This window comes from Cricetulus griseus (assembly GCF_003668045.3).
Source record: "Cricetulus griseus strain 17A/GY chromosome 1 unlocalized genomic scaffold, alternate assembly CriGri-PICRH-1.0 chr1_0, whole genome shotgun sequence".
Lineage (NCBI taxonomy): Eukaryota > Metazoa > Chordata > Mammalia > Rodentia > Cricetidae > Cricetulus > Cricetulus griseus.
Window position 1 is genome coordinate 159,766,169 of NW_023276806.1, and position 488,386 is coordinate 160,254,554.

General features: G+C 41.0%; 6 protein-coding genes, 1 long non-coding RNA gene, 2 other non-coding genes and 3 pseudogenes across 14 annotated transcripts; 5 read left to right on the plus strand and 7 right to left on the minus strand.

The window, feature by feature from the left end:
- The first annotated feature begins 12,856 nt into the window (after positions 1-12,856).
- LOC100754680 lies at positions 12,857-14,214 on the plus strand (annotated as a pseudogene).
- A 30,404-nt stretch (positions 14,215-44,618) lies between these two features.
- LOC107979682 lies at positions 44,619-45,042 on the minus strand (annotated as a pseudogene).
- Positions 45,043-69,377: 24,335 nt separating this feature from the next.
- Positions 69,378-80,233, plus strand: Usp44 (ubiquitin specific peptidase 44). Its single transcript, XM_027392641.2, has 5 exons — positions 69,378-70,834; positions 74,139-74,334; positions 76,282-76,390; positions 78,774-78,979; positions 79,944-80,233. The coding sequence occupies exons 1-5, from the start codon at positions 69,398-69,400 to the stop codon at positions 80,141-80,143; spliced, it is 2,148 nt and encodes a 715-aa protein (XP_027248442.1). The 5' UTR covers positions 69,378-69,397; the 3' UTR covers positions 80,144-80,233.
- A 3,575-nt stretch (positions 80,234-83,808) lies between these two features.
- On the minus strand, positions 83,809-109,230 carry Metap2 (methionyl aminopeptidase 2). 2 transcript variants are annotated; one of them, XM_027392643.2, is made up of 11 exons: positions 109,026-109,230; positions 107,195-107,299; positions 100,826-100,891; positions 100,229-100,331; positions 92,327-92,488; positions 91,288-91,469; positions 90,066-90,160; positions 86,329-86,425; positions 85,405-85,508; positions 84,833-84,948; positions 83,809-84,487 (listed from the first exon to the last, which is right to left on the minus strand). In XM_027392643.2, exons 1-11 carry the CDS (start codon positions 109,174-109,176, stop codon positions 84,235-84,237), a joined length of 1,434 nt encoding a protein of 477 aa, XP_027248444.1. In that variant the 5' UTR covers positions 109,177-109,230; the 3' UTR covers positions 83,809-84,234. The 2 variants fall into 2 exon arrangements, with proteins under 2 accessions (XP_027248444.1, XP_027248443.1); XM_027392642.2 differs by having other exon boundaries at positions 107,195-107,302.
- Positions 109,231-184,376: 75,146 nt separating this feature from the next.
- Positions 184,377-185,374, minus strand: LOC118239583 (annotated as a pseudogene).
- A 7,892-nt stretch (positions 185,375-193,266) lies between these two features.
- On the minus strand, positions 193,267-193,340 carry Mir331 (microRNA mir-331). Its single transcript, NR_105212.1, has one exon. It is a non-coding gene; the product is annotated as a microRNA mir-331 (primary transcript).
- Positions 193,341-202,228: 8,888 nt separating this feature from the next.
- Vezt (vezatin, adherens junctions transmembrane protein) lies at positions 202,229-262,016 on the minus strand. 3 transcript variants are annotated; one of them, XM_027392645.2, is made up of 12 exons: positions 261,874-262,016; positions 233,623-233,757; positions 229,804-229,893; positions 225,545-225,717; positions 221,935-222,210; positions 218,547-218,684; positions 217,959-218,106; positions 210,853-211,184; positions 208,201-208,394; positions 206,922-207,022; positions 206,291-206,498; positions 202,229-203,226 (listed from the first exon to the last, which is right to left on the minus strand). In XM_027392645.2, the coding sequence occupies exons 1-12, from the start codon at positions 261,907-261,909 to the stop codon at positions 202,712-202,714; spliced, it is 2,346 nt and encodes a 781-aa protein (XP_027248446.1). In that variant the 5' UTR covers positions 261,910-262,016; the 3' UTR covers positions 202,229-202,711. The 3 variants fall into 3 exon arrangements, with proteins under 3 accessions (XP_027248446.1, XP_027248445.1, XP_027248447.1); XM_027392644.2 differs by having other exon boundaries at positions 218,547-218,696; XM_027392646.1 differs by lacking the exon at positions 261,874-262,016 and having other exon boundaries at positions 229,804-229,889; positions 233,623-233,704.
- A 307-nt stretch (positions 262,017-262,323) lies between these two features.
- On the plus strand, positions 262,324-385,107 carry Fgd6 (FYVE, RhoGEF and PH domain containing 6). The gene is made up of 21 exons (XM_027392647.2): positions 262,324-262,524; positions 269,048-271,433; positions 301,573-301,720; positions 319,347-319,414; positions 319,494-319,524; positions 330,276-330,427; positions 333,132-333,288; positions 334,693-334,780; positions 352,210-352,260; positions 356,838-356,896; positions 356,979-357,050; positions 358,500-358,568; positions 365,919-366,002; positions 367,332-367,411; positions 374,626-374,728; positions 375,304-375,447; positions 376,717-376,819; positions 378,984-379,111; positions 381,183-381,311; positions 382,586-382,734; positions 384,849-385,107. Exons 1-21 carry the CDS (start codon positions 262,509-262,511, stop codon positions 384,883-384,885), a joined length of 4,254 nt encoding a protein of 1,417 aa, XP_027248448.1. The 5' UTR covers positions 262,324-262,508; the 3' UTR covers positions 384,886-385,107.
- On the minus strand, positions 311,262-311,368 carry LOC113833033. Its single transcript, XR_003480578.1, has one exon. It is a non-coding gene; the product is annotated as a U6 spliceosomal RNA (small nuclear RNA).
- A 6,909-nt stretch (positions 385,108-392,016) lies between the features above and the next one.
- Nr2c1 (nuclear receptor subfamily 2 group C member 1) lies at positions 392,017-448,117 on the plus strand. 2 transcript variants are annotated; one of them, XM_027392648.2, is made up of 14 exons: positions 392,017-392,488; positions 402,870-402,942; positions 406,756-406,950; positions 408,119-408,197; positions 410,499-410,678; positions 411,765-411,912; positions 411,998-412,088; positions 417,500-417,684; positions 419,280-419,439; positions 430,175-430,296; positions 437,101-437,240; positions 440,325-440,462; positions 443,772-443,877; positions 446,104-448,117. In XM_027392648.2, exons 2-14 carry the CDS (start codon positions 402,889-402,891, stop codon positions 446,276-446,278), a joined length of 1,773 nt encoding a protein of 590 aa, XP_027248449.1. In that variant the 5' UTR covers positions 392,017-392,488; positions 402,870-402,888; the 3' UTR covers positions 446,279-448,117. The 2 variants fall into 2 exon arrangements, with proteins under 2 accessions (XP_027248449.1, XP_027248450.1); XM_027392649.2 differs by lacking the exon at positions 392,017-392,488 and adding an exon at positions 402,511-402,652.
- LOC118239477 lies at positions 392,485-401,582 on the minus strand. Its single transcript, XR_004771720.1, has 3 exons — positions 401,338-401,582; positions 393,565-393,773; positions 392,485-392,956 (listed from the first exon to the last, which is right to left on the minus strand). It is a non-coding gene; the product is annotated as an uncharacterized LOC118239477 (long non-coding RNA).
- Positions 448,118-452,824: 4,707 nt separating the features above from the next.
- Positions 452,825-478,943, plus strand: Ndufa12 (NADH:ubiquinone oxidoreductase subunit A12). Of its 2 annotated transcripts, XR_004771949.1 has the most exons (5): positions 452,825-453,016; positions 453,834-453,916; positions 457,534-457,621; positions 473,993-474,079; positions 478,654-478,792. XR_004771949.1 is itself a non-coding variant. In XM_027392650.2 (4 exons), the coding sequence occupies exons 1-4, from the start codon at positions 452,919-452,921 to the stop codon at positions 478,832-478,834; spliced, it is 450 nt and encodes a 149-aa protein (XP_027248451.1). In that variant the 5' UTR covers positions 452,834-452,918; the 3' UTR covers positions 478,835-478,943. The 2 variants fall into 2 exon arrangements, 1 of the variants encoding a protein (XP_027248451.1); XM_027392650.2 differs by lacking the exon at positions 473,993-474,079 and having other exon boundaries at positions 452,834-453,016; positions 478,654-478,943.
- Positions 478,944-488,386: the final 9,443 nt, after the last annotated feature.

Here is a 488,386-nt window from a genome sequence, read left to right on the forward strand (position 1 = left end):
GGCAGGAAATGGGCCCACTGATTATCCCTCAGTCTTCCATCATTTAGTATGTTATTATAGCCTTTGCTCCATGATACCTACTCCTACTCCCGCTCTAGACGAAACAAAAGCACATGAAGGAAAACAGACAAGTGTTTCTCATGTCCCCAACATAATCCTGCAGCTCACTGGGCTATGCTGATAAAGAAACAGTTCCTATGGTGGCTTGAATGAAAATGGTCCCCATAAGCTCATACCTCTGAATACTTGGTCCCTAGCTGGTGAAACTGTTTGGGGGGTTTTAGGTGTAGCCTTGTTAGAGGAAGTGTATTGCTGGGGGTAGGATTTTAGACTTCAAAAGAAAAGATTCATGCCAGGCCAGGTAGTGATGGTGCACACCTTTAATCCCCCCATACCTGAAAGGCAGAGGCAGGTGGATCTCTGTGAGTTCGAAGCCAGCCTGGTCTACAGAGAAAAGTAAGCAAGACAAAGCCCATGACCCGACCCTTCCTGGGGTAAGAGTAAGACACCGAGTAGGTTCTGAGCCCCTATGTCCAGTACTAAGGAGCTTTTGGCACTCAGCTACTATCACCAGTCCTGACAGGTATCCCTGACGGGTTGATTGCATCATCTACTTTTCATGGTTCTTATTGCCCTCCAGGACCTATGGTGAACCTTGGGCAATTATGGACAGACGGATGGAGCCAGCCCGGGCCACAGAAGAACCTAAAGCAGACACAGCACAGCTGACTCCTTCACCCTCCTCTAGACCTCATGGAAGCATGGAGTGCACAGTGCCTGTACGATGGGTTACTATTTTGTAATTCCCATCTTTGCTTCATTACCTCATGTCTGCTGCTTTGACCATAAACACAGACCAAATGCCAAGACACAGACTACTGTCACCAGGAAACCCAACTGCTTGTACCAGACTCACCTTTAGGCTTTTGGACTGTTTGCTGTGTTGACTTAAAGATGGCAGGGGACAAAAACAACACATGGCACTGTGCTCATGGATTCCTCTTTGGTGAGGTCTTAAAACCCAGGGAACAGGGGCCTGGAGAGATGGCTCAGAGGTTAAAAGCACTGACTGCTCTACCAGAGATCCTGAGTTCAATTCCCAACAACCACACGGTGGCTCACAACCATCTATAATGAGATCTGGTGCCCTCTCCCGGCCCACAGGCAAACATGCAGGCAGAACATTGTATACATAATATATAAAATCTTAAAAAAAAAAAAAAAACAGGAACCCAGGGCCAACCTGTCTCCCTTATTACAGCTAACTGGCATGATCATCCACTCCCAATCCCACCCCCAGTGAATGTACATCTCCTCTTTTTCCTTCATTCCTCTGCTCAAGGTCCTGTGAGCTAAGGAGAGTAACACAAGTATTCCAGAAGTGCAGAGTACAGGCTTCTCTTCATTATGAATCTCTTTGCAGCAGGAAAAGAAAGAAAAGGCGTTGATTGTCTCCACTTGCACATAACTTGTGACACAAAAAGATCCCTGTCAAATAATCCTCCCTTAATACGTTCCCTTTGCCATTGTAAACTGAGACATGACCTCCAAGCATTAATACCCAGACAATACAACATTTGTGTGCTGTTTAATTAGCTTATTACTTTTGTTAATGTACATTCCTGTGGTTGCTCTACTCTCCGCTCAACCTGAAATAAAAACTACATGGGATTAAAAACTGTTTTTACCAATGCATTCATATTTTTGCTCCATTAAAAGATATTTTAACTCCTAGCCAAGATCTCAATGTTTAGAGGTTACATCATAAAAATAATGAATTTATTATGTCCTAGAAAAGTATAACAGCACTAAATCTTTGTGTAAACTTTTGGCATAGCAGAGGTTTTTGGTTAAAAAAAAAGAAGAATGTGAAAGACCCAGCCGAGACCACTGTCATTTTTATAGCATCTAATCCTCATTATCAAGTGATTGTAATCAAATTGGGAAGTGGTCATCTGGCACCAAAAACTGCACTGGAGACACTAATTTAATAAATCAGAGAGGCTATGCCCTGTCAACTACAGCCTCATATGGGAGTGAGAAAGAGAGAAACGGTGGCTTTCATAAATCCTTAGTTTCCGGTCAAAGGCCTTTCAGAGCTCTCAGCTTTGTAACCAAACCGTCTGGAATTGCAAAAGCAAAGACGGTTTATGGGGCTGAGGAGGGAGCACTTAGCCAAAAGAGAGACTGATGTGTCTAACTTAATATCCTGCATAATTATCTAACAGTTGTTACATCCATTTTATTCATCATAAAATTAAGACCAAAAAAGAATTCTGAAACTTGCCCCTTTCCGGAAAGGAGCTATGATGTGTGTTGAATGCAAACCTCTCCACAGTGTCCACATCAGAGAGCATAGCATCAAGGGTAGTGCTGCCCTATTAATGATTCCATTCTAGCCCATAGGTTGCCTGGCATGAGCTATGCCACCTAGGGACTCAAGTCATCATGCTGTTGAGGTCAAGTTATTCAATGATACAACTAATGTTATGGATCAGATATGATGTGTTATTATACCAGTTGCTAGAGATACAAGAAGTGAAAAAATAGGCAAAGCCACCATCCTCTCTGGGTCTGCATTATATTGTAGAGAGATAGACAAACAAGAAACAAAAAATAATAATAAAACAAAAAAACCTTCAGCTGTCAAACAGTGCGGTGCCCGGAGCAAAAGAGAACGCTGCAGTGGGAGATGCAATTTCATAGCATTGGCGAGGGAAGAAAAGACCCCGGAACAAAGATTGGAGGAATCGGAGGAAGGAGAAGAAAGTGAGCAGAGTGAATAGCAAGTAGCGAGCAGAAGCAGGATGCTGGCGCAGAAGCAGGGTGCTCAGTCCAAAGATACTGGCCAGTTGGGGCTACAACGGACTTAGCAAAGAGGAAACCAAAGAAAGGAGAGAGAACAGGGCGGCAAAGAGGGAAATTAACCCAAAAAAGGCTCGCCTGCAAGCTCTGCAGACGCTTTGGACTCAACTCTACGTGAGATGGAAATTTTTCTGCAGAAAAGGGCCATGCTCTGATTAACATTTTCGGAGAATTACTCTAATTAGCGGTTGACTTGGCTGCCAGCAGCTAACAAGGCCCCCGCATACCAACAGAACGAGAGGCTGTGCAGTAGAGAGAAGAACATGGGTTTTGGAATCAGGCAGCAGTGTGTCCAAAGCTCGGGCTTTGCTAGCACTACTACATGTACTGGTTATTTGACCTGGGAACTTCGATTTCTTCAAACACAAGAGAATAATAGAACCCACCATACAGAGTCATGATTTCTGAGGCACCTGAAATGTAATAGTTACTAATACAGAAAGATGCTACTGTAGTCCTGTAATTTAATGATTATATTGAATTACTTTATCATTGTTAAAAACAACATAGGTTACACCTTGAGTGCACAGCCTATCTTCTCTGCTTCTGGAACATGACAGTAACAAAAAGTAGTATAAAAAAAAAAATAAGAATGTGCTATTTTTCTTAAAATAAATAAAAAAAAAAAGCCGTGGGCTAGAGAGATGGCTCAGTGGTTAAGAGCACTTGTTGCTCTTGCAGAAGACTGGGGTTCAGTTCCCAGCACCTCATGGCAGTGCAAAATCACCTGTAACTTCAGTTCTGGATCCCACACCTCTGGCCTAAGTAGAGATTCACACTCACGCACGTGCATGATGCACACACAATTAAAACAGTAAAAATAAAATAAAAATCTTTGCCAGTCATGGTCATACATACATTTAAATCCAGCACTCAGGAGGCAAAGACAGGCAGCTCTCAGTTAGTTCAAGGATCTCTGTGAGCTCAAAGCCAGCCTGACCTACAGAGTGAATTCCAGGACATCCAAAGCTATCTAGTAAGATCCTGCCCCAGCTCCCCAGTTCCCCCCCCCCTAATTTTTAAAATTTTGTGACATTTAAAAGCACACATGAAACTAATGCAAACAATGTAACAAATCTCACTATTTATAGCTTTACTAATTAGCATTTATCCTTGGGGCTAGAGAGATGGCGCAGCAGTTAAGAACACTAGCTGCTCTTCCAGAGAAGCCAGATTCAACTCCCAGCACCCACATGGTGGTTCACAACCATCTACAACTCTAAATTCAGAGGATTTGATGTCTTCTTTTGGCCTCTGTGGACACCAAGTGTGTATGTGGTACAGTGACATACATACAAGCAAAGCATTTACTCACATAAAAAATAAAAATAATTTTTTTAATAATTAGCATCTATCCAATCTTAATGTTTTCTTTTTGGAATATTTTAAAACAAATATCTAACAAGCATCTAATCATCTCAACTAGAAATAGCAGTTTATATCCCTAGTAGAAAGCAGTTTTGGTTAATATATCTCTGATATAATGATCACATTTGACAAAACTAATAATCTTACTTTAATATCATCTAGAGAATGCTTTAATTTCCTGTTCGTCTCAAGAGTACTTCTGACAGGTTTTTTTTTGGTGTGTGGAGGCATCAAATCAAGATCTGAAGTAAGCCTCAGCTACAATTTGGACAAGTATTCCTCTAACCCTTTGTATTAAAGGTTTTATGTGGCAGTCTGTGGTGGTGTTGGAAGGTGGTAAAACCTTTATGTGAGGAACTGAGGTCACTAGGGGTGCACCCTTGAAGGAAGTGTCAGGGCTCTGAGTGCTTGCTGGCCACCACAAGATAAACACTTTCCTCCACTTCCTGAGTCCATCATTTATTCTCCCTAAACATGGGTTCAAAAGTTATGCCAACCGAACATGACACGAACCCTGAACCAATGTCTGCTGTTCGTTATCTGAAAGTTTCCCCACCCACCCCACCTCCACCCTCACCCCCACCCCCGGCCCAGCACCAGGGTCTGGTTTGTTGCAGAACAAAGCAGTAAAAAAATATGTACTCTATTAATGGCAGTCAGTAATGTCCTCCATATGCCCAGGGCATCAAGTATACACAGTGTACTACAGACACTTTCCATTGGACTTTCAGCAAGGAAAGAAATGTTTTCCATTTCCAACAGGGGAGGCTGATACTATCAGCTCCAGCAGAGAAAATGTAAGGAGATGCCCAAGAGTAAATTTGGACTGTTTAACATGAGTATAAAGGGCCATTGTGAAAACAGACCACAGGACCAAAGGCCTCTCTACTATCCCAGGATTCTCTATGGCCTATCATGGAGTATGAATTTAGATGATTTACCATGAGATAATAGCTAATAGAGCTTCCTGTTTTCTGTCAAAAGAGAAATCAACATTGTTTCCTGCTGGTCAGAAATGACATGGGCACTTCCTGTGTTAGTGACAAGGACAGGACCATGAGGAGGTGGCTGTCAGTAGGGAAGGTCCCCATCCCCCTGAGCATGAGTGTGTTATATGGGGTTGGTCTGTGAAACTCAACTCATGACTCCTAAGAGCTCACTGGCTTAAATTTATTCTTTCAGCTAATTCTCGGAACAATAGTCAAAGGAATTATAAAAATACAGATAAATTTTGAAAGAGCAGAAGCAGTTTTTTGAGACGAGGGAAAAATAAAAGGTCAAAGTTCCTTTTGGTTCTGTGCCATGGTAGGAGGAGGTTTGACCAAAGCATTGCTTGTGAAAATAACTCCATAAGAGCTCAACTTTCAATATCAGGTCTAAGAAATGACTTCTGGGAGCAAGTCGAAAAAAGTCAAACTTAGATATTGGTTCCCATAATCCTTTATTTAACTATCAAGTACACAAATTCCTTTGTAGACCTTAATAAAAGACCAAGATTAGAACTGAAGTATTTGTATTCATTGCGAATAATTTTGGACTTGTGGATCCTTTTTGAAATGCCCATGTGAGTCAACAAGGGGAGGGAGCTAAGGAGAAAAAAGCATGGCCTCCCACTCGCAGCTAATTCTGGCTCTGGTAATCAGGGAAACATAAGAGGCAGCCAAGTATGGGCCGGCAGTGCCAACCAGCTTGTTTTGTTTTTTTTGTGTTTCACTCAGTAGTCAACCTTCCTTCGGCATTCATCAGCGTGTGACCTCGCACCAGCCCACTGTGTTCTGAGTATAATAATTATCCATCAAAACGTAAAGCCAGGAGTCTGGTGTAAAGGCATTCACCTCTAATTAAGATGGATAACTCAGAAAGAGAAATCACAGAAGGAAGTCAATAGTCAATCAGACATACAGCAAAACAGTAGAGGGAAGAGAAAGAGTACAAGCAAACGGGCAGGGCGAAGTGTGGTTTTGCTTTGTTTTGTTTTTATGATAGGCCTCAAATGTCTGATAAAAAGGAAAATAGGAAAAAGGGAAGAAATTAAGGAGGTGGGGAATACAGCTGTATATGTAGAGCATGAGCCTAGGATACACACAGCTCTAGGCTCCATCTTCAATACCATGGAGAGAAGGAGGGAGGGAGGGAGGGGGGAGGGAGAGAGGATGGGCTGTAGAGCTGACTAAGACTCACACAGGATTGAGCAATACAAGTCTCTTCCACACTGGGCCACAGAGGATTACATGGAGAAGAGCATGCCATATGGGGGCAGGGCAGAGAGGGAGAAATAGAGCAAACTTACTTTTTTAAGGGGGAAAAGATGGGGTAAGACAAGATCGAACTATGTAGCTCTGGCAACTGTTCTGGAACTCATGTAGACCAGGCTAGCTTCAAACTCATAGAGATCTGCCTACCCCTGCCTCACAAGTGCTGGGATTAAAGGTGTGCACAACCACATCTAGTTCCAAACCCACTTTAAAATCAATCCATTCTCACAATAACATACCCACTTCCACGGAAGTCATATTGAGTACCTGAAGTCCTGTAGAGTTAAAATCAACACCAGCGGCTGGGCACAGCAGCATACACATCGGGCTTAGGACAGGAGGAGCTTTGCAAGCTTGAGAACATTCTGGTCTACACAGATGAGTTCAGGCCAGTGAGAGCTATAGAGCTAAACTCTGTCTCAAAAACAATTGCTTGTGTTTTGTTTTGCACTGAATGTGGCAATTCATGCCTGTAATTGAAAGTTCCATAGTTCAAGGTCATCTTTATTGTATAATGGTAAGTCCAAGGCCAGCCTGGGCTACATGAGACCATTTCAAAAAACAAAATCAAAACAATAGTAAGGACTGGAGAGATGGCTCCAAGGTTAAGAGCACTGGCTGTTCTTCCAAAGGACCGGGGTTCAGTTCCCAGCACCCACATGGCAGCTCACAACTGTCTAACTCCAGTTCCAAGGGATCTGACCCGATCATACACACATGCATGAAGGAAAAACCTCAATGAACATTAAATTTAAAAAATCTTTTTAAAAAGATAATAGCAATTAGAGTGGTAAATTTTGGGGGTTTTCTTGCCTTTTGGTTTTTGTGAGGTTTTTTGGGGGGAAGGGGCAGGACGGGGTCTCTCTACATAAACATGGATGTCCTGGAACACACTATGTAGATAAGGCCAGCTTCCAACTCACAGAAATCCACCTGTTTCTGCCTCTCTAGTGCTGCTATTAAAGGTGTGCACCACCATGTCTGGTGCTTATCTTTATCTTACAGCATAAAAGAAATAATGATGACAAAAATATTAATTTAACAATGTTTTAAATAAATTTATGGTCTTAGGGTTTTTACTACTATGAAGAGACCTCATGGCCACAACAACTCTTATTAATTGGGGTGGCTGGCCTACAGTTCAGAGGTTCAATCCATTATCATCATGACGAGGAGTATGGCGGTGTGCAGACAGATGTGGTGCTGGAGTAGCAGCTGAGAGTCCTACATCTCACAGGCAACAGGAAGTCTACTGAGACACTGGGCTGTATTCTGAATACAGGAAACCTCAAAGCCCGCCCCGACAGTGACACACTTCCTCCATCAAGGCCACGCCCACTCCAACACCTCTTCATAGTGCCCCTCCCTGAAATTATGGAAGCCACAGCAGTCAAACTACAACATTTATGTTTCACACTTATACCAACACTTGAATTTATTAAAGAAATCTAGACACAGTTACATAGGACAAAGGAGACCAATATTCTTTTTGGTTGTTGTTGTTTTTTCAAGACAGGCTTTGACTGTGTAGCCCTGGCCGTCCTGGAACTTGCTTTGTAGACCAGGCTGGCCTCAAACTAGAGCTCCACCTGCCTTTGCCTCCCAAGTGCTGGGATTACAGTCATGTACCACCACTGCCCAGGGAGACCAATATTCTAATGCATAGTAGGTGACTATAACTTACAACAATATATCTATTAATATTTTCCCCTGAACTGGAAATTGAATGGCCATTTTTTTATTTTTGAGACAGGGTCTCTCTGTTGCTGGCTTCAAACTTGTGATCCTCCTGCCTCAACTTCTTGAGCAGCTGAGGTTACAAGAGTGTGACACCAGCCCAAGCGATAATCTTAAAAAGAACCAGAAGATTGGAGGGAGGAAAGGAAGGGAGAAATGATGTCTTAAAAATAAAATTAAAGCTGGGCAGTAGTGGTGTACACCTTTAATCCCAGCACTTGGGAGGCAGAGGCAGGTGGATCTCTGTGAGTTCAAGGCCAGCCTGGTCTACAGACTGGGTTCCAGTATAGCCAGGACTACATACACAGAGAAACCCCTGTCTTGAAAAACCAAAAGGTTAACAATTTACTTACTATTCTGGGTGTCTGCCAGGGTTCCTTCAGGGTTTCATTAAGAACCATGTCCTACCATGGAGGACAAGCGAGAGGGGCCCCTTGGTTTTGCGTCTCTATTGATAACACATTCTTTTAGGAAAGGGTCTTGGCACGAAAAGGCCTTTGCTATTCCGCTGAACTATTTGACAACAGAGGACTTGTGAACAAATCACATTTCCCCGATAGGCCCTCAGCTGAGAAGGTTGCATTGTTTTCCTACCTGGAGCTCTGCAGGGGGTGTGAGGTGCAGGAGACATTACCCGGCATTTGCATCTAAAGAATTAATAAAAATTCCTCTTTTGCCTGATAGCCCCATGAAGTTTATAACCTTGACGCTTTATAACCCCCCACAAGGGTTAGTCTCCAGGATGGCCAAACAAACCAATGTGAGACTGTATTTCAAAGAATGCCATTAGTAATGTGCCACTGGACCACAAAACTGGAGTGATGTGGTTCCCTTCGCCACAGAATGTCACAGAAGGGAAACAAATAATACAGAACAATGAAAAACATTCCGTAGGCTATATTAACCTTTGGGTCACCCTTATTAATGACAGCTATTCTGTGCGAATGTTTCTTAGTTCACAAAGTTGAAGACACCGAGGTCAAAACTGCCTTTCTTGGTTTGACTTAAAAGAACTTTTCACTTATTCTTGCCTAGGAATTGAAGTCATGGTGTTTCCAAAGCTTGTTTCTACATCTACTTTAGGGTTGTTCTGGGATCCATCCCAGCTGTGGTACCTGAGCCCAGACTACCCTAGGGTCCTGTACCCTCCTGGGGTGGGAGGGGTGGAGGGGGGCAACAGAATTAATAAGCACAGGACAGCAAGATCCTGAGATAACGTTTCTTCAGGAAAGTCATCTGCTCCACCACCACCATCACCTTGCAGGTGAGGGACAGGGGCAGTGGCATCCCACTGTGTGAAGAAAATTCAAGAGCCATTTCCTGAACCAAGGACGAGATAGGGATCCTGCCCCTGGAGCTGACACTCACGGAGACAGAGCATTAGACACCAATGAGGAATCCTCCGACTTGCCTGCCTGTGTAACTTATAAAGATTAAATCCTTGGAAGGTACATGGAATCCCCGCCAATGAGGCCACTTGGGTGTTTTCACAGACACTCAAGTGCCCTCTGGAGGCGATGCTAGGTTTACCAGCCTTAAGCTGTAAGGGATGTTTGGGGTTTGGGGATGGGGGCTAGGAATCAAACACCCAAGAAGAGTAAAATAAAGATAATGGCTATATCTCCTTCCTGGAGTACAGAGAAACAACAGAACTGCACACACACACACACACACACACACACACACACACAAAGCATCGAGCCCAAATCCTAGTACTGGAGCCAGCAGCAGGGGTGGGAGGAGGGTGGAAGGGGCCGAGACTGGAGAACTAGGAGTTCAAGGCCAGCCTCACCACAGGAGACACTGATAAAATATGAATGAAAGGATGAATGGGTGGGTATGTGGATGAGCAAACAATCAAATAAGCAAATGAGGAGGAAGAGAAAGAAAAAGCAATCTGAAACAGGACAGCCTTGATCCATTCATGGAAAAGAATTAGCTTGAAATCTTTAACACTAAAATACTATTGACTGTTAGACAGAGGATCAATACCATGCAAGGCCACTGTGGGATTTTTCAAAAAAGAACAATGTAGGAAGCAAAAACATACATTTAAATAACGGCAAAGGAATGCAGAGTGGTACACAACTGTATTGTGCAGTGCTGTGAAATGGATGTATGGCACACAACTGCATTCTGCAGTGCTGTGAAATGGGTGTATGGCACACAACTACATTCTGCTGCACTATGCAGCATTAAAAGTTTGAAGCTACCCTTCATGGCCTCCAAGTCACTTCTTTGGGGATGTGATGTGGGCCATCAAATGGTTACACAGTGTGTTGACATAAAGGTTGCTGGGCCTCTTCCCCACTTTCCGGATCAACAGGGCAGTTTCTGGGGAGATTAGAGCATGGAGCAAGAGGTTGTCTGTATTTGGAATGTTTTTTTCTTAGCTAAGTACATATGGTCAGAAGTCAGACAATTTTCTTTGAACATAGCTGGAAGCATTGGATGCACTTCAATGATTAGATTTTACATGATTCATGAACTAGTCGCATCACTGTCTCCTGAATGTGCTCACTCCCCTTGCTTTTAGCTGCACTTCCAGGCCCATGTGGATCAGTTCCTGCTTTTTTTCTAAAACATTGGGCTTTTCATAATACAAATACCATATTATCCTTTCCTTGCACCACTGAGAAAGCAATATTTAGAGGTTAACCTAACTTCATAAATGTTACTCTACAAGCTTCTCTAAAGATTTGGGTTCCCTTGTAGGTATTTCTGTTACTTGATTTTGCAGTTTCAAGGTGATAGAAAGAACAAAGAGGGATGTGTCAAACCATCTAGGGAGAGTTGCACTGACACACATCTGTAAGAAAGGCACAGCAAAATCAATGCCACCAACTTCCACTTCATCAATTTGGTTGGCTTGCTCCATTATTTACTTTTTAAAGGATTTTTAAAAAGTCTTTTCTTTGGGTAAATCCTTTCAAAGTACTCCCTGTTGCTTCATTTAGACGGTAGGTTAGGGACCTTTATAGAAAGCTGAATTCCATATTGCAAGTGAATAAAGGGTAAAACGGGACTAGGTGAGGTGGTATACACCTGTAATCCCAGCATTCATGAAGCCGGGATGGGAAGAACTCTGTGAGTTCAAAGTCAGCCTGTGTTACAGAAGAAGCTCTATAGTGAGACCTTGTCTCAAACAAAACCAACAAAAAGAAAACCACACTATAATATTTAATAGATGTTATTAAAGTAAGCTGTTACAGCTCTACAAAAACAAAAACCCTCAAATCATATATACATACAAAAATCAATTCAGAAAGGCTAAAAGAGCTTAAATAAACCACGCAGTGCTGGCACATGCCTTTGATCCCAGCACTCTCGAGGCAGGCAGATCTTGGTGAGTTCGAGGTCAGCCTGATCTACAGAGTGAGATCAAGGATAACCAGGGCTACACAGTAAAGACCTGTCTTAAGAAACAAACAAAAACAAAAAGAAAAAGTAAAAGAGACTAAATAATTTAGAAAATGACCAGTAATTAAAGACATGTTTAGAGAATATAAACTCAGGCAATAATGAGATACAATCACATAGACATAAACTCACAAGTCTGATATTACCTAGTGGTACTAAAGATAGAGAAAATAGGAATTGCAGCATAATGTTTTGTATAATAGAACAATTTGGAAATGTCTAACAAATTCTAAAGCTACATCCCATTCCTTGTTTTAGTCCATAGAAAAGTCCTCATACAAAGAAACATATCTGATACAAAAATGCAAACATCGCCAACAGAGGAATAAGTAAATGATGGTATATTTAAATTCAATTTAGATTTAAAACAAATCTACCAGAGCTACAGTGATCAGTATGAACATTTTTTTTTGCAGAAAGAAAACAGATTTATCAAGGAAAAGTGATTAAGACCTAAGTATTGTGACAAACAACAGTAATCCCAGCACTTGAGAAGCTGAAGGAAAAGGATTCTGAGTTTAGAGCCAGTCTTGGCTACACACTGAGTTCGAAGTCAGCTTGGGAACTTATCTCAAAACACCAAAAGAAAAAAAGCTTTAAAAGAAAGTAAAGAAATAGAATTTGCAGGCTAGCAGTACAGTATGCCATTTCTACAAAGTTCCATATCCCAGCAAATAATCTCATATTTTATGTAGGTTGCACAGCTCGTACAACAACAGAATGTAAGATAGTCACATTCACCACCACTGTATAGGCATGCATTGTTAAATGAAACGGAAAACCTGTCGAACTATGCTTTTTTACTCTTTTTGCTTTGAGGGGAGTCCCACCAGCCAACTCCCAAGTAAATCACACCCAGAGTCGTATTGTTACTTACGAATACCCGACTTTAGCTTGGCTTGTTGCTAGCCAGTTTTTCTTATCTTTAAACAGTCTACCTTTTCCCTCTGGGCTTTTATCTTTCTTACTTGTGGATGACTGGGTGGGTGGGTAGATGCATGGGTGGATGGCAGGTCCATGACCCCATCCTCTCCTTGTTCTCTTGCTCTCCTCTCCCTCCTTTCTCCTTTTATTTATCCTCTCTGCCTGCCAGTACTGCCAGTCCTTGCTCCTGCCTTGCCATTGGCCATTCAGCTCTTTATTAGGCCATCAGGTGTGTTAGGCATAGTAACACAGCTTCACAGAGTTAAACAAATGCAGCATAAACAAAAGTCACACACCTGGACCCCCTTTCTCTGCCGAATCTCCATGGCGGCTGGGACCCTGTACACATATCCTGAAAACTGGAGAGCCTTCAAGGCCCTCATCGCTGCTCAGTCCAGCGGGGCTCAGGTCCGTGTGCTCTCCGCACCACCCCACTTCCACTTTGGCCAAACCAACCGCACCCCTGAATTTCTCAGAAAATTTCCTGCTGGCAAGGTCCCAGCATTTAAGGGTGACGACGGATTCTGTGTGTTTGAGAGAATGTCATTGCCTATTACGTAAGCAATGAGGACCTTCGTGGAAGTACTCCAGAGGCAGCAGCTCAGGGGTGCAGTGGGTGAGCTTTGCTGACAGTGATATCGTTCCTCCAGCCAGTACCTGGGTGTTCCCCACCTTGGGCATCATGCACCACAACAAACAGGCCACTGAAAATGCAAAAGAGGAGGTGAGGCGAATCCTGGGGCTGCTGGACACTCATTTGAAGACAAGGACTTTTTTGGTGGGTGAGCGAGTGACCCTGGCTGATATCACAGTTGTCTGCACCCTTCTGTAGCTCTACAAACAGGTTTTAGAGCCTTCTTTTCGTCAGGCCTTCCTCAGTACCAACCGATGGTTCCTTATCTGCATTAACCAGCCCCAGTTCAGGACCGTCTTGGGGGAGGTGAAGCTGTATGAGAAGATGGCCCAGTTTGATGCTAAGAAGTTTGCAGACAGCCAGCCTAAAAAGAGAGACTCCAATGAAAGAAAAGGGTACACGAGAAGAGAAACAGAAGCCCCAGGCTGAGCGGAAAGAAAAAAAGGCAGCTGCCCCAGCTCCCGAGGAGGAGATGGACCAGTGTGAGCAGGCACTCGCTGCTGAGCCCAAGGCCAAGGACCCCTTTGCTCACCTGCCCAAGAGTACCTTCGTGTTGGATTAGTTTAAGTGGAAGTACTCCAATGAAGACACGCTCTCTGTGGCGCTGCCATATTTTTGGGAGCACTTTGATAAGGATGGCTGGTCCCTATGGTATGCTGAGTACCGCTTCCCTGAAGAGCTCACCCAGACCTTCATGAGTTGCAACCTCATCACTGGGATGTTCCAGCGATTGGACAAACTGAGGAAGAATGCCTTTGCTAGTGTCATCCTCTTTGGAACCAACAATAACAGCTCCATTTCTGGCGTTTGGGTCTTCCGAGGCCAAGAACTTGCCTTTCCGCTGAGTCCAGATTGGCAGGTGGACTACGAGTCATATACATGGCGGAAACTGGATCCTGGTAGCGAGGAGAGACCTTGGTTCGAGAGTACTTTTCCTGGGAGGGGGCCTTCCAGCATGTGGGCAAAAACTTCAATCAAGGCAAGATCTTCAAGTGAGCATGTCTTGCCATCGCCTAGCTGCTTGCACCTACCCTTCAAGGGAGATGGGGGTCATTAAAGGAAACTGAACATTGAAAAAAAAAAATCACACACCTGAAAATAATATTCTGATACAAAAAGCCCTTCCTATCACTCGGCCCACTTGAAATGATCAATAAAACATAGCTTTGAGGAGCTGGAGAAGTGGCTCAGCTGTTAAGAGTACTAGCTATTCTTCCACAGGGCCCTGGTTCATTTCCCAGCAACTACATGGTGGCTCTCAACCATTTGTAATGAGATCTGGCTCCCTCTTCTGGCCTCCAGGCATACATAACAGACTGAATCATTTTATACATAATAAATAAATTTTAAAAAAGAACAAATCCTTGATTTTTGTGCTGTTTGGGAGGCCCAAGCCACAGAAAACTTTTGGCATATAGGAATTCATCCACTTGGAGTTAACTCTCATTTCCATTGGGAAACAAACCAAACGCAAACTCAGTAGTGCTATGCTAGTAATGGTGATTTTGTCATAACTAATCTGTAATGTTCTTTTAATGCTTTTAAAATTAAAAAACATTGTAAGTATATAGGAAGAGTATAGGAAGTAATATGGCAAGGATATATTCCCACTACTAACTTTAACAAGTCAATTTCTTGCCATGTTTCTTTACATATTGTTGTTGCCTTTTCTTTTTAAGTTATAAGTATTAAAGAGTAGCAACACGCTGCATGAGTGTGTGGGGGGGTCAGAGGTCAATTTGCAGGAGATGATTATCTCTTTCTACTTTGTGAGTCTAAGAGATTGAACTCGGATTGTCAGGCTTGGTAGCAAGCACCTTTACCCAAAGAGTCATTTATTTTCCTTATTATTTTAGAAAAATTAAAATAATAAAAAGAAAATCATCATCTGATACCCAATATTAAAATAATAAGCATTTTACAGGGCCTGCTAATATTTAGTTGGAAAATTCAATTTTTTTAGCTTCATAGCTTATTGTACAAAAAAGAAAGCCACATGTTTGCCCCTCCATCCTTAAACTTTTCAGTTGTTACTACTCTGAGATTCCTGGAAACCCCTTCATGATCTCCATGTGGACTTTTAGAAGTAATATAACTGTCTTAGAGTTACTATTGCCTTGATGAAACTTCATGACCAAAAGCAACTTGGAGAAGAGAGGGTTTATTTTGCTTACGATTCTACTTCATTGTTCAACATCAAAGATAGTCAGGGCAGGAACTCAAACAGGGCAGGAGCTGATACAGAAGCCATAGAAGGGGGCTCCTTACTGGCTTGCTCCCAATGGCTTGCTCAACCTGCTTTCTTATAGAATCTATGACCACCAGCCCAAGAATGGCCCCACCCACAATGACCTGGGCCCTCCCCATCAATCACTAATTGAGAAAATGCTCTACAGGCTTGCCTGCTGCCTGATCTTATGGGGGAATTTTCTCAATTAGGGTTCTCTCCTCAGATGACTCTAGATGTGTCAGGTTGACATAAAATTATCCAGTACAATAACCAACAAAATTCTGATTTTGACATCATGATTTATAGAATTTGCTTTTACACTGATTGGTGAAAATTATATCTGAATTTATCACTAAACTAACCTTATTTTATTTAAGAAAGAGCAAATGTATAGCAATTGCTTATAACCAATTGATGACATTTCCTTCAGAATTGACATAATTTGTGTTTATGATCTTGCCTTATGTTTTTATATGTTTTTTAATTAATTTGTTTTATGTGTATGGGTGTTTTGTCTGTAAAACTTGTCTGTGTATCTCTGTGTGCTGGTACCCACAGAGGCTGAAAGAGGGCATTGTATCTCCTGGGACTGGAGTTATAGACAATGATGAGCTGCCATTGGGTGCTGGGTCTCAAACCCGGATCCTCTGGAAAAGTAGTCAGTGCTTTTAACCACTGAGTCATCTATCCAGCCCCATATGTCTTATACTAAACCATTATATATAGGTCTTGAGGAATGTTTCTAATTCTAAAAATGATCAAAAAAAAGGAGCAGTTTTTAATTTCTCAATTAAGATTTTAGAAGCAAAAAAAATTTTAAAAGGTTTTAAATTTAAAAAAAATAAAATTAAAATTAAAGAAAAAAAAAAAAAACAGGGCTCGAGAGATGGCTCAGAGGTTAAGAGCACCGACTGCTCTTCCAGAGGTCCTGAGTTCAATTCCCAGCAACCATATGGTGGCTCACAACCATCCGTTATGAGATCTGGTGCCCTCTTCTGGTGTGCAGATATACATGGAAGCAGAATGTTGTATACATAAAAAATAAAATCTTTAAAAACAAAACAAAACAAACAAAAAAAAAAAAACATAGTTTTGGAGTACAAAGTGCTGACTATGTGAGATTTAGGAGCCTGTCTGTTTATGGGACTTACAGCATAAAGAGATAAACCACAGAATAAAAGTACCATTCAATTACTCCAGTGGGAAAGCAACATCAGATGACGGGTGGAGAGCTTGCTCAGGGCATCTCAGCTTTAAACCTTCATGTGCTTTCCTTGTTCCTGAAAAAGAACCCCACTGTTGATGGACGTAACAGCGTGACTGGTTGTAATACACCCACAAAGCAGGATTTTAAAAGATTCATGCCAGCTATCGGAAGGTAGGCGTGAGTGAGAAGGCCTAATTCAGCTGGTGTAGTGTTAAATTGAGCCATCAAGTAATAACTATATTTCCTCCATTCAGCTATACAACACAGAACCATAAAGGTAAGGACGCTTAATGCGGCCATTCATAAGAACAGATTAGAGCTCCGAGTCACTTATGACACACTGCAAATGTATGTCGTGTTAACACAGCACTGGATGCTGGCTCTGCTCCGTACTTTAAGACTGTCCTGTCTCCCACCATAATTGACGAACCCAACGAAGTTGACTTTGGCCTCAAAACGACCCCAAATGTACTTTCCCCCAGGTGAAGAAAAAGCACCTAGATTTCGGACTTGCCTTTTTCATAAGCCTGCTATGGTACAAACAGCTCACACAGAGCCTCTTCCTTCACTTGTGGCCAGGAGTATTCTCAGTGGAGAGGGATTCCCAGATAAAGCAAACATTTAAGGCTGGGACCTCATTAGCATCTCCAAAGGACTGTGAAAAGCCTCTATTCTCTTTCTCCTGCCAAGTAATTTTGTTTTGCCGAACGTTGGCACTGTGCCTGTGTTGTCATGGTGGGCATTATTGTCACAGCTGTCTCAGGAGGTGCTGCCTTGAATATCTTTAGAAAATAACACACAAATAAGGAACATGACAGTCTACACCAAAAGGACTTTTTCAAAGGCAACAGCAACTCCTACAGCAAATTTCCAAATGGGTAACACGTGCTCACTCTTCAACTTTAGAATTATGGAACAAAAAAAATGGATTTGGGTAAATGAATAAACAATCAAATAAATAACCATATTCATTTGTCGTATATGTTTGTGTATATATATGTGTGTGTGTATATATATACATATATATATAATGTAGAGAGAGACAAAGAGAGAAAACAGAGATTAAACAATGTACACAGGTACCTTCATTAAAAAGAGAAAATGTCAGAGTATTATTTATTTATTTATTTATTTATTTTTTGAGACAGGATTTCTCTGTGTAGTCTTGACTGTCCTGGAACTAGCTCTGTAAACCAGGCTGGCCTCAAACTCACAGAGATCTACCTACCTCTGCCTCCCAAATGCTGAAAGAGGCATTTGCCACTGCCTATATATAATGATACTGTTTAATATAAAGATGTTTTTTAATAATGTAAGAAAAATTTTAATTTGTAAAGTTTTTCTATGTGCAGCACTTTATAAACAGAAGTCTGAAAAAATGATATACATTTTGCTAAAGATTACTTTTATTTTGATTTACAGTGCTTCAAATAAGTCATTTCTAAGCAGAGACAAAAATGACTATTCTGTACACTAAATACACTATTATATTTCTGCATTCCTAATGACTAGCAAAAGTCTAAGTATACCACTATAGTTTCTGTGAAATTCCAATACATACTTACCTAATTGACACAATACCAAAGTAGTAAATAATGCCTACACGGCCCAATGAAAAATGTGATTTTTAAGGCTGGAGAGATAACTCAACTATTAAAAGTGTTAGCTGCTCTTCTGGAGGTCCTGAATTCAGTTCCCAATACCCATCGGGGACTCACAACTGACTATAACTGTGATCCTATCGATCCAATGTGCTCTTCTGGTGTGCAGGTGCACATACAGACAAAACATCCATATGAAACAAAGAGCCAGGTGGTGGTGGTGCACACCTTTCATCCCGGCATTCTGGAGAAGTGCTGGAGACAGAGGCAGGCAGATTTCTGTGAGTTCAAGGCCAGCCTGGTCTGCAGAACAAGTTCCAGGACAGTCAAGACTACACAGAGAAATTTTGTCTCAAAAAAAAAAAAAATTTAAAATGTGATTATTTCAGTGTTCTATAATCTTTTATAAATAAATATTTTGAGGTTATAATTACATCATTCCCCCCTTTCTTTCTTTCCTCCATCCTCTTTGAAATACTCCCACCTCTTGTTCTCATTCAAATTCATGGTCTCTTTTTCTTAATTGGTGTTGGTAGTGGGGTGTGTGTGTGTGTGTGTGTGTGTGTGTGTGTGTGTGTGTGTGTATACATGGTATGTGCATTCCTAACTATATAAACATGACCTGCTTAGTCTGTATAATGTTACTTGTATGCATATGTTTTCAGGCCTGACCATTTGGTATTAGATGACCACCTGGTGTGCTCTTCCCTGAGGAAGATGGTTTCTCCCCTTCTCCGCATTCCTTAGTTGCCTGTAGGTCTTTGTTGAGGGTTGAGGCCTTGTGACCTCTCCCAATGCACATTAGCATGGTTTATTTTATTTTTACCTGTGTGCATATGTATGTGTAAGTACATGCTGTGTGCGTATAGGTACCCTGGGAGGTTGTTTTTGAAGACAAAGAGCAGACTTGCACAATTGTGACAGAGATCCTATGGCCTGGAGAATAAAGCATTTCCTATATGGCCCCTAAGGAAAAGCTTTCTGCCGGGCATAGTGATGCGCATCATCCCAGCACTAGGGAGGCATAAACAGGCAGATCTCTGTGAGTTTTAGGCTACCTTGGTCTACAAAGCAAATTTCAAGCCAGTCAGGGATACATCACGAGATTCTGTCTTTAAAAAAGAATATTTATTAAACCCTGGGGTAGGCGTTTTTCAAAATGAAGTTCTCTTCTAAACAGACAAAACTGTCCCCCACCCCACTATGTTGTAGCTTGTGTGAATGCACAGAAGGAGAGCAGAAATATCTCAAAGGCACCAGCCATCTTTTATTTCCTACTGGCAGAGCTTAGTTGCAGAGCCACCTACATGGGGTGGTTGCTACTTACCTAACCAGGTCCATTACCTTCCAGACAAAACCCTGACTGGCCCAAGTATACATATATACATACATACATACATACATACATACATACATACATACATACATACACAAACATACATGCATCATACATGCATACACACATCAAACATACATATGTGTCACACGTGTACATACATGTGTGCACACATCATACATGCATGCATGCATCACACATATACACATACATTATAATACACACCATATATACATATAACGTACATGCATACATCACCTATATATGCATGCACACGTCACATATGTAGACATACATGCATGTATGCATGCATACGTACATACACACATCACCCATACATCTTCTCCAGAGAGCCCCATCCTCTGCTCCTGAGGTAACCCCTAATTATTTAAAGCAACTTTTGTCTCTTAGGGGACAGTCAGCTGTGACAATTGAGTCAGGAGGAGGAGTGCTACCCAGCAGGCAGCAGTGCTGCTAAACATCCCACACTGCATAAGCGGCCACAGCACAAAGGAGCCAACAACATCAAAGCTGAAACCCTATTCAGAGCAAGGCTTCTTAGACCTTCTCCCGGTAACCTCCTTTGACCTCAGACTTCGATACAGCTGCAAGTATATAACAATAGAAAATCAACATACCAGTCAAATGTTTGTGTAGAAAACTGGTTATAAATCATTATAAATTTGTTTTAAAACAATCCTTTGCTATTCATAAGTTTACCGTTTGCTAAAGAAGAAAGCAAATTTACATTCTCCTGAAATGGATGTGCTGGTTGTTTTTACATAAAGAATGAAATCTTGGTTTATTATCTGATACTGAAAGACAGAGAGCACCTTCACTTGCTTTCGGGGGTTGACTGAAATTTTTTTTAATAATTCAATTTTTCCGGGGGCTGGAGAGATGGCTCAGAGGTTAAGAGCACTGGCTGTTCTTCCAGAGGTCCTGAGTTCAATTCCCAGCAACCACATGGTGGCTCACAACCATCCGTTATGAGATCTGGTGCCCTCTTCTGGTGTGCAGATATACATGGAAGCAGAATGTTGTATACATAATAAATAAATAAATAAATAAATAAATAAATAAATAAATAAATAAATAAAAGCTTTTTAAAAAAAAAGAAGAAGAAGAACCACATGCATGTGGTGTATTGACATACATGAAAGCAAACTACCCATACATATAAAATAAAAAATAAAAAAGGTTAAAAATAAAAACAACAACAACAACAATTCAATTTTTCCTTTGTGAGCAGATGTGAGCGTGAGTGCCTGTGTGCCACAGCGAGTGTGTGTGTGGAGGGCAGACGACGACTCTGAGAAGCTGGTTCTCTCCTTCCACCTTTACGTGTGTTCCGAGGATCGAATTAGATTATCATGCTGCATGGCAAACTGCTGCCCTCAACAGAAGTTTTGCATCAAACACGATCCAGTCCAGTTTATATTAATTTGGTACTTACATGTTGAGGAATGATGGTAGGAAGATGCAAAATCTTCATTCTCTGTAGTCAAACCATTGTGTTTCCATGAACAGAAAACTGAGCAAACAGTAAAACCATTGCAATGCATCATAAATTCAGTCTTGACTTGTTATTTGTTATTAGGACAAACATCTTCAATGTTTTCCAGGTTTGATTGATATTTTGGTTTTATTAGTATAATCCCATCATACAAAAGAAAACTTTATTGACACAGGGGGGGGGTAGTTTCTAAAGGAACCTCTCTTCTTGTATCTCGCCATGCTACTACATGACCTAACTACACTGTCACCCTGCAACCCTGATACGTACCAGTGTGAGACATACAAAACAATGCTTTGATGACATTGACCCCAGTGACTTCACCAACATCGGAGGCCACCCTAGCACTGCAGTTCTTGTGTGAGCTAACACACTTTCTCCTCTTTAAAGTCAGCTTGAATTGTGTATTTCACGAATTGCATCAAGATTTACTGTTATTAATACCTACTGTGCCAGAGACAGTATTCAGCACTGAGAATATACAACTGAAAAACACAACCAATTGGCTCAATGTAAGGTCTTTATTCTATAGGAGTCTATGGACCCTTAAATAATAATTATGGTGCATGCTGTAAGAGAGAGAGAAAGACATGGATCAGATGTAGTGGTGCACACATTTAATGCCAGCACACGGGAGGCAGAGGGAAGCAGATTTCTGTGAGCTCAGGGCCAGCCTGGTCCACATAGCAAGTTCAGGCCGTGGAAGCTACACAGTGAGACAGAGATGGCTCAACAGTTTAAAAACACTTGTAGCTCTTGTAGAGGACCCAGCTTCGATTCCCAGCACCCACTCGATAGCTCACAACCATGTGCAACTTTAGTTCCAGAGGATCTGATGCCCTCTTCTGGCTTCCACATGTCTGGGGAAATAAGTCTACTTCCTAATCCTGACTCCTTAAGGCAGAAGAATCAAGAAATTCATTCTCAATATTTCGTATACTTGTGTACAGATGATTAATTTTATTCGATTGCATTAAGTATTGATCTAAAGAATCATTTTAACTAGGATTGCTAATGTGTTGGTTTGGCTTTTAGGGAGTATTGCTGTTGGTGTTTTTTCCAGTGCTAGGGACTCAAAGCCAGAACCTCCCACATACAAAACAAGCACTCTACCACTGAGCTGTTAGCTTCAGTGTAAGGAGCCGTCCCTGCATTCTCCATTACAAGATGGCGCCGGCATCTGGCGGACACCGAATGGTAAACAAGTTAGTGCGCAGGCGCTGGGTAACTTTCCATCCCTTGGTCTCTGCCTCTCCCGTGGTGTCATGTGGTCCGATGAGCTGCAGCCAATCAGGGGGTGACACGTCCTAGGCAGCGGCTGCCAGCCTATATAAGGGATGGGTTTTTGGGTGTTTGGGGTCTCTGCTCTGTAAGCTTATGCTCTCCCTCTCAAGATGCATTAAAGCTTTACTGCAGAAGGATCCTGAGTGTGCCGCGTCGTTCTTGCTGGCGAGACGGTAGTGCGGAATACTTCAGCACCTGTTGATGTTTGTGAGAATAAGGTAGAGTCAAAGTGGAATGCAATTTCATTCGTATTTCATCCTGTTTTCCGTAGTCTCCCATACTGAGTGTGTACATCTGCTGTACTTTCAAATGGGAGTTCTAGATGGTTTAATACAGACACAATTTAAACCGAAAATCGCCAATCCAGATGAAAAGACAAAAAGAAGCATGAAGGTGAAAGAGGAAGAGGAAGGAGGGGACATTCTGAAGGCTGGAATGACTGTTCTCTTACTGATGATTGAAACACTGAACCTTAAACTGAGAATTAGAGACACACTAAACACAAAATCACTGATCATCTGCCAAGTCATCCATCTTCATCTGCCTGTCCATCGCCTCTCATCTCACCCCTCAGACGCACCCGTAAGAAAATAGATTCTGCTCGGTGGATTCGTCCATCACATTATCCTCAGAGAGCCTTGAAGTCAAAGTTGCCTCTTCCAGTAGGCATTCCTGAGGAGGCACATTGGCCAGATTCCCTTAATTCTAGTTATTTCCCTGTGATCCAGCTTCCCAGTACTTTAGAGATGGACACTAAAATATGGACACAGTGATATGTGCTGAACTAAAAGCTCCCAGGGAGGGGGAGTTCTTGTTTGTTTGTTTTTATAGAAGATTTAGATGGAGAATCTTATCAGACAAGGTGCTACCTGGCTGGATTATGGAAACTATTCCCAGTTCTGGCATTCATAGGTTCTGAAAATTCTGTCCTAAAGTTTCAACAGCCAGCACATTTCCAAGCAGAAAGCTATGTTAAGGGTTAGCTACATGGCTCAGAAGGTAAAGGCACTTACTGACACGGCTGATGACATTAGTGCAATCTCTTGACCTACATGCTAGGAGACAACTGAGTCCCATGAGTTGTCCTTTGTTCTCCCTGCAACAGAGATCATGCCCTCCCACCAGATACATACATATGTACACATGTGTATACACACACACACACACACACACACACACACACACACACGTAATTAAAAATTTCAAACTAACCAAAATAAAAGCTATTTTTAAGGTTGTGTATAAGTTCCTTAAAGAGTAGGTTGTCGGGCTAGTGAATGGCTCTGTGAGTTAAAGTGATTGCCTCAAAACAGTGAGGATCAGAGTCCAGATCCCCACAACCTATGTAAAGGCAAGATGGATACAGAGGCCTACCTATAATTCCAGTTTCAGAAACAGAGACGAGGTTTCCCTAGAGCAAGCTGTAAAATTAAGTTAATTAATCAGTGAGCTCTGGGTTTGAGTGAGAGACCCTGACTCAATGAATAAGACTGGGCCTCCAAATGCACATACATTCACATGCACACACAGACACACATGTATGCCCACACACATGTAAGCACGTTTGCACAGTACACAGGCACACTAAAATGGAAAAAGAGAATAAGTTGTAGGGCAATGGTTCTCAACCTTCCTAATGCTGTGACCCACTAATATAGTTCCCCATGTTCTGGTGACTCCCCCAACAGCCATAAAAATTACCTAGTTGTTAATTCATAACTGTAATTTTGCTACTATTATGAATTACAATGTAAATATCTCATATGAGACACCTGTGAAAGGGTCATTCGACCCCAAAGGGGTCATGACCCACAGGTTGAGAACACACTGTTGTAGGGCTAGGGATGTTGCTCAATTGATTGAATGTTTGTGTGGAATACACAAGTCCCTAAGTGCCTGATAATCCCAGCGTTTGGGAGACTGAGGCAGGAAAATCAGAAGTCAAAAGTCATCCTTGGTAAATTTAAAGCCAAGATGGGATGTTGGGGTACATGAGACCCTTTCTCAAAAAAAAAAAAAGGAAAAAATAGATTATTATTCAATCATGACTTTGATCATCAATTATTCAAATACAATTATGTGAACTTAACAAAGGAGCAAGTCCCTTTCCTCTCTGGGAAGTTCTAGTTCAGAAGCCAGATCAATAACAGAACTTTTCATTTTCTCTGTATCTCCAATGTGTTTCTGTGTATTAGTTTTCTCTTAAAATAAAATGGGCTCGGGAGCTGAAGAGACGGCTCAGTGGTTAAGAACTTAAGTTCCATTCCTAGCACCTACATCAGGAGACTCAGAATTAAATATAACTCCAGCCCTCTTTTGGTCTCCTATGGTACTGCACTCACATGCACAACAAAGTACTTTTTGAAAGGGGATCCAGTGTCATCATCTGTCCTTATTGCATGCATGTATGTAGGCAAAACCCATAAAATAAAATGACTGAATTTAATAAAACATGTTCTAAAGATTTTATTTATTATGTATACAGTGTTCTGCCTGTACGCCAGAAGAAGGACCAGATCTCATTAGATGCTTGTGAGCCACCATGCGGTTGCTGGGAATTGAACTCAAGACCTCTAGAAGAGCAGTCAGTGCTTAACCTCTGAGCCATCTCTCCAGTCACTAATAAACATTTTTAAAAGAATAGCTTTAAAAAAAAAAGATGGACTTTGTATGGCTGGAGAATCCCATACATGGTTCCATACAATGCCTGAATGTAGCAATTTCTGCAAAAGAAATCCTATGCACTCATGATCTATCTCACTTTAGTCTTTGATGGATCCTGTTGGTACCAATGGCCCACACAGGACCCAATCTTGTGTGCAAACAATGGGGTTCCATGCACATCCAAGCCTGGTTCATACACTATTACTGTTACAGAGGTAAGTGGGGCCTGGTGATTGGAGCCATGGGAGTTAGGTGTAGAAGGGCTTCCTCAAAGAAAGGGTGTCAGCACAGACAACAGAAAGTCCCCTGTGGCAGTAAAGTAGATAAATAGGTTAATTCCTGATACCCTCAAAAGTGTTCAGGCATGCATTTCAGGAGCTTGTGAAAATTAGTACTTTTCCAGTTTCAGAGGGCTGAGGTGGGAGGGGCCCTGGAACCAGTGTGAGCATGCATCATGGGAATTTGTGCTTTGTGAGTCTTACAGCTTGCCTGTCCCATAAGCCAACTCTTCTATTTTTGTTGTTACCTCAGATAGCATGCTTGGCTTCAAGACATTTTGACTACATCTTCTGTAAGACAGGATAGTTGGTCCCTAATATGGCATGAAGCTTTCTCTAAAGCACTTTGAAAATCCTGGGAAGGCCGTGGTTATAGCGTATGCTCCAGTGAGTCTGTTAGGATTACTCATGATGACTCTAGGTTATGTTTGGAACTCTTTCTGAAGTGAATAAACAGATGGCCAGCAGCAGCTAAAATTGAAAGTGGTTTGAAAAATGCTGAGAATAAAGTCCTTTAATATTCTCTATACTTAAAAGACCTCCAGAAATGACTAGACAATATATATTAGGAAGCTTCTGGAATGGATTAAGCTCAAGGAGAACAGATGTGCTCTCATGAATCTAAAGTGATGTGAAAACAGGATTACTGGTTCTGTAACCCTACCAGAGAATTCTTGAGGCATAATTAATTGATGATGATTACCTCAGAAATATTCTGAGCCAAGACTCCACCAATAAAATAATATTTTATTAGCTTCCTAATAGCTCATGTTATTCAAAAAAAATCACAGGAATGGGCATGCTATGTCTTAGGAAAAGTCCCATGTAGGAGTATGCTTGAGACAGAAAACAGCATCGTGGTGGGAAAGCCGGGCTTCAGGATTCTGAATCTTAGAAACTATGCCAGTAAGATTTTCTGAGGGCCAAAAAGACCATGAATCAGCCAGGACAGCTGTGGGGAAGCAGCTGTGGGGATGCTGAAGGAAATGATGAAGCAGAAGTGACCAGAGAGCAGCCACATCACCAGCTGTGTACCATCTGAGCAAACAGGGACACCAAATTCAGGATGCAGGGTGAAGTCACCAAGTCATAGAGCTAAGGATGAGGAAGAGAATAGAACTAAAATGGAGGCAATTTCAACAAAACCTGTCAAACTAGCCCCAGAAATGGGTTTAATTAGACTAACATAAGGCTATGGAAAGAAGCTGAACTGCAACAAAGTAGACCCCACTATTAACAATATGGTTGATATTTTGTGGAATCATTTTATACTTATATACTAATATACTTTACAGACAGTGGGGGTGGGGCTCCCAGAAAGGATGTGTCAATTATGCCTCTTGCTATTTAACAAATTACTCCAAAATGTACTGGCTTACATAAATGATTCCCTCGCAGCTCTGTAATTTGGGCAGGGCTTGGCAAGAAGAGCTTGACACCACTCCACATGGCAGCAGCTGGGATGACGCCACTCTGACTTCAGGTTTTCTTTCCAAAATGGCCTTGCCCATCCAGGCAAGTTGGGGCTAGTGTCAGCTAGAAGATCAGCTGGGGCAGTTGGCCAAGGATTTGGTTCGTCTCCATATGGCCTCTACGTGTGGCTGGGTTGGGCTTGCAGAGAGGCCAGGTGGAAGACAACTGTTTGTAGCATGGCAGTCATGGGGTATACATGTTACACAGCAGCTGGTTTCCCCAGGAAACTAATAGATCTTAGTGAGGATTAAGTCTGGAACCAACACTGTCAGTTCCTCTGCTTTCTATTGGTTAAAGTAGGGCCCAGGGCCACCAGTTTGGGGGGGGGGGGTGGCAGTAGTGTACAGAAACTATAAATATCAAAAAGGATGTTCAGTTGAACACAGAAAAGATGTGATATGTTTATAACATTAATTACCTGCTACAATTGATGAGGGGGAGTTTTATTCAATTGTAACCTTGGAACGTAGAGGGAAAAGGATTAAACAGAAAAGCAAAACTAGAAAAATAATGACCCTATTGTAAGGTAAAGGTTATATTCAAATCTCAGCTACACAAAGTAACCCAAGAATCCTGAAGAAAAGGCAGAGAAGAACAGAAGGAAAGAAAACAAACAAACAAAAACATAAAATTGTTTGAAAACTACAATTAGATAGCCCAGAGAAGGGGTGCTAGCAAATGAATTCAATAAAGATCCTCAACACTTATATTGTATATGAACCTGCTCCACCAATTCCACCCTGCAAAACTGGAGAAGGAAAATGTTGGAGTTGGTCGTGCAAGCTGTAGGTTGAAAGAACTTCCTGGAATGTAAGGGGAAGGAAAACATAACACCTTTCTAAAAAGCTTTTGGGGAAGCTATAGGCAAATGTATAGGAATGTTTCTGCTGCAGGTGCAGTGAAGGAGGCCTCCCTGGTTTCTCTGCAAGAGACTGCTGTGTCCTGGGGAACACTAAGGTACCAGGTGTCTGTGCTTGCACCACTGGTACATCTTTATGTCCCTGACCTTATCACTGTCCTACCTACCTTCTGAGCGTGAGGAGCAGGCCATGATATCTGCCCACTGCAGAGCCTAGAATTTTCTCTTGACAGTATGTACACAACAAAGAAATCTTCTAAAAGTCATTGCCCATGCTAACTGGATGCTGAGCAAGGGATTAAATAACTGTCCTTGTATTTCATTCAGTACCAGACACTATATTTGTGCAAGGAGATTGCATGACCATGAAAATATAACTTCTGTCTTTAAGAGTACACTAAGAAAGCCAGTTGGTAGTGGCGCACGCCTTTAGTCCCAGCGCTTGGGAGGCAGAGGAAGGCGGATCTCTGTGAGTTCAACGCCAGCCTGGTCTACAAGAGGAGTTCCAGGACAGCCTCCAAAGCTACAGAGGAACCTTGTCTTGAAAAACCTAAAAAAAAAAAAAAAAAAGTTTCACAGCATAAACAAATGTAACACATCTTAAAATAATGTTCTACAACATGTGTGTGACTGTATGTCTGTGTAATAGATTTGATATATTACATATAAACTTTCTAATCTTAGTTTTATAAGTCTGTGAAAGAAGTTCAGCAGTACTAGGGACTTCTTTAGAGTAACACAATACCACAGTGATTCAACCAATACCAATGGGATATCTAGTACAGCACTAAGTACCAGCTTCTACTATTACTATTAGGGCCTTTTTCTCCTGGTTACCAGACACTTTTCACCAATGTCAACCTTGTAAGCAAAATCATTTCATGTGATCGTTTTTTTTTTTTTTTTCTAGGCCAGAAGCCAGGTTTTCATTTGATGTTAAGATTTATGATGGTATTCCATTTGCCAAGGGAATAAATTAAAATGTTAGACCTTCCCTTTGTAAGCCAGGAAACATTGTTCCTTTGGAATTACTGGGTAACCTTGAGTGAGACTTTAGAAAAGCAAATTGAAAAATAAATATTTTTTATGTTGTGGAAAGGGACTAATACTTACATTATAGAAATGCAATCTTAAAATGACCCCTTTTAAAATCTAGCAAGATAGTTTCCGTGTGCAATATAAATGTTATGATGTTTCTTTCCACTTAGACTGGATCTTGACTATGCTTAATAAAATCAAATATCATTCATGTTCAATACAGATGCTAACAAGTTAAGAATAAAATAGTAATAATGACATTAATAATATAAAAATTGTGCTGGGGAGATGGCTCAGCAGTTAAGAGCACTGACTGTTCTTCCAGAGGTCCTGAGTTCAATTCCCAGCAACCACATGGTGGCTCACAACCATCCGTCATGAGATCTGGTGCCCTCTTCTGGTGTGCAGATAAACATGGAAGCAGAATGTTTTATACATAAAAAATAAATAAAGTCTTTAAAAATAATAATATAAAAATTACTCAGGAGGCGTTAGCACACCCCTTTAATCCCAGCACTTGGGAGGCAGAGACAGTGGATCTCTGTGAGTTAGAGGCTAGGACAAGCTCCAGGACAGGCTCCAAAGCTACAGAGAAACCATGTCTCAAAAAACAAAACAAAACAAAATACTATTGACAAAAATGACAGACAGCATTTAATAAGTACACACTACCTTTGCCTTATTAAATTCTTACGCTTGGGCCTGGCAAGATGGCTTAGCAGACAAAGCCTGAGGACATGAGTTTGATTCTTTGAAACCACATAAAGACAGAAGGAGAGAATTGACCCCATAAACTTGCCCAGTGACTTCCAAATGTGCTCCTAGACTGTCATACATCCCCCCACACACACACACACATTTTATGCACAAAACCAATATCAATTTTGAAAAAAATTAAATCCTTATGCTTGTACACATTTTATAAGTGTTGGGGGGGAAACTAAAATGTGCACATAAATGATTTTTAAACCAGAGAGACCAAACCCAAGAATAAGGGTGAAGAGGTACCACCCAGATTCCTCTTGGGTGAGGGACTTGCTTCCCCAGCTGCTCAGAGTACTGTTGGGAAATAGCACTGCCCTGTATTGTGCTCAGTCAACCTTAGCTATCACACAACTCCCTTCAGGATTACTTCAGAAAGAGTCAGCAGCCTTGTCCAAGGCCACACTATTCCAGGGTGGCTCCTGTCCAACGATGGAATGGATATACTGTGGGAATTTAAGTCATCTAAGGCCAACTTAGGACAGCATGAAGAGCCCTTGTAGTGCCAGGACTTCTCCCAGGGTTCACAGCGGGTGCTGCTGGTGTTCATCTCAGCTGGATTTATCCCTCGGCTTCCTTCTACAAATGTTGATCCCAAGGACACTCTGTAATAAACATCCCGAGTGCTAAGTTCTGCTCTGTTGGCTGCCTACGAAAGCTAAGGTGCAACAGACAAATTGATGATTCCAAGTGCACAGCCGATATTAGGCCATCGTTCTATTTTGGTTTGGTTTGGTTTGTGAGACAGTGTTCCTCTATATAGCCCACACTGGTCTTGAACTTTTGATTCTCCTGATTCAGACTGCTGAGTGCTGGATTTATAGACATGGGTCACAACAGCTGCTAGGTCATCACACTAAACATATCTCATCATTAAAAACTTGTCACTAAATTTAATTATAAAATAATGAATCTCAAACAAGTTACATTGTTCTTAATCTTTTTTGGGAGGGTGTTGGTTTTTCAAGACAGGGTTTCTTTGTGTAGCCTTGACTGTCCTGGAAATATTGTTCTTAATCTCAGTCTGCATTCCTGTCTACATATTAAAGGGAAGAAAGCCATGAAATAAATACTTTTTTTAAAAAATGGACTCACTAGGAGCTGAAGAGATGGCTCAGCAGTTAAGACCAGTTACTGCTCTTGCAAAGGACACAAGTTCAGTTCTCCACACCCACAGCAGGCAGTAACAATGACCTGTAATTCCATCTCCAGGGGATCTGACACCTTCTTCTAAACTTGCTCCCAGGGCATCTTCAGTAACACGCGCACATGCACACACACACACACACACACACACACACACACACACACACACACACACACACACTCTTAAAAGTAATAAAAGTAAATCTTTTAAAATGGTGGTATTTGGGGCTGGAGAGATGGCTCAGAGGTTAAGAGCACTGCTGTTCTTCCTGAGGTCCTGAGTTCAATTCCCAACAACCACATGGTGGCTCACAAACTTCTGTAATGATATCTGGTGCCCTCTTCTGGCCTGCAGGGATACATGCAGACAGAAAGCTGTGTACATAATAAATCTTAAAAACAACAACAACAAAATGGTGATCTCACTACATTTCACCTCACTCCTAACCCTTCTGCTTCAGTTTTCAGATTGCTGAGTTACAGATGTTGCCACAACACTTGTCTATAACTACATTTCTTTCTTCTTTTTCCTTTTCCAAAATTATTTTACACATCTGAGTGGTTTGTCTAAATGGATGTTTGTACATGTTTGGTACCCACAGAGGTCAGAAGAGGATGTCGGATCCCCTGGAGATGGAGTGACAGGCAATTGTTAGCTGCCTGATGTGGGTGCTGGGAACTGAACTTGGGTCCTCTGCAAGAGAAGTGCTTGCTCTTAATGTCTGCACCATTTCTCCAGCCCCCATTCCATTGCTTTTATCAAGCAATCCATTTCAAGATGGTGGAGAACATGGCAAGAATTCCATATGGGCCCACTGGAACACTCGTTTGCTATTAAGTTTGTTGGTCAGGAACAATGCTGTATAAAGCACCATGACAGTAGATGAGGCACTCTATGGTGATTTTGGCCAAAGTGTTGCATGCAAAGTAAAATCCAGTAAAATCAGATGGCCTTCCATACGGAAGAAGTCCAGTGTAACCAACCTCCACCCATTTGGTTGGCTGACCACCCTGAATCATCAGCCTTAGTGAGAGGTGGTGTTCTCTGTTGCTGGCAGATAAAGTGCTCAGCAGTAGCTGCGGCAGGTCTGTCTCGGTGACTGGAAGTCTCATTACCAAACCTGGGCATAAGCATCCATGCCGCCACAGCCTCTAACATGATAGGAGAAGCTGGAATTAGAATGACTGGTGGCAGATAGTCCTATCCAGATGATTATTAAAATCCCCTGCTGCTGAGTCCAGCCTATGATGAGACATCTTCACATTCTTCCTGCATTCTGTGAGGTTTCTATCTGCTAATGCCTTTTCCTGGACGTCCTTGTCACAATTTTCTTCAATTGTGCTCCTTCCCTGACTATCCGGGAAAAACACTGGCCACAGCATATGAATTAGCATACAATCACATGTTGGACACTTCTCATGCTAATCAAAATTAACAATCCGGAGTACAGTTTGATGTCCTACCCACTGGGAGGGTGCCCCTTCATCACTGCCCTTGAGGGCATTGGTTCTTTTTTGTTTGTTTATGTTTTTTGAGAGAGGGTTTCTCTGTGTCACAGTCCTGGCAGTCCTAGAACTTGCTTTGTAGAGCAGGCTGGCCTTGAACTCACTGAGATCCACCTGCCTCTGCCTCCCAAGTTCTGGGATTAAAGGTGTGCACCGCCACTGCCTGGCAGGGCATTGGCTCTTAACCCCTTTGGGGTCACATATCAGATATCCTGCATATCAGATATTTACATTCTGATTCATAACAGTAGCAAAATTACAGCTATGGAAGTAGCAATAAAATAATTTTATGGTTGGGGTCACTACAACATGAGGAACTATATTAAAGGGCCATACCATTAGGAAGGTTGGGGACCTCTGCGGTAGGACAATGACAGAAGGGGGCCACCTTGTTGAAGCTGTCCATGTTTAGGTGATGCCCATGCATCATTTAGAAGCAGCTGCCAAGCAAACCAAGCACTGTCAAGCAAACCCAGTGCTTCGGTCTCTTTTGATTACTCACAGGGATTTCCTATGAGACTATGGGCAGACTTGTGATCAAAGGTGAGGAATCCTTTCATGCCTGGATGCAATGTAACTCATTCATTTTAATAACTGAATACTATTCTATTGAAACTTTGAGCCATAATATAACCTTCCAGCTGTTGTAATAGATTTTTAGCTTTTCGAATATTTAAAACATGCTATTGAGCAACACACACACACACACACACACACACACACACACACACACACACACACACACCTACGAGATTTCTACAAAGGCTGGAAAGCAGAAATTTCTATTTATTTATTTGTTTCTTTGTTTGTCTGTCTGTTTTTGCTTGTTTTTGAGATAGCCTGAAACTCACTATTAAGACCAGGCTAGCCTCTGCCTTCTGAATGCTGGGATCAAAGGAGTGTACCACCATACCCACTGACAACAGAAATTTTAAAATAAGATTTCTATGACCTAATTGGTGACTCAGTCAATAAAGTTCTTTTCATCCAAGCGTGAGTACCTGAGTTTAGACTTGCAGCCACCATATAAAAGATCAGGCCTGGTGTTGTATGGCTGGCAGCCTAGCTCTGGGGAGATCTGAGAGCTAGGGATCCCCAGAGCTCACTGGCCATCCTGGCCAGCCAATCAGTGAGCATCGGGTTCAACAGGAGATCCTAACTCAAAAACTAAGGTGGGTAGTGATAGAGGAGGATATCAAACATTGACCTTTGGCCTCCACACATGTACACATGCCCACAGACATGGACATACATACACCCTAAACACACACATACACAAAAAAGTAGAAATAAACTTAAAATAAAAAATTTTTATTAACTCTGGCAACTACATTTCATTACCTAAAACAAAGATATATCAAAAGACAAATGTGTGGTGGTGTGTGCCTGTAATCCTAGCATTTGGATAACGGAAGCAGTAAGCCAGCCTGACGTAGAAGACAGCAAGGCTTTGTCTCAATTAAGAAAGCAAGAGAGAGGAAATGATAGCAAAGGATCATTCTGACATCTGTTACAGATTTTCTTGACCACCCAGAAAAGAAGCCTTTTGGCTAGTTTTATGTTGACTTGACACAAGCTAAAGACATTTGGGAAGAAGTAACCTCAACTGAGAAAATGCCCCCATAAAACTGGCCTATAGGCAAGTGCATCTTTTGGATTATTGATTGATGCCAGAGGGCCTGGCCCAATGTGGGTGGGGCTGGTGGTCCTGAGTACCATAGCACAGGCCAACTGAGCAACCCATGGAGAACAAGCAGTAAGCAGCACTCCTCCTTGGCCTCAGTTCATGCTTCAGTTACTGCCTCCAGGTTCCCGCTGTTTGAATCCTATCCTAACTTCCTTCAATGATGGATTGTGATGTGAAACTATTATAAGCTTAAATAAACCTTTTCTGCCTCAGGTTTCTTTGGGCATGGTGTTTTATCAAAGCAATAGAAAACCCTAAGACAGAAGATAATGTAATTCAAGATTGTGTGTGTGTGTGTGTGTGTGTGTGTGTGTGTGTGTGTGTGTTGTCAGCTTGTACATCAAGAGCTAACACCTGAACTAGTAAAGGAACATTTTTATTATCTGCAGCCATAAGGTAGCATAGTAATTACCATTACCAAATAAATTTTGCGTTTTCAACTACGGAAATAGAGTTCAACTTGTTTAAAATTATTCTGTTAGCTGCCAGTATAACTCCATGAGTTACCTAGTAAATCAGTTAGCTAGTTAGTAATTTTTTCTTATAAAAGAAAATATTTTATTATGGTCCATTATCATCATGGCAGGAAACATGGCGACATGCAGACAGACATGGTGTTGGAGAAATAGCTGAGAGTCCTACATCTTGCAGGTAACATGAAGTTGACTGAGACACGGGGCAGTATCACAAGCATGGAACTATCAAAGCCCACCCCCACAGTGACACACTTTGTCCAACAAGGCCATACCACTCTGACAAAGCCACACCTCCTAACAGTGTCACGCCCTATGAGATTATGGGGTTCAATTACATTCAAACTATGGCAACAAGAATAGTTGAGTCTGTAGTTATCCTGATGGCCAGGGAAGCAGCTGTACCCCTGGATCAGCCTTTCCTCAAGTGGTCCTGGGACAACAAAGGGCATTGGTGGTGAACATGTTTCATAAAACATTAGGCTCAAGGAACTTCAAGCCCTTTCTGGAAACAGAAATGTTAAAGTCATGATGAACATACCTCTCCACACTGGGATTTGGTCTGGCTTGGGCTTACACAGGTCCTGTGAATGCTCTCACAACTATTGTGAGCTTATGTGCAACTCATCTGCTGTGTTCAGAAGACACTGTTTGCCCGCAGTCATTCGCTATTGCTGGCTCTTACAGTCTTTCCACCCCTTCTTCATAATGATCCCCGAGCCTTGGGAGGTAGGCGTTGTTGTATCTATGTTGATTGAAGACTGAACACTCTGCAGTCTCTTACTGTCTGCACCCTTTCCAGTTGTGAGTCTCTGTGTTAATCACCATCTACTACAAATAGAAGGTTCTCTGATGGCCCTTATGAATATATTAAGTCATTAGGAGTCGGTTTAAAGCTATATACACTTAGCAGAATAATAGCAGTTTTTCTTCTAGGTGTTTCACTGCAGAAGTTTCACCCTGGCCAAGGAGCTATTGGCAATTGTTAGTTCTGGGAGAGGAGTAAGTTTTCTCAGATCAGTTGAATGGGGAAGAATATTTGAGCAACACAAATTGGCCCTTATGGGGAATAGTTAGTAATTTTTACTATTATTTTGGTTATTTTTTTCCAGACAAGGTTTTTCTCTGCAGCCTTGGCTGTCCTGAAACTTGTTCTGAAGACCAGGCTGGCCTCAAACTCACAGAGATCCCCCTGCCTCTGCTGGAATTAAAGGCATGCACCAACACCACCAGGCTACTATTATCTGCCAGGCTGCTATTATCTTTATTACACGAGATGGTCCAATCTTGTAGATAACTGTTTAAGAGTCAGGCGTGGCGGTACATGCCAACAAGCACACAGGAAGCTGACAGGATTGTGAGTTTGAGGCCAGCTTGGGCTTATGATATTTTATCTTAAGAAAAGAAAGATATTTCAAAATCAACAGAAGTCCTATTCTCTTTAAAATTAGTTTATAAGTTGCAGGTTAGTTTTGGCTAAGCCTGTCCCCAGCTCCCAGAAGTCTATTCTTATACTACTGCATAATAACACATCCTTTCTAATTTTACCAAAAAAAATAATATTCTACCACACACGGAGATCAGAAGAGGGTGTCAGATCCCCTGGAACTAGAATTAAAGATGGCTGTGAGCCACCATGTGGGTATTAGGAAATGAACCTAGATCCTCTACTAAAGCAACAAGTGCTCTTAGCTGCTGAGCCATCTCTCCAGATCTGTTTTTAACTGTAATCCTCCATACATGTGACAGTCTCTGAAACCTGTGGACCTGAACAGTATCCCAAATTTCCCTCCTAGCTCCTTTAGCTGCCTACAGTTTTTTTTTTTCTTTTCCTGTCCTTACCCACTCTACTTCCCTCCTACTTGTAACCTTATTAATTAAAATCCAAATATATTCCATACTATCCTCAATGGTTTATCCTTCAACAGTTATTGAAATCAAAGGGGCCACTGTTATTAATTGGCTATAAGCTATCCTAAAGTATTGGTGACAACTCTAAATGTATTTTAGCTGTCTCTTCTCTCAGACAAGCTCTCTCTGCAACTCCTCAATGCCCGATACTTTGTTCCTTCTATTTGCTAATCCTGGAAGAGAGATCCTTTCTTCTTTTCTCATCATGCTGAGTTATCCATAACCCTTTTTTTTTCTTTTTCCTTTTTTTTTTTGGGGGGGGAGGCAGGTGGTTTGGTTTTTTGTTTTGTTTGTTTTTTGAGTCAGGGTTTCTCTGTGAAACAGCCCTGACTGTCCTGAAACTCACTCTGTAGACCAGGCAGGCCTCAAACACATAGAGATCCATCTAACTCTGCCTTCTGAGTGCTCAGACTAAAGGTGAGTGTCACCACTGCCCAGCGCTATCCACTACCTTAACTCCCATTATCATCATATCCTTGCTTTTCCGAAGTTTTACTCCAAGTGTTTTGGTGATTTGAATGTGAAATGACCCCATAGCTTCACGTGTTTGAAGATTTGGTCCCAACTGCAGCGCAGTTTTGTGGAATCTTTATGAGATGGAGCCTAACTGAAGAAGCAGGTCACTGACAGAGAATCTTGAAGCCTTATTGCTGGGTCCCAATTCCCCTTCATGTCCTGCTTCCTGAATATGGACACAGTAGAACCAGCCAGCTCTCCAGAGTATTTTATCACAGCAACAAGAGAGTAACTAAGACATATGTGTGTCATTAAACAAAATAGTTTAACTCTGCCCACTTTCAAGTGGTACTATCTTTGCTCTTATTTCTTCTGTTTTAGGTTGTTACTGGGGGCTATGGTTTGTTGGTTTTCATTGCTATATGTCTTAATCATTGTTCTATTGTTGTGAAGAGACACTATGACCACAAAAACTCTTATAAAAGAAAGCACTAAACTGTTTCAGAAGTTCAGTTCATTATCCTCATGCCAGAGAGAACATGGCAGCATGCAGGCAGACATGGCGCTGGAGAAAGAGCTGAGATCTACATCTCAGTAGGCAGAGACACTAGGCCTGGCTTGATCTTATGAAACCTCATAGCCTACCCACAGTGACACACTTCCTCCAACAAGACCACACCTCCTAATCCTTCTCAAATAGTGCCACTCCCTGATGACTGAGCATTTGGATACATGAGCCTATAGGGGCCATTCTCATTCAAACCACCATGCTAAGTAATTTTCTTTTTTATAAATATACACCATGCCCAACGAGATCGTTCAGTGGGTAAAGATGCTTGTCAAACCTGATGCCCAGAGTTTGATCTCCAGGACCCACATCTTGGAAGGAGAGAATTGACCCCTGTAAATTGCCCTCTAATCTCCATACACACACCATTACATAAACACACCTCCACACACACATATATATATATATATATATATATATATAAGCTAACATGAAAAACCATATGCATACTGCATTTTATTCCTCTATTGTTCAGCTAGTGGGCATTTTTTACTGTTTCTGCCTGAGGACTACCATAAAGAATCTTGTTATGAACACCATTAAATGAACAATAGGAGCTGGAGATATGGCTCAGTGGTTAAGAGCACACACTACTCTTCAGAGAACCTGAGTTCAATAATTCCAGCATCTACGGTAGTTGGCTGTGGTGGTTTGAATAGGAATGGCTCCAGACTCATCTGTTTAAATGCTTGGACCACAGTGAGTGACACTATTAGAAGATGTGGCCCTGCTGGAGTAGATGTGGCCTTATTGGAGGAAGTGCGTCACTGCAAGGGCTGGCTTTGAGGTCTCAGATGCTCCAGCTAGGCCTCGGGTGGCATTCACTTCTGTTGCCTGCTGATGCAGAAAAAGAACTCTCAGCTCCTTCTCCTGCAACATGTCTGCCTGCACACGGTATGTCCTGCCATGATGATAATGGACTAAATCTCTGAAACTAAGCCAGTCCAATTATATATTTTCCTCTATAAGATTTGCCGTGGTCCTGGTGTCTCTTCACAGCAATAGAAACCCTAACTAAGACAGTGGCTCACACCACCATCTTTGGGTAATCAGACACTTTTGACCTCTGTGAGCACCTGTACTCATGGACACCTACACACACACACACACACACACACACACACACACACACACACACACACACACACACACACCTGTCTTTGGCTGAAAAAATTTTAAATGAGTTATAACAATCTAAGCAAACAGTCCATTGCTGATGTGGAGTTAGAGTGTCATAGGCTATCTTCAGCTTCACTTGTAAATGAAAATTCATTTCTAAAGTGGTTGTTCCTATTTACACTGCTAACTAGACATGCATGGGAGCTCTTGGCCTCTGTCCTCAGCAACCCTTGCTTCTGTCAGGCTTTCTTAGTTCTGCAAAACTGGTGGTTTTGAGTGGATTCAAAACTGCTTAGTCTTATTAAAAATGAGGTTGTGCTGCTGGGCAGTGGTGATGCACACATGTGATCTCAGCATTCGGGAGGCAGAGGCAGGCAGATCTCCGTGAGTTCGAGGCCAGCCTGGTCTATAGAGCGAGTTCTGGGACAGCCTCGCTACAGAGAGTCCCTGTCTCCAACCCCTCACCAAAAAAAGAAAGAAAGAAAGTCACTTTTCATTGCTGTAAGAGTAGCCCCTCACAGCTAGTTGTAAAAATATAAAATAAAATGTTTTTACTACCAAATATCCCTTTATTTTTTTATTTTTTTGATACAGGGTTTCTTTGTGTAACAGCCCTGGCTGTCCTGGAGTTCACTTGGTAAACCAGGCTGTCCTTGAACTCACAAAGAGATCTGCCTGCCTCTGCCTCCCAAATGCTGGGATTAAAGACATGTGCCATCACCACCTGACCTTTATTTCCATCTTAAAGTAGATGAATGTTTCTATATTTCTCTTAAAAACTTTAAAAAAAACTAACTTATTTAACCAGATGTGGTGACACACGCTTTTAATCCCAGCACTTGGAAGGAAGGCAGAGGCAGGCAGATCTCCGAGTTTAAAGCCAGCATCGTCTACATAGTGAGTTCCAAGACAGTCAAGACTGCATAGAGACCTTGTCTCAAAACACAAAACAAACAGCTAAACAATTGCTTGTAACATACAGAAATAACTTCACTTATGTTGCTTGCCACTTACAGATGACTCCAAATGCATTAACATATCAAACACACTGTTGAGAAGAAATAGTAGCACTTACAACAAAGTTTACTAAAGAGGTTTATGCTTTTACTCCAAAGTGCATAGAAATGTCTTAAGTAGAGTAAGAAAAATTCTATTTCATTGCTTGTTCACAGTTCTCAGTACATATATAGGACAGCACCTTCCCCCATGGAATTATTTCTAGTATTCCTACATTCATAATTTTGAAGTCTTTTAAAAATGAATTCCTACATTTTTTTTCCCTCTTCAACGAGTTACATGTAGTGATTCCCCAAACACAGTTATACCTATCAACCTCCTCCTCTGCACTTCCCCAGGAGTATTTGCAGGTCCTGCCCACCAGCAGTCAGGGTACACAGAGCCCTGGCTTGGGGCAGTTCCACAGGAATGCCTGCTTCTCCCTGTGTTCTCCATGGCTGGAAATCACCTCTTTGAAAAACAATGCCATGCTGAGTGTGCATTTTGTATTAAAATGTGACCTGGTTCCAGGCTGGTATCTGTGCTCTGAATTCAACTGACCCTTTGGCGAAATTCACACCCACATATTTTGGACATTCTTCTAGCCTAAAACTGCACCCAGGGCATCTGTTCTGTGCAAAGGATTAATGAGGGGGAAAAAAGTGTGTGGCAGTCAGAAGTCAGTCTAGCCACCTGATGCTGGGTCAAATCACAGAACAGAGGAGGCAAGTACCAGCCAAAGTGGGTCATGAGTGCCGAGTTTGAGAAGGGAAGGCAAAGGGGGCCGTGGACAGAAGCAAACCCTGGGTGTATTTTCTTTCTGTTTTGTTTTTTTGTCATTTGGTGACTTCTTATTGTTTCCAATATTGCAACCCACAACCCAAAAAATGTTGCATTCTTTTCCACAAGAGAAAAAAAAAAGAAAATATTTTAAACCTCAAAGATAAAGGAGATGGGAAACACTTTGCATATAATTTTGGGGGGATTTGGGGGAGTGTTTTGTTTTGTTTTTGTTTTTGTTTTTTTGGGATAGGGTTTCTCTGTGTAGCCCTGGCTGCCTTGGAGCTGTCTCTACAGACTTGAATTCATGGACATCTGCCTCTGCCTCCCGAAAGCTGGGATTAAAGATGTGCACCACCACTGCCCAGCTATATGTAATTTTCTTTATCAATCTCTCTTTTTCATGAATTACCATTAGAACAAAAACATAAAGAGATGCAGAGAATTGCAGCTTAATGGCTAGCCCTCTGAACATGTGTGAGGCTATGAGTTTGATCACTAGCATCCAAAAAAAAAAAATACAAGAATAAATAAGTAAATAATTTATACAACTAGTTCTACAGCATATTTAAGGGAAATGGGGGTGGGGAGTATTTGGTTTTGTTTACTTTGGTTCCAGAGATTGAATCCCAGCACTTGAGAGGCAAAGGCAAGAGGATGAAGGAAATCTGAAGGTCAGCTTGATCCAATAGAGGGTTGCAGTGCAAGCTAGGGCTGCGAAGTGAGACCCTGTCTAAATAACAACCAAATGGAGTAAGTGGGAGGATGCTGAGACTTACGATTTTACATAATTCAACACTTTCCACTTGGGAAGAGAGTTGAAATGGAATTAGAATGATTGAAAAAGTCTCATCCAGCTCTGTTCCAGCTCTGCATAGGAGCTGTTAGTCATTAGCAACAGTAAGCTGTTATCCGCTAAACAAGACCTCGGGTTCTGACTGTTAAAGTCACAGCTGCAAACACAGTTCTCTGGGGTACATCGGGTACAGAAAACCCCCCTGCTTCATCAGCAACATGTCTCTATGTAATCTGAGGCAATTTGTCAGCCAGGCTAGAAGGAGCCAACACCTTCCAACATGCTGTGATAGAACATTTGATGAACACAGTGAGAACCCTGTCTGGCCCTCAAGCTATGGCCATCTCTGTAAATGGCCTGGGTGGCTGTGACTGGTCACTTGTCCTTCTCAGTGCTGTGTATCTAGAAGAGCCACTATGCTTGCCTCTGATTCTCTATTCCATCTATCAATCAAAACAAAGTGACAATAGTCCCATGAAAGAGCAAACATTAATCCTCTAGATATCTAGATCCTAGGACTTCACCAAGAGTAGCTTAGAATACAGCTCAGTACTTGAGTATTTGTTTAACTTGTGTGAGTCCCTAGACTCTAATCTCAGTGCCAGGAAACAGATAACAAAATGATTTTTTTTATAAATGTGCCAAAGTTGGGTGTGTTGGCACACAACAGTAATGCTGGCACTTGGGAGGTAAAGGCAGGGAGATCAGGAATTCAAGGTCACCCCCACTATACTGGCAGTGAGTTTGAAGCCACCCTAGACTCCATGAGACCCTGGATCAAAATAAAAAATTTGGTGGAGGGCAAGAGTGGAATTCTTATCCCAAGAATAAACTTTGGAAATACTGAGAGAACTTTATAAAAAAAGACATTCCAACTATGTCTCATACATCATTGGCCCAAAGACAAAGTGACAATAGTTCCATAAAAGAGCAAACATCAATCCTCTAGATGTGGCTTTCTGCTCATGACCCAGCAAAATTCTGGTGTAGCTACAGTCTATTGTGACTCTAATCTCAAGGGAAAAAAGGAAACAGGTGCCCACACCAAATCCTTCTCAATGTTTGTCTTTTCCTTTGGAGTCAGAATCTAGAGCTGAGCGTTTTAAGTAGTTTTCACTAGAATAGGAATGAACAACTCAAAATGCTTCTTTTCAGTTAGCAGGCAGATTTGCTGCTGGATAGACCCCGGGCGCCCCCTTTTGGCTAAAAGATCTAAGAGAGTAATTCCACAGAAAAAGTCCAAGAAAAAAACCAGCCAACTGGCTCATGCCTGAAATCCCAGCATTCGGAAAGCAGGATAAGGATCAAGAGTTCAAGGCCATTCTCCGCCGCATAAAATTCCAAGCCAGCTTGAGTTCCTTGAGACCCTATCTCAAAAAAACAAGACAATATAAGATAGACAATATAAGAAATCCCAAGGCTGATTTCTCCTGTGTGTGTGTGTGTGTGTGTGAATTTTTTTTTTTTGTCTGTTTATTGGGTAGTGGGGACACATGCATATATCATGGTGTAAGTCAGTCAGAGGGATTTAATTTGTGGGAGCTGGTTCACTTCTGCCAAGGGGGCCTGGAGAATTGAACTCAGTTCTTCGGGCTTGGTGGCAATTGCCTTTATCTGCTGAGCCATCTCATCCACCTGTTTCTTTCTTTTCTTTCCTTCTTTTGTAGTGAGTAATTAGAAATAATCTTGATACCCAAGACAATAGCCTCAGTTCATTTTCTAAGTCTGTTTACTTATAACTGCAATAAATATCTTCTTTCGTACTACACAACCAGGCAACCCTACACTTGAGATTCATTCAATTCTGGCAATCTAAACTGATCCAGCTTTTATTCTCCGTAGGGGCTAATTCCCAGATGGGTTTCTTCCACCCGCAGCTGGGCTTGAAGTATTTTGTGAAGTGTCATCTTTCATTAAGCCATTCACACCCACTAACCCCTGAACTGCTCTTGAATGCCAACCTCATAGCCAGTTCTATTATGAACTGCATAGGAGCTGTTAGTCATTAGCAACAGTAAGCTGTTATCCGCTAAACAAGACCTCGGGTTCTGACTGTTAAAGTCACAGCTGCAAACACAGTTCTCTGGGGTACATCGGGTACAGCTGGGAAGACAAGAAATAATAGTTCTCACCCAAGACCACAAATGCCTATCATCATGTACATGCTAGGAAATTTACATCTACATTTCCCCCAGACTTTTGTTTTGTTTTGTGTTTGGTTTTAGTAGTGCTGAAAATTGAACCCATGGCCTCATATATACTTATGAGCAATCTCTACCATTGAGTTTTACCTCTAGCCCTTTTGCTGTTATCTTTCTTTCTTCTTCTTTTTTAAAGGTACATTTTATTTGTTTGGAGGTTTTTGGTTTGTTTCAAGGTATTTGTTGTTGTTGTTTGTTTGGTTTTTGTTTTTCTGTGGTTATTGCTGCTGCTGTTGTCTTATGCATAGGCCAGACTAGCCTCAAACTCACAATGCCCCTGTCTTGATCTTCCTGGTCCTGGGGTTACAGGCATGTACCACCATGCCCCACTGCTATTATTTCTGTAAGAGGCAAGGCCTCACAATATTGCCCAGCCTACCTCCAAATTCCTGGGATAAAATGATTCCCCTCAGCCTCCTGCATCATGGAGATTAAAGGTACCAGTGTGCTAGACTGTCCCTGCTAACTTTCAGCCCATGACTGAAACCTTTCAAGTGTTCTATGCATTAAAAAATAATTCACGGCTGGGCGTTGGTGGCACATGCCTTTAATCCCAGCACTCGGGAGGCAGAGGCAGGCGGATCTCTGTGAGTTTGAGGCCAACCTGGTCTCCAGAGTGAGTGTCAGGATAGGCTCCAGAGCTACACAGAGAAACCCTGTCTCGAAAAACCAAATAATAATAATAATAATAATAATAATAATAATAATAGTTCACTTTGGGGCTGGAGAAATGGCTCAATGGTTGGGAGCACTGGCTGCTCTTCCAGAGGACCCAAGTTCAATTCCTGCACCCACATCAGGTGACTCGCAATCATCTATAACTCCAACTCTGAGGATGTATCTGGCCTCCTCGAGCACATGTACTTATCTAAGCATACACACATACACAAAATTAAAAATTTTAAAAACAAATCGTCTTTAATCCCAGCACTTAGGAGGCAGGAGCAGGCAGATCTCTGAGTTCAAGGCCAACCTGTTCTACAGAACAAGTTCCAGGACTACACAGAGAAACCCTGGATACAGAAAAACAAAGAGAAAAGAGCAGAGAGAACCCTGAGATACTGGACGACTCGGAATAGGCAGAAGAACTCTAAAAGAGTCTGATTAGTGACAGAAATGTAGGAAGAAACAAAGAGAACTTTATCCCCCACTGTTCTTAGATAGATTTTATTTCAGCCATACAGAACTGCTGGTGCACCCAGGTGTTCAGTCCCAGCACTTGGGAAGCAGAGGCAGGCAGTCTCGAAAAAAACAAACAAAAGAAAGAGCTGCTCCTCATTATTTCCCAACTATGATTTGACAGGTTATTCTCAACACCAGAAAACTCTCCAGACATGTCTGCAATATCTAACGCCTGGGCTGCCCACCACCAGTCGATGTCCAGCGTCAGCTGCATGCGGCTTCAGACCACTTCAAACGTGCTTAGTGAAACTGAATAAGTGACTTTTTTTTTTTTTTGGAGTATCACAAAAGTTTATTTAGCAAAAAGTTTCTTATGAAAATGTACATGACCCAATTATATATCCCAGTCAAACAGTCCTTTGGGGAAGGATGTGAAGTGCTCTGCTGAGCAGCCATTGTTTAGACTCTTTCCAAGGCTTCTACCAGGACGCTGCTGTTTTCTCGTGTGACCACCATGCTGATGTTACTCTGTTGCCCACTAGTTGCCATCTATCTCCACACACTCATCAATCACAAGATTCACAAAGGGATCAAAGCCCGGTAGTATTCCTTGTACATGTCTGCCACCATTTGACTTCAATGATAACTTCTTGTCCATAAATTTCTTCAGTTCGGGAGGGTGGGCCTTGCTCATGGTGACTCTTCAGCAGGTTCCGTGTGATGAAAGGAGAGGGCAGCCCCACAAACGTGCACACGTGTGGCAGGCCGGGCGCTGATGTCTGATGTCACCAGTGTGTAGGGAACAGCACAATCAAGTAGCCAGATGTTAACCTCCTTTTCTGTCTTCCAAGATTAGCAAGCTCATTCTCAGGCTGCTGCCACGGCATGTTACTGAAGAGCCTGCCAGAATCCATCAAATTCCATGTTTTATAATTTACTGAAAACAAAACCACCTCTCTAACTTCTTGTGAGGACTAGAGGATGTTTAGCCCTGAATTTAGAACTTTAAAAATAACTAGTTTCACCCTCTTCTTCGGCCAAAACCATACTCATCTTGGTGTGTATATGTGCTTATTTGCCCAACCCCTGACAGATTCTGATACTCTTGTAGCCAATCCCATCAGGTTGGTCAAGCGCCCACCAACAGGATAAGACACTGTCGCCACCTGAATCAGAACAAGAACTATGTGAACTTCCTTTCCCAGTGTTTCTGCTAGTCCAGTTTAGATTACAACACACCCTATTGACAAAAAAAAAAAAAAAAAAAATTGCCTTGCCAACTTACTTCCCCTTTGTTTAAGGGTTTCTTTGAGAAATTCAAGAATATTCTTTTCCAACACTTGTTTTACCTAGAGGGTTCTTTAGAGCTTCAAATCATTCACATTGTTTATTACTCAAAACAAAACAAAATTTTTCTGCCTTTTCAAATCGATCCAGTGGATTGGTCTGTCTATAAGTGAGTCTTTGGTCCTTCTTTAGAGAAATGTTAGTTCCGAGAGAAGCGAGTTTTATTTTATTTGTGTGTGTGTGTGTGTGTGTGTGTGTGTGTGTGTGTGTGTGTGTGTGTGGTGTGTGTGTGTGTGTGTGTGTGTGTGTGTGTGTGTGTGTGTGTGTGTGTGTGTGTGTGTGTGTGTGTGTGTGTGTGTGTGTGTGTGTGTGTGTGTGTGTGTGTGTGTGTGTGTGTGTGTGTGTGTGTGTGTGTGTTGTGTGTGTGTGTGTGTGTGTGTGTGTGTGTGTGTGTGTGTGTGTGTGTGTGTGTGTGTGTGTGTGTGTGTGTGTGGTGTGTGTGTGTGTGTGTGTGTGTGTGTGTGTGTGTGTGTGTGTGTGTGTGTGTGTGTGTGTGTGTGTGTGTGTGTGTGTGTGTGTGTGTGTGTGTGTGTGTGTGTGTGTGTGTGTGTGTGTGTGTGTGTGTGTGTGTGTGTGTGTGTGTGTGTGTGTGTGTGTGTGTGTGTGTGGTGTGTGTGTGTGTGTGTGTGTGTGTGTGTGTGTGTGTGTGTGTAGTGTGTGTGTGTGTGTGTGGTGTGTAGTGTGTGTGTGAGATGTGTGTGCTATGGCACTCGTGTGGAGTTCAGAGGCTAACTTTGTAGGGTAGTTTGCTCCTCTTGCCTTTACATGAATCCCAGGGCTAGAACTCAGGTTAACTGCTGGGCTCTGCTAGATCCCTTCTAGGTGGCCTGGGCATCCAGTTTCTTGGACTCACTTTAGCAGTGGTGAAGTTTGTTTCATCCAGTGTATCTCCCTCCCTGTCTCTGCTTTAGCTTTGAAGTTAACCATGCTTCCAAATGAACTTCAAAGCCCTGGGTAACTAAACTGTTCATCTAATTTATTTCTTTACAATTTATTTATTCTCTTCCTTCCTCTTTTTTGTCACCTTCATTGATCTGGCTTGGGACCAAACCTGGGCCTTTGCATGATATGGTCTAATTTCAGTGGTCTATTCTTCTACCGCTAATGACAGCTCCATATCTGGAATTTTCTGGAAGCTACCAGGAAGGTCCAGTAGAGGTCACTGTACTGTCATATGCAATAGATGGAATTACCATAGCTCCACACATCTAAAAGGGCTCTGAAGGTGTTAGTGATGCCATTCTAAGAAAATAGTGAATTGGAAGGCAATTTCATCTTCCTGAGACACTACTACACAGGGCTCCTGGAATTCCAAACACATAAGGCAGACCTTGAGAAGACTACGGGAAACTGACAGGAAACCAGTTTATTTCTTCTTGGAAATCACATTGACTGCTTAGGCCCTTCAGCCAGATCAGAAACCACTGAATTCCAGGACACCAGAACTGTAGGAATTCCTAATTTACTGGATAGCAGTGGGTCCTGGAGGGTCTGCGAGCTTCTCAAAGTAGTTGCTTTTGCTAAGACAGAAAGATCAAAGATTTTTAAGAGATGAGGAGAGATTCAGAACTACTGGAGGAATTTGATTATTATTATTATTTTTTACTGTTTCCTGACAGTTTCCTGATCAAAGAAAACTCCAGAAGAAATCTGACTCCGAAGCCCCTCCAAGCCCCTCACTGAGTAGTGTCTCAGTCAGCTGGAGGTCAATCAAAGAGCTGGTGGCTAAGCCTGTTTTCAGAAAGAGCTGAATGGCAGAACTGAAAGGCTAGCAAAGCCTCAGCATTCACTAGCAAGCTAAAAGGAACCAAATAAATAATTGTCAGTCAGCAGTCAAGGTGGAATGCAGGCTGAAGACAAAAGGAACACAAATGAGGCTGGCCTGAGACCCTGGGCACTGGGGACAAATGGGGACCAATGACATAGGAAAGGAGGTGGAACCCCCAGTGTGATGCAGATGTGTTTGAAGCTGGGTGACCAGATCCTGGAGATGAGAGGGTCCCTTCCCCAGGCAGCCCTCCCCTCCCCCACAGCCCTGTGTGAGCTCACAATACTCACCCTTCTGGGGGAAGTCTTCATAGGCCTCCAGACAGACGAAAATGGAAAGCTTTGGATGAACAGAGCCTGCCCTTGGTGAGAAGTCTGAGAATTCAGAAAGGCTGGTATGAGGACAGGTAAGGCTGGGGGAACGAGAACCTGCCTCTGTTCCTTCAGGATTGAAGATTTAGGCTTTAATGTGCACTTCCGGTCACCTTTTGGAAAGTTTGGAATTCAAGGTATTAAAAAAACAAAACAAAACAAGGGCCTTTGTGTCTGGCATACAGTAATTCCTGACCTTTCCTATAAATCAGTTGAAAATAACTCGTTAAAAATACCAAACAAGAGTTCTATCTACATGAAGAAAGGGTTAGGTATTCCTGTATATAACAAGAGGGGCAATGGCTGCACCCTCTCACCTTAGCTTCAGCTGGACGGGGCACGCAAGAAGAAAGAATTCCACTTTATACTGTGCTTTAAGAGCAAATTGGGGGCTGGAGAGATGGCTCAGAGGTTAAGAACACTGACTGCTCTTCCAGAGGTCCTGAGTTCAATTCCCAGCAACCACATGGTGGCTCACAACCATCCCTTATGAGATCTGGTGCCCTCTTCTGGTGTGCAGATATACATGGAAGCAGAATGTTGTATACATAATAAATAAAATCTTAAAAAAAAAAAAAAAAAAAAAAAAGAGTGGCTGGAGAGATGGTTCCACAGTTAAGAGTTTACCGCTCTTCCAAGAGGACACTAGTTCTGTTCCCTCCACCAGTGTTTGGCAGCTTACAACTGCTTGTCCCTCCTACTCCAGCAGATCCAACACATTCTTGTGGCTCCCCAAAGTAACCTGCACACGTGTGGCAGATACAGGTACACACTTGGAAGTCTTACAGGGAAAGTGTTTTTTCCGGGAACTGGCAGCACCATCCAGTCAGACTTAGAGCAGTTTAGTTTCCACGGAGTCACCACAGTGACACATTTTTAGATCAAAGGATAAGTAAGGTGGCACTTGTAATGTCAGCAGTTAGGAGGCGAAGGCAGAAGGATTTCACTTGAGGCTAGCCTGGGCAAGTTCCAGGGCCATCCCTGGTATGCAACAAGGCTGTCTCCAGAAGGGCAGCAGGCATCCTGACCTCCAGGACTTGGCGGGAGGAAAGAGAACTCAGCTGATACTTTCAAAGGAATAGGATCCCGCACAGTGGGCATGTAAATGAGAAAGAAAAAATCTTTTCTCAAGAGACTGATTCTACTTCCAAAAGCAGCTCTGTGGCTTCTTGGATTCTTGCCTGACATGAACTACAGGCAACCCCATGCCACTGAAGGATTTAAAGCCAGGGTTGAACAGGGCAGTGGTGGTGCATGCCTTTAGTCCCAGCACTCAGGAGACAGAGACAGAATGATCTCTGTGAGTTTGTGGCCAGCCTGATCTACAGAGCTAGTTCCAGGACAGCTAAAGCTGTTACACAGGGAAACCCTATCTTGAAAAACAAAACCAAAACAAAATAAAAACAACCAAACAAACAAAAACCCCAAAATAAAGACAGGACTGGAGATATAGCGTGGTGGTGCTTATAGGTTTGTTTTACTCATGCTAAGCCCTGGCTTTGATCTCTAGCATTGCATGCACAAGGCTTGTAATCATAGCACCTGGGAGGTGGAGGCAGGAGAACCAAAAGTTCAAGGTCAGCTGTGGATGTACTCAGTTGTTAAGAGTGCCTGCCAGCATGTACAGTGCCCTGGGTTCAATTCCTAGCACTACACAAGTCAGGCATGGTGCCACATACCTATAGTCCTAGTCCCGAGGAGGTGGAGGCAGAAGGGTCAGGCTTTGATCCAGTTCAACTATATAGCAAGTTCCAGGTCAACCTGTGCTACATGAGAGCTTGTCCAAAAAAAAAACAATTCAAGGCAATCCTTAGTTACTTTAAGACTAACCAGGGATAGATGACAAAGAAAAAAAAAAAAAAATATATATATTATATATATATATATATATATATATATATTCAGGTATCCATCCCCTGGAAGCTTTGGTTTCTATCTAATGCCTGGACAGTTACTTTCTAGTTGGGGATTTTGAGGAGCTAGTCAATCATTTGTGAAATTAGAATATCTTACCTCATAAGGATTAAGAAATAATAAACAAATGGAGTGTGTGTGTACACATGTGTACTTGCCTGTAAATTATCCCGGCTCTCAGAAAGGAAAGTAAGACCAAAATAGTCTACTACAGGAAAAACACTTTGAAAAATAAAGCATGGCACTAAGAATATTAATGACTCCATACTGAGAGCAGTATGAGAGCCCACCAGCTACCACACACAGACAAGTAGACTAAAGCCTGCCTCAGAAGTACTAACACCGCTAAGACACACCCCAGATGTTCTGACACTGATATTTCAATCACTTACAGGACTGAGAAGAAGCTGTCCAAAGACTAATTCCCACTCAACATCAGGAAGAGTTATCCACAGTGATCCTAAAACAGGACGGCTTCAGGAAACTGTGCGTTCCTGTTGCTCCAGGTAAGATCCTGACAGAAGAAGAAGATGGATGGGAAGGGCTCAAAGTGTCCACATCAACCCGCCATGGCTGGATAAGTCACAAACCTGGAAATTGTGCATTAGAGAATTAGAGAAGGAAATGCTGCGTCAGAAGATTCTACCTCAAAAGGACACTCTTTTAACTCGAGGTGTAGCTTAGTGGCTGGATGCTTGCCTTGTATATGCTAAACTCTACATCAATCTACAGTACCACCAACAGACAGAGGGATGGGGAGAGGAGAGGAAAGGCAAGGAAGAGATAACCCACTACACTAAAGGAAAACGGCCTCCATTTTGTGCTTTCTTTCTTTCTTTCTTTCTTTCTTTATTTATTTATGTTATGTGCATTGGTATTTTGCCTGCATGTATATCTGTGTGAGGGTGTCAGATCTTGGAGTACAGATAGTTGTAAACTGCCATGTGGGTGCTGGGAATTGAACCTGGGTCCCTAGGAAGAGTAGTTAGTGCTCTTAACCACTGAGCCATCTCTCCAGCCCTGTGCTTTACTTATAATTATTTCTGAAAGCACTGTCATAGGGTCTTAGCCACCTGTCTCCAGCAATAGTTAACAGCAAAAGCTGCAATAATATTTATTTATTTATTTGTTTGTTTGTTTGTTTGTATGTTTGTTTGTGACAGCGTTTCTCTGGTAGCCCTGGCTGTCCTGGAACTGACTCTGTAGACCAGGCTGGCCTCAAATTTACAGAGATCTGCCTGCCTCTGCCTTCCTAGAGCTTGGATTAAAGGTGTATGCTACCACCTGGCAAAAGTTATGCTAACACAAATAGTGAAGTTTGTGCTTATACAAACCTTTATGTATATATTCAAATAAAATCAACCAGTTTATCTTTTTAATGATTTTTTTTTACTATTTTTTCTATAAGAATTCTAAGAAAAGCAAAAATGTTTGTCACATCAAATGAAGGTTATTTATTAGCTTTAAAAGTTAAAATAACTAGTAGCCACAGATTTTGTATATGGTCCACCTAAAACAAGCAGACACTCTCCCTTGCCTGATTGTGCGTACGGCGAGGTAGGACACAGTGACATAGAAAATGTACCTGGTGATATCTAGAGTCAGGTGTGCTAGATTCAAACCCTGGCATTGCCACCTAGTAGCTACACGACCAAAACAAGTCACTAACTACGTCTCTGGGTCTTCAGTTTTTCATCTCTTAGTAGTAAACCAAACTTATAATGAGGATTAAGTGACAAAAAGCAGTTCACCATAGCTGTTGGTATATGTAGTAAGAGCTGGGAAACACTAGCTACTGTTTATATGGGGTTACCTATGTATGGGGTCATGATGGGCTGAATTTTCTATTATGAAGACGGCATGCTGGAGAGATGGCTCAGTGGTTAAGGGCATGTGCTGTTCTCCGTCATTCACATGGTGGACCACAGCCATCTTTAACTCCACAAGGTCTTCTGGCCTCCTTGGGTACTTCACATAGGTGGTGTACACACATACACACAGCCAAAACACAAATACAGATAAAAATGAAATAAGTAAATATTTAAATTAAATAAGTAATTTTTAAATTAAAGATAATGTGCTTATTATAAACTATAGAAATGAGTAAAAATTTTAAGGAGGGTGGTGGTGGCACACACCTTTAATCCCAGCAGTAGGAGGCAGAGAGGTGGGCAGATTCTGTGCATTTGAGGCCAGCCTGGTCTACAAAGAGAGTTCCGGGAAAGCCAAGACTACATAGAGAAACCCTGTCTTGAAAAACCAAAAGTAAGAGAGGGGGGGGAGGAAGGGAGGGAAAGGAAAAGGAAAGAAAGGGAAAAGGGAAAGGAAAAGGAAAGAAAGGGAAAGGGAAAGGAAGCAAAAAGGGGGCTGGGAAGATGGCTCGGTGGCTAAAAGCACCTGCTGCTCTTTCTGAATTTGATTCCTAGCACCTATGTGAGGTGGCTCACAACTGCCTGTAACTACAGCTCCAGAGGGATCTGACTGACTCCTCTGGCTTCTGAGGGCACTTGACTCACGTCACACACACACACACACACACACACACACACACACACACACACACTCGAACAAATAATTTCTTAGGAAAAGAAAAGCTCAAGGCTGGGTCTGGAGAGACGGTTCAGACTTTAGGAGTAGAGGACACAGGATTAGTTTCCAGCATCTACATGATGGATCACAACCAACTGTAGCTCCAATTTCAGGGAACCTGATATTTCCTTCCAGGGTTTTTGGGCACCAAGCACACATGGGGTACACATACATTTCTGAAGGCAAAATACTCATACACATAAAATAAATAACTCGAACACATGTTTTGTTTTTGTTTTTTTGAGACAGGGTCTCTGCATAGCCCTAGCTGTCCTGGAACTCACTATGTAGAACAGGGATTAAAGGTATGCATCACCATGCCCGCTCCTTGTTTTGTTTTGTTTTAAAAGAAAAAAAAAAAAGGAAGGGGAAAAAAGTAAGTTACTGTTACAGCAAACAACAGAGGCTTTGAAATAAATTAGCAGTTCTGTGTATTTGTATATACAAATGCATTTAATCAATTTAGCTTGCTCTAAAATTAAAGAGTTTTTTCCCCTGGTAGTGAGTGGCCCACACAAATATGTAATAGTAAGCGATACTGTAAAAAACCTCTGCCTTACTATAATAGTAAAATTATACTGCAAGGCAGATGTCTAACCTAATAAGGCATGTGAGATATGAAGAAGCATGACTAGGGAGAGCACAGACACAGCTGAAACTCACCAGGTCCTTGCCTACCACAGAAACCATAAAATGACTGTGGTGGTTTAAAGAAAATGACCCCAATAGGCTCATGTTTCAATAGTTGATCACCACATATTTCAGTACTTGGTGAAACTATATGGGAACTATTAAGAGGTGTGGCATTGTTCGAAGTGAGGTTTCAAAAGACTCGTGAGATCCCCAATGTCCCTTTCTCGGCCTCATGACTGTAGAGGAAGACGTGAGCTCTCAGCTGGTACTTTCCTCCACCATCATGGGCTCTAACCCTCTGAAACCGTAACTTCAACGCTGTCCTTTGTGAGTTGCCTTGGTCATGTTGTTTATCACAGCAACAGAAAAGTTACTATGACAAGCTTTGACCCTCTTTCCTTCGTTTGAGTCAGCTTGAGATCTTTTTCATCCTTGGGAAAAAGCAGCTTGTTCAGTGTGCCTCTTTCCGACGATTCTGATAACAAATAACCCGTACATCAGTAAAAGGATAACTAGAATCTATAGCTGCTTGTGGTACTAATTTGGGTTTCACAGTGTGTAGTTCACTCAGATGCCAGCATGAAAACAACTGTTTCCCAGCCAGGCAGTGGTGACAAGCACACCTTTAATCCCAGCACTTCAGAGGCAGAGGGAGGTGGATTTCTGTGAGTTCGAGGCCAACCTGGTCGACAGAGCAAGTACCAGGACAGCCAGGGCTCCGCAGAGAAACCCTGTCTTGAAAAACAAAGGAAAAAAAAAGTGAAATTGACTTCTATGGTATTTGTAAGGTACACTTAAAAAAAACAATGATTAGCCACCTGATTTGCTTTCTAGTTCCATTTCTGCTGATTACTTTGTTACTTAATACTCCAATTACCTCAGCTATACAGCTATAGATATAGATATAGATCTATGATAGGAAATGTATATGAAAACTCTTGAGATGTGTAAGCTACTCTGTAGTTAAAGGCATTATTACTAATACACAATTCTTTTTGTTCATGTATTTACACTGAAACAATGCCTTACATATGTCTCTGGGTAATCCATAGTTCTTGCTTTTCTTCATTAGATTTACAAATGAAATGACTGAAGGCATTTTGATAGATAAAAGATTTAGAGACGAAAATCTGCTAAAGGAACAAGACCAAATGTCTGTGGAAATCATCATGGGTACATTAAATGATAAAAATTAAGAGCTAGTTGAAGTTGCTAAAACAGATATATGTCTTTACTGTTTTCAGGTTTGTCAGTTAAGAGACAAAGTAATAGTCAGGGGATTTAATATTACCTGAATCTAAGCTGACAACCAATAAACCTATTTATTGTTGTATTTTTGTCACTGATTTCACATGAAATCTAAAATCCCCGATTCTCAATAGATAACACTGCAGAAACTGTAAGGAAATCTTTTGTAGAACCATGACGTTGTTGCGTATTTACCTCAGAAAATGAAAAGTGTAAGTAAATCTTACAATTATCACTACAGTGTCTTCAACATGATCCACTCAGCTTAATTTTGAACCAATACTGTCATCTGGTAAATTCCAGTAATTACACTTTTTGGTTTCTTCTATGTTTCAGCACTGTGCAAATGAACCCAGGGCTGTGTTTTCATTCCTATGGGAGCCAATTGACTGGAAAGGGGTGTGAGACCAGTGACATATCTCAAAGTGCTGTACAGCAACTTTTCCTGATCTCGGTGACACTGAGTTAAAGACAACCAGATAAAACAGTGTGTGGACAGCCTAGGCGAGAAAACATGACCACCACCCCAAAGAAGAAAAATAATGTCAAGTTACAGATTAAACTAAGTAAAACAAACTGCATAATCTGAATAGAGAGATAGCAGAACTTGCTGTGATCTGGTTAGGAAAAAATGTTCCTTCTTCTGTCTCCCTTGCCAAGTTCAACCTCCCCAAAGCAGATAAATCTGAACAAGTTGATCAAATTTTGCCCAGATACAGCAACTACAATGCCTGGTCTTAAGGGGAGGGGGGTAAAATCCTAAGCAACTAAATTCTATATCAGAACAAAATAAAGTTTAATAGTAACACCGGGCAGTGGTGGTGCATGCCTTTAATCCCAGCACTCAGGAGGCAGAGGCAGGTAGATCACTGTGAGTTTGAGGCCAGCCTGGTCTACAGAGCAAGTTTCAGGACAGCCAGGTCCACACAGAGAAACCCTGTCTCTGAAAACCAAAACAGAACAAAAGAGATTTAGTACAGCAGCATTTAGCATCCATTGGATACTATTACTAAAGTGCTATGTAGCTGACTCATGCCTAGTGACATTATCACCCAATTCCCATCTGAATTTTACCGGTGTCAATATCAATTGGAAAATAAATGCTAGGTATTTTGAGAAGGAAAGTAGAATCAACTAGCAAACAATGCAGCAAATCTGTCGTTTTTGAGCTTTGTCAAGAAAGGAACTGTTGGTGACCTTGTTTCAAGAAAATATTTTCAAAGACATAAGGCGAGAAGCCTAGCATCAGGTAGCTAAAGACAACAACAAAAACACTTAAGAAAACTGCAGCAGAGTTAGAAGACAGAAGTTTTCATATGTTAGGACTATCCTCAACACAATCTCTATCACAGAGGCACTGTTTTAAAATCAGAGGACACCGGGTGGTTGAGGGCGCATGTCTTTAATTCCAGCATTTGGGAGGCAGAGGCAGGTGAATCTCATAGTTCGAGGCCAGCCTGGTCTCCAGAGTTAGTTCCAGACAGTCAGGGCTACACAGAGAGACCCTGTCTCAAAAAAAAAAAAAAAAAAAAAAAAAAATCAATAAGTAAACAGAAAGACATGCATCTTTTTGCCATAGATTTCACTGAACTTCTAAAAGTTAACATTTTAATTCCTAGGACCATACCCTGTCTCACCTTTTCTTGAATTCTTTGCTTTGTATTAGGAAGGGATACTGAAACATTGCTGTCCTTGTCTATCAGAGTACTATAATTAATTTAACCTTATAGTATTTACCCCCAAATTTATTGGTATTTTAGTACAGACATAAAACATGATTTAAAAATCTCATTTTAGAAATGTCATTGTCCAGGTGACTGACTCTACTTAATAAAATTAGTGGATGCATACTTTAAAATAAAAATTTAAAATTACAATTAATGAATGCATACTTTGCAAGTGAATGAATTTATTGTATGATAACAGAACACCTTCAACAATGGAAGATTGGGGTTTAGGGCCCACAACAAAAATGGGGAAATCTGGACCAGAAAGAAATGAGAAAAACCTTGACAATGCAGTAAAACCCTGGACACGGTAGTTGAAGTACCCTGGACGACGGGAAGGGTAGTGATGGGGTGGGCATAAAGAGGAGCGTAACAGGCTGGCTTCACAATTTTGCATCCATTCAGGCCTAAGCCAGTAATCAGTTGCAGTCTCTAGCAAGCATATATTGGAAATTTGCCTCCAAAACACAAGCTTCCCTCACAGACCACAAAACACACATGGGAGAAGTTCTTCAGCAGCTTGAGGTGTAGTCCAGCAAAGAGCTTAGCATGGACAAGTCCCCAGATTCATTCAATCCCCGACACCAAAAATGAAGAAGAAAGAGAAAATGTCCTTTTGAAATAAGTCCACTTTGCTCAGCTTCCATCACCTCTACCAAATGTCACACTTGTTCTTCCCTAATTAGAATTAAAAAAGGAAAATTCTACAGCCATTTTCTTTCCTTACACATTTGCCAGAAACTTAAGGTCCTTTGGGTCTCTTGTCATTTAAACTCAGCTGCTACACTTCAATCAAACTTTTCAGCTAAGCTGTTTGGGGTGTTTTGTTTTGTGGCAGGACTGGGGATTGAACCCTGGGCCAGCACTCTATCACAGAGCTTCATGCCCAACCCCCACTGCAGTGTTTCTTAATCTACTTCCTCTATTCAATCCTTTTATCTCCTCATAACATTTAAATGAAGGCTATGGATATTTTCAATTTCTGGCACTTGGGTGTTCAAAAAATGGTCTGTAAATCTTAAAATAAGAGGATGAGAGTGTTCCAAAAAACCGAAAGTTCTTGTACATCCTAGAACTTAAGAAACACATTACTAATTCTTCTTTACTCTAAAACTAATTACAAAGACAATTCTCTGATTTGCAAAAGAGTGGGTTTTAAAAAAATTCGAAAAACTATCACAAAGCATAGAAAGCAAGCCCCGAAGCTTGTGAAGTGTGCTGTGTTTGTCCTGGATTAATTCCTACTCTGTGCTGGAGTATTAGAGACAAGACCATTTTGTATTGTACCTCAGGAGTGCAATACAAATCATATACTAATTAGGAGTCAGAGTCCTTAAAATGATTTCTTAAGAAATTGCTTACCTAGGGGAAAAGGGTAAATTGTCATTTCTCCCCATTCTGGGAATGAAGGAAACTCGGCACATATCACTTTCAAAACTCCATCTTATGCCAGGCAGCTTCTACTTTTGTTTTCCTGAGGAATTTTACGAGTATATTGGGCTGACACTATATTCCGAGCTTCGGGGAGGTAAACAAACAGGGCACAAGCTCAGTCTTCACCCCCAAAGAGGGTGCAATGCAAATGGAGAGAACCAGGCTCAGAACTCAGAACAAAAGCAAGGCTGCATACTAATGTCCTGCTGGGGTGGGGGATGGGAGCCGGGACCCCCTTTTCTAGAAAAGTGATTTCCAGGAGGTGAGGATTTAGGCCAGCCCTGGAAGAGTTGAGACCGGAGGACTTTCTACTTAGGAAATAAACATCATCATCGCCTGGATTTAAAGGTGGGAAGCGCCTAAACCCTGGGAGATCATAAAAGGACTAACCTCTTAGTCTAAAGGCCAATTTGGGGACTGATTTTAAGGATATAATAGGTAAGTGTCGGGAATCAGCTGCTAAAGGTGGGAAGGTGGCATCTTAGCATAATGAAAAGTTTAGGTTTGATGAGATTGGTTAGAAACCAAAGAGAAATTAAAGAATGATTCTGACAACAATGCACTAATGTAATTACTAGAGAGGTCCTGAGCTCGGAAAGCAAGTGAGTGCCACTGCTGTAATTGGTGGGGACAGCAGGAATAGACGGTAGCTGAGGGAATTTGTAACGGTAAACATAAAGTGTTACAAACACTCTCTGTAATTAACTGTAGCAGATTTTCTTTGGTATCCCCTTCCACTTGGCACCTTTCAAACTTGTACTCAAGATATTTGATTGAGAGCATCCTATTCTGTAGCCTCCATCCATGCCTAATTGTGCTTGCTGCTGCTTTGTCTCCTTCGTATTTCACACCCTTCTCCATTCATTCACGTGGCTTTGGTTCTTAACAGGCTATGTGCCACTTAAAAAAAAAAAAAAAAGACATTTTAATCTCAGGAAACACCTCGTTTCTGAACTCTTCTTTATTCAAGTCCATTTGACCATGTGTCCTTGTTTTCTGACTGGAATTCTCTACTGCTGATGATCTGAATCACATTTCACTTTAAAGACAGTTTTTGCTGTGTTCTGCAGTTCTGGGGGATCAAGCCCAAGGCTCTCCCTCAGAGCTCCAGTTCCCCAAGCCACTTGATATGTTTCTAGCCTGGTGAAGAAACGATTCACTAGGTGAAGAAGACATTTGCTATCCACCATGCCTGGTGACCGCCATTCCATCCTGGTACCCACATAGGGGAAGGAGCATTTAAGTGAGAGGGTGCAGTGAAACTGCCTAACAGATAACCAACCCTGACAAGTTGCCCTCTGACCTCATGTATACTGCCGCATTCAGTGCCTACACACATACACACAAAAAAATAAATTATTAAATTTGGGTGTGAAGGGAAAATGTTGTCGGGAAAGAATTGAATTGGAATTACTGTGTGCTAAATAGATGTTAAATTATGCAGACTCTTTCCTTGTCTCTAGACTTTATTTGCATCACCATATTATCTGTATTTGTAATTTTTGTTTTTTGTTTTTTATTTTTTATATATTTGATTTACAAACAAGATTGAATTACATGACGATCCCAGTTCCCTTCTCCCTCCCTTCCTCCTCTACCAACCCCCGTAATTTTCATTCCTATATATATATTCGGTATTTTTCAAATAGGAATCTTTTGCATTCTATTGTTATTTTGTTATCAATCTAAGAACTCCCAAGAGGTTACTATGTTAGATGTTAATTTGCCATTTCCCTTTGGTTAGACATTTTATCCATTCAAATATTGTCGTGTTCTTTTTTTTTTTTTTTTTTTTTTGCTCCCTCACTACTGGAAGAAAATCCCTAGAGTATATTTGTTGGTTTAAAAATGAGAACAATTTTAGTTCTCCCTAAGTAGTGCCAGGTTTAGCATTCCACTGATACTAACTTCGCATGTTTGTCTAGCTCTTTTCGGAAAGCGTGCCTACATTTTTAGTATCCCACTGGGTAGCTGAGGCAGAAATGGCTTTCAGAGCTTAGTAAGCATTGATTTTTTTTAACAGCGTCGTTATTATTTTAAGTGTATGTGCATTTTGCTTGAACGTATGTCGGCACCACGTGTGTGCCTGTTTCCGAGGGCGCGTAGAAGACGGCGGCGTCAGATCCCCTGGAAATGGACTAACAGTCGTGAGTGAGCCGGCCTTGTGTGTGTGTTGAGAATAGAACCCGGGACCTCTGGAAGGGCAGCCTGAGCTCTTAACCAGTCACCTCTCCGATTGACAGATTTTTATGTACACATAGGCCTGACTTTCTAATGCCTTCCCCCGTCTATTCTCTGCGTTTCTTTCCCACAGAAACCTCGCTGTGAGTTAGGGGCATTTTCGTGTTAAATCTTATCAAAGGGGGAAGAGTGTCTACAGCTGCGAATTTGAGCAGGGTTTTAAATTAAGGAATTGGCTCGGGTCACTGCGGGACGATTGGAAATTTGGTTGAGCGGTGGAAAACCCGGGGAGTAGTTCTATGAGCACGCACCTGTGGACTCTTTCGCGTCTCACACGCATGCCGTTCACAGCGGGGTCGTTCTTCCCGGCAAGTGGAAAGCCCTCGGTGAGAGGAAGATGCGCTGTCCACGCAGAGCCACGTGTCTCGCGTGGGAAGCCACGGCCAGCGTTGGCTCCTGCAGGGATTCCGGGGGCGTGGCCTCTCTCGGAGGCGTGGCGGCGGGGCGTGGCCTCGCGTCTCCGCTGACGTAGCCGGGACCCCGCCGCCCAGACGCGGCCCGGACCAAGGGGGCCCGGGGCGCGCCGTGAGCGCTAAGATGGCTGCTCGGGCTCGAGCCGGTGAGTGGCGAGGGGCGCGCGGCGGCGGCGGCGGTTGGCTGAGCGAGGCTCCCCTGGAGGAGCGGACGTCCGACGGGAGCCCGGGGGCGGGAGGCACCTGAGAGTTTTCCCGCCCGCAGGCAGCCGGGGGATCCTGCGGGAGCAGAGGGGGCCGTGGGCGGACGGACGGAGGGAGCGAGCCCAGGGGCGCGCGGTGGCGAGGGCGGCGAACTTAGAATCGGCGCCTCTGCGAAGTCTCGGTGCGTCTTGCGGTCCTGCAGCCGGAGCCCGCCGGCCACCTCCCGGGTACCCGAGACGCTGCAGGTGGAGATGCCAGAGGGGGCGCGGGGCGGATGCGGGCCGGGCGCTGCGGTGCAAGCGCCGGGGACGTCTAACCACATCCCGTGGCCAGCTCTGATCGTCGGGAGGTGACAGTCGCCTTCCTTGCGTGAGTCGGGTCTCAGTGCCGCCAGGACCGGCTGCCACCCACTGACACCTTGTTGTGTCTGAGTTCGGAATGCTATCTTTCTCAAACCATTTCCGCCGTCTTTGAGGAGAAGCAACCGTATAGGAAGGAGTGATAGACTATGTCACTGTGAGGAGGGGAAACGGCTGCTCAAAGTTCGAGGATAGGACGTGCCGCTCGGCTACCTTAAGAAAAATGTGAAAGATAGTCATTGTTTCAAGTGGAATATTGAGCCGATGTAAATTCTACTGATAGCTGGATAATTTCCTGTGGGATAACATTAGTAACTTGGGCTACTTCCTCAAGCTTCCCCACCCTTTTAAACATTAATTTGTAACACTTTGCAAATAGCCGATCTGTGAAATTAGCATGGAGATACGATCTTCAGCCCCTGCTCTTGAATTCCTTTTTATCTGTTGAGACCAGAGAGGTCTCTGTGGGACCAGAGTAGGGATGGATAACGCCTTGAGCCTGCGGTTTCAGTGTGAGGTTTCTTCAAAACTAGTATTTGGTGTAAACAAAAGAAAAAGAATTGGCTGTATATGTAATCATATGCATAGCCAAACTGGAGTTAAGCGCATCTTTGAAGATTTCACAATCTCAATGACAATAGCTAAATGCCCTAAAAAGAGATAAAACTATTTTTTGGAATACATAATTATTTTTGTCTTTAATTTAGCATCTCTGATAATTTGAAAGAGATTTTTAAACATTTGGCCCATTCAGATTTTCTCTTCGAGTTCCACATTTCCTCAGTTGTTTTGTTTGTATGTTTGTTATTTTGAGACAGGGTCTCACTGGGTAGCCTTGGCTGGCCTGGAACTCGCAGAGATTAGTCGGCATTCCCAGCCTTATAAAGTGGTATTAGATTTTTCATTCTATCGTTTATTACTATCCCAAATTGAATTTGAGACATTCTGATATTGAACAAATAGCTCAGTGGGTACAGTACAGAAAGCTTGAATGTTTGGGCTACTTTAATTGTGCAACAGTTCTGGTATCCTGTGTGTGTGTGTGTGTGTGTGTGTGTGTGTGTGTGTGTGTGTGTGTGTGTCCCATGTCTCCATGTAGTCCTGGCTATCCTGGAACTCAAAGATCCACCAGCCTCTGTCTGGGATTAAAGGCCAGTGCCACCACTGCCCAGCTCTTGACAGCATTTTCAGACACTGTAAAAACTTAAGACTTCATTATTAATGTGATTTTTAGCAGTCATAGAGGAGAAAAGCTTTTTTCCCCTAAGGATGTATTTGTTATATCAAATCATGAACATACTAAATAGTAGAAATATAGGTGTTTTATACAAAATATTTTAATTCAATTTATTAACCCCATAGTTGAATGCAGTTGCTTTTTTTTTTTTAACGTTTTCACTATTGTTTCTGAAATTTGCCTCAGGAAGTTAATGTATAAATATGTGACACTGAAAGTATTGACCCCAAATTAATTACTTTTAAGTAGGGATAAGAGTAAGGAATTCAACTGACCTGGCCTGGAGGCAGAATTTGCTTTGTGCTAGCTTTATCAAAAAACAAAAAGAAAAAGAAAAACACCCTCCAGTTAGGATATAAGGACCAGGGAAAGGTTAATTATTTATTGCTTAATGAGGAGGATCAGGGTAATTATATACTCTAGATTTCTAAAGGAAGAAAGAATAACCACACCCTTTTGGAGGAAAGGGAAGGAACTACATCACAATTGGCACGGAGAGGTTCAAAGCCCATAATAGGAAGAATAGGAGCAGGGGGAGTTAGAGAGTCTATTATGTTCATTTCACTCAATTATTTGTCCCTTCAGAAATATTGAGGCCCCCCCCCATCCACCAAACACTATGCTTTGACCCTGGGCATTTTACAAACATCCCTTTAGCCGGACAGGCTTCTACAGTGGTTGTGTGGAGTAAGTAGAAAACTGAAAACTATTTACAAGGAGTGGGTAGAGTTTACCTAATTAACTATAAACTTTGGATAAAGTTATTTTCACCCTTACACAAATGTGTGATAACTATTGAGGTTTATAATTCCTAAAGCCTACCTCCCAGGGAAATGGTCATTTCCTCCTACTTTTCACTGTTGGAAAATGCTGTCTTCCCACTTGTAACTGTCTTTAAAGGATGTGTTTAAGTTATTACCAGTAAAAAGAAATTCCCACCTGCAGCATGGCTCTGCAGACCTGGATCCGACAGAACCCACAGTGGAAGGCTGGACTCCTAAGTGGGGAAGTGGGAGGGAAAACAGACAGCTGGTCTTCACATGCTGTATCATGTGTGTTCCCTGTGCCATATCATTCATTCATGTGAACACACACAACAACAATGTAAAAATCTAAAAGACAGAACTTATAAAAATTACCTTTGTCAAAAGAGAGATTCAACATGTTGCCTGCTATAAGGTATGTCCCTGAGAGAAGTCTCCAGATTTCTTCTTTTTTTGCCCCTTGAGTCAGGGTCTCCCAGGCCCCCCAGCCTGCTCTCAGATGTGAAGTCCAGCCTCGACCTTAAGTGCCTTTCAGGATTCCTGTAACAGTTTTACTTTGTTTAATGGACAGTGGTACATGTAGGTTTTGTTGTGGTGGAAGCTGCGTTTGAGTCCAGTGCCTTCTGCACACCAGGCAAGCACTTTATGTCTGTGGTATGTTCCTATCCATGTGTTTTCTTAGTTGAAGTAAAAAATGTATGTTTATATAAAACTTGTGTGCCTGCTTCCTGTAAAACACTAGTTCACATTCCAGTTATAAAGATAAAATGGAAGTCAACATGGCCATTTAAATATAAAAACACTTTATCAAAAGATACATGGTAATTACCTAGATGTGTAACAGTAGAGAAGTGAGTGTACTGTCGAGATTTGAATAATATATCATGTAAAGGACTTTAAAGTTTATGTTTGGTCTTTCAAGACTTTAATTTTTAATAACTATAAAACTGTCTATAAAATGTAATTAATTATATAAAATGTAAACGCTATATAGTTATTTGACAGTGAGCTAAGGAAGAATTGAGGCAGTATAACTTAGGGACTGTTGACATTTTTAACCACTGAGCCATCTCTTGAGCCCCCATTGACATTTTTAATTTCAATAGATTAATTCTTTCTAGAAATATACACTAGCTGTTGCCTTCATCCCAATACTTTATTGACTTGTAATTTAGTTGCCTATTTTGTGTTTCTGGTTTTTCTTCATGGTGATTTTCATTTTAATGTTTTCAAAGAATCTGAAAACAGAGCCAATAGTTGCATTAATAAGAGATTTAGATTGTATTATTCACAGTATTGACCTTTGGTCCCTGACCTTTTAGAAACTTCCAAAGTTTGTAATCATAGTCCACAACACCCTGCTTTCTTTACAAGAATCATAGAACAACTAATAGAAGGAATGGTCAGCTGAAAAGGTCATTATGTCGAAGATAACTAGAATTATTAAAATCATCTTTAGATTTATTTTATGTGCATGAGTGTATTGTCTGCGTGTATTGGGATCCCTGGTGCCCATGATAGTCAGAGTAGGTCATATTCTCTGTAACTGGAGTTATGGGTGGTGGTGAACCACCATATGGGGTTAGAATACTGAGCCTGGGTTCCCTGCAAAAAAGTAACCAGTGTGCTTAACTACAAAGCCATCTCTCCAACTCCCAGAAAAGTGGAATTTATAGTGAAATATATTTTTTACTTTTGGTTTTTCCTAGAGGGTTTCTCTGTGTAGCTCTGGCTGTCCTGAACTAGCTCTTATAGACCAGGCTGGTCTTGAACTCACAGAGATCTGCCTGCTTCTGCCTCCTGAGTGCTGGGATTAAAGGTGTTGTGCTACTATTCCTGGGCCTCCATTTCTATTTCTTTTGAGAATTCTCTTCAGCAACTTACCCTATATATATTTTTATTTTTTAAAAGATTTATTTATTTATCATGTATGCAGTACGTGCCAGAAGAGGGCATCAGATCACATTACAGATGGTTGTGAGCCACCATGTGGTTGCTGGGAATTAAACTCAGAACCTCTGGAAGAACAGTCAGTGCTCTTAACCCCTGAGTCATCTCTCCAGCCCCTAGTGTATATTTTTAATTGGGTTGTTTCTTTTCTTGTTTTATTTTTAAGCTCTTTGTATGTTCTAGATATAAATCTTCTGTGAGATACATATAGCTGGTGAAGACTGCCTCTTGAGTCAACAGTTTCCTTTGCTGTACAAATGCATTTTAATTTTATGAGTTCCATTTGTGCATAACTGATCTTATTTCCTAAATGACCAGAGTCCTATTGCAGAGAGGCCATCTGCACCTGAATCTTGCAGTGTTTCCCCCACTTTTTCCTCCAGCATTTTCAGAGTCTTGGGTCTTTTTTTTCTAGGTTTTTGTACAAGCTGAGACAGAAGGATCTAGTTTCATTCTTGTATGTACAGATGTCCAGTTTCCCCAGCATATTTGTCAAAGAGCTGTCTTCAGCAAGTGCTTTTGTCATCCTTGTCAAAAACCATGTGGTACTTTGTACTGGGACTGTAGGAAAGGCGCCTCCTGCCATCAAAGGCTCCAGCTTGTGAAGATATAAGTTCATTTGAGATAGACTGAACTAAAAATGCCCTTGTTAGAGTTCTCGACTCACAACAGTCATATAGGGAACCAACCACTAAGGTGCACAGAGCAAGTGCCACTGTAGTAAAAGGCATGGAGCATGTAGTATGTCTGTATGTGGCAGCAGAGCTTGGCAGCACATCCACATGGTGCGGGCTTTACAGATCTTTTTTTCTTGCCATGTCTTTTCTGCCCTGGTGAACTGCACCCACAAACTGTGAGTCAAGCCCCTCTTTCTGTAAATTGCTCTATCGGTAATGTTCTTAAGGACGTGGGTAGTTACTTAAAGGTTCACTATATCATAGCAAGAAATTTCAGTTTGGTTTTGTATGAAATCTGTTTTTGGATAGCTGAAAGCATGCACAATGGTACTAGGCACAAATTGGGCTCAGGTTAATGAGACAAGTAGAGCTGGCCATGGTGGCCCCTGTCTGTAATCCCAACACTCGGGGGCCACAGATTAAAATCACATTTAAGACAGATAGGTATGGGTGTGGTTGCCACACTTGGAATCTCAGCACTTAGACGGGTGGAGAAGCTCACCACAAACCACAGAGCAGCTTGAATGACAGTAAGTTCTAGAGTCAGTTGAGACTGAGCAGGTTGGTATGGCTATAGAAGCCCCACAAAACAAACAAGTCCAGTTATCACGTCAGGAAAAGATTAAGAAACTGATGAGAACTGGCCATGGGGGAGAGCGGCTACTTTGTCCAGAAGCACTTGAGTTTTGAGAGTACAGGGGAACTAGATGCAATGACTTCCTATTTTCAACCATTGGTGTAAATGGTATAGAGGGGATGATTTGCAAGCAAGGGGCCTGGCATGGTGGCACACACCTTTAATTCAGCACTTAGGAGGTAGTAACAAGAGGATCTCTGTGATTTCAAGGCCTACATAATGAGTTCCAGGACATGCAGAGCTACATGATTGCAATCAAAGTTACTTGATTCCTTTGAGAATTGGCTAGGCTAAAACAATGTTGCTGTATACTCTTGTGGTTTTATTAAGCCCTTTGTTTTTAATTTTATTTATTGTGTGTATGCATGCATGTTCTTGCAGGTATGTGTAAAGATCAAAGGACAACTTTCTGAAGTTGTTTTCTTCTTCTCCTGTGGGTTCCAGAGACCGAACTCTGGTCTTCTTGCTGGAACTTTGACAGCTGAGCCATCTCACCATTCCACATTAGAGAATGTTTGAGATATAGCTCCTCCCTGATGAAAAAGAGCCCCTCCAATGAGTGACAAAGTAAGAATGTGTATACAGGTAAATATTGAGATTCACACTGGCTTCTGGAACAGTGGCACAGACAAAGTCCCATAGGAAGTTAGAGGGAAATGATCACTTTTGACTGGCAAGTCTTTATGGGATGGTGATGAATTCTGGAAGTTAATTGGAAGTGGTTCTTTTGGCTGGCATATACATGACAGAATGTAGCAAGACAAAGAGGATAGTTTGGATTCCAGAGAATTTTGAATGTAAGACTGATAAATATATATTACCTTTTTTGCTGCATTCATGAAACTGATTTATGAAAATAGTCACAATTAGCATTTTTTTAATTATATGTGAATGGGTGTTTTGCCTGAATGTAATTAAATAGGCCAAATGCATGCCTGGCGCCCTTAGAGGCCAGAAGAGAGAGTCAGGGAACTGGGGTTACAGGTTGTGAGCTGTCAAGTAGATGGCCAGGAATTGAACCCAGGTCCTCAGGAAGAGCAGCCTGTCTTACCTGTTGAGCCATCTCTCCTACCTTATGACTAGTGCTTTTTAAGAAATGAACTTGCACAGAAATTCTTAGGCTGCACTGTTCTTAAAAGACTTATTTATAAAATTTTGTTTCAGGTATATTTGTTGGGTGCAAACCCTGTGCATTGAGTCACGAGAAAAGCAAGTTAAGGCAGTGAGCAAATTAAAAATTCATTGTCTTTAAACACTGGAAAGTAACCAAAAGCTCGTATAATATTTGTAAGTACATATGTGGTTTTAAACAGCCATTTACTAGCCACTTATGTCATGTGTGGCATATTTTAAAAATGTAAAGGATGATAGTACGGATAATTTAAATCCCCACAAGTATATTTCACTGAGAGCATCGTAAGTACTTAATGCTATTATATACACACAAATAATGTTATCAGAATCTGCAACTGATGCCAGTGTTTTTGCTCTGCCATAGCTCTTTCAAATGAATATGTTCAAACCATGTATTTGATTTTCTGGAGCCAAGCAGTTAGAAAAGAAGGGCCTTGAACCCTGGAGAGGAAAATGAGAAGTGTCAGGAAAATGGTTCCATTCTCCTCTCTCTTCAGGCTTTTAGATCTTTGTGTGATGGGGCCTTTGGGGCTCTTCACCTAGCTGTCTCCCAGCTGTGGCTCCAGGCAGGAGAGCAGGTTGCATCCTCCTTGGCCCGTGCTTTCCTCCCTGCTCTTCCCTTGCCTGCCCACCACTTGCTGCCTTCTTTCAGGGTTGATGGCATAGGTCCCCTGCTCTGTAATTACAAGATCTGTAATTCCATCATCTATATTACACATCCTAGAGTTTTAAAAGATGCAATCCCTTTTAAAATATAAGTACCCATGAGAGAGGTTAGACCTTGCCGTTTTTTTGCTTGCTTGCTTGTTTGAAGACAAGTTCTCACTATGTAGTGTTGGCTGGCCTGGAACTCAATATGTAGACCAGTCTGAGTCTGTCTTTGAATTCAGAGACCTGCCTAACTCTACTAGGATTAAAGGCATGTGCCACCATATCTAGCTTCATTATAGCATGCTGACATCCATTAAATCTTGATTTGGCTAAGAAGGAAACTCTGAAAAAAGTGGTCAACTTTAAGGGAATTGTAATTTATAGCATTTTATTGTTTTTTGTTTGAATCCAGAGCTTTGAATCTGCTAAGCAAGTACTCTGCTGCTGAGCTATAATCCTAGCCATTTTTTCCTTCTAATTCTTATTTTAAGTCTATCAGCAGTTAATATGTACCGAGAACTATATTATTAATTGTCAGGAAATGTTCTATGTTTTGCAGATATAAATATGTCTGTAAGGTATTATTTGCCCTTAAGATAATCCAGGTAGATTTGCCAGTCAGTGCGTGGTAGATACCTCAGGGAGGAAAGCAGGGGCCAAGGTGGTAGCTGCCGCCATAGATCCAATCTGTGCTCCTGCCTGGAGCCATAGCTGGACCAAAGCTAGGTCTAGAGCCCCAAATGAGTCTTCTGGACAAGTTTGGACTCCAAAGAATGCTGTTTTTGTTTGTTTGAGACAGGGTTTCTCTGTGTACCCTTGGTTGTGCTGGAAGTCGTTCTGTAGTTCAGGCTGGCCTTGAAATCACAGAGATCCACCTGCCTCTGCCTCCCAAGTGCTGGGAACGAAGGCATGCACCACCACTGCCTTTAATTAAATTTAAAGTGAGCAGTTGAGATTTGTGAGTTGGGTCTCTTATCAGATTCTTCACAGAGAGAGGTTGGAAGGCATCAGAAATGGCTTCCAACTTTACTTTTGTGGTTTTCCTGGGTCCCCGGAGGTGACACCTGCAGGTACCATTGCCATGCAAAGTTTCTTCTTGCTATAGATACTTAAAGCACAGTGTGTCATGGTGGTCTTGTATTCTGTAACTAGGTACTCACCTCATCCTGAAGTTTGTGTTCAGCTTTGGTTAAGTTGGTGACAGAATGGTTTGCGATCAATTATTTTTAAGATAGACTTTCTGTTGTGTTTCCTCTGTATGTTATGTGGCACTGGAGTCAAACCCAAGGACTTCATGCTAGGGAAGCGCCCTCCCACTGAGCTGTGTCTGTAGCCATGTGTGGTTACAATTCTCTGAATCCTACCAGTTTTACTCAACTTTTGTTTAAACCCCTCATACTGCTCGCCCCGATATTTTATTTATTTATTTAAAAAAAATGTGCTTTTGGAAACTGCTGTCAGTGTGTTGGATAAAAATATTCTAATCGAGTGAAAAGTGGCCACTAATTTTTCACCACTAGATGGTGACAGAAAATCAAAAACGAAAGGTTTTTAAGTGGACCCATGGGAGAAAATAAAATGAAATGTTTGCAAGAGGGGAGAGAGAGAGAGAGAGGAGAGAGAGAGAGAGAGAGAGAGAGAGAGAGAGGAGACTCAGAGCAAGGGGAGCAAGGGGAGCAAGGAGAGGGAGAACACGCTCTGGCACAGTGTCGGGCAACACGGAAATGAGCCAGGAGGAAATTTACACTGTTGTTTTGGGTAAACATAAAAAAGGATCTTTGCTTAGATCTTGCCCTCATTCTGCTTAGTTTTCAGGTGCTTCAGGTGTTATGAGGAGAGACTTGTTTGGATGATGCGCTTCTCTGACGGTCTGGAGAAACAGTAACAATGGATGAGTGTAAACACATCGGGCAGTTGCAGCTTGCCCCGGATCATTCTATCTTCAACCCTCAGAAATGGTACTGTACGGACTGCAACACGACGGAGTCGATCTGGGCTTGCCTGAGCTGTTCGCATGTGGCCTGCGGAAGGTATATCGCGGAGCACGCACTGAAGCACTTTGAAGAAAGCAGCCATCCCGTTGCGTTCGAGGTGAATGACATGTATGTTTTTTGTTACCTTTGTAATGATTATGTTCTCAATGACACTGCAGCTGGAGACCTGAAGTCACTACGAAGTACATTAAATGCAATCAAAAGTAAAAATTACGCGTGTGCGGCTCAGAGTAGCGTGGTTTCACAGGCTGTGGATACACGTGACGAGTCCTCCTCCTTCCACGACGGTACCCAATCTCTGCCTGGGAACGAAGAAGATCAAACATGCGCTGCCGCTTGGCACAGAAGGACGCTCATGGGCAAAATCTTCAGAACTTGGTTTGAACAGTCAGCCATTGGGAGAAAGAGGCAAGAACAAGTTCAGGAGAAAACGGTAGCAAAAAGAGAAGTGAAGAAACGGCAGCAAGAGTCGGAGCCACAGGTGAAAGCCGAGCTGGAAAGCACGCCCCCACGAAAGAGTTTACGCTTGCAGGGCCTCACTGAGGCCGCCACCATAGAAGTGGTGCCGGTGCCGGCGCCGGCGCCGCCTCCGCCCTTACCAGCCAAAGACAAGGCGCTGCCACCTACCTCGGAAGACGGAAGACTGAAAAAAGTAAGTGACTGCTTAATCAAACGAAGGCCAGCAGTAACCCCTGGTGTAACAGGACTGAGAAACTTAGGGAATACTTGCTATATGAATTCTGTTCTCCAAGTGTTGAGTCATTTACTTATTTTCCGACAGTGTTTTTTAAAGCTTGACCTGAACCAATGGCTGGCTGTGGCTGCTAGCGATAAGTCCCGACCCTGTAAGCACTCACCTGTCACAGATGTGGCTGCTCATCAGATGAACGAAGGCCAAGAGAAAGAGAAAGAAAAAGAGAAAGAGAAAGGCTTCCTGTGCTCCAGACACCCAAGTCTGCCCTCAGGCCTCAGTGGCGGGTCCTCGAAGAGTCGAAACATGGAGCTTATCCAGCCCAGGGAGCCGAGTTCACCGTACAGTTCTCTCTGCCACGAATTACACACTTTGTTCCAAGTCATGTGGTCTGGGGAATGGGCCTTGGTATCCCCCTTTGCTATGCTTCACTCAGTGTGGAAACTCATCCCTGCCTTCCGTGGCTACGCTCAGCAGGACGCTCAGGAGTTTCTTTGTGAGCTTCTGGATAAAATACAACGGGAACTCGAGACAACAGGAACCAGGTTCCCAGCTCTCATCCCCACTTCCCAAAGGAAACTAATCGAGCAAGTTCTGAATGTTGTAAATAACATTTTTCACGGACAACTTCTTAGTCAGGTATGATTTCTTACCATATTCTATCATCATAGGAAAAAGTGCAGCCTACAACGGGATATTTTAAATGTACCTAGAGTGTTAAAAGTTTTCTCAGGGGGCTAGAGAGACGGCTGAGTTTTAAGAGCACTGGCTGCTCTTCCAGAGGTCCTGAGTTCAATTCTCAGCAACCACATGGTGGCTCACAACCATCTGTAATGAGATCTGGTGCCCTCTTCTGGTGAGTAGGCATACATGCAGGCAGAACACTTACATAATAAAGTCTTAAAGTTTTTCAGGTCAAAATCGATTGCTTTTATGAATGTGTGAAGAAGTCATCCATTCATATACAGTTTTCTGTGACTCACTGGAAGATGTATTTGTGGAATTAAAAGTCTTTTGAGCTGGTGGTGGTGGTGCACACCTTTAGTCCCAGTGTTCGGGAGGCAGAGGGAGGTGGAACTCTGAGAGTTCAAGGCCTGCCTGGTGGTCTACAAAGCAAGTTTCAGGACAGACAGCTAGGGCTAACACAGAGAAACCTGTCTTGAAAAAACAAAAACAACAAAAAAGAATAGCTTTTTTTAGGGGAGAGATGAAGGAATGCACCTTCTAGGTAATAATGTAGCAGTCTCTGAGCAGTTAGGAGTGTCTTATTCCTGATATACTGAGAATGGATGTGGTATATGAACACTTCCATGAATCCCAAAGTAGGTAGCTCCGGCAACTCCTATTAGAAGCTTCAAGGGTCAAATCTTAAACAAGTAGGGAAATTTTAAGGTAAACAAACATGACTTTGATTAGATTAATAATCCTAATTAATAATCCTTTATATCTATTACTCCTGTCAGTTTGCCTTGTTGTGAAAAGATGAGCTGCAAAACCAGAGTCCATCTGTTCAGTGGTTCTCTGACCAGAACTGATAAAGTGTCCCTAGACATGAGCCCCATCTTTCCCATAACACGTAGTTTTCCTTTTTGTCTGTTTCAGCTGAGGTGGACAGGGCTAGAGAGATGGTTAAGTGGTTACCGCTCTTGCAGAGGGCTGGTGGCTCACAACTGCCTGTAACTCCAGCCTCAGGACATCTGCTGAAACCTCTGGCTTCTACAGGCACCTGCACTCACGTAAACATACTCTACATACCACACACATACATACTTAACAAATTCCTGGTTTTCATCTAGAAGATTTATGTATTTTAAGTATATGGGTGTTTTGTCTGCATGTACACACACCAGAAAAAGGCATTAGATCCCATGGGAATCCATTTAGTTAGAGATAATTGTGAGCCACCATGTGGTTGCTGGGAATTGAACCGGGGATATCTGGAAGAGCAGCCAATGCTCTTAATGCTGAGCCGTCTCTTCAGCCCATTAAAAAACAAATCTTAAAAACATTTTTTGATTGTTCTTTTCAAAACATTTTTGTATCTGCTTATTTAAACATATTTAGCCATCCCTCTGTTATAGATTTAGGACTGTTTCCAATTTTTCACTATATCATAATAAATTAGTATTTTTCCTGTTTTCCATGTGACATGGTCCTAGAATTGCTTTATCCAAAGGAAGTAGCTTGGGGGTTGGGCAGGTGGCCCAGAGGTTTAGAGCTCAGTTCCCAGCACCCACTTCAGGTAACTCACAACTGCAAGGAGAATCCAGAGCCTTTGGCCTCAAAGAGCACTCACTCACGTACACACACCCATAACACAAGTACACAGAATTTTAAAGAGAGGAAGTAGTTTGAGTAAGTGATGATACTTTCACTTGCAGTAAGTTATTTTCTCATTTAAAATAAGGGAATCTTGCAATTAATAAAGTTTGTTTTATAAACATTTTGCTTCTCTTTTTGGGCCTTACACCCTACCACTGAGCCACTACATCTTCTCTTTTTCCTTTAAACATGTAATAGGCTTCTAGGGAACCTCAAGAACTTCTCAAAATGTGGCTCTCATGCTGAGTTCCTAGACTTACCTCTAGTAGAGTTCTTTTTGTTGGCTTGGTACGTCAAAATTCTGTGTTAGAGTTGCCTTATGTTGTTTGTACACAGCAAACCAGAAGACGGCATTGAATCCCATTGTAAATGGCTGTGAGGCACTATGTGGTGAACTCAGGACCTCTGGAAGAGCAGCCAGTGCTTTAACCACCGAGCCAGCTCTTCAGTCCCTTAGTCTGTTGTCTGTGCCAGAAAATGTAGTTGATATGAGTTACTCTGCTGTCTCTCATGTCGTGTACATTCAGCTCGTAATGTCTTCACCTATTCATGTGCTGGGTTGATAGCATTAAGAATCCCAATCACTAAATTACCTCTAGTTGTTAAGCTCCTGTTTTTTGGGGGGGGGCGGGGAGAGTTCTTCATGAGATTGAACTATTTTCCCAACTGTTTCTTGGTTTCATATCTTGATTGGATTTTGTTTTCTTATGTGCTGGGGACCTAATCTAGACCAGCCTAGGTTTCATAGAGAGTTCCAGGCTAGCCTGGGCTAGAGAGTAGGTCACTGTCCCTCTCAAACAAACAAATCAATGAAAGACAAGGAAAGAAAAGGTGATAACCCTCATCTAATGACATATATATATTAAATGCATGTAACTATATATTATATATGTGTACACACACACATATAAACATATAATGCTTATATAAAAATGGGTCTTTTACATTTTCCCCCTAAATCCTAGATTTGACTAATGTTGGAGATTTGTTTTTCAAGACAGAGTTTTTCTGTATGTAGTCTTGGCTGTTCTGGAACTTGTTCTGTAGACCAGACTGGCCTTGAACTCAGATTCGCCTGCCTCTGCCTTCTGAGTGTTAGAATCAAAGGCATGCACTACCACCACCAGGCTGGTTTTGTGTTTGTCTCACCATGCAGCATTAGCTGGCCCGGAATTCACAATGTAGACCTGGGTGACCTCACGTTTTTGGAGAGCCAGTGTTGGGATTAAGACCATGCACCCCACATCCTACTGTGATTCTTGATGGGGCAGTAGCTGAAGCCCATCATTGTAATGAGTTTAAGGACAGTCTAAAATAACTGTGTGTGTGTGTTTGGGGGGGGGGGGGTGTTTGGTCTGCAGAGGACGACTTAGAACTATAGTCTCTCCTTCTACCCTTTGGGTCCTGAGAATCCAACTCAGCTCATCAAGCTTGGCAGCAAGTGCCTTGTCTCACCAGCCCTAATAAATATCTTCTTGAAGAAAAACAATTATAATGAACTGTCCTGACAGATTGTAAATGTTGTCATTCATCGCCCAGATGGTTCACTGGCAATGACCTCTAGTGAAAGCAAATGATTTGGCAGAAAGACTGTAAACCAGAGCAATGTTTTTCTTTGCAGGTTACGTGTCTTGCGTGTGACAACAAATCAAACACAATAGAACCATTCTGGGACTTGTCACTGGAATTTCCAGAGAGATACCAATGCAATGGAAAAGATGCTGCCTCCCAGCCATGTCTAGTTACTGATATGTTGGGCAAATTTACAGAAACAGAAGCGTTAGAAGGGAAAATCTACGTGTGTGACCATTGTAACTGTGAGTACAGACAGTCTCTGTGCTTTTTTTAGGATTGGTGATGGAGAATGAGGAAGCTGGGAGTCCTAAACAGTAGCTATGAGAAGGAATTTTCCAGTTCTACAAAGGGAATCAGACATTTCTGCTTTATAACAGTCGTTATTGATGGCATTAAAAATCTTCTTGCAGTGCTGGAGAGATGGCTTAAAAGTTAACACCACTGGCATTCTTACAGAGAGCCAGGGTTCGATTCCCAGCACCTACACAGCAGCTCAAGCCTGTCTGTAACTCCAGTCTCAAGGGATCTGATGCCCTTTTGCCTCCTCTGGCACACATGTGGTGATGTATATATATATATATATATATATATATATATATATATATATATATATACACACACACACACACACACACACACACACACACACATTTTTACCCTGTATACCCCATACACATAGAATAACATATAAATTATTTTATTTTCATTATTTATTATTTTGGGTTTTTGAGACAGGGTTTCTCTGTATAGCCCTGGCTGTCCTGGAACTCACTTTGTAGACCAGGCTGGAGATCTGCCTGCTTCTGCCTCCCAAGTGATGGGATTAAAGGTATGCACCACCAGTGCCTGGCTCAGCAATAAATTTTTAAAAATTATTTCCATGTGTCAAAAAAAATGACACTGGAGCTCGAGATCCTTTATGCTGGAGATCTGGATGCTAGGCATGCCTGGTAGCCTTAACACTGTAGCCACAGCCCAGGCTGATGTTAAACTTCTTGGGAAAGAAACACTTTCCAGGGCTGAAGAGATTATTTTCTAAAACCATCTAAAGTCACAGTTTGTTCTGAGTTCTAAACTCTGTGATAACATAGATAACCTAAGATTTATAAGATTTGACAGAGAAATGGGCCTTTCTAAGATTTGGTATGATGAACTTAAAACTAAAATGTCCCAAATATTCTCATTGCCAAATGTAGGGACAGACAGCATTATAAATACAGAATGTGGTCTTGTATTAATCTGCGTATGTACTGAGGCTAACAGATGCAGGCCTGGAATAGATGAAGGTGAATGTTTACAAGCATGTTGACAAGTGTGAGTTCGGTCACCCTGCAGCCATACACGTATAGTCCAAAAGTAGGACCAGGACATATAGCAGCAGTTGGATATTAGTGGAACCTGCCCAGAGCTGACATGAGAAGCACCGCTGACCAGCAAGCAGAGGCTCTGGGAGGATGTTTAGCAGAGAGTCCAGGGCACAGACCCTAAGTAGACACAGAGAAGCAGAAGAGACAAGAGTCCTGAGTTCTGTTTGTTAAGAGCATGGCACTGAGTGAGGAAGCCCTTGGATACACCACCAGGAAGAGGGGAAGCGAAGAGGATAAAGGAGTGCTCTGAACAATACACATCCACATGCCAGGGGACTTAGTAGCTAAGGCGAAATGAAGTCACATTTTTTTAAGTGTTTGGAAGATATATATTAATGTAAGCATAGGGGAAATTTTTAACTCTCTCCTCTTAACTGGCATAGGCAAATCTACTTTTAAACACATAGCAGTGTACTGTTTTATTTTCATGTGTATGAGTGTTTTTGCCTGTATGTATATAAGTACACCACATGTGTGGAGCCCACAAAGGCCAGAAGAGGGCAGGGCATTCCCTGTTACTGTGGCTACAGGCAGTTGTGAGCCTCCCTGTGGTCCTGGAACTCAACATGGATGCTCTGCAAAACCAAGTACTTGCTCTCAGCTGCTGACCCCTTACAGGATTAGTATTAAGTCCTGGGGTTACCTAACTTGACTACTCAAGTTTCTTGTTTACATCATGCACTCGTTGGGGTCAAAGCTTATGCTCATCTAGCACAGTGTGATGCTGTAACAGTAGATTAGTTGTAAAAGAGTTTACTCATGTTTCCCTTGTAGTTTTGAAACTGAGGTTTTCTTTTGCTTTTTCTTTTTTTGCTATTTTAGCAAAGCGTAGAAAGTTTTCGTCAAAACCAGTTGTACTCACAGAAGCCCAGAAACAGCTTATGATATGCCACCTACCTCAAGTTCTCAGACTACACCTTAAACGATTCAGGTCAGTAATGCTAGTTCTACCAGTTATGAGTAATCTGGTCATTCCTTCTGTTTAGGATGCTTCAGAACTTAACATATACATATGACGGATTAAATTTGAACACTATATACCTGGCTAGTGGATGGCATCCTTCAAAAAAATGTAGTTACTATCTTTAACTTGGAACAATAGGCATCATCCATATTTAATAACTGAGTTTTGTTTGTTTGTTTGTTTGTTTTTTGAGGTAGGGTTTCTCTGTGTAGCCCTGACTGTCCTAAACTAACTCTGAAGACCAGGCTGACCTCGAACTCACAGAGATCCGCCTGCCTCTGCTGCCTGAGTGCAGGGATTAAAGGCATGTGCTACTATTGTCCAGCTTTGTTACTGCTTTTCTGAGCCAGGACCAGGGCAGCCTGGAACTTACTATGTAATGTACCCTAGGCTGGCTCAAATTGAGTATCCTTCTGCCTCAGTCTCCTGGACACTCATAAGAGTATATCACATATCCTAGCAGTGACTATGACCTGCTATATATATTTTAATATATTGTTTAATACTCAGGTATACTTTTAAAAAATGTAATTTGTAATGTGTATATTTTACTCAGTTGCTTAAAATATACTAATCAACATAGTTTGGGGGCTACTGAGAAGGGTCAAAACACCTGCCATCAAGTTTGATGACTTGTGTTCAATCCGCTGAACCCCACCCATGGTGAGAGAACTGAGTCCCCTAAGTTGTCTTCTGGCCTTCACTCACACACTGTAGTATGAACAGCTTCCAAAATGAACATCAAAATAAAATGTAGTAAGTGTAGTGGCACACACCTTTAATCCTAGCACTTGGGAGTCAGAGGCAGAAGGATCTCTGTGAGTTCAAGGGCAGCCTGGCCTTCAGAGTGAGTTCCGGGACAGACAGACAGGGTATACAGTGAGACCCTGACTCAAAAATAAACAAATAAAATCTCAAGTTCAATTCAAAGCCTTTTTAAACATGTATCTATTTATTTGTGTAAATGCATGTTCATTCACACATAAGAATGCCACAAAACACATGGAGAGGTCAGAGGACAGCTTCTGAGAATGGCTCTCTCCTACTGTGTAGGTCATGGGGATTGAACAGTTTGACGGGATTGGTGGCAGCCACTCTTTCCCACTTAGGCTGTCTTGCTTTGCTAGCTCCTAAAGTAGTTTACATAACTTTTTTTTTTTTTTCCCCTCAAAATAGGGTCTTTCTGTATAGCCCTGGCTGTCCTGAACTCTCTCAGTAGACCAGGCTGGCCTTGAACTCAAAACTCAGAGATCCACCTGCCTCTGCTCTCTCCAGTGTTGAGATTAATAATTTCTTAGCCAGGCAACGGTGGTGCACACCTTTTAGACTCAGTACTCAGGAGGCAGAAACAGGCAGATCTGAGTTCGAGGTCAGCCTGTTCTACAGCCAGGGCTACACAGAGAGAGACCCTGTCTCACACCCCCCCCCAAAAAAAAATTTCTTAAATTTCTTAAATTCAAGTACAGCATTACACTGTTACAGTACACTGTTAACTTTGACTGTTTAGGTGTTTGTTGTAGCAGTTAATTAAGATGCTGTGAGAGATAGTAGGTTCCTTTCTCAGGATTATAGAAATAATGTCACATTTGAGGAAAGGTGGTAAAGTGTGTAACTTTCCCAGAGCCTGTCTTAGGGCACTTGGGGACCTCAACCTTTCAAGTCTTAGATAATATGGCCACACCTTTAGGAGTCCTATCTGAAGCATAGATCCTAACAATCTAGCACAGGACACCTACACCCACCCTGTTCCATACTCTCTGATGCTTGAACAGCCACTTCTTCAGAACCTCCTGGGACAACTGATCTTTACCCCATAGCTGCTCTTAGCCACTCAACCATGTCCCCCTCCCCTTTTAATCCTATGTATCTCATGGCCCAGTGTTGAGCTTCATACAGCATGCCCAAAAGATAAAGTATATAAGTGGAGGATCACTTAAGCCAAAGAGCAACATGAACAAGGAAGGTATGGAGGGAAGAATAGGGCATACAATAAAGGTTTTTCAAAACAGGGTTTCTCTGTGGCTTTGGAGGCTGTCATGGAACTAGCTCTTGTAGACCAGGCTGGTCTCGAACTCAGAGATCCACCTGCCTCTGCCTCCCAAGTGCTGGGATTAAAGGCCTGCGCCACCACCACCCAGCTATTTATGCATTCTTAAAACTAATGGGGCAATCTTGGCTGGATCTTTCTGCAAAGTAATCCTAAATCCTCTATGGCCAATTCAGTATTGAAAGGGTGTGTTCTATACAAATTCTTTGTATTTCGTGGTCTATGAGATCCACTCTTAAAGCTGTCTAGACCTAATGTAAAGCAAACTTTCTCCCCTTGATTTTTACTGTTGTTTGTTCCCAGATGGTCAGGACGTAATAACCGAGAGAAGATTGGTGTTCATGTTGTCTTTGAGGAAACCTTGAACATGGAGCCCTATTGCTGCAGGGAGACCCTGAAAGCTCTCAGACCAGAATGCTTCATCTACAATTTATCTGCTGTAGTAATCCACCATGGGAAAGGATTTGGCTCAGGACACTACACTGCCTACTGCTACAATTCTGAAGGAGGTACAGCCAAGAAAAACCATTTTTTTCTTGGTCTAAAACTGAGAACTTATACTTAGGTTCCTAGCAGTTTCTAAGTTGACCGCCTGACCAGTTGCCTTCTTTCTAGACAAAGGCTTTCTGCAGTTGGTGCTGCTGGATTACTGGGGTCAGGAGTACAGAAAACAGTCTACTCCCTATGTTAGTTACTCTGGCTATTCTGGAATTTGTTATGGATACCACACTGGCCTTGAACTGGAGATGTGCCTGTGTCTGCCTCCCCTGAATAATGGGATTAAAGACACATGCCATATACAAGGCATCTTTTTTTTTTTTTTTTTTTTTTTTTTTTTTGGCTTTGAGATAGGGTTTCTTGTCTGTAGATCAGACTGGCCTCAAACTCAAGAGATACCCCTGCCTCTACCTCCCAAGTGCTGGATTAAAGGCATGTCATGTGACACCAGGTCCAGCACTTTTTCTTAGAGTCATACTTTATGCTCACTGGTTCATTAAAGAGCAAGTTATCTGATAACCTGGGAGATCACAGATATTTGTTCAATGTTAGCATACAAAATCCTTTCCACTTGTGTTCTCCATGTCCCTTCTAGAGCAGCCGAGTCCTGACAGAGTGACTGGACCACTGAAAAATAAACACATGTGCATACACATACCCTAGCAGTGCAGACAGCAAAAAGCCTATCTGTTCTACAAATCAGCCTGTCATACTAGGAGTAAGTTGTGCTTTGCAGTAAGTGGCTGAAGGAATGTAGGATGTCAGATACACTCGTCAGATTCTCTAACTTCAAACTAATAAAACAGGTTATTCCATAAAAAATTCTAGAGTAACACTTTCCCATTGCAAAGAAAATGAACCAGCCATTACCTTTCCTTCGGAAACTCTCCATTTCCAATTAAACAGGCTTTTTATTTTGCAGTAGAAACTTCTGAAATTCTTTTACAAACATTCAGTTTCTTTGCTTCACTCTAGGGTTCTGGGTACACTGCAATGATTCCAAGCTAAGCATGTGCACTATGGATGAAGTACGAAAGGCCCAAGCTTATATCTTATTTTATACTCAGCGAGTTACTGAAAACGGACATTCTAAACTCCTGCCTCCCGAGCTCCTATCCAATAGCCAACATCCCAGTGAAGAAACGGATGCCTCTTCTAATGAAGTCCTTAGCTGATCCACAGTGGGCTCTCGTTATTTGTATATATACTTTTTAAATGGGCTGACTTACGATGTGAGCTTCATTGTTTTTATTTTTTAATTATGATCAGTGCATGCTACGTTTAGACATTTTGTATTTAACTACAAAGGTTTTGTTTTTTTTTTTTTACAAACTATAAATATATATCAACTGTAGGCCAACTAAACATTTTTTTCAATTATTTGAGTTTTATACTTTTAGTGTTTACCTCAGGCTATTATTACCTCTTATATTTTGATGTCTTAATTGCCTCAAATCATGAATTTGTGCAATCTACTAAAGGAATTCAGGTGGCATTTTTATATATATTGTTACTTATTTATCTTTTGTAGCTGTTTTCTACAGATTCTGAATACATGGGAAGGATATGCTTTTCATAGATAGTCTTACTACAATAAGAAAGCCTCTGGTATACTGACTCCAGTTCTGCCCCCTTAAAGGTAAATGAAGATCGGTACTGATGGTTATATTCCTGGGGCTACATGCAGAAGCACAAGGCTCAGTTACATGTAATGCAGTTACTGGTCTTTCACTACACAATTGATTGCTTCCGTAACTGTTCTTTATTGAGCACAAACTCATAATGAAAAAATACAAACAGTGTATTTAAATGAACTTTGGAACTATGGGCAGTGAGAAAAAACAGTTCTAATAAAGCAGTCACAAAAATCTGAATTTAACTAACCAATATATTATGATATACAAATGTAGTTTCTCTTGAGAATGAGTTGATTTTATGTTTAATTACACTAGATCTCTTAAATGCTTGAGGTTCTTAGTTTCAAAGGAATAAAAAGTCTTAAAGATGGGGAGAAACGCATAGGGCAGAAGAGAACTGTTCAAGAACAGCGACTAGGTTCTTTTTTTCCCTAAGTAACCTAAGCCCGAATCTTTTATTCTTGCTAGGATTATGTGACTACTGGGATCCTCTTAGGGCCAGGGTACCTCTTTAAAAACACTATCTAAACTGAATTTTATTGAAAGCATTCTAAAGAAAGCTCTAGTGCTGCTAGCTTCACTTATTCAGAAGATGGGTTGGGGGTACGCTCCACCAAGCTACAGATCAGTATGTAAGATCTCAAGCTCCCTGTTAGCCACTGAGCCTTTGTCCCCTCTCTGCTAAAGTCAATTTATTTACAGCTTACCAGAAAGAGGTATCTTTAGCAGATTTCGGAAAACAGTATCACCTGGGGCAGCTGACATACACTGCAACAAAAATGTATCAACAGACAAATCATTTGTTCCAAACATACAACTGGAGCATTAAATGGCTAGATCTGTAAATGTTCATTTACCACCACCTATGCAAACTGTCATCTAAACTGTTAAATATACCTCATTAAAGATGTATGTGGTAAAGGTACCAAGTCTAGCCTTTAATTTTGAGGAATTTCTTCTTTCTTTTGTGGCTTTCTGTTTTGGGTTTTTTGTTTTGTTTTTTGTTGGCTTTTTTCTTTTGAGTTAGGGTTTCTCTGTGTAGCCCTGGCTGTCCTTGAACTAGCTCTGTAGACTAGGTTGGCCTGAACTTACAGAGATCCTCTTGCCTCTGCCTGAATGCTCAGATTAAAGGAGGACTGTTTCTTCTGTCAACACATTGTAGCACATAATTTTTAGGGGCACAAAACATGAAGCTATACTGTCTGTCATGGTCGCCTACAAAGTAAAACACCAGAACAAAAGTGACCTAGGCTTTAGTATGTGTTATAGGTGGCATGCGGCAGTGCTATAGTACTTTCCCATTAGATTTTATTGTGAATCTAAAATTGTTCTTAAAAAAAAAAAAAGAAAAGAAAAGGAAAAAGCATCTTGAAAGAAAGAAAAAACCCAAATGATGAACAGAAACTTAGGTTTCTTATTAAATACCTCAGATTAACATGGACACCTACATTCTAAGTTGTTCCAACAACAACAAAAAAAAACAACAGTTTGAGTTGTAATAATTTACTAAAGGCACTACTGTTAATATCAAACTAAGACTTACTGCCAATAAGAGATAAATGCATCACTAAATGTAACAATGATTTTGAGAGATGAACAGCTAGGGAAGCAAACAATACATTTTTTTGTGTGCCAGCTTTCCTTTCAACCTGTGGGTTGCCTAAGAGCATTCAAAAACTGATTATTTGCATGAAGTAGCAACGAAAATAATGTTATGGTTGAGGGTCACCACAACATGAGGAACTGTATTAAAGGAACTGTATTAGGAAGATTGAGAACCACTGCTCTATAAGGTTGTACTCCTTCCCACTACTTTGGAGAAGTTGATGCTTCTAACAGCTTTCTGAGGTAAGTTTCAACCGAACAAAGAATACTGTGATGAAAAAGACCTTGGAAAGCTCTAAAGCTCTTCCTTGGGGGGTCAGTTTTGAAAGTCCTGGGCTTAAGCTATCAAGCTGCTCATATGACAGGAACATGAAACCAGACCCACAGGAGCCAATGGGGAGCATCTTACATAGTATGTGTAGAAAACAGATTTTGTATTCAATAATAGCAATGTAAACACACAGCTCACAGTTAAAACCTAGACTGCTCCCGCACAAAGAAAAGCAAGATTCACTAACAGTTGGAATGTAGGAAGAGCAGCTATTCAGGACAGCATACCATCTATGTTCATAACTAGTTTCTCTTTCTCAGAGAGCATGTCAAGCAAAATTAAAACTACATAGCATCCTAGAGGCAATATAGCATCATTGTGCTAAGGCATACACAAATTAAGGCTTAATCTGGGCAAGTAACAATTTTGAAACTATGATGGGATGTTTCTAGCAAACCACATATAAGAATCTAAGCAGTTAAATAATTGGACCCATTCCAAACAAGCTAAATATTGTATCCTTACATTCCAAATAACACCCCTGACTTTATTAAAAAAAAACAAAAAAAAAAAAAACAAAAAACCTCATTTCAGGAGAGAGGAGCTTGAGACAGGGTTTCTCTGTGTAGCCCTGGAACTTGGTCTGTAGACCAGGCCTATGCCTCCCTACTGGTGGGATTAAAGGTGTGTGCCACCACTGCCCAGCTCAAGTAATTTGTGACATTAAGATCCTTAACTTGTTAAGGGCCATGAATGTTGAGTATCTGGTCCAATTTCAAGTTAACTTTTCTAATCAGAACAATCTCCAAATTTTTTTTGCTTGTGTTTTAATTTTTTTTTGGGGGGGGGGAGGAGGCGGGTTTCGAGACATGGTTTCTCTGTGGCTTTGGAGGCTGGAACTAGCTCTTGTAGACCAGTCTGGTCTCGAACTCACAGAGATCCACCTGTCTCTGCCTCCCAAGTGCTGGGATTAAAGGCGTGCGCCACCAATGCCAGGCTGTGGCTTTAATGTTTTTGTTTTCTAGTATGTGACTACATATCCTATAAACATGACCACTGGGTTAAGGGACTTTTATTACATCAAGGTTTTTAAAATTGGCACAATGTTTTCCCATAACAAGAAAAAAAGACTGTTAAATATGCTTCTACAGAAAAAGCAAAACATTCTTAAGAAGTGTACTTATTTCTGCCCACTTAGTACACATGAAGACCTTGTGGCCACCTTGCCTAAAGAAAGTCTATTCCAGATAAGTCTAGAGTCCAGATAAAGAACACTATCTATACTTTAGCGACTCTCTGCTTAGAATTACAACCACAGACATGAAGATGTAGCTCTCCGATCTGAAAATGTCTTTATTTAGAAAATGGACTCCAGGAAGGTTAAAAAGCAACACCAGAGGGCGCAGGTGCAGAACTGGATGTAGTCATTCAGAGCATTCAAGGAAGAACATGGCAATATAAATATCCAAAAGCATCTCTTAGGTCTTCAGAACAAAATGTGTAAGGAATTCTTAACTAGTGAACAGTGCAGCAGTTCCTAGACGGGAGAGACACTTAACATTAAAGTCCTGAAAGCCTTTTCCTTGGTTAATTACATGGAGACAGTTTGCCTTTGATCAAACTCCTTGAAACATGGATAAAGGTATTACACAGGTCCACTGTTAAAACAGACAACATGTTGCAAATTACTTGTGGTATAATGTATTCCAACAAAGCTTAGAAAATAAAGACGTGGAGTTGGCTTTGGACTAGTTTAATAGTCATCTCCTCTGCTGACGACTTCTTTACAGGTTGGACGCAACAGAATGGTATGTTCAAACTGTGCCGTGTATGATCCTTTAATGTCACACAGTGGTGGATATGGGTCTACTATGCCCAAGTCACACAGATTCTTCAGAGCCATTAAGTATTTACTTTCTCCCAAGCGATCAAGCCATCTGCGGCAGAAGGCAAGGGTGCCAAAGTTTTCATTGATGACATTTAACAAGTGTTTTGTTCTTGGAAGCCTAAGAGGAAAAAAGTTAAGATTAATAGCTGACAAAGGGGTAACTAACCAATTTCCCCCATTATAAAAGTCAAATCTTAGCTGTGTCTGCATCTGGAACCTGAGTTCAAAAACACCATTCTTTTACTGATAATAACTGAAATATATAAGGGCCCAAAGATGTAGGTGAGTATGAACCTGCTGAAGATCACATGAAGTGTGCTAAATTCCTAGATGAGTATTATGGTCATTCCTTTTATACAACAAGCGCAAAGACTGTCACCATGAAAGCCTGAATCCATCCTATAATGACTGCCATATGTTAACCTGGAAGAATGCTCATTAGTTATAAAATCAAATCTCTCACCTTATTGGCACATGTCCCACATCGAAGTTTTTCATGTAGTGTGAGCATTCCATGTCGTCATGAACGACACCTTTTCCTGTGCTACCAAAGGTTTCAATGGCATACACCTCTCCTTCCTTCAAAAACACCACAAGGATCAAAGGGAGAAAACAGTTCAGAACTAATCAACTTCCCAAGAAATAAAACAGCAACATGAAACATGCTTCTCAAATTCTTCTCAGCCTGGCTACCCGTCTGCTCAGCCAGTATCTCTTATCACAATTCACAGGGTCACTGCTGTACCCCAGTGCTCCCTCAGACAGCAGCTTTTAAGACAGTCTTAATACATACCCATTGAACACTGAGTAAACAGTACAGCCCCAGTCTTCATAAGCACTGCAGTTTCTCCCAAGGTCAGTATGAATATGGTAAGCTTATTTTTGTTCAGTATTTAGATAGGAATCTTAATTTTAGAAAAAAGAACAATGGCTTTCCACAGAAGTCTAAGTGTGTTTGGAGGGGTGGGGGTGGACAGTGATAGTTTATCTTCCTAGCATGCCCAATGCCCTTCTTAGCAAGGGTGACTCACATACCTCCATTCTTGTAGCCTCCCCTCCTTTCACAATGGGCACTGTTTTTCCAGCGTGGATCCTATAAGGCCCAATCGAATGTCCATTTAGATTACGGATGGGTTTCACTGTCATAATAAAGAAACAAATGTTGTTTAGGATCTCAAGGATAAACAGATTCCTAGCTTTTTGGTAGAGAGTTTAGAGTTAAGCTTTTACACCAAAAAAAAAGATATGAGCCAGAGTGGTGGCGCACACCTTTAAATCTCAGCACTTGGGAGGCAGAGGCAGGTAGATCTCTTGAATTCAAAGCTAGCCCAGTCTATACCTAATGAGTTCTAGGTCAGCCAGGTCTACACAGTGAGTCCCTGTTCTCAAAACACACACACAAACCCAATGCTCTCATAAGATAAAGTAAAAAGCAGTTTGTTTTATTAAGTGTCAAAGAGGGCTCAAAAGCATACTGCTCTTGAAAAGAACCAAAGTTAATTCCCAGCACCCATGTCAGGTGGCTCACAACCACCTCAAATTCCAGCTCCAGAAGATCCAATGCCTTCTGGCCTCCATGAGCACCTATCTATACTCATCTGCTAGATGACCTGGAGTTGAGGATGGACTGAGAGATGGATGGGGGAGCACCAGAACACACGGGTGACTGGCTCTATGACAACCCTAAAGTAGCAGCAGAAGGAGACGAGACGGAATTAAATAACTGGCCTCCAAGTTCTGACTGTGACTCAAACAAGCAGGAGAATCACCAATGAATGGGACTCTGGTTTCTCTCTCATTCTTAACGCCCCCAAAAGCCCAGGTCAAATTTGGACACCATAGGATAAATTTCCCTGACATCTTAGCTACTCATTAGCTTAGAAAGTTCCCAGAGAGCTTCCACAATACTAGTTCTGCACACTCAATATCTGACCGAAGACTCCTTTGAAAGGACCATACCTTGGTAAGTCTTCCCATCTATTTCTACTTCGTAGGATTCCATAACTTCTTGAATGGCTTCACCAACATCACAAAGGCGAACATCAATCCCAGCACACTAAAAATAATGTATATTTTATTTTTTAAGTGCAACTTTTACAATGGCTTTATATTTTCCAATAAAGGACAATCAGAAAGACAAATCTGTATATTAAAAAAATTATATAAAACTTTGTGAAGGATGTTAAAATAATAACACACAAGATAAGACCTGATACTTTTGCCTGTAAGATTAGGCATGTAGTTAGTTCACTTGGAGAAATGTAAGGAATATAATGAATAACAATGGGGTGGTGGCAGCTGGAGAGATGGGTCAGAGTACTTGTTCCTATTACAGAGGATACCTTGTTTGGTAAGCAGAACCCAGATGATGTGGTGCACTTAAATAATGCAGGCAAAATTCTCATGCACATAAAAACGTTTAAAAATACTTATACTTGGGAATCTCTGCTTAGACAAAATTGCACTAGCAGAATGTGATGTAGTAGTAGGAATCTTGGAGTCATCTTAAAACTAACTCATCAGGTGGTAAAGTTAGCCCAATGAATCCTGTCCTTGAGCACAGTGGCAGTGTTCCAACCACAATGGCGGTGCACGCCTGTAGTTCTGTATACTCAGAAGACGGACGTTCTCAAGAAAGAAAGCCTGAGCCCAAGTTAGAGGCAGCCAAAACAACATAGTGTGTGTGTTTCTCTGTCTCTCTCTCATGCATGCACACGAACACACAATTTATTCCTGGAATACAGGGGCAGTTCAACAATTCATCAATACTAACACACATTATCAGGGAAAGGCACAAATCATTTCAATTGGATTTACATTTAGAATATACTTCTCAATATAAAGACTCACTTTAAGAATAGAAAAACTACCCTAAAAATAACAAAAGCTAGAGGAGAAACCTACAGAAAATATGGCTGCTGAAAGCATTTACTCTAAGGTCAGAACAAGGTAAAAGATAACTACACCTTGCTGGTTTAACATATGATTGAGGGCTGGAGAGCTGACTCAGAGGTTAAGAGCACTTGCTGCTCTTCCAGAGGTCCTGAGTTCAATTCCCAGCAACCACATGGTGCCTCACAACCATCTGTAATGAGATGCAGGCATAGATGTAGGCAGAGCACTGTATACATAATAAAAAAATCGATCTTAAAAAACAAAAGGGCTGGAGAGATGGCTCAGAGGTTAAGAGCACTAACTGTTCTTCCAGAGGTCCTGAGTTCAGTTCCCAGCAAGCACATGGTGGCTCACAACCATCTATAATGAGATCTGGTGCCCTCTTCTGGTGTGCAGATATACATGGAAGCAGAATGTTATATGCATAATAAATATTTAAAAAAACAAAACAAAACATATGACTGGATGTTCTGGCCAGAACAATTAAACAAGAATACAAACAGTTGGGCTGGAGAGATGGCTCAGAGGTTAAGAGCACTGACTGTTCTTCCAGAGGTCCTGAGTTCAATTCCCAGCAACCACATGGTGGCTCACAACCATCTATAATGAGATCTGGTGCCCTCTTCTGGTGTGCAGATATACATGGAAGCAGAATGTTATATGCATAATAAATATTTAAAAAAACAAAACAAAACATATGACTGGATGTTCTGGCCAGAACAATTAAACAAGAATACAAACAGTTGGGCTGGAGAGATGGCTCAGAGGTTAAGAGCACTGACTGTTCTTCCAGAGGTCCTGAGTTCAATTCCCAGCAACCACATGGTGGCTCACAACCATCCGTTATGAGATCTGGTGCCCTCTTCTGGTGTGCAGATATACATGGAAGCAGAATGTTGTATACATAATAAATAAATTAATTAAAAAAAAAAAGAATACAAACAGTTGCATCCAAACTGAAAAGGAAGAGAGAACAAACAAAAACCCAACTGTCTCAACAGGTGACAAGTTATCTCTAAAGATTATACAACCGGGGCTGGAGAGGCCCAGCAGTTAAGAGCACTGGGCTAAGCACAGTGAAGAGTCTTCCACAGCACTCAGGTTTGGCTCCCAGCACCCACATGGTGGCTTACAACCATCTGTTACTCCAATTCCAGGGGTTCCAGCTTCTTCTGGCCTCCAAGGGCACTGTATACACATAGTTCATAGACATTCATACAGGCAAAATACCCACATATCTACTCCCTCCAAAATCCCAAAGCCTAATGTGAGACACACAACTGTAAACCTCTCACAGCAAATAGTCAAAAGCTTCATGCTACTGGATCTGACAGTGATTATATAACAAAGGCACAGGCAAAAAAGAAAAAAAATAAAACTCTACTTCATATAGCGAGAACATTCCGTGTGGCAAACATACAGTATCAACACAACAAAAAGGCAACTTTAGATAGAAAATACTGGCAAATCATGTGCTGGATACAGGACTGAAATCCATAATATACAGAGAACGTCTGAAACTCAGCAATTAAACAAAGTACTTGATGTATATATGTGGATACAATATAGCATACAGAAAAGAGAACAAAAACCCCTAAATACTAGAGAATAAGAAAAACTGAATACAAATAGGAACACAAGTTATATCCCCTTAAAAGAGAATTTAAAAGGCAATTGTTTTTCTAGTTCTAAACAGACTTTTCATTTTTGGTGGTGGAAAGTACACAAAAATGTGTTCAATAGCTTAAATATAAAACTCCAATGAGAAGCCCCTTTCTGCATCCTTTCTGAATGGCTACTCTAACTGTATAGAACTTAATCGAGTTGGATAATGTTCGAGTCTCCTTAATTTCAGTGTGATGATTTTTTTATTTGCAACTTAAAAAAAAAAAAAAAAAAAAAAAAAAACAGGCCAGTGGTTAATCCCAACACTCAGGAGGCTCCTCACACTCATTAGGAAACTGCAAGTCAAAATTTACAGAGACACCATCTCACCCCCATTAGGATGACCACAAAAATGAATGAATGAACGAACGAATGAACAAATGAACGAACAAACGCACACATTAGAAAACAAGTGAGTGATAAAGGCTGGGTGGTAGCACACACCTTTAATCCCAGCATTCAGGAGGCAGAGGCTGGGGGATCTCTCTGAGTTCAGGCCCGTCTGGTCTACAGGGCTAGTTCAGGACACCCTGAGAGAAACCCTGTCTCAAAAAAACCAAAAGAAAAGAAGAGAGACAGACAGACACAATGTGAGGGGAAGCTGAGTGCTTCAGGGTTCCACCAGAAAGGAAAGGATGAATCTGTGGAGCATTTGGGAGGCTCTGGGAGACAATGGAAATACTGATAACTACTGCACTGTGTGGCAGACACGTGCCATTCTGTATTTGTCAAACTGAGAGTGACCCTAATGCAAACTGTGGACTTCAGACGGTTATGAAGCAATGCTGATGACTTTAGTAAATAGAGACACTGACAGTGGAAAAGTAATGTGCACCAACAGGGCTTATATGGGAATTTCCCTATCTTCTGCTCAATTTTACTGTGAAAATAAAACTCTTCTAAAAATAAAACACATCAACAAAAAAGGAACAACAACAACAAAAAACCCAGCTAATTTTAAAGGCAAAAATAAATCCAAATTGTTTAGTAACCATAACTACTTCAGGGTTCCTAGTATAGGACAGGAGCTAAGGCCAATAAGTTACATAAATCACCTCAAGTACCACACAGATCTTAAAACAACCTATGAAGAGTACTCAAAATTGGGTTGTCATATATTCCTATAATCCACATACCTTTATTCCAGTATTAGTAGCATCTTTTACAGCTTTTAATAATATATCATATTTGGGATTAAAAGTGACAGTAAAAGCACAATCAATTATTCTACCTGAAAGAGAAAAAAAAATCATCTTTAAACTTACTGAACTATTAACAGATGTATTTGCTTTACAGCACTTACTTGACTAACCCTGTGAGTTACAAGGAGAAATGATGGCTCAGAGGAAAGCAGCATTTCAAGTCCCCAGAGATTATTTAGAATCAAAAAGGCAAAAAGTAGCAACTATCCAGTTCAGAATAAAATTCGTAATTATGATTACTATACAGTTCTCAATTCAGTGCTCTCCCAAGCAAACCAGTAAACAGAATAAAAACACCGAGGAAATACAGCAGCAATACAGACAGAGAACAATAAATAACCACAAAGCACTAAACAGTGTCACTCATCCAATTTAGCAAAATATTCAAAACTCACTTCCTTGACTGTTAAGTGATATATACAAAAGGTATGTTAGTGCTATGAAGTTTAGGGAAATTTAGAAAAACAAATTTTTTAATTATACACTGACTAAACAAAGCTCTACAAATACTATTTTGTTAATCTTTGAAAAAAATGAGGCCCCAGCCTTTCCAGCCTGGCCTCAACTCATTAATAGCACAGGGATATCCCTGAGCTACTTCCTAAGTGCTGCAATTATAGGCATGCATGGTCATGGCCATTTTTTATAAGACATGTTTCACTGTGTAGCTCTGGCTGTTCAGGAACTTGCTATGTAGATCAGACAGGCTTTGAGCTCACAGATATCCACCAGCCTCTGCCTCCTAAGTGCTGGGATTAAAGGCACTGTGCCACTATGCCTGGTGTCCAGATTTTTCTCTCTCCCTAAATGTGACATTAGGAACTAAATGTCAGACTATTGAGCTATATACCCAGCCCTAGCAAAATATTTTATATGTGAGTAAAACAACAACCTGAAAAAAAAAAAACAAAAAAAACCCAATGACCTGAATGGGAAAAAATGTACAGTCATCTATGAAAGCAAAATAGATGTCAATTATCCAATAGTTTCCAGTTTAACCTAAAGCAACATAAAATTCTGCCTCAATATAGGTTCCAGAAAGGGAGACAGGAACAAAATGTGGAGATTCAGTTGCAAGAGCTCCATCTAACACATGCAAAGGCATCCCTACTAGCCCAGGGGGCAGAGCTGAGTGGAAGATGGCATCCAGACTCACCACTTATGTGTGTTCCAAAGTCTATCTTGCAGATGTCATCATACTGTAAGACTGTTGTGTCTCCAGCATTGGGCGTGTAATGTGCAGCACAGTTGTTGAGAGAACACCCAGTGGGAAACGCCAGGCCTGCATTTAACCCATTCTCTTTTATTAGTTTTCGAGAACAGTCTTCCAACTTCTCACTAAAGGAAAAGGGGATTGTTTTTAGACTCACACCTTATAGTCAATCCTCTCAATCTCAAAAGTTTACTAAACCCTGGTTCCTTTCTGAATATTTACAACAGCTCTCCAATGAAGCACAATCAGCCCATCGTGAAAGACAAGGAAATCAACTCCATCACAAACTCAAGAGGACAGTCTACTCAGAACTCCAGTTACCAGGGATCAAGGTCCCACTTACACCAAATTTAAGAGCTGCATATCACGTGTACACACAATTTTAACTTTTAAGTATATGGGTGTTTTGCCTGCATATATGCAAGCACATATAAAAGAACAAGCCTAATGTGCAAATGTGTACATGCTTCACAGATATATAAGAACTCAGGAGACATTTATATAATCCCACACTTGAAATTAAAAATTTAGTAGCATGGGAGCTGGAGAGCGGGCTCAGAGGTTAAGAGCACTGGCTGTTCTTTCAGAGGTCCTGAGTTCAATTCCCAGCAACCACATGATGGCCCACAACCATCTGTAATGACATCTGGTGCCCTCTTCTGACTTGCAGGGATACATGCCAGCAGCACACTGTATACATAATAAATAAATCTTTTTAAAAAATTAGTAGCAAAGGACTAATAACAGACAAACACTATTAACTAGGGAGCTAGTTAATACTAAAACGAACACCTTCCCTTGCCCTCTTAAAAAGACAGGGTCTCACAAAATAGCCCTAGCAGGCTTGGAATTCACCATGCAGGGTTAGGGTTAGAGTTAGGGTTAGGGTTAGGCTGACTTCAAACTCAAAAGATCCACCTGCCTCTACCTCCCGTTTGTAGGATTAAAAGTGTATACCACCTTGGCCAGTCAGTCCTCTTACCAGATCTCTATCATTGTCATCCCAGGCTTGATCCAGCTCATAACATATTTTCTAACTTGTCGATGTGCTTCTGCGGCTTCTCGGAAGTCATTCCAAATCTCTTCACTAGCCTGATCTAATGCTTTCTTTTCTTCACTTGTAGTTCTCCAAGCAGCTGTTCGCCTTTGAAATAGCCATAGTATAATAAGTCATTTGAAAAAACTTCACTAGAGTATTAAAAGCTGGAGATAAAAAAAATACATCAAGCAATATAAAGCCTTATCAAGTTTCTATATATTTAACAATTTTTTTTAAATATTAAAGCCACATGCTTGCAATTAATACAATTTACATGAAACCCCTCTTATTCTTACAGGGAAACAAAACGCTAAAGTTGAGATTTCATTCATACTCAGAGGGATTAATTTCCTACTACCAAAAAATGACAGATATCAGAAATGGAGGAAAGCGTGTGTTTGTTGGTAGATTATCCTTATACTTGAGGACAAACATACACAAGCCTTCAGTACAACTAACAGGTAAGCAGAACTTTCCCCATCAGTATCTGGGGAACTGGTTCCAAAAACCCTTCTAATCCCTACCATTCTGTGGACAGCAAGACTGCTCAAATCCCTGGTATCAAATGGTATTGTACTCATACCCTGCTATGAATCCTCTCCACATCGGTTAAAACTCCTAGCTCAAAGTAATGCTGTCACAGCAAGAAGTTGTATTGCTTTAAGGTCTAACAGTCACAAAAAACGTCTGCACAAGCTAGGTGTGAGGCTCACACCTGTAATCCCAGCCCTCCATAGGCTGAGACAGGAGGATTACCACAAATCTGAGACCAGTCAAAAACAAACAAACAAACAAAAAGCCTACTTAAAGATACTATGTGCTAGATGAGATGCATCTGTGTGGGAGGGATGCTCTTGAAACACTATCTTTGTGTAGGTTTTCAGAGCCTTTGCTCCTGCCAATCAATGGTTCTCCCCTATTCTGAGGAAATAGGTTACAATTTTCACATATTCTTTCTGGTTTTTGAGACAGGGTCTCAGCTATGTAGCCCTGGCTGCTCTGAAATATGCTATGTAGGTCAGCCTGGTCTACAGAGCAAGTTCCAAGACAGCTAGGATTATAAAAAGAAAATGTGCCCCCCACACACAACAAAATAAACATATAAATAATGAAAGTGTTTTAACTGCATGTATGTCTCTGTACCTGTGTGCCTGGTACCCAGAGGCCAAAAGAGGGTATCAGATTCTATGAATCTGGAGTTACAGACAGTTGTAAGCTGCCATATGGGTGCTGTGAATTAAACCTGGGTCCCATGGAAGAGCAGCCAGGGAATGCTCTTAACCATTGACACATCTTTCCTCTCCAGTTTTACATTTTTGACTTAACTCATATCTGTCTCTAAACCAGTGATTCAGCAAACTAGTCTGCAGATAAATCCACTTGGTGCCCCTTTTGTAAATAAAACTGTACTGCAACACAACTATACATATTTGTTCTATGGCTTCATTTGTGTGCTGAGTGTGTGCATGTGTTAAGCCAGAGGTCAACATGAGGCATCTTCCTCTATGGCCTTCTACATTGGGTGTTGAGACAGGGTCTCTCACTAGACCTGGGATTATGGGCACATACCAAGTTTAGCTTTCATGTGGCACTCAGGATCCACATTCACGTCCTCATGCCTGTGTGATCTGACTATAGGCCTTGCATACACTAAGGAAAAGAGCACAGCCACTCCTCTACAGTGTCCTTCATAGTACAACAGTAACAAGGCCTAATGCACAACTGATCTAAAATATAGGGTTCTATATCAATGCCCCCAAATGCTTTGCCTCTTTGTAACATGGTCAGGCTTATCACTTCCTACTGTTGCTGTTACTACTGTAAATCAACATCTAGCACCTCAAACTTCCTACAAATGTCCAAAGAAAAGGTCTACTTGACACAAGGATACCGCACTTTAGTACAACAGACTTCTTAATTCGTTTTTCTGTTTGGAAATGTATGATCTACCCACTAGTATAACCAAATAAAACTACATTAACTTAAAGTCAGGTTTTGAACAGGAAATGATTATAGAGTATGTAACTTCATCTTTGGTAATTCCTCAAATTCCAACACTCTTGTCTCTTCCTCCCAAAACAGACGTTTACCACCATGCCCGGTTTGATACATGTAAGGGTCACACCCAGGAATTTGTGCATCTGAGGCAAACTTTCTACCAACTGAGCTACATCCACTCTCAACCCCATTTTTCAAAAATATTTTGCCATTTTATCTGTAGATAAGCAAAAATCAAAAGACCAAAGGTAGAAAAGAAAAAAACACAAAAACCCCAGGAGTAGTGGTGCCTGCCTTTAATCCTAGTACTTAGAAGGCAGAGGCAGGAGGATCTCTGTGAGTTTGAGACCAGCTAAACAGTGAGTTCCTGGACAGCCAGAACTATATAGTAAGACCCCAAGCCTCAAATAAAACAAACAAACAAACAAATAAAAACAAAAGATCAAAGGTGTCTAAATACTAATTTGAAGTATTGAGAATTTTGTTGTTATTGTTTAAAACAGGAAGGTTTCACTATGTATCTCTGGCTGGTCTCAACTTATATCTACCTGCCTCTACTCCCTAGTGGTGGGATTAAAGGTGTGTGTAAGACCTCTGGCATTATTTGAGTGCAGTATTCAAAAAAAAAAAAAAAAAAAAAAACCCAATTTCATTTGCTTTTAAAAGCATATATGTATGCTTTAAAATGTATGCCTTTAACCTCAAAGAGATTAAAATATAAAAGTCAAGTAAAAATAACTTTCTCTGAAAATTGGTCAAGAGCAAAACACATTTTAAATCTTCAACTAGGAATAAACCATAATTGATTCCTGCTTGGTAAGAAAAGACTCATCTGAAAAAATAGAATAAATGTAGAGGGGATGATGTAACTAAAAACTACTTTGTAGTTTCCAATGAAATAACTGATAGAACAAAAATTACTAGATATTAAAATAATTAAGTGAAAAGTGGTTGAAGTAAAAGGATAGCTATGCCAATGGTTCAAAGGATCACAGGTCACTTGAGAATTCCTTTTTTTCTTAAAAAAGAAAGATCTGCCTGGTATTAGGTCACACTACATATTTAATCATAACACGAGGCAGGTAGATTCTGAGTGAGCTCAAGGTCAGCCTGGTTTGTGTAGTGAATTTCCAGCTAGTCAGCTACACAGCGAGACCCTGTCTCAACGACAAACATACATCAAAACCCAGAGAGAGAGATGGGGGGAGGGGAGGCAAGGATAGAGGGAGGGAGGAAAAGGCTGAGGTTGAAGAGATGGCCCAGTGGGTAATGTGCTTACTATGGAAGCATCAGGACCTGAGTTTGGATCCCCAGCATTCACATAAAAGCCAAGAGTGGGGTATGCATCTGTTACCTAAAGTAATGGGGTATGTTACTCAAGTAATGGGGGTATGCATCTGTTACTCAAGTAATGGGGTATGCATCTGTTACCTAAAGTGATGGGGTATGCATCTGTTACTCAAGTGATGGGGGTATGCATCTGTTACTCAAGTGATGAGGGTATGCATCTGTTACTCAAGTGATGGGGGTATGCATCTGTTACTCAAGTGATGGGGTATGCATCTGTTACCTAAAGTGATGGGGTATGCATCTGTTACTCAAGTGGGGTAGAGTAATGAAAACAGTGCATGGGGCTGGCTGGCAAGCTCCAGTCAGTGAGAAAGAGACCTCATCTCAAAAAGTCATGCATAGAGCCACAGGGGAAGGCAGGCAGCAGATATTGACCTTCGCTCTCCACTCATGCACACCTGCTTACATTTGCACATGCACATTCACACAATGAGAGAGAGAGAGAGAGAGAGAGAGAGAGAGAGAGAGAGAGAGAGAGAGAGATATGAATGTCATCACATTAAGTGTTCAAACTCAAACTCAACAGACTAACAGGTCAGCCTGACAATACTTCTACTATAATAGAGTATGATGTGGCCTAAAAGTTTATGATATAGCCCTATCAGAAATGTTCACTCCAAATATAATCTAAACTTATCTAATTACAGTTTCCAGACATAACCAACATTTACTACCACAGGGAAATCTACAAATGTCTACATTCTACAAATGTCTAATTTGTTAAAGGAGTAAAATGGAGGAAAAACAAAAAGGGCAAGGATTCTAAACACACAGTATGTATTTATATAACGTGGGGAATCACTGACAGAATCCTTAGAAGTGAACATTCAGAGACTGCATTTATGAGGTGCTGTGCAAAATCATTAGGTCAAATATCTAGCACTTATCTTTAAATAATTCAATGAAAGAAAGACAAGTGTGTGTGAACACCATCAAAAAACCAGAGATAAAGCATATAGGAAAAGTGAAGACTGTTCAGCATCAGCTGTGACTTTATCACAGCACCTCAGTGCCCACTCATGCACTATGGTTCCCAGGTGTTTCTTTACCATTTATTATACTTATTTGTGTGTAGAGTGTGTGGGTACACACATGCCATGACATACGTGGAAGTTACAGAACAATGTTCAGGAGTAATTCTCTCCTTCTACCACGAGGGGTCTAGGAATGAATTCAGGTCATTAGGTTTGGCAACAGGTGCCTTTATGTGTCTTTTGGACATGTTCCTAGGTATTTATAACGCACATTCATATCAAGAGGCTTTTGAAGAAGAAACACTGAGTGCCTGGAGAGGTTTTTATTTGTTGGCAGAATCAAGGACATTATTTTCTTCACTTTATCAATATATATTGCTTGTAAAAATAACAGCTGTCCCTCAAAATTGCTCATGAAATTAAGAAAGAGGAATAACAAAATTCAGAAATCAGAATCATAGAAAATCTAAATTTTAACTCCAGTTCCATGCTGGCAAAATATTCAAACATATAAAAAAAACAAAAATAATCTTTTAAAAAATTAGTTTCAAAAAATAAGGACTTATATATAGGTTAGCAGTAGATGTATGAAAGTTAATGTAGCGGTTAAGAGCACTGACTGCTCTTCCAGAGGTCCTGAGTTCAATTCCCAGCAACCATGTGGTAGCTCACAACCATCTGATGCTATCTTCTGGCCTGCAGGGACACATGCAGGCATAACTGTATACATAATAAAAAAATAAATCTTAACAAAAAAGTGTGAGCAACAGAGTTCATGCCTCTAATACAAGCACTCAAGATGCAGAGGCAGGAGGGTCAGGAGCTACAAAGTGAGCTACTGTCTAAAAAATAGGGACAACAAGATGGCTCATGGGGTAAAGATGCTTGCCACCACACCTTATGATCTGAGTTCAATCGCCAGAACTTACATGGTGGAAGGACAGAATCAATTCCCAGAAATTATTCTCTGAACACCCCCCACACAAGCCCTGGTACACAGGAGACCTGCCTCTCCCCTCCCCCTACCAATGCAAAACAAAAACAAAAAAGCCAATTAACTAAAAGATGATCAAAATCACTAGCAGTATAATTTTTATGAACTAAAATATTGTTTAATTCTATAATCCCACTCTTTGAAAATTATTTCATAGTAAAAATATCGGCACATAAAATACTCTACCTATTTACCCCAAATAGTTTATTATAAAAGGTAATAGTGGCAAAAAACATAGGAGACAAAGTAAATGCTCATCAATTAGAAAAACAAGAGAAAAAAAATATGATATACTTATACCACAAAATACCAAAGCCATTCAAAAGAATAACAAACAGAGTTATTCTTCTAATTTGGAGGGACTTCCAAGAGGTAATAACTAAATGAGAAAATGTGGAAAAAAATGCTTATGATTCCATTTTTATAAAATAAATGAGCAAAAACTCCCCTCCTATAAACACACACAAAAGCACACATATATGAGCATAGAAAAATATGGAAGGCTACCTGCTAGGTGGTTATACATGGGTCTGGAAGGAAGGGAAAGAAGAGGGAACAAGCAAAATAAAAAAATAATTAAAAGATTATATATGAAAATAAATGTGATCACATCATACGTACTATGAGAGTTTATGTAATTAATGTAAATTCCACATATTTATGACATTTTAAGGTAGGGATAGTAATAGACGAATTCAAAGAAAAAGTATGTCATAAAATTTCAGAATTTTACAGATTCCCTAATATTCATATCTGGGACTGAGGGAGGTGAAATTTTAGTTAACACTGTTCATTTCTATGTTTATAGGCCAATGAAACAATGCTACAGTAGAAGCTTTCTTAACCAATTATTCCATGAACTATACTCAGCAATGCTCTTGGTTCCTTCCTGAAGGCACACATGGTATCCAAACACACATGGCCAGCAGGCTGCTGTCCTGACAGAGCAGTAACTTATCTAGTGCTGACAATGCATCTGCTCCTTGTCTAGGAGCTCGGCGTCTATCTATCATTACTTCAGTGCAGTCCTGTGCAGGACTGCACAGGAAGAGGAAATAAAAGCATAGACCTAAGTTAACTGCTTGTGTCATAAAGCCAATTAAAGCGTTAAGAGTGAGATTCAAATGCCACAATGTGTTCTCAGTTTCCATCTTCAATCAACCCATGAAACACCCTTAGAGAACACTTCAACATTATCAGCTGAGTTTGCTCCCAAGTCTCCTGAGTCATCCATGTTATTGTAGTCATGTAACTTACTATGTCATGTAAAATGAAGTTTCTATGAACTACTCCAGAAAGTTTCAATCAAAGACAAATCATTTTAAGAAAAATTCTGCCGGGGCTAGAGAGATGATTTGGCAAATAAGGGCATTTGCTGTTGTTTGCAGAGGACTAAGGTAAGTTCCTAGCACCCACATGGAGGCTCACAACCATCTGTAATTTCAGTTTCAAGGGACCCAAAGCCCTCTTCTGACTTCCACAAGCACCAGCATGCATGTGGTACATATACACACACAAAGGCAAAATACTCATACACATAAAATAAACACATCATTGAAAGTTTTCTTTTTCTTTTTTGTTTTTGTCAAATTAAGTACAGATAACTGTTAGGAGCAAGCAGGATGACAAAGCAGGTAAATTACTTGCCATGGGAGCCTAACAACTCAAGTTCCATCTCTGGAACCCACATAAATATAAAGAGACAGCTGACTCCACAACTGTACACACACACACACACACACACACACACACACACACACACATTTTTTTAATTTAAACTAGAAAGAGGTGGGGGAGTTCAGGAGATGATTCAGTGGGTAAAATGCTAAGTCAAATTTGAGGACCTGAGTTGAGATCCCCAACAACCAAGAAAAAAAGCCCTGTATGATGGTGTGTGCCTCTAAACCCCAGCGCTGCAGGTGGCAAACAGGCAGACCCCAGAGGATCACTGGTCACCCACAATAGCCAAAACAGCAAGTTCTAGGTTCAGTGAGAGACAGACAGACAGACAGACAGACAGACAGACAGACAGACAGACAGACACACACACACACACACACACACACACACCCTACCCATCTCCACATGAACTTTAAATGTTTACAGGGAAAAATGCTGCACACAGCACACATCAACTCGAAGGTAACTTTACTTTGCTGATCTTCCCAGAAACACAAAATGATTTCTTTAATAGGCAAAGCATTATGAACACTTTATGGAGAAGAAACTGCAATCTAACGAAATCCATGCTGAAGGATGGATTCCAAGACTACAAGGGAAAACAAGCAACTTTACCCTTATCTGTGAAGACTTCGATTTTTAACACCTACCCTAACATGCTTTTTGGATTAACCAACTTGTTACGGGGTCCCAATTATTTTGGATAAGAAGGCTTCTACTGTATTTTCTTTGTTAACAATCCACAACTTTTAATGAAATTGTGGAGTAAATTTCTAAGCAAAGCTAAATTGGCTTTACTGCTAAGCTACAGTAGTCAGAGGCAAATGGGAAGCTAGTTACGATTCTTACCCATCTTGTGTGGGTGGGTATTCACACTCTTGTCCTTTGGGAAACACACCATTAGGATACAGGTCACATATTGGAACTGAGGGAGGGTCTGTTTGAACCTTTGCTGTGAGATACAAATATTCAGTTATACTATCTACAAAAACAGTGTAGCAGAAACATATTAGAAATAGTACAATATGCAAGTTGTTGATAAAACCTCACCATATTCACACTTTAAATTACAGAATTTCTCATTAGCCATTTATGCAAAATCTAGTCATTTCAAAGTTAGTAGATACAAAAACCATGTTCTTCCTGTTGCTCTATAGTGGCACTACTTACACCATTCTTTGCAGAATTAGTTAATTCTACAAAGTATATACATTTAAAATTATATAAATTTTAAGAAATCATCCTTAACTCGCAATTAAAGTCAAACATCATACTAACATTCCTGAGAATAATGGCTAAAAAAATGCCAATAAGACCATTAAATAAATCATGATTATTAGTTTCACTAAATCCAAACCCTTGTCTATTTCACTGACATGCACTATGATCTAAGCAAGTTCTAGCTCTGCCCTAAGCCTGTGGTTAACAAGACTCCAAGACACTAACGTCCTCTCTTCTTCTTCTTCTTTTTCTTCTTCTTCCCAGCTGCACCGTCACCATCACCATCTCCATCTGAGAAAAAAATTCAAACACTCATTCAACTGCAGAGAAATGAAGCAAGTACATAAGCAAGTAGTGTGCACCCACTAACACATACAACTCCTCTTAGTAACTAACACTGATGTCCTTCAGCATTCTTACAAGTTTTTTTCATGCTTTTAGAATTAAGCATCAGATGTGACATTAAACACTAGCACCTTTTACTTTGAATTACTTTAATAACTGTTGAATAAAATACATATTTTCTAAATTAACTTTATCGTGTGTGTGTGTGTGTGTGTGTGTGTGTGTGTGTGTGTGTGTGTGTGTGTGTGTGTGTGTCTACCACATCCACTTATAGAGGTCAGCTTCCCTGGGTCTGAAGACATAAGCAGTTATGAGCCACCCAATGTGGATCATTGGAAACAATTTCTGATGTTCTACAAAAGCTACCTCTCCAGCCAGAATGAAAATATTTTAAAGAATAAATATGGTATCAATCCCCTCCAAAAAAGCTAGACAAGTAACTGTCATTAGGTTAATAATAGTAACAGTCCAATAACTTCATCTAAAACAACGTTACAGACCCTTTGTATTACATACATGTATTTCAACAGGCAATCCTTTAATACCAACACTCAGGGGGCAGTAGACCTCTATCTCAATTATTTTACTTCAAATCACCAAACCAACCTATTTGCTTGAACAGTCCTGAATGGTGAATAATGTAAGCTGATGCTTAGCTAATGAGGGAGTGATACTGGGATACAGTGTTTTACAAGGTCTGTTTTTGAATAGTTATCCGAGAAAGAGTTCTGGATCAAACTGTATCCAAAAGTGAATATGCATAAGAACATCCTGTAGGTACACAGGTTTCAGAGTCTCAAAAGGCCATATGGCCATATATGTTCATGCCAATAATTTCAGCATCTGGAAGGCTGGGGTAGAATTAAGTTAAATGACCAGTTTTCTTTTTGATGCATACCCCTTTAAATCCTAGGTTCATAACAGAATCATTAAAAAAAAATTATTTCTACTCTACAGTTTTCTAATTAATCACACAAAAAGTCATAATCATTGGCTTATAATGAATGATTCCTTATCTATGTGGGGGCTATTTCAAAGACCAATTATACCAGTGTTGTTAACTAGTTTATCGTTTTCTTTTACTTAAAGGGAAGCAGTTTAAAAGGGAAGTTTATAATTTGTTATGTTCAATTACATGACATTAGTAGGCCTATTACACAGAATACGGTAAACACAATATTGATTGAAATGCCCAACTTGAAAATACCTTAGAATACACATTTTTTGATGTTTCCCAACACATCATATGTAACATCCATCATTCTATTAACAGTGTATTTGTTAGGTGCCAAGCAATAGGCACAGAAGTAAGCAAGACAGTTTTTCTTTTTTCACATATGTTGGTATTTTTGCCTTCATGTATGTCTGTGTAAAGATGTGGGATCCCCTGCACTGGAGTCACAGACAGTTGTGAGCTGCCACATAGGTGCTGAGAATCAAACCTGGTTCCTAAGGAAGAGCAGTCAGCACTCTCAACTACTGAGCCATCTTTCCAGCCTTGCAAGACAGTTTTTTCTCTGGGAAAACACTTAGTGTCTAGTATCTGACTTCAAACACTAACCTAAAGCAAAGACTTCAAGATGCATAAGCAATTTTAAAAATAACTAAAAATCTATCCAGCTGTGTGAACTTGGATGTTATTTAAACTTCTTTCTTCAGGGACTTCTTAAATGTCCTCCTTTGAATAAAAAGATCTTTCTTTGATTTCTGACATCCCTTGGAAGCTAAGTGCCTTAACTCAATGCTCCACGTGTGATCAGTAAAAATAGCTGATAACAGGATGCCACCAAAGCCAGATCTGAATACTGATATACGCTTAAAGGTCTAAGCATCTTAACAGACTGAAATTTACATTTTCAAAAGTTGTTTTTCCTTGCTGGTATCCCAAGATATTCTTGGTAGACAAAGACTGTTTCATCATTAATACTATATACTCAACTCAGCGGTTATTTGTTGAACTGACACTGATGTCCATACGTAAAAACAGAACTTCAGGAGCTAGCTAGTACAGATGTACTCAGCAGAGTACACTTGCTCAGCATGAACTAAGATCAAGTTAAGAACAGAAAAGGTTCAGGCAGAGGAGAAATTCTAGGTTATCCTTAGCTACACAGCATGTTTGAGGCCAGCCTGGGCTACAAGAGACCCTGTCTCAGAAAAATTAATGCAATCTTTACTTTCTTTACTTTACTTTTAAAGATGGTTTAATTTATGGAGAGGACACAAAAAACACCACCTAGATGAGGACATAAAATCCATTGTCATCAAAATTAAACTTGTTTGTACTGCAAATGATGCCATCAGCAAGTGGAACAGTCACCACAAAGGAGAAAACATCTGTAAAACATGCATCCAGCACACACAAAGAACAATTACAGCTCAGAGACAGTTAAAATAGGAACCAAGACTATGAAAAGCACTTCAAAATGATGCATGCAAAGCAATAAGATCATGACAGTACACTCATATCACTGTGGAACTGCAAACTACAGTGACTAACAATTACAGAGGCTGTAATTCAAAGACCAGCAGTTACCAATTTCTTACAAGACTGCTAACAATGGAGTACTCACTGATGACATGAACAACACACTTAGAAAAACTGTTTGTCGCCCCCCCCCCCCCCGCCCCCCTTCCAGCTGAGTCTCACTATGATGCTCTGACTATCCTGGAACTCACTAACTATGTAGACCAGACAGGCCTTGAACTTCCAGAGAGCTGACTGCCTAAAGGCAGTCACAACATAAGGTTTGACAGTTTCTTATGAAGCATAGTACTAAGTGTTATGAGGTAGCTTCCAAAGAGAGATAGAGCAAAGAGCCTTTCTAGTATCTCATATTATGTATACATGTGCATGTGACCATGAATCCTACTCCCAGGTATTTACCCAGGGAAATGAAACCACATCTACAGAAAGACATGTATATAAATGACTAGATAAACATTCACAACAGACAAAAAACGGCAGTCTTCAACGAGTAAATGGACAAGGAAATTCTGGTATAACACTCAGCAATAAAAATGCATTAATATTTCCTAAAATGGAACATTAACAACTTGATGACTGTCAAAACTATTAAGCAGGGGCTAGGGATATATCCCATTAGGTAAGAAAGTTTGCTGCACAAGGGTGAGGACCTGAGTTCAAATTCCCATCATCCATTTAAAAGTTGGGCATAGTTCCATGTGCCCATAACAATCCCAACTCTGTGGGATTGACAGGTAGATCATGGGTGCTCCAGCAAGCCTCAGTAAGGAAGTGGGCTTTAGGTTCAGTTAAGACCCTAACTCAAGAGAATGAGGCAGAGTGAGAAAGGCAAACACTCATTGTCCTCCTCTAGCCTCCACACCCACACCCCCCCACACAACCCCCCCCACACACATGACAGTAAGACAAACAACAAAAAGCTGAACATGAATAACTGCATTCATGATACTCCAGGAAAGACAACACTGTATGCAGAAACAGATTAGAGAAGCCAAGGGGAAGGATTTGGAGCAAATAACCACATACTAACACAGATACCAGGCAAATGTTTTGTGTGGGTGAGAACAGTAATGAAAACAGACTACAGGTCAGTAAGATGACTAAGTGGGTAGAGGTGCCTGCCACCAACCAGATGACTTGAATTCAATCCCCCAAACCCACAGGGTAGAAAAGAGAATCTATCCTCTGATCCACACCCACACACAACATTTTAAATATAAGTAGCCTATATATTTTATATTTTGTTGTTGACAACAGTCACACAATTACACATTTTTCTATACCCACCAATCTATATACGTAAAGGAATAAACATTATTTTGGATAACTCATTGGTTTCTAAGCCCAACTTGAAGCTTACTGATGCCCGTCCCATGAGAGCATGCCTCTCAAAAAGGATCTCCTTTCCAGACAGAGAAAAGGGGGGAAACACAAGAAAAAGCACCTGGTGAGGGTACCAGCTCTTGCTCCATATATGTGAGATGCCTAGTCAGCCTACAGAAGGAAAAGCAAAGCTTACAGAGGATGCTCCTGTTGGACGGAAGAAGTGAAAGAACCTGCCTGAGCGGGAATCCTCCCAATAAACATGCTCTGGATAAAAAGCAAATACTGACTGAAGCCAGGCAGGACAATGCATACCTGTTAAACCAGCACTCAAGAGGCTGAGCTAGGAAGATTTTGAGGCCAAAGCCAACCTTGGTCCACACAACAAGATCTGTCTCAAATAGAAGAAAAAAAAAATTTAATAAATTACCTCTGGCACAACACCAGATGGCCACAGGATCAACTTCTCACACTGGCATTCAACAATTTCAAATTCAATACACCTAAAATGAAATTATTTGCTTTCTTGCCTGCAATCACCCTTCCTCAATCTCTAAGGAACTCTATCCCCCAACCCCCCACCCCAAAGAAACTCTATCCCTAACTTCATTATTTCAATATCCTGCCACCCAAACTCAAACCCCTGGAATGGACTAAGGCCTATCTCCCTGCTCCCCAGACTGAAAGTCTCAATTATTGCTCCATTAAACTCTTCTTTCCATTCCTATCTACAACAGCAAGTTTAAATATTCATTACCACAAACACAGCCAATTGCTAAGTGGTCTCAAAAATGATATGTTTTCCCCTAGGCTCTCTCAAAGAATCTTCTCATTTGCACTATTCCCAAAGTAACCCCTACTTAAATACCTGGTCTTTCCCATTTGGACTGTTTGATTGCTTTTTCTTTCCTCTTCTATTTGAGACAAGGCCTCACTATATAGCCCTGGCCTAGAACTTGCTATGGTAGACCAGGCAAGCCTCAAAAGAGATGTGCCTGATTCTGCCTTTTAATCAAGTCCCAAGTGTTTCCAACAATAGTTCCTTCATTCAGCTACTCCAAAACACATCTCCACTTTCCAAACCTAATTTGCATTGAACTGTAACATGCACTGAGTGCCTTTTCACCTCTAGGTTATGTCTCTCAACCACACCAAACAGTTTTTAAAATTAATTCTGAAACACCCTCTATTTATTCTACCCCCCCCAAAGCTTATTCTTAACAACAAAGAAACCAGCCATGGTGTCTATACCTATATTACTAGAAGGGGAGAAGCCACACAGAACACCATTGTATTACCTACAGTTTGCAAATCCTTTTCTTGTTCAAAGCTCAAAATACATCTATAATCTAAAGCAAGATAGAACAGAGGTCCGCTAAGGAAGAGCTAATGGCTTCTTGAAGGCAGCGAACCTATCTTTCTAAAGGAAAAGCAACTACACAAACTACCTTATCCAGTTAGTAGTTGAAGCATAACCATAGGATGACAGTCCTTAAGGTACAGCAACTGATGCTGGCAGTAGACAACCAAAAACCCAAAGAACAGGAAAGCCCCATTTACTCCTGTGCCAAAATAGGATGGAAAGCAGTAACGGGTTTCCTAAACTCCTCTCCTCCACTGTTTTACTGACAGTATCCAGTATTAGAATTCTGGCAACTTCTGACTTAAAATAAATCTATAGTAGCCACATACACTTAAGTTTAGAAACATTCCAGTATGCACACCTGAGAATGAAGAAAGCCAATTTTGGTACTGACAAGAAAAGGGACAGTCTTTGGACAAAATACTGAATTTCAAACTTTGTTACTATTTTACATACATCAGTCGTGCTGTAACTACCACCACCAGTGTCTACTTCAGCTGGTTTCGTGAGATTAAAGAGAAGGCATATGAAAGTATCCTAGATAGCACACAGTAGCAGTTCAGTAAATATTACAATCAACAGCTTCTAATTTTATCATACTCACCCAGTACTTGGTCTTCTGCCAAGCACACATCTAAAAGTTGAAATCTTGCTATCTAAGCAGGTATTCAACACAGTCAAGGAACTCCTAATAAACACCCTTTCCTTTTTATTTGTGATGTTAATTAAATTTTAACGAGTCAAATGTTAAACAATTACTAGATGGTCAAATAAGCATTACCAGATGGTCAATTAAGGTCCTATTTTTCAGGGCTGGAGAGATGGCTCAGCAGTTGAGAGCATTGGATGCTCTTATAGAAGACCCATGTTTAGTTCTTAGCACACACACCAGGCAGCTCAGAACTACCTGTAACCCCAGTTCCAGGTATCCAACACACTATTCTGGCCTCTTAAGGTACTGGCATGTGGTACACTTACATGCAGGCACTTGACAGACACATAAAACGAAAATAATCTTTGGAAAATGTATTACATTTTCTGTCTTTTCTAACCAAAGATCAAATTAGCTGTTTACCTTCATCATCATCATCTCTCTCTTTCTCATCCAGTGCTTGTCTTTCCAACTGTCCTGCTATCTCATCCACTGAGGCGCCTGACTCTTTATCAGGTTCTTGTTGCACTGCTGTTCAAACAAAACAGGATTAATCAAATGTAATAAAGGACTTTCCCACACCTGAATATATCCTAATGATCCCGCAGGAAACAAAACAGAAACATCATTATTAATATAATTTGTTAAACTATGCAGGGAAAAAACTCCCATATCTAAGTAGTACTATCCACTCAATTCATTCTAGAAAAATCTTACACATGACAGCACCTACAGGATAAATGGAAATGGAAGTTGGTCCCTATTCTTATTCAGTTTAACCTTAAAGAATGCTTAAGAATTAGATGGCAATAAATATTTTAATTACTAAATAGGCAATACATGCTGAAGGCCTTAGGAAGAAGAGGTTTTGTTACATACCAGTTGGACAAAAATCGAAATTACGAGAAAAAGATAGTCCATTGTTAAAATACAAGTTCTTAAACATCTAGCACAAATAAAGTAATTACAATCCAGTTGTAGTAGCAATATGTGTACACAGATAAATACACTCTGGCACGTTGGTTACTGAAGGAGGATTCCCACTGAGAGAGACAACTGTTACAAAATATTAGGAGGCAGGCAGGCAGATCTCTGTGAACTGGAGGCCCTATCTACTGGTGAAGGGGTGGAGTTCCAGAACAGCCAGGGCTGCATAGTGAGAAACCCTGTCTCAAAAAATTAAAAGTGGCTGGGCAGTGGTGACCCAGGTCTTTAATCCCAGCACTTGGGAGGCAGAAGCAGGCAGATGGTTGTGAGCTCGAGGTCAGCCTGGTCTACACAGCGAGTTCCACGACAGCCAAGGCTACACACACAGAGAAACACTGTCTCAAAAAACAAACCCTAAAAACCAAGGACACAACTTTTCCGCTTTCATTCCCATCTAACCACCAAATTTCTGAAATGTGGCTAAGTCCTCTCCAACTTCTTTTAATTCAAACCCCGTTTTTCTCTCAAACAGTTGTGTACTGAAATGAAGGAACTTGTGAAAACAAAAACTTCTCAAGATAAAACAAGTTCTAGAGTCCAACTATAAGCATGTAGCAGTTTAACTCGCCTTGCCTGGGGACTTAGGTATTGCCAGTTGAGAAAATCCATCCATGGTCACAGAATAACCTGTCTATACTTCACGCAAGTTGCATCAAAATTCCTGCAAGCCCTGCAGCTTGAATATGCCGTTAAGATTAAGCCCGTGAAAATTAGCACCACCACCGCCAGTGACATGAGCTGTCCGTAAGGACATACGCCCATAGATACACACTCCAAACCCGCAGTCCACAGCTAAAACCCTGGTGTAAATGAGGATGAAGTGCTCGGAGGACGTACAGTCCCCGCAATATGTTCGACTACCCCACCCCCACCCTCCACGAAAATGGGTAGGTCCAGTAACCAGGCCTCAACTCGGGTCAGAAGAGATTTTGAGGCGGCGCCCAAACCGCGTGGAAGATGGTGGAGCTGACGCCCGTGCACGTTTCAGGTCCGTGGCACGGTCTGCGTGGGAGCCGAGTGCGCGTCCGTGACCCCCCCCCCCCAGTGCTGGCCCTCGGGAAGGGGGCACTCTCATCCTCCCGCGACACCCTTCCCCGTCCCCGAGGAGCCGCGGCGGCACGGGAGGCCGGCCGCGCCATTCGGTCAGGCCTGGGGATTAACGAAGGCCAGGGCTCCGGGATCCCGGCGCCCCGGTCACCCGTGCCGGGCCCGAGCCAAGTCGTCCGGCCCTTCCTGGCAGGCACTGCGAAAAACATGACTCCTTTACCTGACACAGCCCCTTTGCCCTTCTTCTTCTTCCGTCTCTTCTTCTTGGCAGCTTCCTCAGCCGTGCTGGACGTCCCCTCCTCCCTGTCGTCCGGATCGAGGTCGCCATTCAGGTGGCTCCCAAAGGACGCTGCCTCCTCCACGCCCGCCATGTTGCCCGAGAGAGCGAGCGACGGAGTGAGAGCGAGTGGCGAGGACCCGCTCCTTCTTCACCCACCTCCTCCAGCGACGCCGGAAGTCGTTCTCGATGGTCGGGACGCAGGGAATGCTGGGACGACGGAGGACTCCGCCGCACGCGGCCCGAGCGCCCGCCCCCTCGTCTGGCTCGGCTCCGCCAGCGCCCTACCTGACGCCTCTGGGGTCCCGATCCTAGGACATCCCCTGCGCGCATCTTCCGGGATGTTCCAGGTTTTTAAAAACCCTAAAGGAAGCGACGAGGGGCGTTTGAAAGATGTGCTCACTGTACACATTCCTGATGACTCAAAGACTGCATTAAATTCACTGTCACAGCCCACGAGGACGCTGTCGAGAAGCTGGGGGTAATTTTGGCAGCCCGAATCCCGCCTCTCTTGGATTTACTCCAAACCCCAGAAGATTCAAGATAGGATAGTCTCTTTGGGGCGATAATCCCTTTAATCCAGCACTCGAGAGGCAGAAGCAGGAGAATCTCTGTTCCAGGGCAATCTGGTCTCCAGGATTATATATACATATAAGATAGATAGATATAAGATAGATAGATAGATAGATAGATAGATAGATAGATAGATAGATAGATAGATAGATAGATAGATAGATAGAATGAATATTATAGACAGATGGATGATAGGTTAGATGAGAGAGGGAGGAAGGGAGAGAGAGGGAGGGAGGAGAGACCTTATTTCAAAGCAGAAGGATGAGAGAGAGAGAGAGAGAGAGAGAGAGAGAGTTGGTTTCAAAGCAGAAGGATAAGATTTTCTCACGCTTCTCTCACTTTCTAACCAGTGACAAGTATAAGTTCTGACCAATAGGAACACCGCCTCTCCAGTGATGCCAAAATACACACTCCAACTTCTTAGTTTTCATTCAGGTTTTGAATTCAAGATGCTTCAACAGAGTATACGTGAATTTTGCCCATATTTTCACCCCTAGTCTTTTATTAGAGAACCCCATGTTCTGGTTGCAATTTTTTATTTAGACCATTGCCTAAGGAGACGATGAGTGGCTATTTCGATGAACTATGGAGTTCTACTGAATATGGGCCTTTGTCCACCTAGAGAGTTCTGGTGATTTCATTAGTTTTAAATTAGGAAGCAAGCTTCATTGATGTCAAAATAGTACTAAGGTTTTCTCCTTGCTAGTGGTTTTACTTTATAAAGGCCTGGGGGGGGGGGCGGTCTGGGAGTGTTAACAACTCAGTAGAACAGCACGAGTTGGGATGCCAAAAGTCCTGCATTAATCCCCAGCACTCAAAAATCAGAAAAATAGCTGGGCATGCTTTTAATCCCAGCATTTGGGAGACAGAGACGGTGGCTCTCTGAGTTCAAGTCTAGCCTGGTCTCCAGAGTGAGTTCGGGACAGCCAGGACTACAAATAGAAGTCCTGTCTTGGGGAAAACAAAAACCAGAAGCATATTATTTAATCTAAAACGTTCAGGCAGTCCTTATCCAATTCTTCTGAAAATTATTTTTAATCTTTTACACATCTTATTTCTTTTTCCCCCAAATTCATCTCTAGACTTCAAAGTTCTTTCTCTGGTTAATAGCTAGCAATATTAAAAGTAAATAGGCCAAGCACACCAAGAAAATCAAAAGGAAGTAGGCATCACTTATCCAAAATCCTTATAATTTCCCACCATGATCCAAACCTTACCTACTTTTCTAGTCTCTTCATTTTGTTTGTTTTGTTTTTGTTGTGTTTTTTGTTTTGTTTTGGGTTGTTTTGTTTTTTGGTATGGGTTCTCTCATAGCACTGGTTACCCTGGAACTTTATTTTTTTGTTTTTTGGGTTTTTTTTTTTTCCAAGACAGGGTTTCTCTGTGTACCTTGGAGCCTGTCATGGAACACACTCTGTAGACCAGGTTGGCCTCAAACTCACAGACATTTGCCTGCCTCTGCCTCCTGATTGCTGGGACTAAGGGTGTGTGCCTTTAGCTAAAAATAAATTTTAAAAAATTTAGCTACCAGCTAATAGAGGAGACTCAAATCTTTGACAAAGAAAAGATCACATAGCAAGTGACTCTAGACCAAGGAATCTATATCAACAGTGTTCGGTATGGTAATTATTTACCATATGTGAGGCTACTGAGTACTTAAAATGCTGCTAGTTCAACTAGAGATGGGCCATAAAATCAAATCTATAAAATATTACAAAGGCTTAATATAAAAAAGCACATATAATTGCCGGGCAGTGGTGGTGCACGCCTTTAATCCCAGCACTTGGGAGGCAGAGGCAGGTGGATCTCTGTGAGTTCGAGACCAGCCTGGTCTACAAGAGCTAGTTCCAGGATAGCCTCCAAAGCCACAGAGAAACACTGTCTCGAAAAACAAAAAATACAAAACAAAAAAAATTTAAAAAATTTTTAAAAAAAGCACATATAAGGTATGGAGGTATGGTGGTGCACGCCTTTAATCCTGAACTCAAGAGACCGAGGCAGATGAGTCTCTGTGATTTTAAGGCCAGTCAGAGCTGTATAGTGAAAGCTTCTACCAAATTAATAAATACATAAGCATGCTCATTATTTTCACAGATTGCCTATTGGAATAATTTTTAAGCACTGAATTCAATAAAAGAAACTATATGATTGTTCCCTGTTCTTTTTTACTTTTAAGTACTGATTAAAAGAAATCTAAAATTTACGTGAATGATCTTACAGTATTTGTGATGAATGATGTAAGTTTAGAGGAAGAACGAAAGTTTTAGATCTAAGCCTTGAGGGACATTTGATGGATAGGTAGGACATAAGAACTGTAACAAGGGACACTAAAGAAGTAGAGAAGAGGTTGGGAGGCAACACAGAGTCACTGGAGGGCATGATTGTGTACTGCTGAGGTCAAGTCACAGGACTGACAAGGGTCAGATGAATCTAGTATAGAAGCTATCAGTTACCTTAGCAAGAGCTATTTAGGTAGAAAAATGGGATTTGGGGGCTATATCGTAGTGGTGGAGTGCTTGCCTTGCATATGTGAGGCCCTGCCCCAGTATTTGGGGTAGAGCACGGATTCAAGAGGGTTGAGAGATGAACAGGAACTATGAGCCTCCTTCAAGTGTCAGCCAAAATGTCACTTCCCCAGATAGCCACAGCTCAATAATTCAGAACCCCAGTTACAACTGAACTCCATTTTTGCAGTGTTGGAGATTTACATGCTGGGCAAACACTTCACCTCTTAACTGCATCTCTTGACTGACTTTGTTGGCCCTTTCTTCAGGACTCTCATCATTGCTCCTAATTTATTTATCAGATTTATGTTTCATCTCTCTCTCTCCATATGTCAGGAACTCCATGAAAAATATGAATTTTTTTTCTGTCTCTAGTACCTGTCTGAGACCTGAAACATCACAGGAGGTCGGTAAATATTCACCAACTAAATAGCCCTTAAGCACCCAGATGATTTTTTTTTTTTTTTTTAGTTTTTCAAGACAGGTTTTCTCTGTAGCTTTGGAGGCTGTCCTGGAACTCACAGAGATCACCTGTCTATGCCTCCAGAGTGCTGGGATCAAAGGCATGGCAATAAGGTCTTTAAGTCTGATGGTATCTGTCCTAAAGAGAACAGAGATGGTAGAGGCTAGGGGTAAGAGAGAAGTGATAACTAACCACTGATAACATTATTGATGAAATTTTAAACAAAGGCTATAGTTGGGGACCAGAGATAAGAGACTGGAAGACAGAAATATTTCTGAAGTATAATTAAGAGAATGTAACCATCCTTGACCTTGGAACAGGGAGAAGGATGATACCAGGTTTCTGGCCAGGGTTCCTGGGTGGAGAGTGGTATCACTCACTGAGATAAGGAATGAAGTACGCCTTGAAGGCTTTGGACAAGGTGGCATGAAAGATAAGCTACCTACATCCTAAGTCTGAGATGCTTATAGGGCAAGCAGACAAAGATACCCAGTAGTCAGTGAGAAATATGGATCTAGAGATAGGGATACTGGCGACATTGGGCATAAGTGTGGCAGAAGACTTGAGAGTTCAATGACAAAATGCAAACAAGAACCAGGAGGACACAGGTGTTTTCAAGTTTTGATGGTGTGGGGGTGGGGTGGGGTGGGGTCTGTCAAGGAGACTTTGAAGGAATGGTCAGACAAGAAGATACAGTAGAAAACGATTAATGCAAGTGAAGACATACAATGTTTCATGAAATAAAGTTTGGTCAGGCATATCAACTATTACAGAAGAGTAAATGGCACGGTAGCAAAAGATACAACAGATTTCAGGTCTTAGGAAGCCACTGACACTTCAGCAAGAACAATTTTGTTAGGAGATAAGAACAAAGGATATGAAGGAGGAATTGGCATTCACTGTCCTGCCTGAGGGTCACAGATCTCAAATCCATATCACCAGTGACTTGTAATTCTCTCCTTAATGTTCTGGAGCAGACTTCTCTTAAAATCAAACGTGTCTCCCTTGCACTCTATAGCACTTTCCCTATCTTTTGTTTTGTTTTTGTTTTTTAAGACAGGGTTTCTCTGTAGCTTTAGAGCTTGTCCTAGAACTCCCTCTATAGACCAGGCTGGTGTTGAACTCACAGAGATCCTCCTGCTTCTGCCTCCTGAGTACTTGAATTAAAGGTGTGCGCCACCACTGCCAGCCTATTTTCCCTATCTTAATAGCATCCAATGACACCTTAAATTACCTTTACCTTGCAATGTATTATTAGCTTCCTTTTTTCAATTGCAAGACATTTAGATACTTCATAGTAGAATTCTTCACCTCCCCCCCCCCATAATTTCTATGATGATAACCTCTCCGCTAGGGACATCTAGGAAGAGGAAACTTCAATTGAAAATGCATCCAGCAGATTTGCTTGTAGACAAATCTATAAGGGCATTTTCTTGATTAAGCAATTGAAGTGAAAGAGCCCAGGCCACCGCAGACAATGCCATCCTTAACCAGGTAGTCCTGGGTGCTATAAGAAAGCAAGCTGAAAAGCCAGGCGGTGGTGGCACACGCCTTTGATTCTAGCACTCTGGAGGAAGAGGCAGGTGGATCTCTGTGAGTTTAAGGCCAGCCTGCCTACAGAAGGAGTTCAGGATAGCCAGGGCTACACAGTAAAACTCTTGTCTTAGAGAGAGAGAGAGAGAGAGAGAGAGAGAGAGAGAGAGAGAGAGAGAGGAGACAGAGACACAGGGGAGGAGGGGGAGAGGGAGAGAGAGGAGAGAGAGGAGAGGAAAGAGAGAGAGAGAGAGAAGAGGAGAGGAGAGGAGAGGAGAGGAGAGGAGAGAGAGAGAGAGAAGAGAAGAGAAGAGAAGAGAAGAGAAGAGAAGAGAAGAGAAGAGAAGAGAAGAGAAGAGAAGAGAAGAGAAGAGAAGAGAAGAGAAGAGAAGAGAAGAGAAGAGAAGAGAAGAGAAGAGAAGAGAAGAGAAGAGAAGAGAAGAGGAGAATGCAAGCTGAGTAAGGCATCAACAGCAAACCACTAAACTGTGTTCTTCCTTGGCTTCTGCTTCAGTGTGTGCATCTGGGTCCCTGCCTTTGACTCCAATCTGGATGTGTAAGCCAAATAAGCCCTTTCCTTCCCAAGTTGCTTTTGGTCATGGTGTTTTAATCATAGCAGCAGGAAGCAAATTAGCCTCCAAATATTAAAACTAGACTTTTAAGAAAGCATTCATAAAAGAAAGTGTTCAACATCCTTAGCCATCGGGGAAATGCAAATCAAAACAACTCTGAGATACCATTTTACTCCTATCAGAATGGCCAAAATCAAAAACACCAATGACAGTTTATGCTGGAGAGGATGTGGAGAAAGGGGAACACTTCTTCAGTGGTGGGAGTGCCAACTTGTACAGCCACTTTGGAAATCAGTATGGCAACTCCTCAAGAAAATGAGAATCAGTCTACCACAAGATCCAGCAATTTCACTCTTAGGCATATACCCAAAAGAAGCACATTCGTACAACAAAGACATCTGGTTCAACTATGTTCATAGAAGCACTATTTGTAATAGACAGAAACTGGAAGCAGCCTAGATGCCCCTCAACCGAAGAATGGATAGAGAAAATGTGATATTTACACAATGGAGTACTACTCAGCGGAAAAAAAATGGAATCTTAAAATTTGCAGGAAAATGGATGGAACTAGAAGAAATCATTCTGATAGGTAACCCAATCACAAAAAGACAAACATGGTATGTACTCACTCATATGTGGATTTTAGACATTTTAGAAAAGGATTACCAGCCTACAATCCACACTGCCAGAGAAGCTAATAAACAAGGAGGACCCTAAGAGAGACATGCATGGTCCTCTGGAGAAGGGGAAAGGAAGCAAATTGAGAGTTAGGAGAATGAGAAAGGAAGAACAGGAGGGATGCAGAGGACATGAGGGAGCAGAAAGGTTGAGTCAGGGGAAGAATAGAAAATAACAAGAATGGAGATACCATAATAGAGGGAGACATTTTAGGTTTACAGAGAAATCAGTCCTGGGATTACAGGTGTGTCCTACCAAGCTTGGCATATCTATCAGGAGAACCTATCCTTAATGCAGAGGTAAACCCTGATTGAGCTAATGCAAAACTATTGCAATACCTCTTACCTGTGGTTTATTTAGGCAACAGCATATGTGACAATTTTGTTCAATCAGAAATGAAAGAAAACTATTGGAACCTTCTGGAAACTTTTCCTAAACCTTAAAAAAATAATAAGCAAAGTATAGTCTCTTCACACACACACACACACACACACACACACACACACACACAGAGAGAGAGAGAGAGAGAGAGAGAGAGAGAGAGAGAGAGAGAGAGAGAGAGAGAGAGTCTTTTCACTTGTTTTGAAGCAGGATTTTTCTTTGTAGCCCAGGTTAGCCTAGACAGCTTGCCTGCCTACATGTTGAGATTATGGGCATGTACTATTAGGCTTGGCTCTTTTTTGAAATTTCTTAGTATGGGATATTCAGAACACAGAAAAGAAAAATGCTATGATGCTTACTTAGCCCATGAGGATTGACCATATCAGCCACCAGCTTGTGGAATCCCAGAGTCTACCTTCAAATACATAATATTTACAATGCATCTGCATTGTAAGAAAAAGAAGGTAGTGTCTTTCAATTACACTCTAGCACAGCAGTTCTCAACCTGTGAGTCGCCTAAGACCATCAGAAAAAAAATATTTATATTAAAATCCATAACACTAGCAAATTACAGTTTTGAAGTAACAATGAAAATAATTTTATGATTGGGGTCACCACAACATGAGAAAATCTATTAAAACATTAGAAGCATTAGGAAAGTTGGGAATCACTGTATTAAACAGCATCAAGAAGGTTGGGAACCACTGCTCTAGCAGGACTCGGTGCTCAGGTGCTAATTTTCTTTTGTCTTTAGTAAAGCTTCCTGATCATTTGATGAGATTTTTTAAAGAAGAAAAATTCTTTTTCTTTGAGAAACCTCCATTTTTTTGCTTGCCTCACCCCACCCTACCCCCACAGCAGATGGTGAAACACCTATAGCAGAATCTTACTTACCTGGTTCTTCATACAGACTTTCAGGTAATCCTCCTGTTTTAGACCCTGTGCCCTACTCTCTGGCAGACTTAGTGTCTAGAGGTCCTGTGTTCCCCTAGTAGATCTATTCTGCCCAATGCTGGACTGTGCCTCATCCATTCTATGTCAGGATCTCCTTCCCCCCACCCCAACCCCACCTCCACAAACACCTACCAAACTCGTGTCTGACTTTTGCAGATACAAAAATTCTTATAATAGATAGAAAAGCTCACATCCCCTGAAGCCTTGCTCCAATCCTGTGGGTTGTGGACTGCTGCTTTTCAGTTTTTCACTGTTATTATTTTAACAAGGTTCCAGGAGCTTGTCAGGGTCTCCAACCTTAGATCTGAGTGACTAAGGAGTCCAAGATAAAGGTCGTGGGTGGAATCATGGGCTGAGAGTTCTAAATGGAACTCTGGTACATAGATGTTCCATGGCAGAACGAGTGGATCTCTCAAAACTTGAAGCAGATGAGGCAGAAGGTAGTGCTCTCTCTCTCCTCTCTCTCTCTCTCTCCTCTTTCTCTCTCTCGTGGATGTGTTTGTGTGTGAGAGAGAGATGTTAAGAGTTGAACCCAAGCCTTCCTTGTGAGTGTCAAACAAGTGCTCTGTCACTGAGCCGCATTCCTGAGTGTACTTTCTTTTTGAAAGAAATTATGTGTGGGGGGTGTGCATGTATGTGTGGTGCCTTCAGACACCAGAAAAGAACACCAGACTGTATGGAGCTGGAGTTACAGAGAGTTGTAAGCCTCATGATCCGGGTGCTTGGAACCAGTCCCCTGCAAGAGCAGTACGCACTCCTAACTTTGAAGCATCTCTCTAGCTCTCACATAGGCATTTTTAAGGTACACAGATACTGTTGAAGACTGATAGCTGTTGTCTCTGGGCTGGCACAGGTAGAAGACGGAACTGGCTAAGTTCCTTGAAAAATATAATTCAGTTATGATTTTCATTAAAACTTTTTATTAGGCAGAGGCAGGTGGATCTCTGTGATTTCGAGACCAGCCTGGTCTACAAGAGCTAGTTCCAGGACAGGCTCCAAAGCCACAGAAAAACCCTGTCTTGGAAAATCAAAAAAAAAAAAAAACAACTTTTTATTACATATATTTAGGGTGCGTGCGCGCGAGCTCACGTGTGCAAGTATACACACCACACAGCTCATGTGGAGATCAAAGGACCACCTTCAGGGGTCAGTTCTCTCCTTCCACCATGTGGGTCCCAGGGATGCAACTCAGTCATCAGGCCTGATGACAAGCTTCTGAGTCATATTGGAATGGAAGCTACCTTCCATTCAGTGTCTCAACACCAGAAAGTCTGTGTTTCTATTCTGACCTTTCTTTGTTTTTGTTGCTGTTCATTCATTCATTTTTGGTTTTTGAGACAGTGTTTTTTGTTTTTGTTTTTGTTTTTATTTTTGTTTTTGACTTTTGAACATTTTTATTTTTTTCAACAGTTTTTAAAAATATTTTTTATTTAAATTCTTTAATAACTACTCATTTCCTTGCCCTCCCATCCTCCCATGTTCCCCACCAACCTCCCCAACCCACCCTCCAACTCCTCCCCAGGGATAGTGAGGTCCTTCAAGGTCTGTCATATTGTTTGGGGGAGAGTCTAGGCCCTCCTTGCTGTATCTGGGCTGTAATAGTAACCCTCCATAGGGAATGGGCTCCCAAAGTCCATTGTGCTCTAGGGATAATGGCTCCATTGTTAGAGGTCCCATAGACTGTCTTGGCCTCCTATCTGGCACCCACATTCAGAGGGCTTGGTTTGGTCCAATGCTGTTTCCCCAGCTTTATGACAAGGGTCTCCATGCTATCTGTAGGTCAGGTCCACTGTTTCTGCAGGTCTCTCCAGTCCCGAGTGACATAGTGCTTGGTATGTAACCCTGGCTGCCTTTGAATTCACAACAGTCCTCCTGCATTGCCCTCTTGAGTGCTAGGACGACTGACATGAACAATCACAAATCGCTTTCTGATGCCTTTTAAAAATTATCCTTGGTAACAGCATCCAGCCACAATTGTCTGCCTGGGATATCTAAGTTCCTCCTGATGCATGAATTAACATTTGCCTCTTATTTTTATGTTCTGGTTACAAGCTAGCACAGGCTTCTTTTTTCTTTTTTTTTCCTCTCCCTCCCTCCCTCCTCCCTCCCTCCCTCCCTCCCTCCCTCCCTCCCTCCCTCCCTCCCTCCCTCTCTCTCTCTCTCTCTCTCTCTCTCTCTCTCTCTCTCTCTCTCTCTCTCTGAGACAGGGTCTCACTGTGTATCTGGCTGGCCCAGAACTCTATATATAGATCAAGATGGCCTCAAACCCACATAGATCTACTTGTCTCTGCTTCCTGAGTGATGGTATTAAACCATGGGCCATTATACCCTGTCCTAAAAATTTCTTTCTCTTTTTAAAAATTTTATGTCTGTAAGTGTTTGCATGCATGTATGTATACATACCGCATGCTTGTTGGTGCCCTCATAGGCCGGAAGATGGCATCAGGTCCCCTGAAACTAGGGTTACAGATGGTTGTGAGCTACTATCTGGGTGCTGGGAATTGAACCTTGGTCTTTTGCATTATTGACAAGTGCTCTTAACCACTGAACCATTTCTCCATCCCCAATGAGGGGCTTGTCTTGAGTGAGGTTGGAAAACTCTCCTAATTTTGTCTGTTTTGTTTTTAGAGACAGAGTTCCTCTGTGTTATAGCTCTGGCTGTCCTGGAACTCACTCTGTAGACCAGGCTGACTTCAAACTCACAGAAATCCACCTATCTCTGGCTCCCAAGTGCTAGGATTAAAGGTGTGTGCCACCACCACCCAGCTGGAAAACTTTCTTCATATTTATTGGTGATAATAATAAGTGATGTGCCACAGCCCAGTGTCCAGTCCTTAAATGCTGTTGCTCAGTCCTCCAGCTCATCTTCTGGAGGTAGATCCATGGTAGACACATGGTAGACACATGGTAGACCCATGGTAGAATCATTGTAGACCCATGGTATATCCATGTTAGACCCATGGTAGACTCATGGTAGACCCATCAGGTCTTTTATCTTGGATTGTGCCAGTCCCAGACTTCCTTTTCAATCATAGACATTTTCATCCTCTCCCAAACAAAATCTATCCCCTTGACCAGTGCTTCACAAACACGAGCATTTTCCAGAGTTCCCTGGAGGGCTAGCCAATCTGATTCCTGAATATCTCTAAAGATTCTGATACCCACAGACTGTATATCCTGAGGGTTTGCACCATTAACAAGGTACTAGTTGATGTTGCTGTTGCTCATCCAGGGACCAGATCTTGACTGGCAGTGCTCTTACCATCATCAGCACCATCCTTCCTCACAGGCACCACTTCCTTCCTAGTAAATTTTTTTGAAACAAGGTCTTGCCATGTACCAAGGCTGACTTCAAACTCATGATCCTCCTGTATCAGAGTCCTGAATACTGGGATTATAGGTGAACACTAGCATGCTCAGCCTGCAACAGACTTTTTGTTTCCATTTCACTGTTCTGATCAAGGGTGGCATAAGGACAACTGTCAATATTAGGGGACACTTTGTTCTGTTCTGTGTATACTCACACTTGGTAGGTTGGTAGGTGGAGGCCAAGCTTGCATTTGTGAGACATTATTATTATTATTATTATTATTATTATTATTATTATTATTATTAATTACTACTACTACTCTTACGCTAACCCTGGCTTGCCTGAAACTCATTATATAGACCAGACTGGTCTTGACCTCTCAGAGATCTGTCTGCCTCTGCCTCCCAGGTGCTGAGATCAAAAGTGTGAACCACCATTGCTTGGCCTCCTATAGTACACAAGGCAACTCTTTAGTACAAAGAATTACTTGGTCCAAAGTTTCAGCAGTGTCAAAACTGAGAATGTCTGCAATGACATTCAAGTATTGCTTAGTTTCCCTGTGGCACTTATTATTTCTGTCACATCATTGTCATGTCTGGGATCCCACAGTGAAATGAAAGTGAAGATAAAAGAACACTGGTGTTCATCTCAGAACCGTGAATACTAAAGTGAAAATAAAACATCTGAACTTTAAAACCATTGGGCACTTTGAATTATCTCCTACAGCTGTGGTAATTTATTTTCAGATTTCAAATTTTCCCTTCTTAGGTCTCATGGCAGCAGAATGGAGGGATTTATTGACACCACACCTTTTGACTCTGGGCCCATATATTTCTTTGATCAGGTAATATTGTTGCTCATTTCAACAAAATATAATTTTGAAAAGAATTATTCATTTTTTATTTTATGTGCATTGGTGTTTTGCCTGAATGTATGTTTGTGTAAAGGTGTTGGATCCCCTGGAACTGGAGTCACAGACAGTTGTGAGTTGATCTTATTTTGGGGGGGTGTTTCAAGACAGGGTTTCTTTTTTTTTCAACTTCTTTTATTTGAATTAGAAACAGGATTGTTTTACATGACAATCCTAGTTCCCGTCTCCCACCCATCCTCTCCTAACCCCCCCCCAACTAAAACCTTAACTATCTTTTCTGCTCCCCCTGGATGGTGAGGCCTTCCATAGGGTGTCACCAGAGTCTTTCGTATCCTTTGGGATAGGGCCTAGGCCCACCCCCGTGTTTCTTGACTCGGGGGTATTCCTCTATATGGAATGGGCTCCCAAAGTCCACACTTATGCTAGGGATAAATACTGGGCTTCTACAGGAGGTCCCATAGATTTCTGAGGTTTCCTCACAGAAACCCATGTTCCTGGGGTCTGGATCAGTCCCATGCTGGTATTCCAGCTATCAGACTGGGGAGCAAGAGTTCCCAGATGTTCAGGTCAGCTGTTTCTGTGTGTTTCACCAGCCTAGTCTGGACCTCTGTGTTCTTCACAGGTCCTTCTCTGCATCTGAGTTCCAGTTCAGATCGGTGATTAGTTATGGGTGTCTGCTTCTACTTCCACCAGCTGCTGGATGAAGGCATATAAGTCAGTCATCAATCTCATAATCAGGGAAGGGCATTTAAGGTAGCCTCTCCTCTGTTGCTGAGATAGTTAGCTGGTGTCATCTTTGTAGATCTCCAGACATTTCCCTAGTGCCTGATTTCTCTGTAAACCAAAAATGTCTCCCTCTATTATGATATCTCCATTCTTGTTATCGTGTATTCTTCCCCTGACTCAAACTTTCTGCTCCCTCATGTCCTCTGCATCCCTCTTCTTCTCCCCTTCTCATTCTCCTAGCTTCCTCCCCCCTCTTCCCCTGCTCCCAATTTGCTCAGCAGATCTTGAAACTCTCCCCTTCTCCAGGGGACCATGTATGTCTCTCTTAGGGACCTCCTTGTTTATTAGCTTCTTTGGCAGTGTGGATTGTAGGCTGGTAATCCTTTACTCTATGTCTAAAATCCGCATATGAGTGAGTACATATCATGTTTGTCTTTTTGTGATTGGGTTACCTCACTCAGAATGGTTTCTTCTAGTTCCATCCATTTTCCTGCAAATTTCAAGATTCCATTGTTTTTTTTTTTCCGCTGAGTAGTACTCCATTGTGTAAATGTAGCACATTTTCTCTATCCATTCTTCGGTTGAGGGGCATCTAGGCTGCTTCCATTTTCTAGTTATTACAAATAGTGCTGCTATGAACATCGTTGAACATATGTCCTTGTTGTATGAATAAGACAGGGTTTCTCTGTGTAGCTTTGGAGCCTATCCTGGCACTCGCTCTGGAGACCAGGCTGGCCTCGAACTCACAGAGATCTGCCTGCCTCTGCCTCCCGAGTGCTGGGATTAAAGGCGTGAGCCACCAACACCTGACATGAACTGATCTTAACTGATGAACCATCTCTCCAGCTCCAACAAAGTATAATTTTCATGGATGGGCATGCATGTGTATATGCACACATGAATGCAAATGTTGTACATATGCTGCTCTGTATGTATGTGTGTGCACATGTGCATGGTAGCCAGAAGTGCCAATCCTCAAACACTGTCCACCTTTTAAATTTTTATTTATTTTATATGTAAGGTTGTTTTGTCTACATGTGTGTCTGTGGACCACATGTGTGCCTGATACTCGCAGAGGCTGGAGTTACAGATGATTGTGAACCTGGGTGCTAGGAACTGAACCCAGGTCCTTTAAAAGAGCAGCTAGTGCTCTTGATCACCCAGCCATCTCTCGAGCCCTATCTTGTTTTTTGATACAGGGTCGCACACTGACCTGGAGCTCATCAAATAGGCTATGCTGGCTGGATACAGAGCCCCTAGGACCCTCCTTGCCTCAACCTCACTAACACTGGGATTATAGGAGCATGGTATCATATATACCTAGGTTCTGAAACTTAAACTCAACTCTCATGCCTACCTGGCAAGCACTTTACCAACTTGGTGATGTCCCCAGCCCTTATAACTCACTTTTTAAAAAACCAAATTCACCTTTGGCCAGTATTTGCCTCCACATTGTAATCACAAACTTTTCTTGTTTTAGTTAAAACCTAAAGTAAGAAAATGGAAAAAGGAAACACTGGAAGACCAATTCTTGGACCCAAAGGCGAAGGATGAGTAAAACATTTGGAATTCCTCTTCAACTTCTGTTCTTACTTTTACATGTGCAAAGGCTTATTCTGCAATGTTGAACACCAGGTTTCCCGTTCCTCACTTCCCCAGAAACTACTCCAAGGAATCAGCACTACAGACCCCACCATGACTATACTCAATGGTTGACTTGAGCGCATTTGCCATATTTGCCAGTCCCTGGTTTCTTCATGATTTTGCATCAAACCCTATTCCTGCCTTAGGGAGTCTGCCCTAGATGTCACCTCTGCTTTCTGAATGGCTTACTCCCTCCCTGTCCCCTTAGACTCTGCTTAAATAGCAACTTTGTGATGAGACTCACTTGGATTTAGATTGCTATTCTCTTCCTACCTCAGCACTCAGTATCTCACTTCCTACCTTAATTTTTCCATTGCGTTCTGGTATTGTAAATGACATTTTTAGACAAGGCTGGCCCCAAACCCACCAAGATCTGCCTGCCTCTGCCCACCAAGTTCTGGAGTTAGAGAGATGCACCACCACACATCATCATCGGGTATCTTCTTTCCCTCAAGAGAGTATAAGGTCTTTAAGGATGGCTTTGGAGTTTTTTGGTTGTTTTATTTTTGTTTTTGTATGTTTGATTGCTTTTCTATCCCCAGCCGCTCATATTGCACTTGGAATAAAAAAATGTGCTTAATAAAGAGTTGTGATAGACAACCATGGAATGTGTCAGGCTCGGAAAGATGAATTAAATAATGGAACTAAACAGTTCACTTTTAACCTTTTAGACATGTAATTTCTTTATTTGTAAAACAGAAATAAAATCACTCTTACCTGTGTTTTTCCAGTGTTGAAGAGCTTGACCAGAACCTTGAACATCTCAGGTGAGTGTTTATGCTAAAAGCCACACCCTCAACCCTTCCAACTGGTTTTTATTGATCAGTCCAGAACCACTAACTTTATAAAGCAAAGGTTTATTTAGTATTAGTATTAGTATTAGTATTAGTATTAGTATTAGTATTTATTGTTTTTGTTGTTTTGAGATAACCCTGGCTGTCCTGGAACTTGCTTTGTAGACCAGGTTGGCCTTGAATTCAGGTACATCTGCTTGCCTCTTCCTTCCGAGTGCTGGGATTAAAGATGCGATTTTAAGTGTTTTGTTAAGAAGGATCCACCAAATAAATTGAGTCTGTAAATTGGAGAGAAAAAGATGAAGGGAACTGTACGCTGTGAATACTGAACACACAGGGGAATCAGTGAGAGGGGCAATATCCCAGGAGGAGACTCTGGGACGGGAGGGCATCCACAGGAGGACACACTGGGCTGGCAGTCCAGAAAGTGTATATGTCAATGCACAGAGTGGCCTTGTGGTCAGTTATGATGGGATTCCAGTCAAGTTATTTACAGGAATGGAATAACTTGGGTTATTCTTCTGTTGGGTCAGTCTACAGCCCTGACCTTAACTTGTTAATTTTCCATTATCTGTCCTTTGAAAATTTTTTAAATTAGTATTTTTGTAAAGAACTAGAAATGGCACACACACATATTTTTGAATTAGACAAAATATAACTAAATTTGTAATTAAATTCAGTATATCTCATAAGTTTTCTTTTATTATATTCTTGTATTTACATATAAATACATAACATCTGTGTGGATATTTGGAGGGATATGTGTATATCTATATTTATGGACTAAGACAAGGAAGAAAGGAATTTTAATTCACTAAACAGATCTTCCTCTATCTAATCCTGGTATATTTTTTCTTATTTAAATTAGAAGCAAGATTGTTTTACATGTCAATCCCAGTTCCCTCTTTCTCCCCTCTTCCCCTGCCCTCCACTGCTCCCTATCCCATCCCCTTTCTGCTCTCCAGGGAGAGTGAGGCCTTCCATAGGTGATCTTTAGAGTCTGTCATATCATTTGGAGCAGGGCCTAGGCCCTCCCTGTGTGTCTAGGCTGAGAGAGTATCCCTCTATGTGGAGTGGGCTCCCAAAGTCCATTCGTATGCTAGGGATAATAATCCAGGTATACTTTTACATTAAGTAAATTTTGATGTCAGTAACACATAGTTTATAACCTCACTTTTGGTCAATTTTGCTTTTCTACTTTTCATTATGGAAACTGTCATCTAATATATCTTTCATTTAACTAATTTTCTCTTTATATATATGGAATAGCTGTCAAATCCATCCATAAAGTTACTAATTTTAGATATTAATAATTAGTTACTATATTTTTCATCTTTATGGTTTCTGTTTGGTTCTTTTTCAAATATGTGTATGTGTGCAGTTTCTAGTTCTTTACAAAAATACTCATTTTTAAAATTTCTTTGAACAAATAATTGCTTTAGGGCCCACATCTCCCTGTAGTTTCATTTCTATTAATTACTATTTATTCTGGCTCTTGCTCGTAGTCTCTTGATGTTTTTTTCTTTTTTTTTTTAAGATTTATTCATTTATTATATATAGTGTTCTGTCTGCATGTTTGCCTGCAAGCCAGAAGAGGGCACCGGATCTCATTATAGATGGTTGTGAGCCATCATGCAGGTGCTGGGAATTGAACTCATGACCTCTGGAAGAGCAGCCAGCAGCCAGTGCTCTTAACCTCTGAGTCATCTCTCCAGCCCTAGGTGTTGTACATTTTAAGATGATGTCTAGACTTCAAATGAACAGGTTAAGGCATGTAGGATCTCTTTAATACTTGTATATGTTCTCTACAGTCACAAAATTGAACAATCAACAGAACCAGAGAGTGCCCAAAAGAACACCATAGACAAGTCCCACACACTCATCTCAGAACCTCCTAGTACTCCCAAGTTCCCTTTGGATTCTAAATTCTCCAAATCGTACTTGCATAAGACCCTCTTTGAAGAGTACAAACTCATCGCTTCTGAAATACTCTATGAACTTGAGAAGACATTGAAGAGATATGCTCACAATGGCATGGATTTCCCAGTGGGACTCATCAATCTCATGACTTATAGCTGGCAAGATTTGACTGAAGACTCTGATAAGAGCATATCCTCAGTGAAAATGTTGGAACAAGACTGGAGCTTGGGAGGCATCAACATCAAACAATGCAAAATCAACCCAGATGCAAAGGAACACCCTCCAGAGAGCAATCAACTGGTTAAATCGAGAAAAGTTTCTAAGACAGTCCGGAACAAACCTTCAGAAAAAGCATGTAAGTTGAAGTCACTGGCTATGTTTACGAATATTCCTTGATAAGTGAACAAGGCGGTATGTAGATGAGATATTGACAAAGCATTATGTTAATGCCATCTAGTTTGTGATAATAATTTTAGTGACTAATGATTTCCAGGAGAAAGAAACAAGAAACACGCTGTTAAAGCACTTGGTAGGCTTCTCTCTTAGGATCCTCTTACAGCAATCTATACAGTCTTGAATTATGAATCAGACATACATTTATACAATCTATATTGTTTTGAATTAGCAATTAGACATTCATTTGTGAGACAAAATTTAGGGATAATATGTTGCCATCAAAGTTACAGAGGAGCCAGGCGGAGTGTGCACCTGTGATCTCGGCACTCCCGAGGCTGAGGCAGGATGACTGTTGTGAGTTCAAGTCCAACCTGAGATATAACATGAGATCCTATCTCAAAAAAAAAAAATGCCTTTTCTTTTTATTTGCAAGAAATCCCATTTTCCCATCCCCAATTTCTAGGACCATTCTGTCCATCATAGTAAATATTAGCCATGTGTGAATACCTAAATTTGAATTCATAAAAATTAGGTAATGTTGAAATCTCAGTTTTTCTGTCTCACTAGTCACATTTCAAGTACTCAGGAATGGCATCATGTTGGCTAGTGACTGCCTTTCCAACCATGAATGTTTGAAACATCTTCACTTATAGAAAGTTTTGTACAGTTTGTGTTCTAGGAGGCAATCAGTGTGTGTGTGGGGGGGGGTAAGAGAGAGAGAGAGACAGGATCTCACTATGTAGTTTATAGTGAAGCTCCAGTGGTCTGGAGCTTCAAACGCACAGAGATCTGCCTGCCTTTGTTTCTCAGAGTATGGAAATAAAAGGTGTGCCAGAAAGCCCAATAAACTTAACAGGTACTTTTTTGTTGGTATTTTGTTTTTTGTTGTTTGCTTGGTTGGTTGCTTTTTGTTTTTGTTTGGGGGTTTTCATTTTTAGTTTGATTTACTGAGACAGGGTTTGAAGGGACTCTGGTCAGCATAAGCTTGGTGGGCATGGCTGTGAATCCTTGCCCTTCTCCCTGATTCCCTCTGCTTTCATAAAAACCATTGGATTAGTTCCTAGAGCTAGCTACCAAGGGCCTTCCCCTTATGTGGTCACTTCCTCCTCCTGAGGCTCTCAAATTATTGAAGTCCAGCAATCAAAAGCCCACTTTGGTTCACCTGATTAACATGCCTGATTAAAATTAAACACCTCATCCTAACAACCTAAAAGGTTTTACCTTTTACCTTTATAAACTGACATTTGTGTATGGGCCACCATGTCTATCTTCTCTCTATTCAGAGGCAGTCCTTTTTCATCATCCCCCAACCCCAGGACAATTATCCCTTCTCCTCTCTCCCTTGATCCCTCCCCCTTCTCCCTCTCCCTGTATTTCCTGTCTTTATCTCTTATTCCCTTATGCCCTTTGTACCTCTGGGGCAAATAAATCTACTTTGTGCTGAGAACTTGGTCTTGGGGTTCCTGAGCCAATACCAATACTGCTGTCTGTGTAGCCCTGGCTGTCCTGGAACTTTGTAGACCAGGCCAGCCTCCAACTCATAGCGATTTGCTTGGCTCTGCCTCCCAAGTGCTATGATTAAAGGCGTGTGCCACCAAGCCTGGATTTTTTTTTTTTAATCCATAGGCAGTATTTTTCCATTAATAGATTTACTCCCTTTTTTTTTTGTTAGTGTTTACATCTGTTGTTCATGTAACATTTATTTTCTGCTGAAAAGCATGTAGGAAACTCAAGGACAGTTTAGAACTGCCTTAAAGAAGAAAGTTGCTGTGAAGATGTCCCTTTCCATTCTTCTGCTACAGGAAATGTAATTGTTTGATGACCCCAAAGGTCCAGACATTCCTCATTGCCCCTTTCTGAGGACATGAGCACTTGTGACCAGCTCTCTCTAAGACTAGAAGTGCAGCACGCTCTTGGGCTGCAGCTGCACTATTAGATGCTCCAACCAACTTTCTGTTCTCCCTCTTTTCTTCTCTGGGAGTCACCTTCATGCTACCGACTGAGAGGTGGCTCCCAGCCTCCTCCACATCCCTCCCTTCTTGTTCTCTCAAGCATTTGCCTAATAAATTTCTAATATATGTCTCATTCTGTATTAGCATTTGATTCTCGGAAGACCTGAGCCCATACAGGAACTTCCCAGAATCCCTCCCACCAGCAAGATACCCACCAGCTCTCCCCGATCAGTCAGCTGTGCCTTGACAACAGGGAATTTGGCAGTCCTGAGTGTCAGGAGGGTAAGGGTGTGCCAAGCATTTCACGTGGGTTAGATCTTTCATTTTCACAATAGGTAATAACCATCTTTAGAGCTGTAAAGACCCCAGAAGAAGCCAAGCATGGTGCCCACCTGTAATCTCACAGTCTCTTAAGAAATTATGCAGAGGCATTTCCAGTTTTAAAAGCTGATTTGTTTAAGTTGCAAATGGTTGAAAACATTTTATGGTTTACTATTGGGGTTTACTTTATTGGATTTTTGAGACAGGATCTCACAATGTAGACCAGGCTGGCCTTGAACTCACAGAGGTCAGCCTGCCTCAGACTCCCAAGGGCTGGGGGGTGGTGGTAAGGCACATCTCACCACACCAGGCTATTATTGGTGTTTATTGAAATCCTTGTTAGTGTCTGGGTAGGAATGTTATTTACCGATCATTTGCTTTTCTGTTGATGATGTTCTAGGGCGGTGTTCTTTATCTTCTTCTCCTCACCTCCTCCTAAAATCTCTCCATTTCCCTCACTTCTAACTTTAGTCAATCAGAACCAGGCATCCCAGAAGATCCGTATACCAGGAGTCATTCACTTCTCACTAAGCTCCAAGATCTGCTTTAAAAATGGTAAGACCCATTACTTATCAGGGTCAACTCTGATGTACAACCAGAGTGAGGTCACTTCTGTTTCCCAAGTTCAAGACCTTTTTCTGAGCTGTCCTTTTATTGCATCCTCCATCAGAGTGAGACCTGAAGTTCACAGGTTCCAAGGTAAACTTTTCAAAGGCTTCCATGACTCCATGCTTCCCATCCATCTACACAGTATGTATTCAGGGATTAGAATTTAGGACTGACACTGCTTTTGGGAGTGGGCCAGGTGTTGAGGAAATAGGTACATACAAGCACAGTACATAGGACAAGTTGAATTAGCTGTCTCTGACGTTTCTACCCTTAGGAGCTCTCCCCTCATGGTTGTGAGAAGCCAGGTTTGGTTGCAATAATGTTCATATTCTTAGAAGAGAAGCCCAGGCCCTTCTGTCATAGTATAAAATTACTCTGAACCAGAAACAAAGGTTTGTATGTCCAAAGGCAAACTTTTGTTCTTAAACTCTATAAATGTTACCAAGGAGCCAGGTATTGGTGGTACACACCTTTAATCCCAGCACTTGAGAGGCAGAGGCAGGCAGATCTCTGTGAGTTCAAGGCCAGCCTGGTCTACAGAGTAAGTTCCAGGACAGCCTCCAAAGCCACAGAGAAACCCTGTCTTGAATACCCCACTCCCCAAAAAATGTTATCAAGGAGACTCCCCAAGGAAGAGTATGGTTGCAGAATCTGAAAGGATGCTATGAACTCTTGGATAAGCTTACAAAGTGGATGATATATGAACATCAGGAAAGGGGAACCTTGGTGCTCTGGCATGACATAGTCAGTGACTGTGCATTCAGAGAATGCACAGGAAGTAAGATGACTTCTTTAGGCCGCATGGCCTTGCTTTCTATGACCCCCAGTCTAACAACCTTAGAAATGTTGAGGGATTCTTGACTCAAAGAAGTGTTTGAGTACCAGTTGTGACTCCATGCTTCCCATCCATCTACACAGTATGTATTCAGGGATTAGAATTTAGGACTGACACTGCTTTTGGGAGTGGGCCAGGTGTTGAGGAAATAGGTGCAAACAAGCACAGTACATAGGACAAACCTCAAGCAGGAAAAAAATGTAAGAACCCCAGAACTTCAGCATGTAAATATCCAAGAATTCAATAAAGTGCCCCAGTGACAGACAGGAAGTAGCTCATAGGCAATCAAATGACAAGTCAGTGGCCAGCTCACTCTGTCGTCTGCTAGAAGGAGCCAGGACTTACTTCCAGGTTTGAGGAATAGAAGTAGCAAGGACATTATCCAATCCCGCAGACATCAGGGTGCAGCCCATTCAATCTCCCTGTCTAAGACAAGACTTGTTCTTATGATCCTGTGACGTTAAGCCTGAAGGTGATTGTGGTTGGGTTTGGACTCTTTCTTGTAAAAGGCAGTTCAGCTCACAGTAGCTTAAGCAATAATTCTTTGTTTGTGTCCGGGGGTCATTTACAAGAAACAAAGGAAGAATTGTAGGAGCAGGGGCCAGGGCAGGTGTGGGACTCAGCATTGCAGGAACTTTGCTCTGTGAGTTCCATAGTCAAGCTCCCACCAAATGATGAGGAACATGGCCCCTGCCACCCTTAAAGTTACATGTTCCTTGCTTGGGAAGGAGGGTTCTTTTCTCTCAATGTCACACATCAATCCCATGTACTACCTGATGAGCTCTGAGTCAGGCTACCCAATCGTGGTAGTCGGAAAGCAGGGTCATATTATTGTTCAACCTGGTTTATTAGTTCAGAGATGGTGAGGAATCTTCCGCTGTCACTGTGCCTTGAGCCACATTCAGTGGAAGGGAAGAAGGAAGTTCTATAGTCCTGTGAGACAGGGTGATGCTTGTTCCCAACCAAGGCTACAATGGGACAAGGAGGTGGAAAAAACAAAGGAGCCACATGGCCTCCTGCCAGTGTCAACTAGAGCTATCGATAAAATAAAGAGCAGATAGTGTAGGCGAGGGCCTGGAGATGAACACTAATGTCATTCTGGAGACACACATCTTCGCTTTGCACAAGGCAAACATTCTAGATGGTGATAATGGTGCTCACGTGGGAGGAGCCATGTTTTCTTTTTTCCCTATCATTTACTTATTTTTCCCAGTGGACTAGACTTGGTGGGATGAAATAAGGAAATGTCAGATTCTCTTCTGACACCCACCACTCCCAAGCTGCCCATGAGCCTTTCTAGTTTTTCACCACAGGGACAGAACTTTTACAAGAGAAGATTAGAACTGAGAGGGGCCTTCGATACCATCTCACTCAAGTCCCTCATTTTACAAGTGAGAGAAACAAAGCACAGGGGTGTTGAGTTTATCCCCCAAGTTCATTAGACCTAAAATCCATCTGATGACAACTGATCTAAAGATCTTTCCGGCAGATAGGACTCTGTCCCGTGCCGGACACAGATGGGCACAGATGATGAAGACTCTGGTCTACAGTGGCTCTGTCTGGAGTATAGAGATTTGGGGAAAGACTCAGATGACATTGTAGGGATTGAGCCACTTTGTGTTAAAAATTTCACCCCACTTCAATATGCATCCTTTTGAGAAGAGATCATTCATTTTAAAGGGACAATTATACATAATTTAACACAAGTTGGGTATGTCTTCTTTTCCAAAGAGGCGCTGGTAGACTAGTGGTATGGGTTACCTAGTCAGTCCTGGTGGGGTGTATGTTTTGAACTACCTCTTTTGTGTTTGATATGTGTGTTGTCTTCTTAAAGGTTGGATTCCTTGCTCAAACTTGGAAATTCTGAAATTGAAGGCAGACCTCAGTACAGCTGTGAAGAGACTGCAGATCACCACAGATCAAATGTAGGGGAACCTCCTTCCACCCTTACAGTAATGTCCTTGTATGAGCTATATGACATGGCCAGTGGGAATAGGGGCAGAGCCTGTGGTGCTCTGCACAGGTCACCTGGTCACCACATGGCACTGCCATTATGTCTATCTTGTTAAAAACATATATTAAACACTCTGCCCTCTCCTTCAACTGCCTTTCCTATCCCCTCTCCTCCCCACCTTTCCCCTCCCCTCTGGTCTCCTTTCCTCTCCTCCCCTCCACTCCCCTCTTCCCTCCTCTCTTTTCTTTTCTTTTCTCTTCTTCTTCTTCTTCTTCTTTTTTTTTTTTTTTTTTTTTGGTTTTTCGAGACAGGGTTTCTCTGTGGCTTTGGAGGCTGTCCTCTCAGCTCTGTCAGGAGACTAACATGGGATCATGTTCCAAAATGTGGAGAAGAAAGAGGAAGGACAAGAGAATGTCAAAGAAATAAAAGGCAGCTAGGTTATTATTTTATAGTTTTTTTTTAAATGTAAATACAACTTTAAAGGAACTTGTCATCTACAACAGGAACTTGGACATTTCAGGACATTAACAATCAATAGAGGACAGTCGTAACCATTAGGAGGCTGGGATAATGGTAAGCACAATAGACAATTACTTTGTGCTAGATAGCAGGCCTGATGCTTGGCACATGCCACCCACACTGCTCCTGAAAACCCTATCAGAGATTTTTATAACCATCTCTCTTAATGATGAGGAAATTAGCATACCCTATAGTGTGGCAAGCCACTCACAGCCTTATGCTACAGAAAGGCAGAGCCAGACAGAAAACCCAGAGCTCCTACTGTTTTTGTGTATATTCCTTGCCTGGTCTGTTATGAGTGACATTGGGGATAGATTGCAAATGAATAATACATGCTCAGTGCTTAGTTTAGTATGAATCAGAAATTAAAAACATAATCTTTCTACCAAGATAAGACTATTTTTATATTTTGCCTTATTTCTTCGACCCTTTTCCCCAAACATACATGCATACATATTCCCATCCAGTCCTCCACACATATATGTAACAGATATGTAGCATATATTTTATGTATGCTTACAAGGCATCAGCTCCCTTGAGACTGGAGTTACAGACAATTGTGAGCCACCATGTGGGTGCTGGGACCCAAACCTGGAGCCTCTGAAAGAGTAGCCATGCTTTTAACCCCTAAGTTATTCCCAGCCCTAAAGACATCTTTTGAATATTGATTTGATCTTGCTTTATTTTTTCTCTTCATTTGGCCATGAGGATCTCCCCATGCTTTTAAATTCTTCAGAGGCAAAATGGTGAATGGCTGTTCAGGTTCCCAAGCATGGATGACTCATCAGGGTTTTAAAGTCATTTAAATTTCTACAACCATCCTAACATCGTGTGTGTGTGTGGGGGGGGGGGGCTCTTCTTGAAGTGAGACTGATAGAAGCAGAGATCGTTAAGAAGATACAAACGTTTTCAAGGTTCTAGAGATATTTTGCCATTTGCTTTCCAAAAAACTTCATGTTTACTAACCTTCTTCAACAATGTAAGAGAAGCCCCACCACTCATTATTTCATTTTATTTTTAGCGGGTGGGAAGTTGTTTTGAGACAAGGTTTCTCCTGGCTGTCCTGGAACTTACTTTGTAGACCAGGTTGGCTTTGAACTCTCAGAGATCTGCCTGCCTCTACCTCCTGAGTGCTGGAATCAAAGGTGTGTACCACCACACACACTTGATTAACTTCTCATTATTTTTTGTCTTTTTTGTTTTTGTTTTTTGCGAGGCAGGGTTGCTCTGTGTAGCTTTAGAGCCTGTCCAGGCTGGTCTCAAACTTACAGAGATCTGCCTGCCTCTGCCTCCGGAGTGCTGGGATTAAAGGCATGCACCACCGCCTCCCAGCAACCTCTCATTATTTTTAGCAATAAATAAAATCACACTTATTCAAACTTTTAAATTGATAGGCAAAAAGTAGTCCCCCATGGGGGTTAGAGAAATTTAGGGTTTTTTTGGTTTTATTTTTTGTTTTTTGTTTTTAAGACAGGGTGTTTCTGTGTAGCCCTGGCTGTCCTGGAACTTGCTCTGTAGACCAGGCTGGCCTCAAACTCAGAGATCCACCTGCTTCTGCCTCCCCAGGGCAGGGATTAAAGGTGTGTACCACTACCAGTTTAGAGAAATTTAACTTTAGAAAGCATTTCCTGATCTTTTCTATTTTTCTGCTGTGAACTAGGTATTTCTAATCTGTGTGCCTCCCCTAGCCCCGTGGGTTTTGGTGTTTTCTTCATACTAAAGATAGTATTTGTGGCAAATATTTACATCTCTGGTTTGCTTGCTTAACACATGTATGTTTCAATGCATCTCATGTTTATGAGCAATTCGCCCTCATTCTTGAATATACCTAGTCTACATTTTTTTTTTTTTTTTTTGGTGTTTTTCGAGACAGGGTTTCTCTGTATGATGGCTCTGGCTGTCCTGGACCTCACTTTATGGTAAAGCCAGGCCAGCCTTGAGCTCACAGAGATCCTCCTGATTCTACCTTCCTAGTGCTGGGACTAAAGACATACAACACTTTTTATTCTTTGCGTGAATGAATGGACATTCTCATATGTGAGTGTGTGTGAGTATGTGTGCTAGTGATGAGAAGGCCAGAGGTCAACGTGGACTGTCCTTCTAAGCAGTTCTCCACCTTGTTTTAGTATTATTATTATTATTTTCTAAAGATTTATTTATTAATGCAGTGTCCTGCCTGCATGTATGCCTACCTGCCAGAAGAGGGCACCAGATCTCATTACAGATGGTTGTGAGCCACCATGTGGTTGCTGGGAATTGAACTCAGGACCTCTGGAGAGAAACCAGAGCTCTTAATCTCTGAGACATCTGTCCAGCCCTTTATTATTTTTGAGAAGGGGTCTCACTGTGTGGGCTTCACCAACCTAGAACTCTCTTTGTAGACTAGAGTGGCTTTGAACTCACAGATATCTTCCTGTTTCTGCCTCTAGAGTGCTGAAGGCCACCATGCCAGCCCCTCTAACTTCTTTTGGAGGCAAGGTCTCTTACTAAACCTGCTGCTTACCAGTTTTTCTAGACTGGGTGGCCAGCAAGCCTCAGGGATTCTTCTGCCTCTTCAGTGTCAGAGTTACAGGCGTGCTCCAATGTGCCTAGCTTTTGGGTGGGTGCCAGGGGTTAAACCAGTGTCTTCATCCTTTCACAGCAAGGACTTTACTGACTTGATCATCGTCTCAGCCCCCTCTTTCATCCCCCCATTTACCTTAAATGTTTATGTATATGGTATGAGGTAGTAAGATTATAGCTTTATGCCTTCCTTGTCAATGGTAATGGTAAGCATTCACATACATGTGAGATATAAACCACACAAAACTATTTTGTGTATCTGCATGTAGGTCTTCATATGTGGTAGGATGTTTGTGCATATGGAGGCCAGACACAACAACCTCAGTAGATGTCCATCTAATTTTGTGTGTGTGTGTGTGTGTGTGTGTGTGTGTGTGTGACAGTATTTATCTGTTGCCTAGAGCTTGTCAAATAAGCTATCTAGCTGGCCAGCAAGCTTCAAGCATCGGCCTCTACAGTGCTAAGGTTGCAAGTGCACACTGCTGCACTTGGCTTTTTAAAAACAGGTGCTGGACCCTCCCCGGGGAGCAGAAAGGGGATAAGGGGGGTCTATGGGGGCAGAGGAGGAAGGGCAGGGAGAGGGTAACTGGGGTTGACATGTAAAACAAGCTTGTTTCTAATTTAAATAAATAATTGTATAAGTTAAAATAAAAATAAAAATAAATGAGAGTGAAGCAAAAACAAAACAAAATGAAAAAACAAAACAAACAAAAAACAAACCCCCAAAAAACAGGTGCTGGAGATCCAAGTCAGGTCCCTGTGCTTGCAAGAAAAGCCCCTTACCAATGGGGCCAGTGCCCCATCCCCTTACAGATGGGGCCGGCTCCCCAACCCTTTACCGATGGGGCCAGTGCTGCAGCCCTTTACCAGTGGGGCTCCCCAGCCCTTTACAGATGGGGCCGGCCCCTCAGCCCCATGAACATACTGTTCAGTGGTTGTTCTCTTTGCTGTGTCTTGCTTCTCTCATCTGTAAGGTGGGCACACATTCTCAAGGCATACTACTGTTCTCGCATTCAGTGACCGCCCAACACCTTATGCTGGCTTTAGCTTGTTAGCTGATTCCTAGGCTGATTTTACGGGAATTTAGAAGGGGATTTAGAATTTCACCTGCTGGTACAAGCCAGGGATTAACCTCTGTCCCTCAAACCAGAGATCACTGTCAATGCCGTGAGAAAGGTGCAGAAAGATCATCCTTGCTCACACTGGTGCTGTTGGTCTGTACACAAAAGGACATTGTCTATGCACCTGTTAAGGGTGTTAGAGGAGAAAGCAGTGCTTTGAAAAGCTAATTGAGGGCTTCACTGAATACCGCCACCCACTCCGTATTTGACTAACTGGGCATTACAGATACAAAAGTTTCCGCCTTGTAGATTTTTTCTCTTTTTATTATTATTATTATTATTAATTCAAGTTAGGGAACAGGCTTGTTTCACATGTAATTCCCCTCTCCCTCTCCCTCCCCTCACCCCACGCCTTGTAGATTTTTGCACAGGAGCATTTGTGTCTTAATTTTGGCCCCTTTGGTAAGGAGGGAGAACGCTTTTCCCAGTGATGAAAGGGATTTACACGTGAGAGCCATGCTTGCTTCCTTTTAGCACGATTCAAAAAGCTGGGCTGATTCGAAGAAGGCTTGTTTTCACTGGGTGATTTGGTGGATTTTGAATGTGCCATGTGTAATGTGGGCACTGTCTTTAGAATGGTGATAGTAAGTACTTTTCTTCCAGGAATGCTGATTTTTCCCATTGACTTTGACTAGTTTGTATCTGTGTATGACTGAATGTTCTAAGAGCCTGTCTTCCTGTCTTAGTCGGAAACCTAGAAACTAGCTGGTTTTCTATTCAACTCCGGCTTCCTTTAACATCACATGATCAATAACACATTCATATTCCCTACAGAATTGTAAGAAATACAAGCAGCATTAGTACAAGCTAAATACTAGGCTCAGTGTGTGTATGTGTGAGTGAGTGTGTGTTTGTGTGTGTGTGTGTGTGTGTGTGTGTGTGTGTGTGTCTGCGCACGCCTGTGCATTAAACAGAGACTCTGTACATTTCCGTGAGATTTTTTTTTTTTGCTATTTATTTTTAGTTCATGTGCATTGGTGTTTTACCTGCATGTCTATCTGTGTGAAGGTGTCGGACCCCCTGAAACTGGAATTACAGACAGTTGGGAGCTGCCGTGTGGGTGCTGGGAATTGAGCCTGAGTCCTCTGGAAGAGCATCCAGTGCTCTTAAACGCTAAGCCAGCCCCTCTGTGAGATCTTTTTAGCCCTATTTTACAGGTCAAGAATATAAGGCTTAGAGGGGGTTAGTATTTTGCCTCAAGTGTTCAATGCTACATGGAAGACTTAATTCTCAAACTTAATCCTTGCTATGTGGTTCCTCTGCCCCTATGAGGTCAGGGGCTGTTTGGTTGCCCTTCCTTTTCTTACAGCCTCTGACACTAGGCTCACCCACGGCAGATACTTAGTAATTGTTTAAAAATAGAAAGTATTCAAGGAAGGTTTGGCTTGGGTTGAGTTGAATCTGCTTCAAAATCCAGTTCTGATTCAAAGGCAACTGATTATGTTAGATGCTCAAGAGGAAGCAACAGAGGCCTCTGAGTCATTAGCTGGACAAGACCTAGAAAACAGCCATGTCCCGAATTCCTTTCTTTTGCACAGAAAAATGGAAGCAGCTAAACAAAAAAAAAGAGTTGGATTCAACAAACAGCTGATCATGCGCCACTACAATGACCTGGTAGAAGAGGAGAAGACGGCAGAGCCCCGCCAGGAGCCTCGAGTTTTCTGGATGGAACTGCTAGTGGGGAAGCCTCAGATGTCAGCCATAGGAGCAGTCGACCCAGAGATGAAGAAGTTCCATTATGCCCTGGTAGATGGCTCATCTCTGACTTAATATCCTCTCAAGTTCCCCCAAGGAAGGGTGAAGGAGGACTTGACAGCGGGGGCTGACAGCTGGGTGTTTCCACCCAACAGAAAAGTCTGGTCAGGAAACACTGGGGGAGGGGGAGACCTGTGCTTCTTTAATTCCTTTCCCCCAAGCATTCATATCCTGTCACACTGGGTGAGGAAAAGGAGCCCCCAGAATGGAAGCAAACCCCTAATGTCCAAACCTTCCTTCTTGTTCAGAGAACCTCTGATATTTTTGCTAAGCACCCAAGGGGTCATGTGGTTCCAAGAAAACTAATTCCCTTTGCTTCATTTTCTGACTGAGAAATGGGGACCATGCGGGATTTAGTAGCTAGAGAACTTGGCTTCAAGAAAAGAGGGATTTGGGGAATCAATTCCTAAAAACCCAAAATGGAAAAAAAAAAAAAAAAAGCCTTCACGATTCCATCATAGTCCATCTTGTAGAGGTTAGTTACAGACCAGTTTTGCAAAATGATTGACAGATCTGTTGTTAGTCCTCAGCCCCTTCAGCCTGGATCTGTCCGTGGATGCCTATGGGGAGACTGGCCCTCACTGCTGCTTGCTGGGACAGCATCATAACGGAGCACTAGGTTGTACCTAGCCACTTTGGGGTACAGAGACACTGCCATTACCAGGACCACTCTGATCAGACTCCCTGTTAGAATCCACAGATTGGTTAAGAATGTGGAGCTAAATGAGAGTGCAGGAATGTGACCCCATGGGGAGAATAGAGAACATTTATCTGGAAGCCAGGAAGCTTGTTTGTTGGTCCAACCTGCCATTGACTCACTCCGTGACTCCCTACTATCTTATTCCCAAATAGCTGACTAAAAAAAAGAAAAGCAGTATGAGGTATGGTGATGTGTGGCTGTACTCCTGACATTTGGGAGGTTGAGACAAGAGCGTCATGAGTTCGAGGATAGCTGTAAGCTAAACCTTGCTCCATAGCTGCGTGCCTTTAATTCCAGCACTCCTGAGCCTGAGGCAGTCAGATCTCTGTGAGTTTGTGCCAGCCTGTTCTACAAAGTTCAGAGTTCAGACTTCCAGGACAGCCAGGGCTATTACACAGAGAAACCCTGTCTTGAAAACAACTCAAGCCGGGCGTTGGTGGCACACGCCTTTAATCCCAGCACTTGGGAGGCAGAGGCAGGTGGATCTCTGTGAGTTCGAGACCAGCCTGGTCTATAAGAGCTAGTTCCAGGACAGCCTCCAAAGCCACAGAGAAACCCTGTCTCGGAAAAAAAAAAAAAAACAAAACAAAGAAAAACCAAAACAAAAAACAAAAAACAAACAAAAAAAGAAACAATTCCCCCAAGCCCCCAAACAATAGAACAACAAAAAACCTTGTCTCACTGGGTGGTGGTGGGGCATGCCTTTAGAACACTTGGGAAGCAGAGGCAGGCGGATTTCTGTGAGTTCAAGACCAGCCTGGTTCCAGGACATGCTCCAAAGCTACACAGAGAAACCCTGTTTAGAAAAACCAAAAAAGAAAAAAAAAATCTTGTTTCAGAATATTAGTAAATAAAATTTAAAAAATCGAATGTATATGAGAAAGAATTAACATCTTTGTATGGAAAAACTATTAACATTCTTGTTGTTCGATCAATGTCAGTTCCTTAACCTGTATTTCATCTATCCTTCTGGCCGCTTAGCTGTCTGCCAGAGTTACTCTGACCTTCCATGGGGTGGCCTGTACACCAACATATTCAGTGACTGGCCAGATCCTGTTGTCCTGGGAACCTTTACACCCTTTGGATGTGGTAGCATTTCTTTTCCTCATAGGTATGTTAGATGCTAGCTAAACTAGGATTTGTGGGTAAGTAAAGCCGGGTGAGAGGAGCTGAGGCCAGCACCATTTTTAAGTTGTCAGTCTGATTGGAAAAGAAGTTAGGGGCAATGAAATATCCATGTATAAAATAAATATGTACATATAGACATATATGTTCAAAGCTTCTCCCTCCATAGGATTGCAGATTTACACGGTCTAATAGTGGGGGAGCCAGGAGAGCAGAGGGACCTATATGAGAGGTGGGGGTTTCAGGATGGCACAGCCCAGAGCCTGAAGCAGGAAATGGTGTTAGGTGAGTCCTGCATCATATGGGCTTCCTTGCCTCTTAAGAACCAGGTAAGACTAGGAGGGCTCCGTCCTCTAGCTATAGAGAGTCTGGAATCTCCCTCAACCTTTCTAGTGTCCTTAGGGGTTCCTTTCTGGGGCCATCTGTCCTCTGGCTTTGTCATTCTGCCATCTTTGAGTCTCGTTCTCTGGTCTGTCTCTAAAAGTTCTCCTTAGTTTGAGCCAAATGGGGAATTTGTTTCCTTCCCTTTTTTCTTTCTCCTCTCTCTCTCTCTCTCTCTCTCTCTCTCTCTCTCTCTCTGTCTCTCTGTCTCTCTCTCTCTTTTGAGACAGGGTCTCTCTGCATATCTCTTGTCCTGGAACTCACTCTATAGACCAGGATGGTCTAGAACTCACAAAGATCCACCTGCCTCTGCCTCCTGAGTACTGGAATTAAAGTCATGCATCACCACACCCAGCACTGTTTCTTTTCTTTATTTCACCACCCCCAGGATCTATTTTATTTTATTAAAAATATTCTTTTCATACCATATATTTTGATTATGCTTCCCCTCCCCCAATCTCTTCCAGATCTTTCTCACCTCCCAACCGGTCCAAATTCGTATTCTTTTTTGTTCTTTCTATTAGAAAACAGACATGTAAAAAAAAGTAAAATAAGACAAAAGAAACAATCCTGAATAACACAAAACAAATAACAAATAGAAAAACAGAGAGTCAGAGGATTATGTAGGAAAAGTACAAGAAACACACATAGATGTAGAGACAAGACCAAAATCCCCTAAAATCACAAGATCAGGGTGTTGGATTTTGGCAAGGCCTTTTCTATATCTAATGAGATGATCATGTAGGTTTTGTCTTTCAGTTTCCTTATAGGGTGGATTACATTTATCAATTTACATATGTGGAGCCATCCCTGCATCTTTGGGTGAATGATCTTTTTGATGTGATTTTGGATTCAGTTTACAAGAATTTTTGTATCTAGATTTATAGGCAACATTGATCTATAATTCTCTTTCTTTGTTGAGTATTTATGTGGTTTCGGTATCAGGGTAACTGTGGCCTCATAAAACAAATGAGCAATGTTTTTTCTGCTTCTACTGTGTGGAATAATTTGAGGAGTATTTTCATTAATTCTTCTTTGAAAGTCTGGTAAAATTTTGCATTAAAACTACGTGATCCTTGGGGGTTTTTGTTTGTTTGTTTGTTTTTTGGTGTTTTTTGGGGGGTGGTTGGGAGACTTACTCCTTCTATTTCACTAAGGATTATAGCTCTGTTTAAATTGCTTATCTGATCTGATTTATTTTGGTATGTGGCATATATCAAGAAAAATCCATTTTGTTTATATTTTCTAATATGGTATAGTATAGGTTTTTACAATATGTTTTTATGATTCTCTGGATTTCCTCAGTGTTTATTACCAGGCTCCCCTTTTCATTTCTAATTTTGTTAATTTGGAAATTTTCTCTCATCCTTTTAGGTAATTTGGATAAGGTTTTGTCAATCTTACTGATTTTCTCAAAGAAGCAATTCTTTGTTTCATTGATTGTATTTTGTTGTTGCTTCTATTTTATTGTTTTCAGCCCTGAGTTTGATTATTTCTTGCCATCTACTCTTTTGGGGCATTATTTCATCTTTTTGTTCTAGAGACTTCAGGTGTACCATTAAGTTACTAATATGAGATAGCTACAATTTTTTATGTAGGCACTTAATGCTATATGAACTTGCCTCTTAGAATTATCTTCACTGTCTCCAATAGTTTGGGTATGTTGTTTTTATTTCTATCCAAATATAAAAAGTTTTAAGTTTTTTGTTTTTTGAGACAAGATTTCTCAGTGTAACTCTGGCTGCCCTGGAACATGCTCTGTAGATCAGGCTGACCTCGAACTCAAGAGTTCTGCCTGCCTCTGCCTCCTGAATGTTGGGATTAAAGGCTTGCACCACCACCACTGTTTAATTTCTTTCTTGGCCTGTTTTCCATTCACTAGTGCATTGTTTAATTTTCACGAGTTTCTAAGTTTTCTGTTGTATCTGTTGTTGATATCTAGCTTTAATATTTATGTAAGATACACTGTTGATTCAGTTTTCTTGTATTTGCTGACACTTGCTTTGTGTTCAAGTATGTGGTCAATTTTGGAGAAAATTCCATGAAGTGAGGAGAAGAAGGTATCAAAATCACAGAAAATAATTTTCCTAGCGTAAAGAAGGAGGCACCTAACAAGGTAAAAGAAGCATGGAGAACACCAAATAGACTGAACAACAACAACAAAAGTCCCCACAATAGGTAGTAATCAAAGCACTAAATGCACAGAACAAAGCAATATTAAAAACTTCAAGGGAAAAAGTAACATACAAAGGCAAAGAAGAAGATGTGACTTCTCCACAGAGACTGTAAATGTCAGAAGGCCTAGACAGATGTTCTACAAACTGTAGGAGACCACAGATGCCAGTGTCGGGCCCGTATAATATTTTGGAAATATATTCCACCTGGCCATGAGTTCTGAGAGCTCAGAATTTCTATTGTCTTTTAGATGTTGGCTGTTATCTGTTCAATGGCCTAGCCTGGTGCATGTGGAATGGCCCCTATTCTAAATAACAATATCTTTGGGCCAGAGTGAATCTATACCCACCCTGAAGGCTAGTGAGAAGAGCTGGTGTGGAGTGCCTGAGGGCTTGAGTATGCACTGTAAAGGAGTGTCTCTAGCATTAAGGGAAATAATTGCTATCAGCTGTTTATACATAATAGATACATAATAATGGTCTTCTGCCATTGTCCCCACCTTTGGATGGTTACTTAAGATGATGCTTCAATAAACCATGGCCTTTAGTGTTAACTGATAGTCCTCCTGTTATGACCAGATATCTCAGTCTCATGTTGGGTAGTTAACTTTCCTGAATCCACACACCCCCACTCAGGGTCGGACCTGGGTGGGTTTGGCTGGTTCTGATCGCAGCCCCAAAGTCACCAGTCCATAAAATGCCAGCTTAGACTACTATACCCAGCAAAACTTTCTATCACAGTACATGGAGAAAAAAAGATATTCCATGATAAAACCAAATTTAAGCACTGTCTACACATTCAGCTCTACAGAAGGTGCTCTAAGGAGTACTTCAACCTGAAGAGGTTAACTTCACACCACAAAAACAGAAGGATTAAATAATCTCAGACCAGCAAATCAAAGAGGAAAGAGGAGAAAAAACCCACAATGAAACAACAAAATAATGAGAATCAATAGCCACTGCTCAGTGACGACACTCAACTCCTCAATAAAAGAACAAAGGCTAACAGATTAGATTTGAAAACATGACCCTCCTGCTGCATCTAAGAAGCACACCTTAATGTCAAGGATAGACATCACCTCAGGATAAATGATTTTAAAAAATATTCTGAGCAAACAGACTCCCAAATCAAGCCGGTTAACCATTTATTTGTTTGCAGTGCTAGATGTTGAACCCAGGGCCTCATTATGCTAGGCAAGAGCTCTACCACTGAGCTACTCCCCAGGCCCCAGTTTAGCCATTTAAATATTTAATAAGATAGGAAAGGACACTCTATTCTCACCAAAAGAAAAGTCCACCAAGAGAATATTGCAGTTCTAAACATCTATGTCCCAAACACAAGGGCACCTAAGTTATAAAAGAAATACTGCTATAGCTTAAATCCCTCTCATGGTAATAGTGTGTCACCTCAGCATCCTGCTGTCCAGGTCATTCAGACAAAAACTAAGCAGAGAAATGCTGGATCTAAAAGATGCCATAAACTAAATCTACCTAAAATATTTACAGAACTTTTCACCCAAACACAAAAGAAGATACCTCCTTCTCTACAGCTCATGGGACTTTTTCTCTTCATTCATAAAAATATTCTCCTTAGGCCTCTGGGAAGGTAGTTGAATTCCTGAAAGAAAAAGTTGCCTGTAAAGTATATTTGTATGCATTGATTTAAAAATCTTCCCAGGGCACCTACTAGTGTGACCATATGCAGGCACCAGGTTTATCACTTAACTTGAGCAGAGGGAGAGAAGTAAACAGCTAAATATAAGCTATATCAGGGGCCAAGTGCTGTAGATAAACATAAGTCAGGAGTACCACAGGGGATAAGCTAAGAAGTCTCTGCTGTTTTATGTGAGATGTCTCTTTGATTAGAAGCCTTATGGACAGAAACACCTGGAATCCATTGACTGGTCTTGCCATTGTAGGGAATATTCTAGGCATTTGTTATTCAATTAAGAGGCTTCTCCCCAAAGCCAAGCAGAGCTATGATCTGTAGACATTTGTCCCCAAAAGTGTCTCTGGACTCTCTGGCTCCACACACTCCCTGGCTCTGTACCCTGGCACTGCTCTCAGTTGAAACCCCTCTGGAGTTGAGACATTGCTCCTGACATGACTTGTTGTTTAATAGCTCAAAACTTTGAAGATAGTTTTAGTTGTTGATTGCCTTTGTCATGAGTGGTTTATAGAATAATAATTCAAATTTACATAGACAATAAAATGGGATGTACTATTCTATCTCAAAAGCTAAGAATGTGTCTTTTCAGTCCCACGTGCTTTTCTGAAGCCACAAGTAATGCATAAGAACTAAATGAGGTGGGCATAAGCTGTGGGCAAAGACTAGAGACAGAGATGAGAGCGTGTTGAAGGCTTCCCTCACTGTGCTACATAGCACAGCTATTCAGGATGGCAAGTATGTGGACAGTGGTACTATTTGGAGCATGTATGTGTGTAAATAGAAATGAAATGCATTACTTTTTATGTGGATTAAGATGAAGGACACATCGTCTACACTCAGTGTTTATAGTCAGATAACAGACTTCACAGCCACCTGTGATTTCTTTTTACCCTTGGGTTTCTGGGGAATGAATCAAGGACATTGAGCATGTTTGGCAAACACTCTGTCACTGAGCCATGTCCCCAAAGCTCTCTTTATTTTTATTATTATTAATCTACATATGCCATGGTATGTGTGTTGTGGTCAGAGGACAACTCTGGAGTTTGTTTCCACCTTTACATGGGTTCTGGGAATCAGATTCAGGGTGCCAGGCATGCACAGCAAGCACCTGCACCCCTGGACCTTTCTACTGACCCTGTTCTTTTTCCTTTTGTTTTTGAGGTGGGTCCTCGCTCTGGCTTTGAGCTCACGTTTTGTTTTGTTTTTTGAGACAAGGTTTCTCTGTGCAACAGCCTTGGCTCTCCTGGAATTCCCTTTGTAGACCAGGCTGGACTCAAATTCATAGAGATCCACCTGCCTCTGCCTCCAAATGCTGGAATTAAAGGCATGTGCTACCACTACCTGGCTGAGCTCACTCTTAAAGGCCTTGAGTTTGTGAGTCCCCTGCCTCAGACTCCTGAGTAGGTGGGATTACAGGCCCGTACCACTAGACCTGTCCACATGTTTTTATAACTAGAAAAACCTATCATTTTAAAAATCTATTGTTTCAATTCAGTAATATGATTCTGAAACTTAATAAGAGAAATAGTGATAAAAGCTTTTAGATAGACAGAACTCTAGCTCATGGAAGTGATGTGTATGTCTAGGGCCCAGCCTGTGAGGCAGTAACGTGCTCTCTAAGCTCATCAAGTTGTATATAGTAATTAAGTGCCTTTTAAAAAGTGCCAGTCATACCTCAATAAAGCAGTTAAAGAAAAAAATACAGAAGCTGGGCCTGGTGGGAGACTACGGCAAAAGATAACCAAATTCAAGGCCAGGTTGAGCTACATAGGTAGATGCTGCCTAAAAATAGTGAGAGATAGACGGTACCGAGACTAGATACACAGATAGATGATAGATAGATAGATAGATAGATAGATAGATAGATAGATAGATAGATAGATAGATAGGTAGATAGGTAGGTAAGCTGGATTTGGAGCTGAGTAGGTAGGTGGGTAATTAATGCTCTGAAAGGCCTGTACAGCATTGATTCTGAGTGGCAGATGGTATGTGGAACCGGAGATTTGAGAATAGTGGAAACACCAAGGCTGAGAATGCGCCAGTAATGGACAGGTTGGTACAGGACTGAGAGAAACTCTCACAGAGAACATGAGAACTGGTGTTTAAAATTTTTTACAGTTCTAGGAAAGGTGCCAAGGCATAAAGTTGTCTGCCAAGCTGGAGATGGTCCAGTGCATTAGATGGGCCAAGCAGGAGACCAATCCCTTTCTTGTTCTTGGGAGTCATTCCTCAGTTCTTCCTGCAGATGAAATCTGGGAAGCAGTAAGCAGTCCCTTCCCACAGGGGAGATGCCAGCAGCCCAGGAAGAGAGGACAGTATATTACTTCCTCTTGACTACTGCGACAGATTATCATAAATGTAGTGGCAACACATATTAATCCTATAGTTGTAGACATCAGAGGTCCCAATAGAGTAAAATCAAGGCACAGAGTCACATTTCTTTAGCAAACTGTAGGGAAAAATCTGTCCTCTTGCCTTTGACAGTTTCGGTGTGCAGCCTGCATTCCTGGGCCCCTGGGCCCTTCCTTTACTTTCAAAGCCAGCAGGATAAGGTCCTCAAATCTGGATCTCCACTTCCCTCATCATATCTCCTTTTCTAATTCTGAATCTTCTCAATCATGTATTTAATTATTCTTGTGATGGCATTGGCCCACCTACAGAATCTCCCTCCTTGAGGTCTTCAGCTAGAACAAGACCTGCAAAGTCCCCTTTCTATGTAAAGGCATATTTATGAGGTCCCCCCTCCCCGTTGTTGTTTTGTTTTTGTTTTCCGAGACAGGATTTCTCTGTGTAGCTTTGGAGCCTGTCTTGGAATTTGCTCTGTAGACCAGGCTGGCTTTGAACTCACAGAGATCCACTGGCTGGGATTAAAGGCGTGTGCCATCAACACCCGGCTCATCTTGAGGTTCTTAACTAATTACATTTTCAAAAGCCCTATTTTTCAAATAAAGTCACATTTGGAGGCTCAGGGGGCCTGAGTTGGAGGAAGCTAGTCCTCAACTCCCTATAATTGCTGTTGCTCTGTGGAGTATTATTTTTCTTCATACTTCTACCTGCTGATTTTCCACATACTTAAGTTCAGTTCATGACACAGTTAAAGCACTTCAGATGCAAAATGAATAACAAAGTGCTGTATCTATCTATCTATCTATCTATCTATCTATCTATCTATCTATCTATCCATCTATCTATCTATCTATCTGTCTATCTATCTATCTATCCAACCACCCATCTATCTCAACACATCAAGTTTGGATGTGGATTTAGGAGAATGTTTTCTGGCTCTTAGAGTTTTAAGAAGAAGCCAGCATCACAATTGACCCATAAGGCCACCTCCTGGTAAAGCAAGACACCCTGGGGATTGCTTTAACTTCCACATTCGATGGAGTTCATATTTTATATAAGCTCTAATCACACATCTTCCCATCCCCTTTATTTTTTAATTATCCTGGCTTCCAGATGATGTTTTGTTTTTAAAAAAAGTTTGGAATGGGGCTGGAGGGATGGTTCAGAGATTAAGAGCACTGGCTGCTCTTCCAGAGGTCCTGAGTTCAATTCCCAGCACCCACATGGTAGCTCCCAACCATCTGTAATGAAATCTGATGCCCTTTTCTGGGGCAGAGGGCGTTCATGCAGGCAGAATACTGTAAACATAATAACTAACTAACTAAATAAATAAATCTTAAAAAAAAAAAAAAAAGTTGGATTAGGAAGCATGATGGGAACTGTGAATCAGGCCATGCAAGAAGCAAAAGCCTTTCCCCCCCTCAGCCAGTTTGTAAATGTGCATTCTTGTGCTTTGGCTGCTTTCAGCACTTCCTGATCTCTGACTGCACTTCCGGTGAAGCCCCTTCACACAGCTTCCCTTCCTGGTTATTTCCGTGAGCCAAGGCAGCTGCCGAATTATGTCAGTAGCTCGTCAGCGAAGACAAGAGAGGTCAACCAAAATCCTAAGGAAATAAAAGACTAATGCTTGATTTTGAAGACATGAACACATAGGAGACAGATTAAAAGGATCACAAAGTGGCTGTGCACATCACAGTAAACACCTGCCCTCAGTATGGAAGGGCCTGTCTCAACTTTGATGTTGAGATGAAATGAAGATGACAGGACCTGGAATCGTTTCAAAGGCTGAGGAAGCCCTTTCAAAAGGTCGTTTTGCCTCTCAACTACGCTAGTTTAAAAGTTAGGAAGGAACGATTAGGAGGCATTATGCAATTTTCTGGCATTTTAATTGAGCATCTCATTCCAGGGCCCTGTAAACAGAACAGAGAAGCAGTAATCGCCTCTTCAAGAGTGGATGCGCTTCACTTGAGTTTTTGAGAGTTGGTAGTGGTTTTGTTGTTGTTGTTGTTTTTAGGAAGGGCCTCATTATGTAACAGTGGCTGATCTTAAACTCCCCATTTAGGGCCAAGTTGTCTTTTAACAAGTTGTCTTCTAACTTTGTGATCTTCCTGTGTCAACTTGTTAAGTGCTGGAATTACTGGTTTGTGCCACTAGGCCAGAATTTCCAAGGATTGCTCTCTCTCTCTCTCTCTCTCTCTCTCTCTCTCTCTCTCTCTCTCTCTGTGTGTGTGGTGTGTGTGTGTGGTGTTGTGTGTGTGTGTGTGGTGGTGGGGTGTTAAGTAGAATGAGCACTCTAGATTTTATTTAATTTTCCCAGGAACCCTAAGAGAACTGAGGCTCATGCAAGATGAATAACTTTTTCGAGTCCAAGTGGTTACAGGAGAACACTGGGAGTCCTTAGCCTTTAATCCAGTGCTCCCCCTCCCCCTCCCCACCCTTAATAGGATGAGAGAAGGAAAGGCGAGAGCCCAGTCCTTGCTGGATGAGTAACCATGAATCACGGTAATGGCCATTACTGAGATTATGAGCCTGGATGGGGAGGCTATATGACTTAGGTATCTGGCTGTCTGCCAGAGCTGGCTTGGAGGCGACTTGGCCGTGCATCTTGCAGGCCAGCTCAGGCTGCCCTTCATGTGATGGCCAGTTTGTAAAGCAGCAAGAATGAAGAAGAGCCCCACTGAGTACCTCACATCTAGATTCCAGCCGTGGAGAAAGAGACACGTATTCTCTTGAGACATTGTATGATCTTACCTTTTGTTTCATTCCCAATCAGCTACCAAAGAAGTGCCTCTCTCCTTTGAGTCTTTTTGCCTTTGGTTTTATTTTGATCAATCATTTACCATTACCTTGAGATGTACAAACACATAAAAGACAGATAAGCAGTCTGTATTTGTTTGCCATTCAAGGATATTGATGAAAACTTGTAAGGACTGGTTATTTTCTCCCTCTTGATTCTGGCCCATGCATTTTTATATTCTCACTCCTAACTCTGTATGCTATGTTGATCCAACCTGGAGTAGCCATCTTTTAATATTTCAGCTATCACATCTATCAGCTGCAACTGTTTCCAAGTTCAGACACTGAAGTCTATTTACATTGCTGTCTTCATGTACTTTCTGTCCCATAATGGAATACCTGAGACCATCTCTCCAGCTCCCCACTGTGAATTCTTTACTGTTCCTTCATATTACAAATGCTTGCTCTAGAGGCTACTGTCATTCTCAGGATTTACTGTTGACCACTTCTCAGTGAGAAAACCCATTATGATGGGGATGTTGACAGTATATTGATATTTTATGTATTATTATTATTATTGTATTTTAAATTTTTATTTATTATTTTGCGTGTGGATAACAGGGACACACATGTGCTGTGGTATACATGTGGAGGTCAGAGGACAACTGTGGAGTTGGTTTTCTCCTTCCATCTTTATGTAGGTTCTGGGATCTAACTCAGTTAATCAGGTTTGCAAAGCACACACTTGTTTGCTGATCCTTCTCAGCAGTCCCTAGATCAGTGGTCATGATCTCTTTGGAGGTTGAATGACCCTTTCACAGTGGTCAGATATCAGATATCCTGCATAACAGATATTTACATTATGGTTCACATTAGTTGTAAAATAACAGTTATGAAGTAGCAACAAAAATAATGTTATGGTTGGGGGTCACTACAACATGAGTAACTGTATTAAAGGGTTGAAGCATTAGGAAGGTTGAGAGCCGCTGCTCTAGATAGTTCTTGAGTCCATTCCCAAGTCTCCATCTCTTACCTATATCCTAGTCCAAGCTATCATTTTCTCTCCTGAATCATTTAACAATCTCCCAGTATAGACTTTGTTCCTTACCCACCCATAATCACTTCCTTGATTTGATTTGTTGTTAAAATACTTTGATGCCTCATTGTTTTTGAAGATAGAATTCATGAGTTAGCTTAGGATTCCAGCATATCTGACCCAAGACTGCTAATCACTCCAGAATCCACGATAGTCACACTAGATTTTTATTTTTGTTTTTGCTTTCTTTCACCCTTGAAATGCGTTGTGCCTCCATGTTTCTTTGTGGCCTCTTGTAGCACCCATTTGGATGGAGCATACTCCTGGGTCAGACGTTCATGCCTTATTCAATCAGCATAATCAAAGAGTCATGGTCACACGATATGACAGAGGCCAACAGAGCTCATACGTGTTCCCTGTAGGTGGGAGTGATGGATGGAAAAGGATGTGCATCCTAAATGGGACATTTGGATCAACTGAGTACTCTTGGCTCCCAAGAAGCATTGGGGCAGAAGTTAGGGTGGCCATCCTCCACCAGTAGGATAGAAGGATTCTTTTGTTCTTTAAGGCTACATCTTGTTGGCTTCCATCACTTTAGCCAAATCAGTAAATCCATGATTATATCTCTGTTCTAAATTGGCCCAATTTCTGTGTTTGCTATAGGAAAGTCATAGCAATGATGTTTAATCAGGATGGAGGCATATTGATCAGCAAAAAAGGAAACATCATAAGGGAATGGATATGGCCTTCAAAGGGAAAAATTGAAGATCCAATTGAAATTGGGGTATTATTTTAGAATTCATTATTCTTTTTCAAATGTGTGTGTGCTTGTGTGTGTTCATATGTGTAAGAGGGCATTTTTATGAGTAAGTGTGTGTGTGTGTGTGTGTGTGTGTGTGTGTTGGTGTGTGTGTGTGTGTGTGTGTGGTTCTGGGCATGTAACCCTCAGTCCTTGCACATGCTGGCTAGCACACTGTACTGAGCTTCAATTCTTTTTTTCTTTTTTTCTTTTGGTTTTTCGAGACAGGGTTTCTCTGTGGCTTTGGAGGCTGTCCTGGAACTAGCTCTTGTAGTCCAGGTGAGTCTCGGACTCACAGAGATCTGCCTGCCTCTGCCTCTGGAGTGTTGGGATTAAAGGCGTGAGCCACCAGTGCCGGGCTTGAGCTTCAATTCTTAACCCTACAGTCATCTTGTAATTGCTACTTTTCCACTATTATCATTAATAAAATCCTCTCCAACTTTAACAGTAATGTAAAGGCTTCAAAAATGTGTAAGTTCTTGGCAGTCATTCATGGCATTTCTTGGGGCTAAAGGGAATCGTTTCAAGTATATCATGTAGGGAGAGGCTGCTGTGTCTCAAGGCAGAATGAGACCTCAAAGGACCCAATTGACCTGGGATTTTCTCAATCTAAAACGGATCCAGTCTTCTTTCCAAGATATGACTGCATGACTTGCAAAATAATTTCTGCCCAATCACCCTCTTTCTGTGAGTAAGTGAGCAACACAAAACCCCAAATCCATCTCTTAGGTTTCTGGCATTTAGGTGGAAACTGCCTGCAAGTGTCTGTTCCTCATTTCCTTCTATAGCATCATGCAAACGTGTGACTTTCACTTGAGATTTGTAAAAGTAGATTCTATACCCTCAAATGGTCCTCCTTTCTGTTGCTTCCAGGTAAATAAATACATCACTGTGACTATTTCGGGGCGCTTTGCCATCACCTTAATCTACAAATGGCATCCCCAAAGCCTGAAGCTGTCACTGGCACCTGTCAAAATCAAGCCTCCCCATTTACCTGATAAGGTGGGCCAGAGGTTTCTTAGTCATCTTAGACAAATGGTTCTTAACCTGTGGGTCAAATATCAGATATTTATATTAAGATTCATAACAGTAGCAAAACTACAGTTAACAAGTGGCAACAAAAATAATGTTATGATTGGGGGTCACCACAGCATGAGGAACTGTATTAAAGGGTGTTAGCATTAGGAAGGTTCAGAATCACTGGTTTAGACATTTAGTCAGGTATAGTGGGACCTGCCTGTAAATTCAGCACTCAGGAGGATGAGGCAGGAAGATTATGGTTTTCAGGCCAGCCTGGTCTACAGAGTAACAGACTAACCTCAGATACACTAAGGAACCGTTGCCTGAAAAAGAAAATAAATTTCTTTCTGTTTTCATGTAGCTAAGTAGTGAGCTTGACTGGATTTTCAAACTTCAGAAACTTGAGAAATCTGGAATGTATTTATGTGAATGGTACAGACATTAAAGAAGGCATAGGAACATGTATGCAGGATAATTTTTTTTTTCAACACAGGGTTTCCCTGTGTAGCGTTGGAGGCTGTCCTGGAACTAGCTCTTGTAGACCACGGTGGTCTCAAACTCACAGAGATCCACATGCCTCTGCCTCCCAAGTGCTGAGACTAAAGGCATGGACTACCACCACCCAGCTCAGGATAATTTTTACTTTGTAGAATTGCTACAAAGTAAAATATTTAAATATTTAAATATCCTGGATTTGTATGAATTTCTTTACAACTATTAATGCCTTTATGCCAAGATATCTTGCTTCCCTGGGTTTCATTAGCCATGACTTCTGAAAAAAGCTCCACTCTCTCCCAGTTGTTCCCTGATATCAACCCCTCTTCCCAAGACACTAAGAAAAGGCTGGAGACCTACAAAAGAAAGAGCAAGCTGCTGGAGCTCATGGCCCAGAGCAAAGACGTAAGTGCCAAGTGTTCATTGTTTTCATCAGACAGGCTGGGCCTTGTATTTTTCATGGTATTCTAGTTACTTTCAGTCCCAACATAGTCTGGGGTTGTTTAAGAAAGCCATCAAGAAGCAGATGCAGAAATCCACAACTAATCATTGGGCCGAGCTCCTAGAGTACAATCGAAGTAAGGGAGGAGCAATAATATGAACAAAGGAGTCAAGACCATGATGGGGAAACCCACAGAATGAGCTGACCCGAGCTAGTGAGAGATCACTGACTCAGGTCTGACAAATGGGGAACCTGCATAAGACCAAACTAGACTCCCTTAATATAGGTGACAATGGTGCAACTGGGGTGATATATGAGGCCACTGGCAGTGGGTCCAAGATCTAATTCTAATGCACAAACTGACTTAGTGGAGCCCACTCTATATGGAGAGATACCTTGCTCAGCCTAGATAGACACAGGGGTGTGGGGGGTGAAGAGGTGCCTTGGTCCTGCCTCAACGAGATGATGGGACAGACTTAGTAGACTTCCAAGGGGAGGACTTACCCTCTCCCTAGAGCAGATGGGAGGGGGAGGGCAGAGTGGGGGAAGTGGGAGGAGAGAAGGGAGGAGGAACTGTGATTGGAATATAAAACATAAATTAATAAAAAAAGGGCTCCAAAAAAAAAAAGTCAGGGAGTGCTTGGTGGTCTCTGTCAGAGATGAGGGACAATCAGTTCATGCTTTCTGATTGGCCCAGACATCTGTAGCTCCTCCCACCTACAGCTGGGTAATGTTCAACTCAAGTTGCCAAAGAAGCTTGGATGGATAAGCTCTGTACTTCTGGTTAATAGTGTTAGACTGTCACAAGACAGACATCTGACTTTCTAGTGTCTAGGACAAGGTCATAGAAGCACGTGTTCGGCCGTTATGGCTGCCAAAAGGGAAGCTGGTCCCTTCAAATAGAAATCCTGACTAGGAATGGTCTTCATTTTATTTATGAATGAGATGAAGTATGCTGATAGTAGCTTCTTTCTCATAGGTAGGGCCTTCGGAGTCTAAAGCCCTTTCATGCTCATAGAGTGCGGGAAGCAAAGTACATGATAATACAGCATGTTCATATCCAAGAAAAAAAGTCTTATGTATCTACGTTAAAAGATTAGGAGGACACTTATCTAATATCTCATATTGAATATATTACTTATAGGATTTATAAATGTTTTGCTTAAATACATGCGCGCGAGCGCGCACACACATGCACACACGCACAATGTGTGTGCTTGGTGCCCGTGGAGGCAAGAAGGCATTGAATCCCCCAGAACGAGAGTTACAGAAGACAGTTGTGAGCCTTATGTAGATGCAGGTACTGGGAACCAAACACAGGTCCTCTGCAAGAGTAGCACGTGTTCTAACTGCTGAGCCATCTCTCCAGCATCAATTTTTAAAAATAAAAAAGAAAGAGATCAGCCAGGCAGTGGTGGCACATGCCTTTAGTCCTAGCACTCGGGAGGCAGAGGCAGGTGGATTTCTGTGAGTTCAAGACCAGCCTGATCTACAAGACCTATTTCTAGCACAGCCTCCAAAGCCACAGAGAAACCCTGTCTCAATACCCTGCCCCCCCCAAAAAAAGAAAGAGATGTTTGTTAAGTCTGAATATTAGTAGAGAAACCAAAAAAAAAAAATTAAAAACATTAAAAAAATTTTTTTAAATGGTATTGTTAAAGGACTGAAGTTTTGTTTTGTTTTGTGTTGTTTTTTGGTTCTGTCGTGTTTCTTTGTGGGCTAGTAATTAGACTCAGGGCCTTGCACAAGTCAGGCCAGTGCTCCACCACTTAGCTTCATCCTAAGACAGGGCTCAGTTATGAATGTTTGAGTGCTGTTGTTTATGTTCTTCCCTGACATGAAATTAGTCATGGTCCAACAACTTTGAGTAAAGATAGTTTCCATCCATGAAAGCCTTCCTGTATTTTCTTACTCAAGACTGAGACGGACATCTGACGTGTTCACAAATGGTTGAAAGTGACCAGCCAATAAATTAATTTCTCAATGGTGACAATTCCCTGTTCATATTTTGAGATATGAGTTCTTTTAAGTTTTTAAGTGTTTTTTCCTTTGTATGATATTTCTGAGAAAAAAGTTGAGACATTGCATTTTCAGAGATGACTGACTGGTTTCCTTTCTTCATGATAACTTGAGCTTTCAGGTGAATATCTGGTAGCATTTTGGTTTGTCAGAGTTCAACAGCTGTAATAAATATGCCATTGAGTTTTCTACTTTTGAAACTGTATGGATAATTTGGGGAAAAAAATTATTACTTATTGATAAAAAAAGCTTTTGGCTGGGAGGCTGTGGTGGAGCATATGCTTGATCCCGGCACTCAGGAAGTGAAAGACCCCCAGAGGCTCAGGCCCCCAGGATCTCAGCCCAGGACCGTGGCCACCCCAATTACCAGGCAGAGGCGAAAGATTGATGCAAACAGCAAGAGGCTTTATTGCAGTTGTTTAACGAGCTAACCCCATGTTAGCTCAGGCCTTTCATCCATCCACCATTTTGGATGGCTAAGAAAGACAGCTAGAAGCCACTTCATAGAGATCTTATAGGGCAGCATAAGGGGAGTGTCTAGGGGTACGCACAGGCTCAGGATTGGTGTGCCTCCAGGCTTGCCCTGTGTTGATTTGTCAACTGGTTGTTATGGCCCATAGCCCCTCCCCTCCCAGGGTGACTGCTATGCTCTGCACGTCATTGCTGTGCACTTGTCCGTAAAGCACACCCAGAGGCGTAAAGCATAGCACCACCAGTTAACTTCTGATTGGTTCCTTGCCATGAAGCAGGCATCTGACCTCCTAGTGACCAAGGCAAGGTCAGGCAAGCAGGTGTTACTGTCATGACTGCCAAAATGGGGAGCTGGTCCCTTTAGAAGCAGAGGCAGGTAGATCTCTGTGAGTTTGAGGCCAGCCTGGTCTGCAGAGTGAGTTCCAGGACACCCAGGACTGTTATATAGAGAAACTTTGTCTTCAAAAACAACGACAACAAAAAAGAGCTTCTGAGGCACTAAAACAAATGAATTCATCCAGGCATGGTGGCTTACTCATGTAATCCCAGCACTTGAGAGGCTAAAGCAGGAGGATAGAAAGTTTGAGGCTAGGCCAGTTGTATAGAGATAGCTCCAAGATGAATATTCAAAATGTTCAGGTAAGCAAGAAAAGTCAGACATGAAAGAGTGTACAAGGTGTGACTCCAGTTGTGTGTGACTCTAGAAAAGACCCAAGGGCAGAGTGGGGAATGCTCATAAAGAGGAAGAAGAGCTCTCTCTGCTTCCTCTCTTTACACCACTCTCTCTCTCTCTGCTCACTCCTTCTCTGCTCTTCTCTTCTCCAACCCACGAGCTCTCTCTGCCTCTCTATGGTGACTGGCCATGGCAGTCAACCATTACCCCTGTTCCTCTTCTCTCTTAGTCTCCCTACTCTGCCGGGCCATATAATAAACTAGTTAACATGTCTCATCTTGCAGCTTTCGCTTTTCCTCTTTTTAAATAAAAACATAACATTGGCTCCCGACTTGATTTAGGCTGTCTCTGTAAACTCTTTCGCTGTTTGCTGGCGGGATAGGCTCTCTCTAACCTCTCCTGACAGGGGCACAGGAAATTTCGGGGATCCTAAAATCTGAACTCATAACCCACTTCCATCTCGGCTTTTCCTGGCACTTCCTCCTGCCTGCAGCAGCCTGAGATGCCGGAACTCTGTACACTTCCACTTGCCACTTTTCAAACTAAGGATCTCTGGAACTCATTCATCTGCCTGTTCGCTGCAATCCGGTAAGATATCCCTTTTCCCATGGGGCAGACCCAACACTGCATTTGGAGTTCACTGTCTTTTGGTCTACTGGGTACATTTTTTCGGTTTCAGACTGCTGAGCCTCTTTCGAGCTTTCTGTCGGGTGCTCTCAGACAGAGCAATCTGTGCCATTTTTGGCCTCGCCCACAGGAAATACATTTTACAATACCTTCCGGTTACTGCCATCGAGTAGGTAAATGAGCGGAGTTCTTCTGCCTCCCAGTGGGAACTTTCTTTCATCTGGGAATGTCCCTCATTCTTCTGTTTGTTATATCTCTGACCATGTTTCTTCTTGGTTGGCAATGTCTGCTTGAGACACTCTGAGAGGTTTTTTTGTTTGTTTGCTGGTTCTCATTTTTCCACACAAATGAGGTTTGACTCATGGAGAAAAACTTCTTGCGGCAATTGAGAATGTGCTTACCGGGGGCGCCATCTCGGCCATGTGAGCTAACTTGGGGGCCGCCATCTTGGTCATGTGCCATCCTAAACATGTGACCTAGCTTAGGCCTGCCCATTCAGTTCAGTGACTTGCATAGGCAAGCACTGCCACCAGACATCTTGCTTTTTATTTCTTCTTTCACTTGTTGGGTGCATTTCCTGAGGGTCAGGCATGGGATCCCGCTCCAGGAGCGGTGCTTTTTTGCTTTTTCAGTTCGGACCACTGGGTCCTTTTTTCGGTTTCAGGGACAGCTGTGTCCCCTTCGGGGCCAGGCCCCTGGCAACTCCCAGGGGCAGATGTGCATCCGGAAAGGAGCTTTTTGCCGGTTTCCCACTTGCCTCACCCATGGGAAATGCATAGAGGAACCTTTCTGGTTGCATCCAACAAGCAGGTAAACAAACAAAAAAGTGGCTTATGGTCGCCACCATCTTGGCCATATGGACTGACCTGGGGCCCACCACCTTGGTCATGTGACCTACCTGTAGGCACGCCCACTCCAGCAGCCTGTGCCAGCAAACCTGTCTGCTGGAGTTTTGATTTCTGCCAGATCTTTTTGCTTTTTATTTTATTTTTGTCTGTGATTTCTTCTTTCACTGGCTCTGTTGTTCATAGCTTGTTTACTAAATACTGTGTCTTTCCAGGGCCCTCTGTTTAAGTCTACTCTGTCCCTTTAAATCTCCTGTCTGTTTGCTACAATGTACAGATCAGAGATTACATTCTGGTTCCCCCTCTTACTGTTATCCAGTCCTGCTTGTCTCTGTACCTGTAATTTAACTTTATATTTATCTAACTCTATATGCAACTTAAATTGTTCTAAGTCTCATATTTCTAAATTGAAATGTATCTTTAAATGATGGTAAACATTTAAAGTCATAAAGGTCTAATTTAACTATATTTAAAATATAAGTTAAGTCTATACAACTTAAATTTAACTCATGTATCTTTAAATGATGATCAAAGTTTAAAATCATAAAGGTCTATTTCAAATTAACACAATATTTATGCCACTCAGTTCATCCTGTTTACAAAGATACAGCTTTTATTACAAAAAGGGATTTTTCTCTAACTAAAGACAAACTTTTGACTGCTGAGATACTAAACAGAAAGACAGTCCTCAAATGCTCAGAGATCTAGAGAATATGGCATTTAAAATGTTTTGTTAAAAAGCTTTTTATAACAGAGAGATAGGCCAGCTGCTGGTCCCACCCCATTTCCTCCAAGAAGACTGGTGGGCACTGAAGAAACTTTATCTCGAGTTAGTGACAACGCTAGTCACTGAGCAACCCTGCCCTTCACCTCAACTGCTACAAGGTACTCCAGACCGTGGACAAGATGACAGTGGAATCGACTTTCCCCAAGTTGGTTGGGCCAACGGTAGGCAAGTCTTCCTATAGTCTGTAATCCACAGGTCACATGCTATCAACAAGAAGACAGGTGTCCTGCAGCCCGCTACTATGGATGGAGGACCTTGGGGGTAGCTGTCCATGCAGCCTGCTGGCAAGTCTCTGTTATTCTTTAATCATTGATTCATGAAAATATTATCCTTCTCAAGAACTCTGATGCTTTTGACGACTGGTAGTCTTGCCAGCTTAAAGCAAAACAGATTCCAGGAACAGGTATTTTAGGGTTTATCTATATGAAGATAGGAAAGTGTAAGACGTATGAAGGTCTGAGAATGTAGTTACGAAGGGCTGAGGATGGAAAGGTCTAACATGGTGGATAAATGCAAGTTATGAAGGTCTGAGAATGGAAGGTATAAAGGTCTGAAAATGGAAGGTCTAAGATGGTAATGTAAAGTGTATGAATTAAAATTATAAAGGTCTGAGGATAAAAAGGCTTAAGTGATGATAAAGTGAGTTGAGACATTAAAAAGAATGAAATATGCTCCTGATTTCTCTATTTCTCATGCTACTGTTCATAGTCAGTTCTGCAATACCACTGTATGATCATAACTACTAGGTCAAGATTAAGATGCTTTTCATTGTCCTAAAAACATCTGTCAATTTTTAAAAAAGATTTTATTTATTTATTATGTATGCAATGTATTTCTTCCATGCTTCCATGTATATCTGCACACCAGAAGAGGGCACCAGATCTCATAATGGATGGTTGTGAGCCACCATGTGGTTTCTGGGAATTGAACTCAGGACCTCTGGCAGAGCAGTTGGCACTCTTAACATCTGAGCCATCTCTCCAGCCCCAAAAAACCTGTCAGTTTTAAAATGGTAATGCTTTCAGCCAAGTTGCTTCTAACATGAATATGCTGCTAATGTGTCTAATACTTATGTTTCCACAAACTCTAAGGATTCTTGTAAGTTCCAGAGAGCTGAATTGGATCCAAACAAACAGGTCTAAGAGGAGTCAGGGAGTTCCGTCCAGCCTGGACTGCAATGAAACAACCAGCTACCCCAGGCCGTGGCAGCACCCCAACCTTCTCGGATCCCCCAAATATGGTCAACGCCCCCCCCCACGTCAGCAGGAAGCAGTCTTGAGAATTCGATACCCTTATTCCTTAACCTGACAAGTCTAACACCCCACCTTTTTTAATAATAAGTAGAGGTGGGAATGAAAGGTTCAGGCTTTGACGCTGATCGGCTCTACCTCTTTAAGAGACAGACCCTGCCCCCTGGCAACAGTCCGGGCACACACAAGAAAACGTGCTATGTCATCACCACGTCACCCGCCATGCATGAGGCCTCTGGGCATGCGTGGAACCTCAGTGTGCATGCTCAGTCTTCCCTTTAAAAGCTCCAACTTTCCTGCTTCACTCTTTCTGCTTCCTCTCTTTACTCTGCTCTCTCTCTCTCTCTGTTCACTCCTCTGCTCTTCTCTTCTCCCACCTACGAGCTCTCTCTGCCTCTCTATGGTGACCGTTCCTGTTCCTCTTCTCTCTTAGTCTCCCTACTCTGCTGGGCCATATAATAAACTAGTTAACATGTCTCAAAAAAAAAAAAAAAGAGGAAGAAGAAAATTTGGTAAGGTTGCTCAAAATACTCTGCATCTTGATTAGAGAGTGGTACTTACACAGGGTCAAAATCCATCAAATGGTTGGTCACCTTGTGTATTAATATAAATCAGAAGAGTTGTCATGCCTAGAAGACATTCTAGCAAGAGCACAGATTCAGTGAAGAGTCAAGCAAGCAGAGGAGGCTCACACACTAGTTACATATGTCAGCACCAAAGTGAAGGATGGCATTTTGCTGGATATGTGACGACACCGAGGAGAGACTGGGATATGTCACTAATCAGTCAGTAATTTCTCTTTGCAGTGGTACAGGTAGAGGAATGACAGATTTTTCTCTTGGGATATTTTTTCTTTCATTCATTCTTACATATTTTTGCGGTGCTGGCAACCCAGAGCCTGCATGTGCTAGGTGAGTGAGATACCACTGAATTAAATTCCCAGGCATCATCCTTTTTAAACCATGCTTATCCTGTTCAATGTGTTAAATAAATGGACTCAGAGAAACAATTCCTACAGTCTTTGTACCTGTGGGCAGACACATGTTTGGGAATTTTTAGTGTTTATTTATTACTTTTCTGGGCTTTTAAATTTGTGTCTACTAATCCTTTGAAAAGAATGCAACTACACTTTCTCTTTTTGCCACTGCCTTTCCTAAAGTTTATTTCCCACAGATGGTGCTCAGGCCTGTGAGCTGTCCCATATAGTCAACTGCATTCAGTGTCTTTGCTTGCAAATTATGTTTTTAGCATGTCTGAGAGAATTTTCCATCAACACATGCTATAGAGGATTTGGAGGAAGGGAAGGAAGAAATGTAATTATAATCTCAAAAAAAGTTAAAAAGTCTTCTAAAAGACGGGGAAGGAGGGAAGAATAAATGGAGGAATGGATGGAAAGAGGGAGAGAGGGAGGGAAGGAGGGAGGGAGGGGTGAGGGAGGGAGGGAGGGAGGGAGATTTCTGAAGAAATTCATTGATGTCATATCAACCAATTCAGTAAAGAGAAGTGAGGAGTTGCAAGAAAAGTTTGAAGCTGCAGGTATGAGAGCTTTTTACCCCCCATATCTAAGAGATTTTTGTATCTAAAAAAAAAAAACAAAAACAAAAACAAAAAAAAACAAAGAAACCCACAAACATTTGATTGGAGATTTATAATTATTTTTTTCCAGCTACCATTAACAACCCAATTTTTGCCAGGGATTGTGGTACATGGCTCTAATTCTAGCAGATGAGAGGTTGAAACAGAAACATTGTGAGAGACCAGCCTCTAGCAGAGACTCATCTCAAAACAGTTTTTAAAAATGTGTTAAAAAATTTCAGGCTGCCAGGTAGTGGTGATACACACCTCTAATCCCAGTGCATAGGAGAGAGGCAGGTGGATCTCTGTGGGTTCGAGGCTGTCAAAGGACAGCCAAAGCACACAGAAACCCTATCTCAAAAAAAAAAAAAAATTAAGGCCATTTAAAATATACTTATTCCACCAATAATCTCAATTAAGATAGCCATTGTTTTTATGTTCTCATTGATTGACTCAAATTGAGCTAGTTATACTTGATAATTAGATTGTTATACAATTTAATGGACAAAATTTTTACATATTTTGAAGTATTATTTATAATTTTAAAGGATTTTTATTATCTTTTAAGTACTTCAAATGTATATTTATAACCCCAACAAGCAAAGTATTCTCATGTTCTTAACATTTACAGACACATAAATAATTAAGGGATTCTCAAATTCTCTTACATATTCCAATTACTTTTGAACTTAGTCACTTTATGCAAAACATTTAAATTTAATTATCACAAGTCTATATCAATGTGTTCAATGTAAATGGAAAATATGGAAAACTCTAGGGGAACATCTAAGGTTTTCTCTCTGTGTCTCTCTCTCTCTCTCTCTGTTTTTTTGTAACAGGATTTCTCTGTATTGCTTTGGAACCTGTCTAGGAACTCTCTCTGTAGACCAGGCTGCCCTTGAACCCACAGAGATCTGCTTGCCTTTGCCTCCCAAGTGCTGGGATTAAAGGCATGAGCCACCACTGCCCGGTACCACTGATGTTTAAGTCCTTTTTGGAATCATTATAACAAGGAAGTTCAAGTCTATGCCTTTCTACTTCAGTTTGATTTTTCAAATGGAAGTGTCAGCTTCTTGCCAGATTTCCTAAAAGAATAAATTCTTCAAACTGCTCCTTGTCTGTATCACCAGCCTCTGCATGGCTCACTGACACCTCTGTCCTTTCAAATTCCTTATACTTCGTGCCCATCTTCATCTGGCTTTCATAGCGCACAAAAAAGAGAGAATAGATGTAAAATTCTGTGTACCTTTACATGTAAATGTATAATTACATATAGTTAATGAATATTTATAACTTTTGCTGCTGTTAAGTAGAAGCCAGTGCACTTCAACATTAACTTTTCTAGTTAGAACTCATGTTCTAACACGGTGTCTGCTGTGTTGTGATTGTTGGCCTGTCCAGGTTTCCCACTGACTGTGTGTTCCTGGAGGATAGGGAAATGGCCTTTTCTCTCTTAACTTATTATAACACAACCTTTGTAAGTATGTATTTCAGTGGCATTAAGTATAGTCACAAAAGAATATGGCTATTATGTGTGGCTTTAGTCCAGGTTTCTGGCACATTGGCCGGCTATAAATAGCACTTAATGAACACTTGTTGAATAGTCTGATTAATAAGTAAATAGTGAATGAGGATGAAGGATTGATGTTTGAGAGCCACACAGCAAGCCGTCTCCCTCATGTATGTATGTATGTATGCCACAGATATTGATGTGTCTATTCATCTTCTCATCTAAAGGTTTCAAATTTAGCAGACCCAGTGGACACAGACCCTGATAATCCAGGAACGAACATAAGCCTTATGCACGACCTTGTGGCATCCATCAAACTAAGCAGAATGCAGAAGAAGGTTAAGCACATCCTCCTTCACTGGCTGAATTACTACAGATCCACATTAGGTAAGCCCTGCAATCCATTGCTCTACAATCCATTGCTCCGCAATCCATTCGCCACATTCCCTTGCTTCACAATCCCTCGCTCCACCATTCCTTGCTCCACAGTCCCTTGCTCCGTAATCCATTGCTCCATAACGTGTGTTCCACATGACCAACTTCACTGTTTTCTGATTTCTAGAAAAAACATTCAAACACCTGCCCCCTCCGAGGCTCCAAGGTTGCAGGTTTGTAACTGTGAAGCCCTATCATCCAGCTGCTTCGCACCGACTCCGGTGCTGGGCTGCTGCAGGGAAACACAACATGACTTTTGATTTTGTTTACTTTTTGGAGAAGAAAATCTACTTGGTCACTGCCGTGTTTTCATAGGGAGAGGAACATATTTTTTTTCCAGGCCTCATATTTATTGTTTCGATCAGAAACCCTCTCACACCTTCAAGCCTGATCCTTAGTCTCCATACTAAAACTGCAGTCTTTGTCGATATTGTTCGATCACTTGTCAACGTTGAGAAGGCGGTCTCGTGCTCAAATTGTCCATTGAATGTGCATCAACTCATGGCTGGTGTCGATTACAGAACCTATCACAATCTTAGTTCTTGGCTGGGGATGAAACATAGCTTCTTCTCGTTATTCATGGAAGTTGAGTTCTGTTGTCTCCACAAATACCAAGTTAGTGTGTTGGTTAGTTTTCTTATTTCTGTGACCATGTACCTAACAAATAACAATGTATAGGAAGGATTTACCTTAACTCATGGTCCGAGAAGTTAGAGGTCATCGTGATGGAGAAGGCATGGGAGAGCTCACCATAGCAAGACTCCATGACTGGGACTCCTTACATCCCAGTGGAAAAAGGAAGTAGAAAATGGGAGGTGTTAGCACTTAGCTGGTTTCCTCTGTTTCCCCTTTTATGAATCACCTACATTCAGGGTGATTTTCCTCTTCCCTCTTTCCTCTTCTCTCTTCAGCTAAGCTTCTCTGGAAATGTCCTCAAAGGCATCCAGGTAAGTCCTTCACCCTTTGGCCAAAATCAAGTGTAAAGAATTCCCATAGCTGTGTTTTCTGGCTAATTCCAAATCCAGACAAGTTAACAGTGAAGAATAATCATTCAGTGATAGCCCATCCTTTGTTAACTTACCATCTAAATAAATTTCAGGCCTGGTCCTCAAAGGTCACGGTAATTTCATAATGTAAAGTGTACTTAGTTCATCTTTAAGAGCCCCAAAGTCTTAACAATTTCAACATTGGTCCAAAAATCAAAGTCTCTTCTGAGGTCCAAGATGATCTCTTAACTGAGTCCTTAAAGAATTAAAAAAAAAATGCACACTTCCATAAACAGTGACATATAGCAAACATTTCCATTTCAAAAGGAAAGAAGTGGAGTGCAGCATACACTAAAGCATTATAAAAACTTGCAGCTCCATATACAGCATCTGAGGCTCTCTGTGGTATCATCTGGGCTTCAACGAATTTGAGTGGCTCCATCCCTTCACTTCTGCTACCTCACAGTGTAGATCCACTCAGTGCCAGTAGCTTTTCTTGGTAGACATCTGATGGTCCAGGTACCTTCAACACATTAGGGCAGCCACTAAAACTTAGATTTTCATAGCTTCATGCCACCCTTTGAGGGTAATGTAGCCCCACCACATATTGCCTGGCCTCCATGGCCTTTTGGGACCTTAGTGCAAAGCTCAACAGCTGGATTATACATGCCTATAAAATCAGCACCATATAGATGATTCCACCAAGTTCTTCTGCTAACCCGAGACATTTCCTGGTCCTTTTAAAACTCCAGCTGTAGTGGCATCTGTGTACCTGTATGGATGAATCTGGAAAAACAATTCTCTACATGGTTGATGGTTAATGGGACAACCCTTCAGTTTCACTCTCTTCAAAAGGATTTTATGTGCTGGAGTCTTTGATGAGTGAGGTCAAGGCAACTTTCCTTTTGTTTTGGTGCAAAGTCCAAAATTTCTCTGTAGTAACACTTATTATAGCTGCCCTTTTGGGGGGCGGGGGCAGGGAGCAGGTGGCAGGGTCTCTCTATGTAGCTTTGGAGCCTGGCCTGGCTTCGAACTCTCGGAAATCCACCTGCCTCGGCTTCCCAAGTGCTAGGATTAAAGATGTGTGCCACCACTGCCAGACTTCAAGTCCCACTTAAAGAAGCTATTCTAATTTCAGAAAACTTATACCTTATTGTATATTTTAAATTACTTTTAATGCCTAATGCAATGTGAACATTGTTACACCACCTTGTTTAAGGAACGGTGATGGGGTGGAGGAGACAGCTGAACATATTCAGTACATATGTCATTTAGAAATACATTTGATTTAAAAATGACTGGCAGAATTGTGATGGATTGAATCACGTTGTATTCAGCTTTCCTTTGCTATAATGAATACCTGAGAAAAGCCAGTTGAAGGAAGAGAGATACTGTGCTATCATTTCAGTTTTAAGTGATGCCTAAGGTGCTGAGGCAGAACAGCTCCGCTGTGGGAGTGGAAAGGGAAGATGCTCACTCTATAGCAGATCAGAGCTGAGGGAGGGAAGAGGGAATGAGTGAATGGCCTGAAGAGAAGACACACCCTTTAAAGATACTTCTCCAATGACTTCTACTGAGGACCTACCTCTTAGATCTTGCTGCCTCTCAGTAATACCATCAAATTATGAATCTGTCAATGGATTAATTTGTTAAGTAGTTCAGTGCCTTCATCATCTAAATTGCTCTCCAAACCCCATCTCTTGAGTACTGCACTGGGGATCAAGTCTTCAACAAATGTGCCTTTTTTTTTTCTTTTTTGGTTTTTCAAGACAGGGTTTCTCTGTGTAACCCTGTCTGTCCTGGAACTCCCTCTGTAGATTAGACTGGCCTTGAACTCAGAGATTCACCTGACTCTGCCTCCAAAGTGGAGGCATGCACCACCACCACCCAGTACAAATGAACCTTTTGAAGGAAACATTTCATATCTATAAAACCTTCAGTTCAAACCCAAAGGATGTCACTGGGCGATGGTGGCACACGCCTTTAATTCCAACACTAGGGAGGCAGAGGCAGGCAGATCTCTGTGAGTTTGAGGTCATCCTGGTCTACAAAGCTATGCAGAGAAACCCTGTCTTGAAAAACAAACAACAACAACAAAATAAATCCCATGGATATTAAAAGTCACATTATGAGGGTACTATTTGAATAGGATTATATATTTTAAAATATTTGGCTCATTCCCTGGCACAAGGTAAACACTATGGGTTGGATTTGTTGATGACCTAGATATCTTCCTTGTTTATAATACCCATGTCCTCAGAGAAGACAAGAGTAATCCTGGTACAGGTGGTGGTGGTGTCAATGGAGAGGAGAATTTATATGTATGTGATGAAGAAATATTCCAGCTATTGCACACACTGTAATCTATCTAGCTCAGCTTACAAGTGTCTTTGTCCTGCTGAAGATGTTTAGTGGAATATGTTCTGTTTTCATCTCAGGACTGGAATCGCGTCATGTTTGCAGACTGCCCATGTTTGCAAAAAAAGTGGTCAGAAAACCAAAGGTGAATTTTACAATGCCTGCTCTGAGTCAAAATACAGAGGAAGCAGATAGGTACAAGGAGTATCTCCGATACAGAAATACCTTCCTGACGCTGAGGAAGTTCTTCAAGCCTTCACCTTACCATTACATCCATAGGACCCCATCCATCAACCAGTGTTCCCGGTAACCAGCCTCCCTTATTTTAGCCATCTGAAATGTGGCTCATGGTTGAGCCACATTAGATCAGTTGTTCTCAACCTTCCTAAAGTTGCAACCTTGGGATACAGTTCCCTGTGTTGTGGTGACTCCCACCCTCCACAACAGTAAAATTATTTTGTTGATACTTCATAACTCTAATTTTGCTACTGTATGAAGTATAATGTAAATATCTGATATGCAGGACATCTTATATGTGACCCCCAGAGGGATGGAGACCCACAGGTGGAGGACAGTTGCATTAGATGACCCTTTCAGCTCTTTCATGTTGGCTCAGTAGGGTCTTCTAGGTGGCTTCCACATACATGTGCCATCTAGGTTAGAGACTGCCACCTCCAGGCTACTTTAACTGCTTTTCTCACAGATGTGAAAATAAACTGTCTTAGAAGAGAAAGCATTTATTATCATATGCAATTTTAGGAGCTACCATTCCATCACAGCAGGAAAGGCACAGCAGGGGGCATGGATCAGCCTTTGGTGGTGGATTTTCCACATCTTGGCGCACCAGGAAGCAAAGAAAATGGGATCAGAAGCGGGGCCAGCCTATAACACTTTATGCCCTGCTCCTAACAACCAATCTCTGCTAGCCGGGCCCCACATCCTTCAAACATGCCACCAGCTTCGGACCCAGTAAAGTAAAAACACATTGCACATTTAAAGGTCAACTTGGTTTTGTGACTTGGTAGCATAGGTATCAGTGAGACCTTGAAGACATTGATACTCAGTGGGGCCTTCATTTATGTTTACAAAATAAATGTAGCCAAAGTTGTAAATCCACACTTAAACTTTAAATCTTGAAGTAAAATGGCATCAAGCCTTCACTCACCCGTGAATTAAAATTAGCTATGCTAGAGAAAGCCCCATCTTCAGTGAGATCACTGCTCCTTATGGTTTTCTTGCTGTGGCTCAATTTCCTGCTAAATCCTGTGTGTGACTTGTGATGGATAGGCTGACAGTTGATAGAGGGACAATAGGGCAGTATGCTAATAGCAGAGCTGAATTAGCAAGGAAATCTTCAAGATCCTGGCGCCTGAGCAATAATAGTACCACTTCATGAGGTTGTGTAAGAATTAAACAAGAAACACATGTCAAATATTAATGCTATGTCTACCACCTTTAATGCCAGAGAGAGATACACACAGATAACTCCCCCTATCTTCTGTTTTTCTTTTCTTCAGTTGCCAGAAGGATTTATATTCAGAACTATGTCTGGTAATAGTAACTTGGGGAGTCTGGGAAGTTGGCTCATTCAGCAAAGTGGCTTCCTCAAAAGCTTGAGAACTTAAGTTTGGAATCCCAGCATCCATGTCAACTCCAGGCATATAGGTCTAGGCAGGAGCTGGAGCTCATAGGCTAGCCAGACCTCAGTGAGTTTGAGGTCAGCGTGGTCTACATATCGCATTCCAGGATATCCAGGACTATATTGAGAGATCCTGTCTTAAACCCCCCCCCCCCGAAAAAAAAATAGGCAGAGAGCAACTGAGGAAAAGCCTCTATGGTTCTTTTAAGAACATTAACTTTGTCAGGTCATGTTTGCCCCCTTAGGATATCATTTAACCTTAAATCACTTTCGAAAAAGAACCTGTCTTTAGTGCAGGTGCATTGACGGTTAGGACTTCAACAAATAAACTTATTGCTGTTATTTTAAGGCATAGTTTTATTAGCTCAGGCTGGCCTCAAACCCATTGTTCTGCCTCCACTACCCGACAAGGTTAATATTGTCTTAGTTAATGTTCTATTGCTGTAAAGAGACACCATGACTAAGGTAGCTTACAGAAGAAAGCATTTAATTGGGGGTTTGCTCACAGTTTTAGGTTAGTCTATTGATTATCATGACAGGGAACAGACAGGCATGGTGCTGGAGCAGTAGCTGAGAGCTTTACATACTTATCCACAGAGAGCAGGCAGAGGGAGTGAGCTTTTGAAACCTCAAAGCCCACCCCCATTGACACATCTCCCCCTAAAAGGTTACATCTACTCCAATGAGGCCATATTTCCTAATTCATCTAAGCCTTCTAAAATAGATCCACTCCCTGGTGATTATTCAAATTTAAATGTGTGAGCCTCTGAGGTCACTCTTATTCAAATCCCCACAGTCTATTAATAGACAAAGTAGCTAACTCACAAGTATGCTATAAGAATGGTAACTTCAGGAGTGATTGAGATGGCTGGACTGGGGTGGGAAACAGACAAGTTCCAACTCCATTATTTGTATTTGTGGAGTTTGGGTCAGATTTTTGACATTTTAGAACCTCATTATTCCTCATGTGAGGTTCTGCCCTCTGCTTCTAACTTATAGTCTAGCAGACCGTCCTTGAGTGCATTCTTAACTGCACATGTTAAACTGCGGTCAACACTCCAGTGTTACCCTACTGGCCACTAAGTGTAAGGTTTGGCCTGCAGAGCTGGAAAGGCTTACATTTGTCTGTTTGTTTAGCATGCTATTGCTGGTGGTTTTCTTTCCTGCCAGCCTGGTCCTGCAACCGCTTCAGCACCAAGTAAGCACGCAGATGATATATTAATTATAAAATTGTTGGCTGATGTCTAGGGCTTCTTATTGTCTAGCTCTGTCTTAATTTTAACTCATTTCTATCACTGTATTGCCACAAGGCTGTGGCTTACCCGGTAATGCCTCGACATGTTGTTACTCCTTTGGCAGCATGGCAACTCTGTGGCCTCCCTCTGCCTACCTTTCCCAGAATTCTCTTTGTCTCCTAGTCCCACCTATCTTCCTGCCTCATTGGCCGAACAGTGTTTTATTCATTAACCAGTAAAAGAAACATATATACAGGAGGACAACCTCCATAAGCATTGCTGACAAATGCTGTCCAAAATTAGACTTGATGCCTTGCCAACATACACACTCGAGACTTGGGGTCCACTTTGTGCCCTTTCCCCACTTTAACCTGACACCTAACTGTTCTGTTTGCAGGCTTCCTCTTCTCTTGAAAAGGAAGGATTTGTGGTTTTCTTCCCAGCTGGCTTGTCCTGTGGTTCTGAGAAAGACTCTGTGTGGGAAGGTAGGGAACGTGTGCAAATGTAGCAGCCAAGTCATCCCCAAAGTGACAGACCTAGAGTATGACCACCTCATAAGCAACCAGCTGTCTCATATGGATCAGATCATTGTAGTCTGTGTGTTCTCAGCTAAGAAAGAGGACAAGACTATAAAAGAAGTGACTGACCTATACAAGGAGATAAACAAACTCAGAAACATGCCTTGCATTCAGGTGAGTGTCACATGGACAAAGTGTGGGAAATGTTTGCTTGTGTGTTCCATTTTAATACATTCCCTTAGACACATAAAGGATTATAGAAGGACCTTTGGCTCCCCTCCTTTGTACTTTGGCATTTATAATACATTTGTTGGAATAAAATCACAAGTCTTCATGGCATTTCTCTGGTTTGGATATGCTTTTTCTTCCAACAAAAGTACCAGAAACTTGAAGAGAAAGGGCCTAGTGGGAGATGATTACATCCTAGGGCCACAGCCCTAGAAAAGATAATACTTTTCTTCTGGAGTTTTCTAGGGCTCATGTGACCATATTAGTTCTTGTTAAAATAAGTCATAAAATTAGATTACCCCATTTGGTTCCTTCTCCATGCAAACATTTCCCCTATATTTCTCTACCATGTTGTAAAGCAGCCAAGGAGAAAACCTTCCTCAAAGAGCTTCTAGAATTAAGAACCAAATAAACAACTTAGAGAAATAGACATACTTTACCTAGTGTCATGTATTTTGTTATGGCAACACAAAATGGGTTAAAACAGGTATGTAGTATTATGGATTTTGGAGTATGTGCAGTACCTGTATATTACTACTCAGATGAAGATATAGAATATTTCCAGGTCTGAAAAAACACTTCTCTTTCCCTTCTCTTCCTAGTAAATAATCTGTTAAACTAGACAATCACAGGTAATCATATTCTTATTCCTTTGTAAGCATAAATTAGTTTTATCTTTACTAGATGGTTGTTGTACTCTTTAAAAAAAAAAGACTCCCTCTACCAGAGGATAGGAACAGTAAAAACTATCCATCTGCCATTCTGTGTCTGTGGAAGACACCATTAATCCATCTATCCATCTGCCAATGTCCTCCCATTCTGTCTGTGACAGACATCACTAATTCATCCTTCTTCTCAGCTGAGCTCAAACTGGATGATGATCTCTTTTCTACTCCAAGCAGTTTCTACCAGTTAATCTCAGTAGCTATGTACAAAACCTCACTAATTCTTACTGGCTTTATCAATGTAACTTTCTTCTCCACCAAATGTCCCTTCTTTTCCATTCTACTGCTTCTGCCCATTTGAGGCCTTTGTCATCTCTGACTTGTTTTACTGCTTCAGGTCTTGGTCCCTCTGATATTTCCTACTTATTACAGGGTGTTCTTTAAACACACGGACATGCACACACTGGTCTCTTTATCCTCTAAGGCAGTCGTTCTCAACCTTCCTAAAGATACAGCTCTTTAATACAGTTCCCTGTGTTGCATTGACCTCCCACAACCATAAAATTTTCTTATTGCTACTTCATAACTGTAAATTTGCTACTGTTACGAATTGTAATGCCACATAATTGATATGAAGGATATCTGCTATGCGGCCCCAGGTTGAGAACTGCTGCCTAAGGCTTTTCCTTTGGCTGCAGCTCAAGTTTCTACTGCTTGACTCCCCATGCTAACCCCAGAGCTGTTCTTAGGGGATGACTCAGAGCACACAGGGCTTGCTCTAGAGCAGCAAAACCTGCAAAAACCAAAGTCCTGGACCCTGTCAAATCACTCACTTCTGGCAAGCTGTCTTTGGTGTGCTGCCCTCTGGGTTCTCTGAACAGCTTTTGGGGTGTGTGTCATTATTTGCTACAGGTCCAGTGGTCTTGTCTGAAACCCAGTAGGAAAAACCACCCTCTGAAGGGGAAACTAAAAAGCTTTACTTCCCATGAGGATTTTGTTTCTTTTCCCCAGTAGGAGAATGGTTGGCAGCTGCCTGGGCTTCTCCTTTCCCTTTGCTTGCACATGCAGGGTAAAGCTCAAGACTGCTTGATGACAAACAGGTGAAAACATACAGACCAGCAGGTGTGGCAGCTCATGCCCTCAATCCACAGCGAGCATCCAGGTAGTTCTACTGGAGTAGGGCAGGCAGAGCCTAGAATTTTGGGTTCGAGGACATGAATGTTGTTGAATGGGGCAAAAGCTCTTTAGGTTATGCTTTAGTATGATGGAATAGTGTAGGCCTTTAATCCCAGAATGCAGGAGGCAGGTAGATCTATGTGAGTTCAAGGCCACCTGATCTACATAGTGAATTTGAGGCTAGCTGGGGTGACATAGTAAGAGCCTGTCTCAAGAACAAAACAAAACAAAACAAAAAACTTACAAAGCAAAAAAGCTCCCCCAAAACAGCACAAACAACACTAAACCCCAACCCAACCTCTTCTTCTTTTCCTGTAGAGTCGTTTGGATTCCTATCGGTTGCTCAAATATGATGTCGAATCTGCGTCTAAGTTTACGGAAGCTGGTTGCCCACTCCTAGTTCGAAGACACAACCTCACTCCGGGAATTTTTCTGGTATGTGTGTGAGATCCATGACTCTGGGCCACCTGTTGACTAAGTTAATTGCCCAACTCAAAGATCATTCAGGATGAATAGAAGGCTAAGGAGAAAGCCGAAATAGCTTGGCTTGAGTCCTTGTAATAACCATAATTCGGAGCATATGTCTTCTTGAGTGCTACTCAGAAGAAGTGAGAAATTAGACCCTCTTAAAACTGAGATGCCAAATCATCCCCCTTATGAACTGACATGGAGATGACTGAAGTGACTAAAGTCAATTCTGGCCTTTAAGATGCTTCTTGTGTAAGGGACCTGGAGAAATGACTCATGGGCTAGGAGCACCGGCTGTTCAATTCCCAGCACCTACATGGTGGCTCACAACCATCTGTAGTGAGATCTGGTGAGTAGGCATACTTGTAGGAAGAACACTATATACATCATAAATAAATAAAATCTTTCTTTAAAAGCTTATGTAAAAAGATAGCTGAAGAAATAAGGATATAAACATTTATATAAGGATATATAAAATCGAGTAGAATAACAGCACGAGTGAGACAGCCCTGTGAGGTAAAGATGAACTTTGAAAGCAGACTTGAGTTCCAACCTGGGTTCCACTACTTGCTTGCCTGTGTGACCACAGGCAAATTACTCTGCATCTATTACAAAAGAAGGGAGTGATTAATAAACACATTTTCATAGCTTTATCTAAGGGAGCGGTATATATTACTTGTCTTGTGTAATGAAAGAAAATGAAATAAATGTCTTGTGTTTTTTAAAAAAGGGTAATGAATTCATAAGATACCTAGAAACATTCAGGACAACAACTAAGTTTGTTTCAGCTCCTGGTACATCATGGGCAGCTAATAAATGTCAATCCCACTGTCGAGCTTTCTGTCACTGTGGAATCAGTTTGCCTTCTGTAGCAGTCATCTAAACAAGGCATGGTGGCACACACCTTTTATCCTAGTACCATGGAGGCAGAGGCAATTTTATCTTGGTGAGTTTGAGGTCAGCCTAGTCTATGAGCAAATTCCAGGATAGCCAGGGCTACACAGAGAAACGCTATCCGGAAAATTAAAAAAAAAATCCTCTTAATAATTTTAATGAAAAGCAACAGCCTGGATGATCTTTCACCCTTCTAGATTTCAGCAAATAAGCAGACAAACCCACAAGTTCATCTCTTGTCAATAGATGCAAACTAGTGAAATATAACTTTATAAAAGAAAAAAAAAGTTATTTTCTAGAAATACTAAAAATCCAGGCATGGTGGTACACACCTTTAATTCTAGCACTTGGGAGACAGAAGCAAGCAGGTCTCTGTGAGTTTGAGGTCAGCCTGGTCTACGTGAGACCCTGTCTCAAAGATGAAGGAGGAGGAGGAAATGGAGAAAGGAAGAGGAAGACTGTTATTGTATTAGTTATTTTTCTCAGTGTTGTGACTAAAGTAACTTAGGGAAGGTTCTTTGTGGCTCATACAGAGTCTGAAGATGCCATCCATCACAGTGAGGAGGGCAGGGCAGGGGGATCTTGAGACAGCTGGTCGGTTAGGAAGCAGAGAGAGAGAGAGATAAATGCTGCTACTTGGCTCCTTTCTCTGTTTTTCCTTTTTATTCATAGGGCAGTGCCACCCACATTCAAGGTGGGTCTTGCCTCTTCAGTTAACCCTCTTCAGAAATGCCCATTGGCTCATAGACAATTCTAAATCCAGTGGTTCTACAAAAAAATATGAACCATCGTGGCTATCAATATTCATGAGTTTTACTCTATCTCCAGACACTATGCCAAGTAATTTCCCTGTGTTTTATTATGTAAATATTCAAAGTAAGTGGGGCATGGTCTGTGTCTTTAATCCAACCTCCCAGGATTACCACAAGTTAAAGGTTAATTTGTGATATGTCAGCCAGACCCTGCCTTTCCCCTGATGAAGAAAGGGAGGTAGGGAGAGAGGAAAGAAATTCCTTATAGCAACTCAGAGGGTAGATGCAATCCTGATGTTGTTCCTGATGGAAAGAGGTAGAAATGGAGACTCAGACTGAGCAATCCATCCAAGATCCAGGAACTACAAGTAACACAATCAGAATTCAAATCCCCATCCTCTCCCATACACAGAGGGCACTTTTGATGAATGGCTATACAAGAGGTCCCACAAAGGAATATCACAGCCCTGCTACTGGACACTCAAATGAGACACAAAGTGACAGAAAATGCATGTGCTGTGTATGGATGAGTGCCAGCCTGGGAGAAGTGGTGACTTGAAACCTACATTTAGCAAGAAGTTGCAGAGCCTCTTAGCTGTGTTTGGAAATTGAGTTAATTTCGAGTGCCAAAGGACAGTTAGACAGGAGAAAGGGACTTGGTACAAATGAGACAGGCCAGCAATTATATCCTGCCATCATCAAAGGTGGATGTAAAAATAGAGAATCAATTATTGATTAAACTATAGAAAGTGAGTTGGTTTTTCTCAGATTTAATCCTAAAATATATTTTCAGTTTTCAAAATACAGATTGCTGTTACAGTAAACAGTGAGTCATTCTGGGTTGTAGGGGTGTCTCCCATACACCTGGCTGTTGACTGCAATCACCCAGCTCCTGTCTACCTATTTGATTCTGGGGGTCTTGGCAGAGGAGATTGGTTGATGTGCAGCCTAGGTTTCCTAGGCTTTACTAACTAACGGGGAGAAAAACAGAAGGAGTCAGCACAATGGAAATACAAGTCTTGGTTAAGATTTACCTGTGTTATCTCCACCCAAGGCTTCCCAGCTGAAGTTGGCATGGTTCCTGGCAGAAGAAATGCTCACCCCATTCCTCAGAAACAACCAGGTTCCCATTTAAATCCTGGTTGTGAAACTGAGAAGGCTTAGGCCTCAGCCCTTGAACTATCTGTCCACTGGGTGACAGTGTTGATCCATCGGAAATAAACATGTCTTGTTTCTGAGCCAAAAACCTCCAGGCCCCTAATAGGAAAGGCTGCAGCAGATGGTGTTTGGAGGGTAGCTGGATGGGCACAAGCTCGGCTTTAGTTCTTGGAATGAGGCTGAATGGATTTATGTTTTATATTTTAGTGGAGAGTGTGGGGGAAGGATCCTCTGTTGTCTTTGGAGATGGGTATGATCTCCACAGTAAATGAACCTCCATTTTCCTAATAGTTTAATGAGGGCCGGAAGTTGACAGTGAGCACTGTGGAAGCTGAGCTGACAATCCATGGCAGCTGTCACTCTTGGTCAGTGAGGGTTTATTCTCCAGCCATGCATGCATTGGCCACACCACTCATTACCCAGGACTCTGAGGAGGAACATGACTGTTATTAGGAAATGTTGTCAAACCCCAGGGCACAGGTTTACATTGTTCTCTCTGTTCTGAATTGATCCCTGTTTCCAAGGGGGAAGGACACCAAAGTGGGAGGTATTGGGAAGCTCCTGACTCAGTGTGACTGTGGGCATGATGCAAGTGCACTATGAAAGATACCCAGGAGGAGGGGATCACATAGCCAGACAGGTCCCCTTTAGAAGGAATGAGAAAGTGACTTGAACGTTTGCTTCATGAGGTTTTTGAAAAGGATGGGGAGGGGCTACTTTTTGCTTTCTTTCACTGCCCTCTCATCCCCAACATGGAATGGAAAGAATAATAATCTATAACACACTGATGCATTACAGTGCTTGGTGAGTAATAGTGTTTATGTTGATGCTGCAGCCTTCTAGTCAGTTAAAGGCTAAAATAGAATGCTCAAGTAAAGAAAAGTGCATCCCCAAACTATCTTGCCGCAAAACATTCTCTTTAATGACATTTGGTCCAATATTTTTTTTTTTTTTTTTTTTGTTTTCCAAGACAGGGTTTCTCTGTGTAGCTTTGGAGCCTGTCCTGAAAATTGCTTTGTAGACCAGGCTGCCTTCAAACTCACATAATCCACCTGCCTCTGCTGGGATTAAAGGCGTGTGCCGCCACATGTGTGCCCGGCTGGTCCAATCTATTTGTGCTAAACTAACGTGTTCATATTTAGTAAAGTTTTTTTTTTTTTTTTAATAGCAAAAGGTTTTGATACTGCGATTCCACTTAAACTGCAGTGATGTCTTTCAGGGGATTTCTGCTTGAGTTCTGAGATGAGAATTAGTTCTGCAGTGAGAATCACAGGCACGAAGTAGCCCCAGCTTCATTCTGTATTGAGTACCACTTCACACACTTTGTGTGTGCAGCACAAAGGACCATAGAGGGCAGAATGCCATCCCCAAGTCATTTTCCTCTGCTCTTTGGATGTCTAAGGCCTCTTCTGTGCTACACCTTGACAGCATGAGCCTCCACAGGGCAAACTGCACCACAAACATTTGATTCCCATCAGTGTGTGTAAAGACATTGTGCCTAGGCTTTGGTAGCCTTACCCAGCAGGGACCAACCAGCTTCTCTGTAGAGAGGATGGGAGGATTTCTGAAAAGAGTCCTTCAGTAGCAAAAGTTAAGTACTCGAAGGACTCTTAAGAGCAGGGTAGTTTCTCTAGGGAAGCAGGCCCAACCTCATGCTCGGGTCTGTCTTTCCTTTCCCCAGTGAGACACTCTGAGGCAAGACTAAGAAGACAGTGAGGTAGAGCTATGAACACCTTCATAAGCCAGGGACACCTTCATCTGTTTATCTTGGTGAGAGACATGTTCAGGATCCATCTATCTCTCCGTTGTCCTTTCTTAGATTTCTAATCATGAAGGTCTTGCAAGCTTCTGTGATGGTTCAATGAGGAGCTGATATCTTGGATTTTTTGGGGCAAGCATTCTACCAGTGCAGCACAAATTTTAGAAATGCAGAAAACCATAGAGAAGAAAGTTAAAATTACTACATTCCTACTATCCAGAAGTAACACCGGCAATGGTCCTGTGAATTACTGCTTTTCAATGTTTCCTCTCTCACTGTCTGTCTGTCTGTCTGTCTGTCTGTCTGTCTGTCTGTCTCTCCCCTCCCTCCCCCACACTCTCGATTTAGGATAGATGCAGGAAAGAGATGCGAAAAGAAATCTAAATGCCTAAAGCAAAAACAAAATGTCTTTGTAGGGTGGTGCCCCTTGTGCCCAGAAAAAGTAGTATGAATAATTGTGGCAATAGCTTGATTCTGTAAATAGTTATGAAGTTTATCATCATTATTTTAACCTCCTGAGATCCACAGTTCTGGCTTTGGTCACATTAGGATAGCAATGGCTATTTTTTGTTACATTCTCTACAGTAAATACAGAGTCAATATTGGTACAATTTATCTATGATAAAGTGAACTTAGTATTTAGAATTTAGAATCAAATACAGCAGCTCTGTGCTCTTTCCTAAAGACATCGTGCATTTTTTTCTTTGTTTGTTTTTTGTTTTGTTTTGTTTTCGAGACAGGGATCAGAGACTGTCCTGGAACTCTCTTTGAAGACCAGGTTGGCCTTGAACTATCATGCATCTTTCTTTTCTTTTTGTTTTGTTTTCCTGAAGATGGACCTCCCAATCCTCCTCCATAGCCTCTGCAGGGTGGGAATTACAGGCCTGTGCCATCATGCTCAGTTTAATTTCCTAATGAGGGACCACTCTTGAATATTTAGAGGCGAAGCTGGGCCCATGATTTAATTAATTACAGACAAGGAGTTTGTTGGACACATTTCAGCAACTGTTACCATCCATCAAAAGAAGTAAGCCTGCTGGGTGTGCTGGTGCTGGTGAACACCTTAAATCTCAGCACTTGGGAGGCAGAGGCAGGCGGATCTCTGTGAGTTCGATGCCAGTCTGGCCTACAGAGGTGGTTCCAGGACAGCCAGAGCTGCTACACAGAGAAACCCTGTCTGGAAAAACAAAACAAAACAAAACAAAACAACAAAAAAACAAAACAAAGGAGTTAAGCCATATTGTTTTCTGGAAGGTGATTATGGAGGATTATAAACACAGTTCCCAATGCTTCTGCCACACAGAACTGTAAGCATCAGCCTGAGAGAGACTGAAACACAGAACCAGCAGCTATGCCTCCTCAGTCCTTCCCAAGCTGCCTGGAACTCTGTGCTTGCACTTAGAATGATGTTCTTTGTTTAGGAGCCAAAGGCCCAAGCTTTAGAGAGAAAGAGAGCCATGTCCCTTGTTAAATGAGTATCTTTAAAGAGAATGTTCCTTCCTCATACACTATTATTTTCTTCTTCAGAGTTGGCCTTGGATCAAATTTAGTACAAAAGATTAATATTATACACCGAATTCTAATTTATAAAGCATTTGCCACGTCTCCTTTTGTATGTGCCTCACATTACAACAGTTCTATGAAGTCAGCAAAGAATGGTCACTGATCTCTTCATGACTGGAGGAGTTTAGTCTGAGTGGCTTAGCCAAGATTATACAGCAAGTCAGTACTGGCTTGGGGATGACAATTTCCTTTCTCTACACATTCTAATCCACACTATGATACAAGAGAGAGGATGTAAAATGGTACAGCTGATGTGAAAAATGTATGATGGTAACTCAGCAAATCAGGCATATTCTGGGGTGAAGGTATATTCTATAGACAAGGTTATATGGGGGACAGAGGTGATTAATGATGGGGGAGAAGAATTGTTGCGTGAGCCTAGGAGTGTGAGACAATGTGGGCAACATGGTAACTCATATCTCTTAAAAAAAAAAAAAAAAACAGAACTATCAAGATCAATAGCCATGTTCATGAAGATAGAAAATAGAACAGGGGGTTACCAGAGGAATGGAGATGTTATATTTAATGGGCACAGAGTTTCAACTGGGAAGATAAAAAATGATTTCTGGAGATGGGAGGTGGTGGTGGGTGCATAGCAATGGAAATAAATGTAGGGCCATCGATCTGTGTACTTAAAATGGTTACAGAAGTGTAACAGGACCCCGGACCTTAGCACAACTGGTACCATGTTGGATTCGCCATTCTGACCTTAGAACTCAACATGTAGGCCCCAACACCTGCCAAAATGGGAACAAAGATCAAATCCATCAAAGACTAGGGTATAGTTCCAGGATCTAGGAAAGTCCATAAATATACTAACCTTGCCTTTTGGCTTCTGCAGTTTTGTTTCTCCCTAACTGATCTTGCTAACTAAAGTGTATCAGCCAGGATGTGTTTTTTTTATGCATAAAAGACAAACAAAACAGTAATCTTGGCACTGTATGATTTGGGCAAGTTGTCCATGCAATCGCTGGCTGGCAATACAGTCTTTCTATTTGGCTTTAAGAGTATTCATGTGTCCTCTGTTGGAAATACCTCACAACATTACTAGACCTTATGCTACATAGACACACAGACACACACATACACACACACACACACACACAGACACACAGACAGAAACAGACAGACAGACAGACAGACAGACAGACAGTCAGACACACACACACACACACACACACACACACACACACACACACCACACTTTAATAAAGGTGTGGAGGGGAAGTCTACAGGGAAAACAGCAATTCTTGATTCTAGTGCTGATCTGCCTCTGACTTCTCATAAACCTAAGTGCCTACTGGACCTCTCTCCATTTGAAGAGGTTGCAAGTAAGCCCAGGTCTACCTGGATCACAAAATAAGGACAGTTGTAAAAAATAAGATGAGGCCAAGCCTTCAAGCCTGTATATCAAAAGAAGGAAGAATGGAGAGAGGGTCAAACTGGAAGATGAGGGGGAGATGGGGAAAGGAGAAGCATGGGCTTGATCTGACAGCAGGTAGGGTCACTGAAGTGTTTAAGCATAAAGTGACCAAAGCATATACCTGTAGGTTAGGAAGGTCACTATTGGTATGATGCAGCTAATAGATTAGAGAATCATAAAACTGTAGGAAAATTGTTAGGCTACTATTGAACATTATAGATGAGAAAGGATGGCTGCAACAGTTATGCAGAAAAGATGGTACTTGGGCCAGGATGTTGATGGGGGAATGTAATGCTTTAATGGAAGCACTGAGATTGGTCCATGGCCCTAGGACAATTCTAGAGAACACAGTCAAGGCTGCATGGTCACCTGCTCTAGGCAAATAGTCTCTTCTCACATTAAACATCCTTCACTCCTTCTTTGACAAAATACACACAGTGAGTGCCACACAATGTTCATCAGTAAAGAGATGCAGTCACTAACAAGAGACAAATGTCTCCTGTACTCCATGAGTGGATACCCAAAACACAGAAGACAGCATGTGAGAAAGCATGTCAGGGAGTAAGCAATCCCTTAATTAAAAATGAAACCAAAGGAGGAAAAAGATTGGTAAAGGCAGCTGAAAATGACCCAGGGGCTGCTTCCAAGGCTTTGGATTTTATTTCCTTTGGCAATGAGTTTTCTTGGGCTGGGAAAGTGCTTGCAGGTGGCTGTGCCTGATAGGCCCAAGGTGTTGAAAAAGTGTCAGTGTAGAATGTTAGGAGATACAGAGTCAAAAGGAATGAGTAATTAATGGCTTACCATTAAGTATCATCTTCAGTGAAACCTGCTAATGGCTTTCTAAAATTATGACAATTATCCTCTAAGAGCGAGAAAACTGGACCACAGTGGTCAAAGAGTCAAGATCCCAGACTTCAGGCCTAATGTCACATCAGCTCTGTCTGAGCAGAGTTCTAAGGTTTAGTCTTGTTTCAGAACACCTGAAGGGCTGTCAAGCAGGGGAGCTGACCCTGGGGACCAGAAAAGCCTAACAGATTTTCTCTGTATAATCTGGTGTCTTCCCTATCATACCCAGTTTGACCTTACAGGTGTCACATCTTAGTTTTATTCATATCATCCCTATAACATTTTGTTCCATGATGCTTAGAACTCTGTTCTAGCTTCATTGATACATGTCCTAATGCTATCCTACTGGTTTTATACTAGACCCTTATCCAGATGATAGTGTAGAAGTAGAAGACGGGATAGTCCCCTTTCTTATCATCATCTGGGGTTATGGCTTGACACCCTGCCAAGGCAGACCAACAATAGAAAAGTAGAGATTTATTTGATGACAGTTTTTTTTTTTTTTTTTTTGAGACAGGCTTTCTCTGTAGCTTTGGGGTCTGTCCTGGAACTCCCTCTGTAGACCAGGCTGGTCTCGAATTCCAAGATCTGCCTGCCTCTGTCTCCTGAGTGCTGGGATTAAAGGTATGTGCCCCCACCGCCTAGTGATGGCAGTTATTTTAAAGGTTTATTTTTAATTGGGTGTGGTGGTAGCCTGGCCTACATAATGAGTTCCAGGTCAGCCAATAAGATGCCCCCCCAAAAGTGTGCGCATATGCACATGAGTCTAGGTACCTATAGAGGCTAAAACAGGGTGTTACATCCCCAGGAACTGGAGTTACAGAGAGTTGTGAGCTCTGGATTAGGGTGTTGGGAACTAAACTTCAGTCTTCTGCAAAAGCAGCAAGTGCTCTTAACTGTGAAGCTGTCTCTCCAGTCCTGATGACAGTGTTATATGGCACAGAAGACTTCATACAGAAGACCTCAAAGACCTAGGGTGAGCAATCCATGTTTATGTGTAGGTGTGGTGAAGCATGGGCTGCCTTATATGAGTGTAAACAGACCAAAGACAGATCTAATGTTAAAAGACCAGGGGGTGGTGGGGGTCCCCAGGAGGGTCTGTTTGCCCAGATTACTTTTGGCTTGTCTTTACACCATTTCTTCCTTCTAGGTATGGGGCAGGAACAAGGATTTTATGGTCCTACATCAGTCAAGATAGGTCAGAGAATCTTCTTAAGGAAAACTTCTAGGCAGAAAGGCAAGGGAGATTAATCTTCAGGTTTATGGATTTCTTGGAGGGGAAGCCATAAAGTTTTTTGTTTTTTTTTTTTTAAAAAGAGTAAATAGAAACCAGATAGCAGATGACATTTCTGTGATCTGCCTCCATGAAGACATATTCTAGTTTCTATGACTTGCCTGCAGATTTGAAAAAGGGGGAGCAGGAGACCTTTCTCCTGCAAGAGAAAGTCAGAGAGGCCTTTACATGGGGCATTATTTTCCAAGCCCTCCTCAACTAGTGCCATCTTTCCCCCCCTTGAATACAATAGTAATTTATTTTGGATAATAAAGAGATTAACCATAGTTTTCTCATTAGTCTAACATACATGCAAACTCAATTGTCAATAAAGCTTCAAGTCTGCATAGTTTCTAACAACTCTTAATTAGTCATTAAGAGACTTACAGACTGGGGCAGGGTCTCGGGCCCATACTCTCAGCAACTGGGAAGGTGATTCAACAGGATTGTTAAATTCCATGCCATCCTGGTGTATAGAGTGAATTGCAGGCCAGTCAGAGAGTGTGTGTATGTATGTATATTTTTGTGACATAAAAACAAATGTGCATAGGAAAGAACAAAAATGCTAGAGGTATCTATATAAAATAAATCTCACCTTTTGTTTTTTTTTCTGAAAAAGCCTTACTATGTAGCCCAAGTGCCTTGGACTCATAATCCTTCTGCTTTAGTCTCCAGAGTGTTGGAATACAGATGTTATTACATCTTGCAAGAAGGAAGATCTTTTGTGAGTGAAGTATTTCTTAGCTCTGAGTCAGGATAAAATACTTATTGCCAGGCATAGGGAGCATACCTTTGATCCCAGCCCTCCAGTAATATGGGCAGTTAGGTCTTTGTGAGTTTGAGGACAGCCTGGTCTACATAGAAAATTCCAGGCCAGCCAGGGCTACGTAGTGAGACCCTGTCTCAAAAAGGAAGACAACAACAACAACAAAAACCAAAACTCATTGTCTTAGTTAGGGTTTTTATTGTTGTGAAGAGACACCATGAATACAGCAACTCTTATAAACATTTAATTGGGGTGGCTTACATTTTCTTTCCATTTTTAAACATTTTTATTCATTTTACATACCAACCACAGTTCCCCCCTTCCATCCTCTCACCAGAGAAGGTAAGGCTTCCCATGGGGATTCAACAAAGCCTGGCATATCAAGTTGAGGCAGAACTAAGACCCTCCCCGCTTCATCATGGCTGAGCAAGGTAACCCACCATAGGGAATGGGCTCCAGAAAGCCAGTTCATGCACCAGGGATAAATCCTGGTCCCACTGCTAGGGGTCCCACAAATAGACCAACCCACACAACAGCCAAAGGTTCAGTGTATTCTCATCATGGTGGGACTTGGCGGCTTGCAGGCAGACATGGTGTTGGAGAAGCTGAGAGTTCTACATCTTGACCCGAAGGCAACAAGAAGTGGTCTGTGGGTCACAAAGAGTGAAGCTTGAGCAAAGGAGACCTCAGAGCCCACCCCCACAGTGACACACTTCCTCCAACAAGACTACACCTGCTAAAACAAAGCCACACTCCTAATAGTGCCACTTCCTATAGGCTTATGGGAGCCAATTACATTCCCGCTACCACACACACACAAAGGTGCTTTTTTGGGGGCTGCTGACAAGTGAAGATGGTAAATTCTTGGTATTCAAATTCAAATTTTAGTTCTTTGCTGTGTTATTTTTGTGCTAATTTAATGCAACTGGTTTAGGAAAGGATTGAGGAGGATGAAGAAATACTCCGTTTCTGGTCCTGTTCCTACCCTAAAGGTTAGGACTAAGGACTGTGGATGTAGTGGGATACTAGGAAGACAATCACTTAGTGTCAGCCAGGTTGCTGTCAATCACCAGGTTGCTCCATCCTGGGCCTCGTACTGGACCTGAGGAAGAATGGGCACTGCAATGAGAGGCTGATAAACTGGAGTTACATGACTTAGGGTGGAAGCAGAAGGCATCCACAGACAATAGACACACTCTACCCTTGAAGGTCAGAGTGCTAAGTGAGTCACTAGTGATTTCTGGTTAGGCAGGCTTCTCTGCTTGGAAAGCTTACAGTAGAAACAACGTATTCTACATGATCAGGACTGCATACAGCATAGAACCACCAGGCTGGGATACTTAGAGATGCAGCAAAGAGTCACACTTGATGCAGCAAAGAGTCAACACTGAGGCCCAGGTGGATCAGCAGTCTGTTCTTCAGCTCATGTTGTTTCTAGTCTATCTCTTTTTCAGAGCATTGCTTCTGATCTTGTCAATTAGTCTTCCTGACTGGTCAGCGCTCTTGTCTGTTAATGCCTGTTGCTTCTTCCTTTAGTAGCATCCTTTTGTTTCTGCTTTCTCCCATCTACTCAAGCTCCTTCTGGTGCTCTTTCTGGTCAGTTAAGCCAACAAAGAGCTGGCTATCTTCATTTTTTAGCAGTTGCAACTGCCGGGTCTTATCTTGAGTTCCCAGAATCGGCGGCTCCATTTATTTCTCTTGAGGAGACAGCTGAGTCTGAAGCTGATCCATTCTGACCCCCATCTTCTTATTTTCTGAGGGTATCTTTTGGTTGTGTTCCTTCAGCTGGAGCAACTCGGTCTCCCAAAAGCCCTTCTGCTCTTCCACCTTCTGTTCTGACTTCTTGCAGATGCTTCAGGGTTTCTAACTGTCCCTGCTTGTTTTGCAGCTCAGCCTGCATGTTTGAGTTCTGCTCCTGGAGGCCGGCACAGCTGTCAGGTCCTGGTTTTCTTGGTAAAGCTCCTAGTGCCACTGGATCCCTACCGTCTTTCCTTAAGTAAGAACCATGAAGCCCTTCTTGTGTTCTGGAAAGAACTGGGAAGGGATACTTGCTCCCTGGACCATACCATCTTGATCTACATAACAGAACCGGTAATACTCACTATCTTTGGGCAGATAAGCTTTAAATTTAACTTCCTGCTGCTTGATTGATTCCAGGGCACTGGACAAAGCAACCCACATGAAGGTATAATACTCCTGGCTCATATTTCATCCCACTGTAAAGATACCGAGCCTAGTTGGGCAGTAGTGGTGCACACCATTAATCTCAGTGCTCAGGAAGCAGAGACATATGGATCTCTATAAATTAAAGGCCAGCTGGGTCTTCAGAATGAGTTCCAGGACAGAGAAACCATGTCTCAAAGAAACAAAACAAAAACCAAAAATAAGATAAAAGATGCTGATCTAATCCTTGTGAAAGGGGTTAAAATGTTCCGTGAAGGTGTGATTGCATGTGATATCATCTCCAGGGACATAGAATTTCTCCACGCTGTTAAAAATGACCTGAGAGAAATGACAATGACTTAGCAGTCAATATAGGGGGTCCAGAGACAGCAGCCAGCAGTAGAGCAACAGAACAGGACAAGTCTATTGAGTATATTTTAAATGGCAGGCAGACCCTGTCCTTAATCCATTTTCATGTGTTAATTTATTTAATCCCATAATCATCCTGTGATTCAGGTAGTTAATCTCCTTTTTGAAAATGACGAGGAAGCCAAACAGAATAAAAAATGACATAAATTGCTTTTCATCAAGATTTAAAGCTTGTGTATCAAAGGACACTGTCAAGAGAGTGAAGACAAAACACAGAAGGAAGAAAGTATTTGCAAGTATCTATCTGGTTAGGGACCAATACAACTTCACAGTAAAAAATCAACAGTCCAGCTCAAAATACCCAAAGGCCTTGGCAGACATTTATCAAAAGAAGAGGAACATATGGCTTCATTGTTCTTTTCAGGAGAATTAGATGTGTCCTTTACTGCCATGAAATGCGATATTCACTGGTCTTTCTGGGTACCACCATCTCCTGTGCTGCTGCACACTCCCATGCAAATTCCCTTTAAGGCTGATCTCTAAACTGTGGATCCTCGAGGCTCTAACTTAGTTCTCTGTTCATAACTTTAAACACTCTCCAGAACGCAAGCACTGCCCAATTTAGACCTTGCTTCTGAACTTTTGCTCATGTATCAGTCTGCCCTCTTCAACATTCCCACCTGTGCACTGAGAAATATTTGTCACCTAACCGATCCCAAACCAGTGCCTGGTATCTCTTACAACTTGGCTTGCTGCCCCACCTTGGTAAATGACAACTCGGATGCACAGGCCCAGACCCTTAGGGTCATCTAGAGTTCTTTCTCACACTGTATTCATGAAGTTGGCAAATCAGTTTGTTCAGAACCTGACCACTTCTCACTGCCTTTGCTGGCAAACTTCGGTTCTTACCCAGATGACTGTAGTAGACATGTATCTTTCTTTTGCCCCCATTCTGGCTAGATTTTTATACAGAACTGAGGACATTATATATTTTTAAACATAAAACCTTCAAAACTTTCCCCAATGATTTCCTCTTAGAGTAAAAGCTCTATAGATTACAGATTACTCTACTGCCCCTGAAGCATTTATATAGTTATTCTTTATCAATAAAAAACTTGCAAGTCAGATATTAGGATTAAAAACCTGAATGATCAGAGAAGCAGTGGAGAAACAACTAGTGCCCTCGCTCTCTGGTTCCTAGATCCAAAAGGGCCAGACCCTCTCTAAGACCCGTCCTACTACTTCCTGTGTCTGTATGTCCTCAGTCCTCCAGAACCTCTATGACTAATTTTGGTCAGGTAGTAGCTAGCTCTGTCCTGATTCAAAGCAAACTTTCTGGCAGTCTCGGGAGCATCAGAATGCAACCCACAACATGCCCACTTTTAAATGGGTTTTAGCCCCTTGCTTCATTCCTGCCTCAAGGAACACTTTGTTTTGCATACCTTTCTCTGTGGTGTTTGTGGAACTCTGTCCTTCATTCCTTTTGTATCTGACTGCCGTGTATAAAAAGGATTCTACTTTCAATACGGCTTTATCTTTGTATAGGACTTATTGTAACTGACTTTACAAATGTGCACCTTTCCCGAGTAGTATTCAGCAGCAGAGAGAAACTGTTCATAGATTCATCTTCAGCATTAAGAACAGTGCCTGGTATTCAGCACAGTCATTATAACTTTGGTTAATTTAAAAGTGCATGAATAAAAATTACAGTTTGTGCCGGGCGTTGGTGGTGCACACCTTTAATCCCAACACTCAGGAGGCAGAGGCAGGTGGATCTCTGTGAGTTTGAGACCAGCCACATCTACAAGAGCTAGTTCCAGGTCAGCCTCCAAAGAGAGAGAGACCCTGTCTCGAAAAACAAAAAACAAAACAAAACAAAACAAAAAAAGAAAACAAAACAAACAAAAAATTTACAGTTTGTGATAGGTAAGGTTTTCAAAACTGGGGCCCACAGTGAAAATAGTATGAGGGCTTCTTGGTTGTTATAATGTTATTAGATCATGCCAGGTATTTTGTTTTTGTGCTGGGGACTGAACTCATGTCCTGAGACATGTCAAGTGCTTATTCTAGCACCAAGCTGCACCCTTAACCCATATTCTGGGTTTTGAAGCTTGCTGCAATTCACTAAACACAACATGAAGACAAGAGTGTGGGGTTGCCAGGTGTTGGTGGCACACACCTTTAATCCCAGCACTCGGGAGGCAGAGGCAGGTGGATCTCTGTGAGTTCGAGGCCAGACTGGTCTCCAGAGCGAGTGCCAGGACAGCCTCCAAAGCCACAGAGAAACCCTGTCTCGAAAAACAAAAAAAAAAAAAAAAAAAAAAAAAAAAAAAAAAAAAAAAAAGTGTGGGCCAAGTTTGCTGCTGCACAACTGCAATCCTGGCATCACAGAGGCAGAGGCTGAGGCTTGCCTCAAGTTCTAGGCTAGCCAGGGCCACATGGAGACTATATTACACGAGAAAATGGTGGGAAGAACACGAGTGACAGCGCATGCAAGAGATAGAAAACTCTAATCAAACCCTAAATCACATAATCTGAAGGCTTTTCATTTCTCTGCAGGATAATTAAGATATTTTTGCAGGAATTGGACACTGCAGCATTGCCATTTCTTTATTGCTAGGCTCTAGGCAATGGCTTAACACACATTGGATGGAAAGTTTTCTTCAAAATAGAATGGAAGACCCAAGACCCAAACCAAATAAGAATGAAGTGGTGTCAATCCATCACTTTTTAGAAACCACACCCCCACACCCTTTTACCTCTTTGAGACAGGGTCTCACTGTGTATGGCTATCCTGGAACTCTCAGTAGACCAGGGTGGCCTCAAACTCACAGGGATATACCTTACCCTTCTTTATATAGCATTTTAGATACAAGGGGAAAAGTGCTAACATCCTTGTCACTATTAAGAAATTTTTCTTTTTTCTAACCAGTTTATTATAGGCCCAGCAGAGTAGAGAGACTAAGAGAGAAGAGGTGACCGCCATGGCTGGTCACCATAGAAAGGCAGAGAGAAGAGAAGCAGAAGCAGACAAAGAAGATGAGAAATAATGTTTTGTGTTTTAGATCTCATAAAATATTCACATACATGTTCTTCATTATAATTTTGCTATTGGTTATAATAATACAATAATAACCTATTATTAACCATCTGTATAGTTTCACCTTCTAAGTTCAAGCAATATACATGCTTTATGGTTAATAGTCAGGGATGAGTGTTAAAGAATAAGGCTAAAGACAAAGTATTTCAGGTCCGGGAACCACACAGAACTCCATTTCATCCTGAACTGGCCATCTAGATGGACCTAAGAAACAGATTCTTTTGTTGCAGAAATGGTAAACCAGAAAATTCTATTTCCATAGAGGAAAACACCCTTCATGATGAAAAGATCATATAATGTAAAGGGAAAGGAATAATGTAGGGCCAAAGAATTTACACACTTCTCAAGACTTTCAGGCTCTTGGTGCTTGAAGACACAAGGCATACTTTGTTTTATAACACCATTAAGTTCTGTGCTATAACAAGCTCTTAAAGTTTTAATTGCTTTCTTCGCTTGCCACCCTTAAAAGGAATCCTTTCCTCCCAATCTCTAAAAGCTGAAAAAGAAAAGTTATTTATTTTGTCTCAAGATTTAGGATTCTCTTACACCTAGTTAGAGAAACAGTGCTGGAGAGATGGCTCAGTGCTTAAGAGCACTTTAGGCTCCTGAAGAGAACTCAGATTCAGTTTCCAGCACCTACACAGAGGCTCAGAACTGCTTGTAACTCCAGTCCCAGGGTATCTTTATCCTTTTCGACCTCTGCAGCTTCCTGTACATATATGGGGCACATAAATGCACTCAGACACATCCCATAAAACCCAGGTAAACAATGCTTGGAATAGAAGATGTTTTTAGAGGTCTAGTTTAATTCCCAAATCATAATTAATGTGCCTTTTTTTTTTTTTTTTTTTTTTTTTTTTTTTTAGAGATGAGTGACTCAATTTGCAGAGTTCTTGTTTTGTTTGTAATTCGAATCTACTGACTTCCAAATGCCAGGGCTCTGTATTGTCTTAGTGGTTAGCTGTAAAAGAAAACAAACACATTCTAATGCTTAAGAACACATGTTGGTATCTTTGAACTTAATTAGCATACCACTTTGAATGTCTGATCCACACAACTCTTGGGCCTTTTTTCTTAGTTTTAAACCTTAAACTCAGACTCTAGGGATATGTATGCTGTTTTCTATGTAGAAGCATGAATACTTGTAGGTTGAAGTTTTTCTTTCAAATTAGGACTAAATTCTAAGAGTTTCAAACCCTTAGGATTAAATTCTAAAAATGTTTTGTTAACTTTTTCCAGATGTACATTCGAGGAAAATTACTCTTTGCCAACTGTATTTTCAATGGTTACAGCACATCTATTAATGACCTTCAAAAGCAAATTGTGAAGACCAGAAAGGATTATCATATGGGCTATTTTCTACCCAGTGACTTCAGAATACGGTAGAGTAACTACACATATATTATGTCCTCTCACACTTTTAAAAAACAAATCTTTTATTGTTTTATGTGTATGGATGATTTGCCTGCATGTATGTCTGTGTACCATGTGCATTCCCGAAGCTGGAAGAGGGCATCAGATCCCCTGGAACTGGAGTACCACATAGGTCCTGGGAACCAAGCCTAGGTCTGGATCAGTTAGTGCTCTTAACCACTGAGCCATGTCTCCAGGCCCAGTGAGGTCTAGTTTGTTTGTTTTTCAAGACATGGTTTTTCTGTGTAGCCCTGGTTGTCCTGGAACATTTCTGTAGACCAGGCTGGCCTCAAACTCAGGGATTCACCTGCCTCTGCCTCCTGAGTGCTGGGATTCAAGGTGTGCTTGAATCCACTTTCATTTCACAACTTTAACCAGCAAATTTCACATGAGGGCATGTTTTAGAACTTGCTTTTTTGGATACTTCTTCTTCTTGATCAAACATTTGGAGAAGGGTAGTTTATATTTTTAAAAGTTCCAAGAAAGACTACTTTCTCTTTATCCAGAATTTTATTTATAGCACCATTCTGTGGCCCCAGGACTATCCTGAGACAAGGTATGAACCATTGGATACCGATTCCCTCCTTGATTCTGTCTTTTCTGTCAAGAGGTTATCAAATACAACCTGCTGTATCCAGAGGGAATGGTGAAAATGGAACATTTTCAAGTCATACAGTGGTGCTGCACACCTCTATTTCTAGCAGTTAGAAGAAGGCTAAAGTAGGAGGATGGCTGGGCCTTTGATGCAAAAACTGTTACAGAGTCAAACAGTGGCTCAAAAATAAACCACCACCAACAAAAAAACAACCAACCACCCAAACAAACAAAAACACCAGAGCAAACAGAAAACTGTAACAACAACAAAAAACCTGGGTAATCTAAAATTAAGCCACTGCTTTCATTCTGATAAATTATCACCAGGTATTTAACAAGCAAAAGTTAGGCTAATGATTCAAAGGATTGCCCAGGCAATACTGTATTTTTTATTCTTGTATAAAGTGGTGGGAAATACTATAAAGGAAGAGAAATAGTGACAAGAGGAAGAGAAAGGACTTCTTCCTTCTAGTCATTAGTCCATGTTGCAAATGGCAGGATAAAAAAGACACACAAAAATATACAAAGCATTTCAGATTTTATTAGAGATGATTTAAGCTTAGAACAGTTACACAGCATTTGCAAGCCTACAATTTAAAAGCTTTTAAAAATAGTTGACAAACTAATGTAATAAAACACCAAAAGTGACTAATAAAGTACTGTGTTTAAAAGGAGGCACATGTACACACATAACAGCATCATTTATAATAACCAGGACGGGGAAGCCGTCAATGTCCACCAGCAGATGAATGATCAACAACATGTAGTAAATGTGTAGATTATTCAGCCCTAAAAAAAGAAATTCTGTCACATGCTAAATGAGATGAACTGAGGTCATACCAGGAAACAGATCGGTGCATGCCTGCCAAGGGCCATGGGAAGCAGCGGGAGGAAGGGAAACTCTTATCTTAGTGATAGAAGAATTTAAGATTTGCACAATGAAAAGTTCTAGAAATGCTTCATTAAAGCACAGACATTTCCAGAATTGAACATAGAAGTGGCAATAGTAAAATTTTTGGTGTTTTATCCCAATTCAACAAAAAAGTCCCATCCCCCAAGATTTTATAATCTCAAGTTTTCAATTAGAGTAGGGAATGCAGAGTTCTAAGTTCTAAATATAGGGCATAAATAACCATAAAACAAAACTAAAAAGTATTTGAAAAAGTATTTCCAGAGGCCATTGGTGGGGGGGCAGATTGGAGGGTATCAGAGATAGGTCTCAGAGCCTTGCTGATAGGCCAGCACTCTACTACTGAGCAGACTTGAAAAGCTTACTAAAGAGCCAAACCTTGCTAAGAATGGTGGCACACATCTGTAATCTCAGCACTCTAGATGTGGAGGCAGGAGAATTGCCAGAAGCTCAAGACCAGCCTGGTCTATACAGGAAGTAGAAGGCCAGTCATTGTTACAAAATGTCTTAAAACAAAACAAAACAAAACAAAAACCCCAACAAAAACAACAACAAAACAGTTAGGTCTGGTGATACATACTTATACCAGAACCTGGGAGGTAGAAATAGGAGGTCAAGAGTTTAAGGCTAACCTTAGCTACATAGAAAGTTCAAAACTAGCCTAGGATATGAGACCCTGACTTAAAAAAAGAAACACACACACAAAACCTTCATTAAATAGTCCATACTTTCCTATTTTTAGTGTCCATAATTAATAATGTAAACTAGTGCAATGTTCCCTAAATACTGACAAAACACACTATACATCAACCTAACATGTTCATATGCATTTTAGGCAATGCCAAGAAATACAGTAAATCCATGAAGAAAATACTACCAAAAATCCATGGTATGAAAATGGTGTAGAACCAATGCCACAGATGAGTTATTCACATGAGCCACAATAACTGTGACCTGGTGACCTAAATGTGCTGTTGTGATAGACTGGTTAGACAGCACAATTTCAAGTTCCTTATATATGGAGAGCTTGTTATTCTACACTAAATATGAAAAGCATACACTTTTAATGCTTACCACAATTTTTGAGTCTGGATGTTCCTTCATGCCTTTTCAGAATTCTCTCTTCCAAATCAAAACAAATAAACATGCAGTTGATATGAGGCCATATAATACATTATCAGAATGGTTTAAAAATCCAAAGCATCAAGGAAGAAAAAATGAAGTTCTTAAAATATTCTTCTGCAAAATCCTGATATAAAATCTGAGGGCTTAAGCCACTTCCACTGTACTGCCCTACTTTGTTATCAGGAACCACAGAAAACTTCTAAAGTGAGCTCTGATGTGCAGCAGACTCGTGATAGGGAAAAGATACTATTTTCTGAAACAAGAATTTAAAATCACTCAGCATTAGAACCAAAAGATAAAGACTGATGCCCTCCAGAAAGTGTGACTAACCCACCCAGTTGAAGGACACTGATACAGTGTCACTGAAAGTAGTTACGAAACAGGTTTCATTTATTTTGGAAGAGGGCTGTTTTGTTGCTAAGTTGCTGCTTCTTAAAATAGACATTTTCATCTATTTTATCTGATGACAAAAATCACAAGAACAGTTCTCCTCACTGGTAATTAATAACAACCACATAGAATTTCTATTGTGGGAAACTAATGTAGTATTTATTAGTCTTGGGAGACTTTATGTTGTTACCAGATGTTGTCACTTTGATTTCAGATAGATCAACCAGCCAATGCTTGCTAAACAATAGGTATACATATGAAAAGTAAATCTTGGTGAGCACAGGATGTGTGGTCAGCCTCAGTTATCTTCAGTCTTCACACTCTGGATCGTTCAGGAATGATGCGCGGGTTTAGGTTGGTTCTAGGATAGGCCCAGGGGCCTGGTTTGATCTGGGATCCCTGGGACCATACCTAGAACAAACCCAAACAAAACCAAAATCCTTGGGACTGCTTTCAGCTGGAATAGGCTTCTGGGCTCCTCACCCATGTGGGCCTTCAGGGCTGTATCAGGGCTACACACCAACCTTTAGGGACAGGAGTGACGTTCTTGGAGCCATCATACATTGTTACATGCTAGTACTGTGCCTGAATAAGCACTGTTTTTTTTAAGTCACAGTATTGAACAGAAGGTACAGACTAGTAGGGAGGAGAACATATTTGGACTTAGAAATGGAGTCAACTTAGTCATTTAACTTAGAAGGAGAAGAGGGCTAAGAAGTTGTTTAGATCATTATAAATGAGTGAATTTACAAATGATATACTTTAGTTTCAGAAAAAAATTCAATAGTGAACTTATTTGTATGTAGTCAATGTTTAGGAAATGTTATAAAACTAAAAACTAAAGCCTAAAACAATAACATTACCTATTTTGAGAAACCCTTAAGAAATAAATAAGAATAAATATATCTATCTATCATGACATCTATAGTCTTGATTTTTAAGCTTGCATAATCTAGAAGTATAGACATCCTAAACACCATTTCTACTTTAGCAACACATGTGCTAAATGAATTTCAGCACACAGGGATAAAACTAATATAACAGCTCATAGACTAAAGTGGATAATAATGTACTGCATTTTAAAGATATCATGTGCATTTTAGTCTATCACACAATCATTATTATATGATCCTGACTGGCCTGGAATTCACTATGTAGACCAGGCTGGTCTCAAAATCAGAGATACAAGTGCCTCTGTCTCCGGAGTGCTAGGATTAAAGGTGTGCATCATGCCTGGATTTTATCACACATTTAAAGTTAGGTATAAAGTCCATTCTTGATTCTGCTAACTTTTGCATATGTGAGCCCTGATATGAATTCCTTCTCTTTGGTTTACAGCAACTGCACTAAGTAGAAGTATGCTCATCTAACAGCTTATTCAAAGAGAAGCACCAAGCATGTTTGGCATCACTCTTCCTTCTACAATGGTGTCAACACAAGAAACTGGTTTGAACCATTCTTTTTACAACTATTACATCATAATTACCTTCCTTAACCTGTATAACTGAAGGCCAGCTGCATGAAGCATGATTATAAAATAGACTGACATACCACTCACACTGTATATGATGAAAATGTGAGTCCCATCATTACCAAAGCATATTACATAAATAGTACAATGAAATGTACACTAGCAGAGTGCTTCTAGACAGATTCTAGTATTGTGTGAAAATGTTACATTTTTTTTCATTATGGAGAGGAACATCATGTTGCTTATTTTATATATTAAAGGCTAATTTAGGCATGTGAGCTACTGAATGACACTGAAAATTCTATCACTCTGTTATCGGCCTTAGCTCCAACACTGATAAATCATGGGAAGCTTTTAATGTATACTTCCTTAAGTTGAATGAAAGAAAGCAAAGGTACTGTTTAAAAACCTAGCATATTAAAGAATAAAGTCTTTGTAGCCTAGAGTCTACAAGCCCAATACTTTTCAGATACCTTCAATAATTGATGTTTTCTTGTTTTCCAGGCTTAATGTACTTCGTTTTGGAAATGAAGATGCATTTCTCTTTTTAAAAAAGCCAAGGAAATTCATAACAGCATATGGTATCCAATTCAAACAGAAAATATAAATGACAATGCCAACTCCAATGGACTAGTTTTAATTATTGCAAAAGAGTTACAATATAGCACTAACTTTAGAGAAGGCAAAATGGTTATTTCTGTGTAATGACAATTTTATTTTGAGAGCAGGCATTTAACCCAGTATTTTTATTAGATCAAGGACTACAATCCAGAAGGTCATAAGAAATGCTACAGAAAAACCAATGGGCTCAAGTAGTCGATCTTTTGGGTCTACCTTACACAATTTAACTCGCAGAGTCATCCAGTCTCCAACCAGATCGGAAGGCACATGTGAACATGGAGAAAGGCTGCTAAATCCAGCACAGTTAAGGAAACAGTAACACAAATGTAGAAGTGGGAGTAATTATCAAAACCAAACACATGATAATTAAAGCCCAGCCAAATGGAGCTCAAAGATGGGACAGTTCTCAGTGTTTAGTGTATCAGAGTATAATAGCCAATGTTCATATGATCATTTTGAGCTGGGTGTGGTAGTACATGTCTTTAATCCTCACACTTGGCAGGCAGAGACAGGCAGAACTCAAGGCCAGCCTTTTCTATACAGTGAGTTCCAGGACAGCCAAGGCTACACAGAGAGACCCTGTCTCAAAAACCAATAATAATGATAATGATAATAATAATAATTTTGTGTATATATGTTTTTGTGTACATGTACACATGAGGGTATGTGTATACAAATTTAGGTGTGATTGTGTGTCTCTGTGTGTATGTTAGGCCAGAGACTGATGTTCAGGGTTTCCTTAGACCATTCTCACTGTTTAGGCCAGAGAGTTTCAGGGTTTATCCAGACTCCAACCCCCAGGGTTACTCCATTATACTCCCCTTTATATGTGGTTCTCAATTCTCACGCTTATGCAGCAATCACTTTACACCTGAGCCATCTCTCCAGCCCAGTAATAATTGTTTTAATATAGAAAAGATTAAGATATATTTCATATATTATTAAAGAACTTGGATGTCTGAATGATTCACTCCCTGTCAAGTTAGCCAGTTCTTACCCAATGAGTTATATTTAGTTTCAGACAAGTAACTACTGTGCAGGATCCACAACAATGACATAAACTTTAAATCTGTGTACTGAGTAAAGGCTAACAAAAACAAATGACTAACATTTTTTTTTGACACACACACAATGACATACAAAGATGATAGTCAATTTTTCTTTTACAGTTGAATTCATTAGTGAGGTGTCCTAGAAACATCAGGACATAAACACCAAATTAGTATTTCAAATATATGGTAATCATATTTTCAACCAAGTATTTTTAGCAAGTTTTTAGCAAAACACAAAATGCACATACAATAATGCTAAGCAGCCAAATAGGCATGACACAGTCCATGGACGTGACCAACAGAAAAGCTCTCAGCCTTTTCCAGTCTACTTACTCTTAGTTTAGACACAGTTCTAGCAAGCTTGGCAATCTGGTTTCTCAGTCCACAGCGGATTATAAGCAGCAAATTAGGGGCCTATTGCAGAAGGCAGGCACACAACACAGCAGCAAAAGTGACAGCTGATTATAGGGGAAGATAGAGAAACTGTGAAAAAAACAGACAGAACTCAAAAAGCAAGCAATATGAAATTAGGCAGCAAAGGAGTGCTTGACATTTTATGTCTCAGTTGTCCCTGAGAGTGGATTTGTTTATTCTCCACTAGAGGAACTGATATTCTCAAAGAAAAGGTTAAACTATTTCCTGTACATGGTAGAATTAAGGGAGAGAAGTACAAAGTAAGTCCCAGTAAGTAGACTGATAAATTCGGGATTAAATGGATTTGTTTCCATTCCCTGAAAGATGAGGACACTGAATGGTCACCATACCAGGCATTTTGCTGTCTCTTACCTCTTCCTTTTTTAAATCTAGGCATAAAGTGCACAGACATGTCCCCATAAACAGATCTGAAGGAAAAATCAATCCTTATGCTTTGTGTGGTTGTTGTTCAAGCACTGTGCTCACTTTAATTCACCCAGGCTTAGCTGTGTTACACTTTGGCCTCCAGTATTTGGTTCTTATACCCTTGTTTTATTTGGGGATAAAAGCAATATACAATAAACCAACCAGTGACCCCCCCCATATTATTTCTATTCATGTAGCAACATGAAACATGATTCATGTTTTACATGGGAAGAAAACAACAGAGTGAAAATGAAATCTAGGGTCACTTCTAATCAACACTCCATTAAGTTCTAGCTTTTTAAATGTATCAGAAGTTGATGTTTCATGTGCTTAACATTCAAGCACTATGTCATTTATTATATGAATCAGGATATTACTATGCATTTATAAGCAGATCTTACTCTTCAGCCTCCAAAGCATCATTTCTTTTTAAATTCTAAGAAATCAGAAATATCATTTAGAATTCAGAGAATCTGAGTTTTCCTGAGAAAGCTCTCCCAATATGATGAGGGTAGTAATAGTCATAACTGATGAATAAGAGGCCTGGGATTCACACTCAACAGCCAAAGAATGAAAAGCCTTGGAAGAGCTAGTACAGAAGCAGTTAAATGCTCAGCATATTGAAAAATCAACCAGTCCTTGGAATTCTCCCATATTTATTAAAAAGAAATCTGGAAAATGGAGAATGGTAACAGATCTAAGCGGTTAATAAGGTGATTCAGCCAATGGATTCTCTACAGCCTGGAATTCCTTTGCTTTCTTTATTACCTAAAGGATGGCCTCTCATAATTATTGATTTAAAAGATTCTTTTTTCACTATACCTTTACAAGAAAGACAGAGAAAAATTTGCTTTAATGGTGCCTACTTAAAATAATTCTCAGCCTGTTAAGAGTTATTAATGGAAGGTTCTCCCACAGAGAATGTTAAATAGCCCTCCCCTCCCCAATATTTTGTAAGTCAGCCATCGGAAATAATACATAAGCAATTTCCTCAATCTACAGTTTACCATTATATGGACAATATTTTACTAGCTGACTCAAATGTAGATACTTGGAAAGAATGTTTGAAGAAGTAAAGAAAATTTTGCCTTGTTAGGGATTACAAATTTCTCCTGAAAAAATACAAAGAAGAGATTCTAGTAATTATTTAGGATATAATATAGATCTACAGAAAATTAGACCCCCAAAGGTTCAAATTAGGAGAGATCAACTGCTGACTTTTAATGACTTTCAAAGACTGCTAGGAGACATTTTCTATCTATGGCCCACTATTGGAGTAGAAAAAAAATGAACTGAGTAATTTGTCCAAACCTTAAATGGTGACAAGGATTTAAAAGTCCAAGAAAATTATCAGCTGAAGCTCAGAAGGAATTGACTTTGGTGGGAAACAAATTACCAGATGCACATGTGGACAGTTTGGATCTAAAGCTTGATTGCATTTAGGTTACTTTACCCTCTAAGCATTCTCCTACAGGAATATTAATACAGAGGGAAGATATTATCTTACAATGGATTTTTTTTGCCACATAATCTGAGTAAAAATTTTAAAAAATATGTAGAAAAGATCTCTGAGTTGATTCTAAAAGGAAAATTGATATTTCATCAATTAGCAGGAACAGACCCTGCAGAAATTGTAGTACCTTTTACTAATGATGAAACTGACGAATTATGAGGAGAAAGTGAACCTTGGCAAAGAGCCTGCAGTAATCTTTTGGGAGAGATTAACAACAAATATCCCCAAAGCAAGAGAATTCAATTCATAAAGAGGACTAACTGGATCCTTCCTTGAATTATATGGGAAACACCAATATCTGGAGTCTGTACGTTCTATACTGTTGCAAATAAAGCAGAAAAGGCAGGCCACAAATCAGAAAATTTAAGTAGAGTGGATCAAAGCCCTTATGATTCTTTCCAAAAGTCAGAATTATATGCTATTCTCATGGTGTTAATGGATTTTATGGACCTCTCACCATATGCAGAAAGAGTTGTTTTGCATATTGAAAGTGCTGAATTTATATCGGATGATACAGAATTGACTTTATCATTTATTTAGTTACAAGAAATATTTGGGAATAGGAATCATACCATGTACATAACACACATCCGATCCCATATGGGTCTGCCAGGTCCTCTGGCACAAGGTAATGCAGAAACTGATCAATTTTTAATTGGAATGAGCTCATAAAAAAACATGTCAATAGCAAAGGTTTGAAAAGGATTTTTCTATCACTTGGCAACAAGCCAAGGAAATTATAAGGAAATGTCCTACTTGTTCTTTATGCAACCAAACTCCACTACCTGCAGGAAGTATCCCAAAGGGTACTCAAAGGAATAAAATCTGGCAGATGGATGTGTTCCATTTTATAGAATTTGGAAAATTAAAATATGTACACCACACCGTTCATACCTATTCAGGATTTCAATGGGCAATTACTTTGAATTCTGAAGAGGCTGATTCAGTAATCACACACTTGCTAGAAGTTATGGCCATTATGGGATACCTGTACAAATCAAGACTCATAATTCTCCAGCACATGTCTCCAGAAAAATGAAACGGTTTTTGTATATTACAATATAAAGTATATTACAGGTATACCACATAATCCTACAGGGCAAGCAGTTATAGAAAGATGAAATCAAACTCTAAAGGATATGCTAAATAAACAGAAAGGGGTAATAAAGACCCCAAAATAGACTGCATAATGCTTTCTAACTTTGAATTTTCTGAATGATAAAGAGAAAGGAACAACAGCTGTGGAGAGACATTGGAAAAAAAAAAAAAACCTACAGAATTAAATCAGCCAGTAAACTTTACAAAGATGTGCTGACCTCAGAATAGAAACCAGGATATGTGTTAATGTTGGGGAAGGGGTTTGGCTTTTGTTTCCACAGGGGCAGAAAAGCTATGGATACCCATCAAAATTGATGAAGATTAGATTTGAGCAAGGGACACCTCTTGATTAGAAGAGGTGACAGTTCCTTAAACAGCACGGCCGTTTAATCCAAACTAAACTTTAAAACTAAGAAATACTTTTCATTTGATCAGATATAACTTGTTATGAGGGAATCTCCCCAAAGTTAGGGTTCAGTAAAGCTTGGCACCTGCTTTTTTTTTTCCTGATACAGATTCTCACTGTGTATGCAGTGGTCTTCCTGACTGTGTACCTGGAGTGTCGGCATTACACGCATGAGTCACACCATACTCTGAAATCTATATTTTTAACATCCTTATCAATTTGTCTTAAATGTGTCTTTTTCCTGACCTGCTTACCATCAGCTAATGAAGCAGACTCAGATGCTGTGACTATAGTTAGTTTTAATAAGGGCTTTATGTATAAAGTTAGGTAACATACATGGCTTGCAAAAGATAAAAAAGCAGAGGATTGCAAATGAAGGATCAGTCTGGCCCCAGATTTGCCATACATCATGGCCGTAGAGAAGCACAGAAAAAGGCTTTGAGGCATGGCAACAGATACCAGATCACTTATTGTCCCGATGTTCCCATCTGTAAACACACAAAGGGTAAAACTTCTGTTTTCATGAATGACCTAAACAGCATCCATTTTCTCTCTGAGTTCTAGATTAGTTCTGGAAAACAAACTTTGGCAATGTCTGTATTAGAAGCTGTCAGAATACTCTTCCTAACAAAATTAATGATGCTGTAAATATTGGAAAATACAATTATAATTTTTCTGCCAAAAATGTTCTTCCCAGGGTTCTGTTCATCAAATGACAGCTATTAAACCCAGTCAAGGAGATGTGAGGTAGCCTTAGGAAAGCACGTGTAAGGGCGTCCACTTATATCCCATCAGTCTGTCCACACACAAAATGTACTCAAGGCAAGAAGAACAAATGCTAAGCAGGGGATCTTAGACTTTACTGGGCATAAACAGTACCTCAGTCTCGTACCAAAACATCCAAGAATTACAGAGAGCATGGCTTAAAGTCTGCATTAAAAAAATAGGACTTCTGGTTTATTATCACCCAGGTATCCATGAAAACAACCAAGGAAAATCCACTTAGAATATTAAAACAGAAAATTAGTCACAGAGAAAACAGAGTTATATGCTGAAAGTATTTTAAAAGATCAAAGAAATATGAAATCTATTATCTAAAAAGAACATCACTTAAAGTCACAATGTCCTTAATCATGACTTCAAAAAGCAGTTTTCATGAAACTAAATAAGAGCTTATGAACAAAACAGATGAGACTGGAAGAATGGGAATTTTGACTAAACTTTGTGTTTCAAAATTTGAAAGCATCAGCTCAGAGAGCACAAAGCTGATAAAATAGTGTGAATAGATTTCTGTTAAATGTGTGTCATTGACTCAAAACAGACTAAAAGAATTAAAATGATTAAACTCCTGTTTTTCCTGTGTTATAAGTTAAAAGAACTCTTAGCAAAATTTCCCTAATAAGTTCTCTATCTAGGGGGAAATGGAGTTGTAAACAATAATTTGTAAGAAAGGAAAACTGTGTTATTTAGGAATACAGAAATCAGTTACAACACAGGAGATTCCCTTTTTCTTGAAATCTAGCTATTTCTATGTCCAATTTAAGCTACTGCTCCTGACATGTTAATATTGTTAATTATCAGAAAAAGGCCAAATCACTAACAGTCCAAAGTCTACACATATAAAGTAGAAGATTTTCCTCAGGATAAAAAAGTAGTTACTGAAACAAGAATAACAAAACTTGGATATAAGTAACTTTCCTCACTAAAAGCAGTAAGTTACAGGAATTCACATACTTTACTTTCCTTCTAGACCAGCAGCATAAGTTGAGTTTTTCTTATATTCCTCCCAAATAATGTCTACAAACTCTGTAAGTGCACAGTGACATGTTTTGGAAAGAGAATATTCCCGAAAATGTCATTGAAAACACAATCAAAGCACGAAACACTGGTCTGTGGAAAGTATGGCGGAAAGACAGGTTCACAATGAAATGTGAAGGGCAAGCTTACTTTCCAAGAAAGCTGACGTGTTTCCTGAGTCTTAGTAAGATAGGCCAGGCTAGAAAATAGCATCAGAACCTACTCACGCAGAGGCACATTGTCCCTAAGAAAACGACAGAAACGACTTTCTGTAGGGCTGGAGTGGGTAACTTTGATGTAGTCACGCCTCTGACATCATCTCTTTGAGCTGTAGTAGGAGTGAACAACAACAACAAAAAACCCTAGAAGGGCCTTTCTTGAACTGGCACAATATTTTCCTTTTAGAGATTTATGACACCTTAAAATGATCACACATATGAAAATAAGGAACAGGAAATAGGCCCCAGCCCAAACACCTTTAAAACTACTTAAGTTCCAAACCCAGCACACATCAGTTGTAGTAATTAAATATTTTTATTCAGAACCTGTATCTTTGTTTTAGGAGTGGTATAAACAAAATAAAATACGAACAACATATTAACATGATCGCTGCAGTTACACACTGCAAGGAGACAGTAGAAAGAGCTCATTCTAAATGTTTACGCTCTGCAATTATTCTAGTTACGTTATGGCAGCAAAGTTTGGCAAAAAATGATAAATTCATTTCTTATTAAAAGTACTTAAAGAATTGCCAAGATTATTGTGCCATAAATATAACAGCAGTTTATTCAAAAATGACCTTACCTTCCTCTCCTATTCCTAAAAGACCTGCCTATACAGGTGTCTACTAATTTCAGGTCAGTTTCTGAATCAGTACTTGCCATGTAAATTCACTCTTAAACTTTATATAGCGTAAACACATACTCATTTCCCTTTCCAGTCTTGAAGCTAAAACACTTTTGAAAAAGGAACAACCAAAAATCACTTCATTGTGGCTTTTATTTTTCTTCCACCTCATTTTCACTTCCTTCAGCTATTTGTTCTTCCTCCTCATCACCAAAAGTCTGTTCCTGCATGGTGGTGAATGATAGAGATCTGGCAGCCACTTCTGCAGCCAGGCCGGCAGTGAAGGTGAATTCTGGTGACAACTGCAGTCGGGCTAGCCTCTGCTTAATGGAGAGCTGTAGTGAGTCCCTGGGAGTTGGAGGGGCGGTGGCCCCAGCAGCAGCAGCAGCAGCTTGAGGAAATTCAGCCCCACTTTCACACTGGTAGGACATTCTTTCTTCAGTTCCTTGGAGGAAGGCTTCATTTTCAGAAGCACCTTTATTTTCACCCTCGGGAGGGCTATCACATACAAACTCAGTCCTATTTCTTTCAATGTCACGTGTAGAGGGCTCACTATTTTCCTCTTCAGTGTCATTCCTAGTGACTTTTCCTGTATCTGAATTCATGGGTGTTTCTGAATTACTTACAGATTCCACTGGGTCTACAGGAGACAAGGATGTCAACACAGCTTCAAAGAACAAAAAGAGGAAAAGAAAAGAAAAAAAAATAACTAAGGACCCAATGACTTTAAATTCCCAGTAGCTTTTTAAAAAAGGAGCAACAAATAAATAAAAGTTCAATAAAACTTTCTAGTAAAATAAATGTAACTTTATAAAATGGGAATGTTATGACATACAATGAGACAGGGACTTGCTGAAGAGTCTGAAGTTCAAAGGCAGTGGCGCTAAAAGCATGGTCCTTAAATCAGCAAAACCATCTATCTCTTATGACGCTGTTGGAAACAGATCCTAGAGTCTGACCACAGACAGGGAACTGGACACTGGGGCTGGGGCGGGCATGTTTACAAGCCGCCCACTTGACTCTGATGTACACTAACACTTGGGGACTTCTGTTATTAAAGGAATACACAGTGTGGTTTTCACCACAAAGATAAAAAGCCTAATGTGACCCAGATAATGGCATCTTCATCACATATATATTTACAATGGAACATACAATTCAACTTGTCAACCACCTAATGGAACCTGAATGGAAGTAAAGTATTCTACATTTTGTTATGCTACAGAGAACACAAATGAAATGAAATCTGCATTCAAGATCAACCACCAAACAAAGTATAATACATAAATATCACAGAGATCCATACAGTAGAATTTGTTCTTGCAAGAAAAATGAAGGTTTAGTTAGCCCCTCTTGGTGTTAGTAGGCGGTGGATTGCTTGCTAGGCAGTCTCTCCTCCCAGCATGAGGGTTAGTACAATACAATACATTATGAAGCATGACGGAAGGAAAAAAGTGTATCTTGAAGATCTGGCGTATATTTAAAAAGCATTTGTGGAAAACGAGTCCATTTCCAAGAAACATCCCTATGCTGCAGTAACTCCACTAGGGAAGCAGCAACAAAAGACACATGGCCACAGCAGGTTCCAGTGTAGGCTTTCCCTTTCTAATTCCATTCGGACTTTACCCCTGTAGGCAGAGATGAAAACAACTCTGGAAGATGCACTGGAAATTTTTATGGGAAAGCATTTTTCTGGCATCAGTAGATCTTTACACATTTTTACAAACTATATAGCATTACCGCCTTTTTAAATGTAAATGGAATCAAAAGCATGTTCCTGAAAATGAGACCCATTCCTCTCATTTGCTCACAATGTCAATCAATAGGTAATTTTACAGCTAAGTAACATGAAGAAAACACTGTGCAATAACAAAAGATACAAGCTTATAGATAATGTTATTTTCAGCATTTCTGCACACTCTTGTTCATAAATATGCTAGGTCTTCACAAGGGTACCATGTTACAAGTCATGATCATTGTTAATTGAATGAGGGAGACTTTGTGGAAGGGAAGGTTCAGCTGACGACAGTGTTAGGATGTAAGTCTCTAGGGCACTGTTAGGGCAGTGTTAGAATGTAAGTCTCTAGGGCAGTAGACAGCTTTTGGTTGTTGATCTATGTGCCACATACAGGAGTCAATAGTGTCAGGTGTCTGACTGGTACTCAATAACTACTTGCTGAGTCAAAATTTGCTGACTGAATACTGTTGGAGGATAAAAGCTAGAAAAAAGGACAGAAATTTAGGAACCAAAAGCCCTGAACACAGAAACTGTTCATGTAAAAAAAAAAAAAAAATCACACCAATCTCTAATCCATGAACACACAGATTACAGAACTCTCCTGCTGCTTCTGGGAAGGTCATCATTTCTTTGCTCTGCTGTTGAAGCCTTCCTTTTTATTTCAGCTACACGTCTCTCTTATGTGTAAGTGTACAGTGGCAGGAGAGGTGGGCAGCTGAGGAGTCACAGAGGAAACAATGGTAGAGAGAACAGCTTGGTAGAGAAGATAGAGTTCTTGGTCAGAGACCAGCAGACATTTTCTTCATAAATATAAATAGTAAGTCTGAGGGACTAATAAGTTGAGAAAGATACCTTTATTAGAAATACTGGGAAATACAAGTGGATGCTGGAAAGGCTTATATAATAAGAATGGTGGAACCATTGTAGTTTTAAGACAGAATTAATGAGCTGTTTGAGTTTGAACAAAGTGTGGGATATGTTACAAGAAAGCTTAGAAGAAAAAAAAAGGTACTGAACTGGAAGTCAGCTAAGGGGCTATTCTAATGGACAAACATAGTCTAGTGGGGATCTGGGTTCAAAAGGGAGCCAATGGAACAGCAAAGAAAGATGAAACCAACAAATACAGATTGGGATGGAGAGAAAGGTGAGGGTTCATAAAAGAGAACAGGAGAAGCCTAAGGAACTTTCCAACTAGATGACCTACATACTTCTAGTAAGAAAGGGAAAGGCAGGCAACTGGATTTGAGGATCCATAAAGATACTCTAAAATGGATGGAAGGCCCATTCTACCTTCTTACAAGTCCACAGGAATTAATGCAATTGAGAATAAACTAAGTAGACATTGCCAATATCAAGTTTCTCTTCATTCCTTCTTTTGCCTCTCATGAAGCATGACTGAAGAAAAAAGTGAGAGTAACATGAAGAAGTTTAAGGCCAGCCAACACCATCCAAACTTGATTATGGAGTCAGTATACAAAGAAACACCTCCCCTGCTTCCATCTACTTAAGTAATGTAGATGAAGTGGCCAAGTGGCCTCATCTTTATGCATTTTCAGCATTAAACAGTTATTAATGGTGAGTTTTAATGAAGTACTTTAAATAGAGAACATATCTTATAATCTCAAATTTATTACTTTCTTTTGTCTGTCCCCGCAAAGGGGCTTGCTATGTAGCACAAACTTGCAGCCCCAGCTGGCCTCAAACTCATGATCTTTCTTGCTGGGATTACAGTGCCACCATAGCCTGCCCAATATATTCAACTTAATGCCCACTCTGAAAGAAAGCTACCAAAGAACTAAGTAACTGAGGCAAAAGCATGACTTCATAGAGTCTCGGTGTGATTATATGTCATTCTTTTATTGATCAAATTGATTTGGCTTCTATAAGAGAGTACTACACTAACTAGAGGATCCAGAGTTCTACACTTCAAACAGCATTCATGGTTCAAACAGAAAACATTCCTGCCACTGTAGACTCTGTAGTCCGTGCTTACCGTGGTCACTAAACAGAAGTTGCTTCCATTTTTGCCTTTCTGCCTCTGAAGCTTTCAATCCCAGCACAGATTTTAACTCCTGCAGCACCCTCCTGGATTCTTCCTGCTCACGCTTCTGTCTCTCTTTGTCTTCTTCAGACAAGTGATACAAATCATCCTTTCGGAACTCACTTTCTATGTCTATGTCATCCACATATGCTTCTAATTCCTGAAAATGGACCAAAGACAAAGAACTTCCAGCAGACAGTCTCTAACAGTATTCACTACCTGCAGCTCCGCATCTTGGAGGATTTTCTCTTGGGACAGTCGTTATGGCAACTGGAGAGGAGAAAGGCAACAGACATATCTACTGCTAGATTAAAATCTTCAAAAAGCTTAACAATGGATACTAAAAAGTTCTAGATGAGAAAGTTTAACACTGTCAATGGCTATTTTCTACTCTGAGTCAATGAATCAAAATCAAGGCACTAAGAGCTGATATTTTGGCATTAATTCATATTACACTGTAGTCTTAACCTAATTAGAAGCAGAAATCCAACAATTTATCTGATAGTACCCATGTCACCTAAAATAAAACTAGGTAAATGGTATGAACCTAGTCTTCAGGGAAACCAGCCCCTTTCACCCTTACCTGCTCCTCAGGGATAGGGTCTCTGTCCTCAATGTGCAGAGCAGGCCGCATCAAGGGTGCTGCAGTGCAGTGTGGGTTTTCACACACTACTTCTGGCTTGCCTTTAAAAAGGGGTGGGGGGGTGGCAGAATAAAGAGGAGCAACAGGCCATCAGAAAGTAGTGAACATCAAATGATATGACATTCTTGGCACTGGCACCTTGTTAGTTTCATAGTTCAACTTTCTATTTTCCCTAAATTTCTTGTTTTGAGGCAGGCTCTTAATAGGAGCGCAGGTTAATCTTAAACTAATGATCTTTCTACCTTAGGTTCATGAGTGTTAGATTTTTGATGTGTACTACCATACCTGGCTCCTAAATTGTTCTGGTTAAAATGTCATAGTTGTGAAAATTAGAGACACCAAAGTTAGTAGTAATAGAGTAAATTTACCACTTCACTTTAAGTTAAACTCTTGGAGGAAATGGCCACAGTGTCTGTCACATGCTAGATGACACACAAATACTCCACTCTCACAAAATATTTTGTTCATAGTTTTGGGAGGGTGTTAAAACAGATCATTATTCTTTCTTATAAACAAATGAAGATCACAGGGCATGGTGGTACACACCTTTTATCTCAGCACTAGAGAGGCAGAGGCAGGTGGATCTCAAGTTTGAGCTAGCCTGGTCTATAGAGTAAGTCCCAGGACAGCCAGGGCAACAGAGAAACCCTGTCTCAAAAAACAAACAAAAGATAATAAAAGAAGACAAAGATCAATCTTATGTTATCTTTATTTCCCCGTTTTAACTCAGAATTGGAAATGAGTTCCACAAGTAAATATTTTAACCTACTCACCCAGCTGAGTTTACCTTTAATAAATTGAATTTCAATTTGGTATTTAATCACATGATTATATATGTATATATATAATCATAAATATAATTATATATACAAAATCATAATTTTCATCATTGTCTATAATTAAAAGAAGTGGCATAATTAAAAGAAGTGGCATATACCTATAAAACCAGAGGTGGAGGCAGAAGGATTGGGAGTTCAAGGTCATTTTCAGCCTCACAGTGAATGCAAGGATAGTCTGGGGTACAAGAGACCCTTTTTAAAAGTTAAAAAACAATCTTATTTTACATATCAGTCCCAGTTCTCTCTCCCTCTTGTCCTCCCAGTGCCCCCTCCCTATCTCCGCATCCCACAGCCCATCCACTCCACAGAGGGGGTGAGGCCTCCCACGGGGGATCATCAAAGTCCGTTGCAACATATGGGGCAGACTTTGATACAGGTACCTTTTTTATCTGTGTTCCTCCGAAGCAGTTTATCCACTTGAGAAATGGCTTCTTCCCAGCAACTGTTGCTGGCCTGAACATGGGGCTCAATCAGTTTGAGCTTCTGTTCTAGTATCGGATAAGCCTCTGATAGCAGCTCCTGTGTTTCTTTAGTACAAACAAGCTTTTCAAGTTCATCTTCAAGAATTATTACTCTGTGCAACACAGAAAAACAGAAATAGATTTTTAAAATATGAAAAGGAAAATTTATCATTTAAGAGGATTATTTTAAGAACCTATAAAATTAAAAAAGCAGTTCAAGCCAGGAGGTAGTGGCACATGCCTAATCCCAGGCCTAGGGAAGCTGAGGCAGGTGGATCTCTGTGAGTTCCAGGACAGCAGGGCTACACAGAGAAACCTTGTCTTGAGGAAAAACAAAACAACAACAACAAAAAAAAACCCAAACAGTTCTAGAGACAAATGGTTTAAGAGTCTTCAACAATGTGTATGTATTTGCTACCACTGAATAGTATGCTTATAAATGTTAGAGTGGGGCTGGAGATGCAGCTCAGTGATAGAGTACTTGGTTAGGAACCTAAAACAACCCCCCAGAAACAAATGAAAATTTATAAGGCATATTATGTAATGTATTCAACAAGTATTTCTTATATACATACTAGACATTAAGCCCATATCCTACTTTTAAGAAATTAACAACCAGGAAGACTATATATATATATGCATAAATATATTGAAATTATACATGTGTATTATATAAAATATATAAATATATTTTTAAAAATTATATGTAGATGTCTTTATCTTACAGGTATGACTATTTTGCCTGCAAGGATATCTTACACATGTGTGCCTGGTGCCTGCAGAGTCAGAGGAGGATGCTGGATCTCCTGGAACTGGAGTTCAGGATGAAAACCTCTCTCATAACTTCCATTCATGGGGCTGAAGTTAGCGTACTTGAGCGTGTACCCATTTGGGGCCGTGCATAACCATTTGTAACTCCAGCCCTTGAACATCCAACACCCTCTTCTGGCCTCTGTTGGCACCTGCATATAAGTGCACAGACACATGCATAAAAAACAAATCTTTAAACACACACACACACACACACACACACACACACACACACACACACACACACACCCCTCATACTGTCAGTTCTGTTGTTCTAGAGAACCGTTTCTAATGCACTTGGATAATCCAACCTTTGCTCCCACACACGTGGACATGGTCTTACTGTCCAGAGTTAGCATCTTAGAGTAATACAGATAGGTCACTGGGATACTCTCACCTCAGCTTCTTTACTTTTCCAATCCTATCTTTCATGTTTCTCATATCAACCTCTCAAAGGCTTTGAACTAAGGTAAAACTTTCCTTTTCAAATATGTTTCTGAGCTTACATTTCTTTTTCAGCGGCGTGGGGGGGAGGGGGAGGCGAGTGTTTGAGGGGATTGGTCTCTCGAGACAGGGTTTCTCCTTTGGAGTCAGTCCTGGAACTTGCTCTGTAGATCAGGCTGGCCTCAATCTCACAGAGATCCACCTGCCTCTACCTCCTGAGTGCTAGCATTAAAGGTTGCACCACCTGAGTTTACATTTCTGGTTTTGTTTATCTCATCTTCCTTCCTCCCACTTCAGTTAGCCTTTTCAGTTTGTTGAGTAGTCTAGGCCTTTGGGCTCACTTTCTTATCTCACAACTGATTTATGTATTTCCCTTCCACTCCTTGACTGATATCCTGGGTCACAGAAGTCTATCAGCTGCAATCGCATCACTTCAGTAAATCCCAGTGATCTCCCTGATTGCCAGTACAACTTACCCACTTACTTGCTGCAGCCCTACACTGTGAATATTTCACATTTATTAAAAAAATTCAGTGGGAATAACTACATTCAGGTATACTTTGATTCAATTCTTTATTTCTTTTTCTCTTTTTGGAGACAGAGTCTCTTTATATAGCTCTAGTTCTTCTGCAACTCACTCTGTAGACCAGGCTGGCCTTGAACTCACAGAGATCCACATACCTCTGCCTCCAGAGTGCTGGGATTAAAGACATTCAACACTAGGTCTGGTTTATTTAATTTTTAAAATGTGAAAATTTCCATTTAGAAATAGATGAGAAAAATATTTGCAACTGATAAAAGTACACCAAAGCTACTATGAACATCTGGAAACTACAGCTGAATGTCAATATTATGCAAAGTAGAAGAAAGAAATATAAAAATGTGGATACCACCCTTTACTGAGGCCACAGTAGAAGAAATACTTCTGCACTATAGAAGTATTTCCAAAGCTGCTGTGATGTGTTTAGAAAGTAGCAAAGCATTACCCTTCAGTTATGTACAGGGATGCCTCAAACCATGGGTTCCAGTTTAAAGTCCTACCTTAAGAGGGCTAAAAAAGATGCTCATTTTTTGATAATTCTCTTCATTCTACCTCTTAAAGACATGGAACATCTGCTTTCTACTGAAACCAGGAAAGGAAAAACTACAAATGATTCTCTTAAACCACAGTGCTTGTCAATCATTGTTTTCCCAACACCTCATACCCACAGACCACCCTTTATGTTCCATTTTGTTTCTTCTTTCTAGTGAGGACAAGAGAAACAGCCACCATGGAACGAAGATGATGTCTGCTTTTTCCTGTGATGTTAAACTTACTCATTCAGTAGGGCTTTCAGGTGGAGCTGTAAGCTGCGCACTGCTGTGTGAACATTATTCAGTTCTCTCGACTTCTGCTGAGTTTTGGATAAACGCTGGGGTACTGACTGGTGCTGAGTTTCAAAGTACCGAAAGAACTCATAGCTGCGCTTCAGCTCTTCCAAGCAGGCAGAATGAGCATGAGGTAGACCCTGAGTCACATCAGACAGAATTCGGTGAGGCAATAAAGCCTCAGTAAGTAAGGGCCCCGAAGGCGAATTAGCTGTAGAAAGTAATAGGGCTAAGCGCCTGAAGAACTCTGAACTCTGTGCCACCCAGAGTTGGAACAAAACCTGAGAGAGAAAAAGAGAGAGAGAGAAGGGGGTGGGGGAAGGAGGGCAAGGACATACTGATCAATAAAAATATTGTCAATACTCAAACTACAAATATATTTAACTTCCAACTTTTAACCTTTCATGTTATCCTAGATACCACCCCCTACATTATCCTAAATAATGACTAAACTGAACTTGAACATACTCTAGGATTAGCCAAGGACACTATACTGAATTATGTAGTGGTAACATGTGAGGATTTAGGATTCTAATATAGAAGCCAATACCTATATGCAATTCAGCACAGTTCTACCTTAGATAGAAATGATCTAAGAATGGATGGAGGGCTGAAGAGATGGCTCAGTGCTCTTCCAGAGGACCTGGGTGCAATTCCCACCACCTATATGACAACTCACAAACGCTTGTAACTGCAGCTCCTGAGGACCATGAAACCTCTGTGGCATACATGGACACATATAATTAAAAATAATAAGGTGAAGCTGGCTATGGTGGCACATGCCTATAACCCCACCACTTGGGAGACAGAGACAGGCAGATCTGTTGAGTTGGAGGTCAGCCTGGTTTACACAGTGAATTTCAGGACAGCCAGGGATATACACAAAGAGACCCTGCCTCAAATATTTATTAGAAATGAATTTTCCTTTACAAAAATTCAGGCTGATAAGATGGCTTAGCAGGTAAAGACACTAACTACAAAGCCTGACCATGTGAGTTCTGTTTCCAATACTCACATTGTACAAGGAGAGGACTCATTCAAGTTGCCCTCTGACCTGTACAGGAATGCTGCGGTATGTATGTATTCATACACATATATCAAGAATATGAGGCTGATGTTCTCTTTTGTTAAGGGTTAGCATTAACAAATGTCAAGGAGTAGCAAGCTCAACACAGATTTTAGAAGGAGGACTTAACATTAGGCACAGATCTGTGGTTCTTTGAATGTGACACTACTGGATGTCATTCTAAAGTCTTTATTGAACATTGTCAAATTTGTAAGCTTCATAGGGATGCACATAATATTTATAATGCCCTTCTTATGTGTTACCATAAATGTGAAACCTTATATTGTCTTTGAAAACATTAAACTGAGAACTCTGTTAACATTTTATGGATTGGTGCATTGTATTATTGCAAGAAACATTTGATTTCCAGCACAGTGCAAAAGTTCTTTAAAGCCGGGCAAGCTGGGCATTAGTGGCGCACGCTTTTAATCCCAGCACTCGGGAGGCAGAGGTAGGCAAATTTCTGTGAGTTCAAGACTAGTCTGGTCTACAAGAGCTAGTTCCAGGACAGCCTCCAAAGTCACAGAGAAACCCTGTCTTGGGGAAGAAAAAAAAAAAAAAAAAAAAAAAAGTTCTTTAAAATGTATTCTTTTTTTTTCTAATTCCATTTTGTTTTAAAGCACATTTTAAATGTTGTTTTCTCATTTAGTAAAAGTTGTTCAACTGAAACAAATAAACAAACAAAAGATTATGAGGCTGATTATTAAGAGATAGCTAAAGAGCTCAGCAGTTAACAGCATTTGTTACTCCTGCAGAGCACCAGGTTGGGTTCCATTCCCAGCACCCAGATGGCAGGCAGCTTCCAACCCTCTGTAATTCCAGTTCCAGGCGATGGTGGGACAGAACCACTGAACACACGTGGTGCATAGACATATGTTCAGGTAAAACATCTGCACGGATAAAACAAACAAACAGGAATCTGGGGTTCAAGCCACCTGTGGTAGTTCACACCTTTAATGCCACTAAGGAGGCAGAGGCAAACAGATCTCTGCAAGTTCCAGGCCAGTAAAGGCTACAGAGTGAGACCCTACCTCAAGAATGAAAAGAAAAAACAAATCAGGATTCAAAATGAGACTGCGACTTTGTTCTAAGAATAGCATGTCTGGCACGAAAACTGAAAACCTGATTTTTAAAAATTAACTTAAAAATTAAAAATATTATGTGTGTACATGTGTGTGACTATGTGCACATGAAAGTGTAAGTGGCTACAGAGTCCAAAGGAGGGTGTCAGATAACCTGGAGTAAGAGTCACAGGTGGCTGTGAGCCGCCTAACATAGGTATTGGGAACTGAACTTGGGTCCTCAGCAAGAACATTATGTGCTCTTAACTCTGATCCATCTGTCCAATCTCTGTAAACTTATGCTTGAGAGACACAGCAGAAAGCAGACAGCTAAGGATCTCTCCAGACACAGTCCTAACACGGACAACAGCCCCAAAGTAAACACATAAGGAAGTACTGTAGCACCAAGAATAAGTGACAGACAACAGATCAAACTACTTCAGATAATTTAGATTCCAATTATCCAAAACCTTAGAAATAGACACTCTTGAGATGACTTTATTAAATGAATTTCAAAATTATGTAAATGGTGATGTGACTCTACTTTTATGTATGCATGCATGTATGTATGTATGTATGGGAAAGGAAAGAAAGCAAGAGAGGGGAAGGACAGGAAGGTCTCTAAAAACTAGGGAGGTGGAGACAGGAGTGATATGGCTGGGTGGAGATAGGAGCTCAGTACATTCTGAGGTTTCAGTCTGAGATGCAGTCTGAGGATTTGTAGGGACAGGATTGATCCTTTGGTCTGAGCATTGGTAGAGGTAAGAACTCTAGTGACTGACAGCTCTGCTTCTCTGATCCTCAGCTTTCACCCCTGACAGCTGACTCTGAGTTTTTATTATTAAGAACAATTAAAATTTGTGCTACACATTGCCTCTCTTGGCAACAGAAGACACTTATAGAAAACTCTAACTGGTCAAAATACAAAGAACAAGTGATCATGGGCTGCCCAGTCCCAGCTGATACATCTATAACACAATTCCTGCACCTGAGGTTCAGACAGCATCACTGAAGAGGGGCAGAAAGCTTCTAAGAGCAAGAATCCCAGGAAAGCTGCTGTGACATTATGTTTCCTAGAAGTGACAGGGAAGTGTTCACCCATGATACCTCAGCAACATGGCTGCACACACAAGACCTGAAGAAGCAAACAGCAGTAGACTTGCTAACAAGGAAGGAGGAAATTTCATGGGTCCCAAACCTGAGAATTTAAGAAATGCTGAGAGTGGGAACAACTGTCTGCCCCAGGGAAGAGGTTCCTAATTGGTTGTCTAGTACTATGTGGTCAAAGAACTGAATAGGTTATATTTGTATAGTTAGGCATTTACACACACACACACACACATACACACACACAAATATGAACACATACATTACAATAACAAGTAAGGCAAAAGAGGCCACAGTTTCAAGACAGAGCAAGGGGAGGTGATGGAAAGTAAGAAAAAGAAGGGGGAAATGATATAATTATATTTTTATTAAAAATAGAAAACAAAAAAGTACATAAAAACATAAGTAGGAAAATCAGTGAGACATCTTGATGACTAAACAAAAAATAAATAGATGTTGAAATATCAAAATTGCTTCTTTTGAGTCCTTCTTAAAGAATAGCAATGAGGGGCAAAGTATAGGATGGAGAGACGGCTCAGTGGTTAATAACACTTGCTGCTCTTGAAGAGGATGTGGTTTTGATTTCCAGTACCACATGTGAGCTACCATGTGGTGCTGAAAATCAAAGTTAAGTCAGGTTCTGGGGGACCCGACACCCTCTTCTGACTTTTGTGAAGATATATATGGTACATAGATAAATACGCAGGCAAAATATTCATATATATAAAAATTTTAAAGAAAGGAAAACGTATAGCCTATGGATTTTAAAATAAACAGCTATATAACAAACGAAACGCAATGAACACTTTTAAGGATCCATTAAATGACCAGCTCTGTTTTAGGCATTTTATAAGTCTTCTCATTTAATCTAACACCTTAAAAAGCAGTTGTAATCATTTTTAAAGATGAGGCATTTAAAGAATACTTTATCTGAGGCCAATTAGGAGTCAGGGATAAAATATAAATTCACCTCTGCCCAATTAAAAATCTCCCAAGTTATCCTTTTGAGAAGACTATTCCATTACAGAGTAAAACATGATTATGAGAATTACCTTGGAAATAAAAGAAGCTGCTTCAAGTTCCCACATGCCCTGAGCACTATTAGTGTTTTCTCCTACTCTTCCCCCTTCTAACAGAGTTCCCATTACCCTGCCTATACATCGGAATACTACAGAGGAAACACACATTGTTCCAAAGTCTATGCAAGCAAGTTACAGCTGCTGTACAAAGGTTTCCTGTGCAGACCTACCATAGCCTATGCAGCCGTTCCTCTATTTTATCATGTTTCCACCTCTAAAAACTGCATTTCCCAGGCAGGCGCTTAGTGTTCACCCCTACACAAAACTACTAAGTAACTTACTGGCACATGGGCTTGATATATTTAGAATAATCACCCTAAGAAAGATTTGTGGAATTGGAATAGCTAGTTCAAAGCATAAATCTCTTATAAACAGCTCTAATATATATCAAATTACATTGTCAAATAACTTTAGAAGATACAAGAAATCAGAGAGAAAATTGTTGCAGTGGCCCACATAAGATGCTATCGGGTGTAGTGGTGTGTGCCTGCAATCCGGCTACTCGGAGAGCCAAGGTGGAACTGCAAGTTCACGGCTAGCCTGGGCAACAGAGCTAGACCTATCACAGAAGGAGAGGGAGAGAGAGAGAGAGAGAGAGAGAGAGAGAGAGAGAAGAGAGAGGAGAGAGAGAGGGAGGGAGGGAGGGAGGAGGGAGAGAGAGAGAGAGAGAGAGAGAGAGAGAGAGAGAGAGAGAGAGAGAGAAGAGAATAGATGGAGGGAGGGAGGGAGAGAGAAAGGGAGACACAGAGAGAAGTGAGAATTGAGAATATGATGATAATGACAGTGGCTAAGGTGAGAGTATAGGGGTAAGAGGAGGATAAGAATGGTACTCCATTTCCTAGAAGCAGAAAATATATACAGATTAGAAATGTAAAAGTTATACACCTCAGCACAAAATGTACCTTGATAAATTTGGCCAACTGATTTGTATGGTTATCAAGTTTCAAAAGAGAAGTTTCAAAAAAGAAAAACAAAGAAATATTTACATATTGCTTGATAACTAAAGGTATTTGGACTGACTTCTTAAAAACTCCCTGGAAACTGGTTGCACATATGCTTTTGTTGTTTTGTTATTTTTTTTAAAACATTTTATTTATTTATTTATTATGCATACAGTCTTCTGCCTGCTTGCCAGCAGAGGGCACCAGATCTCATTCAAGGTGGTTATGAGCCACTATGTGGTTGCCAGGAATGGAACTCAGGGCCTCTGGAAGAACAGTCAGTGCTCTTAACCGCTGAGCCATCTCTCCAGTCCGTTTTGTTATTTTGAAACAGGGTTATGCTATGTATACACTCTATGCTGGCCTTCAACTGTGATCCTCCTGCATTAGCCTCCTGATTGCTGTGATGACAGGTGTGTACATGGTTTTTATAACTTGCCTTAAGTTACTTTCCCACTTTGTTTTCTTTAATATGTTTCTATGGCCATAGTGGTGGTGCACGTGTTTAATACCAGGACTTTGGAGGCAGAGGAGGGCAGATCCCTGAGTTCAGGGCCGGTCTACAGAGTTTCTGGACAGCCAGGGCTACATGGCAGAAAGACTTGTTTCAGTATATATATTCCCCTTCCCCCAGAGACATCTTCAGAGTAAGTCACTACTGATGCCACAGGGTTGAACTGCAATTTGCTTTCAGAATACTTTTGGTGTATTTGACTATATCTCCAGATCGGTTAATAAGGGTGAAATTGCTGAGATAAAGGCTATACAACTTTGTGAAGACATGTTCACTAGTTAAGCTTCTACTATCAACACCTGTAGATGAGCTCTCCCTGAATCTTCATTTATAATGATTACTATTAACTTCTAATATTCTTTGTAAAATGACTTAGTATTCCTTTCTTTTTAAAAAAAATTTTTATGTGCATTGGTGTGTGAGCTGTATATATTTCTGTGTGAACATGTTGAATCGCTTGGAACTGGAGTCACAGACAGTTGTGAGCTGCCATATGGGTGTTGGGAATTGGATCCAGGTCCTCTGGAAGATCAGCCAGTGCTCTTAACCACTGAGGTCTCCCCAACCCTGACTTAGTACTTATATTTGTATTTCTTTCAATAGTATGACTAAAAGTTCTACTTCATTGAATGCATTTGTACTTCTGTTCTGTGAATGACCAGTTCATTCATCTTTCCTAGCTTCTGTATACTCTACTTTTTTGTTTGCTTGACTGTATTTGCAGTCTTCGGGATGGAACCAAGGCCCTGATGCATGTTAGGCAACCAACCTACTGCTGAGCTAAACTTCTACCCTTTTAAGTTTTAGTTACCTTACTACTTTCTATACAGAAATAATTCAAATTGTCATTATAGTTTTACTTTATTGTACTTCAGGTATATAGTATTTGAAGCTTGAAATTTCATTTTTATATTGTCAATTATACTTTTTCATGAAACTGTTTCTAGAGAAAAAATTATTTGTTAAGGTATGAAGAAAAAACTGGGGGGATTTTATAAAGGGACACACACACACACACACACACACTCTGATTTATCCAGGTTTGTTGAATAAACTCATGTGGGCTTCCTATCAAGTAAATCATTAATTTCTAAACATACTCTGTGGAATTCTTAAATTAAGAGCACTGACAACAAAATACAAAGATGTCTTCATTTGATTTGTATGATCTCTCAGCTGTTAAATGCAGTGTCAATACATCTAAAACACCGGAAACAGCAGCATCTAGGAACACAGAGGGGAAACAGGACATGAGTACTCCTTGGTCCTTCCTTCTAAATGGGTTACCTTCAAGGCTGGCAGGCTAAAGCCATCTGTCAAGTTATGAGCTTCCTCTTCTGATATCTGTTCTTCACTGAGGCCAAGCCCCAGCTCCTTAAAAGGTACCACACAGATGTAGTTGGTGACATTGTCACTTTCAGAGTTCAGGGGGTAGGTTAAATTAGGTTAAGGCAATCAACAACACCTCTTCATTAACACATTTAAGATAGACAAAAATATCCGAAACTATATTTACTATATAGCAATGGCACAACTAGTGCCAGCACATTGCCTAGCACTGTGTGATAGTTTCAAGAAATATTCACTGTCTTACCTAATATAGCTAAGCTCTATGACCTCTTTCTTTGGACCAGTAAAGAAAAAGACTTCACGATTTTTTCCCCCTGTTGTAATAACCTATACCAAAATTTCTTCCTGTCTGTCACTGTCATTCCCCCTGAAATGCACTTTCAGTTTTGAAATATAAGTGAAGAGAGAAATTAGATTTGAAATAGGCAATCTCAATTTACAGTTCATGTCTCAGGATACAACTGTAACATCTAATTCAGGGCTTTGGAAACATTGTTAGCTTCACACAGGGACAGAAAAGGATATTTTTTCAGCATGTACAGGGTAGCTAGCCTTGCAGCTTGAAAGTTGGCTCTTGCAGTTCTGTAGACAGCTTTCCGAAGGCCGAGGAGATGCTGGCTGGGATGCTGTCCGGCTTTATTAAATGAGCAAGCAGCACTGACCCTGTCAAGCAAACTTGAAAAGTAAAATGTGATACAACTGTACAGGTGTCCTAAAGTTTGTGTTTCCTAAATCCACAATTCTATTAAACTTATAAAAAATTCTTTCTTAAAATTATTATAAGTATTTCAAATCAAGTGTTGCCTCCTTTTTCTTGATATACACAAAACCACTAAACTATAGAAACAAAACAAAAAACAACTGAAAAACTCTCACACCCCCAGTACTGGGGAGGCAGAGGCAGTGGATCTCTGTGAGTTTGAGGCCAGCCTGGTCTACAGAGTGAGTGCCAGGATAGGCTCCAAAGCAAAGCAATACAGAGAAACCCTGTCTCAAAAAAAAAAAAAAAAAAAAAAAAAAAAAAAAACCAAACAAACAAAAAACCCAAAAAAACCCCAAAACCCCCAAACCAGAAAAACACAACAACAACAAAACCAAAAACTCTCACAGAATATTTAGTCAAACATAGAGAACGTGAATTTTAATTGAGATAGAATAGATGGGGAATATTTCAGTAAGAATTTATGGCTTTCTACATAAAGATATCCTACCTGATAAAATACACTACAGTAGAAGTGCTTTACAGGTTTCAAAACCAGTCTCTACAAGTTATATAAAGGGCTTAATTATCAATACTTTCTCATGCTTAATATGTATTTACATTTTGTCCACCAATCACTTCTTGTTCACATGTACAGAGCAATTAACTACTAAATATAAATACATTCTGTACATTCATAAAAGTAGGGCAAAATTACTTACCCACCTGCTGCCACTGGCACTTACCTACTCACAATGAAGTAGGGGAGGCAGAAAGGTAACAGGACCAGTGGCCAACAGGGGAATGCAAGCAGAAAAGCAAAGTAAGGATTACTATGTAGCAGGCCAGCTGCTCTAAAGCTCTCACAGTTCATGGGCTTTCCTTAGGCCAGTGGAAAGCATTTGCAACAACCACATGGAATGTGTTGCTTTATGACTGAGAGTAAGCATGGTTAGATGCTGCAGTTATTCTAATTGGTAACCTCCTCCAATAGCAAGACAAAATGTCAGCATTTATAAAACCTTCTTCATAAAACCACAAAGTTATAAAACAGACACTGAACTGGAATGCTTACAATGTAAAATATATGGACAAAGATGGGAAGACTTAATTTTAAGTAGGGGAACACAGGAAAAGAAAGGCTAAATTATTTCCTAGAAGGACACACTAAGACAGAAACAAACCACTCCCAATTACAGTGTGAAGAAGCATTAGGGTTGTGCTTTGCTGAACCCATTTTATAGATTGAAATATTCCTAAGACACCGTGATGCAAGGTTTATTATCCCAGCCCATTATTTCAGCCCAGTGCCCAGTTACACAGAAATAATGAAACTACATCTTCCAACACTTCTCTTTCCCTACCTGCCACCTGGATGGTACAAAAGCATAACCAGGGGGTGAATCATGCTTAATGGCCTACTTTACCTTTTCATGTTAATTCCATGGATATGGGTAAAAGTCAGAAAATTGACAAAAGTCACAGCATCTTGTATACATGTCTAAGCATTGGTTGGGCACATAGCCACTCATCACTCAGGACTCTCATTAAATGCTGTGCATGTCAACAATGAAAAGGAGATATTACTCAAGTGTGAATTTTTTACTTTTTAAAATTTGACAAACAACTCAAAATTTGCTATATACTGGTAAGAATTGGACCTAACCTAACAGAAGGACAAAATCAACACACACAGGATTGGCATGCTTTGCACTGAGCAGCAGAAGGCGTAAGAGTCTTCCATGTCATCTATACTCTCAGGATTGTTATAAGGAGCATAGAGCATGAAGAACATGATGACAACTATAGATTCCTCCACGTCTCTGCCCCATGATTTTCCAGACAGAGTTTTTTTGGACAAGATAAACTACTAATCTAGAGCAGAGCAAAGTGAATGATGCAAAGACTACAGAATGTATCTCACTCCTGATTTTTACTATCTTCCATCCTCAACTAAAAGCAATTATTGCATACTTATTTTTCCCAATTAGAAATGGTAACAGAAAAATGTTGTATAGTGGAAAGGGGACAAGAGAGGTGATGAGATGTCAATATGGTTGAAATATATTATATACATGCATGAAAAATGTCACAATGAAACTCATTGTATAATCTGTGCTAATTAAAACATTTAGAAATTACATAAATTATTAAATATACTATAGTCTAAAAGCCATCTGTGAACATTTAGTAGGTAGCTTAGTATACTGGAAATGGGCTTCTGAAGTCATATGAGACAGATATGAGTAACTGCTCTGTGAATATCTTTAGTTGTATGCAAAAATGATTAGCACAGCATATGGAACATAGCTGGTCCCCAGTGAGTGCCATGCCCCTGCCCTGTGTGGTGTGTGTGGTGTATACACGTATTTATGTAGCTACAGATGCCGGAGTATTCAGGTGCCAGGTGTCCTGCTCTTTGATGAACCACTTAATTCTCTTGAGACAGGTTCTATCATTGAATCTAGAGCTAGGCTGGTGGCCAGTAAGTCGCAGCAATGCTTTTGTCCCCACTCTCCTATAGCGTTGGGGTTCCAGCTGCATCATGTGGCCATGCCTGGCTTTTAACACAGATGCTGGGGTTGTGAATACAAGCCCTTAATGCTTATACAATGTTCTTACCTGCTGAGCCATCACCCTAGTCCTGCAATTCTCCTTTGAGTAAGTATCCAGTATATTCTGAAATGTAAACATTGACAGCTAGACTGCTAATCATTTAGTTTCCCATGGGAATGTGCAACATCATTATTAGCACGATATTCTGAAAGTTCTAGTGCTACAACAGTTGCTAATGGTTACTCAGGGAGTGTTACTAATATATGTTTAGATTTTAAAGTAAAATCATATCAGATACACTAACCATCTAAAAGGGCAATGAGGTCTTCTTATAGGGAACAAAGGAAGCAAACATTTATTGTGTAGCCAATGAATATGCAGTTTAGTGTTAAACACTGTCACTATCTCATCCAGTCACACAGTAATAGGCCAAAGCAACTATGATTCTCAAAACATTTTTCACAAAACATGAATTCAAGTAGATAAGCAAAACTGTACTATATACCCATCTAGCATATAACAAGGTCATCCCTTCATTAGTAGACTACATGGACTTCCCCTGCCATCATTGTAACACAGAAATAAAAACATGATATTCTCCTTAAAGTAAACAGCAGAAAAAAATCATTTGAAAAGCAAAGTGAGAAATGAACTCACAGAGTAAATCCCCTGGAAATGACTTCAGTTTCTTGGATAAGACGCAGAGATTTTCTCACAAGGTTAGTGAAGGCTCGGCTATTTGTGGCCATATCTTCCAAACGGACCCTATATTTTTTCAGAGTCATTCGCAGTTTGGCTGTCCTCCATAATTTCAAAGCTCGTGTGATCAAGTAAAGAAATAGAATTATTCCCCATACCATCCAGGAAGACACAATCCACCAAGTGGGAAGCATAATGAGCAAACTAATGAAGGCAAATAGCAGTGAGACGTCCCTATGGATACAGAAACCAAGAAAAAGACAGCCATCAGATAAGTGAGAGAGGTCAGTTGCTTGAGTTCATAAAAATAATGATAGCTTTCAGTTTATTAAAACAAAATGCTAGCTCCTTAATGAAGCAATACCTTAAAAACATGGCATACAATAGGGTGATGTGGAATACTTTTAAACATCTAGCATGTTAGGTAATGTTGCCTAGATATTAAAATTCAAGCTGGTGAATAAAGGACATTGGCAAGAAGTGTCTTCTACAACTGTTTTAGGAAGTATGGTAGTTAGTATGTAAATTACAGATTAAAACCCTATTTTACAAATTAGATTTAAAAGTAAAAAAGGTAGTTTGAGTTTGTTTTTCCCAAAGCCATTTGCACAAAAGCATATTTCACCCAGAAGCTGTTCTATGCTTTACTTGCAGGCATGATGGTGCATGCCTACAACTTGATATAGGCTACAAAATAAAACCTTGTCTCATCAAAATCAAAGTCAAAACAACAACAATAAAACATAGCTGGTAACTGAATAGTCATCTAATTTGGTAATCATCATGAATTGAAAAAACAGTTTTGCCATAGATCATGAAGTGGACAAGCCTTACACTTCTTTAGTATATTAATGTAAATAAAAGTATGCATAAGATTTTTATTTGGGTCAATTAAGCACACATAAGACAGGAACATAGGCAAATGTATCTGAGGATCTGTGAAAATAGCATCAACAATACTTGGGAGTTACAGTCATACTCAAAAAGCCATGTGAGAATACTCTGTATGTGTTGTATGTGGCTATCATTTCCACCTTTCTTTTTGACACAGGTTCTTTCACTGAACCTAAAGCTCATCATTTTGACTATGCCGTCTGGCTAGCAAGGCCTCTGGGTCTGCTTATTGCCACCTGTCCATTGCTAGGGCAGGTTCATACCACCATACAGAGCTTTAGACTTTATGTGGGTGTCAGGGATCTGAATTTAGGCACTAATGCTGGTATGGCACTGAGCCATCTCTCAGTTTGGAGAATGATTAGCCCTAACTTCTTCCAGAATTCATTACTTTTAGTAAAATCATAAATTAAAATTGCATCCTTTACTTTTTATACATTAGCAGTGGTTTGAATGAGAATGGCCCCTATAGGCTCATATATTTGAATGCTTAGTCACTAGGGAGTGGAACTGTTTGAGAAGGATTAGGAGGTGTGGCCTTGTTGGAGGAAGTGTGTCACTGGAGGTGGGCTTTGAGGTTTCTCTCTGCTGCCCATGGATCAGGATGTAAAGCTCTCAGCTACTCCTACAGAACCATGCCTTTCTGCTTCCTGCCATGATGACATGGACTGACCTAAAACTGTAAGCAAGCATCTGAGGAAATGCTTTCTTTTATAAGTTGCCCTGGTCATGGTGTCTCCTCATAGCAACAAGACCGTAATTAAGATAATAGCAAACTCTAAAAGCATTTACAAAATCTCCTAATTGCTCAGCCAGTCACCTTCATGGATAAAGCACCACCACAGCTAATCTTTAAAATCTGTGTGTGCCCATGTATATGTATGTGCACATGCATGTGTGTATGCTGAAGTTGACCTGGGAGGCCACAGGTCAACTTCAAGTGTCATTTTTCAGGTGCTGCCTACCTTGTTTTTTATTGTTCTTGTCATTGTTTGTTTTTCTGAGACAGGGTCTCTCTATGTAGTCCTGACTGTCCTGCTACCTGTTATATAGACCAAGCGGGTCTCAAACTCAGAGAGATCCACCTGCTTCTGCCTCCTGAGTGCTTGGTTTATAGTCATGCACCATCACAACTGGCCCATTTTGTTTTTTTGTTTTTAGTCTTTCCAAACAGGGGCTGGTCACTGAGCCCCAGTCTCTTCCTCCCCAACACTGGTATTATAAGCATATACTATCACACCAAGTTTTTTTAAAAAAAAAAAATGTGATGGGTTCTAGGATTGAACTTACGTCCTTATGCTTACATGGCAAATGTTTAGCAGATGCTATGTCTCTAGTCCCATAAATGCTTAAAATCTACGGTTTGTTCTTAGCACATCTTTAAATTCATTTGTTTATATATGTATTTATAATATACACATAAATATATATTTTTTGTGGGTCTTTTGGAGACAAGGTCTTCACTGTGTGTCTTGAACTCTTGGGTTCAAGCAAGGTTCTTAGTAGTCTATACTATAACCACACTTGTGGGACTCCAGGTACACACCACCGTGCCAGGCAAATTCCTCTATTTTTAAAGAGAAATATGTTTATTTTTATATGATGGTATTTCAGTGACTGCTGACTTGGAAACACACTTGGCTATCTATTACAATGTGACAGGAAAGAAATTCAGAACACAGGACAGTTAACATAGCTACTATGTAACTTGAACAGTTTGGGCAGTGACTCTGTACATTCCTTGATTCATTCTTCCCTTCTCTGTCAAACATGATAAATGAACAGGAGAAAGGCACCAACAATTCCCAAACATGTATTCACATACAGAAAATTGTTTACAATTTGTCTTTCCCTTTTTGAAAAAACTATTTTAAGACACATTATGACCTAGATCTTTTGCATGAGACCCAAATATTCTCAGTAGATGAAAGGTTTCAGGATTGTTTTTGTTTGACTGTTATTTTCTTTTGGGACAAGGTCTTTGCTATATTGTGCAGGCTGGCCTCTAACTCCTGGGAACCCGTGATCCTTCTGGCTCAGCTTTCCAAGTAAGCCTTAGAATAGTTCAAATCATTAGGTATATTATCAGCTATGATCTCTTCTCAGCCAACATATCAATAATTGATGCTTTATTTCTATGTATCAGCTATTAGCATCTCTGTAATACAGCTATGACAGTACCTGGCTAGGGCTGACATGTACACTGCACTGTCATATTGATATTTTGGTACATTTGTCCCTGATAGTTGAGCTGCTAAGCATAGAACTAATTTTGCTGAGTTGGAAATACATGATGAATTTTTTCCCCAGCACTTTGGTTTTGTTTTGAATCTCTGGCATATCACTACATTTGTTATAATTCCAAACATATGGACTGTTCAGGCTGGAGAGATGGCTCTGAGGTTAAGAGCCCTGACAGCCCTTCCAGAGGACCCAGGTTCAATTCCCAGCAAACACATGGTGGCTCACAGCCATCTATAATGAGATCTGGTGTCCTCTTCTGGTGTGTAGGCATACATGAAGGAAGAATGTTGCACACATAATAAATAAACCTTTAAAACAAAAGCATATGGAATGTTCATAAGGCCTTCACAACAGAGAATATTATGGTAGATTTCTTCTGCCAATATTCTACATGTAAACAGTCAAAAGAGAAATGTTTTCCAGACAGTACCAAACATTAGGAGTTGCCAGGGAGCAGAGTGTTGGAAGGTGTCCATTTTCCTGTGGAGGGTGCCCCGCAGACAGGATGCTGGGATCAAGTAGCTCAATTAGCTCCACATCCTCTTGTAGCAGGACTTCCTGTTGCAGGATGGTTTGTAATGAGTCCAGTCGGAATCCAGTATCCTTGCCATCAAAAAACAGGAAAAGACATGTTAATACATATGTAATACTGTATTAAATGCTAAGTTTAGCATAACTACAGTCACACGTATTTATTTTAAAAGTAGAATCCTAGAAGAAACAATAATTCAATCTATCCTTAGTGTGACAGGTATTATTTTCACTGTAAATATAAAACAATGAAGATTGAGGTGGATATTATTAAGCTACCAGATGTGAAAAATCAATTTTTAGTAATGAAATGTAAGGTAATTTCAGATTAATAAACCTAGTTACTTATGCCTTCTTAGTTAAATTACTGATATGCAATGTGAAAAATGTAATACACACAGAAAATATAATACAAAAGATGCTGACTCTGGATACTGTAACACTAGAGCCGGTGTGGTGATCTGAATGAGAATGGCCCACATAGGCTCATATGCTTGAACACTTAGTCCCCAGTTGGTAGAATTGTTTGGGAAGGATTAGGAGGTGTAATCCTTGTTGGAGGAGGTGTGTCACTGGGGATTGGCTTTGAAGCCTCTACAGGTGTGCCTGGCTTACGCCTGTGAGGGTGTGGTCAGGGGAGATTCAGGATGACGCATGGGGAATTCTTTTTTTTTTTTTTTAATTTATTTATTAGTTCTAGTTAGGGAACAAGCTTGTTTCACATGTAAGTCCCTTCTCCCTCTCCCTCCCCTCACCCCCATCCCTCTTCCCCACCCCCAACCTACCCCTCACTCCATCCACCCACCACTCCCCAGGCAGGGTAGGGCCCTCAATGGGGGCTCTGCAAAGTCCACCAAATCTTCCTGTGCTGGTCCTGGGCCCTTCCCCATGTGTCCAGGGCCAGAGTGTAACCCTTCACGTGGGATGGGCTCTCAAAGTCCCTTCTTGCACCAGGGAAAAATACTAATCCACCACCAGAGGCTCCCTGGAGTGCAGAGGTCTCCTTATTGACATCCATGTTCAGGGGGCTGGATCAATCTTGTACTGGCCTCCCCGATAGCATCTGGGGTCGATGTGCTCTCCCTTGTTCAGGCCAACTGTTCCTGTGGGTTTCTCCAACCTGGTACAGACCCCTTTGCTCTTCATTCCTCCCTCTCTTCAACTAAATTCCCGATTTCAGCTCAGTGTATATCTGTGGATGTCTGTCTCTGCTTCCATCAGCCACTGGATGAGGGCTCTATGATGGCATAAAGAGAGGTCATCAATCTCATTTCAGGGGAAGGGCTTTTAGGTTATCCTCTCTGCCACTGCCTGGATTGTCAGATCGTGTCATCCTTGTAGGTCTCTGGAGATCTCCCTGGCTCCAGATCTCTTCTTGGACCTATAGTGGCTCCCTCTGATATGGTATCTCTCATCCTGCTCTCTCTCCTCTATTCTTCCCCCAACTCAATATTTCTGCTCCTCCATTTCCTCTCCTCTACTCCTCTTCTCTTGCTCTTATTGTAGCAGCTCCCCCTCCCCTACCCTCATTCTCCCAATTAGCTCAGGAGTTCATGCCACTTCCCATTCCTGGGGACCATTTATCCCTTAAAGTCCTTCATGTTTCCTAGTTTCTTTGGTGAAGAGGTTTATAGGCTTATAATCCTTTGCTCTATGTCTAAAATTCATATTTGAGTTAGTACATACCATGTTTGTCTTTTTGTAACTGGGTTACCTCACTCAGGATGGTTTCCTCTAGTTCCATCCATTTGCCTGCGAATTTCAAGATTCCATTGCTTTTTTCTGCTGAGTAGTACTCCATTGTATAAATGTACCACATTTTCTCAATCCATTCTTCAGTTGAGGGGCATCTAGGTTGCTTCCAGGTTCTGGCTATTACAAACAATGCTGCTATGAACATGGTTGAACATATGTCCTTGTTGTATGAACATGCACTATTTGGGTATATACCCAAGAGAGGAATGGCTGGATCTTGAGGTAGACTGATTCCCATTTTTCTGAGCAACCGCCATACTGATTTCCAGAGTGGTCTTACAAGTTCGCACTCCCACCAGCAATGGAGGAGTGTTCCTTTTTCTCCACATCCTCTCCAGCATAGATTGTCATTGGTATTTTTGATTTTAGCCATTCTGACAGGTGTGAGGTGGTATCTCAGAGTTGTTTTGAGTTGCATTTCTCTGATGGCCAAGGATTTTGAGCACTTTCTTAAGTGTCTTTCAGCCATTTCAGATTCCTCTGTTGAGAATTCTCTATTTAGTTCTGCACCCCACTTTTTAATTTCATTGTTTGGTGTTTTGGTGGCTAGCTTCTTGAGCTCCTTATATATTTTGGAAATCAGTCCTCTGTCAGATGTGGGATTGGTGAAGATCTTTTCCCATTCTGTGGGTGGTCGTTTTGTCCTACTGACTGTTTCCTTTGCCTTGCAGAAGCTTCTCAGTTTCAGGAGGTCCCATTTATTAATTGCAGACCTCAATGTCTGTGCTACTGGCGTAATGTTCAGGAAGCGGTCTCCTGTGCCAATTTGTTCAAGGGTAATTCCCACTTTCTCTTTTAGAAGATTCAGTGTGGCTGGATTTATGGTGAGATCTTTGATCCATTTGCACTTAAATTTTGTGCATGGTGACAGGTATGAATCTATCTGCAATTTTCAGCATGTCCGAATCCCTTTCCACGTGGGGAATTCTTAAGGGGCCGCAGACACATGGGGAGCCCTTTCTCTCTGGCCTCCCTAGCTTGCTGCCTCTGGGCTCGCTCTGGCTTGTGCTTCGCCGGTTTTACTTGAATAAAGGTATCTTAACCTATAACTTCACGTTATATAACTGTTACTAGGCTGGTAAAGGAAATAAGGTCCAATAGGATGAGTGTTCAGAACAGCTAGGACTGCTTCCTGAAAAGATTGACACAGACTGAGAGAAAATGGAAGAATTCCATCATAGAGCAACAGCACAAATATAGCCCTAAGGATAAATGAGATGGAAGACTGCATTCGTGGATAGAAATATTGATGGCAAAGCTGCCAAGGGAGGTAGTGTTAAAATGAGCAGACTCTCAGTGCTGAAGTGATGCTGAGCTGATGTGATGGTAACAGCAATTTTGGTTTTTTAAAAAGTACCAAAAACTCGGGGCTGGAGAGATGGCTCAGAGGTTAAGAATACTGGACTGCTCTTCCAGAAGTCCTAAGTTCAAATCCCAGCAACCACATGTGGTGGCTCACAACCATCTATCATAAGATCTGGTGCCCTTTTCTGGTGTGTAGGCAAATATGCAGACAGAACACTGTATATGTAATAAAAATAAGTAAATTTAAAAAAAGTATCAGTACTCAAGCTAGAGAAGCAGCAGTATGTTTTACTGTAAAAAGCACTGACTTTGGATTCAGATCTGGGTTCAAATTCTCTCTCTATCATTTCCTTACTGAACATTCTTGGACAATTCACTTAAAAAGTTACTAGGCAAAGTTGTCTAAACCTTGGTTTTCTCTCACTGGTACGACAGATCAAATCTTATCATGTGGTCTGAAAGCATTTTGTAAATGACTGCTTTACTAAAGTTAATTTAAACAGAATGATAATTCTTAGGATCACAGGCCAGCAGAGAATCCTAACGCCTGCTCACATCTCTGAGAATCAAGAGATCTTAGCAAATCGAGTGTTCTAGGCATATGGCATGGATGTTACACTGGTAGGTTATAAGGATGACTATGCCTCTTTAGAGGTTGGGTTAAGCAACAGATAAAATGCAGCAGAGAGAAAGAAACAGAGAGAGGAGGGGAGGAAGTTTTACAGGAACCAGAAAAGCCATTAGTACTGGCTCTGGGAAGTGTGATTTACGGTCCCTCAGGACTGGACTGGTTGTGCCAATCGGTGCATTTATTTCCTTCCTTCCTAAGAGCAATACCCACCAATGACAGAGATGATAGTGAATTAGCAGTCTAACAGACAAGGCCTCAGCAACACCGGAACACTGGTTACCTTTTCTAAGAAATATGAACAATACCAACAAGCCCCATTAAGAGGTCCCCAGTTACTGTGGTAGAATTTCTAATAAAGATCAATCACATCAAGATCATAGCAAAACAGATTTTGATTCCTCAGTTCTCACTATTATAAGGGACCCTGGAAAGAGTAACAAAACCAAGAAAAACAAACGAACACTCACCAACTTGTGGAGTAAGTGATCCTTCTTACTGTACTGAGAAGAGAAAGTCCAGTTCCTGATGGTTTCTGTCAGTTTGAACAGGATGCCTTGCTAAAGATGATCAATGACATGTGTAGGATTATTAATTAAATACACTCAAAGCATAGAAAAACTAAACAACTTATCTCTAAGTAACTGGAATTTTGTCAGAAACAGAGAAAAGACTTGGTCATGTTATACACCCTTGTCAGTGTGTCACAGCCTCCTCATTTATTTCTACTTTTAGTTGTGCAACAGAATAACCTAGACATTGTATTTGAATTACATTGCTGGGTCCTTAAACTACAGTTTAATCCAATGGATTGAAATGAGGCCTGTAAATCTGATTTTTAAAAAAACAGTCAAAGTTGCCCTAATGTAGCCCATTTATCTTGAGAATACTAAAGGCTGTCTATATCAACATGACAATTATGTTTACTTCAAAATAAAATTGTAGTATGGTCCAAATTCTCAGTATTAGTATCATTTTGTTATAAACTACTAAATCAGAAAGCTATTTTAATCCTCTTATAAAAACTGTCACAGTTTTATTAAGGAATCAATTAAATATGTGATTTACCTTAGCAGCCCCATTCCCTGAGCATGCCAGTAAATGGAGTCTATAGTCATTTAGTAGGACTGGAGAAATGGCTCAGCTGTTAAAGGCTAGGCTCATAACCAAAACCACAGTCACTTAATGGTTCCTATGTCCCAGGAACTGTGAATAGCCATGGGACAAAGATAAATACACAGAACTGTTACTTTAAAGAGTTCATAAAGAAGCAAGGACAGAAAACAAATAGTGCACAGCAATGTAAAGTCCTCATCCCAAATGAAAAATCACTGACATCTTTATAAAGTTACCAGCAAATCAATCAGCAATTTTTAAGGCCAAACAAAAGTTATACTATTTTGATATCTGCATGCTTAAAGAATGATGGTAATTACAGAAAGTGAAGACTTTAGGTATTTTCTTATGGTCATTCTTCTCTGAACGACTTTTCACCTGGGACCAGGACAGACTTCCTAAACTTTCTTTCTTGCCTTCTTTTTTTTTAAAAATAATTTTGTTTATTTATTTATATTACATCCCAGTCCCAGTTCCACCCCCACCCCTCCTCTCTGACCTGCCTCCTCTGTCCCTACCCCCACAACCTGTTTAGGAAAGGGCAGGCCTCCCATCAGTATCAACAAAGCATGTCATATCAAGCTGCAGTAAGACTAAACACCTCCCCTTGTATTCAGTCTGGGCAAGGTGACCCAGTATGAGGAGTAGGGTCCCAAACACCAGTAAAAGAGTCAGAGAAAGTCCTTGCTCCCACTGTTAGGAGTCTCACAAGAAGACCAAGCTACACAACTGTAACATATATGCAGAATGCCTTGGTCAGTACCATGCTGCCGGGTTGTTGGTTCAGTCCCTGTGTCTTCCTATGAGCCCAGGTTAGTTGGTTCTGTGTGGGTTTTCTTGTGACGTCCTAAACTTTCTGAATGGTGCTAACCACATGCCTGCCATTTGTGTGTCTTTATAAGAGGCATTCTCAGCATTGACAATCACAGAATCAAAATATCAGCAAATTCTGAGAAAGGATAAATATGTTCTGCATCCTACAGTATCAAATAGTCAGTGAAGATTTACCTCTTCATGTTTAAATAATCAATTATTAGTATATAAATTGTCTTTTGTCTTTTTTTTTTTTTTTTTTGAGACAGGGTCTTTGTGTTATATAGCCCTATCTGTCCTGGAACTTCCTATGTAGACCAGGCAGGCTTCAGAAACCTACCTGCCTCTGCCTCCCATATGCTAGGATTAAAGGCATGTGCCACCATGCCCAGCAGCTTTTGACTTTAATACATAGTCAAATCATATGTATACAAATAATAATTATTATTTTTAAATTATTTATTTGTATTTTATGTACACTGGTGTTTTGCTTGAATATATGTCTGTATGAGTACTGGGTTCCCTGGAACAGGAGTTACAGACAGTTGTGAGCTGCCATGTGGGTGCTGGAATTGAACCAAGGTCCTTTGGAAGAACAGCCAGTGCTTTTAATCACTGAGCCATCTCTCTAGCCCCCGACAAATAATTATTTTAAAATAAATTTTGTTATGCTTTATTACCAGAAAACATTTAATTTGTATACCTGTTTTATATACCTAGATACTCAGGGTTTCATAAAAATGTCTTGGGAAAAAGGGATCATGAGTGGAAAAAGTTTAAGGAGCACTGTGCTAGGGAAATGATGACCTAAGAAGAGGTTTAAAGAAGCTTAGATGATGTACTGACTCCATAACTATGTTCCTTTACGTCCATGATTAATAGATTATTTCTTTATGCAAGAAGGCATGCATCCTTGACAAACTTGACACAAGACGTTAAATGTTGACTTTCCTCTAGAATTTGTCTCTCCTGACCTGTTTTGAAAACACAATACTCAATTCTATACAACTTGTAAGAGGGAGTCTTGAGGTGGGCTGGAAGTTGGGATAGACATTTGCTGATCTTGCATAGGCCTAATGAGTTGAGTCAAGGCAGATGTGGCATGTTGTACAGGGTCATTGAAGCAGATGTTATTGTCAACCCCTTGGCTTGGGCCTTTTGCATTCTGGAGATTTTGTCATGTTCTGCTGGGTTGAGGGTTCTTGGGAGTGTGGCCAGGAACCAGGGCTTATATATCAGCAGCAACATCTTGGCACAATGCTACACAACAGTACCTAACTGTTCAATTTTTACATGTAAATTTACAAGAAACAGAAAACCTGGTAGGGCTGTGTGTGTGTGCACATGTGCGTGTGCGTGTGCATGTGCGTGTTCGTGTGTGTGTATGTGTGTGTGTATACAACTCAGTGGCAGAACAAACGTTTGCTTAGTATAGAGAAGCAGCAAGTTTAAACTGCAGCACCAAAACAAAAACAACCCTAAGCAACAACAGAAATTGGCTGGCAAGATGGCTCAGCTAGTAAGGCCTCTTGCCACCAAGCAGGACCAAATGAGTTCAGTTACCAGAACCCACAGTGGAAGAAGAAAACCGACTCTTGCAAGTTGCCAGTGTAGAAAAAAAAAAAGAATTAAAAACCACTTAATAGAGGACTGTCACTGGCAAAGTTTTTTTTTTTGTTTTGTTTTGTTTTTGTTTTTCAAGACAGGGTTTCTCTGTGGCTTTGGAGGCTGTCTTGGAACTAGCTCTTGTAGACCAGGCTGGTCTTGAACTCACAGAGATCCACCTGCCTCTGCCTCCTGAGTGCTGGGATTAAAGGCGTGGGCCACCAATGCCAGGCCACTGGCAAAGTTCTAACTAAGGTTTTAATATATTCCTTCGATCCTCTTCAGATAATTTCAATATTCAAAGAAATATGTTAATTCTCAAATCATTTTCATTTGCTCAGCTCATATAAATTAGTCACAAAAAATTCCAGGACAGCAGAAAGGACTGAAGTTTATCTTTTTTTTTTTCGGTTTTTCGAGACAGGATTTCTCTGTGGCTTTGGAGACTGTCCTGGAACCAGCTCTTGTAGACCAGGCTGGTCTCGAACTCACAGAGATCCACCTGCCTCTGCCTCCCAAGTGCTGGGATTAAAGGCGTGCGCCACCAACGCCTGGCTAAAGTTTATCTTTGAGAGTTGTATTCTATCAGTGAAATAAAATCTTATTAGTGTGAGAAGTAATTGAACTCAGGACCTTGGGCATGCTAGGCAAGCACTGCTACCACTGAGCCACATCTGGCCCTAAAAGATAGTTTACCTAATCACTAAAATAAAGAACAAAAGATTAAGCCACAGAAGTTGAGCATGCATTCTTACTTTTGGTAGGACTCTTGTGGGAGGTTTTTGAGGTCCCTCTGTAGGCAAGCATTTTTCTGTTTTTGGTGGCAAAGAAGAACATATTTCAAAATCTGTGTGTCCCAAATCCTGTAAGTACTGGTAAAGTGGAGAATTCTGAAAGAAACAGGAAAAGAAGCAAATTTCAAGATCACTAATGTTTCAAAAGTTTTTGGATCAAATTCAGAATCATATCTGGATAGTGACTTATGTCACATTTTTTATGGCTTTTCTTGTGAAAACTGAAATGATCTGCTATAGGAAAATGTCATTAAACACTAATAAATCAACCAACATGCAACAAAAATACCCAAAAAAGGAAAAGCTCTAAACAGGCACACATTTTTTGAGTGAACACTTGCAAGAAAAATGAACTTAAAATTATAAATAGTTTTAAGCAATTTTTAACCCAAATTTTTGTTCTTTAAGAAGACCATTCCAAAACAGGCAGTGCTGGCTATTGATAACTGCTATGAGGACCTAGAATGAAAGTTATTACTTAAAGCCAAGAATTAAATATATTTATTATAATTTTATGTGTAATGTTATATAACAAATTTATTACTTTATTTAGCACTAATACGCATATTACTCACCATGCTTGACACTATAAACAACTCACATTACTTTAGGAAAGCTATCACTTACATATTAGATAATGCAGATTGAGAGAGGCTGGCTTAAAATAAGCATGAGATCACAGCAGTAAGAACACAAACATCTTGACATGGGGGTGATATAGCACCCTACAGTGCCAGAACTAGGGAGGCGGAAGGGCTGTCTATTTGTTAAGACTCTGTCTCACAGTAGACAAATGAAGAAATAAAATAAAATCAACTCTGGAAGCAAAGTTTAGATTCAAATTCTAACCCTGGTTGTTATTAGCTAAGTAATCTGTGGCAATTTACAAACCAGGATGCTTTAGCTGTCTCACCTAAAACCAGGAGACTTCCATTTAATGCAAAGAGGTCTCAACATGGTGTGTACACCTTTACTCCCAGAAACTGAGAAGCAAATGCAGGTGGAACTCTTGAGTTTTAAGCCAGCCGTGGCTGCTGGTTTCAACCAGTTAGGCTTTCCAACTTGGCAGGGTATGTTTACCACCAGTTCTGGGAACTGCCCTCACTGCCTTGACTCTGGTCTATGCTGCCATGAAGCAGCTTGTAGCATACTGACCATAAACCTTTTTTGTCTGTATGAGTAAAAGCTTAATCTGCCATGCAGCATGCTGTACAGCTTGGAGACACCGTCACTGTGTACTGCAACAGGAATCCGACATGCTGTGTTCAAGCCCGACTGCCACAGTATCTCTGTACCATGGTTTGCATGAGATTGTGAGACTAGGCAGCCCACTGCAGCTCCATTTTACATGGAAATTCCTGCTCCATGCTCCCGAACCACGCGCCATTTGTAGACAGAAGTTTCTGTCCCACCTGGTTCTACAACCATTTAGCCCCAAATAAACACAGAGACTTATATTAATTATAAATTATTTGGCTGATGGCTTAGGCTTCTTACTGGCTAGCTCTCTCTTAACTATTAACTCATAACTATTAATCTATGTATTTCTATACGGCCTTATCTTACCGGCGAATGCCTGGCACCCCTCTTGCAGTGGCTACATGGCATCTCTCTGGTGGCTCCTCTCTGCATCTTCTCCCCAGAATTCTCCTTATCTGGTAGCCCTGCCTATACTTCCTGCCTGGCTATTGGCCAATCAGTGTTTTATTTATCAACCAGAAAGAGAAACATATATTAACAGCATTCAGAACATTCCCCATCAGTCTACATTGTGAGACTGTGTCTCAAAAACAAAGTCTCAAAAGATTGAGACATTCTACCCTGCAGGGAAGCTCTTTAAGCAGGGAGGTAAACAACACAAAATATTTTCAGGAAGTTCCCCAAACTGACCAAATTTACTAGGCCCTCCCTGCCAGAGAAAGCTATAAAAGCAGCTACTTCTTGTAAGACAAATAAAGCTGAGCTGCAAAGAAGACTTCCAAATGAGCAAAGCTGCAAAGAACACCAAGACCAGACTGTGGGAGAAGTTGACACCAGCCAAGATGTCTGGAAGAGGTTTAGACCACCTGAGGCAGCTGGGAAGGAAAGCTCCAACCTAATGAGCTCCCTGCAGCCTCTGCAGTGTGCTCCACATTCCCAGTTTTGTGAGCTGTCACTCTTGTAATGGTGGGCCTTGGTGATGCAGCTGTCTTTGAGTCAGTTCTGCTCTGTAAGTAACCCTTCATCCATACTCCTGTAAGCAACTCAATAAAACTCATTGGTCACCAAGTTGGACTTTTGGGTATCTGTACTTTGGTCTGTCGCGGGATCCCTATCTGGGGTAAGTAGATGTGTGTAGCATCTCTACAGGAAAGTTTTGTCACACAACACAAAGTCACCCCAATTCCATTAAACAGAAACATACTGTTATTATTAGAAGGAAATTTATTGAGAAACTTACCTTGGCTCATTAGCAAAAATTAAATTTAACCATTCTAAAGTAAAAATTAGGCAACATGTTTAAAAGTTAAAAATCTTGAGGGGCTAAAGAGATGGCTCAGTGGTTAAGAGTACTCACTATTTTTGCAGAGGACCCAAATTTGATTTCCGGAACTCATATGGTGGCTAACAACCACGTGTAACCCCAGTGTGAGGTAATCCAACAACCACATATATGAATACATGCAAAACATTCATACATTCATATGTATGTACACACACACATATAAAGAATATATATATATACATACACACACACACACACACACACACACACACACACACACACACACACATATATATATATAAAGAAATAAACAGACATTGAGGGGATAGAGAGATGGGTCAGCAGTTAAGAGCACTTATGTTCTTGCAGAGGACTCAGGTTTGGTTCCCAGCACCCACCATGGTAGTTTAAAACTCTCCATAACTAACTCCAGGTCTTGGGGATCTGATACCCTCTTCTGACCTCCACAGGCACCAGGCATGAACTTGGTAAACAGATATCCATATAAAACACCCATATACACAAAATAAACAATTTTTAATGTCTTGATTCTCTTCAATGAAACACTCAAACCTTAAAAAACAAACAAGAGGCTGGGTGGTGGTGGCACATGCCTTTAATCCCATCACTCGGGAAGCAGAGGCAGGCAGATCTCTGGGAGTTCAAGACCAGCCTTATCTACAGAGCAAGTTCCAGGATTGACTCCAAAGCTACAGAGAAAACACATCTCAGAAAACCAAAATCAAAACAAAACAAAAACCCCCAAGAACACCAAACTCTGTTAGAAAACCAGTCAAAGACAGTCATAAAACCAGCAACAGAACTGCCAAACTAAGTCATGCAAGAAGGAAACTGACTCTCCAGAACACTCTAGTTTACTCAGGAACAGCAAAGAGTTGAAATCTGGGGTGCATATGTGCCATGGTGGACATACTCATAGAATTGGAGCAAGGAAAGGATTTTAAGTTCCAAGGAGCCACTGGTTACAGGGCCTGATGGAAGGGGCTAAGTTTTAGTCATTGGAGTTGCTGGCTGTGACTAGTGGAGGGTCTGCATAGAATTGACATAACCAGAAAATTTTAGTTTGGGGAAAATTCTCTGTGACAGTGTCTGTTACTGTCATGTATACGTCAGGCACACAAATGTTCCAGGGAACATTTTTTGCTTGGGTTGAGCATAAGTGACTCATGTTTGGTACAGACAACTTTAACACAGCTAACTTTGTGACAGAATCTTAAGTATATTTGACTTGTACCATTTCACTATAAGTTCTAAACCACATTCTCACCATATCATTGTTAGTGTTCTTTCCTTATCTAGATGACAAGAGATTCACTCAGCCATCGAGATGGCACTGAATAAAGAATTTTACTACAAAGCCAACACTATGAAATATTACAGTAAACAAATACTGAGAAACTCCCTTAGCTGTCTAAATAAGTGGTTCTCAACTTGTGGGTTGTGAGGTCTTTGGGGTCGAACAACCCTTATGAAAGACCTAAGACCATCAGAAAACACAGCTATTTACATTATGATTCATAACAGTAGCAAAATTACAGTTATGAAGTAGTAATGAAAATAATGTTACGGTTGGGGTCACCACAATATGAGGAACTGTAGTAAAGGATCTCAGCAATAGGAAGATTGAGAACCACTGGTCTAAATGAAGACACCAAAGAAGCTTACTTACAGCTTTATTCAGAGAAAATATACGATTACAGGAATACATGAGAATGTCACAGAATGTCACAAGAGACAATAGACTTGGGTTTTGGGGGACTATATCCTTGAGTTACCTATTTGATGGAATTCAGTGTAAAAGACCAGGAATAGGAGACAAATGCCTTCCTTTTAATTTCACTTTTAAGAAAAATATTTTAAACAGCACAAGGAAAAATGTTTATCTCCTTATTCAATTTTTAAGTTTCTAATAGCACATACAGTTAATTTTCTTTGAGATATGGGTTTTCTATTATAGCACTAGCTGGCAGACCCAGTAATCACAATCATCTTGCCTTGGATTCCCTAGGATTATGAGCACCAGCCATCACACTCAACTTCAAATTGTTAATTGGCTTTCTACTATGTGCTGGTTTTAAAGACAGGGTCTCCCATAGCCCGGACTGGCCTGGACTTGCTATACAGGCAAGAAAGGCTTTGGTCTTTTGACCCTCCTGTTGTTTCTGGTAGCTTGCGTGTGCTGGAAACAGAACCCAGGGTTTTTCATTAGGTAAGTACAACTAAACTCTTCCCCCAGCTTCCAAATGGTTCATTTAAAAATCACCTATAATTTGTATTGAAACAATGCCTAGGGTTATTCAATCGGTATTTTCAAGTTGAACCTTGAGCTCTACCCTGCTCTGCCTTAGGGTGGCAAAAAAAAAAAACACTAGTTAGTTCATTTGTTTGGCTAGATCTTCTGAAAGGTTTACATACAAAAAAAAAACCAAAAAACAAAACTCAAAATTTGTTTTCAGAACCCTTTCTTCACAGACACTCCTAGGGGGAAGAATAATAAACAGGATGGATCAAAGTGAAGTTACTCTAGGTTTGCAGGCCATATGGTCTCTGTTAGGAAAAATCAAGCCCACTACTTCAGAGTGATAGCTATCAGAAACAGCTAACACATAAACCATGAGTATGGTACGACCCAATAAAATGATACAAAACGAAATCCGGGATTCCTACCATCTTCATGGTACAAAATCTAATCATTTTGATATTTTCACTGAGGTGGGGAGAATCAGACCCAACAACTTCAATTTACTGCCTTCTATTGAAGCTATAGCCTCCAGTGAGACCAGGTACTCTTCTGAGAGGAGGCTTGGAGGGTGAGGAGATAGGGACACATCTATAAATGCAATTTCTAAAGTTTCCTATTACATATGTTCATTTTGGCAGTTTTCTACTTGTGATTGGCAGTGCAAATGGTACCACTTCCTCACACATACAAACCCAGACCCTGCATGAACACCAAAGCACTAATCTTTATCACAGAATTCTGGATTGCAGTGTTATTTGCTTTTGAGCCAAAAGAAAATTTAAAATTTAAGCAACAAGACACAATTAAAAGCAAACTTTTTTTTTTTTTTTTTTGGTTTAAATGAAAGCTTCCAAGATGAACTGACCCAGATACATAAACATGTTTTAAGAATACAGAAGAAATGTTTAGTGAAATTTTACATTAATTTTTAAAAAGATGTATTTTTAATTTATGTGGATAAGTGTGTGCTTGAGTTTATATATGGCACCTGAGTACAGAAGCCCACAGACACCAGAAAGTACACTGCATGCCCTGGAAGAGAAGTTACAGGTGATTATGAACCACTGCTTGGGGGCTGGGAACCAAATCCACGTTGTATGCAAGACAAGTAAGGACTCTTTAACTACTGAGCCATCTTTCCAGCCCTACATTCTTTTTTTTTTTTTGTGACAGGGTTTCTCTGTGGCTTTGGAGGCTGTCCTGGAACTAGCTCTTGTAGACCATGCTAGTCTCAAACTCACAGAGATCTACCTGCCTCTGCCTCCCAAATGCTGGGATTAAAGACGTGCGTCACCAATGCCTGGTTCCTACATTAATTCTTTAAAAATGTTTGGGGCTAACATGCTATTTTTTTTTTCTCTTACACTGCTAAATAATCTTGATATCATTTGATAGCTCTCAGGAAGCCACATCCTTATCAGTAGATCTCAAAGTTAAGACCCTCTGAAGTCAAACACTGGTACAAGCTTATAATCCTAGCACTTGGGAGGTAGAGGCTGGAGGATCATGAGTTCAAGGCTAGCCTTAGCAACACAGCAAGTTTGATGCTAGCCTGGGCTACATGAGACCATTTCATAAAAACCCTAAACAATTTACCCCCTCCTCAAACAATAGAATCTTTATAGTTTAAAAACTGAAGAACCCAAAGACTGTCTTCTGTTTATATAGCTATTTATTGGCATTTATCATATCATAAATTAGAACCGAAAAACTTACAATATTTTACTTAAAAAGAGCAATAAACAGTCGGGCGTTGGTGGCGCACGCCTTTAATCCCAGCACTCAGGAGGCAGAGGCAGGCGGATCTCTGTGAGTTCGAGGCCAGCCGGGTCTACAAGAGCTAGTTCCAGGATAGCCTCCAAAGCCACAGAGAAACCCTGTCTCGAAAAACAAAACAAAACAAAACAAAACAAAACAAAAAAACAGCAATAAACATTAGGAGTAATAATGTAAGCAATGTATTTAAATAAAAAAATCCAATGAAAAATATTAATTAGAGATATTGACATATTTGGTAACCTCTTACTAGATTTGTGGCATGTTTTTAAAAGGTTTATTTCTTTTTATTTTATGTGTATGAATGTTTTGTCTGCATGTATGCTTGTGTTCCACATGTGTGCAATGCCCATGAAGGCCAGAAGAGGATGTTGGATCCTGTAGAAGTGGTGTTCCAGACAGTTGTATTGGGAGTTAAACCTGGGCTCTCTGGAAGGCGAACCGGTTCTGAACCACACAGCCATCTCTCCAGCCAATGAGGGCATCTTTTATCTGTTTTTGCATTCAATGTATTGAACTTGTTTTGTTGGTAGTTTTTTTTCCTTCCTTATGTTTTGCAGTCTATTAAATGAAGTATATAAAGAAAGGTCAGCTTTAAACAGATGTTAACTGAAAAACAAGAAATGTTTTAATAGTCTTCTCTAGTACTCAGAGTGAAGATATGACGAAATTGTCAGCATCAAACTGTATCATTCAATTTAAGATGCATTTTTTTTTTCTTTTTTTTGACAAGGTAGAATTCCCACAGCAACTGTCCTAACCACTATTATTTAGAGGTCTTGGGCCATGAGGTCTAAGAACCAATTAAATCTAAGGAAAAATCTATTTTTCATATAATGGGCATTATTACACATCGATGGTGACTTTGGAAAGCAAGTGTGGAGGTAGGGCAAATGGTTTGCTCTATCATAACTCTTTCCCTGGGTTTAATCAAAACAGAATCACAAATGTTTCAGTTGTTTTTTGAGGAGAAAGCATTAACACTGGACTCAAAGTCTAACTCTGAAGTCTTGGAGAGAATCGGTGCTGCCAAAAAGGAATATGAGAAAGCTTAGACCCAGCATGTGGGAACACTCCTCCTCAGGAAATCCTGTGGTTCACTGTTCCTGTAAATCCTAGCTGACAGAAACACACACCAGAGCACCAGAAAGAATTCTGCTAAGTGAAAAACAGCCACGAGTTTTGGGTGTGCTAAGATTTCTTTCTTTCTTTCTTTCTTTCTTTCTTTCTTTCTTTCTTTCTTTTTCTTTCTTTCTTTCCCTCCCTCCCTCTCTTCTTTCTTTCTTTCTTTCTTTCTTTCTTTCTTTCTTTCTTTCTTTCTTTCTTTCTTTCTTTCTTTCTCTTTTGGTGGCCAAAGCATATTTTTGTAAGAAAAATAAAAACAGACAAGACCCCCCCCCTTTTTTTTTTTTTGGTTTTTTGAGACAGGGTTTCTCTGTGTAGCTTTGGAGCCTATCCTGGCATTCGCTCTGGAGACCAGGTTGGCCTCGAACTCACAGAGATCCACCTGCCTCTGCTTCCTGAGTGCTAGGATTAAAGGCATGTGCCAGGGACACTCGGCGAAACCCCAATATTTTTGCTGAACAAAAAGTTCAAGAAAATAGTTCAGTCAGGTCTTATCTTTAGGGCACTTTATCCTACCTCTAACCTTGTGTCCCACATTGAGACATTAGGTCCTATCCCAATATCTCTGTATTAAGTACCCTCGCTAACTGACTGCGCCACTGGAGCACCCCAAATATCGCTGTAAATCCCAAAGCACCCATTAAACCACTCACAAATTGGTTGGAGGTTGGTACAACAGAAGTGCTATATTATAGAAGGGCCCACAAAACTGACTGAAACCAACATAGCTGAGAGGAACTGATAATGGTTTTCTGCCTTGTTATAATGACATTTCCATATCATTAGCCTTACAATACAAGATTCCCATCATGGATCTAATGGTACACCATATCCAAAAACCTACGAAAGGCAGAAATGGGGGCATTTCTATCTCTGGAACAATGTCTATCTATGTAGATAGATGACCTTATATTTGAAGTACTACTCTATTTCAGTTTTCTGAGTGCTAGGATTACAGGTATGCACTACCACAGGCAGCAAGAAGGTGAATTTCTTTACAAAATGGTGTCATACCCTCATTTAACTTCAAAAGTTAAGACCTGCAAGAGTTCTTGCTGAGCTATAGGACTATTTAAATTTCATATATTTTAAAGTGAATTCTGGTTCCCTAATAAAACTATTTCCATATCAGAAGACTCCTGTTGAAGTATCAAGATAAGAAATGTGTATCTGACTAACTGGGCCACAGGTATAAACTAGGAAAGGCATGGATATAAGTAAACCTTGTCTCCTTCAGAAATGGCTCCTTCCTAGGTGATTTCCCTGAGCTACTGACACGAGAAACACAATCAATGTCAATGCACTCATCTCTTTATAGCCATAGGTTTCACTCTTGTGGATTTAAACAACAATGGGTAGATTGGAAAACAAAACTGGTATCTGTTGGCAACATTGTTAGATATTTTTTCTTGTCATTATTTTATAAACAATATACTACACAGAATTATATTTGGTACCTAAGTATCTAGACAAGGTATAAAATACATTGGAGGATGTGTACAAGGTACATGCAAATGCAATCTCATTTTGTATAAGGAATGTGGGCATCTGTTGATTTTGCTATCCATAGGCAGGATAGAAGGCTTCATGAACCAATGCTCCACCACTGTGCTGATTGGTCAGGGCTTATTAAAACTTTTTCCATTGGGTGGTGGTGGTGGCGGCGGCGGCGCGCGGCGGCGGCGGCGGCGGCGGCGGCGGCGGCGGCGGCGCACGCCTTTAATCCTAGCACCTGGGAGGCAGAGGCAGGCAGATCTCTGTGAGTTCAAGGCCAGCCTGGTCTACAGAGCGAGTTCCAGGATAGCCAGGACTGCATAAAGAAACCCTGTCTTGAAAAACCAAAACAACAACAGAACAAAAAATTTTTTCCACTTGTGTCCCTTTCCTACTTGATCAAGTTTGTACAATATTAGTTGGATATATAAAAGAGATAAATAAATCAAATACTTTGCTGAGAATAAGTTAGATTTATTTTAAACAATTTTTTAATCAACATAATTTCACTATTTAATAAAAACTTGAAGTAAATATGTACATGAATGAGATAGAAGTTCTTGCTTATACAGAATGAAATTATGGACGAATGGTTGACACTGCAGGACATATACAGCATCTCAACATTTTTCAGAGTTGATCAATATTTTGATTTTGCTATCATCAATACTGAGAACGCTGCTTCACATAAATATATAGTACAAAGTGACAGAAATAAGGATAGCAGGTCATTTCAGAAAAATTTGGTAATTCTGTCCTATTATCAAGTCAAATTCATTTAATATTATTTTTAAATTCTAGCTGGGTGGTGGTGGCGGATGCTTTAATCCCACCACTCCAAAGGCAGAGGCAGAGACAGAGGCAGAGGCAGAGGCAGATTGATCTCTGTGATTCCAGAACTGCCTGGTTTACAAGAGCTAGTTCCAGGACAGCCTCCAAAGCCACAGAGAAACCCTGTCTCAGAAAAAAAAAAAAAAAATTAAACACTAATTAGCAACCCCCAAAACAAACTTTTAAAATCAAACACTCTACCAGTACAGTACAATCCAAAAATACATTGATACTTTCATGCTGAGGAATGATTATAAGAAAACATTCAAGCTGGGCAGTGGTGGCACATGCCTTTAATCCCAGCACTCGGGAGGCAGAGGCAGGTGGATCTCTGTGAGTTCAAGACCAGCATGATCTACAACAACTAGTTTCAGGACAGCCCCCAAAAGCCACAGAGAAACCCTGTCTTGAAAAACCAAAACAAAACAAAACAAAAACAAAAACAAAAAAAAAACCCACTGTAATTCATAACATATAATAATAAAAAGCTCAATGGAGGTGTTTCAGCCAGTGCTGGCACTGTGTGGGGTAATGGCATGCGCAGTACAAAGTGCACTTGGTGAGTGTTCACAAACGAGGTTGTCAGCCAGGTGTGATGGCCCACGCCTTCAATCCCAGTGCTTGGGAGGAGGCAGAGGCAGGTGAATCTCTATGAGTTGGAGGCCAGCCTTGTCTACAGAGCAAGTTTCAGGACAGCCAGAGCTATTTCACAGATAATCCCTGTCTTGGAAAACCAAAAACCAGAAACAAGGCTGTGATGAAGCTTCATGATACAGTATGAGTAAACCCTGATAGAAATACCTTGGAGTCATTACATATTTGATTTTTTGTTAATTTTTGGTCATTAAGCATTCAGAAAATTTTACTGTTGTCAAAAGTTTTGCGATGCTCAAGTCACAACTCACAGTTTGGATGCCATGTTATAAGCCCAGAGTCACTTCATTAGGCCAATGGTTCTGTCTCCTGTGTCTTACAGCTCAGTAACAGCCCACTGTGTTACAATGCCAAATTTTACAGCAGTATCCCACAGTTCTATCTTGGAATACTAATGACTGCTAATGACTTCACTGTAGAAAGATCAGCAGCCATTTAATCAATTAGCACTACCCAAATGTTTATTAAACCTTATTGTACATTAGCTAGTTCAGTAACTCTGGTACTTTTCCACTGTTAACTTCTTTCTGTGGGTATATAACAAAAAGGCAAATTATTTTACCTATAAAAGGATACCAAGTCATTTGCTTATCCTCACAGATGTTTTTTCTACTGCTTTGCTATTTTTAAATTAAAAATTTAACTGAAAGATATAAAAGGAGAAGTAACTTTGTTTAGCCAATCCTTAGTACTTAGCCCTTTTCTTTAAAAAAGGAATGAACATTCTTTAGCTTGAGAAAACCTTTCCTCAAAATGTAGTATGTATTTATATATGCATGGATAGCTTTTGAAATGTTTATACAAAATGGAAATGTATTTTATTCATTTTTCTGCACCTGGCTTTCTTCCCTCACTACACTATGGTGGTCTCTCTATATTAGGAGTAATATTCTATTTCTTTCTTTCAGGTATTTTATTCATTTTTTTGCACCTGGCTTTCTTCACTCACTACACTATGGAGGTCTCTCTATATTTGGAGTAATATTCTATTTCTTTCTTTCAGGTGTTCTCAGAGCACTTCAATTCCTTGTGTCATCACTTAGCCTGCCTCCTACCATTGGGAGAAGTACACTACAGAATACATTTGTGGGAGCATTTAGTAATTGTTAAAATCCGAGTAAACTCGGTAGTGGCCCACACCTGTAATCCCAAATGTTGGGATTACAAAACTGAACAGGAGGATCAGGAGAGGTCATGGTCGGCTATGATTGAAGGTGACTAGCAATAGAGAAACATGGATGGTACCTGCATTCTTGGCTTCAACAATTTGATGGTGTTGTTTACTGAAATATAAAATGGTGGCAAAGTAACAATCAGAGGAGGAAAGCAGTAAGTTATAAGTAAACTTGAGCCACACATATTAGTATGAGTGTATTACCAGCACTCATGAGACAGAGGCAGGAGGATCTGGACTTCAGGGCCAAATTGGGCTCCACGGGGAGGACCTAACTAGAAAATCCAAGGGCTGGGAAGGAGTTAAGGAGATGCCTTATGATAGGCTATGTGAATTACATCTTAGCCATGAGGAGAGTTAGCCTACTAAAAATATAGATTCACGTTTTTAAGAGTACAAATAAAGTGGCAGACCCATATGGGACACAGGTATGGACAATGGGGGCTGGAGAAATGGCTCAATGGTTAAAAGCACTTGTTGCTCCAGCAGAGGACTTGGGTTTGGTTCAAAGCACCTTACAGGGTGGTTTACAAGTCACCTTCTGATTTCTATGGGCACTGGACATGCATGGAGCACAGACATACATGCAGGCAAAACTTTCATATATGTAAAATCAAATAAATAAATCTAAAACAACAAAAAAGAAATCTGGTACCCGGGCAGTAGTGGCGCATGCGTTTAATCCCAACACTTGCCAGGCAGAGGCATGAGGATCTCTGTGAGTTCGAGACCAGCCTGTCTACAAGAGCTAGTTCCAGGACAGCCGCCAAAGCCACAGAGAAACCCTGTCTCAAAAAACCAAAAAGAGAAGAAGAAGAAGAAGAAGAAGAAGAAGAAGAAGAAGAAGAAGAAGAAGAAGAAGAAGAAGAAATCTTATATATCGCTGGCAAGGGTGGGAGAACAGGTAGTTCACGAATTTTAAGTATAGGTAAGAAAATATAAATGTGTATATCCACTTCGAATACTAGGTGTCTAGCTTTGATAACCCTGAATTATTTGAGCTACACATAAAGGTATGCATGTAAAAGAATATATTAATGTAAACTTGCTTGAAAAAAATGTACTCAGCATAAGCACTACTGATAAAGAAGGTATCAGTATCCAATTAAGTGCTAGTTAGCAAATCAACAAAAGTGTCTTGGGCTATTTTCCAAAATAAAACTAATCATTTAATTTCTCAAATATGTTTTTATTTAAAGCATCAGTACTATACTTAAACCACACTGTTGGATCTGGCAAAATACTATTGTCAAATGTTAGTTACGAGGGCTTGCTAGGCTACATTAAACACAAAAGTAACAGGAAAGCTGTCACACTAGCTACTACTCCTGCCATTCGAGGAACAAAGCATTGGCATAGAAACCTGCAGCTGTAAGGTGTAGGAAGGAACTGTTATACAGACTTCCCAACTACAAGATTCTGTGCTCATCCTGGTTCAGAGGCCCAGGAGGGATTTCTATTCCCATTACTGAAGTTATCAAATTACTAACTTTTAAAAAATGTATATTAATTCATATGTGGAACAAAGCAAGTCAGTTACATATTTTCAGAAGTTTATACCATGCCAACAATACCTCTAAAAAGATCCTGGTTTCAAAATAAGAATTTTAAGGAACAGGCACTGAAAATTAAATGGATATTTATCTGCAAATCACCATTTATTTGTTATTTTAAAACACTAAAAAAGCCCTTTTACCTTTGAATGTAACTGATCAAACAGCTGTAACATCATGGCACAATAGCATAGACCTGTAGTTCCCAGAGAGTCAGAAACTGAGGTGGGAGGATCATTTGAATCCAGGGTTTGACACCATCTGAGGCAACGACAAGCACCTTTCTTAAAAAGCAGACAAGCCATAGGTCTAAACATGATTATCATACAGAATGGAAAGTTATCCGGGAGAGGCTGTTAAGAATGAAAAAGATAAATACCCTCATTTGCCTTGACTTCCTTATTTGTTCCAGGATAACTTCAGAACATATAAAATGAACCGAGGAGGAAGACTACAATTGCCAAATTATGCAACTATTTTCTCAAATTTCAAATGAAGACTTTACTTAAAGAATCAAAACCCAAGTCAAGATCAACAAACTGTACAATGGAAAATAACTTTCTTTTGCTATAGAAACCAGTATCCATTTCCTTGTCTTTAACACAGTAAAAATTTATAAAGTAGAATCTAAAATGAACTCCTCACTTTCCACTCTTAAAGCACTGGGAAATATCATAGGCTAGTTTCCTGCAAGATTACAGTTATAAAACAACAGGAAATATTTGCCAGAGCTTGCATATTTAGTGCACCTTTTAAAATAACACTTATTCCAAAAGCCCCAATTCAAAACATTTAATTGTTCCATAACATCAACAGAGACAAAACCTAATGGCAGAAGTTAAAAATATTAAAAGGCCTATAAAACAGTCCAACTAAGCTACTCACAGACATTATCATAGTTTCAAGGTCTCCAGTTTCCTCAATGAAAACTTTACTGTCTCTGGTCCATATCTGATGCAGACTTGTTTCTGTGAGGATTCCCACTTGTATCTTCAGAACTACAGTACAAAATGGCCACTGGATTGGAGGGTGTGTCTGTCATTACTAAGCATTTTTCTGTGAGCAGTGCTTTGAAAAAAAAAAAAACCTGACCATCATTTCTTTAGTGCTGTTGTTACTCAGCAACAGTGGAAGGTAACGGGGAGAGTGGGGATTAAAAATATCTTCAAAGGACACCAGTGTACATTTAAAGGTTTGCTTATACACCAGTAGAGCCGGTGAGACAGATTCATACATCTTCTTGGATGCCAGCTTCTAAAAATTTTCACTGAAATGACTATCAGTTAATCTTACATGAGGTGCTATGAGTAAAGGTTTTTAAAGGAGTAATTTTCAGCTTTTGTACACTATCTAAATAAAAAACAAAATAAAAATCAAACATCAAAAAGGAGAAAATTGACTTCTGTAGCTTATAGATTCAACCAACCAAAAATAAAGATCAACAGTGAACTGCTCTTAACTAAGAGGAGAGATGCTAGCAAAGGTGGAATGAATCTTCCCTGGCCTTGATACTATCAAAGTAATTAAGTGATAATATGTTTGGTGAGGTCCTTGGTGCTATCATTTTCAGTTGATCTTTCTTTAAAAAAAGACCAGAAGGTCAAATATATTTGACATAATGTTGTGTGAGAAGAACATACAAATAACATTAAAATGAAGTTTGGTGGTAGCGCACGCCTTTAATCCCAGCACTCGAGAGGCAGAGGCAGGTGGATCTCTGTGAGTTCAAGGCCAGCCTGGTCTTCAGAGTGAGTGCCAGGATAGGCTCCAAGGCTACACAGAGAAACCCCCGACTCAAAAAAAAAAAAAAAAAAAGAAAGAAAGAAAGAAAGAAAGAAAGAAAGAAAGAAAAATGAAGTTTGGATGCTAAGAGATATCAACTTTATTTTTCTTCTTTGCCTACTCCATGTTTGAAAAATGAACACAAATACACATAACCAAAAATTAAATAAAGTAAAAAGAGCACAAAGGAGATTCTTTGTAGTTATTACTTTTATTTATCTATGAAGTGGTGGTGGCTGGTGGGCATGTCAGTGCCATGGTGTGTATATGGAGGTATTTGGGGGTCCATTCTCTCTTTCCATCATGTGGGATCAAACTCAGGTCATCAGACTTGGCAGCCAGTGTCTACCTGATGAGTCATCTTGTCAGCCCTCTATGAGGTTCTTAAGCCTACTCTGTGGTTCTTAAAGATATAAAAGAAACCTTTTTCTCAAAATGACTGTTCCTTTTCTTAGAAAGTCTCAGACACTAGGGATGGTGGTACATGCCTATTATCTTGACATTCTGTGAGTGGAGGAGGCAGGAGGACCAGGAGTTCCAATTCCTTCTTGGATACTAAATAGAGTTCAAGGATAGCCTGTCATTAAAATAATAGTAAATAAATAAAAAACCAGTAAAGCAAAGCAAGATATACTGAAGTAGAAAGTCCATTTTCAATAAAAGTTTTAAATTATATGAAATTAAAGGTTGTGAATCAGATAGATGATTCCCCTATTAAAACTTAGGCGCTATATCCTATCCGCTACACTGATTGTAATGTATATTTAAATACAGGATGTCTGTGGATATCTTATTTCAAACTAAAGAGAGTGGGTACATAGGTTTCCTAATCTGTGGTTTAGCATCCTGGAGTTTCAATAGATACTAGAAGCAATATTCAAAAAGTCCAGAGACAAAAGACTCCTTGTAGCTTGGACCTTATTCTCCTAAATCATTAAGGCAATATTTACTGCTGAGAACTTGGGGAAACACTTGGTACAAAACCAGAGAAAACTAGAACTAACTAAGTCAGCCGTTCCAACCTGAACATGCATTGAACACAAGTTGATTCTCTTCTTGTAGTTCCTAATGAATGTGTTTCCAAAAGCCCAGTCTCATTCACTCCATCCACCAGATAGCCTCAAAACACTTAGAACAGAAATATTTCATACTAAGGACTCACCTGGCATAAAGGATGATCTCACTATAACTTGGGGACAAGCACTGGGAATTATGTGATTCATTCAGATTCTTACTGCTAATGAATGTAAGTCAGCCTCCTAACTCAGAGCCTTTCAATGATGTTTTGTAAAAAATGAAAAATTTAAAGTAAGTGCATAAAGTACCATGGCAACATTTTTAAAAGTAATATAGGCAAAGAAACGAGTGGTGGCACAGGCCTATAGTCTTTGCACTTAAGGCAAGGGGATCTCTTGAATCAGGAATTTGAGGCCAGCATGGGGAGTGTAGCAAGAGCCTGTGAAAAAAAAAAAAAAAAACAAACAAACAAACAAACAAAAAAAAAAACAGAGAGCAAACACACTACATGCATCACAGCCTCAGACAAGGAGACTTCATGTTAATAAATGCAATACAAATACAGAAGTTGGCAGCCGGGCAGAGGTGGTGCATGCCTTTAATCCCAGCATTTGGGAGGCAGAGGCAGGTGGATCTCTGTGAGTTCGAGACTAGCATGGTCTACAAGAGCTAGTTCCAGGACAGCCTCTGAGAAACCCTGTCTCAAAAAAAAAAAAAGAAACCCAAAACAAAAAAATATCCACCACCACCACCACCAAAACAAATACAGAAGATGGTTGGGTGTGGCTGAGTGCAAAAGTGCTTGTGTAACTCATGGGCTAGTGGCTGCATCAACAGGACCACAAAATAAAAATCTGATGACTTTTTTCAAATGTCTAAATTTTAAAAGTAAATCAATAAATCTCTATTTGAGCCCAGTGGGTATGTAATGAAGTAAAAAAAATCACAGAAGCAAATGGGGAAAAACAGAATTGCTTTCTAACACTAATTTTTATAATTCACATCATAGTTTCTTTTGATATATCTGGTGATAAGATAGTTTTAGTGGTCTCCCTTTCATGACAATGGGTTGTGACTTAAGACAGATGATAGTCTTTTATTACAGTGGTAAAAGTAGCAATGTTGCCATCCTTCTCAGCTACTATTTGGAACTAGATTTTTTTTTTTAACAATAGGATTTAGGGGTTTGTTCTACAAACTGAAAGAAAAGACTCAATTTTAAGGAGACACTGGTTACGTATAATTATTCCAGACAGCAAACTCCATCAACAAAATAGCAAATGACACCTATACCTGTGTACATGCACTTCCTTCCATTAGTCATTACTCAAATCAATAATGTCAGTAGGAAAGAATTTACAATAACACTTTGCACAATGCCCTTTGTTCTTTAAAGAAGGATAACAGCTTTTAAAAATATGATGAAAGGTTTACTCAAGTGAGAGAGGGATTTTTAAATGCTCTCAAGCCACTTTCAACAGGCGATGCTTGTGAGAATCGTTTCCTTCATTTTCATTCATTTAGCCGAGTTGTTGCTCTGGGCAGAAGGGGCACAAGCTGAATGCAGTGCCAATGAAGGGTTAACAGTCCACGAGTAGTAGAAAAGATGTGGGTTAGAAAAAACACTAAAAATGTTCTTTTCAGTTAAGAATAAAGGAAAAAAGAAGAAAAAATTCAATGAATACCAAAAAGCCTTTGAGAGTAAAGCGTCTAATGGAGAATTAGGTTACCAAGAGACAAAATTTGATGGAAATACAAAAAGGTTCCTCAAGCTGAGCATGATGGTGCCTACCAGTAACTGGAGCACTCAGGAGGCTGAGGCCAGAGGATCACAAGCTTAAGGACAACCTGGACTAAAACTGGTCTTTGGTTGTAAAGGTCTTATTTTCAAGTATTTTCCTATCTAGGAGTATCAAGATTTAACAGTGAATGGAATTATTCAAACTTTCTGCAATTAAGTTACTGTATAAAAACATGACCCAGGTATTGTGAACCCAAGATTTGGGAGGCTAATACAGGAGGATCTCAAGTTCCAGGCCAGCCTGGGTTATACAGTGAGGTCAAGAAGGCCAGATTAGGCTATGTAGTAAAATCCTGTCTCAAAAGAAAAAAAAAATGAGAAATTAAAAAAGACCAAAATCAGAACTTTAATGTATTTCTAAGGTGAGTAGAGAAAACTATCTCTCAAAATAGCTTAGTTAATGTGACAATCATCTTGGTATTTCAGTATTTATTTTGCATCTTACTCCTGTCAGATATGGTCCTTGTCCATCATTTTCTAAATATTTTTCCTTTTTTTTTTCCTGGTACTGAATGCAGGACCTATATATGCTAAGCAAGTACTCTTATCACAGTATCTTCTAACTCAGGTTCTGCAGCGGTTTAGCTTCTGAGTGGTCAAAGACTGTCCTTAGGGTAGGCAGAGAGAGCCCCCAAATTCTCTTCCCTTAGTGACAGAATGGCTAGTAGAATGTCCTGATTAAAATAAATAATCTTAAGGCTGGGCATGGTGGCTCATGCCATTAATCTCAGTACTTTCGAGGCAGATCTTTGTGAGTTTAAGGCCAGCCTGGTCTACAAGGCCAGCCAGGACTACACAATGAGACCCTGAAGCCCCCCCCCCCAAAAAAAAAAGAAAAAAAAGAGATCTCAGAGGAATCATCAGGCTCAGATCCTAGGATGAGGCTCCACTGTGGAGGTGCACAGGAATCTAGCCCCGAAGAACTGACAGTGCTAAGATCCTAGGGCACGGACTGGGAACCAGGCCCAAGAATTCTTCTCTTCCTTTCCTTCTTCAGTGCCTCCTCTATACCAACATTCAGAATATGAGGACTCAAAGCTGAGCCCTGGAATGACTGAAAACACAATAACTAACTAATAATTCAGGAAAGATACCCCGAGGAGAGGGTGGAGAGGTGGCATGGGTTAACAGTTTTCACTGTTCCTCTAAAGCACCCAAGTTTGGTCCCCAGCACCATCAGGTAGCTCACAACCACTTGCAACTCCAGTTCCTTGGGATTCAATGGCTCTGTTGTCCCATAGAAGCCCATACCACACATATACACATAATTAAATATAAAACTAATTTTTTTTTTTTTTTTTGGTTTTTTGAGACAGGGTTTCTCTGTGTAGCTTTGGAGCCTATCCTGGCCCTCGCTCTGGAGACCAGGCTGGCCTCGAACTCACAGAGATCCGCCTGCCTCTGCCTCCCAAGTGCTGGGATTAAAGGCATGTGCCACCAACACCTGGCTAAAACTAAATCTTAAAAAGATACCTTGAGTTAAAAAAGAAGGGATATTCTTGGGATACTTTCCAAAACTAAACCTTTTTTTTATTTTAATGAGTATGAGCCTCTGTGATAAAGTCTGTGACATGTATGAACCAGACTTTTGACAATGAAAACTCAGAGTGCACAGTATTACACCAAATACATGAAAAACAATGATGCACTTTCTCAGAGGAGAGGCCAGGACTTTGGCAGATGTAGAATCTGGTTTATTGAGCCCCCACTGCACCTCTCACGTTCCAGCGTTATCTCTTGTATTATGGACACAGGTGAGCTATACTTGACACTGACCAACCTTGCACTTAAACTTGTGGATATAGATTAGAATTCTCCCATCTGGGTGTACATGTCAGAGATCTGAGAGAGTACATATTCTCTTCCTCTCTTGGCTGTTTTGGCAGAGGGTTTCACTAAGAAGTTCAGCCTGGTCTCAAGCTTGCAATCCTCCTGCCTCAGAGTCCCTAGAGCTGGGCATTGCACCATGCTGGGCTTTTCTTCTTTATGCCCAAGTATTTTTGCTTTATGAGGACAGCAACAGAGACAGAGCCTAATCTGCATTCTAACAATAAGTTAACCACCGATTTCTAATGTCAAATTCCTTTCCGATTTGGGGACATAGACAGGCTTCTGTTTTCTACACTAGGGTTTATGGCTTATATAGAAGCAAAACAACTCTCATTTCAAAGGGATTAAAAGATCATTTATTCAGGGGCAGGGGAGATGGCTCAGTGGTAAAGCAATCCCATACAAGCCCAGAACACAAGTTCAAATCCTGAGAATCCATATAAACCAGGCACAGTTGCTCACTCATGTCTGTAATTTAAGAGATGGAGAGATGGGGGGAAAAGCCACAATCTCCCGATGCTCATGGACTCGATAGCCTGGCATCCACAGTACTGAACAAGATACTCTTGTCTCAAACAAGGTGGAAGGTAAGAACCTATAACCCATTTGTCCTCTGACCTCCATTTGTGTGTTGTAGCATGTGCACACACACACCAAGGAACATGAATGCTAGCATACACACAGACATATACACACATACATCATATAAACACACACAGAAATACATACAAAAGAGGTAATTTATTGTGGAGTCAAATGCCAGTGATGGTGGCAGGAGAACACAGATCCAGGGTATCCCAGACACTATGGAACAATGTTGTGATATTTTGTTTGTGTTCTGACAAATAAAGCTTGCCTGGAGATCAGAGGGTGGAGTTAGCCACTAGGTACCACAGAGGTCTGAAGATCTATACAGACAGATAGGAAGTGATATGGCTGGGTGGAGAGAAGTAATAAGGTGGGGTGTAGACAGAAGCTTGGCCCTTTTGAGCCTGAGAAGTCAGGAGAGGTAAAAGTGACTGTGGCTGGTCCTTTACTTCTGTGACCTTTCTTTCAGCTTTTACCCTGATATCTGCCTCCAGGTTTTATTATTAAAACTAATTAGGATATTGCTTCAGTCCAACATGGTAACAGTTTCATGAAGTTCTTAGAGTAACAGAATAATGGGTATTTTAAATCAAGGTTCCCGATCCTGATCTCTGTTATTGGCCTCAGATACTATCTAATGACATTCTTACCTTTGAGTTGGTGGAAGCTAAGGGGTCTGTTTAAACATTCCAAGAAGATTTAACTAATAATCACAAGGATATTATATCACACACAGAGGTGGGCAATAAATCATTATTTAGAGGGCCAAAGACAGCCCAAGATAAATTTGGCTCCCAACCTGTAAGATTCTAGCTCTATAGTCAGTCAGTTGGTCCTATAGCATGTTTAGCATATGTGTAGCTTTTCTTTTCTGGTGACTTTGTTTCACACAGATACAGTATCTAGAAACAGGGCCAATTAGCAAAGCCTGAGTACAATACACTGGCTGAGTGAGAGTCAAATCATAGCTCTCTAAGAAATGTTGTGCCTCCCAAGTTTTCTACTCAGTGGGGTTTAACTAGGTACTGTGCACAGCCTTTGTGAGCCAGGCCTTCCTGAGTCCTGGGTGAGGAACCTCCTGGTAGTGTTTGGGGTTTGAAGAATCCCACAACCATGGGTAACTCATGTATGGTTTGAGGACTGCTTTGGATTTGTTCCCCCCACCCCCAAACCTTGCAACTATTCCTAAAGTTGAACATGATAGAACAGACCTAAGGCCAGTAGTGTATGAGTCAACATTGAACCATTCTTTGGGGTGTTCTGGAGAAAAGCCTTTCCACTTGTTGGCTATGTATTCATGTATGTATAGGTACATAACTCATTGTGCTTGGTGGTGTTGTAATATGTTCTAGACCATCACTGAAGTCTACAATCCAAAGTTTGGATACTGACTTTGCAAAAAACTTAACTGACATTTTTATGATATCCAAAGAGGTGACACTACAATTGAAAAAAGTTGAAACGATCCAAAATTAAATGTTTGTAACTGGTTTGGGGGAGACAAAAGCCTAACCAGTGGTTTGTTAGACTTCTTTAAAAGCCACAGTTATGAGTCAACAAACAGGTCATGTCTGGTTAGAAGGCTATACTTTACTATGGGCCTATAACATATGGACTAATAAGGGAAGGAATCTTTTGTAAGGTTTGGCTTTTCTGCTGTTTTGGATTTCTGTGAGACAGTCCAATGGTCGAAGATTTTCTGGTGATTAGCAAGCATTTATTACTCTTGATTATTGTCTCCTATTCCAGATTACTGTCTCCTCTTACTGCAGTTGAAAGCACCAGGCAGCAGCAGTGCCACTGAAGCAGCTGATAGGATTATCCATTCAAACTATTAGAGCTTGTTACATACAATGTTAATTTGTGCTTTTTTTTTTATATATTGTATAGTTAGAGTATGAACTTTTCAGATAAGACTGTTGAGAAAATTGGTTATTGGTTTTGTTTGACAGGGAGTTATGATCTTCCATAAATCTAAATGCTAAGGGAAAGAAGTGTGTCTGGAATTCTGACGAAGTTCAAGTTAAAAGTGAAGAAAATCCCTGTAAGAGTTGTGACTTTAGGTAGAGGAATGTAGCCAAGTACTGCTTCATCCAGTATACTAGCTGAATCCAGCTAGAATGTAGATGATAAAGGAATACAGGTGATATGGTCCAGTTAGGGTTAGAATCACAAGTCTGAAAGATGCATGGAAATAAGACAAATCCCTTACCGATACTAAACTAAGTCACAACACAAAATCAAAATGGTAAACACAAAATTTCAAGGTGAACAATGTCATATTTTATGAAGTACAGCCAAAGTAGTACTCATAGGAAAATTTATAGTCTTGTAAGTTATTTTCTAAATTCAAGGTTTTATGTCATGAAACTGGGCGGGGGGGGGGGGGGGGGGGGCTGGGGGAGTGGGAGGTTGGGGGGGGGTGAGGAGGGGTGGGGGACCAACCAAATAAACACAAAGGCAGAAAATACATAAAACTTTCTATTAAATCTTTAATTAAAAAGATAAAAATTACAAACTATATTAAGCTGATCAAACAAAACAAATTCTTCAAATTGTCTAATAAGCTGAAACTCTATGAAATATAAAAGACTTAGTCATTGCATATAGTAAGTTATAATTTAATTTTCTAAATGAGACTAAAAATGAAGGAATTACTCCTAAAAAGAAAGGCTGGCTTGTCATAGTTGATGGAGGATGTCCTGTATATTATATGTTTCTCTTATCAGTTGATGAATAAAACACTGATTGGCTAGTAGCCAGGCAGGAAGTATAGGCGGGGCAACCAGACTAGGGGAATGCAGGCTTTGAGGAGACACCATGCTGCTGAAGGAGTAACATGCTGGATTATGGGCAAACCACAGCCTCGTGGCAATACATAGATTAATAGAAATGGGTTAATAATTAAGAGAGAGCTAGCCAATAAGGAGCCTAAGCCATTGGCCAAAATAGTTTAATAATTAATATGTCTCGGTGTATTTATTTGGGCTGTAGAACCAGGCAGAACAGAAACCTTTGTTTTCACATGGTAGTCTCAACTTTTAATTGTGGCATTTGGGAGGGAGACAGAGACAGACAGCTCTGTGAGTTTGAAGCCAGCCAGGGCTACATAGCAACTTCTATGCCAGCCAGGGCTTCATAATGAGACCCTCTCTCAAAACAGACAGCTGGGTGTGGTGGCGCATACATGCAATCTTGGCAGAATGAATACTACCAGTCCAAAACCAACCTGGGCTACATATGTAAACCTTGTCTCAAAATAACAAAGGGGAAAAAGTGTTAACCTAAATATAGGATAATTTGCTAGAAAATTTTAATAATACCTGCTGAATGCTTACATTGTACCAGGTTCTATTCTAAGCAATTGCATAGTCAGTCATTTAATATTCACCACTGCTCTCTGAATTAGATTTTACTATTTCTACACACGATGGAAAAACTTGAAGCTTAGATAAGTAACTTGCTCAAAGTCACATTATCTAATAAATAGCTGAAATAGGACTTCCTGCTTTAGAGTTCATACATTTCTATTATAATACATCTCAAAGAAAAAAATCAAAATACAAAATTATAACTATAAAACAGACTGATAGATTATATTCACTCTTCTTTTGGACAAATGACTATTTTTAAAGGGCAATTTAGCTATAGTTTCAAGGAAGAGATAATTCTCAATTTTTAAAATCAGTATTAAAACATAAAGAAGAGATGGGGGGCTGCCTGAGTCTTAAGGAGGCTGAGGGTATATAGCTGGGCAGTAGAGAATATGCTTAACAAAGTTCTTGGTTCAATATGAAGCAACAAAAACCAAAATTAAAAGGTATGTAGTAAGTGTTTTGGATTAGAATATTCAATATTATAAAGATGACAGATTTCCCAAAACTAATTTAATGTAATTTCACACAAAGTTTCACTGATTTTGTTAAAAGCTGAAATTGACAGGCTTATCATTTTGGAAGTCATATGGAAGTGAATCAAGAACAGCCAAAGGCATAATAAGGAGGATCATATGGAACAAGGGGGAAAAAAGCAAAAACTTGCCCAGTGGTGACACAGCACATGACTGTAATCCACTTTGGAGGCTGAGGCAGGAGGACCACAAGTTTTTGAGTAAAGCCTGGCTTACATAGTAAGTCTTTTAAAAGAGGTAGGGAGATGCCAGATGTGGTGGTGTATGCCTTCAACCCCAGCATTCAACCATCTCTGTGGATCTGAACCAGACTGGTCTATATAGTGAGTTCCAGGCCAGCCAGGGATACATAGTTAGGCCTGTCTCAATAAAAATCAAATAGCACTTTGATTTATAACAACAACAACAACAACAAAAACCCAACACATTTTAATGGGGGAAGGAATGATGCCAAGTCAACCAGATATCCATTTGGGGAAAACAATCGCAGATCAATTGCAAAGGGTCGAATAGAGCTTTTAGAGAAAACATCTTTGTGATTTTTAGGGTATGTAAGTATTTCCTTGGACCATTAGCCAAAAAGAAAAAAGTGGATCCTAAGGAATTTAGGGGATTCTGTTCTTTGAGAGAAACTATTATGAATGCAGCGGCTGCCAGTGAGATGGCTCAGTGGGCAAAGGGAGCTACTGCCATGTCTGAGGGTCTAAGTTTGATTCCGAGGGCCTACATGATGGAAGCATAGAATCAACTCTTGCAAGTTGTCTTCTGGCCTCCATGTGTGCATGTATACACACAGAGAAATGTAATAAAATTTTATTTTAAAAAATGGGCAGAACCCACATACAGCCTAAGGGATGTGAGGTAGATATACAATTAAGGGCTCATAGCCTATATATCTATAGTTTTTTTAATAGCAGGAGAGAACCTGTCGAGGGCCAAAAGGGGCCTCATACTGAGTCAAGAGTTAATCATTGTTAGATGACCAGAATCGCTGCGACTACAAGATGTTTTTTCCGGATAAGCTGCACAATACATGTTGCAAAATGTTCTCCCTTTTCTCAGAAATAGCTGCGGTTCGCTAACAATGGGACCATGGGCTAAGATTTACCTTGCCTCTATTTCCTCTTGAAAATTTTCCATTCCTCCTGCTCCCTTACCCCGCCCTGAGTAAAAATCCCCTGCATATAAGCAAGCTTTACCTTTCAATAAACGAGACCTTGACATTGCACAGACGGACTCTTGTCCTTTCTTGCGCCGCAAGGTCTCCCTCCTCTCTCGCCCTCATGACCCCTTTAGGTGACAACCCCCTCGAGACCCGCGAATAACCTGGCCTGCTGGACGGGTCAAGAACCAATAGAAAACTCATTAAAGATACTACTTCCATATGGAGATACAGAACTGAAAACCACAGAGATACCACTACCCATATACCAGACTGACACAGACTGAAAGAGTGCTAGTAAGGATGTGGCCCGAGGAGACCTATTATACACTGCTGACAGGAGTTTTGACAACTGCTGTGGAATGACATTTGGTAATATCTGTGTAAGACAAATACTGTTTGTAACTCTTGTAGGGTATCTCACACCCTCTTCTGGTCTCCAAGAGCACCAAGAACACATCTGGTACATAGACATATATTCAGGAAAAATACCCATACACATTAAGTATTAAAACATGAAAGAAATGTGCTGCTGAATAAAACAAAACAAAAAGAATTCTAGTAAATTAACTTATAAGAAGCTAGGCTGAGGCTGCAGCATGCTTATTAAGCATGGACAAGCCCTGGGTTCAATCCCTAGCACCAAAATCGTACATAAATACATTTTAAATGTCTGATAAACCTATACATGTAAATCTAAGCAATATAATGTTATCATCGTGGGACATGATGGGATACACCTATAACCCCAAGCACTCAGGAAGCTGAGATGGATTATAAGACCCTTCCCCCACAAAAAAAATGTGTGTGTGTGTGGGGGGGGGTAGGCAGCAAGATTAATAACAAATTCAAATTTAAGTAAAAATATATTCAAAACTCTGTGGTATGTTAAATGTTAAAATGTCCTATATTTGAACAGAAAATACTTCAAAGAACTCTTTCTTTCTTTCTTCCTTTCTTTTTGCTTTATGTCTTATAACAAAATATTTTGTTTAAAGATAGGGTCTTTCATATCCCAGGCTGGTCTCCAACTCACTGAGTAGCTGCTAACATTGAAGTTCCTACGATGCTCCTACAGACACCTTTTGAGAGCTGGAATTACAGGAATGTGTACACCACCTTATCAGGTTTATGTGGTGCTGGGTATTGAATCAAGGGACCTGTTGTGCGTTCGAGGCAAGCATTATAATGGAACTCATGCTCAGCCCAATAATGTTTTTATTTCTTATTTTTATTTGTTCTTATTTCTTATTTGATTTCAGAAATCAAAGAAAGTTGGATAAAAAAATTTCAGTGACCTACTTTTATCTCCCCACATTTCACTCTGTAGCCATTCTTTCAATTTTATATTAGAAATGAATACCCAAGTCAAGTCATTATTTCATTAATTTTTCTCTGATGTCCAAAGTGTATGCTCTTGTTCTCTCTATTGAACCCCTCATACTTAGACCCCTCCGTTATAACATTAAATCATTTTACACGGCAGTCCTCCAAACCCCAGTCCCTAAAACTGCACATCAAGTACTCTCCCCCACACCAACCCTTGGCATACACGAAAGTGTATGTGCATTCCCTGTAGTACATTTTCTGCCACCCATCTTTCTAATTTCATTCATAGCTGAAGATTTATCTAGGGTATCATTTGCTGGGTGTAGTTTTTTATTTTTATTTTTTTTAAGTGCTAAGGTCAGACGACGGTTTCCAAATGAACCTTCCATTGGCAGTACATATGCCAACATTTCACATTCTGTACTGTACCCCGCTCTCCCTCCCACTGTTCAGCCCGGGGGATTTTTTTTTCTTTTTCTTGTCTTAATTCTCTAAAATCTAGTTGGCAGAAGTAATGCATACATATTCAGTTCATGCATTCACATTCCAAGGTGTGGGTTTTCACCTGTCTGATGGAAAAATGGCATTAAAAACACTAGACTTTATTTTTTTAATTCAAGATGGCAGAGGCATCCTAAAATAGTCCTACACAAAAGCGTTCACATCCAAACCAGAGCTTCGATTTGGAACTGGCTAGCTACACCTAGCGAAATAGCAAGGACAAAAGAATGGAACCCAGGTGCTGAGATCCCAAAGCCCTCACTAGTGGCCACAGGTCTCACACTTAACAGATCTTAAACCCAGACAGAAAACTGGCACCTGCTGCCTGCATTCCAAAGGCCACGCCTTTGATGTGATCATAATGATTAAAACCGGAGGCACTCCAGGATACAGACCCGCAAAAAAATCAAGGCTACAAGGGAGCAGATTAAGTAGTATAGTGAGATTCCGCACGTTTCGGCCCCGCCCCAGCGAGGCGCAGCCCGGGGCGGTGCAGTCATCGGGTAAGGGTCCAACAGGGCTCCCGCCCAAGGGCCGGTCAACTGAGCCAGGTCTGGGGATTCAAGGGAGGAGATTAAGTAGTATAGTGAGATTCCGCACGTTTCGGCCCTGCCCCAGCGAGGCGCAGCCCGGGGCGGTGCAGCCATCGGGTAAGGGTCCAACAGGGATCCCGCCCAAGGGCCCGTCAACTGCGCCAGGTCTGGGGATTCTGGTTGAGCCTGGGGCAGAGGCCAGCCGCGACAGGACCCCGCGGGCTACACCTGTCAGGCGGCTGCAGCCGGTAGGCCCCGAAACAGAAACAGCAAGGGATTGGTGACCCAGGCCCGCAGGCGCGCGTCACCCGCTCCCTCCTCTCTGAATCGCTTTGCCGCCTCGCTTTTCCTCTAGTCCTTTTTAGACAAAGACGGTCCACACCCCCCCGCCATTTCCTCCTCACCTCAAACACCACCTCTTCGTCAAACTCCGGTGTCATCCTTCTCCGCCATACCACCCGCCTCAGCACGATGGGAAATGAAGGAAGGAGGGCAGGCGGCACCCAGGCTTCTGCTCCTGCCCACCTCAGGGGCGACGAAAACTACAGCTTCCGGCATGCTCTGCTGCTGACGCTCCCTTCCGATCTGCTTATTGGAGCAGAGGTTGAGCGTGTAGGCTGGAGGGGCGGGAGCGGGCGGGCGTTGCAGAGCTCCTATTGGAGAGAGCGATGGCTTTTGTCTGCCTTTTACATCCCCGGACGACCAGGGGGCGCCTGGAGCGCGGATTTTTCTCAGGACTTGAGGAGGGGCGCGCGTCCGCGAGGCCGCCGCGGGCTCCGCTCGGGTGCGCGCCTGACGGTCATCGCGCAGCGCGGCGGAGCGGCGCTCGTGCTCGTCCCCCTGTCGCCGGCCGCTGGCGCCCGGGGACGCCGGAGGGTCGCGGGAGCCGGCGTCTGTCCTTTGTGAGGCGCTCAGGCGTTTCTGCTCGGGTGCGGGACGGAATGCGGGCGCTGCGGGGGTTTTTGTCCCCCACTCCAACTCTGGGGAGTGTGGACTGACCGGAGCCATGGACTGAGGGTGTGAGCTGCGCGGGGCAGTCATGACTTCTGCTGCGGGTGAGTAAGAGGCTGGGAAGTTGCTGCGGGCGCCGGCGGGTCCCTTCCCCGGGTGGCCGCTGCGGGACTGGCGCGGGTCGCTCGCCTGTCGGTGGTCCGGGGTCGCTCTCCTGCGGTGGGATCAGGGATCCCCCGTGAGCCCAGGTGGAGCTACGGCGACGCTGCGCTGGCTCCCGTGCTTTGCCGATGTCGCCTGTGCGCGGTGTGGGGAGCGTGGAGTCGGATGCGGAGGAATCAGTTATTCTAAACTAGGACAGTTTTCAGAGTTGAACTAATCCAACTCCTAGCCTGGGTTGCTTTAAAACCTATTCTTTATTGATCGAAACTTGCATTAGTGAGGAGGTTTACACAGAACTGGCATACCCTGGTGTTTTGAGTCCTATCACCTGAGGACTAAATTGCACTATTAGATGGCAAAAAAGACAAACAACAACAAGAAAACAAACCAAGCCCCCCAACCAACAAACAACCCCCCCAAACAAACAAAACCTCCCACTCCCTTTTCCTTATCTTTACCTTTTCTTAACTTTTTTTGTTTCTTCCGAAGTCGTATCTCGACAGTGTAAACAAAGCCTTATTTTCTGTCTGCCTCCTCTCCATTCAGATGACAAAGCCTCTGCTTACCTTTGTGTCAATGTAAGCATTTCTGGTCATTGTACTGAGAAACATTCTTAAGGGGCAATTTTTATTTTCCAAATTTAAGTGCCCAAGTGATGCTGTGGTACCCTTCCAAGAACATAGCTTATTTTTAAAACCAGAATTTAGTAAGATATGGAATATTTTTAAAAAACATCTTTACCCACATTTGAAGAAACTTAGGTGAGAAATTTTGTAGTAAAATAGTGTAGGACTTCACTTCAGTTACGTCTAGAATAAGCACTTAAGTATCAGATTAAATTTTCTTTGCTTTCTTTGGCGTTTGTTTAAAATTCCTGCAACCTGAAACTGTCAAAGAGCACACCAAATGTTCTGTGATTTGTATTTCTAAAGCCTTGGAAGAGTCTTACTGCTGGGCGTAATCAGATTACATTAAACAAGCAGGAAATTAGTAGCAACAAGAAAGCAAGGGGCTGAAGTATTCAGGGTAGAAAATGTAGATCTTTTCTCTTTGATGTTAATGTGTATTCATTCACATGGTCCTCATGCACTATCAGAGTCATTTACAAATGCTTCTCTCTTTTTCTAATTTTGGGAGGCGTTCCACTTACACTGTGGATTGTTTTCAGCCTAACTTTCTGTTCTTCACCTTCAACCAACTTTTTAAAATTACTGAATTAATATTATTAATTTAAATTAAAATAAAATTTAAAAATTAATCAAAATTTCTAGTCTCAGTCTGCAAGTTTATGCTTGTTCTGTTCGAATTACACTAGAATAAAGCAAGCTTTTTTTGTTTGTTTGTTTGTTTTGTGTTTTTTGTTTTTCGAGACAGGGTTTCTCTGTGTAACTTTGGAGCCTGTCCTGGCACTCGCTCTTGAGACCAGGCTGGCCTCGAACTCACAGAGATCTGCTTGCCTCTGCCTCCCAAGTGCAAGACAAGCTATTTTTATACTTATCAACTTTACAATTAAGGAAATCCACAGCATTTTTGTGGTATTTAAAAGAGAGACACTTCCTGTGTCTAGCTGAGTTTGTTGATTTTTTTTTTTTAAGTATGACTTGCTAAGAAACATTAGCTACTTTTTTGCTCACCCATCTGATGAGATTTAGTATAAGTTTTGTTTTGTTTTGTTTTGTTTTGAGACAGGCTTTCTCTGTGGTTTTGGAGGCTGTCCTGGAACTAGCTCTTGTAGACCAGGCTGGTCTTAAACTCACAGAGATTCGCCTGTCCCTGCCTCCCAAGTGCTGGGATTAAAGTTGTGAGCCACCACCGCCTGGCTATTATATAAGTTTTTCTTATGTTTAGGGGATGTGGAAGAGGACTGAGGGTTTTCTTTCCATCCCTTTCTGATAAAGCTACGCATACATTGTCCTCACAAGCATGTGTATGTGTGTCAGAACAATGAAATTTATTAAAACTATGGGGAAGTTACTCATGGAGTAGAGAGTGTTTTAGTCTATTCTGGTGTATTTGGGAGGGTTAGGGGCTGTTGTACAACATTGGAGTGATATGTACCCCTGAAGAAGAGCTTGCTTTTTTTTTTTTTTTTTTTTTTTCTTCAGCTGTTGAAGAGTGAGCTCATGGAAGAGATTTTGGAAGTTTACTAAGTAGTGTATCATAATTATAAATGTCATCTATCATTATGTGTATGTGCATCTCACAATTTCATTAATTTAATGCCTGTGCTCTTTTGCTTTGGGGCTGGTGGAATAGCCAAGGGAGTGTGTATTCGAATGAGCCAAGGCCACCTGTGTGTAGCAGATGACGATTCTGTTTATAACAGTAAAATGGTACTGGTGCTTTACTTTTCTACCTTAGATTTCACTGTAGCCAAACAGCTGTGTAAATAAAAGATTTGCTGTATTGCTCCAAAGAAGCATTTGGGTCTGATTGATTGTTAATACAGTGTCAAGATCCAGAGGTGCAGGATTCATTTCCAAACATTTCAGGGTTTGACACTGGAGTAGATCATAATATAATGTACTGTTAGTGTTGTTTTTAGCCATGTTTCTTTCAGAATAGAGCCATTAAAAATAATGAGGGCCAGTGAGTTGGCTCAGTGGCTTAGGCTCTTGCTGTCAAGACTGATGACCTGAGTTTGATCCCTGGGACCCCCACAATGAAATGAGAGTATCTCAAGTTGTCATCTAATACATGTGTGCAATGGAAGGGCCAACTTGCCAATGAAATATAATTTAAAAATATTAATGAAGATGACATGGTATTATGCCCCTGTAATGCTCCCAGTACTAGAGAGGGTGAGCCCAGAAGACGCAGTGCAGGGGCATCCAGGGCTACATTTCGAAGCCTGTCTTCAAAAACTGAAAATAAAGAAATAACAGTAAGGAAAGATTTTTGTATATTGCTGTACCAGTGACTTGGCAAACACTTGTTCCTACTAGTCATGAAGGAATTACACAGTAATCCTATTGAAGTTCATCGTGCTCCCTTTTCAAAACATCATTTTTTTAAAGATTTATTTTAAAGGTAAGTGTGTGTGGGAGGTGTCCGGGTGTGGGGAGGTGGGTCGGTAGAGGTTTGTGGATGTGTGAACAAAGGTGCCATCGGAGTTCAGAAGAGGTTGTTGGATTCCCCTAGAACTGGACTTATAGTCAGTTGTAGAACAACATCCCCCCCTCCCCCCAAACACACACATACACACAATCTGCATCCCTCAGTCCCTACCCTGGTCACATGGGTGCTAGGAACTGAGCTCAGGTCTTTTATAAGAACACTGTACAATGTACTTTTATTAACCACTATTAACCACTGAGCCATCTCTTTAGCCTTCAGAACATCATTTGATGTTAGATTAGATGTTGGCATTAAAAATAAATTTTCTGTCACTGAAGACATACTAAATGGCCAATATGGGGCAGCTGTCTATTCTCGGTCTCCTTGTCAGCACTGAGGACACAGTGAGTAAGACTGAATAAGCTGGACTCTGAGTTACATTATTGACTTCTTTCACTTGAATACACAGGTAACTAACACTAGTAAGCCCAAGTTCACAGGGAGTTAATAAGTATGCATGCATTGCAGGCTTTAGAACATAACTTGGTGCTGTTTCCTGGGAGTCAGCCTTGACTCACATGCACCTAACTGGCTTTCTGTGACATTAAGAGAGAAGAGGAATTTGTCTCCAGGAAGTAGGCTCCAAGAAAGGACTGGAATTGGTACTAGAGATTATGATTTAGGGAGGGTGAGGCAATAGGGTGGAAGGGAGGGCTAAAATTGGCACTAGAGAGTAATAAAATGCTTTAGGGAGGTTGAGCTGGAGGATTCAGAGTTTGAAGTCAGCTTGGGGATACGTGGCAAGACAATAGCAACAAAATAAGTGGTAATAAAATGTTTGCAGTGAAAAGCAAAATGACTTGATTAAATGACCTTGAACCTTCTGACTAGACTCAGTAAAAAAAGCTCAAAAAGTAAAAGATTGATATGAGATCCTTCTTTCTTCCCCTTTCCTTTCTGCTCCTTCCTCTTTATCCCTTCCTTCCTCCATCCCTTCCTCCCTCCTTTATTTATTTTGGTTTTTTGAGACAGGATTTCTCTGTAGCTCTGGCCATCCTGGAACTTTCTCTGTAGACCAAGCTGGTTTTGAACTCAGGGAATAAAGGCATGAACCACCACTGCCTGGCTAAAATATTTATTTAAAAAAAATAAATCTTTGAAAAATTATTAATATTGTGTATGTATGTGTGTTGACTGGTGGGGGGGCACAGTGTGCATGTGAATATTAGAGAACAGCTCTGTGGAAACAATTTCCTCCCACCTTTATATGTGTTCTGGGAATTGAACTCAGGTCTCCAGGGTTGTAGGGCAAGTGAGCCATGTGGCTGGCCTGAATGTCTCTTTAATTGTGGTAAGATAGACCATCTTAACTTCCTGTTTTTTTGTTTGTTTGTTTGTTTGTTTTTTGTGTATGTGTGTGACAGGATCTTACTGTATAGCCCAGACTAGCCCCAAACTCACAGTAATCCTGTTTCAGCCTCCTAAGTAGCAAGTCCTGGGGTTATAGGCAAACACCACTATGTCCACCTGTCTTAACTATTTTTAAGTGTACAGTTCAGAAATGTTAAGAACATTGTAGTAGCTGCTATCCAGAGCTCATTTTGTCTTATAAAAACTCATATTTTTAATTCTTTAAAAAATCCCAGAGCTAGGGTGTTTTAAGCATGACAGAAATGAAATCAACATGACAGGCTGTCAGTTTTTATTGAATGAGAAGGGAGATTGGGACAAGTCCTCAGGCAGTCCCACTTTCCCTTAATATTTGACTTGATGGATGGGGAATTTAATTTAATATACTATTTCAGCATTGCCAAAAACCACAAGAACCAAACCTCAGGCTAATAATGTGTGTATTGAACAGCTAACTGAAAGTTGCCTGCTTTGGGAATTTGTATTATTTTGAAAATTAATTGCCTTTTTAATGATAACCTTATGCCTAGGAACTGAGTTTGATAAGGTACCTGTTATATAATCTTGGCTGTGCATATAATACCAGAGTTTGAGAAATCCCTTTTTGCTTAGGAAGAGGAAGTTGAGCACCCTTTTTTTTTTTCCTTTTACTCAGTTCCATGTAATATTTTTCTGAGCGTTATGACTAATTTCCTTTGTTGAAAAGAAAATCAATGCAAATGGCGTATCAAAGCTTCTCTGTGTGCAAGAACATGAAACAATGTCGGCAGTCCTGTGCAGCATATATTTTAAGACTGTTTTATAAATAACCTTTTTAAAAATTAAGTATTAGATTTTGTTGAAGAAGCTACTTTAAGAAGTATAAGATAAAACATGTTTGAACTCAAGTCCCCATGGGGAGCATGATTGACAAGTAGAAGATCCTGAAGGAACTTAAAAAAAATATAGTTTCTGTGTATCATTTTTAGATTTATTAGGGTCTTTAAAAAAGATTTGTTTTGTTTTGTTTAGATGTGTTTCTGTTTGAGTATATGGTCAGATTTGAGCGAAGGTGCCTGTAGAGGCCAGAAGAGGGTGTCACATCCCATTGAGCTGAAGTTACAGGTTGTTGTGAACTTCTTGATGTGGGTGCTGGGACCGAACTCTGCCCTTCATGATTGAACTTTGCCACAGAGTCATCTTATTATGGTCCTCTATGTGAAGCTATTGTAAAGTTCATATAGGCTAAGAGCAGGCCTGTACAAATGCAGTATTGTATAATAGGAGTTGATGAAATACTTGACATGTAATGGTGAGGAAGAGTTGCTGCACCAGAACTTGTGGTCATCCTTTAAGGCTGGGCTTGATGATGCAGCTGTAATTCCAGCACTCAAGACACTGTAGCAGAGGGATATGAGTCCGAGACCCACTGGGCTTACATAATGAGAACCCTTGCTCAGAGAAACAACACACAACTGGTGAAGGATAAAAGATATGGTCAGTCACCCATGGGAGATGAAAGGAATACAGATGTACAGATTGTATGTTCAGATGTTGTTTGATCTGGGGCCAGGCCTGGGCATGTGACAAAGCTCTATGAAGATGTCATGAAATTCCCAATTGATCGTTCAGCCTTGTTATGAACCTCAATTAATACCAAAGAATTTACTTTCATTTTTTTGTTTTTTTTTTGTTTATTGGTTTTTTTTTTTTTGAGGGGGTAGAAAATGTCTGGTTAATTTTCAGAATGTTTTGGGGGTTCTGTCAGGCAGACATTTTTTATAACAGGCCATCACACAGATATTGTCTGTATCACTGAACAGTGCTGCTATAATCTCAGCATTAGAAAGAAAGGCATTGAGTATGGCTGTGTGTCTGAGACTAGCCCAAGCTATGTTGTAGATACCAAGTCAGACAGGATTGCATAGCAAGACCTTGTTACAGAAAACAAATAAAAACAGGAAAATGTCATGTGTTTTCATATCCTCTTGTGTCTAATTATTATATTTTCCTTTCTAGAGCTTAAGAAGCCACCATTGGCTCCCAAGCCAAAGTTAATGGGGACAAATAACAAGCCACAGCCCCCTCCCATTGCACCTAAACCAGATATCATGAATGCTAGTGTTCCACGGTTAACCCAGAAAACCAAGCCGACAATTGCACCAAAACCAAAAGCCCTGACAAACTCAGTTGTTCAAGACATCAAGCAGTCACCTTCAAAGAAGATCCCTTTGAACCTGGGGGAACGGGAGCCAGAATTACCGGAAAGCACGGACAAGTTTAATTGCAAAGATGTCAGGGATCCACACAGTGATTATATTTTACCAACGTGTTCCTGCAGTTCTGGGTGTATTCAGGAGCCTGGGAGTAGAGAAAGTCTATGTGCAAAGCAGCTTGTTTTAGAGCCTCTGGGAATGAAAGACAATTTAGGGAATAATAAAAATGGTGAGTCCTCTTTAACTGCAAAGAGGGGGACTAAGTGGGATTCAAGTGGTGAAAAGGGCCAGAGCCAGAGTGGAGTTATTTTAAAGGCAAGCATCTTAGAAGAGAAGCTCAAAGAGGTTTTAACACGACAGCAATCACCTTGTAGTTCCCCGAGGAAGCACAGATCTCCATACAACACAGAAATGAATGGCGACTATAGTTGCAGCAGACAGATCAGAATTGAATTTGCAGATCTGTCCCCTTCCCTGTCCAGCTTTGAAAAAGTTCCTGCTCATCATAGCTGCCAGCTACAGCTCCCTAGGGATGAATCTCAAAATCTCGAGACTTGTCACACTGGCAACTCTAAGAGCAATAGTCACTTTCATTCATGTGAACTAAATGACAGAAAGATGTCTTCAGATGGAACTAGTAAAAAGACAGAGGTCACAGATCTTGGCCCTTTAGAAATTCACTTATTACCCTATACCTCAAAGTTTCCAACTCCCAAGCCCAGAAGGACACACACCGCTCGTCTGCTTCGCCAGAAGTATGTAGATACTCCTAGTGAAAGTACCGAAGAGCCAGAGAATTCAAACAATGGCTCTTCTTGTCTCCTTGAAAATAGTTTGAAAAACAATCAAGTCAGTGTTCTTCATCAGGTTTTGTATAACCAGGGACAAGTGGACAAAGTGAAGCCAGCAAATAAAAGGGCAGTGACTAGTGATTCCAAGAGTGACAGACAAGACTCAGTCAACTCACAGAAAGCTGTGCGTCATGAAACGTCTTCCTCTGAAAAAGTGGCACCTGTTCTAGATGCAGACTCTATTTTGGGTCCTGACAGCACAGCAGAAGATGTTTCTGGGATGTTACCTGCTGTGGACAAAGAGATTAGTTTTATACAATGCAATACTCAGTCTGAGAGCTTGCCTAAGCAAGTCAAATTATCCTGCACTGAACACCCGCCAACTACCTGTAATGTGGAATTGTCTGTTCCTCAAATACAAAAGGAACCTTCCTCTAAAATTGTTCCCAAAAAACCTCAAAGACACAGCTTGCCCACTGCAGGAGTGCTTAAGAAGGCTGCTTCTGAGGAACTTGTAGAAAAAAATTCTTATTCTTCAAGAAAAGCAACAAATTCAGAGAAAGGCTTAGAAAGAAATCACTTTCAACATTTGGGTCCCTCAAGCCGTGGTATATCATCATCATCTTTTGATACGCCTAACTCAACTTCAGAAAAGCCAGTGTGGAAATTACCTCATCCCATTTTACCTTTTTCAGGGAGCCCAGAATCCTTGAAGCGTGTCACTTTATCCTTGAATAATGAGCCATCTATTTCCCTAACCAAGCCAAGAGCAAAATCATTATCTGCTGTGGATATGGACAGGTGTAATAAACCTTGCAAAGAACTTCCAAAGAAAACTTCTTTTAAAAAATTGATTAATGTGAAACTTTCTATTGGTTTCATAAAGAGTGACTTTCAAAAATTTAGGTCAAAAAGTTACCAGCAAGCGGATGTCACAACAGGACATCTGCTCAGTAGAGAGCCAAAAAAGCTTGAAAGTGATTGGCAGGGTTTAGTGACAGGAGAAGAAAAGAGAAGTAAACCCATAAAGGCATATTCTGCAGAAAACTGCAGCCTGGAGTCTCAAAAGGTAAAATCTTGGGGCCAGACCAGTGCAGCTAATGGTCAGAGAGCTGAGTCTTTGGATGACCAGCTGCTCTCCAGAGACTCATCCTGTCAGGTGTCTTACAAGTCTAGTACAAGTGGCTGTGTACCAGAATATGAAAATGTATGCCATTATGAGGAGATACCAGAGTATGAAAATTTGCCCTTTGTTACGGCTGGAGGGAAAACTCCAGAGTTGGGATGGCAGAATTCCAGCAGTGCGGAGGACACTGATGCAAATTTGTATGAAGTTGAAGAGCCCTATGACGCTCCAGATGGCCAGCTGCAACTTGATCCTAGACATCAGCCTTCCAGGTAATACATAGGTGTCAGCTAGACCTGCACTTTTGCATGCATCATTGTAATTAGCCTTCAACAACTCTGTGATATAGACTGCAGAGGAAAATCACTTATTGAGGAACTGATTGAGGAAGTGTAGATGAAAGCAGTTCTGTATTCAAACTCTTTGTCATACAATTGGAATGGGTATTTGCATGGCAAGCTTATAGTACTTTGTTTAGTAGCCAATCCAAAGACTTCAAATAGTAGCAATATAGTTACTACAAGGATGGCCTAGACGGTCCCAGGGTCCGCATGCACCAACGAAGAACCTTTGGCAGGAAATTAGTTAATTCAATGAGGTTTATGAAATTATGAAATATGTGATTTACATAAAGTGCTATTGTTGGAATACCCTGCATCTACCAATCTTGCTATTTTACAAGCATTATTTTACTTGCTGACTTCAGGCAATAACGGGGAAATTCAGGAAACGGTTGTCTTCCTCCTTTTGTGTATGAGCAATCTATTCCGTCTCTCTTACTGCGATTTTACTCATCTTCAGTGGCTCAGCTTATCAGTCCCAGGCTTCATGGAGTGGTGGTAGTAGGAAGTATTTCCTTCCTACTCTGAACTCCCTATTATCCAGTGCTGTCCTTGCATTTTGTATCTCAGTCTTACTTACGGCATATTGTTTATTGATGCATCTGATGTTCTGTGTTTAGTTTTTTAAAAAGTATTTACTAATCTTTGACAATTGCATACATATTATGTATGTATTTTTGTCATTTCACTCCCATTACTCCCCTTCATCCTGCTCTGCTCCCACTGACCCCTTTCTTCTTCCCAAGAAGACCCCTCCCCCCTTATTTTCATGTCCTTTTGATTTGTGTGAGCCTTGTTTTTGTTTGACCTATTAAATTTAATTACTGTTGCTTCAATGGGTGTGAGTGAATAGGGAGTTATTTACCGGAGCATAGACACCTTAACAGTGGAGTGGCTACACATTGAAGAAAATGGTACTCAGTTTTAAGTGTCCTGAAGAGTTCTGGTTCTCTCTTTTTATTCTATATATGGACAAACAAGGAGCCTAGTAGGCTCTTTAGGTGTGGAATGAGCACAGGCAAGAAGGCGTGGAAAGGAGGCAGAGGAATAAACCCCATTTTCCTTCTCCCTCTGTGATTGCAGAAGTAGCCTTTGCATTACATTTGCAGTGTTTCTTTTGTATCATGAAGTCTTCAGATTATCCTTAGGTTGCAAACATAGTCTTTAAGAACTCAAGTCTTAAAATGTGACTTGTAGAAACATACCGAGTGCAAAGTGGGACTCCAAAGGAGGGGGTGGGAATTTGTGGGTGAGTTAAATAGATAAAATTGTCAAGCAAATCATTTTGAGTTATGTTAATTTTCACATGCTCTCAGGGCGTTTTTCTTTATCATCATCTTTACCTTTCCTCTTTTTACCTGTAAAAGGCTCCTTAGTTCCCTTGCTTATTTTTTCTCACAGCTGATGCCAATTTGTTTCTACGTCTACTCCTAATTGTAGGCAAAAACCTCTTCCTTAGCGTAAATTTTTTGACAAACTTGGCATCCAACTATTTGAAGAATTTATCTGTTTTCATAGTGTGGCATTCTTTCTACCCATGAAGCAATTTATTGGTATTTTAAACATGCTATTGCATGTTATTTATGTATGTGTATGTGTGCACATGTGTGTGATTAGTTTGGTTTGTTTCTTCAGATACTCTGCTGTCCTTAGCTGTGACTATTTTTTCTTGTAATGGGAGGCTTGACCCTTGGGGTTTGTTCCCTGATGGATTTCAGCCCTGAGGCTTTACCACTATCTCTGATGTGGGTTCTTCACTTCTGGAACTTGTTTGTCTGGTCTGCTGTTGGCTTGAGGGAAAGCAGTTTGGAGGGACTACTGTAGATGGCCAGCTAGTGTAGCTGGTCAGGTATTCCTAAGGAGGGTTCTTTCTGGAGACACAGGAAGCCAAGGGTGGTACTGGATGGGCTGCAAGCTGTCAAGGACAGCCTGGTGAAGGTCGGGCAACTTCTGCTTTTGATGTTCTTGTTCCACAGAAAGTTTTGTTTAAGGTATGAACAGGGAGTCCCCAATGAACCTTGAGAAACCTAAAATGTACCAGCTGAAGCCAAAGCTTTAAGCCATAGAGCCAGACTCAGGCCTGAGAGCTTGTTCCTGTTGTAAACAGTTGACTAGTCAAAGAAAGCAAAATGCAAGCCTTCAATGAGGAGGACCCCGGCAAAGTGAAATGAGGTAAATGAGAGACTGAGAGCTGAGAAGATTCAAGTGGAAATCCTGAAGGAATGTCTGTTTGCTGAAAATGTAGACCTGTGCCTTGGAATAATTAATTCAAAATGCAGGATCCTGGCTGGGCATGTAGTTTAGCAGTCTAGTACTTACTTGCCTAGCATGTTCAGATTTTCTTTGAGAGTCATCAGGAAAGTGTTTAACAGTGTCTTGGGCCTCAGGGAAGGGAATCTGGGTCTTCTCTAGGGCTCTGGGTTAGAGTGTCACTATCGTTAGAGTCTGGATATTTAAGCAAGCAAAATTTTGGATAAGTAAATCTATTTGGTTCTCTCAGAGGTATCCATCCCAATGGTTACCTTCTTTAAAACATAGATATTTCATAAATCTGAATATTTACAAGACTATAATAACCTATTTGTCATTTATCAGGGAATATTTAAATGGTAGACTGTCCCAAATTCTTATTAGGTTATAGCCTTTTAGACTGTTAACAAAATTGTAACTCATTTTTTTCCCCAAAGAATGGTATTGGAAATAGAGGTAAAGGGTTTTAATCCCCAACTCAAACTAAGAGTTACCCTCTGCTCCAGGTGAACTTAATTTTTCTTTAATTATTTTTGCTTGAGACAGGGTTTATCTTTGTAGCCCTGGCTGTCCTAGAACACACTTTTTAGATCAGACTGGCCTCGAACTCACAGAGATCCGCCTACGTCTGCCTCTGCCTCCGGAGTACTGGATCAAAGTTGTGTGCTGCCACTGTCTGGCCCAGGTGAACTTTCTGTTTGATCCTATGAGATGTAGGCCGTGGCTGGGGCTGGAGTATTGACCAGTGTGGGATTGAGCACCCATTGCCTCAGAGGACTAGCTGGCGACCCTGTAGGTTTTGTGGTGAAGTGACAAATGAGGAATGAGGAAATTAGGGGTCAGGGCTGAGTATGCCGTGAGGGATGTTGTTTAAGCACCATGAGTGATAAGGAGGGAAGGGTGGGGTAGCTGTTTAGTAAGCAAAGGATTTCTTTACTTCCTTTTCTTTTATAGTGTCTATCCCTTCTCTTTTCCCTACCATTTTCCTCTGAAAATTGAGTTTTTCTGACCACAGGCAGGAGTGAGTAGTCAACTAGAGAGAAGGGGAGAGGGCAGAGAGGTACTGGGAAGCTTCAGAGTAGGAAGGATGAATGAAGAGACGAAGGTGAAGGAGTGAGGAAGAGGGCTTCTCCTGGGTACAGAAGCATAAGCCCTGTGTGTCCCCATTTGCCTATTGCTTTTGTGTCTTAAGTATAGTTTCACTGGAAGTAGGATGTGTGAGTCACTCTGGGATATTCTAGCATTTGGGGCAGTCGTTTTGTTTATTTTGTCTTTTTGAAGACAGGATTTTAGTCCAGGATAGCCTAGAACTCTGAATAGCCCAGGCTGGCCTCAAACTTGCACCCTTCCTGCCAAAGCACCTCCCTACCTGTGGAGTGCTGGGATGTTAGGATTATAGGCATGGCTCAGCACTCAGGGCTGGGGTAAAACCTCTCCCCAAATTGTTCCAGACATCACAAACCCTGAAACAGTTGACGGGCAACACATGTCTCTGTCCTTCTGGGTACAGATGGCGAGTTTTCAGCTACTGCTTTTGTTTCGGGAGCTTGATTTCATAGAGAAGGTTGTACAGTTCCATCATTGATGTCACCCACCTATAGAATGATCTGGAAAGTAATAACAATCAATTATTAGAATTTCCCTTTGAAACTGAAGCAGAGTTCTTGATTCTGAGAAGAAAACTTTCCCTGGAGACGTTCCAGATTTTTCTTGTGATCTTTTGGTTTGTTTTTACAGGCATTTAAAAACTGGCAATTGGATTTTTCTAAGTAATCTAATAAGGCCCCTGGTTACTTTTTAAATGGATATTAGGCACAAGTACAATCAAAGTCTAATGGGTATTGCAGATCACCTTGGGCTGGGGTGCAACTCAGGAATTCAGTACTCGACTAGTGTACATGAGATCCTAGGTCCAGTCTTCAGTACGACAGAAACAGAGGCAGCCTGACAGATGTGGTGGCACCTGAGCCAGCATATTTAAAGTAGACAGGCTCAAACTTGGCTTTCAGGAGCTGGTGGGCTTTGTTTTTACAGCCGTGGAAAGGGCATGTCAATGGGACTTCAGAGGGAGAGGTGACAGACTGAATTGGAAGTAGGATTAGAAATGTGAATTGTTCTTCAAAACTGCCCAGAAGTCCCAGTCTCAGTAAATTTGCATTTATAGTTTGGATTAAAAATAAACTAAATAGATTTAAGAATAATTTGGAGAGATGGCTCATTGGTTAAGAGCACCAGCTGTTCTTCCAGAGAACCCGGATTCAATTCCCACGTGGTAGCTCACAACTGTCTGTAACTCCAGTTCCAGGAGATCTGGCACCCTCACACAGACATACATGCAGGCAAAAAAACCAATCCACATAAAAATAATAATTATTTTTTAAAAAGAATAATTTCTTTTTCAGTAATGTATATAATTTCATTCCTGATGAAGACTTAAAACTATTTTTGGTTGGTTGTTTCTGCCCATGTTAAACATGGGACTGGGCTTAATAGACTGCCCAATAGCTTCTGGCATCTGCACTGTAGATGGGCAGACCTGGCTTAGCAGACATCTGATCGTGTATACCATCTACTGGCATTGTTGAATTTTAATAATGTGATTAAACAATAAATGAGTAAATTATAAATTAGTTGGACCAATGAGCAATTTCTATGTTGTCATGCACAGATAAGGTCATACACAACTAGAAGGTTGGGACGCATAATATCTCAACAGCAGCCCTTTCCTGTGAGTTATTTTTAGTATCAGGAAATATCAAATATTTGTATGCCTCTTTAACCTTGTTTCATAGTCACACAGTTCTGGCAAGTCTGTTTGTTTACATACTTATCCTATATTTGACACTGTGGCTAGAAGAGTTGGATTTTATCTCTACCCAGTAAACATTTCCTTTTTCTTTAAAATAAATATTAGGAATTAGTAAATTATACAGTCATATCCAGCCATATTTCATTGGTTTTTTTCCCTCCCCTGTCAGATGCCTGCTTTTGAGTAGTTGTGTGTCTTATACTCATTATGTAGTCCAGGCTGGCCTCAAAGTCAGGATCCTTCTGCCTCAACCTCTTGAGCTCTGAGGTTATGGGTGTATAGCATTGTCATACTCAGCTTACTTTTAATACACACACACACACACATATTTGTTTTTGTTTTTTGAGACAGGGTCTCTCTGTGTAGCTTTTGGAGCCTGTCCCAGAACTCACTCTGTAGACCAGGCGGTCCTTGAACTCACAGAGATCCAACTGCCTCTGCCTCCCAAGTGTTGGGATTGAAGATGTGCGCCACCCAGCCCAGCTATTATTTGTTTTTTAACACTTTTAGAAGTGTGTTTTAGCTGGAGATTTAAGAAAACCCTCCTGTACAAGTGCAAGTGTGTGTGTGTGGATATGGTGTTCATGTGGTACAAGCATGTGAGAGTGTTACTATGGTATGTATTCATGTGGAGGTCAGAGGACAACCTCTGGTGTCAGTTCTCACCTTCCACCTTTTGAGACAGGATCTCTTGGTTTTTCACTGCTTCAAATGCTAGTGAACATAAAGCAAGTGGACCTGGAAGGTTCCAGGGAGTCTCCTGCTTCTGCTACCACCTGTGTCAGCATAGGAACACACTGGGATTACAGATGAGCACATTACTTCGTCAGCTTTATGTGAGTTCTAGGCTTTGAACTCAGGCCTACAGCTTGTGTGGCAAGCTTACCCATTGACCCATCTCTCCAGCCGTTTATGTTTTTCAATTAAGAATTGAGTCATGGGAAGCCAAGAAGGCTCAGTGGCTAAGAGTATTTACTGCTGAGAGGTATCAGAGTTCAGTTCCTAGAACCTGTCAGATGGCCCCCAGCTGCCTATAATTCCTGCTCCAGAGGATTGATTACCCTCTTGTGGCCTCTGTAGATGTGTGGCATACAGTCATACAAACACAAATTAAAAAAAAAAAAAAACTAAACAAACTCAGCAATGGAAAACAAATTATTTAGCTGAGAAATTATAATGATTCCTTTATTAATTTAGTTTATCAATGCTATAGTGTTATTTTTGCCACTTTTCATTGCATTTCTTTCAAATTTTACATACTTTTTTCTGTCGTGCCTTTTTTTTAACTTTTAATTTTTAGATTTTTAGTTTTATGTGTATGAACATTTTACATATATATATATATATATATATATATATATATATATACCATGTGCATGCCTGATACTTATAGAAGTCAGAAGATTGCATCAGATCTGGAACTGGAGTTACAGATGGTTGTAAACGACCATATGGGTGGTGGGAATTGAATCTGGGTCCTCTGTAAGAGTGAATCTTAACCACTGAGCCTTTTCTCCAGCTTACCCCCGACCCTCTTACACTTTTTAACGAATTAGGCTAGTTACCTGACTCCTGTTCCATTTTTCCTACTCTAAAAATATCCCTTCTGAGTTGCAAACATTTTAATAGATTTGGTTCATTCACATGTTGATAAAGTGCTTATCTTTACCTATCAGAACCTCAAAGAATTACATATGCCAACTGGGCATGCCTGTAATTCCAGTACTTGGGAAGTACAGGCAGGAGGACCTGGAGTTCTGAGTCATCCTGAGCTACATAATCAAGGCCCTATCTCAAAAACAAAACAAAACAAAATTTTACAGGGCTGAGAAATGGCTCAGCGGTTAAGAGCACTGACTGCTCTTCCAGAGGTCCTGAGTTCAATTCCCGGCAACTACATGGTGGCTCACAACCACCTTGAATGAGATCTGGTGCCCTCTGCTGGCATTCAGGCAAAAGACTGTATACATAATAAATAAATAAAATCTTTTAAAAAAATTTACAAACACTTGGGGAAACAAAGAAAGAAATCTGGTCACTGGCACTTTTGCCTTGCCCACAAGTTCATTTTGGGAATACTTCCCCAGGATTGAAGTCAGAAACCAGTGTTGTAAAGTAGTCTTACCAAAATGATCATTCTTACTTTGTGAAATCGAGGTCCCATAGATTTCACAACACTTGGGAAGAAGTGGAGAAGATGAGCATGGCCTGCAGGTCCCTACGTTGTTTGGGAGAATTTCAGATCCAGGGTCTGGTTTGTACAGAAATCGATGCACGTTTTCCCCTTTCAGGAATTCCTAAGTAACAACTATGCTTGTGTGTGACTTTTGTAGTCTTTCTGTGTTCTTGCACCGTTAAAGACGGTGCTTAAATTTGTTATCTTTTTCCTGGAATTACAGAGACCATTTGTTAGAGAGAGCCCTTTTGGATCAAGTTAGTATGATGTTTATATTAGCGCATTTGTTTCAATGCCATTTTGGTGGGGAGTATAGTTGAGTCCGGCTTTACTCTGTAGTTGCTGACTGGCCTGTAATTCCACTGTGGTAGCCCAGACTGTCCTTAAACTTGCTGCCATCTTCCTGCCTCTGTTTCTTCTGTACTGTGTGATCCATGGTGCCTGGATTTAGGAAAATTGTAAAAGTAGGGCTAGAGACATAGCTCAGTTGGTAAAGTGTTTGCCTGGCACAGGCCCTGGGTTTAATCCCTTGCACTGCATAAAAATCGGCATGGTGGTGATGGCTGTAATTCCAACACCCCTGAGGTAGAAACAGGAATGGATAAGAATTTCAAGGCCATCCTTGACTATATAACAAGTTCCAGGCTAGCCTGGGCTATATGACTCCCTACCTCAAAAAAACCTTTTATGGTACAGAGAACAGTTTGCATTATAGCACATTTTGGTTTGGGGAAGCTAAGAGGAATTACTGACACTGAAGAAAAAATGCTGAATTCAAAGTAAGTTGAAAGAAGGCATTGTGGCATATTCCTGTAATCAAAGCAGTTGACTGATGGAGGCAGGAAGATTGGGAGCTGAGGGCCAGCCTGGGCTATAGGTAAGACCCTGTTTCGAGAAAAAAAGAGAGATAGACAGAGAAAGAAAGAAGGGACTGCTTACTGTTTTCTTGGTGGTAAGGAAAAATTGCTTTGGTATTGTAATCTGCCGCTGGTCATTTCCTGTTGAATCTGTAGGAAAGACAGTATTTGTAAGTAGTTTTGACATTGTCAAAGATAATTTGTCACAGAAGTTGCAAAAGCAGGCATGGCCGTGTAGCCTGACAGTGAAGTAAAGTGCTATGACTTGATTTCCAGGAAACAAGCGCAGCTGTCCCCTGTAGTTTACCTTTCCCAGTTTCTCAGAATTGTTTTGTTTACATGGATTCTTGTTGGTTCCACTTGAGGGTGAATGGGAGTGTCATTATACCCATTTGTAAAGTGAGCCCTTGAATCCTGTTAAAGTGGTTATATGAAAGTGAGCGATGATGGAACTGTGACTGGATTCGTGGCTGGAGCCCTGATCTTCAAGAGCCCATTTACTGGATCTAGTTTCCTGTTTATCAAGTGTTTTGTTTTCTGCTACAGGAAAAGTTAAATAATAAACACCAAGCAAAAAGAGTTTTCCCCGAATGTTTGAAATAAAAAGAAAAACAAGTGTATTTAGTCTTTTTATGTTTAAGTGGCTACTGCTTGTTCAACTTTTAATGCATGTGGATTCAGTTGAAAACTGAATGTGCTTTGCTTAGATCATTTATTTTGTTAGAATCAGCCTCTTAATATTTATATAGGTGGTCACTCTGGGACATAGCCTGCTATCATTTGACACACTGTAAACAATCATAGATTTACTAGAGCTTTCTGAATTTGTGATGGGTTAGCCTGCAAATCCAAGTCTAGGGACTGGACCAAGAAGGAATGATTTGTACCTCCACCCCTTCCTTTTTCCTAGTCTGCTGATGTATCAGAAGTCAGAGCGATTTTTAATGGGAATCCACAGCTAAGGAGGAGGGGACAGTCAGTTCACCCGCTCAGATTAGGCCATGGGAGGGAACAGAAGAGAGGGGAGACTTGTCTGCAAATCCAGGTATAGTTTTCGGTCTGGCAAAAGATTCTGATGTTTTAGTCTGTCAGGAGTTTGGGGGTAAGGAAACTATTGAGGAGCCTTTTTTTTTTCCCTTTTATTTCAAATCAAATAGTTTGAAATAAATTAATTATACCTTTTAGTAGTTCTAGGTTAAATATACTCATAGACTTACTCCATTTTATAACTAAAGGAGTCATTACAAAGCTTCTTTATCGGTTTCTTCGCTTACTGATAAAATCAAAACCTTAGCAAGACTCACAGACTTTCCCCTAGCAGGATGATGAGAAATGTTAAGACCAGGGCTCCAACCTGAAGCTCTAGAACTTCCTTCCTTTTCTCATGTTGGTGGAAGCCTTACAGGGAAAGTCGGGATTTAGAAAGCTCACTGGTGCAGAGATTGAGCCTGACTTGCATCATTGCTCAGTTCGGTTGTGAAAGATACTATTACCTAGTTAAGAAGGAGGGCTGCGCCAGAAAACAGAATTACATGACTTGCTGTGTTTGAAATGGACCAAGAAGGCAAATGTTTGAATTAAGCAGGCTCTTCTAGTGTGCGATTCTCAGGGAGAGCTAGAGGGTGTCTTACTATGTTGCCTAGGCTATGACTCCTACACTCAAGTCATCCTCCTGCCTCAGCCTTAACATACCACTAAGCCTGGCTCAAATATGTAAAGATGCCTGGTGCTGCTAACATATGTTCACAATATTTTCTTTCCTTATACTGCCTGACTCTTTGAATCCTTCCTCTGCCAAATCAGAACCAGAGTGTCTCAAGGACTAGACATGCTTTCCACATCAGATACTGCAGATTTGGTGGGTAACCAGAGTACCTCCTATCATTTCTGATAGGCTGACCATGATGGTAGAAGCTCTTGCATGTGTGACTTAGTCATTATTGTTCCGCAAGATAGATCCTTTTATAGATGAGGAAACTAAGTGACTGGTCCAAGGACATGCAGACAGTATGTAGATAACCAACTATTGAACGAGTTCTGATCCCATGCCATACTGAATCAAATCCTAACGTCTTCATGTTATTCTTCACTCTTAGCCATGGTTTTGCATTTTATTATGCTTAATACTGGTAGAGGACTGTGTGGACTTTTATCCAGGAGATACAAAGGAAAAATAGTCCTGTTCCAAATCTATTCATAATTAATACCCAGATTTTTCAAGCAGGAAGAACCCAGTGATTGCTATATTCATGGCCAGGCAAGAGATGCTTCAAATTTTGGAAACTGAAGTATATCACATCTTCATTTGGTCTGTTTAGTGGTGGCCACCACTCAAAGCAAGTTGTGTGGTTTCTGTCACTTGCTAGTTAAGTATGGTCCATACTTGCTAGTTAAGTAATGACCATTCATGACATAGAAAGCATTATGCATGACTTATATTTATAATATATAATACTTTTTTTTAAATTTAGACAAGGTTTTCATGTGTAATAGCCCTGTCTCCCTGGAACTAGCTTTGCAGAGCAGTCTGGCCTTGAACTCACAGAGATCTGTCTGCCTCTGCCTCTTGAGTGCTGGGATAAAAGGTGAGTGCCACCACCACCCAGCTGTAATACTTGCTTCATTATAATCTGTTATTTTATGTTCCTCATTCATGCTATCAGATCTTTTTTTTTTAACCTCCAATGTTCTCTCATTTAATAATGTTAATCACTATTTATAGATTTCCCCAAAGTAAATAATTTTATAATACTAAAATACCTTATGTAATAAGATTATATTCCCTCCTCTTTTTGAGGCAAGACCTTATTATGCAGACCAGACTGGCCTCAAACTTTTGACCCTCCTGCCTCAGCCTCCCAGGCAGTTGCAGCTGTTATCTTTATCTAGCACCAACATCCTTATCTTAATGAGAAAATGGGGTTTAACGGTAGGGCATTTCTCCCAGAGAGGTAGGTGGTGAATAGATGATGAAATCAAAGATCTATTTATTTATTTAAGAAAACAAAGATTTTGTTTTACTTTCTGAAGATTTTGGGACCTGTGAAGGATTTTAAGACCTGAACATTGGGTGCAGATGTGTGTTCAGTCGGGTTAGATACAGAGATGCTCCTAGACAGAACTGCTGGCATTATTGCTAGGCTACTATGTAGGTCAGTCACTAACCTTGTCCCATTGTAGCCTTGCTGCTTTTGCCACTAAGATGCCACTTTTTGATGTATTTTGTTTTCCTCTCTTTTTCTCCCCTTGGCATATCAGGTAGAAACTGACTTAAGTTAAATCAACCTGATTGTGTGTGTGTGTGTGTGTGTGTGTGTGTGTGTGTGTGTGTGTGTGTGTGTCTGTGTGTGTGTGTGTGTGTGTGTATGTGTGTTGAGGGCTCAGTCATCTATCCCATTGTACCTCTTCATTTGGCATGGTTTATCCTGCCGAGGCTCAAGTAACTATAGTTTGTCTCGTTGGCTCAAGTAACTATAGTTTGTCTCATTTTAAACACATCAGTGTCATAACTCACATTTAAATTACCTCTGTGCACACCTCTTGGGATTTTTTATACTATTTGCATACTTTAATTACTGTGCTAGTTGTAACAGGTTTTTCTAAAGTAAGCTGGGTAAGACTGGCTATACAATTAGGTAGATACAGGTACATGAAAGTATGCAAACTATTTCATTTAAAAATACCCAGTAATTCAGACTTTCAATGGATTTGTAATGTTTTCTCAATTTAAACCAAATTAAAATCTACCTAGAATGGCCACATGGTTGTTAGCTTGGTGGTCAGAGTGTTTCCTTTAAAGGAAGGGCGTGTGAGTAGGGACCTGCAGTGTTTAGCCTGCTGGTATAGACAAATACATGTGTTGTTTCACTGCCTTGTGGAGCTCACTTCCTGCCTCTCTTGTTCTCCCACATTTCATGTGTTAAGGTAGAGTGGAAAGGGAACAAAGATGAGCTGCTGTTCTGGCCTTTGGAAGGACCTGATAAGCTCCTGTGTCCTCAATCTGCAGGTAGTCTTGGATGTCTAGATTCCTGCCTAATGACAGTTGATTTCAGAGGTCTTTGGTTCTCATGTAACCATAGTGACATTTTCACTGCTAATAGGGATCCTTTCAGGTGATCCCCCTTTCCCCTTAGCTAATCTGATAGAGACAGTTGGACTTTTAGATTTTATTTGTTAGACTTTCCTAGTAACATAAATGAAATTCATAGTGAAATGTAGTTTTTTATTTATTTTTTTTTTTTGAGACCATCTTGCTAAGTAGCCCTAGATGGCCCGGAATTCTATGTGTAGAATTTACAATGAATCAGTGGACCTGGGTTATGTTTTACTTTAATGGAAATTAAGGCAGCCCTTTAATTCCAGCACTTGATTTGCAAAGACCAGCAAATCTATTGTGAATTTGAGGTTATCCTGATCTACATATCAAGTTCTAGGCCAGCCAGGGCTACAGAGTCAGACCCTTTCTTTAAAACAAACAAATCAACCAACCAACAAACAAAATTCTCTGGGAGATCAAGAATCATAGAATTGCCTCCTGTTATACCCATACTTTAGGTAGCTCTTAGCCTAAAGAGATGTTTTATTTTTGTTCATGGAAAATTTTATTGATACAATTATAGATTCAAATGAAATAAATAATAGAGAGGGACAAGCTAAGCATACTTAACTGTGGTCCCTTAGTGGCAACATTTTATACAGCCTTGTGAAAATATCACAACCAGAAAGTGACGTTGATAAAATTCCTTGAGGTTTAGATTTCCCCAGATTCTGTTCTTGCCTTTAAAGCCACACACACCTCTGTCACCTCTCTCCCCAATCCCTGGCAACTACTAATCCATTTAAAACATTTCCACCATCCCAGTAATGTTATATAAAATGGACCATGCAGGATACAACTTTATGGTATTGGCTTTTTCTTTTTTCATGCACCATGCTCTCTGTAGGTCCGTCTAAACTGTATATATCAATAGGTCTCTTTTTTAAAAATATTATTACTGGGGAGTATCTGAGTGAAGTGATACCCAGGCTGGTTTTACTGTCTGGCTCTTGCAACTAAAACAATATTGAACTAAAACAATTTCTTTGGGTTCAGGTTTTTGTGTTGCTACCCATTTTCATTCCCTTGGATAAATCTCTAATGGTACATTTATTTAATTAACATTCAGTTTTATAAGAAATTATCAAGCCCTTTTTGAAATTTTACTTTTCATTAGTGTATGTATATGAGGGGTGTGTGAGTGTGTGTGTAAATACCTGTCATAGAGTGCTTGGGGAGGGCAGACGACAGCTTTGTGTTTGGTTCTCTCCTTCCACCTTTACATGGGCTCCAGAGAGTGAGCTCAGGGTCTTCCCTAGCTTGTCAACCCAGAAATTATCTAACTCTTTTTCCAGAGCAAGGGCACCATATTACTTTTCTAGCAGCACTATATGGGTATGCGGGAGGGGGGGATCCAGTGTTTCAGCATCCTGGCTAATTGTAGGTGACTATTAACTGTTTTCTGGTTTTTAGATTGTGATATGTGTACAGTGGTGTCCCATTGTACTTAGTTTGCATTTCCTTGATTTCCTTGGTGGCTGATGATGTTGACTGTCCTTTTCATGTGCTTGTCATCTGTATGTACATTTAAGCAAAATCACTGTTTCTTTTCTTTGTGTTTTTATTGGTGCTGTGTGTAAAAACCCTAGGAGGGCCTTTCTTATGCTAAGCAGATGCTGACCATTAAGCTACATTCCAAGCTGTCCCTGTCACCGTGTGTGTGTGTGTGTGTGTGTGTGTGTGTGTGTGTGTGTGTGTGTGTGTGTGTGAGAGAGAGAGAGAGAGAGAGAGAGAGAGAGAGAGAGAGAGAGAGAGAGAGAGATTTTCTAATGAGAGTTCTGGTTTATTTTATGATTTGTGTTATTATTTTATGCAGCTCAGGTCTGAAGCTCACCATCTTCCTTCCCCAGCCTACTAACTGTTGGGATTACATTATATATCCAGCTTAGTTCATTATTCTTATTAAGATTTACTTTGCTGTTAAACCTCATTGGTACCTCACTTGCTACAGAATAAAATTCTAGTTAAGTATATCAGACCATTTGTGTCTGATCACAGCTTTCCTAGTCTCATAATCTTATTACCCAAGTACAATAATCTAACCGGGCCTGTTCCCCCTTACAGCTTTGTTACACTGTCCAATAAACTCTTTACCCAGACATTATTTCTTATCCTTCTAGACTTAATTCAGTGTTATCCTTTAGTGTGTATTGTGGCTTACTCTTTGTCATTTTTTTAAAAGACAGGATATCATGTAGACTAGGTTGGCCTTTGACTTACTGTGTACCAGAGGATGACTCCAACCTCACATTCTCTTGCCTTTACCTCCCAAGAGCTGCAATGACAGGTCTGGGCTACCACACCCTGTCTTGTGCAGTGCTCAATGTTAAACCCTGGGCTTTGTGCCTGCTAGGCAAGCACTCTATTCACTGAGTCATATCCCTAACCCTTCCTCTTCTGATTTGGGAAGAGGAACAGATGCACTCCTACGGGTACTTTGCTTTCTATCCATTTATCCAGTTTTGTTTTTCTTTCCACCGTTTCCTGTTCCTAGCAGTACACTATGTTTATGATTGTGACTCTTTAGAACATGGCCTTCATGACATTGCTTTATCACTAGTGCTTAGAACATCTTCTTGAATGTGGCAGTATATCTTTGTGCATGTGTCTTTGCTCTCTCCCTTGGCATATTGCCTAACATATACTGCTCATACTACAATAAAAATAATAGTGCTTACTGTAATTTTACTATATAACAAGCAGTGCAGGGTACCCTGTTCCCAGGTGTTTAGTGGTTACATAGAAGTAACTTATCATTCTCTTGTAATACTTCATTATATCTTTCTCTACTCACAAATTCGTGAGAATCAGCAATGTGGGAGATTACAAGTACCTTTGTACCATTGGCCCCAGCTGATACTGGCACAAATCTGTGCAAATCAAAGTCAGATTAAATATTACTTTTATTTGTATGAGGTCAGAATCTGACTGCATTTTGAGTAAACGAGTGTTCCACTGACCAGGCTTCCAGAATTCACAGGAAGCACCTGTTAATTTTGGAATGCAGCTACATTGATTGAGAGAGTTACTGCTGTTGACTAAAAGAGTATTCCTTTGGAGAAGAGAAGTTGAGTTAAAAGGTCATTCACGTGTTCATGTTGATATATATAATATATATATATATATATATATATATATAATATATTACTTATTGAGGGGAGCTAAGGGAATAGAGAAAGGGAAGGGAGGGGCAAGAAGAGAAAGGGGGAGGGGAGAGAGAGAGAGAGAGAGAGAGAGAGAGAGAGAGAGAGTCAGAGTCCTGTCTGCCCCTTCAGAAGAGCAGTGGGAAAGAGCTCGTATGTTCATCTTTACCAGTTCCTAGGGAGCATCTGATTATATTGTGGAGTGATTAAACAAGTGTCTGCATCCATCCAACCCCACTCTTCCTCTTCCCCAGAACTCCAGAGAGAAGACACTTTGGTCTGGACCCCCCACACACCCATAGAGCAGTTCCTAACATTGTATTATCTAGATGCTGCATTTCTTTTCTTTTCTTTTTTTTTTTTTTTTAGACTTTTATTTTTTTGGTTTTTTTTTTAAAGATTTTATTTATTATGTATACAACATTCTGCTTCCATGTATATCTGCACAACAGAGGAGGGCACCAGATCTCATACGGGATGGTTGTGAGCCACCATGTGGTTGCTGGGAATTGAACTCAGCATCTCTGGAAGAGCAGTTGGTGCTTTTAACCTCTGAGACATCTCTCCAGCCCTAGATGGCTGCATTTCTTACTTTTCTGTGGCTGTGACAAAGCATCATGACCAAAAGAAACCTAGGGAGGAAAGGGCTTCTTTCATGTCATAACTCTCTGATCCTATTTCATCACAAAGGGAAGTCAGGCAGGAGCTCAAGCAGAAGCCATGGAGAAATGCTGTCTACTGACTTGCTCCCCAAGGCTAGCTCAGTGTGTTTTCTTATATGACCCGGGACCACATGTCCAGGGCTGGACCTGCTCCCAGTGAGATGAGCCTTCCATATCAATCACTGATGAAGAAAAATGCCCCCACAGACTTGCCGAAAGGCAGTCTACTACAGGCATCTTCTCAGTTGAGGTTCCTCTTCTCAGATGACTGTAGCTTGTTTCAAACTGACAAAAAAACTAACCAGGACTGACCTCACGACATCATGTACTACTCAGAAAGTGCAAAGATAATTGTATAACTGAAAAACAAAACAAAAAAATCTGAAGATTGAAGAAATTCATTTTAAATAAGAGAACTGCCTGTGTGTTTTAAATGTCCTAAGAATAGGCAGTCTACATACAGTTTTGGAGTTAGCAAAAGTTTACCAAAATGTCCTATTGAGAGGCATATACACACACATACATACATACATGCAAAACATATAATACATATGCGTTTATACAGTCCCGGGAATGGTCCTGCCCACTTTTATGCTGGGCCATTTCACATCAGTTAAGGTAATCAAGACAGTCCCCCACAGACATGCCAGCAGTAAGTCAGCCTGATGTAGACATCCCTTTTGAAGACCATCTCCAGGTGATTCTAGATTTTGTCAGTTAATAATTAAAAGGACCATTTCGATGTCTTTCCTCTTAATGTTTTAAATATTCTTTCTAGTTCTGGGTCTACATAGTAAGCTCAACCAGCCTACACTACAAAGTGAGACCCTGTTTCCAAAAACAAAAGAAACCACCAAAAAAAAAAAAAAAAAACGATAAAAGGAAGTGAGTTGGAAATTAAAGCCTAGTATACTCAGTACCCAGGGGCACAGGCGAGGAGGGAGGGGCAAGAGTTTCAGGAGAGCCCAGGCTGCAGAAAAAGATGCCTCTCTCAAACAAGCAGTGTGGAGAGAATGTTGGCCCTAACGTTTAGTGAAGAGTATAAATGAAAAGTCAGAAGGGCAAAAACTTTAAGAAATGGTTTTGAACTCATTAACGTACATAAAATCTTATAGTAGGGCAGAATTTAAATATTATAAAAATAAGCAGATGTATAACTGTAGCTAAGTTTGAGAGCTTTTCTGATGCTAGAATTAGTTTAGATATGCCTTTATCTGTGGTTATTATTGGTTAACTGTTAATTCTTTTGTACAATAATAATCTAAAATGAGATCTTAGACTGTTTTTGTCTGTCACTGTATCAGGTTAGCAGATAGGAACTCTAAGAGTGTTGTAGCACATTCAGGAGGGTCAGGAATTCAAGGCAAACAAACCAGAAAGGTAGCAGTTCTAAACATTCTTAATTCTCACTGAGCCTCATACTGTGAAAAAGCAAAAAAGTGTTATGTGAAGCCCTCTGTATCTCCAAGTGAATGTGTTCTGTGTGCCCACTGCAATCTTGTCCCAGTAAGAGTTTCTGTGGGCCACTCTACTGAAACCCTCTGGGTGGACTCCTAGTCAAATCTGTGTTTATGAATGCAGCTTGAAGGAGTTGGTACATGTTTCTACTTTACCATATTATCTGGTGCTCAATTGGAAACATTTCTTCTTTCTTCTGTTTACCCTGCAAAACTTAAAGAATTGAGTGTTCACCTTGGGCTGAGATTGAAGAGCTCTATCTAGTGTACTATACAAGTTCCTTTAGAGACTGCTGTCCATATGCTGAAAATTATTGCTATGATTACTCATAGCAGTGTGGTCTGATTGGTTTGTTGTTGTTGTTTTTCATTTATGAGGAAGACCAAATGGGAATACCTGTCTCCAACCCACCCTGCCTTTGATCTTTCCTTCCCAAATATTAAAAAGGAAATTGTTGTTAATGAGAAATGCTTAAAATAATTGAGATAAGTAAACTTGGGCAGGGAGAATGGAAATTTAAAACAGTGTATATGTTAGTTTAATTGTAAAAATTGTATGGAACATTTTAAATATGTAAAATAAAAGGTCAATATTCTCTTCATTCTCTTGTCCCCGGGGGAAGATTTTTTAAAAATTGTTTTTGTTTTGGCTGGTGGTTTGTTTTTCTCTTCAATATGGAAAGTTTTAGCATAAATGGAAAATTTAGGAGGAGTCAGATTGTCCCTGAGAGTCTATTGTTTGAGGAACAGGGAAAGACTGACTTTGCAGTTTGCTCAGAATCAGAACCTCCTTCCTCTTCCAGGACTGGGCTTAACTCAACTGAGCTACTGGCAGGTTGTAAACAGGGAGGACAGCATGTGCCTGGGCAGAGAGGGCGGTGCTTGGTGCTCCCACCTGCTCATGACTTCTGTTTTTAGAAAGAACAAAGGCGGTTTGTAAATATTCGTGTTTGGAAAGATATCAGCAACTTTGTTGCATTCATGACAGTGGTTTTCAGTGTCAGTCATAGGCCATTTTCTGCTTTTCTCACTCCTCAAAGTGATTAGTTACTCATACAAAGAGGTAAAGAGTGTGCTTAAGAAATAGTGGAATACCTCTTAATGAAACGGTATTTTAGGTTAGTGACTAAAACCCCATTAGAAATAAGAGACAGTATAATTCAAAGCTTGAGGATTTCACTGCACGATTGGTAAGCTACCCAGAAGCGCTAAAATTAAACATGAAGCCCTAGGAGATGTGCTGCAAAACTCGAGACTTCAGTATAGGAAGGGATTCTGCTCAGACAGTTATGTCGGTGGCGAGCAGTTTCACATGGCTGATAATGCAGAGGGACTTCCCAAGTAATTGACCATCCAGTTCTGCATTTGAAGTGTCTGTAGCAATCATTTTTTCCTTTTAGTAGTATAGATAATACTATTAGGAGAGGATCAGAGGTCAGGCAGACTGGATCTCTGTACAGAAGCATTGTTCATGAATTACTTGCATTGATTCATGTAGTCCTCATAGAATTCTATTAGATAGGCCCATTATTTTCTTCATTTTATGAATGAGAAGGCTGAGGCAGAGATAGGTTAAAGACTTACTAAATTTTGTGAAACCAATAAATATGCAGACTGAGACCCAGACACCAGCAGTTTTGGTCCATATACTGCAGACCAGCAAACTTTTCCTTTAAAAGGTCAGTGGGAAATATTTTATATTTGACAGTCCATAACTTTCCTCTTGCAGTTATCCAACTCTACCTATGCAAAGTTGTATAAATATGAGCATTATCTGTCCCAATAAAACTATTTGTGGGCACATTCCTTTGATAACATAAGCTTCATATTGCAGTAGGAAGCAAAGTATCCATGCTTCATATCTAAATACAGATTTTCATACTTCTTTAAAGTGAAAAAAGCTTCAGAGACTGCATTTCAGAATTAAAATTTGATGTTGTATAACATTTTCACATGTCAAATAGTTTTTTTTCCTTTCATCCTTTGAAAGGGTTTGTTTGAGTCTTTTGCTTGCTTGTATGTCTGTGGACCATGTGCATGGGTGGACCCTGAGGAAGTCAGATGAGACATTAGATCCCTTGAAATTGAAGTTATGTGAGCCACCATGTGGGTGCTAGGAGTTGAACCTAGGTCCTCTGCAAAAGTAACAAGTGTTCTTAACCTATTATATGTCTCTCCAGCCCCTCCCTTTTCTTTTCATTTCCCCCCTCAAACCCTTCCATATGCTTCTCCTTAGACTCTTTCAAATTTATGACCTTTTTTCATTAATTGTATATACATACATATATATGTGTGTGTGTTCCTAAATGCATAGATACAACCTGCTTGGTCTGTATAATGTTAATTGTATGCATGTTTTCAGAGCCGATCCTTTGGTATTGTAGAACCAGTTCATGTGCTCCTTCCTGGGGAAGACTGTTATGTTCTCAGCATTCCTTAGTTGCCTGAAGTTCTTTGTGTAGGGTCAAGGCCTCAAGAGCTACCACCCCATTCATTCCCTGTCATCTTATCCAGCTCTTGTTTAGGCAGTCATGTGGTGAGACTTCATGGTTGACTTTCCTAGGAGACACAACCTTAAGCAAACTCCCTCTTCCATTTGCTCTTATCATCTTTCTACTCCTCCCAGGATGATCTCTGAGCCTTAGGTGTAGGAGTTATGCCGCAGATGTATCACTTGAGACTAGGCTCCACAAATTTATCAGAGTAGACCCTGAAGATGAGTTTAAATTGTATTTATTCATTGTCTATTGCATATAATAGATTGCTCACATTGTTTCATTTAACCTTAGTAGCAGGTGGTATTCTTCCAGTTTTATAGCTGAAAGGAATATTTAATTCAAAAGCTTAAATGGATAACCAGTTATATATAGACAAATGAGAGGTGGAACCTGGTTTCAAATACAGGTCTGTTTTGGAGGGAGACAAGTGTTTCCTTTCTCTGTAGAGGACAGCCTCTCTTTTGCTCCTAGACATGTTTGGTGCTGTAAAGAAATGTTTGGGAACCTGTTCTTAGTGGTTCTGTATATCTCCCTGCTTAAGTACATGTTTATTTTTACTTCCTTTACATTTTCCCTGACTCTAGTTTTAGAAGATGTTATCATAGTTTGCTAGAACTGACTGTCAAGCTTTTTTTGAGGGGGTGTTCTCAGAGATTCTAAAAGTAAACAGAGTTAGCAGTGTAGCTAGTGGAAGGTGCTCTGATGTGTAGGATTAACTCCGTGGACTGAGGGATAATATGATTGTCTGGGTGTAATTGAGGACTTTCTTCAGAAACACAAAGAGCAGAGGAGAATTTGGGCTTAACCACTCAGGCCCACCTGACTTGCCCCAGATATCAAGGCAGAAATTGGGCCATAGTTTTTGCCTTTATGCTACTACAGTGGTTTGTACCAAGTCATAATCAAAAGTGTAGTTTGTAGTCACAGTTTCCAAAAGTCTCACCACCTCCCTAGTGGCCACTGGGATTAGTTAGGATTATGATGATATGCCACTGGGGGAAGCAGTGTGCACATAAAACTGACACAGGACAAATAATCACCCTGAGAGGAGCTACCAACAGGGTGAGCTTTCATTTTGGATCAGTCTCACCTCCTGACCTGGCTCTCCAGCTGGCTCCTTCCTGAATGCCAGATCTTGGCAAAGCTGCCTGGAGAATGAGGTCTGAATTCCCAGCACTCATGGGGGTGAGAGAGAGAGAGAGAGAGAGAGAGAGAGAGAGAGAGAGAGAGAGAGAGAGAGAGAGAGAGAGAGAGAGAGAAGATTGTTCTGCCTTGGCTGCTATGCAGCCACTGTTAGCTGAAGCCATCTCTGGCATCTTACAGAAATGCCCAATCTATACTTCCTCCAAGGTCACTCTCTATGTCATTTCCAGCACACCTTAAGGATTTTATTTGCACCCCCCCCCCATCCTCTTGCACTGTGGATGCCTTTGCTTATCCTTGACTTGCTGGAGTCACTTCTCAAATTCAGCCCTTTCGCATCTCCTTGACTACATCAACCTGCACAGGGTACTTTTTTTTTTTTTTTGGCTCTATAATCCACAGTATCTTCTGTAATATATTCCCTGAAGTATGTTCCTCCTTTCTTCTCCCTCTCTTTTCTTGGTCCTTTGTTTTTTTTAAACACCTCCCGCTTTGGTTTGCCGATTTGCTGCTAGGGATAGGCCCTGGTGCCCCACATATGCTAGGTCAGGGTTCTTACTACTAAGTTATATCTCTGGTCTTTATTTTCTTTTTTTAAGGTAACCATCCCTGTTACTGTGCTTATCCTAAATCCTCTTTCTTTATCTGTTTAGGAAGGCCACACTCAGTAGGAAAATAAAAAGAAAGAATAATATAATTGATAGTTTGAGTATTATAACTAGTTGTAATAAATGTGTTTATTTAGTTTCTAAAATAATGGATAGTAGACACATAGTAGGCCCTCAAATGGTTTTTATTGAAATAAAGGGCATAGTTGTATTATATATTTTAAGAACTATTTGATATGTCTGTAAAATTTATGAATATGTATAAGTATATGTGCATGAGTTTGCAAATAGGAAATGCTCTTATGTGGCCATCTCAGCCTCATTGTGTCTAGTTGCTTTATTTGGTTTGGTACTAAACAAATGTATTTATGTCATGAAGAGGTAGGAGGAAAAGCTTTTATTTCTTTCAATAAAAGAAACATATATCAGGGGGCTAGAAAGATGGCTCAGTAGTTAAGGGAACTTTTAAAAAGGCTGCTTTTCAGGCATGGTGGTGACACACACTTTTAATCCCAGCACAAGGGAGGCAGAGGCAGGCAGATCTCTGTGAGTTTGAGGCCAGCCAGGACAACACAGAGAAACCCTTTCTCAAAAAACAAAACAAAACAAAGGGGGGAGGGATATAAAAGAAAGAAAGAAAGAAAGAAAGAAAGAAAGAAAGAAAGAAAGAAAGAAAGAAAGAAAGATAGAAAGAAAGAAAGAAAGGCTGCTTTTCCAGAGGTCCTGAGTTCAATTCCCAGTACCCACATGGCTGCTTTACAACTGTTTGTCATTGTATTCCCATGAGTTCCAGTGTCCTCTCCTGGTGTGCAGATGTACATGCAGGCAAAAGCACCCATATACATAAGTAAATCTTCAGAAAGAAAGAAAGAAAGAAACAGACATCAGTTTTTGGTATGGTAATGAACTGGATTAGAGACCTGCTCTGTTTTATTGACAATAGCTCTAAGATGAGTAGAATGGTTTTCTGTTTGTAGTAACAAAAAGACTACAGTCTGCATTGCTAGAAGCTTATTTTATTATTCCTCAGAGCCTTCCAAATTAGAAAACAGGAAAATTGCTGATATGTGGTTGCTATTTTAGCCAGTACTTGTTTTGTTGTAGTTTTTTTTTTTAAAAATTCTTTTCATTTCTAGGCTAGAAACAACACAGACCTGACTTGGCTGCCTCCTTGCTCAGCTGTGGGTGGGAAGCAAGAATAATTATTGGACTGTGCTCAGCCCTGAGTTCCTTTTATACGTACTAGATGAACCAGGAACCAGGAGAGCTCATCTTTACTTACAGGCCAGGGAGCTCCCTGGTAAGCTAGATGAAGCATCATTACACCATTACAATTTGTTCACTTTGGCATAGTCCACAAGTTTTATGGTTATTCTTTGGCCCCAGCAGTCTCCTGGGACCAAAAAGTCTACTGTCTACTGACCTCTGGTTGGGTGTTTTTTGTTTTTTATTTTTTTATTTTTTTGTTTTGTTTTTTAAGCTATCAACTGGCTAGCCTGTGCTTTTGAGAGCTGATGATGTAGCTAAGAGGTACAGTGCTTACTTAGCATGTATGGCTTGGCTATTACCTAGGGACTAAAGCCGAACAAGCCACCTGCAGGCTAAAGGACAGACATAAGGCTAAAGGAAAGACAGTCTATGAATCCTTGTTTTCTGAGAGTTAAAAGATTTCCAGGTTGTTTTTGTGTGTTTGTTTGCTTTGTTTTGTTTGAGAGAGGATCTCTGAGTACAGACTGACTTCCAGATCCCTGTGTACAAGGATTACCTTGAACTCCTAATCTTCCTGCCTTCCTCTCTTAAGATGGGGTGGGGGATTGCAGATTGTACCACCAGGGGACTTAAAAGAGACTTGTTTTTTAAAGGCTGTTATGCAGAAAATATGCAGACTTCCAAGCTAGGGGCTGGATAAAAAATTGAGGTGTAAGAACAGCTCATGCACACATGCATTCATGTGACATGTTGAGGACTTTCGCTGTTTGGGGATAGTCAGTCTTTGCTTATTTTGGCTTTGAGAAAAGGCCTCACTCTATATGCTAGGCCAAGCCTTGACCTCACCATCCTTTTGCCTATCTGCTAAGTGGGTTTTCAGCTGTATATAACTTGTGTGTGGTGTGTGGCCTTTGATAAAGTAATGATGAATGTGAGTAACAGCTTTTCTAATGTAACAAAATGAGTAGAAAATATAGCTCAGTGGCAGAATGTTTTCCTATCATGCTCGTAGTCCTAGGTTAGGCCCAATCACTGCTAAAAACCAGGAGCACCTAAATGTTCTTTCTTCAGAATTTCAGTCGTCTGCGTGTATTCCGAGTCTCTCCAGGGTTAGCCTGTGGACATATGCTGGCATATTTGTACATGTGCGCTTGTGTGTGTGTGTGTGTGTGTGTGTGTGTGTGTGTGTGTGAGAGAGAGAGAGAGAGAGAGAGAGAGAGAGAGAGAGAGAGAGAGAGAGAGAGAGTCTTAGAGAGAGGAGTCTTAGAGCCAATTTTAAACAATCTCTAGCTCATATTTCAGGGCAGCAAGGTATTTTTTTCAAGCCACAGAACTGACTTGCTAGTTTTTAAAACTAGACCAGCTTTTTTTTTTTTTTTTAAACTGGACCAGCTTTGATAGTTTTAAAGACTTGATTGCTAGCACCTCTAAAATTTATGAATCAAAATACTAACCACGTATATCCTGTTCATTTTTTCATTTTTCCCCTTTATTTTGGGTAAGTCCTACTATTCTTTTGAGTTTTTAAGGATTTTTGTCTGTATTAGTCATTTTTTAATTTAAAAGGGCTAATGCATTGTTTATTTGTGCTACAGATTTTTTTTAACTGACATCATGATAGTGAAACTTTTTTAGTTTCATCTATTTATTTATTTTTCTGATACAACCTAGATCTTTCAGGTTGTTCTGGAACTCAGTTCTTCTGCTTTAGCTTCCTGGCTGTTGGAGTTATAGCCATTTGCTACCATATCCAGCTGATGAAATCATTACTTTCTGAAATTAAAATGATGTTGCTGCTGGATGTGTTGATGTAGTCCTATATCCCACCCGTTTGGAGGTTGAGACAGGACAATCAAAAGTTAAGGCCAGCCTGGGATCACAGATTTTGTCTCCAGAGGAAAAAGTAGGGGGAGGGGAGGAAGGGAAAAAGAGAAAAAAAATCGTTTTTAGGAGGGACCTGCAGATGACTCCATTTACTTCTCTACAGAGTCCATTGTTGACTCTGGAACTCGTTCAGAGATAACTGTTTCTCTAACTCTGCCACCTCCTGGCTTTTAGGTTGCCACCCAGACTGCACATACTATCCTATGTGTGGAAAACCTAAAAATATGACACTGGCAGTTGAAATGACCAGTATGCCTGCTTTGTATGCTGTGCCAGGTTTTCATAAAACAATGAAGAGCACCACCCTACTTGTAGGGGAAATTCCAGCCGTACTACAAATAATTAGTATTTTGGTTCATAAGAACAGTTTGGGGCTAGCATTTCTAGCTCAGCAGTAGAGCCCCTGCTTACCATACAGGAGGCTCTGGAGTCATCTCCTGCACCATGAAGAAAAACAAACAAAATAAACAAAATCAAATAAAAATATGTGAGAAAAGATTTTCAGATTTTTGTTGCTGTTCACTTGATTCATGGTTTTCCTTTGATACTGGAATACATGGTTTTATATGGGTATTGAAGTATAAAGATGTGTTCTAGTGAAATTGTGAAGCTGTCAGCTTTACAGAATAACTGACAAATCTTTTAAAATTAAGTTTCCCATGTAATGTTCATCCTTCAAGTCCCTTAATCTCGCTTTTCTGCTCACTCTGTGACAAATATGAAAGTAGCTGAAGGAAACACATAATTCTGCAGACATATCCTTGGGGTAGTTGACAAAAATTGTAACAGCATCCTGAGCATGCACACAGGTTCTCAGCTTGGGCCAGGGTTGAGGGTAGAAGAAAAGGCTGGAGTTCAGGTTACTCGGTAAGGAGACAGACACTTCCAAAGTGCAGGCATTACCCTGAGCTGCTGTTCTCAGATTTGGGAGAAGCTGCCAATAAGACAACTCCCTCTGCTTCTCTGGCTGTCCACTGTGCTTTCGCCTCTCCCTTGCTGAGGTGTTATTCAGTGCTGGTGTATATACGGTGTTTCCCTGGTTCGACTCTGCAGGTTTTATGTTCCTGAGATCTAGAGGAAGCAGTGAAATAGTTTCTAAAGGAGGACTGTGCTGCGTTGGTGGAAGTTTCTGTACAGCCCCGTCCTGCTGCCTTTCAGTCTCAAATAAAAATACAGAGGCTTATATTAATTATAAACTGTTTGGCTGATGGCTCAGGCTTCCTATTGGCTAGCTCTCTCTTAATTATTAACCCATTTCTATTAATCTGTGTACCTTCACATGATCTTGGCTTACTGGTGATGCCTGAGCCTCTTGCTTTCTCGGCAGCTACACAGCTTCTCTCTGGTGACTCATTCTCTGCATTCCTTTTCCCAGAATTCTCCTAGTCTGGTAGCCCCACCTATACTTCTTGCCTGACTACATCCTGCCTATCCATTGGCTGAAACAACTTTATTCCTCAACCAATAAGAGAAACATATATTCACAGCATATAGACGGACACCCCCCCATCAGTGCTGTAAAGTTTTTATATACAATTTGATATGTTTTTCCTGAGATGAACATCCTGAGGATGTTCTGCCCACATAGAATTTAGCATGGGAAAAATTGAACTTTTAAAAACCTGTGATGGCATTTAAGAGATGGTGTTACTTGGATTGAAGGACAGTGCCCATCAATAGGAATCGATTCTGGCTTTGCTTTCTCTTGATGTTGTAGAACTCTGTCTCCTTCAGAAGCAAATCTGACTTGGAGAGAGTGGCTCAGGGAGGTAGAACTGGGTGTGTGTTCTGTTGCTGAAGCACACTGAGCCCTTACTTCCCCTGTTTCCATGAATTGGACAGGAAGATGTGGAGGAAACACTGTCCTGTCCCGTTAGCCTGGAAAGCAGTGTTAGGCATTATTTTCCAAGGGAGTACAAAGGATAGAAGAGTTCCATACTGCAGGATTGGCATCAGTAAGGAGCCCTGCTCATTATCAGAAGTCTGAAATTATCTAGGTTGACTTAGAAGCTGTAATTAATGATGTGGGTAAACAGTTTAATAACTGTTTTAAAAATAAATGAGTGAGTGTAGTTCCTGAATGTTGTCTTGGATGGACCGCTAAGCCCCTTGTTGTTCTTATACAGTCGGGTTCCTTATTCCCAGTCCGTTCTGGCTGATCTAACATCTTCTGCTGGTACCACTTACTTGAATCCTTCAGGTCTTCCATGAGGTTTAGCTGTTATTTTCTCTCCTACACCTATGCCTTCCTCTCAATCCCTATGTCCCCAACTTCATCCTATCACCATTAGAAATGGTGAAAAGTAGCCTGGCAGTGGTAGTGTACACCTTTAATCCTAGCAGGCAGATCTCTGAGTTCAAGGCCAGCCTGGTCTACAGAGCAAGTTCCAAGACAGCCAGAGCTACAGAGAAACCAAACAAAGCCTTGTTTTCTGTCTGTCTCCCTGTCTCAAAAAACAAAACAAGCTAGGTGGTGGTGGCACACACTTTTAATGCCAGCACTCCGGAGGCAGAGATAGGCGGATCTGTGTGAGTTTGAGGCCAGCCTGGTCTCCAGAGCGAGTGCCAGGATAGACTCCAAAGCTACACAGAGAAACCCTGTCTCGAAAAACCAAAAAAAAAAAAAAAAAAAAAAAAAGAAAGAAAAAAAAAAAGGTGAAAAGTACTTGTGGAGATATTCTGTGTCAGGCGGCATGCTGGGATTCAGCTGAAAACAAAGCTGTGCTGTGCTTACGTGTTAATGAGGAAAGCTAGTGATTGTGTTGCTATTGGCATGAGGTGGTTTAGGGACCAGGAGAGACAGATAAACCAATGAATGATGAGAAGATAAAAAGTCTGGGAAGGTTTTTAGTCAGCAAGCAATCTTTGGAAGTCAAAGTATCCCACTGTTTTATGTCAGTAGGTTTGGATTCACGAAGTTTTGTTTTCATTTACTGTGTGGTATTGGGATTGACTGAGGATCTTGTAGATGCTAGAAAGACACTGTGCTGTCTAGCCATATGCTCAATCTTGTGAGTATATAAAGCTTCTTTCCCTGCTCTTAAATAATGACTCTTGCACTTCATTTGTGGGGCTTGTTTATTTCTTGTTTTCTGTTTTGATTTTAGAGCCCAGATTGGCCTCAAACTCACAATCTTCTTGGTTTAGCCAAGATTGCTAGGATTACAGGTGTGTGCCATCACTTTCTCTCCTAAAAGCACTGGCAATACCTAGCTATCTTCTTATGAAAAGGCTTTTAAATGGTTGCCAGAGAAGCACCTTTCAAATCTATCGAGAACCAAAGCCCAGTGTCCTCATTACTATCCACCTGAAATTGCCGTGTCCAGAAACCCCACACATGGCCTATGAAAGAAGCCTTCTAGACCAGAGTTTCTCACTCTGCGTAGGTTGGAACCCTGCAGGTAGGGGAGGGACTGAGAATTTTACATTTTTTCAGGAAGTTTCCAGATAATGCCAATAACTGCTCAGAAATGGAATGTGCTGAGATGGCAAGTCTAGAGGATCAAAAGAGTAAGGAACAAAGGTGAAACCAGGTGGGGCTGGCAGTGTAGCTCAGCCTGGTGGCCTAGTATGCACTGAGCCCCATCTTTGGTTACCAGCACAGCCAATCCCCACCCCAGAGGTGAAGGCACATTTTTCTTCTATCTTCATGGACAAGGTGTGCTACCCTGCATCCCGTTCACTTTTAATTATGTTTGCCAGTGCAGATCAAAACCTAATAACCCAACTGAACTGACTCTTGGCCCTGCTCCTAGGAGCAGCTAATTTTGTCTGACTGGAAAATCCCTACCTCTCTCCCACCCCAGGATGTGAGTCTCCTGCTTGTCCAGGCCACCTATGATAAAGGTGTGCACCCACCCAGTTGAGTGATAAGAGGCCCTGGCCACTGAGTAACAGGAAGCCAAGTGGTTGGTGGTAGGAGGCGTTCCTGTTGGCATTTTGCCTAGATGCAACTGGTTTGTGTAGCTTTGAACTGCAGGAATGGTTTCTGAGTCCGTTATTCTGCAGTGTAATCAGGACCTGGCAGATTCACATTAGAAATTCTTATAATTTGGAACTCTAACAGTTGAGTGACCTGCCTGTGACCTGAAAAAGAGCCACAGCAGGAATGGAATGCAATTTTCTCTCCTGCTGGAGTGTTTTTCCTGATGATTTTCTTTGGATCTTTTAGTGGATTCACCTGTTCTACTCTGTGGATGTCCTTGGTAGACTTATTGCTGATGAACATCAGAAAAGCAGTTTGTTGGTTGCTGAGACAGTTTCACACTGTGCCTCAACTCATGGTCATCCTTTTCTTTGGAGCCGCAGATGTTGGGGTTATACCCAGCCTGGCCCAGATAGTCAGTTGTTAAAAGCGTCTTGTTTCTGAGTGTGTACATTCTATGCTGGAATAGTGCCCCTCATCTGCCTGGGGAACTGTACTGTGGAATTCCCCTTACAGAATGGACTGAAACAGTTGCCGTTAGCTGCATGAGATCTGTCTCTGTACACACTGCAAAGCCTTGGTGAGGTCAGGCTGACAAGGAAGAGCTGATAAATGGCCTGGAAGTGCTTTTCCAACTTGAAGCTGAGTCATAGTCACCTGGAGGGAGGCTTGTTTAAATGCCCTTATTAGATCGCTGGGCTCTGCACCCTTAGGGTTTCTGTTTCTGTAGGAGGCTGGGTGGGGCTTGTCACACTCTAGGTTCACTGTCCTGACCACATCTTGAACTGCAGGTACACGTCAGTGATAACGAGGGTGGTGGGCACGTGCTGTACTGTTGTACACTAGGGTGTACTGTTATAACTAGTGTGGTGGGCATGCACTCATCATTACTCCTGTACTGTTGACTGATTAGACACTTACTGTCAGTAGCTCCCAAGCTTTACAGATTTGGCATTTTGTTGTTGTTTTAAAACATCAAGGCTGAAGTTCTCAACAGCATCGAGTGTACTCGCCATAAGTCCTCCTGGTTCATACCAGGGGTCAATAGAGACTTCTGAAGCAAGGGCGTGGGGAAACAGAATGGAGACAGCTGGGAGGAAGCTGCTTTCCAGTCGCCTTCCTATCATCATTTGAAGTTGGACTAAAGTTGAACTTTAAACACAGAACAAATTTGAGTTTCTAACAGCTGAGTTGGGGAAAGGAAAGGCAGGGTCTGGCTTGCCTGGCTTTTCCCATTCCTCCAAATCCCTTAGGTGCAGTCTCACATGTCTAAGATCAGGTAATTGATTCTAGTTTGGTTTTGCTAGCCCTTCTTTTTGTTGAAGGTAATAATGGGAATCTCTGTTGATGCAGTTCTGGGACACCGAAGGAGGGGCAGGATGATCTCAATCTTGGTCTTGGTGACCTGCCCTCTGATGAGGAAGTCATCAATAGTTCTGATGAAGATGATGTCAGCTCCGAGTCCAGTAAAGGAGAGCCAGACCCGATGGAAGATAAACAGGTAAATTTTGGCAATTAATTATTTCTGCTTTTGTTTTTCTTGGCCTGTCACTACGAATGGGAATGGTATTTATCATACCGATAAGAAAACAAGAGTAACAACCCTAGTGAGTTAGTCTGGAAATGCTTTTCAAGTGTAAGTCTTGCTCCTGTTGTAATGTAACGCCTATAATGGTATATCTCCAGCTGTGCATCACCTAAGGATTATTTAGTGTTTTTTGAGAAATTATTTTACTAATGTCCACTGGCTTTTTATTTGTGCTTGTAATGTGTGTGTGTAAAACTTATGTAGTTGTGTCTGGATCATGAATCTCTCTTAGGGATTGTTCTTGTCCTGCCACTAATTCTTACATTTCTTTGTTGTGGGTTTTGTTTGTTTGTTTTTGTTTTGTTTTGTTTTGTTTTAATGTGTGTGGCTGTTTTGTCTGAATGTACACCTTAGATCCCTTGGAGCTTGAGTTACAGACAGTTGTGAGCTTCTGTGTGGGTGCTGTGACTTGAACCTGGTTTTTTTTTTGGAAGAACAGCCAGTGCTGTTAAACACTGAGCCAATTCTCTAGCACACTGTTTTTTGTTTTTGAGACAGTATAACCTAGTCTGGCATTGAATGATAGCAATCCTTCTGCCTCAGCTTTCTTAGTGCTGAGATTATAGGCTTGAGGTACCACAGCCAGGAGAGTTTTTAAAAGCTAAATTTCTTGAAAGAGGGGAATTAATAGGCATTTGGGGCTTGATCGCACCTTTAAAATTTTTAAAATGAATTTATTGTGTGTGGGATTGGGGAGTACATTGGAGTGAGCATGATTTTGTGCTTTGGTACATGTGTGGACGTCAGTGTACAACTTGCAGGAGTCAGTCCTCTCCTACTGTGTGGCTTGCAGGTTCAAACTCGGGTTTTCAGGCTTGCAGCTAGCGTCTTTAACCACTGAGCCATCTCACTGTCCTGATCTTGTCTTTTTAAGGACAGAACAAAGATTGCTGCTGTACTAATTACTTCTTGCTTTGCTGTGGCAACATAACTGATAAGAAACAAACTTAAGGGAAGAAGGGTTATTTTGGCTCACAGTTCAAGGGTACAGACCCTCGTGTTCTGGAAGTCATGGCAGTAGGAGCATGAGGCTCAGAGTGCCTAATGCTGGTTCCCAGCTTGCTTTTCCCTTGTATTCAGCCCAGGACTCCAGCCCAGGGCATGGTGCCACCCATCTACAATTAGGGTGGGTCAGTTCACCTAATGGGGGTCATCTTTGTTAGGGTTACTACTGCTTCAATGAAACACTATGCCCAAAAGCAACTTGGGAAGGAAAGGGTTTATTTGGTTTACATATCCCGATTCACAGTCCAGTGAGGAAAGCCAACTCAGGAACTCAAGCTTGGAGGGAGGCAGGAGCTGCTGGGAAGACTATGGAGGAGTGCTGTTTACTGGCTTGCTCAGCCTGCTTTCTTATAGAACTCAGGACCAGCAGCCCAGGGTTGACACCACCCACAATGGCGTAGGCCCTCCCCCATCAATCACTCATTAAGAAAATGCCATACAGGCTTGCCTGCTGCCCATTTTTATGGAGACATTATTTTCAGTTGAGGTTTCTTCCTCTCAGATAACTCTAGCTTGTGTCAGGTTGACATGAAACTAGGCAGCTAAGGATAATCCTTCATAGCTGTGCCCCGAAGCTTGTTCCCTGCGTTATTATAGATCCTGGCAAGTTGACAATGAGTGTATTAACTCTCTCACCGTTAATAATGTAGTAATCATTTTCTTAAAATAATCTAGCATGACGCCGGGCGTTAGTGGTGCATGCCTTTAATCCCAGCACTCAGGGAGGCAGAGGCAGGAGGATCTCTGTGAGTTCGAGGCCAGCCTGGTCTCCAGAGTGAGTGCCAGGATAGGCTCCAAAGCTACACAGAGAAACCCTGTCTCGAAAAAAAAAAAAAAAAAATCTAGCATGTATATGTGTTATGTGTGTATGTCTTCATTCATGTTTGTGTGTCTATGTTTGTCCATTTTTCATAAAGGTTTGGGATATGTGATAGGGAAATTAATTATATTGTTTTAGTTTATTATAAGCATCTGTATGTTTTACTTGAAATAACATTTCTTTGAATAAAGATACTATGAAAGGGAGAAAATTAGCATAGCAACAATGTCCCCATACTGATTGGAGTGTTATAGAATGGAATTTTAAAGGGCCCTCACAACATAACAAGCCAAGTAGGAAACCCTTGTCACCCGATTCCTTGTCATATTTTACTAATCCATTATGCCTTCTGCTTAACATGTTGTTGCTCTGTTTGTATTTGCTTTTACCCTGTAATGAATGGCACAGCATGGTTATCTAAAATTGAGTCCCAGTTTTGTGCTTTGGTACATGTGTGGACGTCAGTATACAACTGGAAGTTGGCTCAGTAGCTCAGAGCCCTTGTGGCTCTTATAGAGATCCTGGATTCAATTCTCAGTACCCTCATAGCGGCTCCCAACTGTCTGTAACTTCAATTCCAAAGGCTCTGACACCTTCTTCTGATCTTGTCATATGGTGTACATACATACAGGCAAGCAAAACCACATAAACACATAAAATAAGTAAGTATAAAAAAAATAGTTACCAGCTATGGTTTTGGTAACTTGAAACTAATTACTTAATCTTTTTTGGTTTAAAGAATACCACTTTGTAAATGAAGACAAAATATTACTTATAAATGATTTGATATGAAAAAACTTAGAGTATTATCCAGTATGGGGTTCAAGCTCAGTGATTTTGTTTATTGCTGATGAGACTTAATTTCTGAACTGGGTGTTGCTGCACACATTTGTCATTCTAGCAGTTGGGGGGCTGAGGTAAGAGGATTGGCATGGGTTCCAGGCTGTCTGGGGTTAAATAGTAAGTTCCAGATTGGTATAGGTTATAGAATAAGATACTGTCTCAAGCAAATACCCCAGAGATTACATACATACATACATACATACACACACACACACACACACACACACACACACACACACACACACACACACACACACACACGGAGTCTCAAAAACAAACAGGCACTCCAGACACATACACCTACCCGACCCCCTACTTGACGGGATTAAGTGTCAGAGCAGGTTGTTGAAAGTAGTCACTAGAACTTATTTAGGCAAGGGGTTCTGTGAAGGCCCTGAGAGCTGAGTGGCTGAGGGTTTTTTTTTTTTTTTTTGACTGGAATGACACTGCCCTTTCTGTGCCTTACCCACGCCTTTCACACTCTAGTTTACAGGCTCATTTTCTGTGTTGCTACTTCTTGATATAGATCCTACAGTATGTCAAGGGTACCCCTCATGTCCCAGGTAGTATCAGTGTTTGTTAGACATTAGCAGTGACCTTGGCCCTTGCTTTTGTGATGTGCCCATCTCAATGGAGGAGGAAGAGGGACCACAATCCATAAACAGGAAGAAGCTCAGAGTGTTTCCAGGCTGCAAAGGGAACATAGCAGTGATGTGCTGGAAACTGCAGTGCCTGCTTTGGATGAAAGCCTCTGAGAAAGTGATATTTGACTAGAATTTAAATGAATGCAAAGAGCCAAAGCCTGTGGAGAGCTTGAGAAAGAACATTCAAATAGTATTGTGTGAGAGCCATAATTAAAACCGAGCTTTATTCTCTTCCTTTTCCTGCCTCATGCTGTTGTTCTGGCCTATTCTTTTTCACTTGAACCTTGTCCAGTTTCTCTCTATATAGAAGTGGTAACCACAGTTATCTCCACACGGCACTGGACATCAGACTGGTGCACTGTGTAAAGGAAGGCTCTGCTGTGTTCCATGATTCTTTCCAGCATTATATTCTGCCACTGCCTGGTTCACTCTTAAATTTTGTGTTCAGTGGAGTCTCCTAAGTATAGTAGGTCTTTCTCTTTAGACTTTCTTTTGGGACCCCCAGCCCCCAAAGAATGACATGGAGAGGAGACTTATTATTAATTATAAAAGCTTGGCCTTTAGCTTAGGCTTGTTCACAACTAGCTCTTGTAACTTAAATTAACCAGTTTCCATTAATCTACATTCTGCCAAGTGGCTCTTTACCTCTGCTTCATTCTGTATGTCCGACTTGCTCTGTGTCTCTGGTTGGTGTCTCCTGTGTGCCTAGATTCAAGCCCCGAGTTCCTCTCTCTGCCTGGAATTCCCACCTAATCTCTCTTGCCTACCTGTTGGCTGTTCAGGTTTTTATTAAGCCAACCACAATGACACATCTTCACACAGTGCACAAATATCCCTCAACACTTAAGGTGCCTTCCTCGGTTGTTGTGCCTCCTTTCTTTCCTTTCCTGTCTTTATTCCATAGTTTCGTGTCCTTTTGTGTCACTTTACGATATGCCTGCTTGCTAAATCTTTTTCTTTTTTAAAATGTGTGTGTGTGTTTGTGCGCGCATGCACATGTGCACATGCGCTATCACAAATTTGTAGACCTGGTGTGAGTCAGTTCTCTCCACTGTTGTGTGGATTTCAGGGATTGGAATCAGCTCTTTAGGTTTACGTGACAAGTACCCTTACACACTGAGACATCTCACTGCCCTCCCCTCTTTCCAGTTAATTGTGGACATGTAATGTTCTTTTTATTGTACCAGTAGCATCAATAATAATCTTCCTTTAGAATGTGCAGCTGCTCTGAGGAACTTACATTGTGTCTCTTCATCTGGAACAGCAGCAGAGGTAGACTGTATTAACTCCCTTTCTAGACAGCTGTTAACCTGACTAACCACAGCCTACTGAAGGTTTTTAAGTAGTTTGCTTTCATTAGTGATTAGGAGAGCACTATCTTAGGAGCCTTCCTTTACACGGTGCACCAGTCTGATGTCTAGTGCTGTGTGGAGATAACTGCAGTTACCACTTCAATATAGAGAGAAACTGGACAAGGTTCAAGGAAAAAAGAACAGGCCAGAACAACAGTATAAGGCAAGGAAAGGAAGAGAGTAAAGCTCGGTTTTAATTATGGTTCTCACACAATACTATTTCAAAATCTCAAGATCTGTCTTGTGGTGATATTTTGTTTATGATATAACAAATAAAGTTTGACTGAAGTTCAGAGGGCAGAGTTAGCCATAGAGGCCAGGCAGTGGTACACACTTTTAATCCTAGCAGCCACACTAGTTAGCTATAGAGGTCAAGAAGTGGTGGTACAGACCTTTAATCCCAACACTCGGGAGACGAAGGCAAACAGATCTCTGTTAGTAGCCACCCTGGGCTACACAAAATTGACCCAGACTAAAAGAGAAACAGAGCTCACACAAAGGTGATCTCAGCACTAGGGAGTTGGAGATAGGAGTGATATGGCTGGGCAGAGAGAGGATTATAAAATGGGAGAAGACAAGAGAGAGATGCAGTCTGGGCATTCTGAGGTTTGGTGGAGAGCAGTGCAATCTGAGGCAGTCGGGAGCAATCTGAGGATCTCCCCTTCAGTCTGAGCATTGGTAGAGGTAAGAACTCTCTATTGACTAGCCGCTTTGCTTCTCTGATCTTCAGCATTAACCCCAATATCTGTCTCTGGGTTTTTATTATTCATGCTACAATGTCTGGCACAGACTGAGTGCTCAACAGATTTTTAGTTATTCCTGGTTATGTACAGCTAGGGAAATCTCAAACATTTCATAGCCAGCGTTCTGAGTTTGCCCATGACTACATACTGTCTAACTTGTCTTTGCTGAATAAGGAAGCAGTGTTCCTATATTCAGGATACTGTTGTGCCTCCTTGGGGAAGATTGTATTTCAGACTTAGCTCTGCTATGCTGGATGACCTTGAACAAATAGTGACTTTCAATCAGGTTTGTTGGCACATGCCTATAATCCCAGCACCTGGGAGCAAAGACAGGAGGGCTGACATGAGTTCAAAGCCAGCCTGGTCTACATAGTGAGTTCCAGGCCAGCCAGGACAGTGTAACTACACACCAACTGAAAAATGTGAGAATGTGGAGGGTTTAAAAGGAGAAGGACTTTGGGGAATAGTTGCAGTTCTTCAAAAGCTTAACTGTAGTCATCATGTGGCCCAGAAATGCTTTATTTAGTGCCTACTTATCCAAGAGTAATTAATGAAAAATATATGTCTACACAAAAAAGGTTGTGTTCATATCATCATCGTTCATAATTGAAAGGTCTCAGGTGGGAGTTCTAAGGGGCCACTAAGATGGATTGTTGGGAGCAATTAGTAGATTAGAAGAATTACTGATGCCATGGAGAGATGACATAGATAACAGCATGGTGGGGGCCTCTGAGGAGAGTTTATGCCCCAGTGACAGACAGCATTGTGGGGGCTCCAAGGAGAGGAAATTAGGGCCCACCTGGCAAAGTGACCTGAGAATGGGAGTGGTTTCACAGCACAAGCCTGCAGTCAGGCTCTCTGAGTCCTGGGCAGGAGGAAGGGAAAGAGACGAGGAGCAGAGTGGGTGATCAACAGTACCAACTTTGGTACAGACTTGCTCCCAGGTGAGATGTTCAGGCACTTGAAGGTCTGTTAGCTAGAGAGTCACAATGTCTTATTATAGGGCATCTGTCAGTATCTCAGAGGGGAGTGGCTGCTGCAGATACTGAGTCCCGAGCAGCAGCTGGATTATCATAAGTAGTGACCAAAACAAGAGAATCTAAAGCTCATCAACTGAAAACTGGAAAAATTAAGTGTCACCTCTCTACACAGTGGAATAAAAAGGAATGGAGAGTGTCTAGTAATGGGCACAGAGATTTTGAGGGAGATAAAGAAGTGTTCTAAATTTATATTGGGATAATGGCTGGACAGCCCTGAATTCACTAAGAACCATCAAACTATTTAGAGAGTAAAAAATCACATTTTATGGCATATAAAAACAGCCAAATGTCATGGTGTTTGCCTTTAATCCCAGCACTTGGGAGGCAGAAACAGGTAGAGCTCTGAGAGTCCAAGGCCAGGCAGGACTGGCAAGTGAGAACCTGCTTCAAACAACACTAACAACCAAAAATCCCCAACAACAACCAAAACTTCCCACAGACTCACTCATATGTACTGTCTTTGATTCATATGAAATACAGGGATTTTAGAGAAGCTGTGTAACCTGCTTGAAAACCCCTGATTTGGATTTTGTAATTACAGTCTCTTTCTGCTAACAAATTGGCTGCTACATCATTCACAGAAGCTAAATGTTATCCATAGAAGGTGTTTTGAGGAGAGTAATAAGCCACAGAAATCTTTATTAATTCTCCTTGGAAATTCTTATGTGTGTGTATGTGTGGGAGAGTGTTAAACAGGTATTTGTGTGTGTGCAGATACACATAGAGGTCAAGGGTTATTGTCGGGTGGCTTCCTCTGTTGTTCTCCACCTGATGTTTTTCCATAGGAGCTCTTCCTGAATCTGGAGCTCACCACTTCAGCAAGAGGAGTGTCTGCTGTCCTGACCAGCTTTTTATGTTGGTACTGGGGATCTGAACTCAGGTCCTTGTACTTGTATGAGAAGCATGTTACCCTCTGAGCCATCTCTCTAGCTCCCTGGAAGTTCTTTAGATTTTAGTTAATTGTTCTTTCAGTTTGTAATCAATGTTTGTTTTAAAGAAATGTGTTGGGCAAAGTGGCTCATACCCATTTAGCATTTGGAAGGCAGAGACCAGAGGATTCCTGCAAATTTGAGGCCATCTTGTCCTACATAGTAAATCTCAAGCCAGCCAAGGCAATTTAGTGAAACTTAGTCTTGAGAAATAAATTAATTTAAAAAAGAAGTGTATTCATTTTGTTTCTTTGTGGTTAGAAATTCACTCTGTAGCTTCTGAATATTTGTTTCTCTGTTCCTTTTCAAATCTTCTGAAAGTGGCTCATGGTCATTTCCTTGTGAAGAGAAGGGCGGAGACTGGAAAGGACAATGTCCTGTAGGTAACATCATGATATCACCTCATCTTTGACGTAAAAACCATTAAGAGCTGTGCCTTGGGCAGGTCTTCCTGTTAACATTCTTCTCTTGCAAGTAGTACTCTTGTTATGATAGGGAAGACCTCTTAGATAGTGTTAAACTCACTGGGGAAATGATATTGGACATCACTGGTACTGAGCAACTAGGAAATGAAGAGAACACTCTTAAGAACTTTCAAAGCTGGACTGTTATCAGAGGATCAGAGCATATCACTGCATTTCAGGTCAAAGGATCTGTTTGGAATTTGTGTGACTTATTTCATGACCCTTGACAACGTGTTTTCATTCGTCCGTGGCTAGTGTTTTGACTTCCATAACAGTACACTCTGCTTTGGGGAGATGCTATTTAATAGGCAGTCTGCTTTGAAATGTGGTACATTTTCATTAGCTGAGAAGTCTGAGATGCCGAACACAGCCTTTTGAGGTCTTACAGGGTGTGTTTCCATCATTGTTTGGCTGGGTCTGAATCAGTGACTGTTCTTACAAGATGGAGAAAATACAGAACTTTTAATATTTGTTGTCTTCAACTTTTTCCTACTTTCAAATGAGTACAACACATTGATTTCTATTCTAATAACATGCCTTTATTTAACTCTATAATTTTCCTAGCTTGAAAGGAAAAACAGAGGCCTGGAGAGATGACTCAGCAATAGAGGAGTTGGGTTCCTAGCAGGTACCCAGAACCCATATCAGGTTGCTCAACTGAAGCTTTTGCCTCTGTGAGCATCGTAATCCCAGGTGCACATGCACACACACACATACTCACTGTTATTCTTTTGCTTAAATTAGAAAAAAGAAGCATAAGATGAGACATGAGAACAAGAGATACATTAACCATTGTTTATTATAGTGCAGGAAAGTAAGAGAGGGAGAAATGGAAGAACAGAGCAAGGCAGAGAGTAAGAAAGAGGAGAGAGAGATTGACCACTGGAAAGAGAGAGAAGTGTAAGAGAAGAGAGTGTAAGTGGACAGGGGTCTGTCTTTTAAAGGGGTCCTTTACATCTGCGTGCAGACTTACTTCCCATGGAACCCTGGGCTGACCAGGGCACTGCCTGAGTGGATTCTGCCAGGTAACAGGGGCAGGTTAGCATAATTCCTGAACCTTTCACATACACATACACACAGGCACGCACGCACGCAAGCACCATCAAAATAAATCTTAGGTGAAGCGAATGGTGACAAATGCCTTTAATCCCAGCACTTGAAAGGCAGAAGCAGACAGTAATCTGAATTAGAGGTTATTATGGTCTATGTAGTGATTTCCAGGCCAACCAAGGCTATATAGTCAGACTGTGACTGAAAAAATTAAAGTAAGGGGCTGTAAAGATGGCACCGTGGTTAAGAGCACCTTTTTTGTTCTTGCAGAGGACCCAGGTTTGGTTCCTAGCTCTTACATAGTGGCTCACAAACATCTGTAACTCCAGTCTCTTTTCTGACCTCTAAAGGTACAAGGTACATATACAGCGCATATACATACTCACAGGCAAAATATACATAACCCAAAATAGATATAAAAACAAAATAAGTCAGAGAAAGACAAAATAGATAACTGTAAATTCCTAGATTAAATTCCACTATACTTTATTGTACATGCCACAAATTTTGACTTGTAGTTTGTATTTAATGTTATATAACGTATCAAACAATGTGCTCTAGTCTTTTTTTATGGAACATTTCATGAATTTGCATGTTTTCCTTACACAGGGGCCATGCTAATCTTCTCTGTATTGTTCTAATTTTAGTGTATGTGCTGCTGAATCGAGCACTGGTCCTAGGTTCTAAGAAAGTAGCAGCCACCTGTACACATTTACTTGTTCATGAATTTTCGTTGAACAGTGAATTAGACACTATGCTTATATTTAGAGGGATACAAAAGTAATTAGGTAGACTAGAGAGAATTAGGAGATTTAAACAGATAGTAATAATCTACTGGGTGTCTTATAAATAATATGTGAACAAGAGTGTAATCTTGTCCTTTGAAGATAACAGAAGAGAGTATCTTGATGAAGGAAAAACCTGTGACCATCATCTTAAAGAATGAACTAGAACATGGCAGCCAGAAATCCCTTGAGTGAAAGATGGTCTTCAGAATCGAATCCCGAAGCAAAGGAAAGGTGTATAGAAAGAGACAGAGAAGGGCAGAACTTGTATGGAATTACGAGGTAGTTCCAGTTTGGTTGGAGTCAAGTAAGGGGTGTGGAGGAGAAAAAGCAGAATTAGTAGATACATTGTGAAATAGCTTGTCTTTCTCTTTACCTCTTACAGTTGTTGAGTCAAGCAGCTTCTCTGCCATGTGCTCCTGCCTTGAGGTACTGTGCTGCCTCAAGCCCAAAGTAATACAGAGACCACTGACTGAAAACCCTGAAACCATGAGCCCAGTTAGACTTCTTGAAGTTGTTTATCTATGGCATTTCGTCCAGTGACAGAAATCTATCACACATTAAGGAAAGGATCAATTAACCATTAAGGAAATACTCAGAAGGATAATTAGCAGGCTTTGTTGATTCAAAAGATGGCACTGTCAAGAAGGAGAAATTCAGGTTTCTGACATTGATGCATGGGCATGTGCAGTACAAAGAAGGAAGTTCTCACTTCCTCTACAGGTTCCCTGTCTGAGTCAGCCGAAGTGAGCTGAATAGGCACACCAACTGGAGAAAAAGCAGGCACCTTTGTTAGCAAGTATAGGAGCCACACAAAGAAGGGCCATATACAATTCATAGGGAAGTCAAAGTCGGGGAGGATGTAGTCTGAACTCTGGTTGTTGCTGTGTAGATTGAGTCTCTCTCGAGTAGCAATCCTCAGAAGAAAAGGAGACGGTTATAATTAGCTCAGTAGGCTGAGACTTTCTCATATTTTCTTTGAGTTAGCCTTCTCTGGTTAAGAGAGTTTGGGGGAGGAAATGCAAGACAATTGCACTTATTTTGGATGACCTTTCTTGAGTTAGATGACCAGATCTCATAGAGAGCCTTCTTTCTGCTGGGAACCAGGGACAGTCAGAGAACCTTAAAGCCCAAGGCATCCTGTGTGGTTCTTTGCTCCTCTGGTCAGTCAGACTGAGTGTCATACTTGAAGGTATTGTTTGAATGTTTACAGTGACTGAAGGGCATCAAAGGCATTTGTCTGTGTAAAGCCTTCTTGGTTCTACATTCTACTCTAGTATGGTCTCCTTAGATGCTCAGCAGGTTCAGAGTTGTGATAGTTTGTGGTCTTATTCTCTTTGTTCACTTCTTGAAGATTGCGGCCATTTCTTTTAAATTTTTTCTAGTTATACAAAATTATGGGTTTCATTATATTACACACACATACACACACACACACACACACACACACACACACACACACACACACACACACGCCCACGTACATTTGTACTTTGCTTATATTTGACTGCTTTTTCCTGGGCTGTTTTTTTAATCTCTTCTTCAAATGCTCACACTCCACCCCATGTATGGTTTTAAAATTTTTGATAGAGTTACTTGGGAATCTGAACTGTAAGATGAGCTTCTGATTCTGGTGATCAGTAATGTCAAACTCAGCCTCAGAGCAGTGGATTGGCTTCAGTAGAGCTGTTTTAAGATTTTGCTATCAAATGTCAGCAAGGTCAAATAGTAGCTTCACTAGGAGGATGGCATGAAGATGCTACTGACCCCCTTCCTCACGGAAACAAGCTCCGGATAATAAGGACAAGAGATATGGGCTGGTGTGGGTGCAGGTACTTGCCATCAGGCTGCTAGGGGCTCCGTGACCTGAAGTTAATCCATGAGACCCACATAGTGGAAGGAGAGAACCAGCTCCTGCTAGCTGCCCGCTGACCTTCATGTTCGAGAGAGAGAGAGAGAGAGAGAGAGAGAGAGAGAGAGAGAGAGAGAGAGAGAGGAGAGAGAGAGGAGAAGGGAGAACATTTAAAATAAATAGGTATAACTTTATTTCCATGATATGAGGCAACTATAGAAACCCTAGTCAAAAATGTATAAGGGCTACCATTTCCACCTGCAGTGTATACAAGGCCCAGCATCTCCACATCTTGGCCAACACCTACCTGATTTTATATTCCAAGATAATGTCTCACTAGATAGTCCAAGATGGCTTACAGTTCAAGATCATTCTGCCTCAGCTTCCTGAGTTCTGATGGACTTGATTCTTTGTATTTTGTTTGTTTGTTTTGGGACAGTATCTCATTGTGTAGTCTGGTAGGCCTCCATTTTCTGATCCTCCTACCTTACAAGTTTGTGCCACTATGCCTGCCTTGATTGATGTATTTAATTATAGCCATTCTGTAGGTGTGAGGTCTTAACATAACCATGTCAAAACATTTTCATGTACTTGCTGACTATTCTTATGTCAGCTCACATCTGTTCTCATTTCTGAGTTTAAGTTAGCAGAGGTTTCTTTATTTTTATTTTATGTGTATTTCTGTGTACTGCATACATGCCTGGTACCTGAAGAGGTCATTAGGTCATTGGAAATATAGTTGTGGATGGTTGTGAGACGACATGTAGGTGCTGGGAATTGAACCTGTGTCTTTAACAAGTGCTCTTTAACTGATGAGTGTGTGTGGGCGCACACTCGTGTGAGAGCGTATTTTGGATACTAGTCCTTTTCCAGAGTTGTGATGTAGAAACAAGTTTTCTAGTCTGTACTTTGGTCATTTGCTGTGGTAGAAGCATGCTGTCTGCCTAGAGATGGTATATCTTCATTATAATGGAGGGTCCTACTCTGCACAGTTCTGGCTGATTAAGGCTCTGCCAGAGCAAGGCTCTGGGCAGAGAGAGTAGAGCCCCAGTGCTAGGACAGTACTAAGATGAGGAAAGGAAATAAAAGGAAATGCCATAGTAATTATACCATAAAAGAAAGATTTATTTTATATGGATGAATGTTTGCTTGATGCCTGTGAAACCAGCAAAGACACTGGATCTCCTGGAAATAATCTTATAGTCTTACAGATAGATGGTTGTGGGCTGCCATTTGGGTACTGGGAATTAAACCAATTCTGCACAAGAACAGGAAGTGTTGTTTATTTGTTTCAGACTGGGTCGTTCTATGAAGCCTTGGCTGCCCTAGAACTCTCATATAGACTAGGTTGTAACTCGCAGAGATTTGCCTGTCTCTGCCTCCTGCCTGCTGGGATTAGAGTCATGTGCCATTATACCTGGCCAGCAAATGCTTTTTACTGCTGAGCCATCTCTCTAGTCCATACCTTCTTGATTTGGGGGTTTGTGGGGGTGGGGGTGGGTGGGAGCAGTGGTAGGGAACAAATGCAGGGTCTCAAACTTTCTGTGCATCTCTGAACTATACTCCTAGCCATTCAATGAATTTCTAATTTAAAAAAATATGTACTGTACTTCATTAGCGTTAACCTTATAGTTAAGAATGGTGAGAAGGAATATATAAGGTTATTAGAAAAGCATTGATTTGTTAAGTATTCAGAATATCAGTTATCCAAGTGTACATGTGTGCAAACACATATGTAGTCCCCTGTCTGAGATTTGTCTGCAAGGTCAGATTTTGTCTCCTGATGAATGTTAGCCATGTCTCTGCCTTTGTTTAAAAAATGTAGTAGAAGATGAGTGGTTGGAGTTGAGAACAAAACTTTTTTTTTTCCCCCTGAGACAGGGTTTCTCGGTAGGTTTGGAGACTGTCCTGGAACTGTCTTTGAAGACCAGGCTGGCTGCGAAGTCACAGAGATCCTCCACCTGCCTCTGCCTCCCGAGTGCTGGAATTAAAGATGTGCGCCACCACCGCCCGGTCAGAACAAAACTTATGCAACCTATTAGTCTTACTCATTCAAGAACCCATTTTAGAAAAGTGGATGCTAATGGGGCCAGAAGTCAAATCCCTTTAGCAACAATTTGAGAGCAAAGGAAAAGGAAAACAGTGAAACATATTAGGCTAATTAGACTGCATTTTTATGTACGCTGAATGAGTAGTCAGTTGTCCTAGTTTGGTTTCTGTTGCTGTGATAAATAGCATAACCAAAAGCAGCGTGGGAAAGGAAAGGGTTTATTTGGTTTACAGGACACTGTCCACCATTGAGGGAAGCCAAAGTTCTGGTATTCAAAGTAGGAGCCTGGAGGCAGGAACTGAAGCAGACCACAAGGCAGTGTTCCTTACTGGCTCTGTTCATTCCAGGCTTACATTGGGCTGTATGTTGTGATGCTCAGGATTACCTGTCCTAGGAGAGTACTGCCTACAGTGGGCTGAGCTCTTCTATGTAAATTAGCAATCCAGGAAATGTTCCACAGACATTATCACAGGTTTAGAGGCAATTTCTCCCTGAGGTGCCCTCTTCTCAAGTATTTTTCCAAGCAAAATTAGCCATCCCATTTGCCATTTAAATATTCTTTTCATAAATAGTTGGGTTAGAGCCTTCTCTGAATATTTTTGGCAGAACAGTCTATATCAGTAGAAGTGTTTCTTAGTATTGCACACAAACTTTTCTGTAATAAGAGAAAACATGGAAGGGACAAATACAAGGAAACTGCAAGATCAGTGGTTACCGTCACAGCCATCTGTGATCCCAGCTCTCAGGATATAAAGGCAAGAGGGTCAGGAGATTAAGTCCAGTCTCTGCCATTTGAGTCCAGCCAATTAATTGCATTGGGTGTGTGTTTAACAATGGATGTTGGCAAGATGTGTCAAGGTTACTACCAGAGGTTGGAAAGGGTGCACTATTTAATACAGTAATTTCTAATTTTATGCGTGTGTGTGTGTGTGTGTGTGTGTGTGTGTGTGTGTGTGTGTGTGTGTGTGTACATGTGTGTATTTGTCTGTGGAGACCCAAGATGTCAGATGTCTTTCTTACTTGCTCTTCACCTTGGGGGAGTGGTCTTTCACTGAACCTGCTTTGTGCTAAGTATTATAGCTAGACAGTTTCGATGTAGCCATCTCCCTGTCCTGTGATACAATGATACAGTACTTTTTAGATTAATAATTGGAACTCTGGATTTTCTTTTCAGTTCACTCCATTTTCAGGTGTATTGCAGAGGATCAAATCCAGGACCTCAAGCATGCTATGCAAGCACTCTTCTATTGAACATAAACCCCACTCCTCTAATAATCAACTTTTCAATCTCTATAGTTGGTCTTCTGCTCTTAGTGTATATATTTTCTATATTCATCGCTATGGCTACAACTACTGTTTATGATATAATGGTCTCAAAAGTGTTTATTTTAGTGAATATAAAAATAAGTATTCCCACCGGGCGTTGGTGGCACACGCCTTTAATCCCAACACTTGAGAGGCAGAGGCAGGCAGATCTCTGTGAGTTCGAGGCCAGCCTGGTCTCCAGAGGGAGTGCCAGGATAGGCTCCAAAGCTACACAGAAATCCTGTCTCGAAAAAAAAAAAAAAAAAAAAAAAAAAAAAAAGTACTCCCCCCACCTCTGCCACATTTCTAACTTATATGAACACAGACATAACTACAATTAAAAAAAGAAATTTCCAGGAACAAGTGAGGTGGCTCAGTGGTTAAGAGTTCTTACTGCTCTTGTAGAGGACACTGGTTCAGTTCCAAGTACCTACATGGCAGCTCACAACTATTTCTTGACAGTTCCAGGGAACCCAGTGCCATTTTCTGGCCTCCAGTGATTTCTACATGTGCTTGGTTCACACATACTCACACATAATACATTAAAATAGGTAAGTTAATACATAAATATATGCCCAGATTCTGGGGGGGCTGAGTATGAAAACTCCCTGGTAGAACTCTTACCTAGCATGTGCAGTACCTCTTAGATCAGTCCTTAGTATTGTAATAAACAAACAGAATTCAGAATCTAAACACATTGAAGAACATTTAGCACAATATCTAAATGTATTGAGGTGTGGTTGCGCCTATATTCCCCAGCATCAAGAGGCTGAAATAGGAATGTAAACATACAAATGTAAATATATTGAGGTGTGATTGTACCTATAATCTCTGACCTCAGGAGGCTGAGATAGGAATATAAACATATACGTCTAAACATACTGAGTGTGATTGTGCCTGTACTCCCTGATCTGAAGAGGCTGAGATAGGAAGACTGTGAATTGAGGCCAACCTGGGCTATAACAAAACCCTGTCTCAAAATGAAGCAAAACAAATTGAAATGAAAATTTAAGAATGATTACCCAGTTTACTCATGGGGCATTACCTATGCTTAGCTAAGTAAATAAAAGGATTCTAAAGTATGTACAGAGTGCAAGCAGTCACACATTTTAAATATTGTTAAAATGTATTCTCCCAGAGAGTTGACTCATTTTAAAACTACATTTATTTTATAACTTTGTTTTGACATGGAACCATGTGAAAATGAATTCAAGAACTAAGAAAGGGCTTGGGTGTAGTTCAGTGGTAGAGCACCTGCCTAGCATTTTGAAGGGCCCCTTTTTGGATACCTAACACCACAAAAAAATTAGATAAAGTGAAGAACTAAGATAATACTTTGAACTGTCACAGTGCTAAGTAGATCTGCTAGGATGGCACATCATTCTGAGAGACAGTGCTTTAACACCTCCCCCCAGTTCTGTTAATGAATGACTAGTGGATTGCCATGGTGACGGTTTATGCATTTCCTTGCTCAATAGTTCTTGAAGCAGTACAAAATAACTGTCTTGGTGCTGCCAGCACTGGAAAGAATGCAAACAACAAAGCAACACCAATGGGGGAAAATCTTTACAAAATGGAGCCTGGAGTTTTTCCCTTTTCATAGTAGCAGAAATTGCTTTTTAATTTTAATTTGTGTGTGTGTGTGTGTGTGTGTGTGTGTGTGTGTGTGTGTGTGTGTGTGTGTGTGTGTGTGTGTGTGTGTGTGTGTGTGTGTGTGTTCATGTGTACATACATATATGCTCTGCTGAGAGGTTAAGGCCTGTGTATTGCTGAGCAAACTTGTACTGCTTTTACATCCCCATCCTGTTTCCAGCTATCATTTCACCTCAAGTCAATGTTTTAATTGCTTGTTCCTAATTTACTGTTTATTCCTCTTCACTAAGGAATTGTGTTTTCAGATCTTTCAGAAAATGGAAAAGGAAATTTCTTATAGCTGACCCCTGCAAACAAAACAAACTCACCTAAATGTTTAGAAGCGCTTTCCAAGTCATCTTCATTGCTTTCCCAGACATGCACAGTTTGTGTCCTTGCTGTGGTATTTAATAGTCACACCAAGAAGTAATTAAATGATGTCTGTGGGATGATGCCAGATATATACTATCATGAAGAGCCTTAATTAATTATACTTTCAGAATTAGAGTGATTTGACTTATGCAACCCATTAATAGTTCTTCATTACACATCTTCATGCATTATCTGAAGTGCTTTTATTTTTTTTATTCAGTATTATATTGTTGTCAAAGTTGTCCTAGAACCTCACCATCTTCCTGCCTCAAGTCTCTTGTGTGTTGGGATTACTTATATACAAGGCCTCACTGGGCTGTTTGTGATACTCATAGGTATTTTCTTTGCAGGATATGACATTTCCATGTTTAACCTTTGATGCTGTTTGATTGATTGATGGTTGATTGATGGATTGATTGGGGGTCTCACTGTGTAGACTTGGCTGGCCTCAATCTCATAGAGATATATCTATCTCTAAGTACTAAGATTAAGGATGTGTGTTCCCCCAACCCCATTCCTGATTTCTCTCAGCTATTTCTGTATTGATTAATCTTTCCCTATGTTTGCCTTTGAGTGTGGATTTTGTGAACCAGCTCTTAGCTGATCCCGTATTTGATGAATTCATGCTTTCTCAATGCATTCTTTGTTTTCAGGGTGAAGATACTGGGATGAAAAGCAAAGTTCATCATATTGCCAAGGAGATCATGAGTTCAGAGAAAGTGTAGGTATCAAGTTAGCAGATCAGAAGATGGTCTTCCCAGTTGGCTTATTAAAACATTTTTATTCCTTTTTTTTTACAGGTTTGTGGATGTGTTAAAACTTTTGCATATTGTAAGTATCTACTAGTATTTTTCTCAAATCTAAGATAATCAGTCCTGTCCTTTTCCTACCCTAAAGGTTCTTAGCACAGGTAACAAGCAAAATATACCCATGTGTTCTCTAGTGCTTCGTTGTAGGCAGAGTTTCTCTGTGTCTTGGTAGGTGTTTCCCAAGTAACCACTCAGAGTCTTAATATTAATTGTAAATGCCTGTCCAATAGTTCAGGCTTATTTACTAACTAGCTCTTACAACTTAAGTCTACCCATTTCAGTTAATCTATGTTTTTGCCAAGTGGTTGGTGGCTTTACCTATCCTCCAGTGTGTCTTGTTCTCTTTGAGTCTCCTGGGGACTCCTCTGACTCTGCCCTTCTTTTCCCAGCATCCTTAGTTTGGTTATCCCTCCTATACTTCTTGCCTGGCTACCAGCTATTTTGGCTTTTATTAAACCAATTTGAGTGGCAAATCTTTACAGTGTACAAAAGGATTATTCCACAGCACTTGGGTATATTTTAAATTTATAATAAATATTTATATATGTATATATTTACTAACTTTATATATAATAGACATTTTACAAGTTGTATCTTATTTACATCCAGATATATGTAGATGATTTCTGAAAATATGTCTTCAGCAATTTCTATCTATTCATAATAAATGAGCTATGACAGCTGCTGCTGCTTCCTTCTTTTCCACTTCCTCCTTTTCCTTCCCTTCTTCCTCTTCTCTCTTTTTTTTTCACCCAAACTATACCTCCAGCACACATAATGATGATGTGTCTTTTGGGGGTATTTCTTCTCTAAATAGTTACCAGAAACACAGACACTTGAGACCACCATTTATTTATTTATTTACCTATTTTCAAGACAGGGTTTCTCTGTGGCTTTGGAGGCTGTCCTGGAACTAGCTCTTGTAGACCAGGCTGGTCTCGAACTCACAGAGATCAGCCTGCCTCTGCCTCCCCTGTGCTAGGACTAAATTCATGCACCACCAACGCCCGGTGACACTTGAGACAGCCATTTTTATAGCTAACTTTTTAAATAATTGTCAGCTTGACCAGACTTGTTAGGAAACAACTGTATGTTTCTGGTACATTTCTCTTCTTTTGTCCTTGCAAGTTTTTACAAGATTCCATATGCATTGGCAGTTAAGTGCTTTTAGTGTTGTTACTCTGTTTCGGTTATATTTTGGCAATATATCCCAAACATCCCTCACATGTGTGCCACTAAATGCTCAAGTCCAATAGTTCTTTTAGCTAAAGACATACCTTCCCTGGAAAATTTGATAGTCTGTATTTGTCTCTGCTTGACTGTCTGCCTCTCTCTCTTTCTGTCTCTGTTATTCCTCTAGCCCTCTTCTTCTCTCCTTCTTTTACCCTCTTTCACCATCTCTGTCTTTCTCCCTCCTTCACTTTTGAAACAGAGTCTCACTTTAGTCCATCCCTGCCTCAAAGGTGTAGTGATCTTCCTGCCTCAGCCTCCAGATTGCTCGTTACAATTTTAGACAACAATCTGATAGAATAATTCTAGTTTCATTCTGTTGTTGTGATAAAAACACTGTGACCAGAAGCAACACCATGAGGAAAGGCTTTCTTTGGCTTACACTTCCACTTTAAAATCCATCATTGGGGAAGTCAGGGCAGGATTTCCATGGAGGACTCATGGAAGAACATGGCTTACTTACTCACAATCTAGCTCATGTTCAGCTAGCTTTCTTCTACAGCCCACACCACTGGCTTAGGGATGGTGTTGCCCATAATAGGCTGTGCCCTCTTTAGTCAATGATGAGTCAAGATATGGCCACAGGCCAACTGATCAGGCAGTTCCTTAATGAAGGTTTCTTTGTCCCAGGTGACTCTAGGTTGTATCAAGTTGAAAACAAAACTAACCAGCACATAGACTCTTAATAAACCCAGGAAGCTGGACCCAAGGCCATCTGGACATACTGATATCTAAACCCAGGAAGGTAGACCCCAGGCCCCCTGCACATACTGATATCTAATGCCAAATAGAATGTGGGGTTCTTGTTTTTTGTCTTTTCAAGACAGAGTTTCTCTGTATAGCACTGGCTGTCCTGGAACTTGCTGTATAGACCAGGCTGGCCTTGAACTGGAGATCTGCCTGTCTCTGCCTCCCCATTGCTGGGATTAAAGTTGTATGCCACCAACACCCTGCTTGAATTGTGAACTTTTTAATTATCAGTTGCTTTGCCTCTCTCTCTCTCTCTCTTTTTTTAAATCATTTTTTATTTGAATTAGAAACAAGATTGTTTTACATGACAATCCCAGTTCCCTTCTCCCTCCCGTCCTCCCCTACCACGCCCCCAACTAAAACCCTACCTATCATATGTCCTTTCTTCTATTCTTCCCCTCACTCATCCTTTCTGGAGAGCCATTCTTATTCAAACCACAACACTTTCTTTCTTCTTTTCTCCCTTCCTTCCTTCCTTCCTTCCTTCCTTCCTTCCTTCCTTCCTTTCTTTCTTTAGTCCTATTCTGGCTTGTTTTTATTTTATTTTATTACATTATTATTCTTTAAATACCTGTTTGTTTTCTAACAAGAGAAAGGGTGTAGATTCAGATAGGAGGGGAGGTGGGAAAGACATCAGAGGTGTTGGGGGAAGGGAAACTGTAATCAGAATATATTTTATGAAAAAAATCTATTCAATAAAATTAAAATAGAGTAAAAATATATACACTAATAATTTTAAACCATAGAACTTGTATTTAAAACTAGAATGCCATGTGATGTTCAATACACATATACATGTCAAGATGTTTAAATAAGGCTAAGCAAGCACCTTTATCTCCTCAAACAGTCATTATTATTTTTTTAATGGAGAAGACCTTCTAAACCCTTTATCTTAGCTTTTTGAGAGGTACACCAATTGCTTTTATCTATTGTACAATAGCTAGAGTTTCTCGTTCCTGTTTAGCATCCACTGATAAACATCTTCCTAACACTTCTCCCCTACTCTCCCTACGTCTGGCCATCAGCATTCTACTATTGACTGTGTTCAGTTTCCCATATGAATGAGATGACACGGTGTCTGTCTTTCTGTACCTGACACATGGTTTGTCCTCTCTTTAGTTCCTGTTAACATAGCCACTACCTTCATTGTTGAGCAGTTCTATTCATATTAAGACTCATATATGAAGTTCATTACTAACAGCATATTTGTCTTGCTACTGTCTTCCCTACCTTGGTTTGTCATCTTCTTTCTCTCTGTGGCTGTTACAGATCTTTGCTTCTCAGTTTCCAAAGACTTGTGGGTATTAAGTGATGTTCATGTGATTATTTAAATTACCAAAATTTTTGTTTGTTTGTTTTTTGTTTTGTTTTGAGACAGGGTTTCTCAACTTAACAGCCCCACCTGTCCTGGAACTAGCTCTGTAGACCAGGCTAGCCTTGAATTCACAGAGATCTGCCTGCCTCTGTCAGGATCAAAGGCATGGGCCACCACTGCCCTGCTAAATCAATAAATCTTTTAAGTAAATGGCCTTTTAATGAGTGTTCTTTATGTACCTTTTAGTGTATTATATAACTATGTCATACCAATTATTTATTTTGACTTAAAATAGTGTTTTTTTTCTTTTGTTTATTTTAAATGAAAAAAAGTAGCCAGCTATTAAATGTCAAAGCCAGACTTTGAAGTCTGGTCTATGTGAGTTCTTGGTGTAAAAATTTTACATGTTTGCTTGCAAACCTAACCATTGCTATTTATAGCATATCTGTAGGATGTAGTGATCCTTGGGCATATTTGTTGCCTACAGAATTCTTTTCAGCTGCCTAGGAAACCAGAGAAACTCTAGTTTTTCATCTTATAAAGATAAAAATGAAGCTGGATATGTTTACTTAGATTTCTTATGAACATCATATATTAATGTTATTAAAGAGGGTTGGAAACATGCCACAAACATTTGGTTTCAATTATGTTTTGCATTGAATGCATTGCTGATTATGCACAGCCTGACTTGTGCATACAGAAAAGGAAGGATCATTTCACCTGAAAAAATATTTTCATTTTAAAAACAGAGTCAGCAAAGCATGACACTACACCCCCATAATCCTAGCACGGAGGAGACTGAGGCATGCAGATCATGAGTTTAAGACAGTTGTGGGTTATATAACAAGCCTTTGCCTCAGCAAACAAGACAAAACCAAAGTCACATTGTTGAGACGGGGACTTCCCCCTTTACTTTTACTTGACACTCTCCCTTTTATCTTTGCATATCTATCATAAGCCTTTGACCACTGCAGCTGCTTTGCTTTTCTTTAAATGATTTTTACTTACTGTGAGCTCCCTGTCTGTCCCTGTGTCCATGTGCGCTTTGTAATTCACAGGCTCACATAATGGCTAAACAATGCCTCAAGGTCAAGCCTGCTGCTTGGGACAGCTGATAATGAAGTCACACACCCCTCTCTGGTTCTGGAGATAGAAAGCCTGCCTCTATAGACAGGGCCATCTGCTCTGTGCTTTGGTGCCTCAGATGTTCAGACTAGATCTCATTTGCATTGACTTTTGCTCAGGTCTTCCCCGGGTGATCAGAGTTGGTGGAGTGGGCATATTGTAAAAAGCTGGAGTTATTCTGGTTCTTATGTATGGTGTGATATGCTTTATTTAGATCTCTAAAAAGTCTAACGTGAACATGCATTTAGTGACTATCATAGGTAATTTGACTTCGGTAGGTTTTTATTAGAGTTAGTGTTATGTGTAGTTGATGTTAGTAATGTCTGGAGTTTGTCTAATCCTTTATATCATCTCCCCTCCTCCTTTAGTTAATTATGCAGTCTCTGTCTCCCCACCCTACTCTCCTTTCCAGTGCTGGTTTTCTTCCTTCTTTCCTTCCTTCCTTCCTTCCTTCCTTCCTTCCTTCCTTCCTTCTTCTTCTTCTTCTTCTTCTTCTTCTTCTTCTTCTTCTTCTTCTTCTTCTTCCTTCTTCCTTCTTCCTCCTCCTCCTCCTCCTCCTTCTTCTTCTTTTTTCTGTTTGTTTTGTTTTTCAAGACAGGGTTTGTCTGTGTAGCTTTAGGGCCTGTGTCCTGGAACTTACTCTGTAGATCAAGCTGGCCTGGAACTCACAGAGATCTGCCAGCCTCTGCCTCCTTAGTGCTGGGACCAAATTCGTGCACCACCATCACCCAGCCCATTGCTGGTTTTCAAACCCAAGGGCCTCCCACGATGTAAGCTAGTGCTCTTCCACTGTGCTACACAGCCAGGCTTGTTAACCAGGAGCCAGAATGCAGAGTCAAGCTATGGGTCTCATTGCTGAAGCACCAGTGTTCACTTTCATCAGCATTGGTGTAGTTAAAAGAGTTTTGGCAAATTTAGATGCTTCTGCCCAAAATAGTTTTGTGGTTCTTTTGTTGTTGTTTTCGAGACAGGGTTTCTCTGTGGCTTTGGAGGCTGTCCTGGAACTAGCTCTTGTAGACCAGGCTGGTCTCGAACTCACAGAGATCCACCTGCCTCTGCCTCCCGAGTGCTGGGATTAAAGGCGTGTGCCACCAACCCCCGGCTAGTTTTGTGGTTCTTAAAGATCATCACATTTTCCCAAATTATCCTGGCTTTTGGGATTTAAGAAAATAACTGTTGTAATCATCTTTTTTATTTAAAAAAAAAAAAAAGTTGTGACCTCCCTCCAGTGGTACCACTTTGGCAGTGGCTGAGGTTTGTGAGTAGCTGAGAAGTTTAAGATTATCTGTAGTTCCTGTGGAACTGGTTGTATCTGGCTCTGGGATCAGAGTGCATTGCTTTTGCGGATGGAGCCAAAGAAGTAAAAGAAGCAAAGTTGAGGCCACCATGCTCTGTGGAGGCAGTTATGTTGTCTGTTAAGTTACTTGTTGGGACTCTGGCATTGGTTGTCTTGCCTGGAGGTAGGAATGCCCTTTTTGGAACTGACTGTTGGGGATTTAACATAGAATTTTGTGTTCTACACTAAGCTGTGCTCCCAGCTGGGAACACTCATGTTCAAAAAGCCACCAAGAGACCTGTGAAAATAATTTAATAATATTAATAATATAATAATAATAGCCTCAGGTGAAAATAATTATTTAGTGATATTTAAAACAATTTTTTTTTTTGAGTCAGGGTCTTTCTATAATGTAGCTCTGGCTGTCATGGAGTTTTATTATGTAGACCAGAGCAGTCTCATACTCAAAGATCCACCTGCCCCTGCCTCTCAAGTGCTGGGGTCAGAGAGAGGCATGTACCACCTTTAATAATAATAATATATAATTATTATATATTATAATATATTGTATATTATAATATATTATATTATTATTATTATTATTTAAGCATACAATAAGGTTCCATACCAGTGCTGTTGAAGTGATTGTACAGTGACAAAGAGATTGGAATTAACTCCAAACGCAGAATTCATAGCCAAGGAGCAAAGTGAGATTCAGTGGGTAGAAGATTCCCAAGAAGAAATTAAGGAGCAGGTGAGGGAAGGGTGATCTGCTGCTGCTTGGGAGATGGTGAGGAAGAGGGCCAGACTCTGGAGGTGGTGGCAGGTTCTTAGTAAAGCTAGATTGTGTAAAGAAGTGCTCATGGACCTGACCACTTTGGTAAAGCAGAGAACTACTGTTAAAAGCCTGTTTAGAACATAAAACTGTGGGTCTTAGAGATCCAAACCCTTGAAGTTCCTATGGTCCTTATTAACTGTTCTTTTTTGAGACAGGGTCTTGCTATGTACATGTATGTAGCCTTAAACACATAGCATTCCTCCTGCCTTGGCCATTCTCCACCCCCACCCTCAGTGCTGGGTTTACACATGTGCATATGCCATTTATCACACCTTTGGCTTTCTTTGGCTCTCTTTTAAGTACAAAATAAACTTTCTGTTTTATTTAGAGCTACTATCATAATTTTCAAAACGGTATCATTGGGCTTCAATTCATCTAAAGCTGTCCCAAGCATGCTGTACTCTTAGGGAAAAAAAAAAAAATCAAGCCTTGCCAGGTGTGTGACCAGGGCCTGCATGTCATTGGTCAGCCTACTTTGGATTTGGCTGGTCTTTGTTAAATGTATCTTAAATAAACAAGTTTCCCTTTTGGCAGAGGTGGAAGACATGGAATGCAAAGTCTGGCAGAAGCTGTGTCAGACTGGCTCTTAAGTTACTTAGCAGCTATCATCTGCTGTCACTGTCATGGTGAGGAAATACCTTCCAGTTGGAAAACAAAAGTTACTCTGCTGCCAAGGGACCAGAATAGTCCTCACTTAATTTTGCAAGAAGAAAGGAGCATGCTTATTGTTTGCTGAGCAGGAACTCTTGCATTGGAATTGTTTTAATCACCAAACTGGTAGAAGAACATGTAGTTGTTTACCTGCTGAGCTTTGAACAAACTTACAGTCTGGGGTGTGATTCATGAATATTTACAGTCTGGGATGTGATTCATAAATGTGTCCCATAGAGTTCCTTCATAGGAGACAAGCTAATAGCTTCCAGAAGTGTTAAGTAGCAGCATTTTCTCCTTGCAAATGCCAGGGCTGATTGAGGCAAGCTGTCAGGGATGGAATCTGGCTGCTATCAGTTTGGTTTCTGGGATGCTTGTGTGGTTTTTCTAAATTAGAGCATTTGCAAGCTAAATTCTTGTTCTACTAATTAGTAGAGTTATACAAGTTGGTTCTTTAGTTGCTAGTGTAGGTAAGGTATTCCCTTTAGATTAATGTGACTACTTGGGCAATGAGAGAGAGAGAGAGAGAGAGAGAGAGAGAGAGAGAGAGAGAGAGAGAGAGAGAGGAGAGAAGGGAGAGGAGAGAGAGAGAGAGAGAGAGAGAGAGAGAGAGAGAGAGAGAGAGAATGAATGAATGAATCCCAGGTTCTGCCTCCAAAAAAAGTTTTTAGCATTTTTTAAGAAGTGAGGCGACTGGGCCTGCAGCTCTGTTGTAGAGTTTTTGCCTAGCATTCAGGAAGCCCTGGCTTCAGTCCTTAGCACCTAGTAAACTGGTTGTGGTGGTATAGGCCTGTTATTCCGGCACTTGGGAGGCAGAGGCAGAGGCAGGAAGATCAAAAAAGTTAAAAGTAATCCTTGATTATATAGCAACTTTGAGGCCATACTGGCAAGTCTATAGTATCAGTCATCCAGAGGTTGAGGCAGGAGGATTGTGAATTCCGGAAGCCAGCCTGGTCTCAGCAAGACTGTCACAAAACAAAGAAAACATTGAAGAGAGCTGGTAGTATATAGCTTGGTGGTAAAATTGTGCCTACCTTTGGAAGGCTGGGGACTTAATTCCCAGCTCTGCAAATAAAGTTAACTGTACTTTTGTATAGGGATCCTTTCTGTTCTTCTAGGGTATGTGTGAAGATTTTTGAGTTTGGGGTTTGTTTTTATTCTACCACCCTCACCCCCACCAAGAAGTAAGAAATATTCTTGATTAACTTGTATTTTAGGGCCAAGTGTTGAAGGAATCAACAGAGGAAACACTATTCCTTTCAGTTTGATTTGCCTAGTAAATCCATGAAGGGAAAACAGTTGCAAGTAAAGAGAAAGCCTAGTGAGCTTCTTTCTTCAGATTTTGCTTTAGGATTTGTAATCAAGCTGTTAGGAGAAGGAACAGGACCTCTGTTCTGGAGTCTTGGACAGCTGGGAGATCCCACTATTGTTTAACTTAGATCTTGAGGCCCACCCTCAGAGGACAATGAAGTCTAGGCAAATACTTATCTCCTCCCCCACCCTTTCCTTCTCCTCTGCAGTGATAGGGTGTGGTGTTGGTGACCTATATTAGAATACAACACTGGTAGTCTTAGACAGAACAGAAGATGAATATGCTGTGTATTTTTAAAGTGTAAATGGTGAGCTTATTGGGAGCTTGGCTCAAGGGAGAGAAGCATTAAGACTAGAGTGTTGTGTTGACTCTTTACCAAATATATTGTAGAAAGTTTCATATGCACCACCCAGTTAGACTTTATTACTAGTATTGTACTAAGCTGTTTAACAAATGAAGAAGCCAGAGCTAGCCCAAGGAAACACAGAAGCCAAAAGCAAAGGCTTAGGTCTAGAATCCTGATTAGCAAGTGCCTCTTCTACAAGTCTCAGCTAGAGGCTCCAGGTTTGGGAAACGACTACTGACAGGGATGAGGGCCTCTTAAATCCAGAATGTGATTAGTTAAGACCTCCTGGGAACTTAAAAGAATTTAATAAAATATTTTTTGAGAACTTCATACATAAGTACTGTATTTACATAATTTTTGCCCTTCCCTCCAACTCCTTCTATCCTCATTTGTCCCACACTCCCAAATTCATGTCCTATTTTTATTATACATGCACACACACCTTACTGAGTCTACCTAGTATTGCTCATATGCACATGTTTTTAGGACTGGCCACTTGGGATTGTATAACCTATCAGGATTATTCCGTGGAGAAAGCAGATTCTTCCCTTTTAGAAGCCATTGATTGCTGGTAGTTCTTCATTTGCGTGTTGGGCCTTTTGAGGGTTCCCCCTCCCTGTTGGCATATCAGCTCATATCGTTACACAATTCTTGTGTGGGCAACATGTTGTGATTTCATGAATATGTCACCTCTAGAAGATGCTACCTCAAAACAGATGTCTTGGTCTTCTGGCATTTGCAGTCATCTCCCCATTCTTCCCAGTGTTTCCTGAGCCTTAAGTATAAGGGTTGTGCTGTAGGTGAACCAGTTGGGACCGGACATCCTACAATCACTTACTTCTATATTCTGACAATTATAGATCTCTGTAATAGGCCCCATTATTTGCAAAAGAGAGCTTCTTTGATGAGGGGTAAGAGCTACACATATCTGTGGATATAAAGATCAATATTTAAGCAAGGGCAAGCAGGCAAAGAGCAAAACAAAGGCCATTTTCTTCTATGTCCTTATAGGCTTCCAGAAGGTGTGGCCCAGATTAGAGATGTATCTTTCCTCCTCATGATCCAGATTAGAAGTGGATCTTCATATTCAAGTTAAGCAAAAGTTGATTACTAGTGTGCCCTCCATAGTTGGATTTTAGTTAAGTCCAGATGTAGACAGGTTCATAACCAAAACAGATATCACAGTTGAGAAATGTGGCCATAGTAGGTTCTTCTATAGGGTCTTTGGTCTCTCCAGCCACAGGTAGTTGGCTAGGTTTACACATTACCAGGTATGATTTCTCTCTTGTTGAACAGGTCTTAAATCCAGTTAGTTGTTGGTTACCCCCAAGATGAAAGTGCTACTATTGTACCTTTAGGGATGTCTTGCCTAGCCTGTTATTGTTGCATTTTGTAGGCTTTACATCTGGGTAAGATTGTTAATTGCTTTTCTTCCTTGGAAATTTGTTTAGCACTTTCAGATAGTATGAAAACTAGTCTTCAGGTTGGAGGCTTCAAGGTCAATTCTGACTTGATTCCTCCAACTTCAGTGTCCAAAGTGTATGGTGTCTTTAGCAGTAGGGTCTTCACTTCAAGTTCGGAAGGCAACCAAAGATAATGACAACAGATGGTCTTGTTTTGGGAGTCTCTTAGACTTCCCTGACCAACAACTCAGAGGTTTTTCCTGCCTAGCACTGGGGTTTTCTAGTTTATGCCTTGTGAAGGAACATTATCACCCCATGTGAAAAAATAGAGGAATTATATTTATATGATAGCATAAGAGTGACTTTAATTCCTACAGTTGCAAAACAACCTTTAGGCACTTTTGTTTAATTGCAAGGTAAGATAGTTTTGTGATTTAGATCATCGTAGGGAAGAGGATGACTAGGCTAAAAGCTTTCCATCAAGTTACAAGTATGTATAGTGACTTTACTACTCCTGACTATACTAGGATTTCCGGGATGCTGTAGCCCATGCATCCAGGCAACTTGGGAAGCCTGTGATTGAGGACCGGATCCTGAACCAGATCTTGTACTACCTGCCTCAGCTGTATGAGCTCAACCGGGATCTTCTGAAGGAACTGGAGGAAAGAATGCTGAGCTGGTAAGACATAGACAGTTTCAGGTTTCCCCAAAGTGTACAATCTACAGAGACCCTGCCAGGGGGAGAGAGTGCTGCCTTATGCAGTTGCTACAGTATGTTGAATTTTCTTGGCAGTTATCTGTACATTGAATATTTTGGATGGCCATACCTTAGTATGCTGGATTTAAATGCATGTCATTTTAAAAGTTTTTCAATGATGCTTGTTTGTATCCATGCTCAACCAACCTAGCTTTTGCTTTTTTCTCTTTCTTTTTCTTTTTTTTTTAAATTTTTGTTTTGTTTTTCTGTTTGATTATTGGGACAGGGTATAATTTGTTAAAATTATAGTGAAAATAATTACCATTACCAAAATAATTCTGTATTTTATCCTTTGTTCTTTACAGAATTTTATATTATTATTATCCTGAATTGGTTATAGGCATATTTGCATAAGTAATATACAGAGGTTTAAATATTTCTTGCTTATACTAAAGACTTCTTCAGGTTTTGCCCTCTAGATGGTCTGTGTTCAAATATTAAGCATTCCTGAGAACCAGACTAAACTAATGAAAAGGACAATGCTTCACTCATATATAAATTTTTACTTATTGCTAACAAAATAGTTCAAGTATCTTGAATAAGGTATTTCCTATTAAAATAGTCTTTTCACTGGGCCTTGTGGAGCAGGCTTGCAAGCCCAAATACTTAGGAAGCCGAAACAAGAGGACCACAAGTTGAGTTTCACAGGCAACTTAATGAGTCTCTGTTTCAAAACAAAAAGTGAAAGACATGTTGGCAAGATGAATCAATGGAATGGGTAAAGGTGCTTGCCACCAAACCTGCTGACCTGAGTTTGGCCCTTGGAACCTGCATGGTGAAAGGAGGCAACTAATTGCCACAGTTGTTCTCTGACCTCACATCTACGCCCCACTCAAAATAAATCAGTAAGTCAATCCATAACTATTTTTAAAATAAAAAGGCCTGGGGATTTAGCTTAAAGGTTTGCCTATCATCCAAGAATCCCTGAGGTCATATATTTGTAGATTAGGGCAGTTAAGAGCACCAAATACTCTATATGTAGATCAAAGTCTATGTGTTTGTCTTAGTAAGACCAATTTAAGGGCCACACTGTTAGAGAAATTATAGTATTTTCAATCCTGAGACCAGATAGAGAGGGACCAGTCTTCATAAAACAGAAGTTTGAAATTCTAGGTTAGGACCTAGAGTGATACTGAGATAGTTAAGCTGGTGTGCAATCTGTCTCTGCCTGGGAAACATGGAGCAGAGGCCACCTTGTTGATCTGGAAAATCTTGGTCCTGTGCACCTAGCCACAGTGACACTTCTGCTCTGCTGTCATGAAGGACACACTTAGCCAGAACTGACTCTCCATCTTGATCTCCAGGCCATACATAGATCATGCTCTGCTCCATAAGGAAAGACATGGTCTGAGGCCACTGGACCTCACTTTGGCTGGGCAGTGGTGTTGTACGCCTTTAATCCCAGCACTCAGGAAGCAGAGTTCTCTGTGAGTTCGAGACCAGCCTGGTCTACAAGAGCTAGTTCCAGGACAGCCTCCAAAGCCACAGAGAAACCCTGTCTCAAAAAACAAAAAACTTTGTAGCTGCACTGGCTTGGGATCCAGTATGTAGTATAGGATGATCTTGAACTCAGCAATCCTTCTCTCTTTCCAGAGTACTAGAATTACAGGCGTGAGCCACCATGCCTAGGAAGTATTTCTTTATCTGAGGTTTGAGTATCTAAAGTGCTAGTTGATAATCTACATATGACAAGCATATCATAGTACACAAAATATACAAAGGTCTCACTTTCATGGAACAGACATTTTAGTGGGGAGAAGGACAAGGTAAATAGACAAGAAAAATCAGAAAAAACATTTGTGATTCTTGGAAACTGATAATATGCTGGGGTACTTAGTGAAGATTAGATGGTCAAAGAAGGTTCTCTAAGAAAGTGGGCCATGGGCTAGGAATATAGTTAGTAGTAAAGTGCTTGCCTAGCACATGTAAGGTGTTTAGATTTCAGCCCCACCCCCACCTCCCAATGTGGAGCATGTGAACTGACATGGGAATATGAGATGGGGAGACTACAAGGGCTCCATATTTCCAGGCATGTGGAACCATTAGTACAAGGCTACAAGCTGGGAATAGACTCCGTATAGTCAAAGAGCATAAAGAAGCTTTGGAGTCTAAGGAAAAGGAAGAGAACATGACCTTGATCAGACAAACAGGAAGGAGTATAGTAGCCCTTGTGTGCATGGAATTTATTTTTACTCTAAGTGTAATAGAGGGTCCTCAGAACTGGGTGTAGTGACACTCACCTGTAATCACAGGAAGGTCTTGAATTCAAGACCACTCTGGGTATCTTAGTGATACCATTTGCGCACGCGCGCGCACACATACACGCGCACACACACACAATGAAAAGAAGGCATCATTGCAAGTTACATAATAGGATGTGTATTTTTAATTTTTTTTCGACTCTTGCTGCAACAAAGAATGGAATAGAGAGGACCAGAATGGAAGCAGTGGGGCCGGTTGGAACTGGCAGAGTCTGGACTAGATGTGTTCATGGCAGGGGCAATGGTGAAGAGCAGCATCTTAGGATATGTTTTCAAGAAGAAGGAAAAGGATAAGCTGATGGCTTATCTGCACCTTGGGCACATTAATGACCGCTTTCATGTTTTTGTGTACCCTCCATGTATAGGAATGAACAACAAAGAATTGCCGATATCTTCGTAAAGAAGGGGCCATATTTAAAAATGTATTCCACATACATCAAAGAATTTGATAAGAACATAGCTTTGCTGGATGAGCAGTGCAAGAAAAATCCAGGATTTGCTGCGGTTGTTAGAGAATTCGAGGTATTTGCTACCATATAACATTGAACTTTTTTCCCTTTTATTCTTCTATGCCTTAATCATTTATAGTCAGTGAAAAGAACACTTTTGAATAAAAATGTGTTCAAATGTAACCTCTTCTAAATCATAGAAAGAATTAGTTGACCAAACAAACCAATGAAAACTCAAACAGTCCAAGATTCAATTCTGAAGATCCATTACTGCACATTTTGCTGTTTTGATCAGGTAAACAGTATTTTGGCTAGTTGGTTAGCTAGTTAATTTGCTTGAAACAAGGTTTCACTCTGTAGCTGGACTGATCTCAAAGTCCTGGCTCTCAAGTCTCATCAGCTGGGTGTGCTACTTGTACCTGTGCTTGGGAAGCAGAGGCAGAAAGATACAAAGAATTCAAGGCCGTCCTCAGCTACATAATGAGTTCCTGGCCAGTCTGGACTATAGGAATCCCTTTCTCAAAAACAGAACAAGGACTAACAAGATAGTTCAGAAGGTAAAGGTACCTGCTGGCAAGTACTTGACCACCTGAGTTCAATCCCCAAGATCCCACATGTGGAATGAGAGAGCTGACTCCTGAAACTTGTCTTCTGACCTCAACATGCATGCTATGGCATGTGTGCACCCAGCACTGACGCACGTGTGCACGCATCTGCAGACACACACAAGTAATAAATAGACAAATGAATAAACAGATTACTCTTATTTTTGAAGTGTGGTAAAATGTGTATACCACAGACTTATAATCTTAACCATTTTAAGTATATTACTGTAGTATGAAGTATATAGACAATATTGTGTAATCATCCTTCTAAAGCATACTTAGTCTTGCAAAATCGAGATTCCATGGCCATTAAACATTAACTTGTCCTTCTCTTCCACCCTGGCTGCCCTATTCTGCCTTCTGTCTTGGTGAATTTGAGTGAACATTTATTATTTCTACCCAACAATTTCTTGCATTTGTATGACAACTTCACATAGAGTAATGGAAAGGAACATAATTTTTTTGTTAAGTAAATACACTTTTAGCATCAAAGTTAAAAAAACTTTGTCTTTATGTGTCAGCTAAAGTCTTGTTTTGGCTGAAAGTTTGGAGATGCAAACTTGATTTGATGGTGATAAAATAATATTGTACATTGTTACCCAGACTTGCCTCAAATTTGTTTTTCAATCAGGGCTGTCCTTGGACCTTCATCCACCTGCCTCTGCCTCCTGAGCAATGGCTTGGTGGTTCCAGTCACTCTCCCTTACCGTACCACCACTGTGTCTTGCAGAAGGAAACACCTCTGTGAATTCTCTTTCCAAGTTGCTGGCTTTTCAAAGTTTGACTTCCTAAGTGCTTCGGCCTGTACTCTGCTTCTGAAAAAACAATGAGTTTACTTTCAGTTTTTTTTTTTTTTTTCCTTTTCCCTTCAGATGAGCCCACGATGTGCCAACCTAGCCCTGAAGCACTATCTGCTAAAGCCAGTTCAGAGGATCCCTCAGTACAGGCTGCTGCTGACAGGTGGGGGTCTCCAGACTTTACCAGCCAATTGACTCTAACTGCCTTTGCTGAGCACTGCCCTTCCTAGGCATGCCTCTTCCATCTCTCCACTAAACACTGCCTAATAGATGTTGTTATAAGGATTGATTAATGAGCTAAATTGTGTGCATGATCCTTAGAATTATTCCTTGGACATACTAAGTTCTAACAATATTAGCAATAGTAACAGTAGCCTTACTATTATTATTTGGGCATTCTGACCATCATTCGCAAGATTTTAGACTTCTCTGGCTAGGGTAGAAGAGAGTATGAGGTATGATTTGGATGAAGCACCTGCACTTGTATACTTTTGTTCCTTGGTTCTTTAAAACTTACCCTAGCAACAAGTAACACAGTAACAAGATTTTTTTCATAGACAAAATAACAGGCTTATAAAGGTTAAGTGGTTTGACGTCATAATAAAAGCTAATACACATCATGTTAGTACCAAGCGTGCTATCTGATAAATATTATTAAGTCTACTGAGATTTGCTGATGTGTATTAGGAGAGGGAGAGAATTACATATATTATTGCATTACACTCTGCATCAAAGTGGGTAAGAACACTGAAATGTCATCAGAACTTAATAGTAGATATGTGTAAGTAGATTTTGAGGTTCTTGGCTGTGACTATTTATTGTCCTTGAAAAAATAATGTGCATGCTGTGTACTCAGTTGGATTCTCTTGAACCAAGATTAGTAGAGGAGTGTGTGACCCTAGAAAGCAGCATTTGCCCATTTCCCTTGATGCAGAAGCTCAAGGCCTCCCACTTGGTAGTGAGGAGAGTGGATGGCAGGACCTTTTCTTTCAACCCTACCTGTGACCTGCTAGCCAAGGTGTGTCAAGGGCTGAATTCGAATTTCTAACTGCACATCAGGCACTAGATTTCTCTCTGGAATGACATCAAAAGCAAAGCAAATAATTTGAGGATATCCTGCCCATCTGCACTTGCTCTCCTCCGCTTTTGGCTTAGATTATTAATTCACAGGACGGGAGGAAGCACTGCTAGCTAAATCTAAAGCTCTGTCATAAACCAGTTATTGGATAGTATTGGCTATTTCCACAGCTGTAGGGTGAGTAATGTTTCTAGTGGCCAAAGACAACGGTGGCTCAGATTTCAGAAGGAAGGATCGGGCTACTAAAAGTGAAGTGTAAAAGATATCTTTTCTTCCTGTACTGTGGCTGGTCTACATAGTAAGTCAGCCTGTTTAATTTAGATTGCATGCTAAGTTGTTTTTGGTGGAGAAATAAGAAAAGTAAGTTTTTAAGACACTGTGTATGTGTGTCTTCTTTTCCTTTGTAAGACAAAGTTTCATTGTGGAGGCAACAAAGCTTACCTCAAACAACTTCTAGTCCTGCCTCAGTCTCTTGAATGCTGGGATTGTAGGCATATGCATCACCATGCGTAGGTTTTACATTTCCTTTTCTTGCATTTACTCGTTTGTTGGTTGTGTGAGGTGCATGTGTGCATATGCATGCCATAATACATGTGAAGGTCAGAGGACAGCTTGCAAGAGTCTGTTTTCTCCTTATCATGTGGGTCATGTGAATTGAGCCAGGTCACCAGGCTGATTAGCAAGCACTTTTTTTTTTTTTTTTTTTTTTTTTTTCTCGAGACAGGGTTTCTCTGTGGCTTTGGAGGCTGTCCTGGAACTAGCTCTTGTAGACCAGGCTGGTCTTGAACTCACAGAGATCCCAAGTGCTGGGATTAAAAGCGTGCACAACCAACGCCCGGCTGCAGCAAGCACTTTTATCAACTGAGCTATCTTACCAACCCATGCCTGGCCTTTTAAAAACTGTTTTTCTAAAAATTATTTCTTTTATTTTTGAGATTATAATTACATTTCCCCCTTTCCTTTCCTCCCTCCAGATCCTTCCATATAACCCTGCTTGCTCTCTTCCAAATTCACGGCCTCTTTTTTCATAAGTTAAAATCTGTTTTCTTGGGATGCAGCTGAGTTGGTGGAGTGTGTGCCAAGTATGTCTTTCTTTCTTTCTTTTATTTTATTCTTTTTTTTTTTTTTTTCTGAGACAGTGTTTCTCTGTGTAGCTTTGGAGCCTGTCCTGACACTCGCTCTGGAGACCAGGCTGGCCTCGAACTCACAGAGATCCACCTGCCTCTGCCTCCCGAGTGCTGGGATTAAAGGCATGCGCCACCAATGCCCGGCTTTCTTTCTTTATTTTTAATGTGTGTGTTCTTAAATTTTGATTTTAATGTTATTGAGGCAGGGTCTTATCATGTAGTCCTGGCTGGCTTGGTACTTGCTATGTAGCCCGGCTTGACTTCAAACTCGCTGTAATCCTCTTGCTTTAGACTAATGAGTGCTGGAAAAATTATAAACATAATCCACTACACTAGTCTCTTGCAATTATTTTCATTTTAATTTTTTTAAAGTTATATACACCATCCATATAAGAGCCTACACTGGCCTAGAACTCATAGCCAAAACTGCCTAGAACTTGTAGGAATTTTCTTGTATGTATGTATGTATGTATACATGCCACATGCATGCTTAGTACTCACCAAAGTCAGAAAAGGGCATCTTATCCTCTGAAACTGGAGTTAGGGGTAGCTGTGGACTACCATATGGGAACTGGGAATTGAACCTGGGTCCTCAATCAAAGCAACAAGTTCTCTTAATTGCTGGGCCATCTCTCCAGTTTGGATGTTAAGTCCCATGTTTGGAAAACAAGTTCAAATAACTTAGTCCTCCCAACAACCTTGTAATTTCAAATGCACAATTGGCACAGTAGCTAAAAGGAAGAGCAAGCCTTTATTTGAATGAACTCCTGATGCTGGTTATTTTTTAAGTATTTGGCAGAGCGAGGAAAGATTCCTGTCTGATTCACTGTAAGCAGATTTGTACTTGCCTCAGTTTCTTGGCAGAGGACTTCTGAGAAATGCATAGATGAAGGACTGATAACACAGGTCATTTCTTTTTAGAGAAAAGTGAGTGGAATTCCCCAGGAGCAATGGGCTGTGCTACTGTTCAGCAATCCTGTTTTTCTTGCAGTGCTTTTCCCCCACAGGAGAGCTTCACTTTGTGCTGAAGTTCTCTCTCTTTTCATTGTAGTGAACTCCAAATAAATTCTTGGTGGAAGTTCTTGTAGAATCCCCAGTGGTAAAGCACATGGCCATGATTTGCATCCCCCAACACCACTAAAATAAATGCACACATAAATTAGTTAATTCTTGGGAGTAGTTTTTTTAAATTTATTATTATTATTATTATTATTATTATTATTATTATTATTATTATTATTATTTTAATTTATTATCATTATTTATTATTATTATTATTATTATTTATTCTTATCTTGTGAACATAGGTGTTCTGCCTGCATGTATGTCTGTGTGAGGGGTCAGATCTTGGAGTTACAGATAGTTGTGGTCTGCCATGTGGGTGCCGGGAATTGAACCCAGGTCCTCTGGAAGAGCAGTCAGTGCTCTTAACTGCTGAGCTATCTCTCCAGCCCCCATTGGGAGTAGTTTTTTAAGATCAACTCAAAAATGAGATCTAAGAGGATGCACACGATTGTATAGTGAAATGTTCAAAGAAACATGGAGTGAGTGATTTGCTTAATGAATGCTGAATGCTTTTAAATTTTGTGTTGACTAGTCAAGGCTAAAGCATTATAGTCAGGCCCTATAAGTGTGTGGGGTGCTCAGATCTCCTGATTGGAGAGATTGGGAATTAGGAAGCAGCAGATAGGACAAAAGCAAACACTGCCATAGAAGCAGTGTTACTCTGTTGCTTCTTTCTCATCTCCAAGAAAGAAGCTATCTGGGATGGTCATGATCTTGACCCATATCAAAGACTTAACGAACTGAAAGGTTTAGGAAATGAAAAGTTGTTTCTATTTGTGAAGTTTGGGATCCTCCTGTAACAGTCCCATGAATATGTGCTGAATAGAGACTGCTACATAACACTTAAAGTTGAGATCAAGCTTCACTTGATTTGGGCACTTGCAGAAGGACTAAACTTCCTGGCCTTTCTCCCTAGTAGGATCTGTAGGTTTTCCTGTTCCTCTGGTTCCTGCTGCTGTTGGGATCCAGGTCAGGACTATTCCACCCACTCGATGTGCAGAAATGTCTTCATTCTGGCCATACCAATTGTCACACCACGTCACCCAGCAAATCATTGCTTCATTTCTCTGCCAAAAGTATACTTTGAATCTGCTTATTAGATTCTGATGATGCATTTATTTGTTATTTAATTCACTTACTTACATCTTTTTTGTACTAGGGATTGGTTGATCCCAGTACCTCAGGCCTGCTTTGCAAGTATTTGGCCAACCCTCATTGTGCTTACTAGAAAAGTTGAGAGCACAGTATCTACAGTATAGAGACCTCAGCTCACAAGCCCAGTTTACTCAAGTCTCGTTTTCCTTTGCTCTAGCTGTGGTCTGTGTCTCCCTGTCTGCTGAAGCACGCCCTTCTAGGCTACATTCACTCACACATTAATCACTCACTCACTCCGCAAATGGGCAACTGGGCCCATTTGGGCAGACAGCACAGTAATGACCCTTCCTTCACAGACTATACCATCCTCTCTGAGGTATCCTCTGGAGAGCCTCTGTCCAACTTTGCAGGCTCCCACTGAGCTGGTCCTAAAATTTGTATGGATCTTGCCACATCTTATTTTTGTAAGGGTAACCTTTTTCCTTTGAAGGTCTCTTTTATACATGTAAAAATATGTAAGTAATAGAAAAAGCAAATCCCTATTCATCTTCTGTTGTTTAGAAATGACTCAGAGACCTTTTCAGATTTTTTAAAAAATGTCCGCATATATTATATATTATATTAGAATTTTTTCTCAATAAAAGTCTTTTGTGGAATGTTATTACATTGGTATTGAAGGAAGTTGAGTCAGGTAGGATGGAGGAGAAAGTATATTAAAAAACATAATTTAAATTGCTTCTGAAAATCTTTTCCACATCCACAGTGATGGTCAAACAAGTCCTTTGAACTTTGATTTATTGTACTTTCTTTGATCTCCTTCAAAATATTTATGTTACATTAAAGTTGTTTTAGCGATGTATTTTATTACTCTTTCCTATAGCCTTAGCCTTTGTCTGAGATGACATTAATTCCTTCTAGGTTTTGGAAATCCAAGATTTTCCATGCTGGTAGAAAATGGGATATTAAAAACATCTGTTGTAGTATTCTGAAGCTTCAAATTTGATAACCAGGTTAATCTTCATATTTAAAAAAGTAAATTAATATACTATACTTTAAAAAATATGCTTTTTAAAAGCTTCCATTAGCAAGTATTTTATTTTAAAACCAGGGCTAATTGTGTACATCAAAATCATTTATTTTTTTATTTTTTTTTTTGTTTTTCAAGACAGGGTTTCTCTGTGTAGCTTTGGAGCCTATCCTGGCACTCGCTTTGGAGACCAGGCTGGCCTCGAACTCACAGAGATCCTCCTGCCTCTGCCTCCGGAGTGCTGGGATTAAAGGCATGTGCCACCAACACCCGGCCCATCAAAATCATTTTAATTAAGCATATCATCCATTACCTTTAATCACAGTACTTGGGACCACAGGAGGCCAGCATATCTACATAGCAAGTCCCAGGCCAGCCAGGGTTATATAGTAAGATGCTGTCTCAGTACAATTTTTTTTTTTTAAATTTAAAAAGGTCATTTCAACACCACCTGTAGGTTAGCAATTGTTTTTAAAAGGATGGTGGTGGCCATATATTAGATTTCAGACAAAAGAATTCACTTTCTCACAAACCCAAAGGCTTTGATGGAGGCATTTCTATCCATATGAGACAGGGGAGAAATGCCATTCAGAATTTGTGTTCATTAGCCCAGCTCCTGTGCTATTGCAGTTCTGTTTTTTGTTTTGTTGTTTTTTGTGACATGGTTTCTCTGTGTAGCCCTAGCTTTCCTGTAGACCAGGCTGGCCTTGAGCTCCCAGAGATCCACCTGCCTCTGCCTGCTTCGATCAAAGATGTGTGCCATTCCCCCTCTCCCCTCTGCAATTCATTTTTAATTGTAGTTTTGAGGAAGCCAATTTAAGAGATTCTGTTAAATAATTTTATCTGTGAAGTATTTAAATGCTCTGGAAAGACCTTGGAACCTAAGAATAAGTACATTCTGTCTATCTGTTCCTCTTGTTTGTTTTTTTTTTTTTTGTGTTTTTTGAGACAATCTTCTGTAGCCCATACTATCAATTTCCTGTGGGACCAAGGATGGCCTTGGAACTTCTGATCCTTCTGCCTCCCCCATCCTAGTGCTAGGATTGCAGACATGTGTCACCACGCCTGGTTCCTGCAGTGCTGGGGACAGACTCAGTACTTTGTACTTGCTAAACAAATACTCCAGTACCTGAAGACATACTCAGACCTATTCCAGTTTTGTTGTTGTTTTGAGACAAGGTGTCATGTAGCCCAGGTGGCCTCAAATTCACTATATAGCCAAAGATGACCTCCAGCACTCCATCTTCATGCCTCCACCTCCCAAATGCTGGGATTACAATCTGTGCTACCTCCCCTAGCCAATGTGCTTCTTTAGTTCTAAATTGAATAAGCTCTGATGGGAGATCTAGTGATTACCATGATTTAGAGGTAGTGCTAATAAAAGTATACAATATGTTCAGTTATATGCCTCAACTATAATTTGTTATTTAAAAAAATCTGTGATTTCCATGGTGATAGAGTCACAAATACTGTTAATCCTTCTGGGATTTGCTACCAATTTCTGTGGTAGAAAAAACTCTTATTTCATCTAAAGGTTAATGAAAATGGGGCTGGGTGTGATAGACCACACCTTCAATCCCAACACTTGGGAAGCTGAAGCAGGTGGATTCTTGTGAGTTTGCGGCCAGCCTGCTCTACATTGTAAGTTCCAGGACAGCCACAGCTACACAGTGCGGCCCTGTTTTATAGAAGCAAAACAACAAAGGTTAGTGAAAATGGAGTCTGCCTGTTTATGTGCTTGTGTTTGTCCATCGGAGGTTGCAGATACCTGATTTCTGCCAGTGGTGATCGCTACAAAACCATTCATTTTTTAATCCGTAGTGCAAATTTGACCCAGATTCCCTGCAAGTAGCTGAATGCCTCTATTTCTGAGCGTTGTTTTGGCAAAGATTTAGTGAGCAGAATTTGTTGCTAGAGTTTCTCACAGTTTTTGTCAGAACTGTGGGCTCATAGGAACTTTTCCAATTGGAGAAAACACTGAAATTCAGCTAAACTAGAACTCACTTTGGTGCTTAGATTTGCTTTATTCTTCACTTGGCTGTTGCATAGCAAAATACACTTGTTTCCCTGAGCCCAAATTTGCTCTGTTGATAGAGTGGTAGGGACAACTCTGGACAAGAGTTTCTTTACACTTCAGAGTGTGTTAAATGTGCCAAGGCCCTTTCTGTGTACTTGAGATTGTCAGTTGATCAACTGGCAGCCACCAAAAAAAGGAGTGTTAGAAGACTCAAAATAAGGGCTTGAGGACCTTCCTATGAGTGTGACTCCTCTTAAGAGAATTCTAGACATGCCTAGCTAGTCTAAAAGGATCCTGGGGACAGTTCTACCCATTCTAAGATGTGCCTCTAGATTTTATCACAGCATGAACTTGGGTTCAGGTTTGCTTCATGAGTCCTTAGAAGCCACCTTTTCAGGAGCAAAGTCATTAAAATCTAAGATAGATAGGCAAGGTGCTTTTTCAGTACTCTGCCCTGCATTAATTAGTTAAATTATTAATTAAAGTACTCAGTTGAGGCCCAGATCCAGCCTGTATTCAGATAAGAGAACTCCATCACCCAAAAAAGGAGCCTGTTCTAATTCACATGGTGATTCTTACATTCTAAGCCATGAGTCTGGAGGGGGAAAAGCCCAGAAGGGCTCCCTTTCTTGCTTATACACATGCCACAAAAAGTCAGGCCTAGGCCACATATTTAAGGACTAGAATTGAACTGGTATTTAAAAAATGGAAGAATTTGGGCAGTGGTGGCACATGCCTTTAATCCCAGCACTTAGGAAGCAGAGACAGGTAATCTCCCATGAGTTTGAGGCCAGCCTGGTCTACAGAGTGAGTTCCAGGACAATGCTCCAAAGCTACAGAGAAACCCTGTCTCAAAGAGAGGGGGGGGAGGGAGAGGGAGAAGAGAGAGAAAGAGAGAGAAAAGAAAATGAGAGAGAAGAAAGAAAGGAAGAGAGAGAGAGAGAGAGAGAGAGAGAGAGAGAGAGAAAGAAAGAAAGAAAGAAAGAAAGAAAGGAAAAAAAGAAAGAAAGAAAGAAAGGAAAAAAAGAAAGAAAGAAAGAAAGAAAGAAAGAAAGGAAAAAAAGAAAGAAAGAAAGAAAGAAAGAAAGAAAGAAAGAAAGAAAGAAAGGGGTGAATCAGGGTCAGGGGCTCACAGCACTTTTTAATTAATAATGGTGTTACCAATAGCAAGTGTCTAAGCCCAGTGTGTCCAGGTTCTTGCCATCTATGCAAGGATTTAAATAAGTGCCCACACATTTCAAAGTAGCAAGGGACTTCATTCAAAAGCAAATAGGACTGGAAAGAATACACTGTCAAGAACAACAGCTGGTCACATGAGTGAGAAAGTACCAAAGGACCCCAGGTTATCTGCTGTGGCTTCTCCTATGTGCTGCAAAGGAAGAGGGTGCTAATTTCTAAGGAGCATAGTTTAGTTGCTTCCCTATTTTAATCAAAAGATTTCATTTAAATAACCATTTTTCTGCTGTGGGATGCTATTCCCATGATGTAGCTGATGTTATTTGCTGCACACCCAGTTGGGTATATAGGGGATATAGGGGATTCTTCCTGAAAGTTCACTCAGTACATAGTCCCAACCTTAGTTCAGGATGAACATGTCTCTTCCCATATACCCAGTTACCGGGAATACATTTGAATGGGAACTACCAGTGTGACAGCTGTTAGGGAGGAGGATTTGTTCTGTTCTCCAGGGTGGCATGGACCAGATTTGCAGCTTCATGTTGATGTCTATCTAAGTTGCTAGGTGCATTGTTAGAAAAGTGTGAGCGTTTTCTTGTAATACTAGTACCTGGAGGTGACAGTAGGAAGATCAAGGTCAAATGAGTCAAATCTCAGCCTTTTGAGAATGTTTTTCAAAATCCTAACTTCAAAACATGTTTCATAGTGGTTCCCCCCAAAAAAGTAATTTGAAATATGGCAAAAGGCAAATCATCAAGGTAGTGATCTGTGCTACTTAAAATTAAAATGGTCACACCACTTCTCCAACTCTGGGAACTGTCAGGAGTGAGATAATATGCTGCTTATAACATCTGCTGTACCTGGACAACAGCTTTAAGACTCCCAAAAGGCAATAAAATAGAGGAAGAAATCCTATGTGTTAGTAAGACAGAAGGAAATAAGTCAGAATTGTGCTCATGCTAGTAGTGGTAGCACACACCTGCCGTCCCAGCACACAGGAGGATTGAAAGCTGGAGGCCAGCCTGTGCTACATAGCAAGACACTGCCCTTTTGAAAATCCAAAATCAAGCTGGGTGGCTGTGGTGATCTGAAAAAAAAAAAAAAAAAAAAGGATCCCATAGGGTGTGGTACTGTTAGGAGGTGTGGCCTTATTGGAAGAAGTGTGTACTGTGGGGGTGGACTTTGAGGTCTCCTATGCTCAAGCAATACCCAGTGATATAGCTCACTTCATATACAACTCTCAGCTTTCTCCAGCACCAGGTCTTGCCTGCATGCTGCCATGTCCTGCCATGATGACAATGGACTAAACCTCTGAAACTATAAGCCACCCAATTAAATTTCCTTTATAAGAGTTGCCATAACCATGGTGTCTCTTCACAACAATAGAAACACAAACTAAGACAATACTGTAATTATGGTACATAGGAGATAGAGGCCATATTGGGAATTCAAGGTCAATTTGGGCTGGATGAGAACCTGGTTAAAAAAAAAAATGTGTACATTATTTTTAGAGAGATGTTCATGGTTTAAGTTTTCTTCATTATTATTTAACTTATCAAATTTCTCATAATGCAACTTAAAATTAATGTAGGTTTCACAATATTTAAAGGTTTATTTTTCTTGTTTGTTTGATTTGGTCTAATATAATTGCTCCAGACAGGGTTTTACTAATTTCTTTCAATCTTGTAATCCTCCTCCCTCAGTCTCCTGAGTATCTGGGATTACTAGCATATACCACCATATCTAGCTAGCTTAATTCTTTTACATATCCAAAATATGTTGGCCCTCAGTGGTACAATGCTTGCTTATGTGAGGCCTGGGTTTGATCTCTAAATGAATGGATCATATAAAAGTGCATTGAAAAAATAGGTTGCAAGATCGCTCCCTGGCTAGACATTACAAAACCAGGGGGGTAAGAAGTATTTTTTTTGCATTTTTTATTTAAATTGTAAACAAGCTTCTTTCACATGTCAATCTCAGTTACCTCTCCCTCCCTCCTCCCCTGCCCCCCACCCCCCATCCCACCCCCTTTCTGCTCCCCTGGGAGGATGAGGCTTTCCATGGGGAATCTTCAGAGTCTGCTGGAATTAAAGGCGTGCACCACCAACGCCCAGCTATTTTTTGGAGTAGGACCTAGGCCCTCCCCCATGTGTCTAGGCTGAGAGTATCCCTCTATGTGGAATGGGCTCCCAAAGTCCATTTGTGTACTAGGGGTAAATAATTTTTTTAAAAAGAATTTTTTTAAGACTATACATTCTGATTACAGTTTCCCCTTTCTGTCTTCTTCCAGATCCTCCACCTAGCCAATTCTATGCCTTCTTTCTCTGTTTAGAAAATGAACAGGCAAATAAAAATGAACTAGAATAAAACAAAACAAATGCATGAAAATGCTTGAAACACACCAAACAAAGTATAAAAACTCAAAATCAGAAACGATAATATATAAGCAAAAAACCTGTAAGGTTAAGAGAAAGGAAGGAGGAGTTCAAATAAAGCATTATGAGACCCCCCCAAAAAAAAAGTATCCCAAAATGCCATTGAGTTTGTTTTGTGTTCTCCATATACTGATGGGTGTGGGGCCGTCCCTTATGTGTTGTTTGTATCTTTTTCCTTTGTGAGTGGTTATCAATTGGCGATAGCCTCTGGGTTAGGAATGGGGCTTGTGTTCACTTCTCTTCTCAGCCCTGAGACCCCATTAAGGCCAGACCTGTACATGCTGCTACAGCCTCTAGGTTCATTTTTGTTTTTGTTTTGTTTTTTCAGTACAGGGTTTCTCTGTGTAGCTTTGGAGCCTATCCTGGCACTCGCTCTGGAGACCAGGCTGGCCTTGAACACACAGAGATCCGCCTGCCTCTGCCTCCCGAGTTCTGGGATTAAAGGCATGTGCCACCAATGCCCGGCAGCCTCCAGGTTCATCTGTGCATCAGTCCTCTTGTATCTAGAAGGCCTAGTTTTCTGGGTGCATTCCATCCCCTCTGGGTCTTTCTCAGCTTCAACAGTTCTGTGAGCCCTGAGGGGAAGCATTTGGTGAAGACCACCCCACCCCTATTAGCATTCTCTCTCTTTCTCTCCTTCCTGAGACAGGGTTTCTCTGTGTACCCTGGCTATCCTGGAGCTCTCCCTGTAGACCAGCCTGGCCTGGAACTCAGAGATCCATCTGACTCTACTTCCCAAGTGTTGGGATTAAAGGCATGGGCCTGGCTTGAAGACATCCCACTTAAGATTGGATATTCCGGGGGTCTCTCCCTCTCTGCACATTGTCCAGTTGTGGGTCTCTATATTAGTTCCCATCTCCCTCAGGAGGAAGCTAATCTGAAGATGCCTGATCGAGACACTAATCTATCCATGTAGCAGAGTGTCGTTAGGAGTCATTTTATCGCTATGTTCCTTTAGCAGTTTTGGTTTTCTAGGGGAACTCTGTCTCTCCCCAAGCTGCCTTGAAGAAACCAGTCCTGTAACTGGGCATGTAGACCTTTATTTTCATATTTCAAATGAGATGGTCTTTAGATAGTCAGGGTAATTTTCAGTTGCTTGTTTCAGACTTTGAGGCTTTGTAAAATAGATTTATTGCATAAGTAGATAGGCTTTCTCAGAATCCCATAGGTCTGTATGTCTTAGTAAATTCACTACGAATTTATGGAGGAAAGAAGAAACCTGAACAAATACAGCCAGCCTTGTCCTCCAATTTGGAACACTTTACTCTGTGGCAATACTCCTCCAAAGTTCATTTCCTGTGTGCTGCCACCAACTGCTCTCAGCACATAGTCATCTGAAGGCAGAAAGTTCTGACTCCCACCAATGACTGGAATTTAGTGAAGGTTGACCTCTTTGTAGTTTCTGTTTGAAGTTGGTTGGTTGTGATTAGGTAAGGCTTGCTAGAAGCTGATGTAGAAAATGTAGGCCTTCCAGAAGATGTAGTGTTAAGTTCTTTCATCTTGGGTCTTACTTGAGTAGAAAGGTAGCTTGCATGCATATCCCTAGGGGTTGTTCTTTTTGTATTACCAATGTTAAGGGAACAAGATGCTCAGGAGTTAATTAATCAATGGTGCCACCTGGTGGTCCAAGAGTACATTTTGTGATGTCCATATACCAGTAATTCTTATTTTCTTTCCCTCTCCCCCAGCCCCTCTTTGTCTCTGTCTCCAAGATCTCCATCTCCTAATCCTTGTACTTCCACCTCCCAAGTACTAAAGTGGCATGTGACACCACTCCTTGTTTTGATTTCTAAAAACAATAGTCTCATTGGGTTTTGAGACAGGTGTTTGTTTGTTTGTTTTTAGATTTATTTATTTATTTATTTATTTTGTATACAACATTCTGCCTCCAAGCCAGAAGAGGGCACCATATCTCATTACAGATGGTTGTGAGCCACCATATGGTTGCTGGGAATTGAATTCAGGACCTCTGGAAGAACAATCAGTGCTCTTAACCTCTGAGCCATCTCTCCAGCCCGTTTGTTTGTTTTTTAACAACTTTTTTTTTGGTTTTTGGATTGATAGGCTAAGTTTTATTGACATTTTTATTCACAAAATGCACATATAATTTAATAACTAGTAAATAATAATAATAACATAACTATGAGGACCCACTCGTGAAAATTAGAAGTACCCAAATCATTGCATCTAAGTATGTATTCTGTTTTGTCTTATTTTTCTTTTCCTCCCACTATTGGTAATCAGTTCCCTCAAACTGATCTTAATTTGGTTTTGTTTCTGAATTTTATTAATAAAGTTACTATATCCTATAAAATAATCTCTGAAATACAGCCAGCATCATACAGGAATGTTTCCTAGATCCCTCATCCTTTAGCAGTTCTGAAGAGTCGATTGAAAATTTTTTTGTTTTTTAACAACTCTTAAGTTGTTTCGGCAGGGGTGGGGAATTCATAATGCTACAAGTCTAACCTGGCAGCTGAAATGATACTACTCCCATGATTCCTGTGAACATTTCTGCAGGACCAGGTCCTAAATGGGAGGTGGTAACATACTCATGAGTATGCAGGTTGTCTGTCTGGTCTCCTTCCCTGGTTTCACCTTGGCTTCAGCCAGTCATGGCAGCTGATGGTTTCGGTGCTGCCTGACTCACACAGATCAGTCATTGTCCTCATGCTGCTGCCAAGATCCTGGCTGATTCATAACTGTTGAAAGGGATCACGGAGGAACAGACAGATGAATGGACAGATAGATGGATGAGTTGCAAAGTTGAATTATAGAGACTAGTATCACTTCTTTAAAATTGGAAGAAGGGTAACCTATCTCCTTTCTTGATTAATAGCTTCTGGTAATGGGACTGGAGAGATGGCTCAATGGTTAAGAGCACTGGCTGCTCTTCCAGAGGACTTGGGTTTAATTCCCAGCACCCACATGGCAGCTCCCTGTCTGTAACTCCAGTTACTGGAGATCCAGCACCCTCACACAGACATACATACAGGCAAAACACCAATGTACATAAAATAAAAATAAATAACTTGAAAGAATAGCTTATTGTAACAGCATCTTTAGTATATTTTCTGTGTAACAGCTGTACTGAGCCCCTGTTCCTAAGAACTCAGGCTGGTGGGCCAGCAGCCTAGTTTGAACACTAGCCCAAACACAAACAAACCAACAAATGAAAAATGCAACTTAACACTTATCAAGCTCTGAAAAAATGATTGATTCTGAGGTCAGGATTTCCTAATATTCGTATTTTCCAGGAAGCTTTGTTGGGATAAAGAAATGATCCTATTTGCAGAAATGTACTTTTCTATAGAGGAACTTGCCAAGAGTCTGACATTGAAGTAAATCTTCCTTACCCAGGCTCTTCAGCTAATTACAAGCTTAAAGAAAACCACCTGGATATTAGGAATGAATATTAAAAGGGGAAGTTTGAACTGGCAATATGATTCAGGGTCAAAGGTGCTTACTGCCATCCTTATGTCCTGAGTTCAATCCCCAAGCCCCCATGGTAGAAGGAGAGAACCAACCCTTACAATTTATCCTCTGACCTACATTGTACGTTGTGGCATGCCTGTGCCTCACAAACATACACATATAATAAATAAGTAAATGTTAAAAAATAAAGAAGGGTAAGTTTGTTGAAACCCTAACACTTGTTTTGTTCATTTTTGAGACAGTGTCTCACTGTACTAGAGGCTAACCTTGAATTCATCAGCTTCCTATGTGCTGGGATTATAGGCATGAACACTGTGCAGGGCCTCAATACTAGCACTTTTAGCCATAGATTGGTAAAGACAGAGTCATCAAACATGGCTTATATATGGAATGAATTCTGAGTAGAGTCCAGGTGAAAATAGCTTGCTTTGTTTTATTAAGACAGAGCCTCCCTCTGTTGCCCAGGCTAGCTTGAAGCTCACCATGTATTCTAGCCTTAGATTCCAGGAGATCCTTTTGTATCAGGCTCCTAAGAGGTAGAGTTACAGGCATGAGCCACTGCACCTGGCTTAATAAGCGGGTTTTTTTTTTTTTTTTTTTTTAATGTCTGAGAGGAGGCTAAGCATAGTTCATAAGCAAACATATTTCATCAGAAGCATGCCTTCCTACATACAGGTCTAAATTTCTAGGGACTTTCCCTGGTGGGATAAAAGCTTTGCCATGCCTCAAGGAAGCTCACGATGGTCATATACAACACCTTGTAGGTTTATTCCATGCTGGATATTTATTATGCACATATCTAAACTCCATGGGCTCTTAGATAGTTATCCCAGAGAGAGGAACTCCCTGGAAGTTTGAGCATATCCATCATTATTACTTTTGGAAACTAATGCTAACATCCAAGTTTCCATATTTGTTTGTGAGCATGACTTGTGAGTCCTCAGGCTGGAATTATATCTGCTCATGGCATTGCTAGACAGAAATTGATACTCCACTTTCCAATGTGCTTTTCATCTTCCCATTTTCTGCACTTCTAGTGGCATTAGTATTACTGACTTCAGCCTTTATTTAGAGAACTTGCTGGGTGGTGTGGGTGATGGAATATGAATCTTGCAGATGAGAGTAGACAGAGTGAATAACTGCCTTGTCATGCCCTGTTCAAAGGAGAAAACATTGCTTTCAAACAGAAAGTTCTATAGGGAAGAGGGGAAGATCCAAGAAGGGCCTTGGGAACTATCAGCTGAAGACCAGGGATGTAGTTCAGTGATAGACCATGTGCTAAGCATGTCCAAGGACTTGGGTTCCATTCCCAGCACCACACACACACACACACACTCTCACACACACATGCATGTACACACATACACACATGCACAGCAGTGAAGAATATGAGTCAGGTTTTTTTTATAACGTATTTTTTAAGATTTTATTTATTATGTATACAACATTCTGCTTCCATGTATATCTGCACACCAGAAGAGGGCACCAGATCTCATAAGGATGGTTGAGCTACCATGTGGTTGCTGGGAATTGAACTCAGTACCTCTGGAAGAGAAGTCAGTGCTCTTAACCTCTGAGCCATCTCTCCAGCCCATGAGTCTGGTTTTATATGTAGAGCTAGAAGAAGGGATCCACAAGAGGAGAACAGTTAGAGACAGATAGCATGGAGCCAGCAAATACACGGAACATATTGGAACTGAAGGGGCCCATGTTCCATAATAGCAAGGAAATGAGAAGAGTGAGCCATGGGCACTGCCGTGAGGGCTGGTGAGTTCTAAAGAAAGTAAGTGGAGGGATAGCAAGGACACCCAGTGTCTCCCAACAGAGAAGTAAGTGTTGTCAAAAGTCCATACTTCGGGATTAAAGATTAATTTGATATTAAAGATTAATACCAAAAGACATATTCTGGTATTAAGGATTCATCAAATAGAACCTTTTCCCATATTGTAAGGCATAGTACACCCTGTTGTCTATTTACATGCCATCTTCTTCTAGCCTAGGGTTTCTCAACCTCAGCCATTTGGGTTATCCGTTGTGAGGCTGTATCAAGGATGTTAACTACATCCCTAACCTCCAACCACCAGATGCCAGTAGCACTCTTCCCCCTAGCTGAGACAATGAAAAGTGGCTCCAGACATTGCCAGAAGTCCTGGGGGCAGAGGTACCTTCGTTTGGAAAGTGCTGGTTTAGAGCACACGGGAAGTTACTTTGGTGTCCTGAGTATTTGTAGATTCTTAGATTGAAAAATCTGTCTTTTGGGCCTTGAGTATATTAATGTCTTGAGGAAAGATCAAGGTATTTCATGTATGATGGAGTAAATTTCTTAAGTAAACATTAGGAAACCTGGATTACATTTTTGGCTCAGGGACAAAAAAAGTTGTGTGACTTAGGTGAGATGTTTAGTTTAGTCATATGACACTACACCTTCTCTTTTTCTTTTCATGGTTTTTGTTTTGTTTTGTTTTGTTTGGCCAGTGTACACTGTGGAAGTCAGGCTGTGTTAGCTTCAAATATTAGATCCTCCTACCTCCTGCCTCTGTTTAGGGGTGAGGTTATAGGTGTGTACTCCAAGGCCTGATGATTTCTTATCTTACCTCTTACAGCCGTGGTTCTCAATCTATGGGTTGCGACCCCTTTGGGGGTTGAAGGATGCTTTTACAGGGATTGCCTAAGACTATTGGAGAACACAGATACTTACATTATGATTCATAACAGTAGCAAAATTACAGTTATGAAGTAGCAATGAAAACAATGTTATGGTTGGGGTCACTACAACATGAGGAACTGTAGTAAAGGGTGGCAGCATTAGGAAGGTTGAGAACCACTGTCTTTTTTTTTCTTTTTTTATGGGGGGGGTGTTTCAAGACAGGGTTTCTCTGTGGCTTTGGAGGCTGTCCTGGTACTAGTTCTTATGGACCAGGCTGGTCGTGAACTCACAGAGATCCACCTGCTTCTGCCTCCTGAGTGCTGGGATTAAAGATGTGGGACACCACCGCCTGGCAAGAATCACTGTCTTATAGTCTGTAGTTCTGGTTCTATGTACCTGATCTTGGGGTTTTGTTCTTCCACATTGAAAAGATGAGTTGGGGGTTGTCCTTGTGGCATTGTTCTAAATACTCTGTTTTGTTCTTTTCTAGACTATTTAAAGAACCTTCTAGAAGACTCTGTAGATCACAGGGACACCCAAGGTAACTAACCTTTGTAGCCTTCTGTTTACAAAAGCTTCTGTGTTATGTTTACTTAGGCCTGGGAAGGAAAAATATGCTGAGAACAAAACCCTCATATGAAACTCCTTTTTACAAGTCCCTTGGGCAGATGGATCTGGAAGGAGGAGGGGAAGTGGCAAAGTGCCACTGGAGTCAGGTAATGGTAGTCACTGGAGTTCTCCAGTGGAGATAGGGCAGGCCTGGTCAGGAAGCTTCTTCCTTATGCTCTCTGTCATTCTGTTGTAGGGGATTCAGTCTGAGGCTAGCCTGGGCTACAGTTTGATACCCTGACTACAGACAAACAAAGCAACTCATAAAAGGATAAAGTCTAAAGTAGCCTGTTATTTTGAGAACATTTATTGCTAGAAGTTTAATACCTTTCCATCCCTCTTAAACCTCAACACCCCTCCAATCCCCTCTACACCCCTCACCCCTCAACCCCCACCCCTGACATTTTGGAGACAGATTATATAATATACCACAAGATGTCCTCAAACACAAGATCCTCCCAAGTTTGAGGATTACAGATGTGTGCCTCCATCCCTGGCCTTTATAGTAAGGAAAATAGCCTCCACAGCACAAGGAAGTACATTCTCTGTCCCTTTCTGTCAGCCTCTCCATCTCAGATTAAATCTGGTCCGAGTTTCTATTTTTGCTTCTATTACCCCCTCCAGGTGTCAGAGGTTGGTCATTGGTTCTTCAGAAATACATTAAACAAGTCCATGTCCACCTTATCAATTAGTGAATTTTGATTATATTCTTATATATTCTATATATTTTCAGATTTAAAAATTGAGTGAGCATGGGGGGATAGAGATATGTCTCAGTGGTTAAGAGCATTTTTTCTTGCAGGGGACCTGGCTTCAGGTCCCAACACCCACACACTGGCTCATAGCCATCCATAACTCCAGTTCCAGGGGATCTGATGCATTCATCTGGCCTCTGCAAGCAACAGGCATGCACATGGTACACCTACCTGGGGGTAAAACACTCATACACATAAAATAAAATAAATTTTTAAAAATTGAGCTTGTTTCAAAGCCATTTTTGGAGATTCATAATCATTGTCTCAATCAACTTTTTATTTTTTCGAGACAGGGTTTCTCTATGTAGTCCTGGCTGTCCTGGAACTAGCTCTGTAGACCAGGCTGGCCTCAAACACACAGAGATCCACCTGCCTCTACCTCCTGAGTGCTGGGATTAAAGGTGTGTACCATCATTGCCTGACTCATAATCAGTTTGTTGTTGTTGTTGTTTTGGTTTGTTTTGTTTTTTTGAGACAGGGTTTCTCTGTATTGCTTTTGAGCGTGTCCTGGAACTCATTCTGTAGACCAGGCTGGCTTCAAACTTTCAGAGATTCGCCTGCCTCTAGCTCCCAAGTGTTGGGATTAAAGGCATGGGCCATCAGCGCCCGGCTTCATAATCAGTTTTTAAAACAAGTTTTAATTGTAGCATAGGTTGACTTAAAGTTGCTATATAGCCAAGGATGACCTTGAACTACTAATCTTCCCACCTCTGTGTCCTAAGTGCTGTGGTTACAGATGTTTCCCACCCAAGTCTTGCTGTTTTGTTTTGAAGCAGAGTGGCTTTTACAACGTGATCTTGCCTCAGCCTCTTTTGCTGGCATTATAAGCCTGTGCCTCTACTCCCAGCTTAGTTTCTTTGATGTAATTGTTATTTGTGATACTATAAATTCAATTCAGGCCATGTCCTAAGCAAATGCTCTGCCACTGAATGACAACCATAGCTCAAAGTTAGACTTTAGAAAGCATTTTATTTTCAAAGAAAAGTTTGACATTGCTTAAGCAATGTTTCATGTCTTCAGTGATGACATAGTACAGTTGATGAAGAAGTTTGAAATCTCTGTCAAATAATAAAAGCCAGGTGTTGGTGGCAAACGCCTATAAGACCAGCACTCAGGAGGCAGAGGCAGGTGGATCTCTGTGAGTTCAAGACCAGTCTGGTCTACAAGAGCTAGTTCCAGGACAGCCTCCAAAGCCATAGAGAAACCCTGTCTCGAAAAACAAAAACAAAAACAAAAAAACAACAACAAACAATAAAGGCAATAGCTGTGGAGTACAGATGCCCTGAGCCATACATAGTCATGTGGAAAGAGGAAAATAGGATAGTTGCAGAGGCAGAGAAGATTGGCTTAGGGAAAAGTAGCACTATAGATGAACTGGAGTAGGCAGGAGGGAGAGGAGTCATTGCTCAGAGTCTGTCCCATGAAGGATAAAAAGGAAGACCCAAGTTCAGCAGTCTAACACATACTCAGCACACACAAGGCTTGGGTTTGTTCCCCAGGACACCCCCCCCACACACACACACACACTGTTATTATGATCTTGGCAAGCAGAGTCCCAAGAGACTGATGTCCACGTCCCAGGACTTCTCCCTTCAAAAAAATTAGTCACTGATTCTGTAGATGAAGCAAGTAGAGTTTGAGTTGAAGGATCTTGATTCATGGAGATGATCTACCTTCAAAGAAGCACCGAGTACATAAGCAGTGACAGGAGGATGCACTGTGGTCAGAAGCAGAGCAATAAATGGTGTGGAGGGCAGCTGTGGATTAGGCTGTATGAGGGAGGGGGTAATTAAGCAAATGCATGTTTGAAAGATGGACAGCCAAGCTAAAGGGTAGAGTCATAAGCATCTCTTAAGGAAATGATACATAGAGAGTAGAATTGTAGAGCTTGAAGACCAGTTGACCAAGTAGCAGCATCTTTATCACTTATCCTCTCAGTCCTACGGTCCTTAACGCTGCTCACTGCACATTGCAGCAAGCCAGAGAGATGAACATATCCAGGGTAACCATGAGTATGTTCTGTGAAGACAATGTCAGGGGCATAAGTTCTGGCATATGGTAGGGATTATGATGTAAGGAAACCCTACTTTCCTTTACAACAGTGATAAATCAGGTTTGGAGTGTAGCTCAGTAGTAAAGCCCTAGTCTAGCATGAATGAAAACCCAAGTTTTATCTCCAGAATATCACACATATACACACAAGGTTTTTAAGTTGAAATGTTGAAGAGCATCCATGTTTAAGGAATATGGAAGCCTCCAGGGTTAGTGCTAGATAAGAGTACCCAAAGCCAGGAATGGTAACACAGAAACAAAATTCTAGCATTCAAGAAGCAGATTCAAGATCAAGAATTTAGGGGACAGTGGTAGCAAATCCTTTCAATCCCAGGACTCCGGAGGCTGGTGGATCTCTGAGTTCTAAGCCAGCCTGGTCTAGAGAGCAAGTTCCAGGACAGCCAGGGTTACACAGAAAAACCCTGTTCTCCATAAACAAATGAAACCAAGCAAGAAAAGATCAAGAATTTAAGGCCAGCCTTAGCTACATGAGAAATAGCTCCTTCGTTGCTCACCACTTACATAAAGCTCTGAGAGAGCATGGTTTCTCCTTTAGCATTTTTCCTGCTTGTATCAGAATGTCCCTTGTGATATGTGCAGAATAAGCATCTTTGTCTATGTTAGTGAGAGTGCAAGGGTGTTAGCTCCTCTGCTGCCTACCTAACAAGGGTTAGTGGGACCTTCCTGTCACTGTAACAAACTATCTTTACACATGTCCTTTATGGAACATTCTGACTTGGATGAGACAGCCATATCCCCAGACAAAAGATAGACTTAGCTAGGTGTGGTGGTATGTGCCTATTATCCGAATATTATTATTCCAGCTGAGGCAGGTTTGAGGCCAACCTGTAATTACAGGTTTGAGGCAAGGCCCTGTCTGAATAAATACATAAATGCTTTTCTTTTATACCATGTAGCTATAAACATGCTGTGGCTGGATCATTTAAAAACACCCGTGAAAGGCAAAGGGCTAATACAAATTACAAACCAAAATTTGTTCCATGAAGCTAAATAACTCAGCATACAAATTGATGCCTGCAGTTTCCATGCTAAGGTCTGGTGTGCTTCTGTGTGGTATTCTTCCCTTCTCTCCTTCTCTTCTCTCCATCCCTCCCTTTTCCCTCTTCCTCTACTGAGGATGAAATCCAGAGCTTCTCACTTTCCTTATTCCTAATTCAGATCCCTTTAAATCAGTCTAAGAGAGGAAGTCTGAACCCCAGCCCTCTTCTGCTTGCTTTTGTTTTGGGAGGTTTTGGTTTCTTGGTACTCAAATTGAACCAGGGCCTTAGGCGTGTAAAGTACATGCTATGTCATTGAGCTATACTTCCAGCCTGACTCTCTTCATTAGAATCAGTTTCTTCATGACAGTTTCTAGTAGGAAAGGCCTTAGCTACTAGATAACAGCCTGTTCATGACCCTGTAAACTTCAGCGGAGTAATCCCATCTCAGCAAGCCACCTGACACAGCATCTGTGGCTCCTTAGTGTTGTTCCTTTGGTTTTGTTTCTTTTGTCTTGTTTTGTTTTGCCTGTTTTCCCATGGATATCCTCCCACTGAATCTTAATGTCTATAATTCTGGCTACTCACAGGCAGTACAGTTTAGTTGCTGTTTAGTAGGTCTTTTGTCAACTGGAATTGCCTAATGTTGGAATCTGTTGCTTCATTGTCAATGACTAAATGTCCTTTCTTTCTGCATTTTTTAGATGCCCTAGCTGTTGTTATAGAGGTAGCCAACCATGCCAATGACACCATGAAGCAAGGGGTAAGTCTAGAAATCAAGGACTGGTACACTATGGAACCTGGAAGCACAGCCATCACACATGCTCTACATTGTCTCTCTGTAGGACAACTTTCAGAAGCTTATGCAGATTCAGTACAGCTTAAGTGGACACCATGAAATTGTGCAACCTGGGCGGGTAAGTGTTTTAGAATACCTTCTACAGTTTAATACAGTGTATTTGGGCACTGTCAGTAACTATTTTCATTTTAGTTTCGAAAATGAGTTATGCTACTCTTCATTGACCTAATATACATCATTCTAGCCATTCAAAACAGTATGATGTAAGTCACAGTGACAGGCAGTCCATTTCAATTAGGAGAGAGGCAGAGGACCCCATGGGATTCCCATAAGGTAATTTAATGGGATCATTTGATTTTGTAATACCAACTGAACTCACACAGCTTTGAAGGCAATGCCATTTAAAGTCTGTAGAGAGGTCTAGAAGGGAAAGAGATTGCTGTTTTGATGCTCCTCACAGAGCACAGAAGTGGTCTAAGAAATGAATTCAGGAAGTTGCAAAATATAATTGTGAGGTCATTAGATGTGCCTCAACATCCGGTACACATAGGCCGTTATGTGTCAGTCCACAGACTACCCCTGGAGCCAATGCAGGATTTATGAAACTGATTGTTATGTCTGAATTCTTTTTAACATTTCTTTATAATTTTTGGTTCCATGTTTATCTCCCCCCCTCCCCCCCAGACAGGGTTTCTCTGTGTAGCTTTGGAGCCTATCTGGGCACTCACTCTGTAGACCAGGCTGGCTTCGAACTCACAGAGATCCAACTGTCTCTGCCTCCTTAAAGGCATGTGCCACCAATGCCCAGCCCATTTTTATCTTTTTAAGAAAAAAATTACATTATATTTATGTATGTGGGTGGGGGGGTTCTAAGGACAACTCTTGGGAGGCCTCCCTCCTTCTACCATGTAGGTCTCAGGGATTAAACTCAGGCCATGAGGCTTGCATCCCTTACCTTTAACCACTGAGCAATCTCAGTGGCCCCTCTTTATCTTTTTTAAGACAGTCTCATATAACCCAGGCTAGCCTTGAACTTGTTTTCCTCCTGCCTTCACATCCCAAGTGCTAGACTTACAGGATAGCACTCCACCACATGCCTGGTTTATTGAGGTGCTAAAAACTCAAACCCAGTGCTTCATGCATGCTAGGCAAGCATCCTGACAACCGAACAAATTGTCACCCGGTTTTTCTCTGAAAAAAATGTGTTTGTTCATTTTTATTTTATACTTATGAGAGTTTTACCTGCATGCGTATGTGTACCATGTGTCTGCAGTGCCCTCAGAGGCCAGAAGAGTGTGTCAGATCTCCGGAACTAGAGTTACAGGTTGCTGAGAGCTATGCTCTGCAATTAGTAATCTTACCAATCTTATCCCCTAGGCCTTCGCTCCAGCTCCCCACCTCCTGTTCTTTAGTCCCATTTTTAAATCGCTTGTAGGGTATAAAAAGAAACCAAAACCGTAAAAATCACAAAGAAACAATTCTGAGAGAATGTTGAAAGGAAATTCTATGTGTGTTGTTATTATGTGGCAATGATAGGACTAACTGAATGTTTGCTTGGATGAATTAGGTTTTTCTCAAAGAAGGCATTCTGATGAAGCTGTCTCGGAAAGTCATGCAGCCCCGAATGTTTTTCCTGGTAAGAGGCTCTGCACGGTTTCACATGTCCAGGTCATTGCTTAATGGAAGGCATGTATGGTAGATGAGCTAGTGTACTTAGTGGCTTGGGGGCGTTTTGGCAACCAGATCACTTGTTTCAAGCATAGGAAATGATGAGAACTGTTAGGCTTAACCAGAATTTTTTTTTCTTTTTGGAATTTAATTAATTTCATTTTAAATTTGGAAGAATTGTTTTAACCAATTGTTCATGCAGATTATAATATTTTAGTGTGAGTTAGAATCCATAAAACATTAAATCTCTACTACAACTTGGAAATGAAGCACATTGCTTTAGAATTTTTTTGACAGGTAACCTTTTCCTTTTATCCTTGTGTGCTTTTTTTTTTTTTTTTTTTAAATTTTATTTTATTTTATTAGTTCTAGTTAGGGAACAAGCTTATTTCAAGTCCCTTCTCCCTCTCCCTCCCCTCACCCCCAAACTTTCTCCCCCACCCCCAGCCCATCCCCCCAACCCCATCCACCCACTACTCCCCAGGCAGGGTAGGGCCCTCAACGGGAGCTCAGCAAAGTCCACCAAGTCTTCCTATGCTGATCCTGGGCCCTTCCCCATGTGTCCAGGGCCAGAGTGTAACCCTTCATATGGGATGGGCTCTCAAAGTCCCTTCTTGCACCAGGGAAAAATACTAATCCACTACCAGAGGCTCCCTGGAGTGCAGAGGCCTCCTTATTGACATCCATGTTCTGGGGTCTGGATCAGTCTTGTTCAGGCCTCCTGGACAGCATCTGGGGTCGATGTGCTCTCCCTTGTTCAGGCCAACAGTTCCTGTGGGTTTCTCCATCCTAGTACAGACCCCTTCGTTCTTCATTCCTCCCTCTCTTCAACTAAATTCCCGATTTCGGCTCAATTTATATCTGTGGATGTCTGTCTCTGTTTCCATCAGTCACTGGGTGAGGGCTCTAGGATGGCATAAAGAGAAGTCATCAATCTCATTTTAGGGGGAGGGTTTTTAGGTTATCCTCTCCACCATTGCCTGGATTGTCAGATCGTGTCATCCTTGTAGGTCTCTGGAGATCTCCCTGGTTCCTGATCCCTTCTCGGGCCTACAGTGGCTCCCTCTGATATCGTATCTCTCATCTTGCTCTCTTTCCTCTATTCTTCCCCCAACTCAATGTTTCTGCCCCTCCATTTCCTCTCCTCTTCTCCTCTTCTCTTGCTCTTATTGTAGCAGCTCCTTCCCCCCCCACCCTCATGCCCCCAATTAGTTCGGGAGTTCATGCCACTTCCATTCCTGGGGACCATTTAACCCTTAGAGTCCTTCATGTTTCCTAGTTTCTTTGGTGAAGAGCATTATATACTGGTAGTCTTTTGTTCTATGTCTAAAATTCATATATCAGTGAGTACATACCTTGCTTGTCTTTTTGTGACTGGGTTACCTCACTCAGGATGGTTTCCTCTAGTTCCATCCATTTGCCTGCGAATTTCAAGATTCCATTGCTTTTTTCTGCTGAGTAGTACTCCATTGTATAAATGTACCACATTTTCTCAATCCATTCTTCAATAGAGGGGCATCTAGGTTGTTTCCAGGTTCTGGCTATTACAAACAATGCTGCTATGAACATGGTTGAACATATGTCCTTGTTGTAAGTACATGCCCTATTTGGGTATATACCCAAGAGAGGAATGGCTGGATCTTGAGGTAGACTGATTCCCATTTTTCTGAGCAACCGCCATACTGATTTCCAGAGTGGTCTTACAAGTTCGCACTCCCACCAGCAATGGAGGAGTGTTCCTTTTTCTCCACATCCTCTCCAGCATAGATTGTCATTGGTGTTTTTTATTTTAGCCATTCTGACAGGCGTGAGATGGTATCTCAGAGTTGTTTTGAGTTGCATTTCTCTGATGGCCAATGATTTTGAGCACTTTTTTAAGTGTCTTTCAGCCATTTCAGATTCCTCTGTTGAGAATTCCCTATTTAGTTCTGCACCCCACTTTTTAATTTCGTTGTTTGGTGTTTTGGTGGCTAGCTTCTTGAGCTCCTTATATATTTTGGAAATCAGTCCTCTGTCAGATGTGGGATCGGTGAAGATCTTTTCCCATTCTGTGGGTGGTCGTTTTATCCTACTGACTGTTTCCTTTGCCTTGCAGAAGCTTCTCAGTTTCAGGAGGTCCCATTTATTAATTGCAGACCTCAATGTCTGTGCTTCTGGCGTAATGTTCAGGAAGTGGTCTCCTGTGCCAATTTGTTCAAGGGTAGTTCCCACTTTCTCTTCTAGAAGATTCAGTGTGACTGGATTTATGCTGAGATCTTTGATCCATTTGCACTTAAGTTTTGTGCATGGTGACAGGTATGGATCTATCTGTAATTTTCTGCATGTCCGAATCCAATTGTACCAGCACCATTTGTTGAAGATGCTGTCTTTTTTCCATTGTATAGATTTAGCACCTTTGTCAAAAATAAGGTATCCATAGGTGCGTGGGTCGATATCAGGGTTTTCAATTCGATTCCATTGGTCTATCAGTCTATTTTTGTGCCAATACCAAGCTGTTTTCAGAACTATGGCTCTATAGTAGAGCTTGAAGTCGGGGATGGTGATGCCTCCAGAAGATCCTTTATTGTAAAGAGTTGTTTTGGCTATCCTGGGCTTTTTATTTTTCCATATAAAGTTGAGTATTGTTCTTTCAATGTCTGTGAAAAACTGTGTTGGGATTTTGATGGGGATTGCATTGAATCTGTAGATTGCTTTTGGCAGGATTGCCATTTTTACTATGTTAATTCTACCTATCCAGAGCATGGGAGATCTTTCCATTTTCTGGTATCTTCTTTAATTTCTTTTTTTAAAGTCTCAAAGTTCTTATTGTACAGATCTTTTACTTTTTTGGTTAGTGTTACCCCAAGATATTTTATGTTGCTTGTGGATATTGTGAAAGGTGATGTTTCCCTGATTTCTTTCTCATTGGATTTATCATCTGTATATAGTAGGGCTACTGATTTTTTTGAGTTAATTTTGTATCCTGCTAACTTGCTGAAGGTGTTTATCAGCCGTAGGAGTTCCCTGGTAGAGTTTTTCGGGTCACTAATGTAGACTATCATGTCGTCTGCAAATAGTGAAAGTTTTACTTCATCCTTTCCAATTTGTATCCCTTTGATCCCCTTTTCTTGTCTTATTGCTATAGCCAGAACTTCAAGTACAATATTGAAGAGATATGGAGAGAGTGGACAGCCTTGTCTTGTTCCTGATTTTAGAGGAAACGCTTTGAGTTTCTCTCCATTTACTTTGATGTTGGCTATTGGTTTGGTATATATTGCCTTGATCATGTTTAGATATGTTCCTGTTATTCCTGTTCTCTCCAAGATCTTTATCATGAAGGGATGTTGGATTTTGTCAAAGGCTTTTTCAGCATCTAGTGAGATGATCATGTGGTTTTTCTTTTTCAGTTTGTTTATATAGTGGATTACATTGATGGATTTTCGTATGTTGAACCATCCTTGCATCCCTGGGATAAAGCCTACTTGATCATGGTGGATGATTTTTCTGATATGTTCTTGTATTCGGTTGGCCAATATTTTATTGAGTATTTTAGCATCGATGTTCATGAGGGATATCGGTCTGTAGTTCTCTTTCTTAGTCATATCTTTGTGAGGCTTGGGTATCAAAGTGATTGTAGCCTCATAGAAAGAGTTTGGCAATATCCCATCTGCTTCTATTGTGTGGAACAGTTTGAGGAGTACTGGAATTAGCTCTTGTTTGAATTTCTGGTAGAATTCTGCAGTGAAGCCATCTGGCCCTGGGCTTTTTTTGGTTGGGAGGCTTTTGATTACTGCTTCTATCTCATTAGGGGTTATAGTTCGATTTAAACTGTTTATCTGATCTTGATTTAATTTTGGTAAGTGATATTTATCCAGAAAGTTGTCCATTTCCTTTAGGTTTTCCAATTTTGTGGAATACAGGTTTTCAAAGTATGACCTAAAGATTCTCTGGATTTCCTCAGTGTCCGTTGTTATGTCTCCCTTTTCATTTCTGATTTTGTTAATTAGCGTGCTCTCTCTCTGCCTTTTGGTTAGTTTGGCTAGAGGCTTGTCTATCTTGTTGATCTTCTCAAAGAACCAACTCTTTGTTTCATTGATTCTTTGTACTGTTTTCCTAGTTTCTACTTTGTTGATTTCGGCTCTCAGGTTGATTATTTCCTGGCGTCTACTCCTCCTTGGTGTGTTTGCTTCTTTCTTGCTCTAAAGCTTTCAGTTGTTCTGTCAATTCTCTAATGTGACTTTCCTCCAGTTTCTTCATGTGAGCACTTAGTGCTATGAACTTCCCTCTTAGCACTGCTTTCAGGGTGTCCCATAAGTTCGGGTATGTTGTGTCTACATTCTCATTAAATTCTAGAAAGTCTTTGATTTCTTTTTTTATTTCTTCCTCAACCCAGGAATGGTGCAATTGGGAGTTATTCATTTTCCACGTAAATGTAGGTTTTCTGCAATTCGTATTGCTGTTGAATTCTAGCTTTAATGCATGGTGGTCTGATAAGATACAGGGGGTTATTTCAATACTTTTGTACCTGTGGAGGTTTGCTTTGCTGCCAACTATGTGGTCAATTTTTGAGAAGGTTCCATGTGGCGCTGAGAAGAAGGTATATTCTTTTGTGTTTGGATGGAATGTTCTATAGATATCTGTTAAACCCAGTTGTGTCATAACTTCTTTCAGATCCTTTGTTTCTTTGTTAAGTTTCTGTCTAGTAGTTCTGTCCAGTGGTATAAGGGGGGTGTTAAAGTCTCCTACTATAAGTGTGTGTGGTTTTATGTGTGGTTTGAGCTTTAGTAATGTTTCTTTTACAAAAGTGGATGCTTTTGTATTAGGGGCATAGATGTTCAGGATTGAGACTTCATCTTGATGGACTTTTCCTGTGATGAGTATAAAATGCCCTTCTTTATCTCTTTTGATTGCTTTCAGTTTAAAGTCTAATTTGTTAGATATTAGTATTGCTACCCCAGCTTGTTTCTTGAGCCCATTTGATTGGAAAATCTTTTCCCATCCTTTTACTCTGAGGTATCGCCTGTCTTTGAATTTGAGGTGTGTTTCTTGTAAACAGCAGAAGGATGGATTCTGTCTTCGTATCCATTCTGTTAGCCTATATCTTTTTATGGGTAAGTTAAGACCATTGACATTCAGGGATATTAACGTCCATTGTTCATTGGTTCTTCTTAGTTTTGGATTTATTGTTGGTGGTATCATTGCGTGTGGATTTTGCCCTTCTGTTTCTTTTTGTGTTTGGTGAAATTCGATTAACTACTGCCAGTGTTTTTGTGAGTGTAGTTATGTTCGTTGGGTTGGAGTTTTCCTTCCAGAGCCTTCTGTAGTGCTGGATTTGTTGATATGTATTGTTTAAATCTGTTTTTGTCGTGGAATATCTTGTTTTCTCCATCTATAGTGATTGAAAGTTTTGCTGGGTACAGTAGTCTGGGTTGACATCCATGCTCCCTTAGTGCTTGTAGGGTATCTATCCAAGACCTTCTGGCTTTCAGAGTTTCCATTGAGAAGTCGGGTGTGATTCTGATTGGTTTGCCTTTATATGTTACTTGGCCTTTTTCCTTTGCTGCTCTTAATATTTTCTCTTTATTCTGTAGATTTGGTGTTTTGATTATTATGTGTCGGGGCGACTTCTTTTTGTGGTCCAGTCTGTTTGGTGTCCTGTAAGCTTCTTGTACTTTCATAGGCATATCCTTCTGTAGGTTGGGGAAGTTTTCTTCTATGATTTTGTTGAATATGTTTTCTGTACCTTTGAGCAGTATTTCTTCACCTTCTTCTACACCTATTATTCTTAGGTTTGGCCTTTTTACGGTGTCCCATATTTCCTGGATATTTTGTGTTAGGGTTTTGTTGGACTTGAGGTTCTCTTTGGTGGATGAATGTATATCCTCTAGCGAGTCTTCAGTGGCTGAGATTCTCTCTTCCATCTCTTGAATCCTGTTGGATACACTTACATCTTTAGTTCCTGATCGTTTATCCAACCTTTCCATTTCCAACATGGTCTCATTCTGTGTTTTCTTTATTGTGTGTATTTCAGCTTTCATGTTTTGAACTATTTCAAGAGCTTCCTTCACTTGCTTGGATGTTTTTTCTTGGCTTTCTTTAGATTCTTTAAGAGATTTATTTATTTCTTGAATTTTTTGGTTTGTCTTTTCCTCCAATTCATTTAATTTTTTGTTTGCTTTCTCTTCTATTTCTTTAAGGGATTTTCTTGTTTCCTCTTTAAAGGTCTCTATCAACTTGCTGAGATAATTTTTGAGGTCCATCTCATCTTCATGCTCTGTGTTGGGCTTTTCAGCTCTTGCCGGAGTGGAGTCCCTAGGTTCTGGTGGTGTCATGTTGGTCTTTGTGTTGTTGAGTGAAATCTTATTCTGTCTTCTCCCCATATCCTTTTAGTGGGTGCGGGTGGGTTCTCTCTATCTCCTCTTGTGGCCCAGTGGTGTGTGGGGGCTAGGAATTCGATGTCCACAACTCTAGATGATCTCGACGCTCCTGGTGGTCTCCTCGCTAGTTCCTAGTTTCTCGGTCGTTCGGCGGAATGGAAGAGTGGGGTGCTACCAGATTTGGGGCACAGGGAGCTCCTCCCTGCCTGGGCTTGTCTGGCCCAAGCCGGCAGGCACAGGCGGGGGTGGTGGGATGGGGGTGGTGGGGTGTTCTGGTCTGGGGTCGGGAGCGGGCAGGAGCTCACTCACCTAGTTCCAGGTCAGTCTGCGGCGGCGGAATGTAAGAATGGGGTGCTAGCAGATTGGTGGGGCAGGGGGCTCCTCCCTCTCTGGGCGTGTCTGGCCCAAGCCGGCAGGCTCAGGCGGGGGTGGTGGGATGGGGGTGGTGGGGTGTTCTGGCCTGGGGTCGGGAGCGGGCAGGAGCTCACTCACCTAGTTCCAGGTCAGTCTGCGGCGGCGGAATGTAAGAATGGGGTGCTAGCAGATTGGTGGGGCAGGGGGCTCCTCCCTGTCTGGGCGTGTCTGGCCCAAGCCGGCAGGCTCAGGCGGGGGTGGTGGGATGGGGGTGGTGGGGTGTTCTGGCCTGGGGTCGGGAGCGGGCAGGAGCTCACTCACCTAGTTCCAGGTCAGTCTGCGGCGGCGGAATGTAAGAATGGGGTGCTAGCAGATTGGTGGGGCAGGGGGCTCCTCCCTGTCTGGGCGTGTCTGGCCCAAGCCGGCAGGCTCAGGCGGGGGTGGTGGGATGGGGGTGGTGGGGTGTTCTGGCCTGGGGTCGGGAGCGGGCAGGAGCTCACTCACCTAGTTCCAGGTCAGTCTGCGGCGGCCTCCTTGTGTGCTTTTAATATCTTTGTTGCTGAAATTGGTTTTTTGTCAGTGGCCTTGTGTTATGTTTCTCCTTCCAGTTTAATGATGCCCTGCTGTATACAACACCCATGCAGTCTGGGATGTACAAATTGAACAACATGCTCTCATTGGCTGGAATGAAGGTCTGTGTGCATGTTACATTTTTCACTTTCGAAAACATCTGTTGAGAACCCATAAGATAGTTGTCTTTCTCGAACCCTGCTTCTGTTTGTTTGCTGCTACTTATGTATCTGTTCCTGTCAGTGCTTCATTCTGTGTTAATTTATTCAAGGGATAGTTATTGAGAACTACTATAAACAAAAACAGTAACTGATTTGGTAAAAAATGTGAGGATGAATTAAAGGATGATTCGTTTTGTGTCTGCCTCTTCCAAAACCTCCCTGTGCCCTGAGACTTTGCAGTGATGCAGAAGTAGCACCTGTGAGTACACAGTGATAAGGACCATTCTTCAGGCACACTTAACACACTTAGGAGTGTAAGGAGGGTTTGGCAGCACGCACTCTCACCTCTTGGGAGGAGGAGGCAAGAGGAGTAGGAGCTCAAGGGCTTTCTCAGCTACATAGTGAGTATCATGCTAGCTTCAGCTACTTGAGACTCTGCCTAAATATAACAGAAATAAATAACAAATATTGGGATTTAGAGCCAAAGACAAGTGGATGGTGTATACCTTTAATTCCTGTGCACAGAGGCTGAGCTAGGAGGATTGTTTGAGGTCAGGAGCTCAGGACCATCTGAGACATCACAGTAGAACTGTCATCTCAAATATATATACATGCTTTTTTGTATATGTTTAAAAGGCTTGGTTTGGAGTTGTATTTTTATTTTATTGCCCAGGCTGGCCTGTGTGGTTGAGACTGGCATTGAGTTCTTTATCCTTCTCCCTCGATCTCCCAAGTGCTAGGATCATAAATGAGAACCAAGCTTTGTATAAGCTAGAGTTGACTCTGTAGCACAGGCTAACTTAGAAGTCAAGACATCTTCTGCCTTAGCTTCCTGAGTGCGGAAATCACAGGTGTGAGCCTGCATAGCCAAGAAGAGCATGGTGCTTTTGGTTGCTATGCTGCTTTTGATAGATAGCTGGTGAATACCAGGTGCTGCCATAGTGAGACCCTTTCCCAAATAAAACATAAAGCAGAAACCACCACTTGAGAGAGAATCAGGGAAGCCTTTGTGGAGAAAGACAGTGAGACTTAGGGATAACCTAGGCTGCCACGCTAGGACACTGGGAAAGGCATCCTAGAGTGCATATTATGACCTAAGGCTTGGAGATGGGGAAGTCAGGCCTGCATGCAGATATTTAAATTCATCTGGAACATCATAAGAGTAGATGACAGAGGACAGTAAAGAAAGCTGAGTGAGGAGACTACCAGGGGTCTGGGCAACTTCAGCTACTATTGACATGTCAGACTTATAACACAGTAAGTTTGACAGATATGTGTACCTTCTTCCAGGTTAGAAAACCCACCCAAGAAGCATATCAGAATGAATTAAAGATTGAAAGTGTGGAGCGCTCTTTCATCCTCTCAGCCAGGTAAGTGCGCACGCACGAGTGCGTGCGTGCGTGTGTGCGTGCGTGCGTGCGTGCGTGCGTGCGTGTGTGTGTGCGTGTGTGTGTGTGTGTAGTCATCCCATAGTCACATATACATACACACACATACTCGTTTTGACAGTATAGCTGGCTCAGATATTTTTTTTATTATAGTTTTTGACATTTAGGTCAGCTGCTAGATATTTTATTTATCCCTTTCCTAAAACTTGTTCCCGTTTTTGGACACATTATAACCAAGCACATGACAGAGCTGATACAAGAAATAGCAGTATTCTTCTATGTAGAATAATAATATTAATGCTGGAACTTGTTATGCTGATAACCTTTTAAAAGTATTGCAAAGTCTTCTATAGTTTAACATAATGTGTTTAAGAACACTTAGTGCTATGTACTTTACTAGAAAGATTTCATGTATCATTTATGGTTCATAAGGCATGCAGTAGTTATCTCTTTAAACATGAAGAAACCATGTTACAAAAAAGTTGAATTTGCTCTCAATATAGCTAACAAAGACAGAATAGCAATCACAGTCTTTTGCTTATATGTGTATATATGTGTGTTGTTACAGTTGTGTATGATATCAGATTAGCCTCAAACTGAAAAGTGACTTATGTGTAATATAAACATGTCATAAGGGCTGGGCTTCATGGCACACACAGTCATTCAAGATCATTCTCCTCTACATAGTATGTTTGAGGCCAACTTTGACTATGCGATTCCCTGTCTGAAAACAACAGGAAAGCTACAGTGTAAATCAAGCATTAAGGAAACCCAAAGTCATATAACTCATACATAAACATAACTCATATATTGCACTTCACTCTACTTTACAGATACTGTGTGCTTTAATTCGTGTTTGTTAATTTGTTTGTTTTGAGGCCAGATCTCCTTATGTGGTCTAGCTGGCCCCAAATTATCAGCAGTCTTCTCCTTTCTGTGTTGCAGGATTACAGGCACATACTACCATGCCCACTTCAATATTGTATATTCTATGAACTGAAAATTTGTGGCAACCCTACACAGTCTCCCAATGCCCCTTTCCTTTTCTTTTTATAAATTAAATACCTGTGTGTCTGTGTTTGCATGTGTGCATGTAAGGAGGGCAGAGTAGGGCTTCAATGTCATTGGAACTGGAGTGCAAGTGTTTGTGGAATTCTGAGCTTGTTAGTGGGTCCTTGTGATGGCTCAGCAACCTTTGTAGCTACTGAGCCATCTTTTCAGTCCTGTTTCCTTTTTCTGACAGCATATGCTCACTCAATGTGTCTCCCTGTCCTATTTTTGTAATACTATATTTAGTTTTTTCATTGTATCTTTTCATGATCTGTACTATGTGATCATTGATGTTAACATTTAATTGGTCTTGGGTAGTATGAGCATGCCTGTGTGATGCTCAACTTAAGAAATGTTTATTTTTTCTGACTGAACTGAATGTTTCCCTGTATTTTCTCCTTTGCCATGTCCTCCTTATTTTCTTAGCCAAAATAACCTTACAATGGCCTGTGAGTGTCCAACCAAAAGAAGAGTTACACATCTCTCACTTTAAATCAAAAGGTAGAAGTGATCAAGATTAATAAGGAAGGTGTACCAAAAGCCCAGGCTGCTGAAAATTAGGCATTTGGGGCCAGTTAGCCAAGTTGTAAATGGGAAGGAAAAGTTCTTGAAGACAGTTAAATGTGCTACTCCACTGAACAAACAAACAAAAGCAGGCTTGTGTTTATGGGGGACATTTGAGTAGTGTAGATAGAAAAGGAAACCAGTAACAGCATTCTCTTAAGTCAAAGCCTAGTCTAGAGGAAGACCCTTTTCAGTTCTGTGCAAGTCCAGAGAGGTAGAGACACTGCAGCAGGATGTGTGAGGAAAGCAGGGGTTGCTTCCTGAGCGTTATGTTGTGTCTCAGAGCATGCCAACAGAAGGTGAATATATAAAGCAGCACGTACTGATGTAGAAGCTGCAGTGAGTTATCCGGAAGATGGAGCTGAGGTGATTGAAGAAGGTGTCTATGCCAGCCAGCAGGCCTTCTCTATAAATGGAACAGCCTTCCTTTAGTAGATGATGCATCTAGACCCTTCATAGCTGGAGAGAGAGTCATTACCTGGCTTCCAGCTTACGTCCCCATGCATGCTATCCTACTTCCCATCTTTCTGCCTTTCCCAGGGAGCTCCTCTGCCTGAACTTCATCACTTTATTTAGTCAGTAATATGGAGCCTCTGCCTTTGGCTAAGCGTTGTGCTAGCATAGAGGCATAGTGAATGGTTAAAAGTGCCTTTCTTCACTAAGCCTGTATCCACTAGGGCAGATATGTGCTTGGCAAATATGAACCCAAGTAAAGTAAGGATCACTATAATTAAGTAGGCTACAGGAAGAGTACTAATTGTCATGAGGGTGATAAGCAAGCTAGATTTAGGGGAGAAAGGGCATGGAGATAGGCCTTAAAGGCTTGTTGTGTTCACTGATTTATGAAGGGTAAGTGTTGTATAACTAGGCAAAGGGAAAAGCAAAGGCCTCCTGGTGTTTCACAGCACTGACTACAAAGGCTCTAAGGTAGAAGGAGCATGTAGTATGAGCTAGGAAATGACACAAGAAGCACCCAAGAGAAGCTTGGAGGGCCTGCTAAAGCAGGACCACCTTGTAGATTTGGGTCTTTAGCATAAGATCCATAGGAAAGCCACTTAATGGTTTATAACAGCGACCAGTGTGATCAGAAAATTTCACTCCTGTCTGGACAGCACATGGGGAAAAGGTGATTAATTGAACACAGAAGATGAAAGGAAGGGTTATTCATCACGAGTTGGCAGGTTTATGGGCTATATGGTGATGATGCGATTCCTGTGATAGGTAGCACTTGAAGGAGAACAGTTGAGGGACAAATCAGGGTTGGTGTGTACATTGAACATGTGGAATGTCAGCATGGATCCTCCCACATGCAATGATTTCAGTGTCAGAAGGACGCCTGGGCTGGATGCACATGTGTGAATGCCAGCATCTTGGAGATGACCAAAATAATGACGGTGCACAGACACTGCTGCTCCCTGTGAGACTCTGTGATTCTTCAAGCCCTGCCAGCCCCACTGCGGGCCTGCCCTGCCACCTCAATATAACAATGTCCCTCTTTTATGCATGCATTATATGCTGGTTACTTTTTCAGCAGAGTGAGATGTGAACCTTTAGCTGAAGCCTATTTTGTATGTCCAGTTCACAGTCCCTAACCTATCATAACAGCCCAGTAAACGTAATTCAGAAGAGTCACAGAAATGTGGCCTTTAAGCATCAGCATTGCACCCTGCCATCAGTGCAAACATTGGTGTGGCAAGGTCTGGCATACCAGAAATCCTTTTACTTGGGCAGTTTTTCCTCTCAGTAATTCATTGCAGAAGAAAATAAATTTACTTGATAAAATTTGCCTTCTGATTATGTACACATTCTATGAAAAACATAGTACTCAGCCTGTTTGTCAGTTTGACGAAGATATGGATTTTTCTGCTAATTGTGTTACAAAAGGCCTAGCATGTCAGCACTGTATGCTTCAGGCAAATGTGTGTGGTCTGCAAGAAATGTGTTATCAAGAGCTAGTAAACATTGTCTTGGCAGAAGCCCACACAAGGGAGCGCCAGGAATGATTAAACAAAAGAACAGCATATGTGACATGATTTGTACAGTCAAATCACATTTCTCATGCTCCCAGGGCTCCAAAAAAATCCAACAGCAATTCTCAAATTAGCCATCTGCCTTTCTGTTTTCAGTTACTTCGAGCAAAAAGTGGGTGGTAGAAGGAGAGCTGGTAATGATTCATAAATGTTTGCCCAGAAGTCTTAAGTGTCTGTTCCTGTGTTGTAGTTCTTCAGAGAAAACATACCAGATGGTACTGCCCTGGTGGTGAAGGGTTCAGCCCTTCACTACACTTGGGTCTTGTGTGAGTCCATAACTCAGGAAGCTGTCATTGATAAACCAGTGTCTAATATTGGCGGTCCACAGTTCCTCATCTGTACATAGTGACAATGTCTGCTAATGTAGTGGGTGGAACTAAGATCCAGTGGGTATCCCAGGGACTCTGAAGATAAGAAATGATGACATTTGGGAAACATTTTAGTGCTGTTGGTTGAGTATCGTAACTATTAATCAGCAGTTGTTTTTGGCAATAATGCTAGAATAGTAGAAGTAACGGGCAGATTTTATTTGGTTTAGAAAGAAAAGTGTTATTTCTTGTTGTGTTCTTTGTAGTAATAGAAATTTGGGAACTATTAATTTGCCAATATCATTTGTAAATTCTTCTGTCAATATGAATAAATATCCTAAATGGCATTTATCAGGGAAGTACGTTACTGAAAATATTTATTATGGGAAAGGCAAGTGGTTCTAGCTTCTTCTGCAGTAACAAGGGAACTAGGGCTGTAGCAGATAGTTGTTAGAGTTCTTAGTCTGGAATTCTTAAGTTCTTCCCAGTATTGATCCTCCAGCCCTGGCAAAGTGGGAGGAAGACAAAAACAATCCAAAAACCAGTACCCTGTGCCCATCCATATGTCTCTGTATTCACAATTTAGAGTTTTGTTTATTTTGTTCTTATTTCATTTATTCATACTTATTCATTTAATATAGTTGATATGCATTGAATACATATGATAATTAAAATATATAATATATATTATATTGAATTATTTATACTTAAAATTAGAGTGAATAATGCAATGAGTCGATTTCTTGTCTTACATTTTCTAAAGTATTTTAAATCCAACTGTAGTTGTCAGATCTTTTGCATACTTTAATATCACTCTCTAAGAAATACAGAGATTTCCTTACACTATTATGTTCCCATTATGAAGGATCTATTTCATTATGATAGATTTTAAATTGATTGTCTCTTCTCCTTTCCTTTCCATGTATATCTATAGATTATCATATTTATATTCCCTAAAGTGTACCTGGAAGGTTTGAATATGCAAAACAAATTTTAAATGACTTCATAACTGTCTTGACACTAATAATGAATGGGAATTAACCACAGAGTGTGGGAGGAGAGGTATGGTTGAAAAAGGCAAAAGGAGAATGCCTTTTTCCAGGCAGGCCTCTTCTCTGGCTTGTTCATAATGGAGTTGGGTTAAAGATAGCTCCTGGTGAAGGATGTCTAGGAACTAAACGCAGTGTGCTGAGTGGTGGCCGAGCCCTCATACCACAGGCACCCACAGTTTACTGCTCCAGCGTATGGTTTATGGTGCTAACGATATGTCCTTGTCACCTCACCATCTTCTGTCTTTCTGGTTCTTTCATAGTGCCTTTACATAGTATCACAGTTTGTTGTGTGACTCTGTTTATCTCAAATATCTAAAGGTTAACAAAGTTAGCAAAGACAGAGCAGCTAGACCTGTATGTTTAAGTCAGTTTCTGCTGGCCTCAATAGGCCTTAAACTTCAGTCATCAAACATTTGTTGTTAGTAAGTCCTACTTTTCATAAACAAGAGTTGAGTCCAACTTACATATACATTATGCTGTAGCAGATCTAATTTTTAAACAAGAGTTGTTACATACAAGCATTTGTAGTAGTTAACTTTATGTGTATATCTATATGTAACTATCAACTCTTTCTGTTTTAAGTTTTAAGCTTTGTTAAAGATTTTACAGATTTTTAAACCATACCCATTTAATTTACAAATTTTGAGATACAAAAAGTTTACACAATGATCTTAAGAGATTTTTTTGAGAGCAGAGAGATAGGAGATTTTTAAGAGTGGAAAGCAGAGAAAATTTAAAGATAAGATATTTTGGGGGATTAATTTTGTGTGTGTGTGTGTGTGTGTGTGTGTGTGTGTGTGTGTGTGTGTGTGTTGGCAGAAATTGTTAAAAATCTGCAAGTGACCAGCAGTTGTTGTGCACACTTTTAATCCCAGCACTCAGAAGGCATACGCAGATGGATCTCTGCAGAGCAAGTTCCAGGACAGCCAGGGCTACACAGAGAAATCCTGACTCAAAACACAAAAACAAAATGAATCTTCGGCAATTTGGAAATTGTGTGTGTCAGTTTGGGGCCATTGAGCTGTACTGAGGCCAAACCATTTACAGTAAGACAGTGAGGCTTTAATGTACTATTTGAGTCCAAGGAGGAAATAGATTGGAGAAGGCAGGTGAATCATGTTACAGGAGCAAAGAGACAGGTGGGAAAAGAGCCAGGAGCAGAGCAAAGATGAGATGGGAAAGACTTGGGGCAAAGAGTCAGGAACAGGAACCCTCTCCAGAGGGAGCATTCCAATAGACGGGGAGAGAGAAGTGCCTTAGTAGAGAGATGCCCTGAATCACAACAGAGAGACATACAGCAGAGCCCAGTGAGCCAGTGAGAGGCAGAGAGCATAGGAGGCTCCAGGAGCGGAGGGACTGAGAGGACACTTACCAAATACACAAGGAGAGATGAGCACTTAGAGCAGGTGGAGGAGAAGCAGCTGAAGAGACAAACTCTAAAATTTGGAGTAGAGTATGGTACATGTCAGAAGCCAGCAGAACAAATGATCCATACCTTGGGTGAAACAGTGAGGATATCAGCACCAGATTATATGAGAAGGAGCACAATAAAGAAACTGTTGACATGATATAGGAAGATTTTTACTGTAGACAGGGGTAGGGAGGGAGGCAGCCAAAGGCATCTGGAAGAATCAGAGCAAGAATCAGAGCAAATGTGTTTATTTACGAGAGAGAAAGAAGTAGATTGAACATGGCCAGTGACCGGGCATGGGCAGGGCTAAGGAAGTGGAGGAATGTGAGAAAATAGAATAGAGCATAGTGAGTGAGAGAGAGAGAAAGAAAATGGGAAAGAGAGAAAGTGGGAGAGGGAGACAGAATGAGACTATAGCAGGAATAGTGGGGGGAAACAGAGGGGAAAGTTTGCCATTATACATAGAACAAATGGGTATCTGGGTGGAAGGAAGCCTGGGGAGGTGAAAAGGGCTAGTATGCTGTCATGGACTCTGACATGCCTATCATGCCCTTGTGATACTGGGGGAGCCTGGAGGCCACTGTGGGCTTTGATATGCAACCCCAAGTAGCCCTGTGTCCCTTCTGCCAGAGGTAAGAAAATGACTCCTTTTGGAGGGAATAGCCTTTGGAGCTGACAGGAAGGTAGTATTAGTTGCCTAGGGAGAAGGAAAAGGAGAAAAAAAGGACAGAAGGACTCGGTGTGCTGATACCTTCTTGATGGAACCTTTTACTCCCATCAGTTCTGCCACAGAAAGAGATGACTGGCTGGAGGCCATATCCAGGTCAATAGAAGAGTATGCCAAGAAGAAAATCACCTTCTGCCCCAGCAGGAGTCTTGATGAGGTACTGTCCTTCTTGTCTTCTTCTAGGCTTGCTTCAGGGTGTTGCTTTTCGTTTAACTATAAGGAGTTCACAGAGGGTTAGAAAAGGAACCTGTTTTAAGAGATAGATTGGAGGAGGTATGTGTACTCCAAGTTTCTCCTAGTTACAAGACTTAAGTGTAGGATTTTTTTATTTATGAGAGAGAGAGAGAGAGAGAGAGAGAGAGAGAGAGAGAGAGAGAGAGAGAAAGAGTGTGTGTGTGTGTGTGTGTGTGTGTGTGTGTGTGTGTGTGTGTGTGTGTGTGTGTGTGTATGCCTGAGTGTGTATGGGAAGGGAGTGTGTGTCTCTGTGTTGTAAGAAATGAACTCGGGGCCTTCCTCACACTAAGCATGTGCCCTACCTTACTCAGCTCTCTCCCAAGCTTTCACTGTAGGGAACTGAGGAAGAGGAAGCAGGAATAGCGTAAGGAAGAAGCTAATCATCTCAGCACCATGAGCATCTTTTACAGATACTTTTGCCAAAAGAGGATTTACTAAGACTTGGTTCCATCACAGGCAGTGTGCACCAAGTAATCAGAAGTCATTCTTCTTCCACAGGACTCAGAAAAGAAAGAGGAAGTTAGTCCTCTTGGGTCAAAGGCTCCCATCTGGATTCCTGATACCAGAGCCACCATGTGTATGATTTGCACAAGTGAATTTACTCTGACCTGGAGAAGACATCACTGCAGGGCCTGTGGAAAGGTCAGAAGGGACAGTATCTATCCCTGTTGTGATTTCTGTGTCTCTGGGCTAGTCACTGTGAGGAATATTCTCTCGGAAGTCATTGTAGTATATGAAACAGAAAAGCAATAGCAGTGAAAACCACAGATGTTAGCTTATCTGTATAGTCTGGGTTGGAGTAGGGAACATTGTTGGAGACTTTCCTTCCTCCACTCTCTACCCACTGTTACGGTATTACTGCAGCCATAAAGAACCTATATTCAAAAATGAAAGCTAATCCAGGCATGGTGGCACATGCCTGCAAGTCCCAGCCCTCAAAAGGATAAAGCAAGTTCAAGGCCAACCTTTTTTGTTTTAAAACACAAAACAACCCCCAACTCTATAGACTCTTACTCATATTACAACTTAGTTTTTTAGCCACCTCATGTAGACAAGGATCAGTAGGAAGGACCCTATATTTTTGCTGTCCTGGAGCTCTCTATGTAAACTAGTCTGACCTTGATTGAACTCACAGAGCTCCACATGCCTCTTCCTCCTGGATGCTGGGATTAAAGGTGTCATCACACCTGGCCCAGTTAATCAATTTATAAAGAGTAAAGATTTACTTTAGCTTGCAATTTTGGACTTTAGTGCATTGTCTTGGCCTGTAGCATTGGGGTGAAGGCACCATGTCATGTGGAGAGAATGTAGTGGGCAAAGTCATGTACTCAATTGGTAAGAGTAAAAAAAGTGGAAGAAATGACCCCACAATCCTCTTTGAAGGTACCCACCCTAGTGACCTTTTAAAGTTTGTGCCACCTCCTACTAGTGCCGAAGTGGGGACTTTCACAAGTACCCTTGGAAGATATTTCCAATCCACACAGAAGTATGAGCTTTCATGGTTCCTTTAGCAGGATGAGCTTAGTAAGAGAGAACTCCTTCAAGGATGCAGCTCGGCCCATAACCTGGTAGAGTCTCAGAGAGTTGTTGCTGTGGCAGGGACGACACTTAGGATCAGGGGTACCAGTGAGACTGACAGACGTTCCTGCACACTAGGCAGTGTTCTGGAGGTTTGCATGAGTTAGCTCTGCTGAACACATTGTTTATAAAACAAGCACTCAGGGTTTATGTGCAGCTCCTCTTTGTATGTGGTCTTTAAGTTAGCTCACTACATGCCAGAATGCCATGAGATAAGTGAGATTCAGTCCTTGTCAAACTTTTTTGATGAATGAACACTGCTATAAACTGTAGCCTTTTTACGGCTTGTAATCAAAAGTTTTTCTGAATGAAATAATTGCAATGTGTTTTCAGATTGTGTGCCAAGCTTGCTCATCAAATAAATATGGCTTAGATTACCTGAAAAGGCAACTGGCAAGAGTATGTGAACACTGCTTCCAAGAACTACAGAAATTAGGTAACATAAAAATAAACATTTAACCAAAGTCTCTCCCTCAGATGCTTTCAACCTCCTAAAAACATGTTGGGTATGAAGCATGATTGCTGAACTTGTCTTAATTCCTAGTCTTCTCTAACTTGAGTTTTATGGTGATTCTAAGAGAAATTAGACTTGTCCTTTTTCTTTGTTTTTTTTTTTTTTGTTTGTTTGTTTGTTTAACAATGTGAAATGGTTTTGCTAGGAAAATACTGAATTGAGCCAGGCGGTGGTGGCGCACGCCTTTAATCCCAGCACTCTGGAGGCAGAGGCAGGCAGATCTCTGTGAGTTAGAGACTAGCCTGGTGTACAAGAACTACTTCCAGGACAGGCGCCAAAGCCACAAAGAAACCCTGTCTCGAAAAACCATAAATAAATAAATAAAATGCTGAATTGTTACTGAATGAAATGCTTAACACAGTTAAAAGGTAAACTTTAATTTGTGACCAATTTCAAAATTTCCACTTACTATTTTTCACTTACATTCTTTTAGATTTATTTATTTTTGTGTATGAGTGTTTTTCCAGAAGGAAGATAGTGAGCACATGGATGTGTGGAGTCCTCAGGTCAGAAGCGGGTATAGGATCCCCTGGGACTGCTGTTAGGAATTGTCATGTGCTGCCATGTGGATGCTGGGAGTCGAACTGGGTCCTCTGCAAGAACTGCAGGTGGCCTTAACCATTGGGCCATTTCTCTAGCCCTTGTTTTTCATTTTGAGATAGATTTTCTTTCCTTTGTCCACTATACCCCGTCGAGTTCAAGGGATCAAACCCACAGTTTTGCACATGTGAGGTGTGTGCTGTACCACAGAGCTACAGTCTTAATCCCCCAAATATTTTTATCTGCAGAGTCATTCAGTGTGGGAACATACAAGCTGGCACTTTGTTGGTGACTTCTGCTTCATTAAATGATTGATTAGGAGATTTTTCTGTGCACCTTTATTTACTTATTTATTTATTGAGATAGTTTCTCTTTGTAATTCAGATTATTAGCCTAGCACTCCCAGCTTCCAAATGTTGCCACCACTCTTGGCAGGTGTGACTCTTTGAATAAATACAAGGTATTTTGTATCTGCCTTCTTAGTATCTGCAAGCATTATTTGCGCACAGGCAAAGTAAACTCAGCTGAGAGGACTGCTCAAATCTATATTTTAAGTTTCTGAAATCTATAGGATCTAAATTATAAAATCATCATCCTTTATAACCATGAAAACCAGCTATAAAACTAGATGTCATGCTATTTTAGAATCCTGTTTTTATAAGTCAGTAGTTATTGTTTGTATAAGTTTTTGAAGACATACCCGTCTCTTCTTTGTCAGCCTTTCTATTCCCTTCTTTGTTCTTTGCGTATACCAATGTGAAATGTTAACAGTCATCTCTCATCACCCACCTCTACTTGGTCAGTAGATCTTGTCAGTTTTATTTCAGAAACTCTTGATTTTTATGAAACAGAAAATGATTGATTTAGAGCCAGGCAATGCGGCTCACACTTATAATGCCAGCACGTGGGAGGCTGAAGCAGGAAGATTATCATGAGGCCAAACTGTTCGTATCCACCCCCAAATTCCAGGTTACTTATAGCCACCCCCACCCTGTTATTTCCCCTAGCATCATGATTCAACAAGCAGATTTTCTGGTTCATACGTCTCTTCCATTGTCTATATTAACCTCTTTAAGTCAGTAGGGAAGTTTGTAAAATTAATGGCATACTTGTATGTTTGAGAATTTATTTATCTATTTATTTATTTATTTATGACTTATTGAAATAGAGTCTATGGTAAGAAGGGATGGACCTTGAACTCCCAATCCTCCTACCTGTGGGTGACAGACATGCGCCACCATGTCCATGTCCATCACAAAGAATGTTTACTTTATGTTTTGGTACCAAGGATTGAACCTTTTGTACATACAAAGCAGGCACCCTATCACTGAGCAGTGTTCCTGTCAGAATTCTTAAGACTCAGAAATGTGGTCTTTTCTTATGGTTTGTAGTTTAAAAATTTTTATATAATCAGCTCAACTCCTGCTCAGTTCTTGCTTCCACCTTCGTCTCCTGACAGCCCTTTCATGGGTATTTTGTACATCGTTGTTTACTGGTTTTAGTGGCAATGCATGCTTACTGCATGAGCACACCTGCTCTGTTACAGATCACCAGCTGCCTCCTAGGATTGGATCTCCTGGGAATCACAAGTCTCCTTCAAGTGCCTTGTCGTCAGTCTTGCACAGTATCCCATCCGGGAGGAAACAGAAAAAAATCCCAGCTGCTCTCAAAGAAGTGAGTGCTTTCATTAAACTTGACAAGGCTGAGTTCCATAAAGGAGGGTGTCACTATCCATTACTATTAGGGCTTGAATTTTAACACTCTGGGTATGCAGATGCCTTGCAGTCTTTATCTTTTTCATGGCCTGAGTGGTTGACAGAATGGCTACAGAAAGCTTTGGAGAACATTTATTGCAGTCATAGAAAGTAGACATAGACATCATTTTAAAAGGGAAATGTACAAACTCCTTCTGGCCATTTCACCAGCTTTTACTGATCTTTACTTGTTTGGTTTGGTTAGATACAAAACAGTTTAGGCCAATTTAGGGAATGTCTATGAACTATTTCTTTAATCCTTCAATTTCTGGATCTAAATTCCTAACTTTGAAATCCTTGTTAAGCATGATGGTTTACATGCCTGTAGCCTTAGCTATTCTGTAGACTGGTCTAGGGGGATCACTTGAGCCTAGGGGCTCAGGGCCATGCTAGGCAACATAGCAAGGCCTATCTTTGAAATGAAGAGGTACGGATGGGCAGAGAGATCAGGAGTTCAAGGTCACCCTCAGCTACACAGTAAGTTTAAGGTTAGCTAAAGTTATATGAGATCCTGTCTTAAGAACTCAGACATAAGCAAAAAGTGATACAAGTTTTATGAACCAGGTAATTAAGTTGGTTAATGTGAATTTTACTTTTGAAAAGATAATAGAGGGATATTCATAGTCAGTACTGACTGATTTTTTTTGTGGGGCACATAAATTAATTCTAAAAGAGGAATATGGACCAGTCAGATTGCTCAGTGGGTAAAGGCACTTGCTGCCAAACCTTATACCTTGAGTTCAATGTCAGTCCTAACAGCCCTAGTTTAACCCCCTAACAGCCAGAGTTTAACCCTGTGGGTGACCCATGTGGTAGGAGGAAAGAACTAACTCACTCTCTATCCCCTACCCTTCTCCTCAGTTGTTCCTTGGCTTGCCTGGAGCTTGCCATGTAGACCTGAGCAACAGATACAAATATATGTGCCCCCCCAAAAATGCAGCCCGAGAAAAACATTTGGTAGGCTTTGGATTATTTCTATTCTGACAAACCAAAGAACACAGCTGAGCCCGCAGAGACAGAAGCCCGTGCAGGAATGGGCAAGCCAGGCCTAGCTCTGGGATCATCTCAAAAGGAAGGATTTTCATACCCATGCTGACAGACTTCAGACTGTAGGATATAGACTTGGGAATGTCAGGTCCACAGGAAATTCCAGTTCTCCAAACTCCAAGAGGCAGTCCAAAATCCAAAAATGGGCTCAACCTGGACTATAGGACAGATAAAAGACAGTATTCCTGGGCTGGAGAGATGGCTCAGAGGTTAAGAGTACTGACTGCTCTTCCAGAGGTCCTGAGTTCAATTCCCAGCAACTACATGGTGGCTCACAACCATCCTTTATGAGATCTGGTGCCCTCTTCTGGTGTGCAGATATACACGGAAGCAGAATGTTGTATACATAATAAATAAATAAAATTTAAAAAAAAAGGCAGTATTCCTAAGGAACTTGTGAAACTGGTTCCTATCTTACCTCTGGGCAAAGGGTTATGTGGCTATCCAGTGCCTATCAGGCTAGCCTCCAGGCTTCCTCAGTACCTGTTACACATTTCAGAGTCTGTGCTAGAGTCCTAGCCCTTCCTACCTCCTCACCTAACCCTAAACCCCCTCCAGCCCATAGGCTTCCTGTAACTCCACGTTCTCACTATGTTCTCTATTCACCACCCCTCACCCTCCAACTCCCCCACCCCCTCTTCTCCTCCCTCTAGCAAGTAGCATCAGTCTCCTTCTGTGTCTGCTCTGAACTCTTCCAGTTGCCCCTGGCTGTTCTTACATCTACAATAAAAACCTTAACCAATATCATGGGGCAGTCATGTGGGCACCCTTTACTGCACCCTTTCCCCCATTACAGAGAACACCCAGTGTCTTCTGAAATGTTACGGTTATTGCTTTCAACAGCTAGTGGTTGCAAGTAACTCACTCAGCCTTCTTGTGTTGTTTGTTGTTGCTGAGAAGTGGTCTATGAACCACAGAACTACCTGTGGAACTTCCTTTTCCAGGTGTCAGCAAACACAGAAGACTCTACTATGAGTGGCTACCTTTACAGATCCAAGGGCAGCAAAAAGCCATGGAAACACTTATGGTTTGTCATCAAAAACAAAGTACTCTATACATATGCTGCAAGTGAGGTAAGATGGACGCTTGAGGGTGACTTTCGGGTCTTGTTTTAGTTCTGTGGGGACTGATGCAGGGTTTTGCAGAGCTGAGGGTGTACACGGGGCCTGGGCATGCCAAGCAAGTGCTGTTTTAGACATGGGTTGGCAGTGCTCATTTTCTGTCTTTGGTTTTTTTTTGAGACTGTGACTCACCAAATAGCCCAGCTTGGTTTATAACTCACCATTTAGCCCAGGTTGTCTGTCCTCAAACTCAGTCATCCTTCTGCCTCAACCTCTGCAGTGCTGGGATTACAGATATGAGCCGCCATGCCTGTCCTGTTACTAGTGCTTTAAATGTGAACAGTGTTTTCTTCTTTTCCATGAGCTCTTATCTTACTCCAGTGTTAGGAATTTTGAAGAGTACTAAAATGCAGGTATTTCTGTTGCCGTGTGACTGCTGCTTTACACAAGACAGGGATTGCCACTCTCCCAGCCTCTCTGTTGGTGTCTCCAGCTTGTACTGGTCAGGCATCAGCACAAATAAGATAAGCTTTGTTGTCAGCTGTCTCTAGCTGCCCTGATCTGTGTTCCAGCAGCCTGAGAAGGCCTCTAGGGAAGCAGGGTGTGGTACCACATGCCTACAGTCTTGCAGTTGGATGGTACAAGTCAGAGAGACTCAAGAGTTCAAGGTCAGCCTCAGTCATAACTGAGGAGTTTGAGGCCACCTTTGGGTTACACTCGACTCTAGAATGAAGGAAGGGAGGACCAGGAATGGTGGCACTTGCCTTTAATTCCAGCACTTCGAGGCAGAGGCAGGTGGTTCTTGGTGAGTTCCAGGCCAGCCAGGGTTACATGGTGAGATCAACAAACAAAAAAGCGGTGGGGTAGGGAAAAACAAAACCTTTGGAGAATCCAAGCAGGAAAATCACTGTTAGGTCTGCTTGGGCTATAGAGTGAGACCATGTCTCAACAAACAACTAATCCAAGTCCCAGAGTTCCTCCATGGGCTCTGTCTGGGTAAAGTAACCTACTACTCTAAGCATTTGGTGTCTCCATCCATAAACTGAAAATAAGGTAATCGCCTGCTTTCCTTGGCTACAGTGAAAACAATGGGAAATTCAGTGGGTATAAACTTGTTGAAACCTGGCAGGTGGTGAGTAGGTGGCTCACTGCTGATTAAGTAAAAATAAGCTGTTAGAATCACTGTGTTGTGCCTTAAATTGAGCTATAGAGATCAACTTTGCAAACCTGAATTACTTCTTAGCCTAAGAAGTAATTCCTGTCCTCCCTTGTCTGTCTTAAATTAGGATGTGGCAGCTTTGGAGAGTCAGCCTTTATTGGGATTTACCGTCACTCAAGTCAAAGATGAGAACTCTGAGTCGAAAGTGTTCCAGCTACTCCACAAAGGCATGGTGTTTTATGTGTTTAAGGCGGATGATGCCCACTCCACTCAAAAGTAAGTGGTGCAGATTTCCCTTTGCCACGGGGGACTGCTAGGTGTTGTCTTAAATGGCATTTTAAAAGCACAGGGAGCAGTTTAAATTAAAGATCCCAGTTAGAAAGATTTAACCTAAACAGAAGATGAAAATAATGGGTAATCTTGTCCATAGTGTGTATCTGCGCTTGACCTGGGAGGAAGTGCTTGAAGCTGTGCTCTGAGGGAAGCAGAAGTGCAGGCAGAGCCCTGCCTGGCCTTCAGGGAGGGCAGAATTCCCCTATCCACCTGTTCTGTGGACCAGCAGAACTTAAAAACAAACAAAATAACTACTGGCTAACTTACTACTGTGCAGTAAAATCAAACACAATAAGAGGCTCATAGGCTGTTTCCAGGGGCTAAGTAGAAGGGAACAGATATCATTTTAGATGGTCAAGACCAGAGCAATCTCCTCAAAATCCCAGCAGGAATCTTGAGGTGTCGGGAGACTGTTTAACCTACAGGTGTGTGCCTGTGAGGTGAAGGCCCTCTGAGCACATAGCTCAGCTGAGCTCTCTCATTTGATTGATACCACCCTAAGGAGCACACCACTGTGTTCATTTCTCTCAGCAGGCTTCAAAGTTAAGTGCTTGGGATACAAGGCAGCACTTTGAGGATAAATAGGGTGGGCAGTTTTTTAGGCAGTTAAGAGTTAATGTGCTAGAATTGCATATCTATCTGAGTATCAGCCAGGCACAATACTACACTCTGAAAAACTCCCCCTGCACCTATCAGCTTTAGGTTATGCAGCAATGTACAGCTGTTTATCCAAATAACTCCTTAATAAGAATTAAATTGCTTGTTTGTGACAAGGTTTTATTAGGTTTGATGTGTGTGTGTGTGTGTGTGTGTGTGTGTGTGTTTGGGTGTTTGCCTGCATGTATGTCTGCACCACATGTGTGCCTGGTGCTTGGTGGAGGTCAGAAGGGATGATCAGGAGTTACATACAGATTGTTGAGCCACCATGTGGGTAGGAGGAGCCGAACCTGGCTCCTCTAGAGCAGTCAGTGCTCTTAGGTATTGAGCATCTCTTCAGCCCCTGTGGGACTTCTTTAAAGTGTTCTGTTGTAGTATAGCATAAGCTGTTTGCACCTAAAATTTGAAATTTTGGAAATTCTGTCCTTGAAATTTGAGCTGAGTGTCTTAGGGGCTAGTCTGAGGTTTAGGTGATTTCAGATGTTCATAGCTTGCTCCAGTCCTTTCTTATGTAAGATGATTCTTACTGTAAGAATCATTTGTCAGTAAGTGTCAGGGTGTCAGAGTGGAGTAGGTTTCGGGGAGTCCAAAATAACAAAGAGCAAATGCAGATAGCACAAGCATATTCCGAGTGACTGCAGCTGCGTCTTTCTTGCCAGACGAGACTTTGAGACTCAAGATTTTGTGATGACTTCAATGAAATTTTGGAAAACTTTGTAGTGTATGTAAATTCTTGATCTTAGAATAGACCAAATGCTGGATCAGTTCCTTTTTGTTGAGAAATTTGGAACAAAATTGGTTTAGGGGACATACAAGGGGATTTTGGTTGGTAGACTTAAGGAAAAAAAACAGGTCCATAGCAAAACTCACTGAGTCAGAACATCAGAAAGAGAGGAAAGGAATTGTAATAAGGGCCTTTGTTGACATATCTCTTCCAAAGCCAAGTAAACACACATACATACATACATACATACATACATACATACATACATACATACACACACACACACACACACACACACACACACACACACACACTCTTAACATTTCTTTATTTCTTTACTGTGGGCTGGTGGTTAGTGTGGAGGTCAGAGGATAACATGCAGGAACAAGTTCTCACCTTCCTTCATGTAGGTCCCAGGGACGAAACTCAGGTTGTCAGGCTTGGTGGCAAGCGGCTTTACCCACTGTGCTTTCATCCTAGGAGGTTTTAGACATTTACACATGAAGTAGTGATGCCACTAAGAACACACTTTCCAGGCCAAATGTTGGATGAAATTACCAAATAAAGGGGAGCTTCCTGTGTGCCATAGGAAAGATCCTAAATCAGCAACTGTGTCATACTCATAGGTGTCACATTTTGGGAGTTCAGAAGTCTAACAGGTATCTCTCATCACCAGGTGGATAGAAGCATTTCAGGAAGGCACAATATTGTAGCAGTATTGGCTTCATTTCCCCTGCGATTCCGACAAGGTGGAGGCTCAGCTCAGCCGAATGGAGTAAAAGCTATTTCGAAGGCGTGTAAAAATGAACACTGCCAAGATAAATCCAGCCACAGCCATTAGAAGATAAACTGTTTTGCTAGGTATATACAGTTCTTAAAAATGTTTTTCATGTATGTTATTTATTAAAATGTTGATGTTTACTTGCTGGTCAAAATTGTTTCTGAGACTCACTGAATTCTAAAGTACTGTTTAGAGATGCAAACTTACCTTAATACTGTATGCTGTACACTATTATTGTCCACACTATTGTCTCTACCTTACATCATGACACCTTCACTATTTTTAAATCTGCAAATAAAACACACATTAAGGAGCACATTTCCATACAATGATTGGTATAGAAATTATAATTACAAAATTGCTGGTGAAAATGCATATTTTTGAATCACTAAACCTAGATGAAATTATTTTATATTGCAATAGAGATCCACATAGCCAGCTTCTACCTCAGCAACTGTGAAGTGAAATCCCAGCAGTCTGTACTGATAACTGTGTCCCCAGCCTCACCCCCCTCTCAGTCCCATAGGATCTTGCTAATTGCCAGGCTGGCCTTGAACTAACTATGTAGCTCAGGCAAACCTTGAGCTATAGTCTTCTGCCTCAGCTTCTGAGTGCCTGGACCTAAAGACCTGCACCAACACATCTGCATTTAAATACAGACCACACCCAGTCTGTATTTAAAACTGCCAGTTTGGTATAAATGTGATTTTTTTTTCTTAGTTTCCTGAGACAGAGGCTCACTCTGGAGTCCAGGCTGGTCCAGAACTCATTATCTAACCCATGCTAGCCTGGAACTCACCTGCTTGACTTCTCAAGTTCAGGAATTACATATGTGTGCCAGCAAGCTCAGTGATTTAAAACAGAATATGGCAGCTAATGTGTTACCCAATATCCCTTACTATTCTTAGGAGTTTGGAACCCAAGTCATTGTTGGTATTTATATCTAAAAGGATGTCATGTTTTCTGCAACATGTATTTAAAAGTGGTCTGAAATCACCATCACATTTTTAAAGGAAATTTTATGCTACTTTAATTTGTTTCCTTGACTTTTAAAATTTACTCTTCCTCTCACCCTCTGTCTCCTTTGAGACCCAATCTTTCTGTGTAGCCCAGGCTGCTCTCATCCATCATCCTGCCTCAGCTCACATATACTGGGTTACCAGTCAGTATCCCTCATTAGGAAAGGTCCATATTCTTTTTGTATAACAGTAGTAGCTGTCCTGGAACTCACTCTGGCCTCGAACTCACAGAGATCCACCTGCCTCTGCCTCTGGGAGTGCTGGCATTAAAGGTGTGCACCAGCACTGCCCAGCTAGGGTTCATATTCTTAATTCTGTCACACTTACTATTTAGCATGTAAACCCCCTTACACATAAAATTGTTGATTAGCAACAGAAGAATGAAGCTAACATATTTAAAATTGTTTCGGTGTTCAACTATTCTGTTGAGTGTGAGTTTAAACTATCAGCTAAAAGGCAAGGTTATCCACAGAATATTATTTTAAAAGATGCAAGAGATTTCTGCTTCTTTATATAGATCATTAACTTATTGTGATGTCAGTCATTGAGAATTATATCCTGATTACTATTTTTTCATCTTGAACACATTCATGGGGCCTTTTGAATGCCATTTACTACAGATAATCTAGACCTGAGGTAATGTAGTTTTTCGTGGCTGTCTCTGGCTGTGGCATAATTTGAAGCCCTGTGCAGTCTCACATAACCCCACATGCAACCTTCCTTGCCACAGGTCAACCTGTTCTTTGTCACTCTATTTAATTGGGTCACATAAATGTAAATATCTGTGTAATGTGTGTAGTGTATCCCTTTGGAGGCCAGGGTTATTTATACTTTATATTTCTACCTTTGGTCCTCTTTTGAATTCTCAACCTCTTTAAGATTTGCTCATAAATTTCAAAAAGTCAGTATTCTGAATAAAAAAAACAATTCAAAATCTAAATGTATATAGAGAGGAGTTATCGAACAAGGTAATTCTTATGTGATGAAATTTTTATCTGATTATAATTGCTAATTGCTTAGTCTTATAGAAAGTTTTAGAGAAGACAGTATACAAGTTATCAGATAGTGCCCCCTAATAAAAACATTCTAAATGCATTCCTGTTCCTCCCCGATCCTTTCATAACCTAGTAAATATGGTCAATAATTTATTTAACCTGGCTCATTCAGTGGCAAACAAGAATGTATTTATGATTTGCTATAAAAGTATTTTTAAAAACATTACTGAACCCAGGGTCTCTAGGCAGGCACTGTACCCATGAGCTACCTCCATTGCTAACATTTAAGGGTGAACAATACCAGTGCAGTCTGGATGTGGGGAACATCTGATCTGGATCCCAGGAATGTTGCTTATTCCACATACATGTGCTGTTGTCAAACCTTGCTCAGGGCTCCCAAGCTCAGCTAGAAAGTAGCCTAGACAAGATGGCAGGCTGAGCTAGGAGAGGTGATATTCTCGGTACCCCTAAGCAGTATGCTTCCTCTGTCCTCAGCAGCTAAATGCAGAAGACACCCCCCCACACACACACACACAATGTCCTAAGAGAATGAAAAGGGCCATTCTTTATATTATCCCATGTTTCTGAACCTCTTTCCATTTTCTGATGTGAGCAGTATCATTCTGATTTCCCCAACTGCCCTAGTTTTCTCCAATAAGAAACTTGATTCTTTATTTACTGACATTTAAAAAAAAATGAAGTCAGAGGACAGCAACTTTAAAGTATGCTTTTCTTAGCAGAATATATAGAAGGCCCTGTAGGAGTGGAGGAACCTACAGTTTAAGAGCCTAATGTAGTCATCAAGCCTATGGGGGTATGTCTTGATTGTGCTTCCACTGTGCTCATTGTAATCAAATTGCTGGAATTTCCAGAGGTAAATCCTATGTCATTGTACTGTAAGATCCTTAAAGATAGATACTATGTTTCTTTTATCCATTTCTCCTGGATCTTCAGATATTTAATTGAAAACAGTGAGGACAGGATTCCCAAGGTGTTTTGAGTCAAGACAGCTTCTCTGCCTCATTCTCAGTGTGTCCCTGCCTCAGTAACAAGACTCCTTACCGCTGAAATACTCTCACAAGCCGTATTCTAACTCACTTCTTATGCCCACTCTCCTTACCATCCTGCAAGGCCACATCAGTGGCATGACTAACACTCAGCTTTCTTCCCGTTCAAGCCTGTTTTCTTCTGCAATAAAAGGACACCATATGGGGCTCTATAATCTGACTCTTAAATCCTTCATGTTCCTTCCAGCCTCTTTTCCCTGCTGTTATATCCCTTTATGGCTGCTACAGTCTTCCCTCTGAGCTGGGGGCCCAGTACAGTGGCACACCACTTGCCTCCTATGTATGAGGCTTAGGGTTCGATCCCTTATCTAGAAAAACATTTTCTTTTCTGATTTCAATGCCTCCTTTGTGTGGTCTGTTCTAAAACTTTGCCAGAGCCATCTGCCTGAAGCAGAATTCTAATTTAATTCCTGTTCCTGTAGACCTCAGTGGCATTCCCAGTTTGGCACGGAACAATTCCTCCGATCCCATACACTCCACATGAACCCACTTCAGCCTTTCTGTGTTCATAGTTTCCTTTGTTCTCATGTCAATCAGCACAGCTCTGCTTCCTTGCTATCTGACACTTCACAGTGATGGGATGCTTTTCTCCACCCCCTCCTTTAGATGGGCTCTTCCCTGTGCTCTGCAATCTTCAGTTCATAAACAGACTTGCAGCGTTCTTACACATTCTGTTCTTGAAAACAGCTGACCTTGTTCACTGGAGATTTGCCACATCTAATGAGAATGTCTTACATGCAGTAGATAAATGTTTGCCTGTTACGCATATTCTATGGGTCCTGAAAAAGTATCTTCAGCCCACATACTCTGGTGCCTACACCACCTTTATCGTTAGTTTCTAAATGACAATCTGTAGTGTTTTTCCCTTGTCAGAAAGGTTAGTTACTTCTAGGAAAGACTCTTAAGAAGGAAAGCAAGTTTATGTACTACTCTGCAGAGATGGTAGTAGTTCTAACTTGACTGCTAGAAAAAAAGAATATAAAGGTAACAGGAGCTTTTTTAAAAACTAAATATAAAAATATTTTTTTTTCCTTTGGGGTGAGGAGTGGAGGGAGACAGCATTCCCTTTCCTGGAGTTACTTGGCTGCCTCTGTGAACCAGTTTCACAATACTTTTTAAAATGCCTTCTAATGTTTTTCTCAGTACTTTTTTACTTACAGTGATAATGGTTTGTATCTTATTGTTCATATAAAGATCATTTATAAATAAAAATAGCATTGTAAATAATGTTAATATGTATTATAATTTGTACAAAATAAATTTACTATAATGCCTGCTGCTGGTGTGGGGTCCTTTATTAGAGTTTTTGTTTTTTTACTTTTTTTTTTTTTTTTGACACCATTTCATCCTAATTGGCCTTCAGTTTTCAGGCCTTCCACCTCAGCCTCTTTAGTAACTGGGATATAGGCATGTACTGCCAAGCCCAGCTTTGGTGAAGCCTTTTAAAACATACCTTAAAGATGAACCTCTCTGCCACCACCACCCTCCCTTTGCTAATATATGACCAAGGGAGACATGTCATCTACAGTGATGTTCCTGAAGTGGTTTATGTTTCCAAGACTGATTTATTTGTTTTGTTAGTTTTGAGACAGGGTCTCACCCTGTAGTCAGGCTGGCCTAATATTGAGAGCAGTCTTCCTGCCTCAGCCTACAAAGCAGTATTACAAGTATGAGCCACTGTGCCCAGCCCCAGCTTTAAGCTTTAAAACATCAACTTCCTGTGACATAAGTACATTAACTGGAGAAACATCCCTTTGAGCATGTGGTTTTTTTTTTTTGTTTGTTTCTTTGTTTGGGTTTTTTGGTTTTTTCGAGACAGGGTTTCTCTGTATAGCTTTGGAGCCTATCCTGGCACTCGCTCTGAAGACCAGACTGGCCTCGAATTCACAGAGATCCTCCTGCCTCTGCCTCCCGAGTGCTGGAATTAAAGGCGTGCGCCACCAACGCCCGGCCTTGGCAATGTGTATTAAGCACTGAGAAAAAAACAAACAAACAAAAAAACATGGTAAGGACTCTCTTTCCCTTGAACCCAGTTTGCTTTCATAGTGTACACATTTGGGACAAGCTTAAGGTTATTGAAAGAGCTGCTTTATAGCATTGTGGCCAAACCAAACAACACTAAAAGGTAGAGGTAGACTTTCAGAGAGCTAAGTATGAAACATAGTTCTAATGGCTAGGGAAGGGTGCATGTCCCTTTCCTATGTCTAAATACTTACTTCCAACAGGAAATGGCAGCACTTTTTTTTAAAAAGAGGCGTAGCCCAGGCTACCTTCAAACTGTACAGCCATGGATGGCTTTAAGCTCCTCTTCCTACAGCCTCTGCCTCCCAAGTACTGGGATTATAGGCATGAGGGAACATAGGAGACAATTGTTCTGCCTGGTTCACCAAAGTTTTCATGTGCCCCCACCTCCAACTTGGGTTTCTACTCTGAATCTGGCTGCTTTTCTACAGGGCTTATCTAGATGCAAAGAAAATTTCCAGATCATCCCCACCCCACCGAAAGGTGGAAGGTAAGGGAATAAGGAGAGAGAAAAGAGAAAGACAGAGTTGCCAGCAAGAGAAGAGTCCAGATCAACTCTTACAGTCTGAACCACACACTACTTAGAATGCAGGTCGGAGATTCCTGTCAAAGGTGACCCGTTAGGACATGATGGCCCATCAGTGACCTTCCGTTTTGCAAATCTTTACTGACCATCAGCAGCTGTTAAATATCTGGGGATATATAGCCTAGCAAAATGAACAAAAAGGAGCCTTTAAGAATGTAACACACAGTTGCATTGCATTCTTGCTCTTTACTAAAAGCACCTGTAAGACCCCCGGAAAGCTCAGGCTTCCAGGATCTTAGCCCAGGACCTCGGCCACCCCAATCACAGAATGGAGGTGAAAGCTTGATGCAAATTGCATGAGGCTTTATTGTTGTTTAACGAGCTAACCCCATGTTAGCTCGGGTCTTTGATCCACCCGCCATGTCAGATGGCTAGCAAAGACAGTTTGAAGCCGCTGCGTACAGATCTTTATAGGGCAGCATAAGGGGAGTGTCTAGGGGTATGCACAGGCTCCGGATTGGTGTGCCTCCAGGCTTGGAGGGTTTGCCCTTTGTTGATTGGTCAACTGGTTAAGGCCCATAGGCCCTCCCAGGTGGTTGCTATGCTCTGTGTGTCATTGCTGTGTGGTTGTCTGTAAAGCACACCTAGAGCCATTAAGCATAGCACCACCAGCTAACTTCTGATTGGTTCCTTGCCACGAGGCAGGCATCTGACCTCTAAGTGACCAAGGCAAGGTTATAGCAAGCATGTGTTCGGCCATTATGGCTGCCGAAATGGGCAACTGGCTCCTTCACACCCAAGTACAATTTGACGTGATTTTGCCTCCGCTTGTTCTCATATTGCAGGGAAGTTGTATGTGATTGGGTTCTACCCAGACTCCTTAACACACTATAATCTATGAGAGTGCCTATAAAACCAAGTCCAGTTTTGCAGAGATCAAAGACATCTATCCCAAACTGATTAGGTTGTTTACTGTTACTCAAAACTTCCTTTAAGGGGCTGGAGAGATGGCTCAACAATTAAGAGCACTGGCAATTCCCAGTACCCATGTGGCCACTCACAACTATCTGTAACTTCAGATCCAGAGGATTTGATGGCCTCCACCAGCACCAGGCACACTTGTGATGGATGCACAGGCGTAAGGTTCAGGTAAAACACCCAAATCAATAAAACTTTAAAAAAAAAAAATCCTACAGCACTGGAGAGGAAGGTGGGAGGACCACGTGTTAAAAATCAAGTCTGGGTTTCCAACAGGTCGGGTTTCAAAAGACTTTCGAATTTCTTTTTTTTAAGATTTTTACTTTATGTGTAGGGTGTTGGGCCTGGACGTATGTTGGTGCACCAGAAGGGGGCACCAAATCCAATGGAACCGGAGTTACAGAAGGTTCTGACCGGTCGGTCCTGTGGGTACTGGGAATCAAACCGAGATCTCTGGAGGAGCAACAAGTACTCTTAACCATCGAGTCATCACCCAGCCCTCGGTTGTCGTTGATTTCTGATTATGCATGTTTGGGTATGTGCACACTGACTGCAAGTGCCCTCGGAGGCCCCGGCGCAAGTTGCAGGTCTAAGAACTTGATGCTCAACTCGCAGGACATCTGACCGACACGCGGCGGCGGAGGCGGCGGTCTCCCTCCGCACCTGCAGGGGGCAATCGACTTCCAGAACCGCCGCTGGACTCCGGGGCCTTCGGCTTCACCCAGGGAACGTCACCGCCGCTGGCCGCTTCGCCACCGCGCTAACGCGCAGGCGCCGAGCGCACCGCGCACCGCCGAGCCGAGGGAGGGGTCACGAACTCTGACCCCCACCCCCAAATCCACAAACCCAGAAAGCTCCCCTTGTCCCCTTGGCCTCGGCTACCCTCGCGTCAGCTCTCTCCAGCCCAGCGGCCGCCGCGGCGGGAAGGGTAAGTCGAGTGCGGGACGGCCCAACCGCCAAGCGTCGCGGCCCGGGGGCCCGAGCGCCCGAGTGTCCGAGCGCCCGGTTCCCCGAGTGCCGGGAGGTAGCGGTCCGCCCGAAGCTGCGGGAGCCCGGGCGGGGACGGTGACCTTTCACCCTCGGGGAACGCTTCCGTCTGGGCGCTGCTTCCTCCGCCCCGGGGCTGCGCGCGTGGTGGGTGCTGGGCAGGGAGCGGCGGGCCGCGGACCCCGGGGCTACGGGGTGTCGCCCTCCGCCCACACTTGATTCTTCTTCCACCGAGGGAACGTGCAACCGTGGCGATTGTATCTAGGAGGAGAGGTGGCCCATGCACTGGGCTCATCCCAGCTCCCGGTAGCCCTTTTGTTAAGAGTCCTGTCTCCAATTCCTGCAGGTGGCATCTCATGAAGGGCAGATATTGGCAGGTTGTCCCTTAGCCTTCAGTAAGCAGGTCAGCCTGAGTTGGAAAGGACAAGCAAAAAAAAAAAAAAAAAAAAAAAAAAACTTGAAGTTAAATCGTTTTAGGGCTTTCCCCACCCCCTGAAAGTTAAAAGTATGCTTCAGACATTGAAGGAGGGGTTTTGTTTTGTTTGTTTTTTGTTGTTGTTGTTTTACACAGTGTCTGCTTGTTTACCCAGTTGGGTAATTGTTTTTAAAACTTTATGTGTCCACTTTGGTGAATTTAGAAAGACATTATTGATCTGTTCTATTCAAACTGCAAAGATGAAAATCGTTTTGGGAGAGTGCTTTAGGAATTGTAAGTTTGGGGGATAAAAATCCAAGTAAATGAGAGAAGATTCCAGGAAGGTGAGAAACGTGGAAATTTATTGTGGACCATTTACTATTGATGACGAGCACGCTGGACTAACATGCTGGGCGACCCACAGGAGGAGCCAGGCTGGGGAAGCACCCTGTAATCCCAGTCCCCTGGAGGTTAGGATCCAGGCTAAAGATCGCCTGGAGTTCTAGGCCAGACTGGTTTAGAAGCTATGTATCCAAACCCCAGAAGACCTGTAGAAGATAAAGGAAAGGTAGCATGTCCTTAGTATCAATATGTCCAGTAACCTTTGACTGTGCATCTTGAACCTTTGGATACAATGTAATTTTTCCATTGGCGGTCATTCCAGAGGTCTGTGGTGGAAGGGTGGTGGTAACCAAAGTTCATGTGTCCGGCTCATTCTGTACTGCTTCCTCAGTCTGGTTTCAAACTCCTAACTCTTGTTTCAAAGCTGTTTTCGTGTTATTTTCATTGTCATTAATGAAGATAAGTATGTCTGTTACCAAAACAAAACAGAAACACGTGGTGCCAATAAATGTAACTGGTTTCATCATTCTGTGTGACACAGTTGAAAGATTTTGAAGGGGACAAATCCATGGCAACAAACCCTAAATAGCTACTGTGGTGTGATGAAGTGTGTAATTCCTATCCCAGTGATAGCCAAGGCAAACATTATACAATAAGTAGAAGACCGTCTGTGCTCTCACAATCAATTCTCTCTCTCTCTCTCTCTCTCTCTCTCTCTCTCTCTCTCTCTCTCTCTCTCCCATTTCTAGAAAAATGGGACTCTGTTCAAAAATTTTAAGAATTAACAGACGTTTGCTTGAGTCCCACTCAACTCTTCTTGTACACTGGATCATTCAGAAATAGTGTGTAAAATGGAATTTGAACCAGGTCTCAGAGATAAAGTAGGAGATTGAAATAGGGTATTGAGGATGTTGCTTTCCATGGTTTCTGTTCATCGTGATAAACTGCTAAAATGTTATCTTAGTGACTCCTACGTAGGGAATCCCTTGGACTTACATCGTGCTTTGTAAACCTGTTGACATTTAATATTGGAGTATGAAGGAATATGAACTTTCGATTTTCTGGGGAGGGGAAGATCCATTAGATTTTCAGAAAAGAATTAATTTATATGTATGGGTGTTTTGCCTGCATATCTGTGTGGAGGGTGTGTAGTGCTCTCAGGGGCCAGAAGAGTTGTCAGATCTCCTGGAACTAGGTGGGTGGAGGAACTGATTTTAGGCCTTTTGAAGGACATCTTTCCTGCCTGAGGAGGTTGTTTTTATTTATAAAATCATCTCTATGTAAATGTCTCAAAAGAGCCAGTTTTTACCCTGTTGTTTTCATGTTAGCTTTTCTAGTAAAACTTTGGATTTTATCTTTTAACATAAATATATTTCAGTTACTTCCTTGAAGCAACATTTTTAAATAATTGAATTTAAAAATAATCTGGCAAATGTCTTGAGAGCCATAAATCATTATGAAAAAAATGAAGCTTATGCTCCATCAAAGACATAACTTTATTGTTCAATTTCATTGACCTTTGACCTTGACCATTTTGAGAGCCGTCTTTGCACGCTTCAAAGCTCTGTAAGCAGATCCCATGTGCCAGTATTGGAAACAAAGACAAGAGCACAGTTCTCAACAGTACTGCCAAGCACACCAACTCCGTGCCTTTTGGCTACAGGTGCCTCCTGGTGGATCATTTAGCAAGTAAAAAGTACGTTTGTTTGTCTCTGCAAACCTTAACATATGCTACGAGTCAACATGCTCCCCTACAGTTTCTCCAGCAGCTTCTATGCAAAAACTTAACGAGATCTTTTTAGCCATTACCCTTCATTTGAGAGAAAAAAAAAATTTCATTGGTGTTAAGATCACTGTTTTCCCAGCTTGTATGCCCTTCCACGGGGCAACAAAACAGTTTTCCAATATGCTACCTTCCTAAACATATCTTTTGGTTTTTTTGTTTTTCGAGTCAGGGTTTCTCTGTGGCTTTGGAGGCTGGTAGGCCAGAGATCCACCTGCCTCTGCCTCCATAGTGCTGGGATTAAAAACGTGAGCCACCACTGCCCAGCCCTAAACTTATCTTAAACTATCTAATCTACTATCCGGTGTAAGGAATACTGGTTGTGTCATCTAGCTGAATTACAAACTTTGACTTCCCTTAAACCTGGTAATAAGCTGCTGGCATTGGTCACATTAATTCTGGAAATTCTGTTGGAAAGAGCACCTTTCAGTAAAGAAATCGTGAATTTCATCACTAGCCCTGTTCTCTTAGAGGCCCTGAGGAATGAAACCTCTTTATGGGAACCACTGCTAACATTTTAATGATAACACATTCCCACTGTATATGTAACACACAGAGTTTTTACAAGTTAGTGAGAGTCTTTGTAGGATACAAATAAGTGCTTTTCACTGACAGTAACAACTTCTCAGAGCTTTTTTCTCCCTTTATCTGAAGAATACAAGGAACATTTAATTTACTCTTTTGGTTTATTGTAGTGTTGCATATTTTTATTCAAGTGTCAACTTGGCTACTTTCTTGTCTGCAGCCAAGTTTTCATTAAAAATCAATCTGGGGGTGTTTATTTTTCATATCTTCATGATTATTAGAAATAAATCTATATTGCAAACATTTGACTTTTTTCTTGTCAATTTGGGTATTCTACAACTGGCTGGGAAGAGTTAGACAATTATCTGTAACTAAAAAACACGTGTGTCCTAAAATACAAATGAATAGTGCTTATAATTTTTAAAGTAAATGCTAGCTTTAGTTTATGAATTTGTACTTGTGGTTAAATTTTAAAATGCTGTTTATAACTGTGCGGTGGTGGTCCACACTTGGGAGGCATCGCAGGTGGATCTCTTAGTTTGAAATCAGCTTGGTCTACCGAGTGAGTTCCAGGACAGCCAGGGTTACGAAGAGAAATCTTGTCTCAAAAAACCAAAATAATACAAATAATAAAAAAATCTAAAGATAAAATAAAAACGGAGGTGGGGAAGAATTGGGAGAGGGGAAAAACTTGATCAAAATATATTGTATTAGCAGAGCATGGTAGTGCAGGCTTTCAATTCCAACACTCAGGAAGCAGAGGCAAGGGGATCTTTGAGGTTGATACCAGCCTGGTCTACAAATTGAGTTCCAAAACAGCCAGGGCTATACACAGAGAAGCTCTGTCTTGAAAAACCAATAAACCTGTGTGTGTGTGTGTGTGTGTGTGTGTACATATATAATTATTTTTAATGAAAAATTCATTAATTATGTGTATGTGTTGGGGTGAGTGCACATAGTGTAAGTGTCCATGGAGACCAGAAGAAGGTGTCAGATCTCTGGAGCTAGAGTTATAGGTAGTTGTGAGTTACCTGACAGGGTGCTGGGGATCCTGGTCTGCGGCAAGAACAATACGTGCTGGTAACTGCTGAGCCATCTCTCTAGACCTCACAATAGCAGTTTTTAAAAATCATGCTATAATTCATACAATCCAAAAGTGTATTTGTCTTATTTTTCTATTGCTGTGACAAACCTCCATGACCAAGGCAATTTATGAAAGAATTCATTTAGCTAGGCAGTGGTGGCTCATGCCTTTAATCCTAGCACTCAGGAGGCAAAGGTAGGGGGATCTTGGCCAGCCTGGTCTATAGAATGAGTTCCAGAACAGCCAAGAGTACACAGAGAAACCCTGTCTTGAAAAACAAAAACAGCTTTTAATTTGGGGGTTCTTGGTTCCAGAGAGCTAAAGTTCATGACTTCCTGATGGCATGGTGCTGGGGCAGAAACAGAGTTTACATGTTGAGACAGCAAGCAGAAGGCAGAGAGAGTGTGCACGCTTCAGGACTAACTGGAGATTGCAAGGGCTTTTGAAACCTCAAAACCCACCCCAGGGACACAGCTCTTCCAGCAAGGCCATATCTGCTGATCTAAATGATTCCACCAACTGGAAACAAAGTATTCAAACATAAGAGCCTATGGGGCCATTCTCCTACAAACTACCACACAACTAATTTGATAATTAGATGCTGAAGAAAGATGGTAGGAAATGTTTTTTTATAATAATTATGAATAATTACATAATTGTTTTACGTAATTAAACTGTTATGTTCCTATAGGAACAGAAAAGTTTGTTTCAGGGAAAGAAACTTCAAAGCATCCAGAATTCTGAGCTGAGGTGTTTGGGGCAGAGTTCGTCAAGAAAACATGTACAGTACAAAATGCACACGTTCTGTGTTCAAAACAAAGGCCTCAGTGATGTAGCTCCATACAACTCGGGTGGACCTATGCTGCCAGCAATACCTTGGGTTTACTGTGTATTTGATTTTGAGTTAGTTTTTTGGCCATTACACATTTAAAAATCTTACAGTTACCAGCTTTGTGGTAACTCCTGTGGTGACCAGTAAATGACCTTGTGTGGCATAGAGACCCATAGTTTAAGAAACTGAGGGCTTTTTATTAATTCAACCATTTCTATGAAAGGATGAAGAGAGGAGGTCAAGGGGATTGTGTGAGAAATCAAGGCTTTTGAAATTTAATTTTATTTAGTCTGTGTGGGTATTTTGCCTGCATGTATATCTGTGTTGCATGTTCATGCTTTGTGACTACACAGACAGAAGAGGGTGTTGGATCCCATGCAACTGGGGTTACATACAATTGTGAGCCACGAGCTGGGTGCTGGGAATCAAACCCAGGACCTCTGGAAAAGCAGCTGTAGCTCTTAACCACTGAGTCTTCTCTCCAGCCCTCATTCTCCTGTTTTCTATCTCAGGCTAATAAAAGTACAGAACCCTTCAATTGACTAATTTAGTTATCTCTTCTATAAGATTTTGCTAAATTTTCCTTTAGCTGTGTTCCTCTGGGCCCTTTCCCTCACTTAGCATTGGGTTCATTCTGCTAACAAGTGGAAACTTATTGCCTGCTAAAGACCATCAGCCATGGGTATATTTTCACTTACATGGACTCTTTAACTTCTCAGAGAGATAGATGGTGTTGCTGGTCTTATTTCTGAAAAAGCCACCTCAAATTAACAATAAGGATAGTGTACAATAAACTGTGCTTTAGTAGCTATTACAATGGGGATTACAACTCTAAATTCTAGCACTCTGTAACAGGCTGACCATGAACTTGAAACTCTGACTCAGCCTCAAGTGTGGAAAGTAAACAATTTAACATTTTTGCTGTACAGTGGCAAATTACTTCTCTGGGAAGGTAGAATAGATTAAGCCATCAACAGTCTGAAGAATATGTTGGCAGTTGCCTGTAATCCCAGTACTTAGGTAAAAGCAGGAGGGTTAGGAGTTCACAGTCATCCTCAGCTACATAGCAAGTTCAAAGCCAACCAGGGCTACCTGGGACCCTACTTTTAAAAATAAGTCTGGAAAGATGGCTCAGCAGTTAAGAGTACTGGCTGCTTTCCCAGGGGACCCAAGTTCCAATTCCCAGTACCCTCATTGGGCCAATCAATGCTGCCTGTAACTCCATCTTCATTGTATGTGATGCCTTCTGGCCTCCCCTGACATCTTCATTCCCATGTACAAATCTACATATGTGCACATAATTTAAAAAATTAAAAATTTAAAGAAGAAAAATGCCTGTTTTGTCTCATTTTTCTATGCAGTCCTGAGCACATATATTGATCAATGATTGTGTGACATTCAGAGTGAAGAGAAAAGCCATTATCAAGGATGGGGGAGCATGGTAAAACTGCAAGACTTAGGGTTCTGTGCAGCTATAATGTAGAGTTTGGCAAACGACAGCCCAAATTCCATAGGTAAAAGCCAGGCTGTGATGAATATTGAGAAGATAGGTGATAGTAAATCTGTTCGTTTGATCTTTTGCAAAATACTAAAGTGGAGCCTGGAGAGATGGCTTGCAGGCAGAGACGTGGGCATTACTAGGACTTGCTGCCCTTTAGCTTAGCCAAGAAAACGTGAGCTGCAGCTTCAAGGAGAGACCCCTCTTCAAAGGAATAGACAGGGTGATGGTGGAGGGCACGCACGCATGCCCTCTTCTGGCTCCACACATGCATATGAGCATGCACACAGTCACACACAAATAATACTTTGTTAAAAAATTCGAAGTTGCAATTAGATGAGTCTTATTGGACTTTGAGGGCAAGATACTTGAAGACAAGATGGTTGTGATTTGGCTGTCCTCAAGGACATGAAAGGAACAACACTTAGTGTAAACTTCAGTAGGTGGCGGTATTGAAACAGAAGTTACCAAAAGACAATGATAAAGTCATTAGAAACTCAACTTCAAAGAGAGAGTTGTTCTTGTTTTGTATGCTTGCTGCTTTGTGTTTCTGGGAGTTGAGCTCAGGCCTCTTCTGGCATTCTAGGCAAGCATTCTACTATGGAATTCTCTCCAGTTTAATCATGTTTACATGAAGATAGAGGAGTTATGATTTAGAAAGACATTGAAGGGCAGTGGTGACGCACGCCTTTAATCTCAGCACTCAAGAGGCAGAGGCAGGTGGGTCTCTGAGTTTGTGGCAAGCCTGGTCTACAGTGCTAGTTCCAGGACAGCTAGGGCTGTTACACAGAGAAACCCTGTCTCGAATCCACCCCAAAAAAGAAAGACAACTCAGTGACACAAAGGAATGTAAACAGCTTTGTTCAGGGGACTAGAATGTTGGCAGTGTTCTAGCTGTCTCTATATGTTATTTGTTATAGCCTGGGCCTTCCAGCCATGGGCTTTGCACAGTGTTTGCAGTACTAAAAATGGATTCCCTCCTGTGAAGAAGCAGGCCTCAAGTCATAGCAGAGAGCAGTTGCTTATTGCCATAACAGACTTACCACTGTTGTGTGTCCCACTTGGGGCAATTGGGGGAGGTTCTTCTGTGTATGTTTATCCTAATGGTTGTTGAATAAAGCACTGTTTGATCAATGAGGCAGCAAGTTAGGCAGGACTAGGAGTCAAAGAGGATTCTGGGAAATGTAAAAGGAAGTCTTGTGATACAGGCAGGAAGCGACACAGCAGGTAGCCTCATATATAAGCAAGGGCAAGAAGTAAGTTGTGGCTTTCTCTCTTCCTCCTGCTGTCTGCTCTGCAGTCCCCATGTGACTTTGGAAGAGGATGCCAGCAGAAGGCGTCCTCCATAAGTCTTATGATTATGGTTGATAATTACTACTGAGTTAGCAGATGAGAAATCCTAGCCAATTGGCCAACAGCATTGTAACCTAATATAACTTTCTGTGTATTATTTGGGGCCCTAACGCAGTGGCAGGTGGAACTCGGGTGGCTTCAGAAGAAAGACTTATCATTATGGGGAGGGAGGCATTTTAATGATCAGGTCAGGAATGTCACATTGCAAAGTCTATACCTAAGTAAGATTATAGGTCATAATCCCCCAGCAGCCTGCACAATACCTTCAAGCACCTTCAAGCAGGGAAGAAGCTTCCAGCCCAGTTCCAGCCTGATTTCTCTTGTGTCCTGTAACCAGTCTGGTGTCTTCAGCAGTGGGGTCTTGCCATCCAGTTCCCATGGACAACCAACAGTAGTGGCAATTGCCTGTAATGTCTGTGGGCTTCAGAGACCTTCCTGACTAATAGCTCACAGGAAGCAGCTTACTCCAGGCACTGGGATTTCCATATAATAGCATGTGACTTATAGGAGACACTTTATCCACCCACACAGATAGAGCAGCTTTTTAAAACATATGTCATTGATCGTTGTCCCCCATCTCCCCCCCCCCCACACAGGGTTTCTCTGTGTAGCTTTGGAGCCTATCCTGGCACTTGCTCTGGAGACCAGGCTGGCCTTGAACTCACAGAGATCCGCCTGCCTCTGCCTCCCGAGTGCTGGGATTAAAGGCGTGTGCCACCAACACCCGGCTAAAACAGATATGTCTGAGTATACAAAAACAGAATAGTAGGGCTTGAGAGATGGCTCAGCAGTTAAGAGCACTGACTGTTCTTCCAGAGGACCCAGGTTTAATTCCCAGCACCCACATGGCAGCTTACAACTGTCTGTTACTCTAGTTCCAGAGGGTCTGATATCTTCACCCCAATGCACATAAAATAAAGGTTAAATAAATTATAAAAAAAAAAAACAGAATAGTTACCTGAACCCCCAGCACGCACCCTCATCAGCTGACAATGTGTTCAACATTGCTAGTATACAGCCAATCTTGTTTTGTCCAATCCGGTGGTTCTCAGCCTGTGGGTCACAACCCTTTGGGGGCAGGGCGGTTAAACGACTCTTTCATGGGGGTTGCATATCAGGTATCCTGAATATCAGATACTTAAGACCCTCGGAAAGCCCAGGCTTCCAGAATCTTAGCCCAGGACCGCCGCCACCCCAATCACAGAGTGGAGGCGAAAGCTTGATGCAAATTGCTTGAGGCTTTATTGTAGTTTAACGAGCTAACCCCATGTTAGCTTGGGTCTTTGATCCACCCGCCATGTCAGATGGCTAGCAAAGACAGTTCGAAGCCGCTGCGTACAGATTTTTATAGGGCAGCATAAGGGGAGTGTCTAGGGGTATGCACAGGCTCCGGATTGGTGTGCCTCCAGGCTTGGAGGGTTTGCCCTGTGTTGATTGGTCAACTGGTTGTTATGGCTCATAGGCCCTCCCAGGTGGTTGCTATGCTCTGTGTGTCATTGCTGTGCACTTGTCTGTAAAGCACACCCAGGGTCGTTAAGCATAGTGCCACCAGCCAACTTCCAATCGGTTCCTTGTCACGAGATAGGCATCTGACTTTCTAGTGACTAACTTCTGATTGTTTCCTTGTCACGAGGCAGGCATCTGACTTTCTAGTGTCTAGGACAAGGTCATAGAAGCACATGTTCAGCCGTTATGGCTGCCAAAAGGGAAGCTGGTCCCTTCACATTACGACTCATAACAGAAGCAAAATTACAGTTATGAAGTAGCAACGAAATAATTTTGTGGTTGGGGTCACCAATACAACATGAAGAGTTGTATTAAAGGGTCACAGCATTAAGAAAGTTGAGAACCACAGGTCTAGTCCCTCGCACACCCTGTGGTGACATATTGTTTCTAATCTAATAAATTCACTGGGGATCAAAATGCAGAGCATAGAGGTCAGGCAATGATGATACACACCTTTATTCCCAGCAGCGATACTAGCTAGCCAAGGAGTCCAGGTAATGGTGGCACACACCTTTAATCTCAGGAGACAGGCTGATGGGTCTCTGTGAGTTCAAGGCCATCCGAGGTGACACAAGAATGAATTAGTCTAAAAGAATAACAGAGCTCACGCCTTTAATCCCAGCACTAGGGAGGTTAAAAGGAAGAAGCAAGGAGTCTCACATGAGATTTAGTTTCCAGACAGGGAGAGCATTTGCCTCGGAGAATTCATGGAGAGCATTTGCCTCTAAGGATTTGTGGAGACACGATTGACATTGAGCTTGGTAGAGGTAAGAGCTACTGGCTTGACTGCTTTGCTTTTCATCTTCAGCTTTAACCCTGATGATACCTGTCTCTGAGTTTATATAATTTGTGTTACAACATCCCACTATCTTAACTGGATTATTTTAAAGAAAATCTTAAGCAAAATATAACTTCACCATAATATAAATTCTTCAGTAAACATTATGTGTATAATTCTAAAAAGGCCTTTTTCATCTTTGGCAGATATTTTAACAATTAGATCATGGCGACCATAGAAGAAATTGCACATCAAATTATTGAACAACAAATGGGTGAGGTATGTCTAGTTTACAATTCATTTTCTGAACTACCAAACTTTCATTCTTTGTGCTAAATGTCTGATTTAGGTTTTGGAAGTACCAGGGTGAGCGATTGCCCAGCTTTCAGATAGCTTTTCTATGCAGTGAGAAGTAGTTAAATAAGTGCAATAGAATACGGTAAGTACTTTGATTATAATGTATATGGTGCTGTGGAACACACATATACAAAATGTTTATAACAATAAAAAATAAATGAAAAGCTAATAAAGAGTTAGAGTGGGAGAGTATCTGATCAGAGAACGTTGTTTGGGATTAGGAAAGCTGGGGCCAGTCTTAAATGACCATGTCTTAAGTTGCTTTGATATGGCATATGTTTTGGGGGTGTTATCCACAAGTTTGTGACATATTACTCCCATAGACACTGTTAATTTTGACTCCAGTCTGAATTATTTTGACCATGTCTGACATGGTTATTTTGAAGTGATTAAAAATGTTGGGGCAGCAGGGTAGTAGTGGCACATGCCTTTAATCCTGGCCCTTAGGAGGCAGAGGCAGGCAGATCTCTGTGAGTTCAAGGCTAGCCTGATCTACAGAGCGAGTTCCAAGCCAAGCTTCAAATCAATACAGAGAAACCCTGTCTCTTAAAAACAAACAAATAAATAAAAAAAAAAAAAAGTTGGCATATCTGGCCTCAGAAGCAAGCCTCAGAAAGCAAACACTACCTCTTCTTAGAGACCTTCCTTAGCCTCTGTTCACTGTAGGAAAGAGAGACAGGCCCTGCTATACAATAGCACCCAATGAAAACCAGTCTCAGGGGCCAGGGAGATGGCTCATCCAGTTAGAGGTGCTTGCCACTAAGCCAATGACCAGAGTCATCCCCAGAACTTGTATGGTGATGAGGAAAAAAAAAAAAAAACAAACTCCTGAAGGAGTCCTCCCTCCACGTGCATGCTATAGAGTGCATGTACACCCATGTGCATGCACACACACACACACTACACACATTTGCCCAGACAAATAAATGTAAAAAACTTAAAATAGTAAAAATAAGCAGGCTCCTTAGAAATCTGCAGTATGATATAGGGTGATTGGTTAAAGGTCTGATAATGATAACTGGACTAGACCTTTGAGATGGCTTAGCAAGTAGGGGTAGTTTCTGAGCAAAGCTGGTAACATGAATTCAAACCCTGGGCCCACAAAAGGGGGCAGGAAGGGAAACAACTCCACAGGGTTGTCCTCTGACCTCCACATACATACACATGCGAGCGAGCGCACACCCCGGCGCGCATACACACACACACACAGTCATGCCCACATGCACACTAATAATAGGATAATAACTAGGATGGGATAGTTGGTGTTAAAAACACAAAACAAATATCCCCATAGTTCAATCAAGTTGTATCATAACCATACTACAATAGGGTTGGTAAAGTTCAACTACATCATATAAGTAAATCATGTGATAATAGTAATGTGATAGTGAGACTGAAAATTAAATCTTCCTCAGGTTATTATTACTTATAAAAATATTGATTTGTCAGGCTATTGGAGATAGAATAGAGGCAGGAAGATCTCAAGTTCAAGGCCAGACTAGGTATAAATAGAGGTGAACAAAATGATTAATTTTTTGTTTTGTTTTTTTGGTTTTTGAGACAGGGTTTCTCTGTGTGCCTTTGGAGGCTGTCCTGGAACTCAGTCTGTAGACTAGGCTGGCCTTGAACTCACAGAGATCTGCCTGCCTCTGCCTCCTAAGTGCTGGGATTAGAAGGTGTGTGCCATCAAGGCCTGGCCAAAATGATTAATTTTAAGAAAAAAGATTAAAGTGTTTACGACTTAGTAAGACAAAATATCTGTTTCTTCAAAGCTCTCCCACCTCTACACCCTGATCCCACACTGCAGCTGACTTTTGCAAAGCTACTCGTCATGTTTTGGTGTGCTCTCTCCATCTCTATGTCTTTGTCTCTGTCTCTCTCCGTCTCTTTGGTTTTTCAAGATAGGGTCTCTGTGTAGCTCTGGCTGTCCTGAAACTGCTCTGTAAGTAGACCAGGCTGTTCTTGAGCTCACAGAGATCTGCGAGTTAACAGAAATGTAAAACAACACCACTCTTACTATTACATATTTAGTGGAGAAATAAACTAGTTTTCATAAAACATTACTTTCTATTCGTGAATAATATACGAATTATTTTTAAATGAATAAAGGGTTTTTAATTATCTTGGAAATTTTATTATGCTTCCTCCCACCCCCAGTTTCTTCATTTTATACCAGAATATGGCTTGAGGTCTCAGGAGCTTCCTTCTACAGGTGTACACTGGATCTTCTGATCTGTCCCAGCAGCCCTCTGGTTTACAGACAGGCAGTCATGAATGCAAATGAAAGTTCTCCAGGCCTGGCCTTGGGCAGGGGTTGGGGGGACTTAGCCAGAGCATGTATTTGTGAGTCTGGAAATAGCAAGACATACCCTTCTGTAACCAGGGACTCTTCCATAAGATCATACAGCTTTACCCTGTAGTCATTCTAGCCCATGAGAAACTTGGCAAAATTGCATGTGAGAATGGCATTTTTGGCATGTCCCTCCTCTTGGGCTGGGTCCTTCCCATCTCATTGATTGTGATATGTATGTCTAGTTTGATATGAGAGCTGGCTCCAGATTTATAGAGTGTAGAGGGGTCCTGAGACCTGAGAATTGCTTGACTAATTATTGATCTTCATAGAAGACCCAACTTTATTATCTTTTCTTTTAATTCTGTTACACTGTAGTAAATACCCTTTTACTCAATTTAATGTTTCAATCCATCGACAGATCATTCATGTCCCTAATTCTCTTTTTTTTTTTATGTTCCTAATTATCTTTTCTAAAAGCTAAATTAACATTAGATAACCATACAATTATTTTTATTGCTACTTCATAGCTGAAATTTTGCTACTGTAAATAAACAAATAAGTAAGCAAATAAACAAATAAATAATGTACAGTAAAAGCTCATTTGATTTTGGTTATCACTATTTTGATGCCTTCCTTCAAACAAATATTTTTGTAGATAGAGGTTTGCCAAAGGTGGTGTGACCAACAGGGTAAGAATTGCTGAGTGAGCTGGGTGAAGGCGCACACCTTTAATCCCAGCACTCGGGAGGCAGAGGCAGGCAGATAGATCTCTGTGAGTTCGAGACCAGCCTGGTCTACAAGAGCTAGTTCCAGGACAGCCTCCAGAGCCACAGAGAAACCCTGTCTTGAAAAAACAAAACCCACCAACCAACAAACAAAACAAAAGAGAGAGCGAGAGGGAGAGAGGGAGAGAGCAAGAGCGAGATTGCTGAGTGAAAGAAGGAAGGCATCAAAATAGTGATAATCAAAATCAAATGAGCTTTTACTGTACATTATTTATTTGTTTATTTACTTATTTTAGTTTTTTGAGACAGGGTTTCTCTTTGGAGTCCTGGTTGTCCTGGAACTCACCTTGTAGACCAGGCTGGTCTCGGACTCACAGAGATCCGCTTGCCTCTGCCTCCCAAGTTCAGGGATTAAAGGCGTGTGCCACCACCACCCAGCTGTAATTTTAATAAATTTCATACATGCTTCTATCAGAATTTCATTTCAAGGAGAGTTGCCAATTAAAAGGTATATAATTGGCTTTTCTAGCTTTGTTTTGAGGTTAGAATTGATTTATTAAAGAAAAACAAAAATCAGGTATGGTAGCAGATGCTCTGGAGACTGAGCCAGTAGATTGTGAGTTCAAACCCAGTCTGGCCACATAGCTAGACCTGTCTCAGAAAGCAAACAAACATGATTGAGTTGAATCCATTATTAATGTGCCATGGTTGTGTCAGATTGTTACAGAGCAGCAGACGGAACAGAAAATCCAGATTCTGACAGCACTTGACCATAGCACACAGGGCAAACAGTTCATTCTGGCAAACCCTGAGGGCCCCACCCCAGGAAAAGTGTTCCTCACCACCCCAGATGATGCAGGTGCCAACCAGTTGTTCTTTGCAACTACTGACCTCTCCATGCCACACCTCCAGGTAAACAACAGTAAAAAATGTCTGTTTTCTTTTATAGGGAAGCAACTAGCAGAAGATTTGACAAGTAAATCTGAAAGGAGAAACTAGAACTCCTTGCTAGCATCCTAATAGCTATACCTAATGATGAGCTCTTTATACACTATAATAGGCTCAATGGTTTACCCAAGGCCACCTCACCTAGCCTCCGTAATGGCCAATTATGTGGTGTCTTTGTATAGCAGTCATATTTGCATGATTATAATTGATCACTTTGATAGCATTTTTATGCTGTCACTTTGAAGGTTGGAGGCAGCAGGGCTCATTTGTTTAACACAGGGTCTTACTGTGTAGCACAGACTGCTTTAACTCTAAGATGCACCATCATGCCAGCTTTATTATATGTTCTGCCAGGTCACTTCGTTTGGAAAGATTCTGAACTGTCAAAGACAATGTCATGAAAAGTCTTAGAACTTTTAGAATAATTAGACATATTTCTATGAATAATTTTATATATGAATAATATTAGTGTATATGAGTGGCTTACATTTAAAAATACTTGTGTATTTGTGTCTTGAACTTTTTTTAAAGATGTATTTACTTTATATATTATGTGTGTACCTGCAGATATGTGTGTGTAACATGTCTGCAGGTGCTTGTGGACATCAGAGGAAGGCATCACTCCCTGGAACTATATATGCATATTGGTTGTGAACTATCTGATATGGGTGCTGGAAACTGAACCTGTGTCCTCTACAAGAGCAGCAAGTGCTCTCAACCACTAGTTGGATTTGGGTGTTTTGGTTTTGCTCTTGAGCGTTTCACTATATACCCCTGGCTGGACTGGACCTAACTATATACCAGGCTAGACTTGAATTCTCAAAGATCCACCTTTCCTCCCCACCCTCCTCACAGCACTAGGATCAAAGGGGCATGCCATCAAGGCCTGCTCATTTGGGTTTCTGGATGGAATTGTTGTGACTATTGTGGAACAAGGAAGAAGATACTCATAGTTTTTGCCTTGTATAACACTGAACTGTTTTTTCTGTGTGTGACAGAAGACTAGCTTAACTGCTATATCCATAGCAATAGCTCTTAGTCAAAGTGAGAAGTGACTCTGACTCTTGTGTTCTTCCACTGTTGGACAGCATGAAGCTGTTGCTGATCGATGACGGTTTTCTTCTTTTAAAAGCTCTTTACAGAAAATTCTCCTGACCAGGGGCCAAATAAGGTTTTTGATCTTTGTGTAGTGTGTGGAGACAAAGCATCAGGTAAGGTTAAAGATAATTCTGTATATGTTATACTGTTAAAGTAATTGCTTCTCAACTGTGTTCCCTCTAAAATTCAAAAATAAATAGAAGACTATGTTTTATGTTTCATCTTTGTGGCCTATGAAACTATACCTTTCTCTTTCTCTCTTTCTCTCTTTTTATTGTTTTTGTTTTTGTTTTTCAAGACAGGGTTTCTCTGAGTAGCTTTGGAGCCTATCCTGGCACTCCCTCTGGAGACCAGGCTGGCCTCGAACTCACGGAGATCCGCCTGCCTATTTCTCCCAAGTGCTGGGATTAAAGGCATGTGCCACCAACACCTAGCTCACCTTTCTCTTTTTATACTTTTTCTTCAGTGTCATTTCATTTGACTTATAATGGCATAAAATATTTGTTTTGGTTTCACTGTTTGGAAGTAAACACACGAAAAAGTTTTAAATGTAAAAATTAAATTTGCCAAAGAATCATTGGAAAATGAGCTGTGGTCTTTAATAATACATTATGTGGGTAATTTATTTTAACACACTTCCCCAAACCCTGTAAATTGAGTAAATTGAATTGCTGACGTAGGAGATTCTTTGGTCAACCTTTATTTGGAGTTCTGCATATCTACTTTAGTTATTTCCCCATCCAGGAATGAACCATGTCTGACTGGTTAGTGTTTGAGATCAGATGGGGTGTGCTGGGAAAGTCTGGCTCTAAGACCTAGGTGGGCTGTTCTCAGTCAGGTCTGTGTGTTCAGTGATACATCATTTTAATTCTGATCACTGCGTCCTGTGAGAAGTACACACTAATGTCTGCTAATACATATGCACAGGTGTCAGTGGGGCAGAGTTCAAGAGCCCAGCTTGCTTTTGTTAATTTTTTTTTTGAAATTTTATTGTAAAAACTTCCATTAGAACTCTCCCTCAATAGTTGAAATGTATATTTATACAGTCTTTTAGACCTCAAGTGATGCTTCTGACACTGTTACTGTGTGCCCATCATAGATTGGTTTTTAGTGTTGCCCTTGCTGTGTGATAAATGCTATATCTAGTTTACCTAGCAGAAGCTTGACCCTGCGATAGTATGGACCTTTGGACAGATTTAGTTTTTGCACATACCTTGTACAATCTTGCAACAGAGGTCAGCAACATATATATATGGACTCTCCTGTATTATAGAATTTTTTTCTTGTTCTAAGTATCCTTGACATTACAATTGTCAAAACTGGTGTTTCAGATATCTTTCTGAGACCTTTTAAGCTAAAGTAACATGCAAGAATTGATTTTACAGCTACTAATTTTGACACCTTTTATAGATCTGTAAGAGTGTTGTGTCAGAGCAGCAAGCACAGTTGAGTGCTGTATTTGGGATATTTAGTTTCCTCTTTAGTTGATCACCACCAGGTGTATTCATTTATATCCTGTAATACATGACACACTGCTGTAGTATGTATGATTTTTTGGTCTTTATTTCCCTTTGAATTCATTTTAACCATCTAAATAAATTGCTATATTGTGCTAATGTAAAAAAAAAGAACTTTCTCAAGTATGTGTAATTTGTTAATGTTATACAAAACAAACAACTGGTGAAATAACAAATTCATCAAAATGTAATAAGTGTATGAGCAATTTGCCTGGCTGTATCTGTATGTACTATGTGCACCTGATACCTCTGCAGACTAACAGAGGGTATCCAATCCTTAAACTTGAGTTACAGATAGATGGTGGGTACTAGGAACTGATCCTGGGTAGCAAGTGCTCTTCCCACTGAGGCATCTCTCTAGACCCAGATTTTAAAAGCTGTATTAAGAAGTTTTCAAAGTGAAACTCACAAAGAAAGGTTATTATAATTCCAGTACTAGGTAGCATTTTCCATTTTTCTGGAGCTGTAATATTAGTGTCTATTATAGCCGAGAATACAGATTGGTGGTAGAATGCTTGCCTAGCATGTACAAGTGCTGTATTCACTCCCCAGCAGGAGAGGGGAAAAGATACTGTTATATTATGACAAAACTATAATTTGTAAGCTTTCTTAGGATTAAAAATTTTAATTGGTGCATAATAGAATTTTTGATGATGGCTTTGCTTCTAAGTTCTCTAATTTTTAATGTTACACTATAAAATTCAAAACTATATATCATTAAACTTACCACAGGATATGGCTGCTTACTTCTCTACTTAAATAAATGCTACAAAAATTTTTTTGTCAGAATCTCAATCACAATTTTATTTTATGTGTTATTTTAATAGAAAAGGCAGGATTTATTTCACTTCTAATTTATAGTATGTTTTTGTATTTTCTTAAACATTTCATCTCTAGGACGTCACTATGGAGCAATAACTTGTGAAGGCTGCAAAGGATTTTTTAAAAGAAGCATCAGAAAAAATCTAGTATATTCCTGTCGCGGATCCAAAGACTGTATAATCAACAAGCACCACCGAAACCGATGTCAGTACTGCCGGCTACAGCGGTGCATCGCATTTGGGATGAAACAAGACTGTACGTACTTGCTTTAAAAGAGGAATGTTTGTAAGAATCCAGCAAACTCTCAAAATTCATTCACAGCAGCAAACTGTGACACGTGCTTTTTAATTCTTAGTTGTTCAACCAAAAGTAGAATATATCCATATGTATTTATTATTTAATAAACAAATATTTTTAATACTCTTGTGACAAGCACAATTTCCAGTTGGCACATAGTGCCCAAATGATTTTTGTAAGTTGTCTCAGAATTTAAAATTTTTAATGTGCATAATAGAATTTTTAGTGATTTTGTTGTCTTTCCTAAGTTCTCTGTGGCATTGTCAATGTTACATTCTAAAATTAAAAACTATCATTAGCAGCTAGACACCCATGTGCTTTGTGACTGATGCCCAAAATATGATCTTGGTAACAGCAGCCTGTCCTGATTGAACTGTCCATGTGCCAAAAGCCGCTCCACTCCTTACGCATGTGTTGGCATATTCTTATAGCAGTCCTCTGTGGCTGGTTAGACCATTAACACATAACACCTTCACAGAGAAAGGCTGAAAACTCACCAAAGGACAGACAGCTAACAGGTGGCTGAGCTTTGACTTCTGACAGTTTGCTTTCCCCTCCATCCCGAAAGAAAATGCACTTTTAACAGAAATGTCTTGCCTCCTCTTTAGGTACTGTGAAGTTTCTATAGATACTGCACATTGTGTAGATGAGCTTCTGTCTGTTGCATACTTATTTCTTAACTGCAAAGATCCTAACTGACCTTTTTCTTTATTAGTATTATCTTCAACTGATGAGTTTCTTTTTCTTTAACTCTGTGTGCATAAGAGACATCTCCCTTCATTCAGTTCTTCCTTCTTGATTGTGAGGGTTCTTAAGAAGTGGCAAAATAAGAGATGAGAATAAAGTGTAAATTGACCAGTTTCTACAAAAAGGGAGCACCATTACTGAGTGTAAAATAGATGCTGTAAAGCCTTGACGGCTGCGTTTGAAATTCATTTGGAAGCAGTGTCTCCCTCTCATTAGGCATATTGATGATAGGAAGCTTAGATTTATGAATTCCGTAAAGTCTGTATTGTAATATAATAATTTAATGTGTTTTTACAGCCGTTCAGTGTGAAAGAAAACCCATTGAAGTATCCCGAGAAAAATCTTCTAACTGTGCAGCTTCCACAGAAAAAATCTACATCCGAAAAGACCTGCGAAGCCCGCTGGCTGCCACTCCAACCTTTGTGACAGATGGCGAGACCCCCAGGTGCCATATAGGTGACGTTAAGCTGGTCATTTGCTTCTCATCCCCAGATCAAGTAAGACTAAAATTTCGGCTTCATTCATTACAGGTCAACGGGACTGTTGGATTCAGGAATGTTCGTGAATATTCATCAATCTGGAATAAAAACAGAACCAACTATGCTAATGACACCAGATAAGGTATGTAGTGCAAGTTAAAGACCCCCCCCCTACTGCCTATCCCTGTGGTATTGGAGTTTTGAGTCCTTAGCCCCATTGCTCTACTACTGAGCGATAATTCCTGTTTCCTTTTTAAAAAGGATTTTATTTATGTGTATATTTTATGTATGTGTGAATGTATACCTGTGTGCCAGAAAAGGGTATCAGAACCTGTTTCTGATGGTTGTAACTTGCCATATGGTTGCTGGGAATTGAACTAATCACCTTTGGAAAAGTAGCCAGTGCTCTTAACAGCTAAGCCATCTCTCCAGTCCCTAATCCCTATTTCTAAAGCTAAAATTACTTGATAAAGTTCTTCACCATGCCACTAAAATTTTATCTTTAACATGAAAGCAACCAAGATGAAAAGTGTTCCCAGTTTCTTTTCTTTCCCCTTGAAATAAAAGTTACCAGAAAACTAATTTATGCAAAATCCAAACCAAACAAAATGAATGATACACTTCCTGTAACCCCAACGACTTGGAAGCTAAAGGAAGGATGGTGGCTGCAAGTGGGGCCAGCCCAGTCTGCACTCTGATTTGAGGGTCAGTTGCAGGAGAGTAGCACAGAATTCTTACCTCTGTTCCACTTATTTTCCCTGCTAGATTAATTAATGCCAAATGCTTGATTCTCCAACTAAAGAGAAGTCTTGGCATACCTCATTCAAAACACTCATTTGAATCTAAGGAAGATATGGAGCCACTGTGTTTCCTAGGCATTTCTGTGGGTCTTGGGTTCGGAGTAGGAATGAGATTGCATGTGCTCTCAGACTACACATCCAAGTCATCTAGACTCTTCTGAGACTGCAGCAGATCTTTTGTTTTGCACAGTCTAAAAAAAAGATTTTTATGTGTGTGTGTGCACACATGTGTGCATGCTTGTGGGCATCCTCACACTCATGTTCTCAAAGGCCCTAGAAGATGCCCTGCTATATTACTGTCTGCCTTGTTCCAGAATTTGATGTTCCAGTTGGACCCCCAGCAACCATCCAGGTTTTCTCTCCCTTGAGTGCGGCGACTACAGGACCCTGCAGTCACATGGATGTGTATGTGCATACCAGGGATTTGAACTCAGTTCTTCATGCTGGCACAACAGCCACTGTTGCCCATTAAGCCATCTCCCCAGCCCTAAAAGTTTTCTCTATTTAGATGAAGTGTGTTCACTTTCTGTAAGAAAAGAAAAAAGTTTTCCTAAAAAAGATTTTTAATCTACTTTGTTACATTTATTTGCTGTGTTTGTGTGTGTGTGTGTGTGTGTGTGTGTGTGTGTGTGTGTGTACACCACAACACACATGGAGCTCAGAGGACAACTTTCTAGAGTTGGTTCTCCCTTCTCACCACATGGGATCTTGTCCTACTCAAGTATCATCGTTAGTGGCCAGTGCCTTCACTCTGAGCTGTCTTGCTGGCCCTGAAGAGATTTGGAGTGTCTGAGATAGGACTTTCTTCCACCTGCACTGGCTTTGCAGCACTCATAGCCAAAACACTAGGGCATCATTCAGTGGAAGGATGTACACAGCATACATGAGGTCCTTGGTTCAATTTCAGCACTGAAAAATGTAGCGTGAGCTTTCTGGCGTGGCAGGTCCCACCGCCCTTCTCAGCCCCAAATAAACACATGGATGCTATATTAATTATAAAACTTTTGGCTGGTAGCTTGGGCTTCTTATTGGCTAGCTCTGTCTTAATTATTAACCCATTTCTATTAATTTAAGTATTTCTACGTGGTCTTACCTTACCAGAGAAGGGTCTGGACCTCTAATTCTTTTCTCACATGGCAACTGCTGTCTGCCTATGTTTCCCAGAATTCTCATCTCCTAGTCCCACCTATCTCCCTGCCTCTATTGGCCTCGGTGTTTTATTCATCAACCAATAAGAGAAATATATACACAGAAGGACAACCCTCCATCAGAAAAATGCAATGCAAAAACCTAACACATGGCCCCAAATATCATATCACAAGATGAGATTTTTCCATGTTACACTCCTAAGAATCTCCAGTGGCAGAGACTTTGAAATCTAGTTAGATATGTTGTCTCATGGAAAGGAATATTTACCCTTCTTAGTTTTAGATAAATATTAAAATATCTAGCAGAATATGTGAACAAAGCCTTTAATCCCAGCATTCAGAGGGCAGAGGCAGGAGGATCTATATGAGTTTGAAGCCAGCTTGGTGTACATACAGTGACTTCCAGGCCAGCAAGGGCTACATACTTAGACCCTGTCTCTAAATACAAAACCTAAACACAAAAAAAATTAAAATAGTTAAAAAATACTAATTACTTATTCTTTTTTTGTTTGTTTTTTGGTTTTTCAAGACAGGGTTTCTCTGTGCAGCTTTGTAGCCTATCCTGGAACTCACAGAAATCCGCCTGCCTCTGCCTCCTGAGTGCTGGGATTTAAGATGTGTGCCACCAACATCTGGCACTCATATTCTTATATAAGAAGGCTAATTGGCTAGGAACATGGACTTTGCAGTCCAGCAGGTTCCTGTTCTTTGTAGCCTGTGTGTGCTGGGCCATTCTGTTGAAGATGGATGAGGATTCCTATTGGACAGGATTAACAGATTAATAAATATATATGCGTATATATGTATATTATATGTGTACATATATAACAAATATGTGTGTATTTATGAACATATTTAATGTTATATATGTATATGCATACATAATATACATATATGTTATAGTCATAGTCAAACTATAGTCATTCTGTGAATGAATATATATATATATATATTTGTATATATATATATATATATATATATATATATATACACACACACATATGTGTCATGTAAGAACTTGCTAGTGGGTAGGATATTCATTAAGGATTTGCAAATGGGGCTGGAGAGATGGCTCAGAGGTTAGGAGCACTGACTGCTCTTCCAGAGGTCCTGAGTTCAATTCCCAGCAACCACATGGTGGCTCACAACCATCCCTAATGAGATCTGGTGCCCTCTTCTGGTGTGCAGATATACATGGAAGCAGAATGTTGTATATAAAAATCTTTAAAAAAATCAAAAAGGATTTACAAACACTGGTAATAATTTATTTGAGGGCATGAAAATTATTGTCTACTTATTCACCAAAGTATGTTTCATATAAATTAAGGAGTTAATAAAATGAATGAAACCTCAAAGGAAACACCAATATTATTTCAGAATTCAGAATGGTTTATATGTGTTAGATGTCATGTTTCACACCTAATTCCAACTCTCAGGAAGCAGAGGCTAGGGATCACAAGCTCAAGGTTAGCCTGGGCTACACTGTAGAAAGCAGCAGACCAGCCCTGATTGACATATCAGGACTCTGCATTAAAAAAAAAAGAAAGAAACAAATCGTGTACACACAGACAGGAACAAATTAAAGGCTATAGTAGGCTATAGAAAGAAACTAAAGGTCGGAGACTGGAGAGATGGCTCAGAGGTTAAGAGCACTGGCTGCTCTTCCAGGGGTCCTGAGTTCAATTCCCAGCAACCACATGGTTGGTCACAGCCATCTGTAATGAGATCTGGTGCCCTCTTCTGGGTGTGCAGGCAAATATGCAGACAAAACACTGTATACATAATAAATAAATAAATCTTTTAAAATAATAGAAAAGGAAAAAACCTAAAGGTCTTGTTATTAGATTTGGATGGGATAATTTAAACATTAAAAGAGTTATTGTTATGTGCCTCTGTGTGTGTATACATCCGTGTGTGTGTGTGCATGTTTGTATATTCATGCATGTGTGTACATGTACACATGTGTATGAAGTCCCTAGGCTGATGTTGGGAGGCTGATTTGATTATTTTTCACCTTATTCATCAAGGCAGGATCTCAGTTGAACCCACAGATATGGCTCTCCAGCAGAGAGCTGACATTACAGAGAGACCACATGCCCACTGGCATTTACATAGAATCTAGGTGTCTGAAGTTTAGTCTTGATGCTTACTGCTTGTGAGCCCAGTACATTAACTGCTGACCAATCTTCCCAGCCCCAAAAGCATTGAATATATTAAAGTGTTAGGTATATAAAAACCTTTTCACTGAACATGGTAATTCCAAAAGCTCATGTGTCGCCAAGAGACATTGCTGAGTGTCAAGTCGTTGCTTTGAAGATCGAGAGCTCAAAGTGAAGACCTTCGCTGTTCTTCCTGTACAGTGATTTTAGCTAAAGATTGCACAGAGAATGCTTTTTTCAAAAGAGGGCCAGCCACTGCATAAAGACTAGTATTCTTTATTGGCAGACAATGGGAAAGGGTGTGATATGTCGTTAAGAGACCAATAGCATGAGTAGGAGGTTCTTCAACTCTGGGAAGAAGAAAACATAAATAAACCCTGACAAAGGATCAGTTTCCTCCTGTTCTAGTGCTGGGTCTGGCCCATTATGTTTCATTTAAGACAGCAACATCTTAGGGAGTCTGTTTGGTAATAAATTTGCCTTCCCCTTTTCACTACTCTTAATGTAGATTCTATGCCAGTTTGTTATGGAAGACATTTTGAGGGGCTAGGAAGACGGCCCAGTGGCTAAGAGCTCTTACAGAGGATCTGACTTCATGTCCCAGCATTCCCTCAGGTGACTGACGACTTTCTGTAACTCCCATCCAGGCGATCCAGAGCCCTTTCCTGGCCTCCATAAGCACTTGCACTCCTATGAATGTATCCACAAGAATACACACAATTACACACTATTTGAAAAGTAAAACTAAATCTTTGGGGCTGGAGAGATGAGATGGCCCAGAGGTTAAGAGCCCTTACTGCTCCTCTAGAGGACCATGTAGTTGCTGGGAATTGAACATGGGTCCTCTACAGGAGCAGTAAGGGCTCAAAATCATCTGTGACTCCAGCCCCAGGGAACCCAATGCCCTCTGTTGATCTCTGAGGGCACCAGGCTTCATGTAGTGCACAGACTTCCATGCAAGCAAAACACCCATGCACATAAAATTAAAATTTTTAATCTTAAAAAGAGAAGTTTTGGAAGTTTTCCCCCCATCAATACTAAATAATTAGTACTAAAAAGAATTATTACCTAATTTGATACCCATTTATAGAGGAAGTAACTATGACTTGGATAGGTAGCTAGTAAGTAAAATTTTTGTTTTAAACTTTTATAAATATTTTTAAGAGCTTATACCTATTTTTAAGTCTATATTTTCCTTAAGAGTTTTCTTTTTTTCTTTAAGGGCAGGCTCTCACTCTGTAGCCCACACTGGCCTTGAATTTGTGACAGTCCTACTACCTCAGCCTCTTGAATGGTGGGAATACAGAAATGAGCTGTTATGTTCATCAATTTCATTTATTAATTTGCTTTTCCTTTAGTATTTTATGACCTAGAACTTGATATTTAAGGTTTTAAAATGTAGCAGTACCACTTTGCAAAATTTTAGTGCTTTCTCTTTTTTTAAAGGTTGAATCGTGTCAGGGAGACTTAAGCACATTGGCCAGTGTGGTCACGTCATTAGCAAATCTCGGCAAAGCTAAAGACCTTTCTTACAGTAGTAATAATATGCCTGTGGCGGAGAGCTTACGGAATGGTGACACGTCCTTCTGTGCGTTTCATCAAGACATTCAGATCAACGGTGATGTCTCAAGGTAAAGTCCAGTCCCATCTTTCTAAACTTCATTTGGAATTGATAAAAATGTTTTTGTGTTAATGTCTGTCTATAAAAGTTTCCGAAAACAAGTATTTCTATAAGAAATAAATAGAAAAATATAAGGCATAGTAAGGTTTAACTGAAAATCTGCCTTTAGTGCAACATGCCAAACACATGCCATTATGAGTTTCCCGACCAGTAAGTATATATTAAAATGAAGTTCCTTCATTTTAAAAGGAAGTTCCTTCATTTTAAATGACAGTTGGGGTCTGATGTTTCTTTGTATATAGAACGAAACATGTTTCCTACGAAGACATCTTTATTTCCCAACCACCACTAATTTTTGTTGGTAAAGATAAATGTCGAAGATCTCATTGAAATAACTACAATTTTAAATTTTTCTTAAGGAAAATAGAATCAGATTTTGGTTTTATCTTGTCAATATTAATACTTAGAATGCAGAGATGAAATTCCTTCCATCTTTTCTTAGACTTAGTTTATTATTTAAATATTTAATGTTGTGCTGGGGTGTGACTGCGTGGTGTTGGAGTGCTCACCTGGTGTGCTCTAGGCTCTGGGCTTGATTGACAGCAGCGCTGTATAAAGACTAGAAAGGGGAAAACCACAGTTCAGAGCCTTGGGTAATTGTTGAGCATATGACTTCATTTTTTTTTTTTTTTTTTGGTTTTTCAAGAAGGGAGCTAGTGTAGCTTTGGGAGCCTATCCTGGCTCTCTCTGTAGACCAGGCTAGCCTTGAACTCACTGAGATGGGCCTGCCTCTGCCTCTGCCTCTGCCTCTGCCTCCCAAGTGCTGGGATTAAAAGCGTGTGCCACCAACACCCCGGCTGAGCATATGACTTCATTTAAGGAACTCTAGAAAATGTATCATTTAACAGTATGGGAAACTGTTTTGAATAATTACTTGGTAACTCTAGTTATCTATCCTCTTAATCTTAAATTGTTAATTGTGTGCATTTCACTAAGTAGCCACAAGTGTAAAAATTGTCTCTGAATTTTTAAGTCAGGTCAACACTGAATCAGTTTTGTGTTTGATACAGCAAAGTCAACATAAATAAGTTGTATATGAAAGAATACGTATGAGGAATTCTCTCATACTTAAAGAGATGGTAACTTCTTGATAATATGGCAATATATAATATTTCACACTATTCTTGCTAAGTTTAATTTCTTGGTTTTGGAGGTAATCACAGAGGTCACTGAAATGCAAAGTCTGTCTGTCATGCAAGAAAACTGTTTTCTGAAGCCTGATTTGTTGTTTGTTTGCTTTGTGTGTGCATACCCCTCCTGACAGTGGTGCTGGAGGTGGAGCCGATGACCTGTAGTATACTACACAAGCCTTCTGCCACTGAACCACACTCCAGCCCTATTTGCAAAAGAATTTTTATGCTTAACTCCCCTGCCTCCCAGTCCTGGGTACTAAACCCAAGGGCCTCATTTATGCTAGACAGGTGTTCTACTACTGAACTATTCCCACAGCCCCTTGACTTAAATGGTAACTCCAGATTTTGTATAAGAATTTCATTTTATTGTTGGAGATTGCCCAGGCTCACAGCTTCTGATGCTTCCTTACAGGGCATTTGACACTCTTGCAAAGGCATTGACTCCTGGAGAAAGCACAGCCTGTCAGAGCCCAGTAGAGGACATGAAAGGAAACGTGCATCTAATCACTGGAGAGTCGAGCTACATGGAGAAAGAGGGGCCACTGCTCAGCGATTCACATGTAGTTTTCAGGGTATCTTTAATTTTTTTATGTTACGTTGCTGTCTGAATATGATCTTCCTTTCAACAATCAAAATTTGCCTGTTACACTTTGAATTCAGAAATACCCATGGTAGAATTTCAGAATTGAAACACACCCTGCTATAGCAAACAGTGGGTCAACTTGCTGCTGGTCAGTTCTAATGGGGCAATTAGTTGGTTAGATTTTCATAATTTTTAAAATTTAATTTATTTATATTTTATGTATGAGTGCTATGCATGTATGTATATCTGCATGCCAGAAGAGGGCATCAGATCCTTTTTATAGATAGTTGTGAGCCCAGCCAGGCAGTGGTGGTCGCTCATGCCTTTAATCTCAGGCAGAGGCAGGTGGATCTCTGAGTTCAAGGCCAGCCTGGTATACAGAGCAAGTTCCAGGATAGCCAGGGCTACACACAGAAAGAGAAATCCCGCCTTGAGAAACAAAATAAAACAAAAAGATTTTAGAACCTATTAGGCACAGTGCTTTGTTTCATTAAGCATGGACATCCCTTGGAACCAAATGCAGGCTTTTGTTCAATGCCTCACCACTACATTTTCCATGTAAACTGGTGTCTAAGACCCAGACACTTTGCTCTCACATTGGAAATGATAAAGGTAAGAGTGAATGTGTGAGTGAACTACCTTACTTAGCTACCCTTCACCCTTTAGCATGATCATACCAGGGTGCACGTTACATAATGCATCTTAACCTTGGGTTGTTATAACTCCTACTTTTAAAAACCATTTTGGAAAAGGAGCATTTGAAATTCATCGTAAATACATTTTGTAATGGTAATCGGGAATCCCTACATATGCTCTGCTATATGGTCCTCCGTATGCTAGGCAGGTGCCTACCAATGCTCCCCTCTTCTGCCTCTGTATACTCTTATAATGGGAGCAATACAGGTACACTACTGGAAGCAATACAGATGAAGCCTAAGAGATAACTTTCTAAAATTTGGTTTGTTATTCAGATTAATATGCTGAACAGAGCTATCGATGTGCTCACTGCTGAGATCTCACTGACACTGTGTCTGACCCTCTTCTTGGATCTTTTCTCTGCCAATTGTGAATACTATTAGAAAGGGGTGTGCAAAACAATTGAGTATGCATAGCTTACACTTAGCAATACAGAGCAGTTCTGGAACACTTGAGAATGATTTACAATAGACTATAAACTTTTCTACATTTCTTTAGGAAAACATTTCTAACTATCAAATAAGTGTCTGTACGGCCAATAAAATAACGGATAGAAAATAAATGTATCATAGACAACACCACCATATAAGATTGGTATAACAATAACTAGAAAAACATCCAAGTGTTTTATCTGCACTTCATAAGAAAATTTTCCATAGACATTATAAGAAGAGATAGTAAGAGTAATTAAAAGTTATTGTTGGACCTACAGACTAGCAAATGCTTTTCCCACTTTCTTTCATCTTCTAAATAAAATCTTTCTGTGTATGTGTTCTCAGTTTTATTTCCTGTTCTGGACTTAGATTGGAGGAAGGACAAGGAGATGTAGACAGCCAGTGTAAGCAAGGACCAGGGCTACTTTAGACAGTGGCTGTTCATCTGTCTCCTATCAGTCCTCATTTTTTAATTCTATGAACTAGATGCTTTGGACAAATGAGTTAAACAAAATCAAACTTTGGCTTTTCTTTCTGGAGTTGGTGGTTTTTTTTGGGGGGGGGGGCATGTTGAGGCAGGGTTTCTCTGTAGCTTTGGTGGCTGTCCTAGAACTAGCGCTTGTAGACCAGGCTCTCACAGAGATCTGCCTGCCTCTGCCTCCCGAGTGCTGGGACTAAAGGCATGTGCCACTACTGCCCGGCCTATTGGTGGGTTCTTTCTTTCCTGAAAACAGCAGCTTCTTCAATTCCTGCTTCCAGTCCTGGAGGAGTTATTTTCAGTGATTCCAAGGCTGCAGTCATTTCATACTCAGGTCTTCTGGTGGTGTTCTCAGGCCTGAGTTTCGGGCCTGGCACCCTCATTCAGACCCCTGACATCTCTCTCAGTCGCTGAGCAAGCAGTGTTTTGTTCCTGTTACTCTGTGTGTCTGATTTGTATATTTCCCTGTCTGTTTTTTCAGCTGAGCCATGCCACCTTTTGGATGTGTTGAAGTTTTTGTTCTCATTTTGTAGTGGAACTAAGAATTATATATTTTAATATCTTATTCAAAGCCACCTAAATGTAGGAAGGAGAAGCTATCTGGTAATGTAACTGGAAGTAAAGAATCTAGAATGATAGTAATATTTTTATTTAATGACTTTCTTGATTTATGATTTCAAAGTCTCTTTTACTTTATTCTTATAAGAATAATTAAAGTAAATAGGACTTCTACCCTTTGAAGTAAATCTATAGGACAAGAGTGAGGCAGTTTTCAAAACTTGTGAATGCTGAACCCTTTCTGTCCTCCATAGTGTTGACTCCCCTTCAGCCCATAACTGATTATAACCACCCTGTCACTTAGATTTCCCCCTTGTATCTTAAAGCTCCTTTAAAGTTCTGGCCTGATTTGTCACAATAATAGCTTTGTCCCTTTTGTCTTCTCCATCTTGTCCTGGATACTAAAACCAGTAAAAATTAACCTACTATGTCATTTGGCAATTTAAAATGTAACATGGCCCTGTCACAAAAATCAACAAATAAGTATATTCCATAGCTTCTATTGCTCATGTGGAATGCAGCTCAGGCTCTTGTCTTGTGACCGTTTTAAAGCCCTTCCCATTCAAAGTCAAGTTTCCATCATTTCTCACAATGCCGTTCTTAATTGTGCCCACAGTTCTCACTGTCAGATTTGAGTTCTGAGACAATGGCTAGTGCTCACGGTGTGCTCACGGTGTTACAGTGCTGTCAGTCACCTGGATGGCTAATCCTGAGGCACAAACCTTGAAGGAGAATCAGCATCTCCTAACAAGTCAAATGAGTTTTTTGAAAGTTTTATTCTGACAGAATTTGATCTAGAAGCTACACTAGAGAGGTAATTGCCAAGGCAAGTAAGGAAAACATACTGCTAGCATTTTATTTGTTTAAAGGTAGTTTTAAAACTATTTGTAAAGGGTTTTGAGTTTTTTGACAGGTGTTGATTCCTCTTGTGGATTTCTGTTACTTTGGCTTTGGGTTTTGAAACAGGGCCTGGGTCTTGCTGGCTAGCACACGTTGGTTGTGAGCTCTCAGTCCTGCTGTGTGTGATGTAATGACAGGCGTGCCATGAGTATTATTGTTTTGTAGTGTCCCTTACCCATAGGACTGGTTGTTTGGGGTAATTACCCTAATTTTTCACTGTCCCCCTGCCACTCACCTTTGGCAGTTCTGAAATGGTATGCTTCCCAAAATTTTTGCACTTGTTCTTGTGTAAAACCAGTTAAATCTTTTTTTAAAAAAGCAGTTACTATTTATTTGTTTCTCTTAAGAATTGTTTTGTGGGACTGGGGAAGTCAATAAGTACTTATTACATAGTATGAAGACCAAAGTTCAGATCAGCAGCATCGAAATAAAAGGCCAAGCATGGTGTGTGTGCTTGTGACCCTGTCTCTGAGGAAGGACACAGGAGGCTCCCTGGAGCTCACGGACCAGCCAGCCTTCAGATTCAGTGAGAGACCCTGTCTCAAAACAAGGCGAGGAGTCAGCAGGTAGATGACGCATTGGGTCCAGACACTTGTCTCAGAGCCTGGTGGCCCCAGTTTGACCCCTGAGAAAAAAAGTGGAAAGAACTGATTCTGGAAGTTGTCCTCGACCTTCACATGTGCACAATCCACACATCCACACTCATGTACATATATCATATGCAGAGTAAGTACAAAACTGTGGAGAGCGATAGAAAAAGACACACACACACAGTAGGTGGTTTTTTTTTTTTTTTGGTTTTTTTTTGGTTTTTTCGAGACAGGATTTCTCTGTGTAGCTTTGGAGCCTATCCTGGCACTCGCGCTGGAGACCAGACTGGCCTCGAACTCACAGAGATGCGCCTGCCTCTGCCTCCCGAGTGCTGGGATTAAAGGCGTGCGCCACCAACGCCTGGCTACACAGAGGTATTTTTAAGAAATGTCTTATGTTTTCTGAATTGTGTTTTACTTTGCTGCTCCAGTAAGCATTTGAAATTTTTTTCTTCATGAATCTGTAGGTATTGTTTGGTGATAGAATGAATTCTTAGCATTCCCAAGTCCCTGGGTTAAGACCTCAAAAGACAATCTTATGTAGGATTTAAACCATTTGTTTCTCTGTCTCATCATTTGGTACTATCAATATTAATTAGTAGGTAAACCAAACTGGCGATGGCGCCCAATTGGTAGAGGATTTGTTCCTCACACACAATGCCCTGAGTTTGTTCCCAGCTCCACAGGTAAAACCTACTTAGCATGCTTGAGAGCTCACACCCCACACACAACAGAAAAATACAATTTTTTGCCAGGCGGCCATGTCAAATCCCAAAGACAGAGACAGGCAGATTTCTTTGAGTTCGAGGCCAGCCTGGTCTACAGAGCTAGTTCCAGGACAGCCGGGACTACACAGAGAAACCACATCTCAAAACACCAAAAGAAGAAAATAGTGTTTTTCATACACCCTATTCTGATCAGTTTCTCCTCCCTCATCTTCAGGTACTTTCCCTCTCCCCAACTCAACTCCAATCCTTTCTTTTTGTTACTCTTTAGAATAAACATGAAAACAAAAAATCAAAATAAAAAAGAAAAAGGACAACACACACACACACACACACCATAAAACACAAAATTGGAGATCATTATACACAAGCAAAAGAGGTGTCCCACATTCTATCCCTAAAAGTAAGAATTACATAAACCTTTGTTCCTAATTTTGAAAAGACAACTTTTTTTTACTAAATTTTTATATTGAAAATAGATTCATCTTTCATACAATCCATACTGACCATAATTTTCTACCCTCTACACTTCCCAGCTCTGCCCAAACCCACTCTCCCTCTGTTTCCTTCAGAAAGGAGCAGGCCTCCAAGAAACAACAGTCAAACATGACAAAACAAGATACAGTTAGACAAGGCAAAAGCCCTCATTGAGGCTGGACAAGGTAACTCAGTAGGAGGAAAGGAGTCCCAAGAGCAGGCAAGAGTCAGAGACACACCCACTCCTGTAACGAATGCAGAGGACCTGATCCAGACCCAGGCAGGTCCCATGCTTGCCACTTCACTCTCTGTAAGATTCAGTGGGCCATGTTGTGCTCCATCCCCTCTGACTCCTACAATCTGTTCTCTCATACTTTAATAGGGTTCCGTGAGTTCTGAGGGCAAGGACCCAATGGAGACCTCCAGTTTAGACTCTTCTCTCTGCATAATGTCTGGCTGTGGGTCTCTGGACTGCTTCTATCTCCTGTTAGAGGAAGCCTCTCTGATGATGACTGCACAAGGCACCAATCATACTTACCTTTCTGGGTCTGGGTTACCTCATACAGGATGATGTTTTCTAGTTGTATCCATTTGCCTGAAGATACAGCTGAGTAATACTTCATTGTGTAAATGTGCCACATTTTCCTTATTCATTCTACAGTTGAGGGACATGTAGGTTGTTTCCAGATTCTAGTTATTATAAATAAAGCCACAATGAACATAGTTGAACAAGAGTCCTTGTGGTAGAATTAGGGCTCCTTTAGGTATATGCCCAAGACTAGTATAGCTGGATTTTGAGGTACATAGATTCCCAACTTTCTGAGGAACTGTCATATTGATTTCCATAGTGGCTGTACAAGTTTGCATTCCCACTAGTAATGGAGACGTGTTCTCCTTTCTCCACATCCTCACCAGTCACTAGTGACATTGATTTGAGTTCTGACATTCTGCCAAGTATAAGATGTAGTTTTAATTTGCATTTCCCTGAGAGCTAAGAATGTTGCATACTTAAGTATTTCTCAACCATTTGAGAGTTCTTTATTGAAAATTTCCCTCTAAATTTGTATTTCATGTTTTAATTGGATCATTTGGTTTTTTGATATCTAGTTTCTTGAGATATATCTCAAGAATATATAGGATGTTAGTCGTCTCTCAGATGTGGAGTTCGTAAAAATCTTTTCCCATTCTGTAGGCTGCCTGCCGCCTTTGTCCAATTGACAGTGTCCTTTGCTTAGCAGAAGCTTTTCAGTTTCATGAAGTCCCATTTATTAGTTTTTTACCTTAATGCCTGTGCTATCCATGTTCTGTTCAGGAAGTTGTCTCCTATGCCAATGCATTCAGAGTTATTCTCTACGTTCTCTTTTATCAGTGTATCTGGTTTTATGTTGATCCACTGAGACTTGAATTTTGTGCAGGGTGATAAATATGGATCTATTTGCATTCTTCTACATGCAGACATCAGTTTGGCCAGCACCGTTTGTTGAAAATGTTGTCTTTTTTTTTCCAGTGTGTATTTCTGGCTTCTCTATCAAAAATCAGGTGTCCATAGGCATGGGAATTTATGTCTGGGTCTTCAGTTCGATTCCATTGATCAGCATGTCTGTTTTTATGCCAATACCATGTAGTCTTTTTTATTACTGTAGCTCTGTAGTACAGCTTCAAGTCAAGGATGGTGATACCTCCAGAAGTTCTCTTACTGTTCAGGATTGTTTTAGCCATCCTAGGTTTTTGTTTTTTCTATAAGATGTTGAGAATTGTTCTTTCAAGATCTGTAAATAATTATGTTGGAATTTTGATGGGGATTGCATTGAATCTGTAGGTTGCTTTTGGTAGGATGGCCATTTTAACTATGTTAATCCTACTAATTTGTGAGCATGGGAGATCTTTCCATCTTCTGATATTTTCTTCAATTTCTTTCTTCAAAGATTGTAAGTTTTTAGCATAGATACCTTTCACTTGCTTGATTAGAGTTAATCCAAGATATTTTATATTATTTGAGGCTATTGTGAAGAATGTTGTTTCCCTGATTTCTTTCTCAGTCCATTTGTCATTTGTATACAGAAGTGCTACTGGAGATATATATATTATATATATATATATATATATATATATATATATATATATATAATCTTGTATCAGCCAGTTTGCTAAAAGTGTTTATCAGCTGTAGGAGTTTCCTGTTGAAATTTTTTTTTTAATTTATTTTGTGTGCATTTATTGTGCCTGTATGTGTGTCTTTGTGAGGATGTCAGATACCCTGGAACAGGAGTTGCAGACAGTTGTGAGCTGCCATGCGGGTGCTGGGAATTGAACCCGGTTCCTCTGGAAGAGCGGCAAGTGCTCTTAACTGCTGAGCCATCTCTCCAGCCCCCCTTGTGGAATTTTTAAGATCTATTGTGTATACTTTTATATTATCTGCAAATAACAATACTTTGACTTCTTTCTTCTAATTTGTATCCCCTTTATCTCCTTCAGTTGTCTTATTGCTCTAGCTAGAACTTCAAGTACTGTATTGAATAGATATGGATAAAATGGACAGTCTTGTGTTCCTGATGTTAGTGAAAGTGCTTTGAGTTGCTGTCCATTTAATTTGATGTTGGCTATAGGCTGGCTGTAAATTGCCTTTATTATATTTAGGTATGTCCCTTGTTTTTAGGCATCTAATGAGATGATCATGTTTTTTTTTTTCCCCCTTTCTGTTTATTTATATGGTAGATTATGTTTACTGATTTTCATATATTGAACCATCCCTGCTTCTCTTGGATGAAGCCTACTTGATCATGGTGGGTGATCTTTTTGATGTGTTCTTGGATTCAGTTTGCAAGTATATTTTATTGAATATTTATTGAATCTACATTCATAAGGGAAATTGGTTTGTAATTCTCTTTGTTTGGTATTTATTGACTAGGGTAACAGGATAATTGTGGCCTCATAAAATGAATTTGTCAAGGTTCCTTCTGTTTCTATTTTAGGAGATAATTTAAGGAGTATTGGCATTAACTCTTCTTTGAAAGTCTGATAGAATTCTGTGCTAAAACTGTCTAGCCCTGGGGACTTTAAAGACTGCTTCTATTTCACTAGGGGTTATGGGTTTATTTAAATTACTTATCTGATCTTGATTCAAATTTACCTTTTTTACTTCAATAAAGATTTTTAATGTGTATATGTATGGGTGTTTTGCCTGCATGGGTGCCTTAAGCACATGTGTGCAGTGTCCTTGGAGGCCAGAAGAGGCCAGATCTCCTGAGATTGTAGTTATAGACATTGTTAGACACTGTACAGGTACTTGTAATGGAACTTGGGTCCTCTAGAAGAGCTGCCAGTGCTCTTAATCAGATAGCCATCTTCCCAGCCCTTGTTTTTTATATTTGACCTGACATAATACAGAGAACTTTTTTTTTTTTTTTTTTTTTTTTTTTTTGTTTTTCGAGACAGGGTTTCTCTGTGTAGCTTTGGAGCCCATCCTGGCACTCGCTCTGGAGACCAGGCTGGCCTCGAACTCACAGAGATCTGCCTGTCTCTGCCTCCCGAGTGCTGGGATTAAAGGCCTGCACCACCAATGCCCGGCCAATCCAGAGAACTTTTATATCTTCTTGCTGAAAACTCTTTGATCTGTTTGCTTTTATAGATACCTTTGAGAATCTTATCAAAGCTATTCACTAGGAAAAAAAATACTTTTGGAATGTGGAACGATAGCTCAATCAGTAAAGTGTTAATTTAAATCCAGGGTTCATGTTAAAAAATAAACAAACAAATGTCAGCCATGGTGCCATGTGTTTGTGATCCCAGTTTTGTGGGGAGATAGGCTTCCCTGGGGCTTCCCAGCCAGTCAGCCTAAATGAGCCCCAGATCCGTGAGAGGCTCTTTCTCAACAAAGAAGATGAATGGTGTAATGTGTTAGGTACGGATGAGGTTGTCCTCTGGATCCCACATGTGCGCATGCACACACAGGAGCACACTCCGTGGGAGAAAATGCATATGGCACTGCTGTACACCCTGCCCCACCCCTCACCCCCCACCCCCAGAAGCTGCTGTTCACTATCTGGCATCTTCTTCATGTTCGTGGTTTCAGCAGAAACTGGATCCTCTGCATTTTATTTTGCTCTTTTTTTCTACTTAGGTGTCTGTGAGGGTTTTTGTTTGTTGTGTTTTGTTTTATTTTAGGGAAAATCTCTCTCTCTGGAGCCCAGACTGCTTGGAACTTGCTGCACAGACCAGTCTAGCTTCAATTTCAAGCTGTGGTCTTCCTGCTTCACCGTCCCAAAAACTGGGATTACAGGCGTGCACTATCATACCTGGCAGATTTTTGGTTTTACTCTTATCTCTATTTTCTTACTAATTTTAATACTTCTAAGATATTCTATAGTGGACAGTATTCTTCTCTCTGGTGATGGAAATTTGGGTTGTCACCAGCATTTCATGTCACTCTTAGAAGCTAAGCTAAAATGGATGTCCTTAACTGTGACTTTTTGTGTGTATGAGCAAGTGTTTTCTAGAATCGATCTAGAAATGGTACATGGGACTAGAAGTGTGTCAGGATTTTGCAGTTTCTCAGATTTGGGGGTGGATATTCAGTCTTTACTGGTTGAACACTGTTGATCTGAAAATCCAAGATGTGCCAGTGTCTGAAACATTAAACATTGATCCCCAAAATGTTTCCAAGTTTAGATTTTGGATTAGGGATGTTAACAGTGTTTTAGGTCTAACGATATAAGTCAGTTTTCCCATTTGGTAGATAACAGCCAGCTTTCCTCTGGTTGAGCCCTTCCGTCACCGTTAGTCCTTATTTCCTGGGCCCTGTATCAGATCAGTACTGTTGATTCCAAACAGGAAAAGAGATTCTTAAACATGCCGCATGTAGTGGCGTCACCTCTCTTTAGACATCCAGAATGTTTTCAGACTTCCATTTGTCTCCACTGTAGTCAGATACTTAAAATAGCTATCTAAAGTCAAAATGGACATTACTTTTTTTTACACCTATTTTTTGTTTATAATAATACAAACTGATAGCCTTTTGAGTTGCTTGCCTATGGACACATTTTTCTCATAGAACATTTTTTTTGTTTTGTTTTGTTTTTTGTTTTTTGAGACAGGGTTTCTCTGTGTAGCTTTGGAGCCTATCCTGGCATTCACTCTGGAGACCAGACTGGCCTTGAACTCACAGAGATCCGCCTGCCTCTGCCTCCCTAGTGCTGGGATTAAAGGCGTGCCCCACCAACACCCGACCCCATAGAACATTTTTTAAACATACTTTTGTATCCAGTAACAGTATTTTAGGATAGGGTGACACTGCACTGACCTGCTCTTTCAAGAACTGATGGAGTGTCAGCGTTGAACCCTGATTTCCATATGTTTTCTTATGCTTCATTCAGGCCATAGCTGTGTCCAGTGTCTGGGAGCATGCTCTCCTCAGTTGGCACCAGCAGGCCTCCTTCACACTCGCTACACTGCTAACTCTGCCAGCATAACTGTAACCTACATGAAGGACCCTTCAGTTTCCAGGACTGCTTGACACTGAAATGCACTGTGTTGCATTGGTAAAGAAAGGAGTACACTGGAAAGAAAGGGCACACTGATGTACTAATATAGTAACTTCATAAATTAAACCAAGTCATCTCATGGTTGACAGCCATTAAGTGAGAGTCTGTTTATCCGGATGTTGCTTTGACAGAGATTACAATCTGTTCACTCCTTCTAAGCACTATTGTAATATCAGTGACTTGAGTTATTTCAGTATTAGAAATTTTTTAGGTGAAGTATTGGATTCCTATATGATGTGTTATATTCATATTCAAGTTTTTCAAAGAACTGCTAACTTAGAACTTTAAGTCATAAGATAATTTACCTAAATCCCTGTTCATGCTAGCTCACCATGCCTTCTCCTATGCCCGAGTACCTGAATGTGCACTACATTGGGGAGTCGGCCTCCAGACTGCTGTTCTTATCGATGCACTGGGCACTCTCCATTCCTTCTTTCCAGGCCCTAGGGTGAGTGTTTTCAAGTCGTTGAATATAAATGTGATTTTTGTGGCACACGTGTATTTAAACAAGAAGCTCATTTGGGGAGGATTTGTACTATAGTAGAACAAAAAAAAGGTCTGCCATTCTATTTATGTGGTAATTCATGATAGCTAACTACCTTTTTCCTGTTTTATTTTTTGTGTGGAAGAGTAGCCATGTTTTATAGTTTGAACAAGTTAATAATCTGGGTAAGTGGAGAGGACAAATTGTGGCCAGCACCAGCAATGGCCATCTTTGATTAGCACAATGATAGGATTGTGGAGGTTGTAGAGAGGCCCAGTGGTTAAAAGCACTGTCTGTTCTTGCAGAAGACCTAGGCTTTGTTTCCAGCACCCACTGGTGGCTCACAGCCTTCTTAACTCCAGTTCCAGGGGATCTGATACCCTCTTTCTGACTCTGCTGCTGGCACACAGACATACATGCAAGCAAAATATGCACATATACATTTTTTTAAGATAGGAATGTATTAGAACTGAGGCATGTCCTGCCTCATGGCCATGAGCTACATACAGGTAATAAAAGCTATAAAATCATAAGACAATATAGAATTCTTGTGATGTGTTAATTATATTTATTTACTGTACTTTGATGATGTGATCTTTGAGTGAATTTTATAGATGGCAATGTCCTGTACAATGTCAAAGACTGGGTGCTCCTGCTGGGTGGTTGTACTCCAACACTGGTTCAGTATTTATCCTAGGCATGTCATTAGGGAGCTGTATTTACCTATATGTTTAAAGTTAGAGGTGATTGTTTTCCAGTCATCTAGTTCCTAACCTCCAAAGACCATTTTAGAAATTTGCAATATGACAGACCATATCTGTGTTTTGTTTTGAAGCAATAAGATGAAATGGAAAGTGATGTGCTCCAAGAAGTCAAAGCCTTACAAAAGTTTGCCAACCTCCCTTTAAAGTACCTGGCATATGACAGTAAGAGAGCCACGCCTTTAGTCAGCAAGCGTTAGTTTACTCATAGGACCCTCCCTAGTCAGTCTGATTTCTAACTATTCACTTTCTTAGCCTGCTCATTTATTCCCCATTTGACAAATGGAGATAACTACCCCTTCCTATCATTATAGAATACTTTGACTATAACTGAAACTCACATGAGCCTGAATCCACAGGATGTAGTTGATATGGTTACCAGCTAATCAGTGAGCTGTGACATACAGAACAGAAGTTACATTAGAGTTTGTAACCTCTGAAAGAGCCTTCCTTTTTCATCTAAGAATAATATTCAATTTTAGCAATTTTACAATATTTTTAAGAAAAAAAACGTTAAAATATGGCATAAAAACATTAACATACTGAATGTTTTATGATATTAAGCATTAATTGCCATCAACCAAGCTCATAACTGACACACTTAGGCCAGAAAAGCAATCTCAGTTCCCACCCCACTCACCTCCCCCAGAATAAACTATCCATTATTTTAGTAAAAGAGAAGAATTGGAGGTATAAGGCGAACTCTTTCAATTAGTCACGCCGCCAATGTTTTAAATACTTTTGTTGAATGTGCTTATCCCATAGAAACAGCTGAGATGGTGAAGAAACTAAGAGCAGAGCCCGAGGTTTCTGTTTAAAGAATAATTAATTTTCTATGGCAGCCTCTTTTCTTTAATCTATATTGGAAATCGGTCTCTGTGCTGCAGCCACAGGACTCTTAATTAGAATAGCTATTGAGCTAACAATCCAGGCCATTAGCTGCTACATAAACTCCTACTTCTTATCTCTGCCTAGATAATCTTTAAATCCTGTTTATGAGTTGACTTAATCAGATAAGAGCTGGATGCTAATGGCAGGAAAGCTCTGTTATGTGGAGACAAAAGATGTTCTAAAGGGGTGTGTGTGCTGAATTTTTCTGGCTGGATACAGAAATGGTCCACAGAGCTATAATTTTGCAGAGAAACACAGACAGTTGTAGTAGACATGTTAACTCGAATGACTTAGTGGGTGGGGATTTGGTTAGTGTCTATTGTATTTTGAAAAGCCTCTATGTTTAATAGGAGTGTTGATTTTCTGTTTAAGATCCATAGTTTAATTCGTAGGAAATTCATTCTGCATGATTTAGGTAAATGTCTCCACAATTCCAGTAGATTAAGAAGCTAGGGTTACTTGGTGTAATTTATGTAATGTGGATAGCAGCAGGGCTGTTTACTTTGAGTGTGTGTGTGTGTGTGTGTGTGTGTGTGTGTGTGTGTGACATGCATTACAAGGCACACACGAGGGTGTATTAACACTGCTTGGTGTACATCAGTTGTCTCCCAGTTTCTGGGATTGAACTCACGTTGTCAGCTTGATGGTAAGTGCTTTAACTACCGAGTTATCTCACTGTCCTGTTTTTTTGGAACAGGGTCTAACTGCTTAGCCCAGGCTGACTTCAAACTCATGTCAGCCCCCAGTCAGTCTCCCAGCTCCTGGGACTTTAGGCATGTGCTATCATGGCCAACTCTGCCTAGATTCTTAGAACCAAAAGTTCCAGACCACCTTCACTTGCCACAGAAACTTTATAATTTACACAAGTTTTAATTAACACTACACCTGAAAATTAAATGTTCCATGGTCCCATGAAAGCAATGTAATATCTTCTGTAACCTGGTGGTTTCAAACCTGTAGTTTGGTGATTTATTGCACATTGTTGATTGTTTTTCTCTAAAGACCATGGGTTCAGTTCAAACAGATGTCAGGGTAGCAGGTCACGCATTGGGTATATTTATGTGGTTGCCAAATGGTTGAGTTATTCTCAGTCATAGGCAACTTGGCCAACATAATGCTTTTGTTGTTGATACTGTGGGACTTTCTGGGACCTGGATGGATAGCTTAAATGCATTTTCTATCCATTTTGTTTGCTTCTCAGAAAAAAGACATTTTGAAAGTAGGTACTACAAGGATACTGTAATAGTCATTCATTTCCTAACAGAAAAAAATCTGATAGCAAACATGTCCAATATTTAGGTTCTTGCTGTGACTCCAGGATATCCTCAAACTTACTGTGTAGCCCACGTTGGCCTTGAACTCTTGCTCCTTCTGTGTCATCTTTCCAGTTACTGAGCTTACAGTCACACACCCCATCCCCAGCTGGAACTTTGGTTTGAGTAAACTTAGATGGATATCCATTTGTAATTGATTTCTACAATTAACCCTGTAACTTTTTTTCTGGTAATATGCTAATCTAGTAGTTTACTCTCAGTTGTTTGTCTTGGCTAGTTGCTTCTACCTTACCTCTGCACTGAATCTAAGCTGTTCTCTGAGCCTTCTCTATAAGGCCAAGGTGTTTCCAATACAAAGGGTAGCACAGACCAGCTCTGATATTTTTTCCAGTTATTTTTACTTTCCTGCTTTTGCCATTTGTCCTAGTGACTTTTCTATTGCTATAATAAAACATCACGACCAAGTAAACTAATAGAAAAAAAGTTTTGGGGACCTTATGGCTTCAGAGAGTTAGAGTCCATGAGCACCATGGCAGGCAACATGTCACCAGACAGGGAAACATGGTGCTGAAACAATATCTGAGAGCTCACATCTTGAACCTCAAACAAGAGGCAGAGAGAAACACTGGGGATGGCTTGGGTCTTTTGAAACTTCAAAGCCCACCCCCTGTGATACTTGTCCTCTAACAAGGCCACACCTCCCAATCCTTCCCAAACAGTTCTACCAGTTGGGATCAAGTATTCACACATATGAACCTTTCCGGGGCCATTCTCTTCCAAGCCACTATACTATTTAACTAGTTAGCTGTTTTCTTTTTAAAACTTCATAATCAGAGGTTAAGATGAAAGCTGGTTTGTTTTTAACTTTTCTTCATGCGTAAAGTAACCCTAAGTATAGAACCATAAAGTAAAACCTTCTCCCCAGAAATAGCTAATCCATTGCTAAGAATCCAGTGTCCTGACAGCTCTCTTCTTGCCATCCAAACAACTTCACATAATGGCACATCCTGTTATTTCTCTCGATTGTCACATTACAGTATCAAGTTCCCTGTGCCACATGTATAGATTCCCATTTTCCCTAATGGCTGCCTCCTTTAAGGAAGTATTCTAACTTACATACTCATCTCTATCAGTAGACATTTGGGCTGTTGCCAGCTTTTGTATTCTACCCAGTGCTACTAAGCACACTTTGTCAATGTGTATTACTATTTCCATAAAATAGGTTCCTTCCAGGGAAATGGCTAGGTCGTATAAGGTATTCATGCTTGCTTCGAGAGTTAAAAGCTGTACCCAGGAAGCACTGACTAGTTATGCTATGACAGCAGTGGATGCCTGATGCTTTCTTCCTCACTGTTGATACTGGATCTTACTGTTTCTGACAACCAAACACAATGTCTTATTTTTCTTGACTTTAACTGAGATGGCTTTCTCATCATTGTTTTCTGTGTGACGATTTGTGAATGCTGCTTTTCTTTGCATATGAGCTTTACTTTCAAGTTTATTCCATAGCCAGTTTCTTCTGATGGCAGACTGTCTTTCCCAAATACCAAAGTTAAATTCTCACTTGAGTAATTCCCATGAGGAAACAAACCTTCTCTGTAAACCCTTGGTTTTGGTTTGTTTGTTTGTTGCTTTTGAGGCAGAATCTCACACTGGCAACAGACTAGCTAGGAACTCATCATGCCCCCAAGCTGACCTCTTAGACTATCCTGCCTCAGTCTCCCCCATGCTTTGTGTAAACACATGCACCACCATGTGCAGCTACTTTGTAAACTCTTAGGTGGCAATGTTAGCCTTTGTATCTTTTTGTTTGTGTGTATGTGTGTACCTGAGTGCACTTATGTACTCAAAATTGCAAGTTTCTTTATTTTGTGTTTGGGGGATGGGTGCACATGGCCCAGCACACATGTGAAGGTCAGAAGACAGCTTGCAGTCGTCAGTTCACTCTTGCCACCATATGCTTCCTGGGGATCGCGGGTGGCCAGACCTGATGACAGGCACTTTACCTGTGAATCATCTCGCTGACACCCTGTGGCAGAAGGAAATAGTTTATGTGCAGTCACCAGGATCAGTGTGTTTAACTAACTTGAATCTCTTTGGAGAAAGGAAAGAAACCCTAGTTATCTGATAATTTGCTTGAAAGTTTTTTCTTTCTTTCTTTCTTTCTTTCTTTCTTTCTTTCTTTCTTTCTTTCTTTCTTTTTTCTGGCTTTTCAAGTCAGGGTTTCTCTGTGTAACCCTGAATGTCCTGGTACTCTCTCTCTCTGTAGACTAAGCTGGCCTCAAATTCAGAGATCCTCCTGCCTCTGCCTCCTGAGTGCTTGAATTAAAGGTGTGTGCCACCGCTGTCTCTAGCTGACTTTTTAAAGTCACTCCTGCCTGAATCCTCAAAGATTAGAATAAACAAACAACCCAGATTTTTTTTTTTTCTCTATGCCATGGACTTTGAACTGTTCACTTCTGTGCAGAAATGCATGAGAGGGAACTTTTACCTTTGGGTGGTATGGCAAACAGACCCCTAACACAACAAACTAGGAAACTATGAAATATGCATAAACTCTGACTGTATGGGGTTAAATAAACACCAAAAGGGACTAGAGAGAGAGGGAGGGAAGGAGGGAGGGGGAATTTCTTCAAAGAAACAACCTCTGCACTCAGATACCAGGTGCACACCTGTCATCTTAGCACTAGGGAGGCTGCAGCAAGAGGACTGTGCATTCCAAACCATCAGACTGTCTCATGGCCCTGGGGTCATCCTCAGTGCACAACAACAACAACAAAAAGCTCGATCTAGCCCTTAAAGAGAGAGTGGGTTTGATACCTAGAACACCAAGTGGACAAAGAACATTCAGAGAAGACAGGGCCGTGCCTCTCTAGCTTCTGGCCTCTGAGGACACACACACACACACACACACACACACACACACACACACACACACACGCAGGCACGCACACACAGCATATACAGATATCATATATACATGCATATAAATTATTAAAATTTTTTCTTCAAATTATTGAATGTCATTGCCTCAGAGTCCTCTCTGACCCTTCCATTTTCTTACATGTCATCTTCATACAAGTGGAATTTTAATTGTCTGAAATTAATGGTATATATAATAATATATATATGTTTAGATAAAACTTATATAAAATATCTAAAAATGCACATTTATACAACCGTTCTCTTTCATAGGCCAACTTAATCCACATGTGAATTCTCATTTCACCAGTATCTGGCATATGATGGCCTGTCACTTAAAATTATTGCAGTGTGGTTTTTTGGGGGGGAGGGGGGTTCGAGACAGGGTTTCTCTGTGTAGCTTTGGAGCCTATCCTGGCACTCGCCTCTGGAGACCAGGCTGGCCTCGAACTCACAGAGATCCAGCTGCCTCTGCCTCCTGAGTGCTGGGATTAAAGGCGTGCGCCACCAACGCCCGGCTGCAATGTGTTTTTATTGGCAATGGATTCATAGAAATTATGTGTGTCTAAGGAAAGCACTGGGACATTAACACACTCACACATTGTAATGATCACCTCAGGTACACACACATGCACACGCAAAAATAATTTTTTTGTATTGAGAAAGTTCCAAATGGTCTCTACTGAGCTGTTTTTAAATCTTACCATCGCTGTTCTTATAAACTGGCTGAGTGAACATGAGCTAGCTGAGTTTACATTTCTAGGCCTTCTTTGTGGACTTCTGCCAACTGTGCAAAACACAGAATTCTCAGGTATATTCCAGTGTGGGTGTTTTAGAATAGTTGTAATTTGGTGTTTTTAGTGCATTGATCAATTGTGAAGTTTATATCTGATGTATGCCTTTGTTTCTGTCTTTACTAGGCAAGAAAACAGTATATCATTGGTAAAAGCGTACTGGAATGAACTCTTCACTCTTGGCCTTGCCCAATGCTGGCAAGTGATGAACGTAGCAACTATATTAGCAACATTTGTCAATTGTCTTCACAGTAGCCTTCAGCAAGGTAAAAACACACCTTATTCATTATGTTTTCAGGGATAGACAGGGAGCCGTCAGCTCTACAAAAGGTTATGGTCAAAGTTGGATAGCCTGATGACTGTATTGATGTTTTACCTTTTTACTCAGGGTAATCTTAACATTTTGATAAATTCATTGTGTTGGTAGAAGTTTCTGTCCCTCCCAGTCCTGCAGCTGTTTAGTTCCAAATCAACACACAGGCTTATATTAATTATTAACTGTTTGGCCAATGGCTCAGGCTTCTTATTGGCTAGCTCTCTCTTAATTATTAACCCATTTCTATTAATATATGTATCTCCACATGGTCTTGACTTACCAGAGAATGCCTGGGCTTTCTACCTTCCTAGTAGCTACATGATGTCTCCCTGGCTCCACCTATTACCTTTCTCTATCCCTGTTTGGATTTCCCACTGGCTAAATCCTGCCTGTCCATTGGCTGGAATAGCTTTATTAATCAACCAATAGGAGAAACATATATTTACAGCATATAGAAGGACATCCCCCATTACCATTGATCATTCAAAAATATTTTTAAATGAGAAAAATATGAAGGTTAGTGTAGTTACATCTGAAGGGCTTAGTAGTCAGGTTTTTGTCTCTACTGTAAATCCTGAGACTGAGTAATCAAGAAGATGCCTCCAGAATAGAGAGAACACATGTGAATGCACCAAGGAATCCACACTTGCCTCTAAGAGCTTGCTTTCCCAAGAATGAGTCTAACCTCATCAAGAAGACATTAACCCCTCCTACAGGGATTGCCTCCCAGCACCACTCACTGCCTTAGCAGGCAAATTCAAACAGGAATTTTGGCAGGGACAAACCTCAAATCATCACATAGGCCTTGTGAAATTTTGTACTTTTATATATAGATATAAAAATCCGTATAAGTTTGTATGTAGATAGAGAAAGATCAAATATTTCAGTATGGTGTACTTCTCCCAATTCTAAAGCTGTGTTTCTTCATAAGAACCCTTAGTCACATGATCAGCTGGTTTTGAATCGATACCTTAGGATCTGTTCTTTCACCTAAAGAGAATGGAAACAAGTTGGACACTTACCAGGAAGACTGGCCCAGGAAGGCACAAGTTCAAGGCCATCATGGGCTGCATAGCAGACCTTTGTAGACATGGTCTCACTGAGTAGATCAGGCTGTCCTGGAACATCATAGAGATCACCTTCCTCTGCCTCCTGAACACTAGGATTCGGTAGCACACTCCAAAAAGCTTATTTAAAAGAAGAGAACTGCAAAGTCACAGACAGACTCCTTACTTTTTTAAAAATTTTCTAGATGCTTCCTCTGAGGAGGCAGGCAGTCAGTAACTTAACACTTGGAAAAATGGCTGACTAATTAAAATACTTCTGCCTTTTAATTACAATGCTCAAGAATAATTTATACATTAGTACGTTTTAGTTCCTTAGTACATTCCATTTTCCACTGTTTTTGTTTGCTTTGTATTTGTTTTTATCAAGACAGCATCTCAGTATCTTCTTGAGATTCTCCTGCCTTCAGCGCCTCACATGCTGGCTAGCAGGAATGTGTTACCCTCTCTCTACTCCTTTTCCTTTCTTCCTTCTCTGTTGTTCTTGTTGTGATTAGGGACAGAGACTCACCTTGCTATCCCCATCTCACCTAGAACTCACTGTGTAGCTCAAGCTTACATAGATTTTTCTCCTGCCTGAGCCCCCAAGTGCTGTGGTTACAGGTGTGCACCACCATGTTACAATGTTCCTGCCTGGTTCCGCAGCCGCCTCAGAGCCCCCAAATAACACAGAGACAGTTATATTAATTATAGTGCTATTGGCCAATGTCTAGGGCTTCTTATTGGCTATCTCTGACTTAATTTCTAACTCATTTCTATCAATGTAAGTATTTCCACATAGTCTTATTTACCAGAGAAAAGGTCGGGCCTCTTACTCCATTGTGGTCTACAATTGTGTCTCTCTCTCTGCCTATGTTTTCCCAGAATCCTCATCTCCTAGGCCCACCTATCGTGCTGCCCTATTGGCCACAGTGTTTTATTCATCATCCCATAAGATAAACATATACAGAAGACCATTCCCCATCATCTCCTCTTTTTTGTCTAAATAAAAAGAAGGGTTTTAATTTTAACATAGTAAAATTACATATAACAACAGTTATCAAATAAGAACTATAGTTAACAATATTTAGTTAATTAACATTTTTCTTTACATTAGTTTAAAGTCATCTGCTTCCCCACAGAGGGCTGAGAAATCACTTTAAATCTCATCTACAACCACACTCCCAGAAGGCAGCACCACACTCCCTTCTCATCCCTGGTCCTGGGTCATTCTGTCTGTTCATGTGTTACACAACATGCCTTTGGGAAAGCTGCAGTACATTAAACATTCTAGTTGTCTTTCACACATATCCTTTTAGATAAGCTAAAATGTTGTAAAACTTCACTTTTCTCAACTTTCCTTTGGTCTTAGCAGTGTGTTTTGCTCATTCTTTTTCTTTTTATTATTCTAGAGTTTCTAATTTTTAAAATTGAAAGTGGTTTTCCTAGTTATTTTTCAAATGAAATAAGCTTAAAGAAAATTCTGTTATAAACATTTGAGTCTTTTGTTCTTTGGTTTTCTTGTTGTTTGTTTCTTTTGAGACATGGTCTCTTGTGACCAAAAATATCCTAAGTATCAAAGGTTGACTTTGAAATCCTGATCACCTCCCAGGTGTTGACTACAAGTCTATACCACCACTCCAGATTTTTGCAGTACTGGCCATGAAATCTAAGGCTTCCTAAATGCTAGATAAGCACTCTGCCAGTTAAGCTACGTTCCTGGCCCTCTTTGGACTTGGGCATTTTTTCAGATGGATGCCTCTACGTCTACAGGGTTACCTGAAGAGGGAACATTGAGTTTCAGGTTATACTTCATTTTTCTTGAATGAGCAACAGCAGAAGGTGATTTGTTACCTTCCACTCCATGCAGAGGTTCTGAATTTTAAGTGTTTAGAGATTGATTACATTCAATGTTGCAGGGAAAGTGAGAAGGAAAATACATGAAAATGGCCAAACATTTTCAATAAGAAGTGTGTGTTTGTGTTTTAAAGATAAAATGTCACCTGAAAGGAGAAAGTCATTGATGGAGCACATCTTCAAGTTGCAGGAGTTTTGTAACAGCATGGTAAAACTCTGCATCGATGGCTATGAATACGCCTACCTGAAGGCCATAGTTCTCTTCAGTCCAGGTATATATGCTTTCTTTCTCATTTATTTAGTCATTTTTGTACTTTTGAGGTAGGGTCTGGGACATGTAGCCATGGTGAGGCTAATACTGCCTAGGTAGTCCAGGCTTGACTTGAATTCTTAGTAGTTCTGCCTCCAATCCCAAGTTTGGGATTACAGATAACCACCACCATTCCCAGGACACTTGTGTTGCATTAAAATATTTAATGATGGGGAGATAGTGGAGCCCTCATCCTTTGCAGGTAGGAATGTGAAATGGTCCAATTGCCTTGGACAAGAGTTCAGAACTTCTTCAGAACATTAAACATATGGGGGCTTGGAAAACCATTCAGTGGGTAAAGTACCTGCCATGCAAGCACAAAGACCTGAGTTTGAATCCCCAGAACCAGTAAAAAAAAGCCAGGCTCAGTAGAATGTAGCTGTGATCCTGGGAGTGGGGGGCTGATAGGGGGATCTCTAAAGCTCATTGGCCATCCAGCCTAGCCAAATCGATAAGCTCAGTGAGAGACCCTGTCTCAAAACAGAGAGGCAGAGAAGAAAGACACCTAACAGCTCCTTCTGCCCCCCCTCCACATGAACACAACTGTAATAAGAAGTATATATGCTACACACACACACACACACACACACACACACACACACACAGACACACAGACACACAGAGAGAGAGAGTTAAGCACATATTCAATTCGATTGACCCCAAAATAGAAAAGTATATATGTACACAAAAATAATGGACATGAGTGTTGGTGTTGGCACTAGTCACAGTAGCCAAAAAATGGACACTATGTAATTGTCCATCAAAAAATGAATGAACCAGGCGTTGGTGGCACACACCTTTAAACCCAGCACTTGGGAGGCAGAGGCAGGCGGATCTCTGTGAGTTCGAGGCCAACCTGGTCTCCAGAGTGAGTGCCAGGATAGGCTCCAAAGCTACACAGAGAAACCCTGTCTCGCAAAACCAAAAAAAAAAAAAAAAAAAAAAAAGAATGAAGCCAGGATTGATGGGATAAATGTCCTTAATATAAGTACTTGGTAGGGAGAAGCAATTTGATTAGGATTCAAGGATAACCTCTCCATGGCAAATCTGGGCCAACTTTGGTTAAGTGAGACCCTGGCTCAAAAACAGCACTTAAGAAAAGAAAGGCTGGTCATTAGTGGCTTATGCCTTTAATCCCAGCACTCAGGAGGCAGAGGCAGGCGGATCTCTGTGAGTTCGAGGCCAGCCTGGTCTACAGAGAGAGCCAGGATAGGCTCCAAAGCTACACAGAGAAACCCTGTCTCCAAAAAGAAAACAAAAAAAAAAAAGAGAGAGAGAAAGAAAGAAAGAAGAAAGGAGAGAGAGAGAGAGAGAGAGAGAGAGAGAGAGAGAGAGAGAGAGAGAACAAGGAAAAAAGAAAAGGAGACTGGTGAGATGGGTCAGCCAGTGAAGGTGCTTGCTGCTAAGCCTGATGACCTGGGTTCAAGTCTCTGGGACCCATGTGGTTTAAAAAAAAGAAAAGACTCTAGCTTCCAGAAATGCACTGTGGCATGCATTTCTACACACACAAAAATGTAATAAGAAGAATTTAAAGACAGATGGGTGTGTATGTGTATTATGAGCATACAGTGCATGCAATGAAATTCCATTAGCATAAAAAGTTTTGATATATGCTGTGACATGATGAACCCTGAAAATATCATGCTAAGTGAAAGAAGCCACTCATGTAGGCACAAATAATTGTTTGGCTCCATTTATATGAAGTAATCTCATATAGGCAAACATGAAGAAGAGTATAAATTAGCCATTTGTAGAGTCAAGGAGTGGGAAAGGGGAGTTATTGCTACCCGTTGGGAGTTACTTCGGAATCATAAAAATGCCCCATAGTTACATTGTGGTAGTAAGTACAAAATTCTGAATATACTAAAATCATCTAATTTTGTGTTCTAAATTTGATTTTAAGGATATCAAACATGTGCATGGAAAACCAGTGGAACACATAGGCCTGTATTATTTGAATTCTTAGGTTTATCTTGTTAGGCATTATGAAAGCCAGAATGCAAGACAACTGTTGCTGTGTCCCGGGTTTGTTACACTCTTGGGATCTATGAAAACTGCAAACATAGAAAGACGGGCCTCTTGCTTCCCTGCTAGTGTCTAGTTTTCAGAGAAGTGGCACCAAGGTCTCTAGTTTGTGAGTAGGAGGAATTAACAGTCCTCTGAGGAGCTGTGTTCACACTTTGATGGGTATTCTGTTCCTGTGTGTCTTAGTAAAACTGTCTAGGGGGAACCTACTTCTTCCTCTCAGTGATACGAATAAGGTGAAAACTTTGGTGCTGTGTAGTGCTTCACACGAGGCTGGGTCTGGGGCTCAATGCAGAGTGCAGGCCAAGTGATTCCCATGAGCTGATGATCTGTGCCTCCATTTTCACCCATTTCATCTTTTCTGTTGATTGTGCTGGGACCCAGCATAGGATCTTTACAGGACAGGAGATGGCTCTGCCACTGAGCCACACTCAGAGCCTGCTCATGTCTCCATTTTAGCACAACCAGTTAGCCAATTTTCTTTAGGTAAAATTGAGAAGTTGCATGTAAATTGATGGAGTTCTTTAAATATTTCTATTTTGTGAAATATGACTGTCAAGCTGTTTTGTAGATTATTTCATGTTCCTGCATTATGATTTTTCTGACAAAGTGCTCATAACTCATAATTTTATAAGTACTTTTAAACTTGACCATATCTGGTATACTCCTTGACAGATGCAACCTGCAAATATTTTGTGGATTAGAGAGGCTGTTTGTTTGTTTGTTTGTTTGTTTGTTTTTCGAGACAGGGTTTCTCTGTGTAGCTTTGGAGCCTATCCTGGCACTCGCTCTGGAGACCAGGCTGGCCTCAAACTCACAGAGATCCGCCAGCCTCTGCCTCCCGAGTGCTGGGATTAAAGGCATACACCACCAACACCAGGTTTTGAGGGGCTTTTTAATTTAGTCTTTTAGGTCATTTTCTGTTGTTAAAAGCAAAGTGGTAAAAAGAAACAAACAAAACAATAACAACAAAAAAAAACATTCCAACACTTTTGAGGAAAAAAACATATTGGTAACATACAGTGGTCTGGTTTTTATTAGACGTTATAATAGTTACCACTGGCTACAATACGGTGTTGATGGTGTGTTCAGTAAATACTTAGGGGATGAAGGAGTAAAACGTTGTGGGGGGGGGGGCGGGGGTTTCTGTTTCTAATGAGCTATTTGTTCCTCCACCCTGTGTCTCCACATCTCAGGAATTATTGAGCATTCAGGACTTGGGTAACTATGTTCTTTTACATCTCAGATCATCCAGGCTTGGAGAACATGGAGCTCATTGAGAAGTTTCAGGAAAAGGCTTATGTGGAATTCCAGGATTACATCACCAGGACATACCCAGATGATACCTACAGGTACTGCTAGGTTCATTTAAAGGGTTTGTGTTTATTTTGAGATAGGGTTTCATGTAGCTTACACTGGTCTTGAATTTACATGCAGCCAAAGATTGCCTTTAACCATGATCCCCTGCCTCTGCCTCCAGATTGCTGGGATTATACACAGGCATGCAACACATGCCTGGCCTAAAGGCTTTTTAGTAAATCTATTCTGCATAATTTTCCATTTTTAGAGTAATGAAATACTGTAGTCAGCATGACCTTTGAAGTAGTTAATGCTATTGAAGGCCATATTGTGACTGTCAGTGCATCTTAGCATTAGAGTTCTTTCTTAGTATGTGTAAGCTCCTGGATGTAATTCCCTAGGCCATGAAAAAAAAAAAAAAAAATCATGAAGAAGGTTCCAGGACTTTAGATTAGCAGTAACACACATAGTGCAAGGCCTTGGATTTGTCCCCAGAACAGAGGGGACAAATCATCTCTTACCAGGCCTCTTACAATGGCAAATAAGTTCTCACCCCTTTGGGGATGAACAACCCTTCCACAGGAGTTGCCTAAGGCCATTGGAAAACAGGTATTTACATTATGATTCATAACAGTAGCAAAATTGCAGTTATGAAGTAACAATGAAAATAATTTTATGGTTGGCAGTCACCACAGCATGAGGAACTTTATTTAAAAAGAGTCATAGCATTAGGAAGATTGAGAACTACTGCTTTAGATAGAGAGAGTGAGGTATTGGCACAAAGACACAGTATTGTCAGAGCCCAACTTTTCAGATGCAATAACTGTATTAGTAAGAAGAGAAAGGAAAATGATGAATTAAAACACTCAAACTGATAGTTCATTTTGAAACATAGCTTATGATAATTCTTCCAAGTTACTTCTTGCCACTGTTCTTTAGTGTGGGAGGGAGCTCTCCCTTCTTATTTTTATAAAAACAGCCACCCATCTCTGGAGAAAGGACAGTAGATCAGAATGATTGAGAATACAGTTTTGTTTGTTTGTTTTGTTCTTTGGTTTTTCGAGACAGGGTTTCTCTGTGGCTTTGGAGGCTGTCCTGGAACTAGCTCTTGTAGACCAGGCTGGTCTTGAACTCACAGAGATCCACCTGCCTCTGCCTCCCGAGTGCTGGGACTAAAGGCATGTGCCACCAACGCCCGGAGAGAATACAGTTTTTTGACCATAAGCATATGATACCATGCTTGCTGGATTTAATGTCTATGTTTCACTTTCCTTATGATAATACCATCCACTTTTCAAAATTCTAGTAGGGTTCTTTATGCATAATTTCAGTTATCTGTGGTTAATTCCAGTCAAAAATAATGAAGAATTCCAAGAAGTATTCATGCATTCCAAATCACATACTGTTGTAATAGCAGATGACATCGTGAGAGAACATGATGTCATATTCTCTTGTTTGGTCTCACCTTTGGTTGTGTCTTCGCCCCTCTGCCTAGCATCTCCGTTCTGTACAGACTCCTCTCCTGTTGATTGTGTGGTACCTGTCTCAGGTGTCAGGTGTCTCATTCGGGGTGTGTTTTCAGGTGACCCTTGTTTTACTTCCCAATGACCCAAAACACAGAGTAAGGATACTCTCTCGGTTTTTCACATTCCTACTTATGTAAAAGCTGTTGCACTTGAACAGCAATTTTCAGCTTCAGATACATTTCCACACAAGCTAATGGTCCTACCTTTATGAACTTCTCCTGAACATAGAACTAGACAGGAAGCAGTCATTCATCTTCACATCAGCTCATATAACAAGGGGCAGTTGGCTCACAATTTGAACCCAATGACTTTGTGTGTGTCTGTGTCTGTATGTGTCTATATATGTCTGTGTGTGTGTGTGTGTGGTGTGTGTGTGTGTGTGTGTGTGTGTCTCTGTGTGTGTGTCAGTGTCTCTATGTGTGTGCATTTTCAAAAGAAGAGAGTTATTGGACCTTCTATGTTCTGATAACATAAAGCATTGTTGTTAAAACATCTAAAAGCATTGTTGGGAAGATGTTCTTAAATGAACCTGATTGATGGTCTTTGCAGCCAAGTGGGAACAATGTGGTGAAGTGATTCAGAGCAGGGCTTTCCTGTGAAGATTGAAATGGTATACAGGTGATTGTCATGTCACTCTAAGCCTTGACAATCTGGACTTTTGGCTTTGGTCTTTGAAAATTTGATCTTTATTGTTTTCATGGCTGCTTTTCTCCCCAAGTCTGACTTTTCCCCTGGCTCCTCTCCTTCTTCCAGGCTATCTCGACTACTTCTCAGACTGCCGGCATTGAGACTGATGAACGCCACCATCACTGAAGAATTGTTCTTCAAGGGTCTCATAGGGAATGTACGAATCGACAGTGTCATCCCACACATTTTAAAAATGGAGCCTGCAGATTACAACTCCCAAATCATTGGTCACAGCCTTTGAAAGTCAAGGGCACATTGCTATGAACTGAGTTTACTGTTCCTTCTTGGGACACAAGACACCAAATCAAACTGTTGCTTCCAGGGCATCTGCAAATATTAACTTTAAGAGTAACCAAAATTCAAAGTATTTTTCTTTTGGATTCCTTAAGAAGAATGTAAGTGATTAAGCAGGGATCCGGAATTAGACTTCCATGCCTGTGCTATGGGGATGAATAAGAAATGGTATGGGTCTATTCTTGGTGAAGATGACATCCAAGACTGTCTCCTCCTGACCATCTACACTAAACTTTCTCATTCTATTTTATAAAACAAATAAACTAGTCATTTCCTCCCCTGAATTGTGTTCTCTTCCTGTTTAATTCTCTTGAGCTGGTACACTGTAATGAGACACCTAAGGAGGGGCTCCCTGCATCTTAGTCATCCTAAATGTAATCGTTTTAGTTACCAGGTCAAAAGATTATTTTATGCTCAATTATATAATGATAATTTTAGAACTATGGGAAGTAAGAAATGAATATATATTTTTGGCTTTTATAAGTATCAAAGAGCCCTTTAGCATTTAACATGCTCATTGCTGGCAATGAGACATAAGCCATTTGTAATTTTGTTTTTTAGTGTATATTATTAGTTATGAGCACTTTTATTCACTGTGGTAGAAATTGGTTTTGAGAATAAGATAGGGACCTGGTTTTAAAATGTTGGGCTTACTGTGTTCTAAACACAGTGGAGACTGAACCCAGGATGTGTTAGTATTTTAGAATGGGCTTTAAAATTGTTGCTTTTCCATCCACAGAAAGCACCTGGTCTTAGCTTCTCCATCCTGCCCTGGCTTTTAGTCATTTTTATTAGGTCATTTAAAAAGACTCACTCAGTTTGTTAAGTAATGCACTTACCGTAGCCAATACAGTTCCCAGGTGGGTTAAATAATTAAATCAATTGATAATTTGTAAATGTTAAAGGATACTCAACGAACTTTTTTCCGCTACTAAATAGAGGAGGGTTGCTACAACAATGTGAAGTCTCATTATTTGCTACAACAAAGGCATTTTAGACTCCTCAGTCTTCCACATCAATATTCCAAGCAATTAATATTTCTTTATTCTGATTTCATACTGAATTCCTTTGATAAATCTATTCATCTATTGTTGATATTCTCTCCCCTCTTCTCTTTCTTCTCTCTCCCTCTTTTCTCTCCCTCTCCCTCCCTCCCTGCTCTCTGTTTTGGTTTTTTTGAGACAGGATCTTGCCTCCCAGTCCAGACTGGACTCAAATTTGCAGTAATCTTCCTGCCTCCATCTCCCACTTGCTGGGATTACAGACATATACCACATGCTGATATTTGTTTATTTTTAAAACACAAATGTGGAGATTTTATTGCAGCCAGAGTACATTCTTTTAATAAAGATTTTTGCTGAATTTTTCTATGGGAGTAGATTTTACTAATAATTATAGTAACAAAATGTTTAAACGTATACTCTTGTAAATTTTATCAACTTACTATGAGGGCTTTATTCCCTGTTAAACTTTGTCAACAGCTTTTTTTATAATAGGCTACTGGGGGAAACTACATAGAGCATAAAATGCTCAGATAGACTATTTCAGTAGAGCATGTCTAACCTATGGCCTAACACATCTGTAGATGACAGTGTCATGTCACAGTGTCAAAATGTTGGACACCTCTGGTACCTTTGTCATCTTAGACAGTAAGCAAAGGATTCAGAAAATGCTTTAAAGCAGTGTACTAATGGTTAAGATATTTCTTCTATTTTTCCTGATTAAATTTGTAGTTATATTGGGAAGTGGTTTTGAAACTGTATTAAAATGTGACTTGCATTACAAATTTCTGTATCCTGTCAATGTATTTTATTTCAATAACCTATTTATTGGTATTTGGATGTCTTCCATGTCATAGGTCAGGGAAAGTATCCCAGTGGACGAGCTTGTGCCTAGTTTAAGTATTTACAAGGCCCAAAGCATGATCTTCAGTGCCAGAAGGGGAAAAAAATCATGTAAGCATTTTAAGAGCAAACATAATGGCCCAGCAAGAAGACTTAGTGGGTCAAAGCATTTTCCATGAAAGCCTGGCTACCAGAGTTCAGTCTCTATCCTCTGAGCTTCCCCATATCCATATGCACCAAGACATACATACCCCCCCCAACACAATAAGATTTATAAATAGATAACCTGCATTGACAGGGGAATAAATACATAAAGCATGCAGAACATAATTTACCCAGTTTATTGTTACATATGTTTAACAATACTTTTATATGTACATACACATAATAAAACTAATGGTCCAAAAGATAAAAATTAGGAATAAGTATAAGTAATAGTTGGGGAGGCAGGAGGAAGGTTCAAACAGGGAAGGATATAGAAGAGGCTTCAAAACTATTGGTAGTATTTCAAGCATCAGATGCTTGGCAGTAAGCCACCCCAAACATGCCAGTTGAAATGTGCATTTTCTCGTGAATCTGCAGTATGGACAGTGGTTGTCAAGAACAACCTGTTCATGCAGAAGTCATGGGTTTAAATCTTTGTAGTCACTCATGTGTTTGGAAGTTGTTGGTGGCTGTTAGCTGGGACTTGCAGTGAGACAGAACTAGGCCATGTCCACAGTCTGCCTGTTCTGCTTCTCACGGCTTAATGACTGCGTTCTAAGGGTAAGAGTTGATGGCTGGGCAGTGGTGGTGGCGCACGCCTTAAATCCCAATTCTTGGGAGGCAGAGGCAGGCGGACCATGGTGAGTTCAAGGCCAGCCTGGTCTACAGAAACTAGTTACAGGACAGGTTCCAAAGTGACACAGAGAAAACCTGTCTCAAAAAAAAAAAAAAAAAAAAAATTGACAGAGTCAACTGGATGCCAATTTGCCTTTTCTTTCCTGCTGTGGCTCTTCTGCATCCTAGTCATCAAAGAAAGTAAGTGTTGGAGAGGAATATGTAAAGAGCATCATGACTCAGGAACAAAATTCAAATAACTAAAAACTTTCATTTAGCATAACGTCAACAATGTTCACCTTATAGTACATCCTCATCTCTCTTTCAGTCTGTGTGTTTCGAGGGTGGGTATTGGAACCCTGAGCACTGTTAGTGGGACAATTAAATGGTACAACCATGGTGAAAAACAATACAATGATTCCTTTAAAACAAAGTTACCATAGGATCCAGAAATCCCACTTCTGGGTATATGTCCAAATGCTTAGGAAACAGGACTTCAATATTTGTGCACCCACCCATGTTCATTGGAGCATTGTTCACAATAGTCACAAGATGAAAGCAACCCAACCTAAATTACCACGATGAGTAGAGAACAGTTAATGCATACATGAGATGGGGTTTATTATTCAGCCTTAAAAAAAATAAATAAATAAAACGACCCAAGAGCTGGGGAGATGCCTCAGTGGGTAAAGTGCTTCCTGCTCAAGCATCATCTGAATTTGTATTTCCAGAAACAATACAAGACAAGTACGGTGGCAGGAGGTAGGGATGGAGACTGAGACAAGTGGATCCTGAGCACTGGCTGCCAGCCACTCTAGACAAATTTCAGGTTAGGATTCAGTGAAAGACCTTGTCTCAGAAATAAGGGTAGTAGACTTTAGAAATTCCTCAACAGTTAAGTGCACTGCCTGCTCCTGCAGCAGACCTGGATCTGTTTCCCTGCAGCCACATGGTGGCTCACAACAGTCTATAACTCCAGTTTCAGGGGTCTGGGCTCTGAGGAGACTGCACACATATGCAGCATGTACATACATTCAGAAACTAACATACATATAAAACATTTTTAAATAAGGTTTAAGAGTGTGAGTTCGAGGCCAGCCTGGTCTACAGAGCAAGTGCCAGGATAGGCTCCAAAGCTACACAGAGAAACCCTGTCTCCAAAAGCAAAGACAATAAATGGATAAATAAATAAATAAATAAATAAATAAGGTTAAGAGTTTTGGCTGCTCTTGCCAAGAACCTGGGTTTGAATCCCAGCATCCACAATGTGGTTCACAAGAGTCTGTAACTCAAGTTCCAAGGGATATGACACCCTCTTCTGACATCCATAGGCACCTGGCATACATGTGGTATGTAGACATACATTCACACAAACCCCCCATATACACCAAAGAAAAATAAGGTGGACTGATAAAGGAAGACACCCAAATTTTTCTGAGAAGAATGAAGAAATTATATCACTTGCATGAAAATGGATAAAACTGGAGTTCATAGTAAAGGAATTAATCTAGTTTCAAAAAGGAAACTTCATGTTTTTTCTTTCTTTCCTTTTCTTCCTTCCCTCCCTCCCCCCTCCCTCCCTCCCTCCTTCCCTCCCTCCCTTCCTTCCATTCTTTCTTTCCTTTTGAGACAAGGTTTCTCTGTGTAACCCTGGCTGTCCTGTAACTCACTCTGTAGACCAGGCTGGCCTTGAGCTCAGAGATCTGCCTGTCTCTGCCTCCAAGTGCTGGGATTAAAGGCATGCACCACCACTGCCCAGCCTTGATGGTAATACTGTATGTTGGAAAAAATAAACAGGCTGAAAGAGATGGCTCAGATACTATGTGCCTGCCTTGCGAGCATGAGAACCAAAGTTGCATCCTCAGAACCCAAATAGAAAATGCTGGGTATGGTGACATCTTGGTAGTCTTGGTGCTGGGGAAGGGGAGGCAGGTGGATAAGTGAGGCTTGCAGTCTTGCCCACCTGGTCTACTTCAGAGTTCAAGCCAAATGAGTAACTGTCTTTAAAAAGTAGATGATGCCTGAGGAACAACATGGTTGTCCTCTACATGAGCATTCACACACATACATATAAGCACACACAAATCTAAAGTGTCAAAGGTAAATACTACACAATCCCACCTATAGGAGATATTTCAATTAGTCAAACTCTTAAAAACCAAAGGGAGAATGGCAGTTACCCAGGGTTATGGAGAATCCGGGGAGTGGTGTTATGTTGTGAGTATGAAGTTTCCATCCTACAAGATTATTAAACTAGAGAGTTGTGCCACACAATGTACATGTAACCAACCCTGCCGTATGTGTAAAATGATTATCAGATGATTCTAACTCAGCATCAGAGACATTTTTAGCCTGCACAAGGATCTGAATTCCATCTTCAACACTACAAAAAGTTAAGATGATGAATCTATACTCTCTCTCTCTCTCTCTCTCTCTCTCTCTCTCTTTCTCTCTCTCTCTCACACACACACATACACACACACAGAGAGAGAGAGAGAGAGAGAGAGAGAGAGAGAGAGAGAAACAGACAGACAGACAGACTGACAGACAGACAGACAGACAGACAGACAGACAGAGGGAGAGAGTTTACTGTAGCCCCAAATTGTTCTTTTCAAACTGCTAAGGAAGAGAATCAAGCACTTCTCTGACTTTTATATATGGACTGTATTATTTCAGGAACCAAATAGCTGATGGGGGTGGTATCTGTGGTTAATATATGAAGAAGGAAAAGGATTATGTAAGCAGTATTGACTGCCACTCCATGAGCATGGAACATCACTTCATCATCCTAGTTCCTTCTTCACTTTCTTGCCTCAGGGTCTTAAAATGTTCATTCTAGAGGTCTTTCTCATGAATGGGATGGTTTTACTGATTTCTTTCTCAACAAGTTTGTTATTGGTATAGACAGAACCTACTGATTTTTGTATCCTAATTTTGTACCTTGCTTTTTCTGAAAGTATCTGTTTGATCTAACAATTTCTTGTGGAATCTAGGATCTTTTAAGTATAGGATCACATCAACTGCAAATAGGGATCTTAAAATTTCTTTCCCATTTGTATCTCTCTTCTTTTTCTCGACTGTTTCTCTAGCTAAAATTTTGAGCATCATATTGAATAAGAGCAGAGAGAGTGAGCATCCTTGTCTTGTTCATGTTTTTAGGGGGAATATTTTCCATTTTTCTACCTTTGGTACAATGTTGACTAAAGGTTTGTCATAACCAATATTTTCTATATTGAGGTTATGTTCCTTTTATTCCAAGTTTTTTTCATGGCTTTAAATGAAACAATGCTGAACTTTATTAAAGACGATGTAATCTTGTGATTTCTGTCCTTAAGGCCCTTCCTTTTTTGTTGTATTTTATTTATTGATTTGTGTATGTCGAACCGTACTTACAGCCAACCAGGTTTGTCATGGTGTGTAGTCTCAATGTGTTCTTGAATTCCGTCTGCAAGGCTTCTGTTGAGAATTTTTGTTCTATGGGGTTTTGTGAAGTGGCTTTACTTAGCTTTGGTAGTGGGATAATGCTGGCTTTCTTAAATGAGTTTAATCGCAGTTCTTTCCCTTTTACTTTATACAACACTTGGAGTAGGATTGGTCTGGTTCATTTATTTATTTATTTATTTATTTATTTTGGTTTTTCAAGACAGGGTTTCTGTGTGGCTTTGGAGGCTGTCCTGGAACTAGCTCTTGTAGACCAGACTGGTCTCGAACTCACAGACATCCTCTGAAAACCTTTAAACTCTTCACCTTCTGGAGGTCAGCAGGCTCGAGCCTGCAGTGAAATCCCTCCTTCCTCCCAGCTAGCGCCAGCTTTGCGCGTGCGCACAGCGACCTACCGGCTTCGTCCGGCTCGGGAACCTCCAGCCGGTGGTTTCTTGTGTGAGCGGCCCGGCGGGTTTTGCCGGGAGCACCGAGAGGCGGGACATGGAAAAGAAAATGGAGTTGCTGCAGGTCCTGAGGCGCGGACTGCACCAGGTCACCGGCCACGGCGGCCTGCGGGGCTTCCTAAAGGTTTTCTTCAGGTAGGAGGCCAGAACTCGACTCCGGGTCTCAGGGGACGGAGCTGGCTGCTTTCCTGGAAAGGGACCGGGGTCTCATCGCCCTGGAAAGGGACCCGGGGGACCACAGTTCCTGTCAAGGACGACAGGCTCAGTCCCGGGCTTGTGATCCTCAGTCTCCGGGCCCGGCTCAGCCCCAAGTGTTGGCGCTGTGACACCAGGGCTGGGCAGCTGGCTGCACCGGTCCGCGAGTCCTGGGGTGTAATGACTGACCAGGCGCCCCTTTGGTGACCTTGGGGAAGTTTTCTGAGGCAGCGTAGTACAGTAAGAAGTTGAATGAGGCGATCCCAGTCTTCCATGTCAGCCGCTGATACCCCGACAAGCAGCAGCAACTGCAAGGAGCCATTTGGAGACCTGTAGTGGATTGAAAAATCCAGGAGACATTCGTAAGGCGAAGATGAAGCGCTTTGACTCTCTGAAGAGTTTGCTAACTAGGGTCTCTGGGTGCCGGGAAGGTGGAGGCGTGCACTGTGGCTTGAAGGTCGTGCTTTAAATATACTTTAAGCACATCAGTTGTGTTGGTTAATTTTTATCACCTGCCTATACATGTTACTGGGACCACACCGGAGACGCCAGAGTTCTTAGCAGGAAAGTTGACCCTTGAACGTTGAGTGGCCTTCTGCGGAACGCTGGAGGTGTACAACTAGCGACTGTCCCCAGAATCTCCTCATCTTGTAGCTGATGCATCAATACATAGTATTCTCACTTGGTTTCTGTCTGTGCTTTGAACAGTGAACCATTCTGAGATGCTTCCCCCCCCCCCCCCCCCGTGTATTTACAGGGCAAATGATGTAAAGCTTGGTACCTTGGTGGGAGAAGACAAATACGGAAACAAATACTATGAGGACAACAAGCAATTTTTTGGTGAGTGCAATATTTTTTATATGAATAATTGGATTGGGGTTGGGATTTTGAGTCTTTTTCCATGTCATTCGTGAGCTTATACAAAGTACTTGGGAAAGAATGTAAAACAATAGAAGATTTAAAAGATGTGCAGACAAGATGGCTCAGCCAGTTTGGGTGCCTGCCACCAGGTCTGGTGACCCGAGTTATTCTTGAAGTAGGCTTCATCTTTCAGGTGAAGAAACCAGGACATCGACTGGCTAAAACTATTCCAGTTTACATGACTGCAAGTTGGTGCCCCAGAGGTTTACATTTTATTCTATAACCGCAACATTCCAAACACAAATCACAGAACTTTAGACTTGGGCCAGATTTTAAGAAATTATCTGAGTTGGGCATTGTTGAAAGCATTATGGCGGCTCAGATGGGATGAACAGGGATGTCTTCTGGCACTGGGAGTCACAGAATACTGAGTGTTACAGCTAGGATGGAAAGGTATTCTGGCAATCGAGAGCCAAGGAATACCGCAGGTCACAGTAAGCATAGCAGTTGATAGCCTTGCTTCAGGGAAAGGCTTCCCCAATGTATCAGCTCTGCTCCGGCATGAGAGGATTTCCCTGTGAAGTTGTTACAGTTCTGCTTCAGTCCCCCAGAGAGCAGAGTCTAACACCAGGGAAGGTTTCCCCAGCAGTGTTAAAGCCCTGCTCCACTCCGATCCACCCAGGGCTGTCTCTGCTCCAACAAAAGAAGGTCTCACCCAAACCTCATTTGAGAGATTTATTGGGAAGGAAGAATCCAGGAGAGTGGTTGCCCTCTGCCAGGGTGGCAGAGAACAGCCAGGCAGCCGGAACAGCCAGAAACTGAGCAGGCACAGGTCTATATAAGTATTCTTAGGGGTGGGGAGATTTCCAGGGTGGGGGTTGGCCAGATTTCAATCCCTGAGCTCAGAATGGCTAGATCTGCTCAGGGATTGGTTAGTTTTCTGCTTAGCTCAGGTTTGGCTTTGGTTTCAGAGCCAAAGTGTGTTTCTTTCACTGGTCCTTTTTAGCCTTTTTCATCTAATTTTAGAGCCAGGGTGTGTTTCTTTCACTGACACTGATTCCAGGAACAGTGTGTTTCTTTAGCACTGGTTTCGGGGTCAGGGTACACTTCTTTGGTTTTGGTTGCAGGGCCAAAGTGTGTTTCTTTGGCTCTGCTCAGGGTGCGTATCTTTGGCTGGCCCTTTTTCCTTATAATTGTGGCTCCTGTGATCTCAGCCCTCTGGAGGCAGTGCAAGAGAGTTGCCAAAAGTTGGAGGCAAGCCCGGGCTACAGAGTGAGACCATACCTCAAAAAATAATAAGTAAGCAAATGAATAAATAAAGCCAAAACTAAAAGAAATGACCCAAAAACTGTTTTTTATAGACAAAGTAGTCAAAGCTCAAGGGACTGTCTTTGTCAAAGAGACTTGATCATATAACAGAAATGATAGGAGAGTCCCAAGGGGATATTCATTCTTTCTATTCATTACTGTGTTGTTAGGAATCAAACTGACCTTCCTTCTCTTAAGTATCTTCAATTTTGCTAATTATTAAAGTGAGATATACTGTTGTAAATATTAAATTTTAGTGTCTAGAGTAAAGAGCAAAAGTTGAGCTGAGGATATTAAATAGTTCATTGATAGAGTCCTCCCTTGTGTGCCTAAGGCCCTGGGTTCAACTCTTAAGTACAGCGGCCAAAAAGAGAAAGAAAGAAGCGTAAAGGTGCCTTTTCTTGAAGTTTACTCTATTTCTGGTCTCTAAGTTTTTAATTACATTTGTTTGCTTATTTTCATGTGTGAGTGTTTGAGTCCCATGGGGCACATGTGAAGGTCAGAGGACAACTTGTGGGAGCCTGTTCTCTTCTTCCATGGTGTAGGCTGCAGTGATTGAACTCAGGTCTTCACACTTGGCTACAAGCACCTTTACCTGCTGCCCTTGTAATTTTACTTCTCTTTTAATGCTTTAGCTTGTGTATATTTTAGAGACTTCTAATGGGGGCTAGAGAGATAGCTCTGTGATTAAGAATACTTGCTGCTCTTGCAGAGGACTTGGGTTCAGTTCACAGTATCCACATGGTAGCTCACAGGTATCTGTTACTCCAGTTCCAGGGGATCTGATGCCCTCTTCTGGCCGCTATGGGCATTGGACACATGTGGTGCACGTATATCCAGGTAGACAAAGCACTCATACACATAGAATAAAAATAAATGATTCTTTAAATAATAGTCTAAAAACAAATTCCTACATGTGGTTGCTAAGCCTGAACATGGACTTTGAACATCAAAATGATTTTTTTTAGATTTAATGGGTATGAATGTTTTGCCTGTATGTATGTCTGCATACCACATGCATCTCTGGTGTCTGTGGAGGCCAGAAGAAGGTATCAGATCCCCTGGAACTGGAGTTACAAATGACTGTGAGCCATTTCTGGAAATTGAATCCAAAGTCCTCTGTAAGAGCAGCAAATACTCTTAACTTCTGAGCCATTTCTCCAGTCCTGACTTTCAACATTTTAAAAATAAATGTCTTATTTGAGATTGCTAAGGGTCAGCTCTGTCATAATACAAATCTATTACCAAGGCCTAATTTATTAAACCTTTCCCATGGTCCATTCCATCAGTCTTGACAGTCCCCTGCCTGGTTGGATTGTAGTTCGTGTTTAGTTATCAGTTCTTCTCTTTTTTGTAATGTTGTTTTGTGTACCACTCAGTCTGGTCTTGAATTCTGCTGTCCTGCCAATGGCCCTAATGGAAACTGAGAGCACTTTTGTGTGTGTGTGTGTGTGTGTGTGTGTGTGTGTGTGTGTGTGTGTGTGTGTGTGTGTGTGTAGGTCAGAAGCCAACCTTGAGTACCATTCCTCAGGCACCCTTCACCCTTTTTTCCATTTACTGGCCTGGAACTCACCAAGTAGGCTAGGCTAGTCAGCCAGTTTGCCCTAGAGATAGATGCCTAGAGATAGTTTGCATCTATCTTTGATTGAGCTGGTATTATATGCACCCACCACCATACCTGGCTTGTATTCATTTCATTTATGTGAGTTCTGGAGCTCAAACTCAGGTCCTTGTGCCTGAAGGTAAGCACTTCACTGACTAGTTTTCTCCTAGCCCTGGAAACAGTTTTGGAAACAGTAGATAGGCCGCCCAACTCATTTCACAGATATTTGTTAAATAAAATAACACAGCCATGCTATTCTGACAACATGAACTGTCCTCTTACCTAATCAGCATTGATAATTCTCCCCATTATATAAATTTCACACATTTCCAAAAGATCACATGGTTCCTTTTTTGGTTTTAATTTATTTAGAAACCTAGAATTAATGTGTAGTGTTGTGAATACATTGGCTCTGATCTCTGAAGAACTTTTGTTTCCTTGGGGTACCTTGGGCAGCCAGGACCACATTTGCCTACCCTCTTTGCTCATTTCTGTGTCAGGGTGTTGGGGAGAAGCAAGGATTCTCCACTGTGAAAAGGTTGTGAGCTTAATCCCTGCTCTGCAATGAAGCCTGCTTCATAGCACACCAGGATGCCATCCCTCGAGCATCAATGTTATTTGAGAACACAAAAGTACTGTCTTCTTGGTACTATGTGCATGTCAAAAATGATCTTCTTCCACCCAGGCCGTCACCGATGGGTCATCTATACCACAGAAATGAATGGCAAAAACACATTCTGGGATGTGGATGGAAGCATGGTGCCTCCTGAATGGTAAGCTAAACCACTATACTATTTATTTGATGGGCAGGGGCAATGTTTATTTCACAACAGAAGGATCTATTGCCTAGTTACTTATAAGGTGTTTATTAGTGATGAGTCTGCCTCAGGGCACAGTGGTTATACAGTTACTCTATAGCATAAGTAGTTTAAGACAGCAATCACTTGTTTTTTCCATAACTTTTGTGAGTCGGGTTCTAGGCAAAACAAGATGGCTTGTCTCCACTCTGGAATGTCTGGGGCCTCAGAGTTCCAGGCTTATCTGAAGACTTGTTCACTGCACAGCTGGCAGTTAATGCTGGCTGTCAGCTGGGTGGGAGCATAGCAGAGGCTGTGGTTAGAACTCCTTCATGTTGCCTGTGGCTCTTCAGGTGAGTGCTTCAAGAAAAAAACAAGCAGAAGCCATATTGCCGTGTTAGAGCTCACCTTAGAAATATCCATTGTTATGTCCATCTTCCATGTCTGGAAACGGTTAGAAAGTGCTGTTCCAGCCCAGTAGAAGACAGTGAGTACCTTTTCTTGAAGGCATGCTAAAATGACATATATATATATATATATATATATATATATATATATATCCAATCTGGGGAAAAACACATGCCACAGTACCACCTATGTGTGCAAAGGGAAAGGTACAAAGAAACCTGGCCCTGAACTTCTCTAACAGTTTGAACTCAGGCATGCCCCATGCACCTCAACTTCTTTAGGGCTTGGTTTCCTCATCTATAAAATGATAGCCCTAAAATTCCTTAAGTCTCTAAAACCTCTATGGTTTCATAATTTGCATGTCTTGAAACAAAAACTTAACCAAATTTATATAAAATATTTCAGGGCAAAATACTTATCTTTTTTTTATTCTTGAAATAACAAAATGAAATCCTTACCAATTGTTCTAAAAATTTTCATTTAAAAAATCCAAAAATCAAAGACCCAGCTAGAAATGGCTGATCTAGTGGTCAAGCTTGGACTCCTATCTACTTAGAAGGTTGAGGAAGAAGGACAGCACCAGCCTGGGCATGAGGGCTGGGGTGATGTCTCACCAACAGAGTGCTCACCCAGCATGAGGCCTTACTTCCAATACCTAGTACTGCAAAAAAAAAAAAAAAAAAAAAAAAAAGCAACAAATAAAACCCTAGAAGTCAATGCTTTAGGTTGTCTGTAACATTATATTTTAATTGAACCTGGTCACTGGCATAGTTTGGGGGTCTATGGAAAGGAACTGGGATAATTGCACAGTACACTATTCAATTCTTACAGACTCTTTTGGAAACTAGGCATGGGATGTTAGTAGGTGAAATGCAAACATAAGACAGGGAGTACTGGGCATTGCCATGAGCTAGAAACACAGACTCCACCAAGAGGATGGCAGCCCAACTCAGCTCTCCCTGGTGCTGTTAGGTGAAAATCCTACCAAGGCTTTTCAGATAATGGTTTTTCTAAATGAGTACATATGTATTTTCATTGTGAGAGTTCTTGTTTTTCTAACATTAATTTTTTGTGGCAATTTAAGTATTCCCAATAGAATGTTTCATGATGATGAAATCTATGTCTGCACAGCCTAATACGGTAGACACACCTGGCCCCAAGTACTTTAAAATGTGGGTAATAACTAAGATGACAAGTCATTTGTTTATTTACTTATACATGTGTGTGTGTGTGTGTGTGTGTGTGTGTGTGTGTGTGTGTGTGTGTGTGTGTGTTTGTGTTTATTGGGGGACAGGGCTTCATTCTGTAACCTAGGCTGGTCTGGAGCTCATAGTGATCCTCCTGGCTCAGCTTCCTCAATACTGAGATAACAGATAGGAGCTAACCTTTTATTCTTATATTCAGCCTTTTAGTAGAATTAAATAGGCTACTTTGATTGGGCAAGCGGTTTTCAAAAATGCTGTTTAGCAAGAACATGTAATAGCTTTTACTCCTAAGTCATTTTTCACGTGGGCTGATACTTGAACTAATTGGGAGCACTGGTGCCATTGCAGGGAGGTACTGAGTGTCAGAGGTGAAGCAGCAGTGGCTCAGGCAGTGCATTTGGGCCTAGTGTTGAGATACCTTGAGGGGAATAAAGCTGCAGTCACTCACTAAAGCGTTCTCTGAATAAAGGCTGGACCCACAGCCTCAAGGTCCAGTACCAGGCTTATGAGCTGAGGGACCACCTTGCTTTTATTCAATTGATTGTTCTGTAGCTGGAGTTCATTCTGGGTGGACACCAGAGGCATGTGTGCTGTTGTGTTCAGACTGATACCTGTCTCCTTTAGATATTGGCCATTTGTGCTTGGGGTCAGCTTCTTGAGAGAAGGGAGATAGGAAGTGCTGGTTTAAATTTTGTGAAATGAAGCCCTTTAGAACTAGAGTTAAAATTTTGGCAAGATAAAAGTCCTGTTCCGCCAAGGGAGTCCTTTTATATGATCACGTATAGATCACATGGACTAGAAGGCAGAGCTAGAGACGACAGGATCACTCTAGCAGGTGCCTAAGGGCGACAGCATAGGAAGCTGGGTTTCCTTGTCAAAGGGGTCTCCTAAGGGTAGACTTTGATGATTCATCTCTGTGTGGGGAGAAGTGGTGACAGCAGGCTCAGCTGTGTTTGTTCTTAGACAGACCTCACTCTGCTAAATGTGGTATACTGTGGAATTCTCCATTCCTTCCCTATGTAAATCTAAAGGTGGGACCCAGATGTGATAGTTTCTGCCTGTGATCTTGGCACTCCAGAGGTTGAGGCATGATGGCCATGAATTCAAGACCACACTGGAGTACAGAGTGTAGTCCTGCCTAATAAAACAAAATAAAATTGAAGTCAAGTTAATCTCTAATTAGAGAGCCAGGTGGCATTATGCACATACAGTGTGAATAGCAGATGCAACTTAATCATCTTTCTGTATTCATCTCTATTGAGTACCCAGTGCTTATAAACTATTGTAGATAATACAAATCGAATATTGGATAAAACAAATTATGTTTTTATGGCAGAAAAATGTGTGTTGCATGTATTTGAAGTAACAATGAAAGCAAAGAAGATAAAATGAAGCTGGGATTTATGTGATTTATTAGGAGATAGAGAAATATATATGTGTGTGTGTGTATATATATACTATATATACTATATATATGTATATATAGTTTGTTTTCCAAGGCAGAGTCTTATTATATAGCCTATGTTGGCCTCAAAGTCATGATTCTGCCTCAGTTTCCTGGGTACTGGTATGGGTATCGATCGCTGTGCCCTTAAGAGGTTGTTTTAATACAGGGGATAGGGAAATCTTTGAGCAAGTGACATTATAGGAGACTTAGGAAGGGTGGGAGTTCCAGGCAGAATTTTTCCTAGAAGCTTAGCTGTGCAAGCTCTGGTGTTTCACATACACTCCTGGTGTGTCACTCACACTCCTGGTGTGTCACACACACTCCTGGTGTGCCACACACATACTCCTGGTGTGTTACACACATACTCCTGGTGTGTTACATACACTCCTTGGTGTGTTATAAGAACAGCAGTGTGGTCAGTTAGGCTAGGGCATATGCATGAGGGGGAGATGAGAAGAAATGGATTAGGACAAGTAACTGTGTCCCAGAACACTATAGGCAATGGTTAATACCTTCACTTTTTATCTAAAATTCTTTGGAAGTAAGGTAGGTTGTGATCTGGTTTACAGATTCTTTTAAACAGGTTTTGTTGTTTGTTTTTGTTTTTTTAAATAAAACAATCTCATTTTCAGAGGTATGATCAGCTTTTGGATCATTTCAAAGTAGGGTGTCCAAACATGGCCCATCACACACCTCAGTACCTTAGTGTGTGATTACCACAAGCAGGACATCTCCTGTTTAAACACAAGTTAAACATTGAGTTCAAGAAATTATCAATGATACACCATGGGGTTTGGGCTGAACATGAGAACTAAATTGATGGAATAGGATAAAATAGGATAAAAAATGCTTAAGTTGATTCAAGTTTCATGACACAAAGCCACCTGTAAGAAACAAATACTCAGACAGTTAATTTTGAATAATGTTAGTTCTCTGTCATTATGACAGAATGTCTGAAATAAGTACATATGAAGAGAAAAGGGTAGGTGTCAGAGTCATGCTCGCCTTGAGAGTTTTAGTTTTGTTTCCAGACTGGAAATGCAGCTCAGAGTACTTGCCCAGGATGTGTAAGGATGTGCTCAATCCACAGTAACAATCAATCAATCAAAAGAGTCCATTAAAGTAGGAAAAGGGACATTGCATGAGTGTTGTGTTGGAAGGGAATGGTTTCCTCACAAGTACAAGACTGCATGTGGACAGATACCACAGAAATAAGGCCATGCTCTGCCAAGTGGCCTCCAGTTTGGATTTGTCCCATTGTTAATTATAACTAAAGAAGAAATTACTCATTTTCCCTTTGTGGTTAATTAGCAGTTTGTGAGGCAATATGTTGAAGTTTCATATTCCATTCATACTCCTTATGTTAGTATCAATACCTGTTTGAGTCAATAGGTTATAGTCAGTTTCTATAATTAGTTCTTTTATTCCTTAAACTGGGCTCAATTTGATTAATGGGAACCCATTTGGAATGGCTTTTGGGTGCTTTTGAAATGACCCCATTCTTCTTAGAGTCCATCCTTGCTTTCTGGCACCAGGTGCTCCCAGATTCACTTCTTGGTTTCTGTCTCTGCCTTGCAAACAGTGATTTCTGTGCGGGGAAATGGATTAGGGCATGCCATCACACCTGATGTTTTCTCTGTCACCGTCATGAAATTCTGTCCAGTCTGAGGGAAACTAAAGGGCCATGAGATGTGCTCTTTTTGCAAGATGATGAAACTGGAATGGGGTCTGAAGATTACAGTGTACTATAGTGATTGAAAAGCCATTGAAAGTTATCCTAAAATGTTGGTTATGAGTGCAATGAAGAAGGACATTTCTGAGATGTGCTGAAAGTGGGCCAGTTAGCTAAGATGTGGATGCAAAGGAGAAGGTCTTGATCGAAAGTGATGCATAGCAAGGTGAACTTTAGGAGAGCAGGACTGACTTCTTGCCAAAGGAATCGTTAGTGGTCTCAGTATTAGATCAGACAAGCCAAGGCATTCCCTTTAGACCAAGCCGAATCCAGAGCAAGTGTCCACCCTCCTGCAAAGGCTGGGAGTTAGAAGAAGCCACAGGAAAAAGTTTGAGCTGGTAGGCATTGTTTATGAAGTTAAGGAAAGAAAGCATTTCTCTGATGTAACAGTCACATGTGAAGCAGCAGGACCACTGTAGAAGCTGCAGCAAGGTATCCGGAAGATGCCGCTGAGATCATTGATGAAGGTGGCTGTGCTAAACGACAGTTTTAATGCAGAGGAAACAAATTCCTCTACACAGGAATTTCATAGCTAGGGCTGAATTGAGACATCAGTACCTGACCTCAAGGTTCAAAGGATTCTCCTCATCAAGGCTCATGCAGCTGATGGCTTCAGTTTGAAGTCAGTGCTGTTTGCTGTTCTCAAAAGCCTGTGCTCTGAGGAAGTGTGCTAAAACCTGTGATCTGTGAATGGAATGATAAAGCCTAGACAGCTGCATTTTTGTTTACAGTCTGATTGACTGATGTCACTGCGGAGAGCTAGTGCTCAGAAATAAAGATTCCTTTCCAGTATTACTACCCACTGATACCACTTACTGAGTGTTCCTAGGGAGATGGACAAGGAAATTAATGCTTACAATCCTGCTAACACACATCCCTTCTGTAACCCTTGCATCAAGGAGTAATTCTGGCTTACATGACACTATTCACAAAGTACATATGGTAGTTATAGCTACTACAGACACGATTCCTCTAATGGATGTGAGCAGCTAATTAAAAACCTAGAAAACACTTAGCATTCTGGAAAGCATTAAGAACGTTAATAATTCATGGGAAGATGTAAAAATACCAGCATAAGAAAGAATTGACTCCATCCCTCATGAATGGCTTTGAGGGATTCAGGACTTCAGAGGGCATGGTAACTAAAGGTGTGGTAGAACAAGCAAGAGCACAAGAAATAGAACTAGAGCCCGAGATACTACTGTGATTTCATGCTAAGATGTTACTAGATAGGGGGCTGGAGAGATGGCTCAAAGGTTAAGAGCACCGACTGCTCTTCCAGAGGTACTGAGTTTGATTCCTAGCAACCACCTGGTGGCTCACAACCATCTGTGATGAGATCTGGTGCCCTCTTCTGGTGTGCAAGCATAAATAAATAAGACCTTTAAAAAAATGTTAGTGGATAAGAGATGCTTATGAGTCGATAAAGAGATCTTTTGAGATAGTGTTTCCTGGTAAAGATGCTATGATTATTGGGGAAATAATAGCAATGAATTTGGGGTATTACATGAACTTAGTTGATAAAACAGTAGCATGGTTTGAGAGGGATGACTCCAGGAGGTTCTTCTGTAGATAAAACCTATCAAAGAGCCTCAGATACTACATGCAAATACATTTCTTATGGATAAAAGACTCAATTGATGTGGCAAACTTTAGTGTTTTTTTAAAATGTTCTTTTAAGAAAATGCCAGGAGAGGGGTGTTGGTGGCACATGCTTTTAATCCCAGCACTCAGGAGGCAGAGGCAGGTGGGTCTCTCTGAGTTCGAGACCAGCCTGGTCTACAAGAGCTAGTTCCAGGATAATCTCCAAAGCCACAGAGAAATCCTGTCTCGAAAAACCCAAAAAAAAAAAAAAAAAAAAAAAAAAAAAAAAAAAAAAAGAAGAAGAAGAAGAAGAAGAAGAAGAAGAAGAAGAAGAAGAAGAAAGAAAGAAAGAAAGAAAGAAAGAAAGAAAGAAAGAAAGAAAGAAAGAAAGAAAGAAAATGCCAGGAACTAGTGAGATGACTCTGTGGATAAAGTGCTTCTTGTGTAAGCATGCGGACCTGAGTTTGCTATGTATCACATACAAAGAGTACATACATAGCCCATACATACATAGCCCAGGGTGGTGGTCTGCATACACACAGACACACAAAGAAAAGGAAGAGAAATTGCCAGACTAGGGGTGTAGTTCAGTGGTAGAGTGCCTACACAAGAGATAAGACTTCAACAGCAAAATGATTCAAGATGATGGCTAGCAATTTTTAGTAATAAAGTATTGTAATTTAGGGCATGTGTAGTTTGGGGACCTACTGCTGAATACTTTCTGGGTGCCAGCATCATGTGAACTTAATTTTTATATGTATAGTCAACAAAAAGGCTTCTTGTGATACTTTCCTTTGTGTGCTGCTGACCACACACTATCCCTCAACATTTCTGCAGTGCTTTTAAATCCCTGCCATGCTTCCTGCCTAATACCACAGATTCCATTCTCATCTTCCCCAGGCTATACTGGCATTTTTTCCTTGCTATACTTACTCGATGATTCTTTATATGTAATTAAATTAGCGTTTCCATCCTAGTCCCCTCAGTAGACTGCCACCTCCCATTGTGAACTTACCCCAATTTGCCTCCAACACCCACACATGGTTGCTTCTAAGGGCACAGTTCTTAGGATGAATTTTCTGACTCACCTTGGTGGGTTAACATACAGAATAATGAGTTTCGGTATGATGTTTTCATACATACCCATAATAAATGTCTGGGCATATTTTCCTCCCACCCCAGCTTGGCCCAATTCATGGCTTTTGTATTCTGGTTGCTATGTAGTTTCAAGGAAGAGGGTAAGGCATTAGGCTAATCCCTCAGGAAGCTGCTGTATACAGTTAGTTGTCTGGCAGGAGGTAATAGCTGCTAGACTAGCATTCGAGTGATACAAGCTGCAATGGTATTCGTTATCAGTCACCAGGGCATCAGTCATCAAACAGCCTAACATAGCAAACATTGGCTCACATGCTCTTTGTTAGCAATTGGGTGTTTCCTCTGAGTGTCTCTTCTCTGGGCCTTCACGGAGCCACAGCAGAGGTGCCATCTGGAGCTGTAGTCCTGTCTTCACTTTGGAAGGCTACACTGCCACACTCACAGGTTCCTTTTACACAGAGAAACTTCATGACAGCCGACTTCCTCAGAGCCAAAAATTGGAGAGAAAGCAAAAGAGTCCTCTCCAGGTGGAAGCCAGGCTTGCAAACCTAATCTTAGAAGTGGCATTCTGCTTGTTAGGAGTGAGCCAATTACTCCCTACTCTTAAATGGGCATTGCACAAGGGACTGAGTCCAGAAAAGATGATCATTGGAGACCCTCGAGAGGCCAGGACAGCCAGAGAATCCCTTTCTCCCCTAAGTTGCTTTTTCATTTTATTTTATCACAGCAACAGGAAAGAAAACTAGTACATATGCAAAACTTTTAAATTAAAAGGAAAAAGAAATGTTCGTTAAGGAGCTGGGCCTTGGGATACATACCTGTAGTTCTAGCACTCCATAGGCTAGGAGAGAAACATAGAAAGTTCAGACCAGCCTATACTATATAGCAAGACTTTGTCTTAAACAATAACAGCATCAGCAGCAAAAGGCTGTTCAGATTGTTTGTTCATTTTTAAGTTCAAATTACTTGCTTGTTGCTGGTTTTTTATCTTTTATTTCAAGGTCTTTGATCTGGGGTCCTGGTGGTAGAGTTACCAAGGTAAGGGAAGCAGAATAGGTTGAGGAGCAGGCTGGGAAGTCAGGTGTTTCTTGTGTAGGCACAACTGGGGCAGGAGAGTAGTCAGCTGAAACCACTCATTGGAAGTCAGGATAGAGATTGGTGCTGGAGACAGGGATTTCCTGTGATTTTAGCCATTGTACTATGTCATTTAAAAGAATATGACCTTTGGTGGCATGCCTTGCTCACTGCTCTGGAAACCAGGTAAGAACAGACCAACTGTATTACTAGAAATTAAGCTCTGATTGGTAAATTGTTTATGGCTCTGGAGGAATCATAAAAGCCTGTTCATTAGGTGTGTTTGGGCTTGCCTGAGTGCTGGTGTGATTGGGGCTGGCACATTCCTATAGGAATGGGAATTCTAACGCTGTGCCTATGTCTGTAGAGATGGTGGCTGTTGGGGAGCGTGAAGCTTTTAATCACAGGCCAGCTCCTGCACCTTCCGGATGCAACTCTCATCTCAAGGGAGTATGTGCTGTGTTGTCTGGAGAGTAAAAGCTCCTAGACGGCTGGGTGAGCTGTCTCCTGCATGAATGACTGCAAAGCTCTCAGTGAGATGGATATGTGATATTGCCCAGCTGGCAGGCTGTAGTCCCTGTCTTCTGCTCTGAGTCCTCAGGTGCCAGTGAGGGCTTTGATAATCTTGCATTTGTTCAGCAGCTGCCTGATCTCACCTGGGTACAGATCTTCTTCCGAGGCATTGGTTAAAATCAGAAATCCTTAGTCATCCTGTCAGCTTCACTTATTCTTCCCTAATCTTGTGGGGAATAGAGTTCACTTTATGGAGTTTGTCTTTGTTCTGCTTCCTTCAGTCTGCCAGTAGTCAGTACAACCACTGGGTCCAACAGTGGATAAGGAGAGAGAGAGAGAGAGAGAGAGAGAGAGAGAGAGAGAGAGAGAGAGAGAGAGAGAGAGAGTGTGTGTGTGTGTGTGTGGTGCAGGTGTCTCAGAAGGGCACTGGGGCTGTGTGGGACTTGAAAGTAAGAACATTATTCTCTGTAGCCTAGCATAGCACTTTGCTCACAGACTAATTCAACTAATATTTAATTGAGGGCCTCATGACATGTCAAGTGCTGTGATGCATTTATGTGAGAAGTGAAACATATATGCCCTCTGGGAGTTTATAGTCACTTAATGAATACAATCAGGCAGAATATTAATCTTCTACAATTCAGGGTTTTCATTTTCCTGTCAACCTTTTTTATTTTTTTTTCTTCTGATGGGATCAGCATTAAGATTTTAATTTCTTCAGGAATTTGTATTGCTTTGATTGCTTCTATGGAATAACCTCAAAGTATTTATTTAAGTAAATAATACATATTTTATACCACTTTTATTTTCCCTCAGTTTTATCTTTAAATTAACTATCCCTATCTAGATAGTAATGCCCAAAAGTTTATTTTCGTTGGTTATGATAGTTAGCCTATGCATGGAATTACAGACATAAAAAACAAGTAAATAGCTGGGTGTTTTAATGGCACATGCCTTTAATCCCAGCACTGGGGAGGCAGAGGCAGGTGGATCTCTGTGAGTTCGAAGCCAGTCTGGTCTCCAGAGCGAGTGCCAGGATAGGCTCCAAAGCTATACAGAGAAACCCTGTTTCAAAAAACCAAAAAAAAAAAAAAAAAAAAAAAAAAAGTAAATAATGAGTAGCTGCATAAAACTTGACAGAGTTAAAATGTTACTGAGGGTGGAGAAGTAGAACATTTGGATTATTTCATGCATATAGAATACAATTATTATTTTCACTTTCATCAGTTGAAGTAGATTTACTGTTTGTGATTTGATATATGGGAACTCTGAATTTATTAAAAATTGTAGTTTAATGGCTTGCTTAGATTTTTCTCTGTTGCATGTATGCTGTGTCCCCACTTGGTGGCACCTTCTGTTCATTTTAGCTTACATGTCTTTTTCTCAGTGTAAAGCACTTATGTCTCCTTGTATAATACTGTCATCTCTATTCCTCCTTCCCTCCCTTCCTCCCTCCCTTCCTCCATCCCTCCCTTCCTCCCTCCTTTCCTCCATCCCTCCCTCCTCTACCCTTGGACTGTGTTCTAGATTTTTTGGTAGAAAACAAGGTCAGAGGATTGGTGGAGTAGGTAGGGTAGACAAAGTCAAGTGATTCATTGGGTTAGGCTTAACGGGTCAGTCCCATCGTGGTGAGTGTCACTGTTCACAGAATTGAAAGGATGGAGTGGGTTGTGGTGGCCCATGCCTGTCCTCTCAGTAGTAGGGATATAAGGGGAGAAGAACCAGGGGTGGAGTCCAGCCTGAGCTGATGATACCTTGAGCCAGGGAGACGGAGAGAGGATTATAGAAGAAAGGTAGGAGACATAGGTAGTGGTGGGTGGGGCTCTGTGTAGAGCCTTTGTGAACCATGTATGAGGCCTTGAGTTCAATCAGGAGCTCTGCAAAAACACAAAACAAAGCAAAGCCTGATTATAAAAAGGTGCAGCTGTTAGAGAAGCCTTGGAAATCCCGAGGGATGGAGTGCAGCCAGAAATAAGCCCTGAACTGCTTGGCTTTTGAACATGACTCACCTGATCCACAGATACGGGTCAGCTTCTGGAGAAAGGAATGTGTTCTTTTTGAGATATGGGGTCTTGCTGTGTTGCCTAGCTTGGCTCTGAACTCCTGGGTTCAGGTAGTTCTCCTGCCCCAGCTTCCTGGGTAGCTGCTACCTCCATCTATAAGAATCACAGTGGGGAGAAGAGATGTTAATCTTGGTCATATCCTCTTTAGGAGAAAGTTTGTGATTGTAAGTAATAAGCATTTATATTTCTGACATATGCACAAAATGTGTGCCTTCTTCCCCCTCACAGATGTTTCCTGCATCTCAGCGAACACTCTGCCCCATTCTGCCTGTCTGTTGAGTGTTCTAGAAACTGGGGGTTTTTGTACAATGGCAATTTGTATTTAAAATTAACATCCCATTTATTGCAGCTGTAAATCTTAAACTGTAGTTCTTAAGCCTAAAGGCTTAGCTCATAAACAGAATAACAAGATTAGTAAATTGAATACTTTTTGCATAAAAATAAAGAATAATCATTTTCTCTTGTTCTTTGATGAATGTTTGATAAACTCTAATGGAAGGATTAAATTCTCCTAAACAGTTATATCTATTTACAAATTTAGTTCATTACATTATTTTAGGCATTTTAGTTAGGTTACATCTATAAATTTAAAGTATTTGATTTTCCCCAGTTCTTCAAATGCCCAGTGAATAGGGAGACTAACAACCCCATCAAGCAACTATTCTGATCACATGTGCAATTTTTTTTACTCAAGCTAGAAACTTAAGGGTCATTTCAACTCATCTTTCTCTAACATCTGTCAACTTATTTTTCCTGCTTTACTTCCTTTTACATTATTATTAATGTGCAATTATTAGCATTAACTGTACTGGTATTTCCATACTTGCATCATTGCTATCATTGCCACCCACCCTTTTGCACCTGCCCTCCACTTTCTTTTTAAAACTGTATTTGTTAGTATTTGTGTATGGGAGGGTGATGTGTTGGGGTGGTAAATACATGTTACAACATGTAAGTGGGAGCCAGATGTCTTAGGGTTTCTAGTGCTATGAAGAGATACCATGACCATGGCAACTATTATAAAGGGAAACATTTAATGAGGTGGCTTCATTTTTCAGAGATTTAGTCCATTATCATCATGGTGGGACATGGCGTCGAGCAGGCAGACATGTTACTAGAGAAGGAGCTGAGAGACCTACCTTTGGCCCACAGGTAACGGGAAGTGAACTGAGTGTCACGCTGAGCCTGAGCAAAGGAAACCTCAAAGCCCACCCCACAGTGACACACTTCCTCAAGCAAGGCCACACCCACTCCAACAAAGCCACACCTCCTAATAGTGCCACTCCCTGAGTCTAGGGATGCCAATTACATTCAGTGTACCACACTAGAGAACAGTTTTGTGAAGTTGGTTCTTTCCTTCCATCTTTGTGTAGAGTCCAGGGTCTCACTCAGGTCTCCAGGTTTCTGGCAAGCACCTTGACTAGCTAAGCCATCTTGCCAACCCCACTGCTTTTCTCTGAGTGTATTTTAAACATCTGATTGCTACCAGTGACTGTCACTCTAGCCCAAGCCACAGTTATCTCCTCCTTGGCTTCTGCAACAACAGCCCAAGATCTGTTTTCATGCTTGCAGTCCACTGCCATTGTGTGCCTTGGGAAGGATTAGTGACTAGGGTTTTTTTGTTGTTGTTGTTTGTTTTATTTCCCCATGCTGAGGATTGAATTTAGGGCCTGTGTACGCTAGGTTAGTACTATACCAATGAGCTACATTCCTACCCCAAAATAAAGTCTGAGGGTTAATCATCTTTTCTCTTGTTTCATTACTGTGGGTTTTGTTTATTTTTGTTTTGTTTTTGTTTTTGTTTTACATTTGGAGGTTTTACTCATTATCTTAATTGACTGAATTTGCGGAATCAAACCTGGGGGATCTTATGCATGTGAGACAAGCATCCCATCACTGGATTCTACCCCCAGCGTCCTCTTTTCTTTTTCTGCAACCTCATGCAGGAACTACTGTGTTCTCATCATAGTGAGAATACAGATCCTGTCCACTAACTTGGTCCACAAGGCTTGTGTGATCTCAGTGCGTTCCAGCTCTGAACACTGTCCTACATTTGTTTTGGTCTCATTGACTCTGGCTTTTTCTTAAATTGTGAGGATACTCTTGTTACAGGCTCTTCACAGAGGCTGTTTCTCTAGGCCTCAATTGCCCTGTAGAGATGAGGCATGCGCCCCTGTCACACTGTCATCCTTTTCCCATTGACCTATGCCTCTGCCCAGCATTTGATTTTATTTTTTTACAATTCCCTTTTATTGAATAGATTTTTTTTTCTCATGCGATATACACTGATTATAGTGCCCCTCCCTCTACTCCCTTCTTCCCTCCCATCCTGACCCACCTCCTTTCTGTCCCTCCTTAGAAAATAAATAGACTTCTAAGGGATAATAATAAAATATAATAAGATAAAACAAAAACTAGTGTATCAGAATAGGACAAAACAAATGTAAGGAAAAGAGGCCAAGAAAAAGAATAGGAAACAGACAGATGCACAGACCACTTGATTGTACACTCAGAAGTCCCATACAAACACCAAACTGGAAGCCAGAATATACATGCAAAGGACCATATTTATGTTTCTGGATCTGGATTACCTCACTCAGGATGATTTTTTTTTTAGTTTGAAGGAAAAAAAAAACCGAAATCATGAAATTCTCAGGTAAATGCTTAGCATTTGTTGTGTATTTTTAGTTTCTTCCCTGTTTCCTCAACTATCATGCTAAATAACTACCTAACACACAGTAGCTTATATATAAATATTTGTTGAAGATATATGCATTTTCTTTGAAGCAATCATTATTCTTAGATACAATGATCAATTTACTTTAGTACTTAATGCAAAAATGAGACTCTTTTAAGGTATTAAAAAAGATTTATTTTTATTTTATGTATGTGACTGATTTGCCTGCATATATATATTTTTTAAAGTTTATTTATTATGTATACAACATTCTGCTTCCATGTATATCTGCACACCAGAAGAGGGCACCAGATCTCATAACGGATGGTTGTGAGCCACCATGTGGTTGCTGGGAATTGAACTCAGGACCTCTGGAAGAACAGTCAGTGCTCTTAACCTCTGAGCCATCTCTCCAGCCTGCCTGAATATATTTTAAGTGAACCTTCTATCTCGGAGGCTGGAAAAGTTCCTTGTCCTTACCCCTTGAAACTGGAGTTACAGATAGTTCTGAGCCTCCATGTGGGAGCTGGGAATAGGACCAGTGTCCCCTGCCAGAGCAGGAATTACTCTTGCCCACTGAGCTGTCTCTCAGTGTTCCCCCAACCCTATTCTTTTTTGAGACAGGGTCTTACTATGTAGTTCTGACTGGCCTGGAACTATGTAGACCAGGTTGACCAGGAACTCATAGAAATCTACTTGCTGCTGCCTCTCCCATGATGGGGTTAAAGGCATGCACCACTGCACCTTGCTTAAGATAGATCCCTCTTAATGTTTGTTTTCTGGCCATAAAATCAGAATGCTCAAAGATTGTGTTCTAAGAAGCTATAAAGTAAATAATTAGATTTTTCTCCTACTATTTTTAAAACCTAAGGTCTAGCTACATAGCCTAGGCTGGCCACAAACTCACCATCCTCCTGCTTCAGTCCCTTAAATGCTGGAATGTCAGGTGTGTACCACCACACCCAGCTCTGTTTTGATTTTGTTTTTGAAGCAAGGTTTCAGTAGCCCAATCTGGCCTGAGGTTTGCTATGCAATCCAAGGCAGGCATGGACTAGTAACCAGTTTGCCTGTACACCACTATGCTGGGGTTGTAGGCATCCAAAAAAGATTCTTACATTTTACAAAGTGAAATTTTCTCTACTTGTGGTGTAGAAATAAGCTGGGGTTGTTCTTTTAAAACAAACAACTGTTCTTGTTGCCAACGTCCAGATTTTTTAAAAATCTTTATTGATTCATAGGTTATCATGACCATGGTACACTGGGTATATTACAAATAGGAAGTTAGATATTTTCAAGATGTCTGTGTGACTGTTACTGAAAGACATTGCATTGTAGAGATGACCTAGAAAAACATTCATTAAGGTAGACTGAGAGAAATGTCTGTCTATGACTAAATCAATTTTGTAGTTCAGAGGAAGTGACTTTGTTTTAGATGGCACCTTAAGTGAAGTAAGGCTGGAATTCACTAGAATCTATTTATAATTTCAAATTAATGACAGAAGACTTGGGTAGGATTTATAAACCATTTCCTGAATTGGTTTGATCAAGGGTATTTTTTTCTATCTTTTTTTATTTAAATTAGAAACAAGATTGTTTTACATGTCAACCCCAGTTCCCCCTCCCTCCCCTCATCCCCTGCCCCCCCACCCCAACACCTTACCTATCCCATACCCTTTCTGCTCCCCAGGGAGGGTGAGGCCTTCCATGGGGGATCTTCAGAGTCTGTCATATCCTTTGGGATAGGGCCTAGACCTCCCCCTTGTGTCTAGGCTGAGGGAGTATCCCTCTATGTGGAATGGGCTCCCAAAGTCTATTCCTATGCTAGGGATAAGTACTGATCCACTACAAGAGGTCCCATAGATTTCAAGGTTTCCTCACTGAAACCCATGTTCCTGGGGTCTGGATCAGTCCTATGCTGGTTTCCCAGCTATCAGTCTGGAGACCATGAGTTCCCCTTGTTCAGGTCAGCTGTTTCTGTGGGTTTCACCAGCCTAGTCTTGACCCCTTTGATCATCACTCCTCCCTCTCTGCAACTGGATTCCAGTTCAGTTCAGTGTTTAGCTGTAGGTGTCTGCCTCTGCTTCCATAAGCTGCTGGAAGAAGGCTCTAGGATGGTGTATAAGTTATAATGCCCTCATTATCAGGGGAGGGCATTTAAGGTAGCCTCTCCTCTGTTGCTTAGATTGTTAGTTGGTGTCATCCTTGTAGATCTCTGGACATTTCCCTAGTGCTTTTAAACCTATAATGGCTCCCTCTATTATGGTATCTCTTATCTTGCTCTCTTCTATTCTTCCCCCGACTCAACCTTCCTGCTCCCTCATTGATTTCTTCTTATTAAGTAATATGTGTTTGTTATAGAAAATAACAAAGGAAATAAACAGTCTGCTACCCCATTGGAAACAATAACCATTAACATTTTTATATGTGTTATTCTGATCTCCTTTTCTATGTACATATGCCCTTTTGCTTTCATTCTTTAACATATTTAAAATTTTAAATTTTACTCATTTTTGTGTGTATGTGTGCTTACATGAGTTTATGTGCACCAGATGCATGCAGGAGCCTGCTGAGGCCAGAAGAGGGCATCAGATCACCTAGAACTGGGCTTAAAACTACCTGGGTCCTCTTCAATAGTAGTAAGTGTTCCTGGGTTTTGGGGTGTGTGTGTGTGTGTGTGTGTGTGTGTGTGTGTGTGTGTGCACATGCATGCGTGCCTGCCTGCCATGTATGTGGGTGCCTACAGAAGCCAGAAGAGGGTGTCAGATTCCCTGCACCTGGGGTTACAGGTAGCTGTGAGCTGCCTGCAGTGGGTACTAGGAACTGAATTTAGGTCTTCAGCTATAGCAGTCAGCACCCTGAACCACTGAGCTGTCTGTCCAGCCCCCATTTTAATGATTAATGTCCCTGTTCTGCCACCTTGGACAAACCATTTAAAGTCTTGTGTACTGGATCCCTTGATTGTTAAATTAGAGGTATAATCTCCACTCCTTGTGTTACTAGGATAAATGAACTAATGGTTTTTGCAGTATTTAGAACAATGGCTATGATTTACAAATGCTATCTAAGTATTGCTTAAAAAATAATACTTTTAAACCTAAAATGTGGCAAATGTTTTATCAAGTGATAGAATAGTCTATACTGTAATTTGTAGTGAGAGTTTAGTCTGGTGGCTGAGCCATGCATAATTAAGTGTTGCCTTTTATTCTTGGCTTTGTTCTTTCCATTTTCTCACTATTATAAATAAAGTTGTGATCAACATCCTCCTTGTACATAAGTGTTTGGCCCAGGTGTCCTCCTTTCTTTAAGGCAGATTCCTACAAGAAAGAGTATTAAATACAGCATATATGGCCTATAAAGCTTGGAAGAATTTTTTTTTAATCCAAGTAAGTAATGACACATCTTGTATTCTAGTGAACATTCCAAATAATCTGTACATTCACTAAGACATTTTAGATGTTTATTACCTCTTGTTTTAGAAAAATAGTTATCTCTTGGTATACCTAAGCCCTTTGACTCTGTCTGGAATTTTTTGATGTGTAATGGGAAAGCTAACTTAGTTTTCTTTGTTAAACAAATTCATCCTAGCAGTGTACTGAGAAAATTTACTTTCCCCAATGATGTGACAAGCCAGTCCTTCCTTTGGTTGTCCCGAGCCTGTGGGGACTGGGAGTCTTCGTGTCTGCTGTGCATCTGTACTAGATCTGTTTTGTTTTGTTTTTTTCGAGACAGGGTTTCTCTGTATTGTTTTGGAGGCTGTCCTGGAACTCTCTCTGTAGACCAGGCTGGTCTCTAACTCACAGAGATCCTCCTGCCTCTGCCTCCTGAGTGCTGGGATTAAAGGCGTGCGCCACTAATGCCCAGCCTGTACCACATTTGATATCTGCTAGTGACAGTCTTCCTGGCTATTACCAGCATCCACAGTTAATCTTGGAAGGACTTCCAGCTGATTCTAGAATAATATCATTGACCTCTGACGAAGGACCTATTGGGGATTTGATTTACATTGCATTTAATTAATAGTCACTATATTAACAAACTTTAAGCTGGCCATCTTATAAACCATGTTTGATTTTTTTTTTTTAATTTATATCAACTTGGGTTGGATAGATGGAATGGGAAGGAGTACAGTAATTGTGATTTAGCATCTTTGTTTCCAATTATGTTGATTCATTTCAGTATATTTGAGTATTGATTTTTTTCCCTAATGTTACAGCTTTTCATTATAAATTCTCTTTTTGTCTTTGTAACTTTTCCTTTTTGACTATGTCCTTATTTGTGGTCTTAGGGCTCTGCCAAGCTTTTATATTTGTCTCTAGATAACACCAGTCACCAGTTTTACAGCCAGTGCTCCTTTAAGCTAGCTTTAAGTCATTTGAATAAGTATGACCCTTAGTTGAAAATACTTTATAAATAAATACTTTGATGTGGAAATCTAAAGGTACCATTTCTTTCCCTTTTATTTAATAATCATAACAAAAACATGCCATAAACATTTGTTTTTTGTTTCTTTGTAGCTTATTGTTGACTATAGTTTGTGTGTGTGTGTATTGTTTTTTTTTTCTGTGTGTGTGTGTGTGTGTGTGTGTGTGTGTGTGTGTGAGTATGATTATGTAGCTCAGGCTGGCCTTGAACTCACAGAGATCCCATTGCTTCAGCCTCCCTAGCACTGGAATTACAGGTATGCACCACCACACTGAGCTGATGATAGGTTGTTGTTTACTTGTTTCCTGATGCTTGCATGTGTACTTGCAATGATTTGCAATTTTATAAATTACAATAAAAATGGTCTTTTCCTTGCATTTTCTGTTTTCTGTGAGCTCTTCATTTTATCACTTAAGTAATCAAATAGGCATTTGCAAGCTTTAGACTATGGTTTCTTAAATATCATTTTAACCTTCAGCGGTCTTGAAAGTAATTAATTGAAAAACGTTTTCTTATTAGTTAAACTGACTCAGTGAGGTGAAAGTCAACTCTTTCCACTGTGCCTTAAACTCAAATAAAGCCCTTTGGGATGTGACAGACTTGCTTTGACAGCTAATCCCTCTTCTTAGTAATTGACAGAGCCTGTCTCACAACCAACAGCCACAAGGGTTTCCATATTTTGTTACTGGTCCTGGCTTGTTGGTCCCAGTCACTCAAGTAATGCTGTTTCCTTTATAAGATGTTAGGTAGACACCAATCCAGCTTGTACAGTCTCCTTTGTCATTGCTCGCCAATCATGATACAATTGTTAGATTCAAATAGAAATTGTAATACACACACACACACACACACACACACACACACACATACACACACATATACATATCAATATATAATATATATGTATATGTTTTTATTGGTTTTAGCCTGTTGCTTATCTGAACCCATCAGTTACTGCTGGCAGCCAGTCCTAGCTTGCAGTGTGCTCAACTTCACATTTACTGTTGTAGTAAAACCTTCTCTTCATCTTTGTGGCTAAGTAGTCACTTTTCCCTTGGAGCTACAGCTCTAGTTCTGCTGCTCTTCCTCCTGCAGTACTGGTTTTTCTGGCTCCTGAGTTCCGGGGTCTTGTGTGATGTGATGGCTGCTTTTGCTGCTTTTTTGTCTCTTGAACTTTCTCATTACTGAGTTCTTCCATTTCTACTCCATGTTGAGCCAGGTTCTTCAAGTCTCCCATCAAATATCCTTTGGAACTTGCAATTATTATTGTATTATGTGCTTATGTGTGCTTTTATGTATAGGAAGCCAATCTTTCCCCATGTGAGTTCTGAACCTGGGTCCTCAGTGTTGGTGGGGAGCACCTTTGCCTGCTGACCCATCTCTGCCCCTCTTAAAACTGAATTAGATACCCTTTGAAACCCAGAATCTTAAGGACTTCAATCTATGATTTTATCTATCTATCTATCTATCTATCTATCTATCTATCTATCTATCTATCTATCTGTTTGTTTAGAGGCTGGGTCTTGCTGGTGTAACCCAAACTAGTCTTGCATTCCATCCTCCTACTTCTGCCTCAATATTGGTTACGTACTACCATGCCCATGTTACGTTCTACCTGGGGAGTTCTGTTTCATTTTGTTTTATAGTGTTGTTCTAATTCAGGCCTCATACATGCCTGACCATCTCTCTACTACTAAGATAAACTCAGCTCTGGAAGTTATTCTTATTCCATTACATGATGCACTTTCAGAAACCCCTCCCATTTTACAATGTGTTCCAAGTCTCAGTACTTCAGAAATGACAGTCCCGGCATTACTCAGTACTTCTCTTCTGTATTACTTCAGAAAATAAAGACAAATGTGAAACAATTAGGTGACTATACTCTTTTTGTTTGTTTGTTTGTTTGTGTTTTTTAGGTAAAAACTAATTCCTGTTATTCAGAATTGACTAGTTTTCTTGTGTGGCTGAGCTGATCATTCTAAAGGAAGAATGTAGTATATTTTGAGCAACATTGTAACACGTATACCGTTTGTGTTGCTATAAGTATGTTTTCATCAAAATGCCATTTGAATCTTAAGTGTAGTTTGCTTACTATAGGAGACATGGTCTCATGTTGCCCAGGCTGGCTGGGAGCTCCTGAGCCCAAGCATTCCTCACAATTCAGCCTGTGGAGCAGCCAGGATTGCAAGTGTGTATCACCTTGTCCAGCTTGACTTTATCATTCTACCCCCCAACACACACACACACACACACACACACACACACACACACACACACACACACACACACACACACACACACACACACACGGCTAGAGAACTAGGCAGGTGTTCTTGCCTGAGCTAAGGCCCCAGTTCCAAGATTTAATATTTTTAATACAAGTTGAGTTGAAGATACGTACAGAAACCATTTTCTTTAGCAGGACCCTCATGGATTTCAAATGGAGGCTTTGTGAGCCAGTGTAACCTGAGCATATTAAATATCCAGAATGAGCCTATAAAATCTCAGACTAACACTGTTTGTAGTGGACTAACACTGTTTGTAGTAATGTTTTTACACCCACAGTCAGGATCCATGTTCTAAGTGTTCTATAATTTGGCAGCATTGTTTTCTTTATTTGTAATACATAAAATAACGGTGTAACTGAAAAAGGATGGTGCCTTGAATTTGCTGAGACTTAGTGATGATGGTGGCCAGTGCGAGCACACTGAGTGCCTGTGGGCGGGGTTTCTAAGTACTTCTACTGCACTTTGACCTTGGACCATAACTAGGATCTCTCCTCTTTAAGGCACCGTTGGCTTCACTGCATGACTGACGACCCTCCAACAACAAAGCCACCTATTGCTCATAAATTCATCTGGGCAAACCACAAATTCAACGTGAGTGGCACTCCAGAGCAATATGTTCCTTATTCCACCACGAGAAAGAAGATTCATGAATGGGTCCCACCTTCTACACCTTACAAGTGACAACAGTGGAAGACAGTTCTAGCACATGCAGGATGGTACAAGATTTTTCTTGGATTCACACTTGTTCAGCTGACCATGAACTTGATTAAAGTTGCTTGACCAAGCTGTGTCTTGGGTCTCTTTGCCATTTGTCATTCATTACCTGAAAAATAGAAGCTCACACATGAGGGATGTAGACATTACTGGGGTTGGCTGTCTGGTGTAAAAGTCCCAGTTCTAGGAAGCAGCCTCAGTAATCATGTGTATGGTCACCTTCCTGACTGCTGTAGCTAATTCATATGGGCGGGGACTGATTCGAACCTGAGCCAAATAGTGTTTGGGAAGCGGTATGAGAACTAATGTTGAGTGGCAGTGTGGCTCAGGGTCTCTAGTGTGGCTCCCGATGGGGAAGGCTGTTTGAGCTGGGGTTTGGTCCTTTCTCTCTCTCTCTCTCTCTCTCTCTCTCTCTCTCTCTCTCTCTCTCTCTCTCTCCCTCTCTCTTTCTCTCTCCCTTCCTTCCTCCCCTCCTCCTCCTCCTTCTTCTGCTCCTCCTCCTCCTCCTCCTCCTTCTCTTTTGAGACAGGGTTTCTCTGTTTAACCCTCCTGGCTGTCCTGGAACTTGCTCTGTAGACCAGGCTGGCCTTGAACTCAGAGATGGGCCTGCCCCTGCCCATGCCTCCTGAGTCCTGGGATTAAAAGGCGTGTGCTACCAATGCCCGGCAGGGTTTGGGTCCTTTAATAGTTTAAGTCTGTTTTCTCCACATTCCAGTCTGATCCTTTTTTTTTTTTTAAACTCCTGATCTTCCTGGGATTATAGGCATGCACAATCACATCTGGCTTTGGGCTGCTCTTTAGAATCCAGAGATCCAGGCAGCCAAGCCAGCATCTCTGAGAGGAAATTACAAACTGATACATCCCATGGTTCCATTTTTGAAGCCAAGACTGTGAACTTCTGAGCCAAAGAAATCAGCACTCTAGAACCAGTTCTAAATCTTCCTCAGTCAAACTGTTTGTTTCAAGTTTTCCCCCTGAGTAACCCTTATTTAGCCAGATCAGGCTGAACCTGGAGCCCTGGGGAGACCCTGTTTAGTAGGCCCTGTAGGGAAGCATTCTGCATTTTGTTGATTGGTTGATGAAACACAGAACTAAAACAGTAAAAGGCAGCCTGTGCAGCGTTGAGATTTCACATGCCATGTTCATCTCCCATTGACGCCTCTGTCAAAAGCATTGTTTTTTATTGCTCAGAGAAGTAGATTGGCAAGAGGAGCTAAGTAGTTCTTAGCCCCTGACTCAAGGACTGTGCTGTAGTAGTAGGTAGGTATAAAGGGCTTGCTTGTGTAGCCATTTTCTTCAGTGACATACTTGGAAAAGAATTAACCCCAAATCTCAAGGATCTATGATGAGTATGTGCTCCAAGTTAACTCTAGTTTTGGGGTTGATATTATGGCCCACAGGTCAGAATGAAGGATTGTGGGGGTTAAGTGGAGATCCTATTTCACTGTGAGCCCCAGGACCCTGATCTGTACATACACATCCATATTTCATGGTTTATATCCTCATGTCCCTAGTGTGGTTGGGGTAGACATCATTCGAAGTGTGGGAACATTGGCTCCTTTTTCTGGGGACTAAGTATGCCTGTGGAGCAAAGGTTGGGGTGAGGCATTACAAACTCCTGTGTTTTAAGTGTGTCCCTAAGCATTCATGTGTTGAAATCTTAGCTCCCAACAAGAGATATGAAGAGGGTAGAAGTTTAATCTGTCCATGATGCTTAGAGGTGGGACTTTTGGGGCTGACTAGGATTAGACATGGACATTAGTGTAGAACCCTGTGATCCAATACTGGTGGCTTTATAAAGACAAAAGGAGACTTGAGTATAGGCACACATTGAGCTTCCCTATGTGTTGTCTTCCTTGTACCATCTTGAAACTACTAGAAAGAAAGTTATCACTAGACAGTACCCCTTGACCTTAAATCAACTGTGAGCCAAAATAAGCATCTGGGGGTAGGGGGAGACAGGGTGACCTAGCTGGCTTGAACTCATGGAGATCTACCTGCTTCTGCCTCCAAGTGCTGGAATTAAAAGCATTCACAAGTTCATCCTGCTAACAACTTGTCTTTATAAGGTTATAAGCATCAAATATTTCATTATAGGAACAGAATGGTCTACTACTCCTGTCTAGCAAAATACTAAATGAAAAGGGAATCTTATCTTAGTGATGGTTATAGAGATTAGCTCAACCATCAGAGGCTATAAAGATACAAATGTAATTCCCCAAATGTACAATGTACTCCCTGTTTATCAGTGAGAAAGATCAGCAGGTCATAGAATTAAATGATCAGACACTTGAAAGTGCAAAGTTCAAGACTGGTGTGAAAGTTTTGGAAGGGCTTTGAAAATGAACCCTGAGGATTAGACTAAGACCCCCCAGATATAGAACATGCACCCAGGTGCTTACTGAGGTTCCTCCTCAGACCTGATTGTCATCTTAGTCTTATGGTCTTGGTTGTGGACCCAACACAGATGAACTGTTAAACTCAGCACTGTCAGGGCAGCAGGCTCATTTCATCGGACTTCTTCCATTCTGTTTGAATAGGCAGTTATTCTGCCTTACCTAACACACCTTAGCCAACACTGAGGTTTAAGGGCTATTAGGGTACTCTAGATGAACAGAACTGATTGGATGAATATACTATAAAAAGATTTATTAGGTTGGATTACATCATGGAGACTGGGTAGTCCAATGGCTGCCTATACATTGGACGCCTATGAACCCGGTATTCAGTCCATGAGACCAGATGCATTAGCTGTGTCAGTCTGCTGCTGAAGGCCCGGAGAACCAGAAGCCATTGGTCTTCAGTCCACAATAGAAGGCTAAATAAAGAAGCCGAGGTCAGAGAGGGTGGTGACAGCAGTAGCGATGTACTGGCATACCATCAAGAAATGAAGGCAGACAAGCAAGCAGGACCGCTTTCCCTCAGAGTTCTGTGTGTGGAGGTCAATGTCAGAGCAAGCCCTCACTCAGAGGTAGGGGCTTCTCTCCATAAATGCTTCCAGAAATGCCCTCACAGACCTGCCAAGTGGCTTGTCTCACTTAATTCTAGATCCAGTCAAGTAAGCAATCAGGGTTAGCCATCACAATAAATGAGTGTCCTTAACCAAGAAGTAAGAGTAAAGAGGCTCCAGACTCTGGTTTGTTGAGATCCCCACTAGTCACAAGGTGCCCCTGGTAACTTCTCAGACTTCTTAGTCTTTCTTTTTTTCTCTATTACCTGCTATGTGTCAGTCTTGCTGTCCCAAGAGCCAACTGACTCTTGTACTCTTGTTCCTGACTTTGCCCTTACCATCCTTCTTAGAACCTGCAATAGTATAGTAGCATGTTTGTATCACCTTTTTCCTGTCATTGGTGGCTTGCTTTACAAATATTGCTTCCTCAGCTGGATGTTGTGTGTCCACTTAATCCAGCCTCCTCAAGAACCTCCTGTTTTTGTTTTTGTTTTGTTTTTTGAGACAGGGCTTCTCTGTAGCTTTGGAGTCTTTCCTGAAACTTGCTCTGTAGATCAGTCTGGCTTTGAACTCACAGAGATCCTCCTGCCTCGGCCTCCCTAGTGCTGGGATTAAAGGCATGCGCCACCACTGCCCAACAAACCTCCTTTTTGCAGGGGAGGGAGGTTCTGAAGCAGGGTTTCTCTGTAGCTTTGGAGGCTGTCCTGGAACTAGCTCTTGTAGACCAGGCTGGTCTTGAACTCACAGAGATCCACCTGCCTCTGCCTCTGCCTCTGCCTCCCGAGTGCTGGGACTAAAGGTGTGCACCACCACCGCCCAGCCAAACCTCCTAGTTTTAAGAGATTTATTTGCATAAACTTGGCTTTTCATCATTACTCTTTTTAGGGAGAAGTATAAGCAAAATTTGTCCAACAAACCATCTGTGTGCTAAACACCCACTGCTTTGGTTGGGTTTCTATTGCTGTGATAAATACCATGATCAAAGACACCATGAAGAAATCAGTGATTTCATCTTACAGCTTTTATATAGTTTCTTATGAAAGAAGTCAGGGCAGGAACTTGAGCAGCCAGGCACTTAACCACTGAGCCACCTCTAGCCCTCATTGAACAGTTTTATATGAAGAAAAGAAAGCAATGCTAGTTACCATTATGGCATGCTATATTTCTGAAAGAATGAGTGACTGTTTCAAGGGCTTTTAATTGCTGGTTTGATTAGCTTGTGAAGACCTCTAGACCTTACCCCTGCACTGTCACGTTCCTAGATACAGAGAAACCCTATTTGTAACATTGGCCTCTAGAATAACTTCAGAGCTCAGCTTGTATGAAGTTGCATCCTAAGTGTTCAGGGACCTGGCCACATTCAGCAGCTTTGGCCCCAGGGCAGTAACATCCATGAAAACACCTAGGATCTGTGGACATAATGGAATTACAGGAATCAACACGTGGTTGTGGATTCTGACTCTTTCTGCCCCCCCCCCATGCATGTGTGTGTGAGAGAGCAAAAATATGTTGGGACAACCTCTTGTCCCAGACAGAAAGGGTTGTGCCAGGGCCACTCTTGCACATTCACACAGAATATACTCGAGATGGTCTCCTGAAGTTGTGTGACATCTGGGTTCTGAGTCATCCACCTACCCGGTGTGTTAGGTCAGGAATCTGGCTCCTGTATGTGGGCTGTCACACCTGCCCTTGCATCTATCTCATCCTAAGACCAAGACTTCTCTTTGGGACCAAACCTCCCCTGCTTTCTGTCCCCTGCCTGTGACACACACACCACACTCTAGGACACCCCAGTGGAATCAAGTCTAGGAATTAAACAGGAAATACAGAAAACAGACATATCACTTATGAGACTTAAACTTGGGGAATATATATCTGGTGTAGCCAGAAAGCAGCCTGAGGAAGTGGAGAATGCAGAGGGAGATGGAACTTAGAGAAGGAACAAGCAGATTCCTGAGTTTAGTGACTGGGGCCATGGCTTCATGGGTGCATGAAGAAGTATACTTCATTTAGACTCTGCAGAATATGAGCCAGTTTGCATTTCTGTCATTTATTTTTCTTTTGAATTGAGATTGTCTTAGGCTTCCCTCATTTACAACTGAATGTCCTTGCTGGTATAAAATCCTACAGCTGTCTCTGTTCTCCTTCAGTAATGAAATTTGATATTGGCATTTTCTATCCTTACTAGATAATATCCCTGATTATGCAATTTCACATTAAACAGTGTATTATTATGAATCAGTAGTATTTTTCAGGGTTTAATACTAAAAACTGATGAAGAGCTCTGCCTTGATGGCTGAGTTCAAGTTGAAGTAGTTGCACGTGCCCCATGAAGCCTCTGCGGGTGTACTTGAAGACGCAGTCAGGTCTTCAGATCTTCTGTGTGTTGTGGCTGTGTTCAGTAGGGACAGTTGCAAAGTGCTCCACACATTGGAAGGTTTGCTTGCTTATACACTGTGCTCCAAACTTTGCATTGCAATGGAATTGGAAAAAGAAAGAACAACAACAACAAAAGTAGTTGGCCATTTGGTTGTCACTAAGGCTAAGCACTAACCCCTCAGTTTAGGGTGATTTATGACACTCTTATCAAAGCAATAAAAAGTGAATGGGGAAATTTAAATATTAGTTTACCATGAAAAACTATTTTCTCATATAGAAAAGCTACCATTAAAACATTTGTAATACTAAGAATGCCATCAAAGGAAGCACATAGTAGTTTTAGCTTGAGCTAGGTGGGAAAAACAAAACAAAATTACTCATGGAATAATTACTCAGCCATATAGGCACAACTTATGAGTATTAGTTAATGAAGCAAACTCCGACGAGCCAAGAGGATGCCCACAGTGGTACAATTGGCATCATGATCAGGACATAATGAGGGCTTGAAGAAATGGCTCAGTTGGCAAGATGCCTGCAGCATAAGCATGAGGGTCTGGATTTGGATCCCCAGCATCCATGTGAAGAGCCAGGTGTGGGGATACACATCTGTACTCTTGGCACTGAGAGGGAGACTATAGGGTCCCAGAGGTTTGCTAGCCAGCCAGGCTAGTGAATTGGTGAGCCCTAGGTTAAATAAAGGACAGTCTCAAAAAAATAAGGTAGAAAGTAATTGAGACCTTGGACTCCATATGCACAGGCAGACATACCTGCACACACAAAGAGTCTGAAATTGAGTAATAATATCTATATCACTTTTAAGGAAGGGAGGGCTTATTTGGCTCATGGTTTGAGGGTACGGAGCACTCTAGTGGGGAAGATAGGACAGTGTGAAAAGGCTGACCATGTTGCCTACAGCCAGGAAGCAAAAAGAGATGAATGCTGGAACTCACTCTTTTCATTCAGCCCAGGACCCCAGCCCTGGGGATGACTCTACTCACATTCAGGATAGGTCCTCTCTCTTCAGTCAAACCTCTCTGGAAATATCCAAAGGTTTAGCATCTAGGTCAGCAGCACTCAACCTGTGGGTCTCAACCATCAGAAAACACATTACTTCCACTGGTCTTAGAAACTGAGACATCGTCAGTAGTAAAATTACGGTTAGGAGGTAGCAGTGAAAATACATTTATGGTTGCAAGTTCCTAAGATCATCAGAAATATGTGTTTTCTGGTGGTCACGACCCACAGGTTGAGAACTCCTATTGTAGGCAATCCTAAATTCCATCAAGTTGACAGTCAAGATTAACCACCAGAATATTTATAGATGGAAAAATGCATGTCACATTAAAAACATAATTTTGCATTGGAAAAATGAATAAAACAACCCACTCTGTTATCTCTGTAATCAACCACAGAAAAGAAAACTCGGTGAAATTGTCGACTCGGGATATGTGCATTGACAGAAGGATTGCAAGTGGGACTGACTACTAATAGGCAGGTTCGGGGAAAATGTTCTGCAATTACTCAGGATAGTTGCACAGCATTGAAAACATACCAAAACTGCTGAATTGCACACTTTAAAGTAAGTGGATGCTATTTGATTTTTATCTCTGTTTCCCAAAAATACATGAAATTCAGTTTCTAATGGGTTGTTGACAGGAACTTTGGTTCAACGTAAAAAAGAAACAATTACTCCTCTGCAGATTGCCTAAGAACAGTTATGTGCCAAGGTTATTCCAGTTTTCTGCTTTGTATAGATCCAGCTGAGCCTTTTCCTACAAATTCCTTTGCCTGGAAGTAAGTTTGGCAAGGCTTGTGGAACACCAAGTAAGAGTGGAGGGCAGGGAAGATGATGTGGCCCAGGAAGTTCTATATGTCATAAAAACCACTGAAAAGTTGGACAGCAAGTAGAGGAGGGCTGGATCCACCTGGATGTGCTGTGGTAGCACTTGGAATCTCTTGTTTGGGGGAGGTTGTCAGGAAGCCTTGGCTTTAGAGGAACCTAATCTAGCCTGGTGTGATAGTGCTAGCCTTGCCTGTAATCCTAGCCCTGGGGAGACCGAGGCAAGAAGACCACAAGTTAGCCTGGGCTGTGTGTTGAGGCTGTCTCGAAATAAAAATCAAGACAGAAGCCAGACAGTGCAGGCGCAAGCCTTTAATCCCAGCACTCAGGAGGCAGAGGCAGGAGGATCTCTGTGTTCAAGGTTAGCCTGGTCTACAAAGAAGCTACACAGAGAAGCCCTGTCTTGGAAAAACAAAAGAAAGCAAACAACCCCCCCCCCCCAGAAAAAACCTAACCCTAAAGGTTAAATCTAATCTGGTTTAAATACTCAGTGACACATGTAACAGAATCTAGGTTAGATTAGTAACTCAGTTTCTAAATTCAATAGCTCAGTAACTGTCGAAAACTGTTTTCTCTGCCTTTTCATTTTGTCTTCCTCACAGACCTAAAACAGTGGCTGGTTTTGCAGACATCTTTGCAGGTAACCTCTTCAATCAGAAAAGGGTGGTGAGTATTGAGGGGGGAGTTCCTTGTTTCCCTTTTGAGAACATAGAAACACCTTTGGAAACTTGCAGCAAACTCCCTCTCCAGTCTCATAGACCAGAATTGTATCTCTTGCCTATGTCTAAACCAACCATGTGGCAAGGGTTGTGAGACGATACCTTTGGCATACTTATCCAGAGTCATCCCTAGGGGCTGGAGAACGAAGGAAGTCATCCTTGTGAAAAGATATAAAGAGTAAGAAAAATTAAGGTTCTGTTAACAAAATCTGGAGGAGACACTCTGGGCAGCTAACAATGCCTGCCATGCAGAACCCCAACCTGTCCAACCGGCTGTAGTGCCACCATGATTAATGTCTTCCAGCTGATAAATGTGGCCTTGTCCATCGGAAAAAATAGCCATCATACCGAAGCTTTGTCTGAGTATGTGGAACTCTCTTTTTTTTTAATGAGTTTTTTCCTTATTTCAAGTTATGCACTTCACTGTGACTTCAGGTGGCCTCCCTCACCCAGGTGGACTTTACTGAAGAATCATAAAAAAAAAAAAAAAGTTCTTGCTTTGGGAGGCAGCCCACTCTACAGGCTGACCTGAATTTTTTTTAGTTGGGAATTGAGCTAGTCATTAGTATTTGTCACATAGCTGTGCTTGCCCAGTTCCTCACTGTCTCCACACCCAGCCCCCACAACCTTAAATTAAAACCCTAGTGAGTTTAACTGATGAAGAGGAGCCATAGCCTGTGCTCAAGCCCCTGGAAGTCACAGTTATGAAGCTCAGTTGCTTCATAACTTTTGCTAAATAATGGCTGCCTTGCCCTTCCTTGTTTGTCTGTGTTTTCTGGTTGAGATCTTTCTTCCTTTCTTTTCTTTCTTTCTTCTTTCTTTCCTTCCCTCCTCCTCCTCTTCCTCCTTTTCCTCCTCCTCCTCCTCCTCCTCCTCCTCCTCCTCCTCCTCCTCCTTTTCTTCCTTATCCTCCTCCTCCTCTTTCCCTTCTTCTTCTTCTTGTTTCTTTGCACACAGAGTTTCTCTGTGTAGCTCTGGCTGTCCTGGAACTCACTGTAGACCAGGCTGACCTTGAACTCAAAGAGATCAGCTTGCCTCTGGCTCTCTGAGTTCTGGGATTAAAGGTGTATTCCACCACTGCCCAGCTCTGATTTAATTTTATTGTTATGATTTGTTTTAGCACCAAGAGTTGGTCTTCATCTGATTTTATGCATTGCTGGTGTGATCTACTCTGGTTTTGGATATTTTTATTTTATTCAGTTTTCTTTTTTCTTTTTTTTTTTCTAATTAGTCGGAATGGAGATCAAACCCAATGTCCTTCCATACCAGGCAAGCACACTACTGCAGGGTGACATCGCCAGCCCTGGAGAACATTTTAAAATGAAAATACTTACTTGTGCCAGGCATGGTATCACACACCTTTAATCCCAGCACTCAGGAGTTAGAGACTGGAGAGTCTCTGTGAATTCAAGGCCAGTCTGGTCTGCATAGTGACAACCAGGAATACTGAAATGAGACTCTTGTCTCAGAAAAACAAAACAAAAAGTGTTGGTTTGTTGTTTGGGCTTAACAGCATACTCTTGTAATCACAACATTCACGAGTCAGGGGCAGGAGAATGGCTGCAAGTTCGATTCACTGAAGAGAAGAGAGACAAGGAGAGAGAAGAAAGAGAGGAGAGGTAGGGGGGATT

Excerpts from the sequence above, each read along its gene's own strand:
- Usp44 (XM_027392641.2), top strand. The coding sequence starts at position 69,398 with ATGGATGAGTGTAAACACATCGGGCAGTTGCAGCTTGCCCCGGATCAT. Across the intron at positions 74,335-76,281 it reads CGTGTGTGACCATTGTAACT|CAAAGCGTAGAAAGTTTTCG; the intron begins GTGAGTACAGAC and ends TTGCTATTTTAG. Across the intron at positions 76,391-78,773 it reads CTACACCTTAAACGATTCAG|ATGGTCAGGACGTAATAACC; the intron begins GTCAGTAATGCT and ends GTTTGTTCCCAG.
- Metap2 (XM_027392642.2), bottom strand. The coding sequence starts at position 109,176 with ATGGCGGGCGTGGAGGAGGCAGCGTCCTTTGGGAGCCACCTGAATGGC. Across the intron at positions 91,470-92,326 it reads ATGACAATGATAGAGATCTG|TGAGAAGTTGGAAGACTGTT; the intron begins GTAAGAGGACTG and ends CTTTTCCTTTAG. Across the intron at positions 84,488-84,832 it reads GTGGGACATGTGCCAATAAG|GCTTCCAAGAACAAAACACT; the intron begins GTGAGAGATTTG and ends TTTTCCTCTTAG.
- Vezt (XM_027392644.2), bottom strand. The coding sequence starts at position 261,909 with ATGACACCGGAGTTTGACGAAGAGGTGGTGTTTGAG. Across the intron at positions 225,718-229,803 it reads ATCACTTACTCCACAAGTTG|GATACTGGATTCCGACTGGA; the intron begins GTGAGTGTTCGT and ends TTTGATGGCAAG. Across the intron at positions 207,023-208,200 it reads GAGGAACACAGATAAAAAAG|GCAAGCCAGAAGTAGTGTGT; the intron begins GTACCTGTATCA and ends CCCTTTTTAAAG.
- Fgd6 (XM_027392647.2), top strand. Across the intron at positions 271,434-301,572 it reads CCTAGACATCAGCCTTCCAG|TTCTGGGACACCGAAGGAGG; the intron begins GTAATACATAGG and ends CTGTTGATGCAG. Across the intron at positions 356,897-356,978 it reads ATGACACCATGAAGCAAGGG|GACAACTTTCAGAAGCTTAT; the intron begins GTAAGTCTAGAA and ends GTCTCTCTGTAG.
- Nr2c1 (XM_027392648.2), top strand. The coding sequence starts at position 402,889 with ATGGCGACCATAGAAGAAATTGCACATCAAATTATTGAACAACAAATG. Across the intron at positions 402,943-406,755 it reads TTGAACAACAAATGGGTGAG|ATTGTTACAGAGCAGCAGAC; the intron begins GTATGTCTAGTT and ends TGGTTGTGTCAG. Across the intron at positions 430,297-437,100 it reads CCTTCTTTCCAGGCCCTAGG|GCAAGAAAACAGTATATCAT; the intron begins GTGAGTGTTTTC and ends TGTCTTTACTAG.
- Ndufa12 (XM_027392650.2), top strand. The coding sequence starts at position 452,919 with ATGGAAAAGAAAATGGAGTTGCTGCAGGTCCTGAGGCGCGGACTGCAC. Across the intron at positions 453,017-453,833 it reads TTCCTAAAGGTTTTCTTCAG|GGCAAATGATGTAAAGCTTG; the intron begins GTAGGAGGCCAG and ends GTGTATTTACAG. Across the intron at positions 453,917-457,533 it reads GGACAACAAGCAATTTTTTG|GCCGTCACCGATGGGTCATC; the intron begins GTGAGTGCAATA and ends TCTTCCACCCAG.